Below are 576716 nucleotides of genomic sequence, written 5' to 3'. Positions count from 1 at the left end.
GATGGGGCTTCCTTGGTGGCGCAGTGGTTGAGACTCTGCCTGCCGATGCAGCGGACACGGGTTCGTGCCCCGGTCCGGGAAGATCCCACGTGCCGCGGAGTGGCTGGGCCCGTGAGCCATGGCCGCTGAGCCTGTGCGTCCGGAGCCTGTGCTCCGCAACGGGAGAGGCCACAACAGTGAGAGGCCCGTGTACCACACACAAAAAAAGAATAATAACAATAATAATAATAATGATGATGCCACTACCACTAATGATAATAGCAATAATAACATTTATTTAGCTTTTGCTAGGTGCCTGGCACTGTGCTAAGTGCTTTATATCCACTCTGTCACTTAATTCTCATGACCAATCTTTGAGATAATTACTAGAAAATAAAATCCCAAAGGACACGCAATTTGTCTGGCTCCTTCACTATTCTGTCCACAGCTCAGAATAGGAGCTGGTACATAAGAGGTATTTCCAAAGTGTTGAATGGGCCCTGATTAAAGAACAAAATGAGGTGTTGATGGTCCAAAGTAACTTGCTCAAGTCAAATAATGGTATATTACAGAGTTAAGGTTCAAAGTCAGGGAGTTTGACTCCAGAGCCCACAATTAAACTCTATAGTTTCTACCCAACACCCACCAGTCTGCAAAGCATCACCCAAGCTAGTTTTTTACTTGTTATCCCTCATTGCTGTAATTCCTCATTTGATCAGAGTGAAATAGATTGTTATAAAGAGGGAAAAAGTCAATAATGAAACTTTATTTTGAGACTGTGTTAGTATTAGGCAAACATAAGCACTTTGAACCAATTTTGTACCAGGCATTGTACTAATTGGATAACAAAAATATCAAGACGGGTCTCTAAACTCGAAGGATCCACATTCTGTTGGGAAAGACAAGGATATAAATAAGCAAGTAATCTACTAAGTACAGAAATCAAGGTGTTGGATTTTTTTTAAGTCCAGCTGGTTCCAACAGCAGTGCACTCACTGTGTGTGGGACACACCAGACGTGCAGGAGTAATAGGAGTGAGACAAGAAAAGTAGCTGATCAGAGAGAAGATGTAAGAAGGGCTTTAAATGTGATACCAAGGAGACTGCACTTTATTTTGTCAAATGTGGAAAGACAGCAGGATTACTATGTTAGTAACTCTGGTGGTTGGATCACAGTAAAGAAAGATGGGCAATAAAAGGCCCAAGCAGTAGAGTAGGGCAGAGGTGATCAGGGCCTGCAATGAGGCTGTAGCAGTGGATCCATGCACAGTCCACAGGATTTAGTGTCTGATTGAATTTCAGCATGAGGACAGCTAGAACTAAACACGACACTGAAGTTTCTCACTGAGGTAAGTGGGTAGATAGTAACACTATTAATCCTAGGAACAAAAATAAATAGAAAAAGCAGTTTAGTTTAGTCCAGCATAGGGAGAAAAAAACTGAACTTAGATCCATACATGTAAAGGATTAAAAAATGCGAAGAATGAACTTAGGTATACATAATGGTGCAAAGTCACATATTTCTGTTACATGGTATTATAAGTGGGAAGTAATCCTATTAATTCAGCAGGGTTGTTTTTTTAAAGTTATTTTTTAAGAAGTTAGTTCCAGGGCTGTAAGTGAATGTAATATAGTTTACTGGGTGGTACTTTAATATAAAATCTCTCTTCCCCTGGCTGCTTTTTCTTTATCTTCCAGAAATAATTGTAGCTCTGTTTATAATCTACCAGACACAGTCTGAGTTTACAGTACTTAATGTTGAAGTGCGTGGCCAGGGCTCATGTTGATAAATCTTTGAGAAGATAATTTTCTCATATGAAACATCATTTGCAACTTATAAATGTAACTTTTTAACTTGAAAGAGAATAGCCCTAAGACAGGAAAACTTACTTTAGCACAGCATCAATCAGGAAAAAAAGCAAGAAATCTAGATATTGTGAAGACATGACTGTCAGGCTGTGGTGTCTGCAGTTTGTTAGAATGAAGAGAATTTGTTAGAATGTTGAAAACTATCCATAGTCAATGGACTCTTCAGGCTTTATTGGTTGACTAGACTTACTAGGATATTTAAACTTCTAAGATGTCTCTTCCTTAATTGCTCAGCCAACAAGACATTCTATTTTTTCCTTCCAACGTTTTTAAGGTTTAATTGATAGGCCAAAAAATTGCATATAATTAATGTGTACAATTGAGTGTATTTGGACATAAGTTTAAATTCGTTAATCACCTGGATTGTGGTGATAGTAATACATCCGTCACCTCCAAGAGTTTCCTTGCATCCCTTTGGTTTTTATTTTTGTTTTTTGTAGTATAAGGACTTCATGAGATCTACTCTCTTAACAAAAATTTAAATACACAGTACCTTATTGTTAACTACAGGCACTGTGTCCTACAGCAGGTCTTTGGAACTTATGTAACTATAACTTTCTATCATTGAACAACAACTCCCCTTACCTCCTTCCCCCCATCATCTGGTGACCATCATTCCACTGTCAATTCTATACTTTTGCCTATTTTATATTCTTTAAAGTTTAAGTATCTATAAACACAGATACTTTAAATTTGAGGAAAGTAAGGTACTTGACGGTATTTCCTTTCAAAAGACATAAGATAATTGCATTTTTTGTGTCTGTATCTGAAAAATGGGTAAATACAGATTTTCATGTTTGAATTTATATTTCTGTGTGAGATATACACAGTTTAGGCCTCGATATATGTATCACAGAATCCTTGTTGTGTTTGTTGTTGATACTCAAAGCTTTTCATTTCTTCTGCTTTTTCATGGCCATTGAACAGACCTAACAGATACATTCATATTCCTGAAGGGTATAATTAAGAGAAATATCTGGCAAAAGTTACATCCATTAAATTGTTTGATTCTTTTATGGTAGAGCTATTTCCAGTTTGTGTAGTCTGCAATTATCATTTTGAGGAGGAATAATAACACAAATATGGAGTATTAAATAAACCACCATATTTTTCTCTTTCATCCAAGTGGCAACTTAGTATTTAATGAAGAGAAAATCAGCATACAGATTTTAAATACAGCAGTAAATTTAAATATCTGATCTAAGGGACAAGAAAAAGCAGATTATAACCTATTGGTAGATATTAAAACCTGAAAGCCTAATTGTCTTTGACAGAGGCTATCACTTGTCCTTCATTCACGTGCTTCTTTTCTGTGTTTTTCTAGTATTCCCACCAGAATTGGATGCACATATGATCATTCTATGTATATATCTTGTTGGTCATAATTTTAGTGTAAGTGACACCTTCTCGAAAATCATTAGCTGGGCTTTGATTTAGTTAAATTTCTTTTATAGATGATACACTGGGACCAATTAAGCAAGTTGATGGAGGATAAGGATGAATAGAGTGCCATTAATAAGTTAGATTTTCTTTGCCTTTTTGAATCCTTTGAATGCTTGATTAGTAAGCCCCTGGATTTATAATTCTGTACACAAAAAGCAAATAGAGTTTCTCGATATGAAAATACAGTCTGCTATTTGATATATCAAAATCTCTGTTCTTCCAAAATCTGTTTCCATTTCAAATGTTTGGTTGCTTCCCACTTTCTTAAAGTATTTTATGAAGGTTTTAGTGCAATCTTCATCATCATTATTATCATTTACAAACATTAAAGACCCTCAATTAGAGAAGCTGATTAGAAAAATGAATGTTCAGAGGCAGAGGTCTGTCTCTGAAAGGACGATTCACAAAACAACTGCTTTTTAATGGCAAAATTACAAATTCTAAAAAATAAGTTGATCATTTGTCTGATTTCTGATTGAAATTCACTACAGCGGATCTTAAATTTAGATTAAGTTCCTTAACTGTCACTAGATTATATCAACTAATATTAACAGACCATTTAAATTGTATGGACTGGTACTTAAATGGCAATACAGGGCTTCCCTGGTGGCGCAGTGGTTGAGAGTCCGCCTGCCAATGCAGGGGACACGGGTTCGTGCCCCGGTCCAGGAAGATCCCACATGCCACGGAGCGGCTGGACCCATGAGCCATGGCCGCTGAGCCTGCGTGTCCGGAGCCTGTGCTCCGCAATGGGAGAGGCCACAACAGTGAGAGTCCCGCGTACCGCCAAAAAAAAAAAAAGAAAAAAAAGAAAAAATGACAATACAGAATAGCTATGATTCAGGTACTTGTTAAAGACTTTGGTCTTAAAAATATAAAAGTTGGGACTTCCCTGATGTCGCAGTGGTTAAGAATCTGCCTGCCAATGCAGGGGACACAGGTTTGTGCCCTGGTCCGGGAAGATCCCACATGCCGTGGAGCAACTAAGCCCGTGTGCTGCAACTACTGAGCATGCGCTCTAGAGCCTGCTAGCCACAACTAGAGAAAGCCTGTGTGTAGCAATGAAGACCCAACACAGCCATAAATATATATATATATATATATATATATATATATATATATATATATATATATATATATATATATATATATATATATATAAGTTGATGAGAATAAAAACTTCATGAATAACTGCCTGAAAAATCTGCAATCTCTGTTTGTCTAGATGGCCTAATGTCTGCTCCTGGGTTAATCTAAAGCAGCGAGAGTTACACATTTGAGGTTTATCCATTGACCATCATGTAGAACTGTAGTTACTGAATTATATTTGGCATCATGACTTTGACTTACGCTGAGGTCCTGTGTGAGGATTTGTCTTAGGAAGCACCTTTATAAAACTTGTTTCTGATTTTATTCTAAGGATATTATTGAGGACATATTTTGTTCAGCAGGATCCTCCTTGTGAGGACTGACAGAAGAAGTTAGTTTTTATTTGTAGTATCAGGAATTGCTGAGCTTTTCCTGAATAGTTGATTTATCTTAGTGTTTCCATGAATTATGTAACTCAGTAATTCCAAACTAAGATAACAATCACCAAAGAAAAATTTCAAAATCCAGTCTCAAGCCTTTTCCCAGATCTGCTGAATCAGAATACGGAGGCTACAGGTCCTAAGAATTTGTGGTTTTTGTGAAGCTCTCCAGGTGATGCTCTTTGATCAGACACTGAAAATCATTAAATAATCGTTTCCCATTTCTCACTACCAGTTAGAAAACTTGAGGCAAAATTGTACTCTATGCTTTATGAGCCCATGTGATTTCATATTAAGGATGCATTTCTTTAATTTACCCATTTAAAAATGTATCCTACTTTGATTTCTCTTTGCCTTAATTTTAGCATTATTTTCTACTTAATATCTCAAACATATCTGATGTTTGAAAAATTGCTTCTTACCACTTTTAATCCTTTTTTGAATCAGGTAAAATTATATCCTACAATATACACAGATTTTAAGTGTCCTTCTGTTTAAGAAACATTTATGAATTACACATGGTGTAACAACTGTTCAAATTAAGATAAAACTACTCCAGAAAGTTGTCAAATGTCCCCTTCTAGTCACTTCTCCCCAATCTACCCTTTAATTATATCAGTGAATGATCTAAGTCACTATAGTTAATTTAACCTATTCTAAACTTGAAATAAGTGGAATTATATGGTATGTGCTCTCTTGTAACTGGTTTCTTTCACTGAAAAAATTGTTTTTAAAATTCATCTATGTTGTTATACAGTTGAACAACTGTGTAGCAACTTAAGGTAGGGATGCCAATCTGGATACAGTGGAAGATCCGAGTATAACTTTACCGCCAGCCTTCCTATCCCCAGTTCTGCATTCTGGGATTCAACCAACCTGGGATAGTGATAAATATAGTTGACCCTTGAACAACATGGGTTTGAAATGTGTGGTTCATTAGTATGTGGATTTTTTTCAATAAAAACAGTACTACAGGATCCACAGTTGGTTCAATCTGTGATTGAGGAATTACAGATACAGAGGTCCCATTCTGGAACTTGAGCATCCTGGGAATTTGGAACTGATGGCAGGTTCTGGAACCAATTCCCTGCAGATACTGAGGGACAACTGTAGTTCAATCCTTTTTATAGCCAAATAGTAATCCATTTTCAAGAATATATCAAAATTTATTTATTTATTTAATTTTTGAGTTCTTTCCAGTTTGGCCTATTATGAGGGAACATTCTCATACAAGACTTTTTGTGATCAAGTGTTTTGATTTCTCATGGTGAATATCCTAGGAGTGGAATTGTTGGGTCAAGAGTAGCTCTATGTTTAACATTTTAGAAACTACTTTTCTAAAGTGGTAGTATCATTTTACACTCTCACCAGCAAAGTATGACAATTCCACCTGCTTAATGGCCTTGCCAACAATTAAAATTTGTTAGCCTTTTACAAATTAGGAGATATAATAATATCTCATTGTGGCTTGAATTTGCATTTCCCTCATGTTTATGGATGCTGAGAATATTCTCATGCACTTGGTCATTTGTATATACTGCTCAGTAAAGTGTCTTTTCAAAATTTTGCCCATCTTTATTAGCTTGTTTTTATTTTATTGAGTAAAGGGGTGTTTTGTTTTTTCCCTTTAATACGTGCTGGATGCAAGTCTTTTCTCAGATAAGTGTCTTCTAAATTACTTCTTCCAGTCTGTGACTTGACTTTTCATTTTTTAATCATGTCATTTGAAGAGCAGAAGTTATTAATTTTGATGAAGCCCAATTTATGATTTTATTTTATTCTTAGTGTTTTTGTGCCCAGTCAAAACTTTTTCACATGCTCTGTGTCTGAAAATATATTCCCCCATATTTTGTTCCAGAAGCTTTGTGGTTATAATTTTTACACTGAGGTCTATAATCCATCTCAAGTTAATTTTTCATAGGTGTGACATAGGAGTTAATTTTCATTTTGATCTCTACAATTATCCAGTCATTGTAACAATATTGCTGAAAAGATAATCTCTATCTCATTAAGTTACCTTGGTGCTTTTGTTGAACACAAGTAAATATATATATATATATATATATATATTATATATATATATATATACACATACACACACATATATATATATATTTGGATCTAGTCATGGTCTACTTTCTGTTCCCTCGATTTATTTCTCTTTTTTTTAATGACAATTACACATCAACTCTACATTTTATCTGTGTAGTGAGGATTAAAATCAAAGAGAATAAGTAAAAACAGCCACTGTAAGTATAGTAATCTTTTCGAGATTATTTTTGCTGTGTCCTTGGCATTTCCACATAAATTTTAGAATTAACCAGTCAAAATTTCTCCACATGAATTGATATTTTGTTGAATATATAGGCCAAATTGTGGAGAACTAACATCTTAGTAATATTGACTCTTTAAGTCCATGAAAATGGCATATTTCTCCATTTATTTGGGTCAAATGTTCTTCATCTGTTGAGTTGGTCATATGGAATTTCTTTTTTAATTTGTAAGTGTGGTCAATAAACAATTCATTTTTAAATGTTGAACCAGACTTGCATTGCTTTCTTTTTTATTGAGGTATAATTGATGTATAACATTATATTAGTTTCAGGTGTACAATATGATTTGATATTCGTATATATTGCAAAATGATACACTTGCATTCTTGAGGTAAACCCTGCTTCCTGATGATGTATAATCATTTGATAGATTCTGGACTGACTGTTAACATTTTGTTGTGGATTTTTCAGTGTGTTCATGAGTGATATTTGCTTGTAATTTTCCTTCCTTTTTGATGTTTTTGTCAGGTTTTGCTATGAGGTTTATGCTCTATTTCACTTTACTCTCCAGCTATCTCTTAAGTATTCAGAGGAGATAAAATGCTGATCATCTCCTGTTCTGTTTTGGCAGGGTGTATAAGTTCCTAGGCTAAAGTAAAAAAAATTACCACAAACTTGAATTTCGTGGCTTAAAATAACAGATATGTATTCTGTCATAGTTCTCCAGGCCAGAAGTCTAAATCAAGGTATCTGTGAGGCTGCACTCCCTCCAAAGTTTCTAGGGGAAAATCTTTCCTTTCCTCTTCTAGCTTCTGGTGGATCCAGATGTGCCTTGATATTGGCTACATAACTCCAATTTCTGCCTCTGGCTTCTGTGTCTGTGTACTCTATTCTATCTCTTATAAGGAATTAAATTTAGGGCCCACCCACATAATCAGGTGTTATCTCATTTCAAGATCCTCAGTGTAATTACATCTGGGGAAAAAAAAAAAAAAAGAAACGAAAAACTTTCCAAAATAAGGCCACAGTCGCAGGTTATGGGGGTTAGGGTATGAACATATCTTTTTTTGGGGGACAACCATGGGACCTCCCGATACAGGGCTTGAATCATGTTTGTTTTTAAAAAAGAACATTCTTTATGTATGTTAAGTTTTAAACCCGAAGACTAGAGAATGTATATATTTTTTACTGGAAGAAATGTAGTTAATACAAAAGATCTCAGTCAGGCAGGGGTAAAATCACTTAATGCAGTAGTTCAGGTCGTCTGAGAAGAGGAAGTCAAGAGAGAATTAGGTACAAGAGATATATTGGGAAAAGAGGAAATGGGAAAAGAGACGGAATAGGTGAGGAAACGCTGAGCCCAGGGAAGAAGAGAGGTAAGGAAGGAGGGTTGTGTAGGCCGAGTCTCAGGTTGCAAATAGTTTCAAGAAAGTTTCATCCAGGTTGAAGGGAATCTTCGAGCCAAAATTACATCAAAAACATTCTGCATTCTTAGAGGACTGGGTCTTTCTTAGCCATTGGTTGAGAGCCGCCCACTGGAAATGAGATGATGGGGAAAACAGGATGGTAAAAAAACTCAGACAAGAGCTAGGGCTACCAGTCAAATATCTTCTCTGCAGCAGGAGATCTGACTGGACCATTCTCACGGCTGCCACACTTAATATGTGTGAAGGTAAACTTTACTTGTCTTTGGGCACCCAATGAAGTAAATTATCTTTAAATAATGATTGTTCATCCACTCCCAAACCCTCTCCCCATGCTGTGATGGTCTTAAGGGACTTTTATTTCATACATAGAATGTATTTTTTTCCAAGGAAAAGAGCTGACTCCTCCATAGACTAATTAACTAGATGATTAATTTATAATCTAATTTAATCTAATTATAAATTATACTCTATAAACTATTTAAAACAGTCTTTCTTTTTTTGGGGGGGGTATTACACTGGCCTCTCACTGTTGTGGCCTCTCCCATTGCGGAGCACAGGCTCTGGATGCGCAGGCTCAGCGGCCATGGCCCACGGGCCCAGCCGCTCCGCGGCATGTGAGATCTTCCTGGGCCAGGGCACGAACCCGTGTCCCCTGCATCGGCAGGCAGACTCTCAACCACTGCGCCACCAGGGAAGCCCAGTCTTTCTTTTTAAATACGGAATCTGGCCTATCATGAAACAGATTTTTAATCCCCCTGTTAAAAATTTTTGATACTTTCCATACAGATTTGAGCATTTGAAAATGGAGGGTTAGAATATTATAACATGACATTCTTTTGTCCTCTTTACAGCCTTTTGCAAACCAGAATCAAGGGGTCTAATTTGTTAGGAAACCTTGTGAATGCATATGACTTTCCGTAGCTGTGAATGTTGCTGATACTGTTTCCACCCACACACTTGAACTACACCATCACAGTCTGCCTGCTGCCTTAACACTGGTCCGGAGGGTCATGTCTTCCAGAAGTCTGGTAAGGGCAGTGAAATGAGTCAGGATGACCTCTAACTTCATGTGGCATAAATATTGACTTTATTTTTAACCACAGTGGCCATTTTGTGGCAGAGTAATGAAATCCATAGGTCTCACCCCTAGTATAGAGAGTCTGGTTCAAATATTCCTTTCCACCATGCTATGAGGTTTTACAATGGGAAAATGTAACAGGATGGATCGCTGTTACATCTCTCCAAGAAAGAACGTGTGTGGTAGGGAAGTTGGGTTGAGCTTCAAATGCTGGTCACTAAAATGTATTGATTTTTGTTCTCTGCCTGGTTACCGTGAAATGAATCTCTTGTGGCCCCTCTTTCTATATATCAGTGGAGGATTGGGTGAAGATTTGTAAGAATGAAGCCTGTAAGCATCTGGAGTTTTCTGAATCTAAACGTCGTATTTAAGGTTTCTGGGCTTCAGACACCTGCTCCTCCAAGTAAGAGTTATTTTTCACTTTCTAACTTTCTAATCCAGCATTAGCAGTTTGGATAACACATTATTGATACCCATTTATTAATGGATTAAAATACAGATACATAATATTTAGTTAAACAAGCTAGCAGAATTTGAGTAATAACTATTTATAAATGTATTTTTAGAGAGCATTTGGTATGGACCAGGCACTTTGGAAAGTATTTTGTAAAATAAATAGTGTTCTTCCTCCTGGATGCTAGTCTATCCTAGGGATAGACCAACAATCATAGTTGCAATGTGCATAATATGTATACAGATAGACATGGACATAGTATACACAGATATTGCATAAATTATATGCCATTTATGTGGATTTTTTCTGAAAAAACTATGGTGGTGACATCTAAATAACTGGATCAGTGTGAGTATACCAGGAAATCTGAGGAAAACTTATGCAAAAGTAAAAGAATAAAAAAATCAAAGTTTATATTTTACTCAAATTTCTTTAATAATTTGGTGTAGTTGGAATAGAATGTATACGTAAAAACTAGACTTGAGATTGAAAAAATATCAGTTGGGGCCAAGGTGGCAAAGGACTGTATTCTGTAGAAAATGGATGTTGCCAGGGGGTTTCAAAGAAAAGCAAGGCCTGAAGATAGGGCAGAATCCAAAAAACCAAGATTCTAAGAATTTAAAGGATGTTTCCTGAGAAAACTATTAAGAAACAAGATAATACAATGAGCAGCCCAGGCTCTCTCACGACCTCACTATTGGGGAAAACCATCCAAGGCAGTTCTGGTGGACATTTGTAGTTGAGACTGTACCTGGAAGGTGTCTACCCAGCATTGACTTTTCCAATCAATGGTGGGTAGTCAAATAGGACTGCAGGAAAGGAGGTATCCTATATAAAGCTCCACTGCATAAGGGAGAGAAGGGGAGGGAGAGTTGGGAGGATAATGAGTTCTGATTTAAAAGTCTGTTTTGCATTTCATTTAAAGAAAATTCCAATGGCTCAATGGCCTCTCACCTGTAGTCAATTTAGACCCTTAATGGTGTACACATTAGATGTTACCTCTTAGAATCCTTTTCAAGGCCCCCTTATCTCTCAACAATTACTTCCCAGTATTTTCTCAACGTCTCCCCTCCCCTGCCCACCTGCTCAGGAACATTCACTTGACTTACTAGTCTTGCAAGGTGTCTTCAATTGTTGTTAGTGCCACTGTGCCCATGGAAAGCAACTGGGCACATGCTCTCCCCAAGGATCCAACACACTGGGCCCTGACAAACTCGGCCCCTGATCGCATATTATATTTAGAGCAGATACCTACTTCTGACAAGTATTCAAAAATAAATTCGCACTTCAGTCAAAACTCACAGTCATGCTGACAAAGTTGTTCATCCTGAGGAAGTAAAACATTTCTCTCTCCCTCTATTGACGTATTGATTTACTCTGCACTCATCACATACAGAAAGCAAAAACGGTGAGGTGGGTGCCTCTTGGGAGAGCTATTTCTAGCACAGCCAGCTACTGAAATATTGAATATTGAAAATATTGAAAATCTAGTATCATAATAGCTAGGACAGTTTTTGCTCCCTGAATAACCAGCCCTCTCCAAGTATTTTATGACACTTAGATCCCTTTTGTGAATTTGTACCTCTGCTGCCTTTTTGCACTCAGAAAGTGTGCAAATTATAATTACAGATTGAAGCACAGAGAAAGGAATTAGAGGCATCGTGTTCTATCAGTAGATAACCAGTCATAGTGAGTGAAATACTGAAAATTATTCTAGCTTTTTGAAAAAATTAATTTACAAGATACATGACTTAGAAATCTGTTATTTGGTAGACTTAAACATATTGAAACACTTAAAGACCTAAAAATGTATCTAGTATTTTCATTCTAAAAGCTTTTATCAGTCCCATCATGAAATAGATCATATTGAACCATTTCTTCTACCATAAGCAAGGAAGTCACCATTCATAGTGCAATCACATGATACATTATCTCTGCTATGTTTGCTATATGATACTCATTTTTAATTTAAATATTCTTGAGTTCTCATGGGTTTTTTCTGTTGTCATTATTGGGCTATTTGTGTAGTTTACCATACATAAAAATATTGCTGGAAAATGAAAATCATACTTGAAGGACCTTGCTCCTTTTGTATTTACAGTTATGAAGACTTTTATGTTCACCATGGATCTTTAATTTTAAAAAATACTATTTTGCCATGTAAAATTTCAGACCTGTTATACTTTAAACTTCTCATATATCAAGAGAAGATTTGAGCTGTGCCTACTATTCTTATTCTCTACAGTTTGACACAGAGGCTCCTCTGTGCTGTCTGGCTTCCAGTTGGGTTCAGACAATGATAGGCAACAAAAAAGGCAGAAACTAGAGGCTGAGACATTGAGAGCACTTATTTTCCTTCCTTGTGCTCACCTTGCTGTGATGCTGAAAGTCCCTCAGCAGACCCAGATCCTGTCCTGTGGTCCTTCTTCCAGAGCGCAGCTCTACTTGCTCTCATCACTTCAAGTCTAGAAGTGATAGTGGGTTCTTGCCTACCAATTGTTCCTTAACCCTTCACACATCTGAAAATAATCGCTTAATTGAATTCTCTCCAGTTAAACAGTTTTGTGTATACCTTTCATCTTCTAACCAGGATGCTGCTTAATGCAGTATCAGCAGTGGCCCCAGGAAACAAGCCCCATACTTGAGAATCTGGTATTGGTTGGATCATATATTTAATGAACACTTGGAGGGAACACCGGTCATCTATAGTATGCAGTGAGCATCAAAATTACTTAATTAATCAAGGAGCAGAGTGCTGTACAGCAAGGTGTTGCTGTAAGATCAAGAGGTTTCGGCACTTAGTTGCCATGCCAAAAGTGATTGCAAAAATAAGGGGAGTTGGATATCTTGTTATACTGGGAATATTACAAAAAGAAAAATATATGATTAGAACTTTGGCCTTCCAATTCAAAGCACAGGTAGAAAATCAGAACTCTCTGGTGACCAAGAATTGTGTAATTTGTATGACTCCAGGACAGACAGGTTTGAAGATTCTGTCCCCAAACCTGATTTTATGGGTCAAAACTATTTTCACAATAAAACAATGATGGTATTTGCCTTATAATTCCAATTCTCTAAGTCTTCAGTGGAATCTGGTAGAAGCTACAGGAGGTGAAATAAAGTTATCCCTCTATGTGTATTGGTATATTCTCATCTCTGACAATTTTCTGTTTTATTTATTTATTTATTTTTAAAAATATCTTTATTGGAGTATAATTGCTTTACAATGGTGTGTTAGTTTCTGCTGAATCAGCTATACATATACATATATCCCCATATCTCTTCCTTTTTTTTTTTTTTACATCTTTACTGGAGTATAATTGCTTAACAATGGTGTGTTAGTTTCTTCTTTATAACAGAGTGAATCAGCTATACATATACATATATCCCCATATCTCTTCCCTCTTTTTTTTTTTTTTAACATCTTTACTGGAGTATAATTGCTTAACAATGGTGTGTTAGTTTCTGCTTTATAACAAAATGAATCAGTTATACATATACATATGTTCCCATATCCCCTCCCTCTTGCGTCTCCCTCCCACCCTCCCTATCCCACCCCTCCAGGTGGTCACAAAGCACCGAGGTGATCTCCCTGTGCTATGTGGCTGCTTCCCACTAGCTATCTACCTTACATTTGGTAGTGTATATATGTCCATGCCTCTCTTTCACTTTGTCACAGCTTACCCTCCCCTCCCCCCATATCCTCAAGTCCATTCTCAAGTAGGTCTGTGTCTTTATTCCTGTCTTACCCCTATGTTCTTCATGACCTTCTTTTTTTTCTTAAATTCCATATATATGTGTCAGCATACAGTATTTGTCTTTCTCTTTCTAACTTACTTCACTCTGTATGACAGACTTTAGGTCCATCCACCTCATTACAAATAGCTCAATTTCATTTCTTTTTATGGCTGAGTAATATTCCATTGTATATATGTGCCACATCTTCTTTATCCATTCATCCGATGATGGACACTTCGGTTGTTTCCATCTCTGGGCTATTGTAAATAGGGCTGCTATGAACATTTTGGTACATGACTCTTTTTGAATTATGGTTTTCTCAGGGTATATGCCCAGTAGTGGGATTGCTGGGTCATATGGTAGTTCTATTTGTAGTTTTTTAAGGAACCTCCATACTGTTCTCCATAGTGGCTGTACCAATTCATATTCCCACCAGGAGTGCAAGAGTGTTCCCTTTTTTCCACACCCTCTCCAGCATTTATTGTTTCTAGGTTTTTTGATGATGGCCATTCTGACTGGTATGAGATGATATCTCATTGTAGTTTTGATTTGCATTTCTCTAATGATTAATGATGTTGAGCATCCTTTCATGTGTTTGTTGGCAGTCTGTATATCTTCTGTGGAGAAATGTCTATTTAGGTCTTCTGCCCATTTTTGGATTGGGTTGTTCGTTTTTTTTTTGTTATTGAGCTGCATGAGCTGCTTATAAATTTTGGAGATTAATCCTTTGTCAGTTGCTTCATTTGCAAATATTTTCTCCCATTCTAAGGGTTGTCTTTTGGTCTTGTTTATGGTTTCCTTTGCTGTGCAAAAGCTCTGAAGTTTCATTAGGTCCCATGTGTTTATTTTTGTCTTTATTTCCATTTCTCTAGGAGGTGGGTCAAAAAGGATCTTGCTGTGATTTATGTCATAGAGTGTTCTGCCTATGTTTTCCTCTAAGAGTTTGATAGTGTCTGGCCTTACATTTAGGTCTTTAATCCATTTTGAGCTTATTTTTGTGTATGGTGTTAGGGACGGATCTAATCTCATACTTTTACATGTCCCTGACCAGTTTTCCTAGCACCACTTATTGAAGAGGCTGTCTTTTCTCCACTGTATACTCTTGCCTCCTTTATCAAAGATAAGGTGACCATATGTGCATGGGTTTATCTCTGGGCTTTCTATCCTGTTCCATTGATCTATATTTCTGTTTTTGTGCCAGTACCATAGTGTCTTGATTACTGTAGCTTTGTAGTATAGTCTGAAGTCAGGGAGCCTGATTCCTCCAGCTCCATTTTTCTTTCTCAAGATTGCTTTGGCTATTCTGGGTCTCTTGTGTTTCCATACAAATTGTGAAATTTTTTGTTCTAGTTCTGTGAAAGATGCTATTGGTAGTTTGATAGGGATTGCATTGAATCTGTAGATTGCTTTGGGTAGTAGAGTCATTTTCACAATGTTGATGCTTCCAATCCAAGAACATGGTATATCTCTCCATCTATTTGTATCATCTTTAATTTCGTTCATCAGTATCTTATAATTTTCTGCATACAGGTCTTTTGTCTCCTTAGGTAGGTATATTCCTAGATATTTTATTCTTTTTGTTGCACTGGTAAATGGGAGTGTTTTCTTGATTTCACTTGCATATTTTTCATCATTAGTGTATAGGAATGCCAGAGATTTCTGTGCATTAATTTTGTATCCTGCTACTTTACCAAATTCATTGATTAGCTCTAGTAGTTTTCTGGTAGCATCTTTAGGATTCTCTATGTATAGTATCATGTCATCTGCAAAGAGTGACAGCTTTACTCCTTCTTTTCCAATTTGGATTCCTTTTATTTCTTTTTCTTCTCTGATTGCTGTGGCTAAAACTTCCAAAACTATGTTGAATAAGAGTGGTGAGAGTGGGCAACCTTGTCTTGTTCCTGATCTTAGTGGAAATGCTTTCAGTTTTTCACCATTGAGGATGATGTTAGCTGTGGGTTTGTCATATATGGCCTTTATTATGTTGAGGTAAGTTCCCTCTATGCCTACTTTCTGCAGGGTTTTTATCATAAATGGGTGTTGAATTTTGTCGAAAACTTTCTCTGCATCTATTGAGATGATCATATGGTTTTTCTCCTTCAATTTGTTAATATGGTGTATCACGTTGATTGATTTGCGTATATTGAAGAATCCTTGCATTCCTGGAATAAACCCCACTTGATCATGGTGTATGATCCTTTTAATTTGCTGTTGGATTCTGTTTGCTAGTATTTTGTTGAGGATTTTTGCATCTATGTTCATCAGTGATATTGGCCTGTAGTTTTCTTTCTTTGTGACATCCTTGTCTGGTTTTGGCATCAAGGTGATGGTGGCCTCATAGAATGAGTTTGGGAGTGTTCCACCCTCTGCTATATTTTGGAAGAGTTTGAGAAGGATAGGTGTTAGCTCTTCTCTAAATGTTTGATAGAATTCGCCTGTGAAGCCATCTGGTCCTGGCCTTTTGTTTGTTGGAAGATTTTTTATCACAGTTTCAATTTCAGTGCTTGTGATTGGTCTGTTCATATTTTCTATTTCTTCCTGAGTCAGTCTTGGCAGGTTGTGCATTTCTAAGAATTTGTCCATTTCTTCCAGGTTGTCCATTTTATTGGCATAGAGTTGCTTGTAGTAATCTCTCATGATCTTTTGTATTTCTGCAGTGTCAGTTGTTGCTTCTCCTTTTTCATTTCTAATTCTATTGATTTGAGTCTTCTCCCTATTTTTCTTGATGAGTCTGGCTAATGGTTTATCAATTTTGTTTATCTTCTCAAAGAACCAGCTTTCAGTTTTATTGATCTTTGCTACTGTTTCCTTCATTTCTTTTTCATTTATTTCTGATCTGATTTTTATGATTTCTTTCCTTCTGCTAACTTTGGGGTGTTTTTGTTCTTCTCTCTCTAATTGCTTTAGGTGCAAGGTTAGGTTGTTTATTCGAGATTTTTCCTGTTTCTTAAGGTGGGATTGTATTGCTATAAACTTCCCTCTTAGAAGTGCTTTTGCTGCATCCCATAGGTTTTGGGTCGTCGTGTCTCCATTGTCATTCGTTTCTAGGTATTTTTTAATTTCCTCTTTGATTTCTTCAGTGATCACTTCGTTATTAAGTAGTGTATTGTTCAGCCTCCATGTGTTTGTATTTTTTATAGATCTTTTCCTGTAATTGATATCTAGTCTCATAGCATTGTGGTCGGAAAAGATACTTGATACAATTTCAGTTTTCTTAAATTTACCAAGACTTGATTTGTGACCCAAGATATGATCTATCCTGGAGAATGTTCCATGAGCACTTGAGAAAAATGTGTATTCTGTTGTTTTTGGTTGGAATGTCCTATAAGTATCAATTAAGTCCATCTTGTTTAATGTATCATTTAAAGCTTGTGTTTCCTTATTTATTTTCATTTTGGATGATCTGTCCATTGGTGAAAGTGGGGTGTTAAAGTCCCCTATTATGAATGTGTTACTGTCGATTTCCCCTTTTATGGCTGTTAGTATTTGCCTTATGTATTGAGGTGCTCCTATGTTGGGTGCATAAATATTTACAATTTTTATATCTTCTTCTTGGATCGATCCCTTGATCAATATGTAGTGTCCTTCTTTGTCTCTTCTAGTAGTCTTTATTTTAAAGTCTCTTTTGTCTGACATGAGAATTGCTACTCCAGCTTTCTTTTGGTTTCCATTTGCATAGAATATCTTTTTCCATCCCCTTACTTTCAGTCTGTATGTGTCTCTAGGTCTGAAGTGGGTCTCTTGTAGACAGCATATATATGGGTCTTGTTTTTGTATCCATTCAGCCAATCTGTGTCTTTTGGTGGGAGCATTTAGTCCATTTACATTTAAGGTAGTTATCGATATGTATGATCCTATTCCCATTTTCTTAATTGTTTTGGTTTCGTTATTGTAGGTCTTTTCCTTCTGTTGTGTTTCTTGCCTAGAGAAGTTCCTTTAGCATTTGTTGTAAAGTTGGTTCGCTGGTGCTGAACTCTCTCAGCTTTTGCTTGTCTGTAAACATTTTAATTTCTCCATCAAATCTGAATGAGCTCCTTGCTGGGTAGAGTAATCTTGGTTGCAGGTTTTTCTCCTTCATCACTTTAAATATGTCCTGCCAGTCCCTTCTGGCTTGCAGAGTTTTTGCTGAAAGATCAGCTGTTTACCTTATGGGGATTCCCTTGTGTGTTACTTGTTGTTTTTCCCTTGCTGCTTTTAGTATGTTTTCTTTGTATTTAATTTTTGACAGTTTGATTAATATGTGTCTTGGCATGTTTCTCCTAGGATTTATCCTGTATGGCACTCTCTGTGCCTCCTGGACTTGACTATTTCCTTTCCCATATTAGGGAAGTTTTCAACTATAATCTCTTCAAATATTTTCTCAGTCCCTTTCTTTTTCTCTTCTTCTTCTGGAACCCCTATAATTCGAATGTTGGTGCGTTTAATGTTGTCCCAGAGGTCTCTGAGACTGTCCTCAGTTCTTTTCATTCTTTTTTCTTTCTTCTGCTCTGCAGTAGTTATTTCCACTATTTTATCTTCCACGTCACTTATCCATTCTTCTGCCTTAGTTATTCTGCTATTGATCCCATCTAGAGTATTTTTCATTTCATTTATTGTGTTTTTAATCATTGCTTGATTCATCTTTAGTTCTTCTAGGTCCTTGTTAACTGTTTCTTGCATTTTGCCTATTCTATTTCCAAGATTATGGATCATCTTTACTATCATTATTCTGAATTCTTTTTCAGGTAGACTGCCTATTTCCTCTTCATTTGTTAGGTCTGGTGGGTTTTTATCTTGCTCCTTCTCCTGCTGTGTGTTTTTCTGTCTTCTCATTTTGCTTATGTTACTGTGTTTGGGGTCTCCTTTTTGCAGGCTGCAGGTTCGTAGTTCCCGTTGTTTTTGGTGTCTTTGCCCAGCGGCTAAGGTTGGATCAGTGGGTTGTGTAGGCTTCCTGGTGGAGGGGACTAGTGCCTGTGTTCTGGTGGATGAGGCTGGATCTTGTCTTTCTGGTGGGCAGGTCCATGTCTGGTGGTGTGTTTTTGGGTGTCTGTGGACTTTTTATGATTTTAGGCAGCCTCTCTGCTAATGGGTGGCGTTGTGTTCCTGTCTTGCTAGTTGTTTGGCATAGGGTGTCCAGCACTGTAGCTTGCTGGTCGTTGAGTGAAGCTGGGTGATGGTGTTGAGATGGAGATCTCTGGAAGATTTTCGCCGTTTGATATTACGTGGAGCTGGGAGGTCTCTTGTGGACCAGTGTCCTGAAGTTGGCTCTCCCACCTCAGAGGCACAGCACTGACTCCTGGCTCCTCAATTTGGAATGATTCTTTGTCTATTCATGTATTCCACAGATGAAGGGTACATCAAGTTGATTGTGGAGCTTTAATCCGCTGCTTCTGAGGCTGCTGGGAGAGATTTCCCTTTCTCTTCTTTGTTCTCACAGCTCCCGGGGCTCAGCTTTGGATTTGGCCCCGCCTCTCCATGTAGGTCGCCGGAGGGCGTCTGTTTGTCGCTCAGACAGGACAGGGTTAAAGGAGCAGTTGCTTTGGGGACTCTGGCTCACTCAGGCCGGGAGGGAGGGAGGGGCACAGAGTGCGGTGTGAGCCCGCAGCGGCAGAGGCTGGCGTGAAGTCGCACCAGCCCGTGGCGAGCCGTGCGCTCCTCCAGGGAAGCCGTCCCTGGATTCCGGGACCCTGGCAGCGACGGGCTGTACAGGCTCCCTGGAAGGGGGCCGCGGACAGCGACCTGCGCTCGCACACAGGCTTCTTGGCGGCGGCAGCAGCAGCCCCAGCGTCCCACGCCCGTCTCTGGGGTCCGCGCTTTCAGCCGCAGCTCACTCTGGAGCTCCTTTAAGCAGCGCTCTTAATCCCCCCTCCTCGCGCACCAGGAAACAAAGAGGGAAGAAAAAGTCTCCTGCCCCTTCGGCAGGTCCAGACTTTTTCCCGGACTCCCTCCCGGCTAGCTATGGCACATTAGCCCCTTCAGGCTGTGTTCACGCCGCCAGCCCCAGTCCTCTCCCTGCGCTCCGACTGAAGCCCGAGCCTCAGCTCCCAGCACCGACTGCCCCGGCGGGCGAGCAGACAAGCCTCTCGGGCTGGTGAGTGCCGGTTGGCACCGATCCTCTGTGTGGGAATCTCTCCGCTTTGCCCTACCCAGGTACGTGGGGAGTTTCTTGCCTTTGGGGAGGTCTGAGGTCTTCTGCTAGCGTTCAGTAGGTGTTCTGTAGGAGTTGTTCCACGTGTAGCTGTATTTCTTGTGTATCTGTGGGGAGGAAGGTGATCTCCGCGTCTTACTCTTCCGCCATCTTCCCCGGAAGTTCCCAATTTTCTGTTTTAATTTGAAATATTAAATATCCAAAGATATATTCCATGTACTAAACTTTCATTGGGATTATCAATAACTTTTCAAAAGATAAAGGGACCTTGAGACAAAAAGTTTGAGAACCACTGCACTAACATATGGGCACTAGTTTCCCTTGTGTTAAGTACTAGTTAATGACTGAGACTCTTGAGACATGTGATGAGAACGTTGGGATAGATTTAGCTGTTGCTGAGAATTGAAAGGTTCAACTTTGCTTGAAGCTTCTTTGCCAGTGAAAGCTGTCCTTCTACAAGTATCTGAGGAAACTGGCCTTCCAATGCAAAAAACAAAACAAAACAAAAAAACCCCAAACCCTTCCATTACTACTTAAAGGAAGTCAGACAGAGCAAGACAAATACTGTATGTTTTCATTTATGTGTGGAATCTAAAAAACAAAACAAATATAAGAAAACAGAAATGGACTCACAGATACAGAGAACAAACTAAGGTGTACCAGAGGGGAGAAGGGTGGGGAGACGAGCAAAATAGGTGAAGAGGCTTGAGGAACAAACTACTAGGTGTAAAATAATAATTTACAAGGATGTAATGTATAACACAGAGAATATAGTCAGTATTTTATAGTCTTATTTAATATTTTAGAGTTTTATTTAATATAGTCAATAGCTTTGGAGTGTATTCCATAGAAATATCAAATTACCATGTTGTACACCTGAAACTAATATAGAATTGTGAGCCAATTATACTTCAATAAAAATAAATTTAAAAAAAACAGAAAAAAACCAAAAGAAGTCCGCAGAGAATGACTCTTAGTAGCAGCCTCCCCCTTCCCTGACACACACATATTCAGATACTTTTTATTCTCTTGAGGCATATTCCAAGGGTTGGATTTCAGTATAGTCCAGAAAGGTAAGAATCAGGTTTCCTACAGAAAGAGAAAGTGAATACACTAAAGATGCAACATCCTGCCAACCTGCATCCCTGTAGAGGGTTGGGGAGCATGTATAGGAATGTATCCTGAGGATGTAAGATCAAGGAGAATGAAGTGTAAGTTGGATCAGGCTAAATTTATTAACATGGACATGTCCATCCAGAATTAAAGTTTGGACTAAGGGCCATCTAAGATTGGCTGTAAATGTCTACTATGTACTTGAAACCTGAACATAGGTGTGGCTACAGTATGTTGGGATGGAACGTCCTAGTTACAGTAGAAGAAGTAGTATAATCCTCAGGGTGTTAGGACTGATGGATTGGATCCATTTCTACAGCTTGTTCAGCCACACCCTAACTATTTCCACTAGGAGGACTCAGAACCCTCCCTTTACCAAGGCATTTAGAATTCATATAGTGAGAGGAACTCTGGCATTCAGAAAAGCTCTCTGTGTTATCTGATCTCTGTAAACTGGAGATGCAGGAGATTTCACCACGCAATTGGTCTCTCTGGCATCAATGAGAATAATGGCCATGGAGGGAGCACCGAAGACCATGCTTCAGCTGGACGGCCAAGGACATGCCCCCTCCCCAAGGCTCATCTGGCCACCACTACTGATTGCCCAACTTCACTTGAGTAAAGGCTAATGCTAGGTCCCTGATAAGGCACCATTTCCCAGGTGGCCCACAGCTACTCAGTGTCAGGTTTATTACATAGACCATTTTCATCAAAGAGGGGGCAGGAATTTACTGTCACAGGAATGTATATATATGCATGCTGCATGCAAATTTCCCTTTCTTGACTGAAATATTTCTAATAGCACTATTATTTAAGGATTTCTATAATGCCTCAGTCATTACCAGGTTGTCCTCCATAACATATCAAGGATCTTAATTTACATTTCTTTAAATTTCTTTAAATTCAACAGTGACATCAGACTATGGTATCTCTATCTTTACTATGCACTCCATTACCTTAAGACATCTAAGCCATAGAACCATAGAGTTTCCTACTGGAGTCTCAGTAATGGCCCCAGCCATGGAATTCTATCCTGTGGATTGTTGATTTACAGGATGTAGTTAAACTAGCAGCAAATTATTATGGTTCCCCATAAAACGAATAATTGGGTCTGGGAACCAATTACTATTACCCTTGATATCTTACTTGCTAAATTTTCCTCTCTTTAGAAGACAATAAAGACACCAGCAAAAAACAACAACAACAACAAAAACAGAGGTTAGAAGGAGAGAATGATTTTGGTACATTATTTCTCCTCTTTCTCTCATTGCCTCATTGAGGTTTGGCATGGGCTGTGTTCATATATGAGAATGTATTAAATCAGGTGGCCCCTGTTCCATAGTTCCAGTTCTCACTGGGTTCTGGGAACTCCATGCTTTTTCTTTCCCTTTTCAAAGAATGGTAACAGCTCCCCAAATTCCTGCCTGTGAGTAGTCCTTGGTACTTTACCTTTGTTGGTTTGTACTCCTAGAACTCTGCCTACACCTCTGTAGATAATTCCTGAAGTTAATCTTCACTTAAAACCTTTGAGTGCTCCATCTGTTTCCTCCTCTGGCACTAATTAATAGAATAAGGAACGATTTTAGGTACCCTATGTTTATATTTGGGATCACATATGTAGCCCGTCTTGAATGAACTTAAACGTAGCAGAAGAAATAAAGCATGGCTTATACATAAAGCTATAATAAAATACTTAAAAGTATCTTTTGGAACAACAGAACACTTCAAAGCAAACATTTGAATAGGACATAGAAATATTGTTCCAATGTACACTTGTGGTGAGTAGGTGTAAGGGTGAGGAATCATCCAGATGGAGAACAAATGCTTGGAAAAGAGTGTGATTCAAAGTGTAGTCGAGTTGTCTAGACCATGTCTGGGAGGTTAAAGATTGGTGTAGAATGTACTGGAATTTAAACAGCATGGACTTTACGTTCATTAGTATGTTAAGAAAAAGTGGACTATTCTGAAATAAAGGAAAGAATGTTATTTGCTTTTCTTTCACTTTTATCTTAATTTTAGAGAAGACTGATAATTTAATATATGTCATCCTTCAGAGTTCTTTTTGTGAAACACTACTGGGAAATATATGTACAACTTTCTTGCACCCATTTAGAAATGTGCAAAACATGTTAGAACCTATCTTATCAAATGCTATCACTTCGTGTCATATGCTTTTACTGGCAAAAGTGCTGAGGACAATGGAAGTAATGTTGGCTTATACATTCATATTAAAAAAACTGAAGAAATATTTTTCATGGATTTTTTCGGTAATCCTTTTTTATGATGCACTGTGAAAGATATTTAAATTCTCTTCCTCTGTAGTTCAAGGCATCATACTATGAAATAGGGAATTATTATGTAATACATGAGGGTAATTTTTTCCCAAATAAGGAAGAAAAACATAAAATAGAGAATCATGTTGCCCATAACAACCAAATGAGATTATTGTTGCTGGGTTATTTACTGAGAATTTAATGAAGAAAGATAATGACGAAATTGCCTTGAGCTCTGCTTTTCAGTATTTTTGTAAACTCCTCAGGCAGGAATACAAGGTGTTTGCTCCAACTCTCTACTCCCAAAAGATAGCCAGGTCTTTGTGCTCTTAAGGCTTGAGTATTCTTCAGCTCAGCGAATGGGTTTTGATGCTTCCAGGGCCTGTGTCTGTCAGTGTGGGCCATTACATCCTCATCTTTCAGATAATCAGCCAGCACTATAATTGTGTTAAAAGGCTGGCGGAGCAAATTAGAGTGACCTAAGTATTACACAGGTTTGTGGGACCTGGGGGAGAGGTGGGAAGTGTCAGTACCTCTACTTCAGTCCCACCCAGTGCTTGGGAAATGAGAGGACCACAGGGGCAAGGGCAGCACAGTCAAAACAAAGACCTTGTGAACCTATACCACAGGCCTCAAGACTGACAGTAGAGTAACGGTGTTGAAGCATCTTATGTATCAGTCTTATAGAAAATTTCAGAATTTCAGCTTATGTATTTTGTATCCCCTTGGCCACAGTGTTTGTGTCAGGCATTCCAGATGAGTTTTCAACATGAAACACACAGAAATATGGGAAAGCAAAAAGAGAAGATATTCTCATGTCCACATCAGGGATTACACATTCCTCATATTTTTCTTAAATATTAAAAGAGCCCCAGCCTAAATATTTATCAGGATTATGCTGGTTTAAACTTATTCCCAGGAAATAAATAACGCATCAAACATTTTTTAAACTTAAGTTTACAAATAATTCAATAGTTTTGTAGTAGCTTAAATAAATAAAAACTGTACAGTGACACAGATCGTATACCATGCATGAAGACAAGAAGCAAAAAGGCAATGAACTTTCATAGACTGCATGCATATTACAGTTTCTGAAAGAAGTAACCAAGTCTTGGAGAACATGTGTGACTCAATAGATGAAGCCACAAACAAAAGATATCACCTGTACTTAAAGGAAAATGATGCAAACAACTTCAGCCTCAAGGTTAAATGGTAAAAGATAAAAGGACTCCATTTTGCATAATGTCACGAATAAAATCTCTAGAGCAGTGCTTTCCAAACTTCAGTGTGCATGTGAGTCACCTGGGGACTTTTTAAGGTGAGATTCTGACTCAGTAGCTCTGGGATGCGGTCTGAGATTCTGCAATTCTAACAGTTTCCTGGATAGTGCCAATGTGATGGTCTATGGAGTAACAGGAGTCTAGGTTCGTAGCAGATTATATGTGACCATCACAGGAGCAGGCTATAGTCATACTAGCAGATTTCAAGCACACCGACATCTGCTAGAAGTGTTCTGCTACTGAAAACAAGTCATCTGATAAATTTGTAGTCTGCCTTAAATTTTTTTCTGAGAAAATGGAGAAAGGAATAATAATAATAACAGTTTTATTTTGAGCCTTTGTTATATGCCATGCATTGATTTGAATGGTTTACATTTAATATTTAATTTTTGTACCAACCCTTTGAGGTAGGTGGGTAACAAGATCCAGAAATTGACTTCTACAGAGTAATAATAAACAAGAGAGTATGGAAGAGGGTTAAATAAATACTTTCCCATTTATGTAGAAATGCAGTTCTGCACAAGTATCAGGTTAAAGCAATCTTACTACCAGAAATTCAGATAAAAAAGACATGGTCCCAGTAGTAGATCAAATATTTAACATGAGCTAATTGTATGAGTTCCTTGTGAAACCAAAGTAAGAGAACTACGTTACATGTGTTACAGGATGTTAAATATAGCATATATCAGGAACAGGAAAAATGTAATGTTTAGATCAAAGGCATAACGTGTCCATTGTGCTCTGTTCTGGTTAGAACATATTTATTACAATTTCTTGTTAAATCTGGCAGCCAGAAATTAGAGGCATGAACAAAATGGTGTACATGCATAAGAGAGTAAAGCAAAATTTTAAAGTGACTGAAAAACAAATACAACCCAAATGTCTCACAGTCACTCAGCCTTATGGATCATCCTTTGATAGCATAATAAACTGGCCCAGGTTCGATTCCTGGGAGTGAAGTAAATCCACAAAACTGTCAGAGATTTTGAGTTTTCCTGAGGGATTTTTTTTTATTTCCTTGGTTATCTCTTATTCCAACTCCTTGCTTTTTCTTTATGCATTATAAGTTCCCATTTCTGGTTCTGTTTTGTGAGACATCTATCCTATTTTTATAATACTTTGCCCCGTGCCTAACCACCACCACTTCCCTTTAATTCCCCAACATACCATTAACACAAAGCTCTTGTGTGGAACAGCCTCTTATTCTAGGGGATTAAGGATAATTTAGTGTTCTAAACATGAAAATGTATACTGCAGTCTCCTTCCAGGCATTTTAAAATAAGGGAAAAAATAAAACAAATACATGATTTTGATTTTAAATCATTTTGGTTTTGAATAGATAAGACAAGTGTAGTTATCAACTTATAATTAAGATGAACAAAGATTTAATATGAGGAAGTATTCTTAACACTCCATATCCCAGACCACAATCCTGTTGCCCAGATGCACCCCCATTATCTTTTTCTTGTATATTTTTCCAGAAGTAATCTTACTTGAAGATTTTGAAAAATAACAAATACTAAGTTCTTTAAAATTATGTTTTTTGAATGTGTTTCTTGAAGATTGCTCTACACACATTCTTAGCCTTTCCTTTGGGTAATAAGACACTGGTTAGAGCCCAGCCTTGGAAACAATTTAGAACTCACATTTGACCTAATAATTTAAAGGTCATTTTGTCTTTCCCTAAAGAAGAAATGTATCACCCATCATCTGTATCATTCTCCCTGACACTTGCACCTTCCCTTGGGGGTTCTGCTCTTGCCAACTCCTTATTCAAAATCCTCTCTCTCTCTTTTTTTTTTTTTTTTGCGGAACGCGGGCCTCTCACTGTTGTGGCCTCTCCTGTTGCGGAGCACAGGCTCCGGACGCGCACACTCAGCGGCCATGGCTCACGGGCCAGCAGCCGCTCCACAGCATGTGGGATCTGCCTGGACCGGGGCCCGAACTTGTGTCCCCTGCATCGGCAGGGGGACTCTCAACCACTGAGTCACCAGGGAAGCCCCTCAAAATCCTCTCTTAAGACAGCCTCCCTTCACCATGAAATCCTTTGTCTCAATCTGCCAGTTTAAAAATTTCAAATATGTTATTATACAGAGCAATTTAACTATTCTTGGCTAATATTTTTCTCCTGTTGGCTCTTCGCAAGGACTGGCCATGCATGAACAACACCAGCACAGTTCTCTCCCTAAGAGGATTGTTCATTGCCTCTTACTAAACTCTCAAACTGCAGCCACCTTTTTTTTTTTTTTACATCTTTATTGGAGTATAACTGCTTTACAATGGTGTGATAGTTTCTGCTTTATAACAAAGTGAATCAGTTATACATATACATATGTTCCCATATCTCCTCCCTCTTGCGTCTCCCTCCCTCCCACCCTCCCTATCCCACCCATCCAGGTGGTCACGAAGCACGGAGCTGATCTCCCTGTGCTACGTGGCTGCTTCCCACTAGCTATCTATTTGACGTTTTGTACTGTATATATGTCCATGCCACTCTCTCACTCTGCAGCCACCTTTTAAAGTAACACTCCATCCTCCCCCCTCCCCCGCAACTCGATTATTTTCCTTCCTTAGCAAAAGTTGTTAAATCACTGGATAGTTTCCGGGAAATTCGTTCCCCGAGTGCCAACGCCGGAGGGAAGGGGGAACATTATTGTTATTTAATCAGAGCCTAATCAGACAGTAAGCTTGTGCCTAAGGGGTGGGGTCTTCCTTAGGCAAAGAATGTGCACGTCTGTGAGGATGGCCTGTGCTCAGCACCGTGAGAAGAGAGAAAGGGAGCCTGACCTTAGAACAAATTCCTTCCCCATCTCTGAGGTCACACCTCAGCTCTCCCATTCAAATCTTTCAGGACAATAATTTAAGAAAAGGAATTCTTAGTCGGAGAAAATATCTGGCAGAGCTCATGTACCAGGGATTGGGCAGCTGTCCTCTCCTCAAAGGTAACAACAGCACAGTTTAGATGTGGCCAGAGAGGGTGAGCAGATTCCCCACGTTCCTCGCTGCATTTCCTTTGCCCTTCGTCCACCTGCCGCCTAAGTAAGGAGAGATCATCAATATAAATTAAACTGCCTGTATTCTAAGTAAGATACCAGTAAAACAAATCGAACAGGTTATAAAAAGAATTAAAAGATGGCAAATTAGACTTTATCCCAGAGTAATGTAAAGATAATATCTCAATGAATAAACATTAAACAATAGGAATTCTATTAATGTAATTGGTCACATTAATAGTGAAAAGGAGAGAAAAATATATCACCTTAAAGATGACTGAATTAGTCAAATTTACCACTCATTTCTTTTTTAAAAAATATGTTAAAATAACAATAAACCCATTAAAATTAGCAAATTATGTTTTTATGGAAATAATTGTATTTTCCAAAACAGATAATAGTAAGAAGAGTGGCACCCCTTTATATTTTTGCAAATCTTTTTAAAGCCTGGCTTGTAGAAGACAAATTCTCATATCTGCTTCAGCATTCAATCTGTTGCAATATGTTACTTTAAGTAAAGTATATGAAAAAAATCTGGCCTCAGATAGGTATACAGTTGGACAAGAGAGGAGCTTGTGAGACCCCTGAAAGGGCTTGAGAGACACTCACATTTCTCCAAATCATATTTGAGAATTATTGTCCTAGAGAATCTGTATTTAAATCTCACTAAAATTGATTTAACAACATTCATTCTGTATTAAATGAATCAAAATTTATAAATCAGGAACTGAAAAATTATAAGAGTTCTGATAAACAATGAACAGTTTTCAACACAAACTTATGGTCAAAATGGTAAATGGGTGCTATAAAACTTAGAGATGACTTTAAATAATTATGTAAGAAGATATTAAAATAATTTGTGTTAATGAGTGGCAGCTGTTCTAGGTCTTTGGCACACCAACCATAAACTAAAACCTTCTTTATTGATGTAATATGTGTGTGTGTGTTTGTGTTTTTGTGTTTTAAATACCTTTGAGGCTCTATTAGTGGGAAAATTTCCTCTAAATCTTAGCGGTGTCACTCAGTGTTTTTAATTTAAATGATCTCATAGTTTTTTCTGTTCAGAAAAGTGCACAAAGGTTTAGTAAATAGGATAACTATATGCATACATATATATATACACACACACACACGTGCAGATCAATATAAAGTTGAAAAAGTGAACTGTGATTACTTTCATAATACTTATTTTTAGAAATTTAATATATGTCTCAATTATATGTATATTCTCTCATGTATAAATGTTACCAAAGAGCAATTTTATAATCAATTATGCATAATTTTATGTCAATTTATTTAATGAATTTTTTATTTGAGCCTGTCTATGTACCAGAGACTATCATAGGTTCTGGAGATAAAACAATAAGGAAGGCGAAGTACCTAGCTTTATAAACATTACCTTCTAGTAGAAGAAAACAGATCATAAATTATCAAATAATAGTAACACGTCATCAAAATTAAATACCATTTACACTCATTTGGCAAATATTAAGAAGTCTTATGATACTATTAGAGATGGTGTGGGCTGAAAGAATATCTCAAATATAGCTGGTAACAGTGTAAATTGGAAAACTATTTGGTTTTGACTTGTAAAATTGAACATAACTTAAGACCCAGTAATTCTACTCCTAGATACATACTTAAGAGAAACTCCTGGACATTTGCACTACAAAGTATCTTCAGAAATGAGCACAGCAATACTGTTAATAGTAGCAGAAAACTGGAACCTACCATAGACAGAAAAAGAGGGGGAAAATGATATATTTATACTATGAAATATTATATATAGGAAACAAACAACCATGGTTACCTGCAGCAACATGGTTAGATTGTATTTGCGCACAAGAAGTGGGCCACAGATTACATTCAGTATAAAGACTTTTTATATAATTTAAAACAATTTTAATAAAATACTGTTCAAGTGTGGGTGTGTGTGTGTTTAGGCAAAAACATGATGAACACAGGATTTAGGAGAGTGGTTAGCTGCCTCTGAGGAAGGCAGGAGGATGTTATGGGGCACATAGTAGAATTTACTTTCATGTTATAGATCTAGGGTTGGATGTTGGTTTCAGGAGGGGTCAATTTGAATTGGCCAAATTTAGCATTCATTTCTTATATGAGCCTTTTAGCAAGTTAATGATAACAGATAATGTCCTAAACTGGTAAAGAAAAACTGTCTACAAAATCACCATCAAAATAATACCTACTAGAATAATTCCTTTTAAAGTCATGAACAAACCAAACAGCTGCTATATTGGCTATAATTTAACAATATTATAAAGATTCAAGTCAGTTCCACCAGTTGAGAAGGAAAAATAATCTATATGTTTTTGAAAAGAAAACTTTAATTGCTTGAATATAATAGGATTGTTTACTTAGAAATATTTGTGTCCGTTGAAAAATTATTTAAACTACTATAACCAGTAAGATAACTGATTTTAAAATTCATTTAGAAAGAAAAGTGTAAAGAAAAAGGGAGTGAATCTTGCTAATCTATGTAATAGAACATATATTGAAAAATATAAAAATGAAGAGATGAGTGGGGTAGAGTGTAGCATATATGTAACTTATTTTTAAGGTGGGAGTAGGGAATAATTAGCAGGGAGTAGTAAGGAGGAACAAGAACGAAACCAAATCCCCCAGTGGTCCTGGGAGTGAAACAAACAAAACAGCATTAAGAAGCAAGACAACAACCAGATGAGAGGGATGCTTGGAAAACAGGGTCTTTACTGACTGTGAACTCCCACAGTGTTCCTCAGTATGGACCTTTGGCCTATCAGGAAGGACAAATCTTCTGCAGGACTTGATGTATCCAGTCCATTTAACATTCCTGACCCCTGGCCAGTAAATTCAAGGAGAGGTCTCCAGTTAGTCTCCAGATAGTCTTCCAAACATGTTTAGCCCCATGGACTGGGAGTCTTTTGGAACAAGAAGGTGCTCTGGATCAGAAAAGAGGTTGACCATTTGGGAGTTTTGTTTATGACCATAAATTCAGAGAGAATAGCAAAAGGTATGAGGAATTGGAGCTATATGGGGCTGGTAGTGACTGACATAAACAGGGATATAGGACTCGATGGAATTTTCTTGATGATCTCTTAAAAAGGTGCAAATGATAGGTTCTAACTGCAACTTCCTTGTCAAACTTCTCTCTCAAGAAGTTTCCAGTAATGAAGCAGATAGTATGGACCTAGGGGGTTGCACCAGGAGCATTTAGAAGTTCATGGACCCTCATACCACTCCAGAGGTGGGCAAGGTTCAGCCAGCAGAGGGACAGCCACCCTGAGACATTGAAAAATATATTCTATCATAAACGATCAGATTTTTATCATTTCAATAGAAAGATTCAGTTTATATTATTTTCTGATCCTCTCTACAATCCACAATTTCATATTTGAAGCTAATATAAATGTGATTTGAGGCATTAGTCATATGACCCATTATAATAATTTTTGCCAACCATATTTACTTTTGTTACCTATTTTAGGCTGTTTTAACCTTTTGTGTCAAACCATTCTGCAAACTGCTAGCAAGTCAGCATAGCCTGATTATAACTTGATAGAAATAAAAATTTCAGCATTTCATATATGAGGTGAATGTTATGGTTAATTCTGATTCATTTCAAGATGCTTCTGAATTTTAATTTAATTTAAATTAAAATAATTTAAATGAAATTGGCTGTTAGATTTTAAATTAAATTAAATTTAAATCCCTTAGATGCTTTTCCATTTCAATTAGGAATTTTAATTTATCACAAATATAAACTAAATTAATTTTAAAATTCAGATTTCTTTCAGATTCAATTTGAATAAAAAGCATTTATTTTGATCTGTGATTTCAGCCCATCAGAATAGACTAATTAAAATTATTTTTTTTTATTATATCTTCTTTCTTTCTCTCTCTCCTGTGGCTTACCAAAGGCCAAGATAGGAGAGCAGTCTGCCTAGGTGCAAGCAAGAAGGGTGTGCATTGTAATCCAAAATCTATAACAAAACCAGCTAAAAGTTAGTCTTACTTTTAATGTCATAATGCGCCAGCAATTCTTAAAAAGTTGATAGATTCTAAAAATGTTACAAATTTTTCTTCTCTGATAAAAGCTTTTGTTGGCCTCAGCTCTAAACAATGGTGGTGGTTACTGTTCAGTCTTAAAGTCCAGATTAACACAGTTTTATTATTCATCTTTTCAAAAATGTTTTATATGGTGGCTTATTTGGAGAACTGCCAGTTATATATATGTGGACTCAACTATACATGCTCATCTGGAGAGTAAGCTTATAATGGTTTAGAATCATTCAAGTTAGCTTTGGTTGTAATTTCTGTCTCCATCCCCAGTTGATAGTGTATATTTCTACATTTAAGAACCAGATCCAAAACAGTGAACAGCAGAGTTATTGTAAAAATGAAGGAAAAAACTTGACTCAATTCAATTCTGCCATTCTATGTGACCACTTGGTTATTTTTAATATATAATTAAAACAATGAAAGCGCAAGTTGCAAGATGTAATTTTTTTTGGGGTAATGCAAGTTTTAGTTCAGTAGTGAAATATTTTATTAAATTTGAATAATATCTTTAAAATTAAAATCTGATTTTTTTAAATTGCTGCTCTTTTTCATTATTAAACCATACTGTTATTATTCATCACTACAACAGACCAATATATACGTGTAACTCTTCCCCATTTTATAAAAAAGGCATTAGTGTAATTAAGCAGTATTAATCTAGTACTCTATTTTCCCTTTTTGTACTGTGATATTATTTATTTGTCTAATTATGACATAGTTTTATACACACATATATTTCAATAAAAGAAAATGTTTACCGCCTGTCTTTTTTTCTAGCCATTATTTTATTAATTTTGTGTCATGATTGTTACTGAAAATAATTTTATCATAAAATGGGGGTTCTAAAAAATCTGCCCACCTCCCCCCACCCCGCCCAGTGTCAAGTACACTAGGAATACCATTCTGTTCCTCCACCTCTTCCTTTCTCCTTCTTTCTCCAAACCCAATATGTGAGCATGTGAGGTTTGTGCGTACTTTAGTGACTATCCTGAATCTAGAACAAGTTCTGCAACACATCTTGGGTGTTCAGTAATCATTCGTTATGGAATAGCACCATATTATTCCAATTTTCTTTATTTTTTAAAATGTGTTGGGTTATTTTATGAGGATGAGAGAACAATTAAATTCCTATTATGCTTGTCATGGGTTATAATATTTGGGATTCTAATTTTCTTAAAGAAAATGTAATTATAAGAAAAATCTGTGTTCACTTCGGCAGCACACATACAAAAAAATCTATAAAATTCTGTTCAAATAATAAGCTAGAGTTGGCTGAGTAGAAAAGATTGTGCAGAGAAAGCATTAGAAAAAATAAACAAATTAATTTTTTTACTCTATTTATATACTGAAGAGCTATAACAAATTTTGCAACTCTGTGACTATTAATATATAAAGGAAACTGTTATTTGATTCATAGACTTAAGTTTAAGTTTTGTTGCTGAGTCTGAGCAAATAGTTGGAGATTTCTCTATACCCTAAAAACTAAGGCCAACTTTATGACTGCAGCACCATATCCATCACTAGAAATGAATCACATAGACAGAAGCCCCAGACACAAGTACCTTTAACACTATTTGTAAGGTGAACTCCATTTATCTGTATCCTCTACAAGCAAGGACTCTGGAGACGGCAACATTGATCTGAACAGTATGTCTGTCACTTAGCTGTGTGATCTTGCAAGTTACTTAGCCTCTCATTGGAAAAAAAATATTATCCATATTAAGTGGGTTAATATATGAAAAGTACTTAGAACATATTAACATATGTAAAGTACTTAGAACAACATATAAATGCTTATTATTATTTCAATAAGTAACATCACTGATGTATTGATCCTTTATGTCTTTGATTCTTTATTTTAACCACTTAAGTATGACTAAGTGGATTAATCATCCCAATTTTCTCAAATGGAACAATGAATCTTAGAAAAGTAAATGATTTTCTTCGGGTTGGCAAAATGGGGTTAGAAAAAATATTTTAACTCTTTCTCATAGTTTGGTACAACCAATGCATTTAGAGGGTTTGCTTTAATATTAAGAAACATCTTACTTAGTTCCTCTTTTGAAAAACCATTTATATAACCTGTAATTGTTAGTATATTTCTTTTTACAATCTTGTGACTCATGGAGGAGATGGACAAGTACTATGATAAAATAAAGCCTTGTTGTGTAACATGGTAATTGTTGAGATGATGATATACCTAAGAGAATATCAACAATGGTTCTAAAAAGACAGGGGCAAGGACAATAGAACATAATGTGTTTAAAAGAATATAACCAGGGCCACTTTCCAGGCACAAAATGACTAACCATCTTTCCTTCTGAGTAATTGCTGCCTTTTTATCAATGATGTCTCCTTTCCCTCTTCACACTCCCACATTATAAACATAAATAAGACACTGAATTGCTGAATTGTCCCTAATTCTTGATAGCGTCCCATCCAAAATTAGCCCTTATCCCTCCTTAGAATCATCTAGCACAAGTCCAAACCCTATCAGGGATACTGTAATGCCCGATTCCTATGATATGTGATATATGATATCTCATCCTGGCAGTAAGTCAATAAACTTTTTTTTTAAGCTATAGGTGGGTTCCCTGTGATCTTTAGTCAGTGGGCTTTAAATTGTACTTTCTCTCAAAGAATATAAAAACTGTGGAAGAGAATTGCACACACATACACACCAACACAAACACACTTTTCATCTCCCAGTGTGTTTGTACTACTATACTGTATTCTATAATTGACCATAACCAGTCATTAATTGGCTGTGAAGCAGGAAAGTTAGAAAAGACAGTATTTTGTCTGCACTAATGTGACTTCAATAGATCAATAGTTTTTCTTTAAAAGTGTACTCTGTTAAATGCCTTAGAGAAAGAGAGAGATTTTACTCTGATTGCTCAGTAGCCTATAAGTCATCTAGGAGATTAAAATAAATAAAAATTAATTTTCATTTTTTTTCTAGATTAAAAAAATTTTTTTCTAGATTTTTTGTTTTAAAAATTACTGCTAAAACAGCTACCCTTGGAAAAATGATGATATTAAGCAGACATTATAAAATCCTTACATACTCTATTATTGTTTGAGCAGACTGTGATAATGCATATCACTCAGGAATGCATAGATTCATATTATATGAAAATAGTTAATTTTAGAATTTATAGTCTCACACTAGGAAGGATGCTGCCAATACTCATGCCTTTCTTCTCTTTCCTTTTTGGTTCTTCTTGACACAAATATGCACTATGGTTAAGCAAAACTTTTGTACATGAAAAAAATGTATACAAACAGTCATTGCTCTATGGTTTAAATAATATATCTGAGTACCACTTAATGGTTCTTTTACTCTATCTTATTTCTATGTTTCTCTTGAGTTTCTCATTCGTTTTTGCTTTTATGTTTTATTAGGAATTTCCTCTGAAGTGCTTATGCTTTTAGAGTAATCCTTAGAGTAAGCTCTTCCACATTTTTATAACCTAGTGAAAATCACACAGGTCTTTAAAAATTCAAGAGTAAAGAAATAGTGCTGGCCACAACAGACTGAAGAATTCAAAATTGAGACGAATACCCCTAGCCTAACCACTTTTTCTAAGCTCTCTCCATTTCCCCCATCTAACACTTTTATGTGCATTTTCACTGTGTTTGATGATGGAGAAGTGGTGGTGTCTGGGTGGCAGGCTTACTATGCTGTGAAATGAAACTCCAGAACGTGCTAATCCCTTCATTAGCTAAGCCCTCCAAGGTAACAAGGCTTGTAATTCTATTATGAATACTTGTCAGGTTATTACTGTTGGTAGAGTATTTCGAGATTTATTGAAGTTTAATCGGCTTCTGCCCTTCCAGCTGTTAAACAGAGCTGCACAATAGGTCTGTATTTCTCACTGAGAATTTCTGTAAAACTAAGAAAAATATTCAGTAGCAACAGGAAGAACAAGGACCCATTTATTTATTTATTTATTTATTTATTTATTTATTTATTTATTTATTTGCGGTACGCGGGCCTCTCGCTGTTGTGGCCTCTGCCATTGCGGAGCACAGGCTCCGGATGTGCAGGCTCAGCAGCCATGGCTCACGGGCCCAGCCGCTCCGCGGCATGCGGGATCTTCCCAGACCGGGGCACGAACACGTGTCCCCTTCATCGGCAGGCGGACTCCCAACCACTGCGCCACCAGGGAAGCCCAGGACCCATTATTTTTAAGCGTTGGCATTAAAGCCGAGCCGCAAAAATCCTCATCACTTTAAGTCAGAAGCTGAGTGAGCAACATTTTTGAGCCCCAGTGATTTATCATCAGTCTAGATTCTAGAACTAGGACCAGAAGACTCAGAAGCAGCCACAAATGATGACTGTGCAGAGGGGACAGAGAGGAACCCAGCCAACCTGGCATATAACTTTTCTCACAGTGAACACAGTATAAAATTAATTTTACTAATATTATTGGACTATATTTTAAGTTTTAAATAGTGTCCCCTGGAAGCATTACACATTGTTTTTGAATTAGGCAGACTGAAATCCACTAAAAGTGGCACAACATTAGAAAGTATTATGTCTTTCTTTACAAGGGAATATTTGAAGTATGAAACCAGAAGATAGAGGAATGGAATTCTGTTGAAAGAATAATAAAGCTGACAAAGAGTTTACATAAAAACATAAACGAAAACAATTCTATGAGAACATTATTTTAAATATTTTTAAATTCTATATTTCAATTTTGTGGCTGAAATAGAGGTCCTATTTTAAATTCTTTTTGTTTGCTTGTTTATTCATTATGTTTCCCTGTCTGCAAAGGACTTGGTTGTGATGTGCCACCAATGGAATCAATACTCAGGAATTTATGTGACACACATTAAGTACATTTGTGTGCCAGGAGGGGGCTAGAACAGCATCTGGTAGAAATATGTGTCAAATATATATGTGCTCGTGATTGTTGCGAAGCCACATTCTGCAAAGCCAGAATTCTTTTTAATGTTCTAGAGAGCTTCTTAATTAAAGTGTGGCCAACTACTTCAAGTCTCAGCTTAAATATCTCCCCAGAGAGGCCTTCCCTGCCTGACCAACCTTCATAAATTAAGACTCCACTGTTATTTGTTATGTCAGTTCTCTGTTTCCTTCATAGATGGACCAATATCTTCAAGCATTCATTTAATTTCAATTTTTCCTTTCACTTTCTGTCCACTCACTACAGTGTAATCTTCTTGAGATCAGGGACCAAATCTGTGTTACTTACCACTGTAACTCCTGCATTTAGCACTCTGCCCCAAAGCAAGTTTATTTTATCTTCACCTAGGGTTTTAACAAAATTTTAGTCTTGAATGCAACATTATATTTCAATTTGATAATACCATGTTGGATTTTTCAATTAACTTTTATTTCACTTGTGTTGAGTCACAACCAGAGTAGGAAGTAAGGAAGAAAGGTAATGTCTGTAAAATGTTTCTACATGCTACTCCTCTTCTTAAATAATAAAATAAATAAAACTTTATTCATTATAAAAGAAATACTATAGAAAATTTGAAACTACAGAAAAAATTTCAAATTTTAATTTTGAAATAATTATAGATTCACAAGAAATTACAAAGAGAGTACAGAGAGTTCTCATGTACCCCTCACCCACTTTCCCCAATTTCATCTTTTATATAACTATAGTATAGTATCAGACTCAGGAAGTGAACACTGATACAGTAAGTGCAAATAGTTCTATAACATGTTATCACATGGGTTGTAGATTCATGTGACTAATGCCACGACCAACACACAGAACCATTCCATCGTCACAAAGATCTCCTTCACGCTATCCCTTATAGTGTAGTCACATTCACCCTCCTCCCCACTGCCATTCCTAACCACTACTGTGTTCTCCATCCCTATATAATTTTGTTATTTTGAGAATGTTATACAAAGGGGAACCATACAGTATATAACACGTTTTAGATTGGCTTTTTCCACTCATTATAATGAACTTGAGAGACATCCAGAGTGCTGGTACATCATTAGTTTGTTTCTTTTTATTGTGGTGTAGTATCGAGTGCATGGGTATAACATGGTTTGTTTAATCATTTACCCATGGAAGGACATCTAGGCTGTTTCCAGCTTTTAACTATTACAAATAAAGCTGCTATAAACAAGTATGTAAGGTTTTTGTATAGACATAGTGTTCATTTCCATTTTTATATGAACATATGTTTCCCTTTTTTCTTATTTTTATTTCTATTAATGAAATAAGTAAAAGTTGTATGAAAAGGTACTCACTATAGAAAATTTAAAACTACAAAACAGTTTTAAAAGGAGGAAAAGCAATCACATATATTCCTGCTAATGAAAATCAGTCACTATTACTATTTTGGTACTTTTCTCTCTAGTTTTCTTCTAGACTCAAGATTTTTATTGCTGTTTATAAATAGTTACGATTATAATACATAAGTGAAATTTTGTATCCTGATTTTTTCTTTACTATTATAAAATAATTGTTACACATAAAAATGTGGGAAATATATATATATATATATATATATATATATGTAAACATAAGTTTATTTGAAATAAAATATAATAGTGAAGGAAATAGTCCCTCAAGCCCACCACTCAGTGTAAGAAATAGTATACACTCTTACCACTAACAACCCCTTAGGGTCTCTTTTTGTTTTATCCTTTTTTTTTTTTTTAGGTGTTTTCAGGACCTCTTGTCAACCATACTGTTGAAAACAAAACTTTAAATGAGGAGAGGTAGGAGGCCCCCTGATTTTCTTCTTAACTCGCTGTATCTGATAGTACATCTCCTTTACTTCCTCTTAATAGTTCTTAAAAAAAAAATCTTACTGGAAGCATCAGAACTTTCTTCTTTTGAGAATCTTATACTTTAAATTTCTTCTAAGTAAAGGGCCAGTTAATCCTAGACTGTAATATACCTTTACAAAACCAGTGGAAATTAAAACCTTACCTGTGAGCATTTTTCCAAATTTGTTTGTTGTTTAGTCAAAGTAGCTGGTCAGTCTCTTTTCTACATCATTATTGAGATGGAGGCACTGCTCTTGAATTGTGAATATGGATTTTTTCTTAATATGGATTAGTTTTATTCTATGTACTGCACCAGAAAGCTAATCTTTTGGTCACAATTATGTATTGTGAGTACATTATGTTTACTTAGTTCCGTGTACTTTAATCTATATCATAAAAGTTATATATTTCAAACTATAATTATTCCAACTTCTGGAGGAATTTGAAGTTTAGATTTATACATATCTATCTTTTCTTCTAACTTTGCTGTTACTCTCAGGTTCTCGGTTATTTCTCAAAGAAACGCCATCATGCTATTTATTTAGAGCATATTAAAATAGTAATAAACATTCAAATCACTCTTGAAATAAGCAGAAATACCACAAAATTAGATTTAGGAAGCTATATGTAGATTCTAATGAGTTTTAATCTGTTATTGTCTGCTGGATATTCAGAAAATTTAACATGGAAAGATGCTTCTATTGAGATCTGTGTCAGGCACAGCAGAAAGGCAATGATCTGCAGGTAGAAGGGCAAGCTTCCTCACAGAGTTTTCGTGAGGCATACACATATATAACAAATTCTGCAGTTTCAGCAATTTTGCTTTCAGCTGGTCTTTGGCCCGCTGATAACCTTAAAATACAATCTTTCCCAGAAAAGTGATACTAAAACAGTGACATATTGGGCAAAGAAACTGATGGCACAACACACACTAAAAAATGGCAGGGAAGGGCTTCCCTGGTGGCACAGTGGTTGAGAATCTGCCTGCTAATGCAGGGGACACGGGTTCGAGCCCTGGTCTGGGAAGATCCCGCATGCCGCGGAGTAACTAGGCCCGTGAGCCACAATTACTGAGCCTGCGCGTCTGGAGCCTGTGCTCCACAACAAGAGGCCGCGATAGTGAGAGGCCCGCGCACCACGATGAAGAGTGGCCCCCGCTTGCCGCAGCTGGGGAAAGCCCTCGCGCAGAAACGAGGACCCAACACAGCCACAAATAAATTAATTAATTAAAATAAATAAATAAAAGCGTAATAAACGTTAGCTATATATAAAAAAAAAAAATGGCAAGGAAAATGGTCAGGATGCTCCAAGATGAAAACCAGTCCTCAGGTGTAAGCCTCACCAGGGTACCCCAGATGTCCTAGACTTTTCATTCTGAGATTTTAGGTCACAGTATATATACATACACTTAAACATATACATTCATATTTAATTTTAATGAATAAATTATGTCAACTTTAACCCTTGCTAGTCTGATTGCTGGAAATTAGTTCCACTCAAAGTGCCTGCCCATTGTTTCCAAGAGTTGTTTAAAGGACTTCTCATATGTTTTCAAAATCAGTCTGTCAACTATGATCACTCTGCAATATCCACCCCAGCTTTGCTTTCCCATTCTGTCTCTCACTCATCTGCTTATCTGCCTGCAAAGCCACTGGATAATGTTCAGTTACTACTGCCTTTCTGTGACTCATTTCAGATGTTCTTCAGACCTCGAGGTACCAAGGTTGTCTTTTTTTTTTTCCCTCCAGTCATAAGTATACTTTTGTCTCCAGGAACCTGAACCAGTTCTTTTTAGTTCTAGATGAGTTCACATTTTTTTCTGCTAAATTCTGACCACTTCTTACCTGTATGCTTCCCATGACTCAAAAAAAATCAAGAAAACAAGTGAACAAAAACCAAAAATACCTAACTCTGGTTCTGTTTATTGCTGGGCTTCTCTCCACTAGCCACAGATGCTTAAGTTCAGTTCACGGGACCAAAGAGAATAGAAACTAGAGCTATCACTTTCTCCACTGGTTGTAAATGACTCTCCTTCATGTTGCCCCAGATATCATATAGGCATTGGGTGTGCATGTTAGTTTATACAAAGAGTTATTGGGGAAGGAAGATTATGGCTTTATCTACACTCACAGCATCTAGGACCTAGATCAGCAATTTCCTCATTCATTAGGTGTTTATCAAGGGTGATTAGTATGTGCAAGACACTTACCCTCATGAGTTTACATTCTAGAAGGAAAGACATAAACATAAGCAAATAACAAAACACATACATTTAAGAGTTGGAGGTTGGTCGTGCCGATGGCACAGGAAGAATATATGTCGCAGATAACTGGAGTAGGAGATGCACCTTATTTACATAAGATACTCAAATCTCTGAGAAAAGATCCTAAAGATAAGACTTTGGAAACAGCTGAAGAATGAACATTTTAAGAAGAGGGCAAGGCACTACAGGACAAAGTCTTGGTGAACTCAAGCACAGAAAGAAAGCAGTTGTTCTGGAGAAATTTTTCCTGGGGAAGGAGTGAAACCAGATTCAGAGAGTAAAGTCGGGCACCAAGTTATGCTCTAAGGGAAAGAAGAAAAACTGAGTGATTGCTGCATTGGGATATGGAGTCGATGGTATTTTATTTTTGTAGCGGGGAGGTGGTTATGTGCAGTCTTAAAAATGGGAGTATCCTGAATGGCTAATCCAGTGGAGAGGGCGAGTCTGATGATGTAGGGCAGAGTAGATAGCAGAGGAGTTGGAAGGGATCCAGAGGCATCCGGAGAGATTCCCATTTGATAGGAGTGAGAACGCTTTTATAGTTGTGATAGAAGATAAATATAGGCTCAAGTAGATGTAGAGATTTGTTGTAGGGAATGGGAGAGATTTCTGCTGAGCTAGCAAAATTCCCTTTGTTAGACAAGAAAAAATAACCAGATAAAAGTAGATATGATGAGTTACAATGATATTTGCAGAGGAACCAGGTTTTTTTCTTTCCACAAAGCGAAGTGTCATGTCTTTTTTTTAGATTAATATTCTGTCACGATTTTAAAATTCAAATGTTTCTTTTAAAAGAAGATGACCATAAATTTACTCTTCACCTGTACTTGTTGGATCATTTACTGTGTATTAAAAAGAGAAATAGAAAAAGTTTAAATTTTCAGTCTGGCAGAGAAATAGAAAAAGTTTAAGCTTTCAGTCTGAGAGAAATCTTAAACTCCTTGAATGATATGAAAGAATATCTTGGGCCTATTTTATAAAAAACAAAAATGGTTTTAGTCTTTTCTTCTGTAAAATGGCTCAGGTCAATTGACATATTCTTAAATTATTAGCTCCAAGAGAAGCCCGACCAACAGGAGGCAGAGAAAAGATAATTTTGATATAGAAATACAGTAAGTATATTATCCAGAATTTCATTTTTAAACTCACATTCAGAAGGAGTTTTCATAAATTTGAGCATTCCTGTTAAAAATTGTCACGAATCAAAGCAAGTTAGGAACAGGGATTATCACCATCTAAGAAATATGGGAAAACCAATGAAATTTATTTTATGACATAATACTCTTCTACATGTTACATTTTACTTATCAACTTTATAATGTATGCTTATTCTAGAATTAAACTGTTTTTAAAAAAATTCATTTAAGTATTTGCTTATATTTGGCAGAAGAATGAGTTGATTTTAAAATGCCACCTAAGATTCAGAATAGCATACAAAACCTTTTGTGTAATAAAGAGGAAAAATATATATAATATGTATTTTGTATTTTTGTTTATATATATTACATATATATATATATATATATATATATATATATATATAAAACATAAAAAGATTTCTCTGGAAATAATTTTAAAATACATATGTTGTTTCCTCCAGAAAGGGGAATTGAGTAATGGGGAGTGAGAGGATCATTTTCATTCTTCCAATTTATACCTTTTTATTATTGATCCATTTGGAAGTAATACTAGAATATAAAATTTTGGAAAGGAAGAAAGAAAGTGAGAAAGAGGGAAGGAGGGAGGAAATGGAAATAACACATATTGATAAGTAAGTACTTGCTGTTTATGTAGCTGTATTTAAAACCTATGGGTTTTTTTTCCCCCAGTTTTAAAAATCTTCTAAGAAGTATGATGAAGAAGTGTAATGAGCAATATAAACTAGACAGTAAAACCCTTTATTTTAAAGGCTGGTTATCTCTTTATTAAAATGTTAACTTTAAAATGGAAAAATATCACCATGCTCTGTGAAATCAGGGACGTATCAAAAGTGATCTCCTCCCCCCAGTTACACCTTTGGCTCCCAGACATTCTCTTTAATACATAAGCTCAAAATTGGTGGCAAATTTTAATAGAGTAGAAAGACTTTGCTGTATATTATCTGTAGTTAGAGTGTGTTTGTCTTTCTGAAGAGAGAGTTCCAAGACTAATGAGCACTGAAGATAAGAATTAGATAAACTGCTATTTTGTTCAGATTGTTTCACTGATGGCTACAGCTTGTTAAGTTAAACTCATATATTGGTTGGAGTGTGATAGGTGGTGATAACAACTTTCCAAAATAATGAATCCTGAGATGTTTGGGCTGTAAAAGGACAACACACCCCTAAAAATACCGTTTTTTATAATTATTTTATCATCATTTCATTGGTCAAATTTAAATACATGTTTTATATTATATGCTTCAGTCTATCTAGTTTGTTTCTCATAACAGTTTTTGAAAACTATCCAGCATAACAGGACATTTCACAGAGGGAGGGACTTACGTAGTGCACCACAGCCATCAATCACCCATAAACATGAAACATCTCAGAGTCACCAGTGCTTGTTCATATACCTCCTCTCAATTGCCCTGATTGCCACACTCTCCGCCCTGGAGAAGATGGTCATTTCCGTAACCAAGCCCCAGATGATCAGGTTCCTTCAAGCCTGAACATTCTTCCTACCTCTGTCCATTGCCCCACCCCTAGCATACACACACACATCGTTACAAACCGGTACGTGCATTGAGCAACTTCAGGGATTCGAAACCTGTCATTCCAATATCACGTAGCTCTTTACAAACTTTAGTAAGCACACAGTCACTTGTTATTTAATGCAAACTTCCATGACTACTCTCAGAGCTTTTCATTTCATAGTTCTGGGTGAGGAATAGGTATTTTCTAAAAGTTCTCCTAAAAAGTGATTCTGGAATAGGTAGTCTCAGAATCATACTTGGAGAAACTGTGGTATAAAAGGAACCTCAATGACAAATTCTGTGCATACAGAGGCAGTAAATTACCAAGTCACAGTTCCAAATGTTTCAAGTGGCAATAGCTCTCCTGTTTCTTTAGTCCTCAGTGGTTATCTACAAGACGAAGAGAGATGTTTTTCCTTGAGACCTCTCCTCTGGAGAAAATAATCTCCTAGTCTCTTATAGACCACATGGCTCCAGATTGAAACTGTTTTCCTCAACATCACAAAACCCCCATGTGATTGGAATTCCCTGTATTCAATGCATAGACATTCTCTTTCTTAGCCTCTCCCCTCCTGAGCAATGCTTTGGGCATCCTAGCAGCCTCCAAATTTCTGCCTCGTTTAAGCTTCCTGAGGTTGTCTAGATCAAAAGAGCCTACCTTTCCTAGTGTGAACAGCTCCAGATCAAAAGAGCCTACCTTTCCTAGTGTAAACAGCTCCCACCTCGCTTGCAATCTGGACACCCCTGGATTATTAACAGCAAGTATCCAGTTCTCTGTGCCGCGTACTCACGCGCTCACGGCTGAGAAGAACCCGCTTACACCCAGCCTGGGGACGATTGTTTCTTCTCAAACCACGTTTTCGTAGCAAAGAATACTTTTTAATTTTTGTTTTTACAGAATAGCTGAAAATGATTTTTTGAAGTAGAATAGAAGGAAATACAATTCCCAGTCAAATAATCTGATATATAGCCTATTAGAATATTATGCTTGCACACTTACGTACTCACACCCACATTAGAATTTCAAAATGCACATTCCTATATTTTTAGCAAAGAAGTCCTGAAGTTTTTCAAAGTCTTTAGTTTTTGCCTAACCGAAATGAATTTCACACATATGACAGTTTAACCTTTTTTTTCTTTCCCACCATTGAACATTCTGTGAGTGGTCTATGAAACGCACTGACAGATATTTGAAAAACTCTGACAGAGAATAATAGCATTCTCATAGATGAGCAATAGCTTCCATTTCTTGGTCAGCAGCCAAGTGGGGATATTAAATTTAAATCTGAATAATGATATTTAGAAAAACCCTCTGATGATAAATGCAAGACTCTTCAAAACTAAAAGTTCACTTGAACTTTGCAGTTTGGGACTTATTACTGAGTTAACCTAAGGGACTTGGTTTGTGGACAGTCGATCAAATTGCATAATTCAGCAATAAATAAAATCAATCAGACAAAATTCAACTTTCGTCTTAATATGGGATTATTTCTGTAAAAGGATAACTACTTTGTATGAGTCAGAGTAGAGCTAAAAAGAGGTGAGGCAGTAATATTTATAATATGTCCTCTGATATATAAAATCTTTGCACTGTGGAAGAAAAGGTAGGAGGGAATGGCTTGCTGAGTGCATATCTGGGTGGCGGGCAATGTGCTATACATGCAAGTGCCAAGGGGAAAGATGGCAGTTGCTGCCAAGGGGAAAGATGGCAGTTGCTGTTCTCACACTTACTAGCACCAGTCATAGGAGATGAGATCTAGAAACAGCATAGGGCTCGAAGTGCTACTGTAGCTACTGGCATAGGGCAGAGTGGAACCAGTTATGTGTTCACTAGAATGCATATAAAGTCTTCTTTATGGGGTTACATAATGAAATTAAATCAAGTTTTCTTTCTGAGCGTTTTTCTCTTTTTTGGGAGTGAGGGGCATTATTTATTTTTATTTACATTTACAACCGGCTGAATAATGGGTGAATAGCATATGCAAAGCAGCTGACATTGAAATAAAAATAATGGAGAGGGCTTCCCTGGTGGCGCAGTGGTTGAGAGTCCGCCTGCCGATGCAGGGGACATGGGTTCTTGCCCCGGTCCGGGAAGATCCCACATGCCGCAGAGCGGCTAGGCCCGTGAGCCATGGCCTTTGAGCCTGCGCGTCCGGAGCCTGTGCTCCGCAACGGGAGAGGCCACAACAGTGAGAGGCCCGCGTACCACAAAAAAATAAAAAAGAAAAGAATGGAGATAGCGCTGTGGGTAAGACGTGATACCAGAAAGGGATTGAACTTATTTATGGTATGTTTACCAAATTGCTTGGTAAGTCAATGATGTAATTTTATTTGGCCTTTGTGAGAAAATTGTATTTCTTTTAATATAAAAAGCGATTGGCTATGTTTCGTGGATTATGCTATTAAATAAAAAGGATTTGAGACTTTTAAGACATCCCACATCAGGCAGAGTGGGGATGAAAAAAAATGTTTGGCATTGGAAACAAAAACAGGAAATAATTTAGCAATGTGGTGAATTAACTTGCCCAGGGAAGAGGGTAATTTCATAAGTTGTGCTGTTGCGGTGGCATGCTGAGCATATGGCTTCCTGATGACTTGGGAGTTTTTAATTAATTAAAACTAGTGAGAGAGTGAAGCAGTGGACATTTTCTGTTTATAGTGGGAGGGCATTAGATCAGAAACACTCAGGGGCCTGTGGCCAACTTCAGAGATTTAGCTTAATAGGATGACTGAGTCTCTGTGATGAGGCGGGTTAATTAATTATGTGCAAGGTCGAGCAACAAGTAAAATCCACTTCAGAGGCTGTTTCATAAATGCTACTGGGTTGGCATAAACGTGGTTCTGGAGATTTTCAACTACTTGAAACAGTGGCAAAAAAGTCAGGATTAAGTATTTGGGGATTATTAATAGCTGTTAGTGTAGCCTATTTCCCAAAGTATAGGCTCAGGACAAACAGCCATCTGGTTCTTGTCCTTGACTGAGCTCAACTCTGCACTAAGCTCCACCCTGGTATCTTTCAGGCTTGAGCAATTAACAAGGTCCCCATGTATTTTTATGTATGTGAAGTTTGAGAAATACTGGTGTATATAGACGGAGAGACTCATCACACTGCATGCTTTGATTAGTTTAAATTTTGCTCCTTTTATTTTTACATCATGCAGAAAATTGTTTACTCCATGCATACAGTTTGACTACTAAAGGTCTGTATTTTGGACAAAGAATTATTGCTCCAGATTCTACCGTTTGCCTACTGAATGCTATTTCTAACCACCTTAATTCCTGGCTGGCAGAAGTTACCCCTCCCCCTTATTAAAAGCTGAAAATGCCAAAGATTCATTTGCTGTACTTTCAACCTGATTTGGATAAGGGGAACTGAGAATTCTTCTGGAGACCTTCTTCTATGGTGGAAAGACAAGTGTAAAGAGACCCTCTTTCTCTTCCTCCTTTGATTATTTTGTGCAAGTTATGGTGCTTAATGCTTTGGCAAGCATCTTCTAGACATCAAACAAATGTCAAGAGAAAGCAGGCCAGGGGCCCAACATGACTGAATCACATCTAGAACCATCTATTCTGGATTTCTTATGTCATATATTAAACTTCTAATGGCCATGTTTAATCAGAAATGTGGTATTCGCAACTGAAAGCATCTTAAATGGTCCAACCTGTACTCAATTTATTTATCTCCGATCACCATGGAGAGATGTAATTTGCCTGGCTGGTCGGCATTCTGAATTAAACTGTTCTCCTCTCGTGCCACTGCTTCAAATAACAAACAACACACACACACACAGAAAAATGTATTACTTGAATACATTATTCCTATTTCACAGTGCTAATCAGTTACTATGACCATAGATGTATAATACAATTGAAAATAGAATCATTTTTAAAACCTTCATAGTAGCTTAGAATGTATAAATTGAACTGTGTTGTTATAAAAGATATAAGTACTCCAGAGGCTCTTCTGATCTGGCAGTAATTCAAATTTAATTCTGACACAATACAATTAATACTTCTGTCTCATTTTATCATTTTCCCCTGTCATCTTAACATATACTAGCATATTAAAAATGTCTTTAAGAGTAACAAATAGGCAAATGTTAGCACACACAGATAACTTATAGAATAATTTTTTCTTTTTAAAACTGATTTGGGACTTCTCTGGTGGCGCAGTGGTTGAGAATCCGCCTGCCACTGCAGGGGACACGGGTTCATTCCCTGGTCCAGGGAGATCCCACATGCTGCGGAGCAACTAAGCCCGTGCACCACAACTACTGAGCCCGCACACAATAACTACTGAAGCACGCGAGCTCTGGGGCCAGAGTGCCACAACTACTGAAGCCCGCATGCCTAGAGCCCATGCTCCACAACAAGAGAAGCCACCACAGTGAGAAGCCCTCGCACCACAACAGAGTAGCCCCTGCTCGCCGCAACTAGAGAAAGCCCACACGCAGCAACGAAGACCCAACACAGCCAAAAAAAACAAAAAAAACAACAAAAAAAAACCCCTAATTTATGGTTCTGTTCACAAAAGAATTAGGTGTATTAAACTTTCTTACAAATAAGTAGTTTTGTAGTTCACATTCCTAACTGCATATTAAAACCTCCCGGGGAGCTTTGAAAAAACACATATTACCACCCACAGAAATTCGGATTTAATTGGTCTGAGGCAGGACCCGAGGATATTTTCTCACAGTTCTTCCAGTTGGTTTTAATGAACAATCAGGGCTGAGAATCCTTGCAATGAATCTCCTTCAAGGAAGCTGTGAGTATGCTAGTCGGAATGGGTGGGATGTGTCGCAGAGGAATTTGGGGATGCCCTACTTCTCAGGCTAAAATTTACAGCCAGGCCTGGGGATTTGGTTCATAGATTGGACACAACTTTAGAAAACTAGCTTAATCGCAGAGGAAAGCAGTGAGGTTGAAGGAGTTTCAAGTTATCTTGGTTGTTTTTCTCAGAGAAATCTGGGAGGGGGGGAACAGGTGGTATGAGGTGACGTCTTGTTTAAGAAAGCTCCATAGTCATGAAAATACCCTATGTTTAATAAATATGACTTAAGGTGGAAAAGACAGGTGAGTAAAATTTTATCAGCTTCAGCAAGAAATCTAAAATTGAAGTAATTAACAATACTGCACAGCTCAGATGCATGCAGGAAATACCATGTATTTTCTTAATTATAATCCAAAGGGATGTGACACAAACAATCCAAATGCAGCAACACGCATGGTGATAATAACAACACATATACTCAGGTGAAAATGAAACAGATGCCGGGCAGGGTCTTTTAAAATCATTTTGTTATAAAATAAAACATATAGACAGAAAATACTACCAAGAAAACAAGTCAGTATAAAGGTTAATGAATGATTATAAAGCAAACATCCTTGTAATTACAAACAGGTCAAGAAATAAAATTTTGCCAGCAAGCCTGCCCTTGTGGTCCAACACAATCACAAGGAACTCCTCCCCACAAAAGAAACCACTAACCTGGGTTTTATAGCGACCACTTCCTTGCCTTATTGTACAGTTTTATCACTCTAGTGTGCTTCCTAGACATTATTGTTGACCATGTTGCAAATTTCATATGCCGTTTTATTCTTTTTCAATTTCAGTTTCCCACTCCATTCATTTTCTTACAATTTATCTGCTGAAGAAACTGGGCCAATTAACCTTAGAATTTCTCACAGACTAGATTTTACAAATTGAAAACTCATCTTCCAGTTTAAGATGTTGATGAGTCCTCTGTATTTCCTCATAATTGGCAGCTGGATCCAGAGACATGATTCGACTGAGATTATATCCCTTTGAGAAGAGTACAAGTGGTGTTATATTCTTTAATCAGGAACACTATGTCTGATTGTCTCTTTTTCATGATAGCAGATGTTGATACTCAATGCAAAGATCCATTAAGAGGTAACAAAATGATGATATTCTAAAGTTATCATTTCCTTATAATTTATTAGCTGGGAAACCTCTATAAAGGACTCCTTCCCTCATCTCTTCTTTACTTAGAGATATAAATGCTAGGTTTCTCTTTTATGTATCAGTTTTCAAGATAAAAAATTTCCCTATCCTCCTCCATATGTGGCCAGTTGTTTTATATTATGATGACCACATAGATTTAAACATGGGTTTAAATATATATGCTGGATTTATCCACTTCAATTATTATTATTTTTAAAGCTCAAGTTGTCTCATCTTTGTCCAGTGAGGTTTCTTGAAAATGGCTCCTGAGTCTTTCTGATGTTATCCTTGTGGTCCGATGGCTTTCTTGCTCTCTACTATAAGAGAATGTCCTGAGATTGTATGTTTTCTATTGTTGAGTAACAAATTATCACGAATTTCAAGTCTTAAAACAACATCTGTATTTATTATCTCACACTTGTGTAGTTCCAAAGTCCAGCTCTATACGGTTCTCTGCTTAGAGTCTAACAAGGCTGAAATAAAAATGTTGGGTGAGCTGCCTTCTTACCTGGAGACTCAAGGAAAGAATCTGATTTAGGCTTATTCAGATTTTCCAAAGATCTTGTTCCTTCAGGCTGCAGGACTGAAATCCCATTTTCTTGCTGGCTCCTGACTGGTGGTCACTCACAGCTCCTAGGGGCCTCCTTCAGGTCCTTTTCACATGATCCTTTCTCCAACTTCACGTAAGGAATGGCATGCTAAATCTACCGTGTGTTTTGTGGAGTTTTGGTTTGTTTGCTTCCTTTTTTCCAGCTTCATTGAGGTATCAATGACAAATGAAATTGAAAGACATTTAAAGTGTACAATGTGATGACTTGGTATGCATATCTCTTGTGTTTTGATTCTCCGACCTCTTATACAAGCAGCAGGAGAAATCTCTGTGCTTTTAATGTACTCAAGTGATTAGGTCGGCTAACTAAGGTACTCTCCGTAACTTTTGGACTTTAATTACACCTGCAAATCCCTTCACATGAATATCTAGATAAGTATTTGGTTGAATAGCCAAGATAGGAATCTGGGGGTATATATACACACACATATGTAATATGTAATATTAAGAATAACAAACCTCATGAGTTTATACTAATATTTCTAATTCAAATTTGGGACTCCAAGACTTTTACTTAATTTCCATCTTATTTACATCTGTATCTATCTCCATTCTTTCAACCCGAATTCTAGTTTTCAAAGACACATTTGATGAAAGGAATTAGAGTTTCCTGTAATCACTCACTGCTTTATAATATATTACACACACAACTATTTCAGTATGTGTGTGGCAGTATACATACAAGGATGCGTACAACGTAGTACAACTATGGCAACACTAATATACAACCACTGATAAGCTTACTGAAAATGTTAATTTTTAAAAGTTTAATAAAATACCTTACATATTCTCTGACCATTAAAAATAGTTTGTATATATTTTCAAACCATATAGCCATTACTACACTCCTCTTTTAATACTAGTTTCATCTTGATGTTACAAGTTACTGTATGTTTAAAACTTACCACCACTTTTTATGTAGGTGACTCACTAGTTGTTTTGGGTTTTTTAAATAAATTTATTTATTTATTATTTATTTATTTTTGGCTGCGTTGGGTCTTCACTGCATGTGGGATCTTCCCGGACGAGGGCTCGAATCCGTGTCCCCTGCATTGGCAGGTGGATTCTTAACCACTGCACCACCAGGGGAAGTGCCTCTCTACTTGTTTTAAACAAAAATTTTTCTCTAGTGAATTTCTCAGGGGGATTCTTGAAAAAAATATTTCTTGAGTTCTTGCATGATGATAAAATTTACCTGTGCCCTTTATAATAAAGTCAGTTTTGCTAGATATAAAGTCTTTTGTCCACATTTTCTTTCCTTCAGTATCTTAAATATCTTATTCCTCTCTTCTGCTATAAAGAGTTGCTGTTGAAAAGTCTGATGACAAGCTAATTTTATTTCCTTTATGAGTCACTTGCTCTTTTTGCAAGAGCAAAGGGCTCTTTTGACACCTAAAATAATTTTTTATTTTTTTGATATTCAGTAATTTTACTGACTATGTCTTGGTGTTGTTCACTTAAATTATTCTTAAGGATGCAGTGCATTCTTTCATTAAGTAGTTTCAAAAATTTTTTAAATTCAGAAATGCTTCCTTGAACTACAGATTTTAATAGTAGCTTGGTTTTCTTTCCTTTTGTTTCTGCCTTTAGGGATTTCTGTATTCATATATATATATATATATATATATATACACACAAAAAATACATACATACATATTACTGTTTTATCCCTTTTAATCTGTTTTCATTCTTTTTTAAAATAAAAATTTTCTATCTTTACCTTTTATTTCTACCTGAAGACATTATTTGTTGTATTTGTTCATTATTATTTTTCTTATAGTTTTAGTTTTAATGTTTGAATTTTTAAAATTTCTGTCTTCCCTGCATTTTATCAACTCATTTCTGAGTTTTTAAAATTATTTTTAATGTTTTTTCCTCATGTTTTTAATCATTTTCCAAATATCTTCTAGCTCATTTTGTTCTCTTTGTGGGCGTGTCTTCTGGTGTGTTTTTATTATTTGTAGAAATGCTATCCTGGTTTTTATTCTATTTTTCCTGTTACAACTACGTTTGGGATTAGGTATTTATGCTTTCTTATTTTTAGTTTTCCTAAACGTTTAAAAGGAGATTTGATTCAAGATAGCTTTTCTAACTTCATAGTACTTCTTCTCAAGTGTTCACATACTACTAAAATGTGACAGCTTGCTTTCTGGACTTCCTTAGTTCTGTTACCCTTTCCTACTTCTTATCTGGACTTTTTCAAACTCAGGTCAGGTGAATACACAATAGCAAAATGGTTCATGCACTTATTCTAAGAACAGGGGACTATGTCTGTTTTGTTAAGTATTATACACGCTGCAGTTTGCACAGTGCCTGGCACATACAAACTCAGTAAATATCTGTGAAGATAAGAATAAATGAAAGTACACTAATGCATAAGCATGCCAATCCCAAAAGTCTTAGTCTGGCATAACAGCTGAATCGAATTGATGGATAACTGAACCAATCATCACATAAATAAGCTTTCAGTTTTTCACCAGTGATGTAGCAGCTTCAATCTATTGTTACTTTTGGCATCTTTCAGATGTGGCCTTAGGTTAGGTGAGGTTGGCTACTTCAGGATTTATTTATTCAATATTCTGGTAGGTGCCGGTATTGGAAGAGTAAAACAGCAGAGCCCTTGCCTTTTTTACTGTAATGAGAAACACAGGTGATGTGTGTTTTGCTGGTGTGAGTACACTCTTTACGGATATACGTAAAAGGGGTGCTCAATAGCTGATTGGCTGATTGATTTGAGGTGGGCAAGAAAGTCATTTGTTATTTATGCTGACGTCTCAAGCAATGTAGAACTTGATCAGCTGAAGGGAATAAAGGGACGCTGGGAGGCATTCTAGAGCGAACGATCTTGGAGAAAGCCTCGGCGGTAAGGGAAGCGTGTTAAGTTTAGGGGAAACTCTAAGAGTTTATGTTGTTTTTTAAGTCCCGCAATATCTGTTCTGAATTCATTTAGAGTGCTTACAACATGCAGTGTAATTCAGTTAGGGTGTTTTGTTGTTGTTGTGTTGCTTTTGGTGAAAACAGCTGGGTATTGTCTTAGTTCGTTCAGACTGCTATAACAAATTACCGTAGGATGAGTGGCTTATAAACAACATAAATTTATTTCTCACAGTGCTGGAGGCCAGAAATCTGAGACTGGGGTGCCAGCACGGTCGGGTTCTGGTGAGTACCCTCATGGAGGTTACATTCTGCCAACTTCTTGTGTCCTTTCATGGTGGAGAGCGCAGAGGGGAAGCAAGCTCTCTCCTGATGATTGCTTTCTAGCAGATTTTGGGGGATTTATGCTTTGCTGTTCTTTAAAAATTACATGATACAGAAATGTTAGTACAAGAGGATTTTTCCGTTCCAAGCTTCTGTAGTTTTTCCCATTGGTTTGATGCTTCTCCTCTCCTTTGAAGCTGTGGCTTAGGCAGTAACTTTCAGTAGCTAGTTAACAGTTACAAATGCCATCTTCATGTTTCTTCTCCACAGGAGCTAGGGCAGTGCCTCCAGCAATCCTGGGAATTATGCTCAGGTCTCATTCTTGTGTCTACATTAGCTGACGCTTTAAAATATCGAATTGTTTAAAGATGAAATTGAGTATTCATGCTTAACATTTTGAATTTTTATAGGAAATTTGAATTCAAGTAGTGAAACTAAGTACAGATTAAACACAGCTGTCCAGATGTCTGAGTTATCAAAAGATTTCATAAGTAAGCAGTTCTTTAGAAAAATGAGCTCTTTTGTTCAATTCCTGTAGCAGAGCCCACATTTATTTGTATAGGAAAATTCCATTCCACAAATAGAGTTGGAGTAGAAATTAAGGAACTTTTTAATGCATGTGTCACTTTTTCGGAGTCTAGACAAAGTAGAGTCCAAGTGACTTATAGGGAATGATTGTGGTAGATCTACATTAATTTACATCTTTTTCTTGATATTAAGGTTGTTCAATATTAAATTCCCTTTTAAAAACCGCATGTTATTCCTGCAGTTTCCTCTGGTGTCTCTTTCAGAGTTTTAGCCTACTCAAGCATTCTTTAGTAAAAATCTCTAAAATCATTAACATTTAATTGTTCTTTAGAATGCCAGCAGTTTACTTAATCAAAGACGTATTTGACTTCATTAGAAAATTTAAAAAAGGAAAAATTCTGTGATTGTTCCTGGCTTCTGTGGTCAACATTTTGAATAAACTGTAGTCTTGCTCCCTGAGTCTACTCACTAAACTGAGAGTGTGATCCTTTCCCAGCTAGTTCTTTGCAGGAGGCCAAAACAAGCTGAATTCTTAAATAAGCACTTGAGAACTTTGTAATTAGGAGAGCAAAATCTAAAATACAATGCGTCACATAATGCATATTTTCAATAATATTTAGCAAAAAACTGGTTGTCACCATTTTAAAAGAAACTATTTATCTTCTATAGAGTTCAAACGTTTACTGTGCTTGTAGACTGTTTTCCAGAGAAAAGTGCCAGGTGGAGCAAGGCATGTGATAACAATTAAATCAGAACTTGGTGTTCAAAAGCATACCTGTAGGAATTGCCTCTATTCCATAAAGTAATGTGTATGTTTACTTGAGAATAATTGTGTGCTAGCTATGAATTATGTACCGAAAATCCAGAAGGTAATTTCTTAGCTTGCTGATAGAGGAGGGCTTTTGGAAAAGTGTCATCAGCTTCACTCTCTCCAGTATAAGATAATTTTGATTGGTTACTTAGAAGGTTTTACCCTAGGAAGATGCTAAATATGTAAGCCCATCATGTAACCTCTGGCTTACCTTTGCATCGACCTAACATATTTTTTAGTACAAACAGGATATACCATTTCAAAGAAGATTCTTAAAACTGAATAATCCAAGGGTTTATTGTTTTTAGTTTCTATCATCACATTTGCATAGCAAAAATAGCTGGAAAACATCAAGATACTCATATTTGTTTCTCACTGCCTGCTGACTTTATAAAACCTCTACCTTTTGGTGTGAATTATGCAAAGCATTAGATTGCAACGTGCAGATGCTCTATTCACTAAAAAGAATTACCTTCTTTGTCACGAGGTGGCACTGCATGCAGTTCTAAATGGGCTATTCTTCCTCAGGAAAGAAATTTTACATCATTCAAGGGAAAGCCGTATAGCCCTTGAGCACTCATACTTTGCTTCCGTGGTATTGGAAAGTAAGACAGGATGGCCAGACAGAAGGAAAAACAATTTTCCAAACTTAAAATTTGTGTCAAAAGAAAGAGAATTAAAATCCATTCTTGAGAATATATTTTTTTAAATTTTTATTGGAGTATAGTTGCTTTACAATGTTGTGTTAGTTTCTACTGTACAACAAAGTGAATCAGCTATTTGCATACATATACCCCCTCTTTTTTGGATTTCCTTCCCATTTAGGACACCACAGAGCACTGAGTAGAGTTCCCTGTGCTATACAGTAGGTCCTCATTAGTTATCTATGTTCTACATAGTATCAATATTGTTTATTTGTCAATCCCAATCTCCCAGTTCATCCCACCACCCCTCTTTCCCCTATTTACAAAGCACAAATAGAGACACAGACGTAGAGGACAAATGTATGGAAACCAAGGGAGAATAATTTTAATGTGGAATAAACAAGAGAAAGAATAGTGTGATCATCAATATAATAGTTTCTCCCCAGACAGGTCATTTATTCACTCCACTTTTGGTTAGAACAGCGACAGGACAAAAATGAAAGGGAAAGATGAAAGAATAGGAGTACTAAAGTGGCAATTTTGAGCAGTGTGTACCTACTTTTTTTTTTCCTTTTTTCTATATATATATATTTTTAACATCTTTATTGGAGTATAATTGCTTTACCATGTTGTTTACATGTTCTGCTGTATAACAAAGTGAATCAGGTATTCGTGTACATATATCCCCATATCTCCTCCCTCTTGCATCTCCCTCCCACCCTCCCTATCCCACCCCTCTAGGTGGTCACAAAGCACCGAGCTGATCTCCCTGTGCTATATGCAGCTGCTTCCCACTAGCTATCTATTTTACATTTGGTAGTGTATATATAAGTCCATGCCACTCTCTCACTTCGTCCCAGCTTCCCCTTCCCCGTGTCCTCAAGTCCTTCCTCTACGTCTGCATCTTTATTCCTGTCCTGCCCCTAATGTGCAGGGACATTGAAACTGCCGAAAGGAGAAGCCCTTCCTCCCATTTTCTTCCTCACTGGACTTAAGTACAGGGTCAGACGAGGCAATAGAATCAGGTGTCATTACATTTTAGATACGCAAAGCTAAGCAATGGACAGAAACAACCAGCTCTGGTTTTCATCATATTCTCGGTGCATTTTTGCAGAAGGACTATCACTTTTTTGCTTAAAGATCCTCCATGGCTTTCCATTGTGCTCAGAATTAACTTCTGCCTCCTGGAGTTACTCTTAGTACACGGATTATGAACTGTTGTTTCGGTTTTGCCATGACATAATGTACTTACGGCAGATGGAAAAAGATCAATCATGTTATTAAACACACTGATCAGCTCGCCTTTTTTTACCTAGAGCTTCTCAATGAAGGAAGAAGTGCACTGATTAACTGTCAGCACAGCAGGGCCATTTTAGAGGCCTCCACCCACCTCTGCCTCTTTGCTTTTTCTGACCCTCTCCCTTGCTTCATATGCTTAATCCACTGTGACTTTTTAGCACCTAAAATGAATGAATCAAGTAATTTTTCACCATCAGGGCATCTGTACATACTGCATCTATTGATGAAATGCTTGTCACCTTCCTCTACATGATTTCTTTTCATCCTCATGTCACAATTCTGATCTCACAGAGGTATTCCCAAGCCACTTAATGTATAATCTATAGTAGCTTATCCCATTTCATAGCCCCCGTCCTTATTTTATTTTATTTTTATTTTTTGGTTGCATCAGGTCTTAGTTGCAGCACGCGGGATCTTTGTTTGAGGCATGTGGGATCTTTTCATTGCGGGGCGTGGGCTTCTCTCTAGTTGTGTCGCGCGGGCTCCAGGGCGCATGGGCTCTGTAGTTGGTGGCTCGCGAGCTCAGTAGTTGCAGCGCACGGGCTTAGTTGCGCCATGGCATGTGGGATCTTAATTCCCCGACCAGGGATCGAACCCATGTCTCCTGCATTGGAAGGCAGATTCTTTACCACTGGACTACGGGGGAAGTCTCCTCTGTTCTTTTTCCTTTATGTCTCTTGTCATAAGTTGTAATTTTATACATAAATGATGCACAGGCTTTATGTTTCAAATAGATTTGAGAAAGGCATTTAATGGACCTCTCTAGTGAGCTACTTTGCACATTAACCTTGATAGATTATGGAAAGTCCTAGTCTAAGAAACTTACAGAATTTTATTTAATCTAGAGATTCCACAAATGACTTTTTAGCATTAACATTTTTGGAAGCTATACGGAAAACCCTTTAGAAAACACTACTCAAATCCATACAAGCTCTGCATGTTATGGAAGAGGAAACATGCTCAGGTTAGTGATTGCCCATGCTACAGATTTCGTTAGCAACAGTTCAGGGCTCTTTTTGATGGACATAGTATATTGACAGTGGATTTATGTCCACAGAATGATTGATCTACTCTTATCATTATTTTTTTTTTTTACCTCTGTCTCACTATATTCTGGCTGTTTTTACCAACCTTTATTCCAGTAGCTCTCCTGGACTAAATTTTGGCAGCATATACAAGATACTTATTTGGGTACATGCTACTTTTCTCTCTATACCTACCTACAAAAAACTTATTCATTACTGCATTACATTTTTGGCAGGTCCCTATTATAGCAAGGATCAAAGAGAATAACAAAGATTAAGTTCCATATCTCCCTTCCCTTTCTAATTTGAACTTTTAAAGGGAAGGGCACTGAAGTTATTCATTCTTATATCTCTCAAATTTATTCAGGGCCTCACAAAAAAATTAATACTAGAGGATGTAAGGATGAAGACAATTTCTGTGGAGGTATTCAAGGTGTAAATGGGAGACTGACATAAGTACAAGCAATTATAATGTGTCAGGCTGTGATGTGTTCTGTGTCAGAGCAAGGTTCATCGTGATGGGGGTTCTGGGATAGGATCGCTTTCCAAAAGTGGTCCTATGTAAGTTAGATAAACAAATAGTGTTTCAGCATGTGGAGGAGGAGAAGAAAGGCCAAGGTAACTCCATAGCACAGTCATGCTCTTTTTCCCATTCGGAATGCTCTACCCTGACTAATTGCTGCCAACCTTTAGGATTAACTCTAAGTTCCACAGGGAAGGCTTTCTGGGACACTCACAAACCAGACCCAAATGAGATCTCCAATCCCATCTTTTACTTTTGTTTCATAAAATCCCAATTTAATATTAAGCATGAAATAATATAGTAATTATTTTGATTGATATTTCCTACTAAAATGTAATCACCACCAGAGGAAGACACTATATTTTCATTAGTGTACTTGAAGCACCTAGCAAATGGTCTTGTATATAGTAGGTTCTCAATAATTACTTGTAGAACATGTGAAAAAGCAGAGATGGAGGTGAATTGCTTATTGTGAGGAGGAAGAGGCTTCAAAATTTATGCTAAAGCTTTGGGATATTATTCTGTTGCTTACAGAAAGTTACTGAAGGTGTTTGAAGAAAAGAGTAAATTGACCAAGAAAAGTATCATTGTCAAGACTTTATACCAAGCATTCTGATACCCTTATGAACCATTCCACAGTAAAATCCATGAACCTGACAGAATATGCTATATAGAGAGAGACTGTATGTGTATATATCAGTATATACATTGTCATAGTGAGAGTCACGTGTAAAGAGATTTTCTGTTAACAATATAGTTGTAAAATATAGTTATTAACAATATAGTCGCTAACAAGTTCTGTTCTTAATCTGAAATGTTTTAAAGATAATCTTTATTTCTAAGATGGCCTACCCTAGAGAAGGCTAGAAATCTAGGTCTCATTAATTCTTATATCCTCTAGACTAACCTGCATTATTAGGTGAGTGGTTGATAATTTGCAAGTGTTTAAAAACAGTCTTAGAAGGCAATAAATAATAAAAACTATTTAATGCCTTAGAGCTGTGCTGTCTGTTTATGCCAACCACTAGCAAGATGTGCCCATTTAAATTAAAATTAATTAAAAGTAAACAAAAATGAAACGATTCCTCACTCACACCACATTTCAAGTGCTCCTTTGATCACTGCAGAAAATTCTACTCAACAGTGTTATAGCCTAGAGGGCAATAACTAAAAGAAAAATACAAAACTTTATCATGCTATCTTCCACTTTTCAGTCTCTAAGTCTTTCAGAATTCTTTTTCCTGTGAAATCTTGCTTGACTCTGAGAATGAGTGGTTGAGGTAAGGTGTACACAAATCCTTACCATCGCCAGGATGAGGGAAGGGGGAGAGAGCAACTCATAAGACTCACCAACTTCACACTGGTAGCAGCACCAGGGCTTAAATTGAATTTTGACTCAACTACAATCACCTTTCCTGGGTAAGAGGTCAAAAAACAAACAAAAAACCTCTTGGGAATGGATTCTGAGAAAACCCCATTCTAAAAGCAAGCTAAAAATCATAAGGAAAATGTGAGATGAATTTTCACCCTTACTGAAGTCATCCCTTCCGTGATTCTATGTGACAGTTTCTCAGCCATGTACTGTAAAGCCATATGACAGGATAAGATGGTAAGAGAAGTATATGCATTTTAATTAGTTGAAGGAAATGTAGCTAGGAGAATGATCCTCATCAATAATGTGGAGTAAAGAGCTCAAAATCCCCTAGTCATCCCACGCAGGGCTCTTGATCTGATTGGCTGCGAGGATTGGCTATTTTATAGTGAGAGCAGCTTCCTAGCAACGTCCTTAGAGCCTAGCATCTCCCAGTCACTCAGGCATCCAAGCAGCACTGCCGTTTAATAGTCCTCTATCCTACTTTTGTTTATATACAAGCAAATGAGGAGAAATAAAATGAGAAGGATATATTAACAGCTCTACTTATGAGAGTGTTCTTCGTAATGTAGATTAACAGGAGAAATATGTTTAACAAATAAAACAGATTGTAAAACCTTCAGCTTAAAAATCCAAAGCTGTAAATCACATAAAATCCAGGGCCTGGAGTACAATGTGCTACTCATAAATTTTCAATTTGTATAAGTGGATTTTGTTGCTGGTTACACATAAAGACACAAAGCTGCAGTACCATTTCCATAGGAGGCTACTTTTGTGAAGACATCTGTCTTCACTTTATGTGTGGCCTCAGAGTTTTGGTTGAGGTCTTCAGGATGTACATTTGGGGATGCTAAGGACAGCATCTGAGTCATGAGACTAAAAGGAAAATCCACTTGCTGCTTATTCAGTTTAATAAAGCAGAATAAAGTTGAATAAAATGAGGTAAGATTGCTAGGCACTTTACAAGTGAGTATAAATGTTGAATTAATAAACATATTTCTGGAGGATGTCTTCTCACTTCTGACTTACCTCTTGCACGTTCATTATTTTATTATTCATCACAAAGAAAAAATGCTTAATGTAATAAGAAAACCCATTGGATTATAAGCTGTTATTCATCTTTCCCTCCCTCCTTCCCTATCTCCCTATCTTCTCCTGTCCTCCTTTCTGGAATCTGGAGCACTGCAAATGCTCTACTTGTGTGATTGACATGATCAAGAACTAGTTGACTATTTTAACTCAGAAAATTTGTACTTTAACATATATTAGGAAAGAATACCTTTCTGGAGGAAAAATTGGAAGATGAAGTTTTCCAATTGTCAGTAAACTCCCTAGTTGCATAATCTATTTGCAGATGTTTTGATTACAAGGGGATGATTATTTTTGCTATATATATTAACAGAGTACTCATCTTTACCCTTATTAGCCTTCCTTATGTTTATACATGATTACACACCCCATAAGTAGGGTGACCATATGACATCTTCCAAAACAGAAAATATTTAAAAGTGAAAGGGCAGTATTAATAATTACAAACATGGATAAAAGAAGTATATACAGGAATAGTATCAGGCACGCTGTGATGTATTTTGCCCTGCTCCTTGTTAGGTAAGGTCATTGTCATCCAAAGAATAGCACCTTGTGTACATACTTGCTGGCAAATGTAGAATATAATTGCTTGGTAATAAATATTGTAGAGTACAATTGTCACTTTCTGCCTGCATTTTTCAAAGTCTCTGTTTACCTCTTGGTAAAATGCTTGATGTTGTTATTTGTTTATAAATATCTGAGGGATAAGCTAGTTAGAAAGCAACTTTTCTTTCATAACTCTCAAGAACCTATGGCAATCGTTTCTAGTTGAGATTGTGAGGCTCTTTTCCTCAGTGGCTCTGGCAGATTCCAAATTCATATCATTTTTTGGTTCGACATCACAAGTCTAGAAAACTTTGAGAATGGTCCTGGGCGTTTGGTTCAGATATTCAACATTCTCTCTGCTCACCAGTACTTGGGCTGTATTATTACATAGCTATTTTTATGACTAATGTTTTAGATTCTCACTGACTAGCAGAAGATAGAAATACAGCTTAAATGTTACTATTCAGTGATTTTTTTTTCCTGATTCCATCCATAGTATCCCTGAACTAGTTAGTAATTACAGTATGGGTTTAATAACTGCATACTTTCAAATAATACTTTGAGACTAGAAAGTGAACAGAGTTAATAGGAAGGTAACGTAATCTGACAGGGCGTAAATTAAGAAAGATTATAGGGATATCTTTGTTATGATACAAATATACAACTGAAATAAGATAAAGAACCGAAGGCATAGGAACACCAGCATTGAGAGAAAACTAGGGAAGGAGACCAGAGGTATGAATAGATATAAATACAGATATAGATTCAGAAGCCTGATATAGAGCCAGCTCTGTTTACCTGTCCCTTTTCCAGGACAATTATACAGAGAAATTCAAGAGAATTTCTAAATAAACAAATATAAACCATAGACCGAGTTTAACTTTCAGCTCCTCTGCCTACCATCCCCCTCTTCTCCCCGTCCCCTCATTTATATCAGTGAGGATACTTCCACCTGAAAGAAATAGAAAACACAAACCAAACTTACTGAAATATTAAGGGGCATTTTTTGGTTTATATACCTAAAAGTTCCAAAGAAAGTATGATGAGCAGCCATGGTTTGAACAGTGCTATAGTGTCAACTCGTGGTGTTTCTCTTGAGATGTGCACTTCTGTGCGCTGTCTTCAACCACAGGAGGCATATTTCATGGTGGCAACGTGGCTATCGTTTAGGGGGAGATAAATGTTCTTAGTACGGTATTCCTGGCCAAAGTGTCCAGTTCTTTGCTGATTACTTGGGGTTGGGTAACCAGAAAAATTTTTTTCAGTAAGAAAATTACTCTCTTCCCAGAGTCAAGAGTGAATTCAGTCTTACATCCAACTACATGGCCGCCACACCATTAGGTAAATGTGGTGTAAATGACAAATGAGTGTAAATGACACTTCCCCCAAAGGAAACCTGGCTCCTTATAAGTAGGGGCAAAGGGAGGAATAGATAGGCATGCAACAAATACATACTTATTTCTACCAGATGCTCCTCTTCTTTCATACCTTGTCATCCTTCTTTTACCCATGGGCTTTTATGTTCTTGTGTTCTCTTTGTATTAAGAGAACTTGTTATCATACAAATTTTACTTCAATGGTGTATAAATATCTATTATTCAAGAGAGAATTTTTATGGTAGAACAACCCCCCATTACGTTTATTTTCTTTATGTCATAGAGGTTATAGATCTTTCTCTATCCAGCCCCCAACATTCGATCTGGCCTATTTTAACCTAGTCCTGTTTTCTCTCCTGCCAATCAAATTTTTTTCCAGTTATTCCCCAAGTGGATTGAATCCCCCTCTTTTTCAGACTGTTTTAAAGAGTAGCGCAGTGTAGTTATTTTTATTAAAAAAAAAAATTAGTTGCAAGCAACAAATCCAAACTTTATTTCCTAAAATAACATTAATATGTTTAAACTTAATAGTCACATTTGTTCCTTCCAGATTAAAATATGATGGAAGTAAAAATAAAATAGAATATTTTAAGTAATTACAATAAAAATACCACTAAAAATGCTCCAGTGTTTTTTACTTAGAGTGATTTTAATGGTTGTATATAAAATATCGGGGAAAGATAAAAGACACAAACATGTTGCATCCATAAAAAGAAATCTTGTGCAGTTATAAAAATTGAAGGATCTCTTTATATACTGATGTGGAAAGATGTCCACCTGTGTTGTAAAGAAAACTTAAAAATTCACAGAATAGTAAGTATGTGTTTTTATTTTTTGCATAAAAATGAGGAGGATAACAATTTATTTGCTTGAATATATATATAACAGCCTCAGGAAGGATACATATGAAACCAGGAACAACAGGGGTTCCTGATGTTGAGTGTCAGGTGAACTAGGCAATTAGGGACATTTTATGGAATGCAGTTTTTAATTTTAATGTCAATTTACAAAGAATCATACAGGTCTATATGTAGTGACAATGTAAAGATGTACTAAATTTAGAAAAGAAATCAGACTCAAAATAGTAACCTGGGGCTTCCCTGGTGGGCGCCGTGGTTGATAGTCCACCTGCCGATGCAGGGGACACGGGTTCGTGCCCCGGTCTGGGAAGATCCCACATGCCACGGAGTGGCTGGGCCCGTGAGCCATGGATACTGGGCCTGCGTGTCCGAAGCCTGTGCTCCGCAACGGGAGAGGCCACAGCAGTGAGAGGCCCGTGTACTGCAAAAAAAAAAAAAAAAAAAAAAAAAAAAAAAAAAAAGTAACCTGATTTTGCCAACTATAACATATTTAATATAATGTGGTCTTATTTTTTTAGATGCTTCAGAATGTTGAGTTGCTTTCTAGCTCTGAAGATCAATTCTTATCTTAAAAAGCTCTAGAACAAGATGTTGGCAGAAATTGTTATTTCTTTTTAACAGTCACCCCATTGAATATTTCTTTCTATTCAGATTTCCTTTATTTTTCTCTTTGCTTAACTGAATGGAAATTCCATGAGTTAGGAGTGTTTCTCCATTTTGTTCATTGCCATACCCTAGCATATAAAGCATTGCTTAGTACATAGTAATCAAACCATAAATATTCCTTAAATGAGTAAGATTATTTTTTAATGTAACTGATTCTATGAAGGTAATCAGTCACTCATAATATCAGAAAATTTTCTTTCATGCCATTTTAAAAAGCTTCCTTATTCTTTTTATATTTAATAACTGTTTTGCTTAATTTATTACATTTATGAATAATTATTGTAGCTTTTATTGAAGAAACAGTTAAGAAATCAAATCCAGAAAGACACAAAGTAGAAGTTGGGCAGTCTTCATAGACTTTCACAGGATGATTTACTGAGTAATCTACAGATTGTTCTCCCAAAATAAGCCCTTATTATCAAGACAGTAACTGAGTTGCTGCGGATTATAGAACATTGTTTAAGATTGTCTCTGCTGCAAAGGGAATTATAAACATCACAACTTGTTTGAAACATGAGCTTACTCAATATCTTGATCATTCTAAATATTAAAAATACAGAAAATAGCTGCTCTGACAACATGCTTTAGATTTTTTGAAAATGCATTGAGCTAATGCACCCAATTTCCTCTTGTAAACAAGTCTATCTTGTAATAATATTCTTCTATTAGTGGTTACCTATTTATCTTTTCAAGATCTTACGATGATATTCCAAGTCTTGTTTTATAGACTCCCTGAAGGGCCATAATCAGTCATGAACATCTTCAGTAATCACCATACAGAAGAAAATTTTCTTGATTTTTGGCTGGAAAACTTACAAACCATGCATTTCTGCAATTGGCAATTTGTAGCGTCTGCTTAATCTCAAGCCACATGGATTGGTGCTGACTAAATAGACACGAATCATGATACCATGCTACATTTTATAGAAATGTGACATTTATTTATGGCAAATGTCCTTGACAACCCATTTTAAATTTAACAACATTTTTTGTTGGTATGTCTCAAGACCTCTTACATCTATAAATGATGCTGGAGGAAAGTCATCTGATCTCACCTAAATTGTTAATGTATTAATTTTAGTAATGACTTGGAAAAAAATCTAAGCTACTGCTTTGAGACCTGTCTCTGAGAGCCTGAATATATCACAAGCTCTGTAATATCTTGCATGTTACAGTAAGCTTCAAAGTTGGAATATGAAGCCCTATTTAATTATTTTGAACCATGGACTTTCAAAAAGGCAATAGGAAAGTGGACAGAGGAGATGAATGTAGAGTTAATAAAAAATAGATTCTAACCATATGAAAAGTTATTCACCATCACTCATAAATAAAGAAAAGCAAATAGAATTATCTTTGAGCTATTTTTGAGCAGTGAATTGTCAAAAGATGAAATATTTAGTGATACAAAATAATGCCAAGGATGCTGGGGGGAGAAATATTCATCCATTTTACAGAAAGAATCTATAGGACAAAAGCTTTTATTGCAGCTTTTATTGTAATAATAAGGGACTTTTAATAATTAAAACAATCATCAGTAGGACACTAAATGTATAATACATTCATCCACTGGAATACTTTGCAACTATTAAAAAGAAAAAGATAGATTTACATGTACTGATATGAAAATATCCCCAACATTTGTCATAAAATGAAAATGCAAGATGAAGAATTATAAGTACAGTACTCTCCCATTTGTGTTCAAAGAAAAAAAAATATATATATACACACTTTTAAATAGCTGTCAAATCCTTCTGAAAAAATATATAAGAAAACACAGTGGTTTTCTCTAGGGAAATGCACTGAAGCACTGTGATACAGAGGAGAATTTTTTCCTTTTATTTTTTCCATGCTGTTAAAAGTTTAAGCCAGGTGTGTGTGTTGTCTTATATTCTTAATATGGAATTTATATTGTTTAAAAGTATAAAACCAATGTTTTGTGAAGTTATGTATTTCATAGCGCGTGTAAGCCTACTGTTCCTTTTTGATTCATCTCGCTGTCTCATGGAAAATGAATTGATACTAAGAAAAAAGTTGTAAGCTTGTTGACAGGGTGTTCTTTGAGTGATGGGGTGGAGTTGTTACTGTTACAGCTTCTCTCTGCTTCAGAGGCAGTCAGAAGGCAGGATGCCTTGCGTAAACATGCAGGGCAGGCTCTCTGCTGAACCAGCTGGGGCAGGGTGTACAGTCTAATTTAGGGAGAGAATTAGCCAATATATTGGGCTGTATATCCAATACCACATTTTCTGATGGGATTCATTGTTAAAAATGACAGTGAACATTTGAGCTCCAGCAGATTGACCCTTATGGTTATTTTTTTTTTTTAACTTGAAAGGGAAAAATGTTACTATTTGTTGCCCCTCCACAAAAATTCCAAATTTTTTTAAACATTATATATTCACAGTTTGGCTGCTGGTCAATTTTAAGTTGACCCCTTTGCCCTCTATCACTGGCCCAGATAACCTCAAAGGCATTTTTGCTTTTTGGCAACAAAAGCTGCTAACTTAAACTGCTGTTTTTGTAATTTTGAGAATCAACTATATTTGAGGAGTCCTGTTTCCTTTTTGGTATTATGTTATTCTTAGCATCATATTACATTATATATAATTACATATAGACATTATATAAAATAGATATTACATTATACTTAATCTTGTAGATCAAAAATCTGAAGGCTAGGAGTATACATCAGTATTAGTCATGGGAAAAGTGCCTCTGATGTTGCTGCTACTGGGCCACTTTTAGAGAGGCAAAGCTGTTTTTATCTCCACTCTAATCTTTATTATCTCCTTCTTCCTGTTTTATTTGACTTTGGTTTGCTCATTTTTTTCTACTTCCTTAAGGCGGAAGTTTAGGTTATTGATTTGAGATCTCTCTTCTTTTTTAATATAGATATTTACTTCTATAAATGTCCTTTCCTTACACTGCACCTCATAAGTTTTGGCATGCTGTGTTTTTATATTTATTAATCTCAAAGTATTTTCTAATTCATTGTGATTTCTTCTTTGGTCCAGTGGTTGACTGATTTATTTGATTTTCATGTGTCAGAATTTTCCAGATTTCCTTCTATTATTGATTTTTAATTTCATTTCATGTGGTCAGAGAAGATGTTTTGAGTGACTTAAATTTTTTAAAAACTGTATTGAGACTTTTTTTGTTACCTAACATTTGGTCTATCCTAGAAAATATTTCGTGTGCACTTAAGAAGAATGTGTATTCTGCTGTAAATGTATATGGCTTTTGATCTAGTTGGTTTATAGCATTGTTCAAGTCATATTTCTGTGATCATCTCTGTTTAGTTCTATCCATTATCAAAAGTGGAGTATTGAAGTCCCCAGTTATCACTGTTAAATTCTTCCTTTATTTCTGTCAGTTTTTGTTCCATGTATTTTGGTGTTCTGTTGTTAGGTGACTATATGTTTATAATTGTTAAACCTTCTTGATGAGGTCACTTTTTTATTATTATAATTGTCCCTCCTTGTCCTTTTTAATACTCTGTTCCAATTTTACTGAGAGATAATTGACATGTAACTACAATTTTTGTCTGAAAGTCTATTTTGACTGATGTTAGCATAGTCACTTGAGCTCTTTTTTTTCATTCCTGTTTGTGTGGTATAATTTATTTCCATTCTTTCACTTTCAACTTATTTGTCTTTCTATCAAAAATGAGTTTCTTTTAGACAGCATATAAATAGATCTTTTAAAAAATTGATTCTGCCAATATCAATTTTAATTGGAGAGGTAAATCTATTTATATTTAATGTAATTACTGATAAGGGTTTCCACCACTTTTCTATTCAATCTCTATATGTCTTGTATCTTTTTTTCCTCAATACTTGCACTACCGCTTCCTTTAGGGTTAAATAGATATTTTCTAATATATCTTTTTAATTCCCTGGTTGTTTCTTTTGCTATATATATTTGACTTATTTTCTTAGTGATTATCTTGGGGATTACGATTAACATCTGAATTTGTAAAAATTTACTTCAAATAAATGCCAACTTAGTTCAGTAGCATATGAAAACTTTATTCTTATTTAAATCTGACCTCTCCTTATGTTGTTATTGTTATAAATTACATCTTTATATATTGTGTGACCATTCACAAGGATTTATACTTATTGTCTTTACAGTTTTCTTTTAAACTATGTGGAATCTACTTTTCTAAAAAGAGAAGTTACAGTAATAAATACAATTATACTGACTTTTATATTTACCTGTATAGTTGCCTATATCTGTAATCTCTATTTATTTTTGTGGATTCAGATTCCTTCATTTCAGTCTAAAGGACAGTATTTAGCATTTCTTGCAGCACAGGTATGCTGGTAATGAGCTCTGTTTTTGTTTATCTGAGAATATCTTAATTTCTCCTTCATTTTTGAAGGATGGTTTTGCAGGATATAGAATTCTTCATTAACAATTTTTCTTTTTTCTTTTAACACTTGAACTATGTCATTCCAGTTTCTTCTGATCTCCCGGGTTTCTGATGAGATAGCTTGTACAAATCTCAATAAGATTAACATCTGCTGAGTTGTTTATCTTTTGCTGCTTTCAAGATTTCTTGTCTTTGGTTTTCAACAGTGTGATTATAACATTTCTCAGTGCAGATGTCTTTGATTTTATCCTACTCGCAGTTTGTTGAGCTTCTTGAATGTGTATATTAATATTTTGACTCTAATTTTGGAAGTTTTCAGCCATTATTTCTTCAAATAGTCTTTCTGCCCCTTTGCTCTTCTCTCCTTCTGGGAATACCCTTATATGTCTGTTGGTATATGTGATGATCTCCCAAGAGCTTTTAGGCTCTGTCCATATTTCTTCCTTCTTTGTTCTTTCTACTCCTCAGACTGGATAACTTCAACTGTCCTATCTTCAAGTCATTGATTCTTTCTTCTACCTGCTCAAATATGCTGGTAAGCCTTTTTAATGAAATTTTCATATCAATTATTACTTTTCAGTTCTGTAATTTTTATTTGGGTCTTTTTTAAAATAATTCCTATCTCTTGATTGGTATTCTTGATTTGGTGAGACATTGTCCTCATGTTTTCCTTTCAATCTTTACATGTGGTTTTATTTACCTCTTTTATGCTATAACTTCTTTAAAATATTGACATAAAAAATCTTTACCTGTTAATGCCGAATTCTGGATCCTTTTTAAAACTTGTTTCTTGTTTTATTTTTTTCTTTCCCCCCTGATTATTGATCACAATTTCTCCCTCTTATTTTATCTCATAATGATTCATTATTTTCTGGACATTGTGTTTCAAAGACCCATAGAAATGGAAGTAAATATTATTTTCACCCCAGAGGTGAAATATTCGAGGCAGGTAGTATGACTGACTAAACATTTTGACTCAATCCAATCAGTAGTTAAGCTGAATTGGAGCAGTGTTACTGCTGTAGTTAGTTTTGTTTTACCTCCTGTTTCAAAAGTTGTTAAAGACTATGTGTCCTATCTATACGAGAGGCCCCTTGCTCCAGTAGAAAATTGAAGAATTGGAGAAACCTCAGGTTATGTGTCTTCGTTCTACCCAAGACCCCAAATTCTGTTGCACCCACACTGCTGCAAACTCAGGAAGAGTCCCATACAGGAGAATTAGAAGCAGTGTGAAGAGATCTAGCTCTTCAGCTAGGACTCTTACTTAGGCTCATCATTTAGAATGGCCATGTGGCTGTGAAAAGTTCCTCTGGATTCACTTTAATCAAGCAGAGTTCCTATACCTGTAGCAGGTCCAGTCCTCTGCTCACCTAGACCCAGTGACAAATAGTGGCCACAGATCTCTGCTGGCCCAAACAGGACTTATCTGTCAGTAAGATTTATTTCCTTTGGGTTTCTTTGTGCTTATTGTCCTTAGGTGCATCTAATGGATACATGATTTTTTTGTTTACATGCATATTTTTGGTTGTTCTGGCTGAAGGATGTTCTGTTTAGACTATGTCATTTCATTTGGAAACAGAACTTTCCAAAGATTGCCTTTAGAGTACTGAGTGTATTACTGCATTAATTCTGTTGTTGGAAATAAATTGAAAAATACTGAAAATCTCAGTATATCTTCTTCATTTTATCAAATTCTATTGAAATACAAAGACATTAAAATACATAGTATCAATCTCTAGTGGCATTTTAATTCCTTATTTTTCTTTTTGAAAGAGAAAATTACTAGGACAGTATCAAAGATAAAACATATGAACATAACATTAATATTTGCTAGCCCTTAAATCACTAAAGTTTGTTTTTCCTATTTAATATAAAACTTACATTTTATACTACTTTTGTTTTAGTAAGTCACTGAATTTGAGAATTATCTAACTCCAACATTCTGAAGTCTACACATTTCCTTTATTTTAGAGGCCATTTTTTTTTTGCTTTAACTTTTAAAATTTACTACTTAACCAGCTTAGCAAAGACATTTCTTTTTTCCCCCTTTTGTTCTTTTTAAATTGCTTCTTCATGAATCATTCCGATCATTCTCTACATAAAAACAGCAGAAAATTTGTTTTGAACAGAATGGCTCAAACTTCCAAAAAAATGTGTATTTAGTCCTTACTAAATCTCAAGAAAATTTTACCAACTTCAATGCAAACTATTTCCTGCTCAGTCAGCTTTCTTGTTGAATAATTATCTTAATTCTGATAAGGATTCAGTTGGATCCTTTTCAGCGAATGTAATTCAAACCTGGAATAGAAGAAAAAAATCTTAGAATTTTATGGCTCTTGAATTTTTTCTTTGACTAAATTAATGATTACTCCATTTGTGTTACCCAGTAGGCTCCTCTTTACTTTCTATAAGTTCACATTTGGAGATAGTGGTCCCCTTCCTCTATCGGTGAACCTCAGTCAGGCCCATCACAAAATATTCAAAAGGCCCTAATAATTGGTGAACTGCAAAGGGAATGTTTAGGGATGTTAAACAGGCTCCTTAAACAGCTTTCTTAACCTCTTTATTTAGATATGTATATCTTCTTTTAATCTTCACAATAACCCTATGAGTTATGTACTATTATATCCCTATATTATAGATAAAGAAACTGAGAGTTGAAGAATTAAGAAAATTGCCCAAAGTAGTACATATAGCAAATATGTGGTGGAATCCAAATTCACCAGCAGTCTGACTCCAAGGCTTGTTCTGTTGATCACTATGTAGTGCTTCTACTTCACACTAGGCCATGTGCTATCTAAAATCCACTAAGCATATCAAAGATTATTGGAAACAGATGCTTTGTCAATATGTAAACCAAAAAGTTCTTTTCCTTGGTATTGCATTTATATAGTAAGGACCACTTAAATCTGATTTTATTGCAGTAATAGAAAATCTCTCTTCAGTTACTTTGCTCATTCCACTCAGGAGCATATAAAATGGCTGCCAAATTTTAACTGGCATCTTTCTTATTTGGTCAAAAAATTACTTTTCCAGGCACCTTGTTATATGTCTCTGATTCTGGATTCTATCATCTACATGTTCACGTCAGAAAAGGATTGTTGAATAGATGAAACTGAAGCCAGAAGTGATAATTTTATAGAGGCCGCTAATTGTTGACAGTAAATATCAAATTACTATAAATTAGTGAATGCTTCCTGTCTTTTTAACTTAACGGATCATGGTATTTTATTATTTTAAAAATTAAATTTAGTCTAGCTCCATGTCCTCATCTCTATGAGCATGAGAGATATTTAGTCACAGTGGTTTGGGAGTTAGTGTTTGTGTGTTTGTTCGAGTGGGAATGGTCTTCTATCTCCTTAGGGATGTAATGTTATGGGGAGATTTCTGGCTGACTTAAGCACAGAGAAATTTATTGGAAAGGGTCCAGGGCAGCAGACTCAAGATGGCCAGGAATTCAGGGAGTCCTAGAAAGAAAGAGGCAGGAAGCATAGCAGCCAGGACATCTTCTATCGCTGCTGCTGCCACCAGAGTCACTATGATGAATAGTCTCCAAACATTCTTTCCATCCCCGTGTCACCAGCTCAGGATTTACAGTCTCACGAGAGAGGATGTGGGTTGTCAGTCCTTAGTCTCAGGCCTACCTCCTGTTTAAACCAAGGTACAAGAAGAGGGGAAATCTGACTTCTATAATGAGGACCAAGAACATGGAATCTTCCTCATATCAAGAGTAGACAAACCAAAGAAATTTTCCCAAAGATATATGAGGTTACTGGACAAACAAATGACTGCATACTCTGCCTGGAAAAGAGAAAACTTTTTATACTTCAGTACATCATGGTTGTGCCTGATATTCTAATTACTCGTGGTCATCTATTTCCATGAAGACAGGCAATTCAACTATATTCTTCCCAAGCTACAGTGCCTAAAACATGACATAAGTAGAATGCTTTCAGCTTAGTGTTCAGCCTTCTGAGATCCTGCCACCACCCAGAGACCTTGCAAGGGAATTGGGTCAAGCTAATCTCTGCTATTTCCCAAGTGTGTAAAACTTACTTCGTCTCTCTCACCATGACCCCTCTTACTCCGAAGAAGGCAGTCCAATTTTATCCCTACCCTTTCAGATTAACTAGTGTTGCAGTTGTTAAACTTTTTTCCCTTGACTCTCCTAAAAAGTTATTGAGGATATCAGAAGAACTCTGTTTATGTGGGTTCTATCCTATTGATATATACCCTATTAGAAACTAAAACTGAGAAAATTTTAGAGCATAACAACATGCAAGCACACATTCTAGTAGCTGTTAACATAATGATATCACCTGCCATGTAATTAATAATAAGAAATTGTTATAACCTTGAAGACCCCTACAAGAGTCTCAGGGACCCCCAAACACATACTGGGCACCTGTTAGCTAGTCTAAACTTCTAGTGACTTGAAGCTTTTTTGAGAGATGGAAGCTTTTTATGCAGACAGTGAGTTTAAGCTCTTATAAAAAGGTTGTCTTCCCAAGCTTCTATTTTCAACTCCACAGAAAGTCTGGCTACCTTCTTGGAATGGAGGAAGAAAAAATCAAATGAAACAACAATAATTAACATTTCTTCAAAATGTTTAAAACAGTGAACATAGAATACAATTTAATGTCCCAATATTGTGCATTAAACTTCCTCTCCTGGTAACGTCTCTGGCAGTGGAAGAGAAAAAAGTCATCTGTTTTCAAATCATAGACTGATACCAGATGAGTAGCATTTTGCCTTTTTAGATATACTTAGAAAGTGCCTAAAACATAAACAACCGTAGTGTCAATTATTGCTATATTGATATTTTCCTTCATTACAAAGTTTGAAATCATTCCATGTAATTACTAATGAATTGTGAACCAAAATGTAATGAAGAACATATTTTACATTTAGCAATGTTTAAAATATAGGAACTATTGTTGCCAGTAAATCTTTAGGGAAATAAGTGTGTCACTTTGATTCTTATTGTAAGAATTGACATACACAGGTCTTTGTTCTGTATGATACTGTTGGTGACTTTGATATTTAACTTGGGAAGTGTATATGGTCACAAGGATGGTGATTATTATTATTACAGGCGAAGAGGAAAGTTGTGTCAAAGGCTACAAGGTGGCTCACACATAGTTGGGAAAGAATACTTAGATATAGATAAAAATCACTTGTAGATTTTTAATTAAGCAAAATTCACCTAGTAAATTGTCACACAATTTGGGTTCTGGTATTAGTAAGAAAAGACAGATAATAGAGAAAATATCCTTCTAAGACTTTTGTCAAAGGATCAATTTGAATCAGATAATAGAAAATAATTACTCCTTTAAGGACTTTTTTTCTGGTCATTTTCTTTCCTTCATAAGAAGGCTGCAGATGAATTTTGCCATAGTATATGCTCCTTAAACACACCAGGGACTTACAACTTCTTGAGGTATTCATAGTCTGCTTTCCTCCAGGACCTTTTTTGAAAAGCTGCTAATAAGTATAGTTTCATGTCTATAATCTCATTGTTTTGATTTATTAAAGGCTTTCTAAATTATTTTGAGAAACCATTTGTAAGCTTTAAAAAAGGCTGTGGGTTTGGACTTTTATGTTTGAAGATTAACAATGGATGATTCATTAATCAAGAAGTAGAGGTCAAGATAACTGCTAGATTCTCCTGAGGGCTATGGGTGTGTGTGTATATATATATAATGTTAGCACAACAGAAGTAGACTATTTGACAGAGTTCTTTAGTCTGTGTTTTTCTCCTGTGACATTAATAGACATAGTGTTTGGTGAAAAATCCTAAATGTGAGCTGATTTTTTAAAAATCTGCTTATAAAAAGATTGAAAGGTGGGCCTCCCTGGTGGCGCAGTGGTTGAGAGTCCGCCTGCCGATGCAGGGGATACGGGTTCGTGCCCCGGTCTGGGAGGATCCCATATGCCGCGGAGCGGCTGGGCCCGTGAGCCATGGCCGCTGGGCCTGCGCGTCCGGAGCCTGTGCTCCACAACGGGGGAGGCCACAACAGTGAGAGGCCCGCGTACCGAGAAGAAAAAAAAAAAAAAAAAAAAAAAAAGATTGAAAGGTAATGCATTTGCTAATACATATCTCACTACTTAAGAAAAAAATTTTAAATCTCATGCTGCATGTAATCAGTGGTGCCTTGGTTGTTTCTATATGTTCTAAAGTATTGCGCAATGCTTTTCATTAGTAAAAACAGAAATACATGGGTTAACAATTTCTGTGTCAACACTTTAAATGTTTTAAGTTTTCAATTTATCCATTACCCATGTCTTTCTCACTATCAGGATGGATAAAGATACAGATATAGATATACATAGATATGTAGATGTAGGTGACCCTTCTAACTCTATTTTTACACTATTTACATAATCTTTTGAGGTTCAGTTCTTTTTCTCCAGCTATCAGGTTTATATTCTCTAGATAGCTTCTATAGATACTTTCCCAGTATGGTGTTGATTTTGTTTTAATTAACAAAAGATTCTTAGTGCTTTGTTCTACACTAAGGAGTATTCTCAGTGGGAAAAGGAGATGAGGGAAGAAATATGGTGATTAAAGTAAGTCATTATATTTATCTTTCACCAGAAGAATTTTTATTCCTTCTTGGAAGGCAAACATGCGCAAATAACAGACAGATATGAACTCAAATGAAATTTTCTTCAAGGGATTGGTAGGGGCAGGCTTTTGGTAGTTGCCTCATTAGAACCCACCAGCCTAGAGAAAAAGTGTCATTTTTCTCCTTGATGCTCATGGCGGATGACATGCTCCCCTGGATAAACCCAGATTACTATTTTCTCATAGATATAATAGACTACAAGATATGTGTGATTCATAGAGGAATAGATTGGAGTTCTTATACTTGGGTCTTGGACACTTTTACACTCGAAAAATTTATTATGGACTTGAAGGGATTTTTGCTTATGTAAGTTACATCTTTTGATATTTACCATATTAGAAATTACAACCTGGAATTTAAAAGCATATATATTAATTTACTTAAAAATCACAGTAATAAACTCATTACATGTTAAGTGAAATGACATATATTGGTGGAAAAAAAATGTTTTCCCCCAAAACAGAAGAATGCTCTTATTTACATCTGTGCAAATCATTTTAAAGCCAACTTAATAGAAGATAGTTGAGTACTGATACCTGCTTCTGCATTCAGTGTGTTGTAATATGTTGTACATTTGCAGTATCATAAAAAAAAATTTAGCCTCACACAGATACAAGTTTAGAAAAGGAGAACCTTGCGACCCTGAGAAGGCTAGGGTCATGTTTTTACAACCACTATTCCAACTCTACCTTTTTCCCACTCAGAGAAGCATATAGAAGTATAAGGAAATGAAGGCAGCAGTTTTAAAACCAGAATTTAACTTTCTTAAAGTGCATGCTTTGCAATATTCCATGACACCTAACCTCTGACACCCCTCACATCATCCCCCACTGGTCTGTCACAATATTTACACTGACCTCATCCATTAAAGGGCTGCTCGGTTTAATTCCTTTTTGTGGGTGGAGTTCTGCAGGCCTCATTTGCCTCTTGCGCATTTATTTCTCTAAAGCTAATCACTCCCTACCCTGCCAGAAAAGGCAAGAGATATTATAGAATTAAACCTCAATGCTGATATTTATAAATAGTCCTTTCTTACTTTCAGCTTCTCTTATTACTTAAATTATTTATTCCTCATATTCAGATGCTGCTGGGATAAAGTGAAACTCCAAGTTGAGATTAACCCTTTTAGATAATCTGCAATGGAGGGGATTCTTCAAAAAATTAAGTTCTTTCCACCTTCCATCCCTCCCATGAACTGTGTGCTTTTTTTCCTTTCTCCAGTCAGTAAGTACCCAGGGCCCTTTAAGCTGCTCAAGCCCATAGCTGCAGCAAAATACATGGGTCTGGCTTTTCTTGAAGCCAGGATTCCAGGTTCTGAATGTCTGGCTTTCCATAACCCCTTATTTTAACTATATAGAGTTCTATTTTTACCGCCAAGGAGTGGTGTGCTAATAGTTTCTGTAAAACAATTTGCTAAGTTTATAAATTTGTTTACAGAAGTTCACTCAATATTGTTACTTGACCATTCCTGTCAGCATCATGTATTTTTTAACATTACTAACAAAAACTATGTCTTCATTATTGCTCAGCAATCCTTTCAATTGTCTGCTATTCATTTTCTTTAACATTCCCTTGAGTGCTTTTTCAAAACTCCCTTCAAATTCCTAGCTTTACCGTCACCCTCTGAGGTGAAAGTAAATCCACTAAAATCGAAGCCATTAAACAGGAACAACATCTAGGCTTTTATCCATCTTGATATCATTTCACACCTTCAACCTCTATGATCGTGGATGTCTTTTATCTCTAGAAACTCTTCCTTTGATACTGCTGTCCGTTTATGCTGCCATCATGTATCTCTCCATTTGTTCATTCAACATGATCTGATGGATCAAGAAAATATTTTAAGCATTTTGAGGGATTCCTAGATGAACATGCTTTCAAAGGGATGTTTATCAGTAGAAGTTAAAGTGACAGGTATATTTCGTGAATTAAGAATATGGGGTGATTACTGCCATTGGATAGGGGAGGTTAGGAAGAGGATAGGAAGAAAAAAGATGCGGAACAGGTAGCCTTTCAAAGGCTCTTGCTAAATTGATAGAACTTGGAAATATTGCGATGGGGAAAAGCAAGTATATTATTTTGCTAGGGCAGTCATAATAAAATAACACAGACTGCGTAGCTTAAACAATGAATTTATTTTCTCACAGTTCTAGAGACTAAAAGTACAAGATCAAGATGTCAGCTGGTCTGGTTTCTTCTTAGGACTCTGTCTTTGGCTTGCAGATGGCTGCCTTCTTGCTGTGTCATCACATGACCTTTCCTCATGTCAGCTTCCTTGGTGTCTCTTCCTCTTCCATATAAGGATACCAGTCATACTTGATTAGGGTGCCACCCTATTGGCTTCATTTTGACTAAATTACCTCTTCAAAGACCTTATCTTTTAATATAGTTACATTCTGAAGTACTGGAGTTAGGGTTTCAACATATGGATTGGGGGGTGGGGGGACAAAATTCAACCCATAACAGGGAGGTTAGGGTATTCCAGGTAGAAAGGGCAAAGTAAAAAGTTACAAGGAAAGAAAATGGAGAAAATCAATGAGGATTGAGTATGTTCCCCATTTATATATTAAAAACATTTTTGTATCATCTTGTGAGTTGTACATTCTAGTAAATATTTTCCGATATTGATAATAAGTATGAATATGAATGATCTGGAAGGGTTGTCAATATCAAAATTTTAAATTGCTTTTAAATTATTATAATGTATTTTTAAATGATCTTATTCATACTGGCAAAATTGACATTAAAAGTTTAAAATGGTTAAATATATTTATTGGGCTTTGTTTATATTAGTTCTTTTTAATCTGAATTTCCATCTTTTCAGTCTCCTTCAGAGGATGTTTATTATGAATGCATGAATGATAAGCAATTAAGAGGCAAAGATACAATGCATTATAATGTTTAGTTGTAATAATTCAGTTTCCTGTAAACAGTAGACTATATATTGATCATAATAGTACCCATGTCATCTTTCATTAAAATGTAATAGTAAATATTTTTATAAAGTTTTATAAAAAAATTTAATATTTAAAATTTTAAGAAAAAAATGCAACAAATATTATTTAAATTCATTAGTTATAGCTAAGAATTTTATGAGATTATATAAATTTGCATATGCATATGTACATGTGTACATATATGTAAGTATACATATACCTCAATCATACAAGAACTTAGATATTTGGTTGACTATTTTAAATGAATATGAACTTTAAAATTTTCACTTATTAAATAAATAATGAATAGGTTTGTATTATATTTATTTTAAAAATTTACTGTAAAATATATGTTCTCCTTAAGAGGCCAAAGGATTTGATGTAGCACAAACCACAGTCTCTTTCCCATGTTCCTTCAACTTGATTTAAGAAATCTTTTATAGGGCCCATATATCTGTGCCAATCCCATGGATGACTGGGTCCAGGAATACTTCGGGGACCTGGAGAAGAGCCCCTGAGTGGTCCAGAAGGAACCTGTTAGAGGTGTGGGTAGATTGGGCAGCAGGGACCTGAACCAGGGGACTGCAACCCCAGAAGTTCCCTCTCCTATGAGTCCCTCTCCCCTCCACTAACCACATTCTGAAAACTTTAATTTAGTTAAGCTAGTTAAATATTGTATATCATTTTATTCATTTGATGCTTTCTCTGAGAAATCATATGGCACCCTCTCATTGCCAAGCCCCTTCCCAGTCAATCATACAGTGGTTGACTCATATTTGGGATGATGGTGAATGACTGTACTCCTGTATCTGGGTAGACATTGGATCAAACCCATCAACAGATGCTTACTGAGTTTTTATGAGCCTTTTATTCTGTTCAAAATGTCAGAATAATAAAGATTCTTTTTGTTTCCTAAATATAAAAAAAAAGAAATCTTTTATAAGAAATGAAAAAACAACTCATTTAATTAATATTTTATAGATAATTTTTTGCTAATTATGATACAAATATACTTAAGTACCTAGTCAAGCCTCTTTAAAGTCTACTAAACAGCTGTTAAGTTCAAGCATCTTTTAGTCTCATGACTAGCCAGGGACTCTTTGGAAGTATTAATCTGGAAGCAAATTAGATTTATCATCCTCTATTTGTAAAGTCGGTATTATAAAAATATTAGTAGAGCTCTCATATTAGTAGAGCTACTGTAAAATATATACAGTTGACCCTTGAACAACACAGGGTTTAGAAGTGCTGACCTTCACACAGTTGAAAATCCACTTATAACTTTAGTCAGCCTTTCGTATCTGTGCTTCTGCATTGATTCGACCAACCACAGATCATACAGTACTGTAGTACATATACATTGAAAAAAATATGTGCATAAGTTGGACCCACACAGTTCAAACCTGTGTTGTCCAAGGGTCTTTGTATCACACACTATCAATGGACTGTAAGCCTTTTAAAACTTATACTTTTTGTTTCTTGCTTCCTCTCTTTGTTGTAAGTCCTAACGACTGTATTCAAGTATTCATCTTCTTAAACAATAAGACTCATTAGAGACCATATTATAATAGATTTAACATGTTTTAATTCATGTCAGATCCTTCAGTGACTCACAAGAAAAGTTGGTAAAAGAAAAAAAATGTATTCTGAATAGTGAAATAACATACCATTTTCTTCCTCGCACACCTCCATCCCCATCACAGAATCTCTTTCCATTAAGCTTGCACACTATTGTCTTTACTTGGTAGGGAGTTAATGACGGCTGAGCAGGAGGTGATACCTATGATTCAGGGCATGACTTGCACTTGTGTTGTTCTTCCAATTTACCAAAAAAGTTAAATTTTTATTTTAGGATTTTTTATTTTTTGGGTAATAAGCTTAAAAGACATAATACCTTTGGAAATGAATTCAGAAGAAGATTAAACCAAACCTAGAAAATTACTGTTTCAGGCTAGTGCTTAGAGGATTAAAAATTAAAAACCCAAAACATACTTATTTGAGCAAATTCCTGCTGTGAACATGTCTCATTTCCTACTTCTACATCCTCTCTACTACAATTTCACTATATATAGGGAGCCATGGCAACTATGGTTTTTGCTGCCCAGCATGGTTTTCTTTTCCTATTTTTTGATAACGGAATATATCTTTGCAAATAGTGGATAACCATTTCCTGTAGTTTGAACATCACAGTAGAGGGGCAGTCACACGCCTCAAGCCTGGCCAATTAGATTGCCTGGCTTTGGTTGCCACACTTACTAGTTCAGTGATTGGTAAACAATATAGATTAGAACAGGAGGAAATGCATAGAAGAGTAAACTGAAATTGACTATTAGAGTATTAAAAATGAGACTACGTGATGAAGACCATCTGTTTTGTTCAGTTTTTAAAATGTTTTTTAAGTGTACCTTTGTAACCTGATAATAAACAGGCATACTTCACAGGTGAAATGGTTCTTATGGACTGGATATTGGTTGAAGGGTAGAAATAAATATATTCCTTGTTGGAATAGAAAGGGAGATCAGGGAGTAGATCTTGTTGTTTTATTAGGGTTTATGGTAAATATTTCAGGCAAAGTAGTTGAAGACAGACAGCAAATGCCTTGTCATCATAGATGAGAAGAATAGAAAATAGACCTCCCAACAGTAGAACAACAAGTTTAAAGCCAAATAGGCTTTGCTCTATTAATGATAAAGTACTAATGGAAAGGCTCTGTATCTTCATAATGAGTGAGATGATAAAACCCACACAATAAGAAATGGGCATCGTAGGGTGAAGAGAGCATTTTTGAAATTTTATACATACATACCAATACCTAAATTATTATTGTCAATATAGCTTTTGTTAATTAAGCTTCTCACTGTATCTTGTATGTCAAGAATGTTTGCAGGGTGATCAAATAGATTTAGAGTTAAGAACCCTTAGATTGAAATATTAGAAGAAGATACTAATGACAATTGGACTTGATGGTTAATTCTAGCAGGATTGAAATTAACCTGAGATGTTTTACTGAAATAAGAATGTACCAGGCACTGATGCCTGGTCAAAGCATAAGTCATACTGGTTAATAGATTTGCTTTATAATCATGGGTCTTGAAAATTTAGGGGTAGTTTATATCGGCTAGTCAGTATTATTTATTGATAAGTGAGAATGGTGATTTGCAACTGGTCACAGTGAGACACCTTGAGGGCTCTGTCATTGAAACTGGTTATATAATAGGAATACCTATAGGACCAGCAGGGTATAAGAAACTCTGGTTGAGGCTCCGTTTGGGCTTCCTGGTTCTGAGGTGTTTGGTACACATACCAGTGATTCCTGATCTAAGAGAGAAAGTGCATCCAGAGTGGTCTTTATGAAGGAAGACAGTTGGAGCTTATATTTCTAGACTGGAGCTTGGCTTCTCTAGATTTGTTGCTGTGAGATTAGTTGTGATGCATATTCTTATGTTAAAGATGTTGCTGTATTATATCATTTTCTTGTGATAAACTGTAGACTTGTAAACATTGTTATGTCACCTCTTCTTTAGTGGTTGAGTACAGTCTTGTTAGCACAGCTAGTTTCAAAACTGGGATTCATAAGACTACTGACTCACTGTTAACTAAAAATATGGCTAAACCATAATTATTTAGGTATAAAAATGATAATTTTGCAAAGGGGACTGAAATGAACTATTGACACTGCATGGTAGCCTAACAAACGTTTTAGAATCAGTTACTGCAATAAAACTTTCCAGTAGAATCTGGAAATAGTAGAACCTGAACATCAGGAGCTATCAAAATGGATTAAGAAAAACTTCAAAGTGATAGCAAGTTGGCTAAAAATTCTGTTCCATGGCTATTTCTTTCAGCACAGTTCAAAGCAGAAGTAAGTTTATATCTTTCCATTGAGCTTTGTCCTTTCGGGCAGGTGGAACTCCAACCAAAAAATCTTGAGAAACTACGTTTGATAAATCAACTATGCCTATGAGACTGCTTATAACTAAAATAGTAGTTAAAGTGGGGAAAGTTGATAACAGAAGGGGAAAAAAAGGTATGAACTTGAGGAGAAATACAGAAGCAATAAATCACTTTGTAGACCGTTACAAGCAGCACTCTGATAAACCCGCCCCTTAAAAAGGATATAAACAGAAAATACACACACACAAAATATACAAAAATGGCCCTTAAACATAAGAAAAAATACTCAACTTCACTTATAAAAAAGAGAAATGCAAATTAAAACTACGCTGAGATACCATTTTCCACCATTTAGATAGGTAGAAATTTTAAAACTTGACAACATCCTGTTGACAAAGCTGTGGGGAAACAGACACCCTCATATGTTGCTGGAGGGAGCACACTTCGAAACAAACTATAGAATTTGGCAATATTTAACAAAAGTACACGTGAATTTAGACTTTGACTCAACAATTCACTTCTGAGAATTTACCCCAAAATACACACTTAGAAACATGAAAAAACATATGCACAAAGTTATTAGTTCAGTATTATCTGTATTAGCAAAATTCTGTAAACAACTGAAATTCCCACCTATAGGGACTGACCGAATAAACTATAGTGTGTCCACACAATGGAGTACTGTGCAGCCACAAAAGAATGAGGGAGATCTCTGTAAACTGATGTTGCTCGATTTCCAGGGTATATTATTAAGTGAAATAAGTAACATGTATGTTACCCTTTGTCAAAGGAAATAAAATATGTGTGATAATAAAAAAATTAAAAAAAATTAAAAATAAATTAAATAAAAGGGCTCCTTAGAATTTTAGAACAAAATGATTTGTCTCTGGATTTAAACACTTCTGAGTAAAGGGAAGTGTTTGGGTTTAACTTGATCCACAATTAGTTGCTCCCTTTTAGAGGATGGTTGTTCTATTGTGATTTAATAGAATAAATATCTATAATAAGTATTTGGTCTTTGTCCCATCCCTGGCGTAGAGCTCCTAAAACACCTGGGATTCCCTAAGGGATGAGAGCAATAATTGTGTCTTTTTTATGTTAATAAGGGGACTTTGGGAATGTCGTCTAAGTATGGGGGCTGGTTGCCAGGAGCATCAATCATGTAACTAAAGGTTTAGGACTTTCAGTCTCACCCACCCTCACCCCAACCTCCAGGGAGGGGAAAGGGAGTGGAGATTGAGTTTAGTCACCAAAGCTTTAATCAATCACTCCTATGTAATTAAACTTCATAAAAACCCAAAAGTACGAGGTTTGGAGAGCATCTGGGTTGGTGAACACATGGAGTTTGGAAAAAGTGGTGCTCTTTGGGAAGGCATAGAAACTCTGTGCCTTTTCTCCCTCCATATGGCTGTTCCTGAGCTGTATCCTTTTATAATAAACCAGTAATCTAGTAAGTAAAATGTTCCTCTGAGTTTTGTGAGCTCCTCTAGCAAATAAATCAAACCCAAACCCAAGCTGGGGGTCATGGAACCTCTGACCTATAGTTGATAGGTCAGAAGCACAGGTGACAACCTGGACTTTTTTTTTTTTTTTTTTTTTTTTTTTTTTGCAGTACGCGGGCCTCTCACTGTTGTGGCCTCTCCTGTTGCGGAGCACAGGCTCCGGACGCGCAGGCCCAGCGGCCATGACTCACGGGCCCAGCCGCTCCGTGGCATGCGGGATCCCCCCGGACCGGGGCACGAACCCATGTCCCCCGCACCGGCAGACGGACCCCCAACCACTGCGCCACCATGGAAGCCCCTAACCTGGACTTATAATCGACATCTGAAAGTGGGGTTGGTGGGGGAACTCTTGTAGGACTAAACCCTGCACCTGTGGGATCTGATATTATCTTCTCACAGATAATGTCAGAATTGAATTATAGAATACCCAACTGGTATCAGAGAATTGCTTGGTGGTATGGGGAAAACCCCCAACCTACTGAGAATTGGAGATCAGAATTGTAATGGTCCTAGTTACATTACATTACATTACATTACAATTGTAATGGTCACAGAGATGCTCCTAGTTTACTGGGATGGATTAAGGGAAGGGCCCATCATTTATATCCAGAGAAGAGCAATTGTCCGTCTCTCCCTTGTGATGTAGATGAACACAATCACTGTGTAAGAAGCAAAGCGTAAAATCTGGATAAATGTTGAAACACATGACAAAAAACATATACAGTGGTGGCCTCTTCTTTGAATGGATGTATAATTGGATATAACAGTGGAACGGTACAGATGTAATAGTATGGATAAAATGTGCAAATGAAAAAGTGAGTAACATAGAGTCAGTGTCTGTCCAACCATGTAACCTAAGAAAAGGAATTTGGCTATGTCCTCAAGATTTTTGGGATCCTAAAAAAACAGACATGGTGTATTCGTTTGCTAGGGCAGTCATAACAAAATACAACAGACTGGATGGCTTAAACAGTTAAATTCAATTTCTCACAGTTCTAGAAACTGTAATTCCAAGATCAAGCTGTGAACTGTTTCAGTATCTCCTGAGGCCTTTCTCCTTGGCTTGCAATTGGAAGTCTGGCTGTGTTCTCATATGGTCTTTCATCTATGCATGTGCATCTCTGTGTGTTCAAATTTCCTCTTATAAGGGCACCAGTCAGATTGGATTAGGACCCACCAAAATGACCTTATTTTAACATAGTCACCTATTTAAAGTCCTAACCCCAGATACATTATATTCTGAGGTAGTAGAGATTAGGACTTCAACATATTGATTTGGGGAGATACAATTAGTCCGTAGCACATGGCATCTGTCTTTTGTCAGAAATAATATATTGTATATTAGAAAAGGTAAATTTTGTTGGAAGGATTTGATTTATATTATAATCATATATTCAGAATATGACACGGTACTCCTATATAGTAGACTGCAAAGATCAGGTGTAAAGATAATATTGTGGAACTTAATAAAACGTATGTTAACGCTAATGTTAAAGATCAAATGTTTTGGGAGACTGAATTAAATCTCCCTCAGGATGGTATCCTTATGAAGGAGAATTGGCCTGAAAAAGATGTAGATGTGATTAGTCATAGACTGACTATAGTTCTGTACCCTAGAATACAGGGATATATAAATCAAAATGGCAAAAAAATTATAAAGTTAATACCAAAAAATGAGAAAACTTGTACTGGTATTTTTGGATGGCTCAGTTCTCTGTTTAAATCCATACCAGGTTCTCACTGATTATGACAAATATTTGGAATATGTGTGATTTTAATGGTTTACAGACTCGATCTAATTATCCAATGGTGTATGTTAAGTGATTGTTGTAAAACTAGAGTGATTATTTTGTCATAACAAGACCATGCCTGTAAATCAGGGAGGTTGACAGTGCTGTGAGGGTTAATTCAAGCAAGTCAAGAATTAGCCTGATCTGTTTTATTGAAATAAGAAACACAACCATAATATTAATGATATTGATCGTAACCATGATCCAAGGAGTTTCAGGATGATTTATACCAATTTGTTAACATTATCTATCGATAACAGAGATTGATGATTTATATATAGTCACAGTAAGACCCAAAGGATTATGCCTTTGGGGTTGCTTATGTAGCAAGAATGTTCTTACATAACCAATAGTGTATAAGAGAGTCTAGCCAAGATTCCATTTGGCCTACCTGGTTTTGAGATGTTTTATATACACACCAGTGGTTCCTGATGGCAAGAAAGAAAATGCATCCAGTATGCCATTGCAGAAGGGAAACAATTAAAGCTTATGCCTGAACCTTTGCTATGACGCATATCCTTACTTCAATATTGTTCTGTTATATTCTTTACCTACAGCAAACCGTAGCTACATTTCACTTTGGATCCTATGAGTCTTCTTAGTGGTCTCCTGTTAGCTTCAGTGGAATCCTGTTTAACCAAGTGGTAACTCTTAGTACAAGACTTTGAGCCTTTATTTTTAGGGAGTAAGATATTTATGCAAGAAATATGATGATCAAAAAAGGCCTTAACTACATGTAAATTGTAGGGGTGAATAGAGTGATACATTTGAGCTGTCTGAAAAAAGAAGTTACTGTTCAGTAAAGGATAATTCTGGAAAATATACAAAAAAGGATTGAAAGAAATAAAACTCAAGATTGTCTTTCTGGTTTTATGTAAGAATATATTGTTGACTTGAAATAAATAGACTGCCAGGTATTTCTCCATCAAAGATGGACATATTTGAGATCAGCAGAGAATTGCAGTTTCAGGGGCTACAATCATGGCAAGCCACTTGCAAGTCCTCCCAGGACAAGGGAGTGAGAAAGCTTTTATACAGAGGGAAAGAAGTGGAGAGGGCTGAGTAAACAAAGAATCCATGGCTTTTCATTGGCTGAGTCCTTCCCAGGAAAGAAGAGGAGGCTTTCTTCTTTCTGTTAGGCTCTGCCATTGTCACAAGGGGAAAGAGCTTCCCGTTTTGGTCTCCCACCTCTATTTAACTGGGGTTTCTATGTATTATTTTTTTATATTTTCCCATTTGGATCAAGATCTTTCTCTGAAAGCATAGCTGATCAAGAGTCAGGTTTTCTAGTTGCAGCAGTTTTTGTCCCTCAATGCCAGAAAAGACTTGGGTGTAATGTCTCATATCAGAGGGAAAGTACACAGATTGGACACCTATTAACATCACATTCAAGTGACAAGGAGGGGTGGGTGTGAGAACTCTCAGGCAATTTTTATCTAAAGTTCGTATATTATTAAGAACATACACATTGCAGACGATCTGATGCATTATGTCATGAACAAAGGTTTGGCAACAAACTTCCAACAGGTCTGGTCTGGATATCTTCTTGAGAAGTCTGTCTCATCAAATTTCATCTGCTTTGATTCCAGAATGTCTTTACTTTTAGGTCATCAGATGAGGTGTAGTTCCAATCAGTGTTTAGCAATTTCTTTAGGTGTGTCATGGGAATCCATGAGTCTATTCCTTGGAGTTTGGTATCACAAGGGTTGGTGAGCAGTACTTGATAGAGGGCTTTCCAGCAAGATTGAAGAGGGTTCTTCTGGAGATGTCTTTTCTTGTAGATGAACTCTCCAGGTTGCAAGGCGTGATACTTAAGGTCTTAGTTTCCCAAAGGCATACAGTGAAAAAAATGTTCTACCAAATCGTGGTTATTTTCAATAGGAGCAATTAGGCCTTTGAAATATTGGCTTATATCTCCTTTCATCACTTGTGGGTCAAAAGAAGCAGGAGCCAGGGCTTCCCTGGTGGCACAGTGGTTGAGAGTCCACCTGCCGATGCAGGGGACACGGGTTCGTGCCCAGGTCTGGGAAGATTCCACATGCCGTGGAGCGGCTGGGCCTGTGAGCCATGGCCACTGAGCCTGGGCGTCCGGAGCCTGTGCTCTGCAACGGGAGAGGCCACAACAGTGAGAGGCCCGTGTACAGCAAAAAAAAAAAAAAAAAAGAAGAAGCAGGAGCCAAGTGCATTTGGTGTCCTGTGATTATCTTGAATGGTGAGAATTTGAGTTCCAAAAGGGGTGGATCTGAGATTTAAAAGGATGAATAGCATTGCTTTTGGTCAAGGTATTTGGATGGTCTCTACAAATTTTGCCAGTGGAGCCTTAATAATGCCATTAGTGTGTTCAACTAAATTAGAGGATTGAGGGTGGTAAGCATAGTGAAAGTATTGTAAATCCAGACAAATGACACAGACTTGTCAAAGCACCTGGCCAGTAAAATGGGTACCTTGATCACTATGAAGTTTGAGAGAAATTCTCCCGGTATGGACAAACTTTTCTAAAAGGACTTTAGCCACAGAACAGGTAGTAGCCTGTCTTCAAGGGAAGGCTTCAGTCCAGTGTGAAGACGTAGATCTGACTAAAACATACAACCATTAGATGAGGGGATGTATGAAATCCATTTGTCAGACCTTGAATAGTCCATTAGGCAGTTTAAAATGTCTGGGAGCAGTATGAACAGGCTTCTCTGGATTGTACTTTGGACAAACAGAACAAGGCATCTGTGAGGTAGGCAATTCCTGTGGCCTTGTTAGTGTTTGCCCACCAATTATCGATTCATGAAGGCTATTATTTTGTCAGTATACCAATGGTTTAATGCATGTACTGTGGTGAGGAGAAAGAATTTTAGAGTCTCTTGTAGGACTGGGTTGTTATTTGGTCTGAACCAGAGCTTTCTCTTCTTATCAAACAATGGTTGAATTTCCAAGCTTGTTTTACCTTTTCTAAGGCCAATTGTTGGGCCTTTCTAGCCAGTTTTTTCTAAATTATCATCTGAGAGACCTTATGTCCGTTTAAGGCTGAAGTAGCCATTGGTAAATATGCTGCCTCAACAACATCAAAAGGAGTTGTAATAGCATACCCAGCACAGTGTTTGCCATTGTCATCTTTTAAATAAGAGCCATCAGTGAACCATGAGAAGTCAGCGATACCAAAAAGAATTTCCTGTAGATCATTACCGGGAGTCACGAGGTGGTCTGCCACTTTTAAGTAGTTGTGAGGGACTTTGTTGGTGATGGAGGGGAGAAGAGTAGCTGGGTTGAGGTTATTACAACTTAAAAGAGTTATATAAGGAGCAGTTGACAAAAGGAGTCAACTGATGATGATGGCAGCTGGCTGAGAAATGTTGAGTATGACAAGAATTTAGGAAAGACTCTATTGCATGAGGTATAAAAATGGTTAAAGGAGATCCCATGATTTTCTCAGTGGCGTTAAGCAAAAAGACAGTGGCTGTAGTTTCTCTAAGGCAACGGATGTGTCCTTGGGCCACAGGGTCAGGTTGCTGACTATAATACCCTATGGGTTGATGTAGGTCCCTGTGATTTGGGGTGAGTACTCAAGGGCATTCCTTTCCTTTTTATGTACAATAAGGAAAAAGGAAATCTGATAATTGGGATCCTCAAGGGCAGGTGGGGTCATCAAACTTTGCTTTAAGGCCCGGAAGGCTCTGTTGTCCGGTTCTTCCCATAAAATTGGTCGGGGTTGTTACTGTCTAGTAAAACATATAGAGGTTTGGGCATAAGAGAAATGTGGGATCCAATTTCAGAAATAAATAACTAGCCTGAGAAAAACTTCACAGTTGGTACTTAGCTTTGGGTTTTGGGAAACTTAGAACACCATGAAGCCTATCTGCATCTAGGTATAGCCCTTGTTCTAATATCAGATGCCTTAAATATCAAACCTGGGTTTATGCAAACTATACTTCTTCTTTGGCAACCTTATGTCCCTTTAAGTCTAAAAGCTTTAGTGAGTGGATGCTGTCTTTCTGTGAGAAGTCTTGAGAAGGAGATCAAAGAAGTAAATCATCCATATATTGCAACAATATCAATAGAACCTCTGGGGAACTTTACATCATCCACCTTATCCTTCAGGATTTTTGAGAAAAAAGAAGGACTCTCAGTGAAACCCTCAGGAATTACTGTTCAGAAGAATTGTTTTTCTTCCCAATTAAAGGCAAAAAGATATTGGCTACCTTCATCAACTGGAATACTAAAGAATGCACTGCATGAATCAGTTACAGTAAAGAATTTGTTTCCTGTGGGAATGGATGTTAGGAACAACGGAATGTTTAGGGTTAATAATGTTGTTTATTGCTCAGAGGTCCTGAACAGACCTCCACCCTCAGTTTTCTCACCAATAAAATTGGAGTGTTATAGAGACTAGTGCAAGGCATAATGAAGCCTTGTAATCTTCTATTATGGGCTTTATGCCTTGAAGGGCTTCTTTACTCCTAAGGTATTGATTAATTCCAGGAAGAGATTTTGAGAGATCTATTTGAATTTTAATGGAGGATGGGCTGTGAATTTTGCCATCATCAGTTGGAGGTTTTGCCAGTAAGGAGACTGGTGATCGATTCAATAGGGACAAATAATCAGTGTTCTCAGAATCTATTTTAGTACCACCAGAGACCAAACAAATAAAGTATTTCAGACAGTAATTTAATTCACCTGGTGAGCTACTTTGATGACTACTGTCAATTTCTAGAATTACTTCCCCGTTTTGGGAGAAAGAAATTCTGTCATGATACTTCTCTAAGAAGTCTCAGTCTAATAAATGGATAAGGAGAAAAGGGTGGGTAGCTCTCAAAGGGCCTAAACAAAAGGGAATATGTTCAGAGACAGGAATCTCTTGATGTTCATTAGAGACCCACACTATCTGAACTGTTTTAAAACTCGAAGGCAGGGACTGTTTTATCATAGTGGGGTTGAGGACCGAGAATGCAGTGCCAATGTCAGTTTGGACTGGAAGAGATTTGCCCCCAATCTGAAAAAAAAAAAAGTTTTCCCAAGCTATAATGTAACAAATCCTCTACAAGGAATGGGAGGACACTGCTGCCCTGGAGGTGAGCAAAAGCCTTTGAGGGGGGGGAAAAAGCATCTGTGAGTGTTACCCTTACCATGTAAGCAGATAGCTTTGGGAGACATGCCTTTAGATCTTTCCAGAGCAATTCATTAGCTTTAACTTCCAAGACTTGTTTACTATTCAGTCATCCTCTCACCCAGGCTGTCAGTACTCTACTTAGAAAGCCCAGACTGCAGAAATGTGGAAATACTCATGGAGAACTGTTTTCCTAACAAACACTGGTTGCAAGGGAGGCTAACACAAGGAATGTAGCTAGGAAAGTGCTTAACATTTAGGTCTAGAAAATTATCCAGATTCAGATCAGTCCAGTGGGAATGAAGAGGATGAAGTAGACACAAGAGGCATATTTTATATAAACTTGCAGGACTTTGTGATTGAATAAATATTAATGAGAATGAGAATGATGAGTAAAAGTACAATATGTACTTTCAAGCATGGATGACAGAAATGGTAGGAAAATTAAAACTTTTTTTTTTCAATAGAGAGAAATAGGAATGGATTTGAATATACAGTGTTGGAAATGTTGGGAATAGAACTGGAGCAGCAGATCAGAATTCACTCTTTTAAGCACTGTTATACTTAAGGAACTTCTGAGACAGAAGTATATGGTGTATGTAGTTGGAGAAAAGAATGTAGAAAGGGGCGAAGACTTGTCAATGAAATAGAAGGATTAATAAAATAGAATTTGTCAAGACAGTATAGGGTCATGTGTTCTAAAGAAGACGCCATCCTGAGAAGAACACAGACAATGCTGAGACAGATTATAAACAAAAGCTGTTTGATTTAGCAATAGGGAGGCTGTCAGTGACTATGTGACACAAGTTTAATTACAGTGACTGAGGCAGAAACCAAATTACATGGTTAGAAGAAGAGGTGAGTAGAAAAGAAGTGAAAATAAATACATATTACTCCATTACACAGAGGGACCTCTATCCATTTAGTATAAATGAAACAGTTCCTCATTGTGCTGACGTCTTTGGCTTTGCTTCTTTAACCATAGTTTTCTGTCAATGGCTTTACCCTGTTTCCCTCTGAGACCCGAAAATACAAATACATTTAGCAAGCAAGCATCTGTATTGAACCCAGACACTAGCACTTTCTTTAAACAGACTTACTATGTTTTAGGATGAGTACTTCTGGGATGGTGTATAGTCTTCAGGATTTTTTGTTAATTGAATTTATGAAATCTAAACAATTACAGTGGGTCACACTCCAGGACATAGCAATGGCTCCAGCAAACAGAAATGTACCTTTAAAATGAATTAGTTTCATATATAATTTTACCTGCAAAAATATAAATATGCAGATACACACTTTTTAAACTTTTCCTGTGATTGTCACATTATTCTCTTTAAAATTTCTTGACTTTGTCAAAAATGATTTCAAGGGAATCTTTCAGGAACCTTTAGACATTAGGAGAACTGAAGATTATATATTAGTGTAATTATAAAAGAGAACTCCTTATGTTGAAGCAAGGAATTACATCCAGCATGAAATTTAAACTCTGATAGTTGATAAGTGTTAACAGTGCCAGGCTAAAGTATATTAAGCAGCCATCTGGCCGTCTCTTGGGGAGAGATGAACATTAAAGTCTATCTTGGCTCCATGCTTGGTTCTGTTCTTTACATTAATAAGTACTCTGCCATGATTGAGAATATTGAGAATATGTTACACTTTAAGAAAAAAACCAACCAAACAAATGTTATTTCAGATGTCATACTAGAAAAGATTTACACTTAGTGTGTCACGAATATTATTTCCATGAAGAATTTTGAGAGTAAATCAAAGATAATCTGAGTTTGTACAGAACACATTTTAGCAAGTCATTATGTCATATTACCACTAAAGTGGAAATCTCCCAATTATACATCTATACTGCCTGATGTCCGTCAGATAATCTCAAAGTCTTTCCCAGTGGATTGTGACAGCAATCTAATGTCCGTGGCTAACCCTGGTTTCTGTCTAGGCATGGGAGCTCTGTCATTCCCCGATCGCTACCTGGTTAAGAAGTACTAATAGTAAGAGCTTGCACTGACAAAAATTTTGTTAACCAGGCTGTATTCTGTGCATTTTATCCCTTTTATTTCATTTACTCTTAAGCATCCCCACGTGGTAGTTGCTATTATTATCCCCTTTATTGCAGAAGAGAAACTGAAGTGACTTGTCAAGAAGAACAAATTGGGGAAAGCCTAAGTACAATATGAGCGTTTATAGAGCAATTGGAGCTTTGGTTCCTGGATGATACCCGCCAGGATTTTCTGGGTGCTTTAAAAACATGGTGACTGTTAACTATGTCTCCTCAAATCAGAGAGTCCATCAGTATCCACCTGGGTTTTTCTTCCCTTTCCGGTGTCTCAAGGCAGTAGGTGAAGGCAGTCCTAGGGATCAGTTGTTTCCCTCTTCTAAAAGCGCTGTCCTTCACTGACTCATGTCCAGTGTCTTGAAACCTAGTGACTCATATATCTGGTCTGCTTTTTGGTTATTTAAGGCGATAGAGGAAATCTGGTCCCCATCCCTTCATCTTAGTCAGAGGTAGAAAAATGTTTGAAAAAACATTTTATTGTAGTCACTATACATACAGCAAAGGTACACATGTCATAAGCATGCAGTAAAATAAATGTTCATAATCTGTAATCAAAGGATGATAAGACCACCACTCAATATCTAAAATTAAAAGATTGTTGAATTTTTTGTTTATTTTTGTGAAGAAGAATTATATTAGATGCAGTGTCTCTGAGCAGAGCAGATGATGATCTTATATACAAAGTTGGGTGGAAGTGTGGAATTCTGGTATTGACACTTTGTAGAGGCTGAGTTAATGTTAGCTGTAGTGTTCACCCAGGTGAGATTTTTAACTGATGTGTTGTCAGTCAGAGGCGTTCTTATTGCAGAGAATCCATTCCTGACGAACTGCCTGTCAGGAAGGCGGCAGGGTTGTCACTGATTATAAAAGCACATTCACTGAGGTGAGTTTCTGATCAGTTCAGCAAGTTTCAAACCAGTTCTGGTGGCTCCATGAAACCACTGCTATCGGACAATCAGTCTTTGCCTGGGAGAGCGAGAACTTGTTTTTGTCACTGATTACGCTTAAGTAAATAACACTGAAAACAAAACAAAGCATTCAGAACATCACTAGTTCCTCAGAATCTCCACCTTGTGCTCTCAGCTAGTTCCTATCCTCTCTTGAGAGGGACCATTATTCTGACTTCTAACAACACAGATTAGCTTTGCCTGTTTCTGTACTTTACATAAATGGAATTAGTATATAATTTTTCTTGTCCTAGTTTCTTTCACTGAACATTGTTTGTAAGATTCATGCATATATAATATTAATTGAAATATATATGAACATATACACACCTTTGTGTTGAGTATATACTAAGGAGTGGGATTGCCAAATCATAGTATATGCATATATTCTGCTCTAGTAGATGTTACTAAACCGTTCTGTAATGTGGCTGTGCAAATTCATGCTCCCCTCAGCACTCATGAGAGTTTCAGTGGCTTCTCATCTTCACCAACACATGCTACTACCTGATACACATGGTCGTAATTTTAATTTTCTTTCCCCTGTTGATTAATGAGATTGAACAGCTTTTCCTGATGATTAGTCTTCCAGCTCTGTCCATTTCTTGGATCCCAGAGCCTTGGAAACTAGGTTTACACACTCTAAACAGGAGATGTGAGAATTATTCTCCAGAAAGTCTAACAGAAAACATTTAAAGATACTGAAATTCGTGGTATCCCCCAATATAATCCAGGCATATTCTACAATGAAGTCATATTTGACAAATCTGTCCATGTATACAAAGCTTCCACTCAGCATTCTAACATACAACTCTTAATTATGAGTAGGCAGCCAAAAGTCACTGAACATTTTAGAAAATTACCTAACATGAAATAGAGACCAAACCCTCAAATAATAATAATTTGAAAGAAACAGTAACTTATCAAATAAAGGCATTTATTGTCATAATAATATAAATGCTAAATACTGGTGTACCCACAATTATGCTATAATTCTGTTGGGAGGATGTGTGGGTTGGTTGCATATTTGCAGTGGGCGTATTACTGAGTTTATATGGTGTATGCAAGTGTGTAGTGGTTGTGGGGGACATTATGAAAATGATCTAAGTTTTGATGTTCCATTGTTAAAAGTAAATACACAATGCTTAAAACTGAAAAATAAAAAACAAGGGATCTTGATATCTGATTGAATGATAAGGATGATAAGATAGAAACAGCGAATAGTTGAAAGTAGCTGCCTCTGGGAGGATAAAATAGTGTAGGGTAGGAAGAACTGCTTTTTGGTAAGAGTCTTTGTAAAATCGTGTAACCACTAAAACTGTGCATGGATGAATATAAGAAAAATAAACCAAATTGAAAACCTCCTTCTTTTTAAATGCTGAATAAGATTCCACTAGTGTAAGGGGGAAAAAGGAAAGTAAAAAAAGTAGAACAGTAATCTCTAGGGGTTGGGGGGAGGGAGTCATGGGGAGTCACTGTTTAATGAGTACAGAGTTTTGCAAGATGACAAAAATTCTGGAGATGTACGGTGATGAGTTCCTCGGGAGGGAGATAAGATAAACATGTGGAGACACTTGGTCACATTTAACCAGTGGTGCTCCAGTAGATGTTACAGGTGCTTAGCCCAGAAAAAAAAAAAATCCAAATTCTTAATACCAGGAGGTAGTAGAAGGAAATGGCATTATTTTAAAATACAAAACAAACAAATAATTCAGCGTCCTTATACTAATGGATTTCTGAAATGAAGGATACATCAATTTTATAAAAAGGTAATAAAATAATAATACCTCCTACATTGGATTATTCATTCTCTCAACAAATATTTATTGGGTATTTACTGTGTGCTAGGTGATACAACAATGATTAAGGCACATTTCTGTACTGTAAATTGTTTGATCTAGTGGAGAAAATAGAAAAGCCCATCAACTCCTCTACAGTACAGGGAGTGCCACACACAGAGGAGAGCTTGGGAGCATGTGAGCATACACATGCACATAAACAAACCTCAGGGAGATGTGAACACTTCCCCAGGAGCAGACATTTGAGCAAGTCCTGAAGATATATATATATTTGTTGTTGTTGTTTGTTTTCTCATTTATTTGGAACAGTTGCTATAAAAAAGGGAAAGCCAAATGTATGAAGAACTTCAGTCAGTAGCTGAAAGCACAAACTCAGTAATAGGACCAAGTCATTTCTCAGGTCAGTCCCTAAAAGTAGTCTGTACCTTAGACAAATCTAGTGAACTTCAAAAGATACTGATACCTGTAACTCACAACCACAGACCCTGATTTAACTGGTCTGGTGTGTGACCTGGACATATCATATGATCCAACAATCCTACCTCTGTATAGGATTTCAAAGAAAATGAAAACAGAATATTGAAGAGATCTGCATTCCCATGTTCAGTGCAGCATTACTCACAATAGCCAAGATATGAAAACAACCTAGGTGTCTATCAATGGATGAATGGATAAAGAAGATGTTGTGTATATATGCACAGTGGAATATTATTCAGCCATGAGAAAGAAGGAAATCCTGTCATTTGTGACAACTTGAGTAGAACTTGAAAGCATATGCTGAGTGAAATAAGCCAACTAGAGAAAAACAAATACTGTGTAGTATAAATTTATGTGTATAAACTAAAAGAGCCGAACTCCTAGAGACAGAGAGTAAAATGGTGGTTATCAGGGGCTGGGGCTGGGGGGGTGGGATTTGGGAGATGTTGGTCAAAAGGTACAAACTTGCAATTAGAAGATGAATAAATCCTGGAGATCTAATGAACAGCATGTGATTATAGTTAACAATATTGCATTATATACTTCAGAGTTGCTAAGAGACTAGATCTTCAATGTTCTCACCATAAAAAGGAAATGATAATCATGTGACACAGCTGAGGTATTAGCTACCACTTGGGTGGTAACCATATTGCAATACATGAATTTATCAACTCAACACCTGTACACCTTAAACTTATACAATGTTATATGTCAATTATATCTTAATGTTTAAACAAAGATTTCTGAAACATATATATATATATATATGTGTGTATATATATATATATATATATATATATGTATATATTTCCCTAGAGAATTCAAATGTGCAGCCAATGTTAAGAACCAAAGATGTCAGCTATTTTGAAAGATAATTTTGTAGTGGGACAATATCTCAAGGAAAAATGACTACCCCATAAAATAGGTTATAGCAGAACTCCAGGACCACCACATGTACATGTAATACATGTAATATTTTCATAGGATACAATGGAAATAGTGTCCCTTGCAGTCGTTAAGGCAGGAGTACTGAGGACTAGAAATTTAATTTTCTCTTAAAATGCTGTTTAGTTTTAAAAATTCAAAATAGTAAAATCTCAAAGTGATGACACCAGATTTTGACTTAATGTACACATCTCTGGAATAGTTTCAGGAATATGGCCATTTTCAAAAATCCTGTTCATATGATGAATGTTGATGTCACATTTGGGGGTTTGTCTCTTTGTGGTATCTCACTGTCTTGTCCAGAACATACAGTTCCCTTCAAACTAGTATTTCATTCTCACCAGAACATTGGCTCTTAAAATGTCTACTTATCTTGGGCACTTACTGAGTGTGTGACTCTTCGCCACAATTCACCATAGTTTTCACTGTAATTTACTTCATTTCAGTAAAATCTTATTTCTCGGTTAGGTAAAAGACAAATTTCAAATATTTCTTAAAATAGTTGACAGTCCTTTTTAATGTTTTTCTGTCAATAATTATTTCTTAGTTTGACAATTAACCACCGTGAAAAATTCAAACGTAAATGATGAGTACATAAAACAATGTAAACAATGTATTGATGCGCCAACCTCTAAAATTAAGCAGATATTAATGTTTTCAGTGTTTTCTTTATAGTTTTCTTCTTTAATTCCTTTTTTAGAAATAAGTCATTATAGATGCAGCTAAAGACTCTTTTCCCATCGGTTTCCCTCCTTCCATTCCCCAAAGTTTTTTTAAATTCCAATATGTATGTATGTTTTATACTACATGCATGTAATCATAAAACAGATACATGATTTCAAGTGGTATACACAATTTTGCACCTGGATTCCTACCATCACCACCAAATGTTATGATGTATACGTGTTGGTACATGTTGAACTAGTTCAGTTATTTTAATTGCCTTATAATAATCTATTGGATGAATAAAGTACAGTTTTTCCTATTCTCCTGAAGAAGAGTTCATTTTTAAAAATATTTTTTACAATTATAAACAGTGCTTCTGTGAACATTCATATATATATTTCTATCCTATTTCATCCATTCTACTCAGTGCTTGGTGGTATCACACTTTGGCTTTAACTTATGCTCCTAATGAGTAGTACTTTATGTGCTTATTGACCATTCAGATAGTAGCTTTTGTGAAGCGACTGTTCATGTCTTTTAACTGTTTATTATTATTATTGTTACTGGACTGCTGCTTTTCTTATTCATTTGTAGGAGTTCTTTAAATCTAAATATGAACCCTTGTCAGGTAGGAGTATTTGGAATATTTTCACCCTCTTGATAATGTTTCTGGTGAACAGAATTTCTTAATATTTATGAGGTTCAGTTTATCAATCATTTTATGGTTTGTGCTTTCTGTCTCCTGTTTGAGACATCTTTCTCTTCCCTAAAGTCATGCACATATTCTCTATTTTTCTTTAAATGATTAATGTCGTTTCCCTCCACATGTAAGCTATGCGATTTATTTTATTTTTTATTTTTGGTATGGTGTAAGGTAGGGGTCAAGATTGATTTTTTTTTTCCATTCAGATATCCAGTTGACTCAGTTCCTTTTATTGAAAAGACTGTCTTTTCACCAAGTGTTTACAATGGTAACATTGTTATAAATCAGGGGGTAACATATGTGTACATCTCTTTCTGAACTCTATTCTGTTCCATAGATCTGTTTCTCTTTAGATACTACATTATGTATATGCCTTGATCTCATGTAGTAAAATTCCTTAACTTTGTTCTTCATAATGATCTTGGCTAATAAATTTCTAGATCCCATGCATTGTCATATAAGTTTGTGTGTGCATGTGTATCTGTGTGTTTTCATCTGCTGAAAAATTTGAATCATATTTAATTAAATAACATTATATATAAATAAAATATTTTATAAATAATATAAATAAAATATTAAATTATATAGCATAGACAGTAAATATTATATATATATATTTACTAGTAACTTTGAACAGATGTGTTGAAGTTGTTTCCTGTTTGTTTGAACTGTGTTGTATTTTTCTATACAAAAACATTTGGTCATCCTGTGGGTGAGTTGTTGTGACAACCTATGTGACTTACTTAGTTCCTGGGTTCATTTTCTTCTTCTATTGTTATAGGGCATTTTCTTTACAATACATGGTGCCTTTTATTACGTTTCTTTCTCTTCTGATTTTTTGTATTATTTGTTTGAGAACTTTCTTTACATTTAACCTCTTTTTGTCCCTTCACCAATAAATTTCCAAGAAATATGGTATCTTCCAAGCTGTCACATTCTATCCCAGAAGTGTGTTGCCTTCCTGGGACCGTCATATCATATCTTGTGCACTTTCCAAGACAGTTCCCTCAGGTCCTTGGCATCCAAGGTATCATCTACCAGGTCTTGTTAATGATTTCAGTATTTTTTCTCGTAATCAGTCTTTTCCTTTTCTGGCTTTCCTTCTGGAAGCCTAATTGATATTATCTGTGGTCCACTGCTGCAATAATCTGCTACACTTTCCTTCCTTTTGCCTAATCAGAATGCTAAAATACATCCTTCATTTTTAAACAACTCACGCCAAAATAAACTGACATATAGCATATCTATGTAGATGTCTTGTTTCACAATGACCTATCTCATACTCCTCTCCACAGGGATCAGCATAGGTTTATCTATTATTAAAGACTCCTGTGTAAATTAGGTCACTATGTCATTCTTTTGATTGATGGAGTTCATGTATCAGAATGCATAGGATGATTCCAGGAGCTTTAAAATTACATATCTGCCTCTAGTTTCTGGTCTGAGATGGGGCCCAATAATCGACCTTCGTAAGAAGCCACAATTCTGAAACAGGTGGAAGAAAAGCAATGTTTCTTGACCCCTCTCATATATTATGTGATGAGATCATATAAGCCAGTGTCTCCTCGGTGATAATCAGAACACCTTATAGTCTATGAAATGTCTTCAGGGATGTGAAGCCAGCCCCTGACTTAAGAGAGGGACATATAAAAAAAATTCTTTAGGCTCAAAATTATCTGTGTAAAGATGCAGAATTTCTGCCAGCTAAGTGCTCTCTGATCTCGTTCCCAGAAATACTCCACGCTGAAAGTCTATTTTCTATGGACTGGTTTAAAAGAGATAACATATGATTCGACAGGTTATGCTCCATGTTCTCAATTATCTGATTTTTCAAAATTAACAATAGTGTGGAATTATATGATGTCTCATTTGTAATTGGTATCTGAAAAAAAAAAATCTCACATATCTTAAATTGCACATATCTTTTGTAGAAGTCTAACAAGAAGTTATGACTTACGAGAATCAGAAAAGGACTTGTATCTGGGGATTTGAATATTTTAGCTTAAAGGTGCAAGTTATGCTATGATCATAAAATGTATTACTCTTCCTTCACTTTAAAAACATACTATTGTTTTTTAAAAAAATCCTCTTAAGCTAATCAGTTTTTTTAAAAACATCTTTATTGGAGTATAATTGCTTTACAATGGTGTGTTAGTTTCTGCTTTATAACAAAGTGAATCAGCTATACATATACATATATCCCCATATCTCCTCCCTCTTGCGTCTCCCTCCCACCCTCCCTATCCCACCCCTCTAGGTGGTCACAAAGCACCGAGCTGATCTCCCTGTGCTCTGCGGCTGCTTCCCACTAGCTATCTGTTTTACGTTTGGTAGTGTAAATATGTCCATGCCACTCTCTCACTTCGTCCTAGCTTACCCTTCCCCCTCCCCACGTCCTCATGTCCATTCTCTACGTCTCCATCTTTATTGCCATCTTGCCCCTAGGTTCTTCACGACCATTTTTTTGGTTTTGTTTTTTAGACTCCATATATATGTGTTAACATACAGTATTTGTTTTTCTCTCTCTGACTGACTTCACTCTGTATGACAGGCTCTAGGTCCATCCACCTCACTACAAATAACTCAATTTCGTTTCTTTTTATGGCTGAGTAATATTCCATTGTATATATGTGCCACATCTTCTTTATCCATTCATCTGTCGATGGAACCTTAGGCTGCTTCTATGTCCTGGCTATTGTAAATAGAGCTGTAATGAACAAGCTAATCAGTTTTATGGTAGAAATTAATTTTTGCACTCAAGAATGGAGTAATTTACCTAAATTATACAACCTTTTAAAGGTAATTTATCATTTATACATAATAATTGTTTTCACAGAGAAATATGGCTATGTATAAGAGCTATTTTACATCAAGGGAAAGTGTAGCTGAAATTTAAAGTTAAAAAAGACTTTAAAAATTACTTGCCTGTTAATTTTGTTCACCTAATTTTAAATATTATATATGTTCATTTATAAAATGATACCAGATATAAGTTAATAACACATTGTCTAATTGGACTGTCCCCAAAATGTTATAATTTCTTGTGGATCTAGATAAAATTGTTTTTTCACTTTTACAAATGTATTCAAAATCCCATATGCAACGCATTTCAAAGAACATTATTTCTATTCCCACACCTTATGAAACTATTTTAAAGTCTTCACACATAGCTTTGACATTGATACCTTTAAAATGACTAGAGTCACTTTTGAACTCATCTAACAATTTCTAAGAACCTACTGCTGGTACTTCTGGCTGCCTAAATTGTTTAAATTCAGCACTTTTTGAATCAGCCTAGGATGCTAATCATTGGAAATTTTATACCAACCCAATTACTGATTCACATAACTTTAGGGTAGCTTGGGTTTTGTTTTTAACATCGTTTCTTGCGGGTGTATATTGATACCTCCAGAACATACTATTTAATATGTGGCTTTAGAAAGTATCTTTAAAAGGACTTTTAAAAATAATGATATCCATCACTAGCAATGTGAAGTTACACCTCTTAAAATTACTACATCCATGATAAACCTCGCTCTCTCACTATTTCACTTAATCCACCAGATGTCCTCAGTAAACATTCAAAATACATCAAGGTCATTGCTGGCTAAGATATCATTCTCAAACAGCACTTTAAAGTAAAGAAATGGGAAGAATTCTCCTACAGTGAGAGGCTGTGTAAGAACTTAAATATAAAGCAATTTCTTTCTCAGATGATTTTGGAAATGAAGCTTCCTAGTCAAGTAATCTACATTTATTATTTGTACCATAGTTCATTTCTTCTTGAGAAATATTTATAATACAGCATCAAACATAGTTACGTATTTTAAGCTTCCTTAAATTAAAAAATGAGAATTTAAGGTCTTTCTTTAGTTTAGAAATTAATATTATGCCTTTTGAAAAGAAATAAGGATTTTTTTATCATCAGTTTTTCGATATAATGTATGAGAGTTCCTTTAGCAATTTTTACCACTGCCCCTCTAGAAGTGGGTAAGTAGTACAGAAGGGGGCCTCTTGATGTCAGCCTATTGAGGGACCACAACTCATAAGGGTTCAGAAATTCCCACACTCTGGTTCTATCTTGATCCATCCCCAAAAGAAATAGCTTATATTTTAGATTTTTTTATAATGTCAGTATCCAGCTTGAACACTCAAATATCTGATTGTCTTTTTCTGTTCTTACCTGTAATTTTTTACTATTAAGAGAAGAATTTTGACTTTTTTCCCCAAGTATTTCAATGACTCTTCTTTCCCAAAGCAGAATAATGCTCATCTTGAACTTTGTTCTTAATTAAAATATCAAATTGAATCAATAAAATTTTCATTAAGAACAGCAAAGTTTTTCAGAGTGCTCAACTTAGATAATGAAACATGACTTTGCTTTTCCATGTATGTAAAGCTATCTAAAAGAAGTTGGCATGAAAACTATACAGATTAGTGTTGAGTCCTTTAAAAGCACACTAAAAGGATATTAGTACATTACCTGAAGTTCCATAGAGGAATAAGTGATATGCTTCTTGGTTGATACTGTTATCATATCTGCTTCATAAAGAAAAGCTCTTTGTTCCATATTTCACTTTTTAAAATTGAAATAGAGTTGATTTACAGTATTGTGTTTCAGGTGTACAGCATAGTGATTCAATACCTTTGCAGATTATATTCCATTATAAATTATTATGAGATAATAGGTCTAAATATAAAATTAACAGCTACCTATCATAGAACTTTAAAAATTATAATTTATTGCAATCATAAAGATATTAAAGTGATTCATAATACTACTATTTTTAAACATTTAATATTTTGGCATACTTTCTTTTTATTTATTTATTTTTAAACTTTATATTGGAGTATATTTTATTTACAGCATTGTGTTTCAGGTGTACAGCAAAGTGATTTAGTTATATATGTGTGTGTGTATATATATGTGTGTGTGTGTGTGTGTATATATATATATATATATATACTCACATATACACATAATTTCTTTTTCAGATTGTTTTCCCATACATGTTATTACAGAGTATTGATTAGAGTTCCTTGTGATATACAATAGGTCCTTGAATGATTATCTATTTTATATGTAGTAGTGTGTGCGTGTTAATCCCAACCTCCTAATTTATCCCTCCCCCATCTTTCCCCTTTGGTAACCATAAGGGTGTTTTTTAGATCTGTGAATCTGTTTCTGGTTTGTAAATAAGTTCATTTGTATCATTGTTTTAGATTCCACATATAAATGATATATTTGTCTTTCTTTGTCTGACTTACTTCACTTAGTATGATAATCTCTAGATCCATCCATGTTGCTTGCAAATGGCATTATATCATTCTTTTTTATTGCTGAGTAATATTGCATTGTATATATGTACCATATCTTCTTTATCCATTCCTCTGTAGGTGTACATTTAGGTTGTTTTCATGTCTTGGTTGTTGTAAATAGTGCAGCAATGAACACTAGGGTGCATTTTATGTCTTTGAAGTATGGTTTTCTCTGGATATATGCCCAGGAGTAGGATTGCTGGATCATATGGTAGCTCTACTTTTAGTTTTTTAAAGGAATCTCCATACTGTTCTCCATAGTGGCTGTACCAATTTACATTCCCACTAGCAGTGTAGGAAAGCTCCTTTTTCTCCACACCATCTCCAGCAGTTGTTTGTAGACTTATTGATGATGGCCATTCTGACCTGTGTGAGTTAATACCTCACTGTAGTTTTGATTGTAGCATTTGTCTAATAATTAGTGATGTTGAGCATCATTTTATGTGTGTGTTGGCCATCTGTATGTCTTCTTTGAAGAAATGTCTATTTAGGTCTTCTGCCCATTTTTCGATTTTGCATTTTTAATAAGCAAAATACAACTTTGGAGGACAATTCTAGTGCCAAATCTCCCTCCCTGAGGGGTCAGCTAAGTTTGTAGCTGCCCAACCCTGCTCCCCTCTCCTCTCTTCTACAGATATTGACCACAAACACCCCTAATAAAAATCCTATATGTTCAATTTTCTCTCAAAGTCTGCTTTGTGGAGAACTCAACTTGCAAAAAATATTTGAGACATAAGATTATATACAGTTTGTGAGAGAAAAATTCAGAGTGATAACTCACATGATTTATATAAAGCAGTATAATGGTATTTAAATAAATCTAGATTATCTAAATGTAAAAACTATAACTTACTTATGATGAGAGATTGTGCTAGTATGTGTGCATATGTGTGATGCAGTAGAAATAAATATTTAAGTCTGTGGCAGACAAAGTGAATTTTAAAAGAAATGTTAAATTTTCTCCTTCTTTATTTCTTTCCTTTGTCTCATATCCTGCTAGTGTCCTAGAAGATAGGCCTCCTGGATCACCTACCACATGAGTCATAGTAATCTTTCAGCAGAATGGACTAAAAACCATAATCTGAATTCTCCAGGCTTGAATATAATATTTTTAATATTAAAGTCATTTAGAGACTTATTTCTCTATAAGTAGTTTTGGCATTGATAACCATTGCCAAACTAAACCTGTGAGGAAATTCAGCCTCAGGACTCAAAGCTGACCAATGACCTTTTTGTTCTAGGTGGTCCCTGTCTGTTCCTTTTTAAATAATACACTATCTGATTAGGACTTGCCCTTGGAAGGCTGTAAGGGAACATGTTTTCAGGGCAAAACAAAATCAATGTTTTAATACTTGCAATTTATGGTCTCTGTTACCCAGAGTCAAAAAGGCCCTCTCGGGCTTCCCTGGTAGTGCAGTGGTTGAGAGTCCGCCTGCCGATGAACAGAACGCGGGTTCGTGTCCCGGTCCGGGAAGATCCCACATGCCGCGGTGCGGCTGGGCCCGTGAGCCATGGCCCCTGAGCCTGCGCGTCCGGAGCCTGTGCTCCGCAACGGGAGAGGCCACAACAGTGAGAGGCCCACGTACCACACACACACACACACACACACAAAAAGGCCCTCCCACCTCCTCTCATTTCCTTTCCACTCTCCTCCGCAAATTCGCAGCCTTCCTTACACGGCAGCAGCAAATGGTGCTTGCCTCCCATTATAGATTGGAATTCAAAGATATCAAAGATGCAAAAAAAAAAAAAAAAGCTGATGGAAAGAGGAGCTAAGGAAAGTGAAGTGGTGGATGAAGACATGGAGAAAATGTTGTTTGTGGGATATGAGGTTGATGAGTGTGTGTTCCTCTCTAGTCAATGCAGTAGCTAAAGTAGGAGGCTCCAAGTCCAGGGAAATGGATTCTCTGTCTAGACAAGAGCACCACTGAACTACACTTAACAAGAGAGCTCTGCCCCTGCCATCTTTGATTACTGGCAGATACTTGAGCCATCCTCACAGTGAGCAACACAAGGACACAGATAGCTGACAGTGAAGACTGGTGAGTGATCAGAGTTGATTAATAGAGCGGGGTGAAATCTAATGTTTGAAGGGAGAGGAAATCAGGTTAGTTAGTAGAAACAGAATGTAGGAAGGCAATGAGTTCAGGAGAGTGGTTACAGATTGATCAGTAAGGCATTGGGGGAGAAATTGAGAAAATAAGGAGAGGAAAACTGTACGTGTTTATATTCTGATGGCTATAAAATGAAAGAGAGGGCAGAGTGGGAGTTTAATCAAGTAGTTAAGAGCTCTATGCATATAGCATTAGAAAGAGAAAGCGTGTGCAAATGAATTAATCAGCACTGTACTTACAGATAGAGTCATGCAGGGACTGTTTAGGCCCATCCTGGGAAATGTCCAGGGAAAATTTGGGAGGATTTGTGCTGCAGAGAAAGAGCAAAGTCTGGATGTAACATATCTGAGTTTTATCAGCCTTACCACTGAGAAAGATACTTGTGTGACAGAGAGATTCTATACAACTGCAGGGGAAACGTTTGCTGGCTACCTAATAGTATGTATAGAAAACCAAGAATCAGCACAATTTAGAGAAATTAACAGCATGAAATAGAAAGACCAAATATAGACAATCAGAACAAATGACACGGAAGAGAACAGATAATTTAGGGAACAAAGGAAAGAAATTTTGATTAGTGTCCTCGGAGGGATTATAGAGGATGCTGATTCTTTTTTTAAAATTTTGTTTATTTTTGGCTGCATTGGGTCTTCGTTGCTGCGTGCGGGCTTTCTCTAGTTGTGGCGAGCGGCGGCAGCTACTCTTCGTTGCGGTGCGTGGGCTTCTCACTGCAGTGACTTCTCTTGTTGTAGAGCACGGGCTCTAGGTGCGTGGGCTTCAGTAGTTGCAGCACACGAGCTCAGTAGTTGGAGCATGCGGGCTTAGTTGCTCCGCGGCATGTGGGATCTTCCGAGACCAGGGCTTGAGCCTACGTCCCCTGCATTGGCAGGTGGATTCTTAACCACTGCATCACCAGGGAAGTCCCGAGGATACTGATTCTGAAAAGAAGACCAGGCTTCCAAAAAAAGAAACAACCAGAGAAGAACAAAAAGTTTGGGGAATATTAAAAATAGATTGAAAAGTTAAAAAAAATTAAAGGGCTAATTATTAAAAGTTAAATGATGGTAGAGCTAATAAGTAACCTGATAGGTAGAGTCAAAAAATGCCCCAGACATTCCTAAAGAAAACAAAACCTTTCCACAGCTTCCTAAAGAGAGTTACAGATGGAAATAGATCAAAAAGTAGGAGTAGGAAAAAAAATCAAAGACATAAGAAAAGAATCTTTCCTTGCTTTGAAGAAAAGCATACTTTTTCATACTTAAAGGAGCTCTGTAGATTGAGCAGCATAACTGAGAAAAGACTAGCACTTATACAGACCCTGCAAAAAGTGTTACAACCCCAAGGATACAGAAAGGCATCTACAATTTTTCTTTTTTAAAAGGATAAAAAATAGGTGGACTTCAGACAGCTCATCTTTAATAATGAATACAAGCAGAAACTGAAGTATATTTTCAAAGTCCTAAAAAAGGTGGGAGAGAACCTAGAATTTATTATCCAGGAAAATTATCATTAATATATGAAGGAAAATAAGTATATTTTTAGATGTCTAAGGATGCCGACATTATACCTACCATGTTTAGAACTTCTCTTAAAGACTTGCTCAAGTAGGTACTACTGTATGTCAAAAGGTAAGTCCAAAAATGGAGATAACATGATAGTTAAGAAGCAGTGGTTAGAAAAGAGAGAGTGATTATTAAAGGAACTTAACAGTTATTTCTAAAGAGCTGTAACTTTAGGAAGACACAAATTTCCAAAACAAAAGTGGTCGTGTTAACTGTGAAGGCTGATCTCTTTTATCTGTGATCATCAGAAAGTTAGGTTGCTCTGGATGTGAACGGTAGGTGATTTCATTAGGTCTTCCAGGCCTCTAGATAGAGAATGTGATATAAACAAAGCATAGAGACAGGAAAGAAAAAGTGGGTTTGAGGAGTAGCAAATGGATCAGTTACACCGAGTCACTGTTGGACAAGAGTTGGAGATTAGAATGGAAACATTGATAAGAATTAGAGGTTTCTTGACATTGAAATTAAAGTGAACAAATAGAATGTTGATTATTTTTAACACCTTTTTGTAGTAGAACAAAGCAACAACAAAATAAAAACAATCTCAAAGTTTTGCCAAGGACCAGTCTTCATGCCTTTTGTTTTCTGGTCAGAAGAGAATATAATTACAATGATGCTAATTAGTACTCTCCTTCTATATTCCATATTTTTGTTCTTACATGTAATTATTTTATCTTTGTGGTGGTGTGGCTGTAGTCTGAAAGTCACTCATATGAGTAAGATAGGTAGATAGTGGAATTTTCTATACCTCCATATAATCATTCAAATAATGCTGTAGCTTATTGTGAATACCCTAATAATTAATATTATGTTGTTTTTATTAATTTAAAATATAACAGAGCAGGTGTACTTATACAAGAGAGAGTTTTAATATGCTTCAGCTGATGTGATGGGCAAAATTTGGTCTTATCTATCTGAAGAATATGTGTATGGAGCACTGATAAATAATAACATGACCCTGAGTAGTGTTGTTTTACCATGTATTGTCATGCCAATAGAAAGTCATGAGTGGAATCTTCCTACAGATGTCTTTAAGAATGCATGCATGTTAGTTGTTACCCTATAGTGATGGGTTTCATTAAATTACACTGGTAGTAGCAACCTTACTTTGGTTGGTTGTGTGTCCACTTATAAATAGTCTACCAAAATTATCACCATAATTGACATTACAAAGAACACTACAAAAAATTTTTTTGCAAGTTTTAAAATCTACATTAAAGAGAACAAAATTTTGTATGAAATTCCTTGCCAAGTTTCAGTTTTTGTTTAAAAAACTGAAAGAAGGGAAGGAGAGCGGGTTAAAAGGAAGAAACCCTGAAAAAAAATTGTTTTTTAATTTATTCTGTCATTAAAGTCAAACATTTTTTCAAATTATAGATTTTCCTCATTGACCTTAGGTGGCAAGGAGTCAAAATAGTTAAGGTATATAGTTATTTTTCTTAAAGGAAAAACAGGTTCTTTTCTTTCATGGAGCTTACTTTCTGCGTCACCTTGGGGCCTCTGAGAAGCAGATACCAAGGTGGGTCTAGATATGCAAGTGATTTACAGGGGAAATGCATGTAAAGGATAAAGAGGGTAGGGAGTGGAGGGAGGTGTGGAGATCCCTCAGATGGCTGTGTCCCTGATGCCTGACCCTGGACATCCATGACAGAAAAGGGAAAGAAGGAGGATTGGGGAGGAAAGGCTTCCTACTTCAGTGGAGCCTGAGAAAGTCTTACCCAGGAATTTGAAGAGTCTTTGAGCACTGGTTGCCCATTGGAGGAGTCCTTGGTTCAGGTAGAAACGGACCGGCTCTATACCAGTGTTCTGTCCAGTCAGTGGCCAGGAGCTGTCCAGTGGACGCTTGGCCTTGATGAAAGTTAGGGTGTGGTTGCTGGAGGCTGTCACGTCAGCAGGTAGCTGCCTTGCAACAGGTTCTCTGAGCTATACCACTCCTGATTTTCTCACCTGTCGTTTTCCTTTCTTACTTTCTCTTATTTGGGGGAAGCACCAGCCAATAAGAAATGTTGCTTTCTGTTTGTATTTACTTGGCTGAATATTTACAGCCTCTTCCCTCTTCTGTCCATTGCTGATTTATTTCATAATATGCTAGAGCAGCTGGCCAAAAAAGGGAATTTAATGGAAGTGATGTTTTAGACTTCTGACTCACTTAACTCTGGCAATTTGGTGGCTACTTTAAGGCCATTAGAAAAATGTGATTGATTAACAATTTTCTAACCTTTGTTTCCCATACCTAGACAGAAATGCTTTTTCCTAACATGTGAATTTATTACCACACATATGTGGGAAGCAAATGGGGACTGACTGTGGTTGAGTTTCCTTAGCCCACACAGTTACAGAAAAGCTATTGAATACAATCTCAGCCATAAAGTTGAAGTAATTATTTTACCTGTTAAGTTTAAATTCTCTAACTTAGTAACACATGATACAATTTGATAGAAGATTGTAATGGGTTATATAACTGACAAAGTAAACTTTATTAAGGACTATAAAAAATGTCTCTTTGGTAGAATAGCTGCAGGTTGTTATAGAGGCTTCAATTTTATGTAAAAGAAATAATGCATTATAAAAGGATTTATTACATGAGAGTTCTCAACCAAGGACAACGAAAAATCTTAATAGACTGTAACAAAAAAGTCTATGAAGTTTAAAATACCCATTTTAATAACTTGGAGGAATTTGATCTGAAACCATGGAGAAAGAATCAAGAACTTTTTCTTGGCCTACTAAGAGGTTAGCTCTTGATATTTGAAAAAAACTGCATAAAAATATTGAAACAAAAAATTTGCATGTTTCTAGAGTATTTTAATTGTGAGACATAAGAGATGAGAATAGATATATGATCATTTCTGGACTATGATTCAAAAACTTGTGCTGTGCAGATGTAAAAAGAATACAATCACAGAGGATACCTCTTCTCTTTCTTGGTAAATGGTGTGAATTTTTTGAGAAAAACATGTTTCCTCATCTAGTATTTAGGTCTCAGGTCTTCATAAATATAATATCCAACAAGCTGTAGCCCATAATTCTCCCAGTTCTACAATTATCCTGCACCATGGCAAGCCTTCAGGATAATCAATTCATTCATCAGTGTCCCAAATTATAACCAAATTAAGTGCATATTAAATTTGACAGCCAACATTTGCTAAATACTTGCCACCCTATTCTTTTTTTTTTTTTTTTTTTTTTTTTGTGGTACATGAGCCTCTCACTGCTGTGGCCTCTCCCGTTGTGGAGCACAGGCTCAGGACACGCAGGCTCAGCAGCCATGGCTCACGGGCCCAGCCCCTCCGTGGCATGTGGGATCTTCCCGGACCGGGGAACGAACCCGTGTCCCCTGCATCGGCAGGCGGACTCTCAACCACTGCGCCATCAGGGAAGCCCCCATCCTATTCTTTTAAAAACTTTAAAATATTTAAGGCTTCACGTTTAATTTTTAATATTGAGACCTCGGTAACTGGCCTTCAGAACCCTCTTTGAAGGAAGCATTTGTCACAGTAAAGATGTGACTGAGGTAATGTGCTGGCTGGGTCGCTGTGCTGAAGGCTTGTCATGGTAGAGGATAATTATGTTGAATTATCCTTGTATTCAATACAATACCCTTCAATTAATTATTATTAAGCTTTTATCTTTCTTGTTTTAAGAATCTGCTTTTGCTCCTGAGTACAACTGGCATCAAAATATATTCACAATATTGTATTTTTCAGCAGCACTGTTGAAGCTTGTATTAATTGGCTAGAACTACTGTAACAAAGTACTGCAGACTTGGTGGCTTAAACAGCAGACACTTATTTTCTCAAAATTCTGGAGTCTAGAAGTCTGAGATCAAGGTGTTGGAAAGGTTGGTTTCTTCTAAGGCCCTCTTTCCTTGACCTGTAGATTGCTGTCTTCTTCTGGTATCTGCACTCGGTCTTCCCTCTGTGTGTATGTCTGGATCCTAATCTTTTTTTTTTAACAAGGACACTGGTCATACCTGATTAGGGCCCACCCATATGACCTCATTTTACCTTAATTACCTCCTTATGTCCAAATACGCTCACATTTTGTGGTACTAGCGGTTAGGACTTCAACATACAACTTTTTCGTGGGGGGTGAAACACAATTCAGCTCATAACAAGGCGTATCGAGAGAGACAGATTTGAAAATTGTCTTCAAGTTTGGAAATAAGAATCAAGTTTAATTGTATACAAAAATATTTTTACTCTTGCTTCATTTTATGTCATATTGTGATGTGTGTAGTGTGTGTGTGCGTATGTGTGGTGTGCAAAATCCTTGTGGGATTACCAATTTACTCAGATATATAAGGTTTGATATAAGAAGTGAAAATCGATACTTTCGAATTCATTTTAGTTTTCCATTTTCCTAAAAATTTGAGACACGCTGGCAGGACTCAACTTAATTAGTCATGTTAGCAAAGTCTATTCTTGTCATGGGAGGTTTCCCGTATTTTCCAGCATGAGCATCATAACTTCAGTTCATAACTTCATAATTTTCTGGAACAACACCTTAACAGATTGTTTCTGAGCATGGTTAAGTGGAGCATGACTCTATAGGGTTTACTCTCCACTGATGACAATTCATATACTTGAGTTTGGCAAATGATGATAAATGGTAATTTTCAATCGTGAAATGGGTTTTTTGGAAAACATGGCAAAGAGGGTCTGCAAATGATGATGAGAATACTCTAAAAATTTGGGCAGTTGACTGTTTCATGGTCAAATTGATCAAAATGTTAACAGCAGGGCTTCCCTGGTGGCGCAGTGGTTGAGAGTCTGCCTGCCGATGCAGGGGACACGGGTTCGTTCCCCGGTCCGGGAAGATCCCACATGCCGCGGAGGGGCTGGGCCCGTGAGCCATGGCTGCTGAGCCTGTGTGTCCAGAGCCTGTGCTCCACAACAGGAGAGGCCACAACAGTGACAGGCCTGCGTACCGCAAAAAAAAAAAAAAAAAAAAAAAATTAACAGCATAACAAAATGCACATGCTGATATGGGTAGTAACTTTACCACTAATGGTAATTTCTTAGGTAAATATAATTTATTACTAAAGATCATTTAGAATGGCAAGTTTCATGGATCTTATTTGTTAGATCATCATTATATTTAGACTCAACATTTTGAGATTAACAAAATAATTTCTCAAACTGTATCTCCAGCACAGAATTCTTTCTTTATCTTGCTTCCTAGTCAGTCAATCCCTTATATTGATACTCTTAGAAGAAAGTCTTATTTAGGGCCAGGAAGAGATAAAAACAGGGAGTTGGCTCTGCCATCTAACTTCTAACAATTTCCAGGAGGTTATTCATCTATTTTATAATGTGAATTAAAAATATGTCCTTCTTGTTGTCTGTCTGGTTCTCTAAACTGAGTTTTTTGAGGATGAGGACTACATTTTTATATTTAATCACTGCATGGGGTTACTTAAGTGATTTTTGTTGACTGTGATGTATATTTGAATCTTAAAGAGCCTTATATTTAATAATCTCAAACAGATGAATTAATTTTCATAAATATGAAAGAACAGGTTAATTAAAATGATCTAGAGGGAAACATTTGTATGGATGATTGCAATAGTTCACTAACTCTACTAGAGTTAAAATATTTATTTAGAAAACAAGCAAATATTTTCTAAGATGTGGATGGATTTCCTCAACAAGGGAATTCGTATTAATGTAGGCATTTATTTTGTTAGGAATATCATTCTTAAGTTTTCTCTAATTAAAAAAGACACATTTTGGTAAAACTATTTAAATAAAGCAAAAATTTGTGCTGTAGAAATAGAAATTCTCCTATAGGCAGTCCCTATTTTATATATACAATATGTATATCCACCTCCTGTAACCATCTCTGTTAACAGTTTGAAAATGTATCTTCCAAAGTCTATTCGCATTTAAATGTATTTAAAAAAATACAACAGAAGGGAGAAGTTGTCTAACAGCAGCTTCAATTTGTTTTGCAAATTGTTTAAAAAAATAAAAACCAATAACCTGACACGTTGTGTCTTTTCTGGCATTATTCATAACTCCACCTCATTCTTCTCAATATTGCATTATACTGTATTTAATGAGCTTTCATGATTTACTTTAATCAAATTCCTATTTAATGATGTGCATATTGGTTAAATCTCATCTGGTTGAATTTCACTGAAATCTGCATAGGCTTGGTTAAGCTAAAAGAGAATTAATTAGACAGTTCCTGGGATATCACATGCAATCCCAGGAACTGTCTAACTGTGACAGTCAAATCTAGGGAAAATGAGAGGAGAGAACAATTAGCTTTGGTCAGTGTTGCAAAGCAGCAATGTGATTCACAGTGCCCAGTCTTGAGTGGGCAGTTCTCCTGGTAAGGGGGCTGACAAACAACCTAATAGGTGGTTTTTCACAATCTTTAAATTGATTACAATTCTTTTACTAATCCAGGCAATATTATAATCACAGATGTAATGAACATCTGATCAGTACCAGCTACATAATTTGCACGGCCCAGTGCGAGAAGAAAATGTGAGGCACCTTGTTCAGATGTTCAAAGAATTTCGAGATTATAACAACGAAGCATTGATTAAGCCAAGAACGGGGTCCTTCTAACACAGAGCTCTCTGTGACAGTACAGGCTGAATTCTCATGTAACCAGCCCTGGATCTGAGCTATCTGCCAAAATTCCATAAAATGTTTTTATAAAACTTACTAAAAATTGAAAGGTAAAGAATAATAAGTCTAAAATTTGAGTTTGTATGCATCTTTATCTGTCCTTTCCCCTAAAATTATTTTTCTACAAAAGTTTGAAACACAGTTATGTATAGGACACTTTGACTAGCTAAATAAGGATACACAATTGAAAGCTCATATGGTAAAAATAAAAATATTTTTCATTTCACTTTTTTTTTTTTTTTTTTTTTGTGGTACACGGGCCTCTCACTGTTGTGGCCTCTCCCGTTGCGGAGCACAGGCTCCGGACGCGCAGGCTCAGCGGCCATGGCTCACAGGCCCAGCCGCTCCGCGGCATGTGGGATCTTCCCGGACCGGGGCACGAACCCGTGTCCCCTGCATCGGCAGGCGGACTCTCAACCACTGCGCCACCAGGGAAGCCCCCATTTCATTTTTAATTCAAAGTTTTATTTTGCCCATGTAGGTCAAAGTATATTTATTCCTAGGAGCATTTATCTCCCCAGTTGAACTCATATATCACCATAAATCAATGCTGTCATTTGAGAGTAAGGAAGGGAGCAATTTTATGGTTGGTTTAGCAGATGAAAGGTTTAACAGTAACTTATTCAAGACATGTGGATATTCTGTTATTGGCACCTGAGACAACTAGTTCAGTAATCTAGTTACGTTAGCTATTGTGTCTCTAAAATTCATCCTATTTGTTTTTGTTTGTTGACAGTCAAAACTGTTTATTTTACCTGTAGGTCTTAGATATCCCTAAATTAACAGCAAATGTTTATGTTAATGGGGGATGTGCTTCTGTTTATTAAAGACCGTCATGGTGCCTTAGCTCAACTAACAGCTGGCTCCCCCATTCAAAATAGCAGTAGCACTAACCTAGTGGGGGAGCTGTTAAATGAAGGGCAACAATCTGGAAACTGACTGAAAGGAAATAATTTCTAGCGTGTGAACAATTTTCCTAGTTATCCAAATTTGGAGCTATATGTGTGAGTATTTTAAAAGCATAGAAGTCATTTTTAAGAATATAATTTTCTTTTTCATGGCCAAATTATTATTTTTATTTTCTTTAGAAAATCTTTGCCTGTGTGTTCTCTTTCTCATGAATTACTTTCAAAATTCTTACGGAAAAGTAACAAAGTAGTAGAAAGCAATAGGAGAAATACTACTTGCTTAACAAATGATACTTCTAATCAAGTTTAAGGAAATTATATGTAGTATAACTGAGTTTTATATGCAATTTAGAGTCTCATGTCATTTTTCAGAGCAGCTCCTCAAAGGCAGGCAAGTTAATGTCAATACAACTTTGAAAAGCTATATTTTCTCTCTGGCTAGTACAGTATTTTCTTAAAAATCAATGTCTAGATGTGGCTGCTCTCTATGGAGATTATAAATATGCAAAGAAAATTTTAAATAAGTAGCAGCAGTCTTATAAAGAAAGAATGGTTTGTGAAAGTAATGAGGAAATACAAAGAAGAATTCACTAAGCTGCACAACACGGAAACATTGGTGCAAATATTTTAATCAGAGATCTAGAGATTATTCAGTTCAGGTATCATTCAGTTCTGGACTTTGGACAACCAAATATTATCTGTTGACTTAAAAATATAACATGTCACATGCGATTTGTTTTTAGACATACAGCCAGGCCATTGACCTCTAGTTCATTGTTGATCCTTCCCCAACCTCGCCTCACCACATACTTTCACCAAAACAGCGTAAGCTTCTCAGTACTTGAGATTGTCAATTTCTCTCCACACATTAAGGACCCAAATCAAAGCTGCCTTGCATAGTTCCTGGAATATCAAGGTGCTAACACCCTCTTTCTTTAAAGAAAACACTTTATAGTTGTTAATGCAGAGGCTCAGCAAGGGTTAGTGACTTACCCAAAGGTGTGCAAACTGAGTCTAACGACTAAGTCTAGGGTCACTGCCCTCTGTGTTTCACCAAGCTGTCCTCTAGGGTGGAAGCCAGGGATATTTAACATTTAAATAACAACCAATATTACATGTGAGTCGAGAAGATAGGAGTTCAGCATCACGGGGGCACTACCAGGCTATCAGCCACGTAATTCTGAGCTAGAACATTGTTGTCAGTGCCAATCAGGACCTAAAACTGATTTTTGAATTTGGTAATTTGGATAAATATTTTTTGAATCCTTCATTGCATGCTAAATATTCCTTAAGTCTTTTTCAAAAGTCAAAATTCTATGCACTACCAAATGGGGTTGATATTTCAAAATTAGTTTACTTAATTTAACATAGTCAGTGGTCCTGGGAAGTTTCTTCCCCTTCAAGATTAGGCCTGATTTATCTGATTTGGAAATCTAAATTTAATAAAAACAAGATAATCTCTGAAGCTTCATTTTATGATTCCAGACACTATTGCTACTCTGTCACCAGCTTAGCAATTGTCAACACTTACCTAAAACTTAATAAGAGAAAGGTTTTTGACATCCATTTAGCCATACTTGAATTTATTATATTATGACAGTAGGCAGAGTGTACAGTTATACTCAACCATGCCATCATTTTGTATGGGTGTAAAGGTATAGGTTTGTGGTTTAAAGGTATAGATTTGTGGTTAAGAGCGTGGGCTCTGGAGATGGACCACCTAAGATCAGCTCTTAATTCCACTACTCAAGTGGACATGGAGAAGCAAAGTAACCTCAATTTCCTAATCCATAGAATAAGTCTCTAGTGAAGCTTAAATGACATAGTGGTTAGAACAGCGGGTGTCCTGCCCTTAATGCCCTAGGTGGGTTGGCTATTACTACTACTCAGAGAATTGCACAGGCTACAGAGCACAGCTAAGTTTTGAACCTTTGTGTTGAAGTCCGAGGTTATACTGCCTCTCTGTTGCTGCTACTTTCCCACCTTGCGCCATGATTCCCAGCAGGATAATGTATCCCCAAACATATAAGGAGTGGCTTTCTGAGTGCAGAATGAATCACAGTAAACTGTGGCCACATAAAACTATTTTTCCTTCTATTTTGATTTTTATCTCTTCTTTTATTTATTAACCATTTTTTATTGAAGTATAGTTAATTTACAATATGTTAGTTTCAGGTGTACAGAAAAGTGATTAAGTTAGACATGTATATATATATATATATATATATATTCTTTTTCAGATTCTTCATTGTAGGTTATTACAAGATAGTAAATATAGTTCCCTGTGCTATACAGTAGGTCCTTGTTGTTTATCTATTTTATTTTTTAAGGGAATGTTTTATATTTTATTTTTATTGAAGTACAGTTGACTCACAATGTTGTGTTAGTTTCAGGTATGCAGCAAACTGATTCAGATATATATGTGTGTGTGTGTATATATATATTATATATATATATTATATATATATATATATACATAATATATATGTATATATTCTTTTCAGATTCCTTTCCCTTATAGGTTATTACAAAATATTGAGCAGAGTTCCCTGTGCTATACAGTAGGTTCTTGTTGGTTATCTATCCTATTTATAGTAGTGTGTGTATGTTAATTGCATCCTCCATATTTATCCCCTGCCTCCCCCCTTTCCCCTTTGGTAACCATAAGTTTGTTTTCTATGTCTGTGGGTCTATTTCTGTTTTGTATATAAGTTCATTTCTTCTTTTAATTATTTTTTCTACTTGTAAATAAATGTATGACATAAAAATACTGAAAATTTCCCTAAGCTCTAGGCAAGGGAAATGACACAAATTATGCAGCAGTTACTAAAATCCACAAGATAAAATGCAGTCACTTAATCTAGAGCTGCATTCAAACTGGTTTGAAATATGACTGTAAACAATCAGAAAATCAGACTTCTAACTCGGGTATTACTTGCAACGTACAGTTCTAAAAAGTAAACCTATCATCTGCTTATAAACCCCAAACAAACATATTATTTGATAACATCCTTGTTCACTTTTCAGTCTGATTTAACTACATTTCTATTATATACTTAAGTAAAGGAATAATGAATATTTCTATAGCCATGTTTAAGTAACTATATGCTTTTGGAAAACATACATTTAAAAGGTTAATTATGCTGTATTTGGTAGTCACTGAATGTGATATGTATAAACTTTATAATTATATAGGATTATCTATTTATGGAGCAGATTTCCTTACTAACAGGAAGAGTAATCATGTATTCTAAGTTCATTTTATAAAACATTATATTCTAGAGAAATTTTATTTGGATAAAACAAACATGTATTTTACATTAAAATATAACTTATTTCACAATTCATATATAGTATTGAGAGAGAGAATGTATTCATTTGTTCCAAGGAGAATATAGGGAGATTAGCTGGACCAATGTATCACAGTTTTACCTGCTTGTACTGAATGTATTCCATGAGAAAAATAATTATTCCCCTAATATACATTCAGATAATTATAAAGCTTTTTAAATTGTTTGTTCAGTCAGTAATGAAAAAGTCACATTGAAAATCACAACTACAATTTTTTTTTTTTTTTTTTTTTTTTTTTTTGCGGTACGCGGGCCTCTCACTGTTGTGGCCTCTCCCGTTGTGGAGCACAGGCTCCGGACACGCAGGCTCAGCGGCCATGGCTCACGGGCCCAGCCACTCCGCGGCATGTGGGATCTTCCCGGACCGGAGCACGAACCCGTGTCCCCTGCATTGGCAGGCGGACTCTCAACCACCGCGCCACCAGGGAAGCCCACAACTACAAAATTTTAACTGAATCACTAATTTACTTATTAACCAGTCTCTCAGAAAAGTTTTCATCATAGAAGTGAAAAGTTGTATAATTTATTTTTTATATTTTATTTGTTAATATTTGACTTCCGAAATAAATAAGATTATATTTTATCCTTTACCTATAGCACAAGCCTTGATGTATCCCTTATTTTTAGCAATAAACGCTAACATATGGGCCACTGAGCCATTGGCATACATTTTTTTTTAACATCTTTATGGGAGTATAATTGCTTTACAATGGTGTGTTAGTTTCTGCTGTGTAACAGTGAATCAGCTGTATGTATACATATATCCCCATATCCCCTCCCTCTTGCGTCTCCCTCCCATCCTCCCTATCCCACCCCTCTAGGCAGTCACAGAGCACCGAGCTGATCTCCCTGTGCTATGCGGCTGCTTCCCACTAGCTATCTATTTTACATTTGGAAGTGTGGCATACGTTTTTAAATATAATGGGTGAATTGAACCTCCAAAAACTCACCTTTTTTCCTTAAGGTCTTTTCTAAGATATCATACCACGTGAAAAGAATGAGCAGATGAGTTCTAATTTCCTAAAATTCTGTTTCTAAGAACATGACGATTCAGATGCTCTAAAGGAAGTGGTAGGGGAATATCCTAGAGTGTTACCGGAATCACTATGATGGTTTTACTGACTTTCTTCTCCACAGTTCTGGTTTATTCTACTGTTCCCTGGATTCCCAGTTCTTCACGAGTCCTGGGCATTTACTTCTCCTTCTCCAGGTTTCTCTCACATTTTCTTCTACTCCTGGTATCTTTCTTCCCTTATATGGACCTTGGTTTTATACTTAGAAATGGTTAATCAATAGATATATTAATAGATAGATAGATATATTAATAACTGCTAATGTATAAGCATGCTTCTCCAGCTCAGTCAAGATTTAGACATTTTATTGGTAACAATTCACACACACAAAAACCAGTTGCATTAAAATGATACTGAAAGGTGAAATGTTGCAGCATAAAGTCCAGGTACAAGGGGATGTGCTGTGGAAAATGTCCCTCAAATTGTAGCCATATAAACAGCCCCTTTCTTTCCTGTTGACTTGTAGGACTGGCTGTGATTTATGTCAAAAAAATAGTTTAAAATGCCTTCCTACAATATAAGGGGAAAAAGATGGAGGCAGGGTTCAGTTGTAACATTTCTTCAGCTTTGCTTTAATATTTAAACTCTGAAAGAATTTTCAGGTAAAAGAAGTCATAGAAGTTCTAAATATCTCAAAAGGTTATTTTCTCCAAACAGGGCAGCTTCTAAACTCTCCCAGAACAGTATTCTTTGGTGCCTTGACTATAATTTTCCAAAGAAGGTGACTCTAATTTCTCAGGGTACAGAGTCCAAGTCTCACAACCATTAGGTTTGAAAATACGCTTCATAAAATGAGTTCAAAATTTAGCAGTTTTCTACAAAGATAATTCAGAACAAAAAAGTTGTCCCAGGTAGATCTCGGTGAAGCAGAATATCTTAATGCAGTCATTCCTATATAGCCTTTATAAAAGGCAAGCTATATTTCCCTGTCAAATATCACTAAATTATTGATTTTATATTAAGAAATAACACCACTGACATCCTGCATCCTGATTTCTTTCCCAGTTTTTCTCATACAGAGGACTTTGACTTTCTACTGTGTTTTGAAGTCTGAGCCCTGTAGTTTCGTTAGGGATGCCAAAAACTGGGACAGGTGAGGGTGATGCCATCCTACGGTTTGTGTTTTAAATAGTCTTTGAGTGAGGCATACACAGACCCAGACTGTTAATGCAGAATCCACTTGAGAAGATGGGAATTCCAAAGCAGCCTTTCTGATCTACTGCCCCATCTTCCCTTCCCCAGAAACTTACTGCTTTGGGGGTCTCAAAATTATGAGTGTCAGGATCTAATGGTGGTGACAGTCTTCCTTCACCATACCCTTCAGTCCTTTGTTCCTCTTTTGCTCTGTATGCCAGGGCCACACAGTCTAGATGGTTGTCCAACTGTTCAGTGCTCTTCTATTTTGGAATCCCATGGGTCTGAAAGGGGTGAGTCTTCACAGGACTCTCCCATCAGATAATGGCAGTCTGGAAAATAATCTGGGCTTTTTACCTTACTTTCACACAAGGCATTTCTCTTTCTTAAACTAGGAGACAGAAATGAGAGAGAGAATATATTATAATTCTTAGGACAATTCATTTCTCTATTGGTTGAACTTTTATGCTACTATTATTTTTTCCTCACTTCCTATGCTCCAGACACTAATTGTTTTACATGTGTTATGCTATCTAATTTTCATAATAACTAGATTAACCACTAAAATTTTATCTATTTAACAGATAAAACAACTGAGTCAAAACGGGTGCATTATATTGCTTGAGCCAAAGGAGAATAAGAAACGTAGCAAATAATGGTACAACTATTAAGTGGAAAATGTAGAACCAAATCCAGTATATGTTCATACCCATTATGCTCTTCGACTTCCCATATTCAAGGATTCACCATGTAATTACTGATGGTTTACTTACTATGTGCCAGGCGTGATTGTAGGTGTCAGGGATACCATGAGCAAAATCACACAAAATTTGCAGAGCCCAGAGCTGTTTCTATTTGCCTCCTGATCTGAAACAACAGAGTACAGAGCAGACCTTCAAGGCAGGGGTCATGGTCAGCTCCTTAAGCCAACCCTTCAGTTGGTGAAGTTATTTTTTTTAACCAGCCTTCCTATCCTACCTATAAGGCTGACCTAAACTTATTGAAGATCCTTAAAGACAGGCTGTGTCTAGTTGGCAAAACCGGCTCACCTGGTAGATAGTACATTTTGTTAGTTTGATTTTTTAAATAAACTTCTTAATTTTAGAATAGCTTTAGATGACAGAAAAGTCATGAAGGTAGTACAAAGAGAGCCTGTTTACCTCACATCCACTTTCCTCTCATAAACCTTATATTAGTGTGGCACATTGGTCACAAAGAACCAATATTAATACATTGTTATTAACCAAAGCCTATACTTTACTTACTCAGATTTTCTTTGTTTTTACTTAATGCCCTTTTTCTGTTCCAAGATCCAATCCAGGATACCAAATAACATTAGTATTAAGCATCCTTATGCTCCTCTTGGCTGTGCCAGTTTCTCCAATTTTCCACGTTTTTGATGACCTTGAGAGTTTCAAGGAGTAATGGTCTCTATTTTGTCAACAATGACCCTCAACTAGGATTTGCCCAATATTTTTCTCATGATTAGATTGAGAGTTTGGGGAGGAAGACTGAAGAGATAAAGTATCATTTCCATCACATCATATCAAGTGTACATGTGCTCAATATAACTTACCATTGTTAATGTTGACCTTGAACACATAGCTGAGATGTAATTTACCACTCTACATATTTTATCACCTTTCTACATTGTACTCTTGGGAAGGAAGTGTGTGCAGCCCACACATAAGGAGTGGAGTTATGCTCCATCTTCTTGGCAAGGAGTATCTACATAAAGTGTTTGGAATTCTTCAGCATGAGAGATGAGTCACTTCTCCCCCACTTATTTATTCAATTTTTCATTCAAGTATATCAGTAAGTATGGACTCATGGATTTTTATTTTATACTTCAGGTTATAACCCAATGCTACGTTATTTATTTATTTTGTTCAAATTATTCCATCTGTGGCCATTGGAAGCTCTTTCAGTTGGTTCCTGTGTCCTTTTGACCTTTCCCATTATTCTGGCCTTCCTTCCTTCCTTCCTTCCTTCCTTCCCTCCCTCCCTCCCTCCCTTCTTTCCTTCCTTTTTTAGTACTTTCTTTCTGATACTTCAAGATGCTTAGACTCAACTTATATGTGCCCTGTCTCAGCCCTAGACTAGGTCATTTTTCCAAGGATCTCTGGTTCCTTTTATTGAATAATGGCCTACGAAACTAAGAACTTAGTGCTAGGTGTGCTAAGTGCACTGGAATGTTGTTATTTCTAAGCTCTCTCTTCTGACAGAGAAATGAAATATATGTGTATTCTACCTATGTATATACATATCTGTAAGTAATTCTGTGTGTATGTAGCTGTATCTATATTAAGCTTAACATACGTTCTTACTGATGTCTTCAACTGTAATCTATTACCACATGGCTCATCCTAGCTTTCTCCCCTTGCTTGCCTATAAGCTCCCAATAATTGTGTTTTTACCCCAAGTTCATTGTAACTCATTCTCCGGCCAGTATACTACAAGGAATTGGAAATAAAAAGATGAAAAAAAAACACCTCTACTCTTGATATTTTTGAAATTGTTCTTCACACCACTTCCCCAATGACCTTTTAAAAATGGAAATCAGACCATGTTACTCTTATAATTAATAGCCTCTAATGACTTCCCATTGCTCTTGGAATAAAATCCAATTTTTTTGCCTTGGCCTAAAGAGCCCTGTATGATCAGGCTTCTACCTATTTCTCACTACCTCATCTCAGACTCACTCTCACAGCCTCCTTTCTAGTCATACCAGCTTGCCCATTTTTATATTGCTTATTCCAATCAGACTCTTGGTTATTTTCTTATCTTTAGACTTAGATATTTTTTCTTCATCGAATACTTTTTCCTTGGGTCTTCACCGATTCAGCCTTTGGGATTCAGCTCAAATATCACTTCTTGAGAGACCTCTTCCCATGCTGTTCCATCCAATATTGCTTCCTCTAGTTACTCTTCCTCATTTTCCTCTTTGTTTACTTTCTGGCATCTGACAAGATCGGTAAGTTTCTTGCTAATTGTATGTTTACTTCTGAGTAACAATTCTCAGCACCAAGAGCTCCACTGGGGGAGGACTTTGACTATGTACTTTACTGATGCTTTCATTCCTGAGATGCCATGTTTATGAATAACTTGGCAAAAACTGTCAGTAATCTTTTCCATGAGTTTTGGCTCCACACCCAAACCCCTTATCCCCAGGGACTGCATGCTCCTGCTTATTCACCTGTAAAACAAGATTGTTTTGGATTCATAAGTCATGCTCTATAGGCTACATGTTATTATATCTATAACAGAGCCACAATCAAGGATAATAAAGGAATGCTCCTGTGGGAATATGGGTGGGAGGAGCAGAGGGGAGTGCATGCAGGATTTTGTTGAAAAAGGTTTTACACTGAGAAAATGTTTTAATGTTTGCTAGTGTGTTTATTCTTCTTTTATACCTTCTACAGCACAACTACCACAATGGTAGTCACGTGAGGACTGTCAAAGAGTTGAAACAGAAATTGTTTCTTTAAGTAAAGTTTCTGGAGATGGGAATAAAATCGTTTTAAGGATGGGAAAGGCATGTTTTCCTGAGAAAGTAGGCATCTGGGTTAGGTCTTTAGCATATGCAGAAAATTTAGATGGAAGATGTGGAAAGGAAAAAAAAAAGTGAAGGTCATTTCTCTGGATTGGAGTCACAGGGAAAGAGACATGATTGTTTAAGGAGGGAATCAGCAGAAGACATATTCTAGGATAGAGGCAATAAAAGGAGAGGTTTCAGAACTGCCTTGAAAGCCAGAGTTTTTTTCTGGGACATCAGAGAAGATTGTTACAGAAGAGGAACACTTTGAGCACTGACTATATGTGGAAACTGTATGTAGACACTATGGGCACCACTGCTTACCACTTCTGCTTCCAAACAGGTCCATGCACCACAATATTTTGCATAGGTTTTGGAGTAGCTTCTAACTGGTCTCCTTGCTTCCATGTTTGCTCACTAGAATCTCTCCACAGCAGGGAATGTGATCTTGTAAAAATTTAAGTCAGGTAATATCCCTCCTTTGCTCACAACCGTCTACTAGATTCCCATCTCACCCAGAGGAAAGTCCTTGCACTCTGGCAGCTCCTCTGTGTCTGCAGTCCCCACTGTCTGTCTTCCTCACTGCATCTCTCACTTCCTCCACCACTCGCTCTGTCTGATATAATGACACTGGCCTCTTTCTTGCTGCTCTGGAACAAGCAAGGCAGCCTGCTAATGCAGGATTTTTCAATTTGCTTTTCCTGACCCCGATTCTCTTTCTTCAGTTATATGCCTGGCTTTCTCCCTCACCTCCTTCAGATCTTTGCTTAAATACCATCTTCCCAGTGAGGTCTTCTCTGGCCATTTCAGTTGGAATCCTTGCCTCCCTGTGAGGGTGGGGACTCTTCCTTCCTTCATTTATTTATCTAGGAAATTGATTGTGTACTATAACCAAGGAACTAGGGATAAAGTAGACAAAAATCCCTGCCTTCATAGAGCTCATATTCTAAAGTATAGAGATGAAGAGAAGTGAAATTAATGAGTTTGTATGTGTGTGTGTATTGGAGATAAGTGTTAAGAGGAAAAAGAAAAGTGGGGGAAAAAGAGTGGAATTGCTAGGAGTGGAGGTAGAGGCTGTAATTTTACATAGATCTCTTTGAGCTAGACCTCTTTAATAGGCATTTCTAACACAATGAAAAAATCATAAAGTATAAAAATAAACTTTTTTTTTTTTTACCATTGGTTTAGCCCCTAAGTGGGTTTTAAAATCTTCCCAATTTATCATTATGTATCATTGTATATCTGTTACTGAGAGGCGGTATAAAATAGTACAGACGTTATACTCCAAATGACTGGATTAAAATGTCATCTCTTACACTTGCTAACCATGTGAACTCAATGTACTTTTCTGTAACTTCATACCTTCATACCTTCATCCTCATCTTTCATACCTCATCATGGTAGTATCTACTGGATTTTTTCAATCTTTTTTAAAATTTTGAAATAATTTTAGACTTACAGGTAAGTCAAAAAGGTAATAGAGAGTTCTTATGCTCTTCACTCAGCTTCAAATGTTTACGTCTTACAAAACCACTGTATGTATTAAAACTAAGAAATTAGCATTGGTACAATATTATTAACTAAACTACAGATTTTACCAGTTTTTCCACTATTGTTCATTTCCTGGTTCAACATCCATCTAGGATCCTACACTGCATTTAGTTTCCATGTTTCCTGAATTTCCTCCAGCCTGTAACAAGTTTTCAATTTTTCCTTTTCTTTTATGACCTTGATACGTTTGAAGAGCGTTGGTCAGGTATTTTGCAAAATGTCAGTCAATACAGATAGATGTCATGTTTTCTCATAGCTAGATTGAGGTTATCCCTTTTGGATAGAGTGCCACAAATGATTGCTCTTTTCACTGCATCATATTAGGCAGTACATGATGTTGATCAGTGATATGACGTTAACTTGATCATTTATTTAGTTACAGTGGTATCTGCTGGGTTTCTCCATTGTAACGTTACTGTTTTTCCTCTTTGTAATTAATAAATACCATGGGGGAGACACATTGAGACTAAGCAAATATTCTGCTTCTTCTCAAACTTTTATCCACTAAATTTAGCATCCATTGATAGATCTTGCTTGCATCATTCCTGCAGTACTTTAGTGGTGAATTTCTATTTGATGGAGTTGTTTAGTGGTTTAAATAGGTTAAATAATAAAAACACAGTGGATGCATAATAATGTTAACTATTAGTATTTTATTAATGAATATTAATAACAGCTACTATTTATTTAGAGTTTACTCTGTATACTGTCCTGCATATCTTATGAATATAACCTTGTTTAATCATCACAGCAGATGTATGAGGAAGGCATAATTGGTATCTAAATTTTACAGAGAAAAGAATAAGGCACAGACTGGTTAAGGAAGAAAACCAAGGAGAGTCTTTTAGCCACTAAAATGGAAGATATTTGTTGGGAATTTTCTACACAGTCTGGATCTCAGAACGAGGGCATTGCAAAAGCCACATCATTTCTGTGGCATTCTTGCCAAAAATGTATGGCCCAAATCTACTCATGAGAAAAGGTCAAACTAAAACTGAGGATAGTCTGCAAAATAACTGACCAACACTCATCAAAAGACCCAAAGAGCCCTTTTTGCAACCCTACCCCTTCCAGGGTCCTATATTTGTTTCTAATCATGCAAAGTCAGTGTAATCAGGAAACCTAAAAGTGGGAGGGATGTCTGCCTTTCAGAGTTTCAAATTTAAAAAATCTTAATGGCATAAATAAACATGCAGTGTTGTTTATAAATTGAAATTAGTAAAAAACAGTTTTGAGAAAGAAGAATCTGAAAAGTAGATTATTTAATATAAAAAAGGTTGTTGACAATTTGTACCTTGCTTAAGAATGACGATCTTTAGTGGTGAGAGAATATGTTAACTATAGGAATCTTTCTTTTATTCTTTTTTATTGAAGTATAGTTGCTGTACCATGTTATATAAGTTAAAGGTGTACAATATAGTGATTCACAAATTTTAAAGGTTTTATATACTCTATTTATAGTTATTATAAAATATTGGCTATATTCCCCATGTTACCCAATATATCCTTATAGCTTATTTTATATGTAATAGTTTGTACCTCTCAATTTCCTACCTCTATTTTGCCCCTCCTCCTTCCCTTTCCCCATTGGTAACCACTAGTTTGTTCACTATATCTGTGAATCTTCTTTTTTGTTACAGTCGCTAGTTTGTTGTATTTTTTAGATTCAATATATGAGTGATAACATACAATATTTATCTTTCTCTGACATTTTACTTAGCATAATGCCCTCCAAGTCCATCCATGTTTTTGCAAATGGCAAATTTTCATTTTTTTAATAGCTGAGTAGTATTCCATTGTGTGTGTATATTTTATGTATAAAATGTGTATATATTATATATATATATCTATATATATATCTATACACACACACACACATATATATATACCACGTCTTCTTTACCCATTCATCTGTCGATGGACATTTAGGTTGCTTCCATGCCCTGGCTCTTGTAAATAATGCTGCTATGAACATTGGGGTGCCTGTATCTTTTCAAATAGGTGTTTTTGGGTTTTTTTGGCTATATACCCAAGAGTGGAATTGCTTGGTCATATGGTAGTTCTATTTTTAGTTCTTTGAGAAGCCTCCATACTGTTTTCCACAGTGGCTGCACCAATTTACATGCCCACCAACAGTGCAAAGGATTGTCTTTCTCCACATCCTCACCAACGTTTGTTATTTGTGTTCTTTTTGATGATAGCTATTCTGACAGGCATAAGGTGATACCTCATTGTGGTTTTGATTTGCATTTCCCTGATGATTAGCAAAGTTGAGCATCTTTTCATGTGCCTGTTGGCCATCTACATTTCCTCTCTGGAAAAATATCTATTTGGTTCTCCTGCCCATTTCTTAATTGGGTTGTTTGCTTTTGATGTTGGGTTGTATGAGCTGTTTATATATGTTGGATGTTAATCCCTTATTGGTCATATCATTTGCAAATATTTACTCCCATTCAGTAGGTTATCTTTTTGTTTTGTTGATGGTTTCCTTTGCTGTGCAAAACCTTTTAAGTTTAATTAGATCCCATTTGTTTATTTTTGCTTTTATTTCCTTTGTTTTAGGAGACAGATCCAAAAAACTACTGCTGTGATTTATGTCAGAGAATGTTTTGCCTATTTTTTCCTAAAGGAATTTTATGGTATCTGGTCTTACATTTAGGTCTGTAATCCATTTTGCATTTATTTTTGTGTATGGTGTTAGGGAGTGTTCTAATTTCATTCTTTTACATGTAGCTGTCCACTTATTGAAGAGACTTTATATTCTTGACTCCTTTGTCATATATTAATTGACAGTAAGTGTGTGGGTTTATTTCTGGGCTCTCTATTCTGTTCCGTAGATCTATGTCTGTTTTTGTGCCAGTACCATACTGTTTTGATTACTGTAGTTTTGTAGTATAGTCCAAAGTCAGGATACGTGATACTTTCAGTTCTTCTTTCTCAAGATTATTTTGGCTTTTTGAGGCCTTTTGTGTTTCTGTACAAATTTTAAAATTATTTGTTCTAGTTCTGTGAAAAATGCCATTGGTATTTTGATAGGGATTGTATTGAATCTGTAGATTGCCTTGGGTAGTATTGTCATTTTAACAATATTCTTGTAATCCAAAAACACGGTATATCTTTCCAGCTGTTTGTGTTGTCTTCAGTTTCTTTCATCGGCATCTTATAGTTTTCCGAGTATAGGTGTTTTACCTCCTTAGGTAGGTTTATTCCTAGGTATTTTATTCTTTTTGATGCAAACCATAAGAGTCAAATTGTATTTGACTCTTAGTTAAGTACAATTTGTGTACCTGTTAGTACCTTTCCCCCACCCTGTCTGTTCTTCACACTGTCTGCTTTCCAGTTAATCCATAGAAGTGGGAGGAAGTGAGGGGTAAAGATTGAGGATATCTTCTTTTCCTAATTTTGGGTAATAAAAGTAGTTATAATTTTCTGTTTTAGTCTGCATTAAAAAGGTCCCTTAGTCAAAATGGCTTCATTAATATGCTGCAGTCAAGATTCATTTGCTTAAGTTCATCATTTCCCCTCCTTATCCATCACCTCCGCAAGGCTGCCAGCTCCTAGTCTCTCTAATTCATTGCTTTTCTAAGATTTTAGGTTCTTGGGAAGATTGTGACCCTAAATCAGTTGATGCTGTTTTGTACAGAAGTCTGTTTTGTGTCAGTGGACAGTTTTACTTATTGAATGTTATTTAATAATGGGGAAATGAGAGAAGAAAAAAGAGACTGTACTCTCCCAAGGTTAAAAGGTATGATGAAAAGTTTCAGTTCTGGAGCTTTAGAGCCTGTTTTTTTTCCTTTGGTGTTCAGAAAAGTCCTTATCTGAAATGATAGTCATACTGGTGGCTTTGTTTCATAGAGAGACACAGAGAGAAACAATTGATTAAATCAAATAAGTCTTAGCCTACAAATGCTGAAATAACATGGGTATGAATTTAAAGCTCATAGAGTGATTCAGTTATACCCATACAAGTATCCATTCTTTTTCAAATTGTTTTCCCATTTAGGTTATTACAGGATATTGAGCTGAGTTCTTTGTGCTATACAGTAGGTCCTTGTTGGTTGTCTATTTTAAATATAGTAGTGTGTACATGTCACTTTGCCGTATACCTGTAACTAACACATCATCATTAATCAACTATACTCCAGTACAAAATAAAAAATAAAAATTAAAAAAACTAAAGTTGATAGAGCCTCCATTCTGCTGAGTGGGTGGGATATTCAGGGCTCCATGTGTTTGCTACCATTCGAGATCTTCAAGACCTTCTGTGACAACAAGGTAGGTCACTGGTCATTGGTCAACTTGGTGTCATTTAGAGTACCATTATTAAAAAAAAAAAAGAGTACCATTATTATAGTCTGCATTCTTTTGAGTCTGGAGACTTTCCAGCTCCCAGGTATTAATGGAAGAGTGTAGCTCTTTGGAAGGTCTAAACACCAGTGTGCTTAGGACAGAGCCTTCCTGGGAGAGCCATGTACCAAATACAACTACTTGTTCTAATGTCTTAATCTTCTCTCTCTCATTTTTCTCCCTCATACTCTTTCACTCCTTTTGTCCCTGTAAATACTCAGCTTCTACTTGAATGCTGAAAATTCCTGTGCCAAGAAAATACTACAGGTCTACTCTCCTGCTTGGTGTAAAAGAGCAGAGAAAAACAAACAAAAAAAATCCCCACAAATTTGTCTCTCAAAAATTACTTTGCTGTAGTTTCTTAGAAAGAGAAGGAAAAGACTGGGATACCCCTGCAATTCATTTTTTTCCTTTTTTTATTGAAGTATAGTTGATTTAAATGTTGAGTTAGTTTCAGGTGTACAGCAAGGTGATTCAGATATATATATATATAAATATAAATATATAAAAAAATATATATACACATGTACATATATATGTCTATTATTTTTCAGATTCTTTTCCATTATAAGTTATTACCTATAATATAACTATACTCAATAATATAGTTATTGAAGATATTGAATATAGTTCCCTGTGCTATAGTCCTTGTTCATCAATTTTATAGTCCTTGTTCATCTATTTTATTTATAGTAGTGTGTACCTGTTAATCCCAAACTCCTAATTTATCCCTACCCCGCACCCCGCTATCCCCTTTGGTAACCATAAGTTTGTTTTCTATGTCTGTGACTCTGTTTCTCTTTTGTAAATAAGTTCACTTGCATCTTTTTTTTTTTTTTTTTTTTAGATTCCACATATAACTGGTATATTTGTCCTCTCTGTCTGACTTACTTCACTTAGTATGATCATCTCCATGTCCATACACATTGCTGCAAATGCTATTATTTCATCCTTTTTTTATGGCTGAGTAATATTATTGGAGTGCTGAGATTGCTTATACCAGATGAGGGAGGATTCTAGGAAAACTGCTACATATCCGGCCTGGGCAAGAAGTGTTGCCATTTAGTGAGTTAGGTAACATGACAGAATGAGTAAGTTTGAGTGAATATGATGAAATTTGGGGCATGCTGAATCTATAATGCCTGAGGATCATTTTTATGCTTTGTCCATCACAGAGGTGAGTAGGAAACAGTAGAGGGTAGAGAAACACTATAAGAACCTAACTGTGTATATGGTATCTAAGTCCAAAAATGTGGTTTGTATCATCCAAAGACAGCATGAGAACTTTCCTCTGAATTTACCAGGATAAATGTATTATAATTGCATTTCACCTATAATCTAGTTTTACAGTAGATAATGTTAATATGCTGGTCATTCATTCAACCATTCTTAATTCAGAAAATATTTATTGAATAACTATTACGTGCCAGCCACTGTTCTGGGCATTAGGGATAAATCAACAAATGGAACAGATAAAGAAAACCCCTGCTCTAATGAAGTATGCATTCTGGTTGGTAAGACAAAATAGATAAGTAAAATATTCAGTATATCAGATATGGGTAAGTAATGGAGGATAATAAATAGTGCTAAGGTGAGTAAAGATTGCCATTTTAAAGAGACTGTTCATGAGGGCTTCCCTGGTGGTGCAGTGGTTGAGAGTCCGCCTGCCGATGCAGGGGACACGGGTTCATGCCCCGGTTTGGGAAGATCCCACATGCCGCGGAGCGGCTGGGTCCGTGCGCCGTGGCCGCTGAGCCTGCGCATCCGGAGCCTGTGCTCCGCAACGGGAGAGGCCACAACAGTGAGAAGCCCGCGTACCACAAAAAAAAAAAAAAAAAAAAAAAGAGACTGTTCATGTAAGTTCTCACTGAAAAGGTTACACTGGAGCAAACAACTAAGGAGCAAATACCTAACGGCAGGAAGTTTTGTGGACCTAGTAAGGAAGACTGTACCAAGCAGTGGGAGTGGTAAGTGCAAAGGCCCTGTGGCATGAGCATAGCTGGTAGGTTTGAGAAACAAGTTGGCCAATGTGGCTGGAAGGATACAGGTAGAGGGGAGAGGACTAGGGGATAAAGGGAATTGGCTTAAAATGGCATATGGCTTTGTAGGTCCTTGCAAATTCTTTGGCCTTTCTTTTGATTGAGATGGGAAGACACTGGATGTGTTTAAGTTAGAGAAGTGACATGATCTGATAGCGGCATTCTGACCACATGTGTAGAGAATAGACTTAAGCTGGGCAAGGGTGAAAGCTGGCTGAGCAGATAGATGCTATTGAAATAATCCAAGCAGGAAATGATTGAGTAATCATAGTAGCAGTGTGGGAGGTGATAAGTGTTTGGATTCCAGATAAATTTTGAGGCTGGAGACAATAGGATTTGCCATTGGATTGGATACTGGATGCAAGAGAAAAAGACATCTGACCTTAATGCTAGAAAGATATAGTTACTGTTACATGAGTTGTGGGAAATGGCAGGAGTAGTGTCTTAGGTCATGGGTGGAGATCAGTATTTATTTTGAACATGTTAAGTTTGATTTAACTGTTAGGTATTATATGGGCTGGACATTTAAATCTATGAATACTGGGTGAGACCATCAGTTCAGCTACAAAGGGGAACAGAAATGGACTAAGGCTAGTGGGAGATATGAGGTCAAGAGAAGGATATTTTTAAAAACATACTAGGAATAGAAGTATGTTTGTCTGCTGATTAGAAAAGTTTCCTATTTAGAGAAAGTTTCATGGTGTAAGATCTTTGATTTAAGATATTAGATCTCAGAACTAGACTGTCAATATGTATTTATAGAGTTTTATGGAAAGAAATTTAGTGGATTAAAAAATGGGATACAGTCCATTTCTTTCACAAACATACTACTAAAGGGATTAAAACATGTTTACTTAATAAGATGAATAATATTTTAATCTGGCACATGATATATGCCAAAGGATTGACTCAGAAAGTCATATAGTAATCAGGGATGGCTTCATGAAGGATATGCATTTGAGAAGGTCCATGAAGTTTGGGTGGGATTTGGATAGACTGGGATGGGGGTAAGAACATAAGACCAGGGGATGTCAGAGCACCAGAAAAGAAAAGGCTTAATATGAGACATCTTAGAAGGGAAAAAGTTCATATAGGGGACAAGGGGATAATCAGTCAGGAGGGGCATATTTTTTTCTAGAGTTTTTGGAGTATATAATTTAATGACCTTCAGGAAAGGAAGGTGTCTCAAGTGACTCACATATTTCTGGCTTGGGCCAGATTTTTTCTGAAGCAAGTTAAAAATGTATTATGGGACTTAAAGATTAAATATAATTTTATTTTAATTTCAAATTTATGGCCAGATATATGGCATGCTAATTTTTCAAATTATCTATAAGGGATTTTCAAATATTGCTAACTTCTCCCAAAAGTTAGTAAGTCCTAGAGAATTGATGAACTCCAGAGACAAGGGTTTATAAAAGAAGACAGCCAGTGTTAATTTTTGACCTCAAAAGGATTTTTAGACATAAGAAGAGTTATTTGGAAAGGGAGTTCATGTATGACATTGATTATTTTGGAAGGGAAACATTCTTTGCGGCTAAAGGAAGAGGTTAATTACAGAAAAACCCTCCAGACACTAAGTTAGGAGGATGACTCTTCTCTTTCATTTTGCTATCACTGTTATTCTACCTACATGATCGTTAATTGCAAGTCTGACACATGCAGGTACAGAGGAAGTTCAACCTGTCAGGCACACAAACCAATGTGCTCAAAGGAAAATCAGTGAAGGAATCAGTGGAGATGCAAAGGAGAAAATGTGGCTGAGATCTATAATGTAATGCAGGTCTCATGCCTCATCTTTTAAAATTGTAGTTCAATTGCCACATTTAAAATCAGTTAGGAATTTCATAAGCCCTAGCTAGTTATCTTTAATTGGTAGAAAGATTATTTCCTCTCTTGGTAAGAAGTAGAAACTGTAGAATTGTCAAATACAAAATGTCTACAGGAAGCAGACAGGGAATATCAACCAAGGATTCAGGTAGGAGCAGGTCTGAAGGAGAAACTGCTACCCTGCTACAGTTGATTGTTGCCAAGTAGGAACCAAGTCAGTGCTGTCAGTTTCCTTTTAACATGAAAGCGAGAAATCTGAACTTTGAAATGGGAAATATCCCAATTAAAGAAGAAATAGCACTTAAAAAATCACTGTGTGAGGAAGGCAAAACGTCTCTGGGCCACACTCAGTCTTGCAGTAGTTGGCTTGTCATAGTCACTACTGATAGAGGAAATGGGCGTGTGGTCACCATCTTATCCTGACCTATACCTGGATAAGGGCTCCTAAAGCTTCCCATATCTTCTTGCCAAAAACTCAATTCTCACGATGAATTTAAGGATTTGTTCACTTCCCATCTTTTGTTTGTTTTTCATTTAATTTGTTTTCATATTGGCTCTACACGTGATAATGAATATTTTACTAACAAATTATAACACAGTGTTGCCAAAGAAAGAATAGATGGTAAAACAAAAAAAGTTGTGAAAGATTTTAATAGCACATCTTCATGCTTCATGTAACATTGAAGTTTACCAAGGTAGCATAAATATTTTTGATTTTGAAAACATAGTTAAATTATTATTTTTTTTAATTTGTTGTGCCAATTTGAAAGCATGTTGAAGCACAACTTAGCCATCTCTCCAGGTGCCTAAATTAAGAAAGTACATGGGCTTTAAAATCAAATACACAGCATCTACGGTTCCGTCACTCCTTCTCCTTTCATGCTTCATCATTTTCATTATGTCAAATTTATTTCATTCATTATTTCAAATTCTAATGTGCATATGAATCACCTGGGCATTTTGTTAAAGTGCTGATTCTGATTCAGTAGGTCTGGAGTCAGCCTTGAGAGTCTGTTTTTCCACAAGCTCTTAGGCGGAACTGATGTAGAAGGTCCAAGGAGCACACTTTGCCCAGAAAGATCACAGACAATTGTTTCAATCTCTGGCGCAAGGATCAGGTGGGCAACTCCTCAGGGTTTTGTTTAATTTTACTCTTTTTTAGTTTCCTTTGCCATTCTCCTCATAAGCTACTCCAATCTTGAGCTACATTTCACTAGCTCCCCTGAAACAACCTTAAATCTCAGCATCTGACTTCCTCTCTCCCAGAAAGAGCAGAAATTTTTAGAAGTCTAGGGTGAAAGTACCTTCCTCCAGATAAGACCTTCATGTGCTTTTGCCTTCCACCTAGTGGTACTTACAGTCCACTTTAATATTGGAAACGTAAAATTTGAGACTTGAGTTTTCCTACGTAACTTAAGCAATTGAAAGAGAGAAGTGATTCCCCTTCTAGTTCACCATGCCCTGTAGCACTTTAGTGTTCCAGCTTATTGGGAGGATCTCATGTCAGTCTCTTCACCATTTGCAGACTCTGGGCTTTTATTTCAGTCTTCATCACTCTACAAGGCTGTAGAAAGGAAAGCTGACATTTTTCTGAATCAGCAAATGTGATCAGCACAAAAGCAGCTTACGGGTTTCTACGTCCCTTCAGTTTGGGACTGGTAATACTTCGCTGTATTATCAGCTCTGTGATGCATCTTAACCTTCTTCTAAACGTATTTTGACCAACTCAGTTTTTTTCAACAGGAGGACTTGTCCAAATAAGCTGGCTTGCCATTTTTGAAAATAAGCAATCTGTAAATACTTTTAAAAGTATGTTTCCGCCCCACTACATTATACACTTTTTAAGCACAGGAACCAGGAAAGCTGATTTGAATCCTTTGTATCACACTATATTTCTAGCATCAGCATATAGTAGGTTCTCAAACTGGTTACTGAATGAAGGCAGCCTGCCCCACTGAGCAAAGCCAGGAGGTCATCACTAGCCATTAAGGCAGGCAAGCAGGAAAGAGATGATTCCAAGAAGGACTTCTTGGACACCTAAAGCAAATTGATGGGCTGCAAGGTATGACCTTGTTTCTGGTGCCAGATAGTTCATCTTTTTTCAGGATGCATTTGAGAATGGAATGACACCCACAAAATGACTAGAAAGAAACTATATTGTTCTCTTCAGGAGGAGCCTTTACTTGTGGAAAATCTCTCTAGCCGTTTCTGTTGGAGTCTTTTACTATCTGTAATTAAAAATGACCACCATTTCCTGCCAAGAATGGCAAAGAAATCAATAGAAGACCACGATTATCTTGCAGTGTCATTTATTAGATTGATACAATTACTTTTTTTCTTTGAAGAGCTCAAATTTTGAATTTGTGATTGGTATGTCTTTGGTCTTATGAGATGGATGATGATAACAAAATGTGTGAAAAATTAAACTTCTCTAGTGGCAAGTATAAATGACTCAAGAATTAAGCTGGAGACTGGCTCATTGATTCAGTTCTGCAGTTTAACCATTTGTAAAACAGACCTGTGATGGTTATTGCAGTATTGTATGTCTGTCGGGTTTCAAAAGCTGGAGATCCCTGCAGTGAAGGCCATTAGAAAACGTGAAGTTATTATTACAGGCAGATTGTGGACCATCCACCAATAGCAGACACTGATTTTTTTTTTTTAATATTAGTACTAAGTCAAATGGGGGAAGACTTGGGAAGCCTCAGGCAGAATTGTATAAAATCCTTTCCACCCTCTGCTTGCTCATCAATAATTAAGCTAGCCAATCTAGAACTTCGTTGGAAATAAATTCTCCAAATGGCTCCTGAAATGGTGAACAAAAAAATTCGTACCTTGTGATTTGTGGCAAGACATCTAGCATTAAATGCAAATAAAACATGATAAATTGATAATGATGAAGACAACTTTTTAAATTAAATTATCCTAGAAAATCATGAGAAAGTTTTATTACTTCTTGTTTTTTAATTTATTTTATTCATTTATTTTTGGCTGCGTTGGGTCTTTGTTGCTGTGCATGGCTTTCTCTAGTTGTGGCGAGTGGGAGCTACTTTTCATTGTGGTGCGTGGGCTTCTCATTGTGGTGGCTTCTTGTTGCGGAGCACAGGCTCTAGGTGCGCAGGCTTCAGTAGTTGTGGCATGTGGGCTCAGTAGTTGTGGATCACGGGCTCTAGAGCGCAGGCTCAGTAGTTGTGGTGCAGGGGCTTAGTTGCTCCACGACATGTGGGATCTTCCCAGACCAGGGCTCGAACTCGTGTCCCCTGCATTGGCAAGCGGATTCTTAAACAGTGTGCCACCAGGGAAGCCCTATTGCTTCTTTCTGAAATATTTTTTCCCCTCTCTCTGTCTACATGGGATATTTCTTAAACAATTAAAGTACTATATGCCATTTTTCAATTATTATTATCATTTTTGATTAGCATGTTAAAATACATGTACCTCTAATATACTTAATGTATTAGCCAGGTTCTGAAAGTGGCCACAAGACGTACCACCTCATATAGACTCTTTAGCAGTGACTGTCTTTTCCAGTTAGAAATGGAAGGTATTTTAATATAAGTGAAGAAAGCAGTAGTTATAAGATTCAGGTTGAGTTAGGTTTGAATTCTCTCTTGTTATTTATTGGTTAAGTGACCTTAAGAAATTTAAATAACTTACTTGAATCTCTGTTTTCTTATAAAATGGACAAAAGAGTAGTTAAATGACAAGACTGTCAGAAGGATTAGCTGAGGCAAAAATAGATAAAATACTGAAGAGACTACCTTAGTAATATACTAAATATATTATTTATGGGTTAAAAATTGTACCTTTACAGAAGAGGATTCTTTTATCTCAGTGAAAGCATTTCCTTACTCCCCCACCTTGTAGATGTCCTCTGCAAAATAACCTAATGTGTTTTTTGCATTATTCGTGTTTTTAACCTGAAGACTCCTCACTAAGTAATGCATTTATGTCTGTTGGTTTGAGCACTGTGTGCACTTGATACTGATAGGACTGCAAGAGAAACCAAAACACTTTTGATTTATTCTAAGAACTCAGTTCTGAAACAGTTAATCAAATAAAGCAAGAACATATGTAAATAAATGTCAAATGGATAATAAGATTTTCAAATAACAATGGAGAACAATAGCAGCTTCAGAATAGGAAAAGTTCTTATTATGGGCCTTGAGCTTGGCCTCGAGAAATGCATAGATGGATAGAGGTGAGGGGACAATTTTGCCAGATTAAGAAAGAACAAAAGCTGGAGAAGAGGTGAGCGTGGCATTTTCAGGGGTCAGTGAGGCACCCAGGTTTACCCATCCTGCTATTCCAAAAGAAAAATGGAACCAGGATCACTGATGTGGAATGGGTAAGGAAGGGATGTATTTTATTAATGTTAGTTTCTCCTGTATAGAATCACCTCTTGCTATCTCGGATTAGTTAAGATAATGCTGACTACTTTAACAAAAACACCCAAAAAACAAATATATTATGGTTCAAATATAATACATATATTGGCCCCCTCATTTACAAAACTGTCCAAGGAAAGTGGTGTCAGTAGGGGAATGCAGAATTCCACACATGGTCATCCAGGGAACCCTCCTGATGGAACCTACCCAATGACTCTGTCATCTTCAATCCATGGACCCACTAGAGTGGACATGTTGTCTCCATCCCCACCAACCACAGGAGGCTGAACACCAGAATTCCTTTGGGCTAGGCTTGGAAGGAGCACATTTTCATTAGGTGCAGCTGGGTCATGAGGCCACATAAAACTGCAAGAGAAATTGCTAACTGTGGCTTAGCTACTTGCCCAAAAGGGGAGAAAACTGATGTTGGTGAAGAGTTTGCATCCTTCATCCTAATCTGAGATGTAAAAAAAATCCATAAATGTACTGTACCCTATTATTTTTTTTTCTTAAGCATGTCTTTTCTATGTATCTAAAAAGCCCCTTAGTTTTAGTTTACCAGATTTTGGTGAATATTTCAAATTCATATTATTCAGTAGGAGGCTCCAATCTTTCTAGATTCCCCCTTCAAACATCTAGATTGAAGTGATTGATATTGCTTTTTCTTTAATTTGCTGTACCTTTCTTAACTGTATTACACATTTTGCAAAATGCAGTGGCCAGAGTTGTACACCATATTTCAAATGCATACACCACCATTTTGAACAGAGTAAATCTGTGTCTTTTTTTTGCCTTTTTTTCCAAAATTCATTTCTGATGATGGCAACTATGTTGCAGATGCCTTTGGCCGCAGCTTCAAAGAAAAGTCTACACTGATTCCCAAGTGCCTCTTTCTTGTTTTCAGTCTTGTAATTCTGACATTAAAATCCACTATCCTTTCAAAGAAGTAGTTCTCAACTCAGGCTGTATATTACAATCATCTGGGGAGCTTTCAAAAATACGAATGCCACCCCCTTCCTCAAGATTCTGATTTAATTTGCCTAAGATGAGGCCTAGCTATTGATCTTTCTCAAAATGTCTATGTAAGATCCTCTCAGGGCTGTGAACCGTTGTTGTATGAATAATTTGTAATTTTTTCCAATTACTCTTTATATATCCTTATTGAAATTTATCTCTTCTTTTTCTGCTTGCATACAGACAAGAGCAAAGCTTTCCAAAGTTTTCTCCCATTAGTTTGGAATGAGCACATGGGAAAATTATGGGGCTCTCTGCAAACCATAATAAACCTTGCACTTTAGCATATATGATAATAATGACTGAAACACAGAGGTCACATGTCCTTTGTTCTTCAGCTCCTTCACGTGTGTATGCATATGATATCTTACTGCATATATATGTGTGTGTATATATATTTTTAGAGATAGTAGTGTTCTATTTAGAAGTCTTAGACAGTTTAGCAATATGTAGAGGTCATGTTTCACAAGGTTTCACCAGAGGTACATCACTGAAGTTTTACAAATGTATCCAAATCAATAATGACAAACTCCCTTAATTTAATCATGTAATAAAAAATAATCAACTTCCTTATTTTTTGTTATAATCTAGAAGTTATAACTGGAAAAATAATGAACCTTAGCATGTTTACTAAACAGATTCACCTATTTATGTATCATATTCCACCAATTGCAAGGTATTCCCATATACAAATACAAAGGAAATTATGAAATTCTTTAGAACTACACATGGATTTGGAAAAAAATTATACAATAGTAAAATAGTATTTTATTATACAGTATAAATTATTGTATAATAATATAAAATTATACAATAATTTTATACAGTAATTATACAATAGCTATTGTATAGCACCTATAGTTTTAATGTTTATCAGCTTGGATATAAAGTTTGCATCTCTGTGCCACCCCTCACCTCTCAAAGAATCCATGTACAGATGCCTTAGTAATGTGGACTTTCCTGTAATTTGCATGTGAGAGACAAAACTAGTCCAGTGAGAACATTTCCATTTCCCCTTTCCACAAAATAAGTGGCATCGGGTCCCCTCCTTCCCTTACACGTTTCTCTACTTTTGTCTTCCAGTGGATGCTGCTCAACCAACTCAAATTGCTTTCTCTTTATTCTGCAGAGCAATTCACATAAGCCCTATCTTCTCTTACAAAATGTCTGAACTCCAGTCTATCATCAGGCTAGGTAAAACTAAGTATCCTCTAGTTGATGTGATCCTGAATCCTTTAAAAGTTAATGTGAATATTAATAGGTCTTCCTGGATATATATTAAAGGCACAGTTATAAGATGCATAGTTTATGTATCATATTAACTTTATAAATCCTAAAAATATTTTTGAACCTCTGATCCCAAGTGTTGCATCTAGGAGTCTGCACATCTGTCATCTAGCCACTGTCTTGACTGGGACCTTGAGTGTCCTCCCCTCCCACCAGTTTCTCAAATTGGTCTCCCTCAGAAAAATTCTCATGAATAAGTTTTCCACTTTTTTCATATAACTTTATATTTGGACAGCATTAGGTAGTTCAAAAATCTTCCCATATATTTTATTGTTGTAGCCTTTCACAACACAAGCATGTAAGTATTTGGTATAATTGGGCTCTTTCCCATTGATACTTTAGAAGGGTGGTATTTGAAAAATTTGAACAAATAGCTCAAGTCCAACTGGACAGTAAATGGGTAAAAAGTCACTAGAATTCAAAGAGTGAAAAGGGAACTTTGAGAGATTATACATAATCATAATGTATAAAAACTGAATGATCAGTTAAGTACTTTAAATAAAATCCCCAAAACGTAGTGACTTAAGGTAATAATTATTATAATAACTGTTATCATTTTGTCTTACGATGCTTGGGTTGATTGGGCAATTTTGCTGGTTTCAGCTGGTTCACTGAGGTGACTGTAGCTGGCAGGGTGATCCGTGGGGGCTCGTAAGACCTCAGATGAGATCGCTGGAGGCTGCGGCAGCTGGGCTTCCCTCTTCATGGAGTCTGGGCTATTCTGAGCACAGAGGTCTCCTGGTATGAAGAGGGCCAGATTGGAAGGCTAACCTGGGAAGTTACATGCCACTCCCACCACATTCTTTTTTTTTTTTTTCTTTCCCTCACCACATTCTTTTGGTAAAAATAAGGCAGGGGTTCATTTCCAGTCAGGGGGTGAGGAAACAGACCCTATCTCTGATGGGAAGTGTGGCAGTCCCACTGTAAAGGGCTGTGAATACATGGACTTGTGATTCATTGAGGACCAGTATGGCAACAATCTATCACAGCTGTCCTACTATGCATCCCAGTTTACAAGTGCATTTACATCTTTTTCTCATATCTCATTATCGCAAGAACCCTGAGAGGTAATATACAATCTTCTCTATTTTCACAATAGAGAAAGGAACCTCAAGTTCTGGAAAAGTCAGTGACTTACTAACCCCAAAGTAGGTGTAAGATGGCAGAGCAAGGATTTAAAGTAACACATTGCCATTCCAAAAATCATGAAGTAAAGATATGCACACTCATCCAGGTTTTCCAAAGAGTAGGCTCTGAATTCTAAAAGCCTATTTATAAAATGGGTGAATAAATAATGCTGAATAATCTGTTATAACCTCATGACTTATTAATAATTTTCAATTTACAAAGTAATACTGTAAAATGACATAGAAACTAATTTTATTCTTAATATTTTACACATTTTATGTCTATAGGAACTTTTTTTCAGCAACATTTATTTTTATTTTTTAAATTTTTATTGGAGTATAGTTGAGTTACAATGTTGTATTAGTTTCTGCTGTACAGCAAAGTGAATCAGTTATACATACACATATATCCACTCTTTTTTAGATTTTTTTCCCATGTAGGTCATCACAGAATATTGAGTTCCCTGTGCTGTACAGTAGGTCCTTATTAGTTATCTATTTTGTATATAGTAGGGTATATATGTCAATCCCAATCTCCCAATTTATCCCCCCCTTTATGCCCCCCCACCTTTCCCCCCGGTAACCATAAGTTTGTTTCCTACATCTCTGACTCTATTTCTGTTTTGTAAATAAGTTCATTTGTACCTTTTTTTTAGATTCCACATAGAAATGATATCATATGATATTTGTCTTTGTCTGACTTACTTCACTTAGTATGATTATCTCTAGGTCCATCCATGTTGCTGCAAATGGCATTATTTCATTCATTTTATGGCTGAGTAATATTCCATTGTGTATATGTACCACATCTTCTTTATCCATTCCTCTGTCGACGGACATTTAGGTTGCTTCCATATCTTGGCTGTTGTAAATAATGCTGCTATGAACATTGGGGTGCATATATGCTTTTGGATTATGGTTTTATCCAGATATATGCCCAGGAGTGGGATTGTTGGATCATATGGTACTTCTATTTTAGTTTTTTAAGGAACCTCCATACTGTTCTCCATGGTGGTCATACTAAGTTACATTCCCACGAACAGTGTAGGAGGGTTCCCTTTTCTCCACACCTATAAGAACATATTTTAATACAAGCAACTTTCTCTTTTATTTTAAATTACAGATTTAGTTTGGGAAACAGTATAAAGGGAAGGAAACTGCCTGATATTCCAGATGTCAGAATTCAAAAATATATTTATCAAACTTTTCTCTAAAAGACTTTTCATGTTTTTTTCTCTCAAAATTGAGAAGCCAGTTCATAATCACCTGTACTCTCACTTGAATTTTCTTCACTCTAGCTGCAAATCTCATTTGAAAGCAGAGCTCACAAAAATGGCTGAGAGGAGCAATTGAGAAACAGCTCAACCACAGCAAAAAATGAGGTTGGACCTTAAGCCACTGCAGGTTCCTCCTCCAGTAAATTAACAATCCTCTCTTACCTTCTGTTAGAGAGGGAACATTAAAAAAAGATATGTGTCTATATAAAAATATGTCATGTTCAGTATACTTATACAAACATGAATATATACATCCACACATACACTAGGAATGCATGGACTTTTAAATATAGAAAGTACAAGAATTGTTTGAGTTTTAGCACTCATCACGTCATATGAATTCACTGTTAGGATATACACTGCATCATTTTCTTCAGCTTCTTCAGAGGCATTTGTTACAAAAAGATGTTCACATTTTGATTCCCTAGCTGAACGGGTTGTGTTATTTTTGCTGTTAAAAAAAATGATTAGTAATAATTACTAGTGCTGTTTCACCATTACAAAAAACCTACAAATTCATTTTGGAAAATTTGGAAAATATAGTGAATTCTAAGAAAAAGGAAGATTACCTATGGTCTTGTCATTAAATATATATGGATTTTGTTCATTGCCTTGCTTCCTCTTTTACTTTTTCTGTGCATTTTAGTGGTTTCATTTTTTTGCACATTTAAGTATTTAACTTTATGAAAATTTACCCTATGTATATACTTTGAGAAATTTTCCCCATGTTATAATTAACTTTTTAAAAGCATTATTTTAAATAAATATCTTCATAAAATACTATCATCTAGTTGTACCAGATTTTACTTCTCTGAGGAGTAATGACTGTTTTACTTTATTGCTGTTGTAAATAATAGTGCAGTGAACTTTTTTTCACAAAATCATTTTTGTAACTCAAATGATCTCTTCAGGACTGGTTTCCAAAAGGGTATCACAGGTTATGAATCTTTTTAAGGCTCTTGATCAGTACTGCGAAATTATTTTCCAGAAAGGTTGAATCTGTTTTTACTCTTGAATTTAGCTTGCAAAACACTCACTAGCATTATTATAAAGGTCTTAATAGGGACATAATAGGCATTTAATAAATAATTAAGTATTCACATTATGCCTGCTAGCATTTAATAAACATATGCTATTATTTTAATTAAATAGGCTACATTAAATTATATGAAGTTTATTTAATTGTAGGTTTTTAAAAACTAGTGAGACTACACATTTTTCGATATTTGATGAAGACTATTCTAACTTCAATTCTTGCAGTCCTTAATTTATTCAAGTATTGCACATATGACCACATATGAGGTGGTCTGTTTGATTTTATCCCCATTGAATGGTATCTGTAAGGACTTGGGTAGACTGGGCCACCCCATTCCAAGGAATCATGACCTAGTTATGTTTAGTTGTTAACTATCACATTTAGATTGGTTCTAATCTAAGTGAGACCAGAATTAAAAGAAAAAAGATGTCGTTTTCTAGAGTTGAGAAATGTTAGAAAGACGTAACAGTATATGAGTGGAGGTTTTCAGAAATTTATTCATTTCATTACCTACCTATCAAGCTGAGTGAATGGGAGCTGAACTATCAGCTTAAGTTAAATCGAAATTCAAATAAATGATTATTAACTATATAATGAACAGGAAGCAATAAAGATTTTGAATCTAGTACCGTTAGTTAATTTGCAGAATGAAAGTAATTACGATATTTTCTGAGTAAACAAAGAGAAATTCCATAAAGTTATCCTAGCCTTTAACTTCTCATCCTCATCCCCTTAGAATTCTGAGAATTCACACAAAAGGAATGCACCTGGACTCTGCTCTAGCATTTCTCTTTAAGTCAGAAACACCTCCCCAGTACAAGCAACTAAGCCCAAATAAAGGATTAAAAAAAGTAATGTTACTTCAAACTCAATAGTTATAAAGGTCCCAAAGGCAAAATCCTTTTAAAAAAAAGAGTCAACAAGCAATAAGTTTCCCAGTGTCGCCATCACATCTCTTGTTTTCACAGTTCATTTACTCTTCCCACCACACGTTCTATTTTCGTCTTTTCTGATGATGTTTGCTCCTGGGAGAGAGGAGGGAAGGAGAAAGTAAATGTACATATTTACACAATGGGTTATAACATTCCCATTTTACGAATTACTGCTTTTTGTTAAGCCTGTCAACATTACTTTGCATGTTGACTATCACTTTTTATTTCTTACTACTTGACAAGCTCCTTTCCATGTACAATGGCAGAGAATATAGAGTTAACAATGTATTTTCTCAGTTTTGATATTATTCTGAGGCTAGAGTTTGAAAGGGTATTTATCTTACCAGTTTTTTAAGCTTGTGGTTTGTGAAATCTGAGTACATCAATATATTTTATTCTCACAAAACTTGAGCATACTATTAGAAAAGAGCCAGCATGTGAATCATCTCCTTCCTCACCTTCAACTAGAGTGTTACTTATTCCGAGGGTAGCCTGAGCCATGAAGCAGTTACTCATTTTGTCAGAGAAGGCATTATGATTCAGAATTGTGTACCTAATTATCTACTTTTTTGAAGCAAACTCCTTTCCAGGAGGTATGACAGCAGTGTATTTGCCCCCATCTGTGGCCACTGGACTGTCAGGTTGCCTCAGCTTGATTTGTTTGTATGAAGTGTGAGCATTCTCTTTATTTAAATGAATAACTCTTTGCAGTTTTGACTTAGAAGTCACATCTCAGCATCTTACAAGAGAATCAAAGTTTTTCTAGGAACTCAGCCAGTAATAATCGTTCATCTGCCGACTAGCCATCTTCCAAAGCAGTAAATTTAGTACAAACTGTTACAACTGTGCCATTATTTAGTTTTGATACAAGTGTAATGCACAATAACAGATTATTATAATAATTATTACAAAACCTAGGAAACTTACTTTCTGAGCAACTCATTCATTTCTGTTTGATTTATTCTTTCATTCCCAGTTGTTACCTTTTGATTTTCTTTAATTTCAACAATTGGGACATTAAGTCCACCTTGTTAGGAAAGGTGGGTAGCAAAATTGGGGCTGCAGATCCAGTGCTGAACGAAAACACTCCCTTCTAAAGAGCGCAGGAGCAAGAAAAGAGTATATGTTGGTGGGTGGGTCTGAAAGAGTGAGTATTAGTTATACCTCTGCTGCTAGTCAGCTGTGTGACTCTACACAAATTAATTTTTCTTTCTGGGCCCACAGTTGTACAAAAAAGGTTGAACACACGTCTTAAAAGTGCACACTATTGTAACATTTTAATATTCGACAGTCTGGAATACAGTATCCTATCCGCAATTTCTCCAAATCTTTACTTTTGCGTAGTCCCTTTAGGTAACAACACAGCGGTAAGCATTCAAAAACCTTACCTTCTTACTTACACTGTATCTAAGATTCTAAAATAACTGTTATGGCAAAATTCTAAATGAAACGGCCAGTTTTATTTCCTTTGGGGAAATTTGTCCCAAAGGTATCTGGCTTCTCTATTAATCTCCAGTTACCTGAAAACATTCCTAGGATCTTTTAAAATTCTCCTTTAAAAAAAAAAAAAAAAAAAAAAAAAAAAGGAAAAGAAAAAAAAACTACAAATCCCATGAGTCAAAGACGGAATGGAAACAGACACCTCCCCTCAAGCCCCCTTCCTGGTCCCCTTGAATGTAGTCCGCTAAAACTAGGGTTGAGGCATCCTGAAATATGCCTGAAAGAAACGTCGGCTGTTTCGTTCTGCTTTTTAGCTGTGCTCTCGCTGGGCTCCTTTAAGTCGGTGCTGAGAGCGAGGAAGGATACAGAGCGACGCAGAGTGGGATGGGTGCGGGCGCAGGCATCACCTGTTCCAAGAGGGGCATGCGCACTGCGAGGGCGCCGGCGAGGAGGCGGGGCACGGTGGGAGGGGCAGACGGCGCCCGGCTGGCACCGCTCAGATCTGCTTTTCCCCGGCTTGGGGCGCTGAGGCGGCGTCGGGAGTTGTCTTCCGCAAAGGTTGCCTGGCGTTGTCCAACATGGAGGAGGCACTGGCCTCGGTCATCACCTGCAAGAGGGACTAATCTCTGCCTGGTGTTCAGGGTCTTCGCCGTCTGCACGCCCGGCGGCGGCCCCCGTCTCCGGTTGCTCCTCCGGCCACGGGCTTCCCGGCGGGGAGGCAGCACAAGGAGGGAGTGCGGTGGCCCTGAGTTTCCCTAAGCCATGGGCAACGAGGCGAGCTTGGAAGGGGAAGGGCTCCCCGAAGGGCTGGCGGCGGCAGCAGCGGCGGCGGCCGGAGGAGGGGCTGGCGGGGCGGGGAGCCCCTTGCACACCGTGACTCCGGCCGGCATGGAGGCGGATCTGAGCCGGCTGAGCGAAGAGGAGAGGAGACAGATCGCTGCTGTCATGTCAAGGGCGCAGGGGCTGCCCAAGGGAAGCATTCCTCCGGCCTCTGCGGAGCCGCCTTCCATGCACAGGCACGCACAGCATGATGTATATGTCCGGGCATATATGTACAGCTTCCCGTGCACATATGTGCCAGCCCGTATGTGCCAGCACGGCAGTACATATATGTCGCTTCCGTTCATTTTATTCTCCCTAATGGGGTGGTGGTAAAGAGAACATAAGCTTTCTGTTGGGCAGGATAAAAATGATGCCTTATAGAGTTTCTGATGGGATAGTCAAGGGTTGCATTCTTTGAACTGTGATTTTAGATTGTGATTTCTGGCCTTTTGGAACCTTTTCTCTGTAGGGTGGCGTGGAGAGACGCCCTCCAGTGTTTTACTAATCTGGAAGTCTTCCATTAATACAAAACGGACGTGTTAGGAAATGGAGAGAGCTGGGTGTTTACCTGTTTCTGTTTAAACCTTCCCAGTCATTTCGGGGTCTTTCTCTCTGCGAATGATATCTAAATATTTCTGTAACAATACCTTTAATTCCCCTGGAGGTGATTTGTCTTTCCTTCCCACCCTACGCCCCAGAGGAGAACAGGAGCTGTTTAGGTAGAAGGTATAGAATAAATACACCTTTTATATTCAGGGAGAAACCCTAAAATATGTGTGGCATTAAACAGATGGTTTGGTCACAACAGTGCAGGTGCTGTACGTGTATTTATGAATTAGCATATGCTATTTTTTAAACCACCGCTCTTTTATACGAAAAAGCGTCTTACAGTTTACGGAAGAACATGTGAATTTGTGTTACCTTCAAATTAGTTTCCAGTACATACTTTTAAAGACAAAACAAATAGCAACTTGGACAGGTAATTAAGAGCTAATCTATAATATTAACGTATTCATTTTCCCCTCTAGCTCTCTGTATTCCTCCATCCCAATAAATGAGTTGTTTTCTAATTAGAGTACTGAGAGGGTATAATCACTGTGCCTGCCCTGCCTTTATTATTGTAAACAAACCCTTTAACTTTGCACCCTCATAGCTTGTTCAGAGACAGGACATTCCTCTGTCCGTGGTTCTGAAATCACTCCTACTTTATGATAACCTAACAATTTTCATTAGAGATACTGGAAATATGAAAGATATGGATATAGGTGTAGGCTCTTATCCTGTACTTCATAAAATAAAAACACTTAGGAGCTATAATATAAGTATATACATATAATTTTGTCAGGTAACTAATACAGTAAAAATGTAAAATGTTTTGTGGATAGTGGCAATATTTTCCACATAAATGTGTAAACTATATCAGGCAAAAACCCTGTTTTCTTGAAGGGGAACCAACACTACTAGTAAAGACTAGCTTTTTTATATTGAATATATTTTTCTGTGTTTTTAAACTAGTAATATATTGGGCTATTTCTTTGGTATAAAGCCTTTCTTAAGTATTCCCTTAAGAGTACAGTTTATGATATGTACTATTTTCTCTACTGTTTAAAACCTGACTTAGAAAAAATTTTGAATGTTCATATACTAGATTTTTCTAGGGTAATAATGAGGTACAATACTTTTATTAACCTTTTAGAAATGTATGCCAACTCTTCTACAATTTTTCCTTAGAGGCACAAGCAACAGGTTTAGCATGCTGGTTACGAATACCAAGAAGAGTGTGAGCTTTGATTCCTAAATTTCTTCCTTGTATTCAGAGGGCGGTTAAAAAATATTATTTCAGCCTATGAAAGTATGGTGTTTTGGGCAGTATTTGTATCAGATAGCATACTTTTAAAGCTCTCTGTTGATGTTTTTGTTACGGTAGAATTCTTATCAATAGGTAGTCTGCGTCCTAAACAGTTACTGATGAAAGCTTCATTGAAATATATAAACGTGTCTGAATTTGGCAACCTGCTTATATTTTACTGAGAGATTTCTATAAATGTCTTTAATTTTGGAAAGTTATTATCCCCATTTGTGATAACCAAATAAACACATATTAATTTAAGTATATATAAGAAAGTATATCTAAATCATTTCAAGTTTTAGGAGATTATGTGGTGCGAATTAGACAGGGTGGGCTTTGATTTTTATTTATTTAAAGAAATAAGGGTTGAGAGCCCAGAGACCTTATTAATTTTAACTGACTCATAGCGAATTATATATGCTTCTCAACCATATGTGCCTAAGTTTCCTTGCTTCTAAATAAGGCAGTAATACTTACCTTACCCATCTTGTAGAGCCATAGTAAGGATTAATTAAAATTTGACCGGAACATTTTTGCTTGGATTTTAATTTGAAGGAACTCTATACATATAATGAGTAGTAATATCAGTATCAGCAGTGAATGGCACTGGCAGTGATGGCTGCAGACAAGTTGTATATTGAATCATTCACTGTTATGAGTTATTTGGATGTATCTATACTCTTTTACATATGGAGAAGTCAGTGCAATGTACTGGATATCGTGCCTCCCCTTCCTGCCCACCAGGAGTTAGGATACCAGATTTCTGCGACTAACTAGTTTTATAACCTTGAATTAATTTCTTAGGCTGTTTAAGTCTTGGTATCCTCTGCAATATACAAACGAACGGACATTCCTAAAGATGCTTATATTTCTATTATAAAATTTTATGACTTAACACTGTCAAGTGTCATTGCTTGTTGTGTTACATTTTAAAATATTTTAGTATTCCAACTGCTTTTATATTCTTAGTCTTGAATGCATGTTTATCTCGCTTGCTGCTGAAACATTTTTTTTCTGTTAACCTGTGAAAGAAAAATTCTAATCTGAGGATGACAATAGTAAAGTGAAAAGGGAAGTGTATAAGACTTGAGTAGTTAGAAGCTAGAAGTTAGAGCTTACAAATGAAATGCTTCTGGATTTTCGATTTATTGTCGATCCAGGGAAATGCAATTTTATTACGTCTTCTACTCATTCTATTTACACCTACAGATGTGTCATATGAGAAGAGCTTTACTGGAAAACACTTCTGATTAGTAGAATATTTAGTAACAATTCTGACTGAATCAGTTATTTTCTTAGCATTCCTTTAGGCCTCCGCTGCTGGGTAGACACCTCCACAACTGTTTTTCTTCCTAGAGCAGCAAGCCAAAATGAATATGGAATGTTTCCATTTATATCTCACAAGACCTGTGGAAGAGTTTAAAGTGAAAAGAATTCAAGAGACATTAATCTAGAGGGAAACAAAGACCTGATGTGTTCATTCATTTGTTCACTCACTGTTATTCATTCATTCATTCATCAAACATTAATACTCATCTGCTAGTTACCAGGTTTGGTTCTAGTGATGAAAAAATGAGTGAAACATATCTCTCCCTAGGAATTCATAGTCTAGTGCAGAAGACACAGATTGCATTTTGGTCATTCTTCTTTTTAACAGAACTGTCATACCAAACAGAAATTCCTCAAAAGACATAGTTAGCTAAGACATCTTTATATTTTTGTTTGGTATTAAGCCTGTATCTTCTCTTAATGATTGTCTTTCTATTTTTCACTCCCAGATCTCCATGTTTATTTACATAATTATAGCAACTAAAACTAAGTATAAATTGTAGTCTTTATAGCTGTATGGGTATTTTCTCATAGGGGGATTCTATAATATAATATAACTTAATATTCATAGGAAGTACATGCAGTTATAATTTCTAATGCAAGTAGCTTCCTTTAACTTTTGGTGTTTATTGTTATCACAAATATTTGGTATTCACAAAATTTATTCGTTTTGTACGTATGTTGGATTAAGTGAAATATTACAAAAACAGTGACTAAGTTTAATAGTATTTTCAAGAGAGCACAGTTAAGAATAGATTTTTTTGGGTATTCGTTTAAATATAGATTTCTTTAATAAAATGCCTAAACACTTATAGGATAGTCCCTAAGCATCTGCCCCTCAAGGGAATGGTAAACTTTATTAATTGAATATGGAACATTTCTGGAATAATGTGACTATCTAAACAGTGGAACTTTTTGAAAATAATCTATTTGGGGTTGTTTACTATGGTTCTTTTGCCTTCATATGGAAGGGAGCACATAATGAGGCCTATAAGGAAACATTCAAAATTATTTTCCCCAATGGAAATATGTAGCAGTGTGTTTTAAAAGATACCTTAGAACTGTTGGAATCAATTAGGATAATAATTTTAGTTCCTTATTTAAGTACAGGCTTCAGGGACATGGTAGTATCTAAAGTTTTTCTAACCTTTTTTCCTGGAGGAAATTGCCAGAACCAAGAATTCTATTTATGCATCTTTTATTAGAAAATCATTTTGTGGCATACATTGCCATTTATAGATTATTTTCTTTCTGACCCTTTGCTCTTTAGAAGTAATACTTCTGTGTTTCTTCCTACTATGCCTTACATCTTGATCTATACTCAAATTTCTGTATCATTAGGGGAAGTTTAAAAACTTAATTCATAATAAGTACCAGATGACCTGAAATGAAAAAGTTATAGTCTGGTCCATTAGCAGGTAAATTTTATTAAAACAAATTAAAACCTATAGAACTTTATTGTGATCATCTCATATTTTAAGTACTACTGAATCACTCTGTTTCTCTTTTTCTTTTAACTAAAAAGAAATCTTTTCCAAAATTAATGTTACATATATCAAACAAAATACTTATAATTTGATTTACCCCGTAATTCTAATGCAGCATGTTCTTATTAGTTGCAATTTTATCAGTAAAAAATAGCTTGTTTAAAATTTAACGTACTTGATAAAAGTGTATATGAGAAACAAGTATTTTAATTGTTGAGCCATAGTCATTTAAAATTGATGTTTCCAAAACTATTTTAAAAATATCCATCTTGTGTATTTGTCTATGAGTTAAAAGAAATCTTGCAAATTAATTACTTGTTGCATTTTTAAGTCATTGTCAATAATAATGTCTAATTAACAATGGTAATAGTAAGTGTTGTAGAAAACATTAAGTAAAGAGATCATTATGTTTTTTCTTCCTTTGAGGAAAGTAACTTTTCAAAAGTGGGGTCACAACCAGATTGTTGCTATTTGTACATCAGGCTATGTATGTCTCAAGATACTTTAAGCATCATATTGTTACATAGAGAGATCTCAGATTAAGAATGCTATTGGAAAAATAATTGAATGGTATAACACTGTTCTTCCACAAGCAAATTGTTTCTCAGAATTTTCTAATTAAAGTAGGAATTCTTATTCTATAAAGTTTAATAAGGACAGTATTTCATGGATATTACCTTTTTTGACAGGTATTCTGTCAAAACTTGAATAGATGGTCAGCTTTTTCAGAGTCCCTGAAAAACCTCCTTTACCAGATCCTGTGATGTCATGTTGTATGTCTTATGTAGCTAATGTAAATTCTAATATTAAGTAAAAAACAGAACAAAAAACAGTTGCAGCAATCTCATTTAAAACGGAATATTTTCACTTCTTAGTGGGCTAGTATTTGGGAGGCTGACATTCCTTGACTATAACTTTTGGTTAAAAAGGATACATTCTGTGAGCATAAAAGTACTGGAACATGGCTTTGCATTGATCTGTTGAGTTAATATGTTTAAATAGGTTTAAAGTATGGCTAGATTCTATTAAGTAAATGTAAATTATTTTTATTATAAATACTTTCTAACTAGATATCTTAATAGTTCATTACTTATAGTAGCAAGTATGGGTTTTTTTCCCCTTCCTCTTCACTTCCGTGTTGAAAATCTGTATCCATGTAAAGAAAGTAACAAAGACATTAAAAATTTTACGATTATTTGTAGGATGCTGCAAAAATGGATTTTAGTTATATTTATACATTCATAATTTTGAAGATGTAAGAAAGTAATAGGTTTTAAATATTATTTTGAATTGTGATAGTTTCCATTATTTTCACTTCTTTTTGTTTCATTCTTCTAGGAAACAAGAGTTGGATAGTAGTCAATCTCCAAAGCAACCAGGAAAACCGCCGGACCCTGGGCGTCCAGTTCAGCCTGGTCTCAGTAAAAGTAGAACTACAGATACTCTGAGGTCAGAGCAGAAATTGCCTGGAAGGAGTCCTTCCACTATTAGCTTGAAAGAATCGAAATCCAGAACTGATTTTAAGGAAGAGCACAAGTCTAGTATGATGACTGGCTTCCTCTCAGAGGTTAATCCTTTAAGTGCTGTCTCCTCTGTTGTAAATAAATTCAGTCCTTTTGATTTGATATCAGACCCTGATGCCTCCCAGGAAGAAGCCTCCAAGAAACAAAAAATATCTCAGAAGGAACAAGGAAAACCTGAAGGAATCACAAAGCCTCCATCACAACAACAGTCACCCAAGCCAGTTCCTAAGCAGCCAGGACCTGTGAGGGCCCTGCTTCAGCAGGACGGTTCTCCCAAATCAGTATCTCCTCAGCAGCCAGAAAAAATTAAATCACAACCTCCAGAAACAGGAAAGCCAACTCAGGGCCTCACCCAGGCTCCGCAGACAGACCAGGCAAAATTGCCACTTCAGAGAGATGCAGCCAGGCCTCAGACTAAACAGACAGATACAGTAAGGGGAGAGTCAGTTAAACCCTCACTGCAAAGCCCATCCAAGCCTCCTATTCACCAAGTAAGTCCTGGAAAGCCTCCAGCCCAGCAGCCTGGACCTGGAAAACTTTCCACACCACAGCCTGGGCCTGAAAAGCCCTCAGCTCAGCAGCCAGGGCCAACGAAGGCCCTAGCTCAACAGCCAGGGACCCCAAAGCTCCCGGCCCAGCCACCAGGAACAGCAAAGGCTGCAGCTCAGCAACCTGGGCCAAAGTCTCCAGCTCAGCCTCCTGGGCCTGCAAAGACTCCAGCTCAGCCTCCTGGGCCTGCAAAGTCTCCAGCTCAGCCTCCTGGGCCTGCAAAGACTCCAGCTCAGCCTCCTGGGCCTGCAAAGACTCCGGCTCAGCCTCCCGGGCCTGCAAAGACTCCGGCTCAGCCTCCTGGGCCTGCAAAGACTCCGGCTCAGCCTCCTGGGCCTGCAAAGACTCCGGCTCAGCCACCAGGGCCAGCAAAGCCCACGGCCCAACAGCTGGGGACAGCGAAATCCCCGGCTCACCAACCTGGGCCACAGTCTCCAGCTCAGCCACCTGGGCCTGCAAAGACTGCAGCTCAGCAGGTTGGGCCAGGGAAGCCTCAGGTCCAGCAGGCTGGGCCAGGCAAGACTCCAGCTCAACAGCCTGGCCCAATGAAGCCCCCTCCTCAGCAGCCTGGCCCAGCAAAGCCCCCTCCTCAACAATCTACAAAACCAGGAAGCCAAACAGGGAAACCCCTGCAGCCACAAACTTTTCCATCTGCAGCACAGACTCCAGTACAAGGCCTCCCAAAAACCATCTGTCCTCTTTGCAATACCACTGAACTTCTGTTGCATGTTCCAGAAAATGCCAATTTTAACACATGCACTGAGTGTCAAACCACTGTTTGTAGCCTCTGTGGTTTTAACCCCAATCCTCATTTAACCGAGGTAAGTGCATTTTTTCGTTATGTTCATGCTCTTAAACCATATCATCATCTTACACAAATGGTGCTTAGTTTATTGCTGTTACAATAGGATAGCACTGTTTTTCTCTGGTTCTTTTCTTCTTTCCCTCCTTCCTTCCTACTTTCCTCTTTTTCTTCTCTGCCAAATGTAAATTAGAGTTTTTCAACATTTTCTCCAATAATATTTCTCCAAAATATTGCTACAATTTCTGATAAATTTGGCACATAAAGGAAGTATGAATTGATTGATAGATGCTGAGCTTTTACTCATTGCATTCTATGGGTAAAATCCACACTATTATTACATTATATTAATTTTTACATTAACTTTTAAATTCATGCTCCTACCTACCATGATACTCTTGATATGATATTCTTAAATGGGATCCTATTTATGCTGGGAAAAAAAGTGGACAGTGTTTTCAGATTCTAAATACAATTTTGATACGAAATTGAATACATTCTTTCAAACTGCACATCCCCTTTTCCTGCCAGTGATTTTGCTATACACTATGAGAGCATGCTTCCCTCATTAGTTGAGAGTCATTCATAACAGCGTAAGTCACTTCAAAAAAATGAAGTCATTAGAACAGGTTCAACTTTATGGGTGTCTTCTTAGAAGGATCACAGTTTATAATTCCAAGTCTTTGGGTAAGCCTTCCTGGCAGACTGAATCATGAAGGGGCCAGTTGTGACACAAATGAGTTCAAGGTTGTTTACTCTGATTCAGGATAGAAAAGTTATTCTCAGCAGGTCAGTTAATGTCAACTCAGTGCTTAAAGTCCCTGAATAAAATAGCATTTTAATAGGTAGAGATTTGGGGACGTTCAGGGGGAAGGGACAGAAAACATAAAACTGCAGAACTTAGAAATTCTCTGGAGTTAAGAAATAATACAGTGAAGATGGTACAATAATATAAAATAAGTGAGAATAAAAGGGCTTAGGGTTTGAAAGAATACATTTTTAAAAGAAATGCAATAGCCCCTACCCGATGAGAAGGCACAGAAGTCCATCTAGAGAACAGCTGTTAGTGGGCTTTGTGTGCATTATGTGCACATAATGCACAAGAGGAATGAAGGCAGCAGGCAATGAAGGATTATGTCATTTAAATATCCGTGAGAGAGGAGACTTGTGTACCCTTGTTATAAATGAAATCTATGTTCTGATAAAAACAACAGTGATAATTATTGGTAGCTGTTATGTTAGTTTGGATACTTACTGTGATGAAAGTTGAAAATGATGTCCGTTTAAAATATGTCAACCTCTGTTTTTTTGCTGAAGTATCTTTTACTCTTTTTACCAAAAGTCATATTGAGTACTTTAACTTTTTAGATAAGCCATACTTTAATGATAAAATTGCAATTAATAAGAACATTTAAGTTATGGAGGAAATCAGATTATAAATAGTTGGTTTATATATTTGTAGCTTTTTTTCATATCTTAAACTTTTTTCCACATTCTTTTTTTATCTTTTAATTTTTTCATTGAAGTATAGTTGAGGTATAAAATTATATGTTACAAGTGTACAATAGTGATTCACAATTTTTAAAGGTTATATTCCATTTATAGTTATTATAAAATATTTGCTATATTCCCCATGTTGTACAATATATCCTTGTGGCATATTTTATAGTTTTGTACCTCTTAATCCCTTACCCAGATGCTGCCCCTTTCCCCTTTTTTCTCCCAACTGGTAACCACTAGTTTGTTCTCTACATTTGTGTGTCTGCTTCTTTTTTGTTGTAGCCCCTAGTTTCTTGTATTTTTTAGATTCCATGTATAAGTAATATCATACAGTATTTGCCTTTCTTTGTCTGACTTATTTCACTTAGCATAGTGCCCTCCAAGTCCATCCATGTTGTTGCAAATGGCAAAATTTCATTCTTTCTTACAGCTGAGTAATATTCCATATTGTGTGTGTGTGTGTGTGTATATATAAATTCTGATAAAGATGTGTTTCTGTCCATAGTATACCATCTTGATAGGAATGTGTAGTAATAATGACTTCAAACAGTAGATGATCTTTTAATAAAATGTTTGTCATGTTTTTGTGGCAATTTATAAGGCAGAAACCTGTAGTTGGACCTTCAAGCCACGTATATTATTTGAGTACCTACAATGTGGAAGACATTTTACTACACGTTTGGTAGACTATAAAGATAAGTAAAACATAATGCTGATCTTAACATGTCCAAATGTACTAGGTTAGATCATACACACACAAGGAAATATGTGGTCAAATGATAAAAGCTGTGAGAGACATGAGCAAACATTATGAACTTCCAAGTAGGAAGTGCCATTCCCAGTGGGTGAGATAAGGAAAGCTTCATGGAGAAAATGGCATTTGTGCTAGGTATTTAGTGATGGATATTATTTCAACAGATAAAGAACATGAAAGGGGGTAATGATTTAGCCTAAGACCGAGAGCCAGAATAATACAGGGTATATTTAGGAATCAGGCATAAATCTAGGTTGCCTGAAGTGGTGGCAAAGAAATGCGCAATGAGATTGGAGAAAAGTTTAAGTCAGATTTAGGTCTTCCACATTTAGTCGGTAGCAGTGAGCATTCTGCTTTATGAAACTTACCTTGTTTATTGTAATCATACCTTCAATCCTTCATTCATTTTACAAATGTGTATCATGCCAAGTTGCGAAGCACCATCAAGTATTTTGATAGAATCAAGTATGTGTTAGCTGTGGAGTCTTCCTTCTACCAGAAAACTGGAGAAATAAAAGTTGTAAATAAGAAAGGAAAAAATAGATATGTACGAAAAGTAACTCTGTATAGGTCTTTACAGTTCACATAGTTCCTTCTTATTTGTTTTTTCAAAATTAAATTTCCAAATAATTCTGTGGTCATGTATTCTGTTTTCTCTGTTCGGAAAAAATTGGTGTTCAAGTGGTTACTATGTTAGGATCATCCTGATAGTAAATAATCAGAACCCAAGCTAAATCTTCTGATTCCAAATCCATTTACTCGTGGTAAGAAGAGAGAAAGTGCTATGAGATCAAATGAAGAAGTCATCACTATCTTTGGGGGGTATGACAACTATCTTCATGGAAATAGAAGTATTTAAGCTGGGAATGTGAAGAATGATAAGAATTTGGACACACTTGACAGGAGTTGGGAATGTGGGGGCAGGTAGAGGGTCTCAATGGCTAAAAAAAAAAGCATCCCCGTTATTAACGAGATGAGCTTGGGCAAGTCATTTACATTTTCTGTAACAGTGATACCATATAAACAATGGAAATAACATGTTCTCTGTTAAACACTTTGGGTTTTTAGGAGGATTAGCTGAACATTTGTATGATAAGGTATTTTTCAATATACGAAGTTTTTTGAAGTTGTAATATGATGTGTCATAGATAATGTTAATATTTTAAACAGAGTTGACTTTGACAGCTTACTCTCAAATTGTTTTCTACATAGATACAATATCATAAGTTGTTGGGTTCTGAGATAGCAATCAAGAGCCATTTGATCTACAGTATTAATTGTAACATTTCATTTTAATTCTCATTTTTTTCCCATAAGGAAAAATGTAATCTTATGGGTCAAATTGTCCAAAAATACTCAGATTGAATAAACAGTTTTACCATGCAGGACAGCACCAGAGACTAGACATTCTATACTACTTTAATTTACATGAATTTATTATTTTCAAGTTTGAGTTTATATGCAAGTTATTCTCTATATTATTACTTTTACAGCCTATTGGGTAAAAATAAAATAAAAATAAAAATAAAATCCTGGTCTCTTGTATCACTCCTTGAAAAGATCAGGAGAATTTCTCTGATATATTTTTGTTACCAAAGCAGAATTATGACTATATTTGCTTTGAACATCCTGGCTCTTAAATGACTACTAGGTCTGAGGAGAAGGACTGAAGAGGTATCAACACCCAGACACAAGCTTTAGGAAAGGGGACTTTTACTTCCTTAATTAAATTTGCCAGCTCTCTCCCACCTCTGCCCACCTGACACACATATACACACCTGTACACATACATATACACACAAACACACTCATACCTTAGATAACCCAAATATTTGTGTGAAGGGGATGATGTTTAAGTGTCCTCTCTGGTAGTTGTCAAGATGTGTGCTGTTCAGATAAACTTTAAGAATCCACTGGCTCCAAGCCTAGACTTTATAGCTGTATCTCTTCTTGCTAGTCCATTAATGGAGTTAATCTCAGCAACACAGGTTCACTCTTTGGGTTTGCTTTCTGACACAGAAACTGAACATTTGCTTTACAGTTAGTAACTACAGTGTTTCTTGTTGTTGTTCTTGTTGTTGTTGATTTACTTTATCTCTTCGATGTCTAGGCTGGGACCAGGTAGGTTTAAGGAGAGATTTAAAGACTTATTCCTAATGTGTGATAATTCTCCTGGTTCTTAGGAAATTTTGTAATATATGAAATGACTTGTCATTTTTTAGACTGTTAATAACGAACCAAATGTTAGTGATAAAAGTGGATTTAGTTGGGTGTTTTTTTCTTTTTCCTCATATTATTTCGATCATGATGGCCCATATATTAATCTTGGCTGAAACTAGATGTTTTATTTAACAAAAACATGGCCATCTCTCAGGAGCTAAAAAATAAAAATAAAAAACAAACACACTTAGACTTCCATATACACTCTCTCAACTTATTAAAGAACAAACAAAAAATGACTGAAATTTTTCAGGTTGGCAAAATGACTTAACTGACCACCTCTTTTAGGTGGATCAGCCTGCTACTTCTAGGAGGAGAAACTGAGGGGGAAAAATCTGTTAAGAAAAGAGTAGAGATATGCCAAATGTCACGAGGCTGGAACCTGTGGAGGAAGAAAGCCAGTAAGACATTCCTGATGATGGAGTAGCAGAAAGAACTTTTAGAAAAAGAAATATTCTCTTTTTAGTTGCTTGCTGTTTTAGCACAAAGGTGATTTGTCACCCAAATTCTAAGCAGAGACAGCAATACGGTTCTTTTTAAAAAGGAGGACTGAGCACATATGCGTTCACCTCCTCTCTAGAGGTCCCAGTTTTAAAAGATGGAAAGTATAGTAGTTCTGTGTACCTCAGTTAAAAAATAAATGAATAAATAAAAACAATAATAAAAAGTACTCATTAAAAAAAAGTGTAGTAGTTCGGGCAAGACCACCAATACCATAAATTGGCAGGTTGAAGAATTCCTAGAAGATAGAAAGTAAATGGAAAGGTGGTGACAGAAACAGAGCTAAAGAAACCACTATCAGGTGGCTTCCTGATGGAGCCTCAGTGAAGCTCTGAGCTTAGCATCCACAAATACAGACAACAACAGTGGGTTGTAGGTAGTGATCAAGTAATAAATTACAGAACTACAGGAGGAACAAGCAGGACAAGTGGACTCTTTCCTAATCTCTAGTGGAAGACAGTGGGTAGGAAGAGGCTTTATATTCTTCTGCTTAGGCTAAATCCAAAGAATTCTCCAAATGAAGGGATGAACTGCCTGAGGAAGGGCCCTCATTAGAAAAGTAGGGCTTTCAAAAGAAAATGAGAAGTAATGCTCCTCTCCCACAACAGAGTGATTTAAAGGAGGAAACAAAACACTAAAGGAGTCAAATTTACTAAATCTGTTACCCTCCTAGTAAAGCTGTTCTTACTTTGGACACTCACCCTCTGCCATCCTACGTCCTCTCATTCAAAGAAGAGGACTAATGCGGAAGCAGAACTGTCCAGAAATACAGAAAAACCTCTGTTGATTACCCATTGTAAATAATGGAGACATTCACTGTAAATGAATGGTTTGAAGAGACTCACTTGACATTTTAGCAATCATACCACATGAAGGACATAGATAAACTAGTGAAAGACAAAACAAAACACCTGACCTCACAGGAAGGAGTTCATTCAGGAATTATAAAGAACTTATAAAATTCTTATTATTCCTGAGAAATACTTAAGAGAGGGTATTTCATCAATAATTAGTACACTCAAATTTCAGCGGGCTGATTGAGGGTAAAAATGGGCCTGGTTGATGTTCTGGAAAAGCAAGACCCAGAATTTTCCCAGCTTGTAGAGCAAATTATCCAGCTATTTAACTGAGCACCTACTATGTTTCAGGCATGTTTCTGGACTGTCCTAGTTGTAAAAGTGAACAAAGTAGCCAAAAATTCTTCCCTCGTGCGACGTGTATTCTAGTAAGAGTGGCAAATAAATAAAACGTATAGTGTGACAGATGGTAATAAGTGTTATGGAGAAAAATGAAGTAGAAGGTTATAGCACAGACCAAGGGAGGGTTGGTGATGTGGTGGTAGGGTCCCCTCACTCCCTCTAATTGGGGGATTGGAGTCTGGGAGTTGAGGGATGACTTGGGAATCTGGAATTTTTAGTGGTGACTAAAAGTCTAATTTGTATAGTTCTGAGGCTGGGAGCTCGAGGGGGGCTAAGAAAGGAAAGAGTGGGATGTACCCAGGAATGTGCACAATTCTGAGATGCCCCTCTTTACTCCTTCCTGTGGTGATGTGGAGGCTGGGGAATGAGCATTTTACTCCAGCATAGGGAGCTCTTTCTAAACTCTTGTCCATGGAGTTGTAGACATTTTGGGGGTGTGGTCATCTGAAATTCTGGGGCTCCCTTGGGACTCTGGGAGTTCTGGGGCTTTAAGAGAGATATTAAAAATCATGGAAATTATATCTAAGAGCTCTAATAGGAGTTCCAGAGAGAAATGAGTCAAGGCTATGGAGTCAAGCTCTAGAAGAAAGAAAATGTAAGTCTTCAGGTTTTGATCCACCAATGGATCAAGCAAGATTAGTAAAACATCTCATAGATACATCCTGGTAAAATAGTCTGATTTCCAAGGGTAAGGAGAAAAATTGGAAGACGTCCATAGAGAAAAAAATTAGCATCTACAAAAAGATGAGAAATCAGGCAGGTGTCAACACAGAAGACAGCCGAGAGGGACCAATTTCTTTAAATTTATAGAGATTGTGATTAGATGAATCCTCTATCCAGGCAAGAGATCAAGAGGGAGTGTGAGGGCAGCTTAAGAATTTTTTTTCACACTTAAGGGTCCATAAAAATCATTGGCACTCTATAAGTGTATGTATACATATATAAATGTGTATGTAGGTATATGTATGTATATATCACAATCACTGTAGGAGTTCCTCTATTAAAATGGAAAATGAAAAGAGTGGGATGGAGTAGTTGATTATGCCCCAGAAATGAAGAAAACTAAAAAGACATTATGTCATTTTTTTCCAAAATGTGATTGCATAATAGTAGTGGAATGTGAGATGATATTAGATGATACACAAATCAAACTGAAAAAGTTATACATTATTTAACTGTGTGTTAAAATATTTAATACATCAATATCATTTCTTGGATATTGCTTAAGACAACCCTAAAACATAATAATATAAGGTTGTTTTTTGAAAAAATGTTGCTTTTATAGAAGGAGAAAATACATAGTATCTTAAATTTATAAATCAAAACTTATTATTTGATGTTATAATGGCAGCCACTAGAAAAAGTCACAGCAAAAGTTAACACTGATTGATTCTGAAGATGCAAGCTTGGTGCCTGAGAGAGAGGCTTTTACTTTTAATGTCAAACCTTTTTGTGCTATTTTTTTAACCTTGGAAATTCGTCTTATTTTTTTTTTGCTTGTTTGTTTTTGTTTCTTAAAAATTTTCCTTCGCTTTATTATTATTATTATTTTTTAAACATCTTTTTTGGAGTATAATTGCTTTACAATGTTGTGTTAGTTTCTGCTGTATAACAGTGAATCAGCCATACATATACATATATCCCCATATCTCCTCCCTCTTGCGTCTCCCTCCCACCCTCCCTATCCCACCCCTCTAGGTGGTCACAAAGCACCGAGCTGATCTCCCTGTGCTATATGGCTGCTTCCCACTAGCTATCTATTTTACATTTGGTAGTGTATATGTGTCCATGCCACTCTCTCACTTCGTCGTAGCTTACCCTTCCACCTCCCCGTGTCCTCAAGTCCATTCTCTACATCTGTGTCATTATTCCTGTTCTGCCCCTAGGTTCATCAGAACCATTTTTTTTTTTTTTTAGATTCCATATATATGTGTTAGCATACAGTATTTGGAAATTCATCTTATAATTAACACTTGAGTAATTTAAAAAATTCTCATTCATTACATGATTGATTAAACAATTTATATGATATGAAGGAATGGGTAAATTAGAGTCTCGATTTTCACATCTTTAGCTTTGGCATTCTACTTGGTGAAATGCCAGGAATTTTTGGTTCTAGATAATAGTAATGATTTGAAATGCCTTATGCCTGTAATGCCAAATTTGGTCAGTTTTTTCATTTGTTCTTTGCTTGTCAGAGGCATGTATACTTTAACTGGCACCATTTTTATATGAAACCAGTAAAGAGAAATAAAGTCCCTTGATTCTAAACATAAAGTTTTTAGAAGACAAAGAATATTCTGGGTTTGTTTTGTTTTTGTTTGTTTTGTTATTCTCTAATAATCCTTAGGTATCCTTCATAGTATTTAAAACAAAAATACCCTGAGTATAACAAAATTTATTTATTTATTTAAAATAATTTTCTCATGAATTTAGAGGACTAGAAGTAATCATTTAAAAATCCTTATTACTTAAATGTGTTCATGAACGCCATGTTTGTTTAACTCATTTTCCATGAGGTCTAATTTGAAGAATTTTCCTCATTACTTGGATGTTGCACATATAAAATAAATATATATTCCTCATGCTCTACCCATAAGTTTAATCATTAGAACCAAAGCTTTTTTCCACTTTCAGCTTTTAAATAACTAGATGTTTCAGGTGTCTTTCTGCATATCCAGCTTTTTGTAATGTCTGTAAGTGTTGCTACATATTATTGCAGCTAGTCTGATGATCTGTATAGCTTAGTAAGAACAGATGTTCTGCTGTGAAAGCAGATACCCACAACTAACAGAATCATTTATTGGATCAGTAAACTTAATACAGTGATGGGTTAACTTGCTCATTGTTCACATCCCTTGAGAAATCACACATACCAAACACTCTCCCGTGTTCCATATCTTAATTAGCTTAGGTAAAACTGGGCTCTTACTTACAAACATTTCAAAAGTACTACGTTGAAGACAAAGATGTAAATAATCTATTAGAAGTTTATATATCTTCCTTAAAGTAATGCCAATATCAAAAGCATCAGTAAGTTATATAAAGATCTGGGTTGTAGTCCTAGCTCTGCCCTTTACACATAAATAGTCTTGCTGATATTCCTCTGAATTCAATCAACAGTAGTTCTAGTTACCTTTGATAGAGAAGCAATAACTTCACGATAAACAATGTTTCTTGCCTGTCTTCTTACTTCACTCTTACTGTAATTCGGTCAGGTCATTTTAATTTTTCTGAGTATTTATTTTCCTTATTTGTGAGACTTGTCATATACTAAAAATTACATTTGGGAGTATAAGTGGAAGTGCTTTGAAATTGACATGAATAAATATTTGTATTTATTATTAATCTGTATAAAAATTCTAATAAGTAGGGATGGTGCCATCATTGTTAACTCCGTTTGTCACTGAGAAACCGAGGGTAAGAATTTGCAAGGTCACAGAATTACTTAGCAATGAATCCCATTCAAGAAGCTAGCAACTTTTTAAAATAAGAGAGCACATTTGTTTTTAAACCAATCATTTCTAGGTTACAGAAAGACTGTGTGTGTGTGTGTGTGTGTGTGAGAGAGAGAGAGAGAGAGAGAATTTTACATATTCTTAAAGTTACAAGAAATCAACCTTCTAGAGACTCACAGACATAGAGAACATGCTTATGATTACCAAAAGGGAAAGGTGGGGAGAGGGATAAATTGAGAATTCGGGGTTAACAGGTGCACACTACTATATATAAAATACATAAACAACAAGGACCTACTGTATAGCACAGGGAACTGTATTTAATATCTTGTAATAACCTATAATAGAAAAGAATCTGAAAAAAAATATATGTGTGTATACATATATGTATATCTAATATGTATCTATATCAATATATCTCAATCAGTTTGCTGAACACCTGAAACTAACACAACATTGTAAATCAACTATACTTAAATTAAAAAAAAAGAAATTAACCTTCTTGGCAGGAGTTTATTTTTGAAATTTAGTGTAAAAAATTGAGGTCTAAGAGCACTGACTTTATACCTTTCTACTAACTCTTGCTCAAACCAAAGCCTTATTTATATTGCTGAGCTCATTTTTGTTCTTTAGAAAGCCACGAGCTCCTACTATGAGCCAGCCACTCTGTTAGATTTTGAAAATAGAGATAATGAAGTTGATAACTTTTCTCACTGTTAAGAATAGAACTCAGAGTTTAGAGGGAGAGTCAGTAGCAAATGCAGATGGAATCTTGTTTGTAAAATAGAAAATAAACACCACATAGATGAGATACATTCTTACCTGAATATAAAACAGTAAACTACCTTTCTATTCTTTTCTTCTATCTAATCAAAAATAAAGATTTTTAAATCAGTTGGCAAAACAAATAAGACATTTCTGTCATTTATTCAGGAAAATCAAACTTCAGTAGAATTCATCAAACAAACCTTCGGATCAGATTTCTACTTGGGTAAAAGAATTCAAAGAAGTCAGTGGCAGGCTTCATCATGTGAACATGTAACTATAATTGTATTTGTTGGGAGAAATTTTAATATGTAGATCTGTGTGTTTTTTAACTTGAAAGAGGAAGGATTTTAAAAAATGGTCAGAAGGAAATCAATGGTAATGAAAAATGTGGCTAGGATTTGTGAAAAAAAGGTGAAAATAAAGCTGATTAAGTGTAATTTTAAAGTCAGATTTTCCTTAAATACATTCTTGAAAATGCACATACGTAAAACTATTTAAGATTTGAATAAATTATAGGCGGCTCCCATTCACAGAAAGCTGAAAGAGGCCAAAATCCCTTATGAAACTGTATTTTTACACAAGCTCCGTGCAGTGGGAACACAGTCTTAACCAGTGGACCGCCAGGGAAGTCCCTCATGTATGTATTTTTAAAAGCATTTCTTTCCTTTCCAAGTTAACATACAAGTGATTGTCTTAATTCCAATTACTATCTGATCAAATTAAAGATATTTAAATTTCAGCATATATAATGAGTTCACAAAGTTTATGAGCCCTTTGAGTCTTTTCACTAATGTAATTTTTTTCACTTGTAAGTGAAATAATAGGACAATCAATAAGTTGTTTAAATAATTGCACAAACATTGCCTAATTGAAACTGTTGGATCGCAGGCTACAAAATTATGTGATAGCTCAAGGCGTGTTAATCATTTGAGATCTAAAAGTTTGAATTCACCATGTGAGAGGCAGTCAGAAGTGTTAATATATATGTAAGTTCAGTTTACTGATTTAGGGTCTTCTGTGTTGCTGTAGTAAAATACAAATAATATTTTCATGTCTTTGTACTGTAATTATTTTGTAAATTGATTAAAGTGGCAATTTTTTTGGTTGGACTGTACTGACACATATTCAGATATGCTTGTATCATTTGACCCTATTTTGTGAAGATTTACAAATGTTGTTTCTAGCCTTTGGTGAACATTACTATGCTTTATGAAGAAAAAAGTGCAGATTTAGGTTACATTTCACAAGGTTTGTTAATGGTTTCTGAGTTATGCAGCAGAAATTGTAATCCACACAGTTTCAGAAGGTATCCATTCAAATTCTGGATGGATTGTCTTAAATAAAACTGTTTCATCAAGTCGCTGAGCATGTCATCACAGTTCTGAGGAATGCTAGTGTCTAGTTTTTATCCAAAATAAATTGTGCATTAATATGCATACAGATGTCAACTGCAGTGAGCCATCTGCAGCCAAACTGCTGTCAGCTAGTAGCTGCCTTTGTGGAGGAGGTCATGTGGGTTGGGCATTCCTTGAATAGCAGAAAGCATAATCTGTTATCAAACTTCAGCTTGGGTTTCTCTTTATAATATTATATGTTATTATCTGATATATATTATTTAATTATATTCTCTGTGGCATTCAAAATAATATGAATAAGAATAATACATAGATAACTTAGAGATAATTTGATGAGAAGTAGGAAACAAGTTTAGAATAATTCATCAATAAATAATCTAAAATTTACTTGGTATCTAATACAGAGGTAAGAGTAATCATAAGAAGTGATTGCTCTTTTTTTTTTTTTTTGTGGTACGCGGGCCCCTCACCGCCGCGGCCTCTCCCGTTGCGGAGCACAGGCTCCGGAAGCGCAGGCTCAGCAGCCATGGCTCATGGGCCCAACCGCTCCGTGGCATGCGGGATCTTCCCGGACCGGGGCATGAGCCCGTGTCCCCTGCATCGGCAGGCGGACCCTCAACCACTGCTCCACCAGGGAAGCCCGTGATTGCTCTTTTTAAGAGTCCATGTGAGGATAGGAAAAGAGAGGAAATAATTGGAAAAATATTTATAAAGCAATATCTATTTGAGTCTAAATGCTGTGCTTCAAACGATAGTAGGAATAGTTGAGAAGGGGCAGACCTTAATGGAGAATGGAATAGTAAGTGGTAAAGGAGAGGGGTCATCGTGTAAAGCATAGGAAGCATTTAGGTAAATGGAAGAGGAGTACAAATTGGATTTCGAATCGTGACTCAGGTAAGAGAGAATGAGAACACTGCCTTGATGGAGTAAATGGTACATTTAGGTATCGTGGTTTGCAGAAAAGTTTAATTGTGATGCATCAAGAAGTAAGAACCCAACAGATTTCAGTACAAGGGCAGGGTGAGTGTATGACTGAAGAAAATGTATTCAGTAGCTAATGTGAATGGTATGAACACCAGCACATATGAATTCCTAATATTGTGTTTGTTCTTTAGATGTTCCATTATTCCCCCTACTATGCTATGTTGTTGAGCAGAGATTCGAGTATAAATCTTATGTAGATTTTGTGTTTAAAATGTCCAGTTTGGAGCACATTGAAGGGTGGATGTTAGTCATTATGCCTTCTGGACACTTTTGTTTTGAGAAGCTTCCATTATCTTTTGAAGCTAATAGATGAAGAATAGTTCCAAGCAGGAATATACTTTAATTCTGGAACCCCAATGTTTGCCAACTCATCTTATTTGTTAGATGTATTGAGTTAATTATCTTGAATTATTATTAAAGACATACTCTTAAAAATCAGAATCTATTTTTTCAGTACTTTTTGGATAGTGGCACCAATAATTGAAACTCTGTGTGGAATTCACAATTAAACTTTCAAGTGGTATGTCTTGAAACATTTAGTAAGACATTTATGATTATCCAGCAAAAGCCTTAGCCAGTGAAGTTGTATTACTATATTTCACATGACTCGGCTCTGATACATAACATAAAAGGGAGCCGGGGGAGTTGGATTAAACAGGGAGCTGTGTTAGTAATTATAAGCAGGTCCACATTAGAATACACAGTGACCTCAGAATGAGCAGAAATCCTGGCTGACTACTCTCTTTTCCCCATTTATGTAGCATATTGTCAGAAGACTGAATGAACAATTTTATGCCTTTTTTTTTTGCTTCTTTCTATAGAGCTAATTGGATTAGAGTAGCTCATTAAACACTTGTGTCTCCAGATCATGAATTCCATGTATTCATTTGCTGTAAGTAAGGCTATAGGTGGGGGAAGGAAAAGATGACTATTTTTCCTTATTTGTTATATAAAATCTAGAATTTATGAATAGTTAAGGCATGACATATTTATCTAACACAGATTCTTTCATTTTACTGCTTGTATGTTGAAGGTAAGCTCCAGAGTTAACATTGCACAGAGACTTAAAATTTTACTGATAAGACCAAAAGCATCCGAAGAAGTGGGGAGGGCGAGAGTTGAGGAGGGACTTGCAGGAAGAAAGGAAAAAAGCACTCATCGAGGGCCAGATAAGGAACCGTGGCTTTGGAAATACTGATACAGTTGTAGGCTCCCCTGGTATTATTTCTTGAATTTCTCCCATTGTTTATCAAATGGATGTGGATGATTAGAGGAACGAGTGCTACTCATGTCAGGGCACCTGGGAAGTTGTTTATGAAATATTGGTGAAAGGCTTCTTCTGAATTAGGCTTGGCCTTGGCTATTGTCTGACTCCTTTGGCATAGGGAATAAGGGATAAGGACTAAAGTCTTCTAAGATCCACATTCATAGCTATAGTGAAATGAAGACCCAATCATGCAGAACTAGGAGAACCAGCTTTGTTGTAGATATGGATACCAAATGGAATGGGCAGCAGGTGTCTGAGGCAATGATGGTTGTAAATTCAGGTTCACCTCTGCTCATAGTTAGAGATAAACATTTAATTTTAGAAGTTAAACAAGACAGTAATTGTCTCCAAGCAGTGAAAATATGTATGGTTAGCAGGTGGGGTAAGTATGGGGTGTTCCTTCAGTTCAAATCAAAATGAGTATATATGATCCATGGGCAAAAGTATAGTATAGGGAGAACGGCGTGCAACCAGAAAATGAAGGTGGAAGCCTGTCATTTAGGCTAGGTAAAGAGTGGGGATTAACAGAGTACACACAGAAATGTTGTAGCTTGAAGAGCATAAACATTTTAAATTAGTTTATTTAATTCAAACCAGCTCAAAAAATATTCGTGAACATATATAATGATTAAAGCGTCAGACTATGCCAGGAAGTCTTTATCGTTTGTTGCTTACAGTCTTTTGGGAAATACAGCCCTGGAGGTAGCAGACTTATGGAAGTGCTAACATGAGAACAGGAACAAAATTATATATTCTGAATTTCTTGCAAAAATTAACTTTATTTCACAGTTATTGGAGAGGTATTGAGGTTTGAAGAGAAGTAGAGTCAACCCCTTCTGTGGTGGTTTGTTTTAAACAGGTTATATTTGGTGGAGGTATGAGGTATTTGAGAAATGACAAGGGCCAAATGAGGGACAGTGGCTTTGGAAATGTGAACAAATGAATGGGGAATTACCTTTCACAAGCCATGCAGACACACTTTAGAAATAACTGAAAATGCAGTAAAGATACACTGGGATTTTTAACTCGGATGAGTGAGAGGGCAAAGGTGCTATTACTACTCCTTAACTCTCCCTCAGTGCATTGTGAAAAAGTAGATGGTGGTTCATGATATTAATGTCAGGGCGGGCTATGGACTTTTTCAATTTCTTAATGTATAGGAAAGATTTTTTTGTTTTTGTTTTCAGCTCAGTCAGGGACTTGGAAACGCTGCTGTGTTCAGTAATAGATTAAGTTCTGAGATAAAACTCATTTCTGTTTTCAACAGATTTGGCCAGAATTAAATAAAAAAGAGCCTCTTTCTGAAAAATCCTAAGAGGATAAAATGCTTTTCATATTGTGAAAGCTATAGACAATGATTTTAACCTGTATTCTCACAGTGAGGAGGAACATTGAGGGATCAGTTGTCTTTTATGTGTTGCTTATCAGAGTGAAGAAAATGGGGTCATGAGAAGGACAAAAGATGGGTCAGTGGAGTCTGTTCGAAAAAAGGGTGTATTAAGAGAAAAGTAGAATTGTATCCTTATGAAGAAGCAGTGACCTGTGTTTTCCACCTGTCTTTTCCTAACTCTCTCTTGTCTGCTTATTGGGAGACATAGTCACATACATTTATAAACTACAAGGAAACATTTGATTTTGGTTTGAGGACAGTATAGTATGTGTGACCCACTATTGAAGTAAATCATACATTAGATATGCCATGGTAGTGTTCTAATTTTGCAGTGGTCCAAAGATGGAGTAAAGGCCTACTGGCCAGCTATGCATGAAGCTCCAATGTTCACATGGCAAAGAGACTTAAAATTTTGCTGATAAGACCAAATGCATCCAAAGAAATTGGCGGGGCGGGGGGCTTGTTTGAGGGAGAACTTGCAGGAAGAAAGGATAAAAGGACTCATCACAGTATCACCATCAGATACTTATTATATATCTGTGATTATCTTGAAATTACATTATGCTTTAACCTGTTTCTTATCTGATACTTGTATAATATAGTCTCCATGAGGACAGAGATTTTTGTCTCTTTTGTTCAGTGGTATGTGCTAAGTAGAAGTTGCTCAATAAATACTTGAATAAAGAAAGAAACAGATGAGTACATTTTGCATCTTCTTTGGCTCTGCCATTTAAGAAAGAATAAGAGCAATTAATACAATGACAGACACTAGCCCCAGAAGTTTGTAGTTTAAAGTGGTTAATGTGGGTATAGCTCTCATATAATAATTTATAGAAAAAAATCATTGATAAAATATAAGTAAAGAATTGTGCTTTTAATTATATTTTCTTTCATCTTGTCTGGCTGCGTGATTATGAGGTCACGTGGTATCATTTAAGACTGTGGAAGAAAACAAATGAGAAAAAATAAATAGTAGAGTAGCAGAATTGACATTGGCAGTAGGGGAGGGAGATGGTTGAATGCGTAGGGGTACGTTTATGGAGAAATTTCCTTCCATCAAGAAGGGGACAAAGTGGAGTGAGTTTCTCAAGCTCACCTTTAGTCGTGTTACTTACATAGGTAACAGTTGCTTGATTATGTTTTGGGATTCAAATATCTTTATGTTTAAAAAGTTACTTATTTGTGAAATGCCTCAAACATACAGAAAGGTAAAGACAATATAGCAAATACATAAGTACTCAATACTCATGTTGAAAACAAATGTAATGAACAAGCAAGTACCTCCCACCCATATGTAACACATGTTTTCATTTTGCTTTTTGATTCAGATTTTTAAACAGAAATATAACTTGTCAGTTAGAGTTTAAAATCTTCCTTCAACCTTCTAAAAACAAAAGTTTGCTTTCCATGAGATTGCAAAATAAGCCCTGTTATACTGTTACCTGAGTTTAAATGATTTCAGTGGCTTTTTTTTAAAGCCATTTTAATGATTAAGAAAAAGATACAGTAGAGTTTTTTTCATTAAAGTTTAACAGCATAAAATGTCAAGTGAAAAAAGAAGTTTTTAAAAGTTTAGAAATGACTAGTTTGGTTTCTTTTCAAAAGGGAATTGTTTCAAATAGAGAGTATGTTGTTTGCCAGCCTAATACTTTGCAATTTTGTACTGTAGAAAACTTTTCTTGTACTTATGCTCCATATGTTTAGTTTTTTACTGTGTTGATTTCTGAACACAGAACTTCAGTGCTAAACTGGTAACATTGGTTACTTTGGGAGTAAAAGATTAGATCATGAATTTGCCCTTCAAAATTACTTTCGTAATATTTCAAGTTTTGTATAATGAGCATACATTATTTTGGAATAAGAAAAGATAAATTTTAAACATAGGTACTGTTAAATTCTAAAATATGGTAGTACCAAATTCAACATCTCCTTTTAACAATGAAGGTGATATGAAAAGAACAGATGCATTTACGCCTATACATGATACATATACGATGTGTATCTCACATATATATCTCACCAGTCATATAAGTATATTGCATACTTATATTGCTCTTTCCAGTAATGAAAAGGAAATGGAAGCAATGTTTTCTCTGTTAGATCATGCTATCTATGATAATTTGAGGGTGTGCCATTATTTTTCATTTATTTTCTTAACAGAGAATGTTCTCTTTCTAACCTACAGTGGCTACTATAAGTTTTTTGTTTTCTCACATTGGATTCTATCACCTTGGAGGGGGAAGTGATGCTCTTGCTAATTTAAGAAATTAGCAATGTGTTAATAATTTGACAAGCATACTCTGGGTTATATAACTAAAAATCGTTTATGAGCCATCAATAGAGAAAATATCTAACGTAACTGATTCTGGAATCTAATATGTTATAATTAATTTTCTTTTATCATACATGGTTTTCTATTTCTGGGAGTAATCAAACTGAGTATTTTGTTTTGCAAAGGCAAAGAATAACAAAACTAACATTAGAAGAAAAATACAATTCTGTGCTGATTTTTATTTTGTTTTCAGTGCTTAAGGCTCCGAGGTTCATTAGTTATATTGTAATGTACCTAACATTTTAATATTTTAATAGAAATTAAGTAAAATTATTTGATGTATATTTTATGTTTTGCATAATAAGAGACATAGTTTCAAAAGGTACCATGCAGTTTTAAAAATGTTTTTGTTTCTACATTGTTATTATCTCACTGACTGTTGTTTTATATTATTTATATTATTTCTAGATTAAAGAGTGGCTCTGTTTAAACTGTCAGATGCAGAGAGCTCTAGGAGGTGACCTGGCTCCAGTTCCATCATCACCCCAGCCCAAACCGAAGACCGCCCCTGTTCCTACATCAGCAGTGAGCAAGCCAACCCCACAATCACAGCAGATTTCTCCAAAGAAAGATACTACACCCAAACAGGATGTCTCAAAGGCCCCTGAGTCTAAAAAGCCCCCACCACTAGTGAAACAGCCAACCCTTCATGGCTCCCTCCCAGTCACAGCCCAGCAGCCTCCTGTGGCAGAGTCCTCCTCCAAGCCAGCCCCTCCCAAAGAGCCTTCCGTCCCATCTGAACAGGCCAAGGTCTCCGTGGCTGATGATAAACCAAAGCAGCCCAAGACAGTAAAGCCAGCCACAGACATTGTGTCTTCATTGTCAACAGTAGCAAAACCGGACGTTCCAAGCTCCAAAGTACCATCACAGGATCAAGAGAAAGCAATTCCTTCTCTAAAACCAGACTCTGCCAAACCCTCACAGAGTTTTCCACCAACAGGAGAAAAAGTCACCTCATTCGATTCTAAAGTCATACCTCGACCTGCATCAGATTCAAAACTTATTTCACATCCTGGGCCTAGTTCAGAGACCAAAGGTCAAAAACAAGTTGATTCAATTCAGAAGAGGGACGAACCAAAGAAAGCACAAACCAGAATGAGTCCTAAGCCAGATGCCAAGCCTATGCCAAAAGGGGCACCAACACCCCAAGGTCCGCGACCTTCCACTGGCCAAACTGCCCCCCCATCTCCACAGCCCCCGAAACCTCAGGAGCAGTCGAGACGTTTTAGTCTGAATCTGGGAAGTATTTCTGATGTCCCTAAATCACAGCCCACAACTCCTCAAGAAACAGTGACTGGGAAACTCTTTGGGTTTGGAGCATCCATTTTCAGCCAGGCATCAAATCTAATCTCCACAGCAGGCCAGCCTGGGTCTCATGCACAGGGTGGGCCAGTGGCCCCGACAAAACAAGTCCCTCCTTCGCAGCCACCTACTTCTCAGGGGCCACCCAAATCCACAGCACCACCTGCACCTGCCAAGGTTATACCTGTGAAAAAGGAAACCAAAGCTTTAGTAGCTGAAAAATTAGAGCCCAAAGCTGAACAAGTTTCAACAGTAAAAAGAACAGAAACAGAAAAGAAGCCTCTGCCTACTAAGGACAGCAAACCTTCAACAGTTGAGCCTCAAAAGGCTGTTCTTCCCCCCAAACTGGAGGAAACCCCCAAACCAGAATCAGCCTGTCCTCTCTGCAAAACTAAACTCAACATAGGTTCTAAGGATCCTCCTAACTTCAATACTTGCACTGAATGCAAGAAACAAGTGTGTAATCTCTGTGGATTTAACCCTACACCACACTTGACTGAGGTAAGCAGTATTTGTATTACATACGAATGTGAGTATATCGTGTTTATTCTGAAATATTTTGGTGGCCGAGTTTCTGAGCAAAAAATACATTTTTAGTAAAGAAAAATTGATACTGGTATCTTTGAAGAAGTTTCAATTACTTATTATAGGCTTACTTTCTTATTAAAAGTTAACATAATTTAGACTTTTCTGGCTTAAAGTACCAGAAGTAAGATGGTGAAATAAGCTGACAACTTAAAATAACAATTATCCCATCTTTTATATGAATTAACAACCTATAGCTTTGGAGCACTATTTGATTTTCACCTAAAAACACCAAATAAGAGTTGTAATTTACTATTCCCAGTATCTCTAATCCTTCCAGTCTCTTTCATACCTTAAAAAAAGAAGCTTGATTGATTGCAAATCTATAAACAACATGAGATCTGTTATCTGACAAAAGTTAAGAGCTTTGAGTAAGTTAATAATATTGTCTGCTAGAAAATATTGGTTCAAACTTATAATGTCTAGACTTTTAATAATTCTGTTTGAACTGTTATCTGGCATAAATAAAATAGAGCACTTTATTAGGAACTGTGGAAAGAAAAAGAAGTTATATGGATTTCAGTGACTAATGTGAAGGATTTTTTTTTTTTAATGGGGTGACCAAAACACTTTTTATACAGTGTAAATGACTGAAAAGCAGATGGCAATTTTCTACCTAATACAGTTATAGAAGAATGAATCTATAAGCATTAGTCCTGTGTTAGGGCTATTAGAATATTTGGATATTGAGAGACTGAGAGGTTGAATGATGCTGCTGTCTTAGATAAGTAACAGTGATGTTTTAGTAAACACTTTGGGATTGAATTTAGATCATTGTTCATTGTTTTTATACAAATCAAAAATACTTAAGGATTATTTTATTCTCCTCTCCTTGATTTTGAAATTCATTGGGATGGAAAAAAAAATGGAACAGATTTTTAGCAATTATACAAAAGAAGCTTTGAGACTCTTGGTGGTGTTTTTGAGTTAAATTTTTTTAAAAATAATAAGTTATAAAATATTTTTATTTTTTACTTTAGAAAGATATTCAGTTGCTTTGCCATGTTTAACACCATATGAAAGTGTTGTCCCTGTAGACTTGAGCTGATTCTTATCCTCTCTAACTGTGATGTCAACCACAACCCATTTGAAAAGTAGATAAAATTTGGTTTCTCTCAGCACTTCATGAGTGGTAACGACTGTATTTATTACTTACAGTATTCAGGATTCATTGTAAAAGCAAAACAACCTTAAGTGTATTCCATATTTTTAAAAGAGTTGTTTTCTGTTGTGTAATTATGAAGAGGGAAATTTCGGTTTTCCTAGGACAGTTGTATTAATTTCATAGATTCTAAAAATTGTACCCTTTAATGAGGAGCCTATGGTATCAACACCATGCAGTTAGTTTAAATAGTTAGAAAACAAACTGCACCGCTAAAAACAAAACCGTAATGTCTGCATTTAAAGTGCCTTTTGTGCACGCTGAAAAAAGGGCTATAACGTGTGTGTGTGTGCGTGTGTGTGTGTACATATGTATATATACACATTTGGGCCATAACGATTATTAGAATTCTGTCAGTGTTTCGAGGTGTGAAATGAGAATCCTTGGGCAGAGGGACAGTAAACCTTCAACAAAATCTTTGATTTTCTGTGTGTTGGTAAATTATATTTCAGAAGTGGTAATTTGGAAAGGAGATTTCTTGAATCAAGCAGAGAATTATCTAGGATGTGTGTGGAATTTAAATAGTTTGAAAGTATAAGTGGTTTTAAGTTTTCAAATGGTTTAGGGGAAGTCTTATTTTAAGTATGATCAGTGGGATTTAGATGATCTGTCATTGTTCAGATTGTTTTTTTCTGTGGTCATTTCTTTGAATCTGGAAGATCGTATTTCAGAGGAGAAAAAATTTTGATGTAACAGGAGCAGTCGACTCATGTTCTTGGCTCCACTTGACTGTGTTAATCACAGTGAAGTTTTTAGCTGGTCTAAGGCCTTAATGCCCTCTGGTCTCTAGGTAAATAAAGTCCATTAGCTGACCTGGCATCAAGGGAGTGATTGAGGGTCAGTGGAGTTAATCCCTGTCGCCGTAGTTCCTACTATTTTACCTAGAAGACTTTAGAGGACTGGCAGAAGGGATTTGTTGAAGCAAAAGCCACCCTGTGTTTGCGTGTGTGTGCGCACGTACATGTCCATGTATATCCAGGAAATTGTGAATTCTATGTATATGCTTAACTTGTGGTGTTGTCCTGGCGTTTATACTACTTACTGATCTCTCCTCATTTTGAGTGGTTAGAAAGTATTTCCTCCTTGATTCTTGTTTTATTTCTATGATTTCTTTGTTCTGCTTATGTTATTTTTCTTGTGATCCAAGATTTTCTGCTGCGCTGGCACTGTACTTTCATTCCAGTTGAAAAGAGCACATTCTGAAAATACTCAGACTTTCGCCTGTAATGCAGAGTAATGGTGTTCCTCAAGAAAGGATTCAACTATGTATTTCCATTTATTTTTCTGATAAAGCACATGTAACTCTATTATAAGCCTCTGCTTCTACTACTCTCATCACTGTGAGGCAGGATGTCTTTTCCTGCTGGTGTCTCTCTTCCCTCCCCTTTTTCTGTCCTGCTCTGTGGGTGAGAAGAGCTGGTCCCAGTTTGTCATGGGTTAGGAGCTATAGACACTATCCTCCTTCCCCCGCCCATTCATTAAACACACCTGTCTCTAAGGTTGTTTCCTGTATCTCCTACTCAGCATCTCCCACAGCACTTGAAGAGTGCCAAGACTGCCTGCAGGGTCCTGGGGTGTCGCCAGGCTTCAGCCTAAGCCTTACGGTTTAACTGTTTTATGCCCAGTTTGTATAAATGGTACTATAATCCATTAACCTCTGATAGCAAGGAACATTTTTTTTTAGGCTTTAATTTCTGCCAAATCAGGAAATATTTTGTCTTTGAAGGAGTTTTAAACGTGATTGCAAGGCTTTCTAGTCTTAGAGAATTTGGAGGCGTGCTGAGAAGAACAGCCTAAATTGGCAATCAATTTACCTAGTGAATTTTAATCATTCTGACTCAATTCAAGTACAAAAAGGAGTCAAAATTACTCATCATGGGTATTTATTGTTTGTACTACCTTTTGGAAAGTAAATTTTTGCTATGAAAGTATGATTTAAAATTATGTTTCCTCATGCCTCAGGAAGTCCTAGAGTCATAGTTCTGCTTCCTTAGTAAGATAATTATTCATGGCCTAGATGATGTTCGAATAGTTAGCATATATTTGTCACCAGGCAACAAATGGGCCTTTTGAGCCAATTAAGACCCAGTGGTGTAACTGAGTTCCCTTCAGATCTTTACTCTCTAGTCAAGGTGGCTTCTGCATTTTCTCTCAGACCCTTAAGGAAGGCCTGGTGGGGATGTGCTGCATTTTGTAGTTCAGTAAACACATAATATCTTGCTTTAACTTTAAAAACCATTACTTAATACTTGAAGAAATATATGTGTTACTAACAAGCATTTAAGAGTATGCATACACACATATATGAGCAATTAAAGACAGAGTGATCAAAAATCAATAAGGAGAAAATAATTCTACCAATAATCCGTTTTTAATGAATTCCATGATGGAGATCTACATTCTGTTTAAAAATTTCTGGCATGCATGGCAAAGAGGGATACCTGATGACACTTTTTGACTGACATAAGAAAATTGATAAGTTGGTAGAAACAAAATTTTTACTTATTAATCTTTAGGAGAAATTTGATGTTAACTTTTTATTGAGTGATATTTAGTTGAACAAAAATCCAAATGTGGGTTTAAAGAAGAGATATTTTGTTTAAACAAATTTTAAAAAAAGTAGTTTCTTCATTAGTCTCTTTTTCTATGCATTTTTACGTATTTAATATTCTACTCTATGTGGTAGTTCTATATCCCAGTAGTGACATGATTATATACCATTTTCCCATGTGATTAAACATTTCTTAAATATTATATAAAATGATTACATATTATTCAATTCTATGGTTGTATGTTTTTTCATACACATTCTCCTGGTATTAGGGATTTAGGATGTCTTCATTTTTTCACTATAAATAAGATGAACATTTCTGGATGTAAATATTGATAGTTTTAACTGTTTCCCAAGGAAAGCTTACTACTAAGGTTACTGAATCAAAGAACAAGGACCCTGAAGTATCAAATTCTCTTTGGAGATGTGATAGTCATTGACATTGCCACTAGCATACGTGATTCCTTTCTTAATGCAGACTCTCCAAATTTGAATATTATTTAAAGTGAAATTGGTTAATTTGGAAGTGTAAAAGTGCTATAATATGGTTCCTTTGGTTTGTATTTCTTTGATTACCAGAACATTTATTTAGATATTAAATGTAAAAAGATGATTCTAATTATGATCCAGACAAAACATTGTGCAGACATTGTGGGAAAGAATAAACTGGTATTTGACTAGGCCTATGTGAAATGCATTGTGTCAGTCATTTTCTCACAACAACTGTGTGGGGTAGGTTTTACAGCTGCTCTAGAGATCAGGAAGAGTATCAGAGAGTTAGTTACCAAGCCACAGAGATACCATTCAGAGGCTGAGCCAGTGCTCTATCTCCTGGACCATGTTTAAGTAACCTGGGGAACTGGATAACAAATGTCACTTCTTCTTTCCTCGCTTACCTATAAGTTGTGTCAATGGTAATTACTAGGACTTTGATATCAACAAATTTGCTAATATGTGCGTCAAAACCAGGTAACATTTGGGGCCTACAGAATAATGGTGGCTGTGTTATATGGCTGAATTTAGAATCACGTGCAGATTGAGAGCTTCAGAAACATAGAGGCCAGCATCATCCTTTTCTTTCCAGATAAGCCTACCAACTGGTCAACATTTATTTAGGTGAAAGCATATGGCTGAATGATGAAATAATGTCCCTCCTTTCATATATAGCACACCCGAGGGCATAAAACATAGTTGCTCCCACTATAAGAAATACTATTATATTCCTGCCAATGCATGCAAAGACTTTACTCCATGAAAATGATGAACATCTAAGTGTTCCATTGGTGATAGTAGTGGTGGTTAATCTTTGCTTCTACCAACATTTTTTTATGGCCTCCTTTGTTACATTCCCAGGAGTGGGATTGCTGAAACATAGGTTATATTTATCTTAAACTGGTTCTCCACAGTAGTTTTATCAGTTTTTATTTTGACCAACTTTGCATACATGCTACTGTTGTTCTAGGGATGCTTTGTCTGATAAGATAGTCACTGGACAAACGTAGCTAATGAGCACGGTGGCTGGCTCAAATTAAAATTACTGAAAGTGTGAAAAACACATTGGATTTCAAAAACTTAGTATGAAAACTGTAAAGTATCTCACTGATAATTTTATGTTGGTTACTACTGTGTAAGGCTTTTCTTCCTTAAATATCGAGGTTACGACTGCCTTTTCACATGTCACTTTGCAGTTGCATATGCATGTACTGCGGTATATTGCTGTGTAGGATATATTTCTTTCTCTTGATACAAAAAAAAAAGACTATTACTATATTTGCTGTACTCTGATTAGCTCTTCCAGAGCTTAATTTCCTCATGTGACACAAGATAGCTGGTTCTCTTTGCATGCTCTGCTGAGCAGATAGTTCTCAGGGCTTTCATCTTCTGGAAGTAAAATACTGATGCCTGGCCTGACCCAGCCTGGCCTGAAGATCAATGTTCTAGGCCCTGCTAATCATCAGTAAGAGATATCTGTACTATTGATTAGTGTACTGTGGCCATACAAACCTTTAGGTCAGGATCTGTTCTCTTTTCTACTAACTCCTCTGCTTCCAAATGTTTCCTCTGTTATTTCTTTTCAGAACTTTTGGCTCTGTTTCTATTTTCCCTGTGGCTTTGGGTGAATATCATCAGTTTTTGGGTCACTTCCTTTCAGAAGTCTTAGCAATACAGAATGTTAGAATTTGAATATGTCATCTGGTGCATCCACTGCTTTCTTCCTTCCTTCTCTTGTTGGCAATTTATTTTCTTTTAAAATTCTGTTCTAATAATTTGTATTACGAAAGCAGTATTCCTTATAACAATCCGTAGAGTACCAAAGTGTCTGAAGAAACATGAATAGCTTCCTCTTGCCCTTGCACTTCATGTTAATGCTTTAGTATCTATTTAGATGTCTTTTTTTTTCCTTTGCTTTTTCTTTATTTCTATAATGGTTATACCAACAGTGAAATGTAAAGGAAAGGATTTGAGATTTTTCAAAAAGTCTAGTTGTTTTTAAAAATAATGTATTTATTTTGAAATGAACATGTTTTCTTACTATACTTATTTTCATTGAATTCTTTTTTTCACAAAATTTTATGCATTGGACAAGTGAATTTTCACTGACTTGCCTCATTCTACTTATGAGGGAAATAGCTGTGCAGTATCTCAATAGTGATGCACATTCTCCTCATGAAAACTGAGATGTTGAAGATATTTTGAGTTCCTGTTACTGTACAAACAGAGTTACAGTAAAACATCAACACATATATTTTTCCATTGTATCTTGATATGTTAGGTAAATTCCTTAAAATGGGTGGGCAAGGTTAAGACAAATGATGTTTGACAGAGTTTCCATATTACTTTTTTTTTAAAGGGTAGTAATTATAGTCCTGCCAACAAACTATTAGTGTCTCTAGTCTCCCACACTGGATAGTAGTTCATATTTATCAATTTCAAGAGTCAGAAGTTAAATCGTATTGTTGCATAATGTTAAATTTCCCTGCCTGTTTTGAGAGTAAACATTATATATTTATCAAAATCAAGAGCTTATCAACTACTTGTATTTCTCTTGTTTTTTTAAGTTGCCCATTTGTACGCATTGGCCATATTTTCATGTGCATATGTTGTATATTTCTTAAAATATTTTAGAGAATTTAAGTCTTTGTCATCTTATCTTGAAATGATTTTCCCTGTTGATCACTTGTTTTTAACTTTCTTTATGAAATTTTCTTCTGTACATGAGGTTTTTAAAAAAACTTCTATGCAATCAAATCGTCTAATGTTTCCTTGATTGCTTATTTTGCTAAAGAAGGCCTTTTCACATTTTTATTATAAAAATAGCCTTCCACGTTTACTCCTAAACATCTGTAGTTTTATTTTTCACTTCCGATCACTTATTTATCTGTAATTGATTTTTTTTTGGTATGATGTGAGGTGAAGGGCCTAACTTTATATATTCAAAATGTATAGCCACTTATCTCCATGTTATTTATTAAGTAATACATCATTTTCCCTCTGGTTCTTATTGCCACTTTCTTCATGTAATAAATTTCTATTAAGACAGTTTTCTTTTCTAGATTCTTTCATTTGTACTGTTAGTTATATATCTAGTTCAGAGTGTCAGCACCTTACTATTTTTTATTAGTCTAGTTTTAATATTTAAAGATATTAAATATCCATGAACACCTTAGCAAGAGTCTAGTAATAGGGCATTGTCCTTCCCAGGATTTAGCTTTACCTTATTCTACTTATAAACTAATAAATTAACTTGTTACAGTTTCATGGATGCCAATAGTAGACATGAGATTCCTGGGTCGGACACAAAGAACTTTATTACTCACACCACAGGAGGCAGCATGAACATCAGCATATTTGCATCAGTTCCCCTTGTCCCCCACTCTCATGTGGGTCACGTGAGATATGGGCCTAGATTGATGCTGCACACGTAGGTTTCAGTCACAGGTGAGGAGCACTGAGCTTGTGGAAGCCACCTCTTTTATAGCAAACAGTAAGTTAGTCTGCTCTTTGTCCCAGAGGGAGACATTGCCTCATCCCTAAGGTTGTTGCCTGTTCCACACAGAAGTTTGAGAAATGGCCAAGGTGAAGAGCAGCCAGGGTCTTGCATTGTTGGCAAACCCCATAAGATGTGTAGGTACAGGAGAGACCCACTGAGGATTGTCTTTCCGAAAGGTATTAATAATCCAGTGGTTTTTTTTTTTTTTTTTTTTTTTGCGGTATGTGGGCCTCTCACTGTTGTGGCCTCTCCCGTTGCGGAGCACAGGCTCCGGAGGCGCAGGCTCAGCGGCCACGGCTCACGGGCCCAGCCGCTCCGCGGCATGTGGGATCCTCCCAGACCGGGGCACGAACCCGTGTCCCCTGCATCGGCAGGCGGACTCTCAACCACTGCGCCACCAGGGAAGCCCAATCCAGTGGTTTTAAAGCTTAAAATATTATGAACTGTTCCTTCCAATGATGTTGAATATAGAGACCAAGTGTAGAAAGCTGATAAATGTGGAAGTGTGCTGGTTGAGGCCAACTTCATCTGTGTGACTAAGGGCTGGAAGCTGCCCATTTGGCACCCTCTCTTATTCTTGGGCCTGCCTCTGATCCAGCTCCATGAAACTCATGAATAAAGGCTACTTCTCAAAACTCCTACTTTAAAGATGAAGAAAATGGGCTCAGGGAACTGAAATGATATGCTTAAGGTTGGGGTCAGATAGTGTTTGCTGAAGTACTAAATAAAAATACCCTTTTCATTGTTTGTTTTCTGCATCTTCTTTTAAAACTTCCTTCCTTGACTTGTTCGTGAACAAAAGAAACAAGAGAAAAATTTGTGAAACAAACAACTCAATCTTGTATTCAAACAAGCATTGCTCTAGCAGAAAACACATGCTCCAAAATCTAATGTATATATTAATATTTTCTTGCCCTATTATATGTGGGTTACATAACCCCCCATATTAACATAATGTTAATATGATTTGAAAGTAAATTCAGTGGCATTTTCACTACACGGAGTTGTGGCATGACTCTGAGATTACTTTTTTATTAAATTATAAAAATCAATCTAATCACATAGTAAAATAATGTTTTGGTCTAATTATAACAGTCTGTACTATTGATAATGTAATTTACTTGGTCATTTTATACAACTTATTGTAGATCTGTCTTAGTCTAGGAGGGAAATGTAACAACAGATACTCATGTCAATAATTGAAATAATGTTTTAATATTTCTTAACATTGGAAAATTTTATTTATGTGTATATCTGTATATATACAATTAGATGTGTGTGTGTATATATATATGCATATGTATATATTTTAGAGCTAAAATTAAAAATTTCCCTGGGAAGAAATTAGGACTTAAAAATACCATGAGGTTTAATTTGGGGAGATAACATACGTGCAGTGTTGTGTGTTAGCATACAGAACTGTGAATCACATCTACCAATTTAAAAAATGTATAGTGTCAAATAGAAACATGATCAGGAGAAACCAAAATATGCCTTGCACATGGAATTAACCATTGGAATAAAAATAACCTCATATGTCTATGTGTGGAATTCTTAAACTTGGATTTAAGTACATTTTGCTTCTCTTTTGTATTTTTTAAAATTTCATGCGAAAAAAATGGACAGTCAGATATGGGAAGACATGTCATTTTAATTTACCAATCTGGGAATCCACAGAAAGAAGGGATATTCTTTTAAAGCACTTTTAGTTGTGTGTTTTTTTTTTTTTTTAAGTCTATGAGAAGACTGTTTTAACAGCTAATAAGTATATAGGTAAATGATGGTTGTGAGTTTATCTTGTTTTTAAATCCTTAAATTAGATTTGTATTCACTTACATTACCTTTTAAGCATGTCAGTTATACATTTATAACTGTAAACATGTATAACAGTTATACATTGTTACCCCGTTTATCTCACGATTCCATAACTTTATAAGTAGAATGATTTTTTTTTTTTTTCCGTACACGGGTCTCTCACTGTTGTGGCCTCTCCCGTTGTGGAGCACAGGCTCCGGACGCGCAGGCTCAGCGGCCATGGCTCACGGGCCCAGCCGCTCCGCGGCATGTGGGATCTTCCCGGACCGGGGCACAAACCCGTGTCCCCTGCATCGGCAGGCGGACTCTCAACCACTGCGCCACCAGGGAAGCCCTAGAATGATTTTTTTTTCAACACACCACACACTGTCACTGCTCTCATCAGCTCAGAGTACCATCACAAGCAGTTTTCTTTTGCACCTGCTAAAAATAAAACCTGTCTACCTGAGCCACACTTCCAAAGGAAAGCTAATTAAAGCACTCAGTAAACAGTATACTTTTTCATTGAGTAAATGGCATACCCGAATGCCTGTTAATTTCTTTTGCTATTTACTCAGCCTTCTTGAAACTTTGTGGACTTCTTTCATCTGTTATATATCATGTATTTATTCTTTCATTCTTGTTTAATTCATCAACATACTGCAATACATGAGTAACTACTGGAGAAATAACTACTCTCCACTTTAAAAAAAAGTCACATTCATACAGAAGTAATTATGTAAGTATTATCTAAGTATACAAAAATCTTAATAATAGACTTAAAAGACTTAAATAGATAGAAGTGAAGAGTGTCAGGTGAGCCAATGAAAACAAAAGATTGAATGTGTTTTGTGACTTTTATAAAAAGAATCATCCTCTATTTAAAAGCCTTCCTCATTTATGGGGATCTAAATGACCTAGAGTCAGTTTTCTCATGACATTGTAATACAGTGTAAAGAGAGATACACTAAATGATGGACACAACATATTTTGATAATATACCTGTCTGAATAATCTAAGACAGTTTTTTTCAAAAATTCATTTTATGTGCATCCCACAAGATGCTACACTAAAAACATCCCTCAAGAAAATTTGCAAATGCTTCATATTTAATCTCTCTTAAAGATATGAATTGCAGGGCTTCCCTGGTGGCGTAGTGGTTGAGGGTCCACCTGCCGATGCAGGGGACACGAGTTCGTGTCCCAGTCTGGGAAGATCCCACATGCCGCGGAGCGGCTGGGCCCGTGAGCCGTGGCCGCTGAGCCTGCGCGTCCGGAGCCTGTGCTCCGCAACGGGAGAGGCCACAACAGTGAGAGGCCCGTGTACCACACACACACACACACACACACACACACACACACACACACACACGATATGAATTGCATATATTACTTCTATGAGAAGGCTTTTAATAAAGGACTTTGTTGAACCAAGTATAAAAAAAAATTATTTTACCACATAGTCTTTTTACTTATTTGGCAGAACTAGTGTTCTACATGACACATATTGCTCAAGAAATAGTAGTTTAAATATTAAATACATTTTAATTAATACCTTCATTTTCTTATTCCTAAAATTCTTTCTTTTGCCTCCAGAGACATAAATGACACCATCTAGGGAAATTTTCCATTAGTTTATGACACACACTTCATGTTCAATATGCCCCATGTTGGAGTCGTCATTTTTTCCTCGTGTCCCTCTTCATGTGTCCCCTGTCAGACTGAAAGGCATCACAGATCCTGAGGGTCATTCCACACTTCTCTTTCTCTATCACTCGCCTGGAAGCAGTAGCTTTCAACTCTTGTCAATTCTACCTCGCCTCCTTCTTAGTCTTACTGTGAGAGCCTTGTTTGAGCCCTTGTTTATCATCTTTGCTAATGCGATAGACCATGAATACTTTATTTGGGGAAACTCAGTTTCTCAAATTTCATTCTCCTACAAGTTGCCGAATATTTCTGCAGTATCCTTGTTTATCATGTTCTACTGAATCCCTTAGTCTTTTCTCACTTAGGACTATATTCAGTGCCATGAGCAAAGAATATACTTTCAGTCCTCCATGTGCCTCAGTACTTTGCATGTGCCTCAATATTCTCCACCTCCCCACATCTTTATCTCCTATCCATTCTTTGAGATTCATCTCAGATACCATTTCCCCTTGACCCCCTGCTTCATGTTCTAATACTCCAGTCAGCCCTCTTATATATCTCGCAGTTGCCTGTTTAGTTGTGTCATCCCATGGGAATGTGACCCCTGGAGCACCGTTGGTGCTATCAAAATGCCAGCAGGTGGTGGGTAGTCAATACGTGTTTGTTCAGTGAAGGAGAGACAGAATTTAGGGAAATGACATGTAGAGTAAAAGTCATGCTTTGTGTTAATAGCATCATAATTGTAGTTAGAAGTAGTATGAAACTTTGTTATTTAGTTCTATATTGGCTGCAAGTATTTTTAAAGCCCTCTTAAAAAGTCTTACATACTAATATATATATATCTTTGCATGTGTTCTTGAAGTACAGAAGTATTAGAAAGAAGATGAGCTTTTTTTACATGAAAATATAAGAACTTTCTACTTTTTAATTATTTCTTTAAGTATTACCTCAATGAGGCCAGCCTAGACCACTCTATTTACTACTGTAACCTGCCTGGCACCTCCCATAATGCAATGTTTTCTTACCCTGCTCTCTTTTTTCTTTGTCCAGAGCACTTACTACCTTGTAACATAATATTTCATTTACAAATTTATCATGTTTTAAAAAAATTATCTCTCTGCCTCACTAGATGCAAGGCATAGAGTAGACTCACAAATCCAGGTACTTGGCTTACAGCATACAATCATGAAATCTTTATACAACAAGTGAATTAGTCCTGTATGGTTACTACAGATGCAGTACCTGAATAAGGTATACTGGAGTGTTGATTCAGAATGTTAAGATCTGGTCAGACTCATATCTGGTGAGCTGCAAATGTTTTTAACGACTTTCCTACCTCACCTTTTCCCAGTATGCCTCATTTCAAAAGGTGAAAAGAAGACACATACACCACATATTTGGAAGAACTTTCTGCATATAAAGCCTCATTATAAAATTGAGTCCATAAAGGATATTGTATCTTCTGTTATGGCTAAGGGATAAACGAATGAAACTAAGTTTCAAGGAAAAGAGACAATGGGTTTGGTGATCTATTGAGAGGCAGCATAGCAGCGTTGTCAAGATGGTACCTATACCACCTCTTAGTAGCTCGGTTTCATCACCTATCAAAGAGGACCTACCTCATGGGGCTGTTGTGAGGATTAGAAGAGTGGATACCTGTTAAGCTTTAGGAACAGTTCATGACGCTGGACTTGATGAAGCTCAGTAAACGATAGTTTTGCTCGCTACAGTTGGCAGATCTAGAAGGCCTATGGTACCAAGATATACCTTTTGCTGAATAGACAGGATAAAAATGATTCCTTTCTAAGTGAAGCTTCACTTCTAAGAAGAGTTAAGCTGCTTAATGAAATGTGTTTTTATGTTAAATAGTAAGTGCGGGCCTTTACTGCAAGCTTGAAAGATTATTTCAGGTTATTTTATATAATGCAAAACGTAATGCGCCCTGACTAAAAGAAAATACATGCATTGCTGTGTGCTTTTATTTGCTATGTCAACAGTGCTTCTATTTTTACTTATTTAATGAGCTTTTCTCTGTGATTGTGGCATATTAATATGAATGCATTCTTTACATATGAAAAGAAGCAAAGTATCTCTAAGATTTCAAAAAGATTTTCATTGGGAGAAGTTATAGCATGGATTTTCTTCAAGCGAGTATATTTGGAAAGCCTTAGAAAATTGCCTATAAATGATTACCAACAAGAATACGTTGACATGAGAAATGCTCACTGAAAATTATGGCTAAATGGCTTAATTCATGTCAGCAATGGGCTGAGATTTATTTTCTTTCCTCACATTTAAATGAGTTCACATTTTTGTATTTATAAGGAATTTGAAGTAAATGAAGGCTCTATATCATCATGACTTCTTACTAAATGAAGCCCAGTAGCCAGAATTGTTAGAATGATTTATCTTAGTTCTTAAAAAACAAGCGTGTATTTCCTAATTAAAACACTCTGTCACCCTCAGGGAAATTGTAAATATACTTCTTGACAGATAGAATGTTATTTAAGTTACACAGAAATAATTATATCATTTGTAGTTATAAAAATGATGTTATATTCTCTATTTAAAAAAATTATATAACATTTAAAGGAAAGCTAAATATAGAGTCCATTTTAAAACTGACATTACTCTAAATTCAAGTAGTGCAGTGAAGACTGATTTTTTTTTTCCTGCATGGGTATTAGTTTTCTATTGCTTTGTAACAAGTTGTCACAAACTTGGTAGCTTAAAACAGTACCAGTTTATTAGCTCACAGTTTTGTAGCTCCGAAGTTTGGTATAGTGTGGTTTGGTTCTCAGAGCAGATCTTACAAGACTAAAATCAAGATATTGTTGGCGTGTGTTCCTTTGTGGGGGCTCTGCCGAAGAACCTGCTTCCAAGTTTATTCAGGTTGTTGGCAGAATTCAGTTCTTTGTGGTTGTAGGACTGAGGTCTCTGTTTCCTTGTTGGCTATCCACCGGAGCCACTGTTAGTTCTTGCCGGTTGGTGGCCTTCCTTGTCTTAGGGCTCCCCTACCTTCAAAGCCAGTAACAAAGAATTTCCCTCATGTGGAATCCATCTCACACTTTAAATTTCTGGCTTGAAGAAGGACCCAGGCTCTTCCAAAGGATCACCTGGTTGGATTGAGCCTGACTAGATATCATCTCTTTGGATTTACTCAAAAGTCAACTGATTAGTAAACTAATCATTGAGAGATGTCCCATCATATTTACAGTCTCCACCTATACTAAAGGGGAGGGAATTAAATAAGGTGTGTATACCAGAGGGCAGAAATCTTAGGGGTGTGAGATCCATTTTATTTATTTATTATTATTCTTCTTTTCTTTTCTTTTTTTTTTTAACATCTTTATTGGAGTATAATTGCTTTACAATAGTGTGTTAGTTTCTGCTTTATAACAAAGTGAATCAGCTGTACATATACATATATCCCCATATCTCCTCCCTCTTGATCAATTTTAGAATTCTGCCTAGCAGAACAACTGAATTATTGAACTTAGTAAAGCGAGAAAATTTTGTAAAGGAGAACACACCTATTTAATTGATTTTGTCATAGTACATGCATACTTAATTGTACATGGGTACTTCATTGAAACCTGAATGTAAAGCAGAATTAATTTATTTCAGATCCCATTGGAAGGAGAGTGAGTTAGAGCAATACCAGAAGTGATGTTTATGGTGTCATCTCTCCTTTAAAGCCTTCCCCTCCAAAATAGTAATGAGTTGGAGTTCCATGGCGGTCCAGTGGTTAAGACTGCACCCTTCCACAGCAGGGGGCACGGGTTCGATCCCTGCTCAGGGAACTAAGATCCTGCATTCCTCACGGTGTGGCCAAAAAAAAAAATGTAATGCATTGTTCTCTCTATTTGGGATAGTAATGAGAGGTCTTTATGAATTTACAGTTTAATGCTTGACCTTATTTTGTAATCTTATTGTTAATTTATTAAATGAACCAGATTATATTGGAAATTAGAGTATAGGATTCCCTCCAGGGGAGGAGATGGACCACAGGGTTTAGCAACTAGCCGGCTGTTTGGAAGTGGAAGGTAAACATGACTCCATGGTTTTCATTCTGGAACATTGGGGCAGCGATTGTAAAGTCAAGCAAAATTGAAGTTTGTGCATTTACTGGGATGTTGATTTCAGAGGGTAGTTAGATTACTCAATTCCAGATCTCAGAGGATATTTCAGGGATAACCATCTTGTTTTGGATATCATCAGAATAGAAAAGATGTCAGAGCATGAAATTAGATTATAATATCAAAGAAGAGAACACAGAAATGCATAGAGGCTGGAGAGCTAGGAAAGGCCAAAATCTGTGGGGAAGGAGGAAAGGATGCAAAACATAGCATATTGAGTGATTAGAGAGAAAGGAAAAAAGAGGGCATTTTGGAAATACAAGGGAAGAGAAATTTTTTTTTTTTGGAAAACAAGTGATTAAGTACCAACAGTATGGTGATAAAATTGATCTCCTAATAGCTGTATTATAAATTGTTACAAATTTTTTTTTAAAAAGGCATATTCAGAGCCAAAGAGCATCTATATTTTTGGATCTAGTTCATATTCCTTAGGGTTTTACCAGACAAATGATTTAAGAGAAGAAAGGCCCTAGGCTTATTGCACCATTTTCTTTAGTAGTAAAAACAAATAAAACCCCCAAACTATAAAGATCTACACTTCCAGCAATAGAGATGGTTATGTAAAGAAAACATGGCACATTATAATTTATACAGTCAAATACTTACTAAGCACCGACTTGGGTGTCAGGTTCCAAGAGCCAAATATACAAAACTGCATAAGGATGCATGATTGTTCTCATTCTACAGATGGGGATACTGAGCACAGAAAAGTGACTAAGTTCCCACTGCAGTGTAAGTTGGAGAATTAGAGTTTTAACTCAATCTGGCTCCAAATTGGGAAATCTGAATTCATCTGCAAGATTGCCTTTCAAAATTGATGGAATGTTATGAAACCACTGACATAATAACTGATTGTTATTTAGAGAAATCATGTATTTATGAAATAATATTAATTAAAATATGGTTTTGCTCTTATTATAATAATTTATAAGGCTGGAAAGACCATTCTTAAGTGAAAATAGATGAATTAGAATGGTAGATTTATCTTCATTTTTTCTTTAAATTTTTTGTCTTTAATCTTTTTAAAGTAAATGGAGAGTCTGTCTATAACATCATGCTACAAAATCATTGGCTAGAACAGTCATTTGAACTGATATATTTTATTCAGTATGAAGCCAGACAGCTAGAAAGAGCAACTACATCAATATCAAGACCACAGAAGGTAAAGAGAAAAAGGAGCTAGCTGTATGTTAGGGTTAAAGCTATTGAGAAGGTGTTGAAGGTCTATGGAAATGAGATTCTCGCATTGGCAAGGTAACTAAACAATAGAGCTTTCAAAAGAGGAGAGTAGTTTGTTAGGGAATGAACAGTGGTTGGAAAGTAGCGATGGAGAGTAGGAGATATACAACTCCCCTGACTCCATCACACTCCCATGCAGATATTTTGGGGAATCAGTCTAAGAAAAAAAAATATAATTTTGGAAAAGCTGGCAATTAAGAAGAATAGAGGGAAACGTTATAGAATTAAAACAGGGTTTGCTTGGGGGCATATTTAAAGTCCACTGGACTTGCAGACACCTGTTTAGTTAACCTGGTGAGTTACAAGGTTAAGGTCTGGGTATAGATGTGGGTTTGTGAGTTTGAGAGTTGGGACAGGTACTTAGATCTGTGATTATTATTTACAGGCACAACAAAGTGAAGGGGCTGAAAGCAAGAAGTCCAGAGAGTACTAAGTCCAAACTTTCAAAGTAGTTATATTAGTTATAGTAGAGGCGTTTCAAGTAGCCACAAACATTTCTAGGTCCAGTACATTTTGCAGACATAACCCTGATTCAGGTAAGAATTAATGAAGGAGGCTGGTTAATAACAGTGGTCATGTATATTAATCAATTCTCCCCATGTAAAAAAATGAGGGAGAATATGTTTTGCACAATAAAAACAACATAACTCCTTAAAATATTGAACATTTATCTCTTTCTGCTTTTTTTTTTTTTTTAAAGGGCTTCAGATGCTTGGCTGGTTGATTGATTGATTGATTGCTGTGTTGGGTCTTTGTTTCTGTGCGAGGGCTTTATCTAGTTGTGGCAAGCGGGGGTCACTCTTCATCGCGGTTCGCGGGCCTCTCACTGTCGTGGCCTACCTTGTTGCGGAGCACAGGCTCCAGATGCGCAGGCTCAGTAGTTGTGGCTCACGGGCCCAGCTGCTCCGCGGCATGTGGGATCCTCCCAGACCAGGGCTCGAACCCGTGTTCCCCGCACTAGCAGGCAGACTCTCAACCACTGCGCCACCAGGGAAGCCCCCCTTTCTGCCTTTAATCATTAAAGGACTAAGGATGAGTACAGTCTGTTTCAGAATTGTGTACTTGATTAAGTATTTGAATTTGGGTAGTATTTTTAAAAGATAAAACTTGGGTATAAAATTGTATTTAATTTTTTACAGAACATACGGTGGGAAATTGAACTTTTAAAATGATAGTTAAACTTTCCATGTGAACGTATTTCCATTTCTCTGATAAATGTCTTATGATAGATAGAATGATAGGTAGATAAGAAAGTAGAAAGATATGTATACAGGTGGATGCTATAGGCTAGGATAAAAGTTGACATATGTGGTGTGAAAAATGACCAAATAAATATGGACTTAGGATCTAATATACAAAAAAGAGCAAAGGAAAAGAAAACTCATCACTTTCACTGCTAATAGTGACTTTTGCTTCTTCCTTTTTCAAGTCAATGATTTTTTTAGAGATGAGTTTTTTTTTGTCACATGTATACACACCTACATGCACACATGGAATATTTTACTTTATGTAAGTTATATTACTTTTAATTTGCCAAAAATATCTCAAAACTATTATAATTTGAAACTTGAGTTCTTTGATATATGTAATTTATTTATAGTTTTGTTCATTTGTGAGTTGTGTTGGTCTTCCAATGAATAAGTTTTCTAATGAATTCAACTGGGTATATCTATATATTTGAATAATCCAAATAAAAACTAAAAGTTATTAATTTTAAAGGTGACTAAGCATTGACTTTTTAATAGATATTTTAGTTATGATTAATTTATAACTTAAGTCAATAAAATCTCAATTAAAGCCTAAGTAAAGGAAACATTATTGTACTTTGTGTATTTGACAAATGACAGAAGGGTAGACTCGGGCAAAATGGATTCATGTTGGTCTTGATTGAATATTAAATTTTGTTCTTCACAACACTTAACTCCAGAAGGTGCTAAATGAAATTCAACCAGGCATGACAGTGGTGACGTGAAACTTCTGACATCTAGCTGTGTTTTCTTCCTGTTACGTTGGTCACAGACAGGATAAGTCATAGGTGCATAGGTGCGACACCAATGATAATACAGCTTCTTTAGTAATTCTGGCAAATGTCCACATCCACTTGCAATTAATAGATAGTAAATTTCTTTCTTTTAAGTATTGCTAATATTATTTTTTTTAAGTGGGATGGCTTTTGGTAAGAAATATATTTAATTGATTTCAGTATTGTAAAATACATTTGAATGATCATAAAATAGGGTAGTGAATTTTCTTGAAAAAAGAAAGGTACTTCCAAAGAGAGTAAAGACTAAGAATTTGACCTGTAAAATAATCCTTGATAACTTTTATTTGTTATAGTTACTGGCTAACGTAACTATAGCAGGTGGTATTCACTCAGGATGGGATCTAAATCCTGAAAGAAGGATTCTGGAACATTGACTTAGATTGAAAAAATAAAATCAGGCTACAGTTGATATTAGATTGTTATTTCTTCACTTATAGACAGAATTCCACAGTACTGCAGCACATGGCTACATACATGTATATGATCTGTGAGTGTGAGTAAAAAGAAAAAAACATCACATTGATCACTTAAATCTATATATATATATTGACTACTCTTTTTGTCTTTTAAAATGCAGTGAGTCTGTGTTTGATGCATGTCTTCAAAGTATTTAGGTATATTTACTAACTTTTTGTTCAGTTCTTCAAGTATGAGAGTGTGCTAAAAATCCTCCGACAATTTTTAAGTGATTTTAAAAAGCTGGGTAAAGTGATAAATCACACTATTAATAAGCACAGATGTTTGATATATTAGATCATCTTGGTTAAAATAAAGTTAAATATTTTTTCTTACTGTAGGGAATACTCAGAATTTTGAATGTGGTAAGGTACATCCCATAAAAGGATGTTAATACCTTTCTCATACTTATTTTCTTGAATATGTCTGGGGATTTGTATATGTTATTTGAGACATACTTCTGGAAATGTTGACCTTGTTAAATTTGTTATATTAAAATTGAATAATAATGACAAAACATACCTATATTTTCCTTTTCTACTTGCATATTTTACTGTTTCATATAAAATGAAGTTGAAATTTTAAATGCTTTGGTAGATTTTAGAGAAAAAGCAATGACATAGCATCTGTCCTCACAAAACTCATAATTCAGTAAAATAGGAAAACCTATAAAATGGCTAATGAAAGTTAGACCATTGTAATTACTGTAGTAGAAGTATGAAAAAAAAGGGTCATAAAAATGTAGGGAAATGAGGGTTTTGATGAGCAGAAAAGTATTCTGGCACATATATAATATGATCAAAACTAATTCTTATTATTTCTTATCTTTTATGTTCATCAAACTCACACTAGCTTAAGACATTTACAGATAATTTGAAACTGAAAAATGTGGTTTCTTTTTCAGATTTCCTGTGCTGTTACTGTATTTTCTTAGAATGTGTGTTTGAGTGAACAAGACTTTGAAATTATAAGGCTCTAAATGTGCCACTCAATGAAATAAACAATAACCAACTTTAAAAAGTAATCTTGGCTCAAAGGCCACAATCCCTTAGATGAGTCTCTGGCATCCATCAGTGCTAAAGTGCATTGATATTCTTGAGATTATAATTTTATTTTTACTAAGTATAGGCAAATATCCTTCTTTGGAGAAAATGAGATTTCTCTTTGGGAAGGCCCATGAAGCATTAGCTTAATACAATAAACTGTTTTGTGACTTTATAATAAATAATGATGGTGAGGAAGGATTCCTTGCATTTGGTGTTGCTTAATATTGTGTGACTTAGTCTGTCTTGGCTTTTGTAAGACAACATAATTAATATTATGTTGAAGTTTTAGGATTATCATTTTTTTTCTATGACAGTTTGATAAGCAAGAAAGAGCATAAAAATGAAGTATTTGTTATGGTTTGGCAGAGTTAGAAACTGACTTGCATTTAATTGAGATTCTAATTTTGAAAAAAATTTCCAGGCTTCCTTTTCTATGTTAAGTACAGATGTATTAAGACAGTTATCAGACTCTCATAATTGTTTGTCTCATAAACACTGGAATACCTAATGATTTGTGTGTGAATAGCTTTTGTTTTCCTTAAAAAAATAAGGATGGCTATTAGAGGGAGTAGGCAGATGATCTTGGAAGGTTTTTCTGGTCACAATTTTATATTGAGCTTCTTAATATTCTGAGCATTGTTCTACACACTTTACCCACTTATTGAGGTATTATTACCTCTATAAGTCTTCAGAAAAATTTGTAATAACAGCAGAAGTAAATTACTAATGTTTTACAATAGAAGTCCCCACCACACAGGGTTTTGTAATTACTTGTGAGGTATGTTAAAAATATGAGTTTCAAATGTAATCAGGCTGTATCTATTGGACCCTCATGATATGCCAGACATTGCATCACCTTCTAACTCGAGTGAATAAAGTAGGCAAGCACCCTCTTGCTATGGCAGTTCCAATCTATAAGAGAGAGGAATAAAAGTGAATAAATGAATACAACTAAAACAGGGTGGTTCCCTGAAGGCCTTTTTGAGGTTGGATCATTTTAACTGAGACCAGTGAGGTGAGACGGGTCAAGGGAATGGGGTAGGTGCGTTCAGGGCAATTCAAACAGAAGAGATGGCCTATGTAAAGGCTCTAAATGTTAGAAAATGCTGGATTGTGATGTTGAGTAGAGAGAGCCAAAAAAAAAGTGTCATGAGATGGCACTCTCCAGTTCATAGAGGACTAATACTTGTAAATAACTGTCATAAACAAGAAAATTAATGCAAATTGAAGTTTACCCTAGAATTACATCCTCATTCTAATGTTTTCTGATAGGCTGCTTTGGTGAGTCAAAATAGAAGTATGGTTATTAACTAGAGTAGCAGAAGGTGCACTAAATTTGGTCCTTATCATTTCTAGTGAGCAAAGGATTATTTCTTTCCCTTTCATATTTGTGGTAGTTGCAAATTACTGTAATGCTTTATTTCACCACAAGTAGTTTCTAGAATGCCCATGAAAGCATGAATGCGAATATCATTTGTTGCATGTGTCCAGGGGAAAATACATTGAGAAATTATTTTTTGGCGCGATTGTGATTCTCAAAACTCTTATATCTTGGGCTCTTAAGACATCTCAATACAAGTTAGATACTCCTTCACATTGCAATGCTTGCTTATGCTAAATCTGTCATAGTCTTTGAAACCGGTGATTTTTAAAAACAATTTTCAAATTAGGTAGTATTTCAGATACAGAGAGAAAAAACATAATGAACACCCCATCCAATCTTGTCAAATCTTAATATGTAACCTTATTTGCTTTAGGCAGATATCATATGGGTCCAGGCACAGCACCCTCGATACTCCTCTTTGATTCCATTACCATCCCCCACTTCTCAGAGAAAACTGCCATCCTAAATTTGCTATATCTTTTAACCCTAAACAGGGTTTTATATTTTTATTATACATATATGTGATCATAAGCAATATAAAGTATTGTTTTGAACTTTAATCCATGAGGATACATGTATCTTTGGTTCATTCATCTTAACTATTGTATAGGTTGGCTTATTGTATGGATGTTTTCTGAATATACCATATAATTTATACATTCTCTTCGTGGTGAACATTTAGTTTGTTTCCAAGTTGAATTTACTCTTAACTTTTATCTTTGTCCATTGGTATATTTTCCTCTTCATTTTTTTCTCTCTTCTTTTGAAAAGGTATTTTTTAAATAACCTAACCTTATAGACAAACTTAAAAATACCTTTTAAATTTCATTTTGATTAATATGTATTGTATTAGTAAAATAGATTGGAATAGATTAAAGTTAGTATATCTTCTCAAAATTAATAATTCCTTTTATAACAATGGTTAAACAAAAAAGAAGAACCATGTGTTATAAACCTATAATGTTTAGAAAGATCCTGTTGGTACGTGTTTCTGAGGATAGCCAATCAATCTTCCTAATTATCACCTTTAAAAATTTTCAACATACTTATAATTTACAGATTCCTTGGAAAGGTATATTTTAATAGACATTCAATTTATGAATGCCATATAATTGTATTTATAAGACATATGATATATTTAAGAAAATAAAACATGCCTTTTTTAGTATGCAAATTAATAAATGTCTGAGGTTTGTTGAAATAACAGATCTTTTCTTCTGTAAGAAACACCCCACCTATTACTTAGATTATAGAAGCCTGCTATACAGTGCACTATCAGAAGTAATTAATTATTCATTCTGCATGATTAGAAAAATCATAATGAACTATGTTGAGGTTGAATTTACAAGACACATAACAGTGTTTTGTTCTAACAAAACTTTCCCCTCTACTTCTTAAAGTTGTGAATTCAGTTCTTAGAACTGTTTCAGGTCGACTTGTTTGTTTGATTAAAATCACATTGTTCTTTTATTTCTGAGTCACAAAAACTGGTGACATTATCTTCTTAGAAAAAAAGTGGGTTTATTTGAGTTTAATCTTCTATCAGTGAAATACTTAGATGTCTGCTAAGAAATGTTAGACTTCAGGTTAGTTCTGGGAAGGATGATACCTAAATAAACAAACTTGAAATTTTTTGGAGTGTGAGGTAGGATTGCCTCGTGATTGGCAAAGTTAAGTTTAGAAGATTTATTCTTAGAAGCAACAGATTTCAGCCATTGCTGCATTGAAATGTCACAGGTTCTTGTGCCAAAAATAAAACATGTATCATTCAAATTTTCCTTCACTTCCACATGTACTAGTTAACTACCATCCATCAACAGTGTGCCAGTTAGTGGCCTTTGTATTGATAATTACGTTTTCAATTTAAAGGTATATTTGTATACAAATGTATTCTGTCTTGTGATTCAGAGTTCCAAAGGAAATTTAAGTAGGGTATTTAAGATTACATAACACTCATGAACAATTGTCATTTTATGTGGGGAGTAACTAACATCATAGAATTTCTTAATGACAAAAGTAATCATCAAGGAAATAAACCATTAAGTTGAGGAAAGATTTGTCAGTGGATGTAATTTAAGCTAAACCAAATCTGTCAAACCAAAGAGCTGAAAAATAAGAATTTTTTTAAATTTATGAAAGCAAAACTAATATTTTAGCTAGAGATAAAAAATTCCTGAGTTTTATAAGTAACAAATCTGTATAGTTTTCAATAAGAAATGTATTCAGTGTATATTGATTATGTGCTTTATGACAATTGCTTTACAAGGCATAATTTAAATTATTATGATATAAGATGAGTATTGCTATTTCAATTGTAGAATGTCAGAGATTTTTAATTAACTTGCTTTATATCATAAAATGGCAGAAGTAGAATTCAAACCCAGATCTTTCCAATTCCAAAGTCTCTATCTTTATTATTTCCTTAATTGAGTACTCTGTGTATTTGCAGGGTGGGGCAAAGGGGCAGGAGAAAGTTATATAAAACATCGGAAACTGACTATTCAAATAAAATGCAGTATTTGATTCTTGAGCCAAATCCCACAAGTAATTTGTGTTGAGTAGGTGGATGAATGGGGTTTGGAATATTAATAAATTTTTGCAGTTACGATTTTTTTCAATCATGTAGGTAAATGTATGCCTCTTATTTGTTCAAGGTCATAAAATATGTAAATAATTCCATTGTCAAGTCTGATCCTAAGAGCATTTTAGAATCTACAACCCTACATAGCTAGTAGCTTTATTACCCAAAGACACAGCAGGTAATATCTGCTAAATAGATTTATTTATTTACTTCTTTATTACATTTATTTATTGTTATTATATATTTTTTTGCTTTAGTTCATGCTGAAATTGGTTGAGCATTAGCACACCTAAAACATTTTCTTGTACTGTCTTATTCACATTTCACAGTTCAAAGAATTAAGAATGACAAGTGTCATTTGTGGTTTTAATGGCCAGATGATTCTGGTTGTTTTTTTTTTTTCCCTGAGACTTTAAAAAAGAGCCACTTAGTTCACATTCTAATGTACTTTAATTCCTAAGGTTATGCATCAGTCCTGTGTGAATTTAATGTGTAGATTTTAGATAGACTATCTCATGTAAAAGTCAAGACATCAGTAATAGATATTTACATAATGTTATATAAAACTACCCTGTATTCCTTGAGGGCTAATAAGCAAAGTAGAATGTGGCTTTGGTATATTTAAAATGAAAAAAATTTTAAAAGAAATTTCATTCTTAACTGGAGAGCAAATTATTGAACATTATGACTCCCCAAATGTAGGACTAAAATATATATGTCATTTTAAATGGGAGCATAAATTTATAATCTTATAATAAGAAAAAATACCACTGAGGGTCTTGTGTGGTAACAGAATATACCATGAGGTTAATGCCAGTGATGAGACAGATGACTTCTAGGTTCCTTTTTGGAAGTGACATCTGAACCAAGCACAGATACCAGCTTTTCTCTCTCTGAGCCTTCATAGTGCTGTGTGCTGTGTCAATGACTTGGTTACATTTTCAAGATTGACTCTTTGGTATTTACTGCAGAAACATACCTAATTCTGTAACATGCACTCTTGAGAAGCTCTGAGTCCTTCCTTAAGCACATACACACATTTAATCTCTGAGGTACCCTCACACCTCGCTTATTTCCTCCATTGCAGAATTCTGCTCGTCTAGAACAGAGATGTCATTCAGCTCAGAAATAGAAGAACAGTGATGGTTCTTAATAAAAACGTGGATTTTTTGGCCCAGATGGGAACTTTGCTTATCACTGATTTTAGAAAAGAGTCTGATGCTTTCCATGGAACCTTTCTATTTTCTTAGCAATGGTCAGGAGGCCGTTAATTCCCTCAAACACTGACAGTTACATAAAAGAGGGAAAAGCACATCTTCCTCCTGTTTTTCTACTTTTGTGGCCACACAACCAAGCAAAAATCACCATACTCTATGAAAGATAGCTTATTACTTAAAATAAATGGTAATAGAATGTTAAATATGAAACTTAATTGTATGTGTGCCTTTCTTGTGGAGTAGAAGAGAGGAGGGTTTCTCAAGTAACTTCTGGGTCTAGAGTTAAAGTCTAAATATAGCTTCATCATTGTCTCGCCGGGTGTCTATAACTACACCTGACTGACATTTTTGTCTTCTAAATTCTGCTTCAGTGACATTCTTACATCCTGCCATACAGTAGCCTTTCCCATACCAGAATATAAACTCTGTAGGGAGAAGAGCCTTGATATTTTCCCCTTTTTTCTTTTTTTAATCCTGGGAAGAACAGGAGTAGACTTCTTTTTTTAAAGAATAGACACTCTATTCATGTTGTTGAAATAAACCGAAGTGAAACCTGTGTGTGTCACCAAGGGTTCGAAAATAAGCATAGGGCTTTGCTAAGCCACAGCTGTAGTGTCCTCGACACCATGATGTCCATATGTATGAATACAACCCCACTGTCCTCATCCCTCACCTTCAGAGTTCAGTTGCATTGAACTTCAGGAACCTGCTTTGGATGCCCAGCATTGTACACACTGGTCAACATCCTTCAGCCTCCTTGCCACAGGAAATATAAGTGTGTAATGTATGGGATAGTCAAATAGAAAAAAAAAAGGAAGAGATAGAGAGATTGATTAAAATAAAAACTGAGGTTTTCTCTCTTTTTTGGCAAAAGAGTTTTTAAACTAACATAATTGTATTCATTTTAGTTGTACAGTCAAAGAAAAAGAATGTCTCAGAAAGATCTAGACATTCTTTTAAAAAACTTGCAGCTATTTAGTATTAATTATCATCACTGCAGAGTTAAGTCAGTTGTCCACTGTTGCACAGTGCAACCTCAACACAGTTGTATTGAGTAATCTTGATCGTAAATCATAATATTGAGAAACAGAAGGAACTTAGATCAACTCGTCCAACATTTAATCTTTCCTTCTGTTATTGTGCTCCTTCCTTCTTCAGAGTGGAAATCTGAAGAGTATAGATGGTTGTAAATGAAGAAGGCCCTACTTTTATCTCAAGATTATCTTAATTGAGCTCAAACTGTGATACCTATTTAATGATCTGCCTGTGTTCCTTTGATTAGTTGTACTAATCCCATATGGCCCTCCTCTCTAGACATCCAAATGAGAAAGGACATCCTTCTCTGGTTCTCTTTGAATCCTGTAGAACACTGGAAACTTTTTCTCGTGGTTATGGTAAAGCTTCTGTGTAATTAATCTTGCCTTCTATCCTTGTAGCAGGATTTGCTCTGGCAAATGATGAGCTAAAGCTCAAAGCTAGAGTTACAAAGGCATGGGGTTTAGTTCCTCAACTAAAGGATGATTCATTTGGTGTAAAGGTTATGTTATATATGAGAAATTCATATATTCTAAATATCATGTATTTATATATACAAATAAAACCATAAATTAAATAAACAATATTATTTAATATAGTAAGTGTAGTAGATTTTAGTCTAGAGTGTGTAGCCTGAAAAAGATAGTATGCTTTCTAATAAACTGCCCTAAAATGGCTTTAGCACGTTGACAGTATTATTTTCTCTACCAGTTTATGAATTTAGTGACAATAGTAGAAGAAGGAGGAAGAATGGTTGGAAGTGCTTTATGGAGACTACATAACTTTTTAGACCTATGTTTAAATCAAGATATGTCTAAAATGTATGTAATCCTAGTAGATTTGCAAGTGCATTATACATAAAGAGAGTAACCACCATTGTACTCTCTGGTTCTGTGAGTTCAACTTTTTTAGATTCCATATATAGTTATCACATTGTACACCTTAAATATACACATTTTTTATTTAGAAATTCTACCTCAGTAAGGCTAGAAAAATTAATAAATATTAATAAAAAGGAAGTAAACAAATTTCTTTTGACTGTAAGTCGCAACATATTGTTTGCTTCTTCTATGTTGTTTCTTTATCCAATTATTTTTTTCCTTTCATAATCCTTGTTTGGAGCCTTCCCGCCTCCAGCTTTCTTGGACACTCCCCTTGCCTTTAATACCTTGTTGGCTCTGGTCACCTCTACTGTCCCTCCTACCCTTCCCTCATCATGCTGCCATCAGAGCAAAGCATTGCTAGTAAACATTCAGTGGCTTTCCTTTGTAGAAGAGAGTTAAAATTTCTTAGCGTGATATGTTAAATCTATTAAATTTGTATTTAATTTCTGTGCTTAGCATTTTTGTAAGCTATTCACCTGATCTAATTTGCCATTCCAACCTTCCAGATGTACTTCCTGGCCTTCAAATGTGTCTTGTGCTTAGCCATCCCAAGGCCTTTGTTCACATTCTTTTTGATGTCACAAATCCCTTCTTTAGTATGTAAATTCTATTTATCCTTCAAGACCCAACTTGAATACCCTTCTTCTGTGCAATGATGGCTGACTAGCGCAGCTCATCATTGCCTTTTCCTGTGCTGATCTCCTATAATCCATGTCCCCCAAGAGACATAGCATATCAAGTCAGCAACAAAGGAAGGTGACGTGTTTACTGAAACATGAGAGAATGTTTCCTCCTGAGTATAAAAGAGAACTTGGTCAGGGAAGGTTACTGACTTAGTAAGAGAATGCAGAAAGATGATCACAGAGAAGAGCGCAGGACATGCAGATGCTTTTATGGACATATGCTAAGGCAAACAGTAGGAGCAATTGTTTGGGACTGTTATTTATTTCTTTTATATATGCCATCCAAAATTCTAATATTGAAAGATGTTCTACTGATATATAAAGTTTAGGATTCACTGTTATGATGTACGGTTATCACTTTTGCTAGACTATAAACTTGGAGGGTGAGAATTTAGCTTTCCCTTGATGTCTGATGCAAGGCTTTATGTGTAGCACATGCTTAATTAATTTCCATTTTAGTGATTTGATTACTAACAATGCACTAATTTATACGGTTGGTTGTATGTGGTGCTTCTTAAAGAGTGTACCTTCTATGTTCACTCTGTAGTATTTATCGAAAAGGATGGTATTTCTTCCCCAAATTAGAAATCTATTTGTAAAGAAATTATTTCCAGGGGTGGATATTAATGATCTTTTTTGTGATTATCTTAATTGTTGAATTAGTAAACACCTAGAGAAGCTTTGATCCTCTAAACAATTTAGGTCATGGCATGTCCATAACCCCCCTGAAATTAGAATGATGTTTTTGACATCCATATGTGGTATATGGAGAGACACTTCCCTTAGCTGAATAAACCCAACCTGTCTGGCTTACATTTACTTATACAAATACCTTCATTTGTTTCTTTAATAATAATGTGGAGTTATGAGGCAATCTAGAAGAGCTATTATTAATATTTATTTCATCTTTTTCATATTATGATTTTATCAGCAAACAATATTAATCTAAGTGTCATTTATTATAAATACTGAGAGTGGGGGAAAATATGTTCATCAAGCATTGAATAGTCAGAGTCTTGGAGAATTTTTTATTTGTTAAACAAAGAAGAATCTCTTCCACATCTTGTAGAGCATAGCATGTATAGTGAAGATGTTCAACTTTTCCTGTTGTGGAAGACCAGTTGTCAAAAAATGATCATGCTCGTGAAGTTTTGTTAAGTGAAGTTTAAGCATATATTTTTTTACAAGGACAAATTGCTCTGTTCCACGATTTTCTAAAGCAGTTTAAGGGGGTTGCAATGTAGAAATGTGAAATGTATTATTTAGATCCGAGTCCATTTAGCCATGTGTATTCTGGGTCACAGTTTATAAAACATGGTGATGAAAAACCAGAGGGTTGAGCACTTTAATCCATGAAAAAGAATATTATATATAGCAAAACTAACCAGACCTTTGAATTTACCTTTTTAAGTTTACTTTTATTTACCTTGCTGCTTTACTTTTATTCCTTTAAAATAGTGACAGTGTAAGTCAAATTAGAGGATATTGACATGCTGAATTTCATTGCCAATCTTGCCCTCTTTTTCCACCATAGGAGATATGCAGTCATAGCCGACACACATAGCATGTATACCTTGTGCACTGATCTCTGAGCTCATCACATGTATTAAATCTTTTAACTCTTACACAACTCTTTGAGGTACATGGTATCATTATTCCCATTTTAAAGATGAGAAAACTGATTTAAAGTGTTAATAACTAACTTGCACAGGTCACTCAACTAGTAATTGTCAGAGCCAGGGTTTAAATCCAACCACTCTCCTATACTAAGTCAAACAGTGGCTAAATTTCTGCAGTGCAGAATGTGAACCTAGAGTTGAGAATGTTTGTTTTACATTAGTTGTATTAGTTTAATCATCAGCAAAAAAAAAAAAAAAAAAAAAATGGAGATGCCAATCATATCAGCAAGCATTCCAGAGAGCTAGTGTGTGTGAGGATCATGTTAGTTACTATATAGGAAAGCACTCTAAAATTTTTGAAGTGTGAATCATAGTCTTTTCATGTATTAAGAATGTAGAAAGTCTGAGAGGATAGAGTTAGGAAGTTTAAGATACATTCAATACCATTACTTTTTTTAAACAAATGTATCTGAGATGGAAGTGATATAGAGCCCCTGGCGTTTAATGACAGGGTGCACATTGTTTATGGAGAGTAGATTTATTTGGGGATTTTATAACCAGAATCTGATACAGAAGAATCTACATTCTTTTCGAATGGCAAGGAAACATATTCTAAGATATACCATATCATGGGTCATAAAACAAACGTCAACAAATCTAGAGGAATTAAATATATAGAGTGTGTTCTCAAACCACGTGGAAACAAACTAGCAACTAGTAACAAGAAGATATAAGAAAAATATCCAACACTTTGAAATTGAACAGTACACATCTAAATAATGGGTGCGTCAAAGTGGAAGCCTCGAAGAAAATTAAAAAAATACATGGTACTGAATATTTTCATATTCATATGAAAATATATCAACATTTGTGGAGCTCACCTGAGAAGGGCATTTATAGCACTGAATGCATACATTAAAAAGAAAAAGTCCAAGTGGGTCTGAGATAAGATTAATAATCTAAGCTCACACCTCAATAACCTAGAATAATAGAGCAAAATAAACCCAAAACAAGAATAAGGAAAGAAAGAAAAAAGAAAGGAAATCAATGAAATTGAAGATAGAAAAAATAGAGAAAATGAAACCAAGACCTGTTTCTTTGAAAAGTTCATCAAAATTGACTGACAAAGAAAGAGAAGACACAAACTGTTGATATAAGTAGTGGAACAGGGGATATCAATACAAATCCTGCAGACATCAACAAAGATAATAAGGGAATGATACAAACAACTTCATACACATAAACTTGACCACAATGACAGAATAGATTAATTCCTTGAAGAACACAAACTAGCATAACTCATTTGATACAAAATAATTTGAATAGCTGTGTAACTGTTAAGGAAAATGAATTTTGTAATTTTGAAATTTCCAAAACAGGAAATCTCCAAGTCCAGATGGTTTCTCTGGAGAACCTGAAGAAGAATTAACACAAATTCCACACAGTCTTCTCCAGAAAATAGAAAAGGAGGGAGTGCTTGGCAGTTCATTTTGTGAAGTTAGTATACCCTGATACCAAAACAGTACAAAGACAGTACAAGAAAATAAAATTACAGACCAATATACCTCATTAATATAGACACTAAAATGCTTAACAAATGCATTAGCAAAAAGAATTCAGCAATATATAAAAATAAATTATACCATCTGGAAAATGTTTGACAGTTTCTTAAAAAACTAAACATGTAAAAAAAAAAGAAAAAAAACGAAACATGTAACTACTATATAACCCAACAGTTGCACTCTTGGGCCCTTAGTACAAAAAAAATGAAGACATATTCATACAAATACCTGTACACAAATGTTTATAGCACCATTTTTTCATAATAGCCCAAAACTGGAAACAACCCAGATGTCCTTCAATGGGTAAATGGCTAAACAAACCATGGTACGTTCGTATCATGGAATACTCAGAAAACACCACCACCAAAAACCCCAAATGTGATACACACAACAACCTGAATGCACCTCCAGAGAATTATGTGGAAAAAAAGTCCCCAAAGGTTGCATATTGTATGAGTCCATTCATATAACATTCTTGAAATGTCAGGTTACAGAAATGGAGAACAGATCCATATTTGATTGGATTTGAGCATCCAGAACATTAGCCTGAGAACGTGACCTGGGCTCACTTTGAATGCTGTCAGTAAATTTGGGAATTAACTTTTTGGATTGGCCCCAGGCTGAGTGGTAAAATAGATAAATTCTATATTTGATGCTGCCCCACCTCCCTTTTTCTGGGCTTTTCCTTGTCCTCTTACCTATTGTCTGTTTTTTTCCCCACCCCATGAGTCTTGGATCTTAAGTGGTTGCCAACTCCAAGCCATATGTGAATTAGGGATAATGGCTTATGGTGTTTTATCTTCCTGTGTGTTCAAGTTTAGTTGAGAATCTCTCAAGACTGAAAAGCTTTCAGGATTTTAATGGCAAATAATGAAGAGGACATTTTGTTCAGGACGCCCCCGTGGTGACTCAAATCATGTTATAGATGCAGCTGCCGACTCTGGGGCATCCACAGTTATTCCTGACTTAGTGCTTTCCACATATTGCATCAGAGTTTTCTAAGTGAAAAATTTTTTAATGAATACACTAATTTTTTTCCCCACCCAAAGGTAATATTCAGTAGTCATATTAAACTCAGGTGGGGAACAGGCACATTTTTAACAAACAAGTAAGAAATAAAAGAAATTTGAAAGTGACAACTTCCATATTACTTCCTTAGTGTTACAATTCAAGTGGTAACTCCCGAGTGATTTTTGATTATAGCATGTAGAAAATTCTGTCAATTAAGTACATTTTTTGAAGTTGTTTTCTTCACTGAACCAAAAGCATTTGTTTTAATATGACATATGGTTACAATCTTCCTGGTAAAATGTTTTTAAAGGATTTGGTAGTACAATTGAATGGCCTTATTTCTTATGTCATCGAAACACACATTTTTCTTTCAAGCTCTGGCCTTGTTTTTCAAAATGCAAAATCAATTGAATATTTGTTACAAGCAAATCCAAAATCTGTATCAGTAAGAGAGGAAAAAAATGAAGAGGAGAAATTTTGGAGCAATTCCTTTCCAAGCCTGTTTAGCAGAAAACTCATACAGATTGGCAGCTGATTAGAGGTTTTAGCTCTTGCAATCACTTGAGTCCTTACTTGTGAGATTACACCATTCTTACTCAGTAATTCTCCTAAGGCCTCATAAAAGTGGCACAGTACTAGGGAAAAAAGTCCATTTTCTTAAACTGGCTAGAGAGAATGATTCTATTTTCCATTGCTATTTTTGTCTCATCATTCCTTTGATACTTTGAAATTAGTGTTGTTTTCTGTTCATTCAGTTGGCAAGTTATTTTCAAGCTTTCAGATATGATTTGACATTAGAAAGATGAACATTTTCTTTCTTTTTAAAATCTGTTTATCATTATTTAGTGGTGAGGACTACATGTATATATGCATATACTTGAAGTCTTTTCAGAGGCAAGGTTCTATATATTTTTTTAAAAGTCTGTTTTCTAGGAAACTAAAATGAGTTAATTGAATCAGCATATTTCATTGCTCATTAAAGCATCATTTAGGCAAGTGACTTACATTATATAAAGATTGTTTCTCTAATTGGAACAAAAAAGTACTGTGTACATAAATTGCTCTCTCAGAAACTAAAATCTGTCTGCAGTCTCACTCCTGTGAAAGATGGGTGACAATGATAGGAGGGTATAATATTTTGAATTTAGCACAGGCTTAATACAACTTTTATTTATTTACTTGGAAAAAAGGATATTTCCCTGAAAGTATAACTAAATATTCCAGTTTCAAGTTTATCAGAAAATATGTAAATTTTTAACATAGCTTTCAGAATGTTTTAGTCTTACAAATGAAAATAATAGTCAATTTGTAGGTTCTCTTGGTTCCTCCGGGAACGCATGTCTTTCCTTTGTACCCATCACAGGGCCTTGTGTGTTATTAAATTATGAGATTTTAGATCTGGCAAAGGACCTTAATGAGAAGCAAGTTCCTTTAATATTGAGGAAGCTGAGATTAACAGAGTTTAAGCAGTATGCCTGGTTCACACAGATTATGTAGAACTCCTGATTTGAAGCTGATGACATTTTGTGTGAATGCAGAATGTTTATTGTTGGTGGAAAACTTTTTGGAATGCTGTCATGCTAGTTACCTTCCTAATTGATGCTGTGTTTGAGGGGAATTAAACTTATGTTGTTTTGGAGGGACAAATAAATGTCACCTTTTATTTACTTTCTTACTTCCTGGATTTCTAGCTCTACATATTTTAAAATCTTTATGTCTTTAGCACACATCAACCAATAAATCACATTAGTTTGCATAGCTAGTATCTATGGTTTTATGAGTAAAGGTTAAACTTGTTGACTTCTACTTTCTTTGTTAATTTGGGAAAGTTATTTGCATGTTTTACATGAGCACAAACTACAGAATATTCATGAACTGAAAGAACTACCGAATTTAGAGTGAAGTCTCCATACTCTGTAATCCTGACAAAGCGAGGGTAGGTGATTTGGAAGCCTAGCGGGCCTTGGGGCAAGCCAGGGTAGATGACTGATGTGCTGTGGGACCATGGCACACCAGGTTCTGCCTCAGTGACCTCAGGTCATTAGTACCGAAGCTTCCTGTCCTGCCTTTCTGTCTGTTCCTGCCAGTGGCGATTGCACTGGGTGCTGTAGTGAACAATGTTGAATCCTTTCAAGTAAGTGGACAGATGGATGTATTAAATACTGAGCAGAGAGTTTGACAATTACTAGGTGTCATGGTTAGCAAAATTGTATGGCAGAAAATGAGGGTGAAGCATTATCTATAATAGTGTGTGGTTTGAGTCCTGAGCCAAGGGAGCATTTCTGGAGAGGTGACGGCCGAAATGGGTTTAATGAGTTAATAGATATTTCTCCCAGAAAAGGGAAGGACCACCATTTCACCCAGATGAAAAAAAGTACAAAGTGATGGGGCATGAGAGCGCATGATATGTTCTAGAATATGCAGGTATTTTAGAAAGACGTGAGAAATGTTGTTAAGGTGTGGAAGTGGAGAGAGAAAGCTGGTGAGTTAGAAAAAGTAGCCTCAAAAATGGCAGAGCGGAAATCAGACAATCCTGAAGGCTTTAGCACCTGTAAATCTCTCCACTCTGAGTGTGTAATCCAAAATAAATGTAATATTAGCCTTTCGATAAAACATAAAACTTACCTATATACTGAAATGATGGTAGGTTCTTGCCAGATTTTGGTTGTAGACTGTTAGACAATTTACTCAAAGCTGAACTTGACTCATTTTCTCACACATACTTGGTCTTCTGGTGTGTCATACAGTTCTATTGAAGGGACTTATAAACCATAATAAGGATTTTGATTTTATCCTGAAGAAATTGGCGTGATATTGAAGGATTTTTCAGTAGGGGTTTTTGATCACTTTTGCTTTTTCAATAGCTTGTCTTGTCAGCATTGTGGAGAGTAGCCAGGAGGAGATTGAGATAAGGTAGGGAGAGACCTTTTGAGGGAGGCAACATACTTTCTCTGTGGTAAGTAAGGACATCACCACCCAGGCAGGGTCCACCCAGGCAGGGTCATTGGTGATGGAAAAGAGGAAAAAGGACCTGAGAGGTATTCATGAGGCAGGAAGTGCAGAATGTCCTGACCAATGAAAGCTGAGGGTAAGAGAGAGGGAGGAGTCATGACCAGGTCTGTATTCAGTGTGGGAGAAAAATGATGAATCAGTGGCGGCGGGGAGGGGCAGTGAGTGCTTGTGGAATATGCTGGTGGAATTAATCCACCGGTGCTTGAATATACTCCTCTGCTGACATAAATCTGGAAACATCGAGAGTTGGAACAATGGAGTGAACAAGGTATGGGGTTAAAAGCGAAGAGGATCTTTTCTCCCAGCTCTTTATTGGGGCTTCAGGGACTTTAAAAAGAACTTGTTGGAGCTGTTTGTTTGCTTTCCTGCCATATCCAGTTCCCAGTTCACAGTCTTCTTGATGACTGCAGACTCCTCAAGTCATCTTGCCTGGTGTTGGAAATGCCTCTCTTTAATCCTCCTGTTTTTCCTCAGCATTTTATCTCCTGAACTCCTGCTATTGTTGGCATGTACCTTGAAAGTGCCAGCCATAGTTTGTGATTCATGAAAAAGTATCAGCTGGCATTTTACTACTGTACATTTTCAAACCTAAACTTGAGAATGAAGGAAAGCAGTTGGTCCATGATAGAAAATTTAGAGGTTGTTCATTATGTACATTTAAAAGGAACTCTTTAATGAAATTACATTTTGTTTAATATGAACTAATCCCATGATATTTTATTAATTATATTTGGTCTGATATTTGGAGTAAGCATTTAGAATACAGTGTTACATCAGTTCATCAATGTATAATGCAATTAAGGATAAGATATCCTAGAATCTATGCAAATCTCTTTATAAAGTTATGATGACGTTAGGGTTTTTTGTTTTGTTTTTTTTAAGTCTTCTGCAGCCACAAATTACCTTAGAACTATATTTAAGCAAGCATATTATTCCAGAGTAATAGATAATTTGTAAGATATCAATCTTTGATGTATCTCATTCTGTTTCTTACATGTTTATTGAATCTCATAAATTTAGAAGCATTTAATTTTTTCTCATTGCAGTGAAACTTCATAGTAAAAGTAGAATATTTGAAAAAAATATAAAAGTTATTAAAAAAGATAAGAATCACCCATTAAAACCTATAGATAAATTATGTTTATTAACATATAAGAGCTATATATAAGCAATTTCCCTAGGCTCTTTAGGAATATAATTTTTTTTAAGAATTTATTTATTTATTTATTATTTATTTTTGGCTGTGCTGGGTCTTTGTTGCAGTGCTCTGGCTTCTCACTGCAGTGGCTTCTGTTGTTGCGGAGCACGGGCTCTAGGTGCGTGGGCTTCAGTAGTTTGGCACGTGGGCTCAGTAGTCGTGCCTCGCGGGTTCTAGAGCGCAGGCTCAGTAGTTGTGGCACACAGGCTTAGTTGCTCCACGGCATGTGGGATCTTCCCAGACCAGGGCTCGAACCCGTGTCCCCTGCATTGGCAGGCGGATTCCTAACCAGTACACCACCAGGGAAGCCCTAGGAATATAATTTTAACCATTATTTAATAATCTATTTTGTGAATGCACATACTTTATTTACCCTCTCATATATATATATATATACACACACACTAGAAATTTCCACCCTTGACAAATTATTACTATTATAAATAAGATTTTGATGAGTACTCTTGAACCTATAGCTGTTAAATATCTTGGTTAAATATTTCCTAAGGTTGTATTTTTATATGCAGACTCATTGGATCAAAGTATTTGAAAATCTGTGTGTTGTCAAATTTCCTTTTGACCAAGTTGTGCCAGGATCAAAAAATATCCAAAATACAGCCAGAATAATGCTGTATTTATGATCATTGTTCTCCAGAATAATCATAAGAAAATGGGCTCTTAGATACTAACATAGGCCTCTATCTTAGGAAACGGCTTTTTTTTTTTTCTCCCCACAAGTCACTTGGCATTGTTTAACCTGCATTCGCAATAAGAAGAATTTTCCCCCTGTGCTTGATAGGTAGAGAAATTATCAGTATGCAGGTAGCAATGGTCAGTTTTAGTGTGTCTGGGCACCAATTATACCATTATTATTTGAGATCATGTTTTACCATCTGAGTCATTTATCCATTAAGTCATATTTGACAAGTATATTTATATCAAAATTCATTATATTATTAATACCACTTGATTGAACTTTTCTCTGGGCCACAGTGCTACAAAATTATGCATAATTGTCTATTTATTATATCCATAACATATGTTGGAAAAGAAACTTGAATTAAAGTGTTTTACAGAAGTGTTTTCCATTTGATTGAGAAGATAGGCTCTCCTTTAGTCTTTTTTTTTTTTAGAGGGAAACAATTCTTTAAATATTGGGTTGGCCAAGAAGTTCATTCGGGGTTTTCACGACTGTCTTGTGGAAAAACCCGAACAAACGTTTTGGCCAACCCAATATTAGACTGCAAAAAACGATAACACACCTGTTAGTGGCAATGTATCCAGCAAGTATTTACCAAATTCTAGTGCCCTTGGTACTATGAAATCTGAACACAAGATCATTGAAGTAAGGGAAAGTGAGCATGCTACACCGTTTAGCCAACTTTGAGGCATGTTGTAAGCGTGTGGTGGCAGACTGCCTGGTTTTGAAACCTGTGAGTTTTTACTAGTCATGTGATCTTGGACCACGTATTTAAATTCCAGGTGCCTCAGTTTCCTCACCTATAAAATTAACTTGACAGTAGTTCCTAAATTGTGACATAAAACAGTGATTTTAGTGCAGTGTTTGGCATGTAGTAAGCATCAGATAAATCTTACCTACTATTTAGATGAGAAGTAAACTAAAATTACGAAACACATGATTCCTCCCACATGTCGCTTTTCTCCTAAAGTGACACACATTTCTGGACCTGTTGCAGGACTGTAAGGAGAGTCATGTAGCAGCTTGGTTCATGTAAATAGTTGAGCTGGGGAATGCATGAACTCTACATCATTATTAGTGTATGTTTTCAGGATCTTTGAACCAACTGTGGTAAGCACGCAAGGAAGACTAATTTTCTTTCCTCTTCTTGGGCCAAGTTATTCTAGATATGACTTCCCCAGTATGTTATAAAGAAATTATAATGAGTCAGTTTCAAGGCAGGATGTCTGCTTTGGTCTCTCAAATCCCATTTTAGTGTGCTTTGTAGCAGTGTTTTTTTTTGTTGTTGTTGTGGTACACGGGCCTCTCACTGTTGTGGCCTCTCCCGTTGCGGAACACAGGCTCCGGACGCGCAGGCTCAGCGGCCATGGCTCACGGGCCCAGCCGCTCCGCGGCATGAGGGATCTTCCCGGACCGGGACATGAACCCGCGTCCCCTGCATCGGCAGGCGGATTCTCAACCACTGCGCCACCAAGGAAGTCTGGAGCATCTTTTGAATGACAATTATTTGGCCAGATAGGGTGATTTTACACAAACTGCAAAAAAAAAAAAAAAAAAGTCTACTTTCTTGTGCCATTAAATATGGTTCTCCTTTTTTGGGTGCAGCTTCACAATTTCTGTTAAAAAAAAAAAAAAAAGGGCAGTAAAGGTTAACTTAGGCTATTTGGGGAATAAGTAAGAGTTGGCTCAGAGCTACCAACCTAAAATTCTATTTGAAGATAACTCCTTGAAAGTAAGGCTTGAGTGCTTTTTGTATCTAGCAAATTTCTTAGCTAAATGTCATCATTTTGATGTTTTAAAAATGTATGTTGGCTGATTATAGGATAACAATGATAGGTCCATTTATCTGGTTATATTTGAGAAATGAAAGATTTATTTCTCTTAGTAGCCATTATTAGGAAACATGTGAGAGACTCAAGAGCTCAGAGGGCGGGCGGGGCAGAGCTTTTCCTATATCCTGAGTGCTGGGAATGGCTCTGCATGGACTCCTTTAAAATGCAGTTACATTCCCGATCTTGACCTCTGACTGCCCTGTCCTCCTTTTCTATCAATTGCTGAGAGAATTTGGATCTCTCCCATTAAGTTTTGAAAGCTCTTGTATTTTTAGGCTTACCTGTTCTACCTCAAACATTTCCCCCTGATGGATCTCATGAGCTTCTGTTTATCATCTCTTTCAGATAAATCTTTTTATCAGATGTTGGCTTCATATAAAAAACAGTAATCCATTTGTGGGACAGACTGATCGAGGTACAATTTGATTCCATGAACTGGAGTCTACTCAAATCAGAACAAAAAGGAAGAATTTCTCCCGGTGCTAGCAAATAAGTGTTTTTCATCTGATTGAAACTTTATCTAGACTTGGTTGTCTTTTTTGGTTAAAAAAAAAAAAATGCATCTATTTCTTATGCAGTTTTTTCCAGGAAAGTGCTAATGAGTATTTCTTCTTTTAAAAATTTTATTGAAGTGTAGTTGATTTACAATGTTGTGTTGAATTTCTGCTGTATAGCAAAGTGACTCAGTTATGCATACATATTTTATATTTTTTATTCTTCATATTCCTTTTCATTATGGTTTATCACAGGATATTGAATATAGTTCCCTGTGCTCTACAGTAGGACCTTGTTGTTTATCCATTCTCTATATCATAGTTTGCATCTGCTAACCCCAAACTCCTGATCCTTCCCCCCCACCACCCGCCCTCCCCATCCTTACACATTTTTGTCTGTAGTTAGAGTTATTCGTTGTTTTTGTTTTTATAACTTGGCATTGAGTCTGTAACCAGCCTCCACACTTGCATTTTTTTGATGGTGAAACCACTCACAAAGCCTAACAACAGTAACAATGGACAGGAGTGGGGCATGAGTCTAGGGAAAGAGATGGCTGATTTGAAGAGGAAGAGTTAGGGAGCACTCACAAATTCATACCGGCCCCTTTGAAATTGAATCCTATGATTTATTTATTTAAAAAAAATTTTTTTTTTAATTTTTTTTTATTAGTTTCTGCTTTACAACAAAGTGAATCAGTCATACATATACATCCGTTCCCACATCCCTTCCCTCATGCATCTCCCTCCCTGCCACCCTCCCCATCCCACCCCTCCAGGCGGTCACACAGCACCGAGCTGATCTCCCTGTGCTCTGCGGCCGCTTCCCACCATCTATCCACCTCACGTTTGGCAGTGTATACATGTCCATGCCTCTCCCCCGCTTTGTCACAGCTTACACCTCTCCCTCCCCATATCCCCAAGTCCACCCTCAAGCAGGTCTGTGTCTTCATTCCCGTTTTACCCCCAGGTTCTTCATGACATTCTTTTTTTAAATTCCATATATATGTGTTAGCATACGGTATTTGTCTTTCTCTTTCTGACTTACTTCACTCTGTATGACAGACTCTAGGTCTATCCACCTCATTACAAATAGCTCAGTTTCGTTTCTTTTTATGGCTGAGTAATATTCCATTGTATATATGTGCCACATCTTCTTTATCCATTCATCCGATGATGGACATTTAGGTTGTTTCCAGCTCCGGGCTATTGTGAATAGAGCTGCAATGAACATTTTGGTACATGTCTCTTTTTGAATTACGGTTTTCTCAGGGTATATGCCTAGTAGTGGGATTGCTGGGTCATATGGTAGTTCTATTTTTAGTTTTTTAAGGAACCTCCATACTGTTCTCCATAGTGGCTGTACCAATTCACATTCCCACCAGCAGTGCAAGAGTGTTCCCTTTTCTCCACAACCTCTCCAGCATTTATTGTTTCTAGATTTCTTGATGATGGCCATTCTGACTGGTGTGAGATGCTATCTCATTGTAGTTTTGATTTACATTTCTCTAATGATTAATGATGTTGAGCATTCTTTTTTTTTTTTTGCGGTATGTGGGCCTCTCACTGTTGTGGCCTCTCCCGTTGCGGAGCACAGGCTCCGGACACGCAGGCTCAATGGTCATGGCTCATGGGCCAAGCCGCTCCGCGGCATGTGGAATCTTCCGAGACCGGGGCACGAACCCGTGTCCCCTGCATCGGCAGGCGGACTCTCAACCACTGTGCCACCAGGGAAGCCCTGAGCATTCTTTCATGTGTTTGTTAGCAGTCTGTATATCTTCTTTGGAGAAATGCCTATTTAAGTCTTCTGCCCATTTTTGGATTGGGTTGTTCGTTTTTTTGCTATTGAACTGCATGAGCTGTTTATAAATTTTGGAGATTAATCCTTTGTCAGTTGCTTCATTTGCAAATATTTTCTCCCATTCTGAGGGTTCTCTTTTGGTCTTGTTTATGGTTTCCTTTGCTGTGCAAAAGCTTTTAAGTTTCATTAGGTCCCATTTGTTTATCTTTGTTTTTATTTCCATTTCTCTAGGAGGTGGGTCAGAAAGGATCTTGCTGTGATTTATGTCATAGAGTGTTCTGCCTATGTTTTCCTCTGAGAGTTTGATAGTTTCCGGCCTTACATTTAGGTCTTTAATCCATTTTGAGCTTATTTTTGTGTATGGTGTTAGGGAATGATCTAATCTCATACTTTTACATGTCCCTGTCCAGTTTTCCCAGCACCACTTACTGAAGAGGCTGTCCTTTCTCCACTGTACATTCCTGACTCCTTTATCAAAGATAAGTTGACCATATGTGCGTGGGTTTATCTCTGGGTTTTCTATCCTGTTCCGTTGATCTTTCTGTTTTTATGCCAGTACCACACTGTCTTGATTACTGTAGCTTTGTAGTATAGTCTGAAGTCAGTGAGCCTGATTCCTCCAGCTCCATTTTTCGTTCTCAAGATGGCTTTGGCTATTCGGGGTCTTTTGTTTTTCCAAACAAATTTTGAAATATTTTGTTCTAGTTCTGTGAAAAATGCCAGTGGTAGTTTGATAGGGATTGCATTGAATCTGTAGATTGCTTTGGGTAGTAGAGTCATTTTCACAATATTGATTCTTCCAATCCAGGAGCATGGTACATCTCTCCATCTATTTGTATCATCTTTAATTTCTTTCATCAGTGTCATAATTTTCTGCATACAGGTCTTTTGTCTCCTTAGGTAGGTTTATTCCTAGATATTTTATTCTTTTTGTTGCAATGGTAAATGGGAGTGTTTTCTTGATTTCATTTTCAGATTTTTCATCATTAGTGTACAGGAATGCCAGAGATTTCTGTGCATTAATTTTGTATCCTGCTACTTTACCAAATTCATTGATTAGCTCTAGTAGTTTTCTGGTAGCATCTTTAGGATTCTCTATGTATAGTATCATATCATCTGCAAACAGTGACAGCTTTACTTCTTCTTTTCCAATTTGGATTCCTTTTATTTCCTTTTCTTCTCTGATTGCTGTGGCTAGAACTTCCAAAACTATGTTGAATAAGAGTGGTGAGAGTTGGCAGCCTTGTTTTGTTCCTGATCTTAGTGGAAATGGTTTCAGTTTTTCACCATTGAGGACAATGTTGGCTGTGGGTTTGTCATATATGTTCTTTATTATGTTGAGGAAAGTTCCCTCTGTGCCTACTTTCTGGAGGGTTTTTATCATAAATGGGTGTTGAATTTTGTCGAAAGCTTTCTCTGCATCTATTGAGATGATCATATGGTTTTTCTCCTTCAATTTGTTAATATGGTGTATCACATTGATTGATTTGCGTATATTGAAGAATCCTTGCATTCCTGGAATAAACCCCACTTGATCATGGTGTATGATCCTTTTAATGTGCTGCTGGATTCTGTTTGCTAGTATTTTGTTGAGGATTTTTACATCTATGTTCATCAGTGATATTGGCCTGTAGTTTTCTTTCTTTGTGACATCCTTGCCTGGTTTTGGTATCAGGGTGATGGTGGCCTCGTTGAATGAGTTTGGGAGTGTTCCTTCCTCTGATATTGTTTGCAAGAGTTTGAGAAGGATGGGTGTTAGCTCTTCTCTAAATGTTTGATAGAATTCACCTGTGAAGCCATCTGGTCCTGGGCTTTTGTTTGTTGGAAGATTTTTAATCACAGTTTCAATTTCAGTGCTTGTGATTGGTCTATTCATATTTTCTATTTCTTCCTGAGTCAGTCTTGGCAGGTTGTGCATTTCTAAGAATTTGTCCATTTCTTCCAGGTTGTCCATTTTATTGGCATAGAGTTGCTTGTAGTAATCTCTCATGATCTTTTGTATTTCTGCAGTGTCAGTTGTTACTTCTCCTTTTTCATTTCTAATTCTATTGATTTGAGTCCTCTCCCTTCTTTTCTTGATGAGTCTGGCTAATGGTTTGTCAATTTTGTTTATCTTCTCAAAGAACCAGCTTTTAGTTTGGTTGATCTTTGCTATCGTTTCCTTCATTTCTTTTTCATTTATTTCTGATCTGATCTTTATGATTTCTTTCCTTCTACTACCTTTGGGTTTTTTTTGTTCTTTTTTCTCTAATTGCTTTAGGTGCAGGGTCAGGTTGTTTGCTCGAGATGTTTCCTGTTTCTTAAGGTGGGATTGTATTGCTATAAACTTCCCCCCTTAGAACTGCTTTTGCTTCATCCCATAGGTTTTGGGTCGTCGCTTCTCCATTGTCATTTGTTTCTAGGTATTTTTTAATTTCCTCTTTGATTTCTTCAGTGATCACTTCGTTATTGAGTAGTGTATTGTTTAGCCTCCATGTGTTTGTATTTTTTACAGATCTTTTCCTGTAATTGATGTCTAGTCTCATAGCATTGTGGTCGGAAAAGATACTTGATACAATTTCAATTTTCTTAAATTTACCAAGGCTTGATTTGTGACCCAAGATATGATCTATCCTGGAGAATGTTCCATGAGCACTTGAGAAAAATGTGTATTCTGTTGTTTTTGGATGGAATGTCCTATAAATATCAATTAAGTCCATCTTGTTTAATGTATCATTTAAAGCTTGTGTTTCCTTATTTATTTTCATTTTGGATGATCTGTCCATTGGTGAAAGTGGGGTGTTAAAGTCTCCTACTATGATTGTGTTACTGTCGATTTCCCCTTTTATGGCTGTTAGTATTTGCCTTATGTATTGAGGTGCTCCTATGTTGGGTGCATAAATATTTACAATTGTTATATCTTCTTCTTGGATTGATCCCTTTATCGTTATGTAGTGTCCTTCTTTGTCTCTTCTAATAGTCTTTATTTTAAAGTCTATTTTGTCTGATATAAGAATTGCTACCCCAGTTTTCTTTTGATTTCCATTTGCATGGAATATCTTTTTCCATCCCCTTACTTTCAATCTGTATGTGTCTCTAGGTCTGAAGTGGGTCTCTTGTAGACAGCATATATATGGGTCTTGTTTTTGTATCCATTCAGCCACTCTGTGTCTTTTGGTGGGAGCATTTAGTCCATTTACATTTAAGGTAATTATTGATATGTATGTTCCTATTCCCATTTCCTTAATTGCTTTGGGTTCGTTACTGTAGGTATATTCCTTCTGCTGTGTTTCTTGCCTAGAGAAGTTCCTTTAGCATTTGTTGTAAAGCTGCTTTGGTGGTGCTGAACTCTCTCAGCTTTTGCTTGTCTTTAAAGGTTTTAATTTCTCCATCAAATCTGAATGAGATCCTTGCTGGGTAGAGTAATCTTGGTTGCAGGTTTCTCTCCTTCATCACTTTAATTATGTCCTGCCACTCCCTTCTGGCTTGTAGAGTTTCTACTGAGAGATCAGCTGTTAACCTGATGGGGATTCCCTTGTGTGTTATTTGTTGTTTTTCCCTTGCTGCTTTTAATATGATTTCTTTGTGTTTAATTTTTGACAGTTTGATTAATATGTGTCTTGGCATATTTCTCCTTGGATTTATTCTGTATGGGACTCTCTGTGCCTCCTGGACTTGATTAACTATTTGCTTTCCCATATTAGGGAAGTTTTCAACTATAATCTCTTCAAATATTTTCTCAGTCCCTTTCTTTTTCTCTTCTTCTTCTGGAACCCCTATAATTCGAATGTTGTTGCGTTTAATGTTGTCCCAGAGGTCTCTGAGACTGTTCTCTGTTCTTTTCATTCTTTTTTCTTTATTTTGCTCTGCAGCAGTTATTTCCACTATTTTATCTTTCACCTCACTTATCCGTTCTTCTGCCTCAGTTATTCTGCTATTGATCCCATGTAGAGTATTTTTTATTTCATTTATTGTGTTTTTAATCGATGCTTGATTCATCTTTAGTTCTTCTAGGTCCTTGTTAACTGTTTCTTGCATTTTGTCTATTCTATTTCCAAGATTTTGGATCTTGGAAATAGAATCTTGGATCAGCTTTACTATCATTATTCTGAATTCTTTTTCAGGTAGACTGCCTATTACCTCTTCATTTGTTAGGTCTGGTAGGTTTTTATCTTGCTCCTTCACCTGCTGTGTGTTTTTCTGCCTTCTCATTTTGCTTATCTTACTGTGTTTGGGGTCTCCTTTTTTGTAGGCTGCAGATTCGTAGTTCCCGTTGTTTTTGGTGTCTGTCCCCCGTGGCTAAGGTTGTTTCAGTAGGTTGTGTAGGCTTCCTGGTGGGGGGGACTAATGCCTGTGTTCTGGTGGTTGAGGCTCGATCTTGTCTTTCTGGTGGACAGGTCCACGTCTGGTGGTGTGTTTTGGGGTGCCTGTGGCCTTATTATGATTTTAGGCAGCCTCTCTGCTAATGGGTGGGGTTGTGTTCCTGTCTTGCTAGTTGCTTGGCATAGGGTGACCAGCACTGTAGCTTGCTGGTCGTTGACTGAAGCTGGGTGCTGGTGTTGAGATGGAGATCTCTGGGAGATTTTCGCTGCTTGATATTATGTGGAGCTGGGAGGTCTCTTGTGGACCCGTGTCCTGAAATTGGCTCTCCCACTTCAGAGGCACAGCACTGACTCCTGGCTGCAGCACCAAGAGCCTTTCATCCACCCGGCTCAGAATAACAGGGAGAAAAAGTAGAAAGAAAGAATTAGTAGAAGAAAGAAAGAGAGAGGGAAAGAAAGGAAGAAGGGAACAAAGGAAGGAAGGAAGGAAGAAAGGAAGGAGGCAGGGAGGGAGGAAGGATGGAAAGAAAGAAAGGTGGGAGGGAGGGAGGAATGAACGCAAAAGGAAGAGTGAATGGAAGAAGGGAGGGAGGGAGGAAGGAAAGAAAGAAAGAAAGACAGGAGGGAGGGAGGGAGGAAGGAAAGAAAAAAAGTGGAAAGAAGAAGGGTGGGAGGGAGGGAGGGAGGAAAGAAAAAGAAAGAAGGAAAGGAGGAGCAGAGGGAGGGAGGGAGGGAAGAAGGGAAGGTAGGAAAAAAAGAAAGAGCAGGTAAACTAAAATAGAATAAAGTACGAAATATAGTAGTGTTATTAAAATTAAAAAGTAATTATTGAAAAAAAAACGGACAGATAGAACCCTGGGACATATGGTGGAAGCAAAGCTATACAGAGAGAATCTTACACAGAAGATTACACATACACATTCACAAAAAGAGAGCAGGGGGAAAAATCGAAAATCTTGCTCTCAAAGTCCACCTCTTCAATTTGGAATAATTCGTTGTAAAAAGAGGAAAAGGGCGAGAAGTCTGAAATCTTGCTCTCTAAGTCCACCTCCTTAATTTGGGATAATTCGTTGTAAAAAGAGGAAAAGGGGGGAAGTCTTAAATCTTGTCCTCAAAGTCCACTTCCTCAATTTGGGATGATTCGCTGTCCATTCATGCACTCCACAGACGCGGGGCTCATCAAGTGGACCGTGGAGCTTTAATCCGCTGCCTCCGAGGCTGCACAGAGTGATTTCCCTGTCTCCTCTGCTCTCACAGCTCCCGGGTCTCAGCCTTGGACCTGGCCCCGCCTCTGCGCGTAGGTCGCTGGAGGGCGTCAGTTCTTCGCTCAGACAGGACGGGTTTAAAGGAGCCGCTGATTCGGGGGGCTCTGGTTCACTCGGGCAGAGGGGAGGGAGGGGCGCGCAGTGTGGGGCGGGCCTGCGGCGGCAGAGGCCGGCATGACGTTGCAGCAGCCCGAGGTGCTCCGTGCGCTTTCCCGGGAAAGCCGTCCCCGGGTCCCGGAACCCCGGCAGTGGCGGGGTGCACAGGCCCCCCGGAAGGCGGGGCGGACAGTGACCCGCGCTCGCACACAGGCCCCGCGGCGGCGGTGGCAGCAGCAGCCCCAGCGTCCCACGCCTGTCTCCGATGTCCGCTCCTGTCTCCGGCGCTTCCCCAAGCAGCCCTCTTAATGCCCTCTCCTCGCGCACCAGGAAACAAAAGGGAAAAAAGTCTCTTGCCTCTTCAGCAGCTCCAGACCCTTTCCCCGGACTCCCTCCGGGCTAGCCGTGGTGCACTAACCCCTTCAGGCTCTCTTCCTGCCGCCAGCCCCCGTCCTCTCCCTGCGCTCCGACTGAAAGCCGATACCCGAGCCTCAGCTCCCAGCCCCGCCCGCCACGGCAGCCAAGCAGACAAGCCTCTCGGGCTGGTGTGTGCCTGAGGGCACCGATCCTCTGTGCTGGAATCTCTCTGCTTTGCCCTCCACACCCCTGTTGCTGTGCTCTCCTCCGCTACTCCGAAGCTTTCCCCCTCCGCCACCTGCAGTCTCCGCCCGCGAAGGGGCTTGTAGTGTGTGGAAACCTTTCCTCCTTCACGGCTCCCTCCCACTGGTGCAGGTCCCGTCCCTATCCTATTGTCTCTGTTTATTCTTGTTTCTTTTGCCCTACCCAGGTATGTGGGCAGTTTCTTGCCTTTTGGGAGGTCTAAGGTCTTTTGTCAGCGTTCAGTAGGTGTTCTGTAGGAGTTGTTCCACGTGTAGATGAACTTCTGATGTATCTGTGGGGAGGAAGGTGATCTCCGCGTCTTACTCTTCCGCCATCTTCCTCCGGGCCGCTTGAATCCTATTATTAATGACTGAGAGACAGCCTTTGCCCATTCTTCCACTGACCTCTTTCAGTCACACAAGCTGGACAAGAGAAATGATATCAATAGAGTAGCAGAGCTGGGGAGAAGTGGCAACCATTATTAAAAGGCAGCAGGGGGCTTCCCTGGTGGCGCAGTGGTTGAGTCCGCCTGCCGATGCAGGGGACATAGGTTCGTGCCCCGGTCCGGGAAGATCCCACATACCGCGGAATGGCTGGGCCTGTGAGCCATGGCCGCTGAGTCTGCGCGTCCGGAGCCTGTGCTCCACAACGGGAGAGGCCACAACAGTGAGAGGCCCGCGTACTACAAAAAAAAAAAAAAAAAAAAAAAAGTCAGCAGGACCCTATAATGTAAAAGTTAATGCTACTTCTTTGTTATATTCTGTATATGAGATTCTGTAAAATGGCCTCCTATGTGCAGAATATAATCATATTTTAGTCCAAAACGAGGAATATTAGACATTTTTGAAACCATGTAGCCTTATGACACACACATGCATGCACACATGTCAATGTACGTTTAATTTTAAAATTGTTATACTTTTAAATTGTTTAAAGCAGGGTGTCATGTTCTAGATATAGAAACAGCGCATAAAGATATCTTGAGAGAAACTACTCTTTTCTAGTCTACACTATATTTTATCTAGACTAGACACAGATTGGAGAGCTGATTATTAAATAGCTCTTTAACCATAAGAAATTCACATTCCCCAATTGTTATTCATTGATGAAGAGAGGATAAGAAATACTAGAGGGTTTTGTTTTTTATTTACTTTTTTGTTCATTTGGTTTTGTTTTATTTTTTGACCGGAGGAATGCAAATATTTTACATAAAGATTTTAAAAAGTAAATTTCTCCACTATTCACTTTTTGAAGGATTATTCCTTGGATAAGCCAACTGCATGGCAGGGGTAAATCAGAAGGATATAAGGATCTGTAGATATTTCAGTACGAATTGTATAGAAGACTTATGAAAATTATGAGTTTTATAGAAGTCTGAGAAAAGCTAGTTTAGAAGTGGTCTGGAGAGTTACATTGAAGTAATGCAATCTTAGTGGTATCTTATACTAGATATTAATTTGTAAAATTCAGGTCCCATAAACATTTTAATGTTTATAGCAAAACTATGGTTATGATACATTCAAAATTATATCTGAGAGTTAAAAAGAGTTTTCTATTCAAAAAATTTCAACCAACTTTTCCTATCTGTTTTTCACTTCTCTTATCTCCCTGTAAACTATACAAGATGTGTCCAAAAAATCCCTTGGATATATTACATGTGTTTATTTACAGGACATAAATTAGGCTTTTTTGTGTTAACATTTATAATTATTAAAATTTCCTAATTCAATCAAAAGTTTATATATGCATATACACATACATACATATGCATTAGAATGATTTCCCAATACTCTCTTTTGATATACCAGATTTTAACTTGGTGTTACAGAGAGAAAATCATGGTGACTTACTATTTTGACATGCAGGGTTTAAAAATGCATTAAAATCTAATGATTATTTCAAAGTAATAAACTTCTTGGATTCTATCAGTCCTTAATATCATTTAATTTACTCTTGACAGAAACAGCATTTGTCATGTTTTATCATCCATGGATTTTGCTATTTGTTATATTTTCTACAGTCATTTTATATTAAGAAATGTGTGGAATGTAGTTTAGAGCTCAGGCTTCTTTGGGTGGAACAAAAGATCAGCTGAACTAGGTGGGACCTGTTAGAATTGAAGGGAGACCTTGTATCATCGAGGCTCAGAAATGGAACCAACAGCATCGGAGCCTGACTGGCTCCTCTCCCAAATCAATCAAGTTAGTACCTGACAGAGAGCAAAGAGTGTAGCCATTAAAACTCTGGCTTTTGCGGAGCGGCTGGGCCCGTGAGCCATGGCCGATGAGCCTGCACGTCCGGAGCCTGTGCTCCGCAACAGGAGAGGCCTCTAAAAAAACTCTGGCTTTTATTTCAGAAAAGCTCTTGATACTACTTCACACTCACACTTGATGATACCTTTCAACCTTTACTTGTCTTTTCGAAGTATTTTTTAGTTTTAATGGAAAAATGAATGGTATATTGATTTGTTTAGTAATCTCTTTTCCAAAGAAGTATATTTTGTTAAATACCTGTAATTTTGGTAAGGGTCTCTAATGGGCTCAAAATATCAACTTGGTGACATGATCACTGAGCCATTTCAGATGCAACCTCTTCAACTGTTTATTGGATTGATTCTATCTACTAGGGAGCACTTAGATTTTTGTCTTTCATTTCTTTAGGAAATATTCTGTGATCACCACCTTATTAAAGTAACTCACTAGATATTTGGTTATAGTTAAAGCTATAAGATATGAAAGTATTATTCTTTCATTAGTTGCACATGTCCCCTGTCTTTTTCCTGTGAATATGCAAATGGCATATGTCAAATTGGGAGGAAGTGTGTGTTTCAGATAGTTCTTAGAGTGATCAAGTACATCCTTTTACCCCAAATAGGTGCTGATTTTTGTTTGTGAAGCATCACCTTTTGTTAGTTGCTTTAAGATTTTCAAATACCTAGTGACAGTTTGTCTAATTTCCCCACATTGTCCTATACCATTAAGCACTTAAATAAAAAAAAATTGATAACTCGTTGCTCCATCAAGTTTCCCCATGAAAAAGGTCTCTTTTAGAATTTTTAAATTGCCTGTGTGGCTCAGATCGGTGGTCACTGTTGTGTTCTTTGACCATCATTCTACATCTTGGAAGTGTCCACCCAGCTTATCTAGGTATCTTATGTGGGCCTACTTGCATGTAATTGGGCCTAATTCTTAGAAGATTTCTACAGAGGTAATTTCATCTCATTAAAGTTAGTTCAATAGTAATGCATCTGAACGGTATCTATTCAGTCACTTCTTGGTTAACAAAACTTCTTTCCACATGATTCTAGGATGTACTAAATTTTGTGTATATAGAGGGTCAGTTTTACCTATGAAATTCTCTAAGAATGTTGACAACTCTAGGTGTTAAGATACCTATTAGAGATTCTCTCTCTGTCTCTTCCCCACCTGCCCCCATGAATGAACTCTAAAATAAAAAGTAACGAACAAATTGTATGTATTCGTAGAAATATTACACGGATATAATAGAGTTATTTTAGTAATGAATTATTTTGAAATTCCATCTAGTTTTCTTGTAGTTATAAAGAGATAACCTAGACATATTGAAGAAACATAGGTCATTTATCCAGAATTATAATGTGTTTCTTTTGTATTTCATAATATTCTGAATTTAACTTTCTACATCCAGTGCCTCCAGGATTGTATGGAGATTTAATAGTGGAAGGTTTAGAAACATATCTAAAAGGGATTTGTTTTCATTACTAATAAAATTATTTTTATCTGTCACCTCCACATATAGTTTGGTTTCATGATCATAATTTCAATAAATCGTTTTTATTATTGAATTATTTTTAAAAGACTATAATTTAAAAAATAAAACTCAATTTCAGCTTTCGAAGTTATAATATCACAGTATCTGTAGTTGTATTTCAGTATTACTATGTACTTCTTGGGTATTTTAGAATTAATATGTTTCACTAAATTTTTACAGCAAAGTAACAAGATAAATACAGGGTAGCTACTTTGCATTAAAAATGTTCTTCCTTGGTAGTTGAATGGGGGAAAAGCTAAATGCAAGGCATAAAGTATATTTCTCCTCCAATGTGGGCTTTTGTTTGGTTTATATTGTGATTTCTTTTTGTTTGTATTTCTGTCTCCTCTGTACAAGGCAGTGAATTCTCAAATGCAGAAAATAGTAATTACTATTTACCTAACATCTAGCATAATATCTGGCACATGTGTGGGAAAATATTTGCTTCATATTGTTTTGTGATGACTTTTAGTTTAACTATAATTTTAATATAAATGTAGTTTAAATCAGTTTACAAGATATTCAGAAGTTTTGGGCTGATCGATACCATCTTTAATTCTAAAATATTGCCCCATATACCATGGGGCTCAGAGGTTAGAATGGTATTATCCCTGCATCCCCGTCATATTTCCAGTCTGTTGCTGGATGGTGGGGACACTGTAGGTAGGGAAACTAAGTTGGAACCTTAGTAGTTGTCTAGGGGAGTAACAATAAAAATCAGAAATAGTTTGATGGAAATAGAAATGGAAAGATACTAGACTGAAGAGAGATAGAGATGAAAAACTCAAATGAATTTTGCAAGTGATTTGATGTTGAAGATGAAGGGGTGGTTAAGACAAGAATTACGGATTTCCAAGTCTGGGTAGTGGAGAATGATGGGGTCCTTATCAGGGAAAACAGAGAATGGCTCTGTATGCAGACCTTTCTCATTAGTTTAAATGAATTTGAATTTGAAGCAACAGCAAGTGGGAAAATATACAGAAAAGGTGAAATACCAGAAAATTTGCAACTTAGGATATGTGTAGGATTTGAATATCAGATTTGAGAGTTATAAAATATTGTAGCTGAACAAGAACTGTCACAAAGCTTAATTTAGTAGCTGAAGAAAATGAGTCCCAGGAGAATGAAGTAATATGGCCAAGGTCCCAGAGATGCTGTCAAAGTGAAGACTGTAATCCTCATCTCTTTTCTCAATACCTTCTTCCCCACTTTCTTACCTGTAAATTGAAAATACATGTAGGAACAAATGTAACATTTTTGGTGAGGAGTGCAGTAAAAAGAGAGTCCAGAGGGCTATTTTAGATGGGAAAAAGAAAAAGGGACACTAGAAATATTGGATAATATTACTTTAAAAATCAAGAAGAAAGGGACTTTTGATCCTAACTTTTTAGGCTCTGGCAGTTTTACGAAACTTTTATTTTAAGTAGTCAAGCTTAGATTGTGAAATATTTGTTCTTCATAAAGTGTTGAAGTGCTTTCCATAGTTGAAATTCTGTCATGGATTTGAATTTTCTCATAAGTTTTTCATACTAAGCCCTTTTGATAGAAACCATAACAACAAAACCACAAAATAACCTTTATAATAGACTTATACAAATCTAGAGAGCCATGATAAATCGTTGATTGTTTTCTTTTTGAGAAAAATTCTCTTAAACGTGCATATTAAGCTGTTACTTTAATCCACAAAAATTGACAAAATTAGAGTAAAGAATTTGAATAAAATAATTTGTTTCAACCACAAATGGATAATTCTCCATGTAAGAAGTGTACGGTATTTAATAGGTCTCCTCTTACATTCCAGGTGGGTCTTAAGCAACCAACTGCATGATTGTATTCTAAATCCAGGTATATGTAATTATTGTGAATATCCTTTTAAAGTTTTTTCTTTACTTGTTCCTTTTCCAATAACAAGACCAAACAACCATTATAGCCTTCATGTATTTCTTTGGAAATTAATTTAAGTGGAGAAAATATATATAGCTCTCACTTCTGTTCTTTCTCACTCTCACCCATGGAAAGCAATAAGAGATTCCTGATGTATTAATTAGTGATAGGTAGCGCTTGATTGCTATTCAATTAGAAAGCTCTTTTGTCCAATATAACTCTCTGAAGAAAGAAAGAGGGGAATGAGAGAAAGAAAGAGAGTAATTGATTGAGATTAAAATAATTATTTCAGTCTGGGAAATGTGCCATTTGTTTTATTACTGGAAGAGTGATCCACTTAGAAACAGTTGCCAAATCTTCCTTTCCTGAAGCTGATATATGGTTTCAGGTACAAGAAATACACATTTTTTAAATGTTCAAAAGACCACTAGATTTAACTGTCCTTACATGGAAAGAAAATAATAGTAAGCACAAAAAGATGTAACTATTGTCACATTTTAGAAATATTTTAAAGTGATTTAAGAACTTTTATGTAGAATCTAATTCAAACGTAGATAGTGATACTTGCCTTTGTACAACCGAATAATCAAGAGATGGGTAGGATGATGACAAATATTATTGGAGTTTAATAGAGAAGGTTGGGTCGAGTAATTCATAAGTAAAGAGGCAGGAAGCTGTGCTCCATGATGAAATGGCTGAGTCAAGGACAACTCCTGAATACCTGTTTTCTGGTCTGATCCTATCACCATTCCCTTGGATCAGTTTCTATCACTATTTAGGTGTATATTATTTCTGCATAATAACTGACTGTTAAATGTACAACTTACAACAACAAATATTTATTTATTTCACATAGTTTCTGAGGATCAGGAATGTAGGAATGAGGTAGTTCTTGTCCAAGATCTCTAATGAGATGTATTCAAGCTGTTGGCCTTGGTTGTAGTCTGAAAGTTAACTGGGGCTTGAAGTTCCAGGCTCACTTATGTTACTGCGATCTGGAGACTTTAGTTCCTCACCATGTAGGATCCTCCTTAGGGCTGCTCCCAATATGGCTTTCCCTAAAAAGAGTGATCAAAGAGAGAGCAACAGAAAGAACACCCAAGATGGAAGCCACGCTGTTTTCATAACCTAATCTTAGAAGTGACTTCTCATTACTTCTGCTGTATCTTGTCTTTAGAAGTGAATCACTAAATCCAGCCCACACTCAAGGGGATGGGAATTAAGCTTCACCTTTTGGGCTGGGGAGCAGGTTATATCAACAAATTGGTAGACATACTTTAAAACCACCACAGGGCTTGTGGATATACTTCTCCATTTGCTCTCCTTTGGGTATCTTTTTAGTTCAATGGTTGTTTCATATCTTCAGTCTACAGACTGATAAATATATATATATATATATATATATTAGAATCTTTAGAGTACTTGGTGAGTAGCTAAGGATGTAAGGAGTGGTGATAGTGATGATGATGACCATGCATATTTATATATTCATTAAAGCTTACTATGTCACAGTCACTGAACTAGGCGCTTAAGAACTAAGCATTTTGTTAATTTGCCCAAGAATCTTATAAAATAGATATTAGTATTCCTGTTTTTGATAAAGGAACTAAAGAACAAAAGTTAAGTAACAAGTTGAATAAATTATAAGTGGCAGTTTTAGAATCTAAACTCATGTTATGTGATTCAAAAAGATATATGTATATAGGTAAATATATGTATATAATCTGATTTTACAAAGTTGATACTGATTTTAAACTTGTAATTCTTAAATGATACATATTTCATTAAAAAAAGTGATTTTCTTCACTTTCCCTTTAACTATGATCCCACTATGATAGTTTGAGGTAGTGCAGGCTCTCTTTAATATCTTTCCTTTCTTGTTTATTTGTCATCTACAACTCTTGGATGTCAGACCATTTTCTTCATCTCAGAGGGCCTAGTGTTAGGAAGGAATCTTTATTTTGCTTGAATGTGGATAGTATCTAAAAACGTGGCTAAATTTCAGTTTTTATTGTTGTTTGTTTTTTCATTTGTTTATTTTTGGCTGCGTTGGGTCTTTGTTTCTGCGCGTGGGCTTTCTTTAGTTGCAGCGAGTGGGGCCTACTCTTCGTTGCGGTGCATGGACTTCTCATTGCGGTGGCTTCTCTTGTTGCAGAGCACGGGCTCTAGGTGCGTGGGCTTTAGTAGTTGTGGCTCACGGGCTCTAGAGTGCAGGCTTAGTAGTTGTGGCGCACGGGCTTAGTTGCTCCACTGCATGTGGGATCTTGCTAGACCAGGGTTCGAACCTGTGACCCCTGCATTGGCAGGCGGATTCTTAACCACTGCGCCACCAGGGAAGTCCCTAAATTTCAGTTTTAATTGAAAAATCTGGAGTGATACATTATCCAATATTGCTGCAAAGAGAATTCTCAGTAACTTTTATATAAACCTCTCTTTAAAATATTATGTCTTATCATATTACCTGTTTAAAAACAAAAAAAAGTTAGCAAAAGTAAACAAAAAGTTATTTCATTAAAACATTGAGGGGAAATTCTCCTTGGTTTCAGATATGCACACAAAGTCTGTAAGGTGCACCCCAGAAGGGTTCCTTATAAATCTTGCTTATTGGTTCCTTTGACTTTTCTTCGCACATGAGGGATTCGTTGTATGCATCTTTAACCTAAATGTGATAGACCAACTTCCTACTGAATTGTCTCAGAGCAGAAGAAAAGGTACAAAGATGGTGCATCTTACTTAGAGAAGAAAACTCAACATAACAAAATAAAACATGTCAAACAAGGAAAGGTATGGATCTTCAGTAACCAACACAAAGCAAGTTGGTGGCTGAACAGTGGGGTGCTGTGGAAGCCAGGCCTCTTGACAGGACACTGCTCAGCTGACATGGAGAGAGGGCCCCTGCTGAGGGCATTCACTCTGGCTTCAGCCAGGGGACTCAGATTAAAAACCCTCTTGGTACTCTACTCTTTCTCTATGTTTCAGTAACTTGTTCAAAAGGCGTGCCTATGGACACAAACAAGAAAATGAAAACAAAACAAAAGAAACTCCTGCTGAGAAGGAAAAAAAAAATAACTCCCTACTTTGAAATTTATTTTGAGGAATAGCTCAGGCAACCAACTGACTTGATATAAATTGATAAACACTTCAGAGACAGTTTCTAAAACTGAATAAAGAGTGAGAAGCCAAGAGAAAGAAGCCCTAGGAAAGCCAGTCAGTATGTGTTCACAAGTAATCTCATTAATCCTTATATCAACTGAATGAAGTAGGTAATAGCATTGTTATTTTACAGATTAGAAAACTGAGTCACAGGATACTCGTTTCTCTCGTATGTGAAGAGCAGTGATCCAATGCCAATTTCATAGCTAAGGTCCTGATTATTTCCATTTTCCCTCTGCTTCATCAAACATGCCTCAGAGCTGAGTTTAGTGTGACATTTTGACAGAACACATGTTGTATAACTGAAAATGTAGAGAGGTACATTTGGTTATTTATCAGTCATAATCCAAGTTCAAAAGTTCAACAGATGTTTCAATCATATAAATACACTAGAAACCTAACATTTTAAAGATACAGGTGTTGATATGCTAAAAAAAAAGAGTATGAAAATAATCCTTAATTTAACTACTTTGGAAATAAAAATAACTTAAAATGGAATGTGAAAATACAGATGGACAAAGGCCTAGTCTTTGGTACTGAGACTTCTTTGTCTTCAATTTGTACTTTAGACCTATGTGCATACATACATGTACGCATGAGGAGTATAATGGTTTCTTCACTGAGCAAGTATTTAAAATTCTGTTATGAGTTGGAGAAACAAAATGACCTTAAAAATGGAGACAAGTGTATGTTAGACATAGCAGATAAAAGATAGGTGTGAGGGCTAGACTGTAATACCATCAATATAATAAGTACCATCAATATAAAAAATCATAAAATTTGACAAATCAGACAAGCGTTAACAAGGTTTGGCTAGTGACTCTGGAAGGGTTTTAGAAGTTTCGACAATTTATTCTTGATATATAGAGCTAGAAGTCATTGGGTTAGCAACAGCTTTTCATAGAAGAGAGGCTGTAAGAACTAAAACGTTGTATTTGCTCACAAGAACTGAAACTCATGAAGGAACCAGAGATTCTCAGAAGAAAATACAAGAGAGAAAGCAACATTCCCTTGATTAGTTCTGTCCCAGAAACATGCGTACAGCAGGCAGGATACATTTAATGTAATAGAACCTCCATTGTAGTCTGCTGAACATATGATAGCAGAAGGGACACAAGGAGATTATTAAATTCACCCTTTTTCACCATTGTTAGGGATAACTTTCCATGACCAAATTGCATCATAACTTTGATCTGTTTTCAATAAAATTCATGTATAACTGCTAGTGTTCTGATTTTCATGTATTTGTTCATTTATCTGGGGCACAGGAAAAACAAATGAAAGCTTTCCTAGTTTTATTTTTCTCTCTGTTGTATAATAGCAATAATTACAGTTGTTATTTACTTATAGCTAAATTTATCTGTCTTCATTTTATCTTCATATTTATCTAAAAATAACATACTTGCATAATAAAACTTAGTTGAATAGAAAATGATATTTCATGGGACAGGAGAGAAGTTTAGTGCTCTTTTTGGACTTCAGTGTTCAGTTGAAGTCTGGGGAATAGTCACCATTTATGCTTATTTTTAGTTGCATTTCAGAAAAATCTTTTCTTAAGAACCCTTGAACCAAATGGAAGCAAACTTCTTCAACAGCAAAAGAATTTATGGATTAATAACCTTCTTTGTCCTCTTTTGAGTAAAATAAAGTTTAAAAGAACTCCACAAATTCTATGTTGAAAATTCTTAGAATATTGGGGGTTTTTTGGTAAGTTTTCATTCTGCTAATTACTTAGGAAAAAAGCCACAGGAATATAGCATGAGAATAACTATAGCAAGAGAATTAGGTAAAAAAGAATTTATAGAAATTCAGTAGAATGCAAAGAGAACGTGTAGTGAGATGATTGTGGCTATAGGAAGCCTTTTGGCCAGGAAGAAGAGAGCAGTCAACAAGTCTTCAAGCCCTTGATTAAGTGTCTGCGTCTGGAAACTGGAAGACAAATGGCTCAAAATGGTTGGTTTCCACTTAATTTCTTTCTTGGAGCCAAGCATTTGTAAAGGTGATTGGCCAGAGGTAATTTATGCAAAATGATTCCAATGAAGGAAATGAAATGCCAGAGATGCTAGAAAGGGTAAGGCAGCCATATTCTGTGTGCCAAAAGGATCCATCTCCCACCTTCAGAAGTTTCTTCTTCACTTTAGGGGAAAAATAAAAAGTGAATTTAAAAGGAAGGACTACTTAGAATTAATCATTTTGATTCTTTTAACATCTCTCTGAGGACACATGAATGCCCATGGCATTCAAGGAAAGACAAATTAACATATGCTTTTCTTACTACTCTTACTAAGAGCGTCTTACTCTCCTCAGAGCATCTCTCTCCTTTCAGGGACACATTGACTGACAGTTTGCTCCCATTGCCTCCTTTTTGTTCCCGTCGTGTGGAATCCAGGCAGATTTTTCTGTTTAAAGGAGAACTCTGATCAGTGAACAATGGCAAGGTATCCTTTGGTGAACACCTGCGATTTTCCAGGCCCAGTGCTAGGTGTTTTACAAACATTCTCTTTAATCATAACAGCAACTGTGCATGGCAGTGTGCTGTGTTCATTATGAGCTGGTACTCAAAACCATGCTGAGGTTTTTCCTGGTGACACAGTGGTTAAGAATTGCCTGTCAATGCAAGGGACATGGGTTTAATCCCTTGTCTGAGAAGATCCCACATGCCATGGAGCAACTATGCCCGTGCACCACAACTACTGAGCCTGCTCTCTAGAGCCCATGAGCCACAACTACTGAGCCCACATGCCACAGCTACTGAAGCCCACACGCCTAGAGCCTGGGCTCCGCAGCAAGAGAAGCCCCCGCAATGAGAGGCCCGCGCACTGCAATGAAGACTAGGCCCTGCTCGCCTCAACTAGAGAAAGCACGCATGCAACAGTGAAGACCCAATGCAGGCCAAAAAATAAATTAATTAGTTAATTAATTAATTTAATTTAATAATAGTTTTTTAGAAACATGCTGAAATTCAAAGAGAATCCAAAATCCATAGCCTGTCATTCAGGGTGCTCCTTCCTTTGTTCCATCTATTGTTTTATTAATTTTCACCATTATATTTCCTATTATATTTTTGTCAGATTAGTCTATTTCCTCCTCCTAAAGTATATAACCTGTGCTTCCCTAATCATATTCCTTCTTTCTGTTCCCATGATATGGCATATCATCACTCAAAATATCGTAATTTGACTAAGCCTTCCCTGAGTCTCTCTTATGGTACATGCTGTGGTTATTGTAAATATACAACAAATTACAAACTTGACTAGGAATTGCTTCATAGCAAGGACACTCTTTCAGGGAACATGTATATTCACCTGTTTGTACCTTCCATTCTCATTGTAGGAGCTTGCCCATGGAAACTTCTTACTAAGTTTGTATTGAATGAGGGCCCGCTATCTGCAAAGCACTTCCTAATGTAAGGTATTATTCTATATGCTGTGAAGGCAAGAGAGAGTATAAGGCAAAATCTGTATCCCTAAATAATTTATGTTCTCTCAATAAGTCAAATGTCATAAAGCACAGTCAAATAAGTTGAATATCCCCAGGGGAAAAAAAAGGCACAAGTGCAAAAATGAGGTAGATGTTCAAGAAATTCAAAGGAGGGGGATAAGACAATACCCTGGATGGTCTGGACTACTTCAAGGAAGAGGCTGAACTTGAGATCAACTTGAAGGATAAATCACATTTGAATAGGTGGGGAAAGATGACGTGCCAAATGACAGGAAAAGTCAATGGTGGGAGTGATCCATTTGAATACAGATGGGATTAAGAAGAGCAGATCTGAGTTCTAGGTTGACGCATTCAGACTTAGCTTCATGGATACTGGGCATAGGTCCAGGCTGTTAATTTACAAAGGAAGCCAACACAGTAGTGATTATAAGAAGTAGCTTTGGAGTCACATACCTAACTTAGGAAACTTCCTTGGTACTTATTAAGAGTCTTTCTCTGCAAAATGGAGATAAAGAGGGTTCAACTAGGTTGTTTACGTTTACAAAATGCATATAGAGTCATTAGAAGAAAATCTGACAAATGGCACTCAGTATGCAGAAAACATTAGCTTCTACTAGGTATTTGGGCGTGTCAATCAAACAGTTGTATATGTGACAGTTTGGAAAGAGTAGTAATTTTAGGCAGGGAATCTAGTTCAGTGTTAGAAAGCTAGTGCAATCTTGACAACAGGGGAATGAAAATTAAGGGATTTGTATGGTGAGTATTACAGTAAAACTATCAACAGTGTTGCTTATGGTGAACAGGGGTGATGTGATACGTCAAGGAGAATGCAAAGTTTTGAGCTTGAACAACAGAAAACAGGATAGTAGCACTGGTTGAAACCAAGAGAAATGGAAGTTGGATTTAAGATATTTGATGCCGTGTAGTGCGGTGTTAAATTTGAGGTAGGCTCACACACACAAGTCTCTCAATGAATGTCTGCTGTTGATGGGCAGGACTAGTGGGGTGTTCCACCTTCCCCCAGCTTTTGGTGAAGCTGTTTTTGCTTTTATTTAAATAAGGAATACTTATCACACACAATTGTTATTTATACCCAATTTTGAGATCCTATCATGAAAGAAAATGAAAGAAAGGTAAATACACTGATTTTTTTTTCACTTCAACCCAGGATGTTTGTTCAGTTTCAGTTGACTATTCTCTGTCCGTTTAATGTGGGTTTAGATGCAATTTGCCTTTTATCCAAAGAGACACTGAGTGTTAGATTTCACAGTATTTTTATTTCGCCCATGACATAGCATATTGGTGAAGGTAAATACTATTTTTTTGCAGGAGCAGTAGTTCTCCAGAATTCTGTAATGGCCCCAGTTCTGTCAGAACTTTGGAATCAGATCCAACTGCAGATACAATTATTTGTGTTTTGTAAGAGTTTCATTAAGACAGACTTTTAATAGGGCTTGTGATAAACTACAGGAAACCAGATCTGTATTTGGCATATCCAAAGACATACTTCTTAAAGCCTGGTGTACATTTCTTTGCTAACCATAAACTGTATGCCGTTTGGCTCTTAGTCACCAAATGTCATATAGATTCTGATAACCTGAGTAAGGTCATACGAAAGTCCTTTGCCTTCTCTTCACTGTCAAATTAAAAATCCTGGATGTTTAAAATATATGACCTTGATGTCAGTGTAGCCTCAAGTTCTCAGGAGTAGGATTGGATTAAGTCATTTTGTATGTATTCCAAGTACCCTAAGACCCAGATTCAACCCAAATGATTAGAGAGTGAAGCCTGAGCTGACTCAGGATTATTCTTAGCTTTAAAGCTAATGGCTTATGACTGTGTCTAGTTGATGGGGCATGTGGGGTGATATCATTCACAGCTTAACTGCAGAGGCAGAAAGGATTTTATTTTCAGCAAGAAAATAAATGTACCTAGGGAAAAAAATAAACAACTGGAAGCTGCATGTATGGTTAGCATGTGTAGTTAGGATACCAATTCACCTGTGGTAGGAAGAATTTTAAGATGGTCCCTAAAATCTCCACCACCTGGTGCACATGCCTTGTATAATCTTGTCCCCTTGAGTACAAGCTGGACCTGTGAATAAGATGGATTAACACTCCCTTGATTGTGTTATGCTATAGGGAAAAAGGTATTTTGCAGATGTAATTAGTTTCTTAATCAATTGACTTTGAGTTAATCAAAATAGAGATTATCCTGACCTAATAAGGTAAACCTTTAAAAGACAAGAAACGGGAACAGGTACTGTTCACAAGTTGTCCTTAAAAAGGCAAACTCCTGTGTTTTGGAGAGGGCCATATGGCAGAGAATATGGCTAGAGGCCTCTAGTAGCTGAGCACCTCAGTCCTATAAGCACAAGGAACTGAATCCTGCCAACAACCTGAGTGAGCTTGGAAGAGATCTCCAAGCTCTACGTAAGAACAGAGTCTAGCCAATACCTAGATTTCAACCTTTGAGGATTCTGAGCAGAGGACCCAGTGATGTCATTTCCTTTATTTCTGACCAACAGAGACTGAGATGATACATTCATATTGTTTTTAAGCCACTAAATTTCTGGTAACTTTTTATACATCAACAAATTAATATGCCCCTCATATACTTATTCTCATTTTATTCTATAATTTATATTCTCATTTAATCCCCAATTAATAAAGCAGAAAAAGCTTTACAGAAATAAATTAAAATGTTCCAAAGTTGAATTTTAGACATATTCTGGTATAATAAGCTGTGGACCAGCAGTCTGTGGTTGACAGCAATAGCAGAAGGCAGATTATCAGGATGTACTGTGTTGCCCATAAAAAATATATATATATTTATCATGATAGCATCATTTTGGAGCTGGACTCAACAACCTTGACTAAAGGAGCAAATAAGTATAGGTTCAGTCCACTCTTCTTCTTTTTTTTTTTTTTAACATCTTTTTTGGAGTATAATTGCTTTACAATAGTGTGTTAGTTTCTGCTTTATAACAAAGTGAATCAGTTATACACATACATATGTTCCCATATCTCTTTCCTCTTGCGTCTCCTTCCCTCCCACCCACCCTCCCTATCCCACCCCTCTAGGTGGTCACAAAGCACCGAGCTGATCTCCCTGTGCTATGCGGCTGCTTCCCACTAGCTATCTATTTTACCTTTAGTAGTGTATATATGTCCATGCCACTCTCTCACTTTCTGCCAGCTTACCCTTCCCCCTCCCCGTATCCTCAGGTCCATTCTCTAGTAGGTCTGCATCTTTATTCCCATCTTGCCCCTAGGTTCTCCATGACCATTTTTTTTTTTTTTTTTTTTAGATTCCATATATATGTGTCAGCATACGGTATTTGTTTTTCTCTTTCTGACTTACTTCACTCTGTATGACAGACTCTAGGTCCATCCACCTCACTACAAATAACTCAGTTTCGTTTCTTTTTATGGCTGAGTAATATTCCACTGTATATATGTGCCACATCTTCTTTATCCATTCATCTGTCGATGGACACTTAGGCAGTCCACTCTTCTTGAACCTGTCCACAGCCACCCTGTACTCACCGTCCTGCCATAGGTGACTTGTACGTACCTAGGAAAAACAGTTACCTGAGTAAAATTGGAAGAATAGTGTGACTCTGTGCACCTCATGCTCCAAAGGTGTCCTCTAAGAAAGTTGGACTTAAGAGGATTGGGTGAGTTGCCTGTTGATATCATAAAAGAGAGCATGTTGTGATGGAGGGTAGAATGGTGATGTCATCACACTGAGGGCAGGGCTGAGCAGTGGCTGGAAGCAGAGGTGCAGAACTGTGAGCAGCAGTCTGGGGCAGGTTTGCAGCCCTTACCTGATAGAAGCTGTAGCAGAGAGCAAGCAGTAATGAGCAGCAGGTCAGGTGGCATTTCTGGCAGAGCAACTGGCAATTACTTGGAGCACAGTCACAGCAGCAGCCTCAGCACCAGCCAGAGCCAAGCAGGAGCAGCATCCTGATTTTATCCCTGGGAGCATGTGGGACACTTCTTCATGGATAGGCCATGGGTTGTGTGTCAGGGTTGAGGGAAGGGGAGGAGAATGGCTTAAAAGGGGACTGAAGTCCAACCATTTCACCAGTGAAGCCTATCAAACTATCAAATTTGAGTTTGGATTTTTAACGTGGCATTTGTTTACCTGCTGTCTTTGCAGTCTAGAGGCACTGGGTTGTACTAGCTAAAAAATAATTTGACCAGGGCAGTTTATTCAGGTGTTCTTTATTTCCATGCACCTCTCTTCTTGCTGTAGTGAAGATGATTTAAGCCATAGTGCAGATGGTTTAAGCCACAGAAAATGAATATTAATTGTAAGTTTCTAGAAACCATAGACATCTGTAGATCACTTTTACTTCTTTCAGATTCCAAAGGGCAAGAAAATAATGCTACTGTCATCTTCTTAACCTCCCCTCACATGCTACTTTATACTCAGCACATTTCTAAAGGACTTAAATGTTCCTTTATTCATTTTATCTTGTTACATGGCTTTCTGTATCTCTTAGCATTCTGCTGCCATTTCTACTTTCCATTTAGTGGGGGAAACTTGATTGCTGTTTCCTACACTGACTTCTCTTTGACCTCTTGTCAAGATTTCCATCTTGATATTCCTTTCAGATGGCATAGCTCTTCACTTCCTAACCACTGATATGAATCAATCCCATGATTCAGTGCTTATCTCAGATCCATCTCTTTTGGGAAATTGCTTACTGTTGCAACATGGATTAAAGGTTGGTTAGATATTTTTCGGTCACGACTGTATTTTAAGCCTACTCTCATTTTTTTTTAATTAAGAAAAATCAATTGATAGTTACTTTGGTTTATGCTAGCTTGAAAGTTTCTCATGGTTTTGTGATCTATACATTTCTCCCTTTTAAAGCTGGAATTCCGTACCGATCAATGTATGTTACCCAAACCATTCCTTTATTAATTTATCCTTTCTTATTTTAAAATTATTCTCATGTCCTGTACTATGTAGTTATATACTACTATAGATGTGTATAGATATACTTCTATCCACATATATACATACAGACATATTTTCATAATTTTAAAGAAGATGCAGCTTATAAAACTATTGATAATTGTGCTTATAACAAAATAAAAGTACTTTTTTAGTTCTTTCTCATCTGAGCTCACTTATAGTTTATATCCTTTTAGAAACAGGGAGGAGGCTGCTATTTCTTAAGGTAGGAATGGTAATTTTGCTTATATGAATATTGTCACTGTTCATGTTTAATAATCCTTCTTTTATAAATGCTAACATTTCATTATTTCCATCATATAATATCCAGGTAAGTCCCTGGCTGCCTACATGGATGTGACATTGCAGAGTTGTTAAGAGGGCAGGCCCTGGAGTCAGATTGGCCAGGTTCAAATTTTGACTCCATCCCTCACTGATGATATGAATTGGGGTATATAACATAACTCCCCCCATCTCTCAGTTTCTTTACTTGTACGTAGGAAATGATAATAGAGTACTAGTGAAGATTAAATGAATTAATTCATGTAATGTCCTTAGAACAGCACCTGACACATATTTAGTGTTTGATAAATTTTAGCATATATATATATATAATTGATCCATACTCGTATATTTTATGAATTTCACCCTTGCCCTGGAGAATGTTACCTACAAAGCAAATAAAAGAGTTTTAGTTTTGTCTGTAGTTTAATGCTAGGCTGATGACAGACTGTCTATAAGGGAAGTATCTCAGATTCTTTTATGGCTTTTGTCTCCCAAAAGGATTTAGTACTTTTTGAGAAATTGTCAGAGCTAAGTACCATGACAGTGGTTCAGAATATACTGCACTTTGAGTTTGAGTTGCAGAGATTGCTGTTTCCTTGGAGCTTACTTTAGGCAAATGACACGAAACAACAAACAACTCCTAATAGATGCCTAAATCCTCAGTACAACATATGAGGCAGACTGCTCTGATTTCAAACAACTCAGTGTGAGAATGTTCTTCCAAATAATGGACTCAGGTCTGTATTCTTACAGCTTCATCCAGAGTTCTAAGTTCTGAAGCTTCATGAAACAGGCCTGAACCTTAAATATATATGAAGACTGTTACCAAGCCTCACCATTCTCTTCTTTAAAGTGAACTTGTCTGGTTAAGCCTCAGAAGCCCCAAACTGCTCACTTTCTGTTTCCCCAAGACACTAATTCATTCTGTCCTATACTATTTGGAAGTGGCAATAGGTTCAGGATTCAGTTTTCTAGTCTCATGTTATTATAAAATCAAATTAGCTAATGGTCTTTTATTCAAAAGATTTGGAATCATACTATCTGTATTCTTTTCAGTGTAAGATAATTTTCAGAGTGGATATAAAACACTGCAAGTCTTTACTGTTTCAGAGATTTATACATCATACTTTGAGTTTAATTATGTGAAATCATAAAATAAACAAAAATTGTAAGATTTGGATTTCCTTTTCATTACAACCCTTGTAAGTTCCAGATCTGATTTTGTCTTTCAAGTAGAGTATGTTGCTTGATAGTTATATAGGTATGGAATCCCAAGAAAAAAATTATTTTAAAAAGCCTTAATGATTAAAGAATGAATGTTTTAAAAGTGGCTGTATGGCTTAATGATATAAACATTGGTGAGTGTTGATGTACGTAACATTTCTGTACTGTATTTACTTTATGAGAAACACAATTTGCAACACATGCTAGATGACTGTAGTAACCTAAAAAATCAATTAAAAACTGTTGAAAGAAATTTTATTATTTAAGAAAATTGTAAGACAACAGTGTAAGAAGGTTGTATGGTCTAGACAGTAGTAAAGAGTAATGGTGTTAACATCAAGAATTCCGGCTGGGCTTCCCTGGTGGCGCAGTGGTTGAGAGTCCGCCTGCCGATGCAGGGGACACAGGTTCGTGCCTCAGTCCAGGAGGATCCCACATGCCGTGGAGCGGCTGGGCCCATGAGCCATGGCCACTGAGCCTGCGCGTCCGGAGCCCGTGCTCCGCAGGGGAAGAGGCCACAGCAGTGAGAGGCCCGCGTACCACAAAAAAAAAAAAAAAAAAATCTGGCTTTTTACTCTCCCTTATATTAACATCTGTGCTCAACTTTCTAAAATGAAGTGAGTGGACTGATGACCCCTGAGCTTTCTTCCAGTCTTAATCTCTGTAGTTCTAAAGGCTTCACCTCCATTTAGCTTGAATTTGTAAAGTTTGGAGATTAAAATGATATGTTAAGGCTGTTGAGAACAGTCTCAGCATACACATACAGATGTGGGTGGGAGGTAAGTATTTTCTTTGTTAACTCTCAAAGTAACAGTGGGTGTATGGTGTTTCTTTCTGAACACTCAGGACTGAACATCTATGTAAGGATAGGCACATTTCTCATCCTTATTCTGTGTAGATAATTATTGACTAATTTTAATTACTTAATACTTGATTGAGCACAATTCTATATAAAAATACGTATTTTTTTCCTAAAAATGTCTGAGTACAATTGAATTTAACCTGAAGATTTGAGAAGTCTCATTTTCTGCCCTTCAGTGTAGAAGTAACTGATCCTTTCTTCATGGTGAAATGTGGAGGAAGCCTTCCTTGGAGCACACACACTATTTGTTTTAATGCAGTGGTTCTCAGATTTTATTGTTTATAAAGATCTCAGGGTTAGATTGTGGAAATGCAAGATTAATAAAATTATGAATATCTAGTACTTCAAAATGATTTGAGATTTAATCTGAGGTGTAAGGTTCAGAAACCTACATGTTTTTATTTGTATTTTTTTAATTGAAGTATAGTTTATTTGCAATATTAGGTTAATTTAATGTATACAGAAAAATGATTCAGTTATACACATATATGTATTTTCTGTTTGTTTTCCATTATAGGTTATTACAAGATACTGACTATAGTTCCCTGTGAATGTAGTTCCCTGCGCTGTTATAGAATAATGATTCTTTTCCATTACAGGTTATTACAGTATACTGAATATAGTTATTACAAGATACTGAATAGTTCCCAACAGTAAATTCTTGTTGTTTATCTATTTTATATATAGTTTTGTGTATCTATTAATCCCATGGTACTCCTAATTTATCCCTCCCCACCTTCCCCTTTAGGAACCATAAATTTGTTTTCTGTCTGTGAGTCTATTTCTGTTTTGTAAATAAGTTCATTTGTAATATTTTTTAGATTCCACATATAAGTGGTGTCATATAATATTTGTCTTTGTCTGACTTCACTCATTACGATAATCTCTAGGTCCATCCATGTTGCTGTAAATGGCAACATTTCATTCTTTTTTATGGCCGAGTAATATTCCTGTGTGTGTGTATGTGTGTATGTACACATCTTCTTTACCCATTCATCTGTTGATGGACACTAGGGTTGCTTCTATGTCTTGCCTGTTGTAAATAGGGCTGCTGTGAACATTGGGTGCATGTATCTTTTTGAATTAGTGTTTTCTCTGGATATATGCCCAGGAGTGGGATTGCTGCATCATATGGTAACTCTATTTTTGTATTTTTAAGGAACCTTCATACTGTTTTCCATAGTGGTTTTACCAATTTACATTCCCACCAACAGTGTAGAAGGAGTCTCTTTTCTCCACACCCTGTTCAGCGTTTATTATTTGTAGACTTTTTGATGATGCCCAGCGTAAGGTGATACCTCACTGTAGTTTTGATTTGCATTTCTCTAATTATTAGCGACGTTGAGCATCTTTTCCTGTGCCTGTTTGCCATCTGTATGTCTTCTTTGGAGAAATGTCTGTTTAGCTCTTCTGCCCATTTTTTGACTGGGTTTCATTTTTAATAAACACTCTAAGTGATTCTAATTTAGAAGCGCCATATTCTGAAAAATACTGTTAAACTGCCTAGATTATGAAACCAAATTTAGGTTGCACACTGGTTCCAAATTCATTGCCTATAAACTATTGTATTAAAATATCTCTTTATGCTAATCACAATAGCTACCCAACAGAAGCTACATGTCTTCTCACACATGACTTGAAGCATTTCAGTGCTTCAAGATTTCTACTAGATTTCAGTGCTACTAGATTTGTAAAAGTATAGTAGCATTTGTATATTTGGCCTGAATATAAATTTGAAAGGGATATTTTATTTACTTTGAACTAGCTTTATGTCTTTACCGAATAATTTTCCCTTGCTATGTAGACTCAAAACTAAGAGTAAGATAAAATATTTTAGAGAGCACTTAACCCCAACATCTTTCTTTTAGTCAACTCTGTCTTGTTTTCCAGAAAACTCACAAATTTTTAAAAGCATTTATACCTACTGACAGCCTTTTTCACCCTTCATCTCTGCAAATAATTGACTTAGACAGCTTTGCAAACGCCTGCCTTTCAAAAACAGACCCAAAAAGTGTCTGACTGATGGAGACAGTCACAAAAAGTCCACATACACAATGGAAATGCAGTGTTGAGGGAAATAGATCAACTAAATAATTTTATGCTCATGTTTTAAGATTAAAATAGATTTTTCAGAAGGCTCCCTTAGTTGCCCCCAAATAGAAGGTTATCATTTTTTATTTCTTCATATAGGTTGTAGTGAGTCTCCTCAACTAAAATCAATAAGTAATTTTGACAGAATGTCACAGACCATTAAGGATCTCATTCTAAAATCCTTCTCTAGCCACTTTCATCTCCATATTCCCTGACTGCCCAGTGGGTAAGAAGGCATCCCATTTATTCCTCAGTCTTTGTGGCCATCTTTAGGGTTTGAACGCATTTGGGGATTATTTGCAATACTGGGGGAAAATAGTGTTGAAAAAGGTCAACATTTTTATTAGCAAAGGCATGCTCTTTCCTGTAGTTATGAAATTATGATGGCAGTGCAGTAAATACTGAAACCCTTCAGGAGATTTTTAGGTGTGGAGATACTGAGTTTACAACTAGGATGGTTCTGATTTGGCTCTTTCAACAAATAAAAATAGGATACTGTGTTTTAAAAATCAAATGTACAAGTGCAATTGAAAATAATTTAAAATGTTTAGATTTGCCAATTTACACTTACGATACCATGCTGTGGTTGGACCATTTAAATGCCATTTGAGGTAATGTGTGTACCTATGAAGTTGGTCGACTGATTGAACAAAATTTAATGCCCAAGCATGAAATTCCTCCTCATTGGCAATGCTTCTACCTTAGTGCACACTTGCCTGCCAATTATTTGTATTAGAATTGTACTCAGTTTTGAGCCAGCTGACCTTTGATTTTATGTGGATGAGCTGTTATGCAAATTTTGACCTTGATGTTGCTTCCTGGCCACAAGGGAGAATTTTTGTTCAGCCAGTTGATTCTTTTGTATCTGGATTAATGCTTGAGTTGATTCTTTGATTCCTACTGTAGAACTAATATCTGTTTTATTTTAGTTTGTTTTAAAATAATGTCTAATTTATTAAATATTTCAAACAATGTTACAATATTGAAGAAAAGTACTTGTGAAAGATTATAGTTACTTTTGGGCCTATATATATTATGCCATTCCTTGAAAAGGAAAACATGGGGGGGAACCACTATCTCTAGCAGCTTGGTTGGATTTGCAATATGAAGGTGAGCTGTATGACATGAGAGCATTTCCAGAATTTGGCTTTGCAGCTTTCCTTTTTGCATAGGAGTTCTCCTAAGAATTGATTTTACCTATTTTAGAAAGTTTTCTCTTGTCTTAGTAGCTTAGAATAATTTGTTATACCTGAACTTGCTAATATTTTATAAACCTTCTGAATTGTGTAAAATATCATGTTTCCCTCTTGGCAGCAACTACTGAAAATTTTAGAGCCAAAATTAAGATTATCCTGTGGTTCTCTAACTGATATTTGCAGACATGCAAGGTTACAAGCAATGGCTAAATGTTTCTCTTCCTTTTGGGATACATAGTGAATGGTCCATGAGAATTGTGTTCACTTATATCTACCTATTTTTCGTAGATTCTACAATGCATATTTTTTTGCATTTTAACATTTGTGAAGTGGAGATGTATTTTATGATTTGGTTAGAGTTTATTTGACACTATTTTTCTTTCTCCGGGGTACATGAAGTAGTGTAGTCTTAATATAGATGCCATCTTAGATTCAACAAAATAAAATATTACAGTAGTATTGTTTAGGGAATGCTTATTAGGTTGAAAACAAGAATTACTGAAGACTCAAAATGACTGGGTGGATTTAGAAGGAATTCCCAGACTACGATACATATTCAGGTAACTCTAAAACTTAGCTCAGTTTCTTGTTTTCTGTGAAACTCACTAAGTGTTTTATTTTCTATTTGTTTAAGTGATCTTACCTGAATAATATCTGATCTAATTCTTCTATTCCTTCTTCCTTCCATCACTTCTTACTACCATCTTACCTTCCATCCTTCTCTCCATCCATTCCTTTCCCCATTCATTTCTGTCAATATTCACAAATATTTAATAAGCACATTTTATGTTCTAATGACTTGCTAGTTGTTAGAATATAATTTTGAGCTCAGTATAATCCTTGATATCAACATGCTTGTATTGAGTTTGCAAGACAAATAGGAAAATGTTGTGTAATATTTTACAGGAGTGATTTAGAAGGGAAGGTATATTATTTGTCACAGTAGGGTGAGCAGGGAAATGATTTGGTGAAGATTAATCAGGGTCTCAAAGGATAAGAAAGAAAATATTCATATTAAAAAGTAGATAAAATGTGCCTTAGGAAGAGGAAATGGCATGAAAGAATAGGGAATGTAAGAAAACTTTAAGCAAGCTAAGAGGACTGAATACTGAATGTAAATTTGTGATGCTGGCAGAAGAGGCCAAAGAGGTAATAAGACCAGGTCATGAAGGGCCCTCTACATTTTACTGGGGAAAATGCCATCCGGACCATTTTCTTTATAGCACTGTGAACCCAACTTGAGAATTATTTCTAGGACATTATTTGCCTTTAAAAAAATCACTCAGGCAGGAGCATGGAGAATTAATAGGAAGTGTAAAGGTTAAACTAAAGTCGGAGACTCCAATTTGGAGGATGATGTAATAAATTAGATAAGAGATGATTAGTACAGAAAAGTAAATAGGAGGGTCGAACTATAATTACATGGTACAATTGAGAAGATTTGGTGACCAGTGATCTATGTGGAGTCCAGTTGAGAGGGAGGAGTCCAGACCATTCCTGTTTGTAGCTGGTACAGTTGGGCTCAAGGTTGTCTAACACTCAACAAGGTAGAGACATAGGGGGAGCAGTTGTGAAATCAGTGAAATGATCTTACTTTCATTTGGGGTCATGGTGATTTTTTTTAATCCCTGTGGGACATTGGTATTTTACAAATATGAGCTTGAAATGAAACCATTAGAGACACAGTACTAAACATGTAGCATGCAAAATGTCACTTAAATATCAATATTATTCTAAGTCAGACTGTCAGTGTTCCCTTTTTACAGACGCAACTGTAGTCTTAGAGAAGTAATACCTTAGCTCAAATTTCTAGAAAGAAGTGGAGATAGTATTGAATTTCAAAGTTTCCGACTCTAGAGCCTTTGTGTTTTTTTGTTTGCTTATTTGTTGGTTTTGTTTTTATTAAGACTTTCTTTTTATAGAACATTTTAAGTTTCACAGAAAAAATGAGGAGGTACAGAAATTTTCCATATACCTTCTGCCCTCACACATCCACGGCCTCCCCCATTTTCAGTATCCCCTACCAGAGTGGTATATTTGTTAGAATCAAATCTACCTCGACACATTAAGAGTTACCCAAAGCCCTTAGTTGGCATTACAGTTTATTCTTGGTGGTGTACATTCTGTGGGTTTGAACAAACGTATGATGACATGTATCAATTATTATGATGTCATAAAGAGAACTTTCACTGCCCTAAAAATCTTCTGAGCTCCATGTAAATAGTCCCTGACACCCCTACCTCCAGATAACCACTGATCATTTTACTGTCTCCATAGTTTTGTCTTTTCCAGTTGGAATTGTATAGTTGGAATTGTATAGTTGGAATTACTGTTAGAATCATATAATTGTAGGCTTTTCACATTGACTTCCTTCACTTAGTAACATGCGTTTAAGTTTCCTCCATGTCTTTTCACGGTTTGATGGCTCATTTCTCTTGAGCATTTAGTAATACGTATTCCATTCTCTGGCTGTACCACTGTTTGTTTATCTATTCATCTACTAAAGGACATCTTGGTTGCTTCCACGTTTGGGCAATTATGAATAAAGTTGCTGTAAACATCTATATGCAAGTTTTTGTGTGGACATAAGTTTTCAACTCCTTTGGATAAGTAACCAAGGAGTGTAATTGCTGGGTTATATGGTAAGAGTATATTTAGTTTTGTAAGAAATTACCAAACTGTCTTCCAAAGTGACTGTACCATTTTGCATACCCATTAACAATGAATGAGAGTTCCTGTTGCTTTACATCCTCACCAGCATTTGGTGTTGTCAGCGTTTTGGATTTTATTATTTTCTTTTTAAATTAATAGACTCTGTTTTTAGAGCAGTTTTAGATTTAAAAAAAATTATCAGAAAGTGCAGAGTTCCCATATCCCCTGTCTCCCTTTTCCAAACTGCCCCGGTTTCCCCTATTATTAATATCTTACATTACTATGGTATATTTGTTATAATTGATAGGTCAATACTGATATATTGTTTTTCATTCGTGGATCTTAATCTGGGTGTTGAATCTAAAATGTCATCTCCAAAGTCAGGATTACCTAAATTTCTCCTGTGTTATTTTCTAGGAGTTTTATCATTTTGAATTTTACATTTAGGTCTTTGATCCATTTTAAGTTAATTTTTGTAAAAGGTGTAAGGTCAGAATCTAGCTTCATTTCTTACATGTGGATATTCATCTGTTTTAGCACAAGTTGTTGAAAATACTATCCTTTCTCTATTGAATTGCCTTTGCTCCTGTGTCTAAAAACAGTTGTCAGTATTTGAAGGGGTTTATTTCTGGGCTCTCTATTCCATTCCTTTGATCTATTTGTCTGTTCTTTCACCAGTACCAAACTGTTCTGATTACTATAGCTTTACAGTAAGTCTTAATGTTGTACAGTGACAGTCCTCCAAGTTTGTTCTTCTTCTTCTTCTTCTTCAATAGTCTGTTGGCGATAGTAGGTCATTTGCCTTTCCATATAAACTTTAGAATCATTTTGTTAATATTCAGAAAATAAATGTTCAGGATTTTGATTGAGATTGTTTGAAATATGTAGATCAAATTAGGAAGAGTTGACATTTTAACAATGGTATATTATCTTCCTATCAATGAACTTGAAATATCTCCTCATTTATTTAGATCCTCTTTTTTTTTGATTTCCTTCATCAGAGTTTTATGTTTTTCCTCATGTAGATCTTATATATGTTTCTTATATTTATACCTAAGTATTTCATTTTTTAGAGTGCTAATGTAAATGGTATTGTGTTTTAAACTTCAAATTTTAAAAGTTCATTGCTAGTATGTAGGATAGCAATTGACTTTTGTATATTAGCCTTGTATCCTGTGACCTTGTTATAATCATTTAGTTCCAAGTTTTTTTGTTTATTCTTTGGGATTTTCTACAGAGATAATCATGTCATCAATTAAAAAATATGGCTTTATTTCTTCCTAATCACTATACCTTTTATTTCCTTTTCTTCTCTTATTGTATTAACTAAGATTTCCAGTATGATATTGCATAGAAGTGGTGAGAGGTGATATCCTTGCCCTGTTCCTGATCTTAGGGGGAGGCAGAGAGTTTTCCATCATTAAGTATGATGTTAGTTGTAGGTTTTTGGTAGATGTTCTTTATTGCGTTGAGGAAGTTCCCCTCTGTTCCTTGTTTGCTGAGTTTTTATCATAAATGGCTATTAGATTTTGTAAAATTATTTTTCTAGATCTATTCATATGATCATATGATTTTTCTTATTTTGTCTGTTGCTGTGATAGATTACATTCATTGATTTTGAATGTTGAACCAGACTTTTGAATGTTGAACCAGAATAAATCCTACTTGGTTGTGTGTATAACTCTTTAAAATACTTGTTGGATGTGATTTGCTAACATTTTGTTGAGAGCCTATGTTTAAATCACTCCCTTATAGTATTCTAGAAGAGAAATTTTAATTTGGGAGTCAACAGTATATAAATGATAGCTAAGGTCAAGGAATGAAAGTACACAGTGGTGTTAGATGCCATGAAATGATAGCAAACAGATTAATAGTATCATTAATAACAATAATGGCTTACATTGTTTAGTGTTTTTTTTAATGCCAGGCAGTGTTGTATATGGTTTAAAAACATTTACTCTTTAAAAATGCACTGTTAGTCTTCTGTTATATTCATCCCCATTTTACAGATGAGTTAAGGTTAAACTACCAGTGAGTTAAGTAGTGATCCTAGGAAGTATGTTTTGAACACAGATTGTCTCATTCTAGAACTCAAGCCCTCAACAACTACCATGTAATACTAACAATTGTAATTCTCTGTCATAGACTGGGAAAAGCAAAAGACTAAGGCCTGAGCTTTGGGAAAGCTTTATATGTGGGTTATCAAGGGAAAGATTATATGAAAAAAATCATCTTTGATTTGCAGGCTAGGTAGGAGAGAATGGGGACCAGAATTTTTGTGCCATCTCTTAGCAATAAGCTGAGGAGATCTCAACTAATCTTATTTTGTTTATATGACACTTATTGCATCATATTATCAGACCGTAAAGTGCCTTTGTATCATGTTCTGTGAGGTCAGTGGATTTATCTTTCACACATTTCATCGTTCATGTCATCACTGCCAGATTCCGTCAATATTAGCGAGTGACAGGAGCAAGCTGGAAGTTTCGCATTTTCTTTTCCTTAAGAGGTGAACTTGATGACTCCAGGTGAAATTAAGATAGTGAGAAATCAGCAGCAGGTGGCTAAGTTAGCTTCATCAAAGTACCAAAGAGTACATTATTGTCATTTGGGAGGACAGTCAGCCATGAGTAAGCCACCTGTTCTGAGAGCTTCCATATGCAGAATACTTAAGTTCCCCAACTGTGTAAAAGTTTAAGGTAAGAAATGTGTTATGATTAAAATGTAAGTGAAGCATATGTTAGATGTTCAAATAAGTGAATTATAGTCGTTTCAGAATAGTTTTCTCATCTGTCATTGGAAAAAGCAGAAAGGAGTATGTGAAGTTTTGCAATACTGTGCTCTTTAAGCCATGAGAATGAAGGGTGTGGAGAATGTAAAAGCTATCATAAATAAAGGAGACAGTAAGAACCTCAGAATGTTTCACAAACTAATAATTATACCTCTAAGGATATTCTGCCAATCAGCTACCTAACTGTCTTCTTTGGGGAATACTGCTTTGCTTTTAAATAAATTTGCCAAATTGCCTGCAGTATTAGTGGGAAATGGGGCGGGGGAAAAAGAAAATATTTTAATTGTCTCATATCTCCAGGGATGGTTTGGTTTCTGTCTGACCTGGGGCATGGATCAAAACCCCAGCTATCCAAGGGAGTAGCTGACTTTGTTTCTGGGCAGAAGATCCTTAAAGAAAGGATCTGATTTAATGGTGGTTTCCTCTTCTGGGTAGCAAGGTAACTTATTCTAGGGCATCCAAGCTGATCTGTCCTTATAAGTACTGTCTGCACTATGGATCAGCAACTCAAGCAAGCCAGCAACATGTTTATTAAAGAACAGGCTGTGTGCAGTGCCTTTTTATGAGACCTATGGACAGACAACATAGATAGATCTCACATCGCTGTAAGCCTATAGCAATCTAAAATTTAGATTTGAAATAAAGGTGGGAACAGAAGAAAATTACATCTAAGACATCAAAGTAGTAAGGCAATATGCAGTTCAGTGCTGAAATATGTGGTTTAGGTCATAGATAACTATCAGAGTTCAGAAAAGGAAGATATCAGTGTATGCTAGAGTAGTGGGGGGAGAACCCTATGAAACAAGATGTGAACCCTGGACTCTGGAACAAAGTTTGGTTGTTGGGCCTGGTCCTCACATAAAATATATTGCTTCTATTCCTGTGATTATCTACAAGAGTTCCATTTAGTTCTTGCAACATTTCTTTTGTGGGTGTGTTTGCTGAGGGGTGTGAATGCGTGTGTGTGTGTGTGTGTGTGTGTGTGTGTGTGTGTGTGTGTGTTGTTTGGGGAGGTGGCTAGAAGTCAAACAAACGGGTTAATATGAAACAGCTAGTTATTCACAGGTGACATTGAGAAAATTATTTAAATTCTCTAATTCCCATTTTCTCATATTTATAAGGAGTGAAATATTTCCTAAAGGGATTTTTTTGCGTTAGGTATGATCATGTTTAAGCATTTAAAATAGTACCTGGGAAATAGTAAATCCTCAGTAAATGCGAATTGCTAGTATTTGTGCTAAAAAGTGCAAGATAGCAATTGTTTATATGTGTTGTGGATTTTTTATAGTGATCTCTCTATTGTCATTAATATGAAAACCAAGGGAAATGGATTTTGAACTCAGTATGCAAGTCGAGTTGACTATGATAATGTAAAATATTTTCAGCATATTTAAAATCAGCAAATATTCACTGGACATTATAAGAAAGCAGCTCATTTTTAGTATCTTAATTTCTAATGTGTTATATTTGACTTAAGGTGGAAACTGTATATTATGCTCCTTTGGAAATTTAATCATACATGTTTTCTGATGTTAACAAATGTCATATCTGTACATATAAATATAAATTCATTTGTAGGTAGATAATAAGTAATTCTATCACAATCTCTTTGATTTTGAAAATATGGTCGCATAAAGGCACTTTACTCATTGTCATTCTTTCCAAAGAGGTGGCCATGTTATTGGGCAAAAAGTGTAAACAAATGTGATTTATGTAATAGGAAACTTTCTTTGTCCTGCTTTTCCATATTTAGTATTTAGAGTTTGAGCTGTTTCCTATTTTTACTTTTGATTTATATTCATAGTGAAGTTTTAGTAGCTCGCAAGATAAGAAAGCACAGATAAGGATACTGTACCTAGCCGGAACAGTTTAAAATAACTAGCTATTTTTATTTCTTTAATTCTACTTGGACAAGTTTATTGTCTCATATTGATTTTTCTTCTTCTTTTTGAAATAATTGCCCCTGGACAAAACACATCTATCCTCTTATTGTTCCATATTTGTCAACATGTTAAAGCACAGAGTGTAAAAATGCCAAAGGTAGCCTAAGTGCTCATGTTTAAAAATTGATGTCTCAGCCATGCAATCAAAACCTAAATTATAAGCACACATTTGTGTTTGGGGCCTTGGATATAGATAAAATTTTATTCCTTTCTTAAAAGGAATATTTTTTAGCCAGAATTAATAAGAATGAAATAATTCAGAAAATATGTGTGTGCTTTTATAGTCTGTGATTTATATTTCAAATCTGGACAAATTTAATATTAAGATCTAAAAATACAGAAGAATCTAATTCAGGAATTTTGAAAGTTATTTAGATAACAGTGTTTATGAAATGCTTTCAGATTCTTCTTCTTGAAAAAGTTTTGGAGAGCTAGAATTATTATCATGACTTGGAAGATGCTGTTTCTTACTTAAAAATTAGCATTTCTTTATTTATAAAATCCAAAGCAACATGGTAAGGATATAGAGAACATACAAGATAAATACCTGTATTAATTCCGGGAGTTTAACATGGGGAAATATTAAGAAGGTGACAATGGTGTAGTCAGAAATTTAGAAATTAAAATAGGCCGTGTTCTGGGCTCAGTTGTGCCCCAACCGACCTTTAGATTCATATGTTGAAATCCTAGCCCCTAGTACCCCAGAATGTGACTGTATTAAGAGATAAGGTTTTAAAAGAGGTAACTAAATTAAAAGGGGTCAAATGACTGGTGTCCTTATAAGAAGAGATTAAGACAGCACAGACTGAGGAGGGCCTGTTTGAGGACACAGCAAGAAGGTGGCCATCAGCAGGCCAAGGAGAGAGGCCCAGAAGAAACCAAACCTGCCAGCACCTTGATATTGAACTTCTGTCCTCCATAACTGTGATAAAATACGTTTTTGTTGTTTAAGCCACAAAGTCTAGGTTATTTTGTTACGATAGCCCTAGAAAACTAATACAGACAGGTATCTACGTATCATAATATTTACGTTTTGGTTCTTAGAATCCCCACTTGGTAGTATTCCTCTTGAAGAAGGTCTGCCTCTATTGGAGTATTGGACGATTGTAATAAAGCCATCATTTCCGTGAATGAGTCACAGGACATATCTCTCAAAGATCATCATCTCCAATGAATCTAGGAGATTCATTGCCTATGGGCTAGGTAGAAGAAAAAAAAATTAAATAATGATTGAATATTTTTGTGTTAGACAATCTGGAGGATATAAACTAGAGTCACTGATGTACCTAAAGAACATACAAACTAGTAGTGGTGATAAGCTGTAAACACAAATAGCTATAGTATGAGCCAGACTATGCTCCAAGTCATGAGAAAGATCCATGCAGATATAGCAAGTTCTGAAGAGAAAAAAACCTTAGTCATTTGTATTATCTGTTCCAGAGGGCAGATTAAGGAAGTCTCCTCCTTGGAGCAGTGGGCATTTTAGCTGGATCATAGAGGATGAGTAGAATTTTTGACAGATGATTTTTAAGAGCAAATCACATTTTATGTATTAGCAATGCATAAGCAACTCGCTTATGCATTGAAATTCATGGAAAAACCAATCTCACTTTTCTGTCCGTCCCTAATGTAACAACACAACCCCTTTTCTGCTATTTTCCTTTCCTTGAGTACTGATCTTTTCTCTACAAAAGGATATAGGTTGGACTTGAGAAGAAAGTAGACAATTTATTGATCTAAGAACTATTGGACTGGTATATTAGCTCAACAGGGAGCTAAACGATGCCATTAAAGTAGAATTGCATCAGGCATATATCTGCTTCAGAATCATCAGGTCCTAATCATATTAAACAACTGCTTTGCTGTTAGATTTGAAAGCTACCATCAGTTTATAAGAAATATTGGATAATAGGAGTATATGGTCGTTTTACAAATATTTTTGGCCTACACTGTGGTTAGGAAGATTGATTTTGTTCCTTCATTGTTGCTTTTCGCTGGAGCTACATTAAATGACAAACATCTTCCAAAACTTTGACTTTCAATCAGCCAAATAATGTCCTTACCCACTATATCCCCACCATTTATAGGCAAGAAATTATAGTTCACACAGTATTGTGAAGGTTCTTATTTTAGAAGCTGAAGCAATATCAATATTTGACCACCCCTTTTTCTTTTTATACATGTAACTTGTGCAATTTTTTGTTCCAAATAATCAGTAAAATAGTTGTTCCTCCTGTTTTATAGAGACTGATCTTTACTTGTTTTTCTTTATTATATGATCTTCAACAAAATTTGTTATGTGCAGTAGGTTCAAAATTTGTTATGTTCAGTTGTTCATTTCAACCACTCAAACAACTAGTTAATATTTTACTGATCATCTCCTATATGGAAGGTGCTAGTTATTTAACTACTCAGATTTCTATTTTATAGTTATCAAAGCCCTTCAAGTTGAAATAATTGTGTTATTTACTCAAAATTCTTATACTTGCACACTTCAGGTATATTCATGATATAAAGATATAAGGAAAAAAATTCAGTAGTAAAGTTGACTTCAGGCTATCTTTTCTGCTTTGTGTGAAGAAATCAAGGTTTCAGTTTCTCTTCTGGAATTGGAAATAAAACCTTTAGCTAAAAATGGATTTGTATTGTGAGCATTTGCAGCCATTTTTGCTGTGGCAGGCTTCTGTTCACCTCAGTCACAGCCTGAATCTTTAAGTTGCTATCAGAAGCTTTGGGGGCTCCATAGATTCAGGAAATCCAATGTGTGGGATGAAAATGAAAATTCAGGGCAATTCAAATGGTGCATGAAAGAGAAACAAGCACCACTTCAGTTCTCTATTAATTTCTCACTTCCATACTTATGTAAGAAGTTGCCATATGACTTTTAAATGTAATCTTTTGGCAGTTTTTATGCCTTTTTGGAATGCAGTAGGGTGCACATAATCAAATATCCAACACATTTTTCCTTTGGACAGTTTTGAAATAATGTCATTTCATACCAGCTTATTTACTGTGTATCACTTCAATATGCTAGGGCTATAAAGGAGCAAAACTCAATCAGATATAATTCTGTATTCAAGGAGCTTACATATACTGAAGGTCAAAGAAAATGGAGAGGACCAGCAATCAAATTCATATATATATATATATATATATATATATATATATATATATATATATATATATATATATATACACACACACATATATACATATATATATACACATACATATATATATGTGTGTGTGTGTATATATATATATATATATATATATATATATATATATATATACACACACACACATATATATATATATTTGCCTTGACTTAAGGCTTTCTCCAGAACTTCAGCTTCATTAATTTTAAAACAGAGGTTGTAAGTTGGGGAAGAATTTGCCCCCCAGGGGCATGTGACAGTGTCTGGAGACATTTTTGATTGTCACAACTGGGAAATGCATGCTACTGAATCTAGTGGGTAGAGGCCAGGGTTAGTACTGCAAGGCACAGAACCAGCCCTTCTACAATAATCATCCAGCCCCACATGTCAATAGGGTCAGGTTTACCTGCTATAAGGAAATAATGCTTGAAAGGACAGAGTATGACATAGAGAGACAGTTGTTTCCAGTTCTGTCATCTGTTTTGCTTTGGGTGCCCTGTTGTCTTAAGTCATTTCCCCACCCTGGTCTAGTTTCCTTATTTATGAAGTGAATATTTTGATTGTATTACCTACCAAGAGACCTAAGTCTATAAATCTTGCAAAATTTATCTCTAGTTTTCTCATATTTTGAGAGGGAAAGACATGGGGGATTATTTTAAGAGCTCATTTAAGTTATTCAAGTTTTAATCATTTTTAGGTTAATAGTCTTGGAGAAACACCCAATATATATTCATCAGTGCAGAGATACCAGTGTGATTCACATCTGTCACATTTCCATACACTTACAATGAACTATCTGAAAAAAGGACATTAAGGAAAGAGTCTAATTTCCAGTAGCAACAAAAAAGAATAAAATACTTAGGAGTAAATTAAACCAAGGAGGTAAAAGATCTATATACTAAAAACTGGAAACCAGAAAACATTGATGAATGAAATCAAAGAAGACACAAATAGAAAGATACCCTGTTTTCATGGATTTTAAGAATTAGTATTGCTAAAATGTCCATTCTACCCAAACCAGACCACAGATTCAAAGGCAATATCTATCAATATTCCAATGCCATTTTTCACAGAAATAGAAAAAAAAAGTCCTTAAATTTGTATGAGACCACAAAAGCTAAAGCAATCTTGAGCAAGAAGAATAAAACTGGAAGCAACATACTTCCTGACTTCAAACTATATTACAAAGCTATAGTAATCAAAAGAGTATGTAATGGTATAAAACCAGACACATTGATTAATGGAACGGAATAGAGAGCCTAAAAATAAACCCATACATACTGATTTTTGACGAAAGCACCAAGAATATACAGTGGGGAAAGGATAGTTTCTTCAGTTAATGATGCTGGGAAAACTAGATAGGCACATGCAAAAGAGTGTAATTGGACCCTTCTATTATATCATTCACAAACATCAATTCAAAAAGGATTAAAGACTTGAATGTAAGACCTAAAACCATAAAACTCCTAGTAGGAAACACATAGGGGAAAATCTCCTTGATAGTGGCCTTGGCAGTGATTTTTTGGCATTAACACCAAAGCATAGGCAACAATAGGAAAAATAAACAAGTGTGATTACATCAAAGTAAAACATTTTGTACAGCAAAGGAAACCATCAACAAAATGAAAAGGCATCCTATGGAATGGGAGAAAATATTTGCAAACCATATATCTGATAAGGGGTTAAAATCCAAAATCTATAAGGAACTGATATAACTCAACAGTAAAAAAATATATAACCCAATTAAAAAATGGGCAAAGGACCAGAATAGCCATTTTTCCAAAGAAGACATACAGATGGCCAACAGGTATTTGAAAAGATGCTCAACATCATGAATCATCAGGGAAATGCATAGCAAAACTACAAGGAGATATTGCCCCATATCTGTTGGGAAGCTGTTATCAAAAAGTCAAAAGATAAGTGTTGGGTAGGATATGAAGAAAAGGGAACCCTTGTGTACTGTTGGTGAGGATGTAAACTGGTATAACCTTATTCAAAACAGTATGGAGGTTTCTTTTAAAAAAATAGTACTACTATTTGATCTAGCAGTACTGCCTCTGGGATTGTAGCCTAAGGAAATGAAATATGTATCTCAAAGAGATACCTGCACTCCCGTATTCATTAGGAGCATTATTTACAGATATGGAAACAACCTAAGTATCTATCTACAGATGAAAGGATAAAGAAAATATGGTATGTGTGAACAGAATAGATTCGCCTTAAAAAAAGAAGTAAGTCCTGCCATTTGCAAAAACATGGATGAATCTGGAGGATATTATGCTAATAATAAGTCAGACACCATGAAGACAAATATTGCATGATCTTACTTATATGTGGAATCTAAAAAAAAAAATTGAATTCACAGTGATAGTAGAGTGGTGGTCACCACATGCTGAAGGATGGGGGAAAACGGAGATATTAATCAAAGGATACACATTTTCAGTTATACGATAAGTGCATTGGAGACCTAATGAATAGAATGGTGACTCTAGGTAATAATGTATTATATACTGGAAATTTGCTGAAAGAATAGATCATAAGTGTTCTCACCATTAGAAAAAATGACCTGAGGTGATGTCTATATAAATTAGTTTGATTATGTTAATTACTTCACAGGGTATACATATATCAAAACACCACATTGTGTATCTCATCAAAAATAAATAATTTTAAAATGTGATTCACCTGCTGTTTTTTTATCAGTGTGCAAGAACTGAAAGAAGCTGAAAAATACAGGAGTTAGTATTCATACTTTACATGTGATATAACTGCAGTAATATGGGTCTATTAATTTTTGAAATAATACCACTAACCTTGCCTAAAACCTCTCAACCAGAAGACTAGTGGTGCATCTTCCAAAAAAAAAGGGATTTTTAATACAACTCCTATTTCAGTTCATCTGTAGCACCACAGAATGTATCAGTGTTTATGCTGTAAAATGCATTTGACTTTAATAATTAAAAATCTGAGTTCAAGCAGAAGATTTTGTTCCTCTTTTAGTCTTTTCTGTCCCTATGAAACAACACATGTCTTTGGAAGCCCTAGCTGGTGCCTCATATGTTATTTTTCAGAAACACTTTGCGATTCAGTTTAGGAGTATGTAATGATAAATGTAGACCAAGTCCCATAGTATTTTTATATCATGAAAAAATGTAATTTTAGGAATTAAAGTTAAAACTGTTATCAAAAACTAGAATTTGATATTGTCATAACATTCTTGAGTGATAAACTAGATACTTGAATAAATACTATATTGCAGCTTCATGCCCTTGACTGCCCCATTTTTATCCCCACCTTTCTAAAATGGCTTTATTTTATAGGTCAATATTTGCTAGGGAAATAAAATAAAATAATGCTTTTACAAGATTTTTTGGAAGTTTGAATTGTAGAAGTTGGTCATTTGGTTATGTTTTTTGGATTTTATCAAGCATACATTATTTTCCTATAACAAATAACTGAAAGTTAAACTGATGCATTAACATGCGGGGGAGAGTTTTTAAGACAGAACTGAAAAGTAGGCTTTGCTGCTTTGAAAATAAGTCAGTTTTCAAGTGTAGGCTTTACCAGCCTGTGGAGTAGTGGCAGGAGGTGGAACAGCAGGCCTCTCCCAGTTACTCTGAAGTGAGCAATTGCAGGTTCACTTCACATGTACACTTATTTTTTGATATTTCTGAATCTTCATTTCTTTTGAATAAAACTCATATTGGCCTCATAACCATTTAAGGTTTTTAAAAGAAACACTTTATTTTTTAATGTTTTATAAAGTGCATTGAACATCACGATAGTTGTGGTTTTGATATATTTCTTAAAGCAGCACTGATAAAATCAGCAGTTAATAAATTTTTAAAGGAAAAACACCCATCATAATTGTCATTAAAAGCTATGACGTTTCAGAGAAGTTAAATTTCCTGATTAAACGGTATTCTCAGTCTAAAACCACTTAGTTATCCTGTAAAATATAAACTTTTTAAAGAGGTTTAAGTATGTAAGAGAAGTGAGAGCTCACGATGAATAAAAATACTATTCTATTTACTATGTGATTAGTGCAGCATTGCAGAATTTTCTATCTGAATATATACATAAGAAACATAGGAGAAAGCAAAATATAGTTCATAATTAATTTTTCACTCCCTTAATGGAGATTATATTATTGATACAGTTTATATCGCAGGGGTAAGGTTAATGACTACCTCTGAAAGAGTAGAATTTTGGCCTAATAATTTCCTGAGTCAGTAAATTACAAAATTGGCTAGTAGTTTGCTTGTGTTGAAGTGTATGCATTTCTGCCTGTTCTTCAGTTATTTAATATAGAGAAAACCACAGAACTAGGTATCTTTGTTAAAGAGAGGGAAGGTTGTTAGTGTCATAGAAACTTTAAAAAAATGTTGAGGGACTTCCCTGGTGGTCCAGTGATTGGGACTTGACCTTCTAATGCAGGGGGGTGTGGGTTCGATCCCTGCTCAGGGATCTAAGATCCCACATGCCTCAGGGCCAAAGAACCAAAACATAAAACAGAAGCGATATTGTAACAAATTCAGTAAAGACTTAAAAAAAAAAATGGTCCACATCAGAAAGCTTTAAGAAAAATGTTGAAAAGGAAATTATTGATACGAAAAGTATCATGTTATAATCCAACTTAAAATTACCTCAGTTTTGGAGTACTGCAAATCTGTTCATGTATTTGCTACCAAGGGCTTAAACCTAATCCAACAATTCAGAACACACGTGCACACATATACACATACACACAATGTTAAATGCTAACTATGTTTTAGGCTCTACTAAGCTTTTCTTGATGGCCTAAAGTGAAAGTGAATTCTCTTTCTATATGATTATCATTCTGTCCCATGTAATGTTACTGCCTGCAATTCTAGTACTTGATTTTAAAAAAAAAAGAAAAGGTTCTCCAATTGATAAAAGATGTTGCAGTTCAAGCTTATTAAAAATAAAGGCCCTGGAGTTCCACTTCTGTCCATGACAGCATGCGGAGCTCTGAGGATCTGCTACTCAGTGAAACTGGTGAAAATTATGAAAAACAAACAACCATTTAAAGTCTCTGGAAATGGCCCTGTGGACATCCACCAAATGAGGAAACATTAAGAGATACACTAACCCTCGATAAGAATTGAGAGTCTGTGGTATTTGAACCAAGACCCTCTGTCTTCCTCCCCTCTTCCTACTGAGTGAGAGGGAAGCCCCACTGGGTTCTGGTATTACCGAGAACACAGTTTTCTCTTCCCCTGGTTTCCCAGTCTGCGGGCTATTTTTCTGGAAGGGGCAGGACCTCAGCACTTCTCATCTTGCCTCCAGCTACCTATTATTATTGAAGCTAAGTTCTGGCCCATGATGGCCAAGAGGTGATAGCTTCCTTTTTAGTACCAGCCCCGACTCCTGGTACAGATGCTCTGCTGTGGGTGGGGCACTACTGAGAATACTGAGGCCCTCCTAGCCCTCACCCCAGATCCTGGCACAGAGAAAGGCGAGCCAGGAAGACCTGGGAGTCTGCAGGAGAGAAGTAGGGAAAGAGACTACTGGGAGGAGTTTTCCTGAGCTCAAAACAAATTTCAAACACTGACCTTGGGAACTATTTCTTGAAAGGAGCCAGAGGTTGATTAGATTAGACTGTGAAACAATTGCTGCCCCAGGGTATTGTTGACAATAATAGAAGAATCCCCTGGCTATTAGTGGAGTTTAACAGCTGCTGTGATCGCAGGGAAGAGACCATCAAAGGCAGCCCTGTCAGAAGCAGTCTTCCCAGGGTGACTGTCAGCATTCCCAAGGCAGTACTCCCTGAGGAGCATTATCAGAGACCTCATAATGCAGGCAGACAAGGGTAGGGGAATCGACTTCACTGAAATAATCCAGCCAGTCATTAAACAAGTAAATAATAATAGATACTGGAGGACTTTTGCTCAGATTTGCTATAATTTATTCTCTAAAGATCCAGTTTCTAACAAAAATTTATGAGACTTGCTAAGAAACAGGGAAGTATGATCTGTATTCTCAAACACCACGATCTTGTATTTAAGAAATCCTAAGGTATCTACTAAAAATTATTAGAATACATGATTTCACTAAGGTTGCAGGATCAATATACAAAAATCAGTTGTATTTCTATATACTTGCAGTGAACAATCCGAATAGGAAATCAAAACAATTCTATTTATAATAGCATCAAAAAGAATAAAATACTTAGGAATACATTTAACAAAAGAAATGCCAAACTTATACTCTGAAAACAGCAAAATAATGTTGTAAGATATTAAAGAAGATCTAAATAAATGGAACAACATTTCATGTTAATGGGTTGGAAGATTTAATATTGTTAAGATGGCGATACTCTGCGAAATGATCTACTGATTAAATTCAGTCCCTCTCAGAATGCCAGTGGCTTTTTTATAGAAGTGGGCAAGGTAATCCTAAAATTTATATGGAATTGCAAGGAACCCAGAATAGATAAAATAATCTTGAAAGAAAAGAACAAAATATGAGGATTCACATTCCTGGTTCCAAAGCTTAATACAAAGCAACAATTATCAAGACTGTATGGTACTGCATAGGATAGATATATAGATAAATGCAGTATAATTGAGTCCAGAAATAAACTTACATGTTTGTGGTCAACTGATATTTGACAAAGGTGCCAAGACAACTCAGTAGGGAAAGAATAGTCTTTTTGGCAGATAGTATTGGGACAGCTGGATACTCACATGCAAAAGAATGAAATTGGGCCTATACACTGTATACAAAAACTAGCTCAAAATGGGTCAAAGACCTAAATGTAAGAGCTAAAACTCTAAAAATCTTGGGAGAAAACACAGGGGTAAATCTGCATGAAGTCAAAAACACAACAAAAGAAAGAAAATAAATTGGAATTTATAAAAATAAAAAACTTCTATGATTCAAATCACACTATCAAGAAGATGAAAAAATCCATAGAATTAGAGAAAACATTTGCAAAACATATATCTGAAAAGGGACTTGTATCCAGAAAATATAAAGAACTCTTAAAACTCAGTAATACAAATAACCTATTAAAAATGGACAAAAGATCTACATAGACATTTCTCCAAAGAAAATATACAAATAGCCAATAAACACATGCTTGACAATTTCAATTATCAGGGAAATGCAAATCAAAACCACAATGAGATACTACTTCTAGGATGACAAAAATCGGTCAGAAAATAACAACTAGTGGCAAGAATGTGGAGAAATCAGACCAGTCCCTAATATATTGCTGGTGCAAATGGAACCAAGCAGCCAGTTTAGAAAATAGTCTGACAGTTCTTCATATAGTTAAACGTAGAGTTTATAGCAGCACTATTCATAATAGCCAAAAGGTAGAAACACCCCAAATGTCCATCAATGGATGAATGGATAAACAAGATGTGATATATTCATACAGTGGAAGATTGCTCAGCCATAAAAGTGAATAAACATACTCAAACATGGCTGAACCTTGAAAACATTATGCTAAATGAAACCCGTTACAAAAGAGTACATGATATATGATTTCATTTATGTGAAATCCAGCATAGTCAAATCTGTAGAGACAGAAGTAGATTAGTGATTATTTTATAGTTAATACAAACTTTATTTATAAAAGACTCTTAAATTAGTTGTTTCATGCCATGCATTCACACAGAGTATATTGACTATTCAGAGCTATAGGAAGAGGAGCTCACAAACTCAAAGGAAAACTATTAAGGAGTTTCACATAGTTAAAAGCTAGGAAAGATTAGGGCAACTTTACAAATGAGCAATTAAAAATAAAACAAATAAAAATGTATGGAAAATAGTCTGAGCTGAGAGTAGGGCTGATTAGGACTGGGGATAGGGTAGGGGAAAAGGCAAAATGGGGGGGGTAATAACTAAAGTGTATGGAGTTTCTTTTAGAAGTGATGAAAATATTCTAAACTTGATAGCAGTGATCATTGCACATATCTGTGAATCTACTGAAAATTGTCAAATGGTATATTTTAAGTGGATGAATTTATGGTATGTGAATTATATCAATAAAGCTGTTATTAAAAACAAGTCCCTTTCCCCACACCTATACACTTCAATTAATACAGGAAGTTTACTCAAAATTTAATCCACATTCTAGCAAATTGTACAGAACCGACATTATTTGGCAGTAGTTAATACGCACTTTATCCCTCAGTGGTCCCAATAAAAACAGTCATTATCATGACAGTTTATAGATTAAAAGGTATTTTTAAGTGGTGAATTATTAGATAGTTTTAATTTTATTTATTTATTTTTAAAAAATTTTTATTGGAGTATAGTTGATTTATAATGTGTTACTTTTGGGTGTATAGCAAAGTGATTCAGTTATACATATACATATATTCATTCTCAGATGCTTTTCCCATATAGATTATTACAGAATATTGAGTACATTCCCTGTTCTATACAGTTGGTCATTGTTGGTTATCTATTTTATATATAGTAGTGTGTGTATGTTAATGCCAAGCTCCTGATTTATCCCTCCCCCTGCTACGTTTCCCCTTATGGTAACCATAAGTTTGTTTTTGAAATCTGTGAGTCTGTTTCTGTTTTGTAAATAAGTTCATATATATCATTTTTTAAAATCCAGTCAGTGATATCCTATGATATTTGTCTTTCTCTATCTGACTTCACCTAGTATGATAATCTCTAGGTCCATCCATATTGCTGCAAATGACATTATTTCATTCTTTTTTATGGCTGAGTAATATTCCATTGTATACATGTACCACATCTTCTTTATCCATTCCTCTGTCAGTGGACATTTAGATTGCTTTCATGTCTTGGCTATTGTAAATAGCTCTTCAGTGAACATTGGGGTGCACATATCTTTTCAAATTATGGTTTTCTCTGGATATATGCACAGGAGTGGGATTACTGATCATATGGTAGTTCTAAGTTTTAAAATAGAAGTAGACAGTATGGCATCGTTTCGATAGTTGCCACTCACTTTAGATTTTTCTGGATGATTCATTTTGAGGGAGTATCATAAAAGAAGTCAGAGGAAACTGGGGCTCCGGGATATGCCTTTTCTTTTTTCTTTGCCATAAGACAAGTTAGAATTGATATCCTATTTATAAAAGTTAAAACATCCTATTTATGAGTTAGAAGTATGATTTTAAAAGTAACTGCTTCTTTCCCTTTGGTCTGTTCCTGACCAAAGCCTGTTGATGATCATTCTTGTTAGCCATCAGAAACAAGTAGAGTGCTCTTTCTGATGTTCATTCAGTTTGGTTCTGTAGCTCACAGGCTCTAATAGAAAATTATATTTCAGTAAGAATCTATCAAACCTTTCAAGCCAGCTTCTATCTAAATGTATTAACACTTCTGGCATCATGTACTTTGGTCTTATGATGTGGGAATAGACTAGGTAGCTATTGGAAAATCTTCTAATAAGAAAATAATATGGAAGAAAGCTGTTTTAAAAGCACATTTGCAAGCCAGGCCACTGTCAATAATGTGCATTAGGCTTCATGTGGCCTGGCAACCTGCTATAGTTTGATCACAAACAGGCTTGCTGAACTGTCAAAAAAGGTTTGATTCATCAATAAATAATAAGCAATATTTCTTCACTTTCGTGTTTCTCTTTTTTTTCTCAAAATATTTTTTCCATTTACTTTTCTTCAACCCCAGTGGAACACCATCAGAGAGTTGAATGTCAAATCTGTTGCTCTTCATTTCTTATTATGGTTTAAGCAATATTGCATTGACTCCATAAGTCAATGCCAGAACAGGAGGTAACTTTGAAAAAAGGACACAGTGCCCATAAAGTTATTTGGCCATGAAGAAGCAGCCCTGGAGCTAGGAAGCAGTAGGGGATAGGGTGGAAGCAATTACAATAGTGATGGCAGTAGGAGCAATGTAATTAGCAGCTGTTGCAAGGGTAATTATTTGCAGACATGACAATGGAGAGTTGGTATCTCAGAGAACTTCCTACTCGCTCACCGCCCCACCACCAAAATGTTAACTGTCCTATATTCATATTAAGGCAGCATGACAAATAGGGCTGTGCACTGGAGCCTTTAGGAGATTCAGTTGCTATGCTCAGGTAATCCCCCTGATACATTTCAGATTGTCTACATATGTCGTTGGAACAATATTGCACGTGAGGACAAGTGTTCTGTGGTAACAAAAGGAGGCAGAGGGGAGGTGAAACTGATCCAGGAAGAGCAGGTGAACAATACAAGTATCGTGATCAAGAAATAGATGACTATGACACCTAGAGGGGCGGAAGGGAGATACAAGAGGGAGGGGATATGGGGATATGTGTATATGTATAGCTGAATTCACTTTGTTATACAGCAGAAACTAACACACCACTGTAAAGCAATTATATTCCAATAAAGATGTTTTAAAAAAAAGAAATAGATGATTGTCTAACCCAGATTACTTGGCAATCATCCTGCAGGAGATTTAGCAGTATATACAAAGGCAGTGGTTTTCAAAATGTGGCCTCCAGACACAGACAGTGTTAGCATCACTTGGGAACTTTTTAGAATTGCAAATCCCCCCCTCCCCAGACCTACAGAATCAGAAATTTGTGGGATGGGACTCAATAATTTGTATTTTATCAAGTCTTCCAGGCAGTTCTGATGCCTAGTAAACTTTGAGAATCACTGTACTAAGATGTTTTATAAGATTTGAGAGTCACCTCACAGATTGGATATTAAACATAGTTTTGGAAGCAGTTGGCAGTGAGTCTCAGAGGGAAAGGAATGAGGACTGGACCTCAGTGCCCCCAAAACATTATATTGGGTAGGAAGGCATCCATTTTGAAAACTACATAGCTATAAAAGGCAATATACAGAGTCAAATAAAAATATTCTGGCTTCACATAGGTATAACCTTTAACAAGCTAGACCTCTTATGCCTCAGTTTTGTCATCTCTAAATCAGTTTAATAATAATAGCGATAGCCTTATAGAGTTACAGTGAAAATTAACTGAACTAGAGACCAAACCCAGAATAAGTCTGTCACATAGTAAGGGCAGAATAGATGTTAACTCACATGATGATTTTTATATTATTAAAACTGTGATATAAGGTTTGCAATTCCTAAATTATAATGTTCTAAAAGTTAAAAACATGGCTCTCATGTAACATAAAATAAACGTGTCAGAGATTTTTTTTTAATTCATTAATTAATGAGGTAACTGGTAAAATGTCAAAATTGAGTTCAAAGGAGATTTTGGAGAATGGAGTTTATATAATCTGTCAAGAATGCTGAAATGTTTCTAATAGATGTAAAACTGGATGATACCCTACAGAACAATATATTGTAATGTTTGGAGTTATCGTTTTTATCAGGCTAAAACCAATTGCATCTTTCCTGGACAACATGTATTTACATTGGTGTAGACCTGAATCATTTTCATTACTCTCACACAAGGATCATTTGAATTGATATCAATTTGCTGCAAGATAACCTCTAGGCCTACAGAATTATAAAAGAGCCTAGCCAATAGACAGTCAATCAAAGACGTACCCCCGCACTACTCTGAAAGAACATGCAGTTAATGATTTTACCTGTTTTCCAATTCTGGAATAATTGTTCTTGATGGATGTCTCACAAGAAAGAGTGCAGAAGCCAGGTTATTGGAATTGATTTACAGGAACAAGGCAGGACCAGAAGCAAAGGTGATATGGCTAGTACTTCAGAATCCTGGGCCTGCAGATAGTGGTAGAACAACAACAAGAAAACAACTCTGAACATTGCAGAGTCTTGTTGCCAGAGCGTCTGAATGAACATTGCAGCGTATAAAAAATATATACCTTACAAAGGAAGAGATATACACCCTTAATTTGAAAAATATTTTCATTACAGCTGGTCAAGGAACCAATTGAAACATTATCCTCAGGTGTATGAAACATTTTCTTATTCAAAGTAAAACTGTAATCAAGGGTATAAGATAGATAAGAATTTTTTATTGTGGTGTCACTTGTGGTATAACATTCAGTGCATTTTTCTGTAATGCAAATGGTATCAGCAGTTTGAGACAGAAACCTCAGCAAGAGGCTTTAAATTCTTATCACGTATTAACTAGAAATAAAACACAGATGTGGATGCTGCCTAAGCACAGTAGCACATTTATGTAATTAAGTCCCCAGTATGGTTTGCATTGAACAATGATTTTTAATAGAGCATATACACAAAGATTAGATTGATAAATGTCATATGTCAGAGACTTGGCTAGGGAGAAGCAGTGCTCAAGTAAGGAGATGAGTGGTAGTTTGCTTCTAAAAATTGTCCTGCATCATTACGGGAAAGTTATATCTGCTTGTTCTCTTTTTCTCAGAAGTGTTTTGGAGGAAAAAATGTTGGCTCTTAGGGAAAAAACGTAAGAGAAGTATATTTTATTTTAAATGTATTCTGATTTTCTGTCATGGAATGACAGATTAAACTTATTGAACAAAAGTTTATTTAGCACCTTAAATAAGGCTATGTACTATGCCCTGAAAACAAGAAAAAAGATAAATATGATACTGTTTCTCCAAGAAATTTACCATTTTATCTGGGAATGAACTAAATATGACTTCAAATAAAGGGAGAAAGAATGTGATAAAATCAATAATAGTCTAGGTGAGCAATGGCATTGCAGCAGGAATATTTTGAGGAATTTGAAAATATGGTGGAGAGAGAGATGTCTAGTAAATAGAAGAAACAAAAATTGAAAAATAAAGGGCTAAAAGTGGCTAAAGTGAAGTGCAAAGCATCATATGTGTCCAAAACAAGAAAGTTTAGACTAGTATGGAAGGGTAGTTTATCAGCAAAGGATTCATGGAGGAAGGACTGTTGAAGGTGGGCCTTGAATTATGCATAGGCTCTAAGTGGTATGTGATGGAGGATATACAAAGCATAAGAAAAAACTGGTGCCTTTGTACATAGATAGGAACCTTTAGATAATACTTGAAGAATAGGTTACATATAGAGAAAAGGCATAACAATAATGATACCATTTGTTTAGTGGTGTCATATTGTATCCATCTTTCCGAATGTTATTTTGTTTAATCTTTACCTATTAGGTAATATCTTAACTATCATATTTGGGTTAGTAAGTAATGGGGATAAAATCAAATAGGTAGTGGGGAGTTGGCCTGGTATTCTTAATCAAATCTTTCTGATTAGCTTTCACCCTGTGCTTCATTTTCACTCAGCTGCATCTCAGGCATTTGAAGTATTACAGATGTTAAAACTTCACGATTTGACTCTAGATTATTGGAAGTAGAGCGTAAAGTAAAAAGAGTAGTCAAAATAGATGCCCATGTTTCATGTCTGGGTGATGTGGAAAACGGTAGCACTGTGAGTGAAAAGAGTTTTCATGTGGGCATAGTAATCAGAAGTTACTAGTAGACCTGCAGGAAGTTATATCGAATAAAAAAGAATTTGTCTCTGGAGTTCAGGAGAAGTCTGAGCTCAAGATAGAGAGGAAAAAGGTACCAAGAGAACAAAATCTTGGAGAAGATTAATGTTAAAAAAAAGAAAGAAGAGGAGCCAATAGAGAGTGAGAGATTAGCCAGGATGAAAAGAGAGGCCAGGGAGCCTTGTGCTTTTTCAATAGAAGGAGAAGGAAAAGAGAGGTTGAAGAAGGAGTGGAGAGGAAATGGCCAGCACTCAAAGGATAATGAATCTGTCAATTGGAACACTCAGGAAGACTCTTAAGACACTAGTTAGAGCTGTGTGGTGAAAATGGAAGCAGATTGAAAGAGGGATAGGAGTGGCTGGTAGACAAGTGGGTGCAAGGGGCATGAGCGAAGAAGTTAAAACAGTTCTCCTGCATGTCTTAAGATGATGCCACAATTTTAGTAGGTAAGAAAAATCAAGGTAAAAATCCCATACTGTTTACACATCCAGATCATAAACCCTGCCGCTGAATTGAAGAAAGTAGCTAACTGAATAAGAACAAGCCTGGTAGTAGAGCAAAGAGTGACAATATCAAGGGTAGCCCTGTAAAGGAAATGAGTCAAGGAAGGGGAATTATTGAAAAGATTATATAAAATGTGATATTAAGCCTCCTTAATGTCAGTGATTATCTTTGTTTGAGGGGACTTACTTTTTCTAGTGGGTCTGAAATAGGAGCCAACATTTGTGTTTGTGCGCGTGTGTATGCAAGAGAGAGAGAGAGAGAGAGAGAGAGAGAGAGGTTGCCTTAAAGTCTCATTTCTTGGTGTAGCTTTTTATTCCTTATGTAGTTGTTAGATAATTCTTAAAGACATTACAAGTATGTTTAGGATCTGATTCTGATGACTGGTCAGAATGCCTTTGCATTTGTTCAAAGACTCCATCTTGATTTTACCATTTTCATTCTCCTTGTAATGTGGTATTTTATCAATGAGGCTAAGACATGGTGCCCACATGGCATCCGGGATGCTAGATGGTAAAAAGAGAGAATACCTGGAACAAAATTTAAAATGGTAGCTTTTGCCCTGAATTTTAAAAGTTCCAAGATCTTTGATCTAACTGCTTAGAGACTCTTTAAGTAAAAGGCCCTTAGATCCTTTCAGTCTGGTGGTAAAACACACTTGTGCTCAGAGCCCCAGGCTGCTGAGGGGAGATTACAGTTGCCTGTTTCTAATAGTGTGGTATGAACTAGATGTTTGGAACATGCCTGTGATGTATGTCTGAATTTCAATTGATCAGAGATTGCTAAATTGATACAGTGTAAGCTGTAGGTTCAATTTACAAAGGCTTTTCAAAGTATTTTCCTCACAATAGCTCTGTTAGAGTAGTTGCTCTTATCCCTGATTTATGAGGAAGTATGAACATTGCAGCCAGAGGAGCTAAGTGACTCCCCCAAGGTCATATAGCAAGTCAGAGCAGGGCTGGGAATGGCAATTCCCGCAGGGCAGTGTCTTCTGGAGCCATATGGGGGCCTGAGGAAAAAAAATTGGGCCTCTATCCACACTTACCTAAATATCTTCCAGTATTTTTGAACCAAATACTAAAAGCTCTACAAAGAAAGAAGTGAGTGTACATATAAAGCCCGGCACTGCCCAGTGGGTTTGCATGCCATTATGTTTTCATAAACTCAGCCTTTGCAGGGCCTGAAGGTAGACCTGAGGGGGCTCTTGCACCCCTGGAACCCTTGGGCTGATTGGAACCACTTCTCCCATTGTACAATAATCCAAGGTTGTAAAACCTTGCATTATTGTTTTTATATTTTATTGTCTTTAATGTTTTTATATTTTATTCATCCTGGAGTTTTGGGCACTAATTTTGATTTTTAAAAATATTATATGGCTACTGGGCTTTTCCAGTACTGCTGCCCCTTTAAATTTGCTCCAAATTGTGTTCTTCACTTACCTGATTCTAATCCCAGCCCTGCAGCAGCGTTCTTTCTGTTTGTCTTCTCTGCAGTGTAAATTGCACAAAAGCAAAAGGGCCAAAGAAATGGAGGTGGAATAAATCAAGGGCAAAAGACTGATTTACAGTTGTTTTTAGAAGACAGCTAACAGCCTGTAGACAGTTCTAGGTGGTCTCACTTGCCCACACCTTTGCTCATGCCATTTTATATGCCTGACATAGCTTTTTTCCTCTCCCTTTGAAGAAATCCTAGCATTTATTCAAAACCCAGATCAAAGGTACATCCTCTGTAGAGCTGTTTTCATATTCAGACAAGATTAATTAGTTGTAACTCTCTGCTACATACACAGATCCCTGTACAGGTCCCAACTGTTGGGCTTATCAAATTGTATTAGAGTTTTAAATGTCAGTCTCACTCCATCAATTGTGAGGCTCTTAAAGCTGAGCAGGAGCCCTTTCTTATCTGAGTCTGTATCATTAACACCTCACATAGTGACTGGCCCACAGCCAGTGGGCAATAATAAATGATCATGTAGTGACAGAATGGTTAAGATGAGTCAACTCTCAGGAATTACTCAACGGGTAGCTTTTCTATGTCCTTAGTTTGATAAGCATTCCAGAAAATAAAGTTTCCAGGAAGGCTTACTGAAATTTCAAGATTGGTAAACCATGGTACTTCCTAGGCACCATTGTTTCTCTATCAATGGCGTGAAGAAGTTAGAGTTATTCGTCTCACTCCCCACCTGTCCCACTCTGGCACAAGACATGGTGACTTCGTTTTTGACTGAACTGTTAAAGTTTGGTCCCAAACAGTATTAAGCTTTCCTTAATCACAGCACCCAGATACATCTTTTTTTTATTTTTTTCCAAGTGAAAACATTGTTGCTGTAACTTTAATCATTTATCTTGCTGCTCAGGGGCACAATCTTTCTGCTGAAGCATTTGGGAACTAAAATTAGTACTTTTATATAGTGATCAGTTTCAAATTCAAAGATATGCCCTATTATATGGTACTTTAACCCCCAGTTAGAATGTGGCTGGTGAATAGGCTATGTGAATAGGGTTTCAGGTGGGAGGGTGTGTGGTTAAATGGAGCAAACCAATAGAACATATTATTGAATTCTAAATGTGTTTTAACCACCTTTCCTTCTTGTTCATTTCAAATTGTTTCTGGATTGTCATGTTGTCAGTCATAATACTGTAAATAGCTCTATAATATTTTACATTTAAGAATATAACTTTTTGGGCTTCCCTGGTGGCGCAGTGGTTAAGAATCCACATGCCAATGCGGGGGACACGGGTTCAAGCCCTGGTCCGGGAAGATCCCACATGCTGCGGAGCAGCTAAGACTGTACGCCACGACTACTGAGACTGCTCTCTAGAGCCCGCGAGCCACAACTACTGAAGTCCACGCACCTAGAGCCCGTGCTCCGCAACAAGAGAAGCCACTGCAACGAGAAGCCCACACACCACAACGAAGAGCAGCCGCCGCTCGCTGCAACTAAAGAAAGCCCGTGCGCAGCAACAAAGACCCAACGCAGCCAAAAATAATAAATAAATAAAATAAATTTATTAAAAAAGAATAATTTTTTGATTTTGCTCTTGCAGCTATAATTTTTACATTATAATCTGCAAAATCAATACATGAATAGATTTAGAAATTATAAATTCACTTTGTTATATATTAAGATCAGCTTTTTATATACCATCAATTCATGTTTAAAAATTAACATGCTTTATGACAGTAAATTTTGCAGGTCAAAATAGCTAGTGTAACAGTTTTTGAAAAGTGTGATTTTGTGATTTGGTGTGTACATTTTACATGTGATATTTACTTCAAACCAAATAATAAAAAATAGGGTCATGTGTCTAAGGACACAGTCAGATCTCAAGTTAGCTTTCTAGTTTTCAGCATTTGTTCATAAAAGTTCTTGGGGAACAAATAAGAAATCTCGTTCTTAAAAATACCTTTGTGAAGCAATTAAACTCCAATAAAGATCTATTAAAAATATAGTTTAAAAATACCTTTATCTTACAAATAAGACAAGATGTGTAGCCATATATGCAGGCTTTTCAGTTTGTTCATGCCAGAGGCACTTGTGAGCTGTTGTGTTTCTTACATAAAGCAAATAAATGTGCTATAACCTTTTCCAATTTAAAGAATTTTTTTCTGTGCAGGCTTAAAAAAGACCTGCAGCTAAAGTAGTTTCTATGAGTCTAAAAAATGGGTATTTCTATTTCGAAAGAAAATATGGAATCTTATAATAACAAATATATGAAACATGAATGATTTGTTTTTATTCATTCAACAGATATATATTGTTTACCTGCTATATGTCTTTTACATATTTATGGAACACAGGATTTTCCACCGATATTGTTGATGATTCTGAAAACAATGCTATGGGCTTCCAGTAAAGACTCTTTGTTGGTCCTGAGCAATAAGATTGTAATATTTTTTTTACCTTTTATAACACTGCCATTATTTTCCAGCTACCTTTGAAGTCACTTTGCTTCTTGAGCTAAATCATTGCATATATGATTGACAATTATATACAGAATTTTTTAAATTTTAGTTTACATAAATTTCTCTTGCCGGAATGCTTACGGGTCCATATAAACAACTTTATACCATACACACTACAATTCCTTGTAGTCTTAAGAGATCCTTATAAATATATTTTATTCTTCGTATTTTGTGATTAAAGATTATAATTTTACCTTTTATATATAATACTATTTTAGGAAGACTAAAATATGTCAAAGCACTTACAGTGAAACATTCTAAAAATTGACACCTTATTCTTAATCATAATATATTTTACCTTGTTTTAAATGCATGCTAATCTTGTTCCAAATATGCCAAAATGTGTTTTTATTTCTATGGTATGGTAAGTATATAAGGAAATGCATGGGGAAGAGGGAAGGAAAGGAAGGGAGAGGCAAGCAAGGAGAGGAAAAGAGAGGGGGGTTATCTACTGAATTCATACGATATTATAGTGTGCTTGGCTTTTCCAGTATGTTTGCTCATTTCATTCTCAACATTGATTTAAGAAGTAGCTATTTTTATCTTTGCTAGATAGATGGAGAAACTGAGGGCCATAAACTTTACATAACTTGTCCAAGATCACATTGCCAGTGAATGTTGAATTCAGTTTAGATCTAGGACTCTCTGGCCAATGGTTTCTGGCTTTGTTAGCTCTTCTCAATGTCACAGTCAACATGACATTTGTTAGCAAATGTTATCCACTGGTAGCAAATTCTGCACCTCTATGAAAGGTGGGATGTAACAGAATGCAGCAACACACGAAACATGGATTTTTTAAAATGCTTACTTCTTTCAAAGAAATATTCACATAAACACTTAGGGATCAAACTGGATCTGAGAAATTAAAGGTCTTCTTTGGATGTGTGCCATTTATTTAATAATTTTAGTATGAAGGGCTATGCTACTGCTTTCCAGGTTGTGAATAATTAAATAGGATACATTACCAAATAATGATCTTATTTAAGAATGATCTTATTTAAAAGTTCTAATTCATCTAATGAAAAAGACTTGAAACTAGGACTATCATATTTCCCTTCCTCTTTTAGATTCTTTCTGTTTACTTCCTTTTTTTGAATTTTATTTTATTTTTTATACAGCAGATTCTTATTAGTCACCAATTTTATACACATCAGTGTATACATGTCAATCCCAATCGCCCAATTCATCACACCACCACCACCACCCCCCGCGGCTTTCTCCCTTTGGTGTCCATACGTTTGTTCTCTACATCTGTGTCTGAATTTCTGCCCTGCAAACCAGTTCATCTGTACCATTTTTCTAGGTTCCACATATATGCGTTAATATACGATATTTGTTCTTCTCTTTCTGACTTAACTTCACTCTGTATGACAGTCTCTAGATCCGTCCACGTCTCAACAAATGACCCAATATCGTTCCTTTAATGGCTGAGTAATATTCCATTGTATATATGTACCACATCTTCTTTATCCATTTGTCTGTCGATGGACATTTAGGTTTCTTCCATGACCTGGCTATTGTAAAGAGTGCTGCAATGAACATTGGGGTGCATGTGTCTTTTTGAATTATGGTTTTCTCTGTGTATATGCCCAGTAGTGGGATTGCTGGATATGGTAATTCTATTTTTAGTTTTTTAAGGAACCTCCATACTGTTCTCCATAGTGACTGTATCAATTTACATTCCCACCAACAGTGCAAGAGGGTTCCCTTTTCTCCACACCCTTTGTAGATTTTCTGATGGTGCCCATTCTAACTGGTGTGAGGTGGTACCTCATTGTAGTTTTGATTTGCATTTCTCTAATAATTAGTGATGTTGAGTAGCTTTTCATGTGCTCCTTGGCCATCTGTATGTCTTCTTTGGAGAAATGTCTATTTAGGTCTTCTGCCCATTTTTGGATTGGGTTTGTTTGTTTTTTTTTTTTTCTTTTTGCGGTATGTGGGCCTCTCACTGTTGTGGCCTCTCCCGTTGCGGAGCACAGGCTCCGGATGCGCAGGCCCAGCGGCCATGGCTCACGGGCCCAGCCGCTCCGCGGCATATGGGATCCTCCCAGACCGGGGCACGAACCCGTATCCCCTGCATCGGCAGGCGGACTCTTAACCACTGCGCCACCAGGGAGGCCCTGGGTTTGTTTTTTTTATATTGAGCTTCATGAGCTGTTTATATATTTTGGAGATTAATCCTTTGTCCATTGATTCATATGCAAATATTTTCTCCCATTCTGAGGGTTGTCTTTTCATCTTGTTTATGGTTTCCTTTGCTGTGCAAAAGCTTTGAAGTTTCATTAAGTCCCATTTGTTTATTTTTGTTTTTATTTCCATTACCCTAGGAGGTGGATCAGAAAAGATCTTGCTGTGATTTATGTCAAAGAGTGTTCTTCCTATGTTTTCCTCTAAGAGTTTTATAGTGTCCAACTTTACATTTAGGTCTCTAACCCATTTTGAGTTTATTTTTGTGTATGCTGTTGGGGAGTGTTGTAATTTCATTCTTTTACATGTAGCTGTCCAGTTTTCCCAGCACCACTTATCGAAGAGGCTGTCTTTTCTCCATTGTATATTCTTGCCTCCTTTGTCATAGATTAGTTGACTTTAGGTGTGTGGGTTTATCCCTGGGCTTTCCATCTTGTTCCATTGATCTATGTTTCTGTTTTTGTGCCAGTACCATATTGTCTTGATTACTGTAGCTTTGTAATATAGCCTGAAGTCAGGGAGTCTGATTACTCCAGCCCCCTTTTTGTCCCTCAAGACTGCTTTGGCTATTCGGGGTCTTTTGTATCTCCATACAAAATTTAAGATTTTTTGTTCTAGTTCCTTAAAAAATGTCATTGGTAATTTGATAGGGATTGCATGAATCTGTAGATTGCTTTGGCTACTAGTATAGTCATTTTTCACAATATTGATTCTTCCGATCCAAGAACACAGTATATCTCTCCATCTGTTGGTATCATCTTTAATTTCTTTCATCAGTGTCTTACAGTTTTCTGCATACAGGTCTTTTGTCTTCCTAGGTAGGTTTATTCCTAGGTATTTTATTCTTTTTGTTGCAATGGTAAATGGGAGTGTTTCCTTAATTTCTCTTTCAGATTTTTCATCATTAGTGTTTAGGAATCCAAGGGATTTCTGTGCATTAATTTTTTATCCTGCAACTTTACCAGATTCATTGATTAGCTCTAGTAGTTTTCTGGTGGTATTTTTAGGGTTCTCTAGGTATAGTATCATGTCATCTGCAAACAGTGACAGTTTTACTTCTTCTTTTCCAATTTGTATTTCTTTTTCTTCTCTGATTGCCATGGCTAGGACTTCCAAAACTATGTTGAATAATAGTGGTGAGAGTGGACATCCTTGTCTTGTTCCTGATCTTAGACGCAATGCTTTCAGTTTTTCACCATTGAGAATGATGTTTGCTGTGGGTTTATCGAATATGGCCTTTATTATGTTGAGGTCGGTCCCCTCTATGCCCACTTTCTGGAGAGTTTTTATCATAAGCGGGTGTTGAATTTTGTCAAAAGCTTTTTCTGCATCTATTGAGATGATCATATAGTTTTTCTTCTTCAGTTTGTTAATATGGTGTATCACATTGATTGATTTGCATATATTGAAGAATCCTTGCATCCCTGGGATAAATCCCAGTTGATCATGCTGTATGATCCTTTTAATGTGTTGTTGGATTCTGTTTGCTAGTATTTTGTTGAGGATTTTTGCATCTATATTCATCAGTGATATTGGTCTATAATTTTCTTTTTTTGTAGTATCTTTGTTTGGTTTTGGTGTCAGGGTGATGATGGCCTCAGAGAATGAGTTTGGGAGTGTTCCTTCCTCTGCAGTTTTTTGGAAGAGTTTGAAGAGGATGGGTGTTAGCTCTTCTCTAAATGTTTTATAGAATTTACCTGTGAAGCCATCTGGTCCTGGACTTTTGTTTGTTGAAAGATTTTTAATCACAGTTTCAATTTCATTACTTGTGATTGGTCTGTTCATATTTTCTATTTCTTCCTGGTTCAGTCTTAGAAGGTTATACCTTTCTAAGAATTTGTCCATTTCTTCCTGGTTGTCCATTTTATTGGCATACAGTTGCTTGTAGTAGTCTCTTAGGATGCTTTGTATTTCTGTGGTGTCTGTTGTAACTTCTCCTTTTTCATTTCAAATTTTATTGATTTGAGTTCTCTCCCTCTTTTTCTTGATGAGTGTGGCTAATGGTTTATCAATTTTGTGTATCTTCTCAAAGAACCAGCTTTTAGTTTAATTGATCTTTGCTATTGTTTTCTTTGTTTCTATTTCATTTATTTCTGCTCTGATCTGTATGATTTCTTTCCTTCTGCTAACTTTGGGGTTTGTTTGTTCTTTTTTCTCTAGTTCCTTTAGGTGTAACGTTAGATTGTTTATTTGAGATTTTTCTTGTTTCTTGAGGTAGGCTTGTATAGCTATAAACTTCCCTCTTAGTTCTGCTTTTGCTGAATCCCATGTTTTAGATCGTCGTGTTTTCATTGTCATTTGTTTCTAGGTATTTTTTGATTTCCTCTTCGATTTCTTCAGGGATCTCTTGGTTATTTAGTAACGTATTGTTTAGCCTCCATGTGTTTGTGTTTTTTACGTTTTTTTCCTTGTAAGTCATTTCTAATCTCATAGTGTTGTGGTCAGAAAAGATGCTTGATATGATTTCAGTTTTCTTAAATTTACTGAGGCTTGATTTGTGACCCAAGATGTGATCTGTCCTGGAGAACGTTACGTGTGCACTTGAGAAGAAAGTGTAATCTGCTGATTTGGGATGGAATGTCCTATAAATATCAATTAAATCTATCTGGTTTAATGTATCATTTAAAGCTTGTGTTTCCTTATTTATTTTCATTTTGGATGATCTTTCCATTGGTGTAAGTGAGGTGTTAATGTCCCCCACTATTATTGTGTTACTGTCAATTTCCTGTTTTATAGCTGTTAGCAGTTGCCTTATATATTGAGGTGCTCCTGTGTTGGGTGCATATATATTTATAATTGTTATATCTTCTTCTTGGATTGATCCCTTGATCATTATGTAGTGTCCTTCCTTGTCTCTTGTAACATTCTTTATTTTTAAGTCTATTTTATCTGATATGAGTATTGCTACTCCAGGTTTCTTTTGGTTTCCATTTGCATGGAATATGTTTTTCCATCCCCTCACTTTGAGTCTGTATGTGTCCCTAGGTCTGAAGTGGGTCTCTTGTAGACAACATATATATGGGTCTTGTTTTTGTATCCGTTCAGCCAAGGCAGTGTCTTTTGGTTGGAGCATTTAATCCATTCACGTTTAAGGTAATTATCGATATGTATGTTCCTATGTCCATTTTCTTAATTGTTTTGGGTTTGTTTTTGTAGGTCCTTTTCTTCTCTTGTGTTTCTCACTTAGAGAAATTTCTTTAACATTTGTTGTAGAGCTGTTTTTGTGGTGCTGAATTCTCTTAGCTTTTGCTTGTCTGTAAAGCTTTTGATTTCTCCATCGAATCCGAGTGAGGTCCTTGCAGGGTAGAGTAATCTTGGTTGTAGGTTCTTCCCTCTCATCACTTTTAAGTATATCATGCCACTCCCTTCTGGCTTGTAGAGTTTCTGCTAAGACAGCAGCTGTTAACCTTATGGGAGTTCCCTTGTATACTGTTTGTCATTTTTCCCTTGTTGCTTTCAATAATTTTTCTTTGTCTTTAATTTTTGCCAGTTTGATTACTGTGTGTCTTGGCGTGTTTCTCCTTGGGTTTATCTTGTATGGGACTTGTCTGGAGTTGGGTGGCTATTTTCTTTCCCATGTTAGGGAAGTTTTCGATTATAATCTATTCAAATATTTTCTCTGGTCCTTCCTCTCTCTCTTCTCCTTCTGGGACCCCTATAATGCAAACACTGTTGTGTTTAATGTTGTCCCAGAGGTCTCTTAGGCTGTCTTCATTTCTTTTCATTCTTTTTTCTTTATTCTGTCGTGTGGCAGTGAATTCCACCATTCTGTCTTCCAGGTCACTTATCTGTTCTTTTGCCTCAGTTATTCTGCTATTGATTCCTTCTAGTGTCGTTTTCATTTCAGTTATTGTGTTGTTCATCTCTGTTTGTTTGTTAATTCTTCTAAGTCTTTGTGAAACATTTCTTGCATTTTTTTTTTTTTTTTTTTTTTGCGGTACGCGGGCCTCTCACTGTTGTGGCCTCTCCCGTTGCGGAGCACAGGCTCGGACGCGCAGGCTCAGTGGCCACGGCTCACGGGCCCAGCCACTCCGTGGCATGTGGGATCTTCCCGGACCGGGGCACGAAACTGCATCCCCTGCATCAGCAGGTGGACTCTCAACCACTTCGCCACCAGGGAAGCCCCTTGCATATTTTTGAAATTTGCCTCCATTCTTTTTCCGAGGTCCTGGATCATCTTCATTATCATTATTCTGAATTCTTTTTCTGGAAGGTTGCCTATCTCCACTTCATTTAGTTGTTTTTCTGGGGTTTTATCTTGTTCCTTCATCTGGTACATAGCCCTCTGCCTTTTCATCTTGTCCATCTTTCTGTGAATATCTCTGTTTGCTTCTGAGAGCCACTCATCTCCTAAGCGTTTTTTAACTGATAGTGCCTTTGAAATGCTTTAAGAGTCATTCTCAAGTGCTTCCTTCCTCTGCCTCTTTTGAAATAAGATATTGCATCTTTCTGGTATTTAAGTGTCTTTTACTGATTCATCAGTTGTTTCCAAATCTGAATGGTTTTCTAGCCATAATATATTGTATAGAAATAGTGATTTGGGATATATGTAAGGAAAAACACCCTGCTTCTTAGAGATAGAGCGTAAAAAGGGCCACATAGTGCCTAGAGATTAGAAATTATTTTATACAGTAAAAATGAGACACTGGTTCTCCTACCTGATAGCTTTGTGTATTCCTGTAATTCATCCAGATTTTATGCCATCCTTTCTGTTAACTTCAAAGACTAACTAACAGCAGACACTTGCCCTTTGTTTGCACTCTTCTGGCAAAGCAAATCTGACTATTAAAAATGTGCCAACCAATGATATTCCATGTGTAGCTTTACATTAATTTGTTTTTCTCTTACAATCTCATCATCCTGTTAAACATTCATGATTGAAGACAGCTGATTACAATAGATTAATTGCAGTGTATGAAACTAAAACATAGATTTACATACTTTTGCACAAATAGGTTTAATTCGAAACAAAACTTAGGTCTTTATTTCTGCTCTTCTTCCTGCCTTACTCCACCCCTAAAAGATTTAAAATTCATTTGGGCTACTTAAGCTAAAATAACTACACTGTTAACAAGCTAAGCAAAACACACATATGTTGAGGGAACTGAAAATTCTTTAAGATTTTTTAACAATTCACACAATTTACATTGATACTTTCATTTATTCATTTACTCATTCATTCATTCATATATAAATACATTGATTTCAGGAATATTTATTGAAACTTTATTTCAATATTTATTGAAATTCCATAGTAGGTGTTGTAAAATACAAGTAAATTGGAACTCTCCCCTACCTTTGTGTGTGCCAGCCCTTTTCATTCCTTCCACCTCCTTTATTTTACCTTCCAAAGTTGTATTTTCTGCCTAACTCAAATTTTCAAAAAGGAGTTTCCCTCTAATATGTATTCTAATAGAATTGTAAAGAAAGTGAAGTTTAAAACATAGAATAGTTTTAAACTTGCCATCAGTTCTTTGAAGTTGTGGAATATTTCACTAAGTGCAATATTTCACTAAGTGCACTCCAGTTATCTCCTGGTGTACAGGCTTCCAAACTGAGTTTCAAAGACATTTTTATAATAATTAAAGCAAACAATAAAACACTAACTTAAACTATAGTTTAACTCCTCCCTAAAATGAAAGGGAAATTAATATTACTCTTAAAATATTCATTAATATTTAATATGTATATACTTGCAGAATGATTTGACCCCTACTTAAAATGGGGTTTATAATATTCTTAATATGCCCCATATTAGACACATTCTAAAACTAGGTAATTCTGTCACATGTATTACAGCTCAAATACCAAACACAAACTCTTTCAACAGAATATCACAGTTTAACATTTTTTATACCTATATTTTTTTCTGGTTATAGTAGAACAGTTTAGAAAATTTAGAAAATACATAAAATTATTTTACAAAACTAAACAAAAGCAGTGTATCATAACTGTTTCCCCTGATGATGAAACTAGTCTTAACATTACTTATTTTCTTTATTCCTCACATTTATTCTGATATTCTGTACAGATTAATTCTCTACACACATTTACAACTTTATATTTTATCTTTTTCACTTAACAGAGTTGTGTGGTAAACATTTTCTATGGCACCAAAAATACTTTATAAACATTTTGATGTTTGTTTTTACATAAATTTTATGTCAGTGTGTGACAGTTTGTGGAGTCCTTAGCTTGCTAACAATTTAGCTTTTTTATAAATAATACTGCTATAAACAATTTTATACATTTTGAGGTGTTTCATTAGGAAAGGTTCTTATAAATGGAGAGTAAATTCAATTCATTCATAATACAGCATCGCCATTTCAGAGTGCTTCTTTGCATTTATTTCTTAGCCTTTTGAAGTATGTTGTCAAGTATTTTTCCCCATGAAAATCTTATAGTTAATGTTACATCATAAGTCTTTATATATGGTATAATGTATTTTCCTGTCATCATATAGGAACTATAACTGAGTTCTTTACAGTTTGTTTTTTTTAATATCTCTTTTCTCTGAAAATGTAAAATTATTTTGTTTGTTTTTGTATTTAGTGATGCAAAAGAGCAATCTGATTTTGTGGCTGTAAATGTACTATGTATTTTATTAACTCCTCAAGAAAATGATGCTATAATAATAACTTTAAAATAAGAAATATAGGTATACCTCTTTGCATTGATTTTTCTTGGCATTCAGTGAACCCATCTGCATAATCTGGTCCTTTTTCTACTCTGGAAAGATATTGGGAAATGTGTCTGATTGTTACTCCTGTTCCAGTTATTCTAGTTTTATTCTCTAGAGTACTTAAAGTTCTTTCATTTCGTTTCTTTTCATTGTCTGTCTTCATTTTTCTTTCTTTTTCCGGTAAAGTTCTCCACATTTTTCTTAAGGTTTATACTGTTCTTTTCTAACATCAAAACAGAGTTTAATCCTGTGACTGTATTATTAATTTATTTCCATTCTTCCTTTCCTCACCCATTTCCACAACCTTATAGAAGTTATATTTTCATTTCTAATTCTCCCCCTCCTACTTTATGAAGAGCATTTTTAACATTGTATTAAAATGGCTAAATTGTTTTCTAATTATTTTTTCTGAGTCTTTATAAATTATTTTTAGAGATCTATTTTTCCTCCGAATCTTCAAATTTTCACCTTTCTTATTCTCCTTTAGCCCTTCATAGAGCCAAAGTTTCTTCCTAAAGGGAATACAGCATGTTTCCCTCTTTTTATCTACTTGAAGCCCACCTCCAGTGAGGACTACTTATTCCTAACATGGTTTATGCCATCAGGTAAAGCACCTGAATTATCTTGGACTCTGCTCTCTGTCCTAGGACTGCTGGTTGAATCCTTCCCACAGCCTGAAAGGAAAGTTGATTCAATTTCTCCCAGCTTCCCAGTATCTAGTGTACTTTTCAGCTAAGCTACTGCCCAGCCTTCATTCTTCTCACCCTGTATAACACTCAGAATCATTTTCTGAATGTTGTTTACCTTCTTGATGTCATACTTAACATTTTTCTACTCAGAATACTGCAGTGATTTCTCTCTTGTTTAAGAATGACTTCATGTACCTGATGTGCAGGACCCTGCATAAAGACATATTTCTCCAACGTCAACTCAATTCTACATTTCTACCCTCTCTCAACTCTATCAATTGTCCAAAAAATAACTTTCCTTTGAAGCGAACATCAAAAGACACATTCTGTAATGGCCCAGACTTCTATATTTGCTTCTTAGCATAAGCTTCCTAAATAAACAGAAGAAAATCATGACCATCATTTAAAACTATCAAAAAATAAGCAGCCCTCTTCATTCCTTCTGTTAAAACGTTTACACATGAACTGAGTTTTTCTTACAGCAATTGAAATCACGTGTTTAATTGCGCTTCCTTCAACATTGATTCTAATTTCAGGTCCCCATTTTCACACATATTTTTTTCCCTTTTTCCTCAACCTGTGTGTTTTAGTTTATTTTATTGTGACATTTCCAGATTTTGGCAGCAGTGCTAATTCTTAGTCAGTCCATCTGTTGTTGAGCCTCTGATGGTGGGTGTCCAACCTTGTGCCATGTCCTTTCTATACCAGGAACTCAGTGAGCTGGTGAGAAGAGAACCCCCTGCCTCCCGATGTTTGATGTTCTACCCAGGCTGTGCACTTTCGTGAAAACAAATTAGGAGCTGGTGCTTGGGTATTGCCAGTTTTCTGCATTATTTTAAGGAAATAGACATAAGAATGTGTGACATCTCAAAAAATAGAGTCTGTGATGAACAATTGTGTGAAGGAAAGGTTTTTTTAACCCTGGCTTTTGGCCATGCCAAGAAGCATATGTTCTTTAGGGTAAAATAAAAGAGTTATATTCTTGGATCTTTTTTAAGAACCTCTATTGTTGTGGGAGGAAAAACAAACTTTAAAAAAAAGGAACTACAGGGAAACACCCGGACCCTGTCCACCTGTGGATGGCTGCAAAAAAGAAGAAATTAACACATGCCCTCGCCAAGGCTGGCCATTCCAGGGCTTATTTGCAAAACTTTATGGCCTTTTTACTTTACTTCCTCATCTCCTCCCCCTCTCTGTGCTGTAAAAGAAACTGGCATCTGAACCCCGATAAGATGGTTTTTCGGAGATACTAGTCTGCCTTCTTATCGGTCTGCAGGCTTTTCGAATAAAGTCATATTCCTTGCCTCAAAAAAAAAAAAAAAAAGAAAAGGAACTAATTCATAATGTGGTAGAAGATTGTGATATATTTCAGTGTTAAAGAAATGGAAAGATAATGACTCTGCATCATTTAGTTAATTCAAAATGGTGCATATATGGGTAACATGTTATTTTTTATCTAGCCTGATTTTCACAATAAAAAATTGTAATGATAATTTGTTATAGATCATTGCCTATACCATCTGTTTATATCAGGAAGCAGTATCTTATATATGAATCTCAATATTTTTACTACTAAATCTGTTTATTTTAAAAATACAGTCTTATTTCAGAGATACAAAGTGTTATGTTTTATGTACATTTTATAGAAATAAACAAGAATGTGTGGAACTTTGGAGAGTATATGTGCAGATGAATGTATCAATAAAAAGAAACTCCTGTTGAGATCATTTTCCACATAGAAGGGGCTGAATGTTCACCCAAGAACATGATTTTTTTGTTGTTGTTGGCTGTACCGTGCAGCATGCGGGATCTTAGTTCCCGGTCCAGGGATTGAACTCATGCCCCTTGCAGTGGAAGCATGGAGTCTTAACCATTGGATTGCCAGGGAAGTCCCAAGAATGTGATTTTTTTTTTTTAATCTAGACCTAGCATTGAGAGCCCAGAAATTTAATCTTCACGGGGTCTAGAACTGGTAGGGGATTTAAGAGATACTGATTTATGCCCACCAAGCTCACAAAAATTTTAATGTTGATTAATAAAATACTGTGAGAAGCAGTAGAGTATAGTATTTAAGAAAGATCAAAGACTTAAGAGTCAGATTGCCTGGCTCTGAATCTCATCTCTGTGGCATACTGTGTGATCTCAAGCAATAACCATTACCCCTCTGTGCCTCAGTTTCCTTGTCTGCAAAATGAGGATAGTAGCTAGGCATAGCTCATAGGGTTGTGATGGTTTAAAGAGTTAATTCATGTAAAACATTTAGGAAGGTGTCTAGCATATAGTAATTGCTCAAAAAATGTTCCCTACTATAATTACTTACTGTGAGAAATGCTACTAAAAAGGAGCAGGACACTTGCATCCTTTTTCTGGCATTTTTCTCTTACTCTCATTTGGGAAGCTACCAGAGAAGGTCTAAGGCAATCCAACCTTTGCTGTTTTAAGCAACAGATTAGGACAGCAGAGATGTTAGTTGCAGGATTTGATCATCTAATGAATTTAGGAAGAGGTAGCCTGATACATCCACCTTCATAAATGGTGCAGTCTTGCCTCAGGGAACCAAAAAGTTGGTCCATCTGTGAATCAAGATTCTTCCCAGTTGGTGCTGAGATGAGTACTGTTAATTTTGAGCCTTTGCTATTCTTTTTTTCTATTTCCAGTGTTAAACAGCCATTCCCCTCCACTCCCTTGTGACTCACACATTCTTTTTATATTTATGTTACTTTCAGGAAATTTTGCTCAAAGAGCTTCACAAAGAAAATACTGTATTCATTGATCCATTATGTACTGATTTTATAGTTAAACCTCAGCAGGCAACTGTACTTATTTCCAATTTCTTCTTTCTTAATTGAAGTATAGTTGATGTGCAGTATTATGTAAGTGTACAATATACAGGTGTACAATATAGTGATTCACAGTTTTTGAAAGTTACATTCTATTTATAGCTATTAGATGCTATTTATAGCATTTATAGCTATTAGAGAATATTGGCTATATTCCCTGTGTTGTACAATATATCCATGTAGTTTATTTTATACATAATAGTTTGTACCTCTTAATCCCCTGCCCCTATGTTGCCCCTCCCCCCACCCTCTCCCCACTGGTAACCACTAGTTTGTTCTCAGTATCTGTGAGTCTGTTTCTTGTTTTGTTATATTCACTAGTTTGTTGTATTTTTAAGATTCCACATGCAGGTGATATCATGCAGTATTTGTCTTTCTCTGTCTGACTTACTTCACTTAGCATAGTGCCTTCCAAGTCCATCCATGTTGTTGCACATGGCAAAATTTCCTTCTGTTTGTGGCTGAGTAATATTCCATTATAGTAGTATAGTAATATTCTAGTATATATATTCCACAACTTCTTTATCCATTCATCTGTTGATAGACACGGGTTGCTTTCACATCTTGGCTCCAAGTTCTTGAGGGGAATTCATTTTTATCATCCCGCATTCTCTATTCAGTGCATATATAAATGCATAATTAATAATCATTCTTGTAAATTCCTAGCACCTCATAAATATTTCAGTTGGATTTGACAGTAGATCAAGCTAGATATTTAATTGAAGACCTTTCCAGGCATGACTTGACCTCTCATTTATATCACTCATTCTGACTTTTTTTTTTACTTGCTGACATCTGTTTCTTATGTGTCTCTTGCCTTCCTAGGAAGATAGTAAATTTTTTAAGAGACTGTTTAATACTAATGCCTTTCTTCACAGTGCCAAGCATAAAGCTGGACCCAGAATTGATGTTCAATAAGTATTTGGTTGTTTTCCATGAAACCATGTATTGTTTCCTCCTGCTTTGCAGGGGCTAGTGGTATAAAATGGTATATTAAGACTATCATAAGAATTGCTATGCGACAAAGGATACAGGAACAACAGCAATAAAACCCCTCACAGACTATGTGTAATAACATACTATGAATATCTAATATATATTTTAAAATAATTCTTTTATAGGAATTATTATCCTGATATTTCCAAAAACATTAAGTGCCTTGCAAATTTGTTTATTCACACCACTGTTCCATTTTAAATCCATTATAAGACTCTAGGAATATAGTCTCAGAAGTTTCATTTCCATCTATTGTTTCCTCATGTAGAAAGTTTGAAAAACTTTTTTTTTATTTGGATTGATTAGAACCCAGACAAAATATTAGGATCCCCTACTGTGAAATTTTCTGAGGCAGGGATTTGCCTTATTTAGACTGACATCTCTGGTATCAAGCTTCCAGCTTCTGTTCCAGGAAGCATCCATAAAAGTCATTTACCTAGTAGTAAATAGATGTACCTTGTGGTAGATACTGTGCAAGGCTTCTGTGCATGTACTTTTTTTTTTTTTTTTTTTTTTTTTTTGCTGTGTTGGGTCTTGTGCATGTACTTTTAATTTTTTCCTGATGACAACCATGAGAGAGCGATAGTCTAATCACTTTGAATGAAGAGCATCAGGCATATAGAGGTTAGAAGATTAAACTGCCTGTGATCACATAGAGAATACATTCCAGAGCAAATATTCTAACCTGAGTTTGTTGTTGTTTTAAACTTCAGTGCTTAAGTTTATCTTTGCCAATTTTCTTTTTTTTTTTTTTTTTTTTTTGCGGTACGCGGGCCTCTCACTGTTGTGGCCTCCCCCGTTGCGGAGCACAGGCTCCGGACGCGCAGGCTCCGGACGCGCAGGCTCAGCGGCCATGGCTCACGGGCCCAGCCGCTCCGCGGCACATGGGATCCTCCCAGACCGGGGCACGAACCCGCATCCCCTGCATCGGCAGGCGGACTCTCAACCACTTGCGCCACCAGGGAGGCCCAATCTTTGCCAATTTTCTTGTCTACTGGAATCAAATTTTCAGATATCTGATTTTTTACTTCTACTACATTGATTTAAAAGCATGAAATATCTACATTAATTGGTGAAGACTGGTGAAGATTGATTCTGTCTCTTCTGTTTAGGAATTCCATTTCTTTTAAGTTCTTTCTGAGATCATGAGTTTTCAGTGAGTCAAATCGAGAATTTGAAGTTACCTAACTAAAATTTCTAGAGCTGGTCGCTTTATTGAGCTGGAAATGTGTTCGAGATAATGTTAGGTGCTGATTTTTCAGGGCTAATGTTCGTTCAGGGCCAGTGTTTGGCCTAATTCTGAAATTAGCAAATGTTCCTGAATATTATAAGGAAAAGTCTTAAAAGGCTGAATTTTGGTAGAATCTGACTAGCTCATCCCTCTCAATTATCTATACCTGATATATCTATATCTGTTTATATCTGTCTTGCCTTTGATTAGGCCATTTTACGTCTTCACGGAGCTCTAAGTTGTTGAAACCTGATAGTAATATAAATAATTCCTAATTCCTGTCCATAGGAAAAAAAAAATTGTTTCCTGTCAGTTGATTTTCTCACTGTAAGTAATGATCAGCCGTTTTGTATCCACTTGTAAATTCATTTCAGTATTCTTATCTGACTGTAAATGTATGGTACTTTGAATTCTCTTTTGAACCAGTTTTAACATGTATTAATTACCTCATTCATTAAGAGCTAATTAAAATCTTTGATAAGTGTTCATTTTACGTCTGTATGAGAATAATTTTAGCGGCTCTTATTTTGAAAATTATCTTTTAACACTATCTTTTTCTGCTACATTTTCTTTCTGCCTCTAGTTCACCTTTAAGTGCCTAATGAAGTCTCTTAATCGTTGGAATCTAAGGTTAGGTATAAGTATCAAGCCAGTTCTCTCCCAACATTGTACTGAATTTCACATCTTTTGGTGATTACAACTATTAAGAGGGCTAATAAGCAACAGAGAGATCCAGGGATATGAGTGATTACTCAAGCGATGAAGACTTGTATGTTACCGAAGTTCCTTTATTCCCTCATACTCATATTTTAATATAAGATATATATACACTCATACACACATATATAGTGTATGTATATGACAAGTAATAATATTTTAAATGGTATGAGAGGGTTTTTTTCCCCCCCAAACTGGTTTATTATAAAGAGACAAGACAGTAAGTGAATGTTATCAAGGAGGAAGAGAAACCAGTTTCTAAAATTTGCCTCAGGATCACAGTATATCAGAAGCCATGTTGATTTCATGAGGCATCATCTGATAATATACAGTAGTATACCAAGGAGAATTTATTGTTAAATCCTGCAGTACTTCATGTATATACATACTGCCAAATTGGGAGGTAAAACGTATTATTTGTGTGTTGAGTTCTCAGTTTATATCAGACGCCTTCAGAAAATGTACTGTATTATCATCATAGAATATTTCATGTGTTACTAATTTTTATTCTCATTATAAATGGTATATTCATGTTTATTTGTATTTCCTATCTTTAAAATTTATACAAACTGAAGATGGAGGTATAAGAAGGCTGACTAGCAAGCTACAGTAGTAAAAGAAGGGAAGCATGGGATGAGGGATGAGCTTTGAACTCAGCTAATTTGAAACCCATCAGCCTTTCTCTGGTGGGGCAGCGTGGACAAGGGGACTTACCTTCTCTGCCTTGGCTCAACTCCAGTATGATCTTGTAAGTTATAAAATTCATTTTGGTGGGACGTTGAAAGAAAATATCCATAACTAAATAGATTTATTTTATTATATAAAACTAGAGTTTAACCTAGAGGTAGGATCTGGTGGCCAACAGGCCAGAACCAGTCAGCAGGGGTTTTTTCTTGAGTTGTGCTGTACTGGTCCCCATCGTGTTCTGCTTTGTTTTTAGAGTGGTTGTAATTATGAATACTTGAACCACAAGGAGTTTTATATGAAAATCAGGGTTTCTGGCTTCTCTTTGAAAATTGTGTTTCAGGCAGCTCTGGGCTAATTCCTTAGGGTAACAGTTAGTAAGCTCTCCATAGTGATATCCCTCCTTATTAAGGACCCATATTCTCCAGTTCACAAGAGCCCGTACCGCTTCCTATTATATCCCTAAAAATATCCATAAAACATCATTATGCTGATGTTGTGGTTTTTCCTGTGTCTGATTTGCTTTACTTGTTTGTGTTTCCTGCCTGGACACTTTGATCCTTTGAATTTTTAAACCATAATTGGTTAAGTGTGAGTTTTTGGAGATTGTGACTATGATATACTTTTCTCTGATTCTCAGTTCCTGGCGGAATCTGTCACTCAGGAGACGCTCAGTGTTTGTTGTATGAATGCATTAATGAACTCTCATTGTAGATTTCAATACTATCTCTAATCTAGGGATAGAGAAGCTAATCTAGGGATCTTTAAAGTGCAGATCAACCACTGTTGGTTTGTTGGTTGTTTGGGCTTCTTAGCTGGTTTAAAGTGAGATGAAAATTTAGTCGTGGTTAGGTTTTAAGAAGTCTAGTTTAGAAGAGGTGGATCAGTAGTTTAAAACTAAGTTTAGAAGATATATCTTAAATTCTCTTGGACTTTGTTTTTCAGCTTTAATATTATGTCATACTTTTACATTGTGCTATGAATTTGTCTTGCTCTATTTAGTAAGTTCCTCAAAATAAAAGCACATAATAAGATTGATAGAGAATAAAAATACTCTCCAATTCAGGTGTTTATGCTCTTAGTAGAATATGTTTATTCCCTGTATAGAATTTATTTGACAAGTGTCTAACAAATACCAGATTAAACAAATAAACAACAACAAAAACTTTATATAAGAAATAGTCATATAGAAACAAGAATATAATAGCTATAGATTTTTAGGAAAAACATATAAAATTTATCTTGTACACAACTGGATATAAAACATATATCTAGTTAATTTTTATAAGTTAAAGATGTTTGTTTTTAAATTGGATAAATTTTACATGGTGGTGTGGGGGAGACAAGATAAAGATAAACATAAAAATGATAAAGCAAATTAGGCTATTAGGAGGAGGTTACTAATGACAGGAAATTAAAGATAAAAAACAACAATAGTAAAAAAATACAAGCTGAGATATAGCTGGTAAAACTTAAAGATTTAAATTTTGTTGTAGATTTGAAGAAATATTTACTTTTCTTAAAGTGTTTAAATATATGGACATACCAATCTTTATATGTTTTTATTCCTTTATGAGTATGCTAGGTCTTGTCCTAGGTGTTAAGAAATCAGACCTATAAGACAAATTCTTCGTTCTCTCTTGAAAAAACAAGTAGAATATAAACCATTACGGCAGTTTTATAAGAGCAGTTATGCTCAAGACATTAATGTTAGCATTATGCTCAAGCCATTAATGATCAAAAGGGATCACAATTAACTATGCAGAAATAAGGGGAGCATCATGGATAGTTGCACAGAAGATCATGTGTGTGCTGAGGCTCCCAAATGCATAGGCAGTGGGTATAGCCAGAAAGAAGAGCATGTAGGGCTGAAATCGGAAAGAGAGAATATGATGTGTTTGAAGTTTGGCAAGTGTTTGCATGGGTCTAAAGCAGAGTGTGAAGTGAGAGAGAGTGGTAAGAGATGAGGCCAGATAAGATATAGGGCAAATGATTGAAGGATTTCTCGGACCAAATATTTGGAGATTTATTCTTTACATGAGGAAGCATGTTCTTATATTGTGGGCAGGGAGTGACATGATAATATTAGTGCTTTGGAAATATCACTAAGGTACTATGTGAAGGGTAGGTGGTTTGAGCTACAGATGGGTGATAAACTGGAGGTAGGGAGACAAGTAAAGAGGTAATTTCAGTAAGTTGGGGTGAGAGCTAAGGAAGGATGGTGGTGGGAGTACAAGTAAATCGACATTTAGGAGGCAGAATTATCATGTTTGATGGCCAAAATAGTATTGGTGCTAAGGAAAGGATAATTTCCATTTTTGTAGAATTGCCTGTCAACCAGCTAGGATGGATGTTGGTGCTATTCACTACGTTTGAATTTGGATATACCTAAGTGTGGGAAGAGTTTTGTGGTGGGGATGTGGTTTAAGATAATGAGTTTAGTTTGGAGCATGGTGAGTTGAGATGCCTAAAAAATAGTCAACTGTGGATGTCAAGTAGAACAGTTGTTAAATATGGATTTGAAACTCAAGTCAACAGTGGAAAAGGATGTGCCTCTTCAAATGGTGCTAGAATGGAGTCCTAAGGGGCACTGGTAATTAAGGGCATGCAGAATAGAATGAATGCATATAATAATAAACAAAGATTGTATGGCAGTTAGTACTTTAACCTTAATAACTACCCTATAAAACAGGTGCAGACCTTATCCACAACGTAATGTGGAGCTAGTTGAGGCACAAAGAGAACAGGTAGCTTGTTCAACAGTGAGAAATAGAATCTAGAAATGTTAAAAAAAAAAAAAAAGAAAGAAAGGAAGTGGTGTTTAGGACTTGTCATGTTACAAATTAATGTACTGTTGAAAACAATTTTAATTGAGTACTTGATAATACTTAGTAAATGATAAATTGTATTCTAACCCTAAGACTTTGTGATGCTAGTATTTAGAAAGTGCTTTTAAACATCATGCTTAGTTAATCCCTATATAACCATTATGTAACCTAATACTATTTTTCTTTTCCTAGAATAAAGAAACTCTTACATAAATTTTTAATGTAATCCCAATTTTTACATTAGAAATAAGTATTTATCTTAAATCTGTATTATTTCAGCTCCAGGTAGTTGCTTATACTGAGAAGCCATTCGATTTGATATGAGCTTTATATTCTTTGTACGTTATCAAATGTTGTATTAATTAATCTCTCAAAGTAGTATAAAAGTGGAAAAGGATTTTATTATGTGCTTTCAGGTCCTAGAATGAAAAATGCTCTTTGAAAAGCAAGCTGTTATCTCTTTTCTATTACACTTAAACCATTTATCTAAAGTTTATAGAATTCATAATTAAATAGAAATCAGAAATTAAACAATTAAATAGAAATTGGAAATCTTTGTCACAGATGGGCCAAGTAACCTGCCCAAAAATTGCAGAGAAAGCACGCCAACTTCGGGCTGTTGTCCTTCCCTAGTGTTAATTTCACAGTACCAAAATGATTTGTTCAAATTATTACTTTCTATCTTTATGTTAAACATTGTGCCAATGAGTGCATTTGGTGCTAGTGGAATTATTTATCTCTGAAAATGTTCAGATATTACATAATATTCTAGGTCTGTGGTTGATCCATTACTTGCTAGTCTGGGAGCTAAGAATAGAGGCAAAAAGGAACCAGTAGCCATTATATTCAGAAATTTTGAAATATCTTTTACAGTACCCAGTAAAAATGCTATTTTAAAATATGCTAAAATGAATCAGGATAAAGGTGATTTTTCTGTATGGGATATCTCTGGATATAGAAATTGGTAAAGAGATGAATTTTTGTCTTAGCCTTTATGTAAATATCTCAAGAAAGTGCAGCCTGGCCTCCCCCACAAAAAAAGTCAGATTTTGAAATATAAAAATCTTAAGAATTTAAAGTGCTGCCTAATGCATTTACTTACTAAATGTAGGAACCTGTTTTATATAACAGATCAGTAACCATTTACGTTCTGATTGAATAGTTCCAGTGACAAGTTACTTTTTAAGGCCTCATTCTACATTTAAATTAATCATTGCATATATGCTTTTGGGTGGCCACTTTTCGTACCTCCTTTTTTTTAGATCTTTTTTATTTCATTCCTTACCTCTCTTTCTTAATATATAAAAAACAGCAACGTGTAGTAAAGGTTTAAAAATTGTATAGTGTAAGAAACACTACTAAAATTAGGCAGATATTAGCATTTTGCTATACTTCCTTTGAATATGAATCACTTATACAATAAAAATGTTACATATACATTGATGTAAATGTTAGCTATGAAACATCCTGTGTGTGTGTATGTATGTGTGTGTATTGATGTGTGTTCTAACTTCTTTATATAGGGACTCATATTATGAGTTTTATTAATTTTGATTTTTTTTGTATTGTTAAATAACATCATTTGCATGATGTTGGTTTATTGCTGTTTGTTGATATTTGCCTTGTATCTTGACATCTAACCACTTTTTATAAATGACCAATTCTGCTTCTAAAGAATATTAATTTTCTTATTTTTAAGTACAGGATCATATATGTGATCATCAGGTCACATTTGTTCAGTTTTACTAATTTTTAGGTCAGCTTGAGCAATCAGTAACTAAGAAATTATTTAAAATTTCTATACCATGATTGTGAATTTTCCCATCTCCTCTCCTTTTTTTCTTGAAGTATAGTTGGCTTACAATATTATATTAGTTTCAGGTATACAGCATAGTGATTCAGTATTTTTATAGGTTATTCACCCTTGAAAGTTATTACAAAATATTAGCTATAATAATTCTCTGTGCCATACAGTGTATCCATGTTGCTTATCTATCTTTTAAAATTAATTAATTTATTTATTTTTGGCTGTGTTGGGTCTTCATTGCTGCATGCAGGCTTTCTCTAGTTATGGTGAGTGGGGGCTACTCTTCGTTGCAGTGCGTGGGCTTCTCATTGCGATGGCTTCTCTTGTTGCGGAGCACGGGCTCCAGGCACATGGGTCTCAGTAGTCGCGGCTCCCGGGCTGTAGAGCGCAGGCTCAGCTGTCGTGGCGCACGGGCCTAGTTGCTCCGCGGCATGTGGGATCTTTCCGGACCAAGCCCCGAACCCGTGTCCCCTGCGTTGGCAGGCGGATTCTCAACCACTGTGCCACCAGGGAAGCCCCTTGTTGCTTATCTATTTTATACATAGTGGTTTGTATCTCTTAATCCAATACCCCTATCTTGCCCCTCCCTCATTTCCTCTACCCCTGGTAAGCACTAGTTTGTTTTCCATATCTGTGAGTCTGTTTCTGTTTTGCCATATACATTTGTTTCATTTTTTAGATTCCACATAAAGTGATATCATACAGTATTTGTCTCTCTCTGTTTGACTTATTTAACTAAGCATAATATTCCCTAGGTCCATCCATGTTGCTGCAAATGGTATATTTGCTTGATAGAGATTTTTTTCCATCCCATTCCCTTTATGCCATTTTATTTTGAGTGTGCATCTTATCTGGATAGATATATATTCACATATATATACACACATATGTTTATATATATATAAAGTTGAGGTTAACAGAATATGTTTGTGTGTGTATATATATATATTCTGATAATCTCAATTTTAAACAGTGATTTTTCTTTATGTATACTAATGTGATAATGGACATATTTAGATATATTTGCTGAAATTTTTCAGCGTCTGTTAATACTAGTGCTGAGACAACCTATACATTTCTATGGAAATTATTCTTTTCTGTACTTCCCCCATGCAAAACATTTTTTTCCTTTTCTTGACTACACATTCTTCACCATTTCAAGTATTCATATTAGCAAACTCTAAATGTTGGTATTAAACAGTAGAAACACCAAATTACAAAATATATGCAGGGCCTTATATATAGGAAGCACTCAAAAAAGATTAGACTCCTGCCCCAATAGTATGTAGCCAGTTAAACTTCTGGAACCATTTTTGTTTCATATAAGCTGATTTCTAACGAATAGGGTCATTCAAATGACTATTTTGACCTTGAAAGTGGTTATTTAGGCCTTTAAATTTAAGAGATTAAAAATAATTCAGTCCTTTGAGGAGAGATTACTAGTATATAATCTATATTTTTAGAGGACAGGGGAATCCTGCAGTAAACATAGTTTGGTCATGTGTTTTACATATTCTTATGTTGTATGTGTTTGTATGTGTCTGCTCCTGTGCACGTATTTATTACACAAATAACAGGTATTACTTGGAATATACAGATAGGCTTTAAAAAAGGAAAGAAAGCATAAAAAGTACAAGCACACCAATCTTTTAAAAATAATCACAATTATTGTTTTATTATATATCATTCCATATTTTTTATTCACACACATATGTCCAAATAAAGCATATAACAACAACAAAAACAACAAAAGTAGCTAACATTTATTCATCATTTCAGTGACGCAGACACTCTGCTATATGCTTTATGTAGATTTTATCACACAATCCTAAACATAACTTTCTAAAACAGGTACTATTATGCCCTCATTTTACAGATGTGTAGACTAAGGCTAGAGAGATACTACAGAGTTAAGTAACTTGCCATTATTTCATGTTCTATAAGTGATGGAAAAGAGATTCAAACCCAGGCAATATGAATCCACAGGCCCACACTCTTAAATTTTACCTTGAATGACCTCTCCCCATAGATATTTTGATACATATGTTTTCTTGCCTTTTTTTCCCACTTGGTAATAATAAATGGATATCTCATCATAGTACCTTTTAATTGCTACATAGTATTCTTATTTACAGAACAAATTTGCGTAAGTAATTTCCTGCTGTTAGAAATTTGTTTCTATTTTTTTCACAGCTACAAAATAGGTAATACCATCTTTTTTCATTATTAATCCAATTTTCATATCAAAAATAACACACATTTTACAGCCTTCTTTCCTTCCCCTCCTTGTTTTTACTACACAAAGTCTTTTCAAATCTTTGCTCAAATATCAGTTCCTCAATGATGACTACCTATTTAAATTTGCAATTCTACATTGCCCTCAACATTAACAAAACAGCCAATAAATATTATACCAATTTACATATCTTAGAGCAATATGTTCAACTGTTGTCTCACTAACTCATTGCCAACAGTATGTATTACCCTGTTTTATAATTTTTTAGAGTGATTTTTCACTGATGCTTGTTTTGCAGTGAAATTGTACCTCTTTGCTTTTTTCCTTTGAGAATTTCCTGCCATATGCCTTGACTATTTTTGGAGAATACTTAAGTTTCTAAGGAGGAGACGTATATCTCATTTGAATCAACATAATTATTTCAACAAATATTACTGAGGACCTAGTACTTGACAAGCTATGGTTAAGGATCTTGGGATACATCTGCAAACACAATAGACAAAAACATTTCCAATCTATGGCAGTAAACAGATAATAAATAAATTAATCTAATAAATATGGAAAATCTAACCTGTTAGATGTGGCAAGTGATAATGAAAAAAATTAAAAGCAGACCAGCATAAAGGGAGATTGTGGAGGCTAAGACATGAAGGAGGATTGCAGTTTTCAATAGGTAGTGATCAATGAGGAGCTAAGGGTTGAGCAAAGACATGAAAAGACTGTAATAAAAGTAAGGGAGGAAGAAAGCAGGCTGTATGGTCTTATAAATATTATAGGGGCTGTTGGTAACTCTAGTAGAAACATCCATCTATATCAGAGTATAATTGTCCTTTTTGATAATTTTTTGGTCATGTTTTGGTATTAAAGGTATGCAAACTTTATAAGTTTAACTGGGAAGATTTCTTTATCTCTGGCCTAGAATAGTTCACATAATATTGGATTTATTTATCTGATCTTTAAAAGTTAGATAAAACTCAGCTGTGAACCCACCTTGTTTTGTATGTTTCTTAATGACACATCTCTAAACAGCTTTACAATTTCTTCTGTGGTAATTGGCCTAGTCAAGTTTTCCACTTTTTATTGGGACAATTTGGGTAATTTGTGCTTAATTTGTTTTTTTCCTCTCATTTTCAAAGTATTTGCCATAGTATTACATGTAATATTTCCTTATATTTTTTTCTAAGTTCTCTTTTATCTGTGATTCAATTTCTTTTCTCACTTTTGTCTTGTATATTTTTGCTCTCTTGCTCTATTTTCCTTAGTCAAACTTTTTAAAGTATTCTTTCCAAAGAAACAGCTTTTGGATCAATTTATCCTTCTACTCTCTTTGTTGCTATGGTTTTCTATTTCATTAATTTTGTCTTTTAAACTTTTTCTAACTTTTTCATTTACTTTATAGTTCCTTTTCTAATTTCTGGTTTCTTTCTTTTTATTATTTTATCTTATTTTATTATTCTTTTTCTTATTTTTTCATCTTTGATAACTAAATACTTAAACCTGTAGATTTTTTAAAGCTTTTCACTGTATACCATAGGTTTTTAGAATAAAGTGTTCTATTCATTATTTTCTAAAAAAGAAAAAGAAAAAGAAACATCCATCTATAAAGTGTGATTCATCCAATCTCTCTTTCTCTACACTATGGAATTGAACTGTGTGGTACTCTTCTTAGGAGTACCTAATTGAAATGAAAAGAACATGCTCAGGAAGCAGAATAAAATACTTTGTTTAAATTATATCTTACTATATTTCCAGGGTCCAAAGAGAAAAATTAATTATTGTTTTGCTGTGTAGTGTATTTTATAAAACAGCATGACAAGAAAAGGAGCTGTAAATATTTTAACTTGTTCCTATGCTACTTTTCCATCTGATATATCCATAATTCTTAAATCCATAAAATTAAATCTTTTTTTCAAAAAATTGTGAAAGTAAGCCTTAAAAATATCTATTAACTTTACCAGGGTACGTGATATGTATTCAATTACTTCAAGTTTTACAGCTACTTTAAATTTTATTATTATATTTAAAACACAAAATTCTAATTTTAAGTACTGTGTTCTGTAGGTTAAGGTTTTCAATTTCTATCCATTATTAACTCATCAATATCTCTTAAACTGTATAGTCAAGTGTAAATCTGACCCCATTTAAAATTCAATAGAAGAAATCATTTGTAAAGCTGTAGCTGCTTTCCATCCCAGACTCCTGGTTGATGTTGTTATCTTAATTAAATCCTTTTGGAGGGAGATTCCCTGGTGGCGCAGTGGTTGAGAGTCCGCCTGCCAATGCAGGGGGCACGGGTTCATGCCCGGGTCTGGGAGGATCCCACGTGCCGTGGAGCGGCTGGGCCCGTGAGCCATGGCTGCTGAGCCTGCGTGTCCGGAGCCTGTGCTACGCAACGGGAGAGGCTACAACAGTGAGAGGCCCGTGTACTGCAAAAAAAAAAAAAAAAAAAATCTTTTTGGAGGACTTTGTTAATTGCATTAAATAAAGGCCTTCATTATCTGCACTTCTGTACAGTTAAAATCAAGTGTTATGTTTACCAAGAAGAAGTATATACATTCATAATGTTTTCAAATACACCCGTACAGTATGATTGGGATAAAATAGAGGATCTGGGCATGGGATCCCCACTGTAGCATATTGCAATAACATGCCCCCATGAGGCACACCGCTCAGAATCCAAGTTTTCGTGTACTCACTTGGCCCAGGGACTTACTTTGGTGAATTGTATACCTGCAAACATGATGATGATACAAGCTGAGGCTTGATAAGCATGTGTGCCTTGGAACCTTTTTGGAATACTGCTCTGAGACTACCATGACATGCCAGCATGAAAGACAGTGTGGAGAGTGGGCCCCTGCTGTAAGGGGCACCATGTGGCAGGCATGCTCATGAGGCCACATCTTGTTCTGCCCTGTCCAATCTTCCCCAGCCTGAGTGGAAGCCACAGGAGGGAGCCCAGACAACACACAGGATCATGGGAAATGCAACTAAGTATTGGGAGGTTTGAAACTCAGTAATAGATATCTGTTTCAGTTCCCCACATTCTTTTTCAATTTGAGAATGAAGGAAGATCCTCGGCACAGGCTTGATTTTCTTTTCTTCTTTTTTTTTTTTTTAAATCTGACACACCTGTTAATGCATTTAGTTATGTAATACAGAGTGTGAATTAGTCATGAAGGTTTTCTGTATATGCTAGTGATTCTTTTTTCACTCCAACATGCATAGATATTCCTTCCAATAATTGGTATTCTTTTCCATGACAGGAATAGCTAGCGTTCTGATTATTTCTGTTTGTGCAATCACACATCTCAGAATCTTCTTACCTAAAACTTCACTGACATACATTAGAACCATGGTTTCCAGACTTTTAGAATTCACAGAATATTAAAGAGAATATTAAAGAGAAATAGTGATAGAATATTAAAGAGAAAATAGTGTGTCTGAAGTAAATCTGTCAGATTTTTATTTTTTCACCTAAAGTCATAGAAAGAAAAAAGAAGAAAAAAAACCTTACTAAATGCTACTATCATTATTTTAAATGGTGTGGATATTGTTAACATCAAAAATGTAGGAAGGATATAATCTCAAAATTAAGTAGTATCCTTTAGTTGAAAATGTTTGGCTTTGAAAATTTTGTTTTCATTATGCTGGAGACAGGTAGAAATAAAAGTGGGTCGATAGTAACCCATGGACCAGTGGATTGACACCTCTTCAATACTGTTTTGTTTGCTTGATCCTCTTGTTTCCTTTGTTTTTCCTCATTTATCTCATGCTTATTGAATGCATCATTATTTGGCTGTTTTTCTCTTATAACTATAATAGAAAGTCAAGGAGAGTATGTTTGCCCAGCTGCTTCAGAGGTTGTTTTCTTTTTGTGGCAGAGGTAAAACCTTATTTTTCCAGTAATTGGCATCATCATCATCATCAAATCAGAATTGCTATTGTTAAAAAATACAACTTGTTTTTGACCAATTGTTATAGGTCTATATTAAGAGCTTTATAATGATTACTACACTTACTCCTACAACAATTCTTTGAATTAGGTATTATGTTCCATTTTACAGATGAAAAAACTGAGGTTTAGAGAAGTCTACACGTTGCTTAAGCTCACACAGAACATAGTGGAGCCTGGAACTTGAAATCAAGATCTGTCTGAATCCACTACCTATGTTCTTATCAAGTTCACTCTACTGTCTTCCACGGACTATCTATCTATCCATCTATCTATCATCTATCCATCTATCTATCCATCTGTCTATCCATCATCTATCTATCCATCTATCATCTGTCTATCCATCATCTATCTATCATCTGTCTATCCATTTATGTATCATCTATCATCTATCATCTGTCTATCCATCTATCTCTCTATCATCTATCCATCTATCTATCATCTATCATCTGTCCATCTATCTATCATCTATCCATCCATCATCTATCCATCCATCATCTCTCTATCATCTATCCATCTATCATCTGTCTATCTATATCTATCTATCATCTATCCATCAATCTATCTTCTATCATCTATCTATCTATCCATCCATCCATGTCTATCATCTATCTATCTATCATCTATCTATCTATCTATTTATCTATCTGGATATCACTCCTCTGAGAAATCAACCTACTCAATCCTGACTCATTATATTGGCAAATGGCTTGAAACATATACTTATTGAAAATTAATAAAATGCTGTTTTATGGCCCGGGACACAAGAAGTTCCATGTGCTTCAAAATCATGTTAAACATATGTGATGGTTAATTTTATATGTTAGCTTGACTAGACCACAGTACCAAGATATTTGATCAAGCACTGGTCTGGATGTTACTGTGAAAGTATTTTTAGATGAGATTAACATTAATATCAGTAGACTGAGTAAACCATATTACTCTGTATAATGTTGGTAGTCCTCATCCAATCAGAGAAGAAGACTAAAGTCTCCTAAGGAAGAGAGAATTCTGCCTTTAGGCTGCTTTGGAATTCAAGCAACAACAGCTGTTCCCTGGGTCTCTAGCCTGCTGGCCTGCCAGCTTCTGTAACAGTGTGAGCCAATTCCTTAAGACAAATCAGTCAATCTCTCTCTCTCTTTCCCTCCCCTCCCTCTCCCCACTCTCTCTCTCCCTCTTACTCTCTCACTCTCGCACAGACACACACACACACAGACGCACACACACACACATTCTGTTGGTTCTCATTGGTTGTTTCTCTGGAGAACTCTGTGACTGAGAATATGGTCATTTGAGCAAGTCACTCAAATTCTTTAATCTCCTCATATACAGAAAGGAATTATTTGTGATTAGTGAATAACTCAATATATGTGAATTATTAACACTAAATGTGATTACCGTATGTCATAAATTTCAGCTAATTTTTGTTGTTTTCTCCCTAGTACTTTAACAATCCAATCCATTTTCTCTGTCTTGACTTCTAGAAAGCTCAGGCAAATGGTTTATGCTTAACCCCTGTGACTCCACTAAACTTGAGTTTATTGTTTTCCTTTCCTTTCCCCTCCATTTTCACTGTTTCATTTTTGTGTTTTGTCCTGTGTTAATTGTACAGTTTTTATTACATTGTGCTTTAACTATGTAGTGTCTCTTTTGGATATAACAAAATGTTCTCTCTTTGGAGATACAAAAATATACATAAATCCAAGACTTCATGTGCATTTACCATCTAAGTGACCAATTAGAATGAGTTTAAACTGGTTTTTCACTTGCTAACAGCAGTTTCCTGCCAGGTCTCTTGACCAATTTCACCAGAATTGAGGAGAAATCTTATGCATGTGACTGATATGAGGGCACGACATCTAGCTGACTTATATGTGTGACCTTTATAAACTTGTCTGTGGTGTATGTGTTTGTACCTTGAAAATTTTTGTTGACACAGCTCTACCTGTTTATAAGCAATTTATAGATTGTTTTTTTGGTGGGGAGGAAGAATTTCTTTTCTTACTTTGTAGTTGTAGTTATCATTACTGATCAGTTACTATGTGTTACAGTTGGGCTTGTTAAAAGAATTATTCAAGATTTGAAAAGTGACAACCATAAAAGCAAAGGAAAAAAAGATATATTCTTCCAGTTTTTTCTTAAACATAACAGAAAGAGTATGATGGTTATAATTATCCTTGGGTTATGGAGAAAATTATCTGATATAAGAAGGTGAGCCACCAGCTAATGGCTTTAAATTCAGTTTGGAGTGGATCCAACAGCATTCAACCTTGTACTCTCCTGAGGTAGCCTATAATCGCTTTTCCTAACAGATGGTTGCTATTCTATTTACCCATTTACCATGGTCAGATCAGCTGGTGCACTTTTTTTTTTTTAGATTCCACATATAAGTGACATTATCGTGTTTGTCTTTTTTTTTTTTTTTTTTTTAATTTTTGGCTGCATTGGGTCTTCATTGCTGAACGTGGGCTTTTCTCTGGTTGCGGCGAGCGGGGGCCATTCCTTGCTGTGGTGCTTAGGCCTCTCATCGCGGTGGCCTCTCCGATTGCGGAGCACGGGCTCCAGGCACGCTGGTTTCAGTAGTTGTGGCTCGCGGGCTCCAGAGCGCAGGCTCAGCAGACGTGGCGCACAGGCCCAGAGGCTCCGTGGCATGCGGGATCCCCCTGGACCAGGGCGCGAACCCGTGTCCCCCACACCGGCAGGCAGATTCCCAACGTCTGCGCCACCAGGGAAGCCCAGCTGGTGTACTCTTATTCCCCAATTTAGTCTTCAGTGTTAGTAGTGAGAAGACTCTTTTCATTGAAGGCTTAAGTATAATTATCCACTGAAGTGCAGTGATGGCCCAAATGTATTTGGTCTACGACTCTAAATTCTCTAGTCTTTTCTGTCTAAATTTTTTTAATTTAAAATTGATTCTAGGTTTTTCCTTGGACATAAATGAGAAAAGTATAGGATTGCCGTTCTTTTCAACAGTTTTTTTCAAAGTCTAATAAAACTTCTTTATCAGAATTTCAAAGAGGCTTTAGAATCTTTAGGTCCACTAACCAGTTTGCTTCAAATTAATTCAACTCACTTAGCAAAATGTTTTGAGCTAGATGCATAGATATAAAAATTGTGTGTGTGTACACGTGCCTGTCCTTGCATCCAAGTGGCTGAGAGTCTAGGTAAGACCTATACAAAGAGAAGATCACTAACTAACCAAACAGTGCTTTGAAGGAAAGGCACAATTTGGCTATGTGAGAAAGGAAAGGAATGGTCTCTAAGTAAATAAACCATGTTAAAAAAAAACCATCAAACGCTGAGAGAGAAAGTACATTCAGTAAATCTTCCACTTCTGAATGCATGTGGCAGACCTTGCAAATGGGCAATTTTATTCATAAGGAAGGAGAGTCACTGTAGGAATTTGCCTTGGCCAGATTTGCATTTTGTGAAGATTGCTTGAACAGCAGTAAGTAGATAACAAGATTTTTGCTTAAACCTCAGGGATTTGGGTTGAAAAGGCTGGTGGTGACTCAGTTGCCCAAGATTGATGCAAATATCAACTAAGTAGCTTTGCGTTCTGATCAAGCTCTATTTGTAGACTTTCAGTCAACAGAGAAAAACGTCTTTAATTTTTTAAGTAGAATTTTCCTCTTACAAAAATATCATTGATGTTAATTGTAGAAAAATTTTAAAAGGTACAGGAGCACCGAAAATTAAATCAAAATACTCTATAACCCTACCACTCATAATTTACTACTATTGATATTATGACAAGTATTATTTTAGTGTTTTTCCTATATATATATATATATATATATATATATATATGATTTCAACAAAATAAAATCATTATAATATTAATTTTTTAATCATCGTTGTTATTCTTTTCCCAGCATATTATGAGCAATTTTCATGACATTATGCATTTTCTTCTAAAGCAATATTTAGTATTTTTATTATAAAAGTCACAAAATGCTCATTATGAAATAATAGAATCTACTCTTAAGCAAAAATAAGGTGATTAGAATCATCTTTGATCTCTCTTTCAGTGATAATAATAAAGATATTTAACTTTTTCCCTCCTGTGTTAGATTCTTCCAATCGCCATTTGCACGTAATAAAGATTTTTACATGTTGAACAAAACAATAGCAAACACTTTTACTATGTACCAGGCATGATTCTCAGTACTAGACATATGTCAACCATTTTTTTCACAAAACCTGATGACATTGTTCTCGTTGCTAATTTTAAGATGAAGAAATTAAAGCACAGAAAGATTAAGTAACTTACCTAAGACCACACACCTAGGAAATAGCAGAGTTAATGTCGAAACCCAGGCCATCTGTTTCTAGATTTTACGACCTTGAAAAGTGTGTGATATTGCTTCTCCCACGATACTCTATTCACTTTGTGCAGTGATTTATTTCCACCCACCCTGTCATAGCCAAACTTCTTTGAAGAGTTATTTGTATTTTATGGCTGCATTTCCTCATATCCCTACCACTTTGTGACATACTCCAATCCAGCACTTTCTTATACCAGTTTAACAAAACTGTTGGTTCTTGCTATAGAGTCTCTAATGAATTTTAGTCCAGGAGATGCTTTGGCTACCCAGTTTATTTGTACTGTCAACCTACCAAGGGCAAGGACTACTCCTCTTTCACTCTGTTTTCTCGGTTTCCCTGGTACATACAACCTTCCTCCTCTGTTCCACCTATGCCTTTGCCTATTCCTTCTCAGCCTCTGCTGTTGGGCATCAGATGATTTTGGTTTTCAGCCTGCCTTCCAAATGTTACATAGCTTCAGGGCTGGACCATGGCTCCGCATGTCTTTTCACTGTACGTCCTTTCCCTTGAAGTTCATCAGTTTCCATAGCTTAAAACATCCTTTAGTCACTGTAACTCCCAAATATGTTTCTCTGTACCATATCTCTTTTCTGAATTTCAGACCCATATATCCAGTTACCTCAGCAGCATCACTTGATATCTTAAAGACTGCCTTTAAAACATTGGCTATCCAAATATCTTTTTCTCTCTGATTTTGCAATCATAGTAAATGACCCAATAGTCCACTCAGAAATTTGAGCCAGTAATCAGGGAGTGATCTTTACACTTCTTTTCTTCCTCACTGCCCACGTTCAGCTAAACACTAACATCTATCAGTTGTACTTTCTTAAAGAACTTCAGTTTTCTTACTCCTTCTCCCACTACCAAAACCTCACCCTCCAGGTCTTATCTGGACTCTTACAATCCGGTCTTTCATCCATTTTTGTCTCTCTCCAATCCACTTCCCACATAAACTGCTGTTTTGAAAATAGATATCTGATCAAGTCATTCCCTGGCTAAACACTCTGGTGGCCTCTTGAGTGCTTTTGATATTACGTTTAAAATCCTGACAAGGCCTATGCCCTCAGGCCTCAGTTTCCCACACATTATCACTTCCATCCACAAACTCTGATCTCCCAATTTAACCACCTCACCCTTTGCATTACCTAGTTTTCACCTCATATGTCACTTCCACAGGGAAGTGGGATCTTTCCTTTCTCGGAGTTCACTACACAGTTATCAAGCTGAGGCTGTAAGCTGAATTCTTTTGTTTCATAATTGGGAACAGATCCAGAATGAAGAGTGACTTTGCAGCCTCTTATAAAGCCCTGAATTTCAATTCTGGCTTTACCACATGTTAGGAGTTTGATTTGGAGTAATTATTTTAACCATCTCTTTTGTCATAGGAAAAATAGTGAAATAATTAACTGAAGCCATAAAATGAGACTTTCAAAGCTAATTAGGTATGATAATAGACTGTGTCTGGTTTTAATGAGAAAAAAATTATTAAGAAGAAAATAAATGGGCATTAAGCCTGAGGAAAGCTAGTTAGTGGATGCAGTAATATCTCACTAACTTGGGAGGTAAAGGTTGAAGTGAGGACACCTAAATTACGGAAAAAGATTAAATGTTAAAATTTTTAAATGAGAGGCAGTTTGGACTCATTGCATGAAGTAATTTAAACAATAATCTTAGATTAAATATAAAATGCAACAAATGTATAAGATCTCAAAGTACAACTAACTATTTTTAAAGTATCATTAATCATTCAGTAACTAGGTCTTGATAGACTATTATTACAACAGTGAATAAACAGACACAGTTTCTACCCTCAGAGGGCTTACAATGTTTTTATAGCAGACAGTGGTGGATCTTTTACTTTTTTAGATTCTACAGAAATACATTGCATTTGCTGTGTCCCTTTATGTAAATTTTGTCTTTGAGTAAGATACATGAACAAACTTAACCAAATATAGGAAGTTTTCTTTTGAGATGGAACATGTTTGATTCTAAAGATAAAATTTATTGGAGGGGGAAGAAATGACACTTTATAGAGTTTCACCTTGGGTGGTAAGATCAAATGCACCTTCAATGAACTTAAATTTATAGTCAGTACTGAGAACATATCTTGATTATCAGATGTATTGTTACTCTTAGGTATATTTAATCATTAAAGTACCCCTCCAACACATTGAGTATAGATGACTAGATGATTCCTGTCCTACTTCAGAAAAATTTTAAATCATTTCTGAAATAATTCCTTTGTGAAATGTACTTTAAAAGAGTGGCAGTAATATAAATGTCAGTATTCGTTCTGAATTCACAGAAAGTAAGGCATCAATTTTTATGGAAGTGTTATAAGGCATTTAGGTTTATCAATCTAGTATGATGACTTTAAAGTCCAAGGTAAATAGGGTGTTCCACTATTACAACACATCACAGTAAACTCTGAAGAAGTTTAGGCTACTTTCTTAACGAACTACTCTTTTATTTGATATTAATTGTGGAGAGCAGCTGGAACACAGAGAGTGACCTTTCATCTCTTTCCCCCTCCAGGACTGAGCTCTGTGATCTTGGAGGGAAACTAGGAGGATGGGCCTACATCTCTCTTTGTAGCTGTCTATGGAAATAAGGCCACACATAGTAAGACACATAGCTCTTATGGTGTGGGGCTGAGCTTGGTGTCAGTCAGTTTACCAATGTTAAGCATTTAGGCAAATAGAAATAAGAGAGTTAAGTGTTTTCTGATGTAGGCAGGAGATGATGCCTGACTTCCTGAGTCTGACAGTCCTGTGTCTCTTGAGCCAGTAGTAGGTTTTGATGTTAAATGCAATTTCAAAGCTATACATAATAATGCCATAAGATCGTTTAACATACCAATAAGAATATATTGGACAGAGGTCTGAAATGATTGCTCTGTGAAACTAATTTAAGCAAGTGCTGGTACTGAGAACATTTTTACATTTGCTCTATGTATTATTCCCCCTGGGAAGGGACCCTGGTAGTTGTTACATGCAATTTGATAATGTTGTACTGTAGTGCACTGATATTTTGTTTTGACAATGAGCAGGCTTTTCACTGAATAAGGCTAAAATAGTCTACAAAGAAAGCTTTTAAAACCACTGTATGATCCTGCAGTGTGTAGATGTTTAGAATTTGCATGTATCTCTTTTCCTAGTGTGTATCCTTGAAAAATCTCTGAATAGTTCCAATAAAAATTTTATTGAAAAATATTAAATATAATAGCATTGATGTAGCTGTGATCAAGTTATGATTGAAAGGGTTACTGATAGGTGGTGAGAAGGAATGGTGGCCCCAAAACATGTGAATAAATTACTAATCAACTTCTCAAAATGAAAATGACTTCTACCATTATACCACTAAGTTAGTCTCGTCAAAGAAAATCAGTTCATTGTCATGAATATAAATTTCCCAAATAACAAATGTATACCTTTTATTCTTGATTAAAAGAGATGTTGTGAGGATAAGAATAGAAAGGGGACATTAAAGTTTTAATAATGTATATCATAAAGTATTTGAGTAAATAAGATATGAATAAATTATTATGGCTAATTCATAACATTAAATTTTAAATTGACACTCTTCAGTGTTTCATGACACATTTTAAAATGTCTGAAGGTATAAAATTTATATTACAAATGTATATAAAAGCATAGCATTTTAAAGTTATGGTAAAAATATGGATAGATAGATAGACAGACAGACAGATGTATTAAAATAACTGAGATACACAGTTACGTGGTGAAAAGTCCACGTCTAATTCACATTTTATTCCCACAGTATAGTAAGAGTTCTTGGAACATTATTGTTCATAATTACTTTTTATGAGCATTTATGAGCATTATTGTTCATAAATGTTTATTGAATAATTAAATGAAACAAAAATAGATGACTGCTTTTTGGAGAACTTGGATTAAACATTACTACTGGTCTACTAGCAAGTGCTAGCTGATTTTAAAATTAATAAGCAAGAAATTAATGAATGTCATTTTTGAAAAACTTAGAAATAGTTCATCATGCTTCATTTGATAATTTGCTTTACCGTTATGGATTTGTATCTCTAGTGTTGATTTCATTTGGCTTTTTTATCATAATGTACTTTTTAAAAATTTTTATTAATTGAAGTATACTTGATTTTCAATATTGCATTAATTTCTGCTGTACAGCAAAGTGACTCAGTTATACATATATATAGATTTTTTTGTTTTTTATATACATTAAAAAAAATTATTGGAGTGTAATTGCTTTACAGTGTTGTGTTAGTTTCTACTGCACAGCAAAATGAATCAGCCATACATGTACATATATCCCCTCCCTTTTGGATTTTCCTCCCATTTAGGACACCACAATGCATTAAGTAGAGTTCCCTGTGCTGTACAGTATGTTCCCATCAGTTGTCTATTTTATACATAGCATCAATAGTGTATATATGTCAATCCCAATCTCTCAGTTCCTCCCACCCCACCCCTTTCCCCCTTGGTATCCATACATTTGTTCTCTATGTCTGTGTCTCTATTTCTGCTTTGCAAATAAGGTCATCTATACCATTTTTCTAGATTCCACATACATGCGTTAATATACAATATTTGTTTTTCCCTTTCTGACTTACTTCACTCTGTATGACCCTCTCTAGGTCCATCCACATCTCTACAAATGACCCAGTTTCATTCCTTTTTATGACTGAGTAATATTCCATTGTATATATGTACCGCATCTTGTTTATCTGCTTCTCTGGCTTTTTTTGTTTGTTTGTTTGTTTGTTTTGCGGTACGCGGACCTCTCACTGTTGTGGCCTCTCCTGTTGAGGAGCACAGGCTCCAGACGCGCAGGCTCAGCAACCATGGCTCACGGGCCCAGCCGCTCCGCAGCATGTGGGATCTTCCCAGACCGGGGCACAAACCCGTGTCCCCTGCATCGGCAGGCGGACCCTCAACCACTGCGCCACCAGGGAAGCCCTCTGTTCCTCTGTTGATGGACATTTAGGTTGCTTCCATGTCCTGGCTCTTGTAAATAGTGCTGCTATGAACATTGGGGTACATGTGTCTTTTTTAATTATGGTTTTCTCACAACATATACATTCATTTTTATGTTCTTTCCCATTATGGTTTATCCCAGGACACTGAATATAGTTCCCTGTGCTATACAGTAGAACCTTCTAGAGTCCATCCATTCTATATGTAATAGTTTGCATCTACTAACCCCAAACTCCCAGTCTATCCCCACCCACCCACCCCCACCTTGGTAACCACAAGACTGTTCTCTATGTCCATGTGTCTGTTTCTGCTTTGTAGATAGGTTAATTTGTATCATATTTTATTTTATTTTATTTATTTATTTATTTTTAATTTTTTTATTTTTTTGCGGTATGCGGGCCTCTCACTGTTGTGGCCCCCCCCGTTGCGGAGCACAGGCTCCGGACGCGCAGGCTCCGGACGCGCAGGCTCAGCGGCCATGGCTCACGGGCCCAGCCGCTCCGCGGCATATGGGATCCTCCCAGACCGGGGCACGAACCCGTATCCCCTGCATCGGCAGGCGGACTCTCAACCACTTGCGCCACCAGGGAGGCCCTTTGTATCATATTTTAGATTCCACATATAAGTGATATCATATGGTATTTGTCTTTCTCTTTCTGATACTTCACTTAGTATGATAACCCCGGTTGCATCCATGTTGCTGCAAATGGTATTATTTCATTCTTTTTTATGGCTGAGTAGTATTCCATTGTACATATGTACCACATCATCTTTATCCCATTCATCTGTTGATGGACATTTAGGTTGTTTCCATGTCTTGGCTATTGTGAATAGTGCTGCTATGAACATAGGGGTGCATGTATCTTTTTGAATTAGAGTTTTGTCCAGATATATGCCCAGGAGTGGGATTGCTAGATCATATGGTAATTCTGTTTTTAGTTTTACTGAGGAACCTCTCTACTGTTTTCCATAGTAGCTGCACCAACTTATGTTCCCACCATCAGTGTAGGAGGGCTCCCTTTTCTCCACACCCTCTTCAGCATTTGTTATTTGTAGACTTTTTAATGATGGCCATTCTGACTGGTGTGAGGTGGTGCCTCACTGTAGTTTTGATTTGCATTTCTCTAATAATTAGTGATGTTGAGCATCTTTTCATGTGCCTGTTGACCATCTGTATGTCTTCTTTGGAGAAATGTCTATTTAGGTCTTCTGCCCATTTTTCGATTGGGCTGGTTGTTTTTTTGTTGAGTTGCATGAGCTGTTTGTGTATTTTGGAAAGCAAGCCCTTGTCCATTGCATTGTTTGCAAATATTTTCTCCCATTCCGTAGGTTGTCTTTTCATAATGTGTTTTATAATAATTTTTTCTCAGTTTATATGATAATAATTATATCAGTGCTTAATGATGTTTCTCAGAGAGCATAATCACATTTAGATATCTCTCAGGAGATAGCATATTTAATCAATAATAACACCAATTATGGAAAATAAAGTCTTTCTTAAAGACATCATAGAGGGCAAAAAAATCTTTTCTGTTTGTAGTAATTATGAATTACAGTTGACCTTCTGTCTTGTGCACATAACAAACTTACACTCATTTATTTGTCTGTAAGCAAACTCAAGTTCTGTTTTGAGCCCCATTCATTAAATCGGTGAAAACTTAATCTGAATCAATTTGGAATCCCCCTAGACTAGCTCCCACTGTGTACAAGATCCAGTAGATTTATAAAGAGTCATGGCATGGTGGTTACCTTAAATATAATTACCTGTATGATAGTCAAGTCATGTGTCTATAAGGTAAATATTGAAAAATCCATCTTGTCCATGGTCTTGGTCTACACTATTTAGTGAGCCATCTCTTTTCCTTTTCCCACGGTTCCATTAGTTTAGGAAGCAATAAAGGAGTTACAGAAATGTTTCTCTGCTTTGGTGTAATTCTGGGTCATATTAAGCTCTGACACTCAGTGGTCCTATATTCCTACACAAAGAATCCATGGACTTCCTGGGTCTTTCCCTCAACTCCCACAGCTTCTCTGGGGAAGGATTTCTTCATGCTTACCTATTTAGGCGTTTTCCTAGAAAGCATAACTTAGGGCCCCTCTCCCCCCATCTCCTTTCACTATTCTTCATAAACTTCCTTTAATCTTTCTTATCATCCAAGGCTAGGAAATCTTTTCATAGTCACAAAGAAATTCTTTACTCTTAAGTTTTAATGTTTTCTCATCTGAGGTAATCCCTATATGATGTTGCAGATAATATTCTCCTTAATGGATTGAACTTTGGGGAAACACCAATCCAGAGACTACTAGGTAACTACTAATTCTCTTAGCCATGTTCTCCCTCTTCCCCATGGCACTCAATACACGATAAACCATATGATAGAAATAAAGGGAAAGGGGAAATTCTATAAGAAAAAGATATTTCAAAAATAACAGCATTCTATCTACAGAGAATATATATCTGATAATTTTTATAAATGTTGTACCTTAAGTAACTTGTGGTATTAGTGGATTTAAGATCGGCTTAAGAAACTAAATATATTTAAATTGTATTTGTTCAAAATCATATGTAAAACATAAATATCACAGTTAAAAATCACTGGCTTTTTCTTCTTTTATTAAGAATGCTATCTTGTCATTTGAATAAATTATATCCTCTTAAGGATCTAGAAGCACAGAAGCAAATAAGTTCTCTAAGGTACTTTGAAATAGACTTGATTTTAGTCTAGTATTTTTCTGCCTTTAAAGAAAATGGTAGAACCTTTCTTGATAAGAGGTAATTGATCAGGAAATCCAAGGATTTTCTTTTTTAGTTTCTGTACCTCATTGGATTGCTTTTTGCCCTAAAAGTTTTTACCTTTCTGCAGAGAAGAAGAAAACAACTCCTTCACCAGACAGCAGCTAATAATAATCCAGCTTTTAGTTTTTCATTTAGGAGGATCTATATGTACTTTAGAAATTCAGCCTCTTGAGAAATAAATGCTCTAATAAGAAAACCCTACTCATCCAACTCATTGTTACATGGATTTGTGATGGCCCTAGAAACACAATTTAAGAGCTTCCTTAGTGAAAACTGGAAATATTTTAAGTATGTAATAATTGAAAATGGTTAAATAATTTTTGTTTTCATAGGGGAATACGATTTCTATTTTTAACGATGTAAGCAAAGATATTAATAAATAGCATTGAATGTGCTCATATTATAAGCTTAAGTGGAAGTAGCAGGAAAAAGTATATATGTACCAAATGAATATATAACTCCTCCTGCATAGATGATTGATAGATACAGATAAAGTAAATGAGTAGTATATGATGTCAACTGTATTAATGTAGAGAAGAATATTGGGATAAAAAAAGAAAAAATAGATTGGAATGAGATATAACAAGTTCATGTGATTTTTTTCATCTTTCTTCCATTTTCCAAGTTTTCAGTAATTCTTATTTACTGCCTTTAAAATATCAACAGACATTTCTGCTGTTTCTTTAGTCTTCTGTCAGAATTGTTAATAATTAAAAACAACCTTCAAACTTCTGAGAAACAAAGAACAGTAGTAAGATAAGAGACCAGGATAACCTATATGTTGTATAAATTATTTAATAACAGAGAAACAGTGTATAAATAGTGTGTGTTTGTGTATGTGTGTGAATCCATTCATTTTGCTTAGAGTTATATTATTAATACCTACTAAATTTAATTTTATGTAATTGATAACACGCTATCTCCAAGTTTTTTAAAACTGTTTACAATGTTAGCTACCATTAGCATATAACATCTGAATGAGTTTACCCTCATCTTACTTTGTTTTTCCCCTTTTAACTCCCATCTTTCATATCTAAGAAGAACAGATGTGTCTGTGTGTGGGAAGGACTAAGGCCATGGGGAGCAATAGGCAGGTTAATTTTCTCCATTTTTAATTTCATCTTTAAACATATAAAATATATAAACGTATAAAACAGTGCTGATTGTTGGTTGGAACTAATAGATTTAAATTTACTAGATGCAAAACATATTTCTGCAACCTTCTTTGAATTAGGAACTTTTCTTATGAAATTCTTGCGTAATATAGCATACTTGAGCACTATTTAAAATTGTACTTTATTTGCTACTACCTGATTCTAAAGTATTACCTGATTAGGCAGAGTTCTGTTCAATACTTGACATATAATAATAGACTTAATAATATAAAGCAGGGCTTCCCTGGTGGAGCAGTGGTTCAGAATCTGCCTGCTAATGCAAGGGACATGGGTTCGAGCCCTGGTCTGGGAAGATCCCAAAGCTGCGGAGCAACTAAAAAAAATAATAATATAAAGCAAATATTTCAACCCTAAATTTTTACTGTTTTTTTCTGCACACACCATTATGTCTGGCATATTATCACCAGTTGCTTTGAAAAACACTATGCATGCATTACGTCTCTTAACCAAAAAGACTCAGGTGATAGGTACTGTTATTTCTACTTCAGAGATGAAGAAACTGAGAAAGTTGACTATTTTTCTAAAAGTCAAGTCAGTAGTATATAGAAAAATGAAGATTTTACTTTATATAGTATCTATCCTAGACTATTGGCCACTTTGCTGTAATTCTATTTGTAAAACCTATTCAAAATTTTGTATCCTCAGATCTTCATCTGTTGAAGTTGATTGATAGTTTAAACTGGGCAGCACATTACATATATTTAATGTGCCTACTCTCTGCTGTGAGTCATCAGTTGTAAAATATGTTTGATTTAAATAAAATGGAATACCTCTTTCTGTTGTTGTTGTTGGTTTTTTTTTGTATGCTTACCTCTTTCAGTGCAATATATGGATAGGTAGATTATACATTATATAAAAGTAAGAAAACTTTTACTGTTGAAGACTTGCTCTGCCCTTGCAAATTTCCATTTGCCTCTATGAAACATCACAGGTTCATTTAATGAAATAAATTTCTAGAGGTAATGAAATTCTTGAGTGATCAAAAATAATATTGCAATAATTTGATAGAATATCCCCATATTAATTTCTTTAAATTATGTATTTATAGAAGTTTATTCAAGTTTTAAATTTGAAAAGTAACACATAGTTTTTCACTAACCCAGCCCGATTTTACACATAAGAAACTTGAACTTTAAATTAAATGTACTTTAAATTTTGTTTCTAAATTAATTTAACTCATTTGAGTGGATTTTATTCAGCATCTTGTGTTATACATTTGTTTAAAAAGCAATACCTGGGGGCCTCCCTGGTGGCGCAGTGGTTAAGAGTCCGCCTGCCGATGCAGGGGATACGGGTTCGTGCCCCGGTCTGGGAGGATCCCATATGCCGCGGAGCGGCTGGGCCCGTGAGCCATGGCCGCTGGGCCTGCGCATCCGGAGCCTGTGCTCCGCAACGGGAGAGGCCACAACAGTGAGAGGCCCACATACCGCAAAAAGAAAAAAAAAAAAAAAAAGCAATACCTGGTTTAGATCTAAATTTTAATATTAATAGTAAAATGTGAAAATCAGCTAAATTAAAATAGGACTTATATGAATAATTGAAATATGAAAGAGTTAAGAAAATCATTCTCCTTTGTGCCAGTGAAGCTGTTCTCACTCAAATATTGTTCAGTATTTAATGGGAAAAGAAGTGACTTGTCACTTCTTTTGAGGTGACAGTATGAGGTGACAATATGAGGGAACATATTTGGACTTACAAAAAATGCCATATCTTGTTAATTATGGTAGCATATTTTTAGTTTATTTTGTGTATACTATATTTGAGAAGAAAGCTACTACAAATCGTATATGAGTAAGGCCATTTGTAGAGAGTGCAAGCGATAATCTTTGTAAGTTATGATGAAATTTGATGACAGATTTAAAAGGAAAAACAACCTATAATCTATTTTTCTGATTCCAGTGATCCTCTCAATTGTAGAGTTCTTATGGTTTTTTTCCTCCTTCATCCTTCTTAAATATAATTGTAACCTAATTTGTGACTTTATTAAGTAATTATATAAGAAAAATGTAATCTCATCCAAATGACTTGCCCTGAATTATAATGTATTGGTAGGCGTGATATAAAAAAGTATATGAAAAATAAGAAGACATTCACTAAGTATTTGATACCATTTCTCTTGCAAATGTACATAAAATGAATACTCTTTTCTAACCTTAATAGACTTTATTCACACATACAAAAATGTAAAAAGTATACTTGAGAATAGATAGACAACAGTATTATTATCTCTAATTTTTAGGCACATGCTTAAAATGCAGAATGATTTTTTAAGTAACTGTACTGGGCATATTATAAGATATTTTTAATAAGTAAAAAGCCATCAACTTTCTTCTGTTATCCATTCTTAAAATGAAGGACTTTTTTTCCCTATTTGGTTTATAATATTTTTAGTACTTAGTAATAAGTGTAGCTTTGGATTCATGTTGGTTTATTTCCACATACATTGACAATTTTGATCAAATATTTAGTTAAGATGTTTTATGAATCGGTGATAGTAGATACTACAGAAAGCAAGTCCAAAGAGATACACAGCACTGCCTGTTGAACATATGCCCTTGTTCAGCAAGTAGCATTCACAAGATGATACCAGTATATCATTTAGAACCCCAGTCTGGCTAAAATTAAAACACATGGCTCCTCAACAAGTGGGCTATGTGAAATAACTACACTGCAGGGGCTTGACACAGTATAATACTGAATTAGCCTCGGGTCACATTTTTCTAAAGCTTGGTCAAAATAAACATCATGGAGGTTTGCTTGAAGAATGTTCAGTCTATTGACTCTTCCTGATCCTTTTTTTTTTTATTTTTTTAATTTTTTATTGCGGTACGTGGGCCTCTCACTGCTGTGGCCTCTCCCTTTGTGGAGCACAGGCTCCGGACGCACAGGCTCAGCGGCCATGGCTCACGGGCCCAGCCACTCCGCGGCATGTGGGATCTTCCCGGACCGGGGCACGAACCCGTGTCCCCTGCATCGGCAGGCGGACTCTCAACCACTGTGCCACCAGGGAAGCCCTAAAGTTATTCTTTATGCTCCACACTTACTTCATAGATGATTTTTGTACCAAGATAGTGTTCACTGAAAAGAATAAAAAGAAAAAAAGAAAGGATAGCACAAAACTATTTATATATAGTTTTTAAATGTCCAGAAGCAAAGTATATTAAAAGTATATGTATAATGTTAAGACCACAACAAAAAACAGAGGTCTAACAATACAGCAGTTAATATAGCAGTTATTGGTGGTGAGTATAGACTAGGATGGTATTGCAGAGGGCACCTGGTTGTCTCTAATGATATCGACAGTGTTCTATTTCTTAAGTGGATAGTGGGTACATGGGTGTTCAACCCTTTAAAATTTTTTCGTTGTATGTGTATGTCACAAATTATTTTTGATGACAGTTTTTAATATTTTACCATAACAGTTTTAAAAACTAAAACCTTTCAAATGACTCATTTATGCATGTTACACTGACACTCAAAAGACAGTCACTATTTCTGTTGAATTCCAGTGAAGTGTACTTTCTTTGCCGTGCAACTTAAAATCAGAAATAGTCTATCAGAATTACTTTGAACGCACACCAACCTTAATGATAAAAAGTCATCATATCTTGAATAACGACAGACTCAGCATGACTGTATCACGTCGACTGTAATTAGAAAAGCAAAACCATTAGCAAGTATAGAATGTATATAACAGGGATTTATTTTAGGAATTTGTCCTTACACATTTGTGGGAGCAGGGAACGTGCTGAAAGGCCACTGGAGCTTGCAGTCCAAAGAGCAGGTAGAGGGAAGGATGATGAACTTAGAGTAGTTGAGAGCAAGGACAAGCTGGAACCCATGGGGATACACCAGAACACCTGTCTGTTTTCACTGCCTCCAGCCTAAAAGCTGAAGAAGAGGCTGAAGGAGAATTCAGAGGAAAGTAGAACAGCTGCATGCCTGCCTGCTGCCCCAAGCCAAACGATAAGTAACAGCATGGATGAACTTCAACAGCACCTGGTGATTGTACCCAAACTTTCTGAGCATCCAAAGAGTAAGGTGGCTGCTACTTCACTTCTGCCCTCCACATCTCACACAAAAGGTCTCTAGTGCTAAACTATAATGGGAAACGTTTAGGGAAGGGAATCCTAGGAAACATAGTTCAGCTTAGACAAGTTTACACCTTGCCGAATCAACACATTGATTCTTCCCTGTACAGAGAACCTCCAGTACTGCACCATGTTCTACTGCATTGTAGGAGGGCTTAACACCCAGCCAGTCTCCCCAGTCACCTTGCATTCATTCTCTGCCATCCAGTTGTGCAAGCCCCTTTCCAATATATTTCAGGCTCCCTAGTCTGTGAGATTATTCTGTCTTTGAATATTATATTCACAATGATGCTTAAATTTAAAATTGGGATTGGTTTTTATTTATCCTGTAAAATGTTCAGTAAATTTTATTCAGCTGTAATGTGCTTTAAATAATCTGTCTTCCAAATGCATATAAGTTTGTAATTTTAACATCTTCTGTGATGAAGTGTATTAAAATCTTCAAAATAAATCTTATTTTAAAATTCAGTCACACATTGCCTGAAGTGCTGACTAGTGACTAAGACTAGAAAGATATTTTTTCTTTGATGTAATTATTCACACATGCAAAATATATACCTCTCGTAATGGGAAATAATAAAATACAACTCTATAAAAGCAGAGGGATGAGAACTGATTATATAAAAACTTGAAGTTGATATTCATATAACATAAATGATACATTTTTAAACTGTTGCTTATTTTTTATGTTAAACTTATATAAATATCAGCCCAAAGTGTAGTACACTAGAACAATTAATCACAAATAGAAATGTCGTGAATCCACAGATGTCTTACCTTTGAGACTTCAATTTTTGCTTAGAGCCGAGTTAGCTAAAGTCAACATAATAAGTACTTATGATTACCCTTAAGTTTAGTGCATCATTGGTTACCAGTGAGAAATCATCTGTGTCCTTGGAGTTGTCCTTTATACACACTAGTAGGCAATCAGTTATCGTAGTGCTTCTGATTGAACCCAAGTCAGGTAGATTACTTAGTCAAAACAGTTTTAGTGAGCTGTTCTCTGTTCCTGTTGCCCTCTATCCAGATAGGAAGAGAGCGAGAGGAAGGAAGGGAGAGAGGGTGGGAGGAAAGAAGGTAGAAAGGAAGGAAGGAAAGAAGACATTGTAGGGAAATGAACCCTATTTAGTTCTCATCCATGCAAATAAATATACATATTTACATAAATATAAATATTCATTTTCATGTATCTATATTTCCAAAAGAAAACTAAGCCCCTGATTTTCCTCAACAAGTTCTGTCAAAATTGTGTTAATGTAATTATTCAGAGGTATTTTAATGAATGCTTGTGTGTATTTATATATTATTTATGTAATGGTATTTAAAACATCAGAGTTTACTTTCTTTTTTTTAATAAATTTATTTTATTTATTTATTTATTTATTTATGGCTGAGTTGGGTCTTCATTGCTGCACGCGGGCTTTCTCTAGTTGCAGCGAGTGGGAGCTACTCTTTGTTGTGGTGCGGTGCGAGGGCCTCTCACTGCGGTGGCTTCTCTTGTTGTGAAGCACGGGCTCCAGGCGCGCGGGCTTCAGTAGTTGTGGAACACGGGCTCAGTAGTTGTGGCTCACGGGCTCTAGAGCGCAGACTCAGTAGTTGTGGCGCACGGGCTTAGTTGCTCCATGGCATGTGGGATCTTCCCGGACCAGGGCTCGAACTCGTGGCCCCTGCATTGGCAGGCGGATTCTTAACCACTGCATCACCAGGGAAGCCCCAGAGTTTACTTTCTTAGTTTAGGAAAATACTTATTAGTTGTGATGAGAAAGTGACTAAAAAATGATCCTGATTTTCTTCAAAGAAAAATGGACATAGGGCCTCCCTGGTGGCGCAAGTGGTTGAGAGTCCGCCTGCCGATGCAGGGGATACGGGTTCGTGCCCCGGTCTGGGAGGATCCCATATGCCGCGGAGCGGCTGGGCCCGTGAGCCATGGCCGCTGAGCCTGCGCGTCCGGAGCCCGCGCGTCCGGAGCCTGTGCTCCGCAGCGGGGGAGGCCACGACAGTGAGAGGCCCGCATACCGCAAAAAAAAAAAAAAAGAAAAATGGACATAGAAAAATGTCAATCAACAGTATGCAGTAATATTAATCCCTGGTGTAATATACATGATGGCATGTATATTTAGTTGGCATCTTGCTATTTATGGAAATGTTTATGTAGTTTTACATTATGCAGAAACGGGTTATATAGAAATTTATATCAAATGAGTGAAACAGACTTCATGTGATAGATAAGGGTTTGGGAGTCTTACAGAAATAAACATAAAAGAAGAGATGAATAAGGACATGACCAATGATCAGTTTAGACCTAAGAACGATAACCCCATTGCAGGTTCCTAAAAGTACGAATATTCTGTTAGGTTTCATTATTGATATGTTACCCTTCACATTCACTAACTCCACTGGAAATTGATGTTTAAATTGCCTACTTGGTTTTTTCTTAGTTTTCATATCAACGTTAATGTTCTAATATATTCTAATAGAATTCTTATGTCTACATATGAAGTAAATAAGGAAGAGCCTCAGTCAATTATATATATTGGATATGAGTTATTCTTGTTTCAATGATTATAAAAGGAACAAAAATAATCCCATTCAGTTTTAGGAGGGACACAGTAATAGAAGTATCACAAACACATTACTGCATACACTTGTAAAATGTAGTCTCATAAATGATCACAGATTTTTAATATCCTGATTGTGTAGTCTGAACAGTTGTGTAATCTGAAAAAAAAAGTGCATCAACTGTGAACTCAATCATTTTCCCTTTTACAAATTACAAAAGGAAATAAATTTAGGAATTTAACAAGCAAAAAATCTGATTTTCAGAATGTCAAGTTGAAGAGTGTGTGGGCCTTAGAGAAATAGAACAACCCTAATGCCAAGACTATAGGGGGCATAGATACAAGTGACAAGTTGCAGATAACATTGCTTCCCAGTTTTTGAATCTGTCAGTAAGTAAAACAGTGATGCCTAAGCAGATTATTAGTGTAATTATTTCTTAGCTTAAAAAAAATAACATTCTGAATGATAAGCAAATAAACAGACAAAAATGTGTGTAAAATATTTATTGTTGACTCAAAAGCTTCATGGTAGGCAGGAAACTCAATGGTATTATAGAACCAATCCCCTTGATTGCTTGGTTTTCCTTTACAGAATTTTAAGTAGGGGCCACCCAGTCTCTACTTAAATACTTCTATTGATGGAAATTATATGAGCTTCCAAATCAGTCCAGTTGGTCTTTTAATGAAAATTCATGTTAAGATACTATTAAGATTTCTCAGACACAAATATGAATGCTCATGTAGGTGTTGGGACCATCACTTCTCTACCATTTAAAGTCTAATGGCAGATTTTCAACCTGCTGCAGGTCTTATTATCATGCTTCAGAAAAGATTTTTAGAAAAAAATAGATGGGCCTGAAGTTCTGAGATTTTCTTTAATGGTATTGTTGCTATAGTTACAGCTGAAATGTTATATAAAGAAAATTACTTATTGATCGAAAAATGCTGAGTAGCACAGCAGCATCCGTTTTTTTTGGGTTTTACTGCCTTCATTTCCTACTCTTCTCGTAAGATTAATGGATTTTTGGAGTGTTGTTTTGAAGCCCTGGTGATTTGATGTTAAAATAAATGCATTTTATTAACGTGTACTAGCTGGCAACTAGATATATTCTAATATGTTATGATCAACATGGAGTTATTTTTATATACTTTATTTATCAGAATTGTTCCTACTTGGAGATGAATTTTGATATCCTGGATATTAACATTAAAGTACTAAAATATGTGATTGGTCTCATAGTATAGACTCTTCTGAACTTATTTAAAACATTTAATAATAATACAGATGAAATGTAAACTTTTAATATGTTTATACCATTAGGAGATACTTACAGTATACTGAAAATAAAATATATTTTAAAAACACAGAAAAACAAATGGAAATGGCCTGAGGGCATCCATAATAATGACTAGTATGTTTTTTTAAAAAAATCTCCATAAGATCTCTATTTTCTATTTTTCTATGTAATAAACTCAGTAATATAATAGAAATACCTTCAGTTTATATATGTAATATATAATACATTATATATAATATATATTCATTTTCTGATTGTCTCACTGTCTTTATAAGGAAATGCTTCAAAGATAAAACTGTAACTCACTTGATATTTAACCTTAAGGCAAAACATGAATAGTCATGTGTGTCACAACTGTAACTATTGTAGAGTTTTCAGCTAGTAAAAGTCATATATGGCAGTGATATATTATGCATTGAATTTTAATATAATTTAAGAAATCTTGCTTAATTCTCCAAATTGCTGCTGAACTAGAAACATTATGACTATTTAATAATGTTGTCTCTAATAGTATTGTGGCTATTGAGGAACTAAGAGTGGAGATACATTTCTTTGGACCCAGAAATATAATACTTCTTAAGTTAGGCTCCTGAACAGTGATACAAAAATCTTTGGGATTATTTTTGATAAAAAAGGCAAAAAAAAAAAATGTGAACGACAGATTTTTACATCATCTTATGTGGTTATAGAGTATTTCCCAAATTGTCTTTTGTGAAGAAAATTTTTCTAGTAATTGTGTCTATAATTAATAATGATGTGATAATGGTGATGGCCTATATTGTCCTGAATGAACTTTCTTGAAAATTCATTTTTACTTTCTCCACTTCATCAAAATTGGATCAATTTTACTTTTCTCATTCCTACTTTTGATTTTACCCTAGCCTCTGCCTTTTCCTGTCTTTTCTCTTAATAAACAAAATTTAATTTTATATGTTTAAAGAAATACAAAATTTTGATGCTACTATAGTGTTTTTTCCCTTTCAGTCCTTTTTGATTTTATGATTTCCTCTACTTGCTGAATTTGTTGGTGGTCTAATTTTGGTTCTAGGGCTGCAGAAAGAAGAGACACACATATGAGACCACCAATTCAGCATTTCTAATTGGTGAAAAAATACTCTTGTGTGCTTTATAAGTTATCAAATTCCTTATGTTCTAAATGGATTCATCAGTTAACCCTTTTAAATCCACAGTATCCTTTCCATCTTCCTTAATTTTTTCCCTGCATATTATACTTATTTTTAACCCATGTCTTCTTTCTTCTACTTGAGTGTGAGTTCCTGATCAAATAAGCCTTGCATGTATAATTTCCCAAGAGTATATGTAATCCATAGCTATAAATAGACTAGGGATATACAGAATAGATGCATAAGTGAATGCTGTTATAATTATTTGACATGATAGTAACATCAGTTTCCAAATTAATTTTGGTGACAAAGTGTAAAGTCAAAAAAAAATTAAGCTTGGCCTTATAATCTTCTTCAAAACGCAAGTCAGTCATGTAACCAAGAGACCAAGTGTAGCAACATCATGTTAAAAATAATTACAGGATTAAAGGTAATAGGTTTAGGGAATTCTCTGGCGGTCCAGTGGTTAGGACTCCACGCTTTCACTGACAGGGGCCTGGGTTCCATCTCTCATTGGGGAACTAAGATCCCACAAGCTTCAGGGTGTGGTCAAAAAAAAAAGATACTACGTTGAACTGAATCAGGATGCGAATTTAAGCAAAACACGAATTTGAAGTAGCCAATGAGGCTCTCAGCGTAAGGTCCTTTTTCTCTTAGACTGACGCTGTTGCCTTCTGTTTGCCTTTTAGTAGTGGGTGGGTTATCACTGCTTGTATGTTTATCAAACATTATTTTAAATCAGGAAAATGGAGTGTTTTATGTGACATAGTAGATTAAATAGAGTATACTCTTTATCCTCTTACCTAAATTTTCAAATGTATGAAAATAATGAGTATACTACCTTGAAATAATCACTACATTTATTGTCTCAACACATTTTCCTTTTAACAAGAGCTGTGTACCATTGTGGCATCATATGCTATAAGTAGCAAGAGACGACAACTTTGTAAGTATAATTTGTCCCTAAAACTCAGATAAAGTAATCACACTTTTATAATTGACAAGAATTTCCAGTGGGATGAAACCTTTATTTCTGGTATATTAAAAACTTCCTAACTTATTTACATTCAGACCTGCCCTGACAGGAATGCATAGCACACACCTGCATTTGGTTTTTAGAATCCATGTGACAAAACAGCACAATGACACAGCTATTTGTGTCTGGTTTTGTTTTTTAAAATGCCAGTCTCTGAATGAAAATATCCTAAGATGTGGCCCCACCAAGTAATGTTTTTTTTTTAAAACTACAGGACAGGTTAAGATTGCTTTTCTGTAGGTATTATGGAAGTACCCCCTCTAGGGACTATTCAGCACAAGGGCTGGAGCTTTTAGAATTTGACATAGGGATCAAATCAATTTCTTTCCCAAGGCTTTGTATAAAGTTACTATACAGAGAAGCCACAATTCACTTTTTTGCTGCTTAGACATGAAATCAAGAACAGAATTGGTATTGGATGATCATAACACAAAAAGCAAATGAACCCGTAATACGTACTAATGTTTTATAGACAACATTTTACTGAAATTAAATAACTGACTTGCGTCTTTACTCTTTTAGATTACCAAGTAAGAATTATAACAGCTTACAGATTGCAAAACAGTCATTAGTATTAAGCAACATTTTTTATGTCTTTAAAAAAATGGAAAGCTGAAGTAAGAAATGAATGTTAGATGTCCAATAATATTCTAGAACAATAAATGATTTTTGTCTCTAAATAATTAAAGTTGTGCTACTGGAAAGAATGATCCAATATGAAAAGCAGTTTGAAATTGAACTTCTCAGAAGACAATACAACATACGAACACGATATTATTTGCATGACTCTCCAACCATGCGCTTTAGAGAATAGGTACTCATTAAATGGTAACAATTAGAAGCTACATGTATAGTCTTTATTTCTTACATTTTAATAGGTATGCTGTAAGAAAAAGCACAACATACAACAATAAGGGGGGAATTCTGCAATATTATTGGTCTAACAATCTCTCTCCCATGTGATCATCTATATGTATTATGAGAGGGTTGTTCTCAGTCTTTAGTTTGCAAAAAAATTAACCAACAGGTTATTTAAAAGGCAGATCCTCCGTCTCCTATCCCAGGATTCTGATAAACTTGTTTCGGTGTAGTTCCTAGAATTTGCATGTCTAGGGACAACCGCAGGTGATTTGGTGCAGGTGGCCCATAGATTACACTTAGAGGTATAAGGAAGTGTTTTAATTAGCACTTGAGAAAACTCTGGGGAAAAAGAATATCAAACAGTTTTAACTTGTGAATGCTTCTTGACACAATTGCATGAGAAATGTGACTATTATTAAGAATATTATTTTTTGATTTTAAATTAGATGGAGAATTATGCACAAATGATTCTTGAAAACTCTACATGTGCTTTGTAAAAGTTCTGCTCTGGTAGATACAACTACATTTGATCCAAGTCAAGAGACAGGATATTATAGGCTAAGTCCTAAAAAAAAACTTATGATTAATTGGCTGTTAAAATTATTATGAAATTTAATAGTTTTTGAATGGAAACATAATTTTGAAGGCACGAGGCTTAAAAATAGTTGTAGTTGGAACAAATTCAGATTTTTTTTAACCAAAAAATTGATATTCCCCTGGGTCTATCTTTGATGCATTTTTTTTCTTTTTTTTATGATGAGGTGAGTTGATTGCTGATCTTTAAGGACTCCTGTTTTTAAATTTCAAATAGTCTTTTTGCAGTCTTCTTTAAAAGTCACCGTTTCATTGATCCAGAAAACAATGACCCACCTTCTCCATATACAGAAAAGCAGCTAGAAATTGTCAAGTGCTAACCTTGGTAAATGCACCAAAACAGATGTATATAATATAGTTAATCTTTTAATTTCTATTTTATCTGCAGATTCAGGAATGGCTTTGTTTAAATTGCCAAACCCAGAGAGCAATATCAGGACAGCTTGGAGACATGGGCAAAATGCCACCTACACAGACAGGACCAAAAGCCTCTCCTATGCCTGTCCCTACAGAACAACCATCTCAGAAAATAGCAATGCCTGCCCAAGTAAAAGTGAAAAAGAGGGAACAAGAATTAAAAACCAAAGGTGAAAAAATCATTCCAGAAGAAGTGAAAGAAACACCTTCAGTTGAAAAAATTCCCCCTAAGGGAACCACAGATCAAATCCAGGAAGAGAGTAAACTAGAGAAAGACAAAACTTCAGCCCCTCAAGAAAAGAAGCCAACCCCTGAAGACAAAAAGCCACTCCTAGAAGAAAAAAAGCCTCCTCTTGAAGAAGAAAAGCCAACCCTTAAAGACAAAAGGCCAGCTCTTGAAGACAAAAAGTTACCCCCAGGAGCAAAAACATCAGCTCTAGAGGAGGAACAGAAATATGACTTACTTAAAACTCAAGTACAGATTGCTGAAGAAAAACCTGAAGGCAAAGTGGCTCCAGAGGCAGTGCAAGAAAAGAAACAACCACTGACCAAGATGGAAGATTTACCATCTGGCGCACCTCAGAGTTTGTCTACGAAAGTTGAAGGGATGACTCAAAAAATAAAAGAACAGCCACAGGCAGCATGCTCGGCAAAGCCTGATCAGATGGAACCTAGGAAGGAAAAAACAGTAAGTTATGTTTTTTTCCTAACTTTGCAGATTTACACCTATAATTTACTAACGTCCAGCTAAGTACACTGAGTGCTTAATGGTAATTTTGTAAGTGAAAGCCTTCAATTAATAGCATTTTCAGAAAAATGTAACAGTTGTTTGCTAAAATGATGAACTTTGGCTTTCTGACAGCTTAATCTAATTTAAATAAAGCATAGATATAACATTTATTAGCTTTTATGCCTATCAAATAATTTATAAAAATCTATGAAGTGATAAAGAAGGGTTTCTTTTAATTTAATTTTATTTATTTTTTTAATATTTATTTATTTGGTTGTGCTGAGTGTTAGTTGTGGCAGGCAGGCTCCTCAGTTGCGGCAGGTGGGCTCCTTAGTTGTGTTATGTAAACTCTTAGTTGCAGCATGCCTGTGGGATCTGTTCCCTGACCAGGGATCGAAACCGGGCCCCCTGCATTGAGACTGTGGAGTCCTATCCACTGCACCACCAGGGAAGCCCTCTTATAATTTTAAATGATTGCTTTTTTCCTTCCACTGTGAACATAAAATCAGTATCCTCCTTTAACATAAAATAATGTTTGTCTTGGAATTTCTGTTTACTTGGCCACTTGGTTAAGCAAGACTCAAGTTTCTTCACACTTGAAAGCCTTTTAAGGTGTGGTCAACCATAAAATGATTAAATAATTGTGATTTTAAAAAAAGGAGTTTGGGGCCTCCCTGGTGGCGCAAGTGGTTGAGAGTCCGCCTGCCGATGCAGGGGATACGGGTTCGTGCCCCGGTCTGGGAGGATCCCATATGCCGCGGAGTGGCTGGGCCCGTGAGCCATGGCCGCTGAGCCTGCGCGTCCGGAGCCTGTGCTCCGCAACGGGGGAGGCCACGACAGTGAGAGGCCCACATACCGCAAAAAAAAAAAAAAAAAAAAAAAATAAATAAATAAAAAATAAATAAAAAAAGGAGTTTGGCTAAAATTCAGGAGAAACTTTTTTTAAAGTTTATTTTAGTATTTAGTGTGAAATCAGTATAATATATTTTGTTCCGTTTTATTCAGTGTGTTTAATATTAGAGGGTTATTTATAATCCAAGCATCATCTGGAATATGTATTATTCTTTATATATTTTCTTTTTCTTTTTCTTCAGTGGAAACTTTTAAGGGTACCTCATCTTAACCTATATTTGCACAGGCAATAATACCATTTCTAGAGGAACTCTGAACTCTTTTTAGAGCTTCAAGAGATCTTATATCAGGCTGAGTAATTTTAATTCACAGATGGCAGCAATGACTTGTGGGAAAATGAAATGATTCATTGGTATTAAAAATTTAATATTAGAATTCTAATTAGAACTTTTAGTCCATCCCAACCCTGGTTCAGTTGTTATTTTGTTTACAGTTTTAACACATGGTTACTAGACTGTCTCTGGTATATAAGACATCACTCATTAAATAAATCCTGGTCTTCCTTTGTTATATGAGTTTATCCAAGTCAGAGAAAGCAGATGCCTGTGTATTCTCCATTCTAATGGCTGGATCTAGCTACCCCGCCACCACCACCTGCTGCTTCTCTCAGTTGACCACCTTGCAGAACTTGATGCTTTTTACCATTTCTCTCTTTGTGAAGCTTCATGACTCTTCCCTTTTTGTTCTTTTCTTGTCTTTCTGATCACCCCTTATGAGTTCCACTTTGATTATCTCTATTACTTTCTCTTTTCTGATCGGTTCTTCTTTGAACTCTGTCTTCTTTCCTCTTAGGGTAGCCACATGAACACTTCCTAAATCTCCTTGTGCACCTTCTGCCCCTCTTGAGTGTTAGACCTACATCTTCAAATACTGAGTAGATCATTCCACTTCAGAAACTCACTGTAAACTGGAACTCAGTGTGTTCAAATCATATCCAGCCCTCTATAGAAGCAGTTTCTGCTTCTGACTATCTGTTTCTGATGACACCATCTTTCTTCATGTCTCTAGCCTCCCAGTCACTAACCTGGGGAATCTGAGATTTCTTCTTACCTGCCTAGGCTCTCCACATCACACTTCTTTTCTGTCTCTTAGCTCCTATTCCTAAGGACAGTATCCTAACGGCCTTTGTGACCTTTTACCAACGATTTGGGTAATCTAATTACTAGTCACTAAGCCTTCTCTTTTTCCCTTCTCCAGTATATAGTTATCAGATAATTATTTTCCAGAGTTCAGATAATTTAACTCTATCACTCAGATATTTCTAATGATTCTCTATTGTTTGTTAAATATAATCTAAACAAGAAGTATCCAAATGTTTTGTTAATATACTACATTTTATATTATTTTACAAATGTGTCACTTTTTTATCATTTCCTTTTACCACTACTTTTTCTTTTAACAACTTCAATATGTGTATATATATTTATTTCTAAATTAAATCTATGCACTATTACTAACATTATTTGCAATATAAACATTCACAGAAATGTGTAAGTCAGTGAAATAAGCTAAAATCACCATTTTGTATTTATTTAAGTATATACATTTGATCACAGTAAAATATGATTAATAATAGCATTTTAGAGAGAGCTTTGATTGACTGTGCTTCAGTGTTTGAAAATCTTGTTCTAAAATTTTATGATAGAGTTTCTTTGAAATTCAGCTTAAGTTTATTTTGATATTTTGACTTTTAGTTTTAATGACGCTCCATAACAAAAAAGATAATCCACAGGATATACAAGATGTGAGAGAAGTGTATCAAAGGTTGTACTTGCCAAATCTTGCTACCTGTTTTCTAAGTTTGGAATTGAAAACTGTTTTTTTTAACTTGTGGAAATTGCGGAAATAAATGTTAATCTAACGTGATACCAATCATTTCCTCTTGCTAACTATCACAAAATGTGGTGTTTTAAAATATGTTTTTTTTAACAAATGACTTTAAAACCCACTGCAGTTCTTCATCTGCAATGTTTATAAAAAGATTGAAGTATTCTGTTTAAAGTTTGTCTGAAAAGGCAGACATGACAACTTTTTAAAATGATATGTCATTTTATGTAGCATAATTACATGATGATTTCCAATTATCCATCTTCAAAGGATTGTGTCCACATCATAATTCTCTTGAAGAGACAGCTTGTGTTTATTTTTTTTCCGAATACTTGCTAGGTAGCATATGGCTGATAACCAGAGTTTACTTTCTTTCTAAATATATAATAAGCAGTATGTTACTAATAATCACTTGTCATCACCAAAATATTCAACAACTTTGGGTTCTTCTACTTTCGTTAAAAAAGAATTAAATCTTCACAGTCTACAACTTTTTAATTTCCCATAAGATAATCAGCAAACCTCTATGGTTAAAATAAATTCATAGTTATTCTCTATCTCAGTACAAAATATTAAAGATATTCTTCAAAATATAAAGGTATCATTAGTATACAATGTGTACCACATCTGTAAAATCCTGAGGTACTCTGTGCATTACTGGCTTACTTGTAACAGACGCAGTAAATGAATTTCACATGCACTGCTATCTATGTAACTTTATCTTTTTAAAAAAATAATTCCAATTAAAAGAGCCACTCCTCAGAATTTAATATACAGTTTTTTCATTTAAAAATATATATATACCTTTTTAAACAACTCACTGAATATTGAGCCATTTGGTGGCTCGCAGTAGTAATCCTTTAAGTATTTTATTATTGAAACAGAACTAGTGAATATTATAAACTGAGCATGTTAGAAATATCTGCACTTTGATTTTATTATTACCAAACCTTTTGCTACTTACTTTGTTCTAATGATTTCTCCCCAAATCTTCCACAGTTCTTTCTTTCTTTCCAACAATATTGGCTGACAAAGAAATGCAGTTTAATTTGTCACCGTATTGTTTCCATGGCAGAAAAATCAAGTTTCCCCAAATGTTATGTGACTTTTTTGTCATTTACTATTAAATAAGACAGCTCCAAAGGAGATTTTAAGTATTTATTTCAATTCATTGAAAATGTGTGAAATACTGGAATATTTATATGCCAAAAATTCTAGAAGTTTGTGATAGTGTCTTAGGATGACTTGCTATAAATAGCCTAAGCACATTATGTGTTTAGTCAAGGTTTGTTATTAGCAATAACATATGTAAGACAGATATCAAATGGTTTTCCTGGTAATGTCAAACTTTTTTGGCCAATCTTGTGTCAGTTTTCTTTATTAATGTGTTTGTGTATGTCTTGCATTCTTACTGTTAACTTTGACACATGATTTTATGGCAAGAATAATATTTTGTCTACCACTTACCTATTATAGGAACGTTGGTTTGGTTGGTTATATCTGTTTTAAAGAGGGGGAAACTAAATTCGTTGTGCCCAAGATCACATGGCTGGGCAGCAGCAAAGCTAAGATTATAGTCAAACCACCAAACCAACCAAACCTTCAATATAAAGGTGAGCAATAAAGTGACTGCCCTTGCTATAAATTTTTACAGTGTAATTCCCAGTTTTCTCCCAGGATTCTTCATAGAACATCTGACCCACTGACATAAGAACTAAAAGAATACTGATGTCAATCTATTTATTAAATATTAGTAAAATGTAATTTCTATTTGGGTTTAAAAATACAAAAAAGTCCTGAATACTTCCTACAAATATGTACATTTTGCACACCTGCCCAGGATTCTGTACCCCACGACCGAGACTTCTGTCTAAATAGCTAGCTTGGCTTTCTCAGCCCTCTGGACTATGGCTCCACTATAACTTTCAAGCAACCTAGTATTCCCCATGAGTGAGAGGTAGAAAACCAGCCGCGTATGCCTTTGTACGATTCCCGAAGGTGGCTTATGCTTTCTGCCTTCTGGATCTGCAGTCAGTTCTTCTCTGTGCACTGGCACTGCATCCTATCAGAAAAACCCCACCTGGACGTCTGGGCCACTCTTCTCCCTGGTGGCAGTCACTTCTACTGCTGAACACCCTATGCTGATTAGTTTTAGATTACTTTTTTGTTTGAAATCAAAATAATATTCAGTTTATCTCTTACTGTGTTCTGGGCATTGTGCTGGTTATGTTATCATTTAATCCACACCACTTGTTGTTGAGGTAAATATTATACCTGTTTTAAAGAGGGGGAAACTAAATTTGTTGTGCCCAAGATCACATGGCTGGTAGGCAGCAAAGCTAAGATTATAGTCCTGTTCTGCTTCTAAAGGCTGGGTTCCTAAACACTGCACAGAATGCTTCTTCCCTGTGACACTTTTAGGATGCTGCCTTTTTATTATTTTAAATATTCATCTCCCTTAGCAGCTTCCATTTTGTGTGATTTTTTACTTTGTTTATATATTTATATTATTTTATTTATTCATTTATTTGTCATTTGCATCATTCATATCGTTGTAGTATACTGTTTACATTTCTTTATTGCTACACCATTTTGTCTCTCCACTCATTCCTGTCTTTCAAAATGTGTTAGTTGAATGGAATTAAAATTTATCCTGAAATATAATAACTATTTTGAAATGTACATCCTCATTTTTTAGTTTAATATTTTAAAATTGTATGTCGCTACAGAATTCTCTTTCTACCTATACACTTAAACAGAATACTGCTTGTCTACATTTGATATATTACATTGAAACGTTATAGCTCTCGATAAAAAAAAAAATTGAACATCCTTTAGCATAAACTTTTATTTAAGGTTAAAATGACCCAGGGGTTAGTATTCAAGTTATATATAGCCAAGGTATCTAAAGGCAGCATAATTGTATAGGATGGAAAATGATGAGGTTTTCTGAAGTGAAAAGGATTCCCACATATGTGGGACTATCCAGTTTTTATGTCTAGACCCAGTGAATTTATGGATTGAATCTTGTTTACAGTGCTTGGAACACTCAGACTAGCAATCCATTTTGACCCAAACATTGTATAAATGATTAAAGATTATTCATCTGTTGTTTTACTTTGGCCCATTAATATAAATGACTTGGGAGACATTAGGCAAAAACTTAATATTGCTTCCTTTCTTTGTACAGTCTTATATTTAACCAAGAATTCAGTTCATAACCCCAATACTAGTTTTTAAAAACCTTCCGTTTTCCTTCAACATGGAAGGCTAAAGGTTTCAAAATCTGTGAAAGGGGCAGAACTAAGCTTGGCAGTACAGAAGTGTCTTGGTACTAGAGAAGGGCTCAAGATATGACACCATGGGAAGGTTTCAAGCGGGTCTCAATTCATCACTGCCTCTCTCTGACTGGTCTTCAGGTCAATAAATGGCAGTGGAATATTGGAAAGAAAAGAACTCTGTGCTTTCTGCTTTTGGTTAGTTAGTAAAAAAATATGAATCTTAGTTTCTGAAAATTTTGAAGATTTGTTTCATATATACAGACTAGAAAGGCTCAAGTACCATAATTCTGTACATAGAGAAGACTGCAATATATACAAAAAAATAAAAGTCAGTGTAATAGAGTTGAATGCTAATGTACTTAGGAAAATACAAGGAAAATGTGTTCCTCGGGGAAAATGTGTTCCCGAAAAATAACATTGCTTTTTTTTTTTTTTCTAAAGTGCTTAAATTATGGCGCTTCCCACTCACTGCCTCAATCTAAGATGACAAACAAAATTCTCATGCAAGGGGTCTAGGCCTGTAATTTTATTCTTATGTAATAATTTTGGAGGTCATTCTAGGTTGTATTTGTACTACATGTAAAAAATTAAATGGATAATTAATTCCAACTCCTATCTATTCAAATGAAGAAAATAATGCATAAATGAGAAAATTCAGTGATATTTAAACACATATATATATATGTGTTATATATGTAATCTATGCATGTACTTTGGGAAGAATCATTTGAATCTATTTTATTAAATCTTAATATGTTACTAAATAGCTTAATATTTTTCTCAGAAATAAGCATACCACTACACATATTTTTTAAAATTTAATATCTTTATTGGAGTATAATTGCTTTACCATGTTGTGTTAGCTTCTGCCGTATAACAAAGTGAATCAGCTATATGTATACACGTATCTCCATATACCCTATCTCTTGTGTCTCCCTCCTACCCTCCCTATCCCACCCCTCTAGGTGGTCACAAAGCACCGAGCTGATCTCCCTGTGCTATGCAGCTGCTTCCCACTAGCTATCTATTTTACATTTGGTAGTGTTTATATATCAATGCTACTCTCTCACTTCGTCCCAGCTTACCCTTCCCCCTCCTCGTGTCCTCAAGTCCATTCTCTACGTCTATGTGTTTATTCCTGTCCTGCCCCTAGGTTCATCAGAACCTTTTTTTTTTTTTAGATTCCATGTGTATGCAACTGCACATTTTTGAGCCAACTGAGAGAAAACTGCCAATCTTTTAGTCCTAGGGAGTTAGAAATTTGAAAGAATATAAGCCTCCCTCCTCCCATGGATCCTTTGATTATAGTCGTCTGGAGTTACAGTACTTCAGATATCCATTTGAAGTTTGAATAGAGAAAACCAGACCCAACTTACACGCTATGTTTTACATTCTTCTCAGTGCCAGCTACTCTTTCTTATTTGATCAAATTATTCCCTCATTAAGGAATGTTATTCAATAAAGCAAGGGTTTGTGATGTTAAATCTATGAGAGACCAGTTAACCTGCATGGGAATAAATTGCACTAGAACTTTCACCCAGATATCTCACAAATGAGAGTGGAGAGCTGCAGAAAGGGTAAATGGATGGACACATAAACACCTCAGTATGCTGATCTCTATATATGAAGAACAGCTCTTTTTTTTTTTTTTAATTTTAGCAGCAGCAGGTGAAAAGAGGAATGTGTAGCTATCTTAAAGAGGTAAAAGGGCTAGTTGGTATATTATCTGATAGTTAACAAGCTAACAGTAATGAAGTAGAAGGTTACTCACCTCTGTCAGGGGAATTTATACCCATGGTAGTTAGTATGAGAAAAATTGACATTTTCAATTTTTTCAATATCTCATGGTACAATAAGTACATGACCAGTTGTTCCTTCTAAACAGTTCAGCCATATGCCCTTTGGTCACTTAACTTGATTTCCTTATTAACCACTCCAAACACTTTATCTTAGACCCACAAACCTGTAGGGCAACATCTTTGCAGACTTTTGCCACCTTATAATATGGAGAGGAAGTCATTTAGGTGAAAAATCATCACAGCATCATCATAGGTAAATGATGATTGAATCCCGTGAGGAGGAGAGGAAAGAGACCAGGAAGAAAGTGGCAAGAGGGAGAAGTGGGTAGAACATAGCACTGAGAAAAGAAAGAAAGCATGAACACATCCAGAAGGGCACATGAGGGGGATTGTAGGGTAGGGATTTTGATGTTTATGCGTCTGAGTCTTCTGTCTAGTGTATCTTAATTTCCTTTGTTACATTGTGTATGTCTGATCCTAGTCTTATTTTTGTAAAATGTCAGTAGAAACTTCAGAGTTCATTGTATACAATTATAATTTATTCTTTATTATATTCAATGAATTGTTATGTGTAACCACAATTGCATTTCCTCCTTATATGTATAATTTTATTACATTGTTTTATAATATGTGCAGACTCAAAGTAAAGAACACAAATGACACCATCAAAATTTGATTATGAAAGATCATTTTCTGGGCCTCCCTGGTGGCGCAAGTGGTTGAGAGTCCGCCTGCCGATGCAGGGGATACGGGTTCGTGCCCCGGTCTGGGAGGATCCCATATGCCGCGGAGCGGCTGGGCCCGTGAGCCATGGCCGCTGAGCCTGCGCGTCCGGAGCCTGTGCTCTGCAACGGGGGAGGCCACAACAGTGAGAGGCCCGCTTACCGCAAAAAAAAAAAAGAAAGATCATTTTCTTGACCTTTTTTCCACAAGAAGCTTAGGTACCCCACCCCTGTGGTTACGGTTTTTACTGGGATTTAGTGAAGGGTGGGAAGGCAGACAAGGAAAGGCATAGAAAGCATACTGGACTCAAAATATTGTGCTGGTATTGTGTGGGATGTGAGGAGGTGGAAATATCCCTCCACTGTGACCATCCAGAAAGATTTTATGAAAACGATGCTTTACCTGTTTTTTTTCTTGTGTGTAGTAGCTCTTAAGAGAAACAAACCAATTAGTTGCGTGCTTGTCAACCCAACTACTATAGTCTCACAACAGCAGATAAGTAATCCTTTTCTGGAAAGACATCTGAAATGGTCTAGGAAAGTTAATTCTTAGTAAACCAAAGGTAATTCATTGCTTTTGCAGGACAGTTGTAAAGAATGTATCAGACTGTCTTTCTGAATTGCCATGTTGTAAATTCAGCAAAAAGCATTTTACCATATAATGTGCATTTTACCCTATATGCTCAAGATACATCCTTAGCCATACATAATAAAGACAGATATTGAGATGGAAATGAATGTAAAATGAGTATCAACCCAACAACTTTTATATTTGAGAACAAGGGGAAGGGGAAGGAGGAAGAAAAAAGAATGAAAGAAGAAAGTAGGGAAGGAACAAGGCAGGAAAGAAGGAAGAAAGAGGTGTTTGCATGGTATTTATTTTTTGTGCAACCTTACATCTGTTCATTCGAGCTGTGGATAGCTAGGAGAAACCCATGGCCATACACCCACTGAAAATATCAAGATGGTTAGTTCAAGATACATACTTAGTAGAATCCAGGTGGCCTCATAGGCCAGGGTCAGACAGAGCATGTCCTCCTGCAACTCTTCCTCTAACCTCTTCATTCCATAGGGCTGTGGGGTTATTTTGACACTATCTGTAAAACATGGAAACTAACTGGATCACTTGGGTTTCATTTTGCCCATAGGTATTTTTAATTTGGATTTATGCAAAAAAGTTTCTGTTTCATTCTTTCGCTTAAGGCCTCTCTGATTCTTAAAGCAAACTGCTGGTATGGCCTCATCACAGCCCAAAGAAAGCAGTTGTTTAAGACTGTGATATGTATCTGAAGTGTCCCAGCTCCCTGGAAAGCCCCTGTTCACATTCACAAGTTAGTTATTGTGCTGGTTGAAGGGAGCTGACTTTGAAATTGTGTGAAGGTAAAATTCCAAGTATTTTAAAATCCGAAGATATTTATAAGAAATTTATTAAATTTCTTTGAGATGGGATGCTGAAGATAAATGTGATTTAACAACTCAAGAAAAATAATAACTGGATATTTCTCTTTTTCTAGAACCTTGAGTCAGACCAATTATGTCATAGCTTCTTCAAAGTTTACTCTTTCTAAACATTCATTTCAAGTGATACAGAATAATAATATTAACAGTCATACCAAGTAAAATACAGTGTTTTACATCTTTCAAAGTGTACTTAAAAGGCAATGCCTTGTTCGAATCTCTCTCTCAAAAAAAAAAAAAAAGTCCTTTGCGGTAGGTGAGATGAGTATTATACTGTGGCCATGTTACCTGCTTGTTTCTGTTAAGTAAATTTTTCAACATCCCATGCAACTTGGAGCCAAGCACAGTGCCCATCCTCTGATTCTTTGTTTGCCTGTCCTCATAATCCAAAAGTATAAATTATGTTAATGGAAACTTACTAAAATTTTTCTTCAACCATTTGAACTCTTTACCAAAGTAAATGTACCAAGAAAGATAATCATGTTTTTGAAGAAAAATGGTATTGAGATGTAAAAGGATACAACATTAATGAAATAAAATCAATTGTGATTGAGAATAGACATTTAATTAAACTTACGTTAAATGAAAACTAACCTTTATATGTATCAACCACTTTTATTTTTTGTGCTCACAGATTTAAAAAAAATACTGTTATATAGTTGAAAAAATTCCTATAATTATTCCTCAGTTTGTAATAGTTATTTGACAGTAATGGAGAGGCCATGTTATTAGTTTAACCATGTTAAGTTTTCCTGTATCTTTTCCTTCCTGCTAGGAAAAGGAAGATGACAAATCAGACACATCAAGTATTCAGCAGCCGAAAAGCCCACAAGGTCTGAGTGACACAGGATATTCTTCTGACGGAATATCAAGTTCGCTTGGTGAAATTCCAAGTCTTATTCCCAGTGATGAAAAGGATTTGCTCAAGGGACTCAAAAAGGACTCCTTTTCACAAGAAAGCAGCCCATCCAGCCCCTCAGATTTGGCTAAGTTAGAAAGTATGGTCCTATCCATTTTGGAAGCTCAGGCAAGTACACTTGAAGAAAAAGCAGAAAAGAAAACAGAACCCTGCGAGGTTTCTCCTGAGCAGCCTAAGGACCAACAGAAAACTCAGAGTTTAGCCGAAACTACAGTTTCAGAGGAGCTTAAAGAAAGTCAAGAAGAAGAAGACACTGTTAAGAAAGAGAGCCAACAAGACATCCCTTCCAGAAAGGACCATGAAGAAAAGTCTGAATTTGTTGATGAGTTGCCTACAAGAAGACAGCCTTATGATTCAATTGAAGACAGTAGTGAAAGTGAAAACTCACCTGTTCCACAAAGAAAACGGAGAACTAGTGTTGGTTCATCAAGCAGTGATGAATATAAACATGAAGATAGTCAAGGATCAGGTGAAGAGGAAGACTTCATTCGAAAGCAAATCATAGAAATGAGTGCTGATGAAGATGCTTCAGGTTCTGAAGATGATGAGTTCATTAGGAACCAGCTCAAAGAGATTAGTAGTAGTATTGAAAGCCAGAAGAAGGAAGAAACCAAAGGGAAGGGAAAAGGAATAGCAGGGAAACACAGGCGACTGACGCGAAAAAGTAGTGCAAGCTTTGATGATGATGCAGGGAGACGCCATTCGTGGCATGATGAAGATGATGAGAACTTTGATGAAAGTCCGGAACTTAAATACAGAGAAACTAAAAGTCAGGAGAGTGAAGAACTTGTAGTTTCCGGAGGAGGAGGGCTACGTCGATTCAAAACGATTGAACTCAATAGCACGATCGCAGATAAATACTCTGCAGAGTCATCACAGAAAAAAACAGCTTTGTACTTTGATGAAGAGCCAGAATTAGAAATGGAAAGCTTGACAGACTCTCCGGAAGATCGGTCAAGGGGGGAAGGATCTTCTAGTCTTCATGCTTCCAGCTTCACTCCTGGCACATCCCCTACATCAGTTTCGTCACTTGATGAGGACAGCGACAGTAGCCCGAGTCACAAAAAAGGAGAGAGCAAACAGCAGCGCAAAGCTCGACACAGATCGCATGGCCCTCTTTTACCTACGATTGAAGATTCTTCGGAGGAAGAAGAATTGAGAGAGGAAGAAGAATTATTGAAGGAGCAAGAAAAGCAACGGGAATTAGAACAGCAGCAAAGAAAGAGTTCTAGTAAGAAATCAAAGAAAGACAAAGATGAACTTCGAGCTCAGAGAAGGAGGGAAAGACCAAAGACACCACCCAGTAATCTCTCTCCCATCGAAGATGCATCTCCAACAGAAGAATTACGTCAGGCTGCAGAAATGGAGGAGCTTCATCGATCTTCTTGTTCTGAATATTCACCTAGCATAGAGTCAGACCCGGAAGGCTTTGAAATAAGCCCAGAAAAGATAATCGAAGTACAAAAAGTTTATAAATTGCCCACAGCTGTGTCTTTATACTCACCGACAGATGAGCAATCTATTATGCAGAAAGAAGGTAGCCAAAAGGCATTAAAAAGCGCTGAGGAGATGTATGAAGAAATGATGCATAAAAGCCAGAAATATAAAGCTTTTCCAGCTGCAAGTGAACGAGACGAAATGTTTGAAAAAGAGCCTTTGTATGGTGGAATGTTAATAGAGGATTATATTTATGAATCTTTAGTAGAGGACACGTATAATGGTTCCGTTGATGGCAGTCTGCTCACGAGGCAAGAAGAAGAAAATGGATTTTTACAGCAGAGAGGGAGAGAGCAAAAAATAAGACTTCCAGAACAGATTTATGAAGATCCCATGCAGAAAATTACAGACCTTCAGAAAGAGTTTTATGAGCTAGAAAGCTTACATGCTGTTTTGCCTCAAGAAGACATTGTTTCAAGCTCTTTTATCATCCCAGAAAGCCATGAGATTGTGGATCTGGGTAGTATGGTATCTTCTACCAGTGAAGAAAAGCAATTATTAGATGCTGATGCTGCCTATGAAGAACTCATAAAAAGGCAACAGATGCAATTAACACCTGGATCCAGCCCAACCCAGCCCACCATCAGGGATGATATGACAGAGTCTACTGTGGACTTTGACAGGGTGCCTGATGCATCTTTGACATCAAGTGTTCTCTCAGGAGTATCTCTTACAGATTCAACCAGCAGTGCAACACTCTCCATCCCAGATGTTAAAATAACCCAACATTTTTCAACAGAAGAAATTGAGGATGAATATGTGACTGATTATACAAGAGAAATTCAAGAGATAATTGCTCATGAGTCACTGATTTTGACCTACTCTGAGCCTTCAGAAAGTGCTACATCTGCCCCACCCTCTGAGACACCCTCTCTCACATCATCTGTCTCTTCAGTTTGTACCACAGATAGCTCCTCGCCCATTACTACCCTGGATAGCATAACCACAGTTTATACTGAGCCAGTGGACATTGTAACTAAATTTGAAGATTCTGAGGAAATTTCTTCATCAACATATTTCCCAGGCAGCATTATAGACTATCCAGAAGACATATCTTTAGATCGGACTACCATACCAGATGGTAGAACTAGTGCTGATCACATTGTGATTTCCTTATCTGATATGGAACCTTCTCTCATAGAAACTGTAGGCACTAAACTTGAGGGGCTAATTGCTGACACTATTTCCACTGACTTATCTGTATCTGAAAAGGACCCAGTGAAGAAAGCCAAGAAGGAAACAGGGGATGGAATTATTCTGGAAGTTTTGGAAGCTTACAGAGATACAAGGAAGGAGTCGGAGGCTGAACTAACAAAAATTAGCCTATCTGAAACTCTGTTTGATCAGACACCTTCTTCTCTAACAGCCCTTCCAATGAAGGAGCAGGTTTCAACTACATGCTTTTTATCTGAAGACGTTTTTGGTTCAGCAAAGCCTGCATCTCAGCTGCCATCTGGCACTCCTTCTATTTCCTGTCTTACAACTAAAGCTCGTCCATTCCTTCGAAGTTCTTCTTTGGACGCATCAGCCCAACCTCCTCCCCCTCCTCCTCCTCCCCCACCCCCTCCTCCCCCTCCACCCCCTCCTCCTCCCCCACCTCTTCCTCCACCAACCTCACCTAAACCAACTATTCATCCTAAAAAAAAGGTAACGGTTCCAGCTCCAGTGACTGCGACTACTGCAGCTACACCTCTAGTAGATTCTGTTGCTACAGTAGAGACCACAGCTGCTCCAGGAAGTAATGGGTTACCTATAACAAAAATATGTACCACTGTACCTCCTCCTGTCCCCCCTAAGCCATCTTCAGTTCCATCTGGACTTGTATTTACACATAGACCTGAGCCAAGCAAACCTCCAGTTGCCCCTAAACCAGCAGTTCCTGAACCTCCAGTCGCTACCGCAAAACCAACAGATACGCAGCCCAAACCAACAGGTCTACCTATAACTTCAACTATGACATTAAATTTAGTGACTTCAGCAGATTATAAATTGCCTTCCCCTACCTCTCCACTTTCCCCTTACTCTGACAAGTCCTCGCCAAGATTTTCCAAGTCCCTCATGGAAACTTATGTGGTTATCACATTGCCATCTGAACCTGGGACTCCAACAGATTCTTCAGGGAGTCAAGTTATTACCAGCTGGCCCTTGGGATCACCCTCCAAAGACCTGATTTCCACAGAGCCAGTATTTTCTGTAGTTCCTCCTATGACAGCTACAGAAATTTCAAGTTCTTCACGACAGAGCCTGTACATCTCAGGAGCTTTGGAGACATTTTCTGCTATCCCTGTCACAACACTATCTTCATTTCAAGAACCCCCAACTTCAGTTACACAGTTTTTCCCAGCTGAAGTTTCCAAGGCTGAGTTTTCAACAGCCAAAAGTACAATTGCTAGTACTGGTCTCAGCAGTGTCTCTATATCCATTCCTCCAGAGCCTCTTGCTCTAGATCACCTCCATTTAGAGAAGCAACAGTATAAAGAAAATGTTAAGTTGCAACTTGTTGGTGATGCTATTGATCTGCGTACAGTACCCAAAGTAGAAGTTAAAGTAACTGAAAAATGTATGGATCTTTCTGCTTCCATGATGGATGTGAAGAGGCAGACCACAGTAAGTGAAATGTATGGGAGACAAATTAGTGCTGTCCAGCCCTCTATTATAAATCTCAGTGCAACTTCATCAGGAGTGACTCCAGTATCCCTGGTCACCGAGACAGTGACTGTTGTCACGTGCACAGCTACTGCAAGCTACACCACAGGCACAGAAAGCCTAGTGCGTCTAGAACGTACAACAGCAATGCCACTTCAACTCACTACATCAAAGCATGTAGAGCCCCCATGCAGGGTACCAAGTGGCCAGGCCTTTCCTACAGTTAGGGAGGAAGCACCAATAAACTTATCTTTAACCACTTCTGTACACCCAATGACATCAGCTCTTACGAAAACCATGACTGCACCTCCTGTTGGTGTCACAAACGGTTGGACTGATAGCACCACATCACAGGGCATCACTGATGGAGAAGTAGTGGATCTCAGTACCTCAAAGTCTCATAGAACTGTTGTAACAATGGATGAAGCTACTTCAAATGTGGTGACCAAAATAATAGATGATGAAAAACCTGTTGATCTGACTGCAGGAAGAAGAGCTGTGTGCTGTGATGTGGTTTATAGGTTACCTTTTGGGAGGAGCTGCACGGCACAGCAGCCTGCAACGACTCTTCCTGAGGATCGTTTTGGTTATAGGGATGATCACTATCAGTATGATCGAGCAGGGCCATATGGTTATAGAGGGATTGGGGGAATGAAACCTTCCATGTCTGACACTAATTTAGCAGAAGCTGGACATTTTTTCTATAAAAGTAAGAATGCTTTTGATTATTCTGGAGGAACTGATGCAGCAGTAGATCTAACTTCAGGGAGAATTACTACAGGTCAGTATGATGTAGCAACAGACCTTTCCTTGAAATATCATTATGGTGTTCCTCATCTCATTTCAGGATGACAATGTGGTCCCTTTCCCAATTTTGTTACTTTTCATCTTTCTTTGGATGTTTTGGCAACGTATTTTGGAGTACATGTGCGCTTTTGTTTCTTCATTTTTTTTTTAACCTGTTCCACGCAAAGTCGCCTGCATGTGCCTGCATGTTCAACATTGCTTTTATTCCGCACCTAGGTAGGTTAACCTGTGGATTTGCATGCCGTCCCGTTCATTATGTTCTTCAAGACTGAGTGGGCTTTCCAACCCCAAAAGCATCATTCGTTCTGGGAACTGGACTGTAACTCTACCCTGTGTTTCAGGTGAGGTAATGGATTATTCAAGCAAGACTACAGGTCCATATCCAGAAACACGACAAGTCATTTCAGGAGTTGGGATTAGTACCCCACAGTATTCCACAGCAAGAATGACTCCACCTCCAGGACCTCAGTATGGTGTGGGGAGTGTTTTGAGGTCATCTAATGGTGTTGTCTATTCTTCAGTAGCAGCTCCAATTCCTTCCACATTTGCTATCACCACACAACCTGGCTCCATTTTCAGCAACACCATGAGGGATTTGTCTGGTGTGCACACAACTGACACTGTGACTTCATTATCCGCCCTGCACCAGAGCCAGCCAATGCCTAGGTCATATTTCTTGACAACAGGGGCATCTGAAACAGACATTGCAGTCACTGGTGTTGATATCAATGCCAGTTTGCAAACTATCACTATGGAAACTCTGACAGCTGAGACGATGGACTCAGTTCCCACTTTAACCACAGCGTCTGAAGTATTTTCTGAAGTGGTGGGAGAGGAAAGTGCACTTTTAATCGTCCCCGAAGAAGATAAGCAACAACAGCAACTGGATTTGGAGCGTGAGCTCTTGGAACTGGAGAAAATTAAGCAGCAGCGTTTTGCTGAGGAATTAGAGTGGGAACGGCAGGAAATTCAAAGGTTCCGAGAACAGGAAAAGCTCATGGTTCAAAAAAAGCTGGAGGAGCTGCAGTCAATGAAGCAGCACCTCCTGTATCAGCAAGAAGAGGAGCGGCAAGCCCAGTTCATCATGAGACAGGAGACGTTAGCGCAGCAACAGTTGCAGCTGGAGCAGATCCAGCAGCTGCAGCAACAGCTTCACCAGCAGCTCGAGGAACAAAAGATCCGCCAGATCTACCAGTATAGCTATGATCCTTCTGGAACTGCTTCTCCACAAACCACTACAGAGCAGGCCATTCTGGAAGGTCAGTATGCTGCCCCAGAAGGTGGTGGTCAGTTTTGGGCAACCGAAGATACAACCACCACAGCCTCTGCCGTGGTGGCGATTGAAATACCACAAAGCCAAGGATGGTACACAGTTCAGTCGGATGGGGTTACTCAGTACATTGCCCCACCTGGTATCCTGAGTACTGTTTCAGAAATACCTCTGACAGACGTGGTTGTAAAAGAGGAGAAGCAGCCCAAAAAGAGAAGTTCTGGAGCTAAAGTCCGTGGCCACTATGATGAGATGGGGGAAAATCTGGCAGATGATCCCCGCTGCTTTAAAAAGATAGTGGACAGCGGGGTACAAACTGATGATGAAGATGCAGCAGATAGGAGTTACGTGAGTAGGAGAAGGAGAACTAAAAAGAGTGTCGATACAAGCGTCCAAACGGATGATGAAGATCAGGATGAATGGGATATGCCTACTAGATCAAGGAGAAAAGCTCGCGTAGGGAAATATGGTGACAGCACTACAGAGGCAGACAAGGCCAAACTCCTTTCCAAAGTCTCCAGTATAGCAGTTCAAACAGTAGCAGAGATATCTGTGCAAACTGAACCAGTCGGAACCATAAGAACGCCTTCGATACGGGCACGCGTGGATGCCAAGGTAGAAATAATTAAACACATTTCAGCACCAGAAAAGACTTACAAAGGGGGCAGTTTAGGATGTCAAACAGAAGCAGATTCAGACACACAAAGTCCTCAATATCTGGGTGCCACATCTCCACCCAAAGACAAGAAACGCCCAACACCTTTAGAGATCGGTTATTCATCTCACCTTCGGGCAGATTCCACATTACAGCTGGCTCCTTCCCCACCCAAATCTCCAAAAGTCCTTTATTCACCCATCTCACCACTTTCACCAGGCAAAGCCTTAGAATCAGCCTTTGTACCTTATGAGAAACCCCTCCCTGATGATATAAGTCCACAGAAAGTACTGCACCCCGATATGGCTAAAGTTCCCCCAGCAAGTCCTAAGACAGCCAAGATGATGCAACGCTCCATGTCTGACCCCAAGCCTCTGAGTCCAACAGCAGACGAAAGTTCCAGGGCTCCTTTTCAGTATACCGAGGGCTACACGGTAAGAGTGCTTCTTTTCAGTTAGAAGACAATGGATGAGTTGATACTAACTGTGTGTTTGAAGACTTTAGGAGGCAGTAAAGGCTCCGGGTGCCTAATTCTAAATTTCAGTGAGGATTATTTCATTAGAAATTTTGGGGGAAAGATAGAAAAGTATACATCCATGTAGAAATACCAAAAAAAGACCATATTATGTGAGACAAAAATGAGAGAGAAGGTTATCATTTTATGATGTAATGAGATTGAAATTTTGTTCTAATCTTGAAATCTCCCAGGTGTCAATTGTAGACTGATTTTGGTAAGTACAATTAATATTCATATTCAAGGATGATGGAATAAGCATTGAACATAAATAGATAAGGCAAAGGATGACCAAACATTTAAACCCATGGATACTGGAATTCTTTAGTGGGGAGATCTGTGGAGATCATTTAATCAGTCTATTCTTCCTTCCTCCAGAATGTTAACCTTTGTTGCTCCAGAGAGAGCATTTCTAGAGCAGAAAGTGTAAAATAATCTTCATAGTTCATCCATGCTTATTTTGTTTCTGGAAACTTTCTTATTCTACCTCAGATAAGCCTTAGTCCTAGTTCTTACAGAGGAAAAATTAATTTTTTATGTTCCTTTGAATAATAGAGTTTAATTATTTTAAAATATGCTTCAAAGGGAAAAGAACATATATAGGTATGTTGGACACATTCGTGAAGATCTCTATAGCTGAAAATAAGAAATGTTAATAATCAGGTATAAAAGAAGGTGTATCCTACTTAAAACCTAATATATAATTCTTCAGAAGGTTATTGATAAACCTGATAGTTGTATTTAAAACTAGATTTATGTTCAGATTAAGAGTTCCCCTAATACACTGGTTTCTGAACTCTAGATCTTCAAACCCCGAAACATCTAAATAGGTTTTTCTGAGATATCACTCTGTTGCCAGCAACCCATATACATTGGACATTGGCTGTGGGCTGAAAAATATGTCACTATATGTAACTGTAAGTCAATTTTTAGGTATATAGGCATATTGATAGTCATATTAATAAATTAAAATTTCTTAAAAGTTTTCTAGTTTCGTAGGGGCATTTTGTTATTATGGACTTTCTCAAACAGTGTGTAACTGTCTTCATGTGGGGGACAGGTCATAACTGTTTTAAGTCAGGGAACCACTGGTGCACTGAGATTTCGTTCAGTTTACAGAGATTTGTTTTAATGTATAACTGTTTCTATAATTAAATATATTGCATGAAATATTTTTAACTCGGCTATAATGTATAGATATTTATTTTTACAGCTGTGCCCTATGAACTCATCCAAAGAGTTACTTGGAAACCTTTGAAAATACATTTTTAAACAGTATTTTAAAGTTATATTCAAGGCTTCTGTCATTAGAAAGAACAGGCTTTTCCACTTGGTGTATTCATCATTTACTTAACGTATAGCCCTATACCCTTAACTCAAATGAGCTCTGGGATAGAAGAGATTCAGGTGTCAGTATTTTTTCCTCGCAGTATTCACTTTGGATTTAGAAGTACAAAATGAAAGATACAGTGGGTTGTATAAGTTGTATTATTGATTGTACCAACGATACTGATTAACTGTCTAATCGTAAAAGAAGTTGAACAGAATTACCAAATAATACTCTGAGCCTGAAAAATCCTAAGTGTATTGAGCCTTGGAGCACAATCCAGTAGTTCCTTTTTCTAATTGGTCACACTTAATGCATACTTTAATATGGAATAATTGTATACAGACTCAAAAATACTGTTTTATTGCACACACAAGGTAGACCATTTTATATACAGGCGATGTTTTTAGCACTTTAGATACTCTGATTCTAAGATGTGAATTTTTAAATTTATTTCTTGGCAAATTTCTAAACACTCTTTGAGTGTTTTAAACTAAAACGAGTTTCTCAATTATAAGCATGAATTACTAAATGTTAGGTGTACTGAAAAGAATAACCTAAGTGATATTCATAGTGTTGTGAGTTTGTTTAGCTCAGTAAATTCTATATCATTAATTTTCTCACACCAATAAAATTGAAAAAAAAACTACACCATCCAGTTCGACATAGTAACACTTGTAATTCAGCATGAAAGATCAGTTTTATATTATATGAGATTCTATAGTAACTTCTCCTCTTCCTGGAAGTTCCAGGAAATGTTTCAAAGAGGAGGTTCTAAAACAAGAAGGTGAGATCTCTGTTGGACCATGAAGAGAAAAATGGAGGTTATTCTAAATAGAGGAAACAGATGTGCAAAGGTTCAGACTGGTGAACAGACATAAAGCAAAGAGGAGGAGGAAGGGGCTTATTATAAGTGAAACTGGAAAGATAAGGAAGGGCTAGGTCCCAGGGGATCTGATTTGCTGAGTTCAAGTTTGGATTACTTCCCTTGGCTGTGGGGAGCTTAGACCAAGCCAGCATCATTTTCTGTTTACTCTGTGCCCTAGCCCATGGACCTCGCCACCCTTGCCTTCCTTACAGTCTATTCTCCGAACTGCACCTAGGGTGATTTTCTAAGTGTACATCAGATTTTGTCACACACTCTCCAGTAGATTCTCAAAAGATTCATCAGGATACATTAGAAATTTCTTAACAAGGACCCATGTGATCCCGACTCACAACCTCATTGGTCACTCCTACATTTACCCCCCTTCTCGTTCTGCTCCAACCCCTGACCTTGCCTTTCTTTGGATGTGCCAACCTCATCCCCACCCAGGACCCCTGGTGGGATCTCTCTCTCCCCCAGATCTTTGCCTGGCTTGCTCCTGTGTACAGGTTTCTGCTTAAATTTCACTTCCACAAAGAAGCTCTCCTTACCTCATTCTCTAAATGTCTATCAGCATGAATCCCTGCACCCTCTAAATTTGTGTGTATTACTTATTAATATATATTTAATCAAATGTCATCTTCCTTCACCAGTAGATCATAACCTGTACAAGATCAGGAATCTTACTTTGTTTGCCTCTGTAGTCCCAAGAGCCTAGAACAGCACCTGGCACAAAGCAGACCTTCAATATTTATTGAATAAATGTATTAAAGGAAGGATTATAAGCATAGAAGCAATGGGTTAAGACATGCATTAAAAGACTCTGGCTGCTTACCTTTTCATTGCCACAATCTAGACCCATCCTAGCAAGTCCTGTTGATAATCTAAACTGATACCTCCTTTGCTTAAAGTGTCAGTTCCACTTTGTTTATTTTTATGTATTGGGTTGGCCAAAATGTTCATCTGGGTTTTTCTGTAAGATGTTATGGAATAGATATTTGAAACAACTGAGCACAAGTTAAATAGCATGTAGCTATTAGTCCAACCACCTTACAGATGAGGAGCAAAGCCCAGAGTAGGCTAGTGCCTTTATCGTGGTTCTTTAATAAACCAGTAACCTGGCCAGGGTTAAAATGCTAAACTTAGCACCTGACAGTTATTCTTTATTAGTCTCTTCTGAGGCTTATGGGACATTTTCTGATTCTTCTTGCTAATTCAGTACCATGCTTGTTGTCTTTTTATCTTGTCATTTCCTCTGCTCTCCCAAAAAATCCAATTTAAATCCCCATCAGGTTTATTCATTTTTTAACTTATTCGTGCTTACATTCACTCATTATCTCATTCATCCATTCATTGCTCTTTTCCAGACACTGTGGTAACATACAGGATGAGGCAGAGTTCATGCTTGACCTCCCACCACTGGGATCATTTTGTTCTTCTTGCCCAAGTATCGTATTTGTTTGCTAGGGCTCTCATAACAAAGTACCGCAAACTAGGTAGCTTAAACCACAAAAATGTATTGTCACAGTTCTAGAGGTTAGAAGTGCAAAATCAAGGTGTGAGCAGAGTTGGTTCTTTCTGAGGGCTGTTGCAGGTCTCTCTCCTAACTTCTGCTAGCCTCCAGCGTTCCTTGGCTTGTAATTGTGGTCTCCCTGTGTCTCTTTACATTGTCTTCCCTCTCTGTGTGTCTGTCTATGTCCAAAGTTCCCCTCTTTATAAGGACACCCGTCCTATTGATTAGGTCAACACTAAAGACCTGTTTTAACTTGATTACCTGTAAAGATCCTGTGTCTGAGTAGTTTCACATTCTGAGGTACTAAGTATCAGGACTTCCAACAAACTTTTTTTTTTTAAACTCATAACACACATCAAAGCACTATATTGCCCTTTTTGTTTGTTCATAGGCAAATGTAGACTGTTTTTATGGTTTGTTGCTTTGTCTGCATTTGGTCCTCTTTCCATACTCAGTTATTTTTTTCTTAGTAACTATTTTCCAAGCTTTTTGGAGAGCTTTCATTATTACAAAGTTCTTCCACATGGGTAAAATCTCTCTTCCTGGAGTTTCCAAACATTTGTCTTAATTCTGCAATTTTAAACATCAGAGATTTAAATTTATTCCATTCCTACTCCATAGGAATCCAACTATCTGAGATCCTTTAACTCTGATAGAGTTTTTCCATCATGGAACTGTGTTTACACTTTTGACACACAAATTTCAAGGCAGGAGTCTATATCATCTGGTTAGTCTTTCACCGACACTTTGAGTTCATGCTTAGGCCTAAGATATCTCATAGATGTAATTGGTTAAATTAGCACTAATTAACATAAAATCATAAAATAATACAGAGTGGGCATAACTGGTGCAGGGAGTTATCAGAGATCATTTTATTGAGTTATGTAATATTCCCCTGTGTCTGTAAGAGGTGAGCTATATCTCTTTTCTAGACCTTATCACTCTGGTATCAAAGTCACAGCCCCAAAGCCAAATTCTATTTTTGACAACTTTATATAACCAGACATTTTTATTTTGTGGTCTCCTTCCTTTTACAACTAGAAAATTTTAACTCTGAGTAAAGATGGAAAAAAATTACCACGTTTTTACTTGAGTTCTTCTGATTGCTCCCCAGGAAAATTCCGAAGAGATACAACTAAAGTAAATCTAGAATTTATTCCTTCCCATGGGGCTGAGCTTGCTACTTAGATACCACTTGAAAATAATGTATTTTCATCATGATTTAGAAAAAGCACAGAAAGAAATAAGCTTTGTAATGAAAAAGTGGTATGCACACAGAGATTGTTTTCTAACTTTCATCAGTGGACTTCTTCAATTAAAATGTTTTATGGAAGTCAAATAATTAAAAATTAGTGGACTCTAGTGGAGAGTGATCAAATCATCTGTAATGATTGAATGAAAGGAACACAACCTTCCCATCACTAAGTCTGGCAATTGTAGATATCCAGTTAATTCCCTTTCCTCACGGTGGGGGGGTGGGGGGGTGGGGAGTGTACATTTGGCAGTTTCTGTATTTCCTCAGCAGAAATTTGCTGACTCTCATTAAAGAGCTTTACCTTATGGGTTAGTAGAAAAAATTTTCAAATCTCCTAGTAACTGTGTGCCTTTCATGGTCTATGAAGTATATAATGGTGATTCTCTAGAAATTTTAGATTCCTGTTCTTTATAACCATTTTAAAGTTATTCTTTTAGGTAATAAGGCCTTTATTGACTGACCAAATGAAAACCACCCACCTTTCTAACACTCTGTCCTTATGCCCTTCTTGATTTCTCTCCATATCACATATTATTATCAAAAGTACTATGTCTGTTTCTTTATAATTTCATGTACTGTCTTTCTTCCCCAACCAGAATTTATGGGTGAGGATTTTTGTTAATTATATTCACTGCTATATCCCCAGTGCCCAGAACAATGCCTAGTTCACAGTAGGTTCTCTATAGCAGTAAATTAATTTGATGAATTAGTGTACAGACCACTTTATCCACCAAACTGCTTTTAATTTGGGGGTGATTCACCAATTCCTTGCTCCCACCTAAAACAAAAAATAGTAGCAAAGCAAAACAAATAAATAAAATCTTATTCATTCTCTGTACTACACTTCTTGTGTAGTTCAGGGTTACAGTTTTTCCTTCTGCTTTCCCTTGTGTTTTTCTTCTTTTGCTGAATGGATGACAATATGCTTTCTCAGATTTATTTCAGTCCAGTATTTTTGTGTGTGTCTGTGGATTACCTCGAGCGTCACACCTATGAAACTTTCATAAATCAGAGCACCAAAACATGTTCCTCATGCTCTTTTTTTTTCTTTTACACAATGAAACTGTTTACATCATGACCCCAGATGATCATGAACGTCAAGAAAGGAGGTTAAACTCACTCTTTTTGCAAAGTATAACTTCCTTGTTCCCGCTCCCCTCTGCCTGTAAAACTCATTTTGTACAGCTCTTTGGAGCTTCTTTCTATCTGCTAGATTGGATGCTGCCTGACTCAAGTGGATTTTTGCTCAAGTAAATTGTTAAAATGTTATATAAAAAAAAGAGGTTAATGTAGCATGTTCTCTACAAAATCAGGAGAGAATGTCATAGCCATTGGAAGAAATAGCAGTGTAAAGTCAAAGGATTTGTTTGGAACTAGATTTATCATTCCAAGATTTATCTGTCTTTAAAAAAAAAAGCAATGATTTTTTTCTATCAAAAGCAATAGCACGTTTTATCAATAATGATACATGCCACTTTTGTGCACTAAAATAAGCTACATTTAAAATGTTGTCACCTCTGTCTCGTCTTAAAATTACATAAACTGCCAAGTGTTTAAACTGTTTTTCCTACCCTTAGACTTGTTGAACAATTTTAGAGCTTTTTAAATAATAGACAAACTCCTTATTAAAATATTTTTGTTCTAGAGTTTAAGCCAGGATCCTATTGCAAAGCAGATGGTATTCATGAGCTGATTTTTTACAAGAATGTGTTTTGCTTCACTGATTGCTGTTTTGATAGCTATTTTTAAGATTTTTAGAACCCTTTAATGTCTGTTTCTGAGAGTAATTTCCATAACCTAAATTGAGAAATTTTATTTCTGTCAATTTTATTTCTGTCAGAATATACAGATTTAAGAAATAATGGCCATGATAACTAAGTGTGATTTGAAGAATAATATTTTTTAGGGGTTGTTTTTCATTACTGTCTTTGGAAAGCAACATAAGAAACCAGTCTATTAAAACTGACTTTGATGAAATAAGCTGTTTTATAATGGTAGTATTTACATATAGGAGAGAAAAAGTATCTATATATTAACGACTGGCTTTCTAAATAGCTGAGGCCTCATTTTTTTCTATAGCTTTTACACCCACTTCATTGCTAGTACACTTTTCTTATCATATTTCTTCTTTATGATTAAAATATTGGATATTATTATATATTATTATAATATTATATTTTAAAATAAGAAGTAGTATGTTAAAGTGTTTTTCAAAATAAATGGCAGTAAAATAATAATTTATGGTCATTATTATTAGGTTCTGATAAAAATCAAAATGAATGTATACATGTAGACAAATGTCAGTGAAAACCAGAAATTTTTTGAATTGATCTCATAAATCTAGTGTTCAGTAGTTAACCTTTGCTATTTCATTGTAATAAGTATCTAAGGATTAATTTCAAAGCAAACCTTTTCAGACTGAAGGGGAAAAAATCAGATTATTTGTGTTATTTTTCTCAACATCTACATTTCAAACTATGCCAATAAACATAATTATAAGAAACAGACGTATGTTCCTAATGTTCAGTGAAAGACCTTTGCTGAAAATGTAACCCTAAATATTAGGAAATACTAGTTTAACACAGGGGAGTTCTGAATTAATAGAGTATTGATTATTACTGACCCAATTTAAAAACACTGAGCATCATTTAACAGTTATTAGCTTCCTAAGTATTTTATCATAATATTCTTAATTCAGTACACTACCTGTTTTGAACAGTTGTGCAGTTTAAAACTGATTCTACATAAATCTACCTACATATTCTCGAAAATACATCCCCTCCCAACAAACAGACATGCACTTTTGTATATTTGTCTATTTTTTTAAAATTACTACTTATTTAGGATTCTGTAATCTGCCACATGTGTTATTACTGAAATAAAACAACAAGCAATGAAAATGATTGTGATATAAAAATTTGCAAAAGTTTTGAGGTATAATGTACATAGTGGCATCAAAATGTATTCCAGTAGTTGCTTTACTTTTTCTTATCACTATGTTCAACATAAAAATACATGTTTGTAATGGCCATATATGCCTATACATATACATCTATACATAAGCTAGTTAATACTTTTATAACCTTATATAACAAATAAAATAGTTTCAAATTCAGTTGCTTGTAGAGATCCAAACCATTTCTTTTCTGTAGGTTTTATATTTATTTTATTCCATATTTTAAAGATGAGAAATCTGAAGTCCAGGTCAGTGTTCTTTGCACCTCCCTACCCACCCAACATTAATTCCATTTGTAGCAAATGAATTTCTTCTACTTAACAGGATTTTCTTTTTGGTCCTCTTTTGTATCTTGACTTATGCATAGAGTTTGAATTAGGAAAGCACCAGAACAAGTATAGTGAGGTAAATTGAGCATGAAATGAACTGGCTAGATAAACTGAGGTAACTTAGTCTAAAGCTTTAAACAACAAAGGGAATTTTTATCTATTTTTTTCCTCCTTAAGAACAGTTTGCTAGAGATTCAAATTAAAACAGTTGAGAAAAACGATGGTTGAACACAATGTAAGAGATCTTTAAGCTAAATTATAGGACAGCTATCTCTATTTATTTTGGTTGAAAAAATTTTATAAGATGACAAATAAAAGCTTAACTTTGTGAAGAACAGTAAATAACCCCTATGAAGGAGTAAACAGTAACATTAGAAGAGTTGAAGCTATAAGTGATTATACTCATCCTCTGTCCTCCTCCTTCCTCAACTGAATGAAAAAGATATATACAAAAATTGTTTGGGCTCACTGATAAACCATTTTAACTACATAAGTAAATCACTCTTAATATTTTAATTTCTGACCTGTTAGATAGTATATTTTAACATGACAGGGACAAGACAAGTCTCCAGTGTTTTTTCTGATAAAACTCAGTCCTAATCACAGAGCTCAGTCTCCGGGCATAGAGGCTACTTTTATGGGTTAGTCATTTACTTTTTAGAAGGTTGAGCTGAAATCACTGTTTAAAGTACTAATTAGCGCTAATTGTAGAGAGTTTTAGGATACTTCATGAAGACCTGACATCATGACATTTCTCCTTTTGACATTAATAAATGTGCATGAATTTCTTCGGTGTGTCATAGGTATTAAAATGATAGTAATGTTTCTAATAAAACAATGTTATTGTGTTTAGAAAAAGCTTCTTTGCGGCGCTTTCAACCAGTTCTTCCATTTATGGCATGAGCTGATGCCTGTAAATGCTCACTCAAATGCACTGCAGTCAGTAAGCTCAGGTTTCATTAATTATCCATTTGGAAAATCATCTAATCACCCATCAAAGTATACCTCTGTTCTCATGTAACTGAATTTATAGAATTAAGAATTGAAAACTTAACCTCTTAAAATACATTTAGAAAAAATATTGTTGTATTTACATAAGTCCGTGCATGAGCTTTATCATCTTAGAAGACCAAAAAAAAATATTTCTTGCCACTTAATTTAATTGCCATCCTTTATCAGTTCTTAATAACACTGTCTTCTAAAGAATCAGATGGTTCTCCAGTTTATATGGAAGAAGGACCATGGTCCTACTTGCCAAGGAAATTTTGTTATTTAATTTAACTTGTTGGAAACTATTCATGTGATTTAGGTTTATGAAAAAGAACTATTTTTATTTACTGCACACATGTAGGTCAGAGCAGCTCAGAAGTATCTTAATGTCATGTTCCAAGGTTTTATAGGCCAGAGGATTTATTAATCAATGAGAAAGGAACAAAAAACAATAATAGATATTCCTGTGATTTTGTGGTTAGGCATTTCAAGAGTCTAAACATAAAATATCTTTATTATCTCCAGATAATTTAGTAAAAACTGTGCCACTGTTAAAAGATCATGATGTTTCTCATGGCTTTAGATAAGTAGTTATTGAATCATTCTTCAAATTGCTAATGATCTGAAGTGCTGGAAAACATATCACATAGTAATCAATCATCATTCTAATACTCCATGTACAAAACTGTAGCATAATTAGAGATTTACATTTTACAGCATTTGAAATACAGTTATTTTTGTTCTGAATACAATTATTTTTGTTCTGATGAGAGATTGTCAATGAGAAATGCAAATGAGGAGATTTTTTTGGAAGCGTTGGAATCACTACCATCCCTCTTTGTGGATCAGTAATTTGTTCTCAAAATGAAGTAAGTCACAGGCAGGCAATACTATAATATTCAGCATGCTGGGAAAAAAAGCAGGTGTAAGAGATGTATCTTACTTTTTTAATATACACTTATGTTTTGGGATAAGTTTTCATGTTCTTGGAAATTTTTATTAACTTTAATTTTCCACTTCAAATTGCTCGTATAAACCATTAACACATTTTCTGGTAAAGGAATGTAGTCATTATCTTGTGGTAGCATGTTAGAACTGTAAATGGTTTTGCCCTTGAAGAAGGAATCAACGTTAGATAGTTCTTCATAGCATTCCGTCTCTTAGTCCAGCAGCACTATGTAAAAGTTAAATGGTATAGAAATGAGAAAATAGGAGGTATCTGTGTTTATTTTCCAGTGATCTGATCTGATTTTAGTTCTTATGCTATCATGTTTTCATAGCCTTTAGGTTAGCCAGTGCTTTTAAATTACTTCTTTGTTTCTCTTTATACTCACTGGTTATCAAACCTTCTTTCTGCTTAGCTAAGAGCCTGTAGGCAAAATATGTTTTGCTGCCCCAATAAATTTTTGAAGTAATAACTACAAAAAGTGATTTTAAACATAGTAATAACTGGATGTTGGGAGATTAAAAGGAAAAGAAAAAGGAGGTCATCAGTACCTTTAAGCATTTTCTTCTCTCTTAGGAAAATGATCAAGAAAATGTAATTTTGAATGAAGCAACACACCAGTGAAGAAATATATCTGTAGTCTTACACAGAAACGTGTTTTTCCAATGAAAATGTAAAATCTAGAAATAACAAAGATGGATGGATGGGAGGGATAGAAGGTAGAAGGGAGGAGGGAGAAATACATACACATACATATGTATAAAAAATGATCACCTTACAAACTTCTAAGAGGGCTTTCTAAAATACCTTACACAGATTTTAGGAGAAAAGTAATTAATCTGTTTGGGACATTCCAGAAAATAGAAGGCAATACATGTTGCACAGACTGACATCTCTGATGCTTCTGTCCAGTGAGGTGGAAACTAGTTTTCTGCTTAGCTGCCAGCCCAAGAGCAGTGACTTTAAGCAAGAAAACAAGACCAACTGGGGCAAGAGGCACATTAACGAAAAGCTTAAAGATGCCCGATGAAATATTGAGTGCCGCTCTCACAATATTAATTGGAGAACATTTTTGCCTCTGCTACTAGACTTTGAAAAATAACTTGTGTGTGACTTTTAAATATGTTCTGTTACTTTGTTTTTATTTTCTGACTAATAACGTCTTGTGATTCAGTTTCTCACCTTTTTCTGGCTACTAGAATATTACAACAACTAAAGACCTACTTTAACAATTTCAAGTACATTCACAAATGGTAAATTCTCTCCCATAGCTGTAGAGACTCAAGACTGTTTATTGATAAAGGTGTTTATATTTTTTCAGTGATTCGGTGATATTTTCATAGCAATGATGATACTGCTTATTTTGAGTTTGATTCATGGAAATAGTTATGAAATTATTCCACAGTACTCTAGTTGAAGAAATTTGATGGCTTTATTTTGTGTGTGCCAGGCACTGTGCCTTATTGCAATGCCTAGTGGATTCTAGATGTTTTATCAATTTTTAAAGTATTTTTCCATGAGTGGTATCATTTAGAATTTCGTTTTCACACGTCACTCCTCCGTTGGCTTTCATTTTTCTTGTATATCTTAAAGCAATAGAAATTACTGAGCCCTTGCACTCAACGTTTGGAATGTTTTAGCTGGGTGTAGGGGCAAGGGTGGGATGGTGGTAAATAATGGGTCTATTTTGGGAGCACATTATTAATGATACAATGTATAGGATAGAATGCTGAATATTTTTATATTCAACTGCTATTTTTGTCTCAAAACTGGAAACTGTAGATATTGGGGTAGAGAGACCCCTGGAGGGTGAATTAATGCTTTCATTGACATTTCAGAGAGTGAAACTCTGCTTCTAGTCCTTTTTAAAGGAAGGACGTGTAGTCATATTTTCCAGCTTGCAGCCTTGTGTTTCTCTTACAGCTTCATCTTCATCCTCCATCCTAACTTTCCAAAGTTAAAGGAGTATGCTAACCAATGTTCATATATTTTTTTTTATTTATTTATTTATTTATTTATTTATTTATTTATTTTTGCGGTACGTGGGCCTCTCACTACTGTGGCCTCTCCCGTTGCGGATCACAGGCTCCGGACGTGCAGGCCCAGCGGCCATGGCTCACGGGCCCAGCCGCTCCGCGGCATGTGGGATCTTCCGGGATTGGGGCACGAACCCGTGTCCCCTGCATTGGCAGGTGGACTCTCAACCACTGCGCCACCAGGGAAGCCCCAATGTTCATATATTTTAAAGAGCTGTCTTGTTTGAAGGGGAAAATATCCTAGACATTTCATCTACTTGCCTAATACTAAGAGGCATAGATCTTTATAGACAGGTAATGTTTATATCCTAAAAAGAAGGAATGACCAGGTACAGAGCAGAAGTAAAAATATCAGAGAGCACATAGTATGTATGAGTAGTAGTGTTCTTACCAAGACAAAGACTTACTCTCATATTCAAAGTGAATGCAGGCCCTGAATTAGGAGAACTCCCAGTAAGGTGAGACAGATGACTCTGAGAGCATTTTCTGTCCTCCAGTTCTGTATTCATACTGTACAATTGAAGGGCAGGTACCATGTCTTACTCATAATCTCAGTAGTCAGTACAGTAAACAATAAGCATGTTCTCACATTTTTTCTCTGAGCTATCAGATAGGTGTTTTTGGTTTTTATGGTTACTGTTTCGATTCTTTTCTCTTAAATTATTTTTAAGTTGGCAAGGATTTCTCAATTTTAAAATTGAGGTTAGCTATCCACTTGATCTCCCTTAGTGATTCTGGTAATTAATTTCTCAAACTAAATACCTGTCATTTCCCCCTAAGTTTGTAATCCCTTTTTAATTACACCATTGATCCTTCTTTTGAACTCAGAGTAAAAAGCAACTTTTAACAAAGATCTAACATTTACATAATTTTTCAATCAGACTGGCAATTCCTTATCCTCTGATTTTTCCATAGTTATTGCAGCTGTGGAAAATTTCACAAGATTTTTATGAGGTTAAGCTAGAAAGATTAATCTTCTGCACTGAAGAGACATTCTTACAGTTGTAGGCATCTATTTTTTTCTTCCTGTTCTCTAATAAAACTGTGTTTTTTAAAACTTGGTTGACTATCTTCTGCATATTAGTTCATGTTAATCCAAAAGGTAAGAATTATCCTATCAAATACAGGGATTAATTTTAGGATCATAAAACAAATTTATAACAAGACAAAATAATACATTTTATTAAGTTGCTCAGATTGTTACCATAGCCTGTAATATCTCTTTTTCTTTCACCCTTTATCTCAAGAGCTCTCTTTTTCAAGACCTCATCGAAGTCCCTGTCTTGTCCATTCAGACTAAGGCACTGTGACATACAAATACTAGCAGTCTCTTCATCAATACGTAAGCTAACTGACAGTAGATCAGTGATCTCTTTCTGAAGACATCATCTTGTATATCCTCTGACATCAGTTGTTTTCAACTAGTGACTGTTTTGCCTCCCTCTCCCCCTAGAGCTATTTGACAGTGCATAGTGGCATTTTTGACTGACAGGACTGGGGTAGGATATGCTGATGTTATCTGGTGGGTAGAGGCCAGAGTTTCCACTAAACATCCTACAATGCACAAAACAGCCATCCCAACCCCAACATAGAATCATCTGGGAAAAATGTCAATAGTGCCAAGGTTAAGAAACTTTAGTTACTTACATTGATGCTGGACCATGAATAGTCAGAGTCTGCATGCAGGTCCCTGGCAAATTATATGAACACTTTCCATTCTTAAGTCCAAAACTTTGTTGGTGACTGTGTCAAGGGACAATGTAAAATGTTTTGCTGAAGCCCTGCAAGATTGTATTTTCAGTTTCTATGTTATCTGTGTGGACTGCCACATTATCATTGAAGGAAATTAAATTGGGCTGTCACAGTTTTCTCTTTGATGAAGCCACAGTGCTTGCTACCCAGTGCACTGTATTGCAAGTCATTGCCAATGATTGCACATTTACAGTTTGATGGTTTGTCCTGGTACTTCACGTGGTATTGGAGTAAATTTGACCACTATGTAATAACCCGGGTTGCCTTTTCCATCTGTTAAAAAAAAAAAAAAAAAAAGAAAAGGAAAAGGAATGAGTGGAGATTTTAATATACAGATTTCAAGGGCTTTATATATTATATATATAATACATATTTAATTATAACATATATAGTATATATTTTACATATAAATTATATATATGTAATCTATTTTACATTTAAATTGTATTATTTGCTTCTCCATTTTTCCTCTTTCTGTTTGCATAGAACCCCACTCTGTATGTGTTTCCATCTCACAGATATTAATGCATCACCAGGCTGAAGTTAAACCAGATAATCCTGGGTGTTTCTCGGAAATTTACATTTTATACTATTCCCTCCACATAGAAACTATTCTCCTATTTAAGTCCAGTCCCTTCTTCAATACCAAGGCTTTCTGCTATGTCTTAATCCATCTTTCCTTGCCCAAGATGAAAGTAAATCCTTCTTATTCTGGGTCCCAATACACTCTTTATATACTCCTCTAATTCACCTTCCGACTTTTTATATAGATGATCTTTAAGAGGTTATGTTTTCTCTAGAAAATTATATATTTATCTGTATCAAAGTATCTTATTTATCTATAAATCTATGTGGAATTATACTGTTTGGAAGTGAATCTACATTTCTCATTTTCTAGAAGTACAGGGACTTCATAAAAATCATTCCTGTTTAATTGAAAGAACAAACTTAAAAATTGAAGATATTATCATGATGAACATTGATTTCCAGTAGCAGGTATGGCTTTCTATATTTATAAAATGAAAGATACATTCCAAAGTCTCTCTAGTGATACAGTGATTTAGAAGAGTATCTCTGATATTGACACAAGAGCTATTTAGCAAAAGGCTGAGGTAGTTTCTTCATAAAACATCCTAAAAAATATTCCTGATTCATGAGTTTTTTGAGAATAAGGTTTGTGTTCATTCTGTCTCTTACCTCTTAGCTCTGTGCCTTTATTATCCAGAAAAATACATTTTAGAATTATACTAAGCAAACTCCTGGAATAAATAAATAAATTGAATTTTGCCATATTTATTATATATAGCAATCAATTAATAATTTTGGTCTAGCATCTATTTTTGCTTGTTCAACTTTTCTCATTCTTAGATTAAGCTTAGATTATTTTAACAGTGAGATAATGCAGATATGTATATTTAAAGTCCTCACGATAGTGTATCCATATACTTTAGCTATTGTTCTTTTTATTAATAACCCTGACACCTCAGAGCAAGGAAACATTTATTTCCTTTATAAGATACGTGGTATAAGTGGATTCCCCCAAGGAGAATGTTGTTTAAAATAACTTTGTTAAGAAAAAAAAAAGTATGTCATGAAGAACTTAGGGGTAAGACAGGATTAAAGACACAGACCTACTAGAGAATGGACTTGAGGATATGGGGAGGGGGAAGGGTAAGCTGTGACAAAGTGAGAGAGTGGCATGGACATATATACACTACCAAACGTAAAATAGATAGCTAGTGGGAAGCAGCCGCATAGCACAGGGAGATCAGCTTGGTGGTTTGTGACCACCTAGAGGGGTGGGATAGGGAGGGTGGGAGGGAGACGCAAGAGGGAGGGGATATGGGGTTATATGTATATATATAGCTGATTCACTTTGTTATACAGCAGAAACTAACACAACATTGTAAAGCAATTATACTCCAATAAATATGAAAAAAAAAAAACCTTTGGACAGCAAAACTTATGCTGGAGCTTGTTTGCTTCTTAACATTGTTACCTCCTAGGTATTGCAATTGAAATTAGATATTCTTCCAGTCTTCCTCAACCTCCATTCTATTCTTAGGACTTTCTGTTCTTTTCCCTTGGTCTGTTATTTGCACAGCTATTTTAAAATATTTTACAGTTACTTAGTATGATTATTTTTCAGATTAAGAGCACCAGATCTGTCTGAAAACTTTTACCAAGCTAGTCATCAAGGAAAGAAAATCTTACTAAACACCGAGATTTTTCTAGATTGTTGTTGTCATCTCTAATCATGGCCTCCAACTACATCAGCTTTAATCATGATAAACTTTCTTTTATACATCTCTTGATCTTTTCTAAGCAATTATATATAGATGATCTTTAAGAGGTTATGTTTCGGTTCTCTCTTTTGGGGTTCTCTACTCTTATTTTACATTATATTGTTTAGATTAGAATTAAATAGTTTTGAAGTCACTAAGCTTTCAATCAGTGTTACACTTTCTGTCATTTGGGAAGAATATAGCTGAGACCTTGATGAGTCTCCAACTTTGTTATCAAGAAAGAACAGCAAAGCTATTTCGATTTGTGGAGACTGAGTAGTTAGCTAGACTAACTGAGTAAGTATCTAGCTTCTACCAACCAACTTTGTCACTTGTTTCCATGACTCACATCCGTGGCACACAAAATATTAATAAACATAAGTCATGGATCATTAAATATTTGCAACCGTGAAAGATAATTAGAAATCCCTAATACCTGGAATGTTTCTTTAACCTAGGATTTTATAAAACTGCAAAAAAATGAGCATGACCAAGCACACTCCCTCCAGTGAGAACTATAAACTTGTAAACATAAAGTTAAGAGAAATTGCATAAATGTGTGAGCAATAAAGAGTAAGAACTACTATCAGTTTCCAGTTCATTATAACCATTACTCTTAATACTATAGTCTTTTTTACAGATCCTCGTAGTTTTATCTTTCCTGTGTTTTCGTATCTTTCCTCTCATTCCACACAGTGAATTCTCGGAAATTCACTTCTTGATTCAGAATTTTAAAAAATAGTAACACTCCAGAAAATCACAAGTTCTTCTTTTACCCTTTCATTTCTTCATTCTTTCATTCAACAAATATATGCACCCATTTAATGGATGCCTTCAGTTGTTTTTTTTAAATTAATTTTCAAAATGTGTGTGTCCAACCCAGAAATTTCTTTCATTCTCTCTATTTACTCCATTCCGTTGTTACCTTCTCTGTTCTGTGTGTTTTCTCTCTGCTAGGATCAGCTTTTAGTGTTACATTAATTCGTGCACGTTTTTAACCTCCTTTGGTAGGGAGGAGAATTCTTTTAACGTAAGACTTTTTTTTTTTTTTTCCTTTTTTTTTTTTTTGCGGTATGTGGGCCTCTCACTGTTGTGGCCTCTCCCGTTGCGGAGCACAGGCTCCGGATGCGCAGGCCCAGCGGCCATGGCTCACGGGCCCAGCCGCTCCGCGGCATATGGGATCCTCCCAGACCGGGGCACGAACCCGTATCCCCTGCATCGGCAGGCGGACTCTTAACCACTGCGCCACCAGGGAGGCCCAACGTAAGACTTTTTAAATGTCTTCATATTATGCAATGCTATTACACTTTCAGAGTAATACACTTAAACACTCAAACAATTTCACAACCACAATCATGTAGTACACATGAACATCTTAAATTTGAAAACTTAATGCATATACCAAATCTTCCAAATGCTAGTCTAGGAAAAGAAACAGTCATTAAATTCAGCCTCCTATTGAGCTCCATTATATTCAGAGAACTGAAAAGATTATTGTGAAAAAACTTTTTAAAAACAGAAGACATATATATGTTAGTATTTTGGAAAATTATTAAGTAGTTGTAAGATTTCAATTTTAATTTTATTACTATTTTATTATGGTCAGTTATTAAAAAGCATAATAACATGTGCATTCATTTATTCAAAAAAACAGTTTTTTAAAAATATTTGGTATACGAATTTACCAATTTCCACAGTTTTCTGTGGAAATAAGGGGATTTTACAAGGAAATAATACTTAATGGATGCCTACAATGAGTACTAAATATTTTACACAAAGGTCTCATTTGTTCTTCATAACAACCCTATGACTTGATTGTGAGTATTAAATACAATGAAAATAATTGAGGGTGAGAGAGAATAAATAACATGCCAAACAGCTGCCTTTGTGGTTCCAATTCCCCATATTCCTTGAGATTTCTCTGTGAGGATAAGCTACGATTTCAAAATCACTCTGCCATATTTTACAAACTCACAACATTTATTCATTGTGAATTTGCATTCAGATATTTAAAATTTCAGAAATACACATAAACCTCAATTGATCTTTAGGATATTGCTTCTGATTCTGATTTCTATTAAACAATTAGGTTGATAAATGGAGCAGAAAAATAACAGAAAACAGATAAAAAAACACCAAGGTAACAAATTTGGGAGTAGTAAAAAGGCAATAAAAGTAGAAGGTCTTGGGCTTCCCTGGTGGCGCAGGGATTGAGAGTCCGCCTGTCAGTGCAGGGGACACAGGTTCTTGCCCCGGTCCGGGAAGATCCCACATGCTGCGGAGTGGCTGGGCCCGTGAGCTATGGCCGCTGAGCCTGCGCGTCCGGAGCCTGTGCGTCCGGAGCCTGTGCTCTGCAATGGGAGAGGCCACAACAGTGAGAGGCCCGCGTACCGCAAAAAAAAAAAAAAAAAGTACAGGGTCTTGGACAAATATGATATAATTAATTAGACATAATTCCCATATTCTTTTTGTTATTTTGGGGTCCTCAATTTTTGGTGATTGGGAAAAAGGGAAGAATTAAGGTCTTTGTATTATTAGTAAGAAGAAAAAGGTAAAGAATATTCAACTAGAAGGCAGAGGCCTGAGATCTAGTTGTGAATATGCTGCTACATTGTTGGGTAACTTTGAATATATCAGCTTATTTTAATTATAGTCAAAATGATCTCTCATGTTCTGATATTCTAAAATTTATGATTCTCAAGACCAGTGATTCTTAGAATGCAAGTTTGTGACAAATTAACCAAATAAAATTGAAAATATCTGACAGCTCACTGATAAACTTTATCTGATTTTTTAAAGATTTTAATGAGTTTTTGAATTGTAGTCATTTCCTTTTGCTTCATGTAGAAGTTACTAAAGCATTAAGAAGAAGCTGAAATTACTAAAGAATAATAGCATTGAAAGAAAATAGAAAATTCAAATAGTCAGAAAAATATTGAAAGATTAAATAGGAAGTTGGTTCAGATAACTCTTGGGGAAAAAAAGACAGCGAATGAGAGGATTTCATTTCAAAACATTTCATGATTGGAATAAGAATTACAGTCACTTCAGGGCGTGAAAGTAGGAATGGGAAGATAGAAGCAAACAATTCAACAGGACAATGACCATCTTCAACAAATATAACTTAAACTTTAGGTAGTTAACACAAATACTCTGGGCATACCTTCAGTAAGTAATATTATGTATATTAAATAGGATGGAAAATGAGTTTTTAAGAGTTCTCCTAAGAGTCTAACTAAAATATAATCTTGCCTAGCAGTGTACTCTGTGCTTGATTTCAGAATTCACTTCTAATGTTACAAAGTTGTAATAATAAATAATCAGTTTACCAAGAAGAGGAAAATTATTTTTCAGTTAACTGCATTTGTGACTAATACTTGAAATTATGTGTAGAATTTTAATTTTATTATGCACTCATAGCTAAAACATATATGAACTCACTTTTATTTAAATGTAAATTATGTTTTTTGACCTTTTACTTTTTTTCCTTGATGATAAAGTACTGTATTTTGTTTACTTAATTACAGACAAAAGGTTCTCAAACCACGGCACCCTCTGGCACCCAGAAAAAAGTGAAGAGAACTCTGCCAAACCCACCTCCCGAGGAGACCTCCACGGGAACTCAGTCAACATACAGCACCGTGGGCACAGTTTCCAGGAGAAGGATCTGCAGAACCAATACGATGGCACGAGCCAAGATTCTCCAGGATATAGACAGAGAGCTCGATCTTGTGGAGAGGGAATCTGCAAAGCTTAGAAAGAAACAAGCAGAACTTGATGAGGAAGAGAAGGAGATTGATGCCAAGTTACGGTACCTGGAAATGGGGATTAACAGGAGGAAAGAGGCGTTGTTAAAGGAGAGAGAAAAGAGAGAGCGAGCCTACCTCCAGGGAGTAGCTGAGGATCGTGATTACATGTCTGACAGTGAGGTCAGCAGCACCAGACCAACCCGAATCGAAAGTCAGCATGGCATAGAGCGACCGAGAACTGCTCCCCAAACTGAATTCAGCCAGTTTATACCACCACAAACCCAAACAGAATCTCAGCTAGTTCCTCCTACAAGTCCTTATACCCAATACCAATACTCTTCCCCTGCTCTTCCTACCCAAGCACCCACCCCATACACCCAACAATCCCACTTTCAGCAACAGACTCTGTACCATCAGGAAGTTTCACCTTATCAGACTCAGCCAACCTTCCAAGCTGTGGCAACGATGTCCTTCACACCTCAAGCTCAACCTACCCCAACACCACAACCTGCTTATCAGTTACCATCACAGATGATGGTGATACAACAAAAGCCCCGGCAAACTGCGTTATATTTGGAGCCCAAGATAACTTCAAACTATGAGGTGATTCGCAACCAACCCCTGATGATAGCGCCTGTTTCTACTGATAATACATATGCTGTTTCCCACCTTGGTAGTAAGTACAACAGCTTAGACTTGAGAATAGGATTGGAGGAAAGAAGTAGCATGGCAAGCAGCCCAATATCAAGCATATCGGCAGACTCTTTCTATGCAGATATTGACCATCATACTCCACGAAATTATGTCTTAATTGATGACATTGGAGATATTACAAAAGGAACAGCCGCTTTAAGCACTGCATTTAGCCTTCATGAAAAAGATCTGTCAAAAGCAGACCGTCTCCTTCGAACCACTGAGACACGTAGGTCTCAAGAAGTGACAGATTTCCTAGCACCTCTGCAGACTTCTTCCAGATTGCATAGTTATGTGAAAGCAGAGGAAGACCCGATGGAGGATCCTTATGAGTTAAAGCTTCTGAAACATCAGATTAAACAAGAATTCCGTAGAGGGGCAGAGAGCTTAGATCACCTCGCTGGTCTTTCCCATTATTACCATGCCGATACTAGCTATAGACATTTTCCAAAATCTGAAAAGTATAGCATTAGTAGACTCACACTTGAAAAACAAGCAGCAAAACAACTACCAGCAGCCATACTTTATCAAAAGCAGTCAAAGCATAAGAAATCACTAATTGATCCTAAAATGTCCAAATTTTCACCTATTCAAGAAAGTAGAGACCTTGAACCTGATTATTCGAGCTACATGACTTCTAGCAGTTCATCTATTGGTGGCATTTCTTCCAGGGCAAGGCTTCTTCAAGATGATATCACTTTTGGCCTCAGAAAAAATATTACAGACCAACACAAATTTTTGGGATCATCTCTTGGCACAGGGCTGGGCACATTAGGAAATACCATACGGTCAGCTCTGCAGGATGAAGCAGATAAGCCATACAGCAGTGGCAGCAGGTCCAGACCTTCTTCCAGACCTTCCTCTGTCTACGGGCTTGATTTATCAATTAAAAGAGATTCTTCCAGCTCTTCTCTAAGACTGAAAGCTCAAGAGGCGGAAGCTCTAGATGTTTCCTTTAGTCATGCATCCCCCTCTGGCAGAACTAAGCCTACCAGTTTGCCGATTAGCCAGAGTAGAGGAAGAATACCAATTGTGGCCCAGAATTCTGAAGAGGAAAGTCCACTCAGTCCTGTTGGCCAGCCAATGGGAATGGCCAGGGCTGCAGCTGGACCCCTGCCACCAATATCTGCAGACACCAGGGATCAGTTTGGATCAAGTCACTCATTGCCTGAAGTTCAACAACACATGAGAGAAGAATCACGGACGCGAGGCTACGATCGTGACATAGCTTTCATCATGGATGACTTCCAACATGCCATGTCAGACAGTGAAGGTAAATTGGGCCTCAAACTACCTTGTTACTCTCAAAACTCAAACTCTTGTGTTTCTGCATGTTTAATTTTCTTTCTCCAAGGACGTATTCTACTTTTCTTGGTGCGTCTTTTGCATGTTTACTTCAATTTTATTTCTTGTAAATGGAAATTTTATCTTGTGTGTAGATTTTGTAGCATGCTCTTCTTTATTTCTTTTTAGTTTATTCTTTTACTGTTGTTTCTTGGTTGTCTGCTTGATTTGTTTGGTGTCCACTTTTCCAAAACCATTACCAAACAATTGTGTCAATAAAATATGGTCATCCTTTAAATCTATAGTTGGAAATATTTTCATTGTATGTTTCTTTTATTTTTTTAAAAGGCATTTTTAAAGTTATTAGTTTCTTTCAGTTTGTGAAATGAATAAGGTTTTGAGCCATTAAGTACTATTCTGCTAGACTCTGTAATAGAAAATTATTTATAACATTTTATGAGATTGGTGTTCGTTAATTCAGAGAATGTGCTCCTTTTGAGAACTTTCAAATAAGTCCCTAATGTTAACATAATGTAGAATTTTATAATTCTACTTAAATAAAAGGTTTGTATTTTAATCTCTCTCATTATGAATGTAATAATTGACAAGCTTGTACATTTTGCATTACATACTAGAAAGCTTAGTACTAAATATGGTTTTGACAGTAAATAACAGTATTATCCACATGCTTGTCAATATGTATGAAGCATTGTTTAGATTTTTAAATTGGAAATTTGTACACTGCTTTTATGAATTTAGCTATTTGAGCTGAAGCCTTCCTTGTGTGTTCAGTTAGCCTTTTCCATGGCTTTGCTTTTTGCATTATTCCATTTTTTTTGCCCTAAATTGTCATTACTAGTTTTTCATATTGAACAAGAGATTTATGGCAAGTACATACTTAACTAAAAACTGGTTTATGGTAATTTTCTTTGTTTAATCATATAGAAGCATAAGGATTTTAGAAAATGACTTAGACCAAGTCTAAATTAGAAGACAAGTTTGGACAGGTACAGAGATGTGAAGTCTTGCCCATGCCAAGAGGACCCATGACACTTGGTTCTTTTTTTTTTCCCCCTCTGTGGTATACATTTGAATGTAGGTGTGGTTTGAGTCCTAAAAATAAAATACTTCTCATCACATAAAAATGTATTACTTCATGGCTTTAGAGATTGCAAAGCACTAAGTTAACATGAACATCTCTTATTTTAAATCTAACATTTTCCCTGAGGACTTACAGGAAATATGTTTTCATGAAAAGGATTTTCTTTCTTCTATAGCTAGACACCAATATGATTTTAGAAGTTCAAATGTAGGTTTGATCAGGACTAAGGTAATCACTGGATCTGAAGGAGGAGAGACTGCTTTTTCTAGTGAAATTCCAAGAGACTAGTCACTTCCTGATTTGTTTTATTCTCTACAGGCTATTGGATTGACCATTTTTTATTGATAACCAGCCAATTAAATAAAACACTCTATGTGGTTTTTTTTATTTAGCTGATTGTTTGAATCAATCTACGTAGTTAAGTAAGTTACATAATGCAGAAACATTTATTTTTTTATTTTTTCACAATCCACATTTTACACACATTATATGTGTATATAAGTATATATATACAATGACTGCTGCAGAAGAATAAAAAGGCTCTTCAATAATTGTATCCATAAAATAGCAAAATAAAACAAAAACTAACAGGTCAGTCACATAACTAAACACGTAAAATCTGTGTGTGCATGATGAACATATACCTGGAGAGAATTTGACAAATTGATTTATTCATCACAGATGTTTTGCCAACATGGTTCCAGCCACACAGATGTTTCTAGATATTCCAAAATACAGCAGTCATTTATGTACAACCATGTAAAAATAACCAAATTTTTATTTCTCATTTATATGTTTGGATGATGTGTACTCATAGTCATCAAAGACTATGAAAACTTGTTTTGATAAAATATCAAGACACATCAAAGAATACTTATCAAATACAATTTGGCAAGTATTTGGAAATATCATCAGCTTAAAAACATGTTAATCTCCAGAAAATTATTTAAACTAATTTGGATGAGACATCATGCAGCATACAAAATTATGAAATATGTAACGATGACACCAGAGAAGTAAACAATTACAGTGAAATTTACACAAAATCAAATTGAGTTAAAATGTATTTTTAAATTAAGCAGACAAGAAATTTAGTCATAAAAATCATGTTGATATAGAATTCTACAAACAAAAACTGTAACAAACTGAATTACATATGTAATATTATGTGTGTGAATTGTAGTGATTATCTTTAAAAGATGTATGTTTTAAAATGTTATCTATTTTCTTTGTGTTTATATCTCATAAGCATATCACTTTTCTTCTGGTGAACAGTGGTCTGCTTTTCTTTTGAAATCTTGGATTCCTTGGGTAATTAAGAAAAATAGAAAATATTCTTCCCAATTACATAACTCATGACATTATAAACTCATGAAATATTAGGGATTTTTAAAATAAAAATTAACCAAATATATACTATATCTGTGTTTGAATGATACTAAAACAACTTTGAAAAGTATAACATTCCAACAGGCTATTTAGTAGCATGTAAACAAAGCAAATTTAACTGATTTCAAATTTTTGCGCTTTCTCTGAACTCAAACTCTAGGTTATAGACAACAGGATGTTTTTCAGATGTATTCTATATAACTCCAATTAATTTTGAAAAATCTCATTTGAGGTATAATCTAGGTAGGTAATTTATAGGTAGGTAATTTATATTGCTTACTATTTATGACCATCAGCTTGAAGTCTACAACTTAATATCCATTCATGGTTAAGAGAAAAACTAAACTAGAAACAGTCAAGTTGTATTTCTACAACTGCAAATATTTTGTTGAAAACGTTCTTTCAAAATATACTCCATGTAAAAAAAGAAAAAAGCATCGGTATATACAGTCTTTTAAAAACTTTCCAATGAATATTTCATACAGAATAGAAGTAAGCTGTTTGTATAACTATTGTTACAGTCAATAATGTGAATAATGCTAGACCCCAAAGTAGCTTTCTTGCATTTTACATTTAAGAAAAGAAAATATCAATGGCTTAAAACGAGGGGATGTTAATCTCCAGCAAAATTCTTTAATTTGGAAAATATTATTATTATTATAAAATTTAGTTTTTAAAGTTCGGATCTACCATGGCAGATCAGGCAATTGTAGTTATAAACAATTAGCATTTATGTCCAACTTGCTGTAAATGATGAAGACAGAATCCAATATAGAGCATATTTATTTAATCTGGTTTTTCTTCATTGATCTATAAATTCCTATGCAAAGCATGCTAGCCATCCTAACTTGGTTATGTATAGAGTCATTATAAGACATAACAGACAATCAAAGTATGTCATCAGAATCGGAAATAAATTGACAAAATTTATATCAGGTTGAGATTCTGCCTTATCTGTATAGACACAACCAAGGAAACATTTTAAAGGATTGTTATTTTAAATGCATTAAGCAAAGTTGTATATTCAAGTGAAATCATGTAGTGCATTATCTAAGATAGTCATTTATTAAAATCAGTATAGACTATTTTTTATGAGAAATAAGTAATAGAGATATACAAAAATTACTATAAAATGATGTTAGTGTGTTTGTTGATAATCTAATAAGTTTTAGAGATTAAATAACAGATTTTCTATTTACTTATCAAGTTTATATTAAATATTTCTTTCATAAATTTAGTCACTTGGTGTCAAATTAAAACTATGAAAAACCATAATAAATATTGAGTAGATTGTGAGAAAAGATAGTGTAACTATTAATGAGACTCAAGGGACAAATTAATATTTATTTTAACATGTGCTTATCATAATTTAGGATATTTAGCTTTCTTTAGTTGATGACTAATTTTCCTATGTTTCATTCATTTCCTGAATATTTAATGAATATTACGGCATTTGCAAGGCATTGTTTTTAGTATTGAGGGAGGAAAAAAAAACAACAACAAAAGAAGACATGATCCTTACCCTCAAGCAGCTTAGAGTCTAATAGGGGAGATCAGATAAGTACATATGCAACCACAAACCAGGTATGTATCGTATTTCCTCAAATCTAAGACTGACTAAATTATGACACATCATCTATCATTCTGTGTTTATTCGGGAAAAGTGCTGTGGTTAATCAGTGGCGTTGACCACGATCACGGGAGGTGTAGAGGTGAGTAATGCTGTATATGCTATGGGTTTGCCAGCCCTGCCAGTAAAGAACTAATGGAAATTGCCTGGGAAAAAGTCTTGGGAGAAAGTAGTAGAAGAGAAGTCAGTGATGTAGACAGAAAGAGAACTGTAATGAGTTAGAGAGGAACACTCAGTAGTACGGCATTGTAGAAGCTAGAGTTTCAAGAAGGCATAGGTTGATAGCATCATCAACAGATCTTTCAGGATGAGCACCTGAGAAGGGGTACTCCATCTGCCATTTAGGAAGCAATAATGTATTTCCAGAGACTATTAATTAGGGATCCTTTTACAAAGAATAAAGTTATATAAAGTCAAATTCTGTATATTAGGTAAACAGTGATTTGGGGGCACTAAATAAGAAAAAGACCTTGGAAGTACTAAGAACTGAAGGGGATGAAATTTTTTAAATAATATTTATATACTGAAATATGGTTGTATTTTCAAAAAAGTATTTTAAGATGTCAAGTTTTGGCACATTTTAAGTACAAAAAGCAGTTAACCAACTCTTTAATTCCTAAATATGTGAGCCCACAGAAAATAATTGTTTAATTTTTAATGAAAAATGCTAATAGATATATTTTTAGTATTAGGCTACCAGGTGATTATGGCACACATGTTCCTAGAAATGATACCTGGGATTCTCCTAAAAATAAATGTTTTTGTTAATTTATGGATGTCATAGAAATGTCATGTTTTCAAAAAATGCTCACTTGATGTCCAAAGCCATAGTGGTACTGGGTTGATATGAGAGTGGGAAAATAACAGAATCTTCTGTATTCAAGGAATATATTTTCCTTGGATTTTGGTGATGGGTAATGGGGAGAGGTGAGGAGGTAGAACTGATGGACTGAGGTTGAATAGAATGACCTTTGAGAAATATTCATTGTTCATTTATTTATTCAATCACTGTCTAAATTTCTTCTTTCACCTAATCTAAATTTAAATTTTGTTCTGTTTTGCTTTGAAAAGTTTCACAGGTGGTACATTATTTTTTCTAGGTTATTCCATGGTACAAAATTTTTAACATAATATTGGAAATGATTTTTCTGATCCTGTTGGGAATTGTGCTTGAAATGCATGAATGATTAATAAGCCTGGAGCATGTTGCTACTTCAGAACATCTGCCCTCTGTCATCTGTATTTGTTAGAGTTGCAATGTTTGATGTTTCCTTGGTCTTCAAAGCCTATCACCTGCGTCGTGAAGAAACAGATTGGTTTGACAAACCCAGGGAGTCTCGTTTGGAAAATGGACATGGTCTGGATCGAAAACTGCCAGAAAGGTTGGTCCACTCTAGACCACTCAGTCAACATCAAGAGCAAGTAAGTGCTATATTGAGCAATCTCTTTCAGATTTATTTTTTTTTAAAAAAAGATTCATTTCATCCTAAAATGGTCTCAGTTATCCTGCAATGAATGGGACTTTTGTCAATCCAGTTCACAAATGATTTTTCTTTTCAGTATCTTAAAGTACTAAGTAACCTTTCTTCATCAGCCATGACTGACATCGCAGCATAACCATGATGCTTCTACCAAGGCAATTTAAGCGATTTTTTACCTCTAACAGATAATTAAGTTTGTACAACATACCCAACACTGCCATACACAGAGAATACATGAAACTCCTAAAGAGCTTACAGAATATTGGGTGAAATAGATTTGGGTAATTTCAGTGTTCTCCAATAACAGTATGTTCAGGTGTCAAGCAAATAAGAGGATGACCAAACCAAGTCACCTGGGGACAGGGAAGGCGTCAGTTGTGGGTGAAGGGATGATGTTTTAGGGTCTATTATGTGGAAGTGTTTTTTTGTTTTACATTCATTTTTGGATTTTATCTTCAGAACAACTTTCATAAAGTATGTTTTATTAATACCTATTTGTAGGTGAAAAACTTAAACTTAGAGGTACTATTCACTATTACATAAATATAATATCATAATTCATGATCTTATTCACTTTAGAAAAAATGTGGTGATGTTTGAATTGAATTTTGATAGATCTTACTAGATTAACAGTTGGATAACCTGAGGGAGATTCCTCTGGTAAGCCATGTGGCCTTAAATCAGTTGCCTTAACAGATCAGATTTTTGCAGGCTGTATATTCATTATCATCATTAAAATACTCACAAAGAGATAGTTACTTATATCATGTACATTAACTCCTAAATCATCCCTGTCTGATTAACGATTCACTGATGTAAATGACAGCTATATTTTGAACAACACAGAAGAACCATATGAATTTACTATAATTCAGTGTTTGTCACATTAAGGTGTAAAAGAAAACAAGACTTTTACATGTATAAGTACTGTCTAAAAGATATTATCTATGGTCTTAGATTTGATTTTTTCCTAACCAGTTTCAGTTTTCATAGACAAATTTCCAGCTGATTAGAATTTTCTTTTCTCAGAATTTTGTTCTAAATTTTTCAGAATTGTTCTGAATGTTTTCTCAGAATTTTATTTTGTTTTTCTAGATGCTATCATATTTTATAGAAATCTGTTCTTCTCTGTATATTGTAAGTATTGTAGATCTAGAATAGATCTAGCTCAGAAGTGGGAAAGTTAAAGGATTAAAATCATTCTGAACATGTTTAAAAATTTCAATTTACCTGTTATCTACAATTACTAAAACAATCAATTTGTCAATTTTTTTTATTACAGGAATCTCTCTTTAATGACTTACTTGTTATATCTTACCCATCTTGTTTGCTTCTCTGAAGTTTACTATTTCTGACAAACCTAGATCAAGTTAATGAAAACACAAATCCTTTAAAGAAATCCTAATAAGATGAACTATTAAAACTGAAGAACTAAAAAAAATAACTTCCATACAATTATTTCCCAAAACTTCTGAGGATCCAATCAGAATAGTCTTGTCCAACTAATTTATCCAACTAATATTATACAGGATAATTTTAAAATAATCTGCCCATTCCCAAAAATATTTTCTAAAATTTATTTTATTGTATGTAGATTAAACATAAATATTCCTAATGACTTTTTGTTCATAATTTTCTGTTACATCTACAGATTTATGATTTTGGTTCACTGAAGCCATAGCACATCATCTTTAAATATATAATTATAGAGCAATATAATACCAAAATTAGAGTGGCTATATTTGAGAATTATTTAGTTAATTTCTCTCTATGTTTGATAACATAGAAAATATAAGGGTCCTTGTTAGAATTATATACTGGTAAATGTAATAATGTGTATTGTCTTGCTAAAAGTTATTTTTTACATTTGTATTTTGTTATATAACATACAAACAAAAAAAACTGCAATACTCAAAACTGAAAATATGTAGAATTATAAACTAGTTATAAAGTGAACAGCCATATAACCACCACACAAACAAAAAAGCGAGGATTTTCTGCCCACTGAAACCTCCAAGTGCCCTTTGCAGATTGTAATTTTCAACCTCTCCCAAACAAGTAGCAAATATACTGACTTTTGTGACAATAATTTCTTTGTTTTGCTTTATAGATTTCTCTAAATAAAAGCTTTATTGAAGACAACATATGCTTTAATTACATTTATATAAAGTTCAAAATTCATGCTTTTTTGCATTAATATTTATCTTCAAATACTGTCTTCCTCATTAACTCATCAAAACTATATTTTGGTATAGAAGGATAGCAAAATAGCATTCTTGTTTCAGTCACTTCTTTGCATATTTAATCACAAAAAGGTAATATTGAACTCTTGGTACCAATAAGTCCAGCTGCTTTTATTTGAAAACTTATGCATAATAAGAATTTATGTTCATAAAATGCTCTGGAGGCAGAAGTAATAAAACCAAATTGACTAATGCAAGCACTAATTTGTCTGCTTTAAAAATATTTAATGTAAACATACATTAGAGAAATTGAAGAGTATTTCTGAAGTTAGAGTCAAAATCATATAAACCATAAAAATAAACCAAATCTGCAAAACTATATTTGTTTCCTTTCAAATATATATATTTATGTTTAACCTCTGCACTGTTCAGTAGAAATTCAACTCTGCTTTGTGAATTGAACAGATCACCTGACTCCTTTCTCTTTTTTTTTTTTTAATTTTTTTTCAGTCTCTTCATCTATAAATAGGATTAATACCCTTCACAGGGTTGTTAGAAAGGTCAACATTTCTCTACTAGTACAAAATGCCTTCACTCTGCAGTAATGTCCATGCCTTGTGCAATTCCCATGCAACTGCTATATTGCGGTACATTGAGCTCCTCTGGAAGAGCCACTCTTTCTCTTTCTTCTGGGCTTTTGAATGTCTTGTTTCCTCTTCCTGAACATTCCCCCTCCTCTCTTCTCTTGGCTAACCCTATTCATCACTGAGGTCTCCATGTACATGCCTCATCTTGCAAGGAGCCTTCTCTGAAACTACCACCACCACCTCCCCACAGGTGTTCTTCCTTTGTGCTCCAGTAGCACTCCACACATTGTGTCTTGGTCTGCGGGCTTTTAGAGAGCAAGTGCTCTCTCTTCCATCCACCATGGTATATGTGCAGTTCCTAACACAGGGCTTGGATCCCCAGAAGGGCACTCTGTCCCCTGCATCTGTCATACAAGGTATTTAGGTGAGAGAAAACATGAATGTCTGTATAAATAAAAGATATATTAACACAAGACTTGTTACTTCATAAGTATGAAGGGCCAGTTCATGAACATAATTTCTCTTGAAATATTTGTAGGTAGGGAAGAGGAAGAACCCTTTTTCTGGGTGGCATACAGGTGATAGTTCTGTCAATGCAGAATCATCAAAAGACTATGCTATCAGAAACCTGGCTCTTGGGGAGAGGTATGAGGCACTACTTGACATCAGTCCTGCCCTCTGGCCTTGTTCCTACTCTTAGTTGGCAGAAGCAACACCTGCCCTTAGACTTCATCTGCTAGAGAACTCTCTCAACAATTGCCTGCGTTGGCTAGAAAAAAGCCAATATCCAGCTAGTGCAAATGTGGGAGATGGATACTTCTGCTTTCCTCAGACTCTTGGTCACATTGATCAAAAATTGAGGCAGTTTAATGTTTTTAATTGATCAAATGAATTCATGAAGCTGAAATTACAGGAGATCCTATGAGATGCTCTGAAAGCAATATTCATGGAAATGAAGATGCTTAACATCCCTTCTACTTAATATCATCATAGATACATATTGAAAGGCAGTAGGGACTAGTTGATAAAACTGATGAAACATTTGGGAAACCTGATTACTCTTCTAGACTAGGCAGTAGGGGGACTATCAGATTCTATCAACTTCTCCCTAGACTGGAGAATTAGAAAGAATAACAAAAGGCAAAATTGTGTTTTCTTAGTTTATTTTTGGCCAAGTGAAATTAGAAGACATTTGAAGTAAAATGAAATAATATCCATAATTTTAATGAATTATTTACAGTAACAAAGTAAAGTTGAGTTATGTCTAATAGTTGTAGGATTTTCAATGCACATGGTTTGATTTTTAGTAAAAAATAAAGATCTTTAAACGCAGATTAGGGGAGGGAGGAAGGAGAGGAGGAGCGGAAGAAGGAAAGTAGATGAAGGAGAAAAGACGAAGGGAGGGAAAGTAAGGAGGCCAGGAGAGAAAGTAAGAAAGAGAAAGAGACAGAATGGGAGGCAAGAGTATGGAAGAAAAGAGGGAAATGCACACTCTTTTGTTATGAATATATACAAGGTTTTCAGTGGTATACAAAATTAGCATCAGTATAAATTATCAAGATTGACTGATTATACTGACCATAATGTTTTTACAATCTTGCAAACAATACTTTAGCTTTACTTTGCAGAATTCATATAATATTCTTGGACTAGACAGGATTCTGCTGTTGTCTGGGGAGTGTTTTATATCCATCAGAGGCCTGATTAAGCTTATTCTTTGCCGAAGAGAATAAAAGCTAAAGGCAATAATTTAAGTTTGTATTTTTTTTAGTACATTTTCCTTTTAAAATCCAGAAGTCTAGCAGTTTTATTGATGGATTTTCAAAGACACATTAATATCACAAGAGTATTACAAGGAATCTTCCTTCACAAAATGTAGATCCCTTTAGTTCTAAATTCTGTTTCATATTTTGTTTTGGTGGTCCCAAACACTTTAAACGTATTCTGAAATTGGTAGTATTGAATGTCTCTTTACTATTATTTCATTTGAATTATAGTCAAAAATTCTCCTGAGGTGATAAATACAAGATTCTATCCGAATAAAATCCTATTAATATAGATATAGAAATATTTTACTATTTCTTTCATTATTTCACAAATCTCTTTTGAAAGCCAAATTCCATAAAATATAAAGCATAAGTTTGGATTTGCTAATGTACTTTTGTTTCAGAAATCTCATTTTTCCAGGTGGAAACAGCAATAATGCAGTCTATAGTATTCTCGTGTTCAAGTCTCAGTAATGAGAATTGAAATCACAGACTTGTAACAGGAACTTTGAGTGTTGTTTCTTCTACCCGAACAACATCAGAAGTAAATGAGAAGTAACACCTTTGCATACAAAGAAGGCTTCAGAAAATATTAGAATGAGCAAAGATTTGATTTATTTATACAGAATTAGTCTCAGCATCAGGTATACATTGAAACTGCTGGTAGATGTGCTCAGCAGAAGCAAAATTCCACAATGAAATCAAAATAACATAAATATGCATTCCTAGTAGAGTGATAGAGATGCAGAGTATGAGGATCTTCTGTGGCTTTTCTCCCTTAGGATCACTTGATTGCTGAAAATTGACAGTGCCTATTTCTAGGCTGTCCAAAACAAAATCAGGAGATATCAATTTTCCATATACTTCCTCTAGCCACTGTCATCACTACTATGCACTACCACAGTAACAGGCATCCTTTAGGTGTTACATGTGCTCGTTGATTTTCCAAACACAACAAATCAGTTTGCAAGAGAAACTGGTTGTAAACATAAAGACTATAATAAACTCGGAAACCAATAACGTCATTGTGTAGTATTAAATGCTTAAAATTGTCATCATTTGAGAGTCTTCTAATATATTTTCATTGATTGAATCAATGTGCTTTGAAAAAAAAAGTGAATTCTGTAAATTGCCTTTTAAGTCTCTTTAACATTGCTTTTTCACCTTATCACATGTACGTCTTAGATTATACAGATGAACGGGAAAACTGTGCACTACATCTTTCCTCATGCAAGAATAAAAATAACAAGAGACTCCAAGGATCACACAGTCTCAGGTAAAGGAAATCAAATAATCTAGTTCTTTTCATTAATGTCGCACTGAGATATGTATTTGAATTTCAGTTTAGATGACTCATTAAACTTTAGAAAAGAGCACTTTTTATGTCAAAAGTTGTGTATTGGAAAATTTCAAAAAATAAGCAGGTTGTGCATTTAAATATAAAAGACAATAATGGCATAATCATTAGTATGATACATTACTAAATGGCATATATATTTAGATCATTCTGTTATCTTCATTTTAAAAAATGTGCATGACATTACAATGCTCCATAATTATTGCACTGTTTAGTAATATGGTCATAGGACCATAAAACATTCTTGCACAGAAAGTAGAAAACTAACTTGAATTTTTCTAAAGAATAGATTCCCCTATACCTTATCAATTTGAAGATTATCAATTTTGCTGATTTTTATTTGTTTGTGTTCTTCTGTAAACCAAACTTATGACAGAAATTTTAACCTTGTTATTTTGAAATACTTTGGACTCCCAGAAAATAACACAGTTCTTTTGCCCACCCTTTACCCAGTTTCACTAATGTTAACATCTATCTAACCACAAAAAATGATCAAAACAAGAAATTAACATTAATATGATAGTACTGAAATATCTACAAGCCTTATCCAGATTTTGAGTATCCCCGCTAATTTTTTTTTTCTGGTTCAGAATCTAATCCAGATCTCAAGTTGAATTTAGTTTACAAATAAAAAGTCCTCATATTTGTGAGATGGAAGTATAAATTTTCTCATAGTTAATAAATTTTTAAAATATGAAAATTACCTATATTCTCACTCAAGTATTTCCCTATATTCTCACTCTTTGTTTCATAGACAACGTACATCAACAGAAAATATTCATGAATATATATGGATATATGTATAGGTGGTATATCTAACATGGCCTATGTGTTGGAGGGTTTTTCTTTTTAAGGACTGATAGAGAATAAAAAAGAGGTATTTCTTCAGTGTTCTTCCTGTTGTTCCTTGCAGATTTTAGACCCTAGAGAATGTAGATGTGGAACAGGTTTTGCTTTGAGCAATTGTCCTCTCTTTATTTTCATAGAGAATGAATCGATTTAGAGCCTAATATTGTTGTTTTTCTTTTAAGATTGGGTAATTTTTCTTCTGCCAGAGATAGATAATTCAAATTTTCAAGATTTTATTGTATACAGACTGTATTTTAAGTACTGATGAACATTCCAGGGGTGAGCCTTAAAATCCAGGGACTCTTTTTGTAGAAATAACTACCTGCTACAAACTATTTCAGTTCCCTCCAGCTCATAAAGCAAAACAACATAATACTTTCTAGCAATACCAAAATTATTTTTTTCAGGGAGTACAACAAAAATCTTCAAAGTATTTTTACTAAATTATCAGGACTCTATATCAATATGTCTATTTTTTAGTTGTATTACTATTAATATACTATGTCAAAGTAATTATCCCTTCAACCTTATCATTTTTCTTTTGCAGCTTATTTTAATTTTTCTTTTACTACAATTAGGAAAATTTTTTAATTTGTTTTCTTTTACTACAATTAAGAAAAAATAATTCTTATTTTTAAATATAAGAATAACAGAAATAAGAGCTATTGATTTCTTGTTATAAATATTCTAGTCTGAAAACTAAATTCAGTTTCCTCTGTATATAGATTTTGCAAAATGAGAAAAGAGGTTTATAGTTTTGAACGGTAAATTTACTAGTGTATTATATTATCTCTCTGCAAGCTCCTTTTTATTTTGATATTTGCCTAAAATAATAATAAAAATATTTTCCTTGTTGTATTTACCCTGCGTTACTACTGAATATATTTTCCATGTATCCGGTAGCACGATCTCATTCTAAAGTAAACGTTTTGAAGCAATTTGTATTGTCTTCAGATAAGTCTTAAGTACCTGAAAGGGATTTAAATGCATGTATATGCAAGACTAGAACCAGAAACGGCAATTTTTAGCAAACAGCCTCCAGAAATTTGAGGTTAATAGGCAAACCCTGGCATAGAGCGTTTACACTCCTGGCTAATCTCTGTTATTTGCTGGTCTACCAAAAGCTTAGTTTGAGTGACTAAATATTTGGTGACAGTAAAGTTATTCGTAGCTATCAGTGTCATTTTTATGTTAATGTTTTCATTAAAAATGGAATATATCTTTTAGAGATGCATACTAAAATATTTACAGAGGAAACAGTGTCTTGTGTGGAATTTGCTTCACAATTATCTGTGTAGAGAGTGGTAAAGAAATAGATGGGACAAAACTAACCATGATTTGATTAATTGTTGGAGCTGGAAGATCAACCATACTGGGGTTTATTACGGTCTTGTCACTACTTTTTTATATGTATGAAATTTTTCATAATAAAAAAATTAAATTCCTGTTTGTCTCTCACATTTAGAGAAAAACAGCAGTGTCCAATAGCTTCATCAATAGTGAAAAAGCTATCTAAGCTAATAATTTAACTGCCTTTGTCAAAAAGATAAGGATGTAATCAAGGAAGAAGAGAAGAATAAAATGTAGTATTTCTGCTCTCCTAAACAGAGGGGGAAATTGTCGTTAGTAAATTTTCATTTTAGTTATATAAACCCATCGAAAGTAGAAATAAAATATATCTTTTTTAGTATTTTAATAGACCATTCTAAATGGGTCTAGCATTAAAATATTTTATAAGAATTATATGAAACCAGCATACGTCACAGAAAAGGAAAAAATATATTTCTATTTATTGGAAGCAAAAGTAATTTCAAAATAGCAGACAGGATTAGAAAGTTGTGTTTTTTTTCATAATTCTTTCTACTATGTGGTTGTCATAGTATGAGCCTGGAACCCTCATGGTACCCAAGACTCTTTCAGGGGGTTTTCAAGGTCAAAATTATTTTCATAGTAATACTAAGGTAGCATTTGCCTTTTGCACTCTTATTTTCTTGTGAATATACAGTAGAGTTTCTCAGAGATTAATTGATGTGTGACATCACAATAGACTGTATATAACAGATAAGAGAATTCAGCTGTCTTCTATTTAACTTAATATCAAGCAGATTTGCAATAATATAAAACAATGCCACCTTTCTCATAAATGTTTTGGTTTTAAAATATATTTTTATTAAAAATGTGATTTATTTTAACATAGAATGAGTTTATTAATACTTTAAATTCATTAATAAATACTTTAAATTCTCAGTTTTAGTTTATAATACAGAGAATACACATAATTATAACCCATATAAACAAAAGCTTTTTGAGGTCCCTAATAATATTAAAAAATATAAATGGCTCCTTGGAACCAAAATGTTTGAGAAATACTTCTCTAAGGATCTTTATAGAGAAAGTTTAAAAAATTCTAAATAAGTTTTTATTTCTTCCTATAAAAAACTTACACAAATAAAGTATATTTTATAACTGCTTTTAAACTTATATTGAATTCATTAAAATTTTTTTATTCATTAATAGTTATTGACAGAACACCCATGGTGTGATTTACATTGTGTTGGTTGCTTATTACTAGAATGAATCCAACAAAGACCTTGATCTACAAATTACTCATACTTTAGTAGGAGAATATTAAATGTGAGTAATTATTATAGTAAAATTTTAGGAACAACTGAGACAAAGCCAGGGAATTTATAAAACTTTATTTTTCATAGACGTATGTATATATGTATAAGTGTGTACACACATATACATATGTACCATTATTTATAGTATTTTATGATGTATGCAGAGGAAAATACATGCATACAGTCTTCTATTAAGTGGCCCATAATTTTAAGGAAATAGATACTTAACTTTTTACCGTAAACTTCAAAGATACTCTTATAGGTGTTGATCAACAACTATACAGTGGTTTTGAAAATCTTTATTCAAACAAGTAGAAGGCAGCAAAATGAAGAAAACAGGTCATGAGTTTTAGAATTAGAAAGACCTGAGTTGGAGTCCAGCGCTATCACTTATTTAAATTTTGAGAATAAGTTTGCTCAACCATAAAATAAGACCAGCTCTCTCTATCTCACGTAATTGCAAGTGCACCTAGCCCAAAATGTTATACTTACTATACACTCAACAAATGTTATTTCCCCTTCTCTTAGACAGAAATTATCAGAAAAAAAGATAAAATGCAGTGCTCAAGAAATGAGTCTCTTTTTTATTTAGAACTCGTCTTATGGCTCCAGAAACACAGCTGTTTGAAACAAGTCAAAGAAATTCTTCTGATTTTAAAAAAGATATTTGCTTATGTATAGTTCTGCAATAGACTGGCTCCATCTGCAAGGCTAGAAAGACTAATTAGGAAGTGCAGTAGTGAAGAGCATTAAAAATGTTTAGGTTCAAAAGACAGCAGTGTCTTCTATGGAAATAACGGCTCATTTTCTATGCCTCTTTAGTCCACCATCTTCATGAGCTTTTAGAAACAGGAGATAAATATAACAGATCTCATTGGATCTGAGTTGGTCGGAATACCATTGTGGATAGCCCTTTTTAAATTATTATTTCAACAACTTTACATATCATAAATATGCACGTTGTATGTGTGCAAATCAATGACTTTTATAAATTTATGGAGTTGTGTGACCATCACCACAATTTTGTTTTAGAACATTTCGATCATTGCAAAAAAGTTCCCTTGGGTCTGATAGCAATAGCCACTTCCAACACTCCTCTCCCAGCCACAGGCAGGAAATTTACTTTATGTCTCTGAGTTTACCCTTTCTGGGCACTTCACATATGTTAAATCACACAGTTTACAGTTTTGGTGTCTGGCTCCTTTCCCTTTCCCGTATTTTTTAGGTTTATCCATTTTGTAACATGTATCAGAAGTTTGCTATTTTTATTCTTAAGAAGTATTCCATTGTTTAGATTGTGTATATTTTTTTATCCATTGGATTTTGCCTGGCTTTTCTTAATACTTGCATACACGTTTTAGTTTGGACATATGATATTTCTGTATGGCATCCTAGAAGAGGAACTGCTGAGTTACATGGTAAGTTTCTTAACTATTTAAGAAACTGCCAAATAGTTTTTCAAGATGAAGGTACCATATTGCATTCTCGCCAGCAGTGTGTAAGGATTCCACTTTTTCCATGTCATTGTCAACACTTGGTAATGTCTGTCTTTTGGGGTGAGTGTGGATGATATCTCATTGTTATTTTTAGCTTGAATATTCCTCATGACCTATGATAATGAGCATATTTTCAGGTTTATAAGCAAAGCATACGTATTCTTTGGTGAAGTATTTATTAAGAAATTTTGCCCGTATTTATTTGGGTTGTTTGTCCTCATACTGAGTTGTGAGAGTTCTTTATATATTTGGATGTGTCTTTTATAAGATACATGGCATGCATAAATTTCCTTCTAATCTGTGTGTTGTCTTTTTATTTTCTTAAAGGTGTGTTTTAAAGAAAAGTTTTAACATTTTAATGGAACAGTTTATTGATTTTTGTTTGTTTGTTTGTGAACCATGCTGCTCTTGATAATGTATTAAGAACTATCCCAAGGTCAAAACGATTTTCTCTTGTGTTTTATACCAGAAGCTTTAAACATTCGGGTCAATGACCTATTTTGTGCTGGTTTTTGTGTATGGTATGAGGCTGAGATCCAGGTTCATTTTTTTGAAGCACTAATGGATATCTAATTGTACAAGCACCTTTTGTTAAAAAAATATGTTCCCCATTGAATTGCCTTGGTATCTTTGTCAAAAATCAATCTACCATTAATACAAGAATTTATTTCTAGATTCTCAATTCTGTACTGTTTGACTATACGCCTAACTGTTACACTCTTTTGCTTACTATATAGCTTTATATTCCGTTTTGAAATCTGGTAGTGGAAGTCCTCCAACTTTTTTTTTTCCAGATAGTTTTGGCTATTCTTGATCCTTTTAACTTCCATATTTTTTTAGTATCAACTTACTGGGATTATGATAGAGGTTGCATTGAAATTATAGATCAATTTGGAGAGAATGGCTCTCTTACCAACATTGAATCTTCTAATTCATGAACATGTAATACCTCTTCATTTACTGAGATATCCTTTCATTTTTTTCAGTAAAGTTTTATAGTTTTCAGTGTACAAAACTAGCATTTCATTTGCTAAATGTCTCCCAAATTATTTTATTCTTCTTGATGCTATTGAGAATGCAGTTGTTTTCTTAATTTCAATTTTGGACTATTCATTGCCCTTTTATAGAAATATTTGATTTTTGTATATTGACCTTTTGGCTTATAATCTTGGTAGTGTTTTTAGTTCTAATAGTTTTTTTGGTGGAGTTCTTAGGATTTTCTACATGCAAGATTATGTTATCTGCAAGTGAAGACAGTTTTACTTGTTCCATTCCAATGGGGATAAGTTTCATTTTTGTCCTTATTGCAATTGCTAAAAGTGTGGTACAATACTGAACAGAGTAGTGAGAGTAGACATCCCAGCTTTGTTCATAAAGAACATTAGTGACTAGTTGTGACAACAATGCAGGAACTGTACCATCTGCTATAGAATTTCTTCCTCTCTTCCCATTTAATACTAATCACTGGAAGGAGTTTTATTGGCCTAAAATTTTAAAAATCTGAGCAGAAGTATTTAAGAATAGCTTTAAAAGCAAAGAATAGCTAGTCAGACTTTCTACTTCCTCCTGTTAATCAATGGAGATCTCAAACACTGGCAAAATGAATAGGCATTGAGTGAATTATGTTTTCGTATTTGGAAGAGGATAGGGAGTTTACATACATGCATACATATATACACAGCAAATAAACCCTCATACTATGGTTTATATTTCAATAATTTTTTAATGGAAATGATTACATTTGTGATAATTGCCTTATTTACATAGTTTGGTCAGTCATTATATTGTCCCAGTATGCAACCAAAGAAATTATGTATGCAAAATCCTAAGAAAGCAAATGAAAATCTTAAATATGTTAAAAAGATATGAAAATAATTATACTGTTTACTTTGTACTTGCATATTTTCTATTCGCTTCTGAAATAATTTGAAAGTATAACCATTTCCACCAAATACTGATATCATTCTCCTCCTTTTTTTCTTATTTATGAGTGTTTACAGAGAAAATCCACAAACTTAGAGGTGACTTAGATAGATATGTGTATTCAGACTTTAGATGGAACCTTCTAGATGGTAAGAATAGTTCTATATATCTTACCCAGTATTTCTCAAAGATATGATCAGCAAATTAGTTTAAAAAAATACCCCCATGTTCCATAGAATATGTTCCATAGTCAATAAAAATACTGAAACAAAAATTTAGCCACCTTTTTTAACTGTTAAATTTACTTGAAAAATTTTCAAATAATATAGGATTACAGAAAGTACAGTTACGATAAACAAAGGCCTATCTTTCAGTTGCCCACTATAAAAAAATAAATAGTTCATATTGAATATAGATTCAACCTTAACCTAGCTATGAGGCAGATACAGGAAAAGCCTGTGGTGACCACTCTGCTTCCAAGAATTTGCAAGCCACTTGAAGAAGTGGAGCTAATACATAGGAAGCAATGAATACATGAGACTGTCTAATGAAAATTAAAATATGGCACAAACCACGGGTACATGTTTGTACACGTACAATTTTTGTACTGCATATCTTCATTTGCTCAAAGAATTTTATCAATGGGATATAGAGAACACATCTTTCCCCATTTTCTCATGAAGATTTTCATTTCTTTTTCCTCTTTTAGAGATCTAAAAGGCAAACCTCCCATCTGGCTTTCAGCTACCAGTAGCTAAATGGCTAAATGCATATATCATTTTCAACTCTCTTCTTTGTATGTATACGTAAAATGAGTGTGTGTGTGTGGGTATATGTATGTGTAGATAGCTGGATGGACAGATGGATGGATAGACAGAGTGATCAATCATCAGTAAATTATGGTAGTAGTGAAAAATATAAAGATGAAAATAAAAGCCATTGTAATTTGACAATTTATATTCTCTTTCCTTTTTATCTTGTTTATACCCATGTATACACACAGTAAAAGTTAGGAGTAAATTGTAAAGTAGTTTACATACATATTTTTAATATAATGTAAATTGCCTAACAAAGACATTTTCCTGTTACGTCAAGAGTTCTTCATAAACATAAATTTAGTTACTTGTTTTTATCATGTTTGTAGATATTTAATCATCTACATCAACCATTCTTCAATTGTTGGACATTTGTGTTGTCTTCCCCTTTTCAGTATTATAAACAATACCACAATACTACAGTGAAAAAATGCAGCCATGATATTCATTATTTCCTTAAAATATATAGGCCACATGGGGGTTTTACTTAGGAAAAGAGTAAACAACCAGCTGTGGAAGGCCAACATTTTAGTATCAAAAGGTTGGACTGCCCCTGGTTCTTGAAGGAAGATATGATTGACTTGGTTGAATAATTTCCTAGACTTGGAGGAAACTGAAGCTCAGCTGCTCAGGGATAAGCAGAAATTGTACTTGATCCCCTTGATAAGGAGGGCTGTTTGGCTAGGGGTCCTTATATCCACCAGAGTAGGGAGGGGATCTTATGGTTAGACCATTTAAGACCCTGCTAATTTGACCAGTTCATGAGGCAGTACATAATACTGAGTCTTAATTTTAGACCTTAGACCATAATTAGTGCTGTTTTTTTCTTTTCAATGACTTTGTCACTGCAGGAAGACAGATTATTTTTGTTTGGGTTTTTCTTTTTTTTTTTTTTTCCGTTTTGTTTTGATAGAACACAGAGTACATAAAAGGAACCAAAGTTAGGGCCAGATCATGGTGGACCAGACAAGTAAAGAATCTGAATTTAATTTGATAGGTGGTATGGGTATCATTGAAATCATTGAAGCATGGTTTTTGTCTTGTTTGCTTCAAAGCTGAATTCTGAAAGAAGCTTAACCATAATCAAATAAGGTGCACCAGGTGATCAAATAAAAATGTTTGATCACTTTTATTTGAGAACGCACTGCTGTCCTCACATGTGGTATATAAAATAAAAGGGAACTGAGGCAAAAATGTGGTGAACTCTGCTTCATGCAGTTGATATAAATTATACCTGACATGCACTAACATGCCTCCAATGTTATTTACATGAACACTTCGTGAGAAAACTTTTTTTTTTAAGGCCGAGTCTTAGAAAGTTAAAACAATTTTGTCATATTTTCTGTTTCTCGTGGAACACGAAGAAGTGTCACAGTCCATTTGGGAACATGTGTGTTCCATCGTAACTGCTGCAAGTTCTAGGAAACTGAGCAGATTCTGCGAAGGTGCCTTGACCCCCAAATTTCTCCCTCCCCATTCAGGATGGCTTTTTCTCTTTCATTCTTAGCAACAGTCCAAATTATGTATGACATAATTTTTTGCAAGCCTCTCAAATTATTTTTAGGAATAAACAAATTATACAACTATAGAAATAAAATACTATTTGGACTGAATCTCTTCTAAAATCACAGTTTCTTCCTGGTACATTTTAGTGAAAGCTTGTGTGCATTTCCTTAGTGACAAAGGAAGTATCTGCTGTTAGGACTAGTTCCTCATTCACATCATCACTTTTCCTGACATCTGTCAAGATAAATATTGCTTGTAGAAGTGTGTTCCTGCTATGGAAGTGACATTATAGGCTATGCTTCTAACTGGAGATAGATGAACATATTTTTCTATTTTTCTTAATAAAGCAAAATTAAAGGAATTAATAATTGATTCTGTGAGGACACGGTGAAGACATTCAAGATGTTTAACCTACAGGTTAAGGAGGATAAATTGGTGATGCTAATGTTAAATATAAGGATATAAATGAAAAATGTATATGAATGGGCCATGGAAAGTAGGTAATAAGAAATGAGATTCAGTTGAAGGAGAAAGGATTTATACTGATCTTCTAGAATATTTTCTTGACAATTAGAGCGATGAGCAAAGTTATATAGAAAGAACAAGGACGTGGGACTCAAGAAGAAAATGGGCTCTAATGTTAGCTTTTTTACTTGCTAGCCAACCTAGGCAGGTTTCTAACCTTCCTTAGTCTCAGCTGCTTTGTCCTGAAATGGTATGGATAGTAACTAACATGAATAGTTATAGAGATGATTAAAAAACACAAACAATAGTATAAGAAAAATAGAAGAAACTCTAGAAATGTTACTTTCTTTTTCCTTCTATCCCTGAAGATGATACCAAAGAGATTAGGAACAAATAATATATTAAATATAAAATAATATTGGCACAAAGTAGAGTCACCAAATAGAATTCATTGGTTCAAAGTCATATATTTTGAGGCATCTGACAACTAAAAGTTCAATAAATCTGATGTAGTAAAAAACTAGATGAAGATAAATAAAAGCAGCTCACTTTTTGTTTAAAGCACAATTTCAGTGGAATGTTTATTCTTAGCCTGGTCACCTAACAACATATAACGTTTCTTCTCCATTACAGATAGTAGTAACAGTTTTTTAAATAGAGTAACGAATATAACCGAAATAATTTTATAAAATAACTCTTTAGTGAAAAATATTCCCTGATATATACTGGACAGTAGAAGCTGTTGAACTTCACTGAATACCTCCTTCACCAAGAGCAAATTGATTTCGATGAGAACAGGTTTAGCCTGTAGCACAAAAATAATACGGGCACCTGGATTTTATTTATAGTATCCCTAAAGTGACTCAGCAAATTCAGAACTTTTCTCTCCAAATCAGTTTCTCAACTACTCCCCCAAATAGTGGTAATTATAATATTATTATGGTACCAGGCCTGTATATACTTTCTTCTATGTAGATTTGTATACTAAGATATGTAAGTATTAACTACTTATTCATTTAACAGATATGTATATGCCATTCATCTTTTTAACACAAATGGTAAAATACAAAAATGATAAAATCTGTAATACTTAAAAAGTAACACTTTCATCTTTGTAATGTCTGATAAAGATATAAACAAGTCATAGACATTTATGCATCAATAGAAAAATGGAAATTATATTGATAAAATGAGCACAATCTGTCCCAACTAATCAGTTACAGCTTCAGATTAAATGGTACAGTATAATCTGCAAACTGCCTAAGCCAGAAATGTTTCCTCTTGTCATTACTGACTGAGAGATACTGACTCCCCAACATTTTTTATATCTTGGTAGTTTCTCCTTTTAATGGCCTGATTGTGATGTCTCTCATCACTCTCCTCTCTGCAACTGAATGCGAAAGGGAAGGGGTGGATATGCTGCTCCCAAACCCACCCTTTCTGATTCCAAACCAGGTTCCCTGGCCCTAACCCAACAGGAGACTCATCACTAAGCCACTTATTTATTTGGACTAAGAGTCTGGGCTCCGCTCTAGCATTGCCATATATTAGGTGTTGTCTTGAGCACTTAACCTCACAAAACTTTATTTCTGTAAAATAGAGGGTTTCTTGTTTGTTCTTTCAAGATTCATTGAGTTAATATACTTCTATAGAATTTTCTAAGAACAGAATACAATACGAATCTATTATTTTTAACATCACGGTCACTGATGCATCAGTCCTGCTTGGGGAAAATTAGGCGTTTCAATTTTCATCCATTCATAATTCATTCAGTTATATATTTAGTGCAGCCTAGATGCCATGTACTTGCTACATATATTATACCGTAACCCCACCATTGCAAAACTGATACACAAATCTCTTCCTCTTCATTTATGAAGGACAAAACATTATCTCTTCATGGCCTATTTTCCCTTTATCTCCTACCCTCTGTAGCTGCTAAATCACTGTGGTAGCTACTATAAACATAAAATGTTCCACAGGTTTTGCTACCAAGATAAGGTCCCTGTATATTCTGTGCAGAGAAGACTCAGAATACAGCTTTCATCTTTGTATTAATTTTCTATTGATGCATAACAAGTTACCACAAGTTTAATGGCTTAAAACAGCACACATTTAGTATCTCACAGTTTTCATGGTTCAAGAAATTAAGCATGGACTGGGTGCCCTGGTAAGGATCTCACAAAGCTGCAGTCTGTTTGTTGACCAGTCTGTGTTTTGTTCTAGAGCTTGGGGATCTTCTTCCAGGGTCACGAGGTTGTTGGCAGAATTCAATTCCTCCAAGTTGTGGCACTAAATTCCCCATTTTCTGGCAGGCTGTCAGCTGGGGACCACTCTCAGCATCTGTGGGGCCCACTCAGTCCCCCTCACACATCCCAGTTTACTTTTTCAAGGCTAGCAGAAGATTCATTCTAGTCTGCTGAGATGGAATCTTACATAATATAATCATGGTGGTGACTATCACATCACCTTTGTCAGGTCCTATTGGTTAGAAACAAGTCACAGGTACATGGACTCAAAGGGTGTGGTTTATACAGAAATACTTCACTGCGAGTCAATAGTGTATGTCTGCACAATCTCTATTATGTTCAGAAGTACAAAAGGAACACTTAATACTCTATTTTGAATTAGGATATTATTTTTCTTCCTACAATCTTTTAAGTAAAACTATCATTTGGGAAAGCACATCATAGCTTTACCGTAAAATAAGTGTAAACTATTTTCTTTCCAGTGACATCATAGGGTTACATAAGCATCTCCCAGTACAACGTTTTTCTTTAGCACATGTAGTAGATGACCCTACCCCAAGTCCTGGCCTGCCATCAATGAGATCAGTATCTTAACAAGTCAGTATTAAAGCCATATCTATAAATTGACCCTATTTTCTCACTTCATAGCATCCACTTTCATATCAAAGAATCAGTTCATTTTGGACCCTAAGTACTGCTAAATGGAATAATTTTTTATTTAGATATAGTTGACATAATATTATATTACTTTCAGGTATACCTCATAATGATTCAGTATTTGTATATATTGGGAAATAATCATCACGCTGATTCTATTAACATCCATCACCAAATGCAGTTACAAATTTTTTTTCTTGTGATAAAAACTTTTAAGATCTACTCTCTCAGCAACTTTCAAACATGTAATATTGTGTTATTAATATAGTCACCATGCTGTACATTACATCCCAATGACTTAATTTATTTTATAGCTGCATATTTGTACCTTTAACCCCCTTCACTCATTTTGCATGCCCTCCCACCCCCTGCCTCTGGCAACTGCCATCTGTTCTCTGTATCCCTGAGTTTGATTGTTTTGTTTTTTTTGGTTTTCTGTTTGTTTTCTTTTAAGATTCCACATATAAGTAATGCTATGTAGTATTTGTCTTTCTCTGTCCGACTTACTTCACTTAGTACAGTGCCCTCTAGGTCCATCCATGTTGTCGCAAATGGCAAGATTTCCTTCTTTCTTATGGCTAAATAATATTCCATTGTGTATATATAACACATTCTTTATCCATTCATCTATAAATAGACAAGATATAGTTTGTTTCCATATCTTGGCTATTGTAAATAATGCTGAAGTGAACACGGGGGTGCATGTATCTATTCAAGTTAATGTTTTCATTTTCTTCAGATAAATACCCAGAAATGGAGTTGCTGTATCATGTTTAATTTATTAATTTTTAATTTTATGAGGAACCTCTGTACTGTTTTCCATGATGGCTGCACCAATTTACATTTCCACCAACTGTGCACAAGAGTTCCCTTTTCTCCACGCCCTCACCAGCACTTGTTATTTCTTGTCTTTGATGATAGCCAGTGTAACAGGTGTGAGGTGAAATCTCATTGTGATTTACATTTCCCTTATGATTAGTGATTTTGAGCGCCTTTTCATGTACCTGTTGACCATCTGTATGTCCTCTTTGGAAAAATGTCTATTCAGGTCTTCTGCCCATTTTTCAATCAGATTGTTTTTTTTTTTTTGTTATTGAGTTGTATGCATTCTTTATATATTTTGGATATTAACCCCTTATCAACTATATGATTTGAAAATATTTTCTCCCATTCAGTAGGTTGCTTTTTCATTTCATTGATGGTTTCCTTTGTTGTACAGACGCCTTTTAGTCTGATGTAGTCCCACTTATTTATTTTTGATTTTGGTTGCCTTTTGCTTTTGGTGTCAGTCCAAAAAATCATCGCCAAGGTCAGTATCAAGAAGCTTACCACATGAGTTTTCTTCCAAGAATTTTATGGTTTCATTCAACTCTCTGATCCATTTTGAGTTAATTTTTATGTATGGTGTAAGGTAATGGTCCAATTTCATTCTTTTGTGTGTAGCTGTCCAGCTTCCCCAACGCCATTCACTGAAGAGCCTGTCCTTTCCCCATTGTGTATTCTTGGCTCCTTTGTTGTAATTCACCATGTTTGGGTTTATTTCTGGGCTCTCTCTTCTGTTCCATTAGTTTATGTCTGTTCTTATGCCAATGCCATACTCTTTCAATTACTATAGCTTTGTAATATTGCTTGAAAACTAGCATGATGTTTCCAGGGAATACATTTATTTTAATTGCCTTTTATAGGAGTATCGTGCAAACCCCTCAGATTTTGTCTTTATGCTTGTAGCTTTGCAATTGACTTATATAAGCTAAAATAAAGAAAAAATCCTTATCTTATTGTGTGAATGAAATGTGCATTTATGATGTGGAAGTCCTGAGAACTACTCTTCATGAGAATTATTTCTGAAGCATTTCAGGAAGAGGAAATCCTATGCCCTTTTAGTAAAAATACTTTATCAGTACATACATCATCTGCCATTTGAAAGGTGTTGCTCAACAAATCCAATATACCAGTGTCTTCTGATGTATATCCATGATTTATCTTCCTTATTTCCCATGCCAATGGCCATTTCAGTCCTATGGCAGGCCAATTTGGACCCATCTCATCCAGTATGATGTAAGTGTGAATAGCATTTTATACATGCTATGAATCCCATGCAACATTTTTGCCTTAATATTATTCAAACTACAATAGAAAAGACAAGTGGTGAACTTTTGTTCATGGAAATGTGAAATACGATGTTCACTTCAAACTCTTCATGTATGTTTACATATTTAAGACTAGGAAAAAGGATGTTATACAGCAGTTGGCTGGATTAGGAAAAGCTAATGGGAATAGATGAGTTTTTAATTTGCATACCCAGACTTAGAGTTGGATTGTATTTGGCATGAATGTGGTGTTGCCATTTTGATGTTTCTGGAAACAGTCAAGTATGGATTGCTAATAAGGCAATTGATATACTTTGTTGTATTTGTAGAAGTGATTTTCTTATAATGAGCAAAAGTAAGTAAAGTTAAAAAACAAATAGTGAAATATTCTTTAGGTCTTCATATTCAAGTATTAATGAATTAATGTACCATTTGATAAGACATGCAAAGGAAATGATTATGGACTTCTAGTATAATTTGGTTTATTTTAATAAATATTTACTTGGATAATTGATAACATTAGTCAGTGCAAGAGTGTAAAAATAAATTTTCACAGCCTTATGCAGGAATATAATTAACGAGAACTATAAAAATAGATTTAATTGAACTATCCTTTGGAGACTTTTTCATTATCCTTAGTACTTCATTAGCATTAATATGTATAGAGACAATCTTTCTTCTTCTTCAGCCCAACTAATGACATGACTAAACTATACAGTGTATCTTCTTCCTGTAATAACTTTATTATGAATAATCAACTCTATTGATTTAAAGACTACTATTCATAAGATAGTATGTTCACTGATAAAAATTTTGCTTTTCCTTGATGCTTAGATGTAGAACATGATAGTGTTGAAATGAGACAAGTATTTTAGTTTTGTCAACACTTAATGCTCTAATTATAACATCATAATATTTTCATGTTATTTTAATAATAGAAATGACATTTTTGTAAGGCTTTAAAATATCAGAGCTTTTAATGTAACATGTTAATAAATATGTAAAGTTAAAGTAGATTTAAACTGCAAATTTAAATGCAAATGTGAAGATTTTTCCTTAGTGTGCTCATGTTTATTTTATGCACAGCTTATTTTTTAATTTTTTTTATTTCAGCTTTGTCAAGATATAATGGACTTATAAAATTATAAGATATTTAAAGTGTACATCGTGGTGATTTGATTTATGAATACATTGTGTATGAGACTAAGTTCTACGTTCTTGGCAGATTTAAGATTCCATGCTTTCACTGCAGGGGGCGTGGGTTCAATCCCTGGTCAGGGAACTAAGATCCCGTGTGCTGCACGGTGTGGCCAAAAAATAAATAAATAAATAAAAATAAAAAATAAATAAAATACAGTGTTAGCAACTATAGTCACCAGTCAGACCTTTTCCAACTTATAGCTAAAACTGTATACGCTTTTACCAATTTCTCCCTATTTCCCCCATCCCCAACCTCTGGCAACCACTCTCTTTCTATGAGTTTGACTTTTTTTCCCCATATATAAGTGATACCGTGCAGTATTTGTCCTTCTCTGTCTGGCTTATATCCCTGAGCATAACGCCCTCAAGGTCCATGCATGTTGTCCCAAATGGCAGGATTTCCTTTTGCATGGCTGAACGGTATTCTATTGTATATATGTACCACATCTTTTTCCAATCATCCATCAATGGATACTTATATTGTTTCCATTTCTTGGCTACTGTGAGTATTGCTGTAGTGAACATGGGAGTACAGATATCTCTTCAGTATCCTGTTTTCATTTCCTTCAGATATATACCTAGAAGTGGGATACGTGGATCATTTGGTAGTTCTTTTTTAAATTTTTTGAGAAACTACCGTACTGTTTTTCATAGTGGCTGTACCAATTTACATTCCCACTAACGATGCACAAGCGTTCACTTTTCTCCACATCCTCACCAATGCTTGTTGTTTTTTCTTGGTAAAAGCCATTCTAACAGGTGTGTAGTCACTTCTCACTGTGGTTTTGATTTGTATTTCCCTAATAGTGATTTTGAACACCTTTTCGTGTACCTGTTGGCCATTTGTATGTCTTCTTTGGAAAAATGTCTATACATTTCTTCTGCCCATTTTTTCAATCAGACTGTTTATTTGTTGTTGTTGTTGTTATTGAGTTGTATGAATTCTCTATATATTAATATATACTTTCATATCAACACCTTATCAGAAATATATTTGCAAATATTTTCTCCTATTCCAAAGGTTGCCTTTTCATTTTGATGGTGTCCTTTAAGACCCTTAATCTACCTTCATTCTTTTTCATACTTTTTTCTTTTTACTCCTCTACTTGGATGGATTTCACTGCCCTGTCAAGTTCACTGATCCTTTCTTTCACTTCTCTAGTCTGCTGTTGAACTGGCCTATGAATTTTGCAGTTCAGTTACTGTATTCTTCAGCTCTGTAATTTCTGTTTGGTATGTCCTTATATTTTGTTTGTTGAAATTTATGCTTTCTTCATGCATTGTTCTCCTACCATAAAGATGGTGAGCATCTATATGACCATTATTTTAAACTTTTTATAAGTAAATAACCTATCTCTATTTCATTAAGGTCTGTTTCTAGACTTTTATCTTGTTCCTTTATTTGGAACATATTCCTCTGTTTCTTCATTTTCCTTGACTCTCTGTGTTGGTTTCTGCACACTGGATAAAACAGCCACCTCTCTCAATCTTGATGGAGTGGTCTCGTGTAGGAGATAAACATTATCATTCCACCTAGCCCAAACTCTTGATTGTCTATCAAACCTTTGTGATTGTACAAGCTGCCTTCTTTGTTCTTAACAGCCCCAGTAGTTGAGGGTATGCCAGGACCTGTTTTGATGTGGGTATTCTCTCATTCACCCCACATGTAGGAGTTGCTCAGCTAGTTTCTGGATTTTTTCCAGTGGGAATTGCTCCATGTATAGCTGTATATTTCAATGTATCCATGAGACAGGGTGAGTTCAGTTGCCATCTTGGACCAGAACTTTAGAAGTGACTACATAATAGTATATTGATCCCATAATTATAAAATACATACACTTGAAAACACCAATGCATTTATTTATTATTTATTTATTTATTTATTTATTTATTAAACATCTTTATTGGAGTTTAATTGCTTTACAATGATGTGTTACTTTCTGCTTTATAACAAAGTGAATCAGTTATATATATACATATGTTCCCATATCTCTTCCCTCTTGTGTCTCCCTCCCTCCCACCCTCCCTATCCCACCCCTCTAGGTGGTCACAAAGCACGGAGCTGATCTCCCTGTGGTATGCGGCTGCTTCCCACTGGCTATCTATTTTACGCTTGGTAGTGTATATATGTCCATGCCACTCTCTCACTTTGTCACAGCTTACCCTTCCCCCTCCCCATGTCCTCAAGTCCATTCTCTAGTAGGTCTGTGTCTTTATTCCCATCTTGTCCCTAGTAGGTAAGTCAGAAAGAGAAAAACAAATACCATATGCTAACACATATATATGGACTCTAAGAGAAAAAAAAAGGTCACTAATGCATTTAAATCCTAAGGTTCATCCTAAGGTTATCAAGATACAGTAATACTTTTTCTTAGTGATTTTGTTACTTTTATGATCGAACTTCTCCTTTTTTATAAATATTTTCTATATATTTTAATGGATTTCAGAAATTCAGATTTCCCTATGAGACTTAACCACATTTATGCTTATATGGTGTGAAATTACTCTAACTTTTTGTAACCTCTTTTCCTAAAGCTCCTGTGTTCATTATAGTAACTGTTGGCCTCTCTACTCTGCCATACTGTGAACTCAAGAGCAAGACCAATGCATTTTCATGGCATCTAACTGAGGAAGCATTTTAACAATGTTTCTAGATGGAATAGAAGCAGAGAAGAAAATAAGTTTATGTTGATAAAAATTTGTAAAGGTTGAAAACTGATAATATAAATACCAGTTATCAAGGACCATTTAGATTTAAGCATTTCAGTTAAAAATTAATGTTGCTTCTTGAGTTTATCAACTCTTTTATTGGCATTCTGGTTTTTAGATTTGAGCTGAGGTGTTTTATCTTTATAGAAGTGTCTTTGTTCATTTTATCTGCATTCAATACATAAAATATCAAAGTACAACTCTAGGGCTTCCCTGGTGGCGCAGTGGTTGAGAGTCCACCTGCCGTTGCAGGGGACGCGGTTTCGTACCCCGGTCCGGGAGGATCCCACTTGCCATGGAGCGGCTGGGCCCGTGAGCCATGGCCGCTGAGCCTGCGCGTCCGGAGCCTGTGCTCCGCAACGGGAGAGGCCACAACAGTGAGAGGCCCACATACCGCAAAAAAAAAAAAAAAAAAAAAAAAAAAGTACAACTATAGAAGTGTTAAATCAAAATGTCCAGATTTAAATTCTTAGAAATTGTGTAAATTAAACTCGTACTTCTGACATCTAAAGTAGGATACAAGCAACTATTGTAAAATAAGCAAAAAATGTTATCTTTCCTGGGTTGTTATTGTCTACCTTGCTTTTTCTTTCACAGATTTTTAATATTTCTGTGCTACTTTATTGTATACGTGAAAAACAGTGGGAGCCACCATAGCAACGTCAACAATAGGAAAAGTAATTTTTGAAAATTTACTATATGCCTGAGTAGTTTCTATATACAGTTGACCCTTGAACAACAAGAGTTTGAACTGCATGGGTTCACTTATATGCAGATTTTTTCAATAGTAAATACTGCGGTACTACCCAATCCATGGTTGGTTGAATCCAGGGATATGGAACTGAGTATACAGACGAACCTTGTCTACGGAAGGCTGCTATAAGTTATATGAGGATTTTTGTCTGCACAGAGGGTCAGCACCCCTAATCCCCATGTTGTTCAATGGTCAACTGTATATCAAATATCATTTCTCATAGTATTTTCATGGCTATGTATTACTCCCATTTTACCAAAGACACTGAAGCTTATAAAGTATATTTAGAAAGTTTTGAATTCACTAGCATGAAACTGTATTTTACAAAATTAAATAATTACTGTGTCATGCTACTTTATTAAGATAGATATGATTGTAATTTCCTATCACACCTCCTTTACTACAGGGTTTTAGAATATACGCAGTCACTAAAAATCAAATGACACGAAGGACCCAACTACTTAATCCTCAAGACAATGTCATCTACAGAATGGAACTATAATCAAATTTTTAAAAATAGTCACATGTTAATTAATAGATTTTGAAGTTCTACTTTTTAGCTATACCTTTACAAGGTATAACAATTCTCTTTGTAGATTCTAAGCATATGGCTGCACCATATATTATATAGTGCTGAAATTATTTTTATGAGTTACATTTATATTCTAATTTTTAAGCTTAAAAAGAAATAAGTGGGACTTCCCTGGTGGCACAGTGGTTAAGACTCTGCGCTCCCAATGCATGGGGCCAAGGTTCGAGCCCTGCTCAGAGAACTAGATCCCACATGAATGCCGCAACTAAGAGTTCGCATGCCACAACTAAGGAGCTGGCGAGCCGCAACTAAGGAGCCCACTAGCTGCAATGAAGGAGCTGGCAAGCCACAACTAAGGAGCTCTTGAGCGGCAACTAAGAAGCCCCCCTGCTGCAGCTAAGGAGCCCATGTGCCACAACTAAGGAGCTGGCAAGCCGCAACTAAGGAGCCTGCCTGCCGCAACTAAGACCTGGCAAAACCAAATAAATAAAATAAGTAAAATTTAAAAATTAAAAAAAGAAAAGTAGGACCCATGCCACAAGCACTCTATATACTCCACTATAGTCTAGCATAAATTATGATAGATTTTGATATAAGGCAAGGTCTTGAAACTATGGCTTTACACTAAGGAAATCTCATGAATAATTTTTTGGGATCTCAGACTGACCATGTCTTAAAATTGATATGGTTATACTGACTACTTAGAAATTCAGTATCTGTGTGGGTTTTATGAAATCTTTAATAAGTGATGAACTACAACTTGTGAGTGATTCAACCATGGAAAGTGAAACCAAACCTTATATTAAGAATCTAGTTTTATTGTTTTGGATAAATTCCATGGAATAACCCTTTAAATATGACCAGCTATTTTTAAGTCCTCATTTTGTAATTTCTAAAGTGTCTTAGTACACTAAAAAAAAAAACTAGGCTAGCCTAATTGAATGAAGAGTGGCTAATAACTTTTCTTCATCTTCTACCCTTTATTAGTATCTATCTATTGTCTTACTGTACAATCAGTCCTGGTGAGTCTTTAAAGACTAATGTCTAAGAAATCAACTGTCTCTATCCAGGCTTAATTGAAACTAAAAATCATATAGTAGATGATAGTCTTCATTCATCCAGTTATGTTCAGTTTGTATCATCAATTAATGTCTACAAAGAACAGTAACACTGAACCAAGAAACTTGTGACAGAAAAGCTCCACAAGTGGGGCCAGAGAGAGCTAGTATCTTACTTAACTCTGACCCTTGACAACCCCTTGTAGAAGAACACAGTTAATTTGTTTCGGTTTTGTTTTTGTTTTTGTTTTGAGGCTAAATCATTTTTCAGAACACTTGCTCTGTTGTAAAAGTAGGTCTGGGGGGTAAGGATGGAGGTGGGGGTACTAGGGAAAGAGAGGGAGAAAAGGAGAAAAACAAGGATAGAAAGATGGAAGGGAAGGAGGGGGGGAGGAAGAAAAGGAAAGATGAAATTCATTTGGAAGTATCACATCACCTAGAAATAAGAAACAGTATTTTACCAAAATATATCCCTACTAGATAAATGAAGAAGGGTTCCATAATTCAGCTACTACTTGTTGAATGTTTGGACTATGTTGATGCTGACTACAGGGATGGTTTTTGAAGAGTTAAGTAGGAAGGGAACAGGATTTGGAAAAGAGCTGGCTTTTAATTTTGGAGATTTTGAAAGAGTTGAAAATGGCACTTCAATCACTGAATGGAATGGTTTATTTTAAAGTGATAATTGTGTCTTCAGTAAAGGAGAATTCTGCTTTCTTTTAGTGCTTTCATTTTAAAATCTTGACATTTGTAACAAAAATATATCTGGTGCTGTAAACACTAGCTAATTTTTAGATTATTTTTTAAAAAGATAAAATATCAACAGTTTATTTCTGTCTCAGATTTCTCACAATAATCATTCTCCATCTTGCTTCCATGTGGCTAATTACAGAAAAATCTGTTCTGTGGAATAAGGAACAGTTTACTCAGTTGCTCATCAATCAAGAATGCTTTTATTGTCCCTGTACTAAGTGCCATATTAATGCACAAACAGTATTAGTTTATGAGTTAAGGCTGAAATGTGAATAATAATTCATAAGTTATGATCGTGTTTTTACTTTATCAGTTGCAGTCATTTATATGTTTAGATTGTGTCTTTTCAATTTATGATAGCTGTTACTATCTTTTAGTAAGTTAAATGCTCCTTGATTTCATAAATGAATTATATGCTGTGGAATTTCTTATACTGGGAACATCCTCATTCAAAATTTTTATAAAATATCTGATCAGAATGGACAGAGCTTTATTATATTACTGAATATGGCTAAAATAAAAATTATTTGTTAATATCAGATTAATCATTATAGATCTGACCAAGATCTCAGAAAGTTCTCTTTCCTATCAACTATTATTGAAATCAGAATATTGTTCTTTTGATATTGGTATCCAGTTCCAATATTCATATTGTAGTTAACTTCTAGATACCAGAACCCATTTTTTGTGCACCTTATAACTTGTGATAGCTGTTGTTTCTTCTTAACTTATTTCTAATAATTTGCTAATTTTTCAATACAGGTAATGGATTAGGAATTAGAATTGTGGGTGGTAAAGAAATCCCTGGACATAGCGGAGAAATTGGAGCTTATATCGCCAACATTCTTCCTGGGGGAAGTGCAGAACAGACAGGGAAACTTGTAGAAGGTAAGAATAAGGATTTCAGAGTAAATTAAAATGAATGTGCTCATATTAAATATATCTTAATTTGATATGAAAGTTTTCTCTTCTTTTACTGTCTAGGAAAAACTCTACTTATGGTTAATTATGATATTTTGGTAGAGTAATATAAAGGAAGATATGTCCACAGCTATATTCATTTTATATTCAATTGCATTGTCCTTTTGGCAGTTGGATTGCTATGGGAATATCTTGTTTAAGAAACAGTAATTAGTCAAGATTTTTTACTGACTGGGGCAATATTATATTTAAAAAAACACTTTGATTAAAAGGATTAGTGTTTCATAAACACCAGGAAAAATTATATTGAAATCAGAGCCATAAAAACATCACATGATTCAGTACATGCTAAAGTCAGGTCAGCAAACTATGGATGACCCACAAGCCAAATCCATCTGCTGCCTGTTTCTGTGAACATTGTTTCATTAGAACACAGCCAGGATTATTAATTTACATATTGAACATGGGTGTTTTCCCACTACAATAGCAGAACTGCATTCACAACAGAGACTGTATGGTCTACAGAGCCTAAAATATATATATTCTCTCTGACTCTTTTGAGAAAAAAAATTGCCAACTCCTGTGCTAGGTACTATTCTATTTACCTCATTACATCATAAAGTATTTTAAAGTAATGAACTTTACACATGTGTCTTATGGGCCATAAAATGATGTTTCTTTCAGTAAAAGGTTACAGCTTGATTCTCAAGATATACAATGATAATTTTCACTCATTAATTAGGCGATGTGGTCATTTGCATTTTCCAAAACCTAACATAGATATAGTTTACAAGTTTTCAGTTAGATTGCTTAACACGAATATTTTTATCATAAAGCAGCCTCAGTCTATCCTTTTATTTTTATCCTAAATTAAATGTTATTTAGAAAGCATTTTTCTGTCGTTTCATCGTTTAATAAAATGTTGCCTGTTATTGTTTGAAACTCAATTATGTTAAGATTATTCCCTGTCATTGTCTTAAATATATTGGAACCTACTGAAAAAAATCCCTAGATATTTTGATAGACAATTCGAATAAACACAAATTTGAGGCAATATTTATTCATCACAGTGTTCTGCTGGAAGCAGCTTGCCCGACTCCCTAAGAGATGTTTTGAATATCTCTTTCCAACTTCACACTCAGGACCATCACGTTGTTAGCTTGAATTGGCCATGGTGACAGTATTTACAACATGAAAATAGGCAAATGCTATAAATCAGACCTTTTTTGTCCATTTATTTGCCTGTTGATTTTCAGAATGCCAGTTTACCAGGACATCACCACATATATAACTGAAAGCATATTATTAAAAATATTCTACAAAAAAAAAAAAAAAAAAAAGGGCTTCCCTGGTGGCGCAGTGGTTGAGAGTCCGCCTGCCGATGCAGGGGACGCAGGTTCATGCCCCCGTCCGGGAAGATCCCACGTGCCGCGGAGCGGCTGGGCCCGTGAGCCATGGCCGCTGAGCCTGCGTGTCCGGAGCCTGTGCTCTGAAACGGGAGAGGCCACAACAGTGAGAGGCCCGCGTAACACACACACACACACACACAAATATATATATATATATATTTTTTTTTTTTTTCACAACAGGGAAAACTGGAGGTTTAGCCAAATAGCTAAATGAAGGAAAAGACTATATGAATCAAGAAATAACCATTATGAGCAAACACTGGGTCTCTGAATTTTCTATGACTATAATCCTATCATGCCTAATGCTACTCTGTTGGTATTGCAGTCTAGTTAAGATACAGGAATTGAGGCCTATTTGTAAGAATGGGAGTGATACGATTGCTTTCTGAAAGCATACTTCAGAAAGAAATGAATATGCTATTTTTATTTTAAGATAGAATTTACAACAGTAACTTTGCCTGATATAGTTGACAAAGATACTTGAATAATTTAAAGATAAAATTTCATACCCTTCTTTGTCCTTACACCATGAAAATCAGCAAATGCTACAAATCAGGATGATTTTTATGTACAATTTCAGTGAAGCACTCTGTGATGAAGTGATGCTCTTTGCATTCAGTAGCTTATGTGGCCATTTTTTTTTTAGGGTTTTTTTCCCAATTTTTTTATTGTAGTAAAATACACTTAACATAGAATTTACCACCTTAACCATTTTTAAGTGTACAGTTCAGTATTTAATACGTTCATAATATTTTGCAGCCATTACCACCGTTCATCTCCAGAATGCTTTTCATCTTGTAAAACCAAAACTACCCATTAAACAATAACTATCCTTTTTCCCCTCCCCTCAGCTCCTGGCAATCACCATCCGAAGTATCTTATATAAGTATAATCATACAGCATTTGTCCTTTTGTGACTGGCTTATTTCATTTAGCATAATGTCTTCAAGATTCATCCATGGTATAGTATATTGCGAATTTCCTTGCTTTTTAAGGCTGACTGCTGTAATATTCCATTATATGTATATACCACATTTTGCTTATCCATTCATTCATTGATGGACACTTGGATTGCTTCCACATTTTAGCTATTATCATGCTGCTGTGAACATGGATGTACAAATATCTCTTCAAGACCCTAATTTCAATTCTTTGATTATACACCCAGAGTGGAATTGCTGTATTATATGGTAATTCTATGTTTAATTTTTTGAGGAACTGTCATACTCTTTTTTCATGGTAGCTGTACCATTTTACATTCCCTCAAACAGTATGTTTGCAGGTTTTTATGTGAGCATAAGTTTTCAACTAATTTGGATAGTACCAAGAAACACAATTGCTGGATTGTATGATAAAAGTGTGCTTAGTTTTGTAAGAAACTACTAAACTATCTTCCAAAGTGGCTGTACCATTTTACATCCCCACCAGCTATGAATGAGTGCTCCTGCAGCTCCATATTCTCACCAGCTTTTGATGTTGTCACTGTTTGGGGTTTGGCTATTCTAATGGGTACATAGTAGTATCTCACTGTTATTTCATTTCCATTTCCCTTAAATTTTCCTTTCATATGCTTATTTGCCATCTGTATATTTTAATTGGTGAGGTGTCTGTTGAGGTTTTGGCCCATTTTTTAAAAGAGTTGTGTATTTTCTTGTTGAGTTATAAGAGTTCTTTATATATTTTAGAGGACAGTCCATTATCAGATATGTCTTTTGCAAATATTTCTTCTCAGTCTGAAGCTTGTATTTTCATTCTTTTGAAAGCATCTTCTGCCCAGCAGAAATTTTTAATTTTAATGAAGTCCAGCTTATCAATTCTTTCTTTCATGGATTGTATCTAGAAAATCATCACCAAACCCAAAATAATCTAGATTTTTCTCCTATGTTATCTTCTAGGAGTTTTATATATTTGTATTTTACATTTAGATGTGATCCATTTTGAGTTAATTTTTGTGAAGTGTGTAAGGTCTGTGTCTAGATCCATTTTTTCACGTGTGGGTGCCCAGTTTTTCTAGTACTATTTGTTGAAAAGATTATCTTTTCTCCATTGTATTGTCTTTGCTCCTTTCTTAAAGATCAGTTGACTATATTTATATGGGACTATCTGGGCTTTTATTATGTTCCATTAGTCTGTTTGTCTATTCTTTCACCAATAACATACTGTCTTCATTATTGTAACTTTATAGTAAGTCTTTTGTGTGTGTGTGTGTGTGTGTGTGTTAGTAATTTTTTTATTAGTTTCTGCTTTATAACAAAGTGAATCAGTCATACATATACATCTGTTCCCTCATCCCTTCCCTCCTGTGTCTCCCTCCCTCCCACCCTCCCCATCCCACCCCTCCAGGCAGTCACAAAGCACCGAGCTGAATATCCCTGTGCTCTGCAGCTACTTCCCACTATCTATCTACCTTACGTTTGGTAGTGTATATATGTCCATGCCTCTCTTTCACTTTGTCACAGCTTACCCTTCCCCCTCCCCATATCCTCAAGTCCATTCTCAAGTAGGTCTGTGTCTTTATTCCTGTTTTATCCCTAGGTTCTTCATGACATTTTTTAAAAAAATTCCATATATATGTGTTAGCATACGGTATTTGTCTTTCTCTTTCTGACTTACTTCACTCTGTATGACAGACTCTAGGTCTATCCACCTCATTACAAATAGCTCAGTTTCGTTTCTTTTTATGGCTGAGTAATATTCCATTGTATATATGTGCCACATCTTCTTTATCCATTCATGCGATGATGGACATTTAGGTTGTTTCCAGCTCCGGGCTATTGTGAATAGAGCTGCAATGAACATTTTGGTACATGTCTCTTTTTGAATTATGGTTTTCTCAGGGTATATGCCTATTAGTGGGATTGCTGGGTCATATGGTAGTTCTATTTTTAGTTTTTTAAGGAACCTCCATACTGTTCTCCATAGTGGCTGTACCAATTCACATTCCCACCAGCAGTGCAAGAGTGTTCCCTTTTCTCCACACCCTCTCCAGCATTTATTGTTTCTAGATTTCTTGATGATGGCCATTCTGACTGGTGTGAGATGATATCTCACTGTAGTTTTGATTTGCATTTCTCTAATGATTAATGATGTTGAGCATTCTTTCATGTGTTTGTTGGCAGTCTGTATATCTTCTTTGGAGAAATGCCTATTTAACTCTTCTGCCTATTTTTGGATTGGGTTGTTTGTTTTTTTGCTATTGAGCTGCATGAGCTGTTTATAAATTTTGCAGATTAATCCTTTGTCACTTGCTTCATTTGCAAATATTTTCTCCCATTCTGAGGGTTGTCTTTTGGTCTTGTTTATGGTTTCCTTTGCTGTGCAAAAGCTTTGAAGTTTCATTAGGTCCCATTTGTATATCTTTGTTTTTATTTCCATTTCTCTAGGAGGTGGGTCCAAAAGGATCTTGCTGTGATTTATGTCATAGAGTGTTCTGCCTATGTTTTCCTCTAAGAGTTTGATACTTTCTGGCCTTGCATTTAGGTCTTTAATCCATTTTGAGCTTATTTTTGTGTATGGTGTTAGGGAATGATCTAATCTCATACTTTCACATGTCTCTGTCCTGTTTTCCCAGCACCACTTATTGAAGAGGCTGTCCTTTCTCCACTGTACATTCCTGCCTCCTTTATCAAAGATAAGTTGACCATATGTGCATGGGTTTATCTCTGGGCTTTCTATCCTGTTCCATTGATCTATCTTTCTGTTTTTGTGCCAGTACCACACTGTCTCAATTACTGTAGCTTTGTAGCATAGTCTGAAGTCAGTGAGCCTGATTCCTCCAGCTCCGTCTTTCGTTCTCAAGATTGCTTTGGCTATTTGGGGTCTTTTGTTTTTCCAAACAAATTTTGAAATTTTTTGTTCTAGTTCTGTGAAAAATGCCAGTGGTAGTTTGATAGGGATTGCATTGAATCTGTAGATTGCTTTGGGTAGTAGAGTCATTTTCACAATATTGATTCTTCCAATCCAGGAGCATGGTATATCTCTCCATCTATTTGTATCATCTTTAATTTCTTTCATCAGTGTCTTATAATTTTCTGCATACAGGTCTTTTGTCACCTTAGGTAGGTTTATTCCTAGATATTTTATTCTTTTTGTTGCAATGGTAAATGGGAGTGTTTTCTTGATTTCATTTTCAGATTTTTCATCATTAGTGTACAAGAATGCCAGAGATTTCTGTGCATTAATTTTGTATCCTGCTACTTTACCAAATTCATTGATTAGCTCTAGTAGTTTTCTGGTAGCATCTTTAGGATTCTCTATGTATAGTATCATGTCATCTGCAAACAGTGACAGCTTTACTTCTTCTTTTCCAATTTGGATTCCTTTTATTTCCTTTTCTTCTCTGATTGCTGTGGCTAAAACTTCCAAAACTAGGTTGAATAAGAGTGGTGAGAGTGGGCACCCTTGTCTTGTTCCTGATCTTAGTGGAAATGCTTTCAGTTTTTCACCATTGAGGACAATGCTGGCTGTGGGTTTGTCATATATGGCCTTTACTGTGTTGAGGAAAGTTCCCTCTATGCCTACTTTCTGCAGGGTTTTTATCATAAATGGGTGTTGAATTTTGTCGAAAGCTTTCTCTGCATCTATTGAGATGGTCATATGGTTTTTCTCCTTCAATTTGTTAATATGGTGTATCACATTGATTGATTTGCGTATATTGAAGAATCCTTGCATTCCTGGAATAAACCCCACTTGATCATGGTGTATGATCCTTTTAATGTGCTGTTGGATTCTGTTTGCTAGTATTTTGTTGAGGATTTTTGCATCTATGTTCATCAGTGATATTGGCCTGTAGTTTTCTTTCTTTGTGACATCCTTGCCTGGTTTTGATATCAAGGTGATGGTGGCCTCGTAGAATGAGTTTGGGAGTGCTCCTCCCTCTGCTATATTTTGGAAGAGTTTGAGAAGGATAGGTGTTAGCTCTTCTCTAAATGTTTGATAGAATTCGCCTGTGAAGCCATCTGGTCCTGGGCTTTTGTTTGTTGGAAGATTTTTAATCCCAGTTTCAATTTCAGTGCTTGTGATTGGTCTATTCATATTTTCTATTTCTTCCTGATTCAGTCTTGGCAGGTTGTGCATTTCTAAGAATTTGTCCATTTCTTCCAGGTTGTCCATTTTATTGGCATAGAGTTTCTTGTAGTAATCTCTCATGATCTTTTGTATTTCTGCAGTGTCAGTTGTTACTTCTCCTTTTCCATTTCTAATTCTATTGATTTGAGTCTTCTCCCTTTTTTTCTTGATGAGTCTGGCTAATGGTTTGTCAATTTTGTTTATCTTCTCAAAGAACCAGCTTTTAGTTTTATTGATCTTTGCTATCGTTTCCTTCATTTCTTTTTCATTTATTTCTGATCTGATCTTTATGATTTCTTGCCTTCTGCTACCTTTGGGGTTTTTTTGTTCTTCTTTCTCTAATTGCTTTAGGTGTAGGGTCAGGTTGTTTGCTCGAGATGTTTCCTGTTTCTTAAGGTGGGATTGTATTGCTATAAACTTCCCCCTTAGAACTGCTTTTGCTTCAACCCATAGGTTTTGGATCGTCGCGTCTCCATTGTCATTTGTTCCTAGGTATTTTTTAATTTCCTCTTTGATTTCTTCAGTGATCACTTCGTTATTGAGTAGTGTATTGTTTAGCCTCCATGTAGTTGTATTTTTTACAGATCTTTTCCTGTAATTGATGTCTAGTCTCATAGCATTGTTGTCGGAAAAGATACCTGATACAATTTCAGTTTTCTTAAATTTACCAAGGCTTGATTTGTGACCCAAGATATGATCTATCCTGGAGAATGTTCCATGAGCACTTGAGAAAAATGTGTATTCTGTTGTTTTTGGATGGAATGTCCTATAAATATCAACTAAGTCCATCTTGTTTAATGTATCATTTAAAGCTTGTGTTTCCTTATTTATTTTCATTTTGGATGATCTGTCCATTGGTGAAAATGGGGTGTTAAAGTCCCCTAGTATGAGTGTGTTACTGTCGATTTCCCCTTTTATGGCTGTTAGTATTTGCCTTATGTATTGAGGTGCTCCTATGTTGGGTGCATAAATATTTACAATTGTTATATCTTCTTCTTGGATCGATCCCTTGATCATTATGTAGTGTCCTTCTTTGTCTCTTCTAATAGTCTTTATTTTAAAGTCTATTTTGTCTGATATGAGAATTGCCACTCCAGCTATCTTTTGGTTTCCATTTGCATGGAATATCTTTTTCCATCCCCTTACTTTCAATCTGTATGTGTCTCTAGGTCTGAAGTGGGTCTCTTGTAGACAGCATATATATGGGTCTTGTTTTTGTATCCATTCAGCCAATCTGTGTCTTTTGGTGGGAGCATTTAGTCCATTTACATTTAAGGTAATTATTGATATGTATGTTCCTATTCCCATTTTCTTAATTGTTTTGGGTTCGTTATTGTAGGTCTTTTCCTTCTGTTGTGTTTCTTGCCTAGAGAAGTTCCTTTAGCATTTGTTGTAAAGCTGCTTTGGTGGTGCTGAACTCTCTCAGCTTTTGCTTGTCTGTAAAGGTTTTAATTTCTCCATCAAATCTGAATGAGATCCTTGCTGGGTAGAGTAATCTTGGTTGCAGGTTTTTTCCTTCATCACTTTAATTATGTCCTGCCACTCCCTTGTGGCTTGTAGAGTTTCTGATGAGAGATAAGCTGTTAACCTGATGGGGATTCCCTTGTGTGTTATTTGTTGTTTTTCCCTTGCTGCTTTTAATATGATTTCTTTGTGTTTAATTTTTGACAGTTTGATTAGTATGTGTCTTGGCGTATTTCTCCTTGGATTTATCTTGTATGGGACTCTCTGTGCCTCCTGGACTTGATTAACTATTTGCTTTCCCATATTAGGGAGGTTTTCAACTATAATCTCTTCAAATATTTTCTCAGTCCCTTTCTTTTTCTCTTCTTCTGGAACCCCTATAATTCGAATGTTGGTGCATTTAATGTTGTCCCAGAGGTCCCTAAGACTGTCCTCTGTTCTTTTCATTCTTTTTTCTTTATTTTGCTCTGCATCAGTTATTTCCACTATTTTATCTTCCACCTCACTTATCCTTTCTTCTGCCTCAGTTATTCTGATATTGATCCCATCTAGAGTATTTTTTATTTCATTTATTGTGTTTTTAATCGATGCTTGATTCTTCTTTAGTTCTTCTGTGTCCTTGTTAACTGTTTCTTGCATTTTGTCTATTCTATTTCCAAGATTTTGGATCTTGGAAATAGAATCTTGGATCAGCTTTACTATCATTATTCTGAATTCTTTTTCAGGTAGACTGCCTATTACCTCTTCATTTGTTAGGTCTGGTAGGTTTTATCTTGCTCCTTCACCTGCTGTGTGTTTTTCTGTCTTCTCATTTTGCTTATCTTACTGTGTTTGGGGTCTCCTTTTTGCAGGCTGCAGATTCGTAGTTCCCGTTGTTTTTGGTTTCTGTCCCCAGTGGCTAAGGTTGTTTCAGTATGTTGTGTAGGCTTCCTGGTGGAGGGACTAGTGCCTGTGTTCTGGTGGTTGAGGCTCGATCTTGTCTTTCTGGTGGACGGGTCCACATCTGGTGGTGTGTTTTGGGGTGCCTGTGGCCTTATTATGTTTTTAGGCAGCCTCTCTGCTAATGGGTGGGGTTGTGTTACTGTTTTGCTAGTTGCTTGGCATAGGGTGACCAGCACTGTAGCTTGCTGGTCGTTGACTGTAGCTGGGTGCTGGTGTTGAGATGGAGGTCTCTGGGAGATTTTCGCCACTTGATATTATGTGGAGCTGGGAGGTCTCTTGTGGACCCGTGTCCTGAAGTTGGCTCTCCCACTTCAGAGGCACAGCACTGACTCCTGGCTGCAGCCCCAAGAGCCTTTCATCTACCCGGCTCAGAATAAAAGGGAGAAAAAGTAGAGAGAAAGAATTAGTAGAAGAAAGAAAGAGAGAGATAAAGAAAGGAAGAAGGAAAGAAAGGAAGGAAGGAAGAAAGAAAGGAGGGAGGGAGGGAGGAAGGATGGAAAGAAAGAAAGAAAGAAAGGAGGGAGGGAGGGAGGAAGGAAAGAAAAAGAAAGAGTGAAAGGAAGAAGGGAGGGAGGAAGGAAAGAAAAAGAGAGTGAAAGGAAGAAGGGAGGGAGGGAGGAAGGAAAGAAAGGAAGAAAGAAAGAAAAAGAGAAGGAAAGAAAGACAGGAGGGAGGGAGGGAGGAAGGAAAGAAAGAGAGAAAGAAAGGGGCGGAGGGAGGGAGGGAGGAAGGGAAGGTAGGAAAAAAAGAAAGAGCAGGTAAAGTAAAATAGAATAAAGTATAAAATATAGTAGTGTTATTAAAATTAAAAAGTAATTATTAAAAAAAACGGACAGATAGAACCCTGGGACATATGGTGGAAGCAAAGCTATACAGAGAAAATCTCACACAGAAGCATACATATACACATTCACAAAAAGAGAGCAGGGGGAAAAATCGAAAATGTTGCTCTCAAAGTCCACCTCCTCAATTTGGGATAATTAGTTGTAAAAAGAGGAAAAGGGGAAAAAGTCTGAAATCTTGCTCTCAAAGTCCACCTCCTTAATTTGGGATAATTCGTTGTAAAAAGAGGAAAAGGGGGAAAAGTCTTAAATCTTGTCCTCAAAGTCCACCGCCTCAATTTGGGATGATTCGCTGTCCATTCATGCACTCCACAGACGCAGGGCTCATCAAGTGGACCGTGGAGCTTTAATCCGCTGCCTCCGAGGCTGCACAGAGAGATTTCCCTGTCTCTTCTCTGCTCTCACAGCTCCGGGGTCTCAGCCTTGGACCTGGCCCCGCCTCTGCGTGTAGGTCGCCGGAGGGCGTCCGTTCTTCGCTCAGACAGAACGGGTTTAAAGGAGCCGCAGATTCGGGGGCTCTGGCTCACTCAGGCAGAGGCGCGGGGAGGGGCACGCAGTGCGGGGCGGGCCTGCGGCGGCAGAGGCCAGCGTGACGTTGTATCAGCCCGAGGCGCTCCGTGCGCTTTCACGGGGAAGCCGTCCCTGGGTCCCGGGACCCCGGCAGTGGCGGGCTGCACAGGCTCCCCGGAAGGGGGGGTGGACAGTGACCTGCGCTCGCACACAGGCCTTGTGGCGGCGGCAGCAGCAGCCCCAGCGTCCCACGCCCGTCTCCGGGGTCCGCGCCTTTAGCCGTGGCTCGCGCCCGTCTCTGGAGCTTCTTTAAGCAGCTCTCTTAATGCCCTCTCCTAGCGCACCAGGAAACAAAAGGGAAGAAAAAGTCTCTTGCCTCTTCGGCAGCTCCAGACTTTTTCCCCAGACTCCCTCCGGGCTAGCCGTGGTGCACTAACCCCTTCAGGCTCTCTTCCTGCCGCCAGCCCCAGTCCTCTCCCTGCGCTCCGACTGAAACCAGATACCCGAGGCTCAGCTCCCAGCCCTGTCCACCCCGGGGGCCGAGCAGACAAGCCTCTCGGGCTGGTGTGTGCCTGAGGGCACCGATCCTCTGTGCTGGAATCTCTCCGCTTTGCCCTCCACACCCCTGTTACTGTGCTCTCCTCCGCTACTCCGAAGCTTTCCCCCTTCGCCACCTGCAGTCTCCGCCCGGGAAGGGGCTTGTAGTGTGTGGAAACCTTTCCTCCTTCACGGCTCCCTCCCACTGGTGCAGGTCCCGTCCCTATCCTTTTTTCTCCATTTATTCTTTTTTCTTTTGGCCTACCCAGGTATGTGGGGAGTTTCTTGCCTTTTGGGGGGTCTGAGGTCTTCTGTCAGCGTTCTGTAGGTGTTCTGTAGGAGTTGTTCCACGTGTAGATGAATTTCTGATGTATCTGTTGGGAGGAAGGTGATCTCCGCGTCTTACTCTTCCGCCATCTTCCTCCGGTCCCCCTATCTATGTGGCCATTTTGAAGTTCATGCACCTAAATTAATAATAGATATAATACAAACTCATTCAAGAAAGGAAAATGAAATGAACCTAAAATTACATCTGTGATTTTATAAACTCAGAGACTGCCATTAAAGTCGTCATCTTTTTTGGAAATAATAGTTTTGCAGTTTGTTTCATTGCGAAAAGTGGGAAATCATTGAAAGCTATGTGCATGTGACTTAAGATTTTACTTTTATTAATTGTATTATTTATTCATTCTCCCAAAGTTTTGCCAAGTGCTAAGCCAGGCCTCTCTATGACTATAGATCCTCTGATTATTAGAGTCCAGTTGTTACATAACTCACACCTATAATTCGTTATTTATGATTTCCAGATTTACTTTATCTTAAAACATAAATCTTTAATACAATTCTTGGTAGTATTTCTGTTAGACTCACGATGCTATCTTGACTGTCAATTTTTAGATCCTGGTTTTGCCAGTAGAACCCAGAATCTACAGTTGTCTACTGGGTTCTTCACCAGTCCAGAATCTCCCAATATTTGTGTTGGCTGTCTGGTTGAGAGAGGGTGAAAGGCACAAAACAGATGAGTTTTAAATTAGAAATTAAAATATAAACTTAAAATAGCAAGTCTTACCTGGAAATGTTTGCTGCCTGACACGTCTCTTTCTGATTCATTTGCACTTAAATGGTGAGTGGGTTTTGCTCTCAATCTTGGAAAATTTTACTGAAGCAACTCAGTGGTTGCATTTCTCCGTTACACGGTAAACACAGGAAGTCAGGGTTTGATGTTTGCTAATTTGTTGAAAGTGGATGTGATTTTCCTTAGTCTGGGCCTCCTCCACAATCAGGAAAACTGCCTTAAAAGATTTGCCTTATAAGATATCTCATCTATTGGGATGCGCAGCTCAACATCACACATCTCTGTTCTGCCTTCCCCGATGGGAGTGGGGCAGGGGGAGTGTCTCAGTATTCATGGTTTGATGTATGCAGTTTAACACTTAATTGGTCACTGACCTGTAATTTTCATTACAAGTGTTTGAGTGTACAAAAAAGCTGTAGAGAATAATATGGCAAACAACCTTGTACTCACCATATTGTTTTAAGTCTTAACATCTTGCCTATTTGTTTCATATTTTTAGGAGAGATAAGTACCTAAAAACCAATTAAAGCCTCCTGTAGTCACCTCTCCTCTCCCAAACCTCTCTTACTCGCCCAAAATAAACCACCAGACTTAATCTGAGATTACCCTTCACTTGCTTTTCTTTATAGTTTTATGTATGTATTCATAAACTTTATAAGGATTCATTTTGCTTGTTTATGAAATTTTATATAAATGATAGTTTACTGTACATGTATTTTTGCCACTTTTTTTAGTTCCAGAGTTTATGAGTTTTATCTAAAGTGGTATACATAGCTACATATACACACATGTAGTTCTAGTTATTTATTTTCACTTCAGGGCAGAATTCTATTACTGTATGTCTCTACTACAGTTTAATTTAAACATTCTCTGGTTATTTCGGTTATATATGAGTTTTTTTTTTTTACTATTTCCAACAATGCTGTAATTAATTTTTTGAATTAGTCTCCTTTTGCACATGTACAGAAGTTTCTTCTACAAGAAAAGTTCAAAAAAATTGGGCTTCCCTGGTGGCGCAGTGGTTGAGAGCCCGCCTGCCGATGCAGGGGACACGGGTTCGTGCCCCGGTCCGGGAGGATCCCACATGCCGCGGAGCGGCTAGGCCCGTGAGCCATGGCCGCTGAGCCTGCACATCCGGAGCCTGTGCTCCGCAACGGGAGAGACCACAGCAGTGAGAGGCCCTCGTACAGAAAAAAAAAAAAAAAAAAAGTTCAAAAAAATTTAGAAAAAGTTCAATTTCTGGGTTATAGTGACTATCTTATTAAACAATATAAGAGAATGTTGTGTGGTTTCTTCAACAGTAGTTGATTTTTCCAAGTTGCTCTCCAAAGTGTTACGCTATTTTTACATTCATCCGTAGTAAATTAGTGTTCTTATTCCTTTATATCCTTGTTCCTCTTTCTCAACATTTTCTTTTTCAAGTATAATGTGAAATGATAGGCCATTGTTTTCTTCGTTCACCTTACCTTCAGTAATGTTGAGTATGATAATATGTTACTAATCTTGTTAGCACTTGGGTTTTCCTCATCTGTGATTTGCCTGTTCTTTTGCTTATTCTTTATTTGGATTGTTTGTGTATTTTAAATTGAATTTTAGAAAATCTTGATGTATTCTGGTTATAATCGTTTGTCAAGTATGTAGGCTGTAAATATCTTCTCCCAGTATGTGGCTTGTTTCTTTAGTGTCTTTTTTTTTTAAGTTGAAATTTTAACATAGTTGGCTTATTTTGTTTCTATTAAGTTTTTTAAATGTTCTATATTATTTAGGAAATTCTCCTTGCCCTGAAGTCTTCAAATATTAGCCTATATTTCCTTCTAAAAATTGTGAAATTGTACTCTTTATATAATGTCCTTATAGACATAGAATTGTTATTTTTAGTCTATCATGCTCTGACTAGAAATTTTAGTTTTCTCCCCCACCAGTATGGATAATCAGTTGCCTGTGCACCAATTATTGAAGAGTGTATCATTGCTCCCACTGATCTACAGTGCCCCATCTGTCATATATTGATTTTTTTGTACATGTATGGGTCTTTTATGAGATGTTTGTTCTAGCTTACTTGTCTATTTGTCTATCCCTACATCAGTGTCACACTGTTGTAATTATGATGACTTTAAGTCCTGACATATGGTAGGTAATCTACGATACTGCTGTTCTTCAAAATCCTCTTGGGACAATTCTTGACCCTTTGGTCTTGCATATACATTCTAGAACCGGCTTGTCAGTTTTCAGGAAAATCTCTGTTGAAATTTGGTAGTGATTATATTGAAGGGATAGATTAACTTAGAAAAAAAATTTTTTTATATTGCGTCTTATCTGTTTGAGTCTTCCATAGGTTCACAATGCTGGACCTTTGTTCTTCTTAGAGATTTAATCATTGTATTTTGAATCAATACAATAAAGTACATTAGGACATTAAAAAAATTAACACATAGCAATTGTTAAACTTATTAACAAGTTGTATCATTTTATATCAACTTACAATTTTATATCTCCAGAAAAGGAAGAGTAGAAAATATAAATAAAATAAAGGTTTGTTTAGGAAGTATAGTGGACCAAACCTAATCCTTTATGTGCATATCACTGGTTCTAAGCTTTATTTAATCGCTGGACTTCTGAACTTATTCTCCAAATGGTTTTTCCCCTAGTATTGTGTATCGTAACATCATAATTGAGAAATATATTACCTGCATGATACCTTTCATATTTCAACAGTTTTCATAAGAGAATAGTGAATCCATAAGAACTAAACACATTTTAGCCATTGAACCAAAAACAGGTATTTGTTTATATTGTTAGGTTTTCCAGCTGAAAATCAATTTAGTTGAAGTATTTTGAAGATAAATTGTCTTTATTATTGATAATAAAATCATATTTGTTTGGAGAATGCTGTTTGGAGCTAAGATAGGAATATAGTGTTAAGCTTTGAATGTAGCTTCAATAAGCTTCTTAATGAATCAGTAGGAACATAGACTAGGAGAGCAAAAAGTTAAAACCAATGATATACAATGTTTGCTTATGGATTTAGCCAAGCTATGTGGAAAATTACCTTCTCCCAGGCCAGTAGGTAGGCCTGTAAAGAAATTAGTTTATCGTAGTTTGTCTATATGCTATCCTGTGAGGAAATGTACCTGTGACATAAATTCTAGTTCACGGATATTTCCAAATTCTCACTTTCTAGTTGTCTCAGTGTAGGGGATATTGATTGGGCTAGTTAGCTCCTCTTAAAGATGAACTGACGGTTTCAGGCAAGAAAATGTTGTTGGATTTATGTTTGAGAATCAGTGATTGGAGTGGAGGTGAGGTTAGGTGTTTTTGGCATGGTGGTTTTGATTTTAGAAGTTCGCCTCTGGAATTCCCTGTCCTGAAGAAGTCTGTGGTAGAAGAGCTAATTCCAGTAGAGGACACACTCCTGTGTGACTTAAAGGATAATGTTCCGAGGCAAGAAAGTCTCTATTTCTGCTTATGCTTTTTTGGCATATGTTACAGATGGCATGGCAGTGATCAAAGCTGGAGACCAGGAAACACACCACACAGATGAGTGAGCTTCCTTATTCTTGTTCCAGGGGGATTACCAGGTATGGATTGGTCATTAGCATGAGATTTCTCAGAATTCCTGCAAGATAGTGTGTCAGGTACACACGGCACAAGATCATATTTCTTGTTGATACAAGGATTTTTCTAAAAAACATTTAGGAAACTATCTTCTGGAAAGAAAGAATATAAATTGTGGGTACCTGGACTGGTAGGTTGTAATATACTATTTTTAAGATGCAGTGATATCATACTTACATATTAATGATTAGCTGTATTGCCAGGACAAAGGAAGATGTTTCTCTTCTTTATCCATTTATTTTGAAATTAATCAGAGGAAATTATGTTTGAATCAGTATTTCTGATAGGGACATCAAGAAAATGAAATAATTGCCCTTTTTTAATGCATTTTTTAGTATGTGTATTACTCCATATCCTAATTTGATTGCTTTTATCAGAGTGGTATACCTTAAAATATATATGTATGTTCAAGTGATACTGATTAATAATTAACAGTTGTTTCTGTTTTTAAATTTCTGGATTTGTCTAATCAGTATGCCATAACAGGCTACATTTTGGTGTGTATGAACTTGGAGTTGTTATTTTGGAAGCAAGGATGCTGAACTGTCTTTAATAGATACAACAAATCTTCAAACAGCCAACGCTTCAAGGTCTTCATTATATAAAGAGAATGTTTTTAGAGTCAGACACATCAGGATTTAGATTGAGCTCGGGTACTTTTTGCCTGGATAAGTTGTTTAACTTTTGGTGTTCTCATTTGGGAAATCGGGATAATAATAGTGGCTGCAAAATTGTTATCAGGTTTACAAATAATGTGTCAGAAACATTTAGTATAGTGTTTGATATAGTATTTCACAGTAGTGAAAAGATGGTACTTACTTTGGAGATCTTTGATGATAAGAATAGTATGTGCTACTTAAGCTTGAAGTCCATACCCTCTATCTGAACATGAGTAGATAATTGACCATGGTCAGTTCTGAGCTCTGAACTGCAGGGATTTGGAATATTCCTAATGGAAAAATCACAGATTTGAAGTCAGAAGACACTGAATTAATGTCATCCTCATGATGTTAGGCAAGTTGTTTATGTTCTCTGAGTCTCCTTTTATCTCATCTGGATGGGTTGATGTGTCAGTTAGGAGGTTTCAAGACCTATCTCATGGGGTTAACTGTGAGTATGAAAGGAGCTGATGTATTTTTCATGCGTAGTTAACTATAAAGAACTAGATTAACTAAAGAAACTATTTTCTTAAGGATAGACGAAATTATTTTCATAGATGACAGTTAACTCACAAAGTTCAGTCTTCCTGTAAGGGAGCATTGATCTGCTAGAGATATTCTGCTATAATGGAATATCATTTTAGGTATTTATTAGGCCTGAATAAATTTTTTAAAAATTTAAAACCTGAAGTGATTAAGTCATGTCCCATGTAAATATATCACCTCCTAACCGTAAAACCATACTTTGGGCTAGTCTTATAAAAAGGCTTCTAAGTTTTTCTTCTTATCAACAGTTTGTTAATCTCATCTCTGATTAAAGTCTATGGACATACATACAATTAATATCTGCTTATGTAACTCTCATGCTCTGTAAGTCACTGAAAGCATATCTTGTTAGTGAATAGAATCGTGGTGTAGGTGTCAGATGTCAGGTGTCTGGCACCCAGTGTGTGGACTGATCTTTCTCATCAACTCCTTTTTATGGCTATTGACAAATCACAGAAACTCACTGGGTGTTCAGCATTAAGTGTAAGGGACCCTCCACAAGACCCTTCTGTAATGCATACTTTTGAGACACTTTACTATTGAAGGGATGCGGGGGAGAAATTGAACCTTGAGAAGAATCATACAGTCTAAAGTGTGGAAAGAGGAAGCAAAACAGTAGTATGTGTGCTATGGTAAGTTGTGTATGTTACATAAAATGGAAATGTGAGCCCTAGAATTAAGAATGTGAGACTAATTACATAGGATGAAAGAAGGAATGAAATCAGAATGGATAAATCATGACCCTGAAGTCTCAGGGCTCCTTCCTCACCTATACAGGCCCCTTCCAAGGCTCCAGGAAGTTAAAAAATATATGTGATATTTGTGACATTTGTCAACTTTTTAACTTTTGTAATTTGTTATGATTTATTTTGTCCTTTTAACAAATATTCACTTGTATCCATTTTGTATTCATAATTTTCTCTACTTTCTTAAAATTGCATAAGCTTCAGGCCTTACAATACTTGAATTCATCCCTGCATGAGATGTTGTTTCTTATTGGGGGAGAACACTGAGGTGCTTACTGCAGAACTGTAAGAACCTATTGGTGTGCAGCAGTAATATGCTGACAAGGTAGATGGAGGTGATAAAAAGGGAGTTCAGAAAGAAGGTTTTAGGAAGGAGTAAAGGAGAGAATATCAGGAATATGGGAAATAATAAAGAATGCAAATGGGTCAAGACGTTTATTTCAGTAACTACTCTAGAGGTATATCCTAGAATTCTATCATTATATAATTCCACTTTGCTTTCAAGATGGTTACAGCCTAGAAACGCAGTGGATAGAGGATATTCACTGTGGAGGAAAAGTTTGGTCAGGGTCTGAATGAACAAAAATATAAAATAAACCTGAAGAACTAGGAGAAAGATGTATTTACAGAAAGAAAACCCATTATTTAATAACTTTTTTGACAATGTATATTTTCTTCTACTTTCAGTAAGAGAAATATAGAAATGCAGAATACATTGGTTGATTCTGCAGGCTTCTGTCAGAACCAGTACCATAGCTAAGTGTGGATTACAGATATGCCTCTTCCCCTCCCCAGGTAACTTTCAGGTAATGTCTAAGAACAGACTGTAAGCTCCTGAGGGCAAAGAACTCTCCAGGAACTGAAACAGATCTTTTTAGGCTTTTATCTCTTTCATTGGTTAATTTTTTACATAGTTCATATTTTACTTATTTATAGTATTGGAGTACAGCCATGTTCCAGGTATAGTGATGAGACTGCAGCAGAAAGAATATTCTGTGGGAAGGCAGATTTTCATATCAGACTAAAGGTTTTTCATATATATACTAAGTTACACTGAGAGTGGTGGAAGAAAATAAATTTGCTTTTTTTCCTGTTAGGCTACTTTTGTTTTCTTTTACTCTCTAGTTTTTACTAGATCCCCGTCACTGTCAGATATGGTACACGAGATTTTTAAGTTCTAGCGTGTGTGTGTGTGTGTGTGTGTGTAAGTACATGCTCTATAGAGCAACCTTTCTTGGTCCTGTGGGACATGAATGAAGAAAACATGGACCATACATTTCAGTAGGTGAGACAGAAAGTAAAACCTACTTATAAGTATCACATAATAAGTGGTAATAAGTACTAAGGAGAAAAAGATAACAAGGAGGGTGGATATGCCAAATAGGAGAGTAGGGTTGAAATTTTAGATGGGATGTCAGGGAAGACCTCACCAAGAAGGCAAAAAATGAGGAAAGCCTCCAAGGAGAGGAAGGAGTGAGCTTGGAGTTACTGGTATTATAGGCAGAGGAATGAAAAGGGCACAGGCCCAGAGCAAGAGCCTGCCTGGTGTGTGCCAGGAATAATAAGACCGCAGGGAGGCCAGCATGGCTGGCACTGAGTGAGGATGTGAGTGAGAGAGAAGAAAGCAGGAACTTCCGGCAGAGAAGTAACGGATGTAACAGAATAACAGAAGTAACAGAGGTAACATCTTCTAGGTCAGTGTGAGGACTTCAGCTTCTATTAATGTCAAATGAGAAGGCACTGGGCTGACACAAGCTGAATGACGTTTAAATAAAATCACTCTGACTGCTATAAGGAGAATAGTTTGAAGGAGAGCAGTTAGGATGCTACAGAAATGATCCAGGCATGAAATGTGGCTGTTCAGACCAAGGTGGGAACAGGGGATGTGGAGATAAATGATATTATATCATATATCTATAAATACTAACATAACATGTGTATTACATTTCAGCTCAGTGAAAATGACCTCAATATGTTCATTCAGTTGTTCCTGTACACAGTATTCAAATTTAGTAGGCCAAAATGTACTCCACCATTTTTTTAAAAAAACTTCAATCTCTACATCATATAACAAACCTACAGAGCATTTAACATTCAAGTCTTAAATCTTATTTTAATTAATACAATAAATATACATTCTTTAATAGAAGTCATACAACCTAAACAGAAATGAAGCCCTCAGAATGCTAATATTCTTGAACGTAGATGAGGAATCAGGAGTCCTGGCTCTTTGAACTACCACTCAGTATAATTTCTAAAACAGATTTCAGATCTGTAAACACAGTAATAGTTACATTTACCCTACCTATTTTACTGAAGTGCTGTAAAGATAAAATGAGAAAACGTGGTCAAAATAACTTTGTAAAAAAAAAAAACAACGAAGTCCCATGTTGGTACGATTAACATAAGTGAAATAGATCTAATTTTATTCATTTTAATCAAAAAGACTTCTTCTAATTAGATGATATACATCTGAAAGTTTTGTGTAATTCATCAAAATATGTTACCATTATTTTTTGTGGTTGTTAATCATGTTTGCTTCTGAATTAGAGGAAATAATTTCTCTACGTGAATTTTAAAGAGCTGGAGGGAAAATAACAGTTTTTTCTCTATTATTTGGCAGATATTGCTGTTAAGGTGTCTTCTTAAACAACTCTAGTTTATTAATGGAAAAATCAAGAATTGTAATATGTTGTATATATATATATATAGATTGAAATTACATTCTGTTTACTGTGAGAACTTTTTGAATAGAATTCTACCATCAAATAACATTTGTCATGTGTTGAACATCTATCCAGCCAAAGTGAATTATTTACTAGTTCTTCTTCATGATGTTAATAGAATACTGGCACTTCTTATGAAGTAACTAAACACATAATTCATTTTATTTTTGTAAAGTTTCTCTTAGGGTGATAAAATGGTTATTGATTTTTTATTGTTTGAAATGACTTCTCTGTTTTATTTCTATCCTTTAACTCTTCAGATGATGAAAGAATTTATGTATTTAAAGTTCACTCTTTTAGTTTTGATTATACCATTCATAATAATTATATAGTGTCTGGCTGAAAATAAGCAAAATATAAAAACAACATTTTTATGCACAGAAATTGACCATGTTGTAATATTTCTAGTGATGAGTACTTAGGTTATGATTAAAAAAAAAACTCTCCTTCTTTGTAAAAAAACATGTATTTTCTTATACTCTAGAATAGTATATTGGAATTTTTTGCTCTTAAATTTTGATTGGGAGATTTCTTTTTATAACTTTACTTTTCAAAACATAGTTTCCTTTTTGTCCAATTTTGCACATGATTTAAAGTTACAACTCAGAAGTCAAAGCAAAGCTCTGCGCATTTTGTCTGTCAAATAATGTTATGAAATGGAATTTGTACCTTCTATATATATGATCAGTGGAGATGATGATGATGATGATGATGATTTTGCCACTGGTTCAAACGTCTCCTGGGGCCTCCCTGGTGGCGCAGTGGTTGAGAGTCCGCCTGCCGATGCAGGGGATACGGGTTCGTGCCCCGGTCTGGGAGGATCCCATATGCCGCGGAGCGGCTGGGCCCGTGAGCCATGGCCGCTGGGCCTGCGCATCCGGAGCCTGTGCTCCGCAACGGGAGAGGCCACAACAGTGAGAGGCCCGCATACAGCAAAAAAAAAAAAAAAAAAAAAAAAAAAAAAAAGTCTCCTGTATTTATTAAGAAACACTTTTCCTCGGCTACCGGGAGTGAGACCGCTGGTGCTTGTGGGTGGTTGCTGCGTTCGGGCCCGCGTGGAGAGGGTCGGGGCCTCGACACCCGCCTGCTTGGAGCGTCCGCCATGAGGAGAAGTGAGGTGCTGGCAGAGGAGTCCATAGTATGTCTCCAGAAAGCCCTGAATCACCTTCGGGAAATATGGGAATTGATTGGGATTCCAGAGGACCAGCGGTTACAAAGAACTGAGGTTGTAAAGAAGCATATCAAGGATCTCCTGGATATGATGATTGCTGAAGAGGAAAGCCTGAAGGAAAGGCTCATCAAAAGCATAGCCATCTGCCAAAAAGAGCTGAACACTCTGTGCAGTGAGCTACATGTCGAGCCATTTCAGGAAGACGGAGAGATGACCATCTTGCAGCTAGAAAAGGATTTGCGCACTCAGGTAGAACTGATGAGAAAACAGAAAAAGGAGAGAAAACAAGAACTGAAACTACTTCAAGAACAAGATCAAGAACTGTGTGAAATTCTTTGCATGCCCCACTATGACATTGACAGCACCTCAGTTCCCAGCTTAGAAGAGCTGAGCCAGTTTAGACAACACGTGGCAACTTTGAGGGAAACAAAGGCATCTAGGCGTGAGGAGTTTGTCAACATAAAGAGACAGATCATACTGTGTATGGAAGAATTAGAACACACACCAGACACAAGCTTTGAAAGAGATGTGGTCTGTGAAGATGAAGATGCCTTTTGTTTATCTTTGGAAAATATTGCAACACTACAGAAGTTGCTACGGCAGCTGGAAATGCGAAAATCACAAAACGAAGCAGTGTGTGAGGGGCTGCGTGTGCAGATACGAGAACTCTGGGATAGGTTGCAAATACCTGCAGAAGAGAGAGAAGCTGTGGCCACAGTTATGACTGGGTCAAAGGCCAAGGTCCGGAAAGCGTTAGAAGTGGATCGGTTGGAAGAACTGAAAATGCAAAACATGAAGAAAGTGATTGAGGCAATACGAGTGGAGCTGGCTCAGTACTGGGACCAGTGTTTTTATAGCCAGGAGCAGAGACAAGCTTTTGCCCCTTACTATTCTGAGGACTACACAGAAAATCTGCTCCAACTCCATGATGCCGAGATTGTGCGGTTAAGAAACTACTATGAGGTTCACAAAGAACTCTTTGAAGGGGTCCAGAAGTGGGAAGAAAGCTGGAAGCTTTTCTTAGAGTTCGAGAGAAAAGCTTCAGATCCAAGTCGATTTACAAATCGTGGAGGAAATCTTCTAAAAGAAGAAAAGCAGCGAGCCAAGCTCCAAAAAACACTCCCTAAGTTGGAAGAGGAGTTGAAAGCAAGGATTGAAATGTGGGAGCAGGAGCATTCAAAGGCATTTGTGGTGAATGGGCAGAAATTCATGGAGTATGTAACAGAACAGTGGGAGATGCACCGACTGGAGAAAGAGAGAGCCAAGCAGGAACGACAACTAAAGAACAAGAAGCAAACTGAGACAGAGATGCTCTATGGCAGTATTCCGCGAACACCCAGCAAGCGGCGAGGATTGGCACCTGGCACGCCAGGCAAAGTGCGCAAGCTGAACACTACCACTGTGTCCAATGCTACGGCCAACAGCAGCATTCAGCCTGCCTTTTCGGGGACAGTCTGCCGCTCCCCTGTGTCTCGCCTTCCACCTTCTGGCAGCAAGCCAGTCACCACTTCCACCTGTTCGGGGAAAAAAACACCCCGTGGCATCAAGCATGGAGCCAACAAGGAGAACCTGGAGCTCAATGGCAGCATCCTCAGCGCGAGAACTCTCAAAGGCTTCCAAATCTGATGCTACTTCTCGAATCCTCAATTCAACCAACATCCAGTCCTGAGAAGCCCTGATCAGTCATCCAGCTAAGGTTTCCTATGCCCTGTGCCTAATTATACAGGGGTGGCTTTAATGTTTCTTCAGCTTAGATGTGCTTGAAAGCCTGGACAGGTTCCATTACCATGGGCCTAACTTACAGAAGTGAATGAGTTACAGATGAGAGTCCATCATAAGCTTAGTACGTCCTTAGACACTTGGTTTTATTTTGACTCAAGAAATACATTAAAACATAGTTCATAGCAGTAAGCGTAAATTTTAGCATATCGAACCTAATTTCTTTCCCTACCCCGTAATTGTACTTGCTAAAGCATGCTCAAGGGCTTGTTTTACTTCACCATTGTGTAGTTAAATGATTGACTATGCCCAAGCTTGGGGTATGGTACATGAAGTAGTTTTTGGCTTGTACACTTATAATTAGCAATTAACATCTTTTTTGTTTAGGGATATTCAGTTAATGCTATAGCTTCAGTAGCTTTGCTCTCACCTAAAGGCCTGTCCCCACCACACAGGACAGCCTTCCTCCTGATGAAGATGTCTGTGTGTCAGAAGTTGGGATGGCCTGACTCACAGCCAAAGAGGTGACAGGGAGGCTGGGAGCACCTTTGTTAAATTGTGTACAGTTTTGTTGTATATAGGCCAGTGCTGTGGGGTTATGTGTGTGAACACACGTACTTGTCTGAACTCTGCTTCAGTTTTTCTCTGGGTCCAGTTCCCCATCCCTGTGCCCCCTGTGCCTGAGTTCCTCCACCCTCTGCACTTGCCAGCCAAGTTGGGAGGCTGTTTGGATGGGTTGGGCCGTTTCTGTCGTGGAGATCTGGAACTTTGCACATATCAGTACTGGGGAGCTGTTCCTGCTGTAGCATCCACGATGAGGCTCCTTCTTTACCTAGCCTATGTATCAGTCACTACTGTGCTCCCCAAAGCACTATTATTTATTCTCCGTCTGCCTGCACCAGTACTACTGGCAGCACAGTAAATGGTTCTTGGAAGCTTACCAGTGTGGATTTGGTCTGTGCCAGCCATGCTGTTTAGGCATACATATAAATGTCCTGATTTTAAAATATAAATATTCTTAAAAATAAATTAAAATGTGTGTACTTATATTTCAGAGATAAAAAAAAAGAAACACTTTTCCTAGTATAACTTGATGATATTTTATGTTAAACTCCATTGTCTGAGTAGTGGGATACATTTAAATAACTTTATAAAGGGAATAGTACAGAACACATGAGTATCAAAAAAGGTTAAGAACATAATTAAAGTTAAAATCCTTGCTGGTTCGCTAGGGATACTTAAAGCAGAGGAGGCACCAGTTAAGACAAGCATTTCTCATGCACAATTGTGTCATTTGCCCTAGCTTCCTATGTCCATTTAACCCAACTCTGTATCTCTATATAATCATGAGTGCATTTTGGATTAATCTGTTACTGTTAGCTGGTCATGATATCCTTTAGATTTGATGATATTAATCTGTTCATGCCATTTAATTAGAAAGTCAATAGAAAACATCCATTCTGAGTATTTTTTTTTTTTTTTTTTTTTCCATACGCGGGCCTCTCACTGTTGTGGCCTCTCCCGTTGCGGAGCACAGGCTCCGGATGCGCAGGCTCAGCGGCCATGGCTCACGGGCCCAGCCGCTCCGCGGCATATGGGATCCTCCCAGACCGGGGCACGAACCCGTATCCCCTGCATCGGCAGGCGGACTCTCAACCACTGCGCCACCAGGGAGGCCCATTCTGAGTATTTTAACAAAATAAATAGGGAAATTAAACTGAGAAAAGTTTATAAATTTATGAACTGCACCCTATTTTAAATGAGGTGATAGCATCACAAACCTATCATTGGATATCTCCATGTGTTATATTATTTTCGGGGGGATCAATAAAATTTTACTAATCTACCCATAACCCCTTTCCTGCCTTATTCAGCCACATTCTATTGTAGCCTGTTTCAAATAACATATCTAATTCTAAACACCATAAACTGTAGCCATAGTGTGACTTTGGTATCTGTACCAATCCTTCCAGGAAATATTGAACTGGAATAATAGATTATTTTAGTGGTCGGAGTGATTAGAAACAGAATCCTATCACGATAATCTTCTTCAAATTGGACCCACAAATAATGGATATATTCCCCTATTTACCTTAACTCTGTTTAAAAAGCATGAATTTGCAACACCTATACTGGAGTGTAAGAAACATATGACTTTTTCTGTAAATCAAATGTAATCAGTTCCAATCTTCCCTTCATCTACTGGTGAGAAGTTGAAACCCTTCAATTTTTTGATGTTGCCTGCCCCATGAGCACTGAGGAAATTCCCAGTGAGGCTCTTACACATTCTAGAACACTGGGGGTTGGGCCTCTTTACCTTGACCCACACCGCATTGAGAGCAGTGTCCAAGCCTGCATGCTTCCTTGACAGTGGGTGGCTCCTTTAAACTGTGACCAAATTTTCACGAGAGTAATTCTGCCTAGGTTGAGCCACCAAATCTACGGTCAGCTTTTCTAATGGCACCGCACAGAAATTTTTCTTTGAGGTAATGCCGTCTTCCCTGGGTAATATAAGCCAGCAGGATGCTGCTCTCAACTGCCCTGGCAACCTCCAGCCACCATTGTTGGGGGAGATCTCCCTAGAACTCTCTACCTCCCCTTCCCCTCATTCATCCTACATTCTTCTTTTTTTCTTTTTAAAATTCTGTTTAGTACTTTTAACATTGAGATCTACCCTCTTCGTAGGTTTTTAAGTGTAAGATACATTATTGTTAATTAAAAGCACAATGTTATTTATCAGATATCTAAAGCTTATTTGTCCTGTATAACTGAACTTTTATACAAGTTAATAAGAAATTCCCCATTTCCCCCTCCCCTGGGCCCTGGCAACCACCATTCTATTCTTTGCTTCTATGAGTTTGACTATCTTAGATACCTCATATAGATGGAATCAAGCAGTATTTGTCCTCCTGTGATTGGTTTATTCCACTTAGCATAATATTTTCAAGGTCCATTCATGCCTCCTATTACAGGATTTCCTGAATCCCGAACAATAAAGGCTGAATAATATTCCTTAATATTTGTAAACCATATTTTCTTTATCCATTTATCTGTTAATGTATATTTAGGTTATTTCCACATTTTGGCTCTTGTGTGTAGCACTGCAGAGAACATAGGAGCGCTGGTATCTCTTTAAGATCCTGATTTCAGTTCTTTTGGATAAATACCCAGAAGTGGGATTGCTAGATCATGTGATAATTCTACTTTTAATTTTTAGGAAGCTTCATACTGTTTTCCATAGTGGCTGCACCATTTTGCATTGCAACCACCAGAGTACACTAGTTCCAATTTCTTCACTTCCTTACCAATACTTTTATTGTCTTTTGTGGGGTTTTGTTTGTTTGTTTGGGTTTTTTTAAATAATAGCCATCCTAACAGGTGTGAGATGATGTCTCATTGTGCTTTTGATTTGCATTTCCCTGATGATGAGTGATATTGAACAATCCTTCCTACATTATTTTCCCTTCCAGTGGGGCTCAGCATAATTTCCCATCATTGTGCCTGTAGAAATGTGAAATTGGTTTCCCTTCTGGGAGTGAAGTGGAGAAAAGAGATGAGAAAGCCAATCAGCTTTCCTAATGGTCACTGTTTACGCACCATAAAATGATATATCCCACAACAACTTTCTGTTTGTTCAATAAGATCTTCAATTTTTGCATGCCCGAATCTTCAAATAATATTGTCATATAGATAATGAAATAATTTCTAAATTATCTTTCTTTATTGTGGTTAAATATGTCATTATAGATAACATATGTGTTCTTTGTGCTAGGTTTTACATATTTGAACATTGTTTATATTCAGGTGGGCTACGATGTAGTTTTGGTTAGCATAATTTGAATGAGTTTTCCTCTTTACTGACACTAGCATTGGCCTGAAAGACAGTTAAATGGACTTCATATTTCTGCATTACCATCAACTAACTGTGTGATGTTAGAAAAGTCATGTCACCTCATGTTTCACTTCTCTAGTATGTTGTACAAAAGACTAAAACTAGCACCTCTACACAGATCTTGCTTACTTTATAATGAGCCTCTGAATTAGTTGACATGCCTTTGTAAGACATTTCATTCATGTAATCCTCCTTCAATGACCCTTTTATTATTGACCATTAATATGTGATAATCTATTTTCTTTACAATTTTTTTAATGAATGGAGGCATATCTGTTTTACATCTGGAAGTGTGGAAGTCATTAATTCTAAATATTTCAGTAGACTCAGACCTAGAAAAAAAAAAAAAAAAACTGTGGGTAAGCTCAGACAGTTCAACAGTAGTCTTTGATATTTCCTAGATAATTTTTTATGTTCAAAATGTGATAATTGTGTAATATGTAAATTAATTTCATTTGAGCATTTATATATGCAAGCCATACTTTGCTGATTTTTAAAGTGTTTCAGGTGTACAGTATTGAACATCTTATCATAATTGAGGACATCTCCTTTGATCTGTAAATAATCAAGACACTATTCAAATACTTTTTTTTTTTTTTTTTTTTTTTGCGGCACGTGGGCCTCTCACTGTTGTGGCCTCTCCCGTTGCGGAGCACAGGCTCCGGACGCGCAGGCTCAGCGGCCATGGCTCACGGGCCCAGCCGCTCTGCGGCATGTGGGATCTTCCTGGACCAGGGCACAAACCCGTGTCCCCTGCATCGGCAGGCAGACTCTCAACCACTGTGCCACCAGGGGAGCCCAAATACTATTTTTTTTAACTTTACCTCCCTCCATTCTTTTTTCCTTTCCTTTTTTTCCCCCTTTTTTTCCACCCTTCTTTCTTTTATATTAATGTATAAATAGGCTAAAATTGTAAAATATTTTAAAATGTAGTTCTGAAAAATAATAAAATCCATCTACCTATGCATTTCTCTTATATTAACATTGCCTAACTTGAAAATGAATGAGTAAGTAGTATAACTGTTGGGGACAATGTATTGGACTCCTGAAAATCACTTGCAGGGTTTGTTTGCTATTTAGAAAGCCAGGGCAGATAACCAGTTCAGCTGAGTTTTTCCTACTGCTGCTAGTTTATAGAGGGTTCTTGGGAGCGGATGTCCAAATTTAGAAAATTAATCTAGAGTCATAGTTAATAATATCAGTGGAAAAAAGGATAAAATAATAAATTATAAATAATTTATTATATGCATATTTTTTAATTGTTTTGTGGGTTTTTTTAATCCCAGCTGCATCCAATTCTCATTTCACAGCACACCAGCCCGGTTGGTTCACATAAGGTCCCCTCCTCTGTGTGTGTGTGAGGGGGGACTGTTTGCTTGTTTATTTATTCATTCATTTATTAACTCATTTCTTTCCTTTTATCTCACTTTCTCTTCCTATCTGTTCTTCCCTCCATGAAAAACCATGATAATTTATGTAATGGTCTGTTGTTTATTTGTATGATATATAATGTTAGTTTGTGTGAATATCATTTTAATGAACATAAATGTCATTGCCCTATAGATCCGATCCTTTTTCTCACTTGTTTTTACTTGGCAGATGATTTTTTTTTTTTTTTTTTTTTTTTTTTTTTTGTGGTACACGGGCCTCTCACTGCTGTGGCCTCTCCCGTTGCGGGGCACAGGCTCCGGATGCGCAGGCTCAGCGGCCATGGCTCACGGGCCCAGCCGCTCTGCGGCATGTGGGATCTTCCCGAACCGGGGCACGAACCCGTGTCCCCTGCATCGGCAGGCGGACTCTCAACCACTGAGCTACCAGGGAAGCCCCTTGGCAGACGATTTTAAGATGGATCTGCCCTTTGGTGTTAACACCTGGTATGGTCTCTTTCCTAAAACTGCTAAGTGTTTCCATCATGAGTATTTAATAAGCTCTCATTGTCCATTTTTCCTGATACTTCCACCTCCCCACAAATAGAAAGTCAAGAAGATTTCTGGGTCCTAGGGTGTACATATGCTTAATTTAACAATATTCTGCCACATTGCACTCCAGAGTGGTTGCATTTGTCTGCATTCCCATTAAAATAATTACATGTTTATAAATTGTAAATGAGCAGTTGTTTTTTTCCATCCTAGCAGTTTTAGTATTCTCACATCATAGAGTGGGGATAAAGCTAAAAAACCTCCTAGCAATTATAATCTCTCTTGAAGTCAAGGTCCCCTAAATCCCATATCCTGGTCAACATGCTGTATTTTCTGGCTTTCAAACTTTCCTCAATATGATGAGCATTAAGTAATACATCATTACTGCTTTGATTTGTAGTTTCTAATGAGTCTGGGCTTTTCTTCATATACTTAAACCACTTTTGAATTTCCTTCTCTGTGAATCTTCATTTTACTAATTGCCAAGATACTTCTGCTTTTTCTAGTAGAGTATCTTTTTTATTAATTTTTATAACAGCATAAAATAGTAGATACAAAGGTGGTGATCATCACAAAGGTGATGAATTGTGTAGTGCCTGCCACATAAATATTTGTGGAATAAATCAGTAAAAGTCATGAGCTTTTGTGTGATATATGTTTGGATATACATTAACGTATAAGATTTTGACTGTTAATGCAGTAATTTTAATACAGAAGATGTTTTTGCAGTAATGGTAAATATTATAGACAACATGAAATTCTGAATTGTAAAGATAAGAATAGCTTTTGCCAATTTGAGAAATATACAAAATTCAGTAATCCCAGAAGTTATAAAAACACACATTTCAGAATGTTTTGTAGTGATTGATGTTTTTAGAATTCAAAAATTACCTGATTATTGTCTTTTTTCAGTGTTTAATAACCTATTAGATGTAAGACTTTGAGCAGGAAATTCTATCATGACTGTTGCACATTCAAAAAAATTCAGATTATCTTAGTTTTCCTATTAAAAGTTATTAGAAGAGGCACTTTCTAGGGATATAATTGAAGTATCATCTATGCAATCTCAAACTTGAACAACTGGTTAACATACATGTTGATATAATTTAAACATAAAGAAAATGTGTTTGCTCATAATGCTAAATAATAGATAAAACCATTCATGTGTTCACTGTGTTCTGGGACTTATTTCTAAACCAAAGTCAAAGTAAAAAGTTTCCTTAAGATTGAATATGCTTACATTCAAATCGTTGAAATGATAAAATACTACTTTGGTTTCTGTGTAGTGTGATCAGACAATTTCTGCATGCATTTTAAAATAGTTCATAGGATTTTACAATTAAAGTATTTTTCAAAAATATCATATTTGAAGACACATACCTAACAGTACTTAATTCTCACAATGACTAAAACCATCTTATGAATTTAAAAGTAGTTTGTATATTCACTTGGTTATTTTACTGTGGTTCTTGTAGGATTTGTAGGAAGTTGGAGAGGCAGAGGAAAGGGAACTGTGTTCAAGTTGTCACATTCCCTATAGATCGCATACTCACCATTGAAACCAAAAATAAAAGGATAAAAGAACTGGCAAAATTTTTTGAACTGCAGTACTGCCCCAGTGCTAGTGGGAAACTGAGTAAGGGGAAAAGAAGTTCAGCTGGTATATCTTAGGACAGAGCAAATCATGTAGTTCATGATCTCAGGTATATATCTAGGTTAAGATCCTAGTTATCTGTATTTTTCATCCGTTTTATTAATGTGTCTAAATAGTTTTCCTGTTTACAACTAGAAGCATTTATTCATTTCACTGGATAAATATGTTTTATAAATTTGCCCCTTTAAGATGTGAAAAATGAATGGGTAAATTCAACAGAAGAAGCATGAAGATTATGCAGCTATTGCCTTTCATAGAATTTGCTCCTGCAGAAAAGTGACAATGCAATTTCTGAATTATACCACTATTAATTTGTTTCAATTCAGAATCATCTGTTCATAAATGTACTCTTTCTTGTGACTAAGAAAAAGTGTGTTTTTCAGTGTGCTTTTCCTCTTTCAGCTCTAAATTTTTCTTTAGTGGTATTATCACTGTCTTTTATGTAATTTTCTCATTTTATGTGTACAACAGCCTGGGATTGTTGAAATAAACCTAAGGCCCATCTGAAGGTAAAGTTTTCTTGGAGTAAGTTATAGAAAAGTCATTCTTGTTTGTGTTATTGTGGGCACTTTTAAGGACTTCTTTTGCCATTTCCCAATAGTAAAAGAACTTCCCTTACTTGTTTGCAACTGGTAATATGCTTTCCAATTTATATCAAAATCATTAAAACTTTTAAAGACTCAGTCATGCCATGTTGAAAATTTCCCATGGAAGCCAATAGTGAGTAATAGGGAATTTCACATTGGCATCTGTGAAGCTCATTGAAAACCTAATTGTTCAACAAGCATTTCTTTTTATTTAAATTATAACCTAGTCATGGCATACAGGTATTTTTTCTCAGGTAAAGCTGGTAGCATTCACAAATATCTGGGCACTATAACTCAGGATGGTTTCATCGAATTTATATCTAGCCCACTTAGCTACATATTAGGACCATGTGATTTGTGCCAAATATGTTCCCAAAATTATTTGGCAGCTCATATAATATGGGCAAATAAACAAGTGTAAGATATTGAAGTATTAATTATGTTACTACTTTTTTGTATGAAAATTACCTTTCTAGGAAGAGAGGAAACATGAAATGCTCTGTAACCAGTCCAGCAACATGATTTATGGGACCCAGTGCAAAATAAAAATATAGGACTCTTTGTTCAAACAGTGTTAAGAATTTCAAGATGGCAGTAGCAAAGCATTAAACCAAGCATGGGGCCCTTCTGAGCACAGGGCATACTATTGCACAGGCCACACACACATCCATGACGCTGCCCTCTGTATAACATTTCTGCTGCGTCTACTCAGGATTGTCTTGCATGCAGCGAAGAAAAACACACACCATGGAAATCTTTTTTATCTGATCAAAGTTGAAGCTGTAACAATTTCTTAAAGGGAGCTTCGCAACAAAATCCTAATGACTTTTTTCTACCACTCCTATTCCACAATAGAATGGAAGTTTACACTCTTCTAGCTGCTCGTTGCCCGTGGAAAAATTATATTGGTGGGTGCAATTATTTTTTCCCACACAAAATTGGTTTAAGCAACATACAGTCAAGAATGTTTTCTTTAAAGCAGTGTGAACAAAATGCATGTGTTTGATACTATTTAATAGATTTTCAAGAGCAACATTTTGCATGTTCTGTTTGACATATTCTATATGTTCAGGTAAGTTGATGAAATCAAACTTCATATGATTTTGATATTAATGTTCCAGAGAACTTGGAACTGATGTTCTCTGAAATGGTGTGTTGAGTTGGTTTTTAAATGCAAAGCAATGTGTTCTGTGCCTTGTGGACCCAGATGAGACAGCACACCTTTTTAATTTTATACTTGAATTTGTCTTTGTAGGCATGCAAGTATTGGAATGGAATGGAGTTCCTTTAACTTCTAAAACATATGAAGAAGTACAGAGTATCATTAGTCAGCAAAGTGGGGAAGCAGAAATATGTGTAAGACTGTGAGTTTTTCCCCATCTTTCTGTTTCCATTTTTTGGCTATTCATGGCTCTTTTAATTTAAAATTGTTAAGGTGGAACCTTTGCCAGTCAGCAAGATTTCCTGTAATTAGATCATGAAGTGAATACAAGTTTTATAGATTTCTTGTGTTCAGAATCAAAGTCTAAAGCATAGAAAGAATCCAGCTAATTTTGTTTCTGATTATGTCCCCTTTCATGCTTTTATTGAAACATGCATCATTTAAATGAAAGCCTAAACCCATTTAGATTTTATGGATGTGTACAGTATTTCAAAATGAACTTATATTTAATCCATAAAGATTTCACCTTAAATAATCATTTTTATCAGCTGACTTTTAACAGCATTGCAAATATAGATTTGGTTAGAAGGGTGAGCATGCTTTGAAATTGCTTTATATCATTAACCACTTCTCATTTACCTACTGAAAAAATATATTCAGCATAGTTGGGGAAAAAGGCCTTTTGTCTCAGACTTCCTCAGTTGCTTTCTTAATTTTTTTTTTTGTTTTAATTTTTAGGGACCTCAGTATGCTATCAGATTCTGAAAATCCCCAGCACCTAGAACTTCATGAACCACCAAAAGCTGGTAGGTGAAAACAGTCTGCTTCCAACTGTGGGTAAAGATGTAGATTTAAATGGAGGAGTAATTGTAGAGGCAGATGTAGCTGTAGAGGCAGATATAGACATATACATAGATATAGACAAAAATAAATTTATAGACAGATGTTTATATATTTATGTAATCATAAAGAAAATCAAAAGCATTGTAACTACACTTTTAGTGTTCTAGGAAAACACATATTTACATGTTTGACCCATTAAAGAAATTCATATGAAATTCTTACTGTGAGAGTTGATATTTTTAATTCTTTAAAATAAAATTCATTATATGAAAGTAATCCATGGAGCCATTTGTTTGAGGTCCTATATAATTTTTAGATGATACTGGTTCTTTTTTAGCAGTTGGTTTTGGAACACTTACTCCTAAACCTTTTGGTTGCCTTTTATGATAAATAAAATTCAACATATAATTTCATAACTACACGATGAAGTAGATTTATCTCTTAGATAACAAATACAGTCTATAAATCTAAATCACTTATAAGACTAAAAGTATCACTATAGCTTTGTTCAACAAATATTTATTGGGCACTTCCTATGTTGTAGTCAGCATTTCTAAGATGCTGGGTCACTGCACTGAACAGAACAGGCCAAGGCCTATAGAAATTTTCATACATCTGTAAATGTAAATATGTTCTTTGAAATTTCTCACTTAGAGAAATAGATATATAAGATTTCAAGAAGGAAAAACAGCCAGTCATACAAATTAAATTCCAGTGAGTAAAACAATATTTTATCATGCATAGAATTCTCTATATAAAACATTTAAAAACATTTTTATGAAGATATAATAGGAACCTCCATTTTCCTCTGTAATACAGTATTCTTTCATTTTTCTCTGAGCCTTCCAGACTTCTTTAATAATAGATTCATAAAGGTACAATTGCATGTATTTTTTTAATTGAGCTTGTTTTATAAGTAACTATAAAACTTTTATAAGTTCTGAATGACTTTGTTATCTAGAACTTAGGTAAGTTCCATGGTATTAAGTACCTATGAAACTGAGACTGTGTGAAGCCATTTCATTTTGTTGTAGTGGATAAAGCGAAATCCCCAGGGGTTGATCCTAAGCAGTTGGCTGCAGAGCTCCAGAAGGTCTCGCTACAGCAGTCACCACTGGTTCTGTCGTCCGTCGTTGAAAAAGGATCTCACGTTCATTCAGGTCCTACATCAGCAGGATCCAGTTCTGTTCCCAGCCCTGGGCAACCAGGGTCACCCTCAGTGAGCAAAAAGAAACACAGCAGCAGCAAGGTGAGAAGTGTCCAATGCAACCCCCAAGTTACTTATTTTCTAGCTCCTTATTCAGACTAGGAGGTAGGAAATACAATATTATTTCCTAAGGTGTTTTTCATGTGATTTCTCCTTTCCTAATGATCTACTGAAACAAACAAAAAATGTTTTCATTTCTGAGTTTATAACTGATCAAGATGTATCAAAATGATGTATTTCTACATCTCTTAAAATACTGTAGCAGTTATTATTATGGGGAACTTGAAAAATGTATCTAATGCTTCATGTTCTTTTTCTTTGTTGTTACACAAATCTGAGCCTCTGTATATCAAATATATCTTTGTATCTTTTTGGAAACACAAGATATACATTACAGTAGATTTTGTAACTTAAGTAGAAGGTAAAAAGGACAAAGAAATGAGGATAATTTAGGACAACAAGAAAGAAGGAAAGCCAGTAATATAGTATTGCCATTTTGAAATTTATCCCGAATTCCATACTAATAAATTTTCTCTTGATGCAGCTCTTCATTTAGAACCAATGTTTCTAACATTATTATTTTAGAGTTACTGGGGAATTAAAAAAAACATGAATTAATTTTTTAACTTTATAAAATCAGATGATAATATAGACAATTTGTGATTTTCCCCCATAGATTTGATTATTAATAGAGAAACTCTCTTCATGGTTGATAAATACATTAAAAAAGATTTTTTGTTTGTTTGTTTAACCACAAATAAGATTTTTTCTTTATGTGGTGAGATATATAGGAAGGACAGGCTATGGTTGGATAAGTTGACTAGACTTCGGAAAATAAAGTTTTTTCTACTAAGTGTAAAAATGCAGCAGATGTCACTAAAAAACCCTTTTATTCAGAAGCAAAAAAGAATGGTAGGATGATCTTAATCATTGCATCATAAAATGACTTGTTTCAAACTAAATATAGTAAGGTTTTATGAGGAATAAGTTCAAGGATAGACTCAATTTCAAAATAAATTTTAACACAACTATATTTACCACATGTGTTAATTTTGAAGAATTACCTCATGGAGGCCCCCTGTCTCTGGAGTTACACACTGATACCATTACTGATTCCTTTCTCAGTATCTCCACACAGTAGAACTAAAGACATGACAGACTTGACTAGCAAAGTTTTCACACCAAGCACATTGTAGTTCTATACGTCTGTCATCCAGATATTTTTTATTTCAGCATTTGACATCACCATTCTCCCAGAAAATTAAGTACAAATGTAAAAGCACCATTGCCTCTTCTTTTATCTTCATTCCCTGAATCTTAATACTGTGAATTTTAAATTTTTAATAAGTCTTTAATCATTTTTTACGTTCTCTGAACTTGCCAGCTTCTTTAGCTAAGCATTATTTTTTTTGGCCAACAGTATTGCACTCACTACTGGTCACTCCACTCACCAGTCTCTTTTCCTTCCTCTTAAACTACCCTACAACTATCTGATCTGTGACATCATGTTCTGATTGAATCACTATTCTGTCGAAAATGAAGCCTTGCTCCCTGGAATGTCAGCTTCCCTACCTCTGTCTAAGACCCTGTCCTGCTCATTCTAAGAGAGCCTGGTCAATGGTTTTCCTTAGAAGATTATCACCATCAGCTTAATGTTGTCAGATCTTTACAATAGCCTTGCTAATAAGTACTCTATTTATTAGGTTTTTAAACTCATTCCTACTTTCCACAGACATTTTTGGATGCTACCTCAGTGTCACGGGTCATAATTAGTACCCAAGATACAAAGAGGGATAAAATCCTTCCCTGTATCTTATGTAGATGAGTGGTTCTTAAAGCATGCTCCCAGTCTAACAGCACCAGCATCATCTAGGAACTTGTTAAAAATGCAGACTGTTGATCCCACCCTAGGCCTTCTGAATCAGAGACCCCAGGGATGGGACCAAGCAACCTGGGTTTTAATAAGTTCTCCAAGTGAGTGTGGTGCCCCTTGTAATTTGAAAAGTGCTGATCTATGTATAGATGAAGAGGATATATAAACAAATTTAGTAAAGCTGTAATGTTGGTGGTCATTAAGAAGTACACAGAGCACTCTTAGGAGAGTGGGGTTAGAAAAGCTGGCATTTAGCTAATGAACTGATTTGGTAAAGGGGAGAAAGGAACCAACATCCAAAGAAGAGAATGCAACATGAAGAAAATCTCAGAAACAGAAAATTGTATGCTTAGGACATAGGTGTACAAAGGATATAGGGGTAAGAAATAGAGGAGAAGCCTAGATGATTGTAAACTGGAAGACATTACATGCCATGCACGACTTTTACAATCTGTGGAAAATAAAGAGCCAGTGATAAGTGAAAATAAAATAACAGGAAGCCTTCCTCCACAACGTCTTTCCATATTCTCATCCTTCCTTAAGTCAGAAGTTAGCCTTCCTTCCTCCTTCCCTCCATCCAAAGTGCCAGATGCTTTATGTACCTCTTAGGACAATTTGTATCTTGATTATAGTTACTTGTCTCCTTATTTTATCCTCCCAAATGGGCTGCAAACTCATTGAGAACCAAGAACCATTTCTTATTTCTTCTAGCTCCCTAAGAACATGGTAGAGTAGCTTGCATAGACCATAACAGAATAAATTTAAATTAGATTAAAATGTCAGTGGCACCTGTGAGTCTCTGTAATATTATGGGGGTAGAAAATGTAATTGTTTTGTAATATGTTAACTTTTTGGTAATGAGTAGAAGATGAAAACAGGTATTGTAGGACAAACATCAAGGAAATAATATGAACAGGTTTTGATATGTGGTCATTCTTTTCTATGCCAGGAATGTGGCCTATGTAGTTTTTATAGAAGTTTTGCTAAGATAAAGAGTTATAGAGCTGCACTGTCCATGACAGTAGCTGCTAGCCGCGTGTGACAGCTGAGCACCTGAAATGTGGCTAGTCCTAATTGAGATATGCTGTATAAGTGAATTACACAGCAAATTTCAAAGACTTAGTATAAAAAAAGAATGTAAAATAGCTCATTACAACTTTTATATTGATTTCATCATGAAATGATAATATTTTCAATGATTTGGATCAAATAAAATATGGCAGTAAAAATTAATTTCACCCATTTATTTTTATATTTTTAATGTTACTACTAGAATATTTCAAATAACCTGTGTGGCTCACATTATATTCCACTGGACAGTGATGGTATAGAGATTCCTTTTTAACTCTTAGTAGTAGTAATAACGATAATCAAATCTGGTTATTTTTGAAGTTTTATATATATATATAGAAATGTATAGTCAATAGATGTTAACACTCTTGAAGAAAGGTACTACTACCTATTCATCTTTTGGGGGGGTTTATCATCAACATTTAGCTGGTACTGAATTTCTTAAAACATTTTTGCTGAATGAATGAATAAATTTAATGATATTTCTTGGCCAGTCAGAATGTAGTAAGCAATACTTTTATTTGTTCTCCAAATTCTGCAAAGTTAAGAAAATTGATATTGAGAGATTAGAGAAATATTGAGCAGTTGTCTAAAACTTACATGTTCCTGAGTCAGGTAATATAATATTTCCAAATATAGCATATGTTCTTCAGTTAATTTAGAAAATTATAGTTTTAACATTCTTTCATTTTTATTAGGTATGAGGCTAACTATATATTAAATTATAAAACATTAATGTAATGGAATGTATTAAAACTAAAAATTTAAATCATAGCATAATTATACATTTAGATATTTAGAGCACCATCTATTAAACATTTTGAATGATTATTCATAAGTAATTATTAATCTATTAATACTCTAGTTTAAGTGATTACTTCTGAGTAAATGTAACTAAAATATGCATCTATTTAGATATATGTTTAAGTTATATGTCATGTATATAAGACTATTTTTATTATTTTGCTTACTAATTCAATATGAATTTTTGTCTTCAAAATTTTTAGTTTACTGCCTCAAGGTCTTTTATTTCTGAAATCTAATCAGACTTTCTTCATTTTATCTTTAAAATCTGAATAATTTCTTCCAAGTCATGGTATAAATAAATAATTGTACTAAGTGCTTACTAGTTTTAAGCGTTCTAATGAAATAGGTTCTTGCTTTCCCAAACTTTTGTGTCATGGCATACAACATCTCAGTAATTTTTTCATGATGCCCTTACGCCCAAAGAAATACCTAAAACAATTTCATTTATTATGTAGTTAGGTCCTAACAATTCAACTAGTATTTATACCCTAACATCTTAGTAACCATTGGAAAAAATAATACCCATAAAATGAAATTAAAATATATTTATTTCATTGTTAATAATTCAAATTATATATCAGTGGGGTATGTGCCTGATGGGCACTGCACAGCTATTCAAATGGTGGAATTGGTTTGGACACTGACACTCTCATTTCCTGTTCCACACTGATCTCACTGATTTTCTTGCAGTACATTTTTTTTTTAGCACCACAGTCATCACAAACCAGCCTTACAAAGGTATAACATCGAAAAGAAATACTTGTCTCTAATCTTAAACTGTAATTATCTGGAGCTGGTAGTTTGCCCACTGTACAACAGATATTACAATATCCTTCTGTGCTCTTATGAGTTCACTGACATACCCCAGAACATTTAAAGATGGTCCATACATTTATTCTCTGTATTGAATCTAGTTATGTTTGCACGATCATATGTCAAATGAGTTACAACTGTCAAAAATAAATCAAAACAAAATACATTATCATTATTCTTTTTTTTTTCTGGTCTTATTTTTGACTTTTTATCTCTAGTTATTCCCCAACGTTCCTAACTGAGATGCAAGGATATCTGGTTTTAGGAAACTCCCCATCGTTAATTGAGATAGAAATAGTTTCAGGAAGTTGTGTGGTCCTTTTTCTAGATTCAGTTTCTTTTTCTTAAAATTTAAACAGTAAAATAATTATTAAGTAAATATAATGGTTCATTACCTAGCAGTTTATCCTTTGCAGCTAGGGTGTAGTTTCTTATAAAAGAGCTGAACTAATAAAGGATATATGGCTTAGAAAATTTAACCCTTACTCTATAACTTTACCAATGATTACATTATTTTTATTCTTATTTCACAGAACAAGACCTGGAATATAGCTGTGTTCTTTGATTGCTCTCATTTCTAGCATAAATTTATAAAAGAAAAGGTAGCAGAACAAGTATATATACCTAAGTATTATGAATTTCTCCTTTTCTGGTTAATTATTAAAATAAAACCAATATTATGTATATATAGGGAGACAGGACCTTATTTGTAGGGTAGCAAGCTTGCCTCCATTTTAGTAAATATTTCCCTATAGTGATGCCACGTTGCCTGAAATTCCATTATAGATCTAGAGTCAGGGACAGCATCTCTTTTTTGGTACAAATTTGTACATTCTATTGAAATGTAACAATTCAGCAATTAGCCACTTAATCAGCAGAATGAATCACTTTACCAGATCACAGTCCTAACAGTTTTTAAGGCTTTACTGACATAAGGAAATTATTAAGGAGATGAGAACTTATATAGACTGGGATGGAATTTTAATTAAAGGAGTATGAAATACTAAGAAGTGATTGTCTGGCTGTTCCACTCTAGAAGAGAGTAGGAATAAGCTGAGAACCCAACAAAGGAATTTAAGGATGGACGTTTATAACTTCTGGGCTCCTAGGCAGTTGAATAAAAACAAAACCTTTTTCATTCTCTTATAGATATTTAAAATCTGTTCATATTTAAATTGAATACTTTCAACCAAAATTGTTCCATTTCTTAGGTAATTGAACGTAGATTACTGCAGGTGTAAAATTATAGCCTCAAAACAGGCTTCACAAAATGAAAAAGGGATTTATGTATTTATAAAATTAAACATGTATTGAGAAGTGTAAGTAGACACCCTAATCTGAAGCAGCCAAATGGATGAAATGTGTTCTCCAGGCAAGGTGCTCTGACAAACAGAAATTAATTCAGAAGGAAGTTGAAATGGTAAATCCTATGAAAGCTTTATCCATTAATCTATGTTTTGATATTGCAGCCTACTGATGCAACAAAGGTTGTCTCTCATCCAATTACGGGGGAAATTCAGGTATGAAAGTTTTTAAAAGATCATTGCTATACCATCTTTTGTGGCTCTTTTTCCCACTGGTCTATTGAAATTGTAAGCATTGTTAGAACCTTTCCTGTTTTATAACGTATATAGATGTATAATGAAAAAATACAATTTTACAGAAAAGTATTTTAATACAAATACATGTTTTATTAAATCTAATGATATCTGCGGAATTCTATACTTCAAAGTCTGCCTGATACCTTAACAGTATCAATGTAGTATGCCTCGGTTACTTTATACATGTTGAAAATGTTTCAAACATGACAGATTCTCCTGGAAATTTGAAGGTTCCTCTTTAAGAGTTTCATGAGTCTAATGCTGTCCTCTTTTCTTCCTCTGATCAATAATTGTCAAATAAATGCTGAGCAATTCTTTTAGAGCAGTGTTTTTCATACTGGGGGTCATAACCAATCTGTAATTTATCAAATCAATTTAGAGGATTTTGACCAGGAAAATAGAAGAAAATAGTATAAATCACTCTCTTTTTTAGTTCTGTATGTGTGTTTCTGTGTTTATATTGCATTGTACATGGACAAAGTCAAAAATGTTAGAAAAACTGTACTTTAGATGGTACCAAAAAGTAATTTAGTGTAGATAATAAATATCATGAGGAAAGAATTAACACAATACCAAATAATAACTATTTGAAGATAGTACATTTCAGATAAGGGAAAGAGAACAGTGAGTCTTAGTTGCATCTACAGTACATTTTCACAAAGTGTAACAGATTTGAACTAATTTGAGGGTAAGCATAGAGAAAGGGGGAGTGTTTTCCTGGAAGAAATGGTACAAGGAAAGATTCTTCTGCCAGAGGGTAGTGAAAGGAACAGATCTGCTTTGCTGCAGGAAAATGTTACTATAGAGTTAAGTTGAGACTAAATTAAAAGAACCTTGAACAGAAGCCAAGGGATGTTAGCCACGACATAATAGAGTGATCAGGAAATAAATATTTTTGAGTGAGGGAGAGGCTAATTCAAAGCAATATGTGATAGAAAATTCATAGAGCCTTGGCCTCTAGAAAGTATTATGAAGGGTAGGACACAAAGACAAAGAAATCAATTAAGTGTTAACCTAGGTACACCCTGATTCAAGCAGAAGTGCAGTATGAGAGTGGAAATGGAGAAAGAGTGCAGAACATGGGCACCTTACTAAGAAGGACCCAGCAGGATGGAGTCGGGATCACCTGTGTGTTCTTGATCTTGCTGTATCGCTGCTATTTCCCACTTCTAGAAAAACAGACCTGATCTTTCTTCATTTCACATGCAGCACAGAAAATGCTAGGTGTTCTCATTCATAATATCTCCTTCTTTCTGCTCATTTTTTTAAACTTCTTGCTCATGGGCCAATATATGCTGTTTCTTTTTGGCTTGTTGGGTTTTTTTGTCCTTATTTTATTTTCCTTTCCCTTCAGTAGTAATATTTAATTCAATAGTGGAAATTTACTCTAATAATTTTCCTTCTTAACACCCAGGTTATTTTCTTTTCTTTTCCTTTTTTTTTTTTGGATATTTTCTTATGACAGTGATTTCAATTTTTTACATTTTATCTTTTGTCTTTTAATGAAACCTTATGTAAACACCCAAACAGTGAATTGCCAGCATGGCATATCTCTGGTTGAGGGTTACTGGGGGCATCTCATTCTCTCTCAGATGTAACCTCCAAGCAACTCTAAGTGTTCTCTAAGGCACCAAGTTTACAGAGTACATTTTGGAAAGCACTCTCTTAGGGTAGCCTGCAAATCTCAGTTTCAGTAAGAAATGATTTTACTGCCTTACAAGTTAAAAGTGGACTTTCAGGCTAGCAGAGAAAGGAGAAAATGGAGAAGAATTTCTCCTTAAAGATTTGGAAGCCATTATAAACCTCAGTGAAATTAATTGCAGAGTAATTCTTCTATTTCAGTACTCCATTAGAGCACAGTTACTGCAGTTCTAAACTTTTCATTTCTCCTCTTCCTTCACGGCCCTTTGTTTCATTTTTCATATTGCTTCCATGATGGTCAGAGAGACTCTGGGCCTTTCTGTACTGAGGAAAGCAAAGATTCATTTTCTGCCACAAAACATAACCAGATCAAAATTATTCTGAAATTAGGAAATTATTTTAATTATTAACATGAAGACTATCTCATCTAAATTATTCCATTGTCAACAGCATATCTGTTTTGTATGATTATAAAAAATACATTCATTTTTTATTTATGGATTTTCTTTTTCAAAATATAGATCCCTTCCCTTCTGTTATTTGATAAATAGAAACAGCAACAAACAGAATTGTCTTATTCTAAATGATGCCAAAAGAATCTTTCATTTTTGATGGTGAAAAAATAGTTAATTTGATTATTTTGAATTGTGCAGGCTTCTCAAATATTAATTTGAACTATAAGTCTTTTACTATTCAATGACAATTTCACAACAGCCATTAAGCGTCTATGAGACATTGCCTCTTCTTTTCTCTTCACCTTCTAAAATTAAAGAACAATATTTCATTATCTTAGCCTCACTATTAAGAAAGCACACACAGAAAGAATAGCTATAGGTTTATCAGATAATTTAATATAGGAAGGGATAAAATCTACACATTCTTAAATATTCTTACAATTCAGTACTAACATCTTTGTCTTTAAATAATGATTCCACCCACTGCTAATTACTTGATGAAATGCAAAAGATATTTTCTAATAAATTCATCAATTAATTTATTTTCAAAATTCTGGCAATTGTATTTATGAATGTTAACATTTCTGATTTTCCTAAGAGTAGAAATTTAGTTTAAAAATGGAGCCAGCATTCACTGTGTGATTATCCTAAATGAATTTTTGACAGGCCAGGACTTTCACCGTGGAAAGAATGAGCAGCACATTTACTAGTAATTAATGTGTGCCTGGGAGTTCCCAATTAAATTAGACATTAACTGGTCTGTTCAGTTTCAAATAAAATGAAAGTAGCATTTGATGCTTCTTATGAGAACTTTTTTAAAATACTGGTAAAATGCTGAATAATAATGTATTATATGTTTTTTAAAATAAAAAAGATAATGTTCATGGAATATTTGCTGTCCCTTTAAGCTTCAAATCAACTATGATCTTGGAAATCTCATAATACATATTCTCCAAGCAAGAAACCTTGTCGCTCGAGACAACAATGGTTACTCAGACCCCTTTGTTAAAGTGTACCTTCTTCCAGGGCGAGGGTAAGTAAAGAAGTACTATATTCTTAGTATTGTAAATATTGCCCTATGGTTTAAAAAATAGTGATAGTGTCTTCTGGTCTCTAATTTAAAGAGTTTAATATCTTTTCCTTAGTTTTATCTACATGTCATATTTATTTATTTCCAATTAGTAAGTAAGGTGGAATTAAAAATTTGTAATTAAGCCTTAATGGGTTTTAGGAGAGCCATGATAGTAGCAAAACATGCCTGGATGAGAACACATCAGTATTTCAATTCGGGAAAGCACTTGTGCTATGACCAATCAGGTAGACAGTAAAATCATTTCAGGAATTATTTGTGGAAGATTTAAAGAATTAGTTTACTTTTCAAAATATATTTGTGAAACCAGTGTTCAAGGACTCATCAGTTACTCTTTTATAAGACGTGTATTATTCAATACGTTAAATGTTCATTAACTGTCTTGATATATTATTATTCATTTGCATATTTTCAAATGGGTGTTTTTAAATTATAAAATAAAGCTTTAGTTAGCACCTATCACCTCATACAGGTAAAATAAAATGACAGGAAAAAAAATCTCCTTATGGTGAGAAGTCTTAGGATCTACTGTCTTCATAATGAGATAAATAATATATTTAGTCAGAAGACACAATTAGCAATCATGAAGACAGGTCAATTGAGATTGTTTACTTTAAGGTACAGAAAGAAAAAAGAATGAAGAAAAAGGAACAATGCTTTAGAAACCTGGGATATCATAAAATATATGAACATACACAGAGAGGCAGTTCCAAGAGGAGAGAAAGAGGAAAGGGCAGAAAACATTTCTGAAGAAATAATGGCAAAAGATTTCTCACACTTGTTGGAAGATATCTGCACAGCCAAGAAGCTTAACAAAATCCAATCAGGATAAAAAGAAAAAATTTATACTAGGTCTCTTCGTAATCATACTATCAAAATCCACAGAGAGAATCTTGAAAGAAGCAAGAGAAGTGGCTCATCATATCCAAGAGATCCTCTATAAGATTAAAAACTCATTGCCAGTCAGAAACCATGGAGCCCAGAAGGTAGGGAGATGACATAGTCAGTGTACTAAAGGAAAAAGATGGTCCACAAGAATTCTGTATCCAGCAAAACTGTCCTTCAAAAATAAAGACTTTTTTTTTTAATAAATAAGACATTAGAGAGGACCTTCAAGATGCTAGAGAAGTAAGATGTGGAGATCACCTTCCTCCCCACAGGTACATCAAAAATACATCTACATGTGGAACAACTCCTACAGAACACCTACTGAATGCTGGCAGAAGACTTCAGACTTCCCAAAAGAACAGGCTCCAGAGGGAGACCTACACGCAGAGACGGGGCCAAATCCAAAGCAGAACACCAGGAGCTGTGCAAACAGAGAAGAAAAAGGGAAATGTCTCCACGCAGCCTCAGGAGGAGCGAATTAAATCTCCACAGTCAACTTGATGTACCCGGCATCTGTGGAATACCTGAATAGACAATGAGTCATCCCAAAGTTGAGGCAGTGGACTTTGGGAGCAACTGTAGACTTGGGGTTTGCTGTATGCAACTGACCAGTTTCTGATTTTTATGTTTATCTTAGTTTAGTTATTAGTGCTTGTTATCATTGGTGGATTTGTTTATTGGTTTGGTTGCTCTCTTCTTTTTTTATTATGTATTTATTTTTTTATTTTAATAATTTTATTTTCTTTCTTTCTTTTTTTCTCCCTTTTATTTATTTATTTATATTTATGCACCCAACATAGGAGCACCTCAATACATAAGGCAAATGCTAACAGCCTTAAAAGGGGAAATCGACAGTAACACAACAATAGTAGGAGACTTTAACACCCCACTTTCACCAATGGAGAGATCATCCAAAAGGAAAATGAATAAGGAAACACAAGCTTTAAATGACACATTAAAAAAGATGGATTTAATTGATATTTATAGGACATTCCATCCAGAAACAACAGAATACACTTTGTTCTCTAGTGCTCATGGAACATTCTCCAGGATAGATCGTATCTTGGGTCATAAAACAATCTTTGGTAAATTTAAGAAAATTGAAATCATAGCAAGTATCTTTTCTGACCACAACGCTATGAAACTAGAAATCTATTACAGGGAAAAAACTAAAAAAATACAAACATATGGAGGCTATGCAGTATGCTACTAGATAACCAAGAGATCACTGAAGAAATCAAACAGGAAGTCCAAAAATGCCTAGAAACAAATGACAATGAAAACACGATGACCCAAAACCTATGGGATGCAGCAAAAGCAGTTCTAAGAGGGAAGTTCATAGTAATACGATCCTACCTCAAGAAACATCTAAAATAAACCGCCTAACCTTACACCTAAAGCAATTAGAGAAAGAAGAACAAAAAGCTGCCAAAGTTAGCAGAAGAAAAGAAGTCATAAAGATGAAATCAGAAATAAATGAAAAAGAAATGAAGGAAACAATAGCAAGGATCAGTAAAACTAAAAGCTGGCTCGTTGAGAAGATAAAAGAAATTAATAAACCTTTAGCCAAACTCATCAAGAAAAAAAGGGAGAAGACTCAAATCCACAGAATTAGAAATGAAAAAGGAGAAGTAACAACTCACACTGCAAAAATACAAAGGATTATGTGAGATTACTACAAGCAACTATATGTCAATAAAATGGACAACCTGGAAGAGATGGACGAATTCTTAGAAAAGCACAGCCTTCTGAGTCTGAACCAGGAAGAAGTAGAAAATATGAACAGACCAATCACAAGGACTGAAATTGAAACTGATTAAAAATCTTCCAGCAAACAAAAGCCCAGGACCAGATGGCTTCACAGGCGAATTCTATCAAACATTTACAGAAGAGCTAACACCTATCCTTCTCAAACTCTTCCAAAATATAGCAGAGGTAGGAACACTCCCAAACTCATTCTATGAGGCCAACATCACCCTGATACCAAAACCAGACAAAGATGGCACAGAAAAAGAAAACTATAGGCCAATATCACTGATGAATATAGATTCAAAAATCCTCAACAAAATACTATCAAACAGAATCCAACAGCACATTAAAAGGATCGTACACCATGATCAAGTGGGGTTTATCCCAGGAATGCAAGGATGCTTCAATATACACAAACCAGTCAATGTGATACACCATATTAACCAGTTGTAGGAAAAAAAAACATATGATAATCTCAATAGATGCAGAAAAAGCTTTTGACAAAATTCAACACAAATTTATGACAAAAACTCGCCAGAAAGTAGGCAGAGAGGAAAATACCTCAACATAATAAAGGCCATATATGACAAACCCACAGCCAACATTGTTCTCAGTGGTGAAAAATTGAAACCATTTCCTCTAAGATCAGGAACAAGGCAAGGTTGCCCACTCTCACCACTATTATTCAACATAGTTTTGGAATTTTTAGCCACAGCAATCAGAGAAGAAAAAGAAATAAAAGGAATACAAATCGGAAAAGAAGAAGTAAAACTGTCACTGTTTGCAGATGACATGATACTATACATAGAGAATCCTAAAGATGCTACCAGAAAACTACTAGAGCTAACCAGTGAATTTGGTAAAGTTGCAGGATACAAAGTTAATGCACAGAAAACTCTTGCAATCCTATACACTAATGATGAAAAATATGAAAGAGAATTTAAGGAAACACTCCTATTTACCACTGCAGCAAAAAAAAATTAAATATCTAGGAATAAACCTACCTAAGGAGACAAAAGACCTGTAGTCAGAAAACTAAAAGACACTGATGAAAGAAATTAAAGATGATACAAACAGATGGAGAGATATACCATGTTCTTGGATTGGAAGAGTCAACATTGTGAAAATGACTATTGTACCCGAAGCAATCTACAGATTCAGTGCAATCCCTGTCAAACTACCAATGGCATTTTTCACAGAACTAGAACAAAAAATTTCACAATTTGTATGGAAACACAAAAGACCCCGAATAGGCAAAGCAATCTTGAGAAAGAAAAACGGAGCTGGCGGAATCAGGGTCACTGACTTCAGACTATACTACAAAGCTACAGTCATCAAGACAATATGTTTCTGTCACAAAAACAGAAATATCGTTCAATGGAACAGGACAGAAAGCCCAGAGATAAACCCACGCACATATTGTCACGTTATCTTTGATAAGGAGGCAAGAATATACAATGGAAAAAAGACAGCCTCTTCAATAAGTGGTGCTGGCAAAACTGGACAGCTACATGTAAAAGAATAAAATTAGAACATTCCCTAACACCATATACAAAAATAAACTCAAAATGTATTAAAGACCTAAATATAAGCCCAGACACTATAAAACTCTTAGAGTAAAACATAGGCAGAACACTCTGTGACATAAATCACAGCAAGATCCTTTTGACCCACCTCCTAGAGAAATGGAAATAAAAACAAAAATAAACAAGTGGGGCCTAATGAAACTTAAAACCTTTTGCACAGCAAAGGAAACCATAAACAAGATGAAAAGACAACCCTCAGAATGGGAGAAAATATTTTCAAACGAAGCAGCCGACAACGGATTAATCTCCAAACGATACAAGCAGCTCATGCAGCTCAATATCAAAAAAAAAAAAAAAAAAAAAAAACACAACACAAACCAAAAATGGACAGAAGACCTAAGTAGACATTTCTCCAAAGAAGATATACAGATTGCTAACAAACACATGAAAGAATGCTCAACATCACTAATCATTAGAGAAATGCAAATCAAAACTACAATGAGGTATCACCTCACACTGGTCAGAATGGCCATCATCAAAAAATCTACAAACAGGGCTTCCCTGGTGGCGCAGTGGTTGAGAATCTACCTGCTAATGCAGGGGACACAGGTTCGAGCCCTGGTCTGGGAAGATCCCACATGCCGCAGAGCAACTAGGCCCGTGAGCCACAACTACTGAGCCTGCGCGTCTGGAGCCTGTGCTCCGCAACAAGAGAGGCCGCGATAGTGAGAGGCCCGCGCACTGTGATGAAGGGTGGCCCCCACTTGCCACAACTAGAGAAAGCCCTCGCACAGAAATGAAGACCCAACACAGCCCTAAATAAATAAATAAATTAATTAAAAAAAAAATCTACAAACAATAAATGCTGGAGGCGGCATGGAGAAAAGGGAACCCTCCTACACTGTTCGGGGGAATGCAAATTGTACAGCCACCATGGAGAACGGTGTGGACGTTCCTTAAAAAACTAAAAATAGAACTACCATATGACCCATCAATCCCACTCCTGGGCATATACCCTGAGAAAGCCATAACTCAAAAAGAGTCATGCACCACAGGATTCATTGCAGCACTATTTACAAGAGCCAGGACATGGAAGCAACCTAAGTGTCCATAGACAGATGAATGGATAAAGAATATGTGGCACATGTATACAATGGAATATTACTCAGCCATAAAAAGAAACGAGATTGAGTTATTTGTAGTGAGGTGGATGGACCTAGAGTCTGTCATACAGAGTGAAGTAAGTCAGAAAGAGGAAAACAAATACTGTATGCTAACACATATATATGGAATCTAAAAAAAAAAATGATTCTGAAGAACCTAGGGGCAGGACAGGAATAAAGACACAGATGTAGAGAATGGACTTAAGGACACGGGGAGGGGGAAGGGTAAGTTGGGACGAAGTGAGAGAGTAGTATATACACTACCAAATGTAAAATAGATAGCTAAGGGGAAGCAGCCGTATAGCCCAGGGAGATCAGCTTGGTGCTTGTGACCAGCTGCAGGGGTGGGATAGGGAGGGTGGGAGGGAGATACGAGTGGGAGGGGATATGGGGATAGAAATATGCCTATAGCTGATTTACTTTGTCATACAGCAGAAACTAACACAACAATGTAAAGCAATTATACTCCAGTAAAGATGTTAAATAAATAAATAAGACATTGCCAGAAAAACAAATCTGAGAAACAGTTTTTTTCCCAGCTGAGTTGCCCTTCGAGAAATATTAAAGAGAATTCTGCAGGCTGAAATGAATTTAATTCAGACATTACCAACTAGCCATATAGAACAGGAAAGGGAAGCTTTTATTTTATGTTAGTTTATATCTTTATGTAATAGTTATAACTGTAATTTGTCTACTTTTTTGAAGTATAGTTGATTTATAATGTTGCATTAGTTTGTAGTATACAGCAAAGTGATTCAGTTATACATATATATGTATATACTTTTTCATATTCTTTTCCATTATAGTTTATTACAAGATATTGAATATAGTTTCCTGTGCTACACAGTATGACCTTGTTGTTTATCTATTTTATATGTAGTAGTTTGTATCTACTAATCTCAAACTCCTTATTTATCCCTCATCCCACCACTATTTTTTTTAACATGAATATAACAAACTGACAACTTCATTCTGCCTTTGACTTGGGTCATTAGGCCTTCAGTGTTATTTAATGACAGTATTATGGGACAAGAGGAAATGACTGCCAAGGGTATATCTCCAATCAGCATTTGCTAATGAATGAATGAAATTAAAGCACTGTCTTTTATTTTCTATCTTCTTTAATATCCTGGAGTATCACCTTTTATACTATAAGAGAGTGGTTATCCTTTATTTGTTACAGGATATGTTTCAATTAGACTATTGCAAACTTGAATAACTGGAAAGGTCAGGCAGGTGGCATGAATATGTCAGTCCATTCTGGAGTAGGTAACAGAGAAAGGGTCGCAACTATAGTGAAATGAAGAGTGAGGTCCCACCTAAAGCTATCCCCATGCCATTTGTCAAACAAAACATGCCTTTTGGGTGGGATTTGACCAAAAAGCAGGCTAATGTGCTACTCGTATTCAATTCCTAGCCCTTTCATTAAATTACTCCTAATTATTATAGTGGCCAAGACCTTGGAATTTACTACACTTGTGAGGTATTATTTTCACTTTAGTTCTAAGATTATTTTCTGCCTCATGTTGTTAATATATTATGGCATAGCCCCTCTAGATTTTATTCTCACATTTTCTTCCTATTTCTGTTCCTAACTTTTTTCTTCCTGTCTTTCCTACTTTCCTGCTGTATCCTTCATTCTCGCTCTTGGAATCAATGCAGTCAAGTCATGGTTGTCCAGAATGCAAGGTAGAGTTGGTTCTCTTTCAGTGTCACACTTCAATGAAATGTCTAGAGTTCTCTTGTTTGTCTTTTAAGTACATTCACCTGCAGTTCAACTTTGGCTATAATTTTTATTTTTCTACATGTTGGTATCAGTTGAATTAGGCTAATAGCAGACTATTCTGACCACAACATTACTAAATATGTGTAGCAGGTATGTGCCTTGGAGCCCAGAAAAGTAGAAAAGAGTAAAAACATAGAAAGGTATGAATAAGGAACTGTCACTTTGAAATTAGATACAACTAAAGTTTTCATTTATAATTTGTCTGCTAAAATTCATTTAGCTTCTCTTGCAAAAATTATGGCTCAGATTCTTCTGAGTCTTCTATGACAACCAAACAAAAAAATCTTGTCATTTTTCAAAAGGAATTAACTGATCTTCTGGATGACCAGTACTAGGTGTGTATGTCATCTTAAAGATGATAGCTGTCTGGTCTTTTACCCTCACTTAGACGTGATATTGAAACATTTTCATGCCTTTATACCTTCTGTACCACAAAATTATTGCTGTGTAATATAGGATGCCATAATCTGCCTGCTCTAGGGTGTTAGCAACAGCATAAGAGCAACCTCCTTGGTTTGTCTGTTTTCTGCTAGAGCATGTTGCATCATTACATTGTCAGCTAAGGATATTTCTTAACACATAGCCAAAAGCATTTTTTTGTACATCTTATTGCATTATAAATTAAATGTGTTATTTAATTGGGGAGGTGAATCTTGTACCATCTGTAGCAACAGGGTGATGGGAATTTTAGTCCCACCCAGAATATTAGTGGTACAGGATTTTTGTCTGTGACATTAAAATTCAGCATCTTTACTAAACCTGACAAGCTGTTGCCCAAAAGAGGCAGTTTCTGATTTGTAAAGGCTTAAATATTTAAATATCTCAAAGAATAGTGTTAGTCACTACAACCTTTCTGGTGCCCGGAAACTTCCTGTTTCTTTGCAATCACATAATTATGGCAACCAGTAAAATTTGATACTGAGAAAGGTTGCTTGTTATGACTGGCTCTCTCATCTTCAGATCTCTCAGACTGATACACGAAATGAGTTTTGTTTCAAAGAGATAGTGTCATTTTAGAACAAACATTGTCAGTCACTTTATTCAGAAGCTTCCTCTCTTTTGTCCAGAGAAACCAGGGGGAAATTGTCAGAATGACAATGATTGTCTATATTTAACTTAGAAGAGAACATGTTTTCTGTAAATGTAAATAATGATCGAAATAATCTGTGATGTATTAGAGTACAATTTAGAAGATCTAGAGTCACTTTCTCATCATATCTTTCATCTTGAAATCACTTTCATCATCTCTTCAAGAATTGTCAATGTGGAAAGGAATTATACTGATGAGGTACTGACATTGTAAGTTAGGCTGACGAGGCCAATGAGCGAAGTCCTTAAGAACTTGGATTTGAATTTCAGCCCTGCCACTTAGAAGTTGTGAGGTTTCTCTAAAACTATTTCCTCTTCCACCTAGGAATCATAATAGCCCCCTTCCCAGTGTTTTTGTGAAACACAGGGAGAATGCACCAAAAATGATAAGCATAATGTCTGGCACGTAATAAGCTCTCAATAAATGGCAGTTGCTATTATTGCTAGAAATATGTATAATAAACTTCATGTAGCCAATGGTCTGTTATCCCTACAAAAAAGAAATGCAGAATGCTTGGGCTACTGCATTAGACCAAATTATTTAACAACACTATATAGAAAATCAAACAACTTTTCTTCAATAATAAGTGTAATACATCCTTCATTCTTAAAATTTTTTTTAAATGTCCTGTTAACTAAAAGAATTTCACTGGTCCAGTTTTCTTGTCTCCTTTCATTTCCTCTTGCCATCCTTTAATCAAGATACTCATAAGCTCTGACAGCCCAAATGTCAGCTGAGATGAGGTGAAAGAAAGACAAGGAAATAGCCTGAAGAGTCCATGAACTCAAAACTTGTCCCCGGATAATTAAGAAATGGAAATGAGTATATCTGAAGGCTTTCGTTGTGGTTTTCTCTCATTACACTGTTGGACAAAGTACAGATTTTTTTCCCACTAATGAGATTTTGCCATGACTGAAGCTGATTTTTACTATCATGATAGCTGGAAGCCTAATTCCTGGCTGGACTTTCTCTAAACACCTTTGTTAGCATCTCAAACTATTTCTTCTGGAAAGAATGTAAAGCAGATTCAGGTATCGTATTTACAATTTGAAGGCCAAACCATTTTATTTAAATAGATTTTAAAGGAAAAAGAGAAGTACAAACATGTTTTAAAGATCCATCCAAAAACCATTTATTTAGCACAGACTGCTCCAGACTGTTGGAATTGAGAACACAGCCATAGTGTCAGACTTCAGGGAGCACAGAGGACAATCAAGTGACAGCCCATAAATGCACTATTGCACACAGAGAAACAGAGCTTATAAAATGGGATATGCTCTGTGCTTCTTTCTAAATTAAAGGCAACATCCTCAGAGGAGTAATTTTGAAAAAACTACACACACACACACACACACACACACACACACACACACACACACATATCTTTATTGGACTCATTATATATTTTTTCAATAAAGAAATTTATATGTATTTTTTCCAATCAAGAAAAAACAAAAGAAATGAAGACCTTCAGTACTTTAGATAATTCTGTGAAAGTTAACAAACAAGCCATTATATTCCATTCTTCTTTCTCAATTTTTTTTTTTTACAGAGAAACTCAGAGAACTTTTTTTTCTTCTGGTTTAGAAGAGGGTAATTGAATTTTAAATACCTTTTTCTGCCAGCCTTAAAATCATATCTACCTATGAGAAAATGATTGTCCAATAATGAAAAAGAAAAAAGAAATTAGTCAAAACTTTAAGGAAATAAAGGTTTAGATTTTTTTTTTTTTTAAGTTTTTGGCCGCACCCCATGGCATGTGGGATCTTAGTTCCCCGACCAGGGATCGAACCCATGCCTCCTGCATTGGAAGGCAAATTCTTAACCACTGGACCACCAGGGAAGTCCCTAGATTTTTGTTTGATAAGCACCGTGTTCCATCTTGATTAATTGACTTTTTATTTTCCCTTATTAAAAAACTTCTCTGATTATTACATATGGCTTAATTGTCCTAAAATAATGTCATTATTGCAGTCTTCCCATGAGGGATTGCAGTGTGTTTAACAGACATGGTAGGAAAGGGAAAGGAACTCCACTTATTTCTCAGCCTGGATTTCTGCTCACATTCAAGAATCCCTCTGCTTACCTGGCCACCTTCAACTTGTAAATCCACAGGTTTTGATATGGAGATGAGAACTGCGGAGTTTTCAATTGTGTAAAGTGGGAACACAGCCCATTGACATCATGCCCAAGATGGTCAGTACGTGGTAGCTATCAAACTAGGGTTCTTGAAGGAAGAGCTTTATGTGGCCATCTCGCGTGTCAGGAAATTCAAGTGTGAAAAGATTGCAAAGGGATCTCATTGGCATTTACACAGGTCAACCAGTGCTGGTAGAGGCAGGATCAGGAGAAAGGTGTGTTTACCCTCGTTAACCCTAAAGGACACAGACCTTGAGTCTTGAGAGAACTAGAGATTCAAACTTATTAGTAAGATTAAGATAACCTAGTAAAGTGAACATCTAGATTTTTCCGGACTAATTGGGGTTATATGTGAGTGTATCTGAGCAAAAGTAAATTTTAATAATAATTATCCCTAGTTGTTCCACAGCACTCTCTTAGTCTTAGGATATACCATTCAATATTTCCCTAGGCAACTCTAAAGCTGTCCTCATTTTCGATATGTGTATATATACACACACTATAAATAATTTATGTTATATATATAAAACATTTAATTTGAAATGTACAGTTTTTGACTGTAAAATAAAGAAGACAAACTAGACACTTCAGCTAATAAAATATGCAATTAAGAAATTTTATGATGGGCCTAATCAATTGAGTTCATATAGCTCATGTTTCAGAGCAAGAAATTAGTTTCCCTGTGTTTGAAACCTGGTCCTATGAATTAATAACTATGCAACCTTGCCAACGTGCCTGAATTCCTCTGAGCTTCAGTTCTTATCAGCTACAAAATAGGATAATAAATAATACTGGACACATAGAGTTGCTTTGAGGATTAAATAATGTAACACATGAAAAGCACTTAGAACTCTGCCTGTGAAAAAGTAGCATTTCATAAATGTTAGCTGCTATTATTTCAATGTGCTTACTTTATAAAGTGCTTCTCATGACATAATGGTATGTCAGTACAATTAAGAGTTTTGCAGTTATACATTTTGATAGAGCATAATTCCTGGTGCAGAGTTGACATTCAATAATTTTGCTACATATGGGTGAAAAAATGACTAAAGTATGCATGTGAAATATAATTATTAATATTATAAATTAAAATATGTTGACTAATACATCTTTTTGAAGACATTTCAATAGTTCAGGCTATTTTAATATACACTGACATACCTAGAATTTTAGTAAAAATACATGAGTTTGAATTTGACATTATAATTTCCATCTTCAATCTTATTTTAAAATTTTGTGCATTCAATTTTTCAGAATTTGAAAAAGTAACAATTTTACCACTGTTCACTGTATTATGAATCTTAATCCCTAATATGTTTTTCCCATGGTCTCACCACTTGGATAATTAAGTCTAAAACAGACAGAAACTTTAAAGCTCATACTACACAATGTGTTTTTTTCTTAGTATACCTACTACAGGAACAGCCATGAATTCTAAAGTAGCAAACAGAGTTGGCTATTAACTTAAAAGTGGTCATATTCATTCTTCTTTTTTTTTTTTTTTTTGCGTTACACGGGCCTCTCACTGTTGTGGCCCCTCCCGCTGCAGAGCACAGGCTCCTGACGCGCAGGCTCAGCGGCCATGGCTCACGGGCCCAGCCGCTCCGCGGCATGTGGGATCCTCCCAGAACAGGGCACGAACCCACGTCCCCTGCATCGGCAGGCGGACTCCCAACCACTGTGCCACCAGGGAGGCCCCATATTCTTTCTTCTTATGTCATTAATTTAAAGAATGAAAATCATAAAGTATAAAGGGACATAATTTGCTAAAATAGTTTTGAATTTTGTTATAAAATATTTTAAACTTACTGAAAATTATAGAAAATACTGTCACAAATACCTGTGTTCTTGCTATCCAATTTTATCAAATCTTAACATTTTGCTATATTGGCTTCAGATTTTTTTAAATAAAAAATATATTTTAAGTACCCCTGAAGTCCTGTGAAACCATCCCCCTCTCCTCCTGAGATAACCACAAAATAGAGTTTAACATCTATAATTCCCAAGCTGTCTTATGATATTAATGTTTGTCATACATATATACAAGTCGACATAAATAATTTACAGTATTATTTCATGTAATTTTAACTTTATATCATGATAACTTACCATAGGTTTTCTTCTGCGAATTATTTGCTCAAGATTTTTTTTAAGATTTATCTATCTTGATAAATGAAGGTATATTTCATTTAATTTAACTGCTGCTTAAATTTCATTAAATAAATATATCATAATGTATTTATTATATTATTAACACACTATTAGAAACAATGTTGCAATGAACTTTAACAAATTCCTTTTGTACATGTGGGAGAATTTCTCTAAAGTAGAAGTGGAATTAAGTCAAAGTGGAATTTTCTGGGTACTTGAGTGCATAAACTTAACTAGACATAGACAAATTTACCTAAAAAGTATATGTACAAATGTATACTTTCTGTTCACAGTCTATGAAAGTTCCTGTGTCTTTGAATCATTGCCTATACATTTCCCCAGAATTATTTGCACTTTGTGCTGAATGACAAAATTGTCAAATCCTACTGTCTTTTTTTGTACTTTCAGATAGGTTGGTTACAAATGAGAATAGTGCTGCTTCATTTCTTAAATTGGATTCAGTTCACAGTGGCTGAAATGTGAGGTCTTAGGAGACATGAGCTCAGTGGTTCTCAGTGGTTCTCAATCTTGGCAATACTTTAGATTTACCTAGATCATTTTTAAAATTCTGATGCTCAAGCCTCACCCCAGATCTGTTAAATAAGACTCTCCTTGGGGGTGAAGGGCAGGGGGATGTGGGTGCCGTGCTAGTTGCCCCACCTACCACCCTGGGAACTCAGATCCCAAAGTGATCCTAATATGCAGTCAATGTTGGAAACTATTGCCCTTGTGTATGTCTGATAAGAAAGAGAATAAAGCCAGAGGGAGAAAAAAAGATACTTGGCTGTAGACCCATCTCTAAAAGTGAGTGGTGAAATGGAGCTTGATTCTTAATAGTTTTATCTAGAATGAATAAGTAAATTAGCATCTGGGGAACAATAGTAGGTATTCCAGAATTTGGCAATGCTTGAGACCAGGAATATAACAAGAGTTAGTCTGCCGACAGTTGGGAATAGAAATACAGATCCAGGGTCAGGATGCAGTACCTTTAGGGTAAGGCAGTTTATGAAGTCCAGGCACGTGAATGGACCCCAAACAAATAGGTTTGTTTTCTAGGCAGAAAATTTGGAAAAAGCCTGTGAGTGTTAGAGAAACGCTTTGTCTATGTGGGCACCATTGGCTCATAGCAAATAGCAATAATTCCAACCCCATTAACTGGTTGATGCCAGTTATAAATGTTTTGTCAAACTTAATTAGAATAAATTTTGAAAATAAGTTATGCTTAAACGTGTAAGATATAAGCTTCTAACTGGTGATCAGAGGGTATGGAAGAGTCAAGGATAAACTGAAATGCCCCAAATTATAATGAATGAGGAAAAGTTTTGATTTGGTTCATCATTTGTAACATAAGCTATTGACATAAACCAAGAATTTATATTTAATTAAGATTGTTTCATAACTAGATTAAGTATTCTACTTTACCAAGAGTGCCAAAATCTACTATAAATATAAGGTAACAAATGTTCATGGAATCTCAGCTATAGAAACAGCCATTTTTCATCCTTTCCTCAGTCAGTACAGTTATTTCAGCTTTTTACAGAAAAAAATGAATTGAAAGACCATTTGGCTTTGCTGACATGATCAGTTGCAAAACTATTGGAAAGTTAAATATCAAATTATTATTTATAGGACAAGAAGATATTGATGTTACTATATAGTTCATGTAATTATCTCACACATTCAGGAGAGGTTGATTTCTAAAATTGTATTCTAGTTAGAACACCTAAAAGCTTTTCTTTAAAAAAAAATACCTTAGGGAAAATAAAACTAAAGGCATCCAAAATATTTTTAAATTGTCATTGTGCATTCAACTTAAAATACAGTTTAAGACATGAGGATGATGAGACGATTACATAGTGATTCAAAACAAAATACCTTTAAATGTCTGCATGACCTTCAGGTTGACTATGAAGTCACCGGTCAAGGTAAATAATCAGGGTAATTCTTTCTCTTTTTCCAATTCAGTGCTGAGTACAAGAGAAGGACTAAATATGTTCAGAAAAGTCTTAATCCTGAGTGGAATCAAACAGTAATTTATAAAAGTATCTCCATGGAACAGGTATGCAATGATTATTTTCTATATGACAGATTCAGGCTAATATAAAAATAGTGATGATAGAATTATTGAAAGATTGTGATTCATATCCATTTTTCCATACAAACAAAAAAATAAGTAAAATACATGCAAGAAATATAGCCAGTCAAAGGAACTGGGTGCAGTTCGAAGATACAGTGAAAAAAATGTGCACATTTTGACAAAACAGCTAAAAAATAAGCAAAATGAATAAGACTAGTGGGACATTTTCCACTGATTATTTCAAAATTAAATATTTCAGTAGAGTGGGCTCTATCATATTTTGAGGGAAAATGTTTTCTAGCTAGCTGTATTTTGACTTTCATAATCAAAGAAAAAATAAGATTCAGATGCACTGAAATGAATTACCCCTCCTGGCAACAATTTAGGGATCATCTCTTTTCTAAATTGAGGCTTCCTACGGATCTGGCATTGTGCAACTAAACTGTACAGAAGAAAGTGTGAAGAAGACTAGTGTAAAGGATTATCACAACAAATAGATGACTCTAAGCAAAATTGCATCAATGTGTTTCTGAAAATCTTCATGTCATAACGTTGTATCAATAATAGAAAATAACTGATGGTTTATAAAGATGAATTCAGAGAGAAAAGAATACAAATAGAATAGGAAGGAGACATCCATGAAAACAATTTACAAATGAGTTGTCTTTCAAAATGAGGTTTCTGATTTATCCTTTGGAAGATTTCTAATTTGACTATGAAATTGAAGCTGGATATAAATTGTAATCTGGGTTCTTGAATTTAAAATAAGTTAAGTTCCCCTGCAGAAATAAGACAGTGCTACTAATGTGTTATGGCAATTTACTGAAACAAAAAACCTATAACCCAACTACTTTGAATAACCTAGACATTTTTGCAACCTATGAATTTCATGTATTTAAAGAGTATATATAGATTCTACTTGGTACTTTTAATAATGGGCAGGGGTAGAATAACATGAAATAAGTAAAAATCACCCTTTTTTTTGCAAAATAGTGAGGTATCTTATGATCAAATAGTTGGTTGGACCACAAAATGATTGACAGCTTACATAATATTGAATGTAAATATACAGTTTTATATAAACTTAAAGTATTTTTACCTAAGCGGAAAGAGTTCAAGGAATGGAAATATAAATGAGTCTATTATATAAGTATAATGAAAATTTATGATGAGAAATTAGGTTAATGACATTTTGATTTGAACTGTAGCTCAAGAAGAAAACACTGGAGGTGACAGTCTGGGATTATGATAGATTTTCTTCCAATGATTTTCTTGGTGAGGTGAGCCTATGGTTTCCTTTTTTTTATTTGCTTCATTATAAACCATCAATTAAATCTTTATGGAAAGCATATTTCTTAAGTGTATAAGATAACTGTTTCTGGATAAAATTCTTTGGTGGATAGAATTTATTTACAAATGACTCTTTGAATAGATGAATAGCAACTGGAGAAATAATTTTCACTTTACCACTTGATGTACTTTATAATTAATTTGCAAGATGAAATATTAATTGTTTTGATAGAAAGTTATATAATCATGCTGTGAATCCAAATGATTGTAAAAGATTTGAGATAAATGTATTGTATTATAAAATGAGCTGGATATTTTTTTCAAATGCATTTTCAGTTTATTTAATTGCTATTCCTCATTGCACGTATGAATGACTTGATGTGACATTTTGCATATTTCTTTTAAGTGTCCCACAAAACATCTCAAAATATTTTAAGAAGCAAAACTAGAAATAGGAGAAAACAGTAAAAACAATTTTTATAAATTCACAAGGAATGTAACCTAATTATGAAATGTGGCAAGATGGTCAGATTCTGTGATATTTTTCATCTGTCATATTCCAAAAATACATATTTTGTTTAGTTATCTTTGCTTAAAGCAGAAGTTATGAATTAATGTTAAAAAAATAAATCTCTGAAAATATATAACACCTTAGAAAATACAATATCATTTTTATAGAGGCAATAGAAAACAGTTGAGTAGTCTAGGTGACATGAGGTCTTGTTTGGCTCCTACACTGTGTACCTCTTTCCCATCAAAACTAGATCATTTGAACTTCACCTGCAGGCTCCATGCGGTATAGCCACTTGGACTAATGTTGGTCTTAGACAGGACTACTCTAGAGTATGGTTATATCTGATTTATTGTCCTCTTTCAAAAAGCTGATTTATTGAAGTCCTTATAATTTTTTGTTTACATGAACCTAAAGCATATATCAATTGTGTGGTTTTATTTTTTAATATCTGCTCAAATATAAGATGCCAACTACTGTAAAATGCACCATTGTTTATGTACCACTAAGAAAGAAAAAATGTTGCCAATTAAACCATGACACAGCGCTTTCTTATTGTAAACTGTTGGTAATATCTCTGTTTCAAATGTGAAGTAAAGTATGTTTTAAAATAGAGGGAATAAGTTAGTAATCGAAAATTAGCCATTCTTTTTCATTTTGTCCCTCTTGTAACTAAAATAAAACAATCTGCAAAAAAACACTAGCCCAGTTTAAGAATATCATGTGTCCATTTAACAAAAGAAGACTTTATTTCATAAAGAGATTGACTTGTGACTCTACCTTTTTGCATCATCTCCAAATAATTTAATTAATAGTCAGAGATGTCATACAGTTCAATTTAACCAAACGTTTATACAGCATCTGGTATGCATAAGACATTCTCAGTATCATGGGTGAAGAAAAATGAGGAAGACCTCATCATCCTAAAGGTTATACTATAATCTTTGACTTATGTCCTTGAATAAGTTTCAGATCACAGAAAAAAACAACAAATGAATTACAGCTTAATCCATAAATTTTATTCACTTATTGCACTTTTTTTCAGGTATTGATTGATTTATCTAGCACATCTCACCTCGATAACACGCCTAGGTGGTATCCTCTCAAAGAACAGACTGAAAGCATTGATCATGGCAAGTCCCATTCCAGTCAAAGCAGCCAGCAGTCCCCAAAGCCGTCTGTCATCAAAAGCAGAAGCCATGGTATCTTCCCTGACCCATCCAAGGGTAGGAGATATTTCAAGTAGAAAAAAGCTTTTGTCTGTTTGTTTACTCAGTATCTTCTTGAATATGAGTGCCTGTATATTTAATATCTTTTGAAAGGTATTATATTGGGAAATATTTAATATAATATCATGCAAAGAGTAATGGATATGGAATCAGGAGAAAGGGGCTTTAGTCTCAGATCAGCCCATAATTAGGTTGATGCCTTTGTGATCTTCACCTCTCTGGTTCTCTGTTTTTCAACCTATAAAATAGAGGAGGTTGGGTTATATGAGCTATTGGGTCTTTTTCAGCTCCCAAAATCTAGGTTAATATGACTTTATAAAATACGTTGGGGTATTTCATAAAGAAAACATAAAAGTCCTCAACAGTTCATTGACTAGACATAATCATCATTACCATTTATGAATGTTTCTTCTGTTTAAATCCCTATTTTTTCATATGTATATTCTTACTCATAAATCATATATGTAATATATGGACATAAACAGTTTTGCATTCTGCTTTTTAATTATATCAAAAACATTTTCCTCATGTCATCAAAACAATTGGTGTGCTGAAAATTACTTAAACCTTTCCTAAGTGGTGCATTCAAACTAATTCTATGATTTTTTTAACTACTGTTATTATTTTTTAATTGCAGCAGCATACATTGGGTTTGGCAATATGCACAGCTTTCCCATTGGAATGAACTTTTCCTTTGGGAGGTTCATTAACCACTTATCTTACAACACAACAGTAATCTTCATCATAAAATGAGTTAACTGCCTGTATGAGAGAACCATGTAGTATCTTTCCAGGATATGCTGAGATATTTATAAATATTAAATAAAAATTTTTATATTGGATCTGAGTATTCCTTCCTTTTCCCCTCTTCTCAGGAAGTACAGCAAATTGAAAAGTGGTTCTTTGCAATTTGGATTGGAAATGCAAGTGTTCTAGGAGATGAAAAACTGAGGTCACGTCCAGGAGGCCACTGAGTTGATACAATAAACCACTGACTACAATAAGTGCTATAGATTACTTATGAGTTGTATAGATCATTTCTGGATTCCACTTAGCCAGATCAGCTCTGCACTAATTAACATTCTGGAAGATGATTGGTATAAAGTCCTCTCTCTCTATGACTACCACAGTAAATGTGTGATCTTATATATACATTCTCTAAAACCACCTGAGATGATGATATAATACAGTCCCCACTTCCATGTATCCCAGTGACTCACACACCTTTCTCCAGGGATTTTACTTAAAAACTCCTCCGCTGGCAGTGTCAGCCTATTGTTTCTTACCTGGTCCCTACTAGAATTAGCAGAGTTGCTTGGTGAAACTGTAAGTTAATATGTTCATTTATATGAGACCACTTAGAATGTACTCATTCCTCTTCTCAAACCTCTCTTCTCAAGATTATCATCCTCTTGCCTTTCCTCCCAAACATTGTCTCCCAAGTGTTGAATCACATCGCTGTATGGTGAGCAGTTGCATAAAAAGAAACAGGATTAACTTAAATCTTAGACGGTTTCAAACTGTGTGAGACCCAGCTTGACAGGAGGAATGCTGAAGCAAATTTAACTCATGTTTTACCCTTTTGTAACCAGACATGCAGGTTCCCACCATTGAGAAATCCCATAGTAGTCCCGGTAGCTCGAAATCCTCATCCGAAGGCCATCTCCGCTCTCATGGACCATCTCGCAGTCAAAGCAAAACCAGCGTCACTCAGACCCACTTGGAAGATGCAGGGGCTGCTATAGCCGCTGCCGAAGCCGCCGTGCAACAACTCCGCCTTCAACCAAGTAAAAGACGCAAATAAATTCCTCAGCATGGCAGCTTAATGTTCATCTGTTGCCTTTCTTTCCTGCTGTCCTTCCTCATTTGCTTTGTTTTGTGCATTCCCTGCTCCCTCTGTTCTCTGTCCCTTTGTCTGTGTAGGAACAGTATCGATACATAAATATGCTCTCTCTCATTTAGTTCTTTTTTGTTTTAATTTACATAGAACGAAAAAAAAACTGGCTGTTTCTCCTTTGTCTCCACCATCCATCCAACCTGGCTCATAGTATTTGGTAGCTGTGTCTGTGATGTGTGCAGGCAAAACTATGTTGTGTGTCCTTTTTGTGTGCACTTAAATATCCTTTAGAATACAAGAATTATAAGCACAAGTGGCTGCCAGTTTTCCAGGCATTACACCAATAAAAGGCACACACATAAGCATTTTGAGCAGATTAGCAATGAGAGTCTCACCTCTGAAAAACGCTAAAAAATTTTAGGCAGAAGAGTCATGTAACCAACAGTCAAGTTCTAGAACCTAGGGGAAATGGAAAAACCATTTTACGCTTAAAATTTTTAATAAATTGTGCATGTGAAATAATGAGGCTTTCCACGTGAGAAACTTTGTAGTCTTTTGGGGAAAAAAAAATCTATAAAGAAAATAATGTTTCCTATATTCTCAAAAAAGTATGTAGTATTAATGTATGTCTAAGCATATTCGATGAGGCCATGTTACCTCATTAAGAAACACAGTTGGGTCCATTGTGTTGGATCACACTTTGTATATGATACAAGAGAATTTATAGGGTTATTCTTTCTAACCATTGGAAATCCTTTGGAAGCCAAGATATCAATTAAAGCATAACAATTCACCCATCTTAACTGCTGTAATTTCAACTGATAGAATTATATAAGAACTTAGTGAGTACAGAGACTTTAAAAATGTAGGGGCACTGTTAATTCCAAGAGGCATCAGCCAAACAACGGAGATAGATGAATGTTCTCCCCATCTCCCAAAGTCATCATTTCCAAAGAAACAGCCAGTTTTAACCCCCTTTAGTGCTGTGCATGTGGTGTCATTTTGGCATTTGAAAACACAACTTACTTCGATAGAGCAAAAGATCACTTCTGTTTGCATGAATAACATTCAAGCTGGTTCCATCTGAGGATACATACTCTGGGTTTCCATTTCACCCACACTACCACAGCAGCACATAAAAGCGGTCAGTCTTATCATGCCAGGAAGCAGCACAGACACAGCATAGCAGGAGTCCTCCCCATTCAAAGAACTCAGTCTGATAATCTGCCTCCACCAGCTAATGGCAACCAAGACCAAAGCCAGCTAGCCCTCAGGAAGGTGATGTCTGATGGACCAGTCAAGCCAGAAGGAGGTGAGCAGAAAGACGCTATTCAAAGCACACAGCAAGAACATCCCCAAATTTAAAGCCCTCATCTTTTAATTTTTAGAGATTGTCTGATAAAGTATGTTTATCCACTTTTTAATGTGCTTTTGTGGGCATGGCATTTCAGGACTTCATCATCACTGTGTAAGTCCCAAGATCAGTCCCATAATATATTGACTACAGTGATTTGTATTTTTCTATGCACTGGGCATCTTTTAACTTTTGTTGGGAAATAGATTAACAGTATTCATATTGCAGAATGGAACGCATGCTACTAACATAATCTGTTCAAGCATGACTATAACTATGTTGCACTGTGATAAAAGTTTAAACTGCTCACAATTCGAGTTAGCATACCAGTTGGAATGTAGATCAGTTTTTGTTGAATATTATTTCAAGTGTAACTTTTTTAAAAATTCAGTGGATTTTGGAAATTCTTAGAGGAAAGTAAAGGAAAAAATTGTTAATGCACTCATTCACCTTTACATGGTGAAAGTTCTTTCTTGATCCTACGAACACATTTTTTCCACTCATGTTTCCGTAGTTGTCAAGTGTATCAGATGTGTTGGGCATGTGAATATCCAAGTGCCTGTGTACTAAATAAAGTATCTTTATTTCATTCATAAACCATTGGGTTCTGAGCCATTGTTATATGATGCAGCTTAAAATGAGTGTGTCAGTTTTTGCTTTCTCATTTGATTCCTTGCAATAGAGAATTTAAAGTTACTGCTTCGTTGCTAATGCGAGCTATAATGATAGAATATTGAGTTGCAGGACAAAGTTTCATGTCGGAAACATAAGATAGATGGGGAATTATTACCAAATAAAAGTACCAGAGCTTACATAAACATGCAAATAAATAACGGGCTAATCTAGGCAATGCTTCCACTCTTCCTTTCTTGCACATCTGATCTACTTCACAATCCTCTCAGCTTTCTGGATAGAGGAAGACAAATCCAACGAGTCTTGCTCTGGACAGGCACCTAGACTTGATTCTATGGCTTTGTTAGGAAGGAAAGCAAGTTAATATCTGTCCCTAACTTGACACCAACAATTTGTGGAATTTTCCCCAAGAAAGAATGCCACTCACTGCCAGTGACAGGGATCAAACCAGGGTGATTATAAAATTATCTTCATTGTAATTCAAATTTAAATTTAATTTTAATACAAAAACATATATCAAAGAAAGGATTAAAAAAATGATAGCAGTGTTTGCCCCCTTAAGTCCCTTCCAGCCCTAAAACACTTGATTCTATGATTCTGTACTTTCCACAAACTAAAATTAAGACTTGTACTTTCCTATTGCATTTCTCTGTATTCTCAGAAATTTTTTAAATTTAATATGCTTTTGTCCCAACTAATCAGATATTTAGGAGCAACGGAGGATGTATGATGTGGCAGTACAAAGGCCAAACCACTGTGTTGTTCCTTGAATTAGCAGACAATTAAGGAAACAGCTTAAATATTAAGATAATTGTGAATATGCATTTACTCAGCCCAGTTTATAGACTATCACCAAAGCAGTTTCCCTTTTCTAGTTAGCCTTACTAGTACTGTCCAACAGTACTTAAAATTCCACCTCTCACCTTTTTTTCCATCAAATAAGTTCAGTTGATTTCTTACTTTATTTTCTTACTGCAAATATTTCATAATTGTAAATGTCACAGTAGTCAAATGCTTCTCTTATTTCACTCTCTTTTTAATTATCATGATTTAAGTATTCCTATGATACTTTGTCCTAGTTTTCCTAGATGTGGGTCTTAAAATTTGCAGCAAAATGCATTTAACTCCCTTTCTTTGAATAATGCTCTAATGGATATTCTCATACATTTAGAATAGTTCTTCACATTGTGCAAAGTGTTTCATCTCCCATTTTCTCATTTTGTCACACCTAGTGGATGAGGGATTCGTTGCAGATATTTTCGTTTCTGTTTTCTGAGTGAGCCATCAGAGAGTCGGGGTGTGTGTGTGGCAGCATGACTGATGAAGAACGCATACCTGGAAATTGTCAGAATCGGCAATCTAACCCTTGTTTATGACTGTACCTAATAAGGCTTTGTTTTTTAAATACATTGGCTCCTTTGAAATCAAACTCTCCTGATTTCACTAAAAACAATTGTCATTTACTTATTTGCTGTTTACACTCCAGTCCTTACAAATGATTAGAGGTTGCTAGAAATTATGGCGGAATACAATTTAGACTTGGTCTACCTACTTGATCCTCTTTTCTGAAGGCTGATAATTAAGCTGCCACAAACCAGGGAAGTAAAACCCTCCCACTGCACAAGCAGAGTGCAGCAGTAATCAGGTTCTGTAGAGGAAACTGTGTGTACATCTGCAGTCATTGCTATCAAGGGTGACGAAATTGCCCCTAAAGAGCTTTTCATATATATATATATATATTGGTGAGCTTTTCAGCAGATTTCTGCTTGAAGTAGCAGAAAATATGGGTCAGGTAAGAATTATGGAGTAAGAAAGGAAGAACTTTTTCTCTCCCTCCAGGGTTTAGTTGCATGCTAGGGAACCTGAAGGACAGGATTTAGACAGATTGTGCTAGATCATCCTGATACCTAAACAACTCTACATTTGTATTTAGAAATCCCTGGAAATGTTTTTTTCCAAGCCAGTTGGTTTGGTGGAATTACAGGCCTGGCTATTTTAGAAGGTAACGCCAACCAGGGAAAAGAGTTTCAAGATAGGTTGTTTTTTAAATCCATACCCAAACTAAAACAAATTGAAGTATTTTTACAACCTTGAAAATGAATTTAGTTGCTATGGAATATATTACATTATATATATATATATATATATATATATATATATATATATATATATATATATATATATATATATATTAAGGGCATTTTAAAATTCCTGAGCTGTTTTTGTTTGATGCTGAGATTTTAGGTAAGCTTTAAATTTAGAAACACTCATATAGGATGGATAGAAGTATCCCTCCACCCTGGGCAGTAAGATGAGAGCTTGGAGAGGTTAGTAAGAAGATGAATCTTTGACTGAGTTATGTGAGGAGCTATGACTGAAGGTCCCTTGTTGTGGCCGAATCGTAGGAGAAGGTCCTGAAGCTACTTCCACAGACCGCTGTTGGAAACTCCACTTTCCGTAAGGCTCCTTTGTGGCACCTGTCAAAGAAGAGTTTCCTATCCATATTGCCGTGGTGAACTCTGACTAAGCCATGTCTCTGTGAGAGCTGCTGTCTTGGGCAAGTGGTATGGGTGGCTGGTTGGGAAACAGGGCGGGCACTGGGAGTGGAGAGAAGTGTTGGTTACAAAGGCAGTAGCTGATCAGTGGTCCATTCTCTTCTGACCGGAAGCAGATGGTCACTTTTGATCAGAAGGAATTTGGCGTTCTCTGTTTCTGGAAAGGAGAGGGTTCAAAAGGGAAAGAAATCAGAATGAGATCATTTGGAGATGAAGTCTTCTGGAATGTGTGTAAGAGGTTAATAAAAACAGACAACATTCCTCATTTCAATGTGTTTGTGCAAAGAAAGGCAGCAGAGAAAAGCTTTTAAAAGGAAACTTTGGATAGTTTAAAATAAAAAGAAAACAAACTGTAATGATGTGAACACAGCAAATAGCCAGCAAAAATCTGAGAGAATCAAATTGGATTTCAGCTTTCAAAGTTTTCTGCCTATTTCTCTGGGGGCAAGGGTTGTATTTCTTTGTTGTCTCTGAAAATCAAAGTGTTCTTCTAAAGTTTTGGGTTTTTAAGAGTTTCCATATTTTCTTAGATTGGTTATGCATTTTCAAATCTTCCTATAGTCATTTAACATTCATTGCCAGAAATATCTCTGCTGCACATGCAGAGGCACAGACAGTAAATATATAGCTCTGAACATATGACACTGTCTCTTGTTGATGCACCTTCCTTCCCAAAGGTGAATTCACTGACGTATCATGAATGGATACTTTTGTTCTTTTCTAGTAGTAGCCATGTGTGTCAAGCCATCCACGTAAGGAATTACTGGTTCATACTGAGGACTTCTATGTTCATTTCATCTGATATGAATAGCAAGACCAGCTGGCCTATCTAAGTATCAAACTTGGCTTTAGTATTGCTGTGCCTTTGTCACGTGATCTAACTATGGGCCTATGTGATTGAGCGGGACTATTAATACATGATCCTAGAAGAGAAAGGCCTAATTTTTAACATGTCAAAGTCCCTTAAATGCTATTTATGACATGTCTTTAACAATGTTAAACTTATTTTTTGATTGCAAATTATTTTATTTTAGGTTTAAACAAATTTATTTTTTAAAAGTTAATTTACCAAATTACCAGCAGAGAGCAAGACCCAGAGCAAATGAGACAGGCAAGGAAATGCTGATGGAGGAAAGAAATGAGAAGCGTGGAGCATGAGAAGGCTGATGGGGACACAGTGCGGGACCACGGACAGAGGGTACAATCTGAGCTTGGGGCTGGGAACGTTATCGCCTGGGTAGGAAGGATCCTGGAACTGGGTGAAGTGCCACCTGGGGAGAGGTGGAAGAATGCCAAAGGCTAATAGGTAGCTGCTTAACAACATTGCCTAATTGCAGATATCTATCCATAAATTACTTGATTTTTTTCCCACTTTTCATCCGAATGTACTACATTATGTAAAACCATGATATTTCACCCATTCTCTGTTGTGCAAGATAATCTTTGGGAGGGAGGGGGACATAGGGGGATGGGATAGGATGAAAGGAATCTTTATGTATAACAAGTCAGACTGTGAAAAATAGCCTTTTTTATTTTATTACTTTGTTGAGTCTGTAAATATATATTTTAATCATTGAGGTGACAAAAAAAACTTACGGATTTCAAATGAAAACATTTCAGCAATATTTTGATTGGGGTATTACAGTTTTCAGATGTATAAAGAGAAATAATGTAGATAGAACCATAGCTTTATACCTCAATGTGTTTTAAAATACTGAAAGATAAAATTAATTAAATGATCATTTGAACAGAAACTAATCAAAATATTAATATTACAAATCAAACAAGAACAGATAAGATTTTAAGAAGAAAATGCTTGATGAAAATCAGGAGGTAGGAATTCCCTGGTGGTCCAGTAGTTATGACTCCACACTCTCAACTGCCAAGGGCCTGGGTTCAATCCCTGGTTGGGAAACTAAGATCCCACAAGCCTCAAAGTGTGGCCAAAAAAAAAAAAAAAAAAAAAAAAAAAAAAAAAAATTAGAGAAAAAGTCAGGAGGTAGGTCCCTATTTTTAAACATAAGAAAGACAATGGAATAAAATTTCTACTTCTACTTTATTTGTTCTTAAAAGAACACAGAAGCAAAATCTACTTTTCCTCACTAAGACATTTGAAATTAAAAACCACATTATTTTAAGTTCTATAGGTCACATTTTTTTCAAAGATCTTATAGCTTTTATTTTTATTAAAAAAATTTTTTTGAAGTATAGTTGATTTACAATGTTGTGTTAGTTTCTGGTATACAGCAAAGTGATTCAGTTATACATACAGGTCACATTATATTTTTATCTGACTCTTTAGGTAAAATGAGGTCGGAATCTAAAGAGAGAGAAAATGTAATTTTTATACTACACAATTCAAATTTCTTTCTATATGGATATATATATACTTTCTATATATACTTTTAGTTTGCTGTAAAGCATTCTCATTGCTACTGACATTTTTAAAGTAAATAACTACTTTGGCTCCATCCAACTATTAATGTACAAGAAAATTGAAGAGACAGTGTAGAGAAAAGCCGTTTTGGGAAGAATTTGCATTGTTTTATGCCTGCTAAATTTCATTATTTACTCTGGATTTCTGTGTAATAAAGTTTTTTGTGTGTTTTTTTAGGCAAAAATAGAACAGACAAGCAAATTTTTATGATACATATAATATTTAACTCAGACCTTATAATTCTAGAGTTGTGAAGTTCTGGGTGAAACAAATTCTGAAGAACCTTAGAGAAATTAAAAGGGTGATGATAATAATAATAAATCTTTTCAAGTAAGGCATTAGAACTTGATTTTTTTACTGCAGAAAATAAAAAATAAAAGACACCATAGAATGATTGTCATGTATATACTGGTTTAAGATGATTGTCAAAAAAAGCTGGTGCTAATTGTTTCTTTTTTTTTTTTTTCATTTTCACAGTTCACACTTCATTTTCATCACTGTAGATGTAGACCAGTGATTCTCAAAGTGTGTCCATTGATCCCTAGGTGTCCCAGAGACCTTTTCAGGACTCTACAAGGTCAAAAAATTCTTAAGACTCTTAAGATGTTATTTGTCTTTTTTACTCTCATTCCTTCCTTAGTGTGCAGTGGACTTTTCCTACATTTCCATGAGATGTTGTGACATCATTGTTTTGATGGCTAATGGAATATGTATTTGTCAACTGCTTATGTTAACTTTTTCTTAATTTTGAATATGATAAATATTGATAGATATAATTCACATAAAGCGAAGTTCTTTAAGAAATTCAACAATATTTAAGACTGGAAAAGGGGTCTTGAGACCAAAATATTTAAAAGCCACTGATCTATACCTGGGTACAATCATAATTTTTCCAATAGTCAGTGAGGTTGGATAAATAGAAATTTCTTACAAGAGATAATTATCATATTTGCCTCTAAATTTTCTATGCTTTTTATATCTTGTATTGATTGCATTTTGGAACCCCTACTTTCTTTTCTTATTTAATGTTAATTTATAATTTAAGATTGACAAATGATTTTTCATTTTATATTCTTATTTTAAATATTTTATTGGGCATGATTTAGGTTACATTATGATTATATGCCCATATTCATTATTTATATTTGCAGTTTGTCTGGTAAGTTGTCAACTTTAATCAAGTTGTTCCTAGCCTAAGGTAGAATGAAAGGGAGTATTTTAAAGATAGAATACATTTTTTGTGTGTCCTTATTTTGATGATAAAATTTATTGGAGAAACATTTATAAATTATTTGTTTCTTTAATCTTCTATTGGATTATCTATATTAGTGGTCCTATACTTTGCAAATTCATTGTTGGCATAAATAACAGTAGAAACACTGAAGATCATCACTTTGATTCAAATTTGAGGAAATGTTAAGTTTCTTACCTCTTACCTAATCCTTGATCCTTAATTTCAAACATATAACTTATTGTGTTTTTAAATAATTAAAGCTAAAAAGGGAATTCTGAAAATGTAATTTATCATTTACAGAAAATATTATCTGAATTACCCATATTAGTTGCTCATCATTTATTCACATTCATACACACATTTTTTTAATGAATAGTAAGTATGTTTCAGAAACTCTTCAAAGTGTTAGTGATTCTGCAGTGGACACAATAGACAAAAATCACTGTCCCCATAAATATCCCATCCTAGTAATATTTATCAAATAACCGATTAAAGGTATGTGGAAAAAATTTGAAGAATGACAAAAGCATGAGTTTTGTCTATCTTCAACTGAAATTGAAGTAGAACATTGCAATTAGTCATTGACTTAAGTTTATATGCACAGACACCATCATGTTTAGAAATATCTGAAAGTAGAATTATTTTGTTATTCTGGTCTGGTTCTCTCTTGTAATCTTTACAGTTCACTGGGATATAACCAAGTATAGGAGGAGAGAAAGTGTTTGAAAATGATCTATTTGGAGAAGGTAGGAATATTAATGAAATTAATTAGAGATGGATTCCATGGGACTGGACATATGTTTACCAAATAATTGTCTAAATTCCTCTTTACTTTATGGCCACTGACTACATTTGAATGATATGAAAAATAATACCCAGTGTTTGTTGTAGCATTAGCCATGTAAATCAGTATGCTATTATTAATTTGTATTTGCACTGGAAATGTCTCCTTTGGACAGGATTTTTACATAAATCAAATTATTTGGATTCCATTTAAAGATAACATCCTTATTATCTTAGTATTCATGATCTAGGTGATCAGTTTCAGGATTATGTAAGAACATTTTTCAAAACTATTTTTATAATTACTTTCACTCAAACAGGACCACTTGTTTTGCAAGCAAACTGTGAGAGAGAATATTTCAGTTTCAAAGGAGAATGAAATAAATATTGAAAAATTGAGTTGCCCTTGAAAATTGATGTAGATCTTGAAGATATTTTTCTTTCAAATATAATTCTCCTTACTCTTAATCTTTTAAAGGTAAAGATCTTTATTGTGTTAGCTAAAGGTAAAGATCTTAATTGTGTTAGCATTTTTTTAGCACAAAACCAAAACTTGGTCTCCTTGATAAACTCTTTGTTCATTCTATTTATTTGGACATAGCGAGAATTATAAACTAAACTTATTAAAGATAAAATGAATTTACTTTCTTTATGATGTCTTAATTAAACTTTTATCCATTATTTACTCTGAAATTTTGGTCCCCACTTAAACTGTATTTATTTTAAGTGTCTTCTTCCAAAATAAGTTCTGAACCAAAAACACCTTTAGAAAGGAAGACACACTTAAAAGGCAACATTATAGCATAAATGCAAGAACTATAGTACACTGAGCCATCACATATTGTATTTATGTAAGAAAAAAATCCTCTACCATGTTATTAAGCTAATTTTACTCTCGTTTCCAATACGTGTTGTATTGAAGTTATATGCTATTACTTTTGTTCCCTAAAGTGATCATTGATCCTATTATCCATAAAGCTAGGGAGTGAATGGGAGACACCTGCAAAATGGTGATGCATTAGATCAAAAAAGATTGAACTGATTATTAAAACGTCTTGAAAAAGTCAGTTGTAAGGCCAATGTGAATGGAGAGGGAAGAGTGCGGACATGATTTAAAGCTTTACCACATTTCCCAGGACATAGAAAATAGAAGCATCGCATCTTCCTCTCCCTCTCTGAAAGAAGCTACTATGTGAATAATATGGAATATCTTGAGGGACATATTTTGATTTTTATAAGTTTGTTGTAACTTTCTGATATATATAATTAGTTTTTCTGAGTGACCAAGCCGAGTGTTAGTGTTAATTTCATCCTCAACGACCCTGGGAGAGAGGTAATATAATCACCAATAATTTTTCATTTAAAAAATATTTCAGTGACATCCTTCCTTTCACTGACCCCACCCAAGGGTTTACAAATGACTGATATATTGTAGAAATCAGAGTTGTCTATTTTAAATACTTTTATTTGTGAAAACTTGTAATTTGGAGGTATGTGAACATTCCTACAAATAGTTGTATTGAAGCTACCTATGCCATTTTTCTAGTGTCTTCTTTAAAATTTTTCCAAATTGGATAACGAATATACTGAATTAAATTCAGAAAAAAGTATACTAAATTTCTAAAGTCCTTGTAAGATGCAACACCCCTTCTTAATACCCCTGGATGATAGTAGAAAACCTAAAAATGTTATTGCACATAATTCGAGGGGAAACCTACCAACAGTGCTGGTAACAGTGGAAACTAAAAGTTGACATTTTTCAGGGCTACATCCAAATCCAATCCACAAATGAGATAAAACTGCAAAATCCCTTTAGTAAATATAACAACTAAAACAACAGCAAAAATAATAGGTAGATAGATAAATAGAAAGAGTGAAAGGTAAAGGAGATAAAGTAGAAAACGTCACTAAAGTTAATACCAGCTAAATTAAAGTTAAACTAGCTAAAGAACCAAAAAAAAAAAAAAAAAGCATGCTATAAGTATATAATTTCTAAAATAGCCAGGTAGTTATTTCAGTTCCATCATTATACTATTGGAATAAGCAAAAGAATTATTGATTGATTTCTCTTAATTTCAAGCAGTTGATCCTAAAATCCTATACATTGTATCTATGAAGATAATATTAATACTGCATCAACCAAGTAATTTGGGAAATTACAGGTTACCTGCATAATAAATTACTCCTGAAATATTTGGAAATACCTTTGAACTAGACCAAAGATATAAAACCAATGGAAGTGAGGCTTCATACATTCCAAGCACTGAATTCTAAGGTAGGCAACCTCTCTTAATTTGAGACAATTCAATGTGATAGAAAAGTAGATGAGCACTTTTCAGTTTTGATTTGTGAACTGGAACAAGTCACTTAAACTTTCCAGGGCTTAGTTTTTCTATAAGCAAGATGATGGTTCTGGAACAGGTTATCTTTAGAGTCCTTACCAGCTTTTAATTTCCATGATTCCACAATTATAAAATCGTCTACAATTCTGATCTGAGACTTTGCACATGGTGCTGCCATCGTGTGATAGGCACAATGATAGTTCTGCATTTTTTAAGTATGTATATATAGTAGAGGGGAAAAATCAACAGAGCAAACTAATTGAAGACAGATGTTCAGTCAAAGAGACACTACCAGGTTTAATTAAGGTTAGCCACAGAGGAGTAATAAAATGTTTTCTAACCACCTAGAAGCCGCAGAAAATGAAGAGGTCAATGAATAATTTAAAACAGATTGAATTGCCTCACAGAAAATAAATACGTTTACCTGAAATGCCCCCTCAATAACTGAGTCACAAAATTCTTCAACACGCTAGTATTTATTCTTCTAGCGTATAGGGACCCTCTTTGTAGGAGTGGACTTCTTCCATCACATATTTATATGATACATTCTTTTTTCTAGTTGGTACTTAATAGTACAAATAAAAATTCAAAAAGAAAGAAGGCCCCCCAAAATGTAACTCTTTAAGAAAATGGCTCCAAAAATGTTTTTCATTATTAAATAAATCTCAATTCTAATGTAAAATAAATATTTTCATATGTAATACACAGGTGCGTAATACATGATTTCTGAAATTCTGATGTCAAGATTTGGAAAAATAAAGCAATATTTTTAAATTGTTAATTTTGAAATCATAAAATTATGGAAAGTCATATTTATTTTTAATGTTTTAAAATAATATTTTCTACAAGAACATAGAAAGAGAGACATTACACTGAAATATAAACCGGAGCTCACCACCTGTCTGTATACCAAAAGGTGCAATCAGCCTAAGTACTAGTGTCTGTATTAGCACCATCTAGTGCCTCCCATGGAATGTTACCATACAAATTATTTTGTCACTTCAATTTAGAAATATATATATATATAATATTCATGGTCTGTTAAGAATTTTTTTAATTCACAAGTCTATGCTCTCCCGTGTTTCATGTATTATCATTAAATATTTCTTTCAGTCAAACCAGTTTTGAGGGAATTGGGATAACAGAACAACTGGTTGAGTGATCACATTCTTATATACAGTATGACAGATTAAAGTTGAATCTCTGATTTTAAAAGCTACCAAAAAAGCTAGGTTACCCAAAATTGCATTGACAAAGAAAGTGGGATTAAAAAAAACCTATATTGTGGTATCTTTGATGAGATTTTTTTGATTTGTATCAACAGAACTGGATTAAAAATGAAAAATCTTACTAAATCACTCAGATGTTTTAAGTTGTTTGGTTAAAGGAAATAATTATTAATATGTTATCATTATAATTTTACTATCAATTTATTAAATATTGCTTAAGCATAGTCCCAGGATTAAGCTTTTAAGAATGCTACCATGGAGCAAACATAGGTAGGTTCTGTTTCCAATAGCCACATGAATGTAACAACTACAATTAAAGATAGAAAGTGACAGTTGCCATAAAAGAAAAAAATTATGTGCTATGAGAGTCTAGGTATAGAAGTTCACTTCTGATTGTAAAGATGAGGAAAATGTATGAAGCAGGTTCTATCTGAGCTGAGCCTTTCCGGATGAGTATAATTTAGATATGAGAAAGTGACAGGGTCAGAGGAGGGTATAACAAAACTGGAAAGAAGAGGCTTGGCTAGAGCTCCGGAGAAAAAAAGCCAAACCATAGGGATTCATAGTGAGTGGTCTGAATGGGCTTCAGTGAAGGGTATACAAAGGAAAATTATGGGAGGTACATATGGAAAGAAGCAGATGATAAAGGACTTCGAGAGGCAAACTAAAGAACTTGACTGAAATCGTGAGATGTCTTGAAATTGCATACGATCTGGCCTCCAACATTAAATCCTAAAAGCACTTTATTCACTAAGAAGTTTGCAGAAATACAGTTCAGTTTAATTGAGTTGATGGTTTCTTATGTGGGGCTGATTCAATTAAAAGAAATTAGCAAATAGACGTGTTGTTTCAAGTAACTGAAAAAGAACTTTTAAAATATTTGGACTCTTAGCACCAGCTTATCAAAACCTCACCATTTCTGTATTTTTAATCTCATTTTATGCTATGTATATATAGCCCTGTACAGGGAAGATCCACTCTGCATTTTAGTTTAAGTCATTTTCAAAAACTAACTAAATGTCAGGCTATCTATCTCTATGCTTACATACCAGGTTAAGTATAAAAAAATTCAGTCATGCACCAGATGTTCTGAGATAACGCCAAATATCTAGACATTTGAATTATTCACCTAACCGCCTAAAATTTCTTTAGATTCAACATTACATGTAATTTTGTTTTGCAAAGATGTTAAGGTAGACTTAGACTTATTCTGAAATATGTATATGTTCCCTATATTTTTCTTTCTTGTAATATTTCTTATAAACTGTTACTTGTTTGCGTTTAAAATATTGACAACACTTACACAGGTTTTCCAAATGAAATTTCTATTCACCTAGGCAGTATGACAAAACTGGCTTTCCTTAAATTTATTTCTATCCTTGTTCCTTTTCTATTATTATATTGTTTTACATTCTGTTCACATTTCTCAAATTTCCCAGAAGAGGAATAGAACTAGAAATTGCATCAGGTAAAATCAAAGTTTGCAAAAGAAAAGATTGGATATTTTGATATGTAAATAAGAAGACATCATTTCTATAATGTGGATATTTTGATATATTGTGAGATTGCTCTGGGATAAAAAAAAAGTTTTAAATTAGTAAAGATAAATTGATTTTAAAATTAATGTCTATTAATTAAGGTTTGTCTTTGAAAATGCTATATTGAGATTTTCCAGTTGATGAAATTAAATTTTTACATTCAATATCATACTAAAAATTATTAACAATCTAGTAGGTTGTATTATATAATGACAATCAAAAGGTATGATAGCTTTTCCTTGTTTACAATCAGTTGACTTATCTGACTCATTATGTGGTTGGTTATACAGTTTAATATTCTTTATAATGTTCATAATTTTATATCAGTCATATTACCTTTACATTTTTTAACTTATCCTTTTAAAAGGTCTTTAACACTAAATACGTCAGCTGGTTTTCTTCTACATAAGTTGAAGAAAATATTAAACAAATATTATGACTATTATTCTTTTCCTGGAAATCTAGTCCTGTGAGTTACTCTTAATTCACTGGTGACTGGCTATTTAACAGGATTCAGACCCTTTTCTAACTAGCTATTCCCAATTTATAGATACCTGATACATAACTGACTAATTATCAAACATTTCTTCCTTCTCTATTCTGGGAAAGGAATCCTACTATCACTGGAATAGATAGTATGAAAATTTCTGGTGGCTTTAGAGAAACTGCTAGTTCAGAAATAGAAGGGAAGAAATTAGGAAAAGCTAAAGCCTTTGCAAGACTTGATCCTGGCTAATCTGATGGAGAGTTTCCTGCCCTCAGATGATTTCCCTCACAGTATCTATGCTTTTCACTTTATTTGGGTATATTGGTTAAAACTCCACCGGATTGTCATTGTGTTTTTATACATTTCCTTAAGAAAAATGTTGGTCATTTAGGATCATTAAATGATTATCAACTCTTTACCCAGTTGTGTGGATCTATCCAACTGCTTGAGAAACTCCTGAGTGAACAGGAGGAGAGTATTTATGGAGGAGAGAGACTCTTAAGTACTTTTGCAGCCTAGAATACATCTAAAATTAGAAGAGAATCGAGGTGAATTCATTGTCTGGGACCAGGTGCACTGTTCAGTGGAGAACAGCCATTGACCATAAAGCCCTGAAGAAGAGCTTGGGGATACAGCAAATTAAATCACAAGACAAAGAAGAGTGAGTTCCTGTTTTATCTCACTCCTCATAATCACAGTCTTATGAGGGGGGCTTTACTGACCCCATTATTTTCAAATGAGGAAACGGAGACCACCTAGAGTTAACTTCAGCAGGAGTTGGGATTCAAAACCAGATCCGTGTGATCAGAGCTCATGCTCTTAAACTCTGACCACGTGGCAGAAGACAAATGACAATTTCAAAAATTTGCCTAGAGAATCTCCACCCCCATAAAAAAAGAGGAAAAACTTGCCTTCTTTTTTTTTTAGTTATTTCTGAGATATACATTTTAAAGTAATAACTAGAATTATTATTTATAACATTACACCAGAACATATAAGATTTTTAGAAATTTCATGTAATGTCTGAAACATTTATATTAACATATTTCCATACAAATAACCCAAAGAAAGTTTAGTATTAGTTGTTTTTTGTTTGTTTTTTTATACTGCAGATTCTCATTAGTCATCAATTTTATACACATCAGTGTATACATGTCAATCCCAATCGCCTACACTTGCATTCTTTTCATTCCTTTTGCATCAGAATTTCCTCCCAAATCTCTAATCTAGAACTCTGCTAACAATATTACCATTCTCTTACTGCATAATTTATAACACAAATTCATAACTCTTCTATGGGAATATGGATTCTTATATACAAAAAATCAAACTTATGGGTTATTTAAAACAATTCCCAGTCATAAACTAGGACATGCCTAAGGGGAAACAAATATCTTCAAATTTAAAAACCTGCTGGAGGTAGTTGGTAGAGCTACATACAAACAAGTCCAGGATTTTCAGTCATTTCCTGAAATTATCTCTTCTATTTTGCATCTTCACTTCTCAGGAGAAAAACAAATTACTCGTTATTAATATGGGAAGTAAGTAAGCAATTTTCACATATTCTGTCATTTCTGTCTACCCAAGTTTTCCTAAATTCCTTTCTCCATGAAATAGCCACAATTCTTATTTGTTTGCCATATCGTTATTGCAATACTCTATAAAGAAATCACAAGTAATAATAATACTATTTAACTCAGTCTAAAAATGTGATGGTTGATTCCTAGAAGTTAATTTTTTTTCTTTTATATCCAACAAAAACAATCAAGGGCTTTATTGTTGCCACTGAGAGTTACTGGTTAAGGAAAAGAAAATGAAAGGCAGGTTAAGAGATGTGGAGTTCTTGCTAGAGCTGTTTCTTTACACACGTAAATGAAGAAAACATATAAGTATGCATTCGGAGATCAATGGGAGGTTCATTGATTGACTGTGGTGTTGACTCTTCCCACACCATGCAGCCAAGCCCACCAATCACCGGCCTGCAGAAAGCTCCGTGTCCACTGGCTCCTCGGGCAGCAGCTTTGGCAGTGGGTATAGCGTGGACAGTGAAGGAAGCAGCAGCACTGCAGGGGACACTAATCTATTTCCTATTCCAAGGATGTAAGTGGTGGTTTTTTGTTTTTGTTTTTGTTTTCCACTGGAAAGTTAACAGCCTCATGAGTAAGCTTTTCTTAACATTGAAAAGGAAATAACTAGATAATTATCCAAGTCTGAGTCAGTGTCCCTGAAGCACTTCAACTGTTTATGCCTATGTAAAAAATAGACTCTTCAGGAAAGATTGGATTAACTTAGTGAATTCTAAGCATGAATGCTGGTCACCACCAGGACTACTTAATCAGTGCATTCTGTATTTAATAGAAAAACTGCTAAAATAATAATAACTTAGCTATGCCTGAATCAAGTTCAGCAGCAGTAATATATGGATGCTTTAATTACATAATGCATAGATTAATTGATTTTGAATCAGGAGATATTTAAACATATTTAAAGAACTCATATATCACATTTGAAATAGCACATTGGGCCACTTATGTAGACTTTTCAACTATAAATTCCTCTACCATTAAAATGGAAGATTTTGAAGTGGATCCATATTTTCTAGAACAAATAACAAGCAGGGCATAGGTCCCCAAATAGATACTCTTGGAATAAAGTTAATTTATAATACGTTAAGCCTCGAGAAAATCATATTGCAAATAAAATGCAAAACTAAAGCAGACTGTATTTTAAATGTGTTAGAATGGGTTTAGTCATATGGGTGGCAAAATCTAGCAGCATCCAAGATAAATCCAAGATAAATATGTTATCTCTATTCCAATATCAAAATCTAAACTTCCTGACTTTCTCCAGTAGCTAGTTTTCTAAGTTTTCAAAAACACCATTGGGCCATGGAGCTCCAGGATCTAGCCCAGGGTGAGTCCAGCCTGCTGCCTGGTTTTGTAAGGTCTGTGAAGAACTAAAATGGCTTTTGCATTTTTAAATGTTTCCCCAAAACCCAGAAGAATAGCATTTTGTGACACATGATAATTACATGAATTTGAAATTTCAGTGTCCATGTATTAACTTTTATTGGAACACGACCACACCAGTTTGCTTATGTGTTGTCTAATGTTGTCTGTGCTCTAGGGGCAGACTTGTATAATTACAACCGGGACTATTCAGATCATTCACTGTCTGGCCCTTTGCAAAGTGAGTTTGAAGATCCCTAGTCTGGGCCCTTGTTAGAGGGTCTTTTTCATTTTCTCCGTTAAGTGAAACCATCTCTGGGAGCGGAATTTCTGTTTCTCTTTGTTTTACTATCACAGTTTTTTATGAATCTTTCCTTTTGATCCCCAGAATAGTTCTAATATTTAGATAATGGCTCAAGTTTATAAAAGCAAAATAATGGGGAAAAGGGATTTGTAAGGTGAAAATGTTTATTTTGTGATTTTCGGGTTACATTTTTCCTACTTAAATTGACTAATTATTCGATTATCTGTCTATTTTTTTTTGAGACCTAGGCTGTGGATTCAATGGAGTTATTTGTATTTAATCAGTTCTTTTTTTATTGACAGTTATTTCTAAAAGGAGTGTGATATCATTAGTCCGCAGACTCTGATGATCCAATTTAACTGAAGAGAATTTCTACAAATTCATTACATTCCTCTCTCTCCAAGCTGTGAATATCATATAAATTTGTAAAGGTTTTGCACCACACATCACTTACTATCCTTCCAATTTATCTGTACCTTTCAAAATATATAATCTAACACTGATGATAAAGTTACAACTTTCAGAGCGTAAAATACATTATTTCCTCAATATCTGAATGTCTGAAGTGGAAGTAGATTGGGTTTTTTTACACACAAACCACATTTCAGTTTTGCTTTTTCCCATTTTCCTGTTTCTCTTGTAAATCAAAAGCTTTTAAAACTGCATAGGAGGCTATTGTTTTTGCCATATGAGCACAAAGAAAATTCTCTTTTCTAAAGCATTACAGGATATAAGTAAAAAGCAGTATTTGATGGTTCTTTTCTGTCTCTCTTTGTATCTAACACAGTTTTGCTTGGGCTAGCATAAGTGTTCAATAACTATTTGGTGATTGTTTAACAAAGATAAATTATAACCTGTGCAGTCAGAATGTCCTGAGATGAAGATTATTTATTGGGAATTCAGAAAAATTGCATCCTTTAAGACCCACAGTTACATTTCCTTTGTACTTCATTTAGCTTCACAGTGCTGCAAGTTTTTTCTGTATAATCTTAGAAATGCACCTAATACACATTTTGGCTAAATACCAAATGTTAAAATCAGTTTTCACTAGAAACAAATACTGCAGTGGAATAGCATCATTAAAATATGAAATATAGCCCTCAAGATCAAATAAAAATTATCAAAAAAAATTTTTATTACCATTACTAAAAATTATACTTCTTTTGTTAAAGTTTGGCAAAGTATAGAATAGTAATTTTTCAGTACTCTCATCTACTCGATTAGCACTACTAAAATGATCCTCACTTTCAGTTGAGTTTGGCTCAGTAACAAGATGTGTTTTGGCCCACTCTGCTTGTATAGTATACTGCTAAAGGTGAGATTGCTACTAAGTTATTAAGCTTTCTCCATGTCTAATCCTGGCAGACAAAGTTTTTTTTTTTTAATTTATCATAGCTGTTTGTCTCGAATCTCATTGAAGTAATTACACAAATTGAAGTTTTGTGCATTGCTTAATCAAGACTTTTTTGTATACAGATGCAAACTATATATAATTATATATATAATTTATAACATTTCTTCATGCACTTTATCCTTCACATAATCACTTAATAAAAATTTGTGTTTAAAACTTTGACCTAGAATTGTCGTCTTGGAACAATGTAATGGCTTTCAAGATAAAATGATTTTGAATTTACATCAGTTCCTCTTTCATTATGTGCAGAACCATTTCAGTAGAATGATGAGAGGATCTTTAGAGCAGTTTTCAAGTAAGATCTAATTGGAGTCTTAAGAAATAAGTATGGTTACATTTTCAGCTGGTAACGCAAACTAAATATTTTTGTGAGAGTAAGAATGAATTGTTAGTAAATACTGCTATGTTTGAATTATTGTCTAGAAAGTCTAGTATCAAGACATTCCTTTGTTCAAGAACCATTTTTAACACTTAAGCATTTTTATTCCATCTTTTTAGAACATCTTATATAACTACATATAAAGGCAACTTCCAAATCTTTTGTACGCCATGTAGCTTTTTCTCTGAAGAAATAAGAAGTGACTTATAATCGTGTGGCTCTTACGTTATCAATATTCTGAACCTACAGTGCTCAGAGTATAATGAATTCTTCATCTGTTTGGCCTTCCAAGAAGTTTAAGGCTGAAATTAAAAATGGTTTTCAGCCTTTGGCTGAATTCTAAAGCTGTTATGTACATATCTACCTATTAGTACTTTATTGAATATTATGATGTTTCAGACACTATGCTAAGCACTTACATACATTTTCCATGTGAGTTTCCCATAATCAAATGGTAGCTCCTGTTACTATCCTTAAATTACAAAAGAAGAAATAGTCTTCACCAGATTGAAAGATTTACCTTACATGATGTATAACATAAAGCAGCAAAGCCAGAAGTAGAAACCAAGCTGTATGACTTCAAAAGCCAATGTGCTACACACAGCTTAAAATACAGGAAAGTTCTGTAAGAAATAATAATCCATGTAATTACAATATTATATTTATAAATTATTCAATTCAACATATCCCTTCTCACCAAAGGATCTATATAACTCATCATAACAAAGTGTGAAGATATAAAAAACCCTTCTCCTTCTTGAGTTAAAAATGGCAGAAAAAAAAAACAATTCTAAAACAAAATTTGAAGATTTCATGATGGTCATGTCTTTGATAAATGAGGCCATGAATAGGACACTGAATTTTGAGGTTCTATGTTTGGACTAAATAGGAATGATAAACAAATTTTCACTTTAAAATTAACATGATATAGAGTGATTTATTGTGTTCATACAACATTTGCCATTCAAGTAATTTGTTGCAGGTCTGAGTATATGATGTCATTCTATTTTTTCAAACTTGGACTCCTCATTTGCATTTAGGATTATAATTGAATATATAAACTTTTATTTCCTTTTTAAACAGAGGAAAGATGGGGCAGAATGGGCAAGAGACTATAAAACAGCCAGGAGTAGGCGTAGGACTAGCAGACACTGAAGGTAAGTTACAGTTTACAATACACTGGATTTTGGTTGTATCTGTATGCTATACTGTTTGCTTTGTTTTTGTTTTAATATGAATGTTAATTTCTAAGTACTAATACCAAAAGCACTAGGAAATAAGTCACCATTATCCGTATGATCTATTAAATTAGAATGACTTTGTCACTTCATTTAACATTCATATTTAACATTTAAGCACTTTGGGGTACAATAAATTTTAAAGGAAAAGAAGAGTGAGGATTACAGAACGAAACTTGAAGACTTTCTCAGGGAAAAAATATCTTGAAATTAAAAAAAAGTTTTTGTTTAAAATACTATACAAATAGAAAATCATGAAACCTCATTTAAGACAATGGCAAGCCTTAAAAATGTGGAACTAAGAAGAAACTAATGGTGTAAAAATCTTCTTACAGAAAAAATAATGACTGAACTAACTTCTAAAGTGAAAACTTTATTTGAAATTAAACTTTGTTTTATTAAATAGTGTTATAAATGTATTACAAAGTGCAAAAAAAAATCCTTTTCTTCCACACATAATCAGTATCTCTAAGGTGCACAATGACTTATCCTTCGTTTAAAAATTTTTTTCCCTAATGTTTTGATAAGATCTGATAACACTGGTATCCATCATGACTTACACTCTCAAGAATTTAACTATTCTAAGTACTTAACACTATTCTAAGTACTTTTCACATATTATCTCATTTAATTCGTACAATTACCTATGAATGTACCTGGTTTTACATGAAAAGAAACTGAAGTGCAAACATCACACAAGGTAAGAACAAGTGATTGATTCCAGGAAAATGACGCCAAATCACACGCTATTAAAAAGAATGGTTAATGGCATGGTACCACATGGACATTCGATGGGGAAATAGGAAACCCAGATTTAAGGTTCAAATCTTGTCTTGACTGGTGACCTGATCTTTCTCTTTAGAAACCTGATCTGAAAAATGCTGGGTCTAAGTGATGCTTAAGTTTCCTAGTGGACTTACGTAGGCATCACATATTTCTGGTTCTACTAAAAAAATTTTTTTTTTTTTTTTGCGGTATGCGGGCCTCTCACTGCTGTGGCCTCTCCCGTTGCGGAGCACAGGCTCCGGACGCGCAGGCTCAGCGGCCATGGCTCACGGGCCCAGCCGCTCCGCGGCATATGGGATCCCCCCAGACCGGGGCACGAACCCGTATCCCCTGCATCGGCAGGCGGACTCTCAACCACTTGCGCCACCAGGGAGGCCCTACTAAAAATTTTTATTTGAACTCATTCAAAGATTGTGCTTCCTCTACTTGTTGCCATGGTCCCACGGTCCCATCCTCAATCCACCATTCCTTTTACCCATCGTCCTTCTGCATAAACTCATCAACTCTTGTCTATATGTTGATTGCCATCCAAGCTCAGTGGAATTCAGACTCAGATGTCCACCAGGCATTTGTGCCCAACCAAGAAAATAGAAACCATATTAAAAATTTACATATTTTAAAAATAGGACATTTATGGCTGGCAGGTATTATATATGCATGGAAGATGCTGAGAAACCCAGCAGGGGGTAGGGAGGTAGCAGAAGAAAGCTACTGTCCCTAAAGGCTGGAGGACAGGGAGAGCTGAAACCAAGATAAGCCTGTCTTCCGGGGTCAGGAGGTAAGGAAGAGACACAACAAAAGATAGAAATATATATTGAGATAGACAAGGATGGGGAGAAATATCCCAGTTTCTCCCTTCCTCCCCTTCTCCAATCTCTGCCAGGGCCTGATCAAATCAGCTGGAAGCCAACTAACAGGGGAGGCTGGAAAACATGCTAGGGAGCAGCTCTTCTGAAAGCAGGGCCGAGAAAGAACAAAGATGCGTCCAAGGGCACACAGGCATAGGGCTGGTACAATAGTTTACCTGGAAATTCCATAGATGCATCAAACTACATATGCCCTGAATTCAGGTTTTCCTCTTTCTCCTCCTGTACTTGTCTATCACTCACAAAATCTGTGCCTATTTATACCATAATTTTCATCTTATGTTATCATTGTTCTTTGACTTAAATTTACCCATTTCTATGCCTGTCTCCTTCATAAGGCTGAACAACTCTCAGACCAGAGCTATGATTGATTCATCTTGGTGTCCCAGCACTTAGCAGAAAGCCTTGCCCATAAAGTTGCTTCAAGAATGTTTAAGTGAATGAATAAACAATATAATCTTATATTCAAGTAATAGCCATTGATTTTCATCTGATTCTATACTTCATGTATACAGAGAAGCAATTCATGGGCGCTTTTCCCCAAAAGTTTTAGCTACTTAACTTCATCTTTCTCTTAACCTTAAAGTTTATAAATAAAATTATTTTAGTATCGATGTTAACATTTGAAAAGAATAGAAATTGTTTATCCTAATGCCGCCTTCTTATTTCCTATCAGTCCCACACAAAACATGCTTGTTTTCCAAGAAGAAGCCAGTCGTAGGCTACTTTATATTTTATTTAAACTTATGAGTCAATGTGTTTATATTTTAGTGAACTGATCCTTATCAACAGTTAATCTCAGATTAGTTACTGAGCAGAGGGGTGGGAGTTGAGGATGGGAACCATATGGAATATATAATGTAATGTGAGTCATGCCCTTTTGGCAGCAATATTTTGGACAAATTATTTTTGACTGAGTTACTTATGACATTTTGACAATAAGCAAATCTACAAGTAACACATTTATGTGAAGTTATGAGTAGTTCTATAAGAGATACTTAAGAGATTGCTAATAATATGAAAAAGAAAACTACAATAAATATTAAATCTTTTAGGAAAGTTATACTTCAAAATCCATCAGGTATACCCTGGACCAGCTACAGGGATATTCTGGCCTCAGAGAGGCTGCCAGTGGGCTAGCAGTGCCCTGGCTGCAGCAGCGTCCCTGCCCCTGTGTGAACAGTAGAATACCACAGAGAGGGGTATCTCAGTTAGGCCTAGCCATGTGCCAGAGTCAGAAAGCATCCATGTCTAACAACAAACAAAGAAGTACTATGTGAAGTACTGTGATGATTAAAGTCCCAAGTGAAGAAATTTTACTTAGATACCAAGTAAATATACATTATACTTGTAGGAGCTTTAAAATGGAACACAAAATTTCTCCTTTTATTTAGTCGAGTCTTCAAAATCTATGAAAAAATTCTTTTTCATTTTCACCTTTCTTTGCTTTTCTGTATTATGTTTCACAGGATGTAGTGTGCACACTTACAATTAATGCACTAGAAAGTCCCCTCTTTGAAATAGTATAACAAAAACACAAAACAAATTGGTACTGAGCATATCAAAGGAAATAGCTAAATAAGGAGATAAAACACTTGGTATAGATTCATTTTATAAATCATTTCATTAAGACCTTTTCACTATGCTCTTCATGTAATAAAATTTTCATATCATTAGTAAATTTTAAAAAGAAATCTAAAATAATATTTCAACATAGTTTTCTTTTAAACTATGGTCAGACAAAAATATTTACTGAGCAAATACTATGTGCCAAGTACTGTGCTACATACAATGATTAAGACAGACTGCCCTTATGGAGCTTACAATCTAGCGAGAAGAGTAAATGTTAAACATTTATTACAAGTGTGATAAAGAAGATGTGGCACATATATACAGTGGAATATTACTCAGCCATAAAAAGGAACAAAACTGAGTTATTTGTAATGAGGTGGATGGACCTAGAGTCTGTCATACAGAGTGAAGTAAGAAAGAGAAAAACAAATACCATATGCTAATGCATATATATGGAATCTAAAAAAAACGGTACTGATGAACCTAGTGGCAGGGCAGGAATAAAGACGCAGACATAGAGGACAGACTTGAGGACACGGGGGTGGGGGAAGGGAAGCTGGGATGAATTGAGAGAGTAGCACTGACAGATATACACTACCAGATTTAAAATGGATGGCTAGTGGGAAGCTGCTGCATAGCACAGGGAGATCAGCTCAGTGCTTTGTGTCCACCTAGAGGGATGGGATAAGGAGGGTGGGAGGGAGGCTCATGAGGGAGGGGATATGTGGATATATGTATACATATAGCTGATTTACTTTGTTGTACAGCAGAAACTAACACACCATTGTAAAGCAATTATACTCCAATAAAGATATTTTTTAAAAAATCCTTTACGAACAGTTTTACATTAAGAAGAATATATAGGCAGAGGTTGGGGAGAAAATTATTGAATTAGACAGAAATTTATTTGTTCTAAGCAGATAAGAAGAAGATACCAATTTAAAGTGTAAGATTTTGTTTTGTCCCCATAGAAATATGGACTCATCCTTGTGTTGGACTTGAGGTATATGTATGATGTAAATTTTATCTGTTTTGAGTGATCCAGAGGATTGCTTTCACTTCCCTTTGTTGTCAGTCAACATAAACAGCCTGGGAAAACAAAGAACAGACAAAACAGTTAGTTCAATTTGTTTTTAAACATTATATATACTCTCCTGACCAGAATTTTCCTCTTTTTAATTCTTCTCCATAGCATCAGAAAAATAGTGTCTCTTTGTAGATTAGTACAGTTTTCTTGAAATTGTAAATATGGCAATGTTCCACTTCATCTTGAACCTTTCATATTATTCGTTTAAGCACTTTGTTTTGTGAATACCTCGGTCCACTCTAAGTGAGATTGATCTACAGTGATATGCCCTAGGATGGTCATACTTTAAACCAGATTTTATTTTATCATAGATTTTAAGTAGTCATCTTTAGACAGTCTGTTTTCATAAAATTTTTATTCTTGTTTTGGAATTATAGTGTACAGAATGCAAAAAGTAATGTTTTATGGGACTGAAATTTTGTGTTGAGCACGTTGAGATTTTTTTTTAAATGCTAAATAGCTGTGTCCTTATTCTACTTATTGAGCAAGTCTACTTCTTCTGGGTTCTGATTTTTAAAAATCTACTATCCTCTTAATCATTTTCTCTAACAATGATACATCTTCTGTACAGCAGTGACTTATAAATTTTAATCCTAGCATGAGATTAATTCAGTGGGTCAGAATATAAGATCAATCAAAAGTTCTGGAATTCTGACCTAAGTTGTAGTGGAAAATAGTAATAGTCTTGTGGGCTATCTCTACTAATGAATGGTTGAACGCCCACAGTTTAAGTAAGTGCACAATGTAAAGAGCGAGTAAGGACCATGTGTGATGCGTGATTAACGTTCTTTAAATTGTAGCTATTATTAAATGAGAAGTGGATATAAGAGAGAGCCATTTGAATCCCATCCAAAAGAGTGATATTAGTCAAGACAAAATATGCACTTCTTGGAAGAGCTAGACCACTTCCTTTAAAGATTTAGATCAAATCCATTAGACTTTCCAAGTCTGACAAGTGTTTTCCCAGTTTACCTTAAAAACTTCGAATACCCTCAAAATAGATGATCTGGTTCTTCCCCACATTTTTAAAGTTTCTAATTGTGTTATTCTTTGCTAGTGGATATCCATGTATATTACATACAGTGACTGACTTGACCCATTTTTTCTTCTAAACCAGGTGTTCACAAGCTTTAGCAGCAGGCATTAGGATTGTGATTTTGTATGAAGCATAATTTGCCTGGCTGCATGCATTTAAAGAACAAATAACACTAATACATCATTTATTCTCTTAAGTATCTTTGGAAGCCTGAATTTAATTACTCAATTTCAATTTTCAGTGGGCCAGAACAAATAGACCTCTACTACTGTAGAAATATGCTAAGGTCTACTCACACATGTGTTCAGATACTTGAGTGTGTGAAAGCACATCACCTGAGGATGTGATGCGGAGGGGTTTAGGGTAGAGAACAAGATTTGATTTAATATATTATTGGAAGTGGTTTGGTTTTGTTTTTTTAAAAGGCGTAACAATTTATGCAGAAATAATGGAAATCTGTAATAACCACAACAATCTCATTTTAACTGGCATCTCAAGTCTATTTTATATAGGTATATATTTCATACATAGCTCTAACAGTGATTAGTTTGAATCCTTGTTACGTGAATGGACATATTTTGCAAAGTCCATGAAGCAAGTGTACAACAGAAATGACTTCCTGAATTAAACCAAGAAAAATCTAGGCCCCAGGATTGGAGTCCTCTATCTTGTTGTCTTGTTTTGATAAATACACAAAAACAGGTTTTTAAAAGTATTTTCTCCAAGTATTTTCTCTTTTTAAATAGGGAAAAGAAAATGGAGTAAATGATAGTTATCTCTCTATGGGGTTGTAGATTGGAATATCCAAGTGCTGTATGTAAAATGCTCATTTAATTTCCTCATTTCCCTGTCCAACTGAGTTGTTTAAAAATTAGCTTGCAAAGGCAAAAATACAAAACCATTCTGGAAGACCCCCCAATTAGAACAGAATAGCAACTGTTACTAGGGCATCCAGAGAGTCCCTCAGCAAATGCTGTGGCTAACGGAACTAGGATTAGCACTGGGGATGCAGTTTGGAATGTGGCATAATCCTTGGCCTCCAGGAGCTCCCAGCAGAGGTCTCACAACTCAGATGATAGTTAACACTCTTGTTCCTGAAGAAAAATTCATGATGACTCCAGACATTCCCATTTCTTCAGGCTCTGTTTCTAATTAAACCAAGGAACTTTCAAATTAAATACATAATGCCTTTTTTCTGTCTTCTATCACTTCCCCTTTTATCATTTTGGTAGTTTCCTAATCCTCTTCATTTTACCGAGGTCAAGAATGATCTTTCAAGGAGTTAATTTTTAAATTAAAAAGTATGTGTATTTTGTTCCGTTTTACTAAAGCTAACAATAGATAAAATTTATTGACAACCTATTTATATTGTAGATGTGTTGTTAAAATTAACAAGGAATTGTGATGTTAATCTGATTTTTACCTCAATTTTGAGGTGAGGATATTGTCAAAAACAATGTGATTAGTGGATTCTTTTGTGTCATTTGATTACTTGTCCTACACATATTGTCTTTAAAAACCAACCACCATGCACATTATATTGTAAAATTGTTTTCCGTCGACTGAATATGTTTAGTTGTTTGTGAACTTGTTGCCCTAATTTGACTGATACATCATTTTCTTTTCTATATTTTTTAAGTTGCGTAATGATCAATATGAGTATGTCTATTATGTGCAAGACATTGTGTTAAAAAATTGGATGCTACAGAGGTCACTTTAATATATATGCGGATCTGAGGGAGCTTACGATCTAGTGTGGTCCTGTCTCATCATCAATCAATAGGCATGCATGCTTAACCAGTGTGTACAGTCATTGAGCAACGGCATTGCTTGGAGACTGTGCCATATCTCTTGTTAACTATTTTATCACCTTTAATAACAACAATGCAAGGAAGAATTAGGATGAAAATTCATAAGTGAGAGAGCAAATTATGTGCTTTGGGATTTGAAAGCATTGCTAAATCTGTAGGAGTCGGGGGCATGCTTTTGTGAGAGATGTAACAGGTGGTAACTGCTTTGGAGGGTGGACAAGCTCTAAACATGTGGCAATGGGAGAGCCAAATTCCAGACTGAGGGAACAATCTGAGAAAAGATACAAATGGAAGAAAGGATTAGGGGTATGTAGGGGAAAGGTAATTCAATGCAACTGGAGCAAAGCGTGCCAGGGAGAGTAGAGAAATTGGATCTAACTTGTACAAAGTTAGATCAGACAAAGGACTTCAATGCTTCTGTGAAAGTGCGAAGCTATTAAATGATAGTGAGGAATTTAGACAGTATCAATACTGAACAGTATTGAATTTTCTATGGAAGAGCCAAGGTAGACCTCTTTTTTATTCAAATCCCCTCTTAGGACTTTTCAAGGATTGAAGTAAATATAGGCTATCCAAGTAGAAACAATGCATATTATATAGTTGGACTGTGAATCTAGAGTTCAGGATATAGGTCTCAATTATGCAGAGTCGTGAGGTAGTAACATTTGTGGAGCACTTAACATGAACCAGGAGCAAAGAGGAGCATTATCTCTTCCAAGCTCCAACGACCAATACAAGAAAAATCTCAGTAACATCTAATAGACTTTTTCCTCCCTGCAAGTCATACAGGGAGATTGAAAATCAGAGGATTTTAGTGCCATTAGGGGCAAAGTCAAGACCCAAACCCAGTTGTGTCTGATACTAAAGTCCATATTTTTAACCAGCACACTGCTGCCTACCAGGAATTAGAAGTTGTTGAGGTTACTGAGAAGAATGAACAGTGCAGAGGGCGGTTGTTCAGTCCAGGGTGTGAGTAACATAACATGTGAACAAAGGGTTGCATCCAGTCCTTTTAAAATGACAAATTAAATCCCTGACTTTTATCCCTAAACTTAAATACAAAAATATGAGGGATCAAATTTATAAGTAATTTTATTTATCATTTCTCCTTTAATCATTTGTTTAGATATTCTTTACACACACAGAAGATATTAGGTACATAATTATTTCTATTTTCTTCTAGCTCTTCTGTGCTGTGAAAGGTAATATTGAATTATTTAAATAAATTTTGCTTATTCCATGTGATAAGGTAATAGTCAAGAAATTTTCCTGGAAACATTTGTTGAATAAGCTTTCCTTTCCTCACTAATATGAAATACCGTATCAATTATACTCAAAATTTTCAAGAATATTCATGGCTGGTAATGAACTTTATGGAATATTTTGTTGACATTTCAGTCTATTTGTGTCTGTCAGTGCCAGTCTCATTGTTATTCTGACTTTATTTTCAGTTTTTTCTAAATTAGACTGTTGTTACCCATTTATTTTTTTAATATTAAAAAAAAATCTTTAGTAAGGCCAGACACTATAAAACTCTTAGAGGAAAACATAGGCAGACCACTCTATGACATAAATCACAGCAAGATCGTTTTTGACCCACCTCATAGAGAAATGGAAATAAAAACAAAAACAAACAAATGGGACGTAATAAAACTTAAAAGCTTTTGCACAGCAAAGGAAACCATAAACAACATGAAAAGACAGCCCTCAGAATGGGAGAAAATATTTGCAAATGAAGCAACTGACAAAGGATTACTCTTCAAAATTTACAAGCAGCTCATGCAGCTCAATATCAAAAAAACAAACAACCCAATCCAAAAATGGGCAGAAGATCTAAAGAGACATTTCTCCAAAGAAGATACACAGATTGCCAACAAACACATGAAAGAATGCTCAACATCGCTAATCATTAGAGAAATGTAAATCAAAACTACAATGAGATATCACCTCACACCAGTCAGAACAGCCATCATCAAAAATCTACAAGCAATAAATGCTGGAGAGGGTGTGGAGAAAAGGGAACCCTCTTGCACTGTTGGTGGGAATGTAAATTGATAACAGCCACTATGGAAAACAGTATGGAGGTTACTCAAAAAACTAAAAATAGGGCTTCCCTGGTGGTGCAGTGGTTGAGAGTCTGCCTGCCAATGCAGGGGACACGGGTTCATGCCCCAGTCCGGGAAGATCCCACATGCCGCAGAGCGGCTGGGCCCGTGAGCCATGGCCGTTGAGCCTGCGTGTCCGGAGCCTGTGCTCCACAACGGGAGAGGCCATAAGAGTGAGAGGCCTGTGTACCGCAAAAAAAAAAAAAAAAAAAAAAAACTAAAAAACTAAAAATAGAACTACCAAACGACCCAGCAATCCCACTACTGGGCATATACCCTGAGAAAACCATAATTTAAAAAGGGTCATGTACCACAATGTTCATTTCAGCTCTATTTACAATAGCCAGTACATGGAAGCAGCTTGACATTGACAGATGAATGGATAAAGAAGATGTGGTATATATATGCAATGGAATATTATTCAGCCATAAAAAGAAATGAAATTAAGTTATTTGTAATGAGGTGGATAGACCTAGAGGCTATCATACAGAGTGAAGTAAGTCAGAAAGAGAAAAATAAATACCATATGCTAGCACATATATATGAAATCTAAAAACAAACAAAAAAATGTTTCTGAAGAACCTAGGGGCAGGACAGGAATAAAGACGCAGACATAGAGAATGGACTTGAGGACACAGGGAGGGGGAAGGGTAAGCTGGGATGAAGTGAGAAAGTGGCATGGACATATATACACTACCAAATGTAAAATAGCTAGTGGGAAGCAGCCGCATAGCACAGGGAGATCAGCTCGGTGCTTTGTGACCACCTAGAGGGGTGGGAGGGAGATGCAAGAGGGAAGAGATATGGGGATATATGTTTATGTATAGCTGATTCACTTTGTTATACAGCATAAACTAACACACCATTGTAAAGCAATTATACTCCACTGAAGACGTTAAAAAATAAATAATTTTTTAAAACTTTAAAACTCTCTTTGTTGAGAAGCAAAGGAAGTTCCACATGAATATTTCTTGAAATTATATTAAAATTCTAATATAATTTTGAGGGAATTGACATCATTACATCAAATATTTTCTTATTCATGGACATGGTATATCTTTTTTTTTTTTTTTTTTTGCGGTATGTGGGCCTCTCACTGTTGTGGCCTCTCCCGTTGCGGAGCACAGGCTCCGGATGCGCAGGCTCAGCGGCCATGGCTCACGGGCCCAGCCGCTCCGCGGCATATGGGATCCTCCCGGACCGGGGCACAAACCCGTATCCCCTGCATCGGCAGGCGGACTCTCAACCACTGCGCCACCAGGGAGGCCCACATGGTATATCTTTATACACCAGTGTGCACATTACAATTTTTATATGTATGATATTAGACAAGTTACTCATATTCTCTAAGTCTCTGATTCCTAGTCTACAAACGTAAGAATAACAGTAGTATTTACCTTATCAGTGTGTTGCAAGGATTGATGGAAATAACAAGTGTAAGGTGCTTGGCACTGTGGCTGGCACAGAGTCAATAAATGCTAGCGGTCATTGTCCTAGTCATTGCCTATATCATGTAAGTGAATACTTCTGACCTGATTTTCCCCAAGACTTTTAAACTCATGTTTTCTAAAATGGTTTATTTTTCTGCCTTTGGCATTCCACCAGAAAAGATGTTTTCAAGTCCTATATTTTCCAGTTTGTTTTGAAAAGATGATATATATATTTATTACAGTATTTCAAACTACTCTTCTTTCCAGAATAAATCTGATGTGATCCCTTGTATAGTAATGCCTCCCCTCTATGAAGGATGTCTTTTCTAGACCTTATTATGCTTTACTAAATGACCTGAGTTTAAAATTCAGTGCTACTGATTTCTAGTCCTAGATTACTCCCTGGGAATTTAACATTGAAAGCATATCCTAAAAATTGTCTATTATTGAAACAAAAAATAATTCTGGGTCTTTACTGTGAGATAAGTTCATCACTGGAGGTTATTGGAGGTTATTAATTGACCACTAAAAATGAATTAAATGAATTAAATTTCTGGAATAGATCTTGACTGTTTCTTAGCCTTAAGCACACATCAAAGAATCGGCAATTGCTAAATTTAAGCCCAGAATATTTTAGACTTTCAGGGATTCATATCTCTAATGGCAGTTTTTAATATTTTTTGAAAATGTCTCCTTTGCCTAGAAGTCCCCAAACTGCTTGCTTTGGGAGTTGGTGCTCTGATTTATTTATGGGAGAGAGGATTTTGAATCAAGATAAGGACATTAAAACATAGTAAAGGGTAGTGAATGAATATAAACTAAGAATATTCTCTTAGCATAGTTGTAGAAAATTAACAAAACAAGACATAAAAATATTACAGATATATAAATATTACAGATATATAGTTTTACTTTGTTCTAAATGCCTTTACATTATCCGGTTCATTGTCACAAAACAGTAGGGGATATAAACATAGAATAATTATTTCGATTTTAAAGTTATGGAAACAGAGACGTAGAACAATGACACCATTCACCCAGAGTCAACTAATTAAACAGTGTGGGTTAAAATTTACAGATATATAATCTAATATCAACTGACTCTTGCCTATTGTACTTTCCAAGATTTTTTAACATTAATGGTTTCAGTGCTATTGCATGAAAAATAAATTTATAAAAGTAGCTGCAACTATTCGAAAGAAAACTAACATTGTTGATGATTATGGCCCGTTAACTAAGATTAATATCAGTTACATTATAGGTATATGTAGCTTATAAAACCATTTTAAATCTTGTTCTATCTGATATTAAACATGTCCATTTTAAGTTTTCATCACAGCTCACCCAGAGAACTTCCTAGTTTCCTTATTGTTCTCTTCACCTATAGTATCATCATCTTCAAAATCATCTTTGATGGCACTGTTTAATCTGGCTTTGTATAAAACATTCCTGGGAACCCCTATTGGCTACCTGACTCTAGCAAGGTTCTAATACAACAAGCCCCTCCTTCTACTTCTCCAGTTTATCTCCTGGCATGTTCCCTCTCCCACTCTATATCCTGTTATATCAAAACTGCTTATGCTGTTTGCTGTTTGCTCATGCTGTTTTCTTTACTTAATATGATCACCACTTCTCAAATGGCTTTATCTCAGAAGACATCTATTCATCCTTTGAGGCCACTGCTCACCTTACCTCTTCCAAGAAGCTATCTGTGGCAAGCACTCCCACTGGCTCTGTTAAGGAAGTCTTCTCTTTTTACCCTCAGCACCTCTATCATCGCATTAACCACATTGCATTGTAATGATCTTGTTAAGTTCTATCTCCTCACCAGACTGTGAGCTGAAATGACTGAGGTGAAGAGATGAAGGATTAGACAGATACATGGAAGCATTCCTTAGCTTATATCATTGAAGGGTTTTTTTCCCCTCAAGGACAATTAAGAATAATTGCTTTCTTAAGCTAAAGGCAAAAATAAAACTTTAAATACTGCTGGTGAAACATAAGTTATTTGGTATGTAAAGACAAAGGCATTAGTAAAGTAATGCTTTACAGTTTGTGTGTTGTGTGTGTGTGTGTGTGTGTGTGTGTGTGTGTGGCTGTGAAAAGTTGGAGTCAATATATGTGTCCATTGCTGAAGAATGCATAAATAAATCACATGAGATGCAGGTAAAGGAATACTATGCAGCTGTCAGAAAAAAATGACCTAGATTTACATATAAGAAAATCAGTAATTTCAAAAACATAACTTTGAGTGGGAAGGAAATGAGTAACAAGAGATTTTTTTATTGAAGTATAGTTGATCTACAATGTTGTGCTAATTACTGCTGTACAGCAAAGTGATTGTTATACCTATATATACATTCTACTTTTTTTTATATTCTTTTCCATTATGGTTTGTCATAGGATACTGAATATAGTTCTCTGTGCTATACAGTAGGACCTTGTTGTTTATCCATTCTATATATAAATGCTTACAGCTGCTAACCCCAACCTCCCACTCCATCTCTTCACCAAACCTCTCCCCCTTGGCAGCCACTAGTCTGTTCTCTATGTCTGTGATTCAGTTTCTGTTTCATAGATAGGTTCATTTATGTCATATTTTAGATTCCACATGTAAGTGATATCATATGGTATTTGTTTTTCTCTTTCTGACTTACTTCACTTAGTATGATAGTCTCCAGATCTCCAGTTGTATCCTTGTTGCTGCAAATGGCATTATTTCATTCTTTTTTATGGCTGAGTCATATTCCATTGTATATATGTACCACATCTATCCATTCATCAGTTGATGTACATTTAAGTTGTTTCCATACCTTGGATATTGTGAATAGTGCTGCTATGAACATAGGGGTGCATGTCTCTTTTTGAGTTAGAGTTTCATCTGGATATATACCCAGGAGTAGAATTGCTGGATCATATGGTTTTCTGAGGATGGAAACCAAAATGCCAGATCATTAGTTTTCTGAGGAACCTCCGTACTGTTTTCCACAGGGACTGCACCAACTTACATTCCCACCAGCAGTGTAGGAGGGTTCCCTTTTCTCCACAGCCTCTCCAGCATTTGTTATTTGTAGACTTTTTTGTTGTTGTTGTTGTTGCAGTATGCAGGCCTCTCACTGCTGTGGCCTCTCCTGTTGCGGAGCACAGGCTCCGGATGTGCAGGCCCAGCGGCCATGGCTCACAGGCCCAGCCGCTCCGCGGCATGTGGGATCTTCCGGGATTGGGGCACGAACCCGTGTCCCCTGCATCGGCAGGCGGACTGTCAACCACTGCGCCACCAGGGAAGCCCTGTAAACTTTTTAATGATGGCCATTCTGACTGATGTGAAATGGTACCTTATTGTAGTTTTGATTTACATTTCTCTAATAATTAGCGATGTTGAGCATCTTTTCATGTGCCTGTTGGCCATCTGTATTTCTTCTTTGGAGAAATGTCTCTTTAGTTCTTCTGCCCACTTTTCAATTGGATTGTTTGTTCTTTTGTTGTTGAGTTGTATGAGGTGTTTGCATATTTTGGAAATTAAGACCTTGTCAGTCTCATCATTTGCAAATATTTTCTCCCATTCTGTAGGTTGTCTTTTCATTTTGTTTGTGGTTTCCTTTGCTGTGCAAAAGCTTGTAAGTTTGATTAGGTTCCACTTGTTTACTTTTGTTTTTATGTATATTGCCTTAGGAGATTGACCTAAGAAAACATTGATATTACTTATGTCAGAAAATTTATTCCTAAGTATTTTATTTTAGGGGGTCTGATTTTAAAAGGCATTTTAAAAATTTTACTTATTTATTTATATTTTACTTTTGCTGAGTTGGGTCTTTGTTGCTGCATGCAGGCTTTCTCTAGTTGCAGCAAGCAGGGGCTAGTCTTTGTTGTAGTGCATGGGCTTCTCATTGTGGTGGCTTCTCTTGTTGCAGAGCATGGGCTGTAGGCGAGCAGGCTTCAGTAGTTTCAGCACATGGGCTCAGTAGTTGCAGCATACGGGCTTAGTTGCTCCATGACATGTGGGATCTTCCCCGGACCAGGGTTCGAACCCATGTCCCTGTGTTGGCAGGCGGATTCTTAACCACAGCACCACCTGGGAAGTTCAAAGGCATTATTTTTTTACATTCCCTTTCTGATATTTCATTGTTGGTGTAAAGAAATGCAACTGATTTCTGTATGTTAATCTTGTGTCCTGCTACCTTGCTGAATTCATTTACAAGTTGTGGTAGTTTTTTTTTTTGTTTGTTTGGTTTTTTGGGGGTTTTTTTTGTGGTACGTGGGCCTCTCACTCTTGTGGCCTCTCCCGTTGCGGAGCACAGGCTCTGGACTCGCAGGCTCAGCGGCCATGGCTCACGGGCCCAGCTGCTTCACGGCATGTGGGATCTTCCTGGACTGGGGTATGAACCCGTGTCCCCTGCATCGGCAGGCGGACTCTCAACCACTGCACCACCGGGGAAGCCCAAGTTGTGGTAGTTTTTGTGTGGAGTCTTTAGGGTTTTCTTTATATAGTATCATATCATCTGCATAAAATGACAATTTTACGTGTTCCCTTCCAATTTGAATACATTTTATTTCTTTTTCTTGTCTGATTGCTGTGACTAGGACTTCCAATACTATGTTGAGTAGAAGAGATGAGAGTGGACATCCTTGTCTTGTTCCAGATTTTAGTGGGAAGGCTTTCAGCTTTTCACAGTTGAATATTATATTGGCTGTGAGTTTGTCATAAACAGCTTTTATTATCTTGAGATATGTTCCCTCCATACCCACTTTGGTAAGAGTTTTTATCACGAATGGATGTTGAATTTTGTCAAATGCTTTTTCTGCATCTACTGAGAGAATCATGTGGTTTTTGGCTTTCCTTTTGTTTATGTGGTGTATCACATTGATTTGTGTATGTTTAGCCATCCTTGTGAACTTAAGATGAATCTCACTTGGTCATGGTGTATGATTTTTTTTATGTATTGTTCAATTCGGTTTGCTAATATTTTGTTGAGAATTTTTGCATCTATATTCATTAAAGATATTGGTCCATGATTTTCTTTTTTGGTGGTGTCTTTGGTTTTGGTATCAAGGTGATCATGACTTCATAGAATGTCTTTGAGAGTGTTCCCTCCTCTTCAGTTTTTTGGAAGAGTTTGAGAAGGATCAATATAACTTCTGCTTTGCTTGTTTGATAGAATTCACCTGTGAAACCCTCTCGTCCTGGACTTTTGTTTGTAGGGAGTTTTTAAATTACAGATTCTATTTCTCTTCTAGGCTGTATGTTTCTAAAAACTTGTCCATTTCTTCTAGGTTGTCAAATTTGTTGGCATATAATTTGTCATAATCAAGAAAGAGATTTATAGCACAATATTATTTCCATTAAAAATAAATAAACACAAAGTAATACTAGATTTTTTATAGCTACATCATTATGTAAATATTCATGTGAACAAATATATGGAAGTTGGATTGAAAGGATTGTAGTAAATACCAAGATTGGGTGGCTGTGGTTGGGAAGGTGATGAGTTGAAGTTATTGGGATGAAAGGGAAAACTATAAAGATAATTAAATATTAAACAAAGAAGGATCCGGGCAGAGACAATGCTGATTGAGTGTTTGTGGGCTATGAATTGAGGAGTGTGAGCAGCTCAATTCTGGGCACCTGCAGTTAAAAAAAAAAGTTGGGAATAGTGTTTTCTGGGAAAGCTTCACTGAGAGACAGTTGTGACAACACTGGAGGAGATGAAAGAGAGCCATGCGGATACCTGGGGGGAGAATTGTCCAGGCAGAACAAAATGTTTTTAAGGAGAAATGAGCCCCACACATCCAATGAAAAGGGGGCTAGTGTGGCAAGGAAGAGCAGAGGTGAGAAGGTCAGAGGAGGGACAGGAGCCTAGGAGAACACAGCATGAACTTTGCCTCCTATTTAAAGTGGTGTGGGACATTGTTGGAGGGTTTTGAGCCAAGGAATGCAACAGTCTGACTTCAGTTTTTTTTTTTTTTTTTTTTTTTTTGCGGTACGCGGGCCTCTCACTGCTGTGGCCTCTCCCGTTGCGGAGCACAGGCTCCGGACGCGCAGGCTCAGCGGCCATGGCTCACGGGCCCAGCCGCTCCGCGGCATATGGGATCCTCCCAGACCGGGGCACGAACCCGTATCCCCTGCATCGGCAGGCGGACTCTCAATGACTTCAGTTTTAAAAGGTTCATCCCAACTACTCTTTTGAGACTATTCTGCAGGGAAGAAAAACAGAAGAAGGAAGAACTGATGGGTATTTATTGCACTTATCCAGGGAACAGATGATGATGTCTCAGACCAGGTTTAGGGTCCAGTGTAGTGAGAAGTGCTTAGGTGATACATATATACATAGTAATAGTATTAAAATATAATCATCAAACTAATAATGCTTACTTTGGGGATGTGGGAGAAGGATGCAATTGGGGAAGGGTTCCATAATTGGCTTCATCTGAATTTATGTTTTATTTCTTAAGCTGACCTGTCATTACATGAGTGCTTACTACATATTATTTATACTCCATTAAACCTACCTAAAGTATTTTAAATTTTTAGAAAACAATATTGAGTAATTTTGACATTTATTTGTTCATTACATCTAGGGTGCAATTTTTTAACATATTTCCTCAACTATACCTATATAAGGCAGTATCTTTCACTGTTGAGAGACAGATAACAACACAAACTAACTTAAAGAAAAGAATGTTTATAGGTTGCTATAACTGAGAAGTTCATAGCTGGAAATAGCCTCAGGAAATACCAGCCTCCAGCCTGTTCTAGATTCTCAACTCTTTTCTCAATTTTCCCTGCAAGTTAACCTTGTACTCAGGCTGTTCCATGAGGCTGGGGACAGAGCTCCCAGCTGTTCTGGGACCCACTTTTAAGCTCTTGACTGAAAGGAAAGAGAGAATATGTCTCAAATATCCTCAGTGAAGGACTCTGCTTTTTCCTATGTGGCTCAGATGCCCACCTCTGGAACAATCACTGTGGCAAAGAAAATGAAATATGGTGGTTTTCAACCTAACAGACCCATTTGGATTTGGGGGCAGACCTTCCCAGTGTAGTGGTAGAAGAACACAAGGGATACTGGAAAGGTAAAATAAGAGATTTATGTCAGAATATGTCTGCGTATACTTTAAAAAATGTACTGAAATCCATGAATCTAAATGGAGCAGTCAGGGATGTGGCAAAACGAACACACACACACACACAAAAACCTCTTAAATAGATGCTAGAAAACTTTCTACTAAGTATTAAAGGGAATTTTTTTAAATAGGTAAAGAATATAACTAATAAGAATAATAATAAAAATAAGTATTGTAACTACTTATTACATAGAAACAGTAGAAGAGTTTTGCTTGGAATGAAATACAGAACAGAGGGCTAGAATAAATTTCTGAAATGTGTTTTGATATTCTATAATAACGTGAAAAATGTTTCAAAGTTCATCAAGTATTAATGGATAATTCATTTAGTGTATCATTTTCAAATGTGGCATGGAGACTATTTCCAGAAATTCAACATTTTACTCTTTTTTATTTCGGCTTCTTCTGGCTAAACATATATCACCACAATAGATTTACAATCTTGGATGCACTGCATTATCAGTCCTCTTAAAACTGACATAGGGCTTCCCTGGTGGTGCAGTGGTTAAGAATCCACCTGCCAATGCAGGTGACATGGGTTCGAGAGCTGGTCTGGGGAGATCCCACATGCCACGGAGCAACTAAGCTCGTGCGCCACAACTACTGAGCCTGTGCTCTAGAGCCCGCGAGCTGCAACTACTGAGCCCACGTGCCACAACTACTGAAGCCATGCTCCACAACAAGAGAAGCCACCACAATAAGAAGCCCGCACACTGCAACAAAAAGTAGCCCCCACTCACCACAACTAGAGAAAACCTGCGTGCAGCAACGAAGACCCAATGCACCCAAAAATAAATAAAAATAAAATAACTAAATTTATTTTTAAAAAGATAATATTATTTGGGTAAATTTCAATTAAAGATTTATCAGGGGCTTCCCTGGTGGTGCAGTGGCTGAGAGTCCTCCTGCCAATGCAGGGGACACGGGAGGATCCCACATGCCACAGGGCGGCTGGGCCCGTGAGCCATGGCTGCTGAGCCTGCACATCCGGAGCCTGTGCTCCGCTACGGGAGAGGCCATGGCGGTGAGAGGCCCGCGTACCGCAAAAAAAAAAAAAAAAAAATTATCAGGTCATTGCCTTTCTTTTCAAAAGCGCTGATTATTTAATTTTTAAAATATTTATTGGTGTTTTGATTATTTAAAAAGAACTTACTCTTCTTTATCAGAAAACTCACTCATGTCAATCCACTATTGATGAAGCATTTTTATGTGAGTCTGATTTCAAGGATTATTCTACTGTGAGCTAAAGTGACATGCTGATATTTGCAATGCCTAGTATATTCTCAATATACTTTGGCCAACCTAAAATTATGGTTCATCCATTTTCTATAATTTCAACCTTTAAAAAAGAAACCAAAGAAAGTCTGATTTACTAATTTGGGGGATGATAATGCCAAGTGCTTTTGTACCAGATACTATCTTTGTCATTTGAGGGAAATGATTGACTTATGAGGACTTAAAAGAGATCTAATATTAACTACTCATTCAGAGTATCACTGTGTAAACTGAGTATAGAGAGAATATAGGAGGCTTTTATTTTGCTGTTGAAGCACTTGGGGAAATGATAGCTATTTTTGATTAGAAAAGGGCTTAGCTTCAGTCAATCAGAAATAGTAAAATTGGTAGCCGGTTTTCAAAATTGGTGGCAAGCAGTAGCAATTAGTCCATAGAACATTCTATTTTTTGTTCTTTGAAGGTAGGTTACTAAATTCTCTACTTAATAATTTCAACTTTAATAGTAATTGTGTTTTGTATTTATCAGGAGTATCAATGATCTTGCATGCTTCATTTACTAGGAAGCCTGAGGTCAGTGCTGCTCATGTATGTAAAATGAGCAAAGCCCAGTTCCAGGAGGCACTGTTCACCTAAGCCAATTAGCGATTGGTACACTCTGGAGCTATCAGTGTGAAGTTCCTGCCAGAAGGATAGGGTACAATATACTGCCTGGACTTGGGGATCAAAATGATTTGGGGTTTATAAAAATTGGATAATAAGAAATGATTTCTATTATAGTAAAGAGGAAATGTAAATAATTTAAATCTGTCAAGAGCTTAAATATGCTGAGCACTGTGTTAGCTCATTTGATTTTTGCGAGAACCCTGTGGTGTAAAATCCTTTTCTCTCACCCATATTATTGTGTCTGGAAGGTAGACGTGATGCCTGGATATGTAGCATGCATCTTGTAACCATTAGACAAAAAGGGCAAAAAAACAAGTACTAAAAATGACACAGTAGAAAGAAAGAAAGAACTTGGGTGCCTGCCTCATTACTGAAATGACAAACCTGTGCCTATCTCTGGATTTCTTTTATATTAAGAAATGAACCCCTATTTGTTTAATCATTCTAAGTAAGTTTTTCTGTTACTTACAGATGAAAGCATTCCTTAAGGAGGCAGAAGGAAAACAATGGAGAAAAGTGCAGTTTTTTAAAAAAGGAGTTAAACAGAAAGTAAAATTAATTCCAAATTACTTCTAACTTGTTGATGTGTTAAATTCACCTAATGAAAGAGAAATTTCATCCAAGTAGTTAAACACATCTAGCTGCCTGCTATTTACAGAAAATCTACCTAAAGTAAAAGTCTCAGAGATGAGTTGAAAAAAAAAGAAGTGGAAATATATACATCACACAATTACTATTTAAAATAAAGCTGGTGAAATGGTATCAGAGTCAGAAAAAATAGAAAAATCAAGGTAGAAAATAATAGCCTTCTTATGTCACCTATAATGACCACTTCAAAAACATTATTTAAAAAGAGAAACTATTCACAGTAGAGATAAAGTCTAAGATTCCAGGAGATAAATCGAACAAAATACTCACACTTTTATGAGAAAATTGCAAAATAATGTTGAAATTCCAAAAAGAAGGCTTGAATGAATAGGCATATAGAGCATGTCATAAAGATTAATATCATAAAGATTGCAATTGTTTCCCACTTAATATGGGAATACCATGAAAGCTCAATTAAATAACTAAAAGTTTGTAGTGGAATTTTGAAAGCTGACCGTGAAATTTATGTAAAGGAACTAAAGACTAAGAAATTTTGAATAAAAAATGATAAAGTAGGGTTATTCCTAATTATCAAGATTAATTAGAGTTATAGTATACAAAATACTGTGGTACAACACATGTATTATCTAGTAGAACAATGAAACAGAGCAGATGGACCAGAAAATATTTTCCTGTATATGAAACCTTAATTTATAACAAAAATTGCATTGCAAATAAAGAAATGATTAAAGGAAATTTGGCTGCCTACAAAGAAAAATAAATTCCTACTACCTCACACTGTAAAAAAGCAATAAAGAGTAACTGAGGATGTTTTGAGTATCTAAAGTGAAAAACTTTTAGAAGAAAATAGAGACTTTCTTCCCAATGGCAAAATATGAAAGAACTGTTAAAAAAACAAACAAACAAACAAAAAAAAACTATTTAAACACAAAACCAAAACTGTAGTGTAAAAGACTAACAAATCTGACCACATTGCAATTAAAATAAAACTTTTGTTCCAAAAATTATAACGTAAACAAAAACAATATGAAGACTGAAAGTAGATATTTGTTATGCATATAAAAGAAATGGATCAGGATTCAGTATGTGTGTGTATGTATATATGTATATATGATTTTTCTAAAAGTCCTTAAAAAATTCGGAATTTTCAGAAGTGTGACAAAATTATTATACTGCTGATAGAAAAGCAGTACATAAAATGTTAGTATAAACTGTTTCGAGACTAATTTGACAGTAACAACTAAATTTGAAATTTTGCATTATGTTTGATTAACCATTGGCTAATGATTCCAACATATCCTAAATATTCTACTATATTCTAGCTAAATTATTTTATCTATGTGTGAAGAGTTGTGTAAAAAATGTTTATTTTAGTTTTGTTTGTAATAATGTAAATTGGAAAACTATATTTATGACAGATTAATACATAATTTTAATATATTCACTAATATAATAAATTAAACTACATGGATGAAGAAAAATCATTTGATTTACATTAAACATCTGTTTTTGATGACAGTTCCTAGCAAATTAGGAAAGGTAGGGCCTTTCCTTAATTTTGTAAAGATTATATTAAAAATTATTTTACTTATAGGTGAAATTTTGGCACATGCATTTTAAGATCAGGATTGACAAGGATGTCTACTATTAATATTTGACATAGCATTGGTCTCGGTTAATATATAGGGAAAGAAAATTGAGTAAGAGGTACAGTGATTGGAAGGGAAAGAATAAAACAAATTATTTGTATACAATTTGAGTATGTATGCAGAAAATTTAATGGAATCAACAGATAAATGTTAGAACTAATAAGAATTACTCTAGATCACCAATAATTAATCATAAATACACAATAGCAACAAAGCAACCAAAATAATATCACTCATAATATCAAAACTAAGCAGTGGGCTTCCCTGGTGGCGCAGTGGTTGAGAGTCTGCTTGCCGATGCAGGGGACATGGGTTCGTGCCCCGGTCTGGGAAGATCCCACATGCCGCGGAGCGGCTGGGCCCATGAGCCATGGCTGCTGAGCCTGCGTGTCCGGAGCCTGTGCTCCACAACGGGAGAGGCCACAACAGTGAGAGGCCCGCCTACCGCCAAAAAAAAACAAAAAACAAAAAACAAAAAAAACACAACTAAACAGTATCTTAGGTTTAACTTGTAAAATAACCAAGATATCCATGGCAACTTTTAGACTCTATTAAAGGGCATAAAAGGAAATCTGAATAAATGTAGAATCATTCCATGCTTTGTAGTGAAACAATTTAAATATAAAAATATAAATCTAATAAAATTCTGATGAAATTACCAGCTAGATGTTTTTGAGGAACTCAATATAATTATTCGAACATTCATATGAAATAATAGAGAACTTTCAACATTCAAGTCAACTTTGGAAAGGAGCAAAGAAAGTTTTGGTGTTCATTAGTGTTGCTCACTAATTATTTCTGTTTCTCTGACTCCCAGACTGTTTGGCTCCTTTGTGACACAGTTGACCCTTTGACTAGTTCTAGCCAATGAGTCATTGATGGTCAAGGTGTGTGCCATTTTTGAACTGAACATTTAACTACTGGTGTGAGACTTGTAGAGTTCTCTTTTCCTCCAGACATGGCAGTCAGCAAGGGGGAAAATTGTGACTACCCATCAGCCTGAGATGGTGTGACTAAAAAGAGCAGAGACCCTGCCAACCTTTATTGTATATGTACAGTGAGATAAAAAAATCCTTCATTTTTTTTAATTAACTTTTTTTTTATTGATGTATTGATTTACAGTGTTTTAGTTTCAGGTGTACAGCAAATTGATTATATGTACATATATATATATATATATATATATATATATATATATATGCTTTTTCATATTTTTTCCATGATAGGTTATCACAAGATATTGAATATAGTTCCCTGTGCTATACAGTACATCCTTGTTGGTTATCTATTTTATATATAGTAGTCTGTATCTGTTAATCCCAAACTCCTAATTTATCCCTTCCCCTACCCCTTTCCTCTTTGGTAACCATAAGTTTGTTTTCTTTTTTTTTTTTTTTTTTTCTTTTTGCGGTATGCGGGCCTCTCACTGTTGTGGCCTCTCCCGTTGCGGAGCACAGGCTCCGGATGCGCAGGCCCAGCGGCCATGGCTCACGGGCCCAGCCGCTCCGCGGCATATGGGATCCTCCCAGACCGGGGCACGAACCCGTATCCCCTGCATCGGCAGGCGGACTCTTAACCACTGCGCCACCAGGGAGGCCCCATAAGTTTGTTTTCTATGTCTGTGAGTCTTTTTCTGTTTCGTAAATAAGTTCATTTGTATATATATATATATTAGATTCCACATGTAAGTGATATTATATGATATTTGTCTTCCTCTGACTTACTTTACTTAGTATGATAATCTCTTTTGGTAGTGTTTCTTACTACAGCAGAATCTAATCTGTCCTGACTGAAACAAGGGTGAGGTTACCCTGCAAGGTGTTAAAACATAAAGACAAAAGAGTCTGGTACTTGTGCAAGATGAAAGGAACAATGACATAGAATACAAAGCATAGAGATAGACCCAGGAATATATGGGAACTCAAAGTGGCACCACAAATCAAAGGGGACTCTTTCATAGATGGAATTGGGAGAATGTCTCCCTATAGAGAAAAAGCAAACAAACAAAACAAAACCAACCCTGGATTACTGTCTGACTTTATATGCAACAGGGGATGTCCCATGAAACCCTAGTGGGAAGCAGATAACACATTCAAAGGGGTAGTTTAAAAGAATTTAATGACCATTACAAGGTGGTGAAGGTTAAAGGAACTAACAAGGAAAGGTGATGCGTATTAAGGACCAGCCACAACAAAAAACCATTCCTACCATGGGTCTAATGAAGCATGGGGAGGGAAACTTTCCAGAACCCAGCAAGATATACAGCCACAGTACAGGAGATTGCAGACAGGAGTGGTAGCCTTTGTAACAAGGCACAGCCACTGCAAAACTAGCTGACAGAGAGAATGGAGTCAAAGAAGACAAAAAATAGCCCAGCCTCTCTCCTCCTACCCTTACATCTCCTGCTGGTTTTTCATTTCTAAAACCCCACAGAAGTCATATAAGGTAAGGAGACACAGGTGATGAAGTGCAAGCAAGTGTTCTTCTTGGGGCAAAGCAGGTAAGACTGATGAAGACGGGAACTGGAGCAGCAAATATATACACATACAGTCTAAGTGGGCTGAGAATACAAAACTGAGGTAGAATTATAGTGTGCTCTTTTATCTAGCATGGCAATTAAGGACAAAGAAGACAAAGTGATTGCTGCAAAAATTGTATTGAGAGGCTGTTGTTTCACGTCAGGTGCTGGGCCCCGTCTTGCAGCACCCTGTGAGCCAGTGCAACTAAGGACAGAGGAAAAGGAAACAAAAAGAATCTTCTGGTTCACTTCCGGGGAAGATGGGAGAAGAGTAAGACACGGAGATCACCTTCCTCCCCACAGATACAGCAGAAATATAGCTACACGTGGAACAACTCCTACAGAACACCTAATGAACGCTGGCAGAAGACCTCAGACCTCCCAAAAGGCAAGAAACTCCCCACGTACCTGGGAAGGTCAAAGCAGAGAGATTCCCGCGCAGAGGATCAGTGCCGACCAGCACTCACCAGCCCGAGAGGCTTGTCTGCTCACCCGCCGGGGCAGTCGGCGCTGGAAGCTGAGGCTCAGGCTTCGGTCAGAGTGCAGGGAGAGGACTGGGGCTGGCGGCGAGAACTCAGCCTGAAGGGGGCTAATGCGCCACAGCTAGCCGGGAGGGAGTCCGGGAAAACTCTGGAGCTGCCGAAGAGGCAAGAGACTATTTCTTCCCTCTTGGTTTCCTGGTGTGCGAGGAGAGGGGATTAAGAGCGCTGCTTAAAGGAGCCCCACAGAAGGGCGCAAGCTGTGGCTGAAAGCGCGGAGCCCAGAGACGGGCATGGGACGCTGGGGCTGCTGCTGCCACCGCCAAGATGTCTGTGTGCGAGCGCAGGTCACTGTCCACGCCGCCCTTCCGGGAGCCTGTGCAGCCCATCACTGCCGGGGTCCCGGGCTCCACAGACGGCTTCCCTGGGAGAACGCACGGTGCGCCTTGGGCTGGTGCAACGTCACGCCGGCCTCTGCCACTGCGGGCTCGCCCCGCACTCCATGCCCCTCCCACCCCCCTGGCCTGAGTGAGCCAGAGTCCCCGAAGCAGCTGTTCCTTTAACCCTGTCCTGTCTGAGCAAAGAACAGACGCCCTCTGGCAACCTACATGCAGAGGCGGGGCCAAATCCAAAGCTGAGACCCGGGAGCTGTGGGAACAAAGAAGACAAAGGGAAATCTCTCCCAGCAGCCTCAGAAGCAGCGGATTAAAGCTCCACAATCAACTTGATGTACCCTGCATTTGTGGAAAACATGAATAGACAACAAATCATCCCAAATTGAGGAGCCAGGAGTCAGTGCTGTGCCTCTGAGGTGGGAGAGCCAACTTCAGGACACTGGTCCACAAGAGAACTCCCAGCTCCACATAATATCAAACGGCGAAAATCTTCCAGAGATCTCCATCTCAACACCAGCACCGAGCTTCACTCAACGACCAGCAAGCTACAGTGCTGGACACCCAATGCCAAGCAACTAGCAAGACAGGAACACAACGCCACCCATTAGCAGAGAGGCTGCCTAAAATCATAAAAAGTCCACAGACACCCCAAAACCCACCACCAGACGTGGACCTGCCCACCAGAAAGACAAGATCCAGCCTCATCCACCAGAACACAGGCACTAGTCCCCTCCACCAGGAAGCCTACACAACCCACTAAACCAACCTTAGCCACTAGAGACAGACACCAAAAACAACAGGAACTACGAATCTTCAGCCTGCAAAAAGGAGACCCCAAACACAGTAAGATAAGCAAACTGAGAAGACAGAAAAACACACAGCAGGAGAAGGAGTAAGACAAAAACCCACCAGACCTAACAAATGAAGAGGAAATAGGCAGTCTACCTGAAAAAGAATTCAGAATAATGATAGTAAAGATGATCCAAGATTCTATTTCCAAGATCCAAAATCTTGGAAATAGAATAGACAAAATGCAAGAAATATTTAACCAGGACCTAGAAGAACTAAAGATGAATCAAGCATCGATTAAAAACACAATAAATGAAATGAAAAATACTCTAGATGGGATCAATAGCAGAATAACTGAGGCAGAAGAATGGATAAGTGAGATGGAAGATAAAATAGTGGAAATAACTGCTGCAGAGCAAAATAAAGAAAAAAGAATGAAAAGAACAGAGGACAGTCTCAGAGACCTCTGGGACAACATTAAACGCAACAACATTCGAATTATAGGGGTTCCAGAAGAAGAGAAAAAGAAAGGGACTGAGAAAATATTTGAAGAGCTTATAGTTGAAAACTTCCCTAATATGGGAAAGCAAATAGTTAATCAAGTCCAGGAGGCACAGAGAGTCCCATACACAATAAATCCAAGGAGAAATACGCCAAGACACATATTAATCAAACTGTCAAAAATTAAACACAAAGAAATCATATTAAAAGCAGCAAGGGAAAAACAACAAATAACACACAAGGGAATCCCCATCAGGATAACAGCTGATCTCTCAGCAGAAACACTACAAGCCAGAAGGGAGTGGCAGGACATAATAAAAGTGATGAAGGAAAAAAAACCTGCAACCAACATTACTCTACCCAGCAAGGATCTCATTCAGATTTGATGGAGAAATTAAAACCTTTACAGATGAGCAAAAGCTAAGAGAGTTCAGCACCACAAAACCAGCTTAACAACAAATGCTAAAAGAACTTTTCTAGGCAAGAAACACAACATAAGGAAAATACCTACAATAAGGAACCCAAAACAATTAAGAAAATGGGAATAAGAACATACATATCAATAATTACCTTAAATGTAAATGGACTACATGCTCCCACCAAAAGACACAGATTGGCTGAATGGATACAAAAACAAGACCCATATATATGCTGTCTACAAGAGACCCACTTCACACCTAGAGACATATACAGACTGAAAGTAAGGGGATGGAAAAAGATATTCCGTGCAAATGGAAACCAAAAGAAAGCTGGAGTAGCAATTCTCATATCAGACAAAACAGACTTTAAAATAAAGACTATTAGAAGAGACAAAGAAGGACACTACATAATGATCAAGGGATCGATCCAAGAAGAAGATATAACAATTGTAAATATTTATGCACCCAACATAGGAGCACTTCAATACATAAGGCAAATACTAACAGCCATAAAAGGAGAAATCGACAGTAACACAATCATAGTAGGGGACTTTAACTCCCCACTTTCACCAATGAACAGATCATCCAAAATGAAAATAAATAAGGAAACACAAGCTTTAAATGATACATTAAACAAGATGGACTTAATTGATATTTACAGGACATTCCATCCAAAAACAACAGAATACACATTTTTCTCAAGTGCTCATGGAACATTCTCCAGGATAGATCATATCTTGGGTCACAAATCAAGTCTTGGTAAATTTAAGAAAATTGAAATTGTATCAAGTATCTTTTCTGACCACAATGCTATGAGACTAGATATCAATTATGGGAAAAGAGCTGTAAAAAATACAAACACATGGAGGCTAAACAATACACTACTTAATAACGAAGTGATCACTGAAGAATTCAAAAAGGAAATTAAAAAAAACCTAGAAACAAATGACAATGGAGACACGACGACCCAAAACTTATGGGATGAAGCAAAAGCAGTTCTAAGAGTGAAGTTTATAGCAATACAATCCTACCTTAAGAAACTGGAAACATCTTGAATAAACAACCTAACCTTGCACCTAAAGCAATTAGAGAAAGAAGAACAAAAACATCCCAAAGTTAGCAGAAAGAAATAAATCATAAAAATCAGATAGGAAATAAATGAAAAAGAAATGAAGGAAATGATAGCAAAGATCAATAAAACTAAAAGCTGGTTCTTTGAGAAGATAAACAAAATTGATAAACCATTAGCCCAACTCATCAACAAAAAAAGGGAGAAGACTCAAATCAATAGAATTAGAAATGAAAAAGGAGAAGTAACAACTGACGCTTCAGAAATACAAAAGATCATGAGAGATTACTACAAGCAACTCTATGCCAATAAAATGGACAACCTGGAAGAAATGGACAAATTCTTAGAAATGCACAACCTGCCAAGACTGAATCAGGAAGAAATAGAAATTATAAACAGACCAATCACAGGCACTGAAATTGAAACTGTGATAAAAAATCTTCCAACAAACAAAAGCCCAGGACCAGATGGCTTCACAGGCGAATTCTATCAAGCATTTAGAGAAGAGCTAACACCTATCCTTCTCAAAGTCTTCCAAAATATAGTAGAGGGAGGAACCCTCCCAAACTCATTCTACGAGGCCACCATCACCTTGATACCAAAACCAGACAAGGATGTAACAAAGAAAGAGAACTACAGGCCAATATCACTGATGAACATAGATGCAAAAATCCTCAACAGAATACTAGCAAACAGAATCCAACAGCACAGTAAGAGGATCATACACCATGATCAAGTGGGGTTTATTCCAGGAATGCAAGGATTCTTCAATATACGCAAATCAATCGTGATACACCATATTAACAAATTGAAGGAGAAAAACCATATGATCATCTCAATAGATGCAGAGAAAGCTTTTGACAAAATTCAACATCCATTTATGATAAAAACCCTGCAGAAAGTAGGCATAGAGGGAACTTTCCTCAACACAGTAAAGGCCATATATGACAAACCCACAGCCAGCATTGTCCTCAATGGTGAAAAACTGAAAGCATTTCCACTAAGATCAGGAAGAAGCCAAGGTTGCCCACTCTCACCACTCTTATTCAACATAGTTTTGGAAGTTTTAGCCACAGCAATCAGAGAAGAAAAGACAATAACAGGAATCCAAATCGGAAAAGAAGTAAAGCTGTCACTGTTTGCAGATGACATGATACTATACATAGAGAATCCTAAAGATGCTACCAGAAAACTACTAGAGCTAATCAATGAATTTGGTAAAGTAGCAGGATACAAAATTAATGCACAGAAATCTCTGGCATTCCTATATACTAATGATGAAGAATCTGCAAGTGAAATCAAGGAAACACTCCCATTTACCATTGCAACAAAAAGAATAAAATATCTAGGAATAAACCTACCTAAGGAGACAAAAGACCTATATGCAGAAAATTATAAGACACTGATGAAAGAAATTAAAGATGATACAAATAGATGGAGAGATGTACCATGTTCTTGGATTGGAAGAATCAACATTATGAAAATGACTCTACTACCCAAAGCAATCTACAGATTCAATGCAATCCCTATCAAACTACCACTGGCATTTTTCACAGAACTAGAACAAAAAATTTCACAATTTGTATGGAAACACAAAAGACCCCGTATAGACAAAGCAATCTTGAGAACGAAAAACGGAGCTGGAGGAATCAGGCTCCCTGACTTCAGACTATACTACAAAGCTACAGTAATCGAGACCGTGTGGTACTGGCACAAAAACAGAAAGATAGATCAATGGAACAGGATAGAAAGCCCAGAGATAAACCCATGCATATATGGTCAACTTATCTTTGATAAAGGAGGCAGGAATGTACAGTGGAGAAAGGACAGCCTCTTCAATAAGTGGTGCTGGGAAAACTGGACAGGGACATGTAAAAGTATGAGATTAGATCATTCCCTAACACCATACACACAAATAAGCTCAAAATGTATTAAAGACCTAAATGTAAGGCCAGAAACTATCAAACTCTTAGAGGAAAACAGGCAGAACCCTCTATGACATAAATCACAGCAAGATCCTTTTGGACCCACCTCCTAGAGAAATGGAAATAAAAACAAAGATAAAGAAATGGGACCTAATGAAACTTCAAAGCTTTTGCACAGCAAAGGAAACCATAAACAAGACCAAAAGACAACCCTCAGAATGGGAGAAAATATTTGCAAATGAAGCAACTGACAAAGGATTAATCTCCAAAATTTATAAGCAGCTCATGCAACTCAATAACAAAAAAGGAAACAACCCAATCCAAAAATGGGCAGAAGACCTAAATAGACATTTCTCCACAGAAGATATACAGACTGCTAACAAACACATGAAAGGATGCTCAACATCCTTACTCATTAGAGAAATGCAAATCAAAACTACAATGAGATATCATCTCACACCAGTCAGAATGGCCATCATCAAAAAATCTAGAAACAATAAATGCTGGAGAGGGTGTGGCAAAAAGGGAACACTCTTGCACTGCTGGTGGGAATGGTAATTGGTACAGCCACTATGGAGAACAGTATGGAGGTTCCTTAAAAAACTACAAATAGAACTACCATATGACCCAGCAATCCCACTACTGGGCATATACCCTGAGAAAACCATAATTCAAAAAGAGTCATGTACCAAAATGTTCATAGCAGCCCTATTTACAATAGCCCGGAGCTGGAAACAACCTAAGTGTCCATCATCGGATGAATGGATAAAGAAGATGTGGCACATATATACAATGGAATATTACTCAGCCATAAAAAGAAACGAAATTGGGCTATTTGTAATGAGGTGGATGGACCTAGAATCTGTCATACAGAGTGAAGTAAGTCAGAAAGAGAAAGACAAATACTGTATGCTGACACATATATATGGAATTTAAGAAATAAATGTCATGAAGAACATAGGGGTAAGACCGGAATAAAGACACAGATCTACTTGAGAATGGACTTGAGGATATGGGGAGGGAGAAGGTTAAGCTGTGACAAAGCAAAAGAGCGGCATGGACATATATACACTACCAAATGTAAGGTAGATATCTAGTGGGAAGCAGCCGCCACATAGCACAGGGAGATCAGCTCGGTGCTTTGTGGCCGCCTGGAGGGGTGGGATAGGGAGGGCGGGAGGGAGACGCAAAAGGGAGGGGATATGGGAACATATGTATATGTATAACTGATTAAATTTGTTAAATTAAAAAAAACTGTATTGAGGAATTGAGGAATGGTTTTATAGAATGGAACAAATATTGCATTAGTAGTAAGTGAAAAACTGGAGAATTGGTTAAATCTGAGGAGGATCAAAAGTACTGTATGTTAAGAGTGGTAGAATTAATCTAAGCACAAAGAAAGCAAAATGATATAAGTAACCTAGTGGTCCAATGGAAACATATGACTCTCATAATCTATTTAACCCTCATTTGGGTGGTTTTCTCAGGTTTATTCAGAGGTTACCTGACTGCCTGATCACCATCCGCTCCTGTAAGAAACTGGGGATTATTCTACAGTGGATCGGGAGCTTCACTCTTACAGAGACAAACTTTTTTATTTTTTCACAAGAAATTCTAGTTTCCCTAACATTATACTATTACCTGATTTTATTTTCTAAAATCATTACCTGATGATGTTAAGGTTTCTCTGTAAAAAGAGAATATGTGTAGACCCATCACTTCTCCTGGGTGGGTAATCTTCCTGGTTTTAGATCAAGAGGTTTAGATGGGAGGTCTAGTCAATGCCTTGTGAACTCAGGAAGCTAGGCTTGTCTTCTTAAACTTGACGGTTCTCTGGAAAAGAACATTACTGCCCTCTTGTTATATCATACCAGCTCTCCCATTTCACTCATTTTAGGATTTGTTTTCCTGACATCTGAGGGGTATTTCATAACTGCAAATATTTAAAATGTAAGATCCTTTTAGGTTTTCAATTTTTATTCTCTAACAGTGGTTGTTGTTTTGTTTTTGGGAGGATTTGGGTTTTGGGGTTCTTTTTTTTTAGGTCTCATACAAGATAATGGATGGGAGGCTTTAATTAAAAGTTTTTTTTTTTTTTAAAGAGCTCTAGTTATTTTCAGTCACAGCAACATGAATGCTAAGAATCATGTACCAAAAGGACAAAAGATTCCCAAAACACTGAAGATCAATCAGAAAAATCTATTTTTTTCCTTCTAAAATGATGTTCTTTCTGGCTTTGTCTCAGAAAGAAAGGCTTTCTTTATGTAAGAAGAGAGAGAGAATGTTCAGGCCTGGCCTACTTTCACAAAACTCTTAAATCATATTAGACCCAAATGCCTGCCTTATTGTATAAAATATCTCCTTGAATCTGGGTTATTTCAAATAAGGGCCTTAATGAAAGCTTATAGAACTCTTCTGCCTTGTAAAAAAAAACTTAATGAAAACATAACAAAATGCCTCCTCCTTCGGCTCCATTCAGCCCTGAGACATGACCATGTACTAGGATGTCTCCCCATGGCTTTGAATAATAGAGGCTTGTATATGCATGTAAACAGAGAATGCAATTAATAAACTGACAAAAAGCATTTATTTGGGGTGAAAACCATAGGTTTGAAAAAAGATTCCAAAACATCTCCAGATCTATGGTCTCAGCTTAGTTTAATGGGAAGAGCATGGGCTTTTAAGTCAAGCTTTATCAATCACTTTCTTAAGAGCTAAATGAAAACGATACCTCATTTGTAGGTTTGCTGTACATATTAGAGAAAGTTTTACAGATTCATTCATTAAACATCTAATATATTCTAGGTGTCTTTTCTGTGGGCTAAAAAGACCAGGATAAATAAGGAACAGTCTTTACCCTTTAAAGGCTGTAGTAGTCTACATACATAATGTGCCTGGAATAGGTGAGTTGTTTAAGAAATTGAATGCATTGTGAATACCATTCAAGTATATTGTAATTCCCTACATGCAGAAAATCAAGAAGTATATGATCACAAACTAGTGCTTTGGAAAGGGAATGGGTGAGCATTTACTCCTGTCTGTACCTGGTCTTTCCAGCACAGCTTCCCCACAAAACCTGAACTTTACTCCCCCCAACATAGGCACGCTCACAAGCATATACATGAATTTGGCACATAATCACTGTTACATAATAGATAATCAAAATTTTGGCAATAACCTTGGGGTGTCTTGCTGGAAGCATCTAATCTAGCTATGTGACTTTTGGCAGATTAATCAACCTGAACTTCAGAGTCTCTTTTCTTGAAAGTGAAGTTAGTCATACCTCTGTCTATTTCAAATGGTTTAGGAAAAATTGAGATGATATGACTGACATTTACATGTTATTTTATTTTTTGTTTGTTTTTTGTTTTTTTATTTTTTTATTTATTTTTTTATTTTTTTTTTATTTTTTTGCGGTATGCGGGCCTCTCACTGTTGTGGCCTCCCCCGTTGCGGAGCACAGGCTCCGGACGCGCAGGCTCCGGACGCGCAGGCTCAGCGGCCATGGCTCACGGGCCCAGCCGCTCCGCGGCATATGGGATCCTCCCAGACCGGGGCACGAACCCGTATCCCCTGCATCGGCAGGCGGACTCTCAACCACTTGCGCCACCAGGGAGGCCCTGTTTGTTTTTTAATTGAAGTATTGTTTATTTGCCATGTTGTGTTAATTTCTGCTGTAAAGCAAAGTAACTCAGTTATACATATATATAGATAGATAGATAGATAGATAGATATAACTCAGTTATAATGTGTATACATATACACTTTCTTTTTATATATTCTTTTCCTTTATGGTTTACCATAGGATATTATATACAGTTCTCTGTGCTATACATACGTTATTTTAAATTTTATTTAATCTGTATTCTTTATCCATAATATTATAGTAATATTTATTCACTTGGTTACAGATGAATATATACTTAAACTGTTAGAGAGTGGAAAATTATATTTTGTGAAATATATTTGTGATGAGGATTCATTTATTTTGAAAACCAAATATATTGAATTGTCCTATAAAGCAATTATTTATATGTAATCACAAAGCATTTCACACATCCTGTCTTGGGAATTCTCTAACACTTTATTAATGGTATGTTTTAGTAAAAAGTGCTGGACCCAAGCATTTACAGTCATCTGTTATATACAAAGGTAGCAAAGAAGTCAGATAATGGAGTTGGCTGCATGGGGTCATTCTCATTGTATGAGCAAGCTGATTTATGGAGAGTCAACTTCAGGAGATCTTACAGTGAGAGTACTTGGAATAGAATTTAATACAATATAGAATGAAGAAATTAGTTTCATTTTTGCTTCCTCCTTTCAAACATTAAATTACTAGGATAAACCTTTAAAAACTAATTCTTCACTCCTTCTATTCAGTCCTGCATATAAAGTAAGAACCTTTGTCCAGAAAACATGTTTCTGAGAACCAAGTTTAAAACATATCAATGACTTGAATACAGCTGCTAGAAAACAACAATATACTAGGAGATGAAATTCAATACAGATAAGATTACCAGACTTGTTAAAAGATCTACTAGCTTTCCCTGCTACTCAAGGACATGGTGTAAAGAAAAAGGAAGTACCAATTTTAGGTAATTATTCAGTACCACCATCAAATTAGTGAGTACCACTTTGAACTTTTGGAAGAGAGAGAGAGAATTTCAGCATGGAAGGTAAAATTTATTATAGGCTGTAGGGTAGGGTTGATACACATGGTTGCAAATTATAGAGAGACTGTTGAATAGAACAAGCTATAGTTAGCTCACTTCCTTTCTCTGAAAGGCTCAGTGAAGTAGAAGAATACCTTTTATTAAAGAAATTTCTATTTAAAAAGTCTTGATTTATATGGATATATCAAGACATTTTTTTGTTTTGTTTGTTTACTTTGAATAGATTGAGCAATTGACCTAATGGTATAGATACGCTTGCTAGGTGTAAACTGTCAATTACTTCTAGAACTGATCTTCCATTGCATCAAATGTTGAGACATAAAAAAGAATGAATGCTTATTGAATAATTACCATTTTAGACATTCCGCTAACAATTTGCCATTGTTGTGTTAGCTTTTTTTTTTAGAGAATCATCACTTAGACTAAAACTGATAGAGTAAAAATAATTAAAATGAAGGAAAATACAACTATACATGAGGAAATATACATCACTACTTTGGCTATTAACAGGTATTAGCACATTATTAAGACTTTCTATAATGAGAAGGTTTAGAATACCTGAGTAAACAGACAAAATTATCTAGGATAGAAGATGCTTAGTAGAGGGTCGGGACTAAATAGTCTTTAGATAATATCAGAAAATGTCTAAAAATTTATTATTCTATAAAGTTGAAAGATATTATAAATGGTCTATAAATAATCGTATTACATATTTTCACTTTACAATATGAGGAAATACAAAACAGATATGTAATGACAAGCCTGACATCTCACAGGGCTAGAAGCCAGAATTCCTGGTTTTTAATCCATCTTAATTCTATATTGGACCTTTCTTAGACTTGGAATGAGTGATAGGAGCTAGGTAGCAAATTATGAGGTGATAGACTGTCAGAGCTAAATATGCGTCTTACCTAAAACCAGTTCAGACTGTATTAACACCAGTGACCTGCAACATTGCTATGTAGTATTTATTAATGAAAATTGGCAAATGCAAAGAAATCTAAGTGTTGAGAATTTTATTCGCTCTTTTTTTCCTTATACAGACTTTCCTTTATAAAGTAACATTCTTTGCTTCTTTACTTTTCCACATTTTATTCACTTCCAGCTCATTAAACATTGCCTCTAAAGAGATTTTTGCTGGAAATGGTCTTGCATTGGCAAAAGCTGCTCAAGTTGCAATATAATGCTTACAATTTTGGGAAAACGTAAACCTCAATTTGTACTCCATCCAGTTAAGTCTTAAAAATACCAATACAAAATTTTTTTTTCTTAATCAATAGACACTTCTTTTACTTTGTGTGTCTATTCAATTCCATATAGACTCTCATATAATTATGAATATTTTAGAAAGTGTTTATTGCTGTTTTTTGTTCTTTAATATAAATATCCTATATAATCAATCTAGTGTATAAAGGTAGATGATAACTTCTACCTGTTGTTTAACCAACTAAAATAATTGTTTGCTATGCCTTCCCTGCTTTCTAAAGTCCTATGTCTGGGTAAAATAAAATAGCAAAATAGCCCCTGAAAAATCCTTTCATTCTGATAATATTTTTAAAAAATATTTTTAAATTAATATTTCCATGAATGAGCCAGTGTTCTACAAATATTATTCATAAGAAAATATAAGGTGTTCATGAGAGAACAGATCCCTGTGCTTAAAATAAGAAGATCTAGAGTAAAGTTCTGCCTAGGACGCTTAACAATTTGGCAAGTTACTTAAAACATGCAAGCCACTATTTTCTCATCTGTAAAATGGGGATTTTACCAACTTTATTTCTTGTGAAATAATGATAGTGTTCTAGTAATTGCAATATTTTCTTAAAATATATTTTACTAAAAATATAAAGTAGTTGGAGATATAGATATAGGTATGTGTATAAATGTTGCTTACAGATACAACATACACATTTTTTCAAAGATAAAATATATGTAAACTCTTTTTTAAGAAAACAAAAAAGTGGAAAGAACACTGCATATCTTAAAGGAGAATAAAGCACTGGAGAGTGTGAAAAAAGAAAGCTCTGCAAGATAAAAGTAAGCCAGTTTTACAGTTCCGCTTACTTGGAGCACTTCAGCTAGCTAAAGAGAGGGACACACACAATTTTGTTAAAATGGAATTAAATTAGTCCTGTTCTTTGTCAAAACATAATTATATTGTTTTTAAATTTAACAAAAAAAAGAATATAACGTTGTAAAAATAAAGGAATAACTTAATTTCAATTTTAGTCATGTAAAATATTTCAGCCATAGTTTATGAAAGATCTCACTAAGTTTAAGAAACAAAATTGAAAATATTAAGAGGTTGAGTAATTATGTTTTTTTTTTTTTTTTTTTCCTTTTTGCGGTATGTGGGCCTCTCACTGTTGTGGCCTCTCCCGCTGTGGAGCACAGGCTCCGGACGCGCAGGCCCAGCGGCCACGGCTCACAGGCCCAGCCGCTCCGCGGCATATGGGATCCTCCCAGACCGGGGCACGAACCCGTATCCCCTGCATCAGCAGGCGGACTCTCAACCACTGCGCCACCAGGGAGGCCCAATAATTATGTTTTTTAATGCGCTATTTCAAATTTAAATTTTATTGATTAACTCTCTGCTTAAAGGAAATCAACACTCTTCCACTTTCTTCCACTTTCCTCTTCCATTGTTTTATTGGTGGCCTGGATTTCATCTTCAGATTTTCCCTTCATTCCCTCTTCCCTCCCTCTCTCCCCCTCTCTCTCCTCTCTTTTTCTTTCCCTCATTACTATAGCCTCTATGTCCTTGAGTTAGTCTTTTAAACATTTTAGGAAGGCTGTTTCTTTTATACACAAATGTACTCTTTCAGAGGACTTCTTTTCCCCCCCTGGATTTTTAAAGAATGTTTTCTGTATCCTTGAAGTAGCTTAAGCTGGATATATCAGTGTACCAACTTATCACTTCAGTGAGTATAGGATGATCTTTTGGTCCAGAGATTCACTCTACTGTTATTTCAGAGAAATATCTTTACATTTTAAATAGATGTTATTTTCTATTCTCTTGAATTTACTTTTTCTGAGCAATAAGTTATATTGGATCATATTTTTCAGTTCTAATATATCTGTCATTGTTCTGTAACTTCTTTATTTTTCTCTCTGTATCATCCTAAGCCTTCTTCCCTCTATGTCAATAATACTGATTTCCATCTTATTTAATTTCGTTCCCAGATGTTTCTAATTCATTAACAGCTTTCAAGTGGGATTATTTGTGTTTTAGCTCTGTTATCCCCATTTTCACCCCACCTATTATTTTGTCATCTCATTTTTGAACTATGCCTTCTATATATCCATCATCTCTTCCTCTTCTTTCTATTCTTTTTATAAAATTGTATAGTTGATATACAATGTTGTGTTAGTTTCTGGTGTACAGAAAAGTGATTCAGTTATATATATGTATATATATATATATATATATATATAATATATATACATACATATATAATATATATGTATATATATATATAATATATATATATATGTATATATATGTATATATTTGTACATACGTATATTCTTTTTGGTATTCTTTTCCATTATGGTTTACTACAGGATATTGAATATAGTTCCTTTTGCTATACAGTAGGACCTTATTGTTTATCCTTTATATATATAATAGTTTGCACCCCTCTCCCACCCCTCTCCCTCCCTGGCAACCAAAATTCTCTTGTCTATGTCTGTGAGTCTGTTTCTGTTTCATAAATAAGTTCATTTGTGTCGTATTTTAGATTCCACATATAAGTGATATCATATGGTATTTGTCTTTCTCTTTCTGACTTACTTCATTTAGTATGATAATCTCTAGGTCCATCCATGTTGCTGCAAATGTCATTATTTCATTCTTTTTTATAGCTGAGTAGTATTCCATTATATATGCATATATTGATCACATCTTCTTTATTCTTCTGTTGATGGACATTTAAGTTGTTTCCATGTCTTTGCTATTGTAAATAGTGCTGCTATGAACATTGGGGTGTATGTATCTTTTTGAATTATAGCTTTGTCCAGATATATGCCCAGGAGTGGTATTGCTGGATCATGTGGCAACTCTATTTTTAGTTTTTTGAGGAAATTCCATACTGTTTTCCATAGTGGCTGCACCAAGTTACACTCCAACCAACAGTGTAGAAAGGTTCCCTTTTCTTCACACACTCTCCAGCATTTGTTATTTGTAGACTTTTTAACGATGGCCAATCTGACTGGTGTAGTTTTGATTTGCATTTCTCAAATAATTAGTGATGTTGAGCATCTTTTCATATGCCTATTGGCCATCTGTATGTCTTCTTTGGAGAAATGTCTACTTAGGTCTTCTGCCCATTTTTCGACTGGGAGGTTTTGTTGTTGTTACTGAGTTGTATGAGTTGTTTGTTTATTTTGGAAGTTAAGCCCATGTGGGTCACATTGTTTGCAAATATTTTCTCCCAGTCCATAGGTTGCCTTTTCATTTTGTTTATGGTTTCCTTTGCTGTGCAAAAGCTTGTAAGTTTGATTAGGTCCCATTTGCTTATTTTTGCTTTTATTTCTCTTGCCTTGGGAGACTGACCTAAGAAAACATTGGTGTTACTTATGCCAGAGAATGTTCTGCCTATGTTCTCTTGTAGTAGATTTATGGTGTCATGTCTTATATTTAAGTGTTTAAGCCATTTTTAGTTTATTTTTGTGTATGATGTGAGGGTGTGTTCTAACTTCATCGATTTACATGAGACTATCAAGCTTTCCCTACACCACTCCACACAAAAACTACTAGAACTGATAAATGAATTCAGCAAGGTAGCAGGATACAAGATTAACATACAGAAATCTGTTGCATTTCTTTACAGTAACAATGAAATATCAGAAAGAGAAAGTAAAAACACACTTCCTTTTAAAATTGCATCAAGGGCTTCCCTGGTGGCACAGTAGTTAAAAATCCTCCTGCTAATGCAGGGGACATGGGTTCGAGCCCTGGTCCAGGAAGATCCCACATGCTGTGGAGCAACTAAGCCCATGCACCACAGCTACTGAGCCCACGTGTCACCACTACTGAAGTCCGTGCACCTAGAGCCTGTGCTCCACAACAAGAGAAGCCACCGCAATGAGAAGCTTGTGCACCACAGCAAAGAGTATCCCCTGCTCACCGCAACTAGAGAAAACCCGCACGCAGCAACAAAGACCCAACACAGCCAAAAATAAAATAAATAAAAATAAAAAATTATTAAATAAAATTGCATCCAAAAGAAAAAACGCTTAGGAATAAACCTAAGGAGGCAAAAGACTTACATGCTGAGAACTCTAAAACATTAATAAAGGAAATTGAAGATGATTTAAGGAAATGGAAAAATATCCCATGCTGGTGGATTGGAAGAATTAATATTGTTAAAATGGCAGTACTACCCAAAGCAATCTACAGATTTAATGCTATCTGTATCAAATTACCCTTGACATTTTTCACAGAACTAGAGCAAATAATCTGAAATTTTACATGGAACCATAAAAGACCCAGAATTCCAAAACAATCCTGAGGAAAAAGAACAAAGATGGAGACATAACCCTCCCAGACTTCAGACAATACTACAAAGTTACAGTAATCAAAACAGCTTGGTACTGGCACAGAAACAGACATATGGATCAATGCAACAGAATAGAGAGCCTAGCAATAAACCCACACACCTACGGTCAATTAATCTTGGACAAAGGGTCAAGAATATACAATGGAGAAAAGACAGTCTTCTTTCTACTCTTAATCATAGCTATGTATCATGTTGTAAGATAAATATCTTCTCTAGAGTAGGATTAATTTTTATTCTTTTCATACAACCAAAACATAAATTTTGGGACACCAAGAGACCTGGAGGCTGGTCAAAGCAATTTTTATTGCCCATTTACTCTCTACTCCAAACACAATGACAAAACACCCACACATGGCCTCTGTGTGTGCATTGTCTTCTTCAGTTCAGAGGCCCAAGCAGATCTGTAGTTGCTGACCCCCCTACCCACCACTCTCCCTCACCCTGTGGAGAGAGTGAAAACAGAGGTTTTTGTCACCATCCATATGCATCTGTTTCCAATGACAAGGGTACTCTGAACCAGTGAAAAAGCAAGCACGATTGATAGTAACAACTCATAATTAATGCAAGCATCCTTTGAGACCACCTCAGTAGGTATGTTCCTCTCCTCCTTTAGTAGAAACAATAAAGAACAATCTGGAGTAGGAAAAACTTAACAAGAACTTCACAAGTATCACACTGTGAAGCATGTGAATTTAACCTTCCAATAAAAAAAATAGGCAGTGTGATGCTTTGAGAACTTTAGTTAGCAAGTGTTTAATTCTACATTTCTCCTGAAGTGAGAAAGTGGTAAACAGCAACAATAAATTTTATATGCTTGGCATGTTGGAGTTTTAGAGGAATATGACCCATAACAGTGAATTTTTCCCAGAAAAAAATTGTCTTGCTGTTTCATTTCATCATGTTCAGTGGTGTGATCAATTCTGTCCACAACTCCTATTGGCTCCAAATAGTGGGAGTATTTTCCTTGACTCCCTCCTTATCAGGTAGAATACTCTTTTTTCCCCTCCATCCCAGTTACTGTTTGAGAGATGGAGCAGTAGTAGTTCTATCCAATTTTCTATGCCTTTGGAGGAAAGAAATAGAGCTGTTTCACAAATAGATTTGCTGCCCTGATTGAATACGTTTTGCTCTCTCTTGAGATTTGATTTAAATGTTTTTTGGTTTTGTTTTTGCTTCTGTTTTGCCAGCATTCACTCAACTGAGCCCAGGTATGTCTTACTCCAATGAAAAGACTCTCTCAGATTTGGATTTTGCTCCTCCTTAACCTTGGATCCCCAGTAAATGGGGAGCACTTGTTGTTTTTCCTATTTCCAGTGAAACCCTCAGACCTTCCTAGCCATGGGCCAAAGCTGCCACTCTCAAGGGTTTAGTATGACATTTCTGGGGCTGCCTAAGCTCATTGTTCATCCACTTCTCTGTGCTGGGGACTTGGTGATAATTCTCAGGGTTTTGGCAATTCATCTCTCTTTTCCTGGCAGAATTTTGTGATACGTGGTATGGTTGGGGATGCTGCTAAGCTGAGCCTTCCCAGAATCTACCTTTCCATTCCTACACACCACTCATCATTTTCTGGCAGGAGACTATTCTTTGGTTAGTTGCTACTGGCTAATACTTTCCTAAATTTTACTTTTTCCCCTAGTTTTTATAGGTATTAAAGAAAGGAGATTCTAACATCTGTCTTGTTTTCTCATTTTTATATTAAATATTCTTCATTTTCCTGCAAAGTTCTTTAAAATAAAACAGATTGATTTGAATGGGCTTGTTTATACTTATTTAAAATCTTTCAGTAACCTGAGCTAGCTGGTCCCTCACAAGTTCAAATAAATATATTAGACATGTTTGCTGTTTCTGCCCGTCAAGAATGTGTAAACAGAATGTGAGCTAATAGTTTTAGGGTATATCCAGGACACTAAAATGTTTACACCAAATCACTGAGAGGAGAGTAGTGTCATAGTTAAAAGGCCACATGCCATTTGTAAATCATAATATTAAGGCCCCATGTTATTGACTAAATTCATTATTGGTTTTTCTATTTTATTGATGCTAGTCAAAGTACCAGAATTTTGATTCATTAATTTTATCTACTATTTTTCTATTTTTTCTATATGCTGCCTCATTAATTTCTCTGTATATTTTTATTATTTATTTTCTTGTACTTTCTTTTATATTACTTTGTTGTTCTTTTTCTAGCTTTTGGAATTGGAAGGTTAAATCAATTGTATTTTTTAAAATTTTGTTGATGGAATATTAATGCATATATGCACTTTCTTCTGATCACTGCTTTAAATGATATAGGTGTTTAAGACTGGTGATTTTCCTCTGATCATTATTTTAATTCTCATCGATTCTGACAGTGTTTTCATTATCATTGTTTTTCAGAACTTCTGTATTTTCTCATTGTATTTTGCTGTTCAGCCAAGAATTGTTTCGTTAAAGCTTTTGTGTGTGTGTGTGTGTGTGTGTGTGTGTGTGTGTGTTATCAGACAATGTATTAGCTTCATTTTATAGAACTTACTGTTGTCTACTTTGTAAGTCAATACATAATCAATCAATATGATCCATGTTCCATATTTAATTGAGGAAAATATATTTTCTCTCTTATCAGTGTGTAGTGTTTAATATATACATCCTGAGGTCTGCTGTATTGGTTATGGTGTCTCAGTATTCTGTCTTTACGTATTTTAGTCTACTTCACCTGTCTTGTACTGAAAATACTGTGTTAAAGTATTTTATTATTATTCTCTTTATTCTGGCTTTCATCTCCTACATCTTTACACCTTATTTTCTAGTTTCAACCTATTTTAGTGGTGCATAGATATTCATAATTGTTGTGTCTTCATTATGATTTATGGATGTTTAACTTTATAACATGTCCTTTTTTTTGTCTTGTTTACTACATTTTGAACTGAATTATTTCTATTTAGCCTCACAATAAGATATCAACCCCTACTCTCCTATTGTTTCCATACATCTGGCATGCTTACAATTTATGTATTTCTGACTATTTGAAACGAAACTAAGTTTTAGCATAGCATAGCTCATAAGCTTTGCTTTATGGGCCAATCTGAATATCTTTTTAAAAATATGCTCAATGAGCCTGTTCATGTTTATTGATATGACAGATATGTTTGATCATAACTCTGCATTTTGTTTTATAACTATTGTGTATATGATGTTAGATTTGTTGTGTTTCTTCCTCCGTTTGGTGTCTTTAATTTTTTTAAAATTTCTTTTGTAATTAAGAAAGCTTTGTATCTTTGTTCCAATGATTGTCTTTTTTTATATCTTTTATTATGTTTGCTCTTCTTACTTACCACTTACCATCTGTCTTGCCAATTTTAAATAGTATAACTTGTGTCACCTACCATTTACCTATACAAAAATCAACAATCTCATTCTACTTGTCCCTTTCTCTCCCTTTGTCATCCATCTCTTTCAGTTTCATCCTTTATACTCTATCAGAATACATGACAATTACATGCTGCCCTTCTACCCGCCTATATTCTGACTCTTATTTTAGTCTCAGTTCTACAATTAAATGTATTAAATATTCACCATCACTCCTTTGGCTGAAGTCTCTCTAGTTATCTCTTTGATGTGATGAAATTTATCCTCTCATATATTTCTTGAGAGTGAACTTTTCTATGGTATTCTTGAGTTCCTTATGCTTAAACTTATGGGCTTGCTGCTTGAAAGACACTTTAGCTGTATTAAAAATCCTTGGCTTGCACTTTATTTTCTTGAATTTCTCAAGGGTAAAGCTAACACCCAGCTACTGTGAAGTATCTGTGATCATTGGCTGCTGAATTATCACGATTTAACTATGTCTAGAAGATCTGTGTTTCAGTTTATCAAACATATGGAGGACAACTTTGCCTATTTGGGGAACTTAGTGTTTTGAAAGAAGGAAGAGAGCAGGCCAAAGTATGGTATTGGTAGATATTTTTCCTCATGTTAGGGTACATTTAGACATGAAAATATAAGTTAATTAAAGCAAAAATTAATGCAGGGAAGAAATGCATTCTAAAAACCCATATCCAAAAGTGTGATAAAATTAAATCGAAATGATTAAATAACTACAATCTAATAGATTTTGTACATGATGTTTTTGTTACTTTAATTTCCAAGGAGATTACTCAACTATATTCTTTAACAGTCATTCTCAAAGCATGGTTCAGAAATCCCCGTGGGTCCCCAAGACTGTTGAAGTGCATCCAGGTCAAAATTATTTTTTAAGTATACTAAGATATTATTTACCATTTTACCATGTTGACATTTACATTGGTAATGCAAAAGCAATGCTGCAGAAAACTGCTGGTGACTTAGCATAAATCAGGGCAGCAGCACCAAAGTGTACTAATAGTGACTGTATTTATTTATTTTTTACCACCATGCACTTATATGAAAAACTTGCCTGTTTCACTTAATATCCTTGACAAAGAAATTAAAATGCTTGTTATTAAACCTAGACCCTTAAGTACATGTGTTTCTAATAGTCTATGTTCTAGAATATTCTGTGTGATAAAATGGGAACTACACACAAAGCACTTTTGCTGCATACCAAAATATGAACGTTGACTTGAGAAAACATGTTAGTGCAATTTTTTTGAGTTGCAAGCTGAGCCAGCCTTTTTTTTTTTTACAAGAAATATCATTTTTACTTGAAAGAAGACTGACAGATAAACTCTGCCTATTCAAACTTTGGTAGAGTTAGCCCTTGGTATCCATGGGAGATTGTTTCCAGGAGCCTCACGAACCTCCACAAATACCAAAATCTGCTTACACTAAAGTCCCTTATATAAAATGATGTAATATTTGCATATAACCTATGCACATCCTCCCATATACTTTATTTATTTATTTATTTATTTATTTATTTTGCGGTTCTCGGGCCTCTCACTGTTGTGGCCTCTCCCGTTGCGGAGCACAGGCTCCGGACATGCAGGCTCAGCAGCCATGGCTCATGGGCCTAGCCACTCCACGGCATGTGGGATCTTCCCGGACCAGGGCATGAACCCGTGTTCCCTGCATCAGCAGGCGGACTCTCAACCACTGCGCCACCAAGGAAGCCCCCTCCCATATACTTTAAATCATCTCTAGATTACTTATAATACCTAATACAATGTAAATGTTATGTAAATAGTTGTCTGCATGTGGCAAATTCAAGCTTCGCTTTTTTGAACTTTCTGGAAAATATTTTTTTGATATTTTGATCTTCGGTTGGTTGGATCCATGGATGCAGAAGCCATGGGTGCAGAAGGCTGACTGTATTCAGCTGCCATTTTCTCAAAAATTAACAAAGTGAGTTTTTCACTTTGAGAAAAACAATTGGCAATAGTTGTTGTCAATAATAAAAATCAACTTTTAAGTAAAAATAAAATTTTCCAAAACTTATACCTGCCTCCCTGAGCTTGTCAGCTTTTCAATAGTCAGACTTTTTTATGATATCAATGGTGATATTAACAAATGTGCTTTAATATTGTATGAATTGTGTCAATGTTTTGAAGACCTGCATAACTCAGTAAACCAGTATTTTCCAAAATGAACAATATAGTATGTTACCAATTCAGGCATAGTTAACTGGTCCATTCAAGGTGCAAGGTAGACAATTATATTTTAAAGTAACAGTCCAAAGGTTCATTGATATGGTTTCAGATTTCACATTTACACTAATCTTAAAGAAACTACCACTTTTCAATTGTTAATGTAGTATCAAAGATGGCCCACAGTTGTCTAACAGGATATTAAAATACTCCTTCCTTTTCCAACTATATATATATCTGTGTGAGACTGTCATATATTTCAAATAAAACAGCATATTGACCTGGATTTAATGTAGAAACAGGTATGAGAATCCAGCTGTCCTCTATTAAGCCAAGCACTAATGAAATTTGAAAAATATAAAATGTCACTCCTCACTATTTTTTGTTGCTTTGGAAAATACAGTTATTTTTCATTAAAATACTTATTTATATGTATATTATTGTCATTTTAACTGAATCAATAAATAAATTTTTAAATATCCAATTCTACTTTTTAATTAGAAATGTTAATGTTCTTTGAGTACCACCATTTTTTAAGAGTATAAAGAAATCCTGAGACAGAAACATTTGAGAACAAATGATCTACATCCGTGTTAAAGACCTTTAATAGATTCCTATTGTTCTAAATGTAAAACTCAAATTCTTAACATAGTACCACTTAACAATATCTTATAATCACACGAATATTTATCTAGTTCCTCAGTCCCATGATGTTGCCTTTTGTGAACACACTGTTCCTTCTCTTTATAATGTTCTTCCCCGCCCATGTCACCTAGTTAATTCTTTCTTATTCTTCTGGTTTCAGCTCATGAAGCCCTTTCCTAGGCTTTCTTGTAACCATGCTCTTGTACTTCAGAACTTTTCCTCTCTTTCTAATTGTACACTTATTGATGAAAATATTTCATTGATGGATTTCTTCCCAATAGACAGAAAAACCATAAAACCAATAAGCATGTGTATGTTGGCTTATCATTGTATCCATTCTTCCTAACAGAGTGCTTATCACAGAGTAGGGTGGAAAATAAAATATTTGTTGGTGAATGGTAAGTGGATAAATATACATGTCGATAGAGAAAAGGATGAAACAATAAAGAATTTGACCTAGTATGAATAGCTTCTTCAGTAATGTAAAGATCCAAGATAAACACTAGAAAGAAATACATTGAATTCATTTCAGTCACTCATATTTTCCCTTGTGTAATGTTATTACCATATGCTCTTGTTGCCTACTTGTTTTACAAGAAAAGTAGAGTGGAAGTAGATACAATATACAATGACATTTAGTTGTATTAGCAAATGTTCTTTTTCAAGCCTGGTAAGTAGTGAGCAATTGTCAGCAAACAACTTCTTGCATTTCACTTGACTTAATACTTCCTATATATTATGTTAGAATTCTATTATTTTTATGTATGACTGTCTCCTATAGTCCCCTGTAGTCTCATCTATTACCTCTTTTGGCCTAAAAATCTACAGTTGAGTAATACTTACCTACTTGAATTTCTTCCATACCCCTTTTGTTACTTGCTTATCATTATACTTAACATACTTTATTGTAAGCGTATAATTTATCAGTCTCCCCATGAGACCTTCCTCTCCTTAAGGACTGGGACTGTATTTTATTCATCTGTGTATCCACAGGATGTGATAAGGTGTTTAGCACTTTATAAACACTCAATAAATGAAAATATGAGTAAATTATTGAACTAACCACTTAATTAATGGCATGACATATTCCTTAACTTTTTAATTAAATTGTTCCAGTTAAAACTCAGGTAATGGGAGAAATCAAGATTGCACTGAAGAAAGAAATGAAGACAGATGGGGAACAACTCATAGTTGAAATCCTCCAATGCAGAAATATCACCTACAAATTTAAATCTCCTGATCACTTACCAGGTATCTAATTTTATGATAATGAACAATATAATGTATCTAGGAACTCTTTAGGAGTATGTCCTAAATAGCCTAGAAAATGCTAATTAAAATTTGGGCTGTGTACCAAACATATCTGAAAAATATGAAATAAGAATGAATTTCTCTTATATAGAGCAAGTTGATATTTTACTAGTTAAAAATTAGATTTTTTCAACACAAATGTAGAGTGATGTATTTATTATACAACAAGAAAACATTTAAGTTGCTAAGAAAATTGGTGTATATTTTAATTACTCTATGTTGTCTGAAACAAATTGTTCACAGGCTACTGGCTTTGTGTAAAATGTAGGAGAACTCTCCATATACGATTATAACTCTTTCAACAGAAAATTGTATTATTAATGGACACTTAACAAGCTGAATTCTTATTTTCAGATTTATATGTGAAACTATATGTGATGAACGTTTCTACCCAAAAAAAGGTGATCAAGAAAAAAACAAGAGTATGTAGACATGATCGAGAGCCTTCATTCAATGAAACTTTTAGATTCAGCCTAAGTCCTGCTGGACATTCTCTTCAGGTAACTCATACAGTTCCGATTTTTAGATTTTCATTTATACTGTATTTATTTCCCATTTAATTATTCAATATTTAAATGCCAGTCATACACTATGTGATATTTTATAAGTTAATTTTTAGAGGTAACTTCCCAGGGGCCCTTTAAAATTCCTCAACCCACTCATCCCATCCATTTAGCTACCAAGTTGCCTCTCTTCTACCTACTCAGTTTCTTTTACATAGATTTTTTTCCATGCTCACTGCCACACTAATCCTCTTTGGGTCCTCATCTTTGTTATGCAAGTCATCTCAGCAATATACCTGGCCTACTTGCCATCAATATCTTACCCTTTAATTCATTTTATCACACTGCTGGCAGAGGTATCTTTTAAAAACAATGGCTAGGTTACATTGAAACCCTCCAGTGATTCATCATTATCCTGACTCATTCAGAGTCCTCTAAGGTGAGTTCTAATTGTATTGACTTAATTTCATCTCCTTGTATACATTTCCACTCACTCTTGACCCCAGTCACACCAGAATCTTGAAATCAGGTTAAACCTCTAAGTCTTTGCACATATTTTTCCTCTCCTTCAATACTCCCTTATCCATCTCTCTCCATCTATCACAATTTTCCATATCTTTCAATGTAAACTCAGCTCTTTAATAATGACCCTGTGTGTAATTTATCACACCTTATTCACATAATGTTTTGCTTATCTCATTAGGCCATTAATCCCAGTCTTGTACAACAATTTGTGTACTTACCTCTCACTGCTTCTATACTATCAGCTTCTCTAGTGCAAGGCTTGATTTTCATTGTTCTTTGTTTTGTAGCCTAGCACAATGCTTGTACATAGTATATCTTTAGTAGATATAGAGATATGGAATGAAAGAGGAAAAAGGAGGAGGGAGGGAAGAGTTGAAAAAATGTGGGAAGAGAAGACCATGGTACTGGCACTTAGAGGCCTGTACTAGACACCTATGTAAGAGATATTGCAAAGCAAAAACTACACTGAGAGGATTAATTGACATTAGAGTTGAAGGGAATAAAAAAGTTAAAGGATACTCTGAAATCTGTGTGAACAAATGTGTCAGTCACAGAGATTGAATAGTTACAGAAGGGATGGATAGGGAGAAAGAACATGAGTTTGTCTGAAATGTGATAAACTTAACAGGAAGGCAGGGTCCAAGTAAAACATATAATGTGCCATTTGAAATCCCCAAACCAGAGGCTAAAAGAGACAGAAAAGTAGATTTTGAAGTCAGAAACATAACAGTAAATTTTAGTCAGGAATAAAGATGAATTATCTGAAGGAGATTCCGAAAAGAAAGAGAGAGCATGAGAGAAGAATTGTCAAAGATTAATGGTTATCTCCATCTCAATTTCTCTACTTTTCTTTCAACTGATCCCTAAAAGAAAAAAATTTCTTGAGTATGAGATCCCGTGGAATTTCAACTAGTGTAAGCTCTACATATGACAAGAAGCCACTTTGGAAGTGCTTCCTATAATAAAATTCCCAGTAAATTAAATGGCATTTAAAGTCAATGTTGTGTTCTATCTGCCTTGTAAACTCGTATTTATGTACTCACCACTCAAATAATTCTGTATTTGAGTTAATATTTCATTAAGTAATAAAACATGCACCTAGCAAATTTCTTTTTTGAAACTTTCAATCAGTTTAATCAAAAACCTAGTTAGAATTAGCTAGGTTTATATAGCTAGCTAATATTATCTAGAATTCTCCTGTCCTTCAAGATATGTCTTTGCCTTTGGGAAATGTTGAGGTAAATTAATTAATATTATGCAGATCTTTTGAGGACATGTTAGTTATTAGTTCTCCTACAAGTATGCCTGCTATTTCTCTCACCCTCACCCTTTCTTGTCTCTGTTACTTCTTTGATGAGCAAATGTCCATAAAAGAGGTTGAAAATATACACACAAATATATATAATTTTGGCTATTTTTTCTAGATTTTACTTTTTTCCAATGGAGGGAAGTTTATGAAAAAGACCTTGATTGGTGAAGCCTGTATCTGGCTAGACAAAGTGGATCTCAGAAAAAGAATAGTCAACTGGCACAAACTTTTGGTCAGTCCTACTCAAGCCCACTGAAGAAATGTGTCTGCTCAGGGTATAGAAAGTTCTTTAAACAGTCTTAAATCAAGACTATAGTCGAATACTATTGTTCTAAGCTATGTTTTCAGGGGTAACCATAAGAAGAGGAACAAAAGGCAAAAAGAAACTCAAAGGCTTGCAAAAGTATTGTTGTGGAACATAGAAAAAAAACCTCAAATGAAAAAGTTCATATATTGAAGACAAGAAAAAAAGTTCTCAAACCTTGGATTTCTTGTGGCTGTCAAGAAACAGTGAGAGAAATTTTGTTTGCTTAATGCAAAAATTTTTGAGTAGAGTTGAGCTACAGCTATCTAAAGGCTGAGACTCAAAGATTAATATGTTTTCTAATGCAGGCAAAAGTAGTCCTTTATGCAAAAGAACTTGGTTGAAAGGAAAAAACTAATGGAACAAATCTCAGTTTTCAAAAGTCTCTTCTTCGTCTTATCTTCTCAGACAACTAACTGTTTTGAGATTCTGACATAGGATACACCTACAATATGTGTCCAGAGTAGAAGTAAGGAGCTTGTGTTTACAGGGAAAAGGGAACCAGGGATGTAGAAATTATAGCTTTTAGATCATGTTGTACAGGTTTTCTCTGTGTCTAAATGTTACAAGGGTGAACACCACCAGTTTTAGAATTCATGTTGTAAAAGCACACTAGTAAAACTTGAAATAAAGTATAGTTAAGACAATACTAAGTAGAAATGAAATTACATTTATCTAGAAATAAAGCCATGACTGGCTAACAAAAAAGAATATTGCCCCACAAACTTTTGGAACCTTGGTTGAAACATCAAAACCTCCATAATTTACCCTTAATCCAAGACATTTTCAGTCTACATTAGCAAAGGACCTAGATTAAATTGGTATGTTCTAGGAAGCATGATAACGTGTTCTTTGTGGAATTGCAAATAAATGTATTATCTCATATATTTTCTTTCTCTTGAATGATACATGGACAGAGAGAAAATTCTTCCTCTGGCAAACAAATCATATTAATCTGTGACATTGATTAAATTGGTGTCATTTCCTGCTCTTCCACAATGGTCTTTTTTTCCCCTTAGTACATTATCTTGTAAAATGAAAACCCTGACCCTAAATTCAAGTTCTCTTTAGTGCTCTATTTTCCTACTTTAGTGACAGTATCACAGAGATCAAGTTCATCAATGTTGGGAAAATATGTGAAAAATCAACATTATATTAAGGTGAAAATATCCTTTGAGCTATTTTAATAATGTGGAATAAAAAGACCAACGTCTAAGTCATTAAAATGAAGCATCCTCTTCCCCATCAACCAACAACGTGAACAAAGGAGGTAACGTGGACTTATAGGAGACGCACTCGGCTAGGATTAAAAGCCTGGCTTCTGGTCTTTGTTCTGCCACTGACGAACTGTGTCACCTCGCACATGTCACTTAAACTTAATTTTCCTCAGTTTTCTTATTTGTGGGAAAATATAATTATATATTCCTAACCTTCCTAATGGGATGTTGGGATGATCAAACTAAGTGATCTATGAGAGAAGATGAAAGCACATTTCCAAATATAGTTTTATACACATAAGTGAGGAATAAGTATTATGCAGTTTTTTATTTCCCAATTTTTATATGTGAAAAAGCATCTTCCAAACCAATAGCAAGCACTGACATGGATAAAAGCAGTATATTGGCTCCAAAACTAATTTTTCCTTTAAAATATAAACTTTTGTTTAACCTAAAAAAGGGAGAAAATTCAATGAAAATGATTTGCAAATCAGGTTATCATAGATTAAATAAATTATGCCGATCTTATCCTATTCCCATATCCACAAAAATAAATTAATTAAATTGCTTCTCTGTGAATTCTGAGCTTAAGAACTGATTCTTTATTCAAAGGTGAGGTTTTAGTGGGATTAGAGAAATCATCTCCAAATATATTGCTCAGATATTGAATCTTCTCATTTTTAAACAAAAACATACTTGAAATCTGAGAGGAATTGATTAAATTTAAGATATTAAAAATAACTTCTAATAAATACCAAGTTACATATCTTTATTATATTCATAAAGAAATACAAATTCACTCCTTGCCAATCTAAGAAAGATAAGTCACTTTTCTTCCCTCTATTTTTTAAGACCCTCTCCCCCGAAAATGCAATGTCATTTATCGTTGATATTGCTGTAAAATGAACGTGCGGCGAGAGGATCGCTAAAGATTTGATATTGCTAGGATTTTATTTTTAGAGACAACCAGATCTGCTGATGGTTGCCATGGATATTTCCAGCAGAATTTAGCACTTTAGGAAGCTTATAATCATCACTTATAACTGGGGAAGGGAAGGGTTCAGGAAGATCTCTTTCTGACATCAAAAGGCTCTGCTGTTTGTCCTTAAAAGGAAACTCTGGCTCCCATGGATCCTCTTCTGCAGCCACTTACATCCACAAGTGTGGATGAGAGGTTTATGACCAGTTAGTTTACTTCATTCCAGCTGCAGTTTCTTTTAGGATACACAAAAGGAGGTGCCACCAAAACAAAGGTCATACCTTGGTAGCTATTTGACCTGAAGAAGTAGGAGTCTTACCATTACAGGTGCCCCTCTGTTCCAACAACTGGTGATGGGGCCAGGCCAATCCAGAGAGTTAAGTGACAGGGCTTCATTTTGTGCACCAGCATCACCCTTCAGAGAGCATAAGTGTGCCAAGTTTGCAGCTGACCAAACACCTAGGTTGTACTGGAATTATTCTATGCAACACTGATCCTTCTACAAATGCAGTTCTTCTGAATGATATTGATTACCCTTCTTACAACAAAACTATTTCTTTTTAAATTGCAAATAGGGCTCTTGGTGTTTTTTACTTTTTACTTCTTGTATATATCACAGCACATGATTTTCCACTTTTTATTTCATTTATTTTACCAGAATTAGCTTTTTTTATCCTAATAGAGACAAAGTTTGTAATCTCTAAATAACACGTGATTAGTCCGACTATAGCACTTATACCTTGAAAAGGATCTTAATTTTTCCTACAACTTCATTGAGTCATCAGAGACGGAAGTTGCTTCTTGGTTTAAAATTCGGTCCTCAAGAAACCTTTAGCTGTGAAGCAAAAGCACAGAGTGAATTTTTACAAAAGACAGGGATATCTAGAATGGTCGTGACAGACACAGACAACACTAGGAGCAAGAAGTTGGTGTTTCCCTGTTTTACTTAAGGTTAAGGAGATTTTTGGTGACTCTGAACTCTTTATTTATCACTTCAGTTTAAAGGAAGAGTATCCAAGACTAAGGGGTAGTGATTGTCTTTGCTCCTTAATGTTGCCCATATTGTAATTAATCACACTAGTAAATGAGTATTTTCAGCATATCAGTGGATTTAATTTTGTGGATCACACACATTAAGATAGTCATATTGTGGGAATATTATAGCTGGTAACCAGCTGATATTGATTCTTATTATAGGAACGGTTGTGATGATCGTGGTGATAGAGGTAGTGAGCTAGGTTGGTGGTGATGTGAAATAAAATGAAATAATATACTATATTGTGCCCAATTTATTAGAAATGATTTGATCAGTGTTTCATTTCATTAAGATATCATAAAGATGTTTATAGTATTTTTTTACTTTATTATTTAAATCATAACTAACAATATTTTTAAAAACTTATTTTCATTGCTACAATGTCTAATATTCCAAAAGCAGCCAACTACAGCTATATATGTGTTTATAACTCTATGTGTGACAGAGTGATTTTCCCTCTTTTTGAGCTTGGAGCTGGAAGTAAAAGAAAGCTCAATGAATAATTATGAGCTGTCTCTTTAATAATAACTTGCCTTTGATGTAACACAAGAATGAATGAGTGAAACAGATAATCTCATTGAATATGACAATTGATGTTTTCTGTATGTTCCATGGTGTTATTATTAAAGATATACCCTTTAAATCAAAAGCATTTAATCAAATGATTCCTTATCTGATACGTAGATTGACAGCATTTTCTTAATTCGTTACCCTGTACATAACTATACATTTGGTAATCTAGACGAAGTTGAAATATTAAATTCTTGTGGCATTCAGCATGTGAATATGATTCTTGTTTGATTGTGTCTGTATATTTGTTGGTGATGTGCTCAGGTGCTCCCACTACCAATTAATGTGTGTGCTGATATCCTAACAAAAACACATCTGATGTTAAAGGAAATAAATTTCTTGTCTGAAAAAATAAAAACCTAATAAAATTGATTTCAAGATAAAAAATAGAGTACTTGGAGATATGTCTTGTTTCTAACTGTATGTTGCATGCTGTGTTGGTGATTTGCTAATGTGTCCTTTTTTCTGTTCTACCCAAATCTCTCTGGAAAATCTAATGAACAATAAAAATTCTTGGGCTAAAGGTTGTATAAATTGAACTGAAATACATGAGATTTGTATAAAAAATGCTTGTAAATCTGTCTTGAGTTTTACTCTGTGTAAAAATATGTCTTGGTTTTGTGATTGTATACAAGAAGTATCTTGATAACTTATGCAAATTGTGCTGTATAAAGGCTGTGGCCTCAGCCTTACTAATAAATATTGAAAATATCAACTTCGACTTCTTGTGTTTATCAACTTGATAGATTGATACTTAATATAGACATGGAACTTTCTGGAACATTTTCTCTGAAATTATATGATGGATACATTCACTCACCCAGTTTAAAAAGTATGTTTTAAACAGCACGGTTACAGAAACAGAATTAAACAAATGTATAACTTAATAAATTATTATATCAGACATTCTTATAACCACTACCCAGATCAAGAAATTGAACTTTAACATATTTGATAAATTTTAATTCATTGAAATTGTTATTCTTATTAATCCTCAAATTTACCCTCTTGGACCAGCGGGTACATCGTCGAGTGGACTTACATGTATCTTAGTTTATTCAATAACTTTCTCTCTGTGGCAAGAATGTTATATATCATTTCTTTAACCTTGAAACTGTATAGGAAATCTACTTAACTTGAATTTTTACTTTTATTTTTCTTTCTATTTATCTCTATAAAATAATTAAATTTAGGAATGCATTGAACTGATTGAGCAACTTTTATCTAATGTGCTATCCCTTCTCAATGTTTTGCTAGATCAAGTGTAACATAGATGCCAATACCAAGAGCCAAAATTTAACAAACCCAATCGAACAGTGTATAAAAGTTGTAGACTCATGGCCATGTTGAATTATCCCAGTTACACAAGATTATTTCAATATTGGAAAATGAATTAATGAAATCCAGTACATTAATATATTAAAGTATAAAAATCATAAGGTGGTGGAAAACATTTGATAAAATCCAACATCTATTTATATCTATAAATTGAACAACTGAATAAAATAGTGAGACCAGCCGACTCACACAGGAATGGACACCATATCTAACAGAGGAGATAAAGCAGAGCTGCAAAAAAGCATGAACTTTCTAAGCACGGGTCAGTTGGGTAGCCACTTGAAAAAAGTGTTTGGCAAAATAAGGTTAATTAGAACATGTGTAGCCTGTTTTGAGTGGAATGATGGGGACAGAACCAGTTTTTTTTTAATGGACTCAACAAATATTTAATTCTTTATAGACCTTCGGATTGTATCAAGGGTAGACTGAAAACTCTTGGACAGAAGTGGACCTGCAGTCCACAGGTAGAATTTCTTCATTTTGGAACCTAAGCTTTTGAAAGGTTTTTAGGACTTTCAGCTGATGAGGTCAGCCACACCCACGCAGATCATTGAGGATTATCAACTTACTTAAAGTCAGCTGTTTAGAGACGTTAAATATCTCTACAAAAGGCCATTCCAGCAATGCCTCCAGTCGTGTTTGGATGAATAACTGGGTGCTACAGCCTAGCCAAGCTGATACAGAAAACTGCTCACCACAGGTAGGATGGAGAAATCTAAAGTTTTTTGTTTTGGTTGGTTGATTGGTTTGTTCGCTGGTAGATTGGTTTGGTTTGTTCTTCTGTTAGTTTGTTTTAAACGCCTCTGTGGGGATTTTTTTAATTTTTAATTTTCTTAACATCTTTATTAGAGTGTAATTGCTTTACAATAGAGTGTTAGTTTCTGCTTTATAACAAAGTGAATCAGTCATACATACACATATATCCCAATATCTCCTCCCTCTTCCGTTTCCCTCCCACCCTCCCTATCCCACCCCTCTAGGTGGTCACAAAGCACCGAGCTGATCTGCCTGGGCTATGCAACTGCTTCCCACTAGCTATCTGTTTTACATTTGGTAGTATATATAAGTTCATACCACTCTCTCACTTCGTCCTAGCTTACCCGTCCCCCTACCCGTGTCCTCAAGTCCATTCTCTACGTCTGTGTCTTTATTCCTGTCCTGCCTTAGGTTCTGCAGAACCTTTTTTTTTTTTTTTTTTTTTTAAGATTCCATATATGTGTGTTAGCTTACGGTATTTGTTTTTCTCTTTCTGACTTACTTCACTCTGTATGACAGACTCTAGGTCTTTCCACCTCCTTACAAATATCTCAATTTCATTTCTTTTTATGGCTGAGAAATATTCCATTGTATATATATGCCACATCTTTATCCATTCATCTGTCGATGGAAACTTAGTTTGATTCCATATCCTGGCTATTGTAAATAGAGCTGCAATGAACACTGTGGTACATGACTCTTTTTGACTTATGGTTTTCTCAGGTTATATGACCAGTGGTGGGATTGCTGGGTCATATGGTGGTTCTATTTTTAGCTTTTTAAGGAAGCTCCGTACTGTTCCCCATAGTGGCTGTACCAATTTACATTCTCACCAACAGTGTGGGAGCATTCCCTTTACTCCACACCCTCTCCTGCATTTATTGTTTGTAGATTTTTTGATGATGGCCATTCTGACCGGTGTGAGGTGATACCTCGTAAATCTGATTTGCATTTCTCTAATGATTAGTGATGTTGAGCATCCTTTCATGTGTTTGTTGGCAATCTGTATATCTTCTTTGGAGAAATGTCTATTTAGGTCTTCTGCCCATTTTTGGATTGGGTTGTTTGTTTTTTTGATATTGAGCTGCATGAGCTGCTTGTAAATTTTGGAGATTAATCCTTTGTCACTTGCTTCGTTTGCAAATATTTTCTCCCATTCTGAGGGTTGTCTTTTTTTTTTTTTTTTACATCCTTATTGGAGTATAATTGCTTTACAATGGTGTGTTAGTTTCTGCTTTATAACAAAGTGAATCAGCTATACATATACATATATCCCGATATCTCTTCCTTCTTGCGTCTCCTTCCCTCCCACCTTCGCTATCACACCCCTCTAGGTGGTCACAAAGCACCGAGCTGATCTCCCTGTGCTATGCGGCTGCTTCCCACTAGCTATCGGTTTTATATTTGGTAGTGTATATATGTCCATGCCACTCTCTCACTTCGTCCCAGCTTACCCTTTCCCCTCCCTGTGTCCTCAAGTCCCTTCTTTAGTAGGTCTGCATCTTTATTCCCATCCTTCCCCTAGCTTCTTCATGATCTTTTTTGTTTTTTTAGAGTCCATATATATGTGTTAGCATACGGTATTTGTTTTTCTCTTTCTGACTTACTTCACTCTGAATAACAGACTCTAGGTCCATCCACCTCACTACAAATAACTCAGTTTGTTCCTTTTTATGGCTTAGTAATATTCCATTGTATATATGTGCCACATCCTCTTTATCCATTCATCTGTTGATGGACACTTAGGTTGCTTCCATGGCTTTGTAAATAGAGCTGCAATGAACATTTTGGTACATGACTCTTTTTGAATTATGGTTTTCTCAGGGTATATGCCCAGTACTGGAATTGCTGGGTCATATGCTGGTTCTATTTTTAGTATTTTAAGGCCAATAACAATTTTTATAATGATTTCCTGGCCATATGCATACGTATATCCCCATATCCCCTCCCTCTTGCGTCTCCCTCCCACCTTTCCTATCCCACCCTTCTAGCTGGTCACAAATCACCGAGCTGATCTCCCTGTGCTATGTGGCTGCTTCCCACTAGATATCAGTTTTACATTTGATAGTGCATATATGTACATGCCACTCTCTCACTTCGTCCCAGCTTACCCTTTCCCCTCCCCGTGTCCTCAAGTACCTTCTTTAGGAGGTCTGCGTCTTTATTCCCATCTTGCCCCTAGGTTCTTCATGACCTTTTTTTTTTTTTTTTAAGATTCCATATATATGTATTAGCATATGGTATTTGTTTTTCTCTCTGACTTACTTCACTCTGCATGACAGACTCTAGGTTCATCCACCTCACTACAAATAACTCAGTTTTGTTCCTTTTTATGGCTGAGTAATATTCCATTGTATATATGTGCCACATCTTCTTTATCCATTCATCTGTTGATGGACACTTCAGTTGCTTCCATGTCCTGGCTATTGTGAATAGAGCTGCAATGAACATTTTGGTACATGACTCTTTTTGAGTTATGGGTTTCTCAGGGTATATGCCCAGTAGTGGAATTGCTGGGTCATATGGTAGTTCTATTTTTAGTTTTTGAAGGAACCTCCATACTGTTCTCCACAGTGGCTGTATTAATTTACATTCCCACCAACAGTGCAAGAGGGTTCCATTTTCTCCACACCCTCTCCAGCATTTGTTGTTTGTAGATTTTGATGATGTCCATTCTGAATGGTGTGAGGTGATATCTCATTGTAGTTTTGATTTGCATTTCGCTAATGATTAATGATGTTGAGCATGCTTTCATGTGTTTGTTGGCAATCTGTATATCTTCTTTGGAGAAATGTCTATTTAGGTCTTCTGACCATTTTTGGATTGGGTTGTTCGTTTTCATATTCAGCTGCATGAGCTGCTTGTAAATTTTGGAGATTAATCCTTTGTCAATTGCTTCATTTGCAAATATTTTCTCCCATTCTGAGGGTTGTCTCTTTGTCTTGTTTATGGTTTCCTTTGCTGTGCAAATGCTTTTAAGTTTCATTAGGTCACATTTGTTTATTGTTCTTTTTATTTCCATTTCTCTAGGAGGTGGGTCAAAAAGGATCTTGCTGTGATTGATGTCATAGAGTGTTCTGCCTATGTTTTCCTCTAAGGGTTTTACAGTGTCTGGCCTTACATTTAGGTCTTCAATCCATTTCGAGTGTATTTTTGTGTATGGAGTGAGGGAGTGTTCTAATTTCATTCTTTTATATGTATCTGTCCAGTTTTCCCAGCACCACTTATTGAAGAGGCTGTCTTTTCTCCATTGTATATTCTTGCCTCCTTTATCAAAGATAAGGTGACCATATGTGCGAGGGTTTATCTCTTGGCTTTCTATCCTGTTCCATTGATCTATCTTTCTGTTTTTGTGCCAGTACCATAGTGTCTTGATTACTATAGCTTTGTAATAGAGTCTGAAGTCTGGGAGCCGGATTCCTCCAGCTCCATTTTTCTTTCTCAACATTTTTTTAGCTATTCGGGGTCTTTTGTGTTTCCATACAAATTGTGAAATCTTTTGTTCTAGTTCTTTGTAAAATGCCATTGGTAGTTTGATAGGGATTGCATTGAATCTGTAGATTGCTTTTGGTAGTATAGTTATTTTCACAATGCTGATTCTTCCAATCCAAGAACATGGTATATCTGTCCATTCGTTTGTATCATCTTTAATTTCTTTCATCAGTGTCTCATAGTTTTCTGCATACAGGTCTTTTGTCTCCTTAGGTAGGTTTATTCCTAGATACTTTATTCTTTTTGTTGCAATGCTAAATGGGAGAGTTTCTTTAATTTCTCTTTCAGATTTTTCATCATTAGTGTATAGGAATGCCAGAGATTTCTGTGCATTAATTTTCTATCCTGCTACTTTACCAGATTCATTGATTAGCTCTAGTAGTTTTCTGGTAGCATCTTTAAGATTCTCTATGTATAGTATCATGTCATCTGCAAACAGTGACAGCTTTACTTCTTCTTTTCCGATTTGAATTCCTTTTATTTCTTTTCCTTCTCGGATTCCTGTGGCTAAAACTTCCAAAACTATGTTGAATAATAGTGGTGAGAGTTGGAAACCTTGTCATGTTCCTGATCTTAGAAGAAATGGTTTTAGTTTTTCACCATTAAGAACGTTGTTGGCTGTGGGTTTGTCATATATGGCCTTTATTATGTTGAAGTAATTTCCCTCTGTACCTACTTTCTGGAGGGTTTTTATCATAAGTGAGTGCTGAATCTTGTCAAAAGCTTTTTTGCATCTGTTGAGATGATCATATGGTTTTTATCCTTCAGTTGGTTAATATCACATTGATTGATTTGTGTATATTGAAGAATCATTGCATTCCTGGGATGAACCCCACTTGATCATAGTGTATGACCCTTTTAATGTGCTGTTGGATTTTGTTTGATAGTATTTTGTTGAGGATTTTTGCATCTTTGTTCCTCAGAGATATTGGCCTGTAGTTTTCTTTTTTTGTGACATCTTTGGTTTTGGTATCAGGGTGATTGTGGCCTCGTAGAATGAGTTTGGGAGTATTCCACTCTCTGCTATATTTTGGAAGATTTTGAGAAGGATAGGTGTTAGTTCTTCTCTAAATGTTTGACAGAATTCGCCTGTGAAGCCATCTGGTCCTGGGCTTTCCTTTGTTGGAAAATTTTCAATCACACTATCAATTTCAGTGCTTGTGATTGGTCTGTTTATATTTTCTATTTCTTCCTGGTTCAGTCTTGGAAGTTTGTGCTTTTCTAAGAATTTGTCTATTTCTTCGAGGTTGTCCATTTTATTGGCTTATAGTTGCTTGTAGTTATCTTTCATGATCCTTTGTATTTCTGCAGTGTCAGTTACTTCTCCTTTTTCATTTCTAATTCTATTGTTTTGAGTCTTCTCCCTTTTTTTCTTAATGAGTCTGGCTAATGGTGTATCAATTTTGTTTATCTTCTCAAAGAACCAGCTTTTAATTTTATGACCTTTGCTAAAGTTCCTTCATTTCTTTTTCATTTATTTCTGATTTCATCTTTATGATTTCTTTCCTTCTGCTAACTTTGGTTTTTTTTTATTACTCTTTCTTTAATTGCTTTAGGTGTAAGGTTAGGTCGTTTATTTGGGATTTTTTTTTTCTTGAGGTAGGATTGTATTGCTATAAACTTCCCTCTTAGAACTGCTTTTGTTGCATTCCTTAGATTTTGGGTCATTGTGTTTTCATTGTCAGTTGTTTCTAGGTATTTTTTGTTTCCTCTTACATTTCTTCAGTGATCTCTTGGTTATTTAGGAGTGTATTGCTTAGCCTTCCTGTGTTTGTATTTTTTACAGTTTTTTTCTTGTAATTGATATCTAGTCTTATAACATTCTGGTAGGAAAAGATACTTGATATGATTTCAGTTTTCTTAAATTTACCAAGGCTTGATTTGTGACACAAGATAAGATCTATCCTGGAGAATGTTCCATGAGCACTTGAGAAGAAAGTGGGTTCTGTTGTTTTGGGATGGAATGTCCTTTAAATATCAATTAAGTCAATCTTGTTTAATGTATCATTTAAAGCTTGTGTTTCCTTATTTATTTTCCTTTTGGATGATCTGTCTATTGGTGAAAGTGGGGTGTTAAAGTCCCCCACTATGATTGTGTTACTGTCAATTTCCCCTTTTGTGGCTGTTAGCATTTGCCTTATGTATTGAGGTGTTCCTATTTTGGGTGCATAAACATTTACAATTGTTATATCTTCTTCTTGGATTGATCCCTTCATCATTATGTAGTGTCCTTCTTTGTTTCTTGTAGTAGTCTTTATTTTAAAGTTATTTTGTCTGTTATGAGAATAGCTACTTCAACTTTCTTTTGATTTCCATTTGCATGGAACATGTTTTTCCATCAACACACTTTCAGTCTGTATGTGTCTCTAGGTCTGAAGTGGGTCTCTTTTAGACAGCATATATACAGGTCTTGTTTTTGTGTCCATTCAGCCAGTCCATGTCTTTTGGTTGGAGCATTTGATCCATTTCATTTAAGGTAATTATCTATATGTATTTTCCTATTACCATTTTCTTCATTGTTTTGAGCTGTCTCTCTATATATACATATATATAGAGAGAGAGTGAAAGAGAGAGAGAGAGAGAGCAACCAAATCAATAAAGAAATCCAATTATAACAAGTGCTAAAAACTATAATAAAAAAATGGGCAGACAGAACCCTAGGACAAATGGTAAAAACAAAGCTATACAGACAAAATCATACAAAGAAGCATACACGTACACACTCTCAAAAAGAGAAAAAGGAATAAAAATTATATATGTATATATATATATATATATATAGAGAGAGAGAGAGAGAGAGAGAGAGAGAGAGAGAGAGAATGCAACCAAATCAATAAACAAATCTACCAATGATAATAAGCTCTAAATACTAAACTAAGATAAACATAAAACTAGGAACAAATTAGATGTAGAAAACAAATCCCACATCTAGAGTTGCTCCCAAAGTCCACCACCTCAGTTTTGGGATGATTCATTGTCTATTCAGGTATTCCACAGGTGCAGAGTACATCAAGTTGATTGTGAAGATTTAATCTGCTGCTCCTGAGGCTGCTGGGAGAGATTTCCCTTTCTCTTCTTTTTTCACACAGCTCCTGGGGTTCAGCTTTCGATTTGGCCCCGCCTCTGCATGTAGGTCGCCTGAGAACATCTGTTCCCCACCCAGGCAGGACGGGTTTAAAGTAGCAGCTGATTAGGGGGCTCTGGCTCACTCAGGGCCAGGGAGAGGGAGGGGTACAGAATGTGGGTAAGCCTGCGGCAGCAGAGCCTAGCATGACATTGCAACAGCCTGAGGCATGCCGTGTGTTCTCCTGGGGAAGTTGTCCCTGGATCACGGGATCCTGCACAGGCTCTCGGGAGGGGAGGTGGGGATAGTGACCTGTACTTGCACACAGATTTCTTGGTGGCTGCAGCAGAAGCCTTAGCATTTCATGCCCATCTTTGGTGTCCGTGCTGATAGCCACGGCTCACGTCATCTCTGGAGCTCATTTAGGTGGTGCTCTGAATCCCCGCTCCTCGTGCACACCATAACAATGGTCTCTTGCCTCTTAGGCAGATCCAGACTTTTTTCTGGACTCCCTCCCAGCTAGCTGTGGTGCACTAGCCCCCTTCAGTCTGTGTTCATGCAGCCAACCCCAGTCCTCTCCCTGGGATCTGACCTCCAAAGCCTGAGCCTCAGCTCCCAGCCACAACCCGCCCCGATAGGTGAGCAGACAAGCTTCTCGGGCTGGTGAGTGCTGGTTGGCACTGATCCTCTGTGCAGGAATCTGCCTGCTTTGCCCTCCACACCCCTGTGGCTGTGCCCTCCTCCATGGTTCCGAAACTTCCCCCCTCTGCCCCCCACAGTCTCCACCCATGAAGGGGCTTCCTAGAGTGTGGAAACCTTTCCTCCTTCACAGCTCCCTCCCAGAGGTGCAGGTCCTGTCCTTACTCTTTTGTCTCTGTTTCGCCTTTTTACTTTTGCCCTACCCAGTTACATGGGAAGTTTCTTGCCTTTGGGAAGTCTGATGTCTTCTGCCGGCGTTCAGTAGGTGTTCTGTAGGAGTTGTTCCACATGTAGATGTATTTTTGATGTATTTGTGGGGAGTAAGGTGATCTCCACGTCTTACTCCTCTGCCATCTTGAAGGTCCTCACTTTGGTTTGGTTTTTAATATGAGAGAAGATTGAGTAAATGCAGTGTCAATGGAAAAAACAAATTTGAGAGGGAGTGATTCTCTACACTCCCTCTATATATAAAGAACAAACAAATATTTTGAGTGTATGATATGAGAAGATGGAATGTTAATACTTGTTCAGCAACTCCTCTTTAAGAGGAGAAAGAACAATTTTTCTAAGGTTTGATTCCCAGCCTTGACTACACATTAGAATCATATGAGGAGCTTTCAAAAACATGGATACCCAAACTCCAACCCAAACTATTTAAACCAGCATCGCTGGTGTTTGAGCCCAGGCAGAAGTATTTTTTGAAAGCTCCCCAGGTGCTACTATCAATGTGGAACCAAGGTTTAAAATTACTACCCTAATGAAACAACAAAAGAAAGGGAGATCATTAGCACAGAAGTAGACATTGTAAGTTTGATAGGAAGAGGTTAAGAGTCTTTCCTTCTGATGGCTATATTTTTCTCAGTGAACTATGAGGTCATTTGCTTTGAGTGAAGAGGAAATGAATAAAAGTTAGATATTTGAAGAGTAAAGAAGGTTTAAAATAGTCCTGGAAATGAGTGGGAGGGCAAGTAGACAGGAAGAGAGGGATGCTGTGCTCTATTGAAGGCTCTTTGGAGCTTAGTGACAGCACATAGTCACACCAATCTTCCTTCCATATGGCTTTCCCCCGCCTTGACTTGGTTTATTTCTAGGAGCAGAGAACAGACACTGTAAATTTTAATTAAATGAATTAGACAAAAAGACAGATGTGCAAGGGAGCACAGGTCTCAGGACCTTTACACTGCCAGACCATAGAAGGTATAACTGTTTTGGTTTTTTTGTTTTGTTTTGTTTTGTTTTGTTTTTTTGGCTGCATCAGGTCTTAGTTGTGGCAGAGGGATCTTTGTTGAGGCATACAGGATCTTTCATTGTGGCAAGTGGGCCCTCTTGTTGAGGCACACGAGCTCAGTAGTTGTGGCACGAGGGCTTAGTTGCACCACTGCATGCGGGATCTTAGTTCCCCGACCAGGGATCAAGCCCACCCATGTCCCCTGCATTGGAAGGTGGAGTCTTTACCACTGGACCACCTGGGAAGTCCTGGTATAACTGTTAAGGAGGGAAGTAAAGAAAGTGAATGACGATTGGATTGGGTAAAAGAATAATATAAAAAATTAAGTAAGATGGAATAATTAATTCCTCCTGGGAAAATCAGGGAAATTTTAGGGAACTATGAGTAAAGTCTTAGAAGGGGACTAGAATTTACCAGTTGAAACCAGAGACTAAGAATTAGGCTAAGGGAATGTTGTAAACAAGTGTTGTGAAAATGCATTGCTTATTTCAAAAATACTGAGAAACTGTATTTCCCAAGCTTACAATGGTAAAGAAGACCTAAAAAGAGAGGTTTATAAAGTATCAGGATCAGATTGCATAAACTGTCATAAATTCTGATTTTTGGTAATAATGGTATTGCTATAAAATAAGTGTTATGATTCCAGTGGGGCAATATCTGATTCTATCTTTTACTTATCAATTGAAAATTTTGCAAATAATATATTTCTAAATGTATTTTAGTCTCTATTCTTCAAAGAATGTTTCCAAAACAAATAAGAGATTACCACTTTCTTCAAAATATACAGTATTGCACCTAAAAGTTTGAAAAAAGATAGCTGAACCAGAGACAATAACCGATTATTAGCAAAACTGACCAATTTTCCTTCATCAGATGACATTTCTGCTTCCAATGAAGAAAAGTTTCTAATGTGGGAGCCAGCTTTATTCTGTTGAGCTGGAGAATTTAATTTTCTGTTCTACCTGTTAAATTCAAGGAACTATTTTTGTCTATTGATGAGAGGTTTTTTGTTTGTTTGTTTGTTTGTATTTTTGCGGTACACGGGCCTCTCACTGTTGTGGCCTCTCCCGTTGCGGAGCACAGGCTCTGGACACGCAGGCTCAGCGGCCATGGCCCATGGGCCCAGCCGCTCCGTGGCATGTGGGATCTTCCCAGACCGGGGCATGAACCCGTGTCCCCTGCATCGGCAGGCGGACTCTCAACCACTGCACCACCAGGGAAGCCCTGATTAGAGCTTTTGAATGCTTCCCATATTCCCTTGAAAGGGAGTACTCAAATCTGCTATAGACCTTGAAAAGAAAGTCATACACTATTGAATTACTTCCTTTTAACAGTAGTTAGGACTTGCCGAGTAAATAAATTACAGCTGCCTAGAATATTTGATTCAGTTATGCCTCATTCAGACTCTATCAACTCCTACTTGGATTTCTACAGTAGCTTCTTAATGGCTTTGCCACCTGCTCTCCTTCAAATGCATCCCCTGTGACTTATCTAAAATCCATATCTGACCATAACATGTCCCTTCTAAAACTTCATAGTGGTTCCTATGGCCAAACCATACCAAGAAACTGGACAACATCCTTGACACCTTCTTCTCTTATACTCTCCCCCTCAAATTCAAGCCATTAAAAAAAACTGCATCCTTCTGTTTTTTTAATTCTCTCTCACACTTGAACTATTGCAAATGCTTCTTGTTTGGTTCACCCATTTGCATGGGGAGTTGTTTTTCCATGGGTATAAAGTTTCAGTTGTGCAAGATGAGTAAATTCTAGAGATCTGCTGTACAATGTAGTGCCTAGGGTTAACAATACTGAATTGTGCACTTAAAAATGTAAGTGGGTAAATCTCATGTTAGGTGTTCTTATCACTAAAAAGAGAGACATTAGGAAAGTTTTGGAGGCTATGAATATGTTTACTAACTTGATTGTGGTGATCGTTTCCACATTTGTATATGTCCAAACTCATTGAATCTTATCCATTAAATATATATCTTTTGTATATCAAGATTATATTAAGAAATTAAAATTAAAGTAAGCTCTAAGGAAACAGAGGTCAGGGGTCTAGAGGCAGAAAGAAACCTGTCTAAAGTTTGACAAAGCTGAATGAAATGTTAAGGCCATTTTGGTCACTAACCTATCTCTCACTCACCTCCCATCTTAACATACACACAGACACACACACATACACACACACACACACACATACACATGCATACTACATACACACAGACACTTTTCCTTTTCTCTTGAAAGAAAAAGGATAAATACCAGGTGGGATGAAAGTCAGGAGAAACACTGATAGAACAGAGAGTTACATCCGTCTTAGCCTTTATAAGGAGTGAGGTTAGGAGGAAGGTAATGGCTTGTCAGAAAGTGTGGTATGGAAAGGGAGAAGGGGAAAAAGGACTTTGAGGCCAGAATGGTGTTGGTATAACAGTAAAAGATTTTCACGAGTTTCAATACTTTAGAGAACAGGAGAGTGGAAAAATCACTTAAACTTTCTTGGCCTTATGTTATTTCCTTTCTGATTCTAGCATTCAGTCAAATCTTAGACAAGTGGACCTTTTTTCTTACAATTTCTAATAGAATATTTCTTGTCATTCAATATTTTTGTCAATGAATTTAATATAAGGTGCTCATACAAAATACATTTTACATAATAAAAAATATTTCACAGTAAAAGGCTATTGAATAAATAAAATATATAGAGAAGAAGGAGAAAATTATTCTCAGGTAAAGTTTTGTCACCTTATGATCTCAGAATCATCACCTGAGTGATGAAAATACTTGCACTGATGAGGAACCTGAGAAAGAAAAAAAAAATTTCAAGAAAATCGGTGTGAAATGCTGATTAGCTAGTGCTACAGAAATAATCTGAAGTTTAGAGTCGGAAATGGGAAAAACCCTGAAAGTGAGCTATTGTCGTTAAACTGATAAAAAGCAAATTTAAATTTTAAATGAACTCTTAGAGTTGAGGATGGATAATCTATAACCTCATCTCAAGAAGGTACATGGTAATCAAAGAATAGTGTCCAGGTGTAGAATATGTTGATTAACATTTTCTAAAAAATGGCACTATTAAATATGTGAGAAAACAGCTGGTATAAATTCATAATTTAGAAAGTTACCTGTTATCAATTTTCATACTTTTCAGCATTATCACCATTTCCTCAAGTTGCATTTTAATTCTTCTTTTGAACAAAGCAAATGCAGGATTTATTCAGGGCCACCATTAAGACAAATTAAGAGATCAGTTATTTCAAGGAATATGAATTTCATGTAGGTAATGACAGTATTTTCAAATAACATTATTCTAAGTACAATAGACTATATGACATAGTGGAAAAATAATAGACTGTCAGAATAGCTGGATTCTAACAATAGTTTTACCACTAATTAGTACTATGACACTGTCTCCCTTCTCAAGGCCTGATTTCCCCAGACTAAAGAGTTGAACTACATAATCCGCAAGGTACCCCACAAATCTAACAAAATTGAAAATGCAATTGCATTCCTGAAACAAAACCTTTCTGCTGACTCATTTGCTCCCATTTTATGTAATTTCTCCCCCCCACCACCAAATCACTATAAGTAGCCATATTTTAAAACAAGATTTTTCTACAAAGTCTGAGTCAAAATCTGAATCTAAATAAGTTATCAATAAAGTAAGGCTCGGGCTTCCCTGGTGGTGCAGTGGTTGAGAGTCCGCCTGCCGATGCAGGGGAGACAGGTTCGTGCCCCAGTCTGGGAAGATCCCACAAGCCGCGGAGTGGCTGGGCCCATGAGCCATGGCCGCTGAGCTTGCGCGTCCGTAGCCTGTGCTCCGCAAAGGCAGAGGCCACAACAGTGAGAGGCCCGTGTACCGCAATAAATAAATAAATAAACAAACAAACAAATAAAGTAAGGCTCACCATCTGTGGAACTTATTGTGCTTCTGGTTGAATACTGTCTTGCTACATAATTCTGGTATTGATAATTTTCTTCTAAACCTCATGACTTGTTTATATAATTATCATAATTCTTGGTTCTAGATTTTAAACACAATAGAAACGTATGGGGACAATTAAAAGACAAAGCAGTAAGCATAAACATCATTTAACCTTTGCCCATAAAAAAAAAAAATCTTTGCCCATGATCAAGAAATACCCATAGTGTGACTGGTCATTCCATTCATTTGTCCCTAATGCCAGTTCTAGACTGGACAATGACAAAAGTGGCTAATGTAAACTGATCCAAATCATTTTGTCTACTTCATTGTTCAGTGCCTCTTCTTTGGTGGATACTTTCTGTTAGGCATTAATATATGATTCAAAAATTATACTCAGTGCCAACTCCCACATATCCATCCACAGCTATTCCAGACCTTCTCGTCTCTGATTTTCCAATCTTTTCCTTCCATGCTCCTGACCGGTCTACTAGGCCATTAGCAAATGTCCAGAAATGTACATATGTTCTCCCCTTAGGTCACTTCTCCTTCCACAAAGAGTGGGTGATCAGATTCCCCGTTTGGACTTCTACCCATTGGGAAGGTTTTCTCTCTTCACTATTATCAAGAAATACTGCTCTCCACTGTTATCCAATTTCAGTTTACATTCTTATACCCATCTAGAAATTAAGCTTAGGCCTTTTTCTCTTTCTTCAGCTGGTCATAGGGAATTTACCCACAAAGGGGCTCTAGTACAACAATTGTGAATGACATGGGGTCTGGGCCACCTTCTCATGCAGCTTGCCTATACCCTCTGTTGTCATTTAGACTTGATCCCAAATGCACTATTTCTAACTTATGATGGACTGCTGCTCAGCCTTCTGCTTTCTGAGGTTGTGGACCTAAGAGTATTCAACCCATTATGGGCAGTTCCAGACACATTGTCACTTGGTGCCCCTTTGTCAAGTATCATGCCAGGAGATGATTCTCTAATGAAGTAGAATTCTCCACTGCAGATGGCATGGCCTTGTTCCAGAAGCCCAGTAGCACGCATTAGGATTCTCTCACTAAGGTTTGCCATAAACTTGGATTCCATCTTTTCCCACAACTGAAACTTCTAACAATATAGAACCTACAAGATTATGTGGCCTGAGTAGCAGGACCACTTGTACCATAGCCTGGACCAGCTTCAGAACCCTTTTCTACTCTGGGATTTTACTCAAATCTGGTAACCTTCCATATCATTGTACTTAAGCGTCATAACATTTCTATGTGCACAATGTGTTCTGGCCAGAACCCCAAATGTTCTACCATGTGTTGTGGTTTCTTTCCTACTATAGGAATTGTAAGACACATCAATTTGTCTTTTACCTTTCAGGGGATATTGCAAATGTCCCTGGCCACTGGACCCCTAAAAACTTTACTGAAATAGCGGTTCTCTGAAATGTCTTAGCAAGGCCTCCAATTTAATAGCCACCAGTTTTTCATAGTGCCTAACTTAGCATCAATGTAATGTCATCAGTGTAATAATGTGATAATCTGTCCAGATAATATATTCAGAAGAAATCTGAATTATGTCAGAGGAGTGAGAGAGTTAATATAGTCCTGGGGGAAAGCCATAAGTAAATGTTGTTGTCCATTCCACAGAAATGCAACTTTTTCCTGATCTTGTGATCAAATATTTTTTAAAAGTGCATTCGCAAAACCCATGTCTGTATACCATGCGCTTGAAGCCTTATTAGTAAGATTTAGCAGCAATACTGCATATAACATAGCAACTACGACCAGAGCCGTTACTTGACTGAGCTTATAGTGGTCACTCTCCACAATCCATTCATCTTCTCTGAGGGTCAGAATGATGAACATTAGGGCCATGCATCCTTTAAGTCTGTAATGGTGGTGCTAATTTCTATATTCCTTCCTGTCCCCCAGAGATGCTTTGATTTACTATCTTGGCTGTGAGGAGAGTAGAGGAAATAATTTTGGAGTCTTCCACTTGGTCTTTCCAATAAATTCAAGGACTCTACATGGGGAATACCCCAACTTCCAAGTGACATGCCAATTGTGTATTTGGAGACCAAGAAATGACTATCAGTTATATCTATTGACACAGTGGATCCACTCTAAGCCAGATTTTAGCAGGATTCCATTTATTCCATGGCTCCTGTAATCCCCAGAGTAACTAGGGGGTCATGATGATACACTAAATCTACAAGCATCACTGTCAGGTCAGACTCTGTGTCTAATAATCCTCTGGGTATTTCCCTCTCACCAGTATATAATCACATGAGAAAATGGCTGTAAGTCTCTTTGGGGAAGGACCTGGGGAATCAGTACAGCATATACTTGCTGTGGTGTTACAGACTTGCTCCTCCTGGATACATGGTCATCTCTTCAGTCCATGAATTCTGTTTTAGGTTTGAGAACTGAGCAAACAATTGCGAGTTTTTATTGAGACAATAGCCCTTAGCTTCCTGCTCTTCCATTCTAGGCTGCTTCTGATTGTAGAAGTCAAACAGCACACTCAGTGGCTATCTGTCTATTTTGTGTGTGGTGGTGTCATGTTCTATTAACAATCTCTGTAACTCCCTGCAAGTCCAGCCCCCTTTGGCTACTACTCCGATCCTATGGGCCCCTTGTTTCTGGCAGTTAATCACTGCCACTTAGACTCAATTACTTCAGGGCTTGTCACCCTCATGGATAGTGATCAGACCAGCTCTATGAGCACTTCTTCTAATGACTTCCCTGTCACTCCGAGATGAGTTGTCACTGAACTTATGGATGCTGGTACCCCTACCAATGCATTCCTGACTGCCCTGCTGAATGCTGGATTCCCCTGAATGCTGGCATCCTCTAATGGGTCTTCTGACCTCACACAACATCAGTTCCACTGGGCCCACATTCCTGAGTCTTCTTTTTCCTCTACAACCTGCCAGGCAACAAAGGCATTTGCATTTTGCTCAGTGTGACCCATCTTATTCTTAGCTTCTAAGAGCCACTCTTAGCGGTGAGTGTTCCATTTTCTGGGGTCCCTACCCAGGTATAAAATCAAACATTCCAAGAAGATGCTGCCGAGTCAATATATTGCTCTTGTTCAGTTTTTAATTCTGGCCCCCTTGATCAAACAGCCTCAAAACCTAATCCCAGTGGTAGTCCCTTGGGTACCACTTGTAGCTTCTTCAGTGTATAACCTCATTCCTCCCTTATCAGGCCCATTATGTCTCTCATTAAATGATGCTAGAATTTAATCATAGTCATCAGCCTAGTAGCCAGGATGCAGGGAGAGGCAACTATTGAGAAGGGCACCTGCTTGGTGTCTTGCAGCCTATTCCTGTCTGGAGAAGCATTAGCTCTTACCAAGGAGGGACAGCCTCCTCCCCTCTGTAAGTCCCCAAGGTCAGAGGGATCTGAAGAACTACTATTCTCAGGGATGTTGTTAAAACAAAAATTGCACAAGAAAACTTTACTCAAGGCTGTTGAAATAGGGGAGAGAGGCCAGAACTCATCTGACCTCAACCCCATGGAAACAAATGTCAAGAGGGCTTTCCAGCTCTGTGGTGAGCTAGCAGAAGTGTGCTGGAGGATGTCAGAGGCAGGGTTGACAATGGGATGTGTCTAACACATTGAGTTATTCCTGAGTTCACAAATGTTCTTCTCTGTTACTAGACCTTCTGTATAATTGTGTCCATGGAAGTTAGGCTCCTACTTTCCCAGAGAAACTGGGAGAAGATGTCCTAGCTTCCTGATGGTTAGGTTTTGAAAGGATGGCTCCCAGTTCACCCCAGAAACACTTTCCTGGGTTGTAAAGCAGTCAAGATGTTTTTTAAAGGATTTACATAGGAAAAGGACAAAGAAAACTGTATAACACATTTTCTAAAGTAAATGCTCTAAGGAAAGAGAGGTCAGGGGCTTAGAGACAGGATGAAGCCTGTCTAAAGTTTAGTCAAGGAGAGGGGAGCATTAAGGCCATTTTAGTCAGCATTTCCAAGGTTCATGTTTTCCCAGCCACTGCCCTGACCTCAGGGTACCAGTACTGTCTGTGTTGAACATTTAATTGTCTCTGGAGCTCTGCAGTTCTAAATGTGAAATCTGGGTCAGCTCCCCGACTGCATCTGCTCTCCCAGTACAGGAAACAAGGGCTTCTACTGCACACTACAATAGTGGCCCTCCAGCCATCACATTTTAATTGTTTGTTAACTGCCCTCAATTTGTCATTGTCCTTCTATAAAGCCTCAATTTAATTCAGTAGTAAACAGTCAACTGTGCTGTCCTTATAGGCTTTTTTAACCCTATATCTTTAAAACACCTTAATCATCACACCAGCAAGGACATTCCTCTCCATGGGGACATCTTCCTAAGTCACCACTCATGAAATCATGGCAATTGGGCTGCCTCTTTATGCAGGAACTTTCTTTGCCTCACATTTCATTCAAGATGAGGTCTCACTTGCCAACTAGACAGTGACCCCAAACCACATCTCATCACCTGTATACAATTTGTGTCAGTTTGTGTCTTCCAAGAAGAAGACATCTGGAGTAGACACCTGGGCAGGATTGGATGTGTCAGGGATTTGGGGTATTGCCTGTGAAGGATAAAGCGTGGGGGGGGGAAGCAGGCAGGGAGAACATTCAAGATGAGATGGAAGGGTGACAACTGTGAAGACAGAGAGGAAAAGGAAGGCTGGGCAAGGAAGGGAGCCTCAGATCACAGAACAAGTCTGAGAAAATCTTGGACAAGCTAAGGGGAGGCTCCAAGGAAAATTCGGTCCTTAGAAGTATGACTTCAGGCAGGCCTGGGCTGGGTCTCATCCCCTGTCCTGCTTAGCCATTGGCTGGGAGTAGTTGGGATGCATGGCTTCAGGGTTCATGGGGGTAGCTCATTAATGTGCTTGATCCCCTAGGCTCCACACAGCAGGTTTTCATGAAGGCGTGGCAACTTCCACAGCTACCACAACTCATATGCAAGAATCCACTGTACGACACAGAAGCAGGCTAGAGAAGTTTAATGGCAATTAAGACTATGGAAAAATTGGGATTGGGTTTAGAATTAGAAACCAGTGTACCTCACATTCCATTCTACTTTGGAAAATACTGAACATGGCTTTTTGTGTGTTTAAGTAAAATTTATGTGTTTAACCCAAATGAATATGTTTCCCTCAAATAGTCTATTTCTTACACCAAATACGATGCATAGGTAAAGTTTGCCCTTTAAAAATTTACACAATTTGCAATTGTATAATTGTATAAATGTGCAATTAAAGAGCGATACAATGTTTCAACTGTAGCTTCAAGTCTGGTGATCTTGTAGTTTTCAGAAATATGTTGTGTGAACTATGTTATCTAGTTATTCCTTTAGCTCAGAGGAGAGGCTTTTGAAATGTTTCCCAAAGTCCGAAATTTAGTGGTCTTAGGTTAGAATCTGCAAACTCTAATTTTAGTGTTCTAGTAAGTTTCCTTTTGAGAAGAAGATTTTTTATTTTTGGAATTTTTGTTTGCTTACTAAAAAAAAACAGTTTTGGAAAACATCATGCCTTCTAGCCAAATAGATTCAAATAATTTGAGAAGTTTGAGTGCAGGAATAGGGTTAAGCATTTTTTAAAAAATCAGATGTGAATCTGATAGTAAAAATTTTAGGAAGCATAAGTGTTTATGTCTTTATTACTTGTAATAAATAAAAATAATCAAAAAATTATACTAACAGAACACTAAAAATGCTAAGAATAATGCTGGCTAAGTGCTTTATTTGTTGATGAGTAAACAAGAAGAGCCCTTTTTAACAAATGATTTTGGATAGCTTGATGTTCTTTTAATGTATGAAAAAAATGTTTGAGTCTAGTGTAAACATGCTTTTGATCCCTGAATTTTAATACTGGCTTTTACTGATAGTGCAGCAGACATTTAGTAGAGCTTGAAATATCTCCTTAGTAAATACTTCAAAGGAATGCCGAGCCACTGTCTCTGCAATTCTTTGGTACTCTCATAAAATGGAAAATGAAAGCGTGTCTGCTCCCAAGGAAGAAGAAAAATCCCAGGACCTACATACATTTAGATATGTAATTGAGATGGATATTTTATTTTTTTTCATTGGGGTCAAGACCTCAGTTGAAACAGCCTATTGCCCTTTCTATTTGTATTTGTTTTCTATGTTCTCTATTGTTCTTTGTTCTATTTGCACAGTGTTGTTTTTCATCACTATCATCAACATTATCAAAAGTCACTATTAGCGGGCTTCCCTGGTGGCGCAGTGGTTGAGAGTCCGCCTGCCGTTGCAGGGGACGCGGGTTCGTGCCCTGGTCCAGGAGGATCCCACGTGCCGCGGAGCGGCTGGGCCCGTGAGCCATGGCCGCTGGGCCTGCGCGTCCGGAGCCTGTGCTCCGCAACGGGAGAGGCTACAACAGTGAGAGGCCTGCGTACCAAAAAAAAAAAAAAAAAAAAAAAAGTCACTATTAGAGCTTCACTGGTGGCGCAGTGGTTGAGGGTCCACCTGCCGATGCAGGGGATACGGGTTCGTGCCCCAGTCCGGGAGGATCCCACGTGACATGGAGCGGCTGGGCCCGTGGGCCGTGGCCGCTGGGCCTGCGCATCCGGAGCCTGTGCTCTGCAGCGGGAGAGGCCGCGGCGGTGGGAGGCCCGCGTACCACCAAAAAAAAAAAAAAAAAAGTCACTATTAAAAGTATCACTTTGCCTTCGATGTGTTATATGTTACCCAACCTGAGATAATGTCTGAAATCTCCTATGTGCAACAGGACAGATTCAGGGCTGAGGGCCAAATACAAGCTAAAGCTAAAAACTCAAACCCATCGTTTTCAGAAACATCGAGATCAAATATTGGGATCTTGAGTCAGAAGGTGAGAGAGAACTATTGGGGATTTTTTTCTTCCAGTCATCATAAAGTTTAGCCTGACTTAGACAAGGTGTCGGCGGTGGGGTGGGGTGACCCCACCCACAGAGGAACGTTGTATGGAAGCTGCTCTGAGGTCAGGACATTTTGAATAGGTGGAGAAATCCTGATGATGGAGATTCGTCCCTCAGCTCCTCTACCCGTTTCCTCATATTCCCTGAATATTTTTGACCTCAGGAATAGTTTTAAATTACAACATATATATTTTAAGACATTCACCTGAGAAGAAAAGCTAATTATTATTCAGTGGTGGGGATTACGTATGTGTGCATGCATGTGCTGTTTAGAATTCATTATTAAGAACTCTTATCTAGCTCTAGGTGCTTTTTCAACTGCAGTCACATTTCCTTCCTAAGATAGGCTGTTAACTTGGCATTAAAAAATATGTTTTCTCCCCCTCCTTCAGATTCTGGACTCAATAAGGCAGCTCATATCCATAAAGAAAGAAACATATCCAAGCATTTTAAAGAAAAATGCAATTTGCCAAAAAGAATCATTTTTCAGTAAATATTTTTAAATATTTTATTCAATAATTAATCTCTCTCTAGAAAACCAGCTTCCTGTTTCTCATTGCCATTTTCTAGGGTAAAAAACATGAAGTATATTAGCTTTCATTACTAACTCCCTGAATGGAGCCCACTACAAAAGGAAAGCAATCTGAGGTTGAGAGAAATTGTAAATTTCAGATCCATCTCCAGCTAGATGGATAGATATATAGATAGATACATAGATGATAGAATAAATAGATAACCCTTCCCCCTCTGCAGCATTTGTGAATCATGCCCTCTGCTGGAGCCCTACAACTTTGGTTTAAAGATGTGGGATCAATACTGCATGATTATACTGAGTGCACCAAGAGCTCTTTCATCAGTGCCAATCCCGCTAATGGAGAAGATGCGCAAAGTGTATGCTCAGCAGTCCCTCAGAGACGACAGTCTTTCTATTGTGATCTATTTATGATTTATTTCTTAAGTGACTAACGTGGCTTAGTCAGATTTTTCTGACAGCTTTGGGTCTTCAGCTTTCTGTTTTCATCATTTGTCCTTAATAGCAAAATCTAGATTTAAAGTGTTTTAGTTTTCTATTCACTTATACATAGTTATATAGATAAAAAATGTCAACATCCCATACAAATGCACCCTTCCCTACTTCTACCTCTCAGTATTTTGTGGAGACTTTTGTCTTTATGCAGAGAGTGTATTTGGAGGGGGTGGGGGAGGGGTAGGGGGAGGGGTTGGGGGAGGGGGTCCCCTCTTTAAATAAAATTGCATTTAATATAAACCGATATCAATACTTTATACCGTTAGTACCACCAGTATGCCACTCAGGCTGTCCTAAAAGCATCCCCAAAGCAGTTCCTGTGGAAAACAGAAAACAGGCTGTTTTCAGTTCATGAAGAACACCCCAATACTATTCCATTGTATTTTATGTCAAAAAAAATCACGATCTCTATCAATTTGAGACATCATATTTTAGAAAATTTGGATTTAAGATGCATTTTTTCCCTTTCCTAGCTAACCTAAATTAATAGCAAAAGTAATCATTTATTAAGCACCTACTATGTTACACAAATTATTTATAATTTTTATAACACACCTGCAATGTAGGCATTATAGTTGCCATTTTTAAAATGAGGAAATTGAAACTCAGAAATACAATATAATCTGAGCAGAGTTACACAGCTATTGAATGGCAGAACTAGTATTTAAACCTGTCTCATCATGTTCCAAAGTCTATGTCTGTATTAAGATAGGAAGACTATAACTTTCTGATACTCAATACACCTAAAAAAGTGAAATTTAGAGAATTCGAAAATTCCCCCCATATCAGAAAACTAGTCTAATTTTTAAAAGAAGTATCATGAGCAGAATCAGGCAATTAAGTAAAAGTACTATTCAAGTACACAAATCACTGTGATCATTGGAGAACATGTTACTGTCACATGAAAGGCAACGAGAGAAGAGTAGTATTTATAGTGGTGGGAGAAAATTTCTATATCTTTATGCTTCTTTTCCTTTTAAAATGTTAATCTCATAATGATAAAACTAAAGGAACAATAAGGTTTTGTTTCCAAAAGCTTCTGCTAATAATGATATGTTCACTATACCATAGGCTGGCTAGGCCAGTGTGTTTGTGCATTACTTGTTTATTTACATATATACTTAATTTTTAAAATAAGTCTTTTATTATAAATATGATATACCTTCGTTGTTACATATTCACACCATAGAGAAAGGCACAGAATCATTTTTTGTTATATTCTTCCAGATTTTATTATTTTTTCACTTCCTTTTACTTTCCTCCCTTTATTTGAGGTTGTTATTTATGGAAAGGCTGGCCCAAAGCTTGAAGTTTCTAATGACTCTATTAAGCTTCTACCATCCCACTTCTTGCTTCCAAGTGGCAACCGCTTTGAATTTTTCAACTTGATCTTTTGGTATTTACGTCTGTATCTCCATGTAACATGTTTATACATGTTTCTACTTCTTGTATTTTCTCATTGAAATTACCTTTTGACTTCCCATTTTTGGAAGATGAGGATTTATATATTTTCAAAATCCCTTCTCACTCCCCACTACACACACACACACACACACCCTTTCAACTTGGTAAGAGTGAAATTTTGGTTTTGTTTTTTAGGACTGAATCCAATATACTATGATCACTTTTTCTTGTACATTTTGTTTAACTTTGAGCTAATATTTTCTCTTTCACATTCTATCAACTTTATATGTACTCTTCACTAATTCAACCCCAAAGGCTCCTTCTCTTATATAATAAACTTCTTATTATATCCAAACACATTAGGTCTTCTCTGAATTTTCTCTTCTTACTAAAAAATAACTTTCCTGGAAACTTCTAAACTGCTAAAATCTAGACTTGTTCTTCTCTGTGCCCACCTTTGGTCCTGGACACACTTCACTATCATTTTAATTCCCTGCACCTGTCTCTTTTGTAGAATCTCCTGTTTCCTGGGTTCCATCTCCTGTTGGGGAAGAAGGGAGTGTTTGTTTGTTTGTTTCCTTCCTGTTTGGGTGGAGTATATCTTCCAGCATATTCCTAATAAAGGGATGCATGTGAAACATTTTTTGAGAATTTGCATATGTGAATATTCCCTTATTCTATCATCTTTCTACTTAATAGCTTGGCAAAGTATAGAACACTAGATTGGAAATTGGTGGCTCACAAAATTTTGAAGGTATTTCTCTGCTGTCTCCTAGGCCCAAATGTGGCTGAAATCATTCAAATTCTTATCTTTTCTTTGAAACCTAGTTTTCTCTCTCTCTCTCTCTCTCTCTCTCTCTCTCTCTCTCTCTCTCTCTCTCACCTTGTCAATATTCCTCTGTTTCGCAGGTATATACTTTGATGGGCTCTGTTTCCTTCCATTATGTCAGGCACTCTGTGTGTAAGTCCCTTTTGAGTGCAAATTTATATTCTCCAGATCTGCTAATCTTTTGAAAATTATTTTATTCATGACTTTATCCTTTCTACAGACTTCTTTTCTCTTTTTGGAAATTTCTATCAGATCTCTTGGACTGTTTCCTTTCTTTTTCCCCCTCACTGTTTCCTATTTATTTGCTTATTTACCCTACTTTATGCGAGAATTGTTGACTTCATATTCCAAATCTTGTGAATTTTTCTTTTCTGCTCTAATAGTTACAATTTTCAAAATACCTCTATTAGTTCTTTGAATGTTACCTTTTCAAAGCATCCATTTTAGTTTATGAATGCAATATCTCATGGCTCTGAGGATACTTATGATATTTTAATAATGTTTTTCTTCTCTCCACTTAATTGATATTTTCTTTTTCTTTTTTTTTCTACCTGTTTTGTTACTTGTGTGTTTGCTCATATTTAAGAGTGGTACATTAGAAACCCAAATGGAAACTCTGAGAGCAGATGAATTTCTTAAACTGTGATCTTTATGTAGAGTGATCTGGCAGGGACATTTCCTTGTGGAAATCCCGATGTTGGCGTATTTAGAGTGTTCCTCTGGGGCTGCTCAAATTCCCAAGCATAGTCTTCCTCTGTCCTGTTTGGATGGAATCCTTCTGGTTGCTACTTCGGGAATTTGTTTTTTCCCCAGCTTGCTACACACATCCAACTTTGTGATTTATTATTAAAATTACGTTCTCTTGGGACTTCCCTGGTGTCCAGTGGGTAAGACTTTGTGCTCTCAATGCAGGGGGCCCAGGTTCAACCCCTAGTCAGGGAATTAGATACCACATGCCAAAACTAAGAGTTCACATGCCGCAACTAAAAGATCCCTCATGCCACAACTAAGACCTGGCACAGCCCAATAAATAAATAAATATTAAAAAAATAAATAAATAAAATTATATTCTCTCACTTGAACACAATTTATGTGAAGGAACTAGGATAACTAGGAGACAGAGGTGTCAGGCACTTAAAAATTATCTCAACGGAATTTTTCTTTTCAGTGACGTCCTTAATACTTTACTGTTTGTGAGGGCCTGTTACAAAAGCAAACTCTTGGAGTTAACAAAACTGTGTATAAGGTATGGGATTATGAAGTTGAGGTCAGCTGATAGAGAAAATTGAACCAGGTGGCATTAGCACCACAATTCAGTGTTATATTTTTTTCTGTAAACTACAGCACCAAAAACTTAATTGACTAAATCAAGTTGTCCTTCCTCATAAAGTTCACAGTCTATAATGTTGAAAGCTATTTTGGTGAGTGTGATGTTGCAATTTACAACAAAAAGTATATATTCAGTCTTCAAACCCTGTTCCTGCCACAAATCTCCTAAAAGTCTTGGAATTTCTTAAGTGACAGGGACAACAAAGGTGTGTTTTTACGTTACTGAGGTGACTTTTGGAAACAGCCTAAGGATGGGGGCTGGTTGCTAGCTGAGTCAAATATTTGATTAGAATGTTGGAACTTTCACTTTCCTCCCCACCCCTGAACCTCCAGCCTCAGGGGAGAGGACAGGGCTGGAGACTGAGTTCAGCCATCAGCGTTGTAATCAGTCATGCATTTCAGGAAGCCTCCATAAAAACTCAAAAGGAGGGGTTCCAAGAGCTTCCGAGTTGGTGAACACGTGGAGATTTGAGGAGTCACACCCAAAGAGGGCAAGGAAGCTCCATGCCCTTTCTCATACCTTACCCTAGGCATCTCTTTTATCTGGCTACTTCTGAGTCATATTCTTTTGTAATAAACCAGCAATCAGTTAAGTAAATATTTCTCTTAGCTCTGTGAGCCACTCAAGCAAATTCACCCCAAACCAAGGAGGGTCGTTGGAATTGCTGATCTATAGTCAATCAGTCAGAAGCACAGGTGATAACCTGGACTTGCGATTCATATCTGAAGTGTGTGTGTGTGTGTGTGTGTGTATGTTTGTAAGGAGGTGGGTGGCAGTGGAGGGCCATGTGGTCTGGTAGGACTGAGCCCATAACCTGTGGAATCTGATGCTGTTTCCAAGGATATAGTGTTAGAATTGAGTTGAACTGTAGGACACCAAGTTGGCGTCCAGAAAACTTCTTGGTGGTGGGAAACACCCTCCCTCCACACATTAGAAATGGGGTGTTCAGAGGATCAAATAGTGAGTTTCCAAAATAATTTAGATCAGTTCAAAAGTGACACTGAGATGCGTGTGCACAGACACACACAAATCCTTCATTGTGTTCATGAAATTCACTTTTATTTAATAGAGTAGGACGTTTGTCAGTGTGTGGGGGGAAGAAAAAAATACAAACCTCATTAGGTAGAAGTAAATAAACTCATATTGGACATTTTTGCCATTTTAGAATCCGACAACAGTCTGTAACTTCAGATATTGAATAAAAATGTAGCACATGTGCTGGTAAATTTAAGAGGCCCCTTACAGGTGACTTTAAAATTCTAAAATTATCTAATTTTATTTCCAAGTCAAAATCTAGAATAACTTTATGAATATCACCAGCTAATTCATGGCTTCTTGGGATAGATCCTCAACCACATGACAGCTTCTGATAACTGGAATATTACTTTTATGTATTAGTTCAAATTTCTGGGAAAGTGATCACTTTGGTCTATCTAATCTTAATAAGCCTGTCCATCAAGTTCACTGGTTACCTGTCACCTTTGGATCTGCTGCCCATTAGTCACGTGCCCACACCTGAGCAATGAACTCTGGAGGAAGGACAACTGGAGATGGGCTTCACGTCATGGTTACTAGGCAAGAAGGAACTATCTGAAGGAAAACTTTTACCTGGAAGGGAAATATCAGCATTTCCTCCCTAGCTTTAAGATTCAATGTTTTTCCATTGATTTTTTAAAAAAAATTTTATTAGAGTATAGTTGATTTACAATGTTGTGTCAGTTTCTGTTGTACAACAAAGTGAATCATATATATATATATAATCTGCTCTTTTTTAGATCCTTTTCCCATATAGGTCATTAAAGAGTACTGAGTAGAGTTCCCTGTGCTATACAGTAGGTCCTTATTAGCTATCTATTTTATATATAGTAGTGTGTATATGTCAATCCCAATCTCCCAGTTTATCCCTCCCTCCCATCCTCGCTGGTAACCATAAGATTGTTTTCTACACCTGTGACTCTGTTTCTGTTTGGACCATGATTTTTTTTTTTTACATCTTTATTGGAGTAAAATTGCTTTACAATCGTGTGTTAGTTTCTGCTTTATAAAAAAGTGAATCAGTTATACATATACATATGTTCCCATATCTCTTCCCTTTTGCATCTCCCTCCCTCCCACCCTCCCTATCCCACTCCTCTAGGTGGTCACAAAGCACCGAGCTATCTCCCTGTGCTATGCGGCTGCTTCCCACTAGCTATCTATTTTACGTTTGGTAGTGTATATATGTCCATGCCACTCTCTCACTTCATCCCAGCTTACACTTCCCCCTCTCCATATCCTCAACTCCATGCAAAAAACAAACAAACAAACAAAAAACCAATTCCTATATTTATTTGGCTATTATTATTCAAGGAAGTGATTTTTTAAAAAGAAAAGTCTGATCAAATAAGTTATTGTTAAACTCTAGAAGGAAACAAGTGAAGAAATCACTTCTCCATTCACTGTTGTCTCCTTTGCTCACTCTGCTCCGGCCACACTGCCTTTCTTGCAAGCTTTCTAACATGCTGGAGACACTATCCTTGAACCTTTGTTCTGGCTGTTTCTTCTGTGGGTCTAGATGTGGTCAATCCAGGTTGCATCACAGCTCCTGAACGAATTTTGTAAGAATTTCTCTCCCTCTCACTGTCTTTCTCTTTTTTCTTCTCTAATTAATTTTTATAATGGGGTATAGCTGATTTTCAATGCTGTGTTTCTTCCTTCTGTACATCCACTTGATTCACTTACAGAGGGGTATCAATAAATTCTTTTTCAGATTCTTACCAGTCTTATATATTCTTTTCCAGTGACTAGAGTGTGCTGACTAAAGTGCTTTGAACTATAGAGTAGGTCTTGTTGATTACCTATTTGGTCTATGGAACAGTATCTATGCTAATTTCAACCTCCTGATTTATGCCTCACACCACCCCACCTTTCCCCTTTAGCAGCCATAAGTGTGTTTTCTAAATGTGTGACTCTGCTTCTGTTTTGTCATTTAATTCATGTGTAGCCATTTTTAGATTCCAACTATAAGTGATATCTTATGTTAAGTCTCTTTTACTGTCTGACTTATGTCACTTAGAATGATTTTACCTAAGCCCACCCAAGTTGATGAAACCGGCCTTCTTTCATGGCTGAGTAATAGTCCATTTTACATAAGTATCACATATTCATTCTTTTTTCCTTTTTTTTTTCTTTTTTTTTTTTTGCTGTACGTGGGCCTCTCACTGTTGTGGCCTCTCCTGTTGTGGAGCACAGGCTCCGGACGGGCAGGCTCAGCGGCCATGGCTCACAGGCCCAGCCGCTCCGCAGCATGTGGGATCCTCCTAGACTGGAGCATGAATCCACACCCCCTGCATCAGCAGGTGGACTCCTAACCACTGCGCCACAAAGGAAGCCCAGTACCACATACTCTTAATCCATTTTTTCCCTCCAAGGTCATTTATGTTGTATGCAAGTCGAGGCTTTTGTAAACAGAGCAGCACTAAAGGTTGGGGTGCCTGTGTCCTGTCGATTTTTATTTTCCCAAGAAATATGCCCATGAGTGGAAGTGCCATATGCTCTGTAGCTCTGTTTTTTAGATTTTTAAGGAAACACAATACACTTCTCCAGAATAGCCTTGGCAATTTACATCCCCACCATCAGCATAACAGGGCTCTCTTTTCTCCGTCCCCTGTCCTGCATTCTGGTTTTTACATTTTGTGAGGATGGCCCTTCTGAATGATGCGAAGTGATACCTCTTTGTAGTGTTAATTTGCATTGCCTGCTTGTTTGGTTGGCCAAAAAGGGCGTATGCGTTTGTTCTGAATATATTCAGGACAAACGCATACGCCGTTTTTGGCCAACTGCATCATTGGCGAAGTTCAGCTGCTTTTCATGTGCTTTAATGACGAGTCCATTCTACCTCTTGAAATCCTCTTCCTGCAATTGTGCCTTGATTACAAGTCCTTTTCGAAGACTTACTTCAAGACATTTTTCGATGATAAGTATCATTTACAAACCTGCAGGTTTGTGAATTGCAGTGCCCCTGAGCTCCATATTTCAACTTGTAGTTTTGGGAATGGGCCACAAAACAGTAGGATTGCTTCAAGCCCTATTCTGGTTCCAGGGGTAAGGTGAGACTTTGGTCATTTCCTCTTCCTGATTGGAAATTAGCGTGGCATGTGCCTGTCCAAACACCTAGGGCTTGTCTCTCATTGGTTCCCCCCTTCCACTTCATCCTCCAGACAATTTCCAAACTGTGCAAAACAGGGTGTTGAAGGTGCTGACTTCCCCAAGTGGGGAGATTTTTAGGAAAGAGGCTGCAGGGGGAACCCAACCACAAGGAGATGAGAGGATGAGGTGCCTTTTCCAAACTCTTCCCGATCAGACGGTGTACCATCATTTGGGTGTCATAGGCATGTTTTAGGGGTAGGAAGGGTCCCCTCCAAGTAAGGAGAACACCAGGGACCTTTCCAAAATAGTGTCTCCCTGAACCCTAAAACTGGGGATGTTTTAAGCTACGGGTACTTGCATGTTCATGAAGGGCCTTGGACAGTAGGCAGAGTCCAAGCTTTAGATGATTGAAGTCTTGAGTGTCAGAAGCGGTCATCATTGGCCTCCCTTAGGTTCAATTTTATCTGGCCTTTATAGATGATGTACATATAGATATCTATTCTTTTTCAGATTCTTTCCTCTTATAGGTTATTACAAAATGTTGTGTGTAGTTCCCTGTGCTATACAGTAGGTCCTTGTTTATTATCTATTTTATACATAGCAGTGTGTATATGTTAATCCCAAACTCTTAATTTATTCCTCCCCCCGCCTTTCCTTTTTGGTAACAATAAGTTATAAGATTTTATATTCCTCAGAAATGGGAGAGCTGAAAGAGGGGTATCATTTTCAATGGAAAATTATTCAAAAGAAGATTGAAGCTTCAGCCCAGATTATTAGATGTACATCCTTGGAAAAAAATCACTTAGTTTCTCTAAACTTGACCTGACAAATAAGACAAAAGCCCTTCACTGAACTTGCTTATAATAAAGTGATGGAAATATCAAATGGAAGTGTTAGAAACTTCTTCCTTTAAACGAGCCTTATACACTGCTCTACATTAATTACAGTTTGGCTCACACATCTGTTCATTGAAGTTACAATGTTCTCAAATTCTGTCACTGATCCTCCAGAATGGGTCCCAACAAGGGTCCCCCTGCCCAGTGTCATTGGAGCCAACAGAACGAGACTGAGTTTGGTTCAGAAACAAAGGAAAACTTTATATTTTAATCAGAGAATGGAGAGGTGAGAGCGTGCGCTCCGGGCTGCTGTGTAGGGATCCCGTCAGCGTCAGCGGCAGGGAGGGGGCGGAGCTCTCGAGGGCTGGGTAGGCTGGAGCTCAGGCTCTATGTCACGGAGTCTGCCCTGGGCCCCGCGAGCTGAGGTGTCGGCCCAGCAATTTTGCACTAGGAAATCGGGTCTGATGTGCCGGGTGTGGGACCTCTGCATGTGGAAAGCTAGGAGCAAGTGAAATTAGACAAAGCACAAAGGAGAAAAAGGTTAGACTTTATTTTATTGCCCAGATTCTATTTTTATCTTCCAGGAATTTTTCATGGGCTTTGCCGGTGACAAACCCCTCCTCTGCCTTTTGTCCCATTCCTCATTATTGGGGTGCTGAGGGTGCAGACCCCTCTTCTGTAACTGCTTTGTGCTGAGTTGAGAGTCCTCATACCAGGGGGGAGGGGCAGAACTTCTCCCCACCAGCCTCCAGGTGGGGTTGATTGTCCCCAGGCCTCCTGCCTCACTGCTCGTCCGCCTGAGCACCAGCATTGGAAATGTTAAAGATTCTAATGACCTTTAAGGGTCCAGGAAAGAGATGCGCAGAGACGCTGGGTGGGCCGGTTTTACCCTGCCCCACATTTGTTTGGCCGCCTTAGGCTGACGGTTTCTGCCAGCCTAGATGCTCTGACCAGTAGTCTGCGCTTTCTTCAATTAGGCCCCTGAATCAACGTACAAACAGCACCATGTGTCAGAGCCCTGCCCGCTCAACTCCGAGACAGTCCAGGGCCGGTGGTGATCCAGGACCATGACGACCATTGAGTCAACGGCCTTTTGAAGTAGCCAGGAGTCCAGGCAGTCTCATCAGCCGCCATCACCACGGTGGCTGCTGGCTTTTCTATGGTGAAAGCGTGATATACGGTTCCCCTGCCAAGCTTATTAGCTCCCCTCTGGGTGCAGTAAGTCCTGCAAGCAGTAGTCTGCTCTTTGGGGGTACACTCTTGTTGTTTTCTGAGAGAAGCTCCAGGTCAAGTGATGGTCACACGAGTCGTCATGGGGGCACGTTGCCCCCATTTGTCTCTCTGGAGGTTGGAGTTGGAGAGCCTCCTCACTGGAGGTCAGTGTGCCCACGGAGCGAGCCCTATAACTTCAGGGCGTGGTGGGTGGTTAGGATCACCACGTGGGGTCCTTTTCCCTTGGGAAGGTGCTTGCCTTGTGGGCTGCTGATTTCCAGGCTTTTAGATACTCCCAGTATCCTGGCCAGATGGGGCGGTGGGCCAAGTCCTTGGTGACCGTATCTTCTCCTACCTGGAGGGCATTCTTGCGTTGTTCCATTTCAAGTGGTCCCAGTTTTTGCACTAATACTAAAAGGGCAATTCACCTTCGACCGGGAATGTAAAGGTCAAAGGATTTAGCTAAATTAGGGAGATCCAGGGCAAGGGTCTGAATTGACTGCTCTTTCCATTCTTGAAAGGCCGCTTCTGGACTCTATTCAAAAGGATCATCATCTTTTCCTTTCAGTGTTTCATATAGAGGCCCAGCTATTAGACTGTAGTTAGGGATCCAGATGCAGCAAACCCCAGCCTCCCCAGGAACCCATAAGATGTCTTCAGTTTTAGAAGGGGTAAGGCTGCAAATGGCTTCTTCCCTTTCCTGGGATGGGCTACTCTGACCTTCCCTGAGAATGAATCCTAGGCAGGTCACCTTAGTCTGTGATATTTGAGCCTTTTTCTTGGAAACCTTCTATCCTTTATTGCTAGGTAGTACAGAGGACTCCTTAGTAGGGCTGCTGATCAGAATGTCATCTGCATATTGAAGGAGGGTTCTCTTTTCCAGAGGTAGAATTTTAGGTCTTTAGCTAATGTTTCCCCAAAGATGGTGTGGGAATTTTTGAACACTTGGGGCAGGACGGACCAGCACTATTGTTTTTGTTGTATGTTGAGTCCTGCAACCCACAATCCAAAATTTCTTTGACTCTGGGACTAATGGAATACAGAAGAAGGCATCATTGACGTCTAATACAGACTACCATGTTCTGGTGGATGGTAGAATGAACAGCAGGGTGTAGGATTTAGGAACTACAGGATGTATAACCTCAGTGGCTTCACTGACTGTCCTGCCATCCTTTACCAGGTCCGCAGCAGGCCATGGGGCTCTCCTGTTCAAGCCCCTCACAGGATACACAGCTCACCTGGGCAGGTCCCACAACCGACCCCCCCACTGCCCTCCGCAGCCCAAAGGGCTCTCGTGGTCAGGCCCCTTCAAGGATATGAAGCTCACCTGTGAAACTACCCAGCAGCCCATGGGGCTCTCGTGGTCAGGCTCCTCCCAAGATATGGAGCTCCCCTGGGCAGGTACCCCGGCAGGGCTGGGCACACAGGAACCGTGCACATAGCCCTCATTGCAGAGCACGCCACATCACCTGTCACTCAGAGCTGACACAGAGCACCTCAGAGCAGGACTTGAACTAACAAACAGCAGCTCCGACAGGTCTGTGACCCGGGCATCACTCTGTGCGGCCTCCCTCTGCCTGGTCTTCCAGAGACTTCCACTGCAGCCGGGGCACCAGGCCTCTGTCTCCACCCATCACCCCTCCTCTCCCTGACTCCTGGGTTCCTCTCATTAGGAGAGGGTCTTCTTGAAGTTGTCTCCCACTCATGGGCCAGACAAACTGATTAGAAAACAAGCCGGAGCGGCAGCCCCTTGTCTATCCTGACTTTCAGGAGCCCACACCTGTTCCTTGGACCTGGCCGGTTCAGTGAGGTCCACTTTCTGCAATGTGAGCCCCTGAGGGGTGAGGATTGGCTGACCTGGGCAGCCTGACCCTGCCGGCCAACCCTCCCCAGGTGTGCCTGGGTTGAGGTCAATATAAACACCGCTCCAGGCAGCAAGAGCCCCTGCAGCTGTGCCTGACGCCATATTCTCTGCCCCGTCAGGAGTCTCGGGCCTGTGCTGGTGGGAGGGAGTGAGGGGCCACGGCTTTGTGGGTGGCCCGGTGTGAGTGGGGCTCTGCTGGACTTTCTGCAGGAGTTGCCAGGCTGCCACCTGCTAAAGAAGAGGATGTGTCACCCCTATCTTCTGCTGGAATTTCTCCCCGGGCAGAGGTGAGGAAGGAAAAAAGCAGTGGGGGCCAGGACAGGAGGGGTATCTCAGGCAGGGAAATGGAAAGCTTCCAGAAGAGCGCCCGGGGCCAGGACCACCCTGGCTGGCCTGCAGGCACCAAGTCGGCCTGCGTGCTGTCTCTGGTGTGGCTCCACGGCCCTTCCTCTTGGCTTTCAAGTCCTTGTACATATTCAGGTGTTTTACCTGGGGAGGGTGGGAACAGTTCAGCAGCAGCTGGCCTGGGGCTCAGCTCACGTTTACTCACAGACGCCTTGGCATGGTGCCCCAGCTTTGCAATGAGGACGCTCCTTGCAGGGGGGCTGCTGGCTGCATGGGAGATGATTCCCCACCTCTGACCAACTTCAGAATTGTTTACCACTGGAGCAAGTGCCCTGAGAGGGTTTTCCTCTGTATAACTGGTGGGTTCTGGGTTTTTTTTTTCCTTTCTTTTCTTGTTTTGTTCAAGGTAGATTTTATTCCTCTTTTATGTATTTATAGATATAAGCATGGAAATAATTCATTCATATACATACCTCTGTGTGAAGGGAAGAACTTTTTTCTGTTTTATTTTTAAATTTTATTTATTTTTAAAAATTTTGAAATTTAATTTTATTTACTTTTTTATACAGCAGGTTATTATTAGTTATCTATTTCATACATATACATGTATACAGGTCAATCCCAATCTCCCAACTCATCCCACCACCACCACCCCATGGCTTTCCCCCCTTGGTGTCCATACGTTTGTCCTCTACCTCTGTGTCTCTATTTCTGCCCTGCAAACCGGTTCATCTGTACCATTTTTCTAGGTTCCACATATATGCATTAATATACAATATTTGTTTTTCTCTTTCTGACTTACTTCACTCTGTATGACAGTCTCTAGATCCATCGACGTCTCTACAAAGGACCCAGTTTCATTCCTTTTTATGGCTGAGAAATATTCCATTTTATATATGTACCACATCTTTATCCATTCATCTGTGTGTGGGCATTTAGGTTGCTTCCATTACCTGGCTAGTGTAAATAGTGCTGCAATGAACATTGTGGTGAATGTGTCTTTTTGATTTATGTTTTTCTCTGGGTATATGCCCAGAAGTGGGATTGCTGGATCATATGGTAATTCTATTTTTAGCTTTTTAAGGAACCTCTATACTGTTCTCCATAGTGACTGTATCAATTTACATTGCCACCAATAGTGGAAGAGGGTGCCTTTTGTCCACACCCTCCCCAGCATTTGTTGTTTGTAGATTTTCTGATGATGCCCATTCTAACAGGTGTGAGGCGATACCTCATTGTAGTTTTGATTTGCATTTCTCTGATAATTAGTGATGTTGAGCAGCTTTTCATGTGCGTCTTGGCCATCTCTGTGTCTTCTTTGAAGAAATGTCTATTTAGATCTTCCACCCATTTTTGTATTGGGTTGTTTGTTTTTTTTTAATATTAAGCTGCACGAGCTGTTGATATATATTGGAGATTAAACCTTTGTCCATTGATTCGTTTGCAAATATTTTATATTTTATCTCTAGTTCCTTCTATGGTGGTGCCAACGGCACTGTTCCATGCTTTTTCATGGCTAATATTCCATTGTGTACGTGGACGACTTCATCCTGGTGCATGTTTCTGTTGATGGACATTTTGGCTTCTTCCAGGCCTTGGCTATGGTACATGTTGCTGCAGTGCAGGATTGCCAGCCTGTGTCTTTTTAATTCTGGTCTACTCATGTGATAGGCCCATGAGTGGGCCTACCAGATCCCATGGTAGCTCCATTTTTATGCTTAAAGGCACGTCCATTCTGTTCTCACTACTGGCTGTTACCGGGTTACATCCCACCGGCAGCTAAAGGGTAGGCTGTCCTCTAAAACCCCTTCAGCATTTATTCCTTGTAGACATTTTTTTGCTGATGATCATTCTGACGACTGTCAGGTGAACGTTTTTGTACACTGGATTTGCATGGCTTTATTAATTCCTGATGTTCAGCCTTTTTCCATTCCGTCTTTTTTAACAAAAAAAAAAAAAAGAAAGGAAAAAAGAAACAGAAGACAGGTGTGTGTAAAATATGCCTCTTGAAACTGTCGTTTTGAAACGTGGACGTCTTTTGAATTTTTTGGTCGACATACGACCCCAGGATTTGTTTTCAGGGCAGGTGTCATTTACAGGCCTGCAATTATTTTGAATATCAACTGACCATTAGCGCTGGGATTAGAGCTGCTGTTGTGTGAAACGGACACAAGGTGGCAGCAGTTCTCCTTTACCAAATCTGGTTACTAGGGCAACAGAGCCTCAATGGCAGTCGTGTTCTAGGCTGTAATTTAGAATGGAGTGTGCCAGGGAAAAGCCCCTTAAGTTTGTCTCACTACTTCTTGTTCGTTTGTTTAATTAAATTTTTATTTTTTATCACAGCAAGTTTGATTACAATGTTTGGCTTGTTCTAGGTGTGCAAGATATGGTTCTTTTACACATACACATATGTCTATTCTTCCTGGGATCCTTTTCCCTTGTATGTTATGACAGAATGTTGGGTAGTCTTCTCTTGGTATTCCGTAGGTCTTTGGTGATTATATATTTCACCTGTGTTTGTATATGTCTGTTAACCCCAATATCCTAATGTATCCAATCCTCACACCTTTCCATGGGTGAACCATAATTTTGTTTAGTGAACCTGTGATTGCCCTTCTCTGTGGAAATATCTTCACTGGTATCAATTTATAGGTAACACCTATAAGTGATATCATACGATATGTGTCTTGCTCTTTCTGACTTACTACAAGTTGTGTGATTACCTCTAGACTCACCTACGGTGCTGCAAATGGCATTGTGTCCTTTTTCTCCTCGGCTAATACTCTGTCTGTACATGTACCAGTTCATCTTTGTCCACTCATCTGTTGATGGACTTTTTTGGTTGCTTCCATGTCTTGGCTACTGTAATACCGTGGCAATGCCCATGTGCCTGCCTGTCTTTCCAATTCTGTCTTCTTAGGTTATAGGCCCAGGAGTGGGCCTGCTGGATCATATGGTAGCAAAATGTTTACCTTGTAAAGGCACCTCCATTCTGTTCTCATTAGTGGTTCTTACCAGGTTATGTCCCACTTAAAGTTGAGGCTATGCACTTCTCCACAACACCTTCAGCATTTATTGTTTGTAGTTTTTTTGCTGATGTTTATTCTGACTAGTGTGAGCTGATACCTATTTGTGGTTGGATTTGAATACATCTCATAATCCCTTGAAATTGAGCTTTCTGGCGTGTCCTTTTTTTCTTCAATCTGTGAGTACAGCTTACCTTTACAAATGCTTTTCGTGACGTATGTGTGACATTTAGAAATATTTTGGCCATTACCTCCCTCAAGACATTTGGAGGGCAGGTTTCATTTACAGCCCTCCAGTACTGGTACATATGAAGTGACTCTTAGCACAGGTTTTAAAGCTGCTGTTGCTGGTAACGGCCAGAGGGCTGCAGCATTTCTGCTTTTCCCAATCTGGTAACTAGGGAAACAGACCTTCCTGGCACTGGTGTTCCTCGGTTATATATTAGAGTGGAATGTGCCCGAATAAACCCCGAAATGTTGATGTCTCCTTACTTATGTTTGTTTTCTAAATTGAATTTATATATATTTTTTATTGGAGTCATATTCCATTGTGTACATGGACGACTTCTTCTTTGTGCATTCCTCTGTTGATGGACATTTTCGTAGCTTCCAAGTGTTGTCTATGGTAAATACTGCTGGAGTGCAGGATTGCCAGCCTGTGTCTTTTTTTTTTTTTTTTTCCGGTACGTGGGCCTCTCAGTGCCGTGGCCCCTCCCCTTGCAGAGCACAGGCTCCGGACGTGCAGGCCCAGCAGTCATACATAGCTCATGGGACCAGCCGCTCCGCTGTACGTGGGATCTTCCCGAACCGGGGCATGAACCCGTGTCCCCTGCATTGGAAGGCAGACTCTCAACCACTGTGCCACCAGTGAAGCCCAGCCTGTGTCTTTTGGATTCTCATCCCCTCAGGCGATAAGCCCAGCAGTGGGTATGCTTGATTGAATGGTAGCTCAGTAGTTACCTTTTCCAGGCACCTCCTTTTTGTTTTCATTACTGGCTCTTACCATGTCCCACGTTGAACCAAGTGTAGGCGTTTCTCCAAAACCCCTTCAGCATTTATCGTTTGCAGAATTTTTGCTGATGGACATTCTGACTGGTGTGAGCTGATAGGTTTTTGTAATTTGGATTTGCATGACTTTATTCCTAATGTTCAGCATTTTTCCACGCCTTTTAAAATTTCTGGTAAAGAAAAACAGAAAAAAAACGGAGAGTACAATTAACCTCTTGAAATTGTCTCCTTGGAAGGTTGTCCTCTTTTGAACTTTTTGGTCAATTTTCGACCCCAGGGTTGTTTTTCAGGGCAGGTGTCATTTACAGGCCTGCAATGAGTGTGAATATTTAGTGACCATTAGCCCTGGGTTTAAAGCTGCTGTTGTGGGAAACGGCCACAAGGCGGCAGCATTTCTCCATTCCCAAATCTGGTTAGTAGGGCAGCAGAGGCTTTCTGGGACTAATGGAATACAGAAGAAGGCATCATTGAAGTCTAATACAGAATAACATGTCCTGGTGAATGGTAGAATGAGCAGCAGAGTGTAGGAATTAGGAACTACTGGATGTATATCCTCGGTGGCTTCACTGACTGTCCTGCCATCCTTTACCAGGTCCCCGGCAGCCCACAGGGCTCTCGTGGTCAGGCCACTCCCAGGTTATGGAGCGCACCTGTGCCACTACCCAGCAGCCCATGGGGCTCTCGTGGTCAGGCCCCTCCCAGGGTATGAGGCTCA

At 36.1% G+C, this 576716-nt stretch overlaps 2 protein-coding genes across 2 annotated transcripts; both read left to right on the top strand.

Annotated features, from left to right (window-relative positions):
* The first annotated feature begins 146189 nt into the window (after nt 1-146189).
* On the top strand, nt 146190-534128 carry PCLO (piccolo presynaptic cytomatrix protein). The gene is given in 27 exon segments (XM_060107659.1): nt 146190-146592; nt 152402-153956; nt 172074-173468; nt 324242-324958; nt 335775-340934; nt 340936-341022; nt 341024-341137; nt 341139-341177; nt 341179-343227; nt 363089-365276; nt 370694-370830; nt 376611-376701; nt 399225-399350; nt 431719-431827; nt 432364-432431; nt 433503-433717; nt 439709-439759; nt 442845-442969; nt 457484-457577; nt 458804-458875; nt 460442-460622; nt 462218-462412; nt 479013-479154; nt 483183-483256; nt 530940-531074; nt 531489-531634; nt 533587-534128. Coding segments are annotated over 27 exon segments (15660 nt in total). The 5' UTR covers nt 146190-146338; the 3' UTR covers nt 533728-534128.
* LOC132496329 (protein regulator of cytokinesis 1-like) lies at nt 420525-423460 on the top strand. The gene has a single exon (XM_060108672.1). It carries the CDS (start codon nt 420624-420626, stop codon nt 422316-422318), a length of 1695 nt encoding a protein of 564 aa, XP_059964655.1. The 5' UTR covers nt 420525-420623; the 3' UTR covers nt 422319-423460.
* Nucleotides 534129-576716: the final 42588 nt, after the last annotated feature.

The sequence above is a fragment of the Mesoplodon densirostris genome, chromosome 9, assembly GCF_025265405.1.
Source record: "Mesoplodon densirostris isolate mMesDen1 chromosome 9, mMesDen1 primary haplotype, whole genome shotgun sequence".
In the NCBI taxonomy this organism is placed as follows: Eukaryota; Metazoa; Chordata; class Mammalia; order Artiodactyla; family Ziphiidae; genus Mesoplodon; species Mesoplodon densirostris.
This window is presented reverse-complemented; position numbering and strand designations above follow the sequence as displayed.

What these genes read in the sequence shown, in the direction of transcription:
- LOC132496329 (XM_060108672.1), top strand. Translation starts at nt 420,624, where the DNA reads ATGAGGAGAAGTGAGGTGCTGGCAGAGGAGTCCATAGTATGTCTCCAG.